At 49.8% G+C, this 553,730-nt stretch overlaps 28 protein-coding genes across 44 annotated transcripts in view; 14 read left to right on the plus strand and 14 right to left on the minus strand.

Moving 5' to 3' along the window:
- Positions 1–5,783: 5,783 nt before the first annotated feature.
- MGRN1 (mahogunin ring finger 1) lies at positions 5,784–54,776 on the plus strand. Of its 3 annotated transcripts, none has more exons than XM_058815799.1 (17): positions 5,784–5,962; positions 14,151–14,269; positions 16,475–16,563; positions 23,359–23,505; positions 32,886–33,003; positions 36,405–36,471; positions 39,278–39,330; positions 41,505–41,552; positions 44,493–44,561; positions 46,417–46,576; positions 47,360–47,469; positions 48,298–48,369; positions 50,606–50,829; positions 51,827–51,950; positions 52,414–52,459; positions 53,045–53,149; positions 54,149–54,776. In XM_058815799.1, the coding sequence occupies exons 1-17, from the start codon at positions 5,875–5,877 to the stop codon at positions 54,259–54,261; spliced, it is 1,752 nt and encodes a 583-aa protein (XP_058671782.1). In that variant the 5' UTR covers positions 5,784–5,874; the 3' UTR covers positions 54,262–54,776. The 3 variants fall into 3 exon arrangements, with proteins under 3 accessions (XP_058671782.1, XP_058671784.1, XP_058671783.1); XM_058815801.1 differs by lacking the exon at positions 48,298–48,369 and adding an exon at positions 53,636–53,680; XM_058815800.1 differs by lacking the exon at positions 48,298–48,369.
- A 467-nt stretch (positions 54,777–55,243) lies between these two features.
- Positions 55,244–58,036, plus strand: NUDT16L1 (nudix hydrolase 16 like 1). The gene is made up of 3 exons (XM_058815742.1): positions 55,244–55,476; positions 55,890–56,150; positions 57,078–58,036. The coding sequence occupies exons 1-3, from the start codon at positions 55,252–55,254 to the stop codon at positions 57,477–57,479; spliced, it is 888 nt and encodes a 295-aa protein (XP_058671725.1). The 5' UTR covers positions 55,244–55,251; the 3' UTR covers positions 57,480–58,036.
- A 584-nt stretch (positions 58,037–58,620) lies between these two features.
- On the minus strand, positions 58,621–78,511 carry NAA60 (N-alpha-acetyltransferase 60, NatF catalytic subunit). Of its 2 annotated transcripts, XM_058815743.1 has the most exons (7): positions 78,415–78,511; positions 67,114–67,229; positions 65,356–65,485; positions 64,143–64,239; positions 61,796–62,030; positions 60,902–61,084; positions 58,621–60,543 (listed from the first exon to the last, which is right to left on the minus strand). In XM_058815743.1, the coding sequence occupies exons 2-6, from the start codon at positions 67,221–67,223 to the stop codon at positions 60,928–60,930; spliced, it is 729 nt and encodes a 242-aa protein (XP_058671726.1). In that variant the 5' UTR covers positions 67,224–67,229; positions 78,415–78,511; the 3' UTR covers positions 58,621–60,543; positions 60,902–60,927. The 2 variants fall into 2 exon arrangements, with proteins under 2 accessions (XP_058671726.1, XP_058671727.1); XM_058815744.1 differs by lacking the exon at positions 78,415–78,511 and having other exon boundaries at positions 65,356–65,426; positions 67,114–67,120.
- A 1,925-nt stretch (positions 78,512–80,436) lies between these two features.
- On the minus strand, positions 80,437–89,261 carry INTS15 (integrator complex subunit 15). The gene is made up of 6 exons (XM_058816233.1): positions 89,064–89,261; positions 87,791–88,012; positions 85,949–86,114; positions 83,800–84,327; positions 82,149–82,188; positions 80,437–81,047 (listed from the first exon to the last, which is right to left on the minus strand). Exons 1-6 carry the CDS (start codon positions 89,253–89,255, stop codon positions 80,876–80,878), a joined length of 1,320 nt encoding a protein of 439 aa, XP_058672216.1. The 5' UTR covers positions 89,256–89,261; the 3' UTR covers positions 80,437–80,875.
- A 2,699-nt stretch (positions 89,262–91,960) lies between these two features.
- LOC131565324 (deoxyribonuclease-1-like) lies at positions 91,961–95,731 on the plus strand. The gene is made up of 8 exons (XM_058816153.1): positions 91,961–92,107; positions 92,800–92,888; positions 93,043–93,126; positions 93,249–93,364; positions 94,122–94,234; positions 94,882–95,036; positions 95,116–95,212; positions 95,505–95,731. Exons 1-8 carry the CDS (start codon positions 91,961–91,963, stop codon positions 95,556–95,558), a joined length of 855 nt encoding a protein of 284 aa, XP_058672136.1. The 3' UTR covers positions 95,559–95,731.
- Positions 95,732–97,202: 1,471 nt separating this feature from the next.
- Positions 97,203–100,663, plus strand: LOC131565212 (deoxyribonuclease-1-like 2). The gene is made up of 8 exons (XM_058815979.1): positions 97,203–97,352; positions 97,638–97,726; positions 98,716–98,799; positions 98,913–99,013; positions 99,088–99,200; positions 99,513–99,667; positions 99,781–99,877; positions 100,353–100,663. Exons 1-8 carry the CDS (start codon positions 97,203–97,205, stop codon positions 100,401–100,403), a joined length of 840 nt encoding a protein of 279 aa, XP_058671962.1. The 3' UTR covers positions 100,404–100,663.
- On the minus strand, positions 100,346–106,568 carry ECI1 (enoyl-CoA delta isomerase 1). Its single transcript, XM_058815978.1, has 7 exons — positions 106,514–106,568; positions 106,126–106,272; positions 105,053–105,180; positions 104,353–104,499; positions 103,384–103,505; positions 102,366–102,544; positions 100,346–101,104 (listed from the first exon to the last, which is right to left on the minus strand). Exons 1-7 carry the CDS (start codon positions 106,551–106,553, stop codon positions 100,938–100,940), a joined length of 930 nt encoding a protein of 309 aa, XP_058671961.1. The 5' UTR covers positions 106,554–106,568; the 3' UTR covers positions 100,346–100,937.
- A 782-nt stretch (positions 106,569–107,350) lies between these two features.
- Positions 107,351–108,849, plus strand: PTX4 (pentraxin 4). Its single transcript, XM_058816354.1, has 2 exons — positions 107,351–107,479; positions 107,602–108,849. Exons 1-2 carry the CDS (start codon positions 107,351–107,353, stop codon positions 108,847–108,849), a joined length of 1,377 nt encoding a protein of 458 aa, XP_058672337.1.
- Positions 108,850–109,621: 772 nt separating this feature from the next.
- On the plus strand, positions 109,622–130,024 carry CLCN7 (chloride voltage-gated channel 7). Its single transcript, XM_058815900.1, has 25 exons — positions 109,622–109,788; positions 116,767–116,838; positions 117,350–117,421; positions 117,654–117,719; positions 118,326–118,458; positions 118,810–118,919; positions 119,595–119,675; positions 120,270–120,332; positions 120,971–121,054; positions 121,202–121,295; positions 122,194–122,258; positions 122,614–122,730; positions 123,030–123,084; positions 123,577–123,637; positions 124,116–124,254; positions 124,486–124,579; positions 125,774–125,943; positions 126,244–126,295; positions 126,985–127,112; positions 127,258–127,343; positions 127,827–127,959; positions 128,044–128,103; positions 128,422–128,598; positions 128,698–128,778; positions 128,892–130,024. The coding sequence occupies exons 1-25, from the start codon at positions 109,660–109,662 to the stop codon at positions 128,976–128,978; spliced, it is 2,409 nt and encodes an 802-aa protein (XP_058671883.1). The 5' UTR covers positions 109,622–109,659; the 3' UTR covers positions 128,979–130,024.
- A 684-nt stretch (positions 130,025–130,708) lies between these two features.
- Positions 130,709–131,416, minus strand: PERCC1 (proline and glutamate rich with coiled coil 1). The gene has a single exon (XM_058816340.1). It carries the CDS (start codon positions 131,399–131,401, stop codon positions 130,709–130,711), a length of 693 nt encoding a protein of 230 aa, XP_058672323.1. The 5' UTR covers positions 131,402–131,416.
- Positions 131,417–136,519: 5,103 nt separating this feature from the next.
- LUC7L (LUC7 like) lies at positions 136,520–155,956 on the plus strand. 3 transcript variants are annotated; one of them, XM_058815692.1, is made up of 11 exons: positions 136,520–136,732; positions 138,479–138,573; positions 143,361–143,459; positions 144,145–144,255; positions 144,891–145,034; positions 145,387–145,563; positions 146,259–146,347; positions 150,775–150,804; positions 152,073–152,237; positions 153,250–153,311; positions 154,502–155,956. In XM_058815692.1, the coding sequence occupies exons 1-10, from the start codon at positions 136,672–136,674 to the stop codon at positions 153,275–153,277; spliced, it is 999 nt and encodes a 332-aa protein (XP_058671675.1). In that variant the 5' UTR covers positions 136,520–136,671; the 3' UTR covers positions 153,278–153,311; positions 154,502–155,956. The 3 variants fall into 3 exon arrangements, with proteins under 3 accessions (XP_058671675.1, XP_058671674.1, XP_058671676.1); XM_058815691.1 differs by lacking the exon at positions 153,250–153,311 and having other exon boundaries at positions 154,502–155,953; XM_058815693.1 differs by lacking the exons at positions 136,520–136,732; positions 153,250–153,311 and adding an exon at positions 137,363–137,381 and having other exon boundaries at positions 154,502–155,952.
- Positions 154,499–176,489, plus strand: FAM234A (family with sequence similarity 234 member A). 2 transcript variants are annotated; one of them, XM_058815689.1, is made up of 12 exons: positions 154,499–154,612; positions 162,522–162,824; positions 163,910–164,023; positions 164,150–164,338; positions 167,847–167,977; positions 170,803–170,935; positions 171,386–171,524; positions 171,813–171,953; positions 172,310–172,388; positions 172,815–172,967; positions 173,669–173,771; positions 173,917–176,489. In XM_058815689.1, exons 2-12 carry the CDS (start codon positions 162,566–162,568, stop codon positions 174,126–174,128), a joined length of 1,653 nt encoding a protein of 550 aa, XP_058671672.1. In that variant the 5' UTR covers positions 154,499–154,612; positions 162,522–162,565; the 3' UTR covers positions 174,129–176,489. The 2 variants fall into 2 exon arrangements, with proteins under 2 accessions (XP_058671672.1, XP_058671673.1); XM_058815690.1 differs by lacking the exon at positions 154,499–154,612 and adding an exon at positions 156,112–156,136.
- A 1,312-nt stretch (positions 176,490–177,801) lies between these two features.
- RGS11 (regulator of G protein signaling 11) lies at positions 177,802–181,736 on the minus strand. Of its 2 annotated transcripts, XM_058816155.1 has the most exons (16): positions 181,640–181,736; positions 181,280–181,330; positions 181,090–181,196; positions 180,968–181,019; positions 180,804–180,862; positions 180,590–180,666; positions 180,395–180,476; positions 180,204–180,272; positions 179,577–179,606; positions 179,433–179,494; positions 179,097–179,210; positions 178,876–178,991; positions 178,421–178,508; positions 178,181–178,319; positions 178,030–178,112; positions 177,802–177,957 (listed from the first exon to the last, which is right to left on the minus strand). In XM_058816155.1, exons 1-16 carry the CDS (start codon positions 181,734–181,736, stop codon positions 177,831–177,833), a joined length of 1,353 nt encoding a protein of 450 aa, XP_058672138.1. In that variant the 3' UTR covers positions 177,802–177,830. The 2 variants fall into 2 exon arrangements, with proteins under 2 accessions (XP_058672138.1, XP_058672139.1); XM_058816156.1 differs by lacking the exon at positions 180,968–181,019 and having other exon boundaries at positions 180,804–180,881.
- Positions 181,737–183,493: 1,757 nt separating this feature from the next.
- On the plus strand, positions 183,494–187,319 carry ARHGDIG (Rho GDP dissociation inhibitor gamma). The gene is made up of 6 exons (XM_058816081.1): positions 183,494–183,649; positions 184,787–184,972; positions 185,894–185,977; positions 186,067–186,143; positions 186,665–186,728; positions 186,819–187,319. The coding sequence occupies exons 1-6, from the start codon at positions 183,577–183,579 to the stop codon at positions 187,016–187,018; spliced, it is 684 nt and encodes a 227-aa protein (XP_058672064.1). The 5' UTR covers positions 183,494–183,576; the 3' UTR covers positions 187,019–187,319.
- A 264-nt stretch (positions 187,320–187,583) lies between these two features.
- PDIA2 (protein disulfide isomerase family A member 2) lies at positions 187,584–190,803 on the plus strand. The gene is made up of 11 exons (XM_058816181.1): positions 187,584–187,818; positions 188,207–188,413; positions 188,710–188,843; positions 188,920–189,057; positions 189,131–189,247; positions 189,326–189,451; positions 189,530–189,724; positions 190,048–190,168; positions 190,274–190,455; positions 190,535–190,618; positions 190,723–190,803. Exons 1-11 carry the CDS (start codon positions 187,584–187,586, stop codon positions 190,801–190,803), a joined length of 1,620 nt encoding a protein of 539 aa, XP_058672164.1.
- A 647-nt stretch (positions 190,804–191,450) lies between these two features.
- On the minus strand, positions 191,451–261,710 carry AXIN1 (axin 1). Of its 2 annotated transcripts, none has more exons than XM_058815915.1 (9): positions 260,758–261,710; positions 223,412–223,552; positions 215,994–216,090; positions 207,988–208,125; positions 202,183–202,736; positions 199,839–200,015; positions 199,020–199,265; positions 193,814–193,981; positions 191,451–193,077 (listed from the first exon to the last, which is right to left on the minus strand). In XM_058815915.1, exons 1-9 carry the CDS (start codon positions 261,633–261,635, stop codon positions 192,951–192,953), a joined length of 2,526 nt encoding a protein of 841 aa, XP_058671898.1. In that variant the 5' UTR covers positions 261,636–261,710; the 3' UTR covers positions 191,451–192,950. The 2 variants fall into 2 exon arrangements, with proteins under 2 accessions (XP_058671898.1, XP_058671897.1); XM_058815914.1 differs by having other exon boundaries at positions 193,814–193,984.
- Positions 261,711–288,614: 26,904 nt separating this feature from the next.
- On the minus strand, positions 288,615–294,296 carry MRPL28 (mitochondrial ribosomal protein L28). Its single transcript, XM_058816175.1, has 5 exons — positions 293,953–294,296; positions 293,718–293,870; positions 290,770–290,904; positions 289,489–289,575; positions 288,615–288,976 (listed from the first exon to the last, which is right to left on the minus strand). Exons 1-5 carry the CDS (start codon positions 294,238–294,240, stop codon positions 288,893–288,895), a joined length of 747 nt encoding a protein of 248 aa, XP_058672158.1. The 5' UTR covers positions 294,241–294,296; the 3' UTR covers positions 288,615–288,892.
- A 689-nt stretch (positions 294,297–294,985) lies between these two features.
- PGAP6 (post-GPI attachment to proteins 6) lies at positions 294,986–312,704 on the minus strand. Its single transcript, XM_058816292.1, has 15 exons — positions 312,547–312,704; positions 312,176–312,314; positions 311,954–312,113; positions 308,485–308,662; positions 306,824–307,031; positions 306,612–306,745; positions 305,988–306,253; positions 304,311–304,633; positions 303,533–303,626; positions 302,829–302,952; positions 302,065–302,201; positions 300,093–300,271; positions 298,739–298,885; positions 298,239–298,355; positions 294,986–297,447 (listed from the first exon to the last, which is right to left on the minus strand). Exons 1-15 carry the CDS (start codon positions 312,702–312,704, stop codon positions 297,151–297,153), a joined length of 2,661 nt encoding a protein of 886 aa, XP_058672275.1. The 3' UTR covers positions 294,986–297,150.
- Positions 312,705–320,679: 7,975 nt separating this feature from the next.
- Positions 320,680–321,608, minus strand: LOC131565395 (hemoglobin subunit alpha-A). Its single transcript, XM_058816265.1, has 3 exons — positions 321,349–321,608; positions 321,009–321,213; positions 320,680–320,907 (listed from the first exon to the last, which is right to left on the minus strand). The coding sequence occupies exons 1-3, from the start codon at positions 321,441–321,443 to the stop codon at positions 320,779–320,781; spliced, it is 429 nt and encodes a 142-aa protein (XP_058672248.1). The 5' UTR covers positions 321,444–321,608; the 3' UTR covers positions 320,680–320,778.
- Positions 321,609–323,727: 2,119 nt separating this feature from the next.
- LOC131565397 (hemoglobin subunit alpha-D) lies at positions 323,728–324,698 on the minus strand. The gene is made up of 3 exons (XM_058816267.1): positions 324,464–324,698; positions 324,146–324,350; positions 323,728–323,911 (listed from the first exon to the last, which is right to left on the minus strand). The coding sequence occupies exons 1-3, from the start codon at positions 324,553–324,555 to the stop codon at positions 323,783–323,785; spliced, it is 426 nt and encodes a 141-aa protein (XP_058672250.1). The 5' UTR covers positions 324,556–324,698; the 3' UTR covers positions 323,728–323,782.
- Positions 324,699–327,201: 2,503 nt separating this feature from the next.
- On the minus strand, positions 327,202–329,358 carry LOC131565396 (hemoglobin subunit pi). The gene is made up of 3 exons (XM_058816266.1): positions 329,127–329,358; positions 327,993–328,197; positions 327,202–327,423 (listed from the first exon to the last, which is right to left on the minus strand). The coding sequence occupies exons 1-3, from the start codon at positions 329,219–329,221 to the stop codon at positions 327,295–327,297; spliced, it is 429 nt and encodes a 142-aa protein (XP_058672249.1). The 5' UTR covers positions 329,222–329,358; the 3' UTR covers positions 327,202–327,294.
- Positions 329,359–335,483: 6,125 nt separating this feature from the next.
- Positions 335,484–377,850, plus strand: NPRL3 (NPR3 like, GATOR1 complex subunit). Of its 9 annotated transcripts, none has more exons than XM_058816255.1 (14): positions 335,488–335,649; positions 337,057–337,126; positions 341,940–341,978; positions 345,337–345,466; positions 348,604–348,678; positions 350,726–350,930; positions 352,117–352,198; positions 358,317–358,454; positions 359,881–360,037; positions 361,952–362,058; positions 363,226–363,355; positions 370,839–371,028; positions 372,233–372,425; positions 377,184–377,850. In XM_058816255.1, exons 1-14 carry the CDS (start codon positions 335,532–335,534, stop codon positions 377,347–377,349), a joined length of 1,800 nt encoding a protein of 599 aa, XP_058672238.1. In that variant the 5' UTR covers positions 335,488–335,531; the 3' UTR covers positions 377,350–377,850. The 9 variants fall into 9 exon arrangements, with proteins under 9 accessions (XP_058672239.1, XP_058672242.1, XP_058672238.1 ...); XM_058816257.1 differs by having other exon boundaries at positions 335,493–335,649; positions 350,726–350,879; XM_058816261.1 differs by lacking the exon at positions 341,940–341,978 and adding an exon at positions 342,191–342,349 and having other exon boundaries at positions 335,521–335,649.
- A 1,840-nt stretch (positions 377,851–379,690) lies between these two features.
- MPG (N-methylpurine DNA glycosylase) lies at positions 379,691–393,082 on the minus strand. Its single transcript, XM_058815957.1, has 5 exons — positions 393,038–393,082; positions 389,064–389,210; positions 388,250–388,475; positions 385,007–385,211; positions 379,691–380,197 (listed from the first exon to the last, which is right to left on the minus strand). The coding sequence occupies exons 3-5, from the start codon at positions 388,469–388,471 to the stop codon at positions 379,803–379,805; spliced, it is 822 nt and encodes a 273-aa protein (XP_058671940.1). The 5' UTR covers positions 388,472–388,475; positions 389,064–389,210; positions 393,038–393,082; the 3' UTR covers positions 379,691–379,802.
- A 24,096-nt stretch (positions 393,083–417,178) lies between these two features.
- RHBDF1 (rhomboid 5 homolog 1) lies at positions 417,179–454,239 on the plus strand. The gene is made up of 19 exons (XM_058815827.1): positions 417,179–417,392; positions 432,178–432,322; positions 434,125–434,258; positions 436,322–436,423; positions 439,034–439,247; positions 441,281–441,487; positions 442,264–442,386; positions 442,528–442,688; positions 445,525–445,776; positions 447,624–447,735; positions 448,520–448,594; positions 449,140–449,301; positions 449,406–449,506; positions 450,236–450,299; positions 450,722–450,816; positions 451,753–451,828; positions 452,299–452,399; positions 452,664–452,817; positions 453,517–454,239. Exons 2-19 carry the CDS (start codon positions 432,200–432,202, stop codon positions 453,934–453,936), a joined length of 2,676 nt encoding a protein of 891 aa, XP_058671810.1. The 5' UTR covers positions 417,179–417,392; positions 432,178–432,199; the 3' UTR covers positions 453,937–454,239.
- SNRNP25 (small nuclear ribonucleoprotein U11/U12 subunit 25) lies at positions 454,163–457,294 on the minus strand. Its single transcript, XM_058815828.1, has 6 exons — positions 457,049–457,294; positions 456,819–456,909; positions 456,636–456,741; positions 456,461–456,535; positions 455,403–455,465; positions 454,163–454,581 (listed from the first exon to the last, which is right to left on the minus strand). Exons 1-5 carry the CDS (start codon positions 457,172–457,174, stop codon positions 455,411–455,413), a joined length of 453 nt encoding a protein of 150 aa, XP_058671811.1. The 5' UTR covers positions 457,175–457,294; the 3' UTR covers positions 454,163–454,581; positions 455,403–455,410.
- POLR3K (RNA polymerase III subunit K) lies at positions 457,203–457,760 on the plus strand. Its single transcript, XM_058815829.1, has 3 exons — positions 457,203–457,320; positions 457,418–457,505; positions 457,576–457,760. The coding sequence occupies exons 1-3, from the start codon at positions 457,210–457,212 to the stop codon at positions 457,701–457,703; spliced, it is 327 nt and encodes a 108-aa protein (XP_058671812.1). The 5' UTR covers positions 457,203–457,209; the 3' UTR covers positions 457,704–457,760.
- A 455-nt stretch (positions 457,761–458,215) lies between these two features.
- On the minus strand, positions 458,216–498,452 carry GTF3C1 (general transcription factor IIIC subunit 1). Its single transcript, XM_058815814.1, has 37 exons — positions 498,223–498,452; positions 496,978–497,187; positions 496,597–496,773; positions 495,413–495,556; positions 494,761–494,857; positions 494,180–494,303; positions 491,184–491,339; positions 490,464–490,579; positions 489,132–489,456; positions 487,944–488,158; positions 486,675–486,814; positions 484,913–485,066; positions 483,917–484,020; positions 483,495–483,676; positions 482,887–483,153; positions 482,509–482,654; positions 482,003–482,100; positions 480,415–480,511; positions 479,532–479,709; positions 478,588–478,723; positions 477,503–477,638; positions 475,726–475,807; positions 474,898–475,083; positions 474,258–474,415; positions 472,889–473,031; positions 472,622–472,703; positions 471,393–471,505; positions 470,397–470,459; positions 469,784–469,877; positions 468,728–468,900; positions 467,512–467,796; positions 465,316–465,569; positions 463,688–463,974; positions 462,533–463,172; positions 460,986–461,025; positions 460,126–460,318; positions 458,216–458,541 (listed from the first exon to the last, which is right to left on the minus strand). The coding sequence occupies exons 1-37, from the start codon at positions 498,450–498,452 to the stop codon at positions 458,320–458,322; spliced, it is 6,447 nt and encodes a 2,148-aa protein (XP_058671797.1). The 3' UTR covers positions 458,216–458,319.
- Positions 498,453–499,576: 1,124 nt separating this feature from the next.
- KATNIP (katanin interacting protein) overlaps positions 499,577–553,730 on the plus strand; it is a 55,640-nt gene continuing 1,486 nt past the window's right edge. Inside the window, exons 1-25 of the mRNA XM_058816041.1 lie at positions 499,577–499,664; positions 500,090–500,165; positions 501,547–501,716; positions 506,328–506,413; positions 507,934–508,074; positions 510,069–510,333; positions 511,634–511,783; positions 513,826–513,989; positions 515,035–515,147; positions 515,554–515,674; positions 516,063–516,269; positions 520,212–520,352; positions 525,209–526,097; positions 530,318–531,046; positions 531,791–531,999; positions 535,598–535,661; positions 537,496–537,673; positions 539,969–540,134; positions 543,550–543,707; positions 544,029–544,093; positions 544,431–544,541; positions 546,307–546,446; positions 549,152–549,253; positions 549,895–550,055; positions 552,411–552,499. Coding sequence (XP_058672024.1) covers positions 500,104–500,165; positions 501,547–501,716; positions 506,328–506,413; positions 507,934–508,074; positions 510,069–510,333; positions 511,634–511,783; positions 513,826–513,989; positions 515,035–515,147; positions 515,554–515,674; positions 516,063–516,269; positions 520,212–520,352; positions 525,209–526,097; positions 530,318–531,046; positions 531,791–531,999; positions 535,598–535,661; positions 537,496–537,673; positions 539,969–540,134; positions 543,550–543,707; positions 544,029–544,093; positions 544,431–544,541; positions 546,307–546,446; positions 549,152–549,253; positions 549,895–550,055; positions 552,411–552,499 — 4,681 coding nt within the window. The 5' untranslated portion in view covers positions 499,577–499,664; positions 500,090–500,103. The remainder of the gene's footprint in view (positions 499,665–500,089; positions 500,166–501,546; positions 501,717–506,327; positions 506,414–507,933; positions 508,075–510,068; positions 510,334–511,633; positions 511,784–513,825; positions 513,990–515,034; positions 515,148–515,553; positions 515,675–516,062; positions 516,270–520,211; positions 520,353–525,208; positions 526,098–530,317; positions 531,047–531,790; positions 532,000–535,597; positions 535,662–537,495; positions 537,674–539,968; positions 540,135–543,549; positions 543,708–544,028; positions 544,094–544,430; positions 544,542–546,306; positions 546,447–549,151; positions 549,254–549,894; positions 550,056–552,410; positions 552,500–553,730) is intronic.

A 553,730-nucleotide genomic window follows, 5' to 3' on the forward strand; every position in this document is an offset into this window, starting at 1 on the left:
GAAGGTTCTGGAAGGTGCCGGGGGCTCCCGGCGCTGTGAAAGGCTCCTTTGAGAGCCGCAGCCGGTGGAAGCCCGCGGGCAGGCCGGGCGGACAATGGTCTTGCTCAGGATAAGCAGGGACAGCCGCGGTTCAGTGGCCGGGGCTAAGAACACCAGGGAAGAGATGAAGGGAACTGCCGGCTCCACCTTTCCTGAGCGGAGGCTCTGGGCTGTTTCCTGCAGTTTGGAGAGGTTTGCCTGGCCGTGAGTGGATTGTTCACTAACGCCTCTGACCCTGGCTGGCATTTTGCTGGTGTTTCTGAGCCTTGAGGATTCAATGGCTGAAGCGCAGGCAGGTAATGCACTTGATCAGCGGGGTTTGCAGCCTCCACTATGTGGACAGGAATTGTTCTGGTATTGTCCAAAGCTAATCACCATTGTCCACATGTTCTTTAGTAACCATTCTGGAGTTACACAACCAAGCCTTGGAGAGTTTCAAGGCCAAGGGGTTTCCCTTTTCATTCTATAAATCTCACTGCCCAAATCCAAGTGAGAGCACAGCTGTACATGGCAGTGGGACATAGCAAGAGCTGACTGCTCATTTCTTAAAAGGTCAAGACAACCCCCAGAGAGAGGTGACACAGGGAGATTTGTAGCCACCAAGGTGTAAATACAGCAGGAAAAACTAATCTCCTGAATGATTACTTTAATCAGAAAGAGCCAGGCATGTTTAGAAACCTTGCAGTTTGGTGTTTGGAGGGAGAAGGGTTGGGCCTGGCCTGGCAGGGCTTTCGGGAAGGGTTGTAAGCCCTCAGAGCAGGGCAGTGTTTAGGGAGGCAAAGTTCGTGGGCTCACCGCTCCTTCTGCTGAGCTGTAACTCTGTGTGTGTAGAACAGCCTTGTTGTTTACACGTACCTGACAAACACAGCGAGTGGCAGTGGGAACAACACAGACAAAGCACTGGGTAATAAACCCCAAGCAGCTGGACTTTGGATGAGCTGCTCTGGTGACCGGGAGCTTTCCAGGGAAACAGATTTCCTTGTTTACACGGGTGTGCTCGTAGCTGCCTTCCCAGCAGACATGTCCAAGGAGGCTCCTGAAAGGCAGCTGGAGAAATGTGGCAGTGGGAGGGTGGGTGTCCCTTGGGTCCATCTGCCTTCTCCAGGCTGTAGCTCTATGGATTATTCTTCTTCCTGGGGTTCAAAGGATCCCTCATCTTTTCCTGGGTGGGTTTTGCTGGAAGGCAGTGCAGGAGCTGAGGTCTCCTCAGCACCCCTGGGGCTCTGCAGGCTCCTGGTGGCAGGAGCCCTGGCCCAGTTTCACCCTGTTTAACCATCATGATGGCACTCACGGTCTCAGGTCCCTTGAACCTTGTGAAGATGTTTTCATCTCTTTCTCACAGATCTCCCGTCTTTGTGGCTTTCCTCTCTCATGGTGCAAGCAGCCCCTGGGCTGGCAGCAGCAAAATGGGGACAAGCACATCTCAGGGAACCCAGAGGTGAAGGTGCAAAACCCACTGGGGTGACACCACCAGCATTTGTGAGACTATTGCTGCTTCTTGCAGCTGCCACAGTGCCCTGGGCTGGGGGAGTGCTGCTACCTGAGGAGCTGTGGGACCCTGGTGTGAAAAATGCATATTTTATGATTGGCTTTTTGCAAATATTAAAATGAATATTATATGTGTTGTGTTAGAAAGTAATGCTGTATTAATTCTCTTAAGAAGTGTGTTAAATATAGTTCTGGGTTCTAAAAAAATGTTAAAATAGAAACTGTGCTATGTAGGGTACTTTTTTTAAAGAAAGGACTCGCACTGAGATAGCAGCCACAGGACACCTGAATCTTTCAGAGAAAGAGAATTTATTGCTCCATTATCAGGAGAAATGAACTTCTTCCCACCTCGAAGGTGCTGTTAGTATTCAGAGGAAGAAGTTGACGAGGACCAGACAGAATCCTGTGTTTGAATGGAATTTATGCATCATGTATGAGGTGTATGAATATGCAACAGGCTGTTGTTTTTAAGGGTTAATCCTCTGTTAACGTGGGTCCTGTTTTGGGCTTGTGCTGCCCAGAAAAAGGTACCCAGAAGTTCGTAACTCTTTGTCTCTATTGTCTCATATTGTCCTAATTCAAATTGTCCACATTATTATTACTCTAATTATATTACTATTTTTATAACCATTTTATTACCGTTAAACTTTTAAAACTTTAAAAACAAGTGATTGGCAACAAGTTTTTCACCCTGCTGAGGGCTGGCAGGGCAGCCCTGCATCCCCTCTCCTTCCCGTGCTGCTGGCAGGGATGGGATGGAGGAGGCCGTGGTGCAATATCCTGCCTTTGTGTGTACCAGCACAGCTTCCCACGGGCCAGGCAGGAGCAAAGGAGCTGCTGCCCTCCAGCCCTGGGGTTTGGGCAGGAAGGGCTGAGCCCCGCCCGGGCACACCGCTGCTATTGTCGCTGTGTGTCACACACGGGCTCTCCGGGACACATTCCCCAGCAAAGCCCCTGCCCTCCTCTCGGGAGTGTGCAGTTTATTGCAGCCCTGAGATACGTGAAAAGTTTCTGTTTTGGCCCACACGTTTGAAGAATGAGTCTGAGTTCTTCAGTTCTCAGTCTCAGAGTTGTTTATTGGATCTTATCTATAAAAATTTTTCTCCTGTCAGGTCGAGGTCTGCTCAGCACGACAGACAGAGGCACTCTTCCCCCAGGGTGGTGTTATCTCTTTATACTACAAACTGTGTATAACATGTTAACAATTACTTTCCAATACCTATCACCTGTGTTAGACAGTGAACTTCTACTCTAAACCAATCCCAAAGTGCCAACATCACAGCAGAAGATGGAGGTAGAGAAGAAGAAGAAAGGCTGGGCATGCCCAAGTGCCTCCATCTTGTCCACAAAACCCCTATTCTAAAAACCCCAAAATCTACTTTTTCACCTAGTGATAATTTTATTATTACACTACTTAAACTTCTGTGGCTTTCAGGTCCTCATACAAAGCTGGTAATTTGCTCCATGGGTCATAATCAAACCCCCAGGTGTTCTGGGCTGTGTGCCAGGGTCTCTGAGCCCTCTGGCAGGGGTTTTGGCAACTCTGGACACCCAGAGGGATGCACTGAGTTCTGACACCCTCCCAGATGGCAACAACCCCCACAGGGCCCGATGGCTTCCTCCAGGTGCCTCGAAGAGCCTGGTGGCTCAGGAGGGACCTTCCCCCTGCTGGAGGAACAAAACCCCTCCTGCCCTCCTGCTGCAGCTCCCCGGGCAGAGCCAACACCCCTGGCTGTGGGACCGGGCTCTCCCTGCTTAACCCCCCTGGCACCGAGCTCGTAGCTGCCCAGGGAGTGTGGGTTTGCAGTGAGATCATCTTTAAGGTCCCTTCCACCCAAACCATTCTAGGATTCCACTATTCTGTCCCAAAAAAAGCTCTGGGGCAGCTGCCTCTGGATGCCTCTTTGAGCTGGAGAAGGCAGGATGCTCTCGGTGCTCAGGTTGTGGGAGGAAAGGGAGAGGGACTCTCATCTTCAAATTCCCCTCCTCACCTGTTTCATGGTGTAAACACTACTGTGCTTTGCCACCAGTTCTCAGGACAGCACAGGGAGATGGACCCACTGATCCTTGCTGTGCCCAGGCTGCTCCAGCTCAGCCCCAATCAGCTGCTGCCCTGCAGAGTGAGGCCTTGGGGGTTGTGGATTCACCCTGCTCAGTTTGAGGCTGCTGGTGGCTGTTCACATCACCCCACTGCTGCCAGGGCACTGCCCACAGCTTGTTCCTGTGGCTGTGCAGGCAGGGAGCCCTGGACACACTCTGGGCCAGCACACATGGATGGTCACTGTGATGGTCAGTAAACTCCATCCCTGTCCCTGTGATGGTCATCAAACTCCATCCTGTGTCTGTGAGGGTCCTGGGGAACACAGCAGAGAGGTGCCAGGCACAGTTACTGCCAAGGCACTGCCAGAGACTGGGGCTCCCCTGTGCCAGGTGCAGGGTATTCATCTCTTGTGGTTGGCCAGCAGGACTTGTTGCTCATTCCAGGTTTTTTCCCTGTCCTCCTTCCCAGCCCTGCTGCACAAAGGGATGCAGAAGAGCAGGGTCTGTTCCTGTCCTCACCCCCAGCATGTGTTGCCCTGCATCCCGTGCCTCTCCCAGCCCCTCTGGCTGTGTTTGTGTGGCCACGGCAGCTGCAGGGATAACAACTGTCCGGAAGCACGTTTGGCCTGGGGATTGTTTGCTTATTCCTGCTGGGCGTGTTTTAGTTTGTGTTTACAGCCAGCAAATTCCACCCACTGCCTGCTCACTGCTGTCACAGAATCCTCCCGTGCTGGCAGGCTCTGCTCCCTCCCTGCTCCATCCCATTTCCCTAAATCCCAGCCCTCTTCTCTGCTCCCAAGGCCAATTTAAGGGATTTCACATTTGCCACCTCAGCTCCTTTGTCTCTCAGTGATTCCCAGCTCCACTGCCGGGAATTTGGGTCCCCAGTTCCTTTGCAGTGTGTGTGCAGGGAGGCACTTCCCATCACAGGGAGTGGCTTTTCTCTGTTCTCTGTGCCAGACGGGACATTGGGACTCAGTCCTGGGACATTGGTGGCTTTTTTGTGCCTCTTCCTCCACGCGATCCTCCTGACTGTTGTGTCCCACATGTGAGGCAGCCCGTGGCCATTCCCTGTCCTCACATCCAAACCTCAGGCATCTCCATTTGCTTTCATGTGTGGATTACCTGTGAGGGGAGGAACCCAGAAAGGAGAGGCTTCCCCATGGGAGACTGATCACCTCCTTTCCTGCTGGCTTTGAGCCCCAGCCAGTAGCAGGTCCCACCTCTGGGAAGTGCCCTGGATAATTCTCCCTGGGCATCCCTGTGCAGGCTGTGTCCCTCTGGGCATCTCCCTTGTGCCAGATGTGTCCCTGGGAATTCCCCCTGTGTGCATCCCTGTGCCAGATGTGTCTCTGGGAATCCTCTCTGTGCATCCCTGTGCAGAGCATGGCCTTGGGCATCCTCCCTCTGCATCCCTGTGCAAGGTGTGTCCCTGGGCATCCATCCTCCCCATGCTTTCCTGTACGGGACGTGTCCTCAAGCATCCCTGTGTGAGCTCTCAAGGGCTTCTCCATCTAAGGTGTCCCCCCCATGATCTCCATGTGCATGCCTGGGTCCCTCCCATGCAGAGTGCCCCATGCACATCCCTGTCCCCATTCCCATTCCCATCCCTATTCCCATTCTCCCATCTCTATCCTCACCCTATTCCCATTCTCCCATTCTCATTCCCATTCCCCATTCTCCATCCTCATTCCCATTCTCATTCTCATTCCCCTTCCCATTCCCCATTCTCTCATTCCCATTCCCCATTTTCTCATTCCCATTCCCCATTCTCCACTCCCCATTCCCATTTTCCCATTCCCATTCCCATCCCTATTCACATTCTCCCATCTCTATTCTCACCCCTTTTCCCATTCTCCCATTCTTATTCCTATTCCTTTTCCCATTCCCCATCCCCATTCCCGTTCTCATTCCCATTCCCCATTCCCATTCTCATTCCCCTTCCCATTCCCCATTCTCTCATTCCCATTATCCCATTTTCCCATTCCCGTTCCCATTCCCATCCCCATTATCCCATCCCCATCCTCCATTCTCCCATTCTCCCATTCCCATCCCCGTTCCCGCCGCAGCGCCTTCTGCCGGCAGAGCTCACGCCACCTCCCCCGCCGCCCCGCTATTGGTAGATGCCGCCCCCCCGCCCCACCGTTGGTAGGCGCCGCCGCGGTGGCTGCCGGGAGCTGTAGTCCCGGGCCGTGAGGACTCGCTGTCCCGGCGTGCCCCGCGCCGCCGCCGTGGGTGCGGGTCCCGGTGCCGGTGCCGCCGCCGCCGCTCTGCGCCCCCGGGCCGCCCGCCCTGTCCGCGGCCGCCATGGGCTCCCTGCTCAGCCGGCGCATCGCGGGCGTGGAGGACATCGACATCCAGGCCAACTCGGCCTACCGCTACCCGCCCAAGTCCGGTGAGGGCCGCGGGGACCGGGGAGGGGGACAGGCCGTGGCGGGCCCGGTGCCCCCCGAGCCGGGCGGGGAGGCCGGGGAAAGGGCTGCCTGTCACCGGCCTGGGCTGTCACCGACCCTGGCTCTGCCCGCGGCCCTGCCCGGCCGCGCTGGCGGACAGACCGTGGGTGGATGGATGGGTGTCCGTGGGCACAGCGGTGGCACCGGGCCGGCTCTGCCCGGGGCTCGGTGCCCGGCTCTGACCGTGTCCCCGTGCCCAGGCCTCATCCAGGCCTCATCCAGCTGTCCGCGCCGCCTGGCACCGTCACCGCCCGTGATCCCGGGGTCCTGGGGTGCTCGGGGACCGCTCCGCACCGTGCAAGTGCGGCCTCAGCGAGCTGCGGGTCCCGGGCGGCTCTGGCGGTAAAGGGGTTCGCTGGGACAGGGAGCAGAATCGGGGCTGGTTGGATACACGATGGCCAAATTCCCCTTTAACTCCTTAAAATGGCAGTGGCTGTCACCTCGGAGCTGTTGGGCTGGCACGGCCTGCTGGGTGTTTGTTTTCCAGGGAATTGTTCTGAGGGCTTGGAGAGCTGGGTGCCGCTTGTGTGCAGGTGGGATGAGCCCGTGACTCACCTTGTCTTGGGCTGGCTTTTGAGATTGACCAGCTTTAACTTTAAAGAGTTTTACTTATTCTTCCTAGAAAACAAGTGGTCAGGGAAATTCAGGTAATCTTTCCCCCTGCAATATCCATTTGCTTACAATTTTTTGTAGGTTTTGGTTCTGTCAGGGCTTTTCCAGGCAGGCTGAAGAATTTGCAGAGCGGCAGTTTGGGTCCCCTCACTCTCAGATACAAAGACTTTTCATGCAGAGATTCAAGTCCTGTGTGTGTCCATGACTTGCTGGCTGTGACATCCTCAGAGGGGGCCAGAACCCCTGCTTAGTTTGGAGGGGGTGCAGGATCACCTCAAATAAAGTCCTGTCATCTCAAATAAAGTCCTGTTACACCTTGTCTTGTTGCAGGTTGGCCCTCAGCAGGAATGGTGGCATGGAGGAAGTGGAAGGGGGAAACCTGCCTAGAAAATTCCAACAGCTGTGTTGGCTCTCTTAGAAAATATAATTGCTTTTTCAGGGGTTTGGGAGCTGGGTTTTTGGGCAGCTGGGAAGGGCAAGTGTCACAGCTTGGCTGCAGCTGGGTCTGTGTGTGTCAGCATTTTAGATAAAGAGAGGATTAATTATAACCACCATATGCAATGGACATGAAACTTCTTTCTGTTGTTCCTGTGCTGCTGAACTGGAAGTTAATGGTGTGCTGGGTTTGGGGCTTGTCAAGGTAACCCCATCCCACTCTGAGGTTGGGTTTGTGTGTTCCCTGGAAGGGGATCTGGGGGCCATAATGCTCCCAAGGACTGTTCCTCATGTTTTACCTCCCTTGTAGAGCTGAGCAGCCAATGCTTTCAAGCAGCTGGTTAAATAAAAATATTTGTATTTCCTACAAAGGCTCTGGATGCAATTAGAGGCTTGTTAATTAATTCTCTGTGGCATTTTCTTGTGCTCTTTCTGAAAGCTGGTGTTAAGCCAAGGCTTTCTCTTCACATTCTTTGGGTTTATCTAACAAGGATCCTCTTGACTTTGGGAGGGAGAAGAGCTGTTCAAACTCTAGGCAGGAGGTGGTGAACACCTCTGGGGTGGAGCTTCAAAGCCCAGAGCAGTGAGGACTGTTAAGATGGCAGCTCCCCTCCCTCCTTCAGTGTGTCAGAGGGACAGTGTCCTTTGAGGTCCTGCCACCTCCAGAGTGAGTGTCCTGGAGATGGGAAGGTTGGGACCAAACCTGGCAGTGGGGATGACTGAGGTTTTGATTTCAGGAAGCAAGCTGGAAGTAGTGCAAAATGTTCTTGGGCTGTCTCCTTGGTTTTTTAAGATTTTCTAAGCCTTCTGATGTTGACATTCTTGTAGCAAACTTTCTCACACACTTTCTGTAAGTAACTGATTGTTTTGCATTCTTTTATAGCAGAAGAGAAAGTTGATAGACTGTTAGTCTGTCCAGTGTCATTGGAGAGGTGGCACTGTCACCCTCCAATCCACTGGCACTCTTAGAAAACTATAAATGTTAAAGTCAGAAAATAAACTCCCCTTTTTTCTTCACCTTGAGAACAGCAGTGTGAGCTTGTGTTCTTTCGTGTCCTACAGTGGCATTGGGCTAAATGTTTGCTAATTATTTCTAACTGGACCCTGCTGCTGTGAGCCCTGTGTGGGAGAAGCTGGTTCTCCATGGGGTGTGTGTGCTGGAGAGTGAGCCTGACTGGCACTCCTGGCTCTGAGATTACCCCAGACAGGCTGAAACAAGTGGAGATGGAGCATTTCCTGAGGTCACCCATCCTGTGTGCAGCCCTGTCCTTCTCCTTTCCATCCCATCCCTCCTTGTCTCTGGTCTCAGCAGATCTTCACTTACTACAAATGTCTGCTCAGCTGGGTTTGATCAAGGAGCAAATCCCCCCTCTCAAGGACACACTGTGCCAGGAAACAAACCCTAAATCCAGGTAAAAACCTAAATCCAGGTGTTGTGGCTGTGGTTTCAGCCTGCCTGTGCAGAGGGACACGGTGGCTGAGCTTGGTGAGGCACAGCTGGTTGCAAAGGAAGAGGTGAATATTCACTTCTCCTTTCTTGCCTTTTGATGTGGGTGCTGCTGGGTCAGTCACATGCCCTGGAGAGGATAGAGCAGCTTGCTGAGGAATCCACCTTGGTGTGCATGAACCAGTCCTCGGTGAAGCAGGGTGTTTAACAGCTTTGCTGGAAATTGTGTGCAGTTTTGTAGTCAAAAATCCTCAGAAAATGCCCTGCTTCTTCCTCCAATGCTCTGGGTGGGCATCATCTACATTTTTCCTCCTGTATCTGGATGTCTGAGGCTGCTGTAAGGTGATACCAAATTTCCTTCTCTGACCCCTGTTTGGTGGTACCTTTTAACCAAAATTTCTTGCTTTGTGGAGCCTGTACTGGCATTGTGTCTGCCTGAAGGGCTGGCAGGAAGGCCTGGTTTATACAGAAAAGTGAGTGCCTCTGTGAAACAGGCTAAAAATGGTTATTCTTTCCCCTGTTTAGAGTTGTGATCTCTGTGGTGTTTCGGTGCTTGGAGCAGTGAAGGATGTGCCATGTCCCTGTTGCTGTGGAGCAGTGAGCAGTGCCCCAGTGTCAAGTTTTCATGCTTTTCTCTTTTCTGATTTATGACCGGAGATAGCTCAGGGATGCCACTTGCTCGGTTTCTCGGCTGTTTAGGCTTGTAAGTTTTCTGTGCTGTTTAGGTGGCCTGGAAAGGCCCAGGGATGGCCTTGGAGAGCCGACGCTTCAAAGGACGAGGAGAGACTTCTGATCTTGTCTCGGTCTCGGTGTTTATTAATTGTTTATCTAAAAGATTTTCTTTCAGTCCGACAGAGGTCTGCACAGCAAGTCAGCCATGGGCACACTGCGAGCCCCCAGGCGGTCACTTATCTTTATACCCGAAGTTACGTGTACAATATTTATCATTTTTCCCCAATACTTTCTACCCTTATTAACTGGTGCACTTCTAGTAATAACCAATCTCAAAGTGCCACCATCACCACAGAAGATGGAGGCCAAGAAGAAGAAGAAGAACAGGACACGCCCCAATTCCTCCATCTTACTTCTTTAGACCCCCCTGTACCAAAATACCAAACCCTGTGTTTTACACTCTAATTAACTTATCCCTTCACCATTCACCCAGTGAATTCCTCCCATCCTCATACAGGTCTCATCTCCTGTGTAGGATCAAAGCCCTGCCACCAGACACTTCTGGCAACATTCCAGGACCTCCGAGCCCCCCAAGGGTGGTCTCGGCCACTCTGCACCTCCATCCTGAGGTGCTGAGATCCCACACCCCAGTGCTCCCCACAGCTCTCTCCTGTTCCATGAGCTCCTCTGCAGCACAGAGCACGTGCCCCTGGCATGGCTCTTGAAGAGGATTCCCTGGAGATTCCTGGGAGGGAAAAAAGGAAGTGGATTGCTCCTCTCTGAGGATGAACCGCTTTGTTGTTTGGGAATGAAGCTTTAATCAAAGAAAGAGCAATTTTAAATAGGAGAAGAGTACCAGAGTCACAGCCAGTCCATCTCTGTGCTGCTGGGTGCCATGACAGTGGCACTGTCCTGTGTGCTGGTCCAGGCTGTGCCTGGGACTGTGCTGTCAGTCTGCCTGAGGAATTAAACAGAACCCAATTTCTATCACTTCACTGTTAATTGCATTAATGGTGAGAAGCCTGAATGGGCACCTAAATGCTTCTGTTAATGAGCATTGTGGCACAGCCGTGCTGTGATGGGATCACAGCTGTGCTCAGCCTCCTGCAGGTTGTGTCCCTTCCCAGCTTGTTTCTTGTGCATCCCAGCCATGTGTTGCATGGATATGGGATTAGGGAGAGGTAACTATGACTGGACAATCTGGTGCTTAATGCTGGTGCAATTATGCTAATAAACCCCAGCACTCTGTTGTACTAAATATAAAGTGTTTTGGTGTCATTTGATGCCTTGGAGGAGCCTTGGGTTCCAGTTTGGTTTTGCATGGGACAAATGAATGAGTCAGATGTGGCTGTCCTGTCCCAGTGGTCCCAGTTTTTCCAGCCATTGTAAAGTTTTCCACCACAACAATTCCTCTTACAGCCACTGCTTGGGCTTCATCTGCCTCACTTGGTCATGTTCTCTTTTATCTCATGCTGCTCTGTGCTTTGTGCTGATTTACTCTGGGGAAATGAAGCCACAGTTTTGCTTTGCTCTGGCATTTTTATCCTTTTCCACCCTTTTTTATTTATGTGTGATTCTTTCCTGGTCAGCATGTCACTGCATTTTCCTGGAGGGTTTCTGTTTGTAGCAGTTCTGTGCTTGGAGGATCCATCCAAGGATTTCTTGCTTTTTCTTTTTCCTGCCAAAGAGAATGACACTTGTCCTCCTTGTGCCCATAGCCACAGAGCTGTGTGTAAAGCTGGCACACCTGCTTAAGGTGGTTTTATAGCCTGGGGGAACAATAGCAACAAGGTTCCAGAGGCATGATAGCCTGGCTAAAGCTCTAAAGCTATCTTTGTGCTGGACTTGGAAATGGAACCTGGGATTCCAATGCACAGAATATGTGAGCACTCCTGCTAGAGCCACTAAAAATCCTAAATGTCACAGTGACTGCTAAAGAGGATGCCTCATATTTTCCATCTGGAAGTTTCCTTTTAGTTTTAATCCCTGGTGTGATATTTAAGAAATGCTTTCTTAAAATGTTCTGCCTCCAGCTTGGGCAAACTCTGAGGTGGTTGTGATAATGGTTGAGAGGATTAATGCATAACTTTGGTTTTACCTTGAGAGCTCTGAACTTGGGTGTCATTGTAGCAAGAGCTTTCTGAAAGCTTGCAACAAAATATCTTTTTTTAGCTGCTGAAAACTGTGTTATAAATGTGTGGAGACAGTTTGCTGCCATTCTAGTTTGTTTGTCTGTTGAGACCTCGTGTGTGTGGCAGCTTTTGTGTGTGCAGCAGCAGTGGCAGAGCCTCGGGGTTGTTCTGTGTGTTCCCTCTGAGCACCTCAGAGTGGTTTTCCCTGTGCTCCTCGTGCCTGGCACTGTTTCTTGTTTGCTTATAAAGGAAGTGCCTCAGGGGAAAAAACCTCTCCTTCACATTGCAGTAGGTGACTTAGCAGGGAGATAAAGAGAGTTCAGTCTGAATGTGGAACTGGAGCTGTGATTCCAGCTGCTGTATTTGTGAGAAATCCCAACAATTTGATAGAGATGTCAGAAGTTGTTCTTGGTGGAGCAGTGACAGTGGCAGGTGCCTTGAATGTGCTGGTTTTGTGTCTGGGTGTTGTTCCAGTTGAACAAGAGGGACCTTTTCATCTCTGGAGATACCCTCAAGCCATGTCCTGGGCTGGTCCCACACTGGGGGGATTCTGTCCCTCTGCCCACCTGAGACCCCCACCTGCAGAGCTGCCTCCAGCACAGGAAGGAGCTGGAGCTGCTGGAGAGAGCCCAGAGGAGGCACCAGGATGAGCCCAGGGATGGAGCAGCTCTGCTGGGAGAGTTGGGATTGTTCAGCCTGGAAAAGAGAAACTTTGGGGTGACCTCAGTGTGGCCTTGCAGTATCTGGAGGGAGCTCAGAGAAAAGATGGGGCAAGGTTATCTACAATGGCCTGGAGTGACAGGGCAAGGGGAAATGGCTTCAAACTGGCAGAGAGCAGGGTTAGATTGGATATTAGGAAGAAATCCTTCCCTGCAAGGGTGAAGAGGCCCTGGCAGAGGTTTTCCCAGAGAAGCTGTGGCTTTGTCATCCCTGGCAGTGTCCAAGGCCAGGCTGGACAGAGCTTGGAGCAGCCTGGTGTCATGGAAGGTGTCCATGGCAGGGGGTTGGAGCTGTGTGATCTTTAAGGTCTTTTCCAGCCCAGGCAATTCTATGATTCTGTAATTCTGACCCATCACTGGATAAGAGGGAGTTCTCTGACTCTGATCCCAGATAACCAGCTGCTGTGCTACTGAGACATCCTGCACAAGCATTGTCTTCTCAGCTGATCAAATAAAATGCTCCAAAACATAATCCTGCCTGACCCACATAAAATGTGAAATCTATTCCAGCCTTCAGTGTGGTTTTCTGAACCTCAGTGCATACACAAATCTCCATGGTATGTATCTCTGATGGAGAGGCAGTGTCAGGCTGGCTGTGCTTGGAGATTATACACAGATTAATTTTTTAATTTGTTGCTTCTGGGATGAGTGGGAAAAGATTCCCTGTCACTTGGGGCACCTACATTTGTATCCAGGAAATGGATGTGGCACTCAGTGCTCTGGTCTGGTTGACAAGGTGGTGATGCGTCAGAGGTTGGGCTTGATGATCTTGGAGGGCTTTTCCAACCCAAATGATTCTGTGATTTTGTTATTGTGATTCTGTAGGACAGATTCTGAGTAGCTGCTGGACCTGTGCTGAAGGTGATTGCTGTATCTGGAAAGAAGGATGTGTTTCAGTGCTACAAACATCTGGGTGCTCGTGAGCTGAGCTCAGCAGTAGCTGAGCCATCCCACCATCATTAAGGCACTGCCATCGGTGCAGAGTGAAAAGAGCCTTTCTTGGAGCATAAAGGGAGAAAGCCTTAATGGAAAAAACAGGGCCTTTCATGAAACCCCTTCCATTTCAGAGTAAATCCTGCTTGCTCCTAGCTAGAGGGACTGCACATCCCTCCAGAATGCCTCCCCAGCCATTCAGAGGATTAGTGACTGCTTCTGGAATGACTCATTTTAACACAAATTTATGCTGTCTATGCATTGCACCCAGGGAAGCAAATGTACATTTGGCTCAGTCCTCTCATCCCCCACTCTGAAACTTGAAGAGAAGTGGCTTGGATGGAGCCTTTTATTTCGGTTCTCTCCTGACACTTATTTCTCTGAAACTTTACCTCTGTGAAGTTCACTTTTGAGTGTTTTCCTGAAGTCTTTCTAGGAGGGAGCTACTCTGTGATGCTTTCACACACCTGAATTAATTCTGTTCATTTTCCAGTCAATTCCAAGCTCCAGAATCCCACACATGCACATGCTTTGTGTCCTGAAATTTTCACTGTAGTGCATCACCTTAAAGATGAATGAAACAAATTCCTGGTGAAACTTTCAGAGCTGACTTTCACTTTAGTCACTCTCTGACATCCATGTTTCTGCATTTGGAACTGTCAGCATTATTCATTAAATCAGCAGCAGGGTGTACAGTGTCCAGCACCCCCAGTAAAGGTTTGGAGTGGTTCTTTTGTGGGATATGGGAGTCAAAGAGGGGATGAAAGGTGACAGGAGACCTCTGGCTGGTCTGAACTTTGCAGTGGGAGAAGCCTCATTCCTCTCTGAGGTGTTTGTGGGACTGGGCTTCACACTGGGAACTGGACAAAACAGGAAGAATTGACCAGAATGGAGCAATATTGGAAACAGCTGACTTTTCCTGCTTCCTCTGCAAAACAAGTTGAAATGGAATTATCTCCACTGTAATATTTATTCCAGGTTTTTGTTTGGTTTGTTTGTTTGTTTCCTTTCTCCTACTGTTGGCACTGGTCCTGAATTCTACAGGGAAGGGGTGAATGAGCAAGTATTTTCTGTGTCATGTGGCTCTTATGCTTGTGAATTTAAAACTGCACAGGCTTTTCCAGGAAGCACTCATTTAAAGGGATTTTTTTTTCCATTCTCTTGTGTTTTTTGTTTCTAGGAAACTACTTTGCAAGTCACTTCTTTATGGGAGGTGAGAAGTTTGACACCCCTCACCCTGAGGGTTACCTTTTTGGTGAGAACATGGACTTAAACTTCCTTGGAAATAGACCAGTTCAGGCAAGTTCTGTCTGTTTTACTCTTTTTTATTTCCTGCCTATTTTGGAAAATCTTGTGTAGGGTTTGTAGAGGAGAGTGGCACAAACATTGAGGAATGTCATTCCAGTCTGTTCAGATGCAAGCTGAGTTTTCCTGAGAGGCTGAATTCACCTTGGAGGCTTATTTTCACTCAGGACAGAAGGAATTGGTGGTGGGGGAGGAAGAACAGGGGCTGAGGAGCACAGAATTTGGGACTAATTCTGCCTGCCTGCCTGAACAAGTGTAAAACCTGCTGCAGAGAGGGCTGGGAAGCAGAGCCTGAACTTCCCAAGGCTCCTGGGCAGGTTTTGTGTTCAACATTTGCTGTTTGCTGTGTCTGAGTGGCCTCACTTTGATGTTAATGTTAATACAGACCTTGACATTATGTGGGTTTTATACCCAGGTGGGCTGCTCAGAAAGTCCCTCCTTCTCTTTTCCTAGCTAAAATATAATGTAATTTTGGGCCCATAGATGTCTGTGAGACTGTGAAAAGCTGCTTGCTCAAGTGCTTGCCTTGTTCTTAAAAAGAGAATAATGTTGTTGTGAGGGAAAGACAGGAATTTTATGCAAAATGTTATGTTTTGGATTTCTCTTGCATCTCAGAACTGCTTAAAAAGAACCAAAAGGTGACAGAGTAGGAGCCATTTGGAGATGTTTTCTGAGTGCTGGAGAGGAAAGGGAAGAGCTGCTTGCTTTGCTCACTTTTTTCCTAGTTATTTCTGCAGCTTCCAAACATCAAAATGAGAACTAGAAGTCACAGTTCTAGTTTAATTGATTATTTAATTTAATTACCTGCATGTCTCATCAGAAAAGCTGTGACCATTAATTAATTCAAGTTTCTAATGCTTGGTGGCAGTTTGGGATCACCCTGCTTTTACAGATGAGGGAAACTGAGGCAAGTTGGAATTGCAGCAGTTACAAGCACATTCTGCTTTCTGAGTTTCTCCTGAGCCTGTGCCATTGATCATTTTAGAACCACACTCAAGTCACAGGATGGACAAGGAGGAATCTGGGAAGTCTTTGTTTAAGCAGGAAGTGCAGTTGGGCAACAGAATTAGGCAGGAGAGACCTGAGCTGGAGCTCTGAGGTTGTGTCAGAGCTGGGCAGGCCTGGGGTGCTCACCACATCCCCTGTGCCCTCCCTGCAGGGCTGAGCTGGCACAGTGCAATACCTGCATGGCTCAGCCTGCTTTCCTTGCTGCCATCCCAGCTCTGGGTTTCATCATTTCTCCAGAGGGGAGTGGGGGAGAGCCCAGTAACACCCTGGGACATTTGCCAAGTGGGTTCAAGAGAAGGAGGCTGTTGTGGAATATAGTTTGCCTATGTAAAGTTAAAGCCCTTTGGCAGCTCTGATTAATCTTCAAGGAAAAAGAGAAAAAAAAAAACAAACCACTCAAGCACTGAGCAGCAGCACTGTTTTCTGGACATGGGCCCAGTTCTTGCTTTGGAGTGAGGGAGGCTTTGCCTCATTTCTAAGGAAATGTGTTGGTGGTCCCTGGTGCCCAGCAGGCAGCTCTGCAGCTGCACAGGTTGTGATCACCACAGTAAGCAGTTCCCTTTGCATTTCTCACTGGAGATCCTGTGCCCACTATGGAGAATTACAGTCTGAAGCATTATTGTCCCTATTTAAAGGACAATCTGTGAGGGAAGATTTCTTGACTGTAGAATAGAATGAGGCCCCCTAGCCCTGTCTCTTTTCTTTTCCAGAACATTTGCCCCATTGTTTCAGAATAAAAAGAGTTTCCCCCAGTAATCCAGGGCTTCAGCATGCTGATTAGCAGTCAGATCACTGCTTCCATGCTGCAGTACACATGAAAGAGCTGCATTTCTTCTGCTCAAGCTGGAGGTGGATTCTTTAGTGGAAATAAAAGCTTGGGAGAGCAAGGCTTTCCTGACTGAGAATTCAGGGTTGAGAAAAAGGGCATTTTCATGAGGTCTTTCTTAAAGTGTGCATTTCCAGTATGAGCTATTGCTGGGCCAGGGCAGGATTTTCACCCTGAAACACATTTGATTTATCAGTAAATAAAATTTGCTATTTAGCAGTAAATAAAATTTGGTGTTCCTTGTGGCTGCTGTAGTGAACACCCTGAAAGCTACGTGCTTCTTGATTTGGGTAAATTGCATGCTAGGTAACATGCTGCTACCCTTTGTAGTGTAATAACAAGAATGATTTGCCTCTTTGTTGCAGTTTCCCTACATAACTCCAGCTCCACACGAGCCAGTGAAGACACTGAGGAGTTTGGTGAACATCCGCAAGGATTCTCTCCGACTTGTCAGGTACTGCCATCACCTGAACCTTTCATTTTACTCACCCCAGGGACCTCTCAGCCACAGCCAAACTGTACTGTGAGCTTTTGGAGAATGGCTGACATCCAGATCCTTGTTGCTAGATATGTTTCTGTGTTCCTTTTTGAGCTTTCAAGTGGTTTATGTGCTCCTTATCCAAACAATCTGTGTTTCCTAGCAGGACCAGTGATGTGTCTGTTTCTGCAGGACAGACTGGAGGGGTAAACAAAGCCATGAAATCATTAGCACGAGCGGAAGGTATTAGTCAGGTCAATAAACTTTACAGACAGATTCCTTCCTGCATTCCTGTGCAAGGAGAAGCCAGAAGGGAGCTGATTCTGGTGCGAGTCACGGGCCTGGAAGGCTGATGGGTCTTGAGTGAAACTTCCTCAGTTTCTCTTGCTGCCAGGATGAAGTTTGGTCCCAGTGTTATGCATTTGTTTAGGTGGCTTGTGTCCCATGCACGAGGGAAGGACAGTCATGGGGATGGTAGCTCTCACTGCTCCATGCTGAGATCTGAACCAGCAGAGCTGGATTAAAGCACTGGCTCACACTCAGACCTGCAGCTGTCCCCTTTCCAACAGATGGCTGAGGTACAGGGCCCAGCATTCAGTGCTTTGTTTGGGTCTGAGCTCTGGGCAGATGTCCAGGCAGAGCCTTCCCCAACCATCCTGGCTGGAGTCACTCTGGATTCTGTGTCTGGGGCTGGAGCTCTGGCAGGGCTCCAGCTGCAGCTCCCAGCCAAGGTGGCTCTGAGAGCCTGGTGTAACATGAGCACTTGGAGTCATAACCAAAACCCCTCAGTTTGTTTTTATGTGAAAACAGATGTGGGGTTTTTTGTTTGTTTTGTTTTGTTTTAAATGAGCAAAACCTGTGGTTTCAAAGCTGATGGAGCTTCCAAATAAGTGACCATTGGTAAACTGCTCTGAAAGCTCTTTGGTGTTTCAGCACAAGGGTGAAGTACTTCTCTAGGAAAAAAGAGAAGGAACATAAGCCAAATGGGAAGTGGCTTTTTCCCTGAGAGGGGCCTGGCTGTGAATAGAGCAGTTGGTGTGGTTTGTACATATAGTTCTGTCATTCTGCTCTCTGTGCTCACGTCCCATCTCCCAGAGCTGCAGCTCTGGACTATTTGGAATGCTATTTGGAATGTAGTGTCCATGTTGACAGTATCTAGGTTTTCATCCCTCCAATTCCTGGTACTTGCAGTTCTTTTTGTGCCTCATGAGCTCTCACAGGCTCCTGTGCTGCTGCTGCTGTGTCAGTGCTGACGACAACACTGCCAACATGACTCTATTGAATTTTGCACTGATGTAGACCCAAAATGAGGGTTTATTGACAGTCCCCAAGGGTACATTCTGTCTTGTGCTCTTCTGCTCTTCTGGCCCAGAGGCTTTGTCTTCCTCCCTCTGTGCCCGTGAAGGACACTCTGTGCCTCTCCAGCCTGGCTTATTCACAGCCAGTGGTTGAGATTTGCACGTTCTTTCCAGAGCTGGTCAATTTACCACATCCTCCACCAAATACAGTGGTACTGAGCCAAGTGTCCAGGTGTAAAGTTCTAAGTGTATGTTCTGATGGTAACATCCCCCATAAGCTTTTTCATAGAATCCCAGACTGGTTTGGGTTGGAAAGGACCTCAAAGACCATCTTGTTCCACCTGCTGTCCCATGGGCAGGGACACCTTCCACTGTCCCAGGCTGCTCCATGCCCTGTCCATCCTGGCCTTGGACATTTCAGGGATTCAGGAGCAGCCACAGCTTCTCTGAGCATCCTGTGCCTCACCACCCTCACAGGGAAGAATTTCTTCCCAATATCCCATCCAATCCTGCCCTCTGGCAGTGAGAAGCCATTGCCCCTTGTCCTGTCACTCCAGGCCCCTGTTGAAAGTCCCTCTGCAGCTCTCCTGGAGCCCCTTTAGGCACTGCAAGGGCTCTGAGTTCTCTCTGGAACCTTCTCCTCTCCAGGCTGGACAATACAAACTCTCTCAGCTTCTCCTCACAGGAGAGGTGCCATGGAGGAATATAGGGAAGTGTCCACTCTGGCCTTCTTGCCCAGCTCTGACCAGACAAAATTCTGAGCTTTGCCAGATCCTGAATTTTGACAGGATAAACAATAAATCTGTGTATATTGGTGTTGAAGTTCTGAGTCTTCAATGTCACGTGTGATTTTTTGATCTCTGGCAGGAAGAGACTGTGAGCCTCAGAGCAGGGTAGCAGGAATTTTGCTGTTAACCACTCACTGAGAAAGGCTTCCTTCTATTTTTCTTGTGTCCCACGTTTAGCCTTGGATTGGAAGCTTTGTTTTGGAGCTCCAGTACCTGTTGTGCTGGCACTGGCTGTTCCTTCTCCTGAAAGCACTTCCAGCTGCAGGAGGAAGACCAGCTCAGGACACAATATTTGTTCTTGCACCCTGGGGCAGCTTCTCTGCTTCAGCTTCTGGGCTTTGGACAGCAACAAAAGCATTGAAGGAATCAGCAGCTGTAGTGGTTTGGGAGTGTGTCTGAAGCATCAGGAGTGTCATGGAGAATAATCATGGGGTGTTTTGGATGAGGGCCTGAGAGGGGTGGATGATGGGGGCTGAGGGGAGATAGGTGAGTTGCAGGGAGTGAGAGAAAGGAAATCCCTTCCCTCTGCAGCACAGGGGGCTGATCTTGGTCCTTGGATCTGTTCATCCTGTGCTGCAGGTGGTGAGGGGCTGGGACTGCCTGCTCTGCAGCCTGGATGGTGTTAAACTGGACAGATCTTTGCAGAATCCCTGTGTTTGGTGATGCTCTCCCCTGTGGAAGGCAGTGCTGACAGAGATGTTACTAATTCTGCTCTCATTTATTGCCTGCTCAAGCACTGGGTAAATGCAGATCTCAGTCAAGGGATATTTAACATTTATCCTGCATGTCTGCTGGGTTGGTCAGACTTTTGAATCTCCTCAAAGGATGAAATTTGGTTTAGCTCAACCTAGTTCTATAAAACTGTCATGGCTGCTGTTAATTATATTTTTATCTTTTAATTCTTTAACAGACAATTAAAAGCTCCAACCTTTCCATTGTTTTATCCAGGAGTGATGTCAGACCAGGTGGCCTCAGCTCCCTTGGTCATCCTGCTTTGCCTTTTGCATCAAAACGTTGGATCAGCTGTTTGTTCTCAAAGGTGGTCAGTCTCTTTCCTCTGTACCTGTGATTGTGAAGGCTCTGATGCACCTCTGTGCATGACCCAAAGGCACATCCAGCAAAGCCACTGGTTCCCAAATCTGTGCATGCATCTGTGACCACCCCACATGGACACTGTCTGTAGGGCTTGGCTAAATGGGCACTGCAAAATTCAAGTGCAGGTGGAGACGGACGAGCTCTTGAAGCACCTGAACCACCTCCTTGTCTGCCACATCTCCTTCAATGAAAGAGGGATGCAAAATGTGTGATTTTTGTCCTGTTACTTCCCTGATGTTACATCCCACCATTCCTGCACCTTAAGGTGGCACATGAGATGTCTCTGCCTCTCAAAGTATGCACCACAGTAGGCTTTGCCTGTTCCTCAGGCCAGTTACCATCTGTGCAGGTGTTTCTCACCTGAACTCTTTGCTATGTGGCAGTTCGTAGAATCCCAGACTGGTTTGGGTTGGAAGGGACCTCAAAGTTCATCTCCTTCCACCCCTACCATGGCAGGGACACCTCCCACTGTCCCAGGCTGCTCCCAGCCCTGCCCAGCCTGGCCTTGGGCACTGCCAGGGATCCAGGGGCAGCCACAGCTGCTCTGGGCACCCTGTGCCAGGGACTCAGCCCCCTCACTGGGAAGAATTTCCTCCTCATGTCTAATCTAACCCTGCCTCTGTCAGTGTGAAGCCATTCCCCCTTGCCTTATCAATCTCCAGTCTCTCTGCATCTTTCTGTACTGTTCAGGTACTGAAAGTTGTGAATGATTTTCTGTCCCTCCAGCAGCAGCAGGAGGGCACAGCCTTGCTGTGACTGTCACCTTTTAGGCACTTGTACCCTGCCCTCTGCTCAGTGGTGCTGTTCAGGCAGGCAAGGCTCAGCCTCTCCTCCCTGCATCCTTCACAAACCTTCCCTCCAGGCACTGCAGTGGCCCCTCAGTGGTTTCCCAGGGCAACAGATCTAGTCTGACTTTAACCCCTTATCTCCTTGGAAGGATGGAAGCACATTCTGAGTGCTGACAGAGAGCTGCAGGGTGAGGCTGGGAGCAGGAGGGTGATCTGGGTGCTTTTTGACTTCCCTGAGAAGACAAATCAGGCAGTGATTGTGCCAGGGATGTGTTTGTGTGAGAGCTGCCCCATGCCCAGGTGTCCCCATTGTTACTTGGTGCTGTCTCAGGTATCCCAGTCTGTGCTGGAGCTGTCACATGTGCTGTGCTCTATTTAATACCTACCTGTGCATGAGGTGAGGCTGAAGGAGCCTCTGCCTGCAAGAGGTGCTGGTTCTCCCACCCTGCTGCTTCTGGAAGAGGTACCAAGTCTGTCCTAGCCTGGATCCTTCACTGAACCTCAGATCCACAGAGTGCAGCCCAGCAAGAGATGACTTGTGGTGCTGCTCTCTTGGGCACACACAACATTGTGAGTGGATTGTTGCCATCTGTGTTCTTGGGTCAGTCCAGCACAAAATGCTGATAGTTCCTGTGTTCTTTTGGTAAATCTGCCCTTCTGGCCAGTGTTTCTTCTTTACAGCCTCCAATGCCATGATTTTCACTTTGTGTGCAAAATCCCATCTTGCTCTGTACTGTGTATTGTGTCCAGGTTTCTGCAGATGTTAACACTCCAATCCTTGGGATTTATTTTTTTTTATACTGGCATCTTGGGTGTTTTTAGCTTGATTTGCTGCCCTGACCTAGGTGAACCTCTGGCCAAAGCCTCTCCAAGCCCTTCAGACAGGAATGTGGGAGTGTGCCATTAGTTAGGGGTTACATTAGTACAAGTACATGTGTTGGGTATTTGATTCTACTGCTCTTAAATTTTATTTTGCACCTTCTGTATTAAATTACTGAAACTGAATATTTCATTCTTGTTCAGTGTGGTGTTAAAAAAAATTCAACCTGGAACCCTCTTAATTAGGCAGCAGCTGTTGTATGTCAGTGAACTTGATAAACAAGGATTCCCTTGACAATTTTAGATTGAATTATAGAGGTATGTCTGACCCATTTCTGGGTATTTTTGACAGTACAGTGTATTCATCAGGGCTGTTTAGTGAGGGGAGAGGCTGATACTGTGAAGACAGAGAGGGTGCCTGGCTTTTCCTGAATAGTTCAGCTGCTTGGCTGTGACCCAGCCATCACAGCAATTAAGGTATTACTGATGAACAAGTGGGGCTGGAGCTGGGTGACAGGTCAGTGCTGTTACACCTCTCACAGGCAGCCTTGCTGCCCTCACCATTCCCACACAGAGCCTGAGCTCACACTGGTACCTGTGGTCATGGGATTTGAATTTATGGAGAATCTGCTGCTGCCCTGCCAGTGAATCACATCCATTGTCTGTCACTTTGCTCTTTGAGGCAGGGAGACCTTGGACAGCTCAGGAGAGGAGGAGACTGAGGGCAGAGCTCAGGGGGGGCTGCAGCTCCTCCCCAGGGGCAGCTCTGATCTCTGGGACAGGGACAGGGAATGGCTGGAGCTGGGCAGGGCAAGGTCAGGCTGGATTTTGGGAAAGGTTCTTCCCCCAGAGGGTGCTGGCACTGCCCAGGCTCCCCAGGGAATGGGCACAGCCCCAGGGCTGCCACAGCTCCAGGAGAGCTTGGACAGTGCTCAGGCACAGGGTGGGAGTGTTGGGGGGTCTGTGCAGGGCCAGGGGTGGGACTGGGTGATGATCCCTGGGGGTCCCTTCCCACTCAGGATATCCCATCATTCTGTAATTTTCTTGTGATGTGGTGTGTTGGCTACTTGCTCCAAGATCTGGTTTCTCTGGCTACTTCTGGCACTCTGTAGGTGCCCATGGCCACAGCTCACTGCCCCTGAGATGCCTCAGACCTCTTCTTCAATGGATTTCTGCCTTTTCCTGCAGTAGGGCAAAGGAGTGACCCTGCCAGTGGTGATCACACAGTGGGATCCAGCTGTGCAGGAGCTTGTAGCCAAATTAGGCTTTTACATTAATTGAAATAACTTCTCATTCTATTGGTTATCATGTGTCTGTTTGCAGTTGGATGTGTTAATTTGCGTTCATACCATAAATGCATGTGAACTCCCTCACAGCACCAGTGGTTTAGTTGATCATTTGTACATTTAAAGGTGTTTGAAGTTCTTATATCTGGATGTTTTCTGAGCTAAATGTCATCTTCTGTGTGATACTGGAGGTACCTTTTGCTGAGCTTCAGGAGTTCTTTGTGTTACAGAGACCTTGGGTTTTTTTGTCTCTCACCATTTCATTGCAGAGTTAAAAGAATTACACTTCAGATTTCTCAAGTCCATGCAGGATTTCTTTAGCCCAAATACTGAGCCTAATGTGAAGATGTAAAAGGAAGGAGGATGTTTCTTCTCCTCAGCATTTGAGAGAAGAAAGGGAGATCCTGAATGTCATTCTGTGTCCTGGCACAGATCCTGAATATCATTCTGTGTCCAGGCCCTGTAGGGCTGGGTGAGACCCCTTAACACCATAATTAATTCACTTCACTAACTTCAGTCTCATCTTGGAAGAACCTTCCTCAGGGGAAAGAATGGAAATCTGGGAAGCCCAAGGTGGAAGCCCAGGCTGCTTTGACTGCCTGGAACACCAAGGCTGGAGTACTCTTGTCTCTATTTCCAGAGTGATGCTGTTGATATCTCATAAGATGTGTTCTAATCCTGTGGCATTGCCTTTCAGGTACAAAGATGATGTTGACAGCCCCACTGAGGAGAATGGGAAGCAGAAGGTGCTGTACAGCCTGGAGTTCACCTTTGATGCAGATGCCCGTGTTGCCATCACAATCTACTGCCAGGCCACAGAGGAGTTTGTTGGTGGCATGGCCGTGTAAGTCCTGGGCTGGTGGGCACAGGAGGGGCACAGCAGCTGGGATGATGAGCTCTCAAACACCTCTCATTTATCACCCCTGAGGCAGGGCTGCCACATGTGGTAGAGTGGGAAATTTCTCGTTTTTCCTGATGATTTTGAATATTACTTTCAATTCCCTCACACAGCCAATATCTTCTCTTGTTCCCTTTTTAGTTTAGGTATAGGGAAACCATTCTGTGTGCAGCAAAGGAGAAGAACTCACAGCTGTATGTTTTGTCAGGGAAGTGTTGTGTGAAATTAAAAACCCAACCACCCTTCCCTTCAAATGCTGCCTATTTTTTCCCTCTAGATCACCCAGTTCACTGCCTTTCTGTGTTCCTGTGACAGGAGCATCTGGGCCACCAAAGTAAAGTTCAGTCTGACATTACCAGAGTGAGTCTGTGGCATTGAGGCCCACCCAAATCCCATTTTGGGATAAATGCCCAGCTCAGCACTGGCTGTTGGGAGAGGGGAGAGGATTTTCTTCCTGCAGCCCTGTCTGTGTGTGTTTCCTGCCATGTACACATTAATCTGTGGTTAGCTGTGGAAAGAATGACCAAAATGTCATCTGTGGGAACCTTCTCATATCCTGATAGTACATCCCTCCAGAATTGAAAACCTTTTTATCTAAATCAGCACCTTTAAACCATTCCAGTCAACACTGTATCCCACAAGTGTTGTATGAAAAAATTCCTCTCTATGTTCAGACAAAGGTGGCTGGAATGTGCTCTGCTGATGTGAGCTGGGTACATGTGAGCTGCTGCTATGGTATGGTGCACTTCAATGGCCATGGGACAAAGAATTCCTTTGGCTCCAGGGGTAAAGGAAGATTCAGGCTGCAGAAGCTCTTGGCTTCCTCTAACAGAGGTTTTTGGCTGACCAGAGGCTCCTGGACATAGTGCTGATGGCTTCTGCAGTGATGCTCTGGAGCTGGGGCTAAACTTTGCCTTGGTTGAAGGGACCTGCAGAGGCTTCAGCAGGGAGAAATATCTATGGCAAACCATAACAGGGCTTATTTGTTTATGCAAAGTACAAACATCCCACTAATGATCAATGAATAGTGTATTTTTAGGAATGAGAGTGGCTCAGTTCTCCAATCCAGATATGCATTCCTTCAAACTGGAGAATACCCTGATCCAGAATTTTTGTTTAGACCCCTTTCCCTTCTTCTACTGATGCTTATGGCTGCCTTTATTTTGGGGAGGTAATAAAGGAGCTCCTTTTTAAAGTGCTTGAAAATTCTCTCTCAACAAACTGAATACACTTTGTGTTTAGATCCAGCATTTCCAGAGCAGAGCTGAATGCAGCTTTAGAAATCCTGATGAAGTTTCCATGTTCTGTCTCTTAGGTCCTTAGGTTTCCTGTGAATTTAGTGCTAGTGAAGGTGTTGGAATGGCAGCCTTGGAGATTGAAGTCCTCTTTCCCTACCAGGTACAACGTGGAGAGGTGCCCAGTGTCCCTGGTGCTGCCCTGCAGTGTTCCCTGGGTTGTGACCTCAGAAGGAAACCATCCATGGGCTGATGGGGAGAGCTGAGGGCCTCTATGGCCAGGGTGGATGTATTTACATTGCTAGACTCAAGCTATGGCTTAACTCAGTAAGGCTTGGTTTAAATCATTGATTTTAATCTTTTTTTCCCCTGTTGGTTTACCCTGAAGGAGAATTTCATTGTCTCTGGTCAGTAGCAATGAAACATCTGCATCTGTAGCACAGTGAGCTTCATATTAAACCTTGTGTTGCATTTTTTATGCCACAGTCTGTAAAGAATATCCATATAGTTTAAAATCTCTTTTTCAGACTCCCACTTTTTCATTTTATGCCAAAATGGCAATAACCCAAAGTTATTCTAAAAAGAAACATTTTAATTTTTTTTTTTTAGCCCATGTCTTGAACCAGGCTGTGTTGGGCTGGAATTGTACCTGAGTGACCCAAGAGCAGCAGTGTTTGTTCTTGTTGCTTAAACTGCTCGTGTTGGACTCTTAAGAGACTCTCTTGTCAAGTTGTGCCTTGAAGAATAATTGCTTAATAGAATTGTTTTAGTTACCAAATATAACCACACAGAGAGTGTTTTCAGTCCTCTGTAACTTACAGTAGCTCTGCTCTTGGCTGGTTGGTTGGAGGAAGAAAACACAGGTTTTGGTTCACTTAAGAACACTTTTTTCTGAAATTTAGTGCCATTCACTGAGCCACTGACTGTCACCAGTGCTGTTATCTGTCCTTTAAAACTTGTGCAGCAAACATGATCTACCCAATGGTCTTTACATTAATTTTGAACAATTCCTAGATAGAATTTCTGAACATGATCAGAGCTGTTGATTTCCAAGAATTTTTTTAATGTGAATTATTTTAATCCACCCTGTCCATGGTTCAGTGAGAGAGGGATCTCTGTTAGATGGCAGAGCTGAAGCCTGTGTTCCTGAGCCCTCTGCATGAAACCAGGATCAGCAGTGATTTCCCCACTAATGAAAAATTAGCCAATGGTTCTGTGCTGTCCTACTGGGGTGGCAGCAGTCCCTGGTGCACTGAACCTTCTAAAAGGTCAAAGTACCCACATTCAGCTCTTTCTTCCACTTGTGGCCTTTCATTTAATAAATCACACTTTATTCTCCAAAATACAGAAATGATGAACTGCCTGTGCCTGCTCTGGGCTGCTTGAACAATAAATGTTATGTAAATGTGGGTGCAGGGGCTGCACCAGGAGCCAGGGAACTTTTTGGAAGGCATGATCCTGATTTCGTGCAGATGTGTAGGGGGAAGTCAGATACAAATATAGACTTTATAAGCTGCTTTAATTCAACCCAGGCTATTTTTCCATGTGGAAGTGGCTCCTGAAGCACGTCTTGGGGCCAGTGCAGCTGCCCAAGTAGGCATCTCTGCTTCTCTGGATTTGCTGGCTGCTAGTAAAAACCTTTTGAAGCTCTGATTTCAGCTTTGCAAAGCAATTCTGTAAGGGCAATGCTGTAATTACTTTGATTTATTCTTTTCAAATTCTAGTGGAAAAAAAAAATCTGGGCTGCATTCTTAGAGCTCTGAGTGGAGCAGTGCATTTCGGTGCACTAACAGGAATGCAGCTTTCCCTGCCTGGGCTGGTGGATTTTCCTTTTCCTCAATCTCTTTTGGTGCTAACAGCTGCATTCATGGAACAAGCATGTGCAAAAGCTGTCCTGTGTATCAATTCAACACTTCTTCTATTGCACGTGATTGGGATGAAGATGCTCTTTTAAATCTTTAAAATAAAACACCTTTTTTTTTTTCCACTCTCCTAAATCAATGCTGAGTCATAAAATGGGAGAAACTTTCTGTCTCCCTGTGAAAAGCAGGAATTTTCTCCCAGCTCTCAGCCTGCAGCATGGCTCCTTAGAAGTGCTAAACAAGTTATTCCTGCTTCCCTGCTGGAACAGCCTCTGATCCTGATAGTATCAGCACTCCTGCAAAACTCCTGCCAGCAATGTGGTTGTGGTCATGGTCATGCACTTTGGGGTGAGAGCAGGGAGGGGAGGGAAGGGAAGGGAGGGTGGCTCTCCCTGAGCAGTGCCTCTGCTTGTTGTGGAGCCTCTGCTCACCTGAAAGCCACAGCACTGTGTGTTGGGCCTGGCTTTGGGATTAGCTGGTTTCCATGACCAAGGGGAAGCCTTTCTGCAAGCCAAGGAGCTTCCTCCTGCAGTTGTTTGGGCTCCATTTAAAAGCTGGTGGCTTTGTCAGTCCTGTCCTGACCTGTCTCAAAGTAAGTTCAGCAGACTTTCCCAGGTAATTGTGCTGGGAGATACACTCAGCTGCAGTATTTCCTAGCCAAGATCCTGGGAACACAGAGCTGCCAACAGCCGCCTGCCTCTTGTCCTGAACTGCTGAACTCACAGCTCAGGGAGCTGTGTCATCACTTTTGTGGGAGCACAGATGACCAGCAAGGTCTGGGGAAGGTGATTGTGTAGGTGATTGTAAAGGTGTGCTCACCTCTGCAGCCCCATGCCCAGGGGAAGTACCTTGCACTTTCTGGTGCTAGTGCAGATATGTGTAGAAGCCTTTTGGATGAAACAGAAATTAGTTTAAATCTGGAGAGGACTGCTCCTCTCACCTTTGAAGTGCCTTTTGCTTGGTTACTTGTGGTGAGATCAGTTCTCAGAGGATGAGCTCGTGCATCGCCCCAAGGGTAAAAGATCTACCAATGTCCAAATCTCTTTAGTGGCAAGGAATTAGCACTGACCTGCCTCTGAACAGCTCAAGACCCCCCCCTCAGTGTCTTCAATTTTATTTCTTTTTCTGGCTGTGTTCATTTTCTCTAGTTTTAGAAATCAGGAGAAACATGGAGGTGTGTGAGCTGTGCCTCAACTGCTTACTAATAATAATGTAATTTCCCTCCAGATAAAGGAGAGGGTACTCTGCATTGCATTTCCATTGTGGGGCTGGCAGCAGCTCACAGAGAATAGTTCAAAGACTCCCAGTTGTAGCCTGCCTCCTCCTGCAGTAACTGGTTCATGTGTTTGTACCTTAGATCCCCTGGTTTGGGAGACAAGTGTGTTTTTGGAGCAGGCTGCAGGGATATTTGTATTCTCTTTTTATGAGTGCATCCCTGCCTTGTGTGGCAGAATCCTGGATGTGCACACCATTAGCCTGCTCCTGGCAGGGCCCCTGGGACTGTTGCAGCTGTAGGTGTCCTGCTGACTAGCAGGAAGGATTGTGCAGTTCAAACATGACAGCAGCAGTTCTTTCCTCAGGGGAAGAAGTCAAACCAAGCCTGGAGCTGGAAGCACTTAAAAGAGCCAGTTCTGAAGGCATGAGCAATCCAGGCAGATGAGGAGCTCATGATAAATATGACGTGAGAGCTTGGAGCCTTGCAGCCCATTCTTATGAAAAGCATCTTCCTTTTTGGACACAAAAGATTCTCTCCCATATCCCAGTGCTGTTGCCAAGTTCTATTTTCTCACTATAAAGAGAAAACAGAATGAAAATAGGTCAGTCTAGCTCTGCAATCCTTGCCCTTTCCGGGGCTGTGCTGTTTGTGTTGCTGATGTGCAAATGGATTTATTAAAAAAATAAACCCCATTTCCTTGTTTGTTTTGCAATGCCCACTACACTCATCCCAAACCTCCTCCCACAGTTTCCTGAGCTGATGGGGGACATGACCCTGCAATGATTCCCTGCTCTGCCTGGTGTGGAAGTTGGAGGAGTTGGGTCTCAAAATGAAATCCAAATCAGCACACGGCTGTTTTCATTCAAGCCTGCGTAGGAGACTGAGGCACTCAGCTATCCCTTTGGTTATTTAATAGCCTCTGTCTGCTCAGGGCCTTTGAAAGGTGCTCTTGCTGCTTTTGGCTGTGGTGATTAATATGAATTCTTTGTGCAGAGGTTTCTTCTGTGTGAAGAAATCAGAGGCGAGTGCTGGGTTTTGCTATAGGAACAGCCTTTGTGGCTTTGATCCAGGCACACACCAGTCCCCAAGGGAACACTGGAGTGTGCAGAGTTCACAGGATGGAGAGCCAAATTCTATAGATTGCAGCAAGCACACAAACCCTCTGTCTGTCTTAAGAGCTGTGGCCTTTGTGCCTCTGTGTGTAGCTGTTGTGTGAGCTCTGAAGCCTGGCTGGAGCTGGAAGGGTGGTTTATAAGAGAGCTCTGCAGGGGCTGGGGGGGAATCTGGGCACTGGGGTTTCAGCTGTGTGGGGAGGGGGTTGTCTTTGCCTTGCTTGGAGTGGAGACTCAGTCCTGAAGGAAGCAGGAGGGGAAGAGAAGACTCTCAGAGATTGCAGTGCCTTAGCACCTGGGTAACCTCCAAGCTCCTTGTGGGAGCCTCTGTGGGGTGGATCTTGTCTAATTCTCTAGTTTGGTAGTGTTTCTATTATCAGTAAAAATCACTTAGAGTTGAAACATTTGCTCAGCTTCCCTCTTCCCCAAAAGCTGACCTGTGAGATCCTCCTCAGATGAAAGGGGAATGAGCAGGTGGGAGAGAGGAGCAGAGGATGCTTGTTCCACATCACCTCCTGTCCCTTTGAACACCAGCAGAGCTTGACTAACTCCTTCCTCATCACCTGTAAGAGGACATGGAGCTGCCAGGCAGTCACAGACTGTGGCAGTGACAGAATTGTTTCCTGAGTAGCCTCTGGATCTCTCCTGGTCCTTAGTTCACTACAGATTGCCACGAAACACGTTTAGCTGCTGCTAAAGAGAGAGAACTCTTGTTTTGGCTACAGGATCTTCAAAGCACAGATTCTCTCAGCCATTTCTAGTTGCAACATTGCTCCTTACATCCTGCTTTTCCTGAGGAATGGGGTCTGCACAGTGCTCTGTGTAAGTCAGGCAGCCTGGCAAGGATCCCTGTGTGGCACTTCTCAGTCAGGGGTCCCAGTGGGAGCAGGAGCTGCCCTTAGACTGCCCAGCACAGCCCCAGTGCCAGGCACAGCTGAGAAGGGAGCACAGCAGTGGGGAAATCTGCAGGAGCTGGCACTGGTGCCCTGCTGAGAACTTCCCCAGGCACACACCAGGGATGAGGAAGGGGAAAACACCCCAGTGAATATGTAGCAACAGAAGTTTAGTTCTGCTTAGCCAAACTCTGCATGGCACTTCTGACTAGGGAGCTGCTTAGGGTCTGCAGGTGCCACAGACTGAGTTCTCCATGCAGGCAGTGAGTGCTTCTCAGCTGACAGAGGAAAAGTGAGACTGGGGAATAATTTTAGTTTGTTCCAGTTCTCTCAGGAATCACTGGGATATAGTCACAGGCCTCTTATCTATCTGCTGGTTCTGTGATACACAGCTGGCTTTAGAGGGTCTGACATGTGGGAAGAAGGAGTCAGTGCAGAGTGAAGTTTGCTCTTTGTGAGTAAAGATGTGTCACAGAGCTCACAGGAGATGGGCTGCATGAACCCTGAGGACAGAGCTGAGGGCTGCTGCTGCCACCAGCAGTGGGGTACCTCAGGCTGCTTGTGATTCTCATGCTGTCAGGGGTACCTGAGCAAACAAACAGGTTTAAAATAATGTGACAGAAGATTTCTGTGTGCTCCTGACCTTATAGGACAGACCCCCCTCACTTCTCCACTGTCGTCAGCTCCCAGTGCTCACAAGGTGGTTTTGTCCTCCTCTGGATGGAGGCCTGGCCTGAGCAATCCAGTCTGAACAACAGCAGCCCAAACATTCAGCTTTCACACTTCCTGCAGAGAGAGGCAGCATGTTGCTTCTCTGCTGTCCTTTATTCTTTGATACATGTTCTCTTTTTCTGTGACACATCTGCACAGCTTACAGAGCTTCCCTGCTGTTGTTTGCTGTGAGCCCCCAGCAGCATAGGCAGGGAATAGATAGCTGTGAATAGAGCAGATGCCAACCAGAGGGGCAGGGGATGGGTAGAGGCCCCTTAGACCCTGATATGCAGGATACCTGCTTTGAAACAGCTTATCAAGTTTCCCTCCTGTGTAGCACAGGGAGTGTTGTCTTGTGCAGAGAGCCTTTGCATCCCATTGGAACCTTTGCATCCCAAAGGAGGATCCATTTCTGTGAGGCAGTCAGGGGCCATCAGACTGGCAGGGAATTCAGCAGCCCACTGGCTGGAGGTGCTCAGAGTTATCTGGCTGTTCAGATCCCAGTCTGATGTGTTTTGGCAATGGGGGCCAGGCAGTCACACAGTCTGAGGCATAAAGCTCACTTGGGGAAGCCTCCTTAATAATTTTGTCCTGCTCTTCAGCTCAGAAAATCTCTGTGCCTGGTTTATTTCTTTTCCCAGGGATGGTGAGAGCAGCAAGTCAATGTGAGTATCATTCTGCCCTGTCCTCCTTGGAAGAGTGTTATTTGTTTTTCTGTTGCAGCCTAGTTTGGGTTTCTGATGCTGTAAATGCAGGTCCTCCAGCATTCCTGACACTCAGCAGCATCATGTTTACACCCCTTTCCCACCTCCACTCTCTCCCCTGCACTTTATTTCCAGTAAGTTCCTGACTTGCTGTCACCTTAGATAAGTCACTCTTCCATCTCCTGCTTTCCCAGCTGTGGAGGGAGAATTGTGCCTCTCTGCAGAGCTGGGAAGCTTTGAGAGCACCACAAAAGGAGCTAGATACAGGCTTGCTCTATTCATTGTGCTTGACAACTCAGTAAATAAAACTTCACTCAATTGCTCGCTCTGTAATTCACATCTAAAAGACCTGTCACTCTGATCTCCCCCACACCATGCTTGAAATGCAAAGGATGGAGTGAGACCTTCTAGTAAAGCAGCACAATTTCAGCTCAGTGCAGGATGGGCTCTGAGGGTACTGTCATAAATAACTTAATGCAGAGAGCAGAGTGCACATGGTGAACCTGCCCTTTGTCACGACCTCCCAGCATTTAACATGGATCTTGTGACACTTGACCTTCTGGATCCTCAGAGGGTGCAGGAGCTGTTGGAGTTTTCCAGAGAAAGGCAGAGGATTTTTTTGTGGAGCCTGTCTTGTCACATTGCTGAGGGAGGATGTTGCTGCAGTGTCTCTTGGGCAGGGGATCTCTCACCTTCTCTCCAGTTTGTCAGTGTGCTCTGAGCACACAGTTGGTCATTTGACAAGAAAGGCTTTGGTGGTAAAGGCAGCTTCAGCTGTTCCCACCCTGCTTTGGGGTTCACTGCCTCCTCTCCTGTGCCAGAACGGGGAGAGGCTGTGCACATCCAGCTCAAGACATCACCCTTCAGAAAGGGGGAATGGGCAAGGAAATGCCTCCTGGGGAGGACAGCACCAGGTGGGCTCAGGGTGCAGAAGATGGTGGATGGCAGCTGTGGTCCCATTCCAGCCTGGCAGTGCTGGTGTTTCAGTGACGAGCTTTGAGACAGTGGAAGAATTGTGATGGTTGGGGTGGAGGATGGCTGGTGTCTCTCAGGTGCTGTTGGTAGCCTTGCATCACCCCTGGGGAAGCACAGGAGGGATTGAGGGGTGGATTGAAGGCTCAGCAGGATGGTGGAAGCCAAGCAGCATTTCCCCCTGTGGAGCTGTCCCATGGAGGCACAGGAGAGCTTTCAGCACCACGCTGGGTTGTCTATTCCCTGTGTTAGGTCATAGCTCGTTCTTCCTGGGATTCCTGCAGAAATCAGGACTGTGCTGGGCTCAAAGCCAGCCTAAAGCTAGGCCATGGATTTAGGGAGCAGGCCTTTGCCAAGCTGCTGCACCCCCTGTATCAGCACCCAGGCAGGTCAGTATGGACACGATCAGACCTTGCCTGTCTGCGCTGCTTTCTCTTTCCTGTGCTCACCTTCTTGCTTTGACCTTTCCCTCCCCTCTTTGTGTCCCCACTGAATGGCTGCCAGCCCCTGCCAGCTCTGCCCTTAGAGCTGCCACTTGTGATTCCTGAGAGGCCGAGTGAGCAAGAGCAGGGCAGGGAGCAGTCCTTGGTCACACTGAGTTTTCCTTTCCCCTTCCCTCAGATACAGCACAAAGAATCCCTCTCTGCAGTCTGAGACAGTTCACTACAAGAGAGGGGTAAGCCAGCAATTCTCCCTGCCTTCCTTCAAGATTGATTTCTCACAGTGGAAGGATGATGAGGTAAGTGTGTTCTCAGTGTCCCCTTCTTTCCACACCCTGTTGTCCCCAAAGCACTGAGCTCTGTTTAGTGCTGTCCCCCACTATGGCTGGGGGACACTTTCTCCCAGCTCCTCCAGTGTGTTTTGTGGGTACTGCCCTGGGAGGAGCAGTATGGGAACTTGGCAGGCAGATCAGGCCAGGAAAGGAGGAAAGGAAATCTGGGGAAGTGACTTTTGATATCAGTGAACAGCTGATTTAGGAAGGAGGCTGCAGAGATTGCCACTGGAGCTTTTCCTGGAAAGCCTGCTTTCCTTGGCCTTCCCCTCCCTGCCAGCCAAAGAGCTTGTGGGAACAAATGCCTGTCAGGATCTCTGTTTTTGTGGGTTTTAGTTGGAAGATTTTGGGTTTTTTTTGGGTGGTCCTCTAGAACAGTGGTCTCTAAAATTCATTGGGGTGTGGCAAGGACTTCAGAACTACATGTATATAACCCACAGATGATAAACACACATATCTTGGGAGTATGTGCTCAAAACATGTTACTGATGGGATGAATAGTCAGAATAGTGTGGAGAGCACTGCTCTGGAAGAGTCCTGTTCAGTTAAAGGCCCACATCCTGGACTATCCTGTAGCAGTACAGTGTTGTGAAGGGATATCCTCCTTCTGGGGCAGATTTACACTGGTGCATCAATGCTGAATGAGGGAATGTTTTCCTCTTCTTAATTTAACCCATAACTGCAAACAGACCAGGGCTTGGTTTTAATTCAGGTTTGTGGCTTTTCTGCATAGCAAGATTTGTGAAGTGCTGTTAATTTTGGTATCTTTGGTATCTGCAAAATTCGAACATGGGCAGTAAGCATCTATTTCTGAGCTTTAAAACTTTCACCCAAAGGCTTCCCCTGCACATGGCATAGGGAAGGAAAGCCTTGGTCTTTCCCCTGCTCTGTGCAGAATTGTGGTAAGATGTTTCAAAGGCAGAGTAATTGTTCTGTGGCTGTTGCTAATATATTGGTTCCTCTCCCAGGAAGTGCACACTGATAATGGTGCTCATTTCCTGACCCAAACATGTGCAAGTGTATTTTGTATGTGAACCTTGGTAGATAACTCTACCTATTAAAAAAAAAATAAATAAAGGGGTAAAAAGGAAAAAAAAAGTAATCTTTCATGTATTTGAAAGATTGAATAGCTATTGTCCTGAAGTTACAGTTACAGCTATAATCAGTCCCGTGCCTTAACAAATGCCATGGTGGTTACCAAGAGCCTGCAGAGTCTGGTCTCCTGATTTCTTGGCTTCTCTGCCAATAGATGATTTCACAAGTTCAGCCTACAAAAGCCTGGAAGAGCTGCTTTTCAATCCCTTCTGTTGTCTGAGAGAGCTCAGTTCCCTTTCTTCTTAAATAATTGAGAAGCTTAATTTTTACTTTTGTTCCTGTCAGCAAGGTTTTAACTCAAGTACTAAAGTCATATCCCTTTGACAGCTTAAAAGAAAACTGAGTTTCCAGCTCTCTTTACTTGTTCTGCTGCATCCTCTGTTTCTTTTTTTTTCATTGGTGTTACTGGGAGCTGGAAAAAATGTGGAACAAGCACTGTGATTCCAAAGAGTTTCCCCTCCCATGTCAGCTCTGTGTTACATATTGGTCTTTGTCCTAAATCTTCCCAACTGGCCACAAAAATGCAGCACTTTTATCTGAGACAGCCGGCACTGTCTTAGCTGTGCAATTGACATTTCAGATTTCTTTCCAGCTTTGTTATTGGTGTTGTTCAAAACTCCCAGATTTATTTCATGTTTTTGTTTAGTGTAATACTCGGATATGACGTAGATCTTGGCTGGGGAAGAAGGGAGACTGATGTTATGTTGGGTTGTTCTGTGAAAAGCTTTATAAAAGTTTATTTTATCTTCTCATTTACTGATTTGCTTAGAAATTATAGAGTATGGCTTGTGTTGAGTGAGTTGTGTTCAGGGCCCTAAAAGTGAATGTGAAATGGTGCCTTAAAGAGGCCTTTTGTTCAAGAACACTGGAATTTATATGGTAAAGCAACCTCAGTTCTGTGATGTGACTTTCCCTTCAAATGGTTTCTCTTTTGAGGAACTGGAGCAAATCAGGCTGCAGATGATGTTGGGGCTGTGACAAAGTGATGGAAACCCCAAAGCACTGTCTGAACTGGTGCAGCACCTGGAACTGGGTCTCAGTTTTCATGGAGAAACTGAAAACAGATTACCTGGAGCATCAGGGTGAAATGACATCTTTTTTTCAGTCTTGGCAAGAGATGAGACAAAACCATCCAAGTTGGTAATTAACAAAAGCAACAGAAATCCAGTCCCTGAGCCACTTCCTTTCCTGGCTTAGGACAGTGTTTGTAAGGTTGCCTTTTCCTTGTATTTCTAAGATGACACAGAGCTTTTGATGTGCTTTAATGAAGTGTAGGGCAAAGGGAAAAACTGAGACTGTTTCCCTTGCACTCAAATTTTCACTCTCACCAATTAGAAACTCAAGGACCTGCATTTCATGATATGCCAAGAGATGAAAATCAGTCCTGTGTTTCCTTAAAGTGTTGTGTGAGCTTGAAGTTTTGCAGATTTTGCTCTTATGTCTTCAGGAGCTGCATAGCAGAGCCAGGGTCTCTTTGTGGTGTTGGGAGCACAATGTGCTGCTGTGCTGAGGCCAATGTATCCTGTTGTGTGGAGGCAAAATTGTGGCACTGGATATATTTTGAGAAACTTGTCCTACTACAAATCACTCAGAAGTCTTTTAGGATCCATGAATTAATGAGAATTAAATACCATTTGGAATTCCAGCTGACATCCTTTGCCTTGCTTTGCTGGTGCTCAGTGCCACGTCAGTGTGTGTATGTTGGAGTTGACTCCTTTTTAAAGTTGGTGCCTGGAATTTTAAATCTCCTGTATTGATGTAGGATGATCCCCATCTGGGGAATAATGTGCTCTGACTCCATGATTTCAGAAGGCTGAAGAAAAGCTTTATTAAGCTCTACTATACTATATTACACTATATACTATACTATATCAAATTATGCTGAAGAAAAACCTGTGACCCTTACAGACAGTCACAATACAGCTTTGACCTAATTGGTCACTCAATGTAAACAACCATCACCAGTGTCCAATTAAGAAATCTTTCTTTGGTAAACAATCTTCATAACACATTCTACATGTGCTGAACAACAGAAGCAGCAAGTGGAGATAAGAATTATTTTTATTCTCTGAGTTTTCTCACTTCCTGGGGAAGTTGTGCTTGCTGCTCTCTGTGAAGGGAGCTGTGGCCACACTTCTGCTCTGTGTGTCCTTTTGAGACCAGGAGCTGGGGGTGTGTCAGAAGGGCCCCTCACTGAGCTGACATGATCTCAGTGTGGTCTTCAGGCAGGTTTGCTGTGAATTGTGTAACCTCAGCTCATTTCTTTCCCTCAGCTGAACTTTGACTTGGACCGTGGCGTATTCCCTGTGGTCATCAGAGCAGTGGTGGATGAAGGGGATGGTAAGAGTTGATTTTCTGTTCCCATGGTCTTCTCCTGGCTCTCTCTGAGTTTATGTGACCCCTTTCAGGACTGGCCTCCTTGGGGAGCCTTTCCAGAATAAAAATACTTCAAGAGATCACCATAACTTCCCTTTATTAAAAGGGCCAAGCTAACCACATAAAAACCATACTTTTAAAAATAGCCTTCATTGTTTTACAGGGAAAATGGCCAGGTATTTAGTGTTGGAATAGTGTTTAGGAGAGCTCCTGCTCTGCCACCAGTGCCAGGCACACAAATTAGACCAAATAACATCCTTGCTTGTTGGGTTGTGCTTTTGCAGTTTATAGGTCAAGAAGGGTGGAGCTGCTCTTTTCTCCCTCTTGAAGCGGTCAGTTGTCATCCTCAAAACCTGGAAATGGGCAGAGAAAAGGAAATGGCTTTAAAGTACTCAGGTCACTCTTCAGCCAAATGCAGCTTCATTCAGCAGTTTGAAATTATGCTTTTTCTGAGGATGTTGAATGGTTATAAGAAAAGAGCATAACCTTTCGGGAGAAATAATTGTTGATTAAATTTTAAAAATAATTAAAAACTAATCATAATTTGTAATTATGAATAATTGATGATTATTTTTTAAAGCACACTGCTCTTTTGGAGAGGGTAGTCCAGTGAATATTTAGAGTGTTATTTTTAGATTATTATTCACCATAGATGGTATTTCCCTTATGGGAATTGTGCTTTTGGGCTCATCTGGAGTGTTAGCAATGAACAGGGCACAAGGAACTCACATTTTCTTTGAAACTGGGAGTTTTTATGGTCAGGAGGACCAGCATTTCACTTCTGTAACATTTTGTACAACATTTAAGATAATTAGAAAAGAAAAAAAATCCATTGTTGATCATATTGTTTGGGTCAGTCACTTGCTCAGTTTCTTATGTTGTAAATGTGAAAAAGCTCAAAAACTCATTACATTGTTTTACAGTCTTCCAAGCAGACAGAAATAGAACTGAATAAGCCAATTTAAAGTGTGACTAACAAAGCACAGTGCAACATAAAGGAAATTACTTCCAAAGTGCATCTATTTTTAGTGATTTCAGGCACCCTTAGTAAAATCGACATATATGTGTAGTTCTTGACCAGAAATATAAAACAGCTTCCTCTGTTTATGGAACTTCTGGCAAGGTGTTTATACTCTATTATGTTGGGCTTGTCTAGAAGGATCAAAAATAGAACAGGAGGCAGTATGGGAAGCATACATTTATGCACATACCATGCCCAGCCTTAGCCAATAATCTACTCCCATCTATTTTAATAACCTAGAAAACCAACTGCTTTTAAATCCCCTTTCTGGAAAGAATATCAGCACAAAAATGTGTGACATTTGGGCAAGATTTGAGGAAATTGTGCATTTTTGTTCTTTTTTTCACTGATGGCACTGGAAGGAGCTGGTGTGGTGTGTTTGGAGCACCTGGAAAATGACAGCTGTTAAATAAGGTTGAATGGTAAATTAAAATAGCAGTGAGGGAGGTGCTGGTTTGGACTGAACTCTGCCATGGCCTGCAGTGAGAGCCCTGCCAGTGGGATTGTTCCCAGGGAGAGGCACAGAACAGGAGGGAAAGGTGCTGCACAGAGCAGCTCTCACCACTCTGAGCTGTTACCCCTTCCTTGGCCATTCACACTGAGGGAAGGGACCTGAATTTTGTTTACTCTGAGACATAGAGCAGCCTTTCTCTTGGCTGGCAGTGAGAGAAGCAAGCAGATGAATTCCCAGTTTTAACCCCCTTCTCTGCATTGTGTTGTGTCCCTGATTCCACCCCAATTACCATGACCAACCTCAGTTACCCAGCACATCTGCAGGCAAATCTCCCCTGTCTCATACAGCTGTTCCCAAACATGGTCTGAGTTCCATAGTCTCTGTTGTCTCTGCTGTTCTGGAGCTCAAAGGAAGCTGTGGAGCTCCTTTCCCTTTTAGACAGAGCAGGAGTTGCTTCCTTGAGCTGCACCTTCCAGGCAGAGCTCTCCTCCCTGTGCTGAGCACAGCCCTCTTCACTCCAAGCAGCCTGAGAGCTTCCATGCCTTCCTTCCCTCTGTGACTCCTTCACAAACTCTGTCTCCCACTTCCATATGAGGAGTCTGAACAGGATTCAGGAAAAGGATCCAACCAGCTGGAGCTGAACAGAACCTCAGAGTCAGAGTGAGAGAGGCTGGGATTGTACCTCACCTCCACTTCTCTCTATTTGCTGAAGCAGCCAGGAATGCAGTACTGAAACCTCTGACAGCCCCTTCCCATTGCTGTGGGATTAAAAAGGAACCCTCAAGTTTGGAAGAGGGAAAATGTTTGTCTTTGTGGAAAGCTGGACAGAGATGTTGCAGTGTCTGAAGTCAGTATGAGAAATAAATGTTTTATAAGCATGTCTGACCAGACTGAAATAAAATGATAAGTAACAGGACTGGAAGTGCTGCCAATTGCTGTTAAACCAGATAGCTCTGTGATAAATTCAGGTAATAAAACCCAGGAATTTCGGGGGACAGGAGAATCCCACTGAGTGCTTTGTTTTACTGTCCCTTTCCTACCTCTGCTAACAAGGTGGGATAGTTTGGAGCACCCAGGACAATGAAGGAATGGTTGTGTAGGGCTCAGCAGGGTTTTGTTCTTGCTCTGTTCTGAACCCACCTGATGACAAGATAAGAGAAGTTTTAAATGCAGAAGGTGAAAATAGAACAAATGGCAGCTCAGACATTGTAAGTGGACTAAAATTCAGCTCAGGATACTTTTATGCTGGTGCTGCTTGAGAGGTTTAACCAGTTTTGCCCTTTCTCTTTTTGCAGTGGTGGTTGAGGTCACTGGTCATGCCCATGTTCTTCTGGCTGCATTTGAAAAGGTAAATGAGGGTTTTTTCATCCCTCTGTCCCTGTTCTTGTGTATGTAAACATTTCCACGGGTCATTAGTTTGTATTTATATAACACTTGGCACAGCAGAGTCCTGGCCTGTGCCTGGGGTTCCTGGCTGCTGCTGTAGTACAAGGAATCATTTGCAGCAGCTCTGAGCAGCCTGTAATGATCATTTGTACCTGAGCTGGTCACTCAGGCAATGGCAGGGGTGTTTCCTGTGCTCCCATGCAGGGGGGAAGGTGTTGGCCATGGCTGCTGCCATGCAGTTTTCCAGGGCTCCATGATTTTTGCAGAACTGGATCTGCTGTGTCCAGACCCTGTTGCACTATTGTCAGGCCTGAGTTTACACCCAGGAGCAAGGATTGGGATGCACCCTGTGTAAAGGCTGAGTTCCACTGCTTGTGAGTGGGTGTTTGATGTAACTGAGCCCTGCCTACATGGTAAGGCCAAGCTGTGTGCACAAGCCTTGATGACAAACTCTCTTCCCTTGGTAACTGGACCCTGAAAACAGTTGCAATATCCATAACTGGACCTAACCCTGTTGTGTCTGGTTGTGGTAACACTGCAGACACATTTTCTGGGCAGGGGATACTTGCAGTGACATGCTGAGGTGAGGCAAGAGCTGCTGGAGCAGAGCTGGGAATGTAGAGGGGAGCAGCATCAGTGCTGTGCTGTTGGAAATTCCCCATTTCCCAGCTGGCAGGTGGCTGACTTGTGTATCTCAGTGTGCCTGGTGCCTGCCAGGTCCTAATTCTGTTCCTCTGAGGTGGATAATGGGGATGGTGACAAGCTGAGTCAGAGGGCATGGCAAGCACAGTCAGTCCTAAGGAAGCATATGGCTGGGAGATTCTCTAGGTTGCTTTTTTAATTGGACTTGATCTGTGAAGTGAGTTTTCCCTGTTAGAAAGGCTGCTCTGAGCACTGGCTTTGTAGGTAGCTTTACTCCTGGCAATTGGACATGTGTCAGAAATGAGAGGAGTCAGCTGCAGCACCCCTAGGAGCAGGGCAGGGATGTTATTGTAATTTCCTCTGGCTGATGTGAAAAACCTGGAATCCTTCAGTCATACTCCAGCCACTTCTTATCTCTCATCTTCCACTGAATGCTTAAAACAAGATTAAAATCTCCCTTTTAATAAAAAGTCACAAGGCAAAGTACATGTTGAGTTCTTCATCCTCCCTGTTTGGTTAAAATATATTCCCCATCCTTAAAGTAATTGCAGCTTTTGAAGTGTAGGTCCATAAATCTGGGGGAGGTCCTTGATAAATGAGCACTGCTGATCCCCAGAGCTTGTTCAGAGGAAAAACAGAGCAGCAGGACTTGGTAACTTGCTATTTGTATGTATCTTTAAGATCAGAGGAATAACCTTGATTCTGTGTGTAGTCTGACCTTGCAGCTCCTCCAAAGGCAGAAACTTGTTTGCCTGAAAACAGGACTGTTTTGTCTGGGGTGTGATGTTGTTGTCCCTTCCTCCTGAGACTCCTGCAGACTTGCAGTGTTCCCAGGACCTGCTGAGCATCCCCTGAGTCTCCTTTGCTGCTCTCTAGGCTGTGCCAGGGGAGTTGGTTTCTTTAGTGGCCCTTGTGGGTGACGGGGAAAGTAGAACTGGCACACATCTCCCATCACTAATTGTGGCACCAGGCACACACAGAATTGTTCCAGCTGTTCCTGCTGCCACTGAGCAAAGGAAAGGCTCCCACCTCTGAGGATGTGGAGCACATGGGACTTGTTTCTGACTCCATCCAGTGGACAAACCTGGTTCTCAGCCTCATGGCAGCCCCTTGCTCTGTCAGGGCTCTGCCCTCGAGTGACTCTGTCATTTGGTGTTAGGGTACAAACAAATATCCCCCACCAAGTCTTGCTGGACTGGCTGCAAGTGTCTGCACCCAGCTGGACTGCTTGCAGTCTGAAAGCATCCAGTGTGCCAGGGGAGTTTTGTGTGGGCTCTGAGCCACTTCAGCCAGGTTTAACTTCAGCCAAGCCAACCTGGCTCTGCTCCCCAGTACCCTGTTCCAGTAACTCTGCTGGGAGGGATGCTGCCATCCAGGCTGATACAAACCCCACTGTCCCCTTAGCTTGCAGACACCAGCTCTGAAATGAGCCCATTCTGATTTGTGCACTGCAGCTATTTCATGTTTTAATGTCTTTTTTTTTTTTCCTGCTAGCATGTTGATGGCAGTTATTCAGTGAAACCACTAAAACAGAAGCAGATTGTAAGTACCTGTTTCCTTTCTACTCTTAAAGAATTCCTGGTGTCCCTCAGGTGCCTGGCTCTGCCCAGAGGGAGGGTTTGGTGTTCACTGAGAGCCTGAGGTCTCACCTCCTTAGCTCTGATTTTGTAAATAAAGGCAGTAAGGTGCTGGCAACTCTTTATTTTGCCATTTTGTCCCCCATGCTGGTGTGGTGTGATGTGCAGAAGCTGGGTAGTGTCTTATCAAGATTGAGGTTGCATCCAGTCCTGCATAGCCAGAAATACATAAGCAACTGCTAAGATTGCCAAGAATTTCAGCTTCTGCAAAGAAATCTGGTAGTGATTCTGCTGCAAGGATCAGCTTGAAATGTCTTCAAGAAAGAGATGAAATTTTGGTGGTTGATCCTTTCAGCTTTAGCTATGTGCTGTGTTTTAGCTTTTAATGAGTTTCACTTCATCTGCTTACTTGATAGCTAGGGGTTTCTGATTTAAGTTCCTTTTGCTACCTTTAAGTGCCTTAATAAGACACTGTTTACTCTAAGATGTTCATTCCAGTCCCTGGGTCAGAAAAGAGCTACAAGCAGTGTCAGTAATCATAGCTCAAGATGGCATTTGGGAAAACACACAGCACCACTGAAACTGAGATAGCATCTGCACCCTTAGGAGACAGAGCAGAGGTGTAGAGTCTGTGTCTAGAATAAACCATCTGTATAACATTGTCCATCCTTTGCCATCTCTGCTTTTCTTTTGCCTTCCCCTCCCTGCCACTGCCAGGGCTGTGGGTACCTTTTGTGGGCATTGATCAGGAGGCAGCAGTGCATGAGCTGATCAGCTGGAGTGTAAGCACCAACCTGCCTGAAGAAAGTCAGCATGGATGAATACAAACAGTTGGGTCAGCAGAAAACCATGACCTGGACTTGGCCAGTGGCTTTGTGTGCATCTGCTGAGGCTGTAAATGGCAGCAGAAGCCTGTGGAAGGATGATGTGGTGTGGGATGGGTTGGAGAAGCATGGAGGTGAAGAATTGTGTACAACCACCTGCTCCTTCTGAATTACTCCCACTCAGGAAACCTAGAATTCTTCCCAGGAAGAACTTCGTTGCACTGCTCACCCTTTCCCTACTGGGACAGAAGCTTCTCAGGATTTTTAGAGGGAAGAAGTCAAAAGGAACACAGACTCCTGCAAGGACTGGGCCTCTTTCTTCCTGACCTCTTCTGTGCTTTGAGCTGACAACTTCTGCACTTACAGTTGCTCCTCATGATCCTCTGAGGAGTCAGGATGCTGGAACAAGGCTCTCTTTGAAATGCCAAGTTACAAAAGAACATCTCCCACATAATTGTTCCCAAACTTCCTGGGTGAGTTGTGAGCTGCTGCAGAGGGTTTTGCTCAGCAGTCCAACAGCTGATCTCATTGCCATGAAATGCAGGCCTAGAACAGATTGTCTGTGAGCTGCACACTGAGTTACACAGGGACACTCTGCAGTTAGTTTGTTATCACTGCTGTGTCCCAGCTCAGAGCATTTCTGAATTTCTGGGTACAGCCAGCTCCTGCCCCCACCTTGCCATGTGTCACCTTCTGCAGCACTGGGGTGCCATGGCAAAGCCACTCCTCTGCTGAGTGGTGACAAGAGAGAGGAGAGAGGCCACTTGGACATGGAAATTACAGAAGCCAAGGGATTGGTGAGCTCTTTTAGCATGGAGTGCTGGTGGCTTGGCTTCACTGCATGTGGAGATGGCAGGAAAGTGTTTCCTCCCACTTTTTGGGACATGTGCCTGCTTGGTACCTTGCAACCCCCTCACCCTTTTACCTGCTGTGAGGGTTTCTGTGGAGGAACACATCCTGCTCTGGGGAAGCTGCTGTGCAGCACCAGATCACAGACACACAGAATCATTTAGGTTGGGAAAGAGCTGCAAGATCATCGAGTCCAACCTGTGAGTGGTCACCACCATGGCACCCAGCCCAGTCATTCCTTGAACACCTCCAGGGATGGTGACTCCATCACCTCCTGGGCCCTTCCAATGTTTGACAACCCCTTCTGTGAAGAAATTCCTCCTGGTGTCCAAGCTGAGCCTCCCCTGGTGTTACAGATCCTTCTGCAGAGCCTTCCTACCATCCAGCAGATGAACACTCCCACCAAACTTTGTGTTGTGTGTGACCTTACTGAGGGTACATCTGATCCCCTCATCCAGATCATCAATGAAGATGTTTAACAGGACTCAATCAGTGCTGAAATTCAGCTGCTCAGTGGGGTTTGCAGGCAGCTGCCAGTTTGCAGATCATGCCTTGGAGTTGTCCCAGGCTGGGGCTCTGACCAACTTCCAGCTGTGCCTCAAGCACCTTCTGCCACTACACCCTCAATTTAGAGATGCCACCAAGGGCCTGGGGATGGCAGTAAATGACATTGCACTAACACAGAGTTATTCCTTGAGTGCTCTTCATGCTAAGGGACACAGTTTGTCTGTCCTCAATAGCTCAACCTTATGCTCCCAGGGATGGGCAGGGAGGTGATGTGCTGCCACTGGTGTGCCAGGAAGGAGCTGTTGGCACAGCCCATCCTCTGAGGTTGCAAAAATGGGTGCAAGTTCATCTTGGTTAAAGTTAAGCAGGACCTCAGAGAGGAGAGGAGTGTAGAAGGCTGATTGCCTCTGGATTATTTGAGCTGTGGGTGTGTATTCCCAATGTCTGGGCCAAGCAGAATACTTGGTTTTAGATTATCTTGATAGCCCAGCTAGCCATTTCTGTTACTCTCTGCTCACACCAGGCAGGATGGGCTCTACTTTCTGAGCAAGGAGAGGCTCATTCTCCCAGCTGTCCTTTGCAATATTTATTTGTTACCTTTTTCATGTCACTATAGGGGAGTTCTAGATGTGACATTTGACACAGGGAAAGAGGGAGGGAAGGTGGTCACAAACCAGTAATGCCAGAGCAGCTGTCACTCACTGCAGTGTGGTGTTCTCCCCCAGGTTGACCGGGTGAGCTACCTGCTGCAGGAGATCTACGGCATCGAGAACAAGAACAACCAGGAGACCAAGGTAAAGGTGCCCAGGAGCTCCCTTAGCTGGAGTTCCCAGCCTGCACCTTCTGCTTTTGAGCCTAACAATGGGGATTTGTCAGGGCAGGGTGGAGGTGCTTTCCACAGTCCAGGCTCTGTCCATTCCTGCAGGCACCCAAGAAGCCCAGGGATGACAGCTCATCCCTGGTGTCAGCCCAAACAGTCAGTGGAGTTGTGCTGAAGTAATTTTAGGCAGCATGAGGCTCTTGAGGATGTTCCCTGTGGCTGGGATTGCAGGAAAGAAGGGCATCAATGCCCCAGGGGTGTGTCAGAGCATTGATTTTTGGGGCTTGTAGAGAGCCAGTGTTGCTGTGTCACTGCAGTCAAGGCAGTCATGCCTGGTGTCTGTGCTTTGCTCTTGTGTCTCCTTTGTGTTCTGGTTGGGTGTTCTGCATGTTCCTGTAGTGTCCAGAGACATTCCTCTTGCATTCCTCTTGCATTCCCCAGCAGGAGAAAGCACAGCACCCCTAAGGGATGTACATGCAAATGCCATAACCAGAAACTTGAGGCAGGAGCTGCTGCTGGATCCCAGCCTGCTGCACAGCCCTGCTCAGGTTGTGTGACTGATTTATTCTTGTAGCCTTTGTAGAGCTGCCCTTTGCTGCCACCTGGGCTATACCTGGTGTGTGTACCCAGTGCTGGCCTTGGGATCACACAGCTCTGGGGTGTGGAGTGCAGTATTTGCACACAGTGGAGCAAGACAAGCAGGATCCTGTGGTCCCTGTCTGCCAACAGCACCTGAAGAGGCAGGAGGGAAAAGTCTTTTGTTCCAAGATTTTTCTTGCACAGGATTGAGGGAGGGAATGAACAGGATTGAGGGCTTCTTTTTGGGTCTTGTGATGATTCTCATGATCCAGCAATCCTGGCCCATCAGACAAGTGGCCTGGGGCCATTTTTGTTCTTCCTTATTCAGCAAACCATGTGAGTGGGACAGCAAAGAGCCTGCTCTCCCTCCAATAAAAGGCAGAGTGAGGATGTGGCAGCAGCACAAATGCTGTTTACACTGAGGTTGCCCCTGGTCTGGCACGTGTTAGCCCTGGTGACCAAAGGGGCCCCAGGTGAAGGTGGAGGGTACCCCCCATCCTGGGTCATTGTGGTGGGCTCTGGCACAACTTCTGTGACATCAGTGGGGAGACTGTGGAGTTTTCTGGTGACAGTCTTGTGGTTGGAGAGGGAATTTCTCTCCTTGATCAGTGGCTGTGATCCAGTTTGTGGGGCTCTGAGAGAGATGGGTGTGAAGCACATTCATGTCAAATGGGTGCACACTGAGCCTTTTAGCAGGGTGGCTGTGGGCAGGTGAGCACCCTGGGCTGATTCTCCTGCAGCTGCATCAGAGCTTGTGCCAGCACAGGGGATGCAGGAGAATCACTCACCTGCACAGGGGATGCAGGAGAATCACTCACCTGCTCAGGGGACTTGTGGAAGCTGGGCTAGACATGGCTGGAATGACAGGCAGCACACAGCTCCTTTTGGGGCTGCTCTGTGTGTGGGGGAGAAAGGCCAGAGTACCAGAGAGTTCACTTCTCTATTGACCCTGGAGCCACCAGGATGGGAGGCAGGAGCTTGTTCCTGGTCAGCCTCAGTCAAGGGGATCTCTGCCCCATAATGTGTCCCCTCTGAACAGAACATGGCTGTGGGGAAGGACAGCTCTGCCATGAATTCCCAGTGCCCTGAGAGGAAGGAGTGTGAGCAGGGCTGTGTGGGCTACAGCTTGCTCTCCTTGAGGAGCCCCTGCTGAGAGCTGCAAAAAAGAAATTCTAGACTTTTGGGTGGGAAATTCCCCCAGGCTCCTGTTCCTTGGCAGCTTGGCACAGCCCCTTTGCCTCTCCTTGCAGCCCTCAGACGACGAGAACAGCGACAACAGCAACGAGTGCGTGGTGTGCCTGTCGGACCTGCGGGACACCCTGATCCTGCCCTGCCGCCACCTCTGCCTCTGCAACTCCTGCGCCGACACGCTGCGCTACCAGGCCAACAACTGCCCCATCTGCAGGCTGCGTGAGTGCCCCAAAACCAGCCCAACAACTGCCCCATCTGCAGGCTGCGTGAGTGCCCCAAAACCAGCCCAACAACTGCCCCATCTGCAGGGTCCCTGAGTGCCCCAAAACCAGCCCAACAACTGCCCCATCTGCAGGCTGCGTGAGTGCCCCAAAACCAGCCCAACAACTGCCCCATCTGCAGGGTCTGTGAGTGCCCCAAAACCAGCCCAACAACTGCCCCATCTGCAGGGTCCCTGAGTGCCCCAAAACCAGCCCAACAACTGCCCCATCTGCAGGGTCTGTGAGTGCCCCAAAACCAGCCCAACAACTGCCCCATCTGCAGGGTCCCTGAGTGCCCCAAAACCAGCCCAACAACTGCCCCATCTGCAGGGTCCCTGAGTGCCCCAAAACCAGCCCAACAACTGCCCCATCTGCAGGGTCCCTGAGTGCCCCAAAACCAGCCCAACAACTGCCCCATCTGCAGGGTCTGTGAGTGCCCCAAAACCAGCCCAACAACTGCCCCATCTGCAGGGTCCCTGAGTGCCCCAAAACCAGCCCAACAACTGCCCCATCTGCAGGCTGTGTGAGTGCCGAGCCTCAGGCCGCCACCACTGCCCTGGCCACTAGGCAAGCCACTGCCCTATCTGCAGGGTCCCTGAGAGCTCTGGCCACCAGGCCAACAACTGCCCCATCTGCAGGGTCCCTGAGTGCCCCTGCCACAGGCCAGCCTCTGCCTGGGCAGGAGCCCTGGCTGTCCTGGCCCTGCTGGGCAGTGCAGTCACCACCTCCTGTTCTCTTGTAGCTTTCCGTGCCCTGCTGCAGATCCGGGCGGTGAGGAAGAAGCCGGGGGCTTTGTCACCAGTGTCCTTCAGCCCTGTCCTGGCACAGAGTGTGGACCATGATGAGCACTCTGTAAGTACCTGCTGAGCCCTGTGCAAAGCCTGGCTGCTGCTCTCAGCCTCAGCAAGCAGCTGCTGGGTGCTTGAGTTGCTTGGACTGATGGCTGGGACCTCAGGAGGTTTGGTCACACCCTCCACTGAGGGCTTCCCAAGCAGTGCTGCCTTTTCTTATCAACCTGCTGGATTAAAGGAAACAAACCCACAGAAATCTCAGGATGAGAAGGTTTCTTGTTGCCTGGCCCAACAGAAAAGTGACAGACTCTGGGCATGACAGGGTGGGAGCTGTGAAAACAGGGCAGAGGGGTTCCAGTTTGCCTTGCATACACATCTCTGTGGTAGCACACAGATAAAATACCCTTGGCACTGGGGTTCCAGCATGGGAGTAGAAAAGCCTCCTTATGGGAGCTTCCCTGGTGTCTTGGCATGCATGTGAGGGAGTGTGGGATGGGAAGTATCATGCTGGTGGCATCAGGGCCCAGTTGCATGTCCCAGTGTGGGAAGGGCAGCAGCTCTCTGCCTGAGCAGCACTGTTTATCTTCAAAGCTGGCTCTGGTGAGACACCAGGATTAGAATGAGGAGAAGGACAAGTCTAGGTCATCCTACAGGCTTTCATGGGAACAGATACTGTCACAGGAAAAGGTTGGGTTTGTCCATCTGCCCTCTGCTGCCTCCAGCTGGGGCTGAGGAATAGGGGGCTGAAGGCCTGAGGGTTGTGAAGCAGAGTGTGGTGTGTGGAGGACACAGGTGCTGTCACCTGCAGCAAGGTGAGGAGATGCTGTGTCTCTTCCTGTCACTTAACCTCAAGAAACAACTCCTTTAAAACATGGTTTTCTCTTGACAGCACCCCTTTAAACCCCTTAAGGTGAGCTCTGTCTCCCTGCCCAGCAGGAAGCCTAGGAGGGAAGTGAGAACAGTAAGTGGACTCTGCTGGTTGCACTTGGCAGCTCTCTGCCAGCAGTGTCACCTGCACGTGGCAGTGTCACCACGAGGGCTTGCTGACATGCTGGGTTTGGCCTGTGCCCTGCCAGGCTGTGACACTCCACGTCCCTCACATTGCAGTGAGATGCTCACACCCTGCACAGATGATCACTGACATCCCTGGTTTGCCTGTGGAGGAACGAGCCAGAAGGAACAGCTTGGCACAGGGCTCTGGTGCTGCCTCTCAGGGACTGTCCCTGGCTGATTTATGGTTCCTGGCCAAGATGTTTTCACAGCTTCATAGGACTGTGGGCAAGCTGCAGTGCCCACAGCTCACCCAAAAGCTTCCTTGCACTTACCTCATCCCCTTGGCAGTTTGGTGTGGGCACATCTTGGTGTGGTTTGTGGTGCTGGCATGTAGAGGTGCAGCTGGAGCTGGTCTTGCACTCAGGCTGGTTTGCTTTTACAGGAACAGGAAGGATGGAGCTTGTCTTGGCTGGGGAGCCTCTGAGTGGGTTTGGCAGTGTGTGACTGGAGTGCTGTGCTGGGGACAGCATGGATGGCAATTGTGGGGCTCCAGGAGCTGGGAAGGGGAAACCTGAGGGAGCCCCCAGGTCAGGCAGGCTGTTTGTGCCCTCTTTGTGTACTCCCATCAAATGCAGCCATGGCTGCCATCTCTGTCAAGGACATTGCAGTTTTCTGTTGCTCAGGCCAGCTCAGATGCTCGGCCTTGTAGGGACACAACTTGCTGGGCTTGAAGGTCTGGAGAAAACCCAGTGCTGGTTCAGGTTTGAACCATTCTGGCTTGACCTGGCTCTCTGCAAGGCTCCCACAGGCACTGGCAGTGTTCCTGGGGGCTGGTGTGAGTGTCCCACAAGGGAGTGGTATCCCAGTGAGGGTGTCCTAGCCATTGGTGGGAAATCCTCCTACAGGCTCTGAGCTCTGCTGTGCAACCTGAGCTTTCCCCACAGCAACAGGCAGCCAGGAGAAAAAGCCCCAAACAGGAATCCAGGGGGATTTGTCTCCCTGACTTTTCTGTACACAGAATAGCACAGCTGGGCTGCTGTCTGCAGATGAAATTTTTTGGAGATGGCTTTTGGCCCCACCACCTACAGGTGGCAGCAGCTGGGAGCCCATTCCTTCTTCAGCTGAGCTGTTTATCTTCAAAGCTCCTAACCCTCACAGGACCAGTCCTGGGATGTGGGCTGGTGATTGACCACACTCATCCTTCCCTCTCCTCCTGTGACCACAGGTGAGTCAGTTCAGCACTCAGCTCTCACCAATCAGGGGCTGTGTTGGACCAGGCTGCTGGGCAGGTTCATCTGCAGGTGTGACTGGGACATGGGGCACACAGAAGCTGTGGAGGTTCATGGCCAGGCTTAGCAGCATGGTGCCATCCTCTGTACAACTTAGAAACACCTTCTGGAGGACACAGGGCTGAAACAGCTCAATTTAATGTAGCCTGAGCTGTGGGAGTGTCACCTCTTGATTTGTATCAGACTGGGCTGAGCTGCCTGTGGCCTCCTGAGCTGCAGCATAAACCCCATTTTTCTCTGGGTCCACAGGGTCTTTATGATCAGGAGGATTTTTGGAGTTAAACCTGTGTTGATTTAATGGCTTTGCAAGGGTCTCTTTGAGTGGCAGCTTTGTGATTTACAGAGGGAATGGGAATTGGTGTGGTTTTCCTTCCTCCCCATGAGGTCAGTGGTTCTGTGATCCCTTTCCTGCCTTTTACCAGAGGTGACTGTGCATGGAACCAGTGTTAGCAGTGAGAGCACATGGGAGAAGTGGGGTAGGTTCAAGAACCATCTCTCAGCTGCGGCATACAAGCTCCCCTCCTTCAGCTCTGCCTTGGTGCACTGGTGGTGCTGTGAAACAGCTGCATGTTCCATGCCTGGGAGCACAAGTGGGATGCTCACTGAGCTGGAAGGGTCTCTGAACCACTGGAGGAACTTTCAGGGGAGAAAAAAAATCCAAACATATTTTATAGCAGCTTTTTAGGAGCCTGCTGCCTCGCCCTCCTTGCCCAGCTCTTGAAAGCACATCAGGGGGATGCCCAATCTCTCAAGCACTGCTCTGGGAACTTGCCTGGAGCATCACCAGCATTCCCTGAGGGGATTTTGTGGCTGTGCAGGCAAGGAGCCGAGGTGGCTGTATGGATGGGCTGCCTGGGGAGCAGGGGGCTTCCATCCTGTGATATTTCCCTAACATCCCCCTGTTTCTCACTGCAGAGCTCTGACAACATCCCCGCAGGCTACGAGCCCATCTCGCTGCTGGAGGCGCTCAACGGGCTGCGCTCAGTGTCGCCCTCGCTGCCCTCGGCGCCGCTCTACGACGAGATCTCCTACTCGGGGGTGGTGGATGGCGTGGCCCCGGCCAGCCGCCCCCTCGCGGCCATGGACAGAGCCCTGGAGGCTGCCCACCAAAAGGGCAAGCGCAGCAAGTCCCCAGACAGGTCAGCAGGGCATGGGGCCACTCCTCCTGCAGGCCCTGAGGCTTGGTGGCCACAGAACTGAGAGCCAGGAGAGGGCTCTGGCTGGTCACTGCTAGCACAGCTAACCCAGAGTTTAGGAGGACAGCAGGTACTTGTGCCAGGGAGGGAACTGGGATATTGTCCCTGTGTTCAACCTGAGGTTACAGCTTGTATCTCCTAAGAGTCTCCCTCTGTCACCAAAAGAAAGAGGATTTTTAACGAGGAGAATTTAATCATAGAATCACAAAATGGTTTGCATTGGGAAGGGCCATAAACCTCATCTCATTACAACTCCCCTCTGTGGACAGACAACTTCCACTATCCCAGGTGGCTCCAAGCTGTCTCTGGCCTGGCCTTGGACACTTGCAGGGATGGAGCAGCCACAGCTGCTCTGGGCAACCTGTGCCAGGGCCTCACCACCCCCACAGCAAAGACTTCAGATGGAAATGTCTCCTTCCCAATGCACTTAGTCCTAGAATTTACATTTGATGTCCAAACCTTAGTGGATTTCAGCTTTCCATGGAGCTCCTCAGGAGCAAAGGAATGGGGAGAGGAGTGACCTGGATTTCAGAGCACAAAGTGCTGAATGGAGATCCTGTAGTTCTTGTCTGAAGGCTCTTCTCTTGGCCCTGTGATGGAGGGGTTGGGTGAGGATATGGGGCTGTTCACATCAGATCAGACTGGGTTTGTTCCTGGCACTCCTCACTGTGCTCCAGCCCAGATTTTCACCTGGGAAGGGAGCCCTGAAAGTGTGAGGAGCAGCGTGGGACCTGGGCTCTTGTTGCTGTGCTGGAGTTTGGCACCTCTTGGCTCTGTTCCACCCTGCTGCTGTTCTCCATGTGGCCAGCACTGGAGGCCCTGGTGAATCCAGCTCCCCAGTCTGAGCTGCTGCTCATGAGAGTTGGCTTGTGCTGCCCCCAAATCCTCCAGGCCCCAGGGTGCTGGGAACTCCCTGCAAATGGAGTTTCTCTTGCTGCAGCACACTACGGTCTCCCTCATCCCCGATCCACGAGGAGGATGAGGAGAAGCTCTCCGAGGACTCTGACTCGCAGGCGGTGCTGAGCGGGGGCGAGCTGGTCCTGAGGGAAACCAGCTCTCCAGAGGTGAGTGTGTGCTCTGCTGGGGGGGCTTCTGAGACACAGCTCTGCTGGGGGGCTGCTGGGACATGGAAGTGCCTCCTGAAGGACCATTGCCCTGAGCCAAGAGTCTTGGCTGCCTTGTTTACCCCTAAGGCTCCATGGGGAAGGATGTAGCCACTCCCTGTGCTCCTGGCACCTCTTTGGGAGTGGAAAACCACTCAGCTGGAGCCATGGCAGAGCTGACCTTCCCCAGCATCCTGGGCAAGCCCTGCAGTGTTTGGGGCAGGGGTGGGAGCTGGGCATTAGGAGCTTGCAGTGCCCAGCCCTCCATCCCAGCCTGTGGTGCTGCAGCACTGGGGCAGCCCCCTGCTCCTGCTCTGGAACAAGCCCTGGCCCCAAGCACAGCTCCCTGGAGGAAGCCAGAGCAGGAGAATGGCACAGCAAAGGCTCCAGCTGCAGAAATAACCTGTGCTGTCCCTCCTTACAGAGCGTGGCAGGGGAGGAGATGGAGGAGGCCTCATCGGTGCAGCAGGGTAGGTGTGGCTGCAGCCAGACCTTGGCTCGGTGTTCAGGGCTGTTGTGGTGGGACAGAGACAACTGGGGAATGAACAAATGAGCTCAGAACCATCCAGCCCCCTAAGTCCATCTCTGGGGCTCTGTTCTTCACCAGGGAAGGGTGCAGGGTCTTTTCTTGGAGGTGAGGGAGCAAAATCTACAGGTCTCCCTGGTTTATTTGCCAAGCATCCCACCTTACTCTGAGCTTTACTCGAGCAGAGCTTTCCATGCCATGAGCTTTCTTTGCACTACTGGGGACACCACTGGGGTCCTGACGAGAGCACATCCACTGTACTGGGCACACCGGATGGGTCTCTGGTCCTTGGGGTGGGTCTGTGGTGCTCAGTCAGCACCCAGAGGGGACAAGGATGGGGTGGCAGAGGAGTGATGGGCAGCTTTGTGGCACTGTGACCCGGGCCAGTGTCACCAGCACTCCTGGCACATCAGTGGGGCTGGGGGGGGGGCCTGGGGAGCTTCCTCACATCAAGACCTCGACGCCCCCTGGCCATAAGCACCCTGGTCCGTACTGGGGGCTGAGGGGCCGCGCTCTGGGCTGGTTCCAGGGAGCCGCCCGCCCTCGGTGGAGGACGTGCTGCAGGACGGCGGCTGCGAGAGCCGGAGCCTGACGCGCTCCGAGAGCGACGCCCCGGTCGATGTGTTCCTGCCAGGTAACGGCCGCGCCGTTGGGGCCGGGGCTGCCCCGGGGCCGGGCTCTGTGCAGCCGTGCCCCACAGCCCTGGCATGGGATGGAACGGGTCTGGAACGCTCCTGCACCAACAGGGGGCAGGGTGGGCGGTGGGCAAGGGGGGCTTACACAGAGGTGACTTGGCCCCTTTCTCTCTCCTCCTCCCTCACCCTCGTGTCTCTGTCCTTCCCCTCCTTTCTCCTCTTTGGGCCACAGCTGCTCCCAAGCACAGCTCTGTGTGACAAAGGCCCCCTGTGTGCTTTGGGGTGAGGGAGGGGAGCGCTCTGGGCCAGCAGCTGGGGGCTGGGGCAGTGTTGTCAGGCAGGGAGGGTCCCAGGGTGCCGTGGCCTCACCTCTGACTGTTGTCGTTGCAGCCTGTTTTCTTCCGTAGAGTCGCAGTCTGTTCTGAGTTACCTCTCTAATGTCTCCTTCCCTCTCTGTCTGCCTTCCTCCCTCCTGTCTTGGGCAGCACTTGGTCCTGATTCCTGCTCTGTTGGTATAGAGGAGTAAGCTGGTACGTTTCTCATTCTTCTTATGCATCCCTGTAGTGTGGGGCAGCAGGGCCCTGCTGGGAGTGCTGGCAGAGAGCAGGGACAGGGCTGGCCCTGGCCCTGGCAACAGGGAAGGAGGGGCAGCAAACCAGCCAGGCTGCACCGCTGCCTCTGTCCTCGCTGCCTTCCCATTCCTGGCACAGCATTCCTGCTGCCCCTGAGTGCCAGGACACCAGACCGGGCAGCAGAAACCCCTCTCTGCTGGTTTGTGCTGAGTGAGGGCTCTGCTGCCTCCTGGGCACCACCAACATCCAGGCCCTGCTGGCATCTCCCAGGCCGTGGCAGTGTCCCCCCTCAGTGTCCTGTGTCACTCAGCCTGCAGCTGAGGGGACGAGCGGCTGGCTCCAGCCCCATCTCCCGTGCCCAGTGCAGGGAGGGAGGGATGGCAGAGCCCTCCCATTGCCGGCCCTGAACTCCCTGTCCTCACCCAGGCTCGTCCGACTTCACCAAGACGCTCCCCGTCCGCGGCACCGGCAGCCCCACGCAGCCCCTTCTCTTCGAGCAGACCCGTCTGCACCTGGAGGACGAGCAGAGCCTTTCGTGAGCGGGCCGGGCCCTGCCCCGGGTGCCGCCGGGCCCGCCGGGCGCTCCGCGACCAGCGCGGGGTGTCCGTGGCACGGACGCGCGTTCGGCACAGCCTGTGCATGTTTGCTGGCGGTGGGTAGGGGCTGCTGTCGTGTTTGTCCGTGGGAGGTGTCCGTGGAGCCGGGGCGGGGATTGGGGTCCGAGTCGCGGATGAAGGACACTACGATGTATATTTTGTACTTACCGAGCACAGCCCTTTGCTGTCACTGCCCTGTACATAGCTGTGGCCCTCCCCGCCTTGCCGGGCCGCAGGGCTCCGCGGCACCGGGGGAGTGCGGGGTCAGCCCCGGCCCGGCCCGAGGCAGTCGCGGGGGGACGGGGGGGTCAGTCCCGTCCCGGCCCGTTCGGGGTGACCCCCGCGCCCCCCGTTCCCGCAGAGCCCGGCGCTGCCCACGCCGTGTGCCTTGTTCTGCTTCTGCGGGGGGTCCCGGGGCGCGTCCCACCCCCCTCCCCGTCTATGTTTGTAGTAATAAACCCGTGGAGCAGCCACGCGAGTCCGTGTGCACCGGGGGGAGCGGGGGGCTCGGGCCGGGGGCGGGGGGAGCGGCTGGGGCGGGGCCAAAGGACGGGGGCGGGGCTTGGCGCGGAGGGGCGTGGCCAAGGCATCGCAGGAGTGCTCGTTCGTTCCCGCCCCCGCCTCCTTCCCGGCATGCCCTTCGGCGCCCCGCCTTCCCTCTGCGCTTCGCTGCGATTGGCTGCGCGCGCCGCCGGCCCCCGCGCGCGGCGCTGCCCTAATGAGGCGAGCGGCGCGCGCAGCCTGCCCGCCCCTAATTGACCGCCCGCCGCCTGCCCCGCCTCTGGCGCGCGCGGCGATTGGCGGACGCCCCCGAGAGCCCATTGGCTCTGCGGCGCGCGGCGCGCTCCCATTGGCCGAGGCGGGCGGCGGTCCCGCCCCCGCGGCGTCGTGGGCGCGGCGCGTGCGCGGAGCGGGCGGCGGTGGCGCGAGGCGATGGCGGCCGTGGGGACGATGGCGGCCATGGGCCCGCTGCCCACCATGGGCGCGCTGCCGCCCCTGCCCACTCTCGGCGTACCCGGCGTGCCCGAGCTCAAACCGCTGACGCGCTACGACGCGATGCGGCTCGGCCCGGGCTGGAGCCACTCGTGCCACGCCATGCTATACGCGCCCAACCCGGGCATGCTGTTCGGCCGCATCCCGCTGCGCTACGCCGTGCTGGTGAGGGGGGGCGAGGCCGCGCCAGGCCGGGGCCGGGAGCAGGGCGGCGGCGGGCGGGCCCTCGGGATGGGTCGGGGCCCACGGGGCTGGGTCGGGCCGCGGGCTCCGGGGGCGGCGGGCTGAGGGGCGGTGGCTCCGCGGTAGTTCCCGTTCAGGGCGGTAGAATCAGGCTGGGCCCGAGCCCGGGGGGGAGCCCCCGGGCCCGCGGCCTTGTGCGGCCGGGGCGCGGAGCCCCGACTGCCGGGCCGCTGTCGGTGAATGGTCCTGGATGCGCCGGAGCCGGCAGTGCCGCGACGGAGCGGCCGCGACGCCTCCCGCGCTCCTCCGGCTCCTCCGGAGGCCCCCGTGACGCCCCCTCGCCCCCCGCCGGGGGCCGCGCCGTGCCCCATTAACACCCTGCGCCTCTATTGCAGATGCAGATGCGATTTGACGGACTGCTGGGCTTTCCCGGGGGGTTCGTGGATCGCCGTTACTGGTCCCTGGAGGACGGTCTGAATCGGGTGCTGGGCTTGGGTTTAGGCTGTGTGCGCCTGACGGAAGCTGACTATCTGTGCTCGCACCTGACAGAGGGGCCACATCGCGTGGTGGCACACTTCTACGCCAGGCAGCTCACCCTGGAGGAGCTGCACACCATCGAGATCAGCGCGGTGCATTCCCGAGACCACGGGATGGAGGTGGGACACCCGGGAGGGGTGTGCGAGCTCTCACTTAGCCCAGGGAAGGCGCCGCTTCCCTCCTGGGTCTGCCGGGCTGCCCTGGCCAGCCCGGCCGGGGAATGCACCGCAGGTAGAGCTGCCGACGGCAGGTGCCCGCACCGCCCGTGGCATCGGCGTTAGGGACCGTGGCCGGGGTCTGCCGCAGGCTCCAGAGCGTAGTGAGCTTGAGCTCCAGCTTTTCCCGGTGTCCACCCACGCAGGGATGAGCCCCGTGTTACCGCTCGGCCTCAGGATGTGGGCGAGGGCCGTTTGCAGCCGGGGGGATCTGCCCCTGCCCCGGGCCGAGTGCCCCGGACTGGACCGTGACCTCGGTTGGTGATGTCGCTGTGACCCGAGTTCCTCCCCTGCGGGGGCGCCTTCCTGCTCGCGGGCAGCCAGGTCCGGCTGGTGGCCGGGGCAGAGCGGGAGAGCCAGGGCCTCCCCCCGCGCCCCCGCGGCGCTCGGTGGGTGTCGGCAGCCGGGCGAGCCACAGAGGCGGCGGGCTCTGGGTTGTGGCCTGGTAGAGGGGCACTCGTGGGTCGGCCGTGGTGTCCCCACCACGCAGGGCACGGCTGGAGGGGCAAACGGGACTCCCCATAGTGGCATGGGGCAGCGGGATCCCTCCAAAGGGGCAGCAGGGGGAGCAGAGCCAGGGCTGGGCTGAGGGGCTGGGCAGGGAGAGCAGGGCCCAGGGGGTTTGGGAAAAGGCAATGAAGGAACTCAGGGGGCTGAGGGCAGCAAGGGCAGGGCTGGTGTGGGAGGGAGAGCAGGACCTGGCACAGGGGCAGGGCGAGCCTGGGCCGAGGGCTGGCGGGCACTGGGTGCGGGTGTGGGGCAGAGGGGATGTGGGGCAGGGGGGGCTGGTGCTGCTGTGGCCCCTGCTGAGCTGTGCCCGTGCTGTTGCAGGTGATGGGCATGGTCCGTGTGCCCCTCTACACCCAGAAGGATCGCATGGGCGGGCTGCCCAACTTCCTGGCCAACTCCTTCGTAGGAACGGCCAAGTTCCAGCTCCTCTTTGCCCTGAAGATCCTGAACATGGTGCCGGAGGAGAAGCTGGCCGAGGCCGTGGCTGCCACGCAGAGGCCGAAGAAGGGGGCCATCGACCACGGCGGAGGGGCAGCGGGACACCACCACCACAAGGCGGGCAACGAGCTGGCTAGAGCGGGCAATGAGCTGGGAGAGAGGGCAGAGCACCCGGGCATGCTGCACGGGGGGGCTGAGCAGCACCTGGTGGGGCTGGAGGGCGATGCCGAGGCGCTGGAGCAGGTGGGGCTGGGCGCTGACGAGCAGGGCGAGGGCATGGAGTGACGGCGCCGCCTTGGCGCTCCATTAGAAGGGGGTGAGCTGAGAGACTTCTAACTTTGCGACCCGTGGCTGGCTGCAGTGCTGCCCACGAGATCCCACTGCCCAGCCGGGAGGGGTTGGGTTTGTCTAAAGCAGGGAAAAGCGATTTTATTTTTATGGCCATTAAACTCTTAGCGAGCTTCCCAGATCAACCTGCACAGCCCCTGCAGAGAGAGTTCATGTGCTTATGTGAGGGCGCCAGAGCCTTAGAATAACGCTTTGATTTCAGGGACACACTGCTGCTGTCAGGTCCCCCTTTCATTTGTAAGGAACAAAACATCCAATTTTTTAAATGCCCCGTCTCGACTTGGACGTGGCTGTGTTGGCACCGGGCACAGCTGAGGCCTGGGGCTTCTGGTCAAGCACCTCTGCCCATGTCAGTGGCCAGGCTCCCGCTTGGGGTGCTGGCACAGTGGGGCAGCCGTGCCATGAATTCCCTCTGGGGCGTTGGGGATGTGGGTCCCTACCTGGAGATCTGTGGGAGCAGGAAAGTGGAATAAATGGCTTTGCTGAAAGTTTAACACTCGGGATCATTCTTGGGGGCTGGAGCAGAGCCCGTGGTGACCCAGAGCTGGGGAGGTGCAGGGTGGGGAGCACAGAGGGCAGAGGTGAGGGGCTGCAGCTGGGGCTAGCTCAGGGGCTGCACTACTACAGCCCTTCGGGGTTTGGGTTGCTCTAGAAGGGTTTGTGCTCCCCAGGGCTCCAGGCAGGGCTGGGAGCAGTTCTGTCCCAGGTGCAGGAGCACCTCCCCAGCACGGGCTGTGCCTGGGGGGGCTCAGTCCTGGCTGGAGTGGGCACAGCCAGCGAGGGGCCCAGTGCTGCAGCTGCACAGGGCTACAAGGCAAACCCAGCCATGCTGCAGGCTCAGCCCTGCTGGAGCTGCTGCCCTTTCCCTGTCCCCCCTCCTCTCCCTGCAGCTCCCCCAGGATCCCCCAGCCCCACAGCAAAGGGTCTGTGCTCACCCTGCCCTGGGGCAGAGCACAGGCAGCTGGCCAGAGACAGAGGCTCTGCAGGGACAGACAACTCAAAAAAGAGGTTTGGTTTAATTGAAGATATTTAGAGAGAGGTTCTTCAATAAATAATGGGCTAAGGGGGGGGACAGGGCTGACACCTCAGGACAGGGTGGTAGGAGGACACACAGACCAGTCACAGCTCCCTTGGGACGTGCTTGAGTAGCGGAGTTGGGTTGTGTGAGGGGCAGGGGAGGAACTGGGGACACAGACACACATCAGCCTCAGGCAGTCAGGAAAGAACAGCTTCATTCTGGTCCAGAGAAAGCAAGTGCTGAGAAAAAACAGGCTTGGGCTGCTAAAGAGACTCTAAACCAACAGATGTGATAAGGAAAAGTGGATAAGCAAAAATACCCCAGACTGGTAACAAGTGAGGCTGGAAGGGTGTCAGGGGCCCTGAGGAGGCACTGGGGCTGGGAGGAGCTGCCTGCCCAGTGCCACTGGCACTGCTGAACTAGAGGGGAGCCAGGGATGACATGGGATGGAAGAGGCCTGCCAAGAGGGCAGCCCTGGCACCTTGGGGCTTGAGGCTCTCACAGGCTGGGCTTTCTATCACCGCCCTGTCTGACTCCTCATGAACACCCCTTTACCTTGTCTTTGAGCCCAGGAGGACCAGCCCCTCCCAGAAGAGCCTGGTGCTGCTCCCAGACACTAAATGTGCCAGCTGCTCTCCAGCCTGGCACCACTCACAGCTGCTCACCTCCTGCATCCTTTTATTAGTGAGACAGTGAGCTCCCACCCCGGGGCTGGGCACTGACAGGGCTTCCTGTGCCCACCCAGGCTGCAAGGTGCTTGTTGGCTCCTCTAAGGCCCAGCCTGAGCCATGTGTCACCCCCAGGGCTGCCCAGCCCCTGGCACAGCTGGCAGTGCCAGCCCATCCAAGCCCTGCTCTGGCACAGATCCCTCTGCTCCAGTCCCAGTTAAAAATGAGGTTGGAATCAGGAACATGGTGCTGAGCAGGGGAAGAGCCTTGGCCAGGGAAGGGGGATTTGCCATGGGGATAGAGCAGGGCCCTGCACATGAGCCACTCAGTGCAGCCAGAGGCTCCTGGAAAGGACAGGGTCACTGAGAGCCTGCCCAGCACTGCCCAAGGCAGGACACTGAGCAGCTGGGGCACCTTCTTCAGCAAGGGAAAGCTGCTGGGAGCTGTGCACACATCCCATCCCATCCCATCCCTCCAGATCCTGCAAAGTCCAGCCTGGTGCCAAGGAAGGGAGAAGGGCTCTGGACCAGACTCTACACTCCCAGCTCCCCTCCCCTGCTACATTCCATCTTGGACAAAGGCAGAAAGATCTATACAGTATAATACATATATATTTCACTATGAAATAGCAATTTCATTCCCTGCCTTCTACTTTATGCATCCTGAATTATATGCTTCTTTTTACATCACTCCAGAGGGCTGGTGGGGCTGGGTGGGTTCTCATGCGAGGCAGTTGCTCTCCCTGGAAGCTCCCACAGGATGCACCAGCAGCTGATGTGGCAGGACCTAAACATGATTCCCATCCCTCCCTTGCCCTGCCCCAGCTGCAAGGGCAGCCTCTGGGCAGCTGGGCTCTCCCAGTCCATTTCAGTGGTTCCTCAGTGCAGACCCATGAACCCCCTGCAGCTGCTCTCAGCAGCTGTGGATGGAGCGGGAGCAGCAGCTGAACCCCCGACATCGATCGTGGGTATGGGAGGAGCAGACCGAGGGGAGAGGCGGGGACAGTGCAGCATGCACACCCAGTGGTGACAGCCGGGGCACACCGAGTGTGACAGCCAGGGCACACCCAGTGGTGACAGCCGGGGCACACCGAGTGTGACACCCAGGGCACACCCAGTGGTGACACCCGAGGCCCGCCCGGCCCGGCCTGCCCCGCCCACGTTGGGAGCCGGGGCTGCAGCCCCAAGGGTGAAGTTCTACCAAAGGTCAGGCCCTGAGGAACAGGGAGTCCCGTCCGGGGGCTGGGTCACCGGCCAAGAGCTGTCATCACTGGAACCAGTGCAGAGCCGGGTGTCAGGTGGAAGGAGAAACAATCCTGTGGAAAGAAAAGAGGGCACATGTTTTAGGGAAACAGGGAAGGTGTGCTGGGGAGCCACTGTCCTGGAAATGCCAGACACTGGCAGCACTGGGGCTTCCACTCACTGTGCTGGGACTCTGGGTCCCGCACGCTGGGAAAGGGAAAGGGACAGCAGGTTCCAGCTGCTGCTGGGTTTGGGCTCCACTAAACAAGGTCAGAAATTTATATCCCTTTAAATGAAACCTGCAGCAGTTCAGCTGCTGGCTGAGCTGGAGCACAGCCATGCCCAGACCCCTTCCACAGCAGCAATGAGCTCACCCCAGGACCTGTCCCAGCAGGGACAGTGGCAGGGACAGGAGCTGTCCCCAGCACCCACCTGTGCTCCCCGTGCGCCCCTGTCCGTCACATTGTCCGGCTGTACTCGATGCTGCTCTTGGCAGAAATGCCAGACCAGGGCAGGAGGCTGCACAGGAGGCTCTGGGCCTGTCTGTAGATCCTCTGGGGGATGGAGCACGGGCTCAGGCTGGCCAGTGTGGAGCCAATGTGCTGCAGGTAGTCAGTGGGCACCAGTTAAGGACAGCAACACTTACACTGTAACTCAGCAAAGATCAATCTCTCCTGGAGCTGCCCTGCCTGCAGGGACCCCACACAGTGGAAGCTGCTCAGCTCAGTCAGGTCTGCTCCTTGCAATCACTGCCTCCACCTTTCTGTCAAAAGCAGCTCTGCCCTGTAAAGGATGGCAGTTTGGGAATGGCAGCTCCAGCTTGTGGGAAACACCTCCTCTGAGCAGTTCCCTTTGCACTCCACAGAAGATCCTGTGAGGAGAGCAATCCATCCCCCTGCCCAGCAAGGTTGGAACTGACCAGCTACACCCAGGAAGGATCAAGTTTCTTCTCCACGATCCGTTGACCTGAAACAAATCCCCTAAGTCAGTGTGGGAGCAGCCTGCTGAGATCCAGGCCAGCCCAGGCCCACAGGGGATCCCAGGCCACAGGAAACAGGACCAAGGGTTCCTCTGCCCTGTTCATGGCTAAATCCTCCACCCTACAAGCCAAAGCACACCCAGAACTTTGGCCTAACACCAGCACTCGCTCTCACTGGCATCCAGCCTGCTCCAACCATCCTACATCAAATAACTCTAACATCTCCTTCCTTCCAGCTTCAGATTAAACCCACACCTGAGCAGGTTTCAGTTCCCACATCTACCCACACTCTGCTGTTAACCCAAAGCAGGTTTGGCCTCTCTCAGCAGCCTGCAGGGAAAGGATATAAGATTGTCCAGGGTGGGTGCCCACCGTTGATGTACAGGACGTAGGTGAAGCCATCTTTGAGGACCCCTCGGATGGAGTAGTAATAGGGCAGGTAGTGGTGCTGCTTAAAGTCTCTGTTCTCATAGAAGTTTATTGCTGTGTTGTTGGTGGTGAGCACGTGCAGGTAGATGGCTTTGCAGTGGTCCTGGGCAGTGGTGGAGATGTGATCCTTCAGGCTCTCAAGCAAGAGGGAACCTGTTGAAGGGAAGGCAGCAGGATCACAGTGTGTGTGCAGCCCCAGGGGCCCTCAGCTGAGCCCTGCTGCACCAGGGATTGCTGATCAGGGATAGCTCCAACACCTGGAGACCCCAAACCCCACCCAGTTCTCACAGGACCCTCCACATGGTTTTCATACATGGTCTCACCTATGAGCATGGCTTCAAAACCCAGAGATTTTAAAGACACAAAACTCTGACTCAATAACCACAAGGATGAGGCAGAATTTTGTCAATGCTGCTCATCCCCAGCAGAGAACTGGCTTTGGGGAAGGTCAATGACTCATTTTCAATGGTATCAGTTCCACCCCATACATGTATTTATTTTAAAGCCATTTGATACAGCAGAGTCAAAACAGGACTTCACAAGCAGGTTATTGTATTGTGTCTGCTGAGCTTGAACCAAAATCTAAGAACTGCTGGGGTTTTAAGATACCTTCTAAGGGGGAGTGGAGACAGCCTCATCCAGCCTGGATTTGCTGCAGCCAGCAGGAAAAACCAGAGGAGGTACAGAGGATAATCCAGCCCCAAGAGACACAACCTGGGGTTCACCCACACCACCTCAACATGAAGGACCCAGCAGAACCTGCATGGGAGCTTCTTCCAGCAGGAGTGGTAACACCAGGCTGAAGAATCAGCCTGACTAACACACAGGGGAGATGGCTGCTGCTGTTTCACAATCCCCAGGGCCTGCAGGACTCCCTGGAGCACCCACAGGATTTCAGAACAGCACTGACTTCACATTTTCTTGATACTTAGTGAGACTCAGCCAAGACCAAAAAAACCACTGAGACATCAACAACAGAGCAGTTCAATTTTGTTATGAGCTATTCCAATCTTCTACCTCACAGAAATCCAACTGTCCTGTGGTTTAAGAACAGCAGAGAACTAAAAACCAAACTTTTTTACAAAAATCAGAGCAAATCTGAGCTTTAGTGCTCAGAAGCATGGCTGGAGTGAAAAGCCTCCTGCATGAAAGGCTACAGCTTCAAACACCACTAGGAAAAGTCAAGAGAAAGGTCTCAGAAAAAGCAGCAGCAGCAGCTTTTTATAGGTTGTGTTGCTACAGCTCAAAGTTTTTCAGAGAGCACAGCAACATGCTGTGTAGATGGAATGGATACAGGAAATACTGACTCTGAAAGGAGAAAATTCCAGCAAGATAGAACTGGGGATAAAAAATAGGATTTGGATATTAGGAGGAGACTGAAACCACCATAGTTTTACAGAAAGACCTCTTTACCAGCTTCTGTGATCATTCTGTGCTACCACTTTCTTCTTCGTACTGGAAAATTGTCTCCAGAGGCATTTTAATGGAAGGTTTAAACACTGCTCTCACCAAGGACTCTGTGGTAATGTTTTTATGTATCCTCTAAGTTTATCCCTCTCCAAACATGCCTGGGGGAGAAGGGAGGATTTGGAAGTGCTGAGTTATACCCATGTGCACTGCCAAACCTGGCCCATTCCCTTCTGCAGATCAGAGATGCACATCCTGCCTGAAATGGCACCACAGGGGCAGCACTTGGTGACAGAACTCAACTGATCTAAACAGAGGAAAACCTTTCAGACTCCAGGATTTCAAATGGCTGCAGGAAAGTTGCATGTGGTAGCAGACATTCAGAGCTGACTTGTACATTTGAGATCTAATCAGGCACAAGTTACACTATTTTCCAGTTCCCTTTGTGGTTTTCTCACAGTTTGTTATATCTGTTGAAGATGAAAGATTAAAAGCAGCTCTTTTCTGCCTCAGGGATCAGACTGCTGAGACCCAGAATGAAAATAATTTCAAACCCTGCTTCTGGGTGAAGTTCTGCCACTTTCAGACACTCTCAGCAGCACCAGTGTGAGTTTTTGGTGTGCTCAGCTGGCCCCTGGGAACAGGACTGACAAAGGCCTGTGCTCTGTGGAAATATTTGCACATTGTGTTGTGTCCACACCAGTAAAAAGCTCCCAGTGCACCTGCACTGCCCCACCTGGTGGTACCAGTCACAGGTAACCCTTTCCCATTCCCTCAGGGACACTGCAGGGAGGTACTGGAGCTCCTTCAGCCACCCCTGGCAAATGCACCAAGAGCTGGCACTGAGCAGCATCTTACCTATTCCATGTTTTCTGAACTCCTTCACCACTCCAAGGCTTAGGATGTAAGCAACTTGAGTGTCCACAGGAAAATTGGAAGCTAGGATATCTCCATCCTGCATAGAGATAGGACAGGTTTTTTTAATAGGGTACCTGGGGAGGCACAGGAGAAAGCAACAACCCTGCACTGGAACACCTGAAAACAAGGCTGAAGCAGGAAACTTCTCTTAACTGAACAGTGTTAGCTGGAGCTTTTGGGATGGAAGTTAAAATATCCAATCATGGAGCTATTCCTATGTTCACATCATCCTCCCAGAGGCAGAACACAAACCATGCTTGGGTTTAGGGACAGAACATGTTTGCTTTCTTTACCAGAAGGACTCAAAGTGCCAGTTCTGGAGCCACCCAGCAGGGTTTAGATCAACCCAGCAAGTCCTTGTGGCTGCAAGCTGCACCTGAGCTGTGTCAGCTGGGGAGGACAAGGAGCACATTCCACAGCCCCAGTTGCCCAGAGCAGTGCCTGAATAAGCCCTTGGCTTTCAGCTGGGCTGGAACAAGAGCCTTTTGCAGAAGTTGCTGAAGATGCAGCTTCTGACTGTGATGAGCTTTGAGATGAAGCCAGCCAACTGAGGTGAAGAGACCCATGTGCTGCTCTGTGCATGTTGGGTTATTGTTTAACCACATCACTGAGTTACATCCAGGAGGAGTTAGGCACTCCCTGCACTGCCCCTGCCTTTTTTTAGTGCTCTTCTCCCATGCTGTCTTCACTGACCATCTCTTCTTTCCCTCTCTCCTGCCCTCCCAGCCCTGCTATCTCTGAAGCCCAAGCTCTCTGCAGACAGGTTAGCTCCCCTCAGGGCTAGGGACAGGGACTGTGCAAAGGGAGGAGTTTCTGCAGGAAGTCACCAGGGTGACTCACCCACTACAGCTAGGGAAGCTCTTATGAAAAAAAGAGTTTTGTGCTCCCCCAGCTACAGCAGCCATGGCCAGGGATTATCCTGCAGGATCTGATCCCTCAGCTCTCCAGAGGCCCCAGCAGAAGGAGCCTCTGTGGTACCACACAGCCCCTCAGCCCTGCTCCATTAGCTGGAAACCAGCGTGCGCCTCACTGCTGACATGAACTCAGACCAGGTGTCTGAACAGGGCAGGAAAACCCCACCCCAAACAGATCCATCCCCTTTCCCCAGGGCAGGGGTGGGTTCTGTGCTGCTGGAGCCCAGGGTGTCACACACCTCTTTGTGCACCTTGGTCCTGCTCTTGATCTCTGCCACGATCATCCCCACGATGGAGCCTCTGTAGGTGGCTGCGAGGGAAAAGAACTTCTTGTTGGAAGTGATGTCTCGGTACCATGAGTCAGGGTACCTGGAAGGAACCACAGACACCAAAGTCTGGGCATGCAAAGCCCATGGGAACAGGCACTGCAACCCCTTTAGGAGGTTCTTTCATGTAATGGCCTCCTGCCTTGATAAGAAAATCACATTTTCATCTTACAGCCTTTGCCCAGAGCTTTCACATCCATCTTTAGCAAGTTATTTTTAAATGCAAGATCCATCTGCCCTCATCTAAGGGTGTAAGGATCTCATTAATTTGATACACAAGTAAAAAAAATGCTGCATATTGATAGGAAAAAAAAAATCATCACACCACCAGCCTCCAGTTCTCCTCCTCCTTCTGCAGCTACTAAAGGAAACTACTGTATGTTCATTTATTTCCAAATGAGAGTTCAGCATGTCTTGCCTTTAAAAGAAATCTACAAACTCAAAACATTATAAATGTTTTTGCTGATTTGTTACATTTTATTCAATCTTAATTATAATCTGCTAGAATTCTCTATGAAGCTAAAGTTAAAAATCCATCAAGTCTAGAGCTGTGCTTTCCCTGGATGCTTTAGGCCAGAAACGTGTCAGTGTCCCCCCAAAAAGCTCCTGTGCTTGTGCAGCCATGGGCATTGACCAAATGTGGGTGTGGGGAGCTCCCTGGGGCAGGCTGGGATCAGCAGCATGGGAGGAGCAGGGCTCAGCTCCCCGGGGACTCAGAGCAGCCCTCAGGACCAGCTCTGTGCCAGCCCAGCTCAGCTCTGAGGGTGCTGCCCCAGCCCCAGGACCCAGGACACAAATTCCTTCCACAAGCACAGGGATCCTTTTTCCTGCAGGTGTTGCCCTTCCCCTCCTCACTCAGCCTTTCTCAAGAAGCTGATCCATCCCTTTAATGACAGAGCCCATTCTCCTGCCCAAATGTGCACACTGGAAGATTCTGATTGCTCCAGTACAGGCAGCAAAGGACTTTGGACTAAAGGACCCATGTTGGGCACCAATACATGTATTTGTTTTGGTTTAGGGTAAATTTTGGAGAGAATTTGTAAAGGGTTTTTTTTTAGGAAAGTAGATTTGTTTGGTTTTTGTAATTGGTTTGGGAGAAAATATTTTTTTGGAGAAAAGTGGAAAAATAATTTTATTGATTAGAAATTTAATGTAATATTTAATATTTAAATTAAATATCAGTATTTAACTTTAAATATTACTTGAATATTACTATTTAAGCTATTACATTAAATTTAATGTAAATTTAATATAATATTTAATAGTTAAATAAATTTATTAAACAATGAGATTTAAATAATATTAAATAATATAATTTTTGTTGTTTTAAAAGAGATTATAAATTTAGAAAGGTTTTTTTTTTTGTTGTAGTTTGGTTTCTTTAGGTTTTTTTTTTTTTTGGTGTTGAAAATGTTGTGGTTTAGGTTTGGTTTGGTGGGTTACAGGTGTGAGTTGCTGGTGGTTTTTTGGGTGTTTAGTTTAGAGTAGGTATAAAAAGGTTTAAAGAAGAGAAAAAAGATAAAAATATAGTTTAGGGATTTTTTTTTTTGTTTTAGTTATTTAACCACAGTGCACAGAAGATTCCCACCCTGCTGCTGCCCCGAGGCTGCACAGAGCTGGAGCAGTGCAGGTTCAGCCCTTTGTCCCCTTTGTCCCCAGAGCAGCACGTACTCGATTGGGAACCAGTCTCCACAGAGCTGCTTCACCGTGTCTATGTCATCGTGGCACAGCAGGCGCAGGGTCACATCCGTCAGGGCGCTCGGCGGCACCTCCTCTGTCATTCACGCCTGCGGGGAGGAAACGGGGACAGCTGGGACACGGGGACGGCTGGGACACGGGAGAGCCGGGACACGGGAGAGCCGGGACACGGGAGAGCCGGGACACGGGAGAGCCGGGACATAGCACCTCCAGGGCTGATCCACAGCACCACCAGGGATTGATCCCACAGCACCTCCAGGGATTGATCCCACAGCACCTCCAGGGATTGATCCCACAGCACCTCCAGGGATTGATCCCACAGCACCTCCAGGGCTGATCCACAGCACCACCAGGGATTGATCCCACAGCACCTCCAGGGATTGATCCCACAGCACCTCCAGGGCTGATCCACAGCACCTCCAGGGATTGATCCCACAGCACCTCCAGGGATTGATCCCACAGCACCTCCAGGGATTGATCCCACAGCACCTCCAGGGATTGATCCCACAGCACCTCCAGGGATTGATCCCACAGCACCTCCAGGGATTGATCCCACAGCACCTCCAGGGATTGATCCCACAGCACCTCCAGGGATTGATCCCACAGCACCTCCAGGGATTGATCCCACAGCACCTCCAGGGATTGATCCCACAGCACCTCCAGGGATTGATCCCACAGCACCTCCAGGGATTGATCCCACAGCACCTCCAGGGATTGATCCCACAGCACCTCCAGGGACTGATCCCACAGCACCTCCAGGGATCAGCGTCACCTCAGGGCCTGATCCACAGCACCACCTGCAGCTCTCCGGGAGAAATGGATTTCCCAGGAAACTGAGTTTTCAGGGGAGATGAAAACACAGAAATATTGACCTCAAAGCTGTGTAAAAATGGCAAGCCCAGCTCCCAGCTGAGCCTGAGCATCCCTTCAGCCCCAGATCCAGGCACATCCTGACCCCGGGAGCACAGGCTGGTGGCTCTGTGTGTGAGGAGCACGTGGCCACAGCCCTTCCAAAAAGAGCATTAAATGAGCCAACAGCCTGCCAAGTGTACCTTATGTTGCATGGAGCTCTTCAAATGTCCGTGCAGCACCAACATTTTGTTAAAACAAACCTGAACAAACAGCTTAAAAAGGAAGCACTGCTAGGGGAACGTTTAGAAAGTCCTCTTGCACAACCCTGCCATCTCCAGTGAGCACATATACAGAGGATTCCATCTCTTTAAAATGTTCATTTCGTTTAACCTATGCTGGTGAAATGAGATCTAGTTTCACTTCCCCTCATTCTGAGCGCCCAACTCCTCCCAGCCCAGCACAGAGCACTCACACACAGAAATCCCAGGACACCTTTTCTCCACAGCCCTGCCACGATGTGCTGAGCACAAACACAACACTTGCTGCAATGTCTTCAGCCTTTTTTAACAAGCACCAGAGGGAAAGAAGCAAGTGATAGCTAAAGTGGTTGTAAAAGCATTTGCAGCACTGAGGGATGACTGGAGAACACATTTTAGGCATGGCAAAGCCCCACATGAGACAGACAAGGTTGAGTGGAGACAGGAGGAGTCGTTTCCTTCATCTCTCTCACCCCGACCCTCCCTGGTAAAAGAACCAGACCAGGATGCAAATTAAAAAACCCAAAGCCACCGCCCTTAACAAAAATAAATCACTTAAAATTTTTACTTTCTTTTCCCAGTTTTAAGGCTCTCAAGTCTTGGTTTCAAAGTGCCAAGTTATAAGGGAAAAGCTGCACAGAGCAGTGTCTGTCTATGCCCTCCCGTGAAAAGGGATGCTCAGCTCTCCAGTGCTCTCTGTTTACAGCTCAGAGCTCAAGGGGGAACAGATTTAAACACATTCCCCTTTGGACTGCATGTGCCATTTGAGCAGCTTCCACACAAATATTGTAACTGGCAAAGTTACAACTGCCACTTTGGGCAATTTTAGGTTGCCAAACTTACAATTTAGCAATTAATTATAAATTATAAAGTTACTAAACTCACTTGGACAAGCTCTCAAGCACACGGTGAGATTCCCTGGGTGTCCTGTGCAGGGCCAGGAGTTGGACTCAGTGATCCTGATGGGTCCCTTCCCCTCAGCATATTCTGTGATTCTACTCTGGCAGTCACAGTCACTCTGTACAGAAATGGATCCCTTGTTCCTCTCCAAAGAATTCCTTAAAAAGCATCACAGCTATTTCCCAGCCTGTTTACTGAGCAGCCCACAGCATTCACAGTCAGCCCAGGTGCCAGTTTCAGAAAAACTTCAGCCCCTTCACAACCTGCACTCCCTTCCTTGCTGCCTTCAAATCTTCTTTCACACTCCCAGAACTGGCCCAAGCCCTCAGAGGCCAGACTTGGAATCTGTATCCTGTCCCAGGGGTGCACACTCCCCATCCCCAGCCTCTGGTGACCTTTTAAAAGCCTCAGCTTCACTCCATGGGACCCTGAAGGAAGAAGGACAAACATTTGCTGGCTGAGGCTCATCTGACCCCCACCACTGGTTCTGGATGCTGCGGACCCCAGTCTCAGCCCTGCTGAGCCATTTCAGAGCTGTGACACCACAGGAGCGTTTTCCTTGCAAAGTTTCAGTGCTCCTATAAGGGAACTCCCCTTTTCAGCATTAATAAATCAGAGAGAAATGAAACCACCATGCCAGAGCCATGGTTTTGCTAATGAGTAGAAAAGGCAGAGCAGCACAGGACACATTCCTGTGAGGATTAGTCCATGTGTATTTAACACCATGTTCTCAAAGAGCTGGGCAAGCATTACACATTATCCTGGAGCTGAAGCCAGCCTCCATCAAATAATCCATGGCTGTTTTGTTGAACAGGATAATCCCCCTCCCCTCAAATTCACACTCCCACGGCTGGTTGTGTTTGCAGGGACTCATCCAGATGCTCCAGCACATTTAAAGGACATTTGGGACACCCATCTGGCACTGTGTCCTGCCCTGGGGGTCAGGAGAGCAGAGCTGTGTCCCTTCCTCCTGGCCAGGTGTCGCTGCTGCTGGAGGAGCTGTGGCAAGTGGCTGCTGTGATCAAGAGAGAAGAAATTCCAGACAAATAAACTCCCTTCATGCCCAGGTGACAGCCTCTGGCTCTGCTGGATACCTGGAAAAAGCCCCAAGAGCAGACCTGGCCCTGGGCACAGCCTGTGGCAACGCTGCCCTCAGCACAAACTCCTGAACTCAAGGCTCAGCCAACACAGTGACCCAATGAGCACCTTCAGAGTCAGCTTAAGAGGACAAAATACATGTTTGAAAGCACAAAATAAACCAAAACCCAGTATCAGTGTAAAACAAATCCCTGGAAGTGAAAAGGGCCTTTAGGGGTTTAGAGGCAGCAACAGCGACAACACAAGTTCTGACCTTGAGACAAAGGGTGGCTCCTGTGCAGCCAAATGCAGGCTCCAGGGGCATGGGGTTAATTCAAGGTGTCCATGGCCACTTGGGAAAGCCAAAGTGAAGTTATCTCATTTCTTTTAATATCTTTTAATATCTTTTTCTCAGGTATCAGCCTTTGGTTCACATGCTGGCCCCGGTCTGGGAGGACGTGGCCAATGTCACCCACTGTCCCCTCCTGGGGGCACAGTGACCTCACCTTCTGTCCAAGCAGGAAGCACTTGTTCAGGAGGATTAGAAAATGAGCCAGCATTTCATATTTTATTGAACATTTCATGGTTACAAAGGGATAGTGCAGATAAACATTTGGGAAAGCTCTGAGGACAGCCTCACAAAATACTGCAGTCAGGAGCAAGCAGAACAGAAACTGAGCATTAATTCCCTTTCTTACCTAAAACCTGCAGACATTAATGCATAACAAATTCATTTCAAAAATACAGGAAAGCATAAAAGTTGTAAGCATTTTGACTAGTTTGTTGCCTTACTCTATTGAAACAAATCCAGCAAAATGTTTTGGCCTCAAATGTATTGGGTAGCTCAGAGGAACCTGGGAAATTCTTATGACAAATATTAGGCAGTAATGGAAGCTGGATGAAAAGAAATAGTAAATGCATCACTAAATAAGCCAAGTTGACACATAATTTTAAATTAAAGTACTTTGTGAGGCCTGAACTTGCTATTTGAAAATGATGTCATGAATCTTTGGCATCCACAAGCTGTAATGAGCTAAAGAACAGCATTTCACAGTCACCCCCACCACCAGCACCTCCTGAGCCCATGGACAGGGAGCAGCTCTTGTTTAGAGCCAGCTGCAGGAACAGGTCATTTACATGGAGCAGATGCTTCACAGCTGAGACACCTCAGCTCGAGCTTTTCTCGAGAGCAGGAGGATTTCACTCCCTCTTAGAGCTCCTCTATTAAAAAAAAATCATAATAAAATGTACATAAGATCACACTTCTAGAGAGACAGGCAGCCATACAGAACCAGCACAGTGTTCAATGAGGGATAAAGCCTGATGCTTTGGCAGACAGCTGCTTAAATGTGTTTGAAAATCCCTTCAGCACTTCCAAACCTACAAAAACCTGGCCAAGTGGTTCTACAAATTGAGATTTCCATTGTTTAGCACTGTTAGACATGCTTTAACAATGTTTCTGCCTTGTGTATCCTGCAAAAATGATATGGATTTCACCAGTGAACAAGATGTTGGTTTCATTAACTTTTATTTTGACTTCAGCTTCCAAGCAGATAAACTCATGAAATTCCCACATAAAAATTTTATCATCTAGCAACAAATATCACTGAATTTCCTAGCAGAATAAAAGCCAGGTAATCTTGGTTTGACTAAAGTCAAACAAATAATAACTAGGATTGTTTACAACTCTAATTCCCAGTTAGGGATGTATTGACTTTAAATTTAGTGTTCACACAAAAACCAAAGTGAAGGAATCTTCTTCACTTGCAGAAACAAAGCTGGATCGAAGTCCATCAATAGCTTTTACTTTATTTAAAAGCTAATTGAGATCAATTCATCCTACAGGAAGCAGCAGAGCTGCAGGGAAGAATAAAGAGGAGGCCTGGCAGGCTGTGGGTGTTTACAAACGGGTGCCATAATTCAGGGTGCCAATAATTGTCCCCAAGGCACCCCCAGCCAGCACCCCCAACATTAAACAGTGCAGATCCTCAGGATGAAGATTTTCACCCTCAGGAATTCAAAGCATTCACTTTGCTGGATTATTAAGGATTATCTGCTATCCTTGCACAGAAGCAACAGATTAAGTTTCTGCAGTGGCTCCCAAGGACACCCCACGAAGGGGCTGTGACACCAAACAACCCAGGGGGCACAGGGAGGGCTGCCTGTCCTGGCAGTCCTGTAGGGCATGTCACAGGGCCTCTGTTTCACTTTACAGACATTCCCTGCACACAGGGACAGAGGTGGATTCCCTGTGCCCTCACAGCAGAGGTGCTGCTGCAGTGTCACCACCAACTCCTTGTTTGCAGCTCCAGTCACCATCTGGACAGGCCTCACATCCCAGTAACACAACATTGCCAGGAAAGGAAAATTAATATCATTTGACATCCTCAGTCACTTGTAAGTAAATAGGATCAAACAAAGCCCAGAGAGAATCTAAAAGCTACCAAAATGCAGGATTGTAGCTGTGACTGAGCACCACAGCACCCAAACTAGGCACAACCTGCTGTTACCTCCCAGAACACGAGCAGGAATTTTCACAGCTCTAAGTCTCTCTACCTTGTGCTGTCTGGCACTGGGGATTTGATTTACATGAAACCATTCAGTGTGAAGCAGCCTAATTCCACAAAGCAGTAGAGATTTCCCTGCTGCATTTCATTTTCAGCTTACTGTGGTTTTAGGTTATTGGTCTCACAGGGAATGTTCCACACAGACAGCTCTGTCACCAAGCTCCTTTCATTTAATACAATGAAAGTGCAACTGCATTTCAAAACATCTTGGATTCATCACCAAGAATCTCAAAGAGGCACTTCAGGACTTAGGACAATGTTATCCAAGCAACAGGAGCCAAATTTTTAAAGATATTTAAATACTTGGCTTGACAGTTTCTCAGTACTACTTCAAGTACAGTCATGGAATAAAGAAATGTAGGTTGGAAAGACCCTTTGGGGTTAACCCAACTTAGATCAGGTTGCTCAGACCCACATAATGTCAGTGAGGAGCAAATCTCTTCACCCTGCCTGCAATCAGAGCAGTCCCTTTGGATCTAAAGGCACAGCTGGAAGCTGGGGTATCAAATGTGCTGCCTGCACCAACACCCCCAGCTCTGCAGTGCAAGGACACGTGCCAGGGCATTTGTGACACTCTGCTAACCCATGGAATGCTCCTGCTCCTTCTAGGAGTGCCCATGGGTTCATGTGGGACAGGCAGCACACAAACCCCACAGGGCAGAGCTGCCCTCATCCCCACTTTGTTAACAAAACCCACGGAGCCTGGAGCCCATGGTCACACACTGAGCACTGATTGTTTCACCTCCATCCCACAGGAGAGCTGCCCTGCACTGCCAGCACTTCATTCCCTGCTCTGGAGTGAGTGAAATTCTTAATGAGAAATCTGGGACAAAATTCTGCGCCTTGGTCTGACAAACACACACACGGCACTGTGGGGGAAGCAGGCTCTGATTATGGGACCTAACAACAGCCAGAACACCTTTTGATCCCTGTTTCTCTGCCTTTTCCAGCAGAATCAAAAGCACTGAGCCTCAAAGCCCCTCATGAACCCCAGGTCACTCAGGGGTGTGCACCAGCTCAATATTGGAGCTCCTCAATATTTAAATTCCTTCCACAGCAGCTTCTTCCTGTGCAGAAAACTGCCCTGGCACATGAGGAACACAGCAGGTTAATCCAGCCCTGCCATGGGGATCCCATCTGCCCCAAAGCACATCCCAAACACCCACGGGATTCTCCTGGGGACATCACTCTGGAGAAAGGAGTTTGCCAGTGCCTGGACTTTCTTGTCCAGTAAATCCACCCAGGGCAGTGTGCTTGAACAGCACCCCACAGTGGAGGCTGGAAACACCCAGTGAGCTCAGGGTGTTGTGAGGAAAGCTGAACTCTCCTCAGCCCCAGGGAGGCTGCAGGGTAACCCTGGGCTGAGATGAGACATCTGCACCAGTCAACTGTCAGGTGTCCTGAGCCAATTAATAAAGAATAAAATCTCCGGAGAGAGCCAGACCAGCATGGCAGGAGCATACACAGAACTGAGCCCAAAGTGTAACAATTGGACAGATAAAAAAGTCAATTTTGAAGAAAGCAGGCTTCAACCTGTGCACACAGAGACCAGGAACAGGCACCTGGATTTGGATCCATCACTGTGCTCAGTTCTGCTGTGATTTCAGACTCCCGCCTAACACCAAACACAGTTGGATTTTACACCCTCCTCGTGTGGAGCAGCTACAAGAGCTTGGCCAGAGCACCTTGAACTGACAGGCAGCAAGGCAGCACTGTCACACAGGCTGGGAAAACCCTCCTGGCAATCAGCCCTCCTCCAAAAGATTCACCCCAGACAGCTCAGAGTATTTTTCCTCAGCTCTGAAATGCTGGAAACACCATTCTAAAACCATATTTGTGCCTTGTTTAGAGCTCCACACAATTTTCCACTCTGCCCTCAGCGAGGTGTGCACAGCACAGCACTGAAAGCCTCCAAGCCAAGCACCCAGAATCACTGCCATTAACACTCTGGCCTCCTGCCATGAAGGATCAGGATTTGAAACAGTCCCCAAAAGGAAATTAAAAGGTGAGAAGGCAAAATGTACTCCTACCTGTGTAGCAAGCAGTGGTCATTTATTAGAAATAAAGAACACTTACTGTTAGTGAAAATCCTGTTATACCCCTGATCTTCTGCACACTCAGAGCTGGAATTGTCAGACTTCCAGAAATCATGAATGTTTTGTATGTGGGTCACTTTCTGGGCTGTTCTTTCACCTCACAGCTCTGGAAACATGACTGGAGCTGTGGATTTCACAGGAGCCAGTCCCCAAAGGAAGTGTCTTTAAAGCAAACTCTGCACAGGGCCTGCCTTCCTGCTGCCCCAGATCCAGCAATTCCTCTGGGCAATGGCAAACAAGAATCTCTAAGAGGGTTTTGCTGTTAAATCTTTTCTTGTTAAGAAGAGGAAGAGAAAATCTGCTTTGAGACAGTGGGGAGTTGAAACCCAGGGGTCACAAAAGAGGCACAGTGGAAACAAGCTTGGCTGGAGGGGAGATTTAATACACAGCAAGTTTCCTTTTCCTCCAAAAAAACAAACAAAAAATCCCCAAACAATCCATCACACCTGCAGGCCCACTGCCCTTTCTGAGTTAGAATAAAAACCACACAGAAAATGTGTGCAGTGACTGAGAAACAGCCAGAAATGCAAAGCCCTGGGGGTTTTGTGAGGCTGCCTCCATTTCCTGCACTGTCCTCAATATGGAGCAGCTCTGACAGAACCCAAACCCTCCACCCTCACAGGGGACACCAGCACAGCTGCCCAGAGCTTACTGCAAACAAGGGCTTTCAGATAAAACACATTTGAAAAAGCTTGAAAAGAACATTCCTTCCTCAGCTGTCACACAAGTGCCCCAAAGTTAACAGATCTCCAGGATTCTGACTTTAAAATTTGAGCTCAAATGGCTTCCTTTCCTTTTTCCCCTTTCCTTTCCTTTTCTTTTTCCTCTCTCCTTTCCTTTCCTTTTTCCTCTCTCCTTTCCTTTCCTTTTTCCTCTCTCCTTTCCTTTCCTTTTTCCTCTCTCCTTTCCTTTCCTTTTTCCTCTCTCCTTTCCTTTCCTTTTTCCTCTCTCCTTTCCTTTCCTTTTTCCTCTTTCCCTTTTCTCCTTTGCTTTTTCCAAGCATGGCACTCTCAGGTTCAACTCAACAACTCCACTGCTGCTGTTTTAACCTCATAACATTTAAAATGGATTCTGGCACAGCTGCCTGCCCTGACAGCCACAGCAATAAGCTGAGAAACCGAAATTAAAAACTTTGTCAAAAGCTGATGTTGGAAAACTGAGCAGCTCCTGTTCCTACCTGTCTGCAGGGAGGGAAGTGTGTGGGGGGACAGAGTGAAACTTGAAGCTCAGAAAGATTTTTTGCAACACTTTTTGAGGTGGTTTTTTTTGCAAAGTCTTTTTGAAGCCCCCAGACAGGTCAGACCCAGGGAGGGAGGAGTGATCCCACTCTGAGTTTGGGGTTTGAACAGCACTTGGTTCCCCAGATTGTAGCCAAGGTGCAGATCTGAGGCAGATTTTTCTGCTGTCACCCTGAGCAGGAGTTGGTTCTGAGCAGGCCAGAGAAGGGAATCCCTGCCCTGGGAGCAGCAGCAGGGCAGAGCTGCAGCATTTCTGACTCAGCCCTGCCAGGCAGTGCCTGAGTTTGCAGCAGGAACTCCTCAGGCATTCCCAGCAGTGCTGGCACCTGAGTCAGGCTCAGCCTCCCCATGGATCACCTGGGAGTGCCTGGGCTGGGGCAGAGAGGGGGCACAGGGGCAGGAAATGACAGAATGGCCTTGGGTGGCAGCACCAGCTCCCATCAGCTGCAGGCTGAGCCCAGACTGACTCACAGAGCACACTGCCCAACGCCTGCACTCAGAACAGCCCCCAAAATCCCCCCACCAGGAGGAAAACCCATCCCCAAACAAAGATCGTCCTTGCTGGGAAATAAATAACACCAGAAAATACAGAAGCAGCAGACTTTGTCATTAAAAATAAATGTAGATGCTCTGTTAAAAGCTAAAGAGCATTTTGTGAATTCCACTGGCAGCTCCCACAAAGTTTCATCACACCCAGCCCCAGTGTGGACAGCAGGAGCCAGGATGGGTGACACTGCTTTGGGAAAAGAAATGAAAATTAAAAATGCCACAGGTTTCAGAGGCATTCCCAGCACAGCCACTTCCCAACGAGTCAGACACAAGATTTGTTTTATCAAACAATCTGCTGAGAGAACAGCAGCAGCTTCAAAGAGCAAAACAAAATTGTCTCAGCAGCACTAAAATGGTTCTTCCTTTGTCACAGGTGTGGAAACACCAATTAGAGCAGTTCATATCACGTAAAATAATTACTTTGTAGTAATTTTTTAGCAACAGAAAACTTTCTGCTTTAAAAGCCTGGTCCCTGTCAGGGCTGCTGAGGGGGTGAGGCTGCTCAGCTTTATCAGATTTATCTTATAAATGCTCAGCTTTATCTGGTAAATGAGCTCACATGTTAATTATTACACACTGGGACACACCCAGCAGTGGGTTTGGGGTTTTCTTTTGGTTTGTTTTCTTTTTCACCTCACTTGGATAATCTGGAAGCACACCAAGCTCTAGTGCTCCCAAAATGCTCCCAAAATGACTTCTGAGGATCCTAACCTGGACTAAGAGGAGTTTGTGGCAGATTAAAATAAATTAATTACAAGAATTAATTAGATTAAAATAATTTAGGATGAATCCATAGTGAACAGAGAGTCATTCAGCAGGTTCAGAAATGCAAAAGTGGCTGAGGATCCTTTGGGACAGGGCACAGACTTCCAGGATGGTAAAATCTAAAATACTGACAGCTGCAGAAAGCTCCCACAATGCCAAAAGCCAAGTGAAACTGTAGGCTGGTAGGTAAGAAAAGGAATGGAGCTTGAAGGGATGAAAAATTTGTGTTGAGCACTGCAAGGGGGCAAAGCATCCACGCTCACAGTGAGAACATCAGCAAAGGAGGACGCTGGGAATTGTCAGAACAAACAGAGAGGGGAACAGGATCCATCCCAGAGTGTGGTCTGAGGCAGGTGCAGGTATTTATTGTCTCTGTGGCTGTGAGTCAAACACCAGAGGGGAAGGAAGCGTGGCCAAGGGTCGGGAGCTCAGCACGATCGCCCAGAACGGGCGGGAGCTGCTGCAGCACCACAGAATGGGGATAAAGGAACGGGCACGGGGCAGCCGAGCTCAGACTCGGTTACACCGGTACCACAATTAAACACTCACACAGCGGGACACAGAAATAAACATTCACACAGCGGGACACAGAAACAATCTGACGCCACAAGAGCGGATTGTCCATGGCTCCTTTCAGCTCCTGCCTGGACACAGCAGTGCCGGTGGGCTCCACACACCCAACAAACCAACCGGAGCAAGGCCGGCAGCTCCGTTCCGCCGCGGGGAGCACCGGGCCCGGCCCTCCCCGGACGGGAGGACACGGACACGGACACGGACGGGCGGCAGCAATGGCACCAACTCTCCGCTACCGGCACGGACGGCAGCGCATCCCCAGCGCCCCGCACCCGACGGGCGGGGGGGCGGGTTGCCATGGCGACTGCGCCGTGCCCGGCCCGTGCGGGGAGAAATGGCCACGACAACGCCAGCCCCCTTCCCCAGCACAGAGACGCCCCCCAGACCGTTCCCCGCTGACCTGGGAGGGGCGGCGGACGCGCCCTCAGCACATCCCGGGCGGCGGAACCGGACGGAGAGCGGCGGGCACGGACACCGGCGGCACTTCCTCAACCGGGCACCGCGCAGTAACGCGCCTCCCCATTGGCTGGCTGCGGGACGCGTGACCGCGGGCACCGCGCATGCGCACAGAGGCGCGCAGGTCTCCTGAGGCCACGTGGGCGGCGCCGAGCGGGGAACGGGGTCGGGAATAAAGGGAGGGTGATTAAAGGAGCGTCCTCAAAATCCCCTCAAGGACTCCTAAAATCCCCCTCGGAACCCACAAAATCGAGCCCGGGATCCCCAAAATCCCCTCAGGGGCACCAAAAATTCACTCAGAATCCCGAAAGTCAACCCCGTGACCCCCGAAATCCCCCTCGGGACTCCCAGAATCTCCTCAGGGACGCTCAAATTCCAACGCGACACCCCTAAAAATCCCACACGGGACTCCCAAATCCCCCCGGGACGCTCAAAAATCCCCTCAGGGACCCCCAAAATCAACCCCGGGACCCCCAAAATCGACCCCAAGGCCCTCAAAAATCCCCTCAGGGACCCCAAAAACCAACCCCAGGATCCCCAAAATCCCCTCAGGGACACCCAAAATTCCACCCGGCACCCACAAAATCTACCCTGGGATCCTCAAAATCCCCTCAGGGGCACCAAAAATTGGCTCAGAATCCCGAAAATCAACCCCGGGACCCCCAAATTCCAACGGGAGACCCCCAAAATCCCCTCAAAATCCCCCCTGGGACCCCAAAAACTCCACTCAGGACCCCCAAAATCCCCTCAGGGACACCCAAAATTCGCTCAGAACTCCAAAAATCAACCCTGGGATCCTCAATATCCCCCTCAGGGACCCCCAAAATCGACCCAGAGACCCCCAAAATCCCCTCAAAACCCCAAAAATCCAACCTGGCACCCCCAAATTCCCCCGTGACCCTCAAAATCCCCCCAGGACCCCCAAAATCAACTGTGGGACCCCAAAAACTCCACTTGGGACCCCCAAAACCCCTAAGGGACCCCCCCGATCTCCTCACAGACCTTACAGGAGGACCTGAGACCCCCAAATCCCCCCATGGGACCCAAAAATCCACTCGGGATCCCCAAAATCCCCCCTGGGACCCCCAAAACTACACTCAGGACCCCCAGAATCCCCCTCGGGAGCCCCAAAAATCTCCATGAGACCCCTAAAATCCCACCCGAGACCCCCAAAACCCCTCAGGGACGCCCCCCTGATCTCCTCACAGACCCTTCAGGAGGATTCAAGACCCCCAAAATCCCCTCAGGACCCCCAAATCCTCCCTGGAACCCCAAAACTCCACTCGGGACCCCCAAAATCCACCTGGGACCCCCAAAATCCACCTGGGACCCCTGCGATCTCCTCACAGACCCTTCAGGAGGATCTGAGACCCCCAAAAATCCCCCTCAGGAGCCCCAAAAATCTGCCTGAGACCCCTAAAACCCCACCTGAGACCCCCAAAACCCATCAGGGACCCCCCATATCTCTTCACAGACCCTTCAGGAGGATTCAAGACCTCCAAAATCCCCTCAGGACCCCTGAAATCAACGCCAGAACCCCCAAAATCCCCACTGGGACCCCAAAAACTCCACTCAGAACCCCTGTAATCCCCTCAGGGACCCCCAAAATCCACCTGAGACCCCCAAAATCCTGCCCAAACCCCCCAAAATCCCCTCAGGTGCTTGGGAAACAGGAGGTGGCCCCTGGGTCACCTGGCCCAAAGTTTCCCTCAGCCCTTCAAAGGAATAGGAGGCAGAACTTTCACAGTGTAAGGACTTGGTGCCATTCATGGTTCTAATCCTGAAATCAGAAGTTCTGAAGGGTTTTTCCTTGTTGTTGAATCCAATTTTAAACAATTCTAATTCTTAAAAAAAAAGAAAGCAGCAGATTTTTTTTGATGCTTCTTAAATTGTTTCCTTTAATAGGAAGTGCTGCTTTACTCTACCTTGTGCTTCGGAAACAAACGTTTACCTTCCAAAAATATACAGTGTACACATCCTCTGTAGCTATAGATACAAACATTTACAAAGAAACAAGCAGGCTGGAGTGGAGGAAAAAAAAAAAAAAATCACAGAAGGCCTTCCCAGAGCCAGAGCAGCCGGGCTCACCCTGATGTAAACAGCACCGGGCTGCTGCAAAAACATCAGAAAAAGTTCCATACCCCGCAGAGGTTTGGGAACATCACAAAAAGTTCCATACCCCGCAGAGGTTTGGGAACATCAGAAAAGCTTCCCCAGCCCGCAGAGGTTTGGATGGAGGAATTGCAGAGGAATTGATGTTGTCCATGCCTTCCTTTCGTCCCGGGATGCGCACCCGCCCCAGCGCTGCCCGGGGCCGCGGGCGGAGCTCGGCTCTGCTGCTCCCCAGGGGAAAAGGCGCTTCCCCGGCGCTTGGGTTTTGTCTCCGGGGCTTGCCGGGCCCAGGGCTAGCGGATGGGCCGGTAGGGGAAGGCGACGCCCGGGATGAAGGTCTGCACGGGGTGCGCGGGCAGCGCGGGGTAGCCCAGGGGAGGGGTGTGGATGTGCGGGTAGAAGCCGGGGGGCAGAGCCCCGTGTGTCGGCTGCTGCACCGGGCCCGAAATCACCAGCTGGAGAAGGCTGTGGGGAGAAATTCACACAGGAGAGACGTGATTAGAGCAGCTTTTGGTGTGGTTCTAAGGATAATTCGCATCCAACTCAGTGCTGCTGTGAAAACTGCATATTATATGGCTCCATGCAGATATTTACCATGTGTATTTTAATGTATTGATTAGTGGTGCTGTATTGACATTTTAATAATAAATGTAGTCTTGTAATTAATAAGAACTATGTTAGTGGGGTTTTTTTTAAATAGGAATGAGGCACTCGCACCAGATAGCAGCCCCAGGACATCTGAGTCTTTCAGAGAAAAGGAATTTATTGCCCCATTCTCAGAAATAACGAACTTCTTCCTGCCTCGAAGGTGCTGTTAGGATTCAGAGGAAGAAGTTGACACAGAACATAATCCTGTGTTTGAATGGAATTTATGCATCATGTATGAAGTGTATGAATATGCAACAGGCTAACAGGTGTTGCTTTTAAGGGTTAATCCTTTGTTAATGTGTGTCCTTTTCGGGCTCGTGCTGCCCTGGATGTCCATAACTCTTTGTCTTTATTATCTCATATTGTCCTAATTCAAATTGTCCAAATTATTATTACTCTAAATGCATTACTATTTTTATAATCATTTTATTACTATTAAACTTTTAAAATTTTAAAAACAAGTGATTGCTGTTTTTCACAGCTGCTGAGCACCAGGAGAACAGTGACACAATTCTGATCTTTACAGCTGCCAGGAGACTTTTTCTCCCTTTCCCCACCCTTTTTTTTAAGCCCTACTCTTTTAGCAAAAAGGCAAGGTGCAACTGCAAAGCTAGAAGCAGTTGCAAGAGCTCAGAGTCAGGTGGGGAATTAGAGATGGGACAATTAGGGGCAGGTTCCTTGCTGGAATTTCATTTCCCTTTCCTGTGCCTTTGTTCTAACACACACTGAAGCCCCTTTCTGTCAGGAATCCAGGGAGGAAGCAACCAGCACTGTGTCATCTTTATCCCTGTGCTAAAGTGCACATGAATAAAGGCCAAATTCCACAGGGACAAATTTTTAGAGGAGATTTTGTCTCAGCAGCCTTTGAGTGTCTTGGAACATGCATCAAAGCCAACAGAGCTGTAAAAAGTCTCTTACTTGTTATGTGGTAGCCTGGAGCACACAGTCCTCAAGTCATCTGAAAGAGGACACAAGATTGACAATAAGGATAAAGGAGAAATTAGAGTGGTTTTCCTCTCTGCTGTCCTTTCTAGGAAGGTCAGATAACTGAATAATCATTAATTTTACTGATTAATTACTGATTACTGAATCTGTCAGTAACCTATCATCATCAGTCAGCAAGAAATCCAGAATCCCTCTCTCAGGCCCAAAACCTTCATAGGAGAGAAAATATTTCTCCATTTCACCAACTCTCCCCACCAGCCCCTTCACAGTTATAATGTTTGATATTTAAGAGAGATAAGCCTTGGGATGGATTTTGCAATACCAATACATCAACAAGAAGTAACTGAGACATAGGAAGCACAAGGTGTGACTCTGCCCAGTACCTGTTTTGTACTGGTTTTGGGTTTTTTAACCACTGTTACCTTAAAGAATGGGTTGGGGTTTTCTTGCTGGGATCTATCAACTAGAAATTGCACTTTTATCACCTCCAAACTTCTGCTAAAGCAGAATAGCTAGAACTAAGGAATTTAACAACATATCCCATTGATAAAGTGTTTTCAGGAATAGCTTAAGAACAAAATCCTGCCTTTGTAGACACACACAGCCCCAAAAAATTGAAATATCTGAACCCCAAACACTGAAATACCTGATATTTCAGCAGCCCCTTACACTGAATTACCTTCCACAGAAAGAGCAAGTGCTCAGAATGTTCCAGCTAAGAACAAACAGCTGAAATCAGCCCTCAGATCAAAACCCTTTGATTGCTGTTTGTTCTTATAACACTCAGAGTTACTTTCTAAAAGATGAGGAGGAAGAACAGTGAAATTGGACCAGCAGCACTGGTTCAGTCAGGACAAAAGCATCAGATCCCTGTTTGGCAGAGGCAGTTGTGGTCTGCACTTAATGTCCCAGCTGTTAGAGAGCTTCAAGCCCTCTGGTATAACCTAAAATTGTCTGGTTTTAAAGAGAATATCACAAGAGAAGAGTCTGTGTGGCTGACCCTGCCCTGTGTTGAGCCACTTCCTTTTTATCTCTCTGCATGTCTTTTGGAAAGAAGTGGCTTTGGAGACAGGAAAGCCAGACAAAAGCCAGGCTAGCAGCCCTTTTTTACTGAGTTTAGCTGAATTTGGACACCCTGTAATGGGGTCTCATTATAGGTGAGCTGAAGTCACAAAAGTTTCAGCTGAAGATAAATTATTTGCTTTTCACATTCTTTGTCTAGCACACCCACCCAGGGGTTTATGTGCTCATGGCCTCTCCTCCAGCTGGCAGACCCAGAGAACTTATACTGAAGAAAATCAAACAGTGCTTTTTAAATGGCTACAGGCAATTCTGAGGGGGACAAAGTGTCAGACACCCAGATACAGTGTCTGACACTGCACAGTGCAGGGCTGTGGATCAGTCCCCACTCTGACCCACCCAAAGCAGTGAACTCCCCTTTCTTACTCTCCCTCCAGCTATTTTTCCTGAACTATTTTGTGCACTATCACTTTCTAACAGGGCAAACTACTGATTATACTGTGAACACCTTGATCTTTATTCCCTCACCCCAAAACTGCCTCTTACAACTTATGGAGGAGAAGAATCCCTTACCAGGTCTCTGCCAGCCCCACAGGCAACTCACCTCTGGTGCACAGGAGAGCTCCTGATGCCATGGCCACTTGCAAAGCCTGAGCCAGCCTGTCCAGAGCAAGTTCAATCTCTTTGGATGCATTGAGAGGATTGAGTTCATCAGACAGTCTGTTAATGTCCTCCACCAGAGGAACCACGTGGTCAAAAGGCACCAGCCCCAGGCGCCCATAAAGGTTTTTCTCCGTTAAATGCCCCTGGAGCATCATAAGGACCTGCAGGACACACAGATGCAGCTTGGAATAGAGCTGGTGGCAATCCCTGTCTTCTCCTGAAGCTGAGTCCTTGGCAATTTTGCTGGGAGGGTGTCCATTGGAGAGAGAGGCTTTTTTCTTCCTGGTGTAGGCCAGGGGGGCCTTGACGCACCAGCGGATGAGGCCGGTGAGCGGGGTGAGCTCCAGGAAGCCCATGGGCAGGTTGGCTGCGATGGGAGTGTTCAGGAAGGTGATCAGGATCAAACGAGGGTCCTCAAAGATCCAGGAGACAATCAGCTCCAGCAGGTCTGAGGGAGGGATCAGCTCATCTGCAGATAGGAGGGTTAGCGGTGGGTAAGCTGAGCCTTTGTTATTTTATTTATTAATTCAGGTTCTAATTAGTCTCTCACATACACTCATCCTACACTGTCCCAGTTACAATTTCTGAACCTCCCCAGCTCTACTGTTTATCCCAAGAGACAACTATGTTCCTGTCACCTTCATCTTCCCCACCTATTCCAAAGATACCACCAAACACTGATATTTATCCCCTTTCCCAGCCAAGATTCTCTTGTCATTTTCTTCTCTGCCACCCATCACCTGCTCATTTTTTCCCTAATTTAATTCTCCATTTATCCCTGGCCACAGGAAGCACAATGGGCAAGGGAAATAGGAAAAGCTTGTTGGGTGAAGAGAAGGAAGTGCCAATAACTTAACTCATTTATTTTAATCCTTACATACCTAAACAAATGTGTCTTGTGGAAAAACACAAAGCAACAACACAATTACATGACATAGAAAGGATTATAGGATTATGTAAAGCTTCAGGTGAGAAGATGGTCATGAACTTGACTACAGACAAGAGAAACCCTCACACATCATCCTGTCACAGGGGGAATACTGCATTGGAAGAGCAAGCTCCCTTTTTCTGTGTCACCAAAAAACAACTCAAATAAAATAAGGAATTTAAAAATTACTTCCTATGACTCAAGCTATTTCCTTTCTGACATGATGATGGGATATAAAATCTGAGCTCTGAGCTCTACCAAATACTTTATAAAAACAACATAAAGGCTAAGCCTGAACCTCTCTTTCACCCTCAGTAATGCCAAGCTGTTTATTTGGAGAGGAGTGTGCAAAGCATTTCCTTTATCAATAACAGCATTTGCTTTTCTGGAGTGTAGGTGGTGTTGGTACTCAGTGTATGGCTGTTCTCTGATCTACCATGAGCCTTCTGTGGCTGAGTAGAGCTAAATTAATCTCATTTTAGACACCTACAAGTGTCTGAGCAAGAAGCTGAGGCAGGCTGTGCCACTGGCAGGTCACACACACAGTTAAAGAGTGCACTGGAGTTATGTTGATTGTGTTTCTCACCACTGCTCCACAGAAATCCTGCTCCAGCCTGCCATCATTCAGAACTTGTTTAACCCCGTTTTGGAAGGGATCAGACTGACAGGCAACTGACTGAGCCCAGACAGATCAACTTTCACTCCCAGAGCTGCTCAGTCAGCAAGGCCCCATGTCCTTTGCCCTCTGTGGGGGACAACGCCCTTTGTGTCAGGTGTTCCCGGCTGCTTCTCCAACACAGACTCTCCCTGGTTTCCCAGAGAAGCTGTGGAATCCAAATCCCTGGCAGTGCCCAAGGCCAGGCTGGACAGGGCTTGGAGCAACCTGGGACAGTGGAAGGTGTCCCTGCCATGGCAGGGGTGGAACAAGCTGAGCTTTAATGTCCATTCCAACCCAAACAGGGCTGGAATTCTAAGTCAGCCACAGAGGGGTTATTTTTATTCCCATCCCAGTGCCAGATGAGGCAACAGCCACACCTCTGAGCTTCCTCTGGCAATAATTACATGGTAACACCTCTTTAGAATTCCAGGAGTTACATCTCTTGCAACAGTTCACTCATGGTGCATGACACTGCAGTTCTCACTTGGAAAGAGGCACTTTTACCTGAGGAGAGGTCGTAGAGAGCTGTGACTGAGGTGATGAACTGGCAGCAGAAGCGAGGGCTGGCAGTGAAGATCTGCTTCAGGGTCTGGATGGAGCCTGGCACCAGGTTGCAATAATCATCCACCAGAGCTCGGGCCAGCCTCACACAGAACACAGCTGGGGTCCTCTGCAGGGACAGCACACAGGGGACACACATCACACCTGTCACTGGGTCCCCACCTGCCCCATTGGCACTGCCTTGCTGTGCGTGCTCTCTCTCAGCTCATCAAACACCCACTCTCACAGCAATAAAATCACTGTACTGCAGTATCAAAATAGATTGTGATAGCTTGAGTTTATGTCACAGACATCTTTTATGAAAAATCCTTTCCTTAGGATTTTTCCTCCTGAGAAGCTGGGAGGCCTCAGGAACAAAATGTAAACAATGGTTATCTGCTGCAGTGGAATGCAACAGGTGCATCTGGGATTGGTCTCATGTGGTTGTTTCTAATTAACACCAATCACAGTCAGCTGGCTTGGACTCTCTATCCAAGACAGAGCCTTTGTTATCATTTCTATTCTATTCTATTCTATTCTATTCTATTCTATTCTATTCTATTCTATTCTATTCTATGCCAGCCTTCTGATGAAATCCTTTCTTCTATTCTTTTAGTATAGTTTTAATGTAATATATATCATAAAATAATAAATCAGCCTTCTGAAACATGGAGTCAGATCCTCACCTCTTCCCTCATCCTAAGACACCTGTGAACACTGTCACAAGTTTACAGCAGCTGTGGCTTAAAACTGAAACCTTTTAGATCAATATTTTGACTTAGAGAGCTTTTTTTTAATACTTCAGCAACATTTTTTTCCTGTGAGGGCACTGAGGCCCTAGCACAAGTTGCCCAGAGAAGCTGTGGCCTCTCCAACCTGGTCTAGAAGTGTTCAAGGCCACACTGGACAGGGCTTGGAGCAACCTGGGACAGTGGAAGGTTTTTCTTCAATTTGGGATGAGCTTGAAGGTCCTTTCCATCACAAACCATTCTGTAGTTCAACTGGTTCAGTCCCAGAGCAACTGGTTCAGCTGCCATGCCTGATATTTTTAATGTGGAAAATATTCTGTGTGTGAAATCCTCACGTCACTTAACAGCTGCCATCTGAAATAAAAATGCACCTTGTCCTGCTACGTCCCATCCTGCCCTCCCAAAAACTCACCATGTGGGAGAAAAGGGACCCCAGCAAACAGGAGATCTGCCTCCTCCCCCCTTCCCTCCCAGCACAACCTTCCTGCTCCTGCCCCTGTGTCAGCTGTGAGCTCTGCACATCCCACAGGGGCAGCAGGAACACAGGTGCACTTCCCAAAGCCCTCAGTGGGGAATCTCAGTGGGAAAGGAAAAGACAGAGGAGATCTCCAACCTACTGCATTCACAGAAGACAGACACAGGTATTTTGTGCCCAAATTTCAACGGGTTTGTCTCTTCCACACCCAAACCTGCACATCAGGAAGGGTTTATTTCCCAAGCTCCAGAGTCAGCTTCTTCAGGCAATGTGACCAAGGTTTGCTCCCTGCTTTGGTCAAAACCTCCACTGAGCCCTTTCAATATGCAGGGTTTGGAGGGTTTACTGACAGTAAAAAAACACCCAAACAATTTCTTTCTTCCATTGCAGCACATTAATGGATTAGCAAAGCTCTCCCTGATGGCAGAGCACAGGAATGGGCACAAGCACAGACATGGGACAGCTGAAACTGCCAGGGAGGAGGAGCTGACTGTGACCAGCTGTGCCCCAGCTCACTGTGCCCACCCTGGAGCACACCCTGAGCCCTTCCCCCAGGCACCCCTGCCTGCACAGGAGCTGTACCTGCAGCCAGAAGGCAGCACACTCCAGCACAGGCACCCTGCAGACAGCCACTGCCATGGAGACCAGCTTCCCCAGCAGGGCCATCCTGCTGTCATCTGCTTTGTTCCCCTGGGGGCTGAAGAGAGATGAGAAGATGACCTGCCGGACTGAATCCTTGGTCTGCTCCTGGAAATAATTGCACATGATCTCAAGGAGCTGAAGTTCCTGAAGTGGGGTCAGTCTCTGAAAGAAAACAAAAGCAAAGCTGTAAAATACACTGAGCCTCTTGAAGGACCATAAAACAAGTGAAAAGACAGGAACAGCAAAGCCTGAGAGCATCCCTTTGGGCTAAGGGACTCAATATTTATGCACAGCACACACATTCAAGCTTTCTGAACCACCAGTGCATTTATGTGGTGACACTGAAGAGCTCCAGGTTTCATTTGAACACCAAAGCTGGTGCTTGCTGCACCTGCAAGTGCTGCCCACCAAGTGAGAGATGAGACTGACATTGCTGGGGGAGGAAACATTTCCTCCCTGAGAGCACTGAGAGCTGCAGGGCCACATACTCCAACAGCCACCAGCACCTGTGACTTCTCAGTGCTCATCTCTGAGCTCCAGCTCCATCCCAAACCCCCCAAACACCCTGGCAGGGCCCAGCTGCAGCACTCGGGGATGTGGGCAAGGTCCCCACCACACCTGGAATCCTGGGCACCCATCAGGGACTGGCCAGCAGCCCCCTTCCTGCCAAAATCCTCAGTCACCAGCACCCCAGGGACCCTGAGCTGTCATTTTGGGGCTTTAGCTTCCAGCAGGAGAGAGCCAGAGACCCAGTGCTGCCCATCTGAACCCTCAGCAGCAGAGCCTCGGGGACCCATTGCTGTCCATCTCAGCCCTCAATCTACAGTAACAGAGCCCCATAGACCCAGTCCTGTCCATCCCAGCTCTCAATATCCAGTAACAGAGCCTCAGGGACCCAGTCCTGCCCATCTCAGCCCTCAATCTCCAGCAGCAGAGCCTCAGGGACCCGTTGCTGTCCATCTGAGCCCTCAGTCTCCAGCAGCAGAGCCTCAGGGACCCGTTGCTGTCCATCTGAGCCCTCAGTCTCCAGCAGCAGAGCCTCATAGACCCAGTTCTGCCCATCTCAGCCCCCAGCCCGCGCCGGAGGGATCCTGTCCCGTCCTGAGGCCTCAGGCTCCAGCAGGGATCCTGTCCTGAGCTCCTGGGCCTGCCCTCGTGTGTCCCCCGCGCCCCCCGGGCCGGTCCCGCTCCGCCCGGGGTGTCGGTGCCGCACCTTGGGCGGCGCTCCGCGCTCCTTGGGGACCTGGAAGAGGAACTCCTCGAGCAGATCCGTGGGGCCCTTGTCCACCAGCGGCAGCGGCGAGTTCTGCAGCTGGCTGCTGAAGTAGATGTCCAGGTGGTAGAGCACCTCCTTGGCGGCGCTCAGCGCGTCCCGCCGCAGCAGCGAGTGCCGGATGTCGCTCATGGCCCCGGTCCCGGTCCCGCTCCGCTCCCGGCCCCGCTCGGCGCGGCCTCCCCTCGGCGGCGCGGACGGGCGGGCGCTACGGCGGCCCGGCCAGGACAAAAACGGTCACGCGCTGTCGCCGCCTCCGCCGGCAGCGCCGCCTGGCGGGCCCGCCCGCGGGGGTAACGGGGGCTCGGCCGTGAGGGAGCCGGGCTCGGGATGGGCGGGGAGCACCTGGGCATGGGGGAAGCTTGTCCTGGGGGACTCAGACAGGCGGTGCCAACCCTGGGAGGAGCCTGGCCCTGAAGGGGGTATTGCCCCTGGAGGGACACTCTCTTGGCCCTCTGGTGCTGGGGTTGAGCCAAGGGGTCTCAGCATGGAGGGCTGGAGCTCTGGGCGTGAGGGGATATGGGCCCTGGGGGCTGCTGCTTGGGCTGGCTCAGGGGCCCCTGCCTTGGGAGAAACTTGGCTCTTGGCTGTGGGCTTTGGGAAGTGCCCTTTAGTTCCTGCTGCCCTTGGGGGATGTGCAGGAGTGGGGTTTAGCCCCGGGGGGAGGATTGGCCCTGAGGGTGGTCCAGCCCTGGGGGTGTTGGCATGAAAGGGGTCTGATCTTTGTGGGGTCTGGGCCCAGAAGTGGTGTTAAACCCTGGGACTCTGCTTTGAGGGGGTCTTAGCCTGGGTGGGACAGGACCTGGAGGGACCTTGTCTCAGGAGGGTCTTGCTCCTGGGTCTGGCCCCTGGGGGGTTCCTGACCTGAAGAGGGATTGACCATGGAGGGTTTGCCTGGGGAAACCTGGGGAGCCTGCTGGGGGTTCTAGGTCCAGCCCTGATCCCATGGTGGGGAGCAGCCCTTCTCTGGAGGGTGCCTGGCTCCAGGGGAGAGGCTGGCAGGGCCCCCAGCCCTCTGAGGATCAGTGCACACCTTCTGGGAACCACAGCAGCTGCCTTCGGAGGCAGGGACATCAGCCAAGGCCACTGGGACAGCGCTGTGTGAGTGGCTGGGGTGGAGAGCGCTGCCACCCCCCAGCACCACCTGGTCACCTGCAGGTGACCACCTGGGGAGGGTCTGGGGATGGGCACCATGGCAGGGATTTGTTATTCTTTTGGGAATTTTGGCTTCACACCCAAATACCACGCTGAGATGGCTCCTGCTGGCCCCAGCACACTCACAGCCTGTTGGAAATGTGGGGTGCCTTGTGGGAATGATTTGTGTTGGTGAAATAAACACTTTTTAAGAGAATTTGTATCTGGTGATGACTGAGAGTTGCCCATGACATGCGTTGGGAAGCTGCTGATCCCCACAAGAGATCTCTGACATTCATTCCACCTTGCAGAGCTCTTGTTGTCATTTTAATCCCTCTTGGCCTTACCTGTGGTGGGAGGCATTGGCAGAGGTTGAAAGAGCTCTTTTTTCACTGAGCAGCCCTTTGCTTCCGTGAAAAATGCCATATGGAGCCTGCGGCCTCACATGATCCTTGGCTGGGCACCCACCTGGCAAGGAGAGAGTGTCCCTCTCCATAAATGCAGGTGCAGATCCTCCCCCCTCCAGAGTCCCTGGACGACATCAAAGGTAGGTCCTGCTCTCCTCTCTTCCCACACCCCCAGGGGCTTCCCTTGACAGTGTCACCTCCTCCAGCTCAATTCTACCACAAAGCTCTGCTGGGTGCAACTCGGGGGTGAATATGCCTCTTGTAGGTGCCTCTGCCTGGGAGGTTCAAAGGCTGCTGTGCTCTCCAGAAATGGGGAGGATTTATGGGGCTTTGGGCAATTTTGGCATGACCAAATCATGGCATTGCCCAGTGGCTGCGTTATCAACTGAAGGGACTGTAGTGTTAGAGGGAAGAGTTTGGAGCAGGAGTGCAAGTGGGAACAGTGAGGATTTAACTAGAGCAGCTGCCCCAGAAGGAAAAGTGAGCCTGAGGCCAGCAGATCCTTCCTCAGGCTGAGATCTGATGTGCCAAAAGCTGGAGCATTTGCCCATCCTCTCAGGCTGTTTGTCAGGCTCTGGGCGAGTTCAGGCACTCAGGAGCCCAGCCTTGGGCAGGGCTCAGGGCTCAGATCTGGTGAAACATTAGCCCAAGGCAGTCGAGTGCCAGGGGAAATCCTTCCCAAATGCCTTCCCCGTGGGTTGGAGCTGCAGCACTGCCTTTGCAGAGGGTCCTGAGGGAGCCAGCTGGGTGAGGATGGGGCAGGGGCACTGCTGGGTGAGGATGGGGCAGGGGAGGGGGAGGTTACCCAGGTGAGGATGCTCCAGGCAGTGAGGAAGGTGGGGAGGGTGCCAGGGAGGATCTGTGCCTTGCCCTGTCCCAGCACAGCTGCTGTAGGGTCTTTGGGGTCACTGCCACTGATCCAGGGAAAGGTGGGAGAGGCACAAGCCAAGGGATTTTGGGCTCCCTGGCCACTGCTACCAATCCCAGGCCAGAAGAGGCTGAGCTCTTCCTCATGGGGAATGAGGAAGTCACTGTTCTGTGTCACCATTAAAGGGCACTTGCTCACTGGCCAGGGAATTTTCCACTCCAGCCTTGTGAGTGACCTGGCCTCCTTCCAGGAGGGACAAGTAGGATGAGGCCCCATGCAACAGAGGTACAATCCCTACATCCTGGTGGTTCCCCAGAAAACACCTCCCAGTGGAACCACTACGGCCAGTGGGAATACCCTGGTTATCCCTATTGTCCCAAATCCCCGTCTCACCAGGAGGGCTGAGCCCCTCTGCTCCTCTGCACAGGATGGCAGCCTCGAGGCCGGTGCTGTCGATACTGGTCGCAGCTCTCCTGCTGCACGTGGCCACCTCGCTGAAGATTGGTGCCTTCAACATCAGAACCTTTGGGGACGCCAAGATGGCCAACCAGACCATCGCAAACATCATTGTCTCTGTGAGTGCAGGGAGCAGCAGGCCTGGACATGCTCTGCTCTCTGGGGTGCAGCCAGCTTGGGCAGTGGGTCACCTGCTTCATCCATCCATCCATCCATCCATCCATCCATCCATCCATCCATCCATCCATCATCCATCCATCCATCCACCCACCCCACCCATCCATCCATCCATCCATCCATCCATCCATCCATCCATCCATCCATCCATCCATCCACCCACCCACCCACCCCACCCATCCATCCACACAACCATTCATCCATCCATCCATCCATCCATCCATCCATCCATCCATCCATCCATCCATCCATCCATCCACCCACCCACCCACCCCATCCATCCATCCCTCCATCCATCCATCCATCCATCCATCCATCCATCCATCCATCCATCCATCCATCCATCCACACATCTGCTCTTCCCCCATCACCATCTCCCACCTCAGGCCATCTCCACCCTTGCAGGTTCCCAGTCAAGGCTGGGTGAATTTGCTGCTGCCCAGGTTCCTCCCCTGGAGCAGCTGCTGGGTAGGTGGTGGTGGACACACAGGGCACACCAGCACCGGAGTCCCCTCCCTGGCCCTGAGGTCCCTGCTGCCCTCCCACTGCCAGCCGGGGAGCCTCTGCAGCCCAGAGAGGCAACCCCAGAGCAGCTCCTGGCCAGGGGAGAGCAGCTCTGAGCATTTTCCCCCAGATCCTGTCGGAGTACGACGTCGTGCTGGTGCAGGAGGTGCGGGATGCCGACCTGAGCGCTGTCAATGACCTCATGGAGCAGCTCAACAGGTGAGCCAATGGCTTGGTATGGGAGTGACTGCAGAGGGGACTCTGGGGTGGATTCCAGCCCTGCCAGGGCACCTCTGGCTCCGCTGGAGAGAGCCTGGTGGATGCTGGGGAGCACCAGGAGCCTCCTCTCACCCTCTCCATAACTTGCTCCCAGTGCTGGGAAACACCCCTACGACTTTTTGATCAGCGTGCCCCTGGGTCGGAGCACCTACAAGGAGCAGTACCTCTTCATCTACAGGTAAGGGATGCTGCCAGGTGTCACCTGCTGCCCTCCCCAGCAGCCCCCAAAGGGGATGGGTACTTTGGGGACCCGGGCTGTGCAGGAGCAGTGCTGAGGGCTGCCCTGCTCTCCTCCCTCAGGTCAGACATGGTCTCCGTGCTGGGAAGCTACTACTACGATGATGGCTGTGAATCCTGTGGGACTGACACCTTCAGCAGGGAGCCCTTCATTGTGAAGTTCTCCTCACCAACCACACGTGAGCAGAGCCCACCTTGGGGATGCCCAGACCTGGCACAGGGTGCCCTCCATGCAGGGCTGAGCCCAGAGCTGTGCCTCCCAAGCACAGGGGGGTTGCAATCCTCCACCAGGGTCCCACCCATGGATGCCCAGGGGTCCTATCTCCCTGCCCAGCGTGGCCAGCAACCTCTGCTGTTTCCCACCATGTGCCATCTACCAATCACCTGTCATCTCCCACCATGAACTCTCTCCAGCTGTGTGCCATCTCATATTTCTAGCTGCTTCCCACCATGTCCTATATCCCATTATGTGCTACCTCCCATCTTGTGCCATATCCCATCATCTGCTTCCTCTGGCTGAGTGCCATCTCCCATCATGAACCATCTCCTATCACCTGTCATCCCCTATCCCTTATATCTCCCATCATGTCCCATTTCCCACTTTGTTCCACTGCCTGCCTCATGTGCCATCACCTCCACCTCCTGAGAACCTCCTCAGGGCACACACACTATCCCATCTCCTGCCCAAAACCATTTTGGCTTGCAAATGCTAATGGGAAACAAGCAGCAAACCCCAAACAATGCACCAAGGCATGCAGCTCCCCACTGGAATTTCCAGTCTTAGGGACAGGCAGAGCACCAAACTCATCACACCCTTTCCCTTCAGCTGCTTTTCCTGGCCATTAGCTGGGGCTTGGCCTGGGGTAGTTTCCTGGGGTTCCCATTCCCTGCTCAGGACTGCACCAAGCCAGGGGCTGATGGCCAGCTGTCCTGCAGGGGTGCAGGAGTTCGTGTTGGTACCTCTGCATTCGGAGCCCAGCCACGCAACACAGGAGATCGACGCACTCTACGATGTCTACACCGATGTCATCAACAAGTGGGGGACAAATGTAAGCTTGGGGAGCTTGGGGAGCCTCCCCGGGGCAGCCAGGTGGGCAGGTGGGGTGAACATGTCCCACAGTGTGACCATGTTCACAGGGGTTCTTGGATGAGGGAAGAGACGAGGATCTGACTCCATGTTTCAGAGGCTTTGATTTATGATATTATGATATCAAAACTATACTAAAAGAATAGAAGAAAGGATTTTATCAGAAGGCTAGCTAAGAACAGAAAGAATGATAACAAAGACTTGTGGCTTGGACTCTCTGCCCAAGCCAGCTGACTGTGATTGGCTATTAATTAGAAACAACCAATATGAGCTAATCACTGATCCACCTGTTGCATTCCACAGCAGCAGATAACCATTGTTTACATTTTGCTCTTGAGGCCCAGCTTCTTAGGAGAAAAAGTCCTAAGGAAAGGGTTTTTCCTAAAAGATATCTGTGACACCACAGGAGGCCTCTTGTACCATCAGAGCAGGTGCCATCCCAGTTGTCTCCAAGCAGGGAGCTGCTGGATGGCCCTCCTGCCATTCCTGGGGGCTTCTCCATGCACACTGGGTCACCTCAGGGCGGTTTTTAGATTAAGAAATCTCCCTCAAGATTTTAGGGAGCCCTTGCTCCCTAAAGGGACAGGGACTCAGTGCTGTGCCCTGCAGGACATGATCTTCCTGGGTGATTTCAACGCTGACTGCTCCTATGTGACGAGCTCCCAGTGGCCGTCCATCCGCCTGCGCTCCCTGAGCGCCTGCGAGTGGCTGATCTCCGACAGCGCCGACACCACCGTGGCCGACACCGACTGCGCCTACGACCGGTGGGTGCCGGGGCAGGGGGCACGGGGGGCTGGCACAGGGAGCACTGAGGGGCACTGACACCCCCTGATGCCTTGGCAGCATCGTGGCCTGCGGCACCGCCCTGCGCCAAGACATTGAACCTGGCTCTGCCACCGTCAACAACTTCCAGAGGAAATTCCAGCTCCAGCTCGAGGATGTGAGTGAGGGGTGGGTGAGGCGTGAGCCCACCAGCATTGGGATGTGCCCCACCATAGGTCCTGGGAGTGTGGGAGGGCTCCCTGTTCCCAAAGGTGCCCCTAAGGGTGGTCTGACCCCAGCTGTTGTACTGAATCAACCCTCCAGATCATTTTGGGGTACAGTCTAAATTTTGGGGGTTGGAGTGGAGCATTGGGGTCCCAGCCAGCCATGAAAGTGGCAGTGGGTCCACATGAGCTCAGAGTTTATGAGTTGACTGTTGTCAGGGTGACTCTGCTCTCCCTCACATGCAGGCTTTGGCTGTCAGCGACCATTTCCCAGTGGAGGTGACCCTGAAAGCACTCTGAGCCTGACACCACACCAGTGGCTACCAGGACACCTCAGCACACACCTGCATCCCTCGTGGGAGCCCATGCACCACTGGTGCCAGCCAAGCTGCTCACTGTCCCTGCAAGGAGTCCTTGAGCTCCTGTGGAAGATTTTTGCTTTTTGCTTCCATTAAAAATGAGCCTTTCCTGCATCTGCAGCTCTGGAAGGGAGGTTCCTTCAGTATCCCCAGCAGCCCCTCAGCCCCCTGCCAGAGGGCCAGGGAGGTTCCCAGGGCTCCTGCCATCAAGAGACCTGCTCCCATGGGGTGGTGAGCTCTGCTTCCCTCTCAGCTGATGGTGGCAAAGCCAGGACTCTGGGAAGGGGCTGGGGGCTCCAGGATTTCCAGGGTGCAGGATGCTCTGCTGCCAGCTCACAGGGCCACATCCTGGCAGAGCCTGCCTGGCTGTGGGGCTCTCCCTCACACACACGCTGACAGGGCGCTGACAGGGTGCAGGGAGGATGTGAATCAGCTCCCAGGGGGCTTCCCAAGGGGTTTCGGTGCCGACACAGCACCGAGGGACAGGGGATTCATCCCGAGACTGGGTGTGAGGACACAAAACCTGGAGCTGCACGTGAGAGCCTGGCAAGTCCTGGCATGAGCAGCCACCAGAGTCAGCTCTGTTGTCATCCTGGGGTGATACCATGGGCCATGGCAGCCCTCCTGGGGCTACTTTGGGTCACATTGCAGCTCTTCTGGGTAACACTGGGGCTGCTGCCGGGGTTTACAGCCATCCCCTCCTGCCGTGGCTGGTGGTGCTCACCTGCCTGACCCACACACTGGCCATTTCCTTCTCTTCCCTCTAATTACACTGTCTGAATCACCCAATTAAGGCCAGCGCCCTTCACCTCCTGCCTGGCCACCGTGCCCACTCTGTCATCCAGATGCCCCCCCAGATGGCAGCCCCCGAGTCCCACACACCCACCCAGTCCCACAGGGATGCCCCAGCATTTCCAAGTCTCCCTGTCTGTCCTTTGCTGTGTCAGCACAGGCATGGCTGGCCTGGCCCCACCCCGTCGCCCTGTGGGATTTTTGGTTTCCCAATGTGGGAAGGAGCCCAAAGTTATGTCAGAACCCCCAGGGGGTGTCAGACTCATCCTGCTTTGCTGGGAATAAAGCTGCCCGTCCTGCTGCCGGCAGGGCAGAGGTGCTGCACCTTCAGCCAGGTGAGGACAGCTCTGGGATCAGCGCCTTCAACTGCAGCCAGGTGGGACTGGGATCAACTGGGACGAGTGGGGATGAGGCTCCTTACCCCAGCAGTGGGGGTTGTGGTGAAGTTTAATGATGTGGAACAGCCTGGGGTGCCTGGAATGCTGGCAATGGTGGATGGGGCTGGTGGGCAGCAAAGACACTCTGGTGGGGGAGTGGAGCTGGGTGATCACTGGAGCTGAAGAGGCAGGCTCACAGTGGTGAGACAGGATTTATCTTCATCTGGGAGTGGTGAGCTGGCAGACTGCCCACACCAGCTCTGCAACATGCTCTGGGCAATGCCCACCATGACACACTGTCACACACCAGGACTTTGGAAGGACTTTGTTTTTTTCCTCTACCCCAAACTCAAAATAGTGTTCCGAGTTCATCTCCCATCCCTGCACCCCTGTGACCCAGCATCAATCCTGCAAGAATGGGGACTGTGACACTGGAATTGTCCCTGCTGACTGTGGCTCTCCTCCTGTGCCCAGCCACTGCCATGCTGCGTATCAGTGCCTTCAACATCCAATCCTTTGGTGACACCAAGATGTCCAACAAGGAAGTGGCAGAGATCATCATCAATGTGAGTGCAGCCAGTGCATGGGGGTGGGCTGTGTGCTGGGACAGACCCCAACAAGGCTCCTGTGTCAGAGACATGGGGATGTGGCTGAGCATGGGATGGCACTGCAGTGCTGGGGATGGCCTGGGTGGATGGAGGCTTGCTGGGGTGTCAGGTACAACCTACAGTCCCTCTGAGCCCTCCCTGGGGACACCTGCCCTACCCCAAGGGACATGCAAGTCCCCATGGTGCTGAAGCTGGAGCTCCTGGCTGGGAGGGTGGCCCTGAGCTGTCCCCCTCGGCCCGCAGGTGCTGCGCCGCTACGACGTGGTGCTGGTGCAGGAGGTGCGCGACTCCGACCTCAGCGCCGTCACCCAGCTCATGGAGCAGCTCAACAGGTACAGCGGGGCTGGGACTGGCACAGCAGCACCAGCAGGGAAAGCCAGGCTGCCTGAGCACTAAGAGGAAAAAAGTTATCCATCAACAGAGAGTTTATTTTGGGGGAAAAAAGAATAGGGCATTAGGAGAAATGTGCTGGGGTTAGGAGGAGGCACTGAAAACAGCGCTGAGAATAACCCAGTGAAGGGAATGGGGATGCAAGTGAAACAAATCCCTTCTGAAAGCTGTAAGCTCACCAGAGCATGCAGGAGGAAAAGGAACTACAGCTCTGGCAAGCTCTGTCTCCAAAATCCAACAGGACAGGGCAGAAGGAAGAGAGGGAGGAAGGGACAGGCAGATCTTGAACCCCAAGACCCGGTGAGTGGCAGGGGGACCCCAGGATGGGCCCAGCAGTGGATGGTGCTTTGAGGGGGTGGTTCTGGCATCCTAGGAAGAAAAGGGGCTGCTGAGGTGGGCTAAAACTGGCCACAGCAGGGTGGCAGCCCCTCCACCAGCTGGGTGCTGACCCAGTTTTGGAGAGGGCACGGCTCGGGACCATGCGGAAGCTGCTGCTGCCGTGTCGAAAGGCAGCTAATGCTCCTGAGCAGGTGTGCCCAGCCCATGTCCTCACCCCTTCCGTGTCCCCTCCAGCATGGTCACAAAGCAGCCAGGGCAGGGAGGGTGACGCTGGGTGCTGCAGAGCCCCAGGCTGCTCATTGACCTAATTTAGCTCTGCTGCAAATGAAGGGGAGGAATGTCCCTGCAGAGAAAGGGTGACAGGAGCCGCCCCACGTCATGCTGTGCCCACAGAGCCACCTGGGGAAGAGGCTTTGGGCGCTTCAGAGGTGCTGTATCTCATGTCACCCCACAACCAGGGCACTGTGAACCATGGGCACTCTAGAGCAGGACCAGCTGGTGCAATCCCTCAGGCCACCCAGCTCCTGGACATAACAAAGCCAATCCAGGATGGTCCCAGCCATGTCACTGTCCTCCCTTTGTGTCTCTGCAGTGCATCCACATCCCAATATGACTACGAGATCAGTGGCCCCCTGGGACGGGAGAACTACAAGGAGATGTACCTGTTTATCTACAGGTAATGGGGCTGGAAGTGCTGGCAGTGACATGGCACTGCAGGGCCACCAGTACCACAGAGGGGACACAGGGGCTGTGCCAAGTCACAGAGTCACCATCCTTGTGTTGCCACAGGACAGATGTTGTGTCTGTGGTGGACACCTACCAATATGAGGACCCCCAGGATGTCTTCAGCAGGGAGCCATTCATCCTGAGGGTGTCAGCACCCAGCACCAGTAAGTGGGGGAACAAATGGCCATGGGTTGTGGCATGGGGTGGCCATGGGGCTGACATCCCTCTCCCTTGGCAGAGGTGAAGGAGTTTGTGCTGGTGCCCCTGCACTCGGCCCCACACGATGCTGTCACTGAGATTGATGCGCTCTACGACGTCTACCTGGCCATCATCAACAAGTGGGGGACTGATGTGAGTGTCACCAGCACTGGGGGGACACAGAGGTTGGGGGACGATGTGAGTGTCACCAGCACTGGGGGCACACAGAGGTTAGGGAAATGATGTGAGTGTCACCAGTAGTGGGAGGGGACACAGAGGTTAGGCACTGAGCCCCAGGGACTGTCTGACCCACACTGGGGCCCTGATTTGAGGTGAGCACAGCCAGTGCAGGAGTGCTGGGGTCAGAACCCTGTTCCTGCCCTGTGACAGGGTGGTCCCGGCCACCCCCAGGGGAGGGCTGGTGGCAGGAACAGCCCACCACTCAATCTCCCATGTCCCCTGCAGAACATGATGTTCCTGGGGGACTTCAATGCCGACTGCTCCTACGTGCAGCCCGGTGACTGGCCGTCCATCCGCCTGCGCACCAGCGACATCTTCAAATGGCTGATCCCCGACAGCGCCGACACCACCGTGGGCAAGTCAGACTGTGCCTATGACAGGTCAGTGCTGCCACCACAGCACCACTGTCCCCTTCCCTGGCACCCCAGGGACCCCCTGCACTGCCAGCAGGGGCAGCAGTGGCACCCACCATCCACCCCCATCTCCCCTGCAGGATCGTGGTGTGTGGCAGCAAGCTGAAGAGAAGCGTCCTGTCCAACTCAGCTGGTATCTACAACTTCCAGCGTGCTTTCCAGCTGGACCAGGAGCAGGTGAGCCAGGATCACACATCTGGGGCTCTAGCAGGCACCAAAGCTGAGCTGGCCCAGGCTGCAGGGCTGTCCTTGTCTCTTTGAGGGGCTCAAGGTGACAAAGGACCCAAAGGTAGAAACAGGACAAGGGATTTGGGGTCACTGCCTGTCCCCATTGGGAAGAAAGGCACAGGGCTTTTTATTGTCTTCCATGAGCAGGACTCAAGCTCAAGCCAACCTTCAACAACCCATTGCTGGCACAGAGCCCCCAGATGAGACATGGGAGCTTGGAGGGCAGGGGGCACCCTGCCAGTGCCCACCCCAAGCCACACCTGGCCACCTCTCCGTGAGAGCCTTGTGTGTTGAGTCTCTCGGGGCTGGGCACAGTGTGCCCCCTCCAGGAGGCAGAAGGTTCTGGCAGGGCAACTGACTGCCCAGCAGCAGAGTGAGGGGTGAGTGACTCACTGAACATCTCCCACCTTTTGCTCTCCCCCAGGCCCTGGCAGTCAGTGACCACTACCCAGTCGAGGTGAAGCTGGCAGCCTGAGCTCCTCCTGCAGCCACAGACCAGGATCCAGCTCCCACCAGCAATCCCCATGAAGGTGTTCCACTCAGCTCCACCCACAAGTCCTGTGCATGGGCTGCCCCAGATCCCAGTCTGGAGAAGACTGCCATGAACCAGAGCCTGGGACAGGCCACCAGCCAGCACACTGTGACCACAGACAAGTCATGGAACAAAGCATCCATCTCCTACCTCACTGAAGATTTATTGACAAACCTCATTTCACGATTAACTGTTGGACAGGAGGGAGGACATCCAAGGACCATCAGGCTCGGGCCGTGGCGTGTTGAGACCCTGTCCCAGTCCATTCCTTGGGGGCTGGGTGGGCTCTCCCTGCCCTTGGGGAAGGCAGCAGTGGTGTCAGGCACTCTACAGGCACAAAGGGAAGGGGCAGCTGGGTGGCTGTGGGACAGGTGGCACGTCACCGACTGCTGGCACTGCGGGTGGCTTCACTGTGAGACCAACAGCTACTGCAGCGTTTCAGAGGGTGACTCAACCTCCTAGGGACCAGCTGGAGCCTCAGCTCTTCCTCTTCTTCAGCATCTCCATGTACATGCGGAGGGACTTCTGGATGGACTCTTTTGAGACGAAGGTGACGAAGTTTTTGATGTCTTCCTCCCGGTGAGCTACCAGCCGGTCCAACACCGCCTTCCTCATCATGGTCTTGGTGAGCTGGCGGGCATGGTCTGCAGAGAGGACAGCAAGGATGAGCAACACATCCTGGTCTCACCCCTGACCAGCTCTCAATGCCACCAAATGCAGCTCTAATGGGACAGTTCACACAGCAAAATACTCTTGAAAGCAGCAGGGAAAGGGGAAAGAAAAACCCATCAGCTGGGAGCTGAACTGGTTAAACTCTCATACAATAAATTATGGTTGTACTGCTCAGTGGAGTAATGACTGATCTACTGACAAAGATGACAAAAAGTTGTGTACCTCCTTCTCTCTGTGCCCTCCAGAACCCAATATCCACCTTCAATACATACCAGCAATCAAACAACATTCCTTATTTGAAACTGCTGTGGCTCCAAGCTCCCCTGAACCACCCCCTTCAATCCCTGCAGGACAATCTGCTCCTGCCAACCCTGCTGTACAAAAGCCAGCAACACCTCCCTCAAGCTCATTCCTGGGCCTGTGCCACTCCACATGGACATGTGGTTGCTGCTGGAGCAGCAGGGGCTGATGGAGCTGACTGAGGCCTCGAGCACACACCCTCACAGAGCCAGGTGCAGTGATGTGCAGCACATCTGCTGCACAGATGTTTTATTCATGCACTTTGTGACAATGAAATGAGGACTGACTCCCTCCAGCCACACACTGGGAACCCTGAATTGCTCCAGCACCTGGGTGCTGAAGCCACCTCCACCCAGACACAGTTCTGATTTAGGGGAAGGATCTCACAGGACCTCCTGGAAGTCAGGAGAGGGCACAGCTGAGATTTGCTCTGGGGGGTGAGGTGTCACTCTAACATCAGGACAGCAGGGAGGAAAGGTGACATGGGCAGATCTGTGGAGAGCCCTCTCCCAGCCCAGGAGCCTTGTGCTGCAGTCACAGAGCAGCCCAAACACACTATGCCTGTGCTGTCTGCCTGTCCTCATGCACAGCCCCATCAGTGCCATCCAGAGTGCCAAGAGTTGATTCACACCATGAAAGCAGCCTGGCAGCCACCCAGGAGCTCTCACCCAGCCTGTTCACTCAGCTCCATGGCAGCTTTCCTGGGCTAACACCTCCACTGACAGACAGAGATTTGGTTTGTCTGTGGAGCTCAGACACCTCCAGACTGACTCAGCAGGGCTGGCAGGATGAGCTGAGCTGGAACCACGTGCCCTGAACATTAGCACAGTGTCCCTCTCCTTTAGCCCAAGGCTGCTGGCACTGCTGGGCTGCTCCCAGGCACCAGCACTTCCCACTCGGACCAGGTCCCCTCCTGCTCTGGCAGAGCTTTACCAGGAAGGGCCAGCCACTGTGCCATGACAGCTGCAGCCTTCTCCATGAGCTTCTCCTCTGGCACCAGCTCATCCACGAGGCCCAGCTTGTGGGCCTCAGGTGCAGGGTGGAGGGAGCCCAGCTGGAGGGAGCGCTCAGCAATTCGGTGTCCCACAACATTCACAAACGTGTCCTTAAACCTGCAAGAGATGGGAGGGAAAGCCACAATCAGGGGCAGCTCACCCACACACCAAGAGCTGACAGCACCTGGTCCCACTCGCCAGGCTCTGAGAGCATCCTGGCCCCACTCCCCAGGCTCTGAGAGCACCCTGGTCCCACTCCCCAGGCTCTGAGAGCATCCTGGCCCCACTCCCCAGGCTCTGAGAGCATCCTGGTCCCAGTCCTCAGGCTCTGAGAGCACCCTGGTCCCACTCCCCAGGCTCAAGGCTCTGAAGAGCAGCTGGTGGGCTCAGTCACAATGTGAAAATGGTGTGAGTAGAGCCATTTTTGGGGGTACCCCAAGAGAGCTCCCTCTCCTCTGTAAGAAAGCTGCCCTTTTTACTCTCAGTGCCTGTGGGTAGCCACTTGCTGGGACTGAAAGCTCCTTCCCAAGAGTACATTTACACATTCCTAGGGCAAACAAGGGCCTGGGTGTCAGTGTCTTAGTGCCCCTGTACTTTCAGAGATCTCCAGATCTCCACACCATGGGATTTTGCAGGAACACAGTGTGTACCCAGAGAAAAGCCCATTACCAGATGAGCCTGACCCATGAGATCTCCCAGCACAAGTTCTAGAGTTAATTGCAAGGCCACAACTGAGGTGCTTGGTGCAGGATGTGAGGACACTCTGCAGCCTGAAATCTTTTCAGATACCTGCAGGACAGGACAGAAATGAGGTGTCATCTCCTGCAGCTGCAAATACCTGACCCCTGACACACAAACCACACCACCATGACCAACTGAACTGACTAATTAACTCCTTGAAGATGAATTTTCTAGAGATCTACACATGATATTACAAGTGGGAGGCAGTGTCCTACCAGAAGGGAGCCACAATGCCCAGCTGGGCCTCGTTCAGGCCGATGCTGAACTTGGGGTTCTCTGCCATGATCCTGTAGTCACACGACATGGCAACAAGGCAGCCCCCAGCTGGGCTGGACCCCTGGCAGAGAGAAGGACACAGTGAGACCAGGACATAGCTACAAACACCCCCAGCCTTGCTGATCACTCCAGAGCACAGAAGACACCAGGAAGACAGAGCAGATGTCCCCCAAATTTCTGATCACCTGATTCAAAACAGTTCTAAAGAACATTTCTGATGTTTATCAGGGTTTCACAGAGCCACAGGAGGGTTTGGGTTAGGAGGCACCTCAAAGCCCATTTCATTCCCAGCCCCTGCTACAGGCAGGCCACCTTCCACTAGATCAGGTTGCTCAGAACTCCATCCAGCCTGGCCTTGGACACTTCCAGGGATGGAGCAGCCACAGCTTCTCTGGGCAACATGTTCTAGGGCCTCACCCCCCTCACAGGGAAGATTTCCCTTCCATTTGTGACCATCTTTTCCACGGCTCAGTGCTGCTCAGCCCTGCACAGGATGCCTGAGAGAAAACCCAAGTGCCTTCAGGGGGGGCTGTGGACAGACACCACCGTGAGCTGCCAGGGCAGCACCGCCCTGGAAAACGAAAACAAAAATATAATGACCCATCCATGGAGACTCCAGCAGCACTTCCCTGCTGGCCAAGAACCCCAGCTGGAGGAGCAAAACCTGCTGGAAGTGCTGAAATGTAACCCAGCAGTCCTGCAGCTCAGACAGAGCCTGCACATCCCACGCTGCCATACCTTCCCACACCCCACAGAACTGACAGACACGAGTTTTGCCAGAACACCCCAACAGACACATCCCTGGATGAATTCCAGCCTGGTTTTTCAGCTGTCCCTGCCCACACAGCCCAGAGCAGCTGCAGCAGGTGACAATGGCACCCTGAGGAAGGTGGGCCCAAGGGACCTACGTTGACTGCAGCCACTGTGACCATGTTGGAGCCGTAGAGCCGCAGCCACATCTCCTGCACTGCTCTCCAGAACTCAGTGTAGTGCTCCACGCTCTTCCCACACATCTCAGTGATGTCCAGGCCAGAGGAGAATATTTTGGGAAGAGTCTGGAATTGGGAAAAGACAGAGGTCACCGAGAGTCACAGGGAAGGAGGGACCCTTTAGCTCTCAGCCTGGCAGATGGAGGAAGGGAAAGTGATGAATATGGGCTATAAATCAGGGTCTTATGGGGTTCTGAAAATACCTCCCCAGTGCTCCCACTGCCTGGATTATCCCATTACCATGGCATGCAGTGCTGGCCTCTGCTTGCAACACAATTTCTCATTGTCAGGGTGCCTGTGTGACTACATCACCCACACAGCACAAAACCTGTCCTGTCCCACTGCCAGGCACCACCTTGTCCCCACACCACATCTGAAAATAAGCACTGGCATCTCCCAGCAGCTCAGGAGATGTCACAGGATGTGTCAGGTTGGTAGATGAGCAGATTTGATTTTCATGACAAAGCACAACACTTGGTTGTCACGGCTCTGCTAGAAAAGGGCACAGAAGATCATGGTCCTTCCAAGAGCCCCCTCCCCTCCTCCCTGAGCCATTCCAAGGTGCCTGGGGGCCCTCCCTTGCCAGTGAGCAGTGACCCCAACAGGAGCAAGCCCTTACAGAGGTGATGATCACACCCCGGCAGGCCCGGTTGTTCTCCAGCTTCTCCAGGCTTATGGAAAACTCTGTGAGGAACTCCAGGCTGAGGCTGTTCACTGGGGGACTCTTGAACTTCATCATGGCAACACCTGTGCAGGGCAAGCACAGGGACATCAGACTCCTCCCCACAGCAGCCCACACTGCCCTGCCCAGGGGAGCTTCACCCACCTCCCTGTTTCCCTCACCAAACTGTGGCTTCCCACTCCCACTCAACAACATTCCTGGCTGTTTAAAAGTTTCCAGAGCAGCAGAGCCAAGGGCAAGGTCCTGTCTTTGCCCACATCCACCACAAGCCAGGGTCACTCAGGGGGTGGTGCACAGGAGCACAGAGCAGGCCATGCATGGTGGCACCCCACGTGTCCCAAAGTCCAGCCACCTTCCAGGTCATAGTGCCCAGCAGTTCCCTTCTCTCTGGGCTCAGTGGGGAAGGTCAAACCTGCAGCTCCTGTCACAGCAAACAGCCATTTGTGTGTCCAGGGGTCACACACCTGCTGTGAGCCTGTCAGCACCAGGGAAGGGCTCTGAGCCCTTGTCCTTGCCCACACTGCACTACCCTACCCAAAAGGTTCTTCCTGAGTGCTGCAGCCATGACCAGCTGGGAACAGCACAAGGACACAGCCAGACACCTGAAAGCAGGAGCTGGGAAGCCACAGAAGAGGCCTGGGCACCTTTGTACAGAGCAGGGACATGGGAACGTGACAGCTATTCCTGGCAGCTGGGTCACAGGAATTCCCCACAGCTCTTCCCTGATGGAGCACTGCCACTCTGCCAGGTGCCCAAAACAGGGACCCCAGAGAGGGGACAATGCACAGGCAGGGAACAATGCCAGTCAGGATTTGTTTGTACCACCTGAAGTGCCCACAACTGATGAGATTCCCAACCCCAAACGCTTCTCCCTGAGCCCCCAAAGCAGCTGCAGCAGCAACACCTGGGGGACTTTGGTGACTTTCCAAGCCCAGAGCCACACATGCCACGGGACAGGGGTGGAAGGGATGTCCCCACACGCCCGTGGGTTGAGGGTGACCCCGCCGTACCTGAGCTCTCGTCCAGCTCCACCTGGATCTTGTTGTTGCTGAAGGAGCGGCACGGGGCGAGCGGGAGGCCCGGGGGCTGCGGGGGACTGGGGGGCGGCCGGGGGGCCCTGTCCCACGCTGGGGGGCGGCAGCACAGGGGCAGCACACCTGGGGACACAGACAGGTAAGGACGGGAAGGGCACAGCCCTCACAGGCGTGAGGGGCGCTCCCCAAAACCATCTGCGGGGACACGGCGGGACACGGGGACACCCCGACCCGCTCAGGGAGGATACAGGACAGGGGGACAAGTGGAACACCCTGACGGTAAGGGAGGGGCACAGAGAGGAGCAGGGGCTCGGGGACAGCCGAGCTCGCTGCAGGGAGCGGTCGGGGCAGGGTCCGGGCGCACCTGAGCGGCCGATCCGGCGGGCGAGGGCCGCAGCCGCCATCTTCTGCGGGCTCAAGGGTACGGGGCGGGGCCAAGGAGAGGGCGGGGGCGCCGGCAGTGTATTGAAGCCACGCCCATTGCTCTAAAGCCCCGCCCACCTGGTGCGCCGCTGCGCGCTCGTGCTGCCCTCTCGTGGTGGCCCTGCGGCAGCGCAGCGTCCTGAGGGCACGGACCGCTCCGTGCTACCGGTCCTGTCCTGTCCTGCTGGCACTGACCGCTCCGTCTGACCTGTCCTGTCCTGTCCTGTCCTGCTGGCACTGACCGCTCCGACTGCCCTGCCCTGTCCTGCCAGCACTGACCGCTCCGTCCGACCTGCCCTGTCAGCACTGACCAATCCGTCCGACCGGTCCTGAGCTGCCCTGTCCTGTCCTGCCCTGCCAGCACTGACCGCTATGTCCGACCTGTCCTGCCTTGTCCAGTCCAGTCCTGCTGGCCCTGACCACTCCATCCCCCCTGTCCTGCCCTATCCTGCCCTGTCCTGCCAGCACTGACCACTCTGTCCCACCTGCCTTGCCTTGCTGGCACTGACCAGCCTGTCCCCCCTGTCCCACATCCAGCCCCGTGCCCAGTATCCCCCACACCTTTCCCCACTCACAGCCGAGCCCCCCGGCCCGGCCCCAGCCGCGGAGCCCCGGGAGCTCAGGGCCGGGCCCAGCCGCCCCCGCGGAGCCGGGAGCCCCGGTGCGGGGCCGTGCCAGCGGTGCCTGCGGATCTCATCAGCGGCGGAGGCTGCCCGGGGGGACACTGCGGGGGCCGGGGCCGGCCTTGCCGTGCAGGCAGAACGCGCCCGGCGGCGGGATGGCGGGGATGGCACTGCCCCTGTGCCTGGTCCTCGCTGCTGCCCTGCAGGGCGGCCTGACCCGCGCCCCGGCGCCCCTGGCCCGGCCCGGCCCCCTGCTCCTGCGGCTGCGGCGCCTGGAGGAGCAGGTGGGTGCCCGGGCGGGGACGGGGCGCTGCCAGCCTGTGCCAGGGGGCACCCAGCATTTCGGGTTGGGCAGGGACCGGCATGGGGCCGTGGGTTCGCCCCACATCATCCCACTCCCTTGCAGTTTCTCCGGCTCCAGGAGGTGACACTGAACCATCTCCAGAGCATCGCCAGCAACTACAACATCTCCTACAACATCGATGGACGCTTCCAGGCACTGGCCGAGCAGGCGGAGGCGGCCGACGCTGCCCGGGCCGCCCTGGGTGCGGAGCTGGCCCGCCTGGCCGCTGCTGGCCGGCGGCTACGGCGCAGGCTGAGGAGGCTGGAGGGGACAGTGGGTGCCCTGAGCCCCCCGCAGCCCCTGCTCACCCACCCCCCGGCCGCGCTGGTGGAGGCTGGCACCGACCCGCACGGTGTGCCAGGCACCGCCCGGAGCCGGGACAGGCAGCCGGAGCAGCAGCAGCCCCCGGGACAGCCTGCCCGCAGCACCCCCAGCCCTCGCCCCCCGAAGACACGGCGGGGGCAGCAGCACCGGCAGGACGAAGGGCACCGGCTGCCCGCTGATGCCGGGCCCGGGGCAGCGCCCGGGGAGGATGAGGAGAGCCCTGAGGATGCAGCAGCAGCACCCCCGACCGTGGCAGCGATGCTCCCCACGGTCAGCACGGCTCCCCAGGAGCAGCCCCCAGCCCCCCGGCAGCCGGGACAGGGCAGGCACGGCCCCGCCGCCCCGGTGCCCGCCTCCCCCGCCTGTCGCACCGGGGCCGTCCTGCTCTTCCCCGAGCCCTCCGCTGGGCACGGGGCCGTCCTGGCGCTGGGCCCGCACCGGGGGCTCAGGGCGGTGTCGCTCTGCGCCTGGCTGGCCACGGCAGCCCCTCGCCTCGGGGCTCTCCTCTCGTACGGCACCGGGGACGGGCACAGCGAGCTGGCCGTGCTTGGCCGCGGTGCGGATCGCCCCGGCTCCGCGCGGTTCATCCTGGGGCACGGGCAGTTCCGGGAGCTGCCGGTGGCGCCGCTCCTGGATGGCAGATGGCACCACCTGTGCCTCACCTGGTCCTCGGGCCAGGGCCGGTACCGATTCTACGCGGACAGGAGGTTGCTGGCTGCCGGCTCCGGCTTCCAGCAGGGCTACGGAATTCCCGCTGGCGGCTCGGTGGCGCTGGGCTGGGGGCAGCACGGCCCCAGTACGGCCCTGGGCACTGCAGAAGCTTTTGTGGGTCACCTGGCTGGGTTCGCTCTCTGGAGAAGGGCTCTCCTGCCCGGGGAGGTGGCCAGGATGGCGACAGGCCGGGGGCTGCCCCGCGGGCCCCTGCTCACGCTGGCCGATGCCTCCTTGCGGGGCGGGGTGCGGAGGGTGGCGTGCCCGTGCCTCTGACGAGGCTGGCAGCGGGAATTGTCACGGCGGGGTCACGGTGCCGCTCCCGACACAGCTGAACCCTCCCGGGGCGATGGGACACCCAAGCAGGGAGCGCGTATCAGAACCGCCACCACCGAGGAGAAAAGGGTCTCGGCAGCCAGAGGTGGGACCGAAGGCAGAGGTCGCCTGCTCCCAGAGGATGTACAGCTCATGGTTCCTATTAAAACGCTCCTAACGTTAGAGAAACCCAATTTATCGCTGTGCTGCTCATTCACCGCCGCGCTCGGTGCCGCTCACAGCCGGGCAGAAGCTGCTCGGCACGGACAGCCCGAGCGGGTGGCGCTGCTCGTTCCGTGCCGCTGATCGGAGCAGGGGAAGCGGAGCAGGGACAGCCGTGACCGGGTGAGCCTGCGCCGCCGCCGGTGCCGTGGGCTGCCCGTGCCCCCGGGGCTCCTGGCGGGGCAGGGCTTTGGGCAGAGCTGGGATGCTCCATAAGGCCAAGCACACTCTGGGGAATTCTGTGCCTGGAGACCTGGAGCAGCGTCGGCTCTGGCCGTTCCCGGGGGGCCGGGTATGTGTATGGGGCAAAGCCTCGCAAGCTCTCAGGCCGCCGCCACCGGGGTCCCGCTCAGCCCATCCCACCCCATCCCATCCGTTCCGATCCCATCCCATCCATTCCGGGAGCGGCCCCCCGCCGGAACTACAACTCCCATGGTGCCTCGGGGCGCCACCGGCCGTCCTGCCGGGCACGTGATGGCGGCGGCGGCGGTCACATGACCGCGCGGCGGGGCAGGCCCGGCGGAGTAGCCGCCGCCGCCGCCGCCCCGCATGGCCAACGTCGCCAAGAAGGTGTCCTGGTCCGGCCGCGATCGCGACGACGACGAGGACGGGCGTGCGGGCGAAACCACCCCGCTGCTCAACGGTTCCGGCCCGGGTGCGGCGGGCAGCGGCCGGCAGGTGGGTCCCGCCCCCGGGAGCGGGGGCTGCGCGCCGGAGGGAGCACGGAGCGGGCCGGGGCCGTGGGCTGGGGCCGTGTGTGCGCCCCCTCCTCCTTCCCCTGTTGTGTTTAACGCGCTCGTTGCCCCGGGGCTGGGCGGGGGCGGTCGGGGTCGCTCCGGGCTGGGAAAGCAGAACCGGGGGAGCATGGCCGGGGCACGGGGCACTCACGGGGGAAAAGCTGAGCTGGGGCTGAGTCAGTGCCCGGCGGCTCCATCCCTGCCGTTCCCCCGCCCTGGGACGGTCCCTGACAGCAGCACCGTGCACTGAGCCGGGCCCGGCTCCTGCCCGCCGGGGCTGCTCCTCATTCCGGGAATCTCGGCGTGGATTGGGTTGGAAGAGATCTAAATCCCATTCTGTCCTACCCCTCCGTGGGCAGGAACACCTTCCACTAGGCCAGGCTGCTCCAAGCCCTGCCCAACCTGGCTTTGGGCACTGCCAGGGATGCAGGGGCAGCCCCAGCTGCTGTGGGCACTCTGTGCCAGGGCCTCAACACCCTCATTTCCTACTGATATCTAATCTAGTCTCCTTTTGTTTCGTTTGAAGCCATTCCCCTTTGTTCTGTCTGTATCTGTCCATGTAAAATTACCTTGTGCTAGATGAATTTCTGCTAAAAATGCCTTTCTGTGAGAGCCTGATGCCTGCCATGCTGCTGATCACCAGGCAGGGCTCAGACACGAGAGCCTCCAACACTGCAGTGGTGCAGGGTGTCCTGTGGGATGGATGGAGCTACAATGGCAAAAAGCAGGTCCAAGGTGGGCCATGTCACAGTGGGAGGCCAGTTCTTCAAAGTTCTTCTGGCAAGTTAATTTGGGGTGATTAAGTGAGCAGAACTTTTCTCCAGTGTGCCCTCAGGCTGCCTGCTTGGTGTTCTCTCCCCCTCCTGCAGCTCAGTGAAGAAAACTGAGGCACCCAGCACCTGCTCTGGAGGGAAGCTGAGGGTGGAAGGGCTGGGCTGTAGATGGGAGGGCAGGGTGGGACCATGGAGCACTTTTGTGCCAGCACCAGGTGGGACAGGCATTGCTTCCACGTGGAATTTCCTGTGGAGAGTTTTCTGGGAGGCCTGAGCTTGGCTAGGGAGGAGCAGTGCCAGATTGTGGCAGCTGTGAGCAGGGATGTCTGGCCCAGCACGATTCTGTGCTGCCCTGCTCCTGGGCAAGTCAGAACAGCAGCTAATTAGAGGGAAATGCAGGGCTTGTTAGGCTGGGAGAGCCTTGTGAGTGCTCTGGGAGCAGGGAATGGCAGCTGTGCCATGGCAGCTGCTCTGGGGTGAAAATAAAAGTTATCCTGCTGGGCAGTGCAGCAGAACCTCGTATATTTACAGCACACAGGGAGTTCTGGGGGTTTGAAGGGTGTTAGAGCAGGGATTAAGCAGATCTCATGGCTGAGGGTCATTGGGAAAGGCTTTTCCTGGTGGTTTGGAAGAAGTGCCTGAGGCCTGCACAGAAGGGGCAGCTGGAGTGGACACCCAGCCCTGCCAATGTGATTTATTGGCACAGTGCAGGCAGGGTCCCAGCTGTGACATGGCACCGGTGGCATTTTCCTTGGCCAGGAGCAGAGGGAGCGCCTTGCTGCCCCTGGCAGTGACAGCTGGGGTGTCCCTGTACGGCTGGGGCTGTGTTTTGGTGTTGGGCAGTGCCTCTCCCTGTGCCCCAGATGATTTTCAGTCGTGTGGATTGAAGCAGGAACGCAGGACAGCTCTGGGGGAGAGATAAGGAGAGGCTGGAGCTGCTTGGGGAGATTTAAACCTGGGTTGTGTAATACAGTAAAAATGTCCCCTAGCATCACTTGTTCCCTTTGTCACGTGCATGTGAAATGGAAATGAAAGTGATCTTTAGGTGCCCAGAGGAAACACGGGGCTGCAGCTGCCAGCTGAGAGGGACTGAGATGAGTTCTGCTGGGTGGGAGGTGAGGAGAGGCTGGATGAACACCCCTGGGGATGTGAGGGCTGTGAGGGGCCTGTCCTGAGGTCTGCTCTGCTTTGGGGCCAGCTGGGCTGGCCAAGCCTTGATCCTCTCACAGGGTTTTCTGGTGCCTGGAGCACCTTTTAGCACCAAAGAATGAGTTTTCCTACCCAGAGCCTTGCCTGAAAAGTGCCTGATGTGAATCTGATAGAACAGGGTCCCAGCAGAGCAGCAATCCTGTCCCTGTCCCCTGCCTTGTCCTGGGATCTTGTGTTCTTCCAACATTCCATCTCATTCCCACTCTCATCCTCCTCCTCCAGGCCATTTCCAGGATGGTGGGGACTGTGATCAGGATGAGCAAGGGCTGAGAGGCAGTTGTGTCTCTGAGCACTGTGCCTGCTGGGGGCTGTCCTTCTCCTCAGCCACGTGTGTTGGTTCTCAGGCTGGGAAGTGGGTGGAAAATGTTGGTAAGAGCAGCCAATTTCCATCATGAGGTATTTTTTGTGGAAGAACATTTCTCCTTTGCTACCATCAAAGATATTTGTGCTGAAGTGCCTTGACTTTGGGGTTGGTTTGAAGCTCCTGCTTCAAAGAGTGCCTGCATGAAAACCAGGCTGCTGCTGGGCAGGGTGTCCTTCTTTGCCCCTGTGTGTTTATTCTGCATCTCTAGATGTTGCTGGTCTCATTTTCTTTGCTCTCAAGTTAGTGGCCAGGCTGCAATCAAGAAATCTTGGTGGGAGGAGGCAGAAAAAGGGAAGTGTGAGTGCTGGGAGAGCCCTGATTCCTGGCAGATGGGCTGCAGATTGCACAGCCCAGGTTACTGGCACAGAGGCTGCCCTTGTGAGCCTGGGGGTGACTGCCCTGGGGTGGTGGCAGGAGCCTCCCCCAGAACGGGAACTTCAGGAGTTTTCTGCAGGTTGCTCAGGCCATTGGGGACTGTGGCAGTGCCTCATCCTTGTGCTGCTCCTGTGCCAAGGGAAAGGCCAGGGCAATGTCTTCCCATCCTCATGGATGTGAGGGTCAAGCAGGAGCTGTGCCCTGGCAGTGGCAGCCCTGGAAGCAAAACCCAGGTGGTGACACCTTGGGGAGAGTCCTGGTGGTTTCTCCCCTGTTATGAGCCTGGGGGTGAGGAGCCCTGTTCTGTCCTGCTGTGAGGCATTTTGGGGATGATGCTGGGTGGGTTTGAAGCCTGTCCCAGCTGTTGCTGTGTGTTAGAGGAGGGTCAAAAAGGTGAAAAGCCCTGCAGCTCATCTCCCCTGTTCACTGCCAGAGCCAGTGACAGGGTCCTCGTGCTGGTGACACACCAGTGACACAGCCTGGAGTCTTCCATCCAGGCTGGTACGAGGGGCAGAGTGTTCTGTGCCCAAGAGGGGCCCTGAGGGCTGGAGATCCTCCTCCTTCCCTCCCACAGCTTCTGTGGTCTGTGCTGGGCTTTATCTCATCAATAACGGAGAGTCACGTGCTGCCAGTTCCTTACTGTGCACAGGATGGTGACAAGGGACAGTGTCCTGGGGCCTCTCCTCATGCTGGGTCCTGTCCTGCAGGGAGGAGGCTGGCTCATCCCTGTGGAGCCCATTTGACCCTACTGATGGTTCTCCAGAGCAATGTTTGGGGGGCATGGCTTGGTTGCCTGGCCTAGATCCTGGAGATCCCCCAGCCTGGCCTGGACCATGGAGATCCCCCAGTTTGGACCATGGGGATCCCACAGCCAGGGTTGGATCATGGAGGTCATGCACCCAGGGCATGGTTGGAAGGTGGTGGTTGAGATCTTCTGCTAGATTTTTTGCATGTTGAGGTTGATCCTCAGTTTGCTCTTGCTGGTCTCAGAGTGGGTGCCAGCCTGACAAAGGGGAAAGGGAGCTCAGGAGTCCCTGAGGGGGCTCCAGTCCAGCCCCTGCTCAGAGCAGATCCCTGAGGGACACACCCAGAGGAGCTTTGGGAACTGCTCTGCCCCCTGTTTGCTCCCAGGTTCAGTTGTCACCAGCCACAGGGTGAAACTTTGGCTCTGATATCTGAGCAGAAGTTCCCTTGCTGCAGTTTGTCCGCTGCTCCTTGTCCCGTCAGTGCAAAGCTTCAGGGAATTCTGGCTCTGTCCTGTCTGTAACCTCTTGTTGGATGTCTGGAGATGGCATGAAGAGCTCCTTGAGAAGCACCAGCTTCTCCTTGTGTATCTTGCTGTGTGCTCCAGCCCCTCTTGCTGAGCTCACTTTCTGTGCCTTTTCTCTCCCAGGCAGCCCAAACTGGGTGCCAGGTCCCAGGTGTGCTATTGCAGGTGCCAGGTGGAGGTGTGGGATCCCTTCCCAGACCTGGCAGGGGTCTGGCACCCCCCAGGAGGGGGTTGGCCACCTCCCTTGCAGGTCTGTGCCACTGACAGCTCTTCCCTCACCCACCAGGTCTCTGCAAGGCTTTTTCAACTGAGCTGCTTCCTCACCACTGGGACTCCTCCATCCCAGGCTTTGTAGTTGCCTCTGTTGCATTTGGGGGCTTCACTGCAGCCTGGTGAGGTCCCTTGGAGGAGCAGCCCTGCCTGCCAAGATTCCTGCCCACCAACACTGATGATAATTTATTTTAATTCAGACCAAGGCTCCAGACATCTCTTTGCAGAGCTCAGGATGAAATTACCTTTACCACCCAAAGGAGCTGAGGGCTGGCTTCTCCTGCCACTGGCAGAGTGAGGCTCAGAGTGTCCCAGAGCCTCTCCTGGGGCAGCAGAGCTGTTAACCCCTCTGTGCCCTCTGGCTTTTGGCAGCAGAGCAATGTTTTTATGTGGAGATGATCACAGCCCAGTCACACCAACATCACACATCCCCAGGATCAGCAGCTGCCTTGGCTGAGTTTGAAAACATCCCAAGGAGGGCATTGCTCAGGGAGCCTTTGAGCTGTGCACAAATAACCTTTTCTCTTGGCTCCAGGCTGCCTGAATCTCTCCTTTTATCATTCCTGGGTGCTGCTGAAGTGGCTCTTTCCTGCCCTCCTGGCATGTGATCCTGTGGTGGTGAGACAGGAGCCAGGCCTCTGCTTGCAGATGCCACAGGGGTGCCAGGACTCAGGGGGAGGATATTAAAAATGTGCTGCTTGTCTGAGTTCAGCTTCAGGTTCCACTGTTCCTCCTTTCCCTCCATCTGTGCTTGTGTCCTGCTCAGTCAATGGGGAGTTGATCTGCTGTGCCCTGGCTGCTCTCTGCACAGGGAAGGAGGGAACAGGGTGGGATGTCACTGGTTCAGCCACATTTGGTGTGTCTGCAGACCCCCTTGCTAACAGAAGGAGAATTTTCCCTGGAGGGCCGGTCCTGCCTGAGGCCTTACACAAGGGACATGGCATGAGTGACATTTTCCATCCCCTTGCCTTGATCTTGCCCTGGATGTGTGGCACCTACAGGAGCCTTAAATCCTTGTGCTTCCTCAGTCCTGGTGGAGGTGTGTTCCTTTGCAAGGTGTCAGCTTTGTCCCTTGTGACCTTCCCTCTCCCTGAGATGGTGGGGGCCTGGCTGGGATCTCAGAGCAGCTGGGCACCGGCAAGCACTGGAACAGGCAGTTCCTGTATCCAGCTCATGGCCCTAAATTCAGGGAGGTGACAGCTTTGTGTGTACCCAGCTCTTAGAAATCCACTGTGGTCTGCTCTGACTGCTGGGAAAAAGCTCCACCTGGATCCTTTCCACTGGGAATGTGGAGCTATCAGGGACTAGAAGCAAAGCCCAGGCTGGTTTTGCCAAAGCAGCGTGTGGCCATGGCAGCATGGAGCACTGTGGGGTTAAGGGCACCAGAGGGGGTTTGAGAAGCTGGGGGCAGAACCCATCTGCAGGTCAGGGAGTGAAGGGGAATGTGGAGCAGAGGGAAAAATGGGAAAATAGGTCAGGCTGCAAACACAAAGGGATATTCTTGCTCTGCAGTGAGTGCAGGGCTCCCAGCAGCAGCTCTGGCCTCACGTTCCAGACAGGATTGGGGGGATTAAAGCAGCGAGGGGCTGGGTCTGGGACCTGCCAGCAGAGACACCAACAGGCCAGAGCCCTGCTATTGTCCTTACCCATCCCTCTTTTATCCTCCAGTTCTTTAACCTGGCAGCTGGGGAGGGGTGAGGCTCTGGAGGGGAAGATCTTGATGCTGAGGAATGGTGTTTGGGCTGTTCTTGGGGATCAGATCCTTGTGCATCCCTGTGGGGCTGGAGGGGTGACAGCAGCCTGCCTGCTCCAGCTGGGTTGCCCTGTGGCACTGCTCAACTGCAGCCCGAGCCCCTGCTTGCCTCATCCAGGAGACAGAGGTGCCCAAAAAGTCAAAAAACTCCCCTCCTATGCAACTGCACAGTAAAAACCCTGAGTGATCACCAGTGAAAGGAGAAGCTGCTGCCCAGAGGGAGATGCAAATGCTGCTCCCCAGCATCGCACCAGGGCTGGCTCAGAGAGACACCAGAGTCCCCAGGGCTGTGCAGGAGCAGTGTGCCCACTTCCTGCTGTGTCTCCTGGCTGGCAGCCAGCCTGGCTGTCACTCTGGTCCCAGCTGCTCAGGGGGTGACAAACACTGACGTGATGTGCTGCTCTCCTGGCTGGTGGTGGCTCCATGGAGCAGATGGCAGAGCCAGACGTGTCCTCAGCTGTCCCCTTGCTGCTGGCTGGACCTGGCAGCTGAGGGCACGTAGTGGTGATCTTGTGGCTGTGCAGGTGGCACGTTGTGCAGGGGCCCTGTCCCTCCCCAGCCCCAGGGCAGTGTGGAACGTGCTGCTCAGCACAGGATTGTTAGTGCCAGGGGCTGGTGGTGGCCCAGTCCCCAGTGAGCCACTGCTGCTGGCACTCCCCAGGTGAGCTGGCTCTGCCTCCTGACAGGTTGGAGCAGCTCACCCAAACCCTGGCAGGCTGCTGCTGCCTCAGGTTCCCTCCAGGGTGTTGGGTGCTACCTCCTCTGTGAGCAGGGTGCTGCTTTTTGGGGGGCAGGCAGAGCTCAGTGAGAGAGGCAGAGCATGAGCATCTTGCAGCCCTGCTCCATCCTCCTGAGAGATCTGAAGTGTTTTCAGGAGTTGACCTCATTTCCCCTTCTCTCCTCAGCTCACTCCTTCCTCCTTCCTGCGCATTGGGCAGCTGAGCAATGTGGACCTCAACGAGGACATCCATGAGCTGGTGAGTGGCACAGAGAGGGGCCCCCTGTTACTGGGACCCCTTAACAGCTCTTCTTCCTGGGCTGGGTGACCTCAGCTGCTGCTGGCCCAGGGGCCCCTCTGGGATCCTCAGGAAGTGCCCTAATTCGGAGCTGGGAACGGTCAAAGGCGTTTGGGAAACAGAATTTGGGTTCTGCCCAAAAACATGTGTTTGCTTGAAATAGCTCCTTGCTTTTGGCCTAAGGAATTTCCTGCTGAGATGAAAGGTTGCCCTCCACCAGGGCATGGAGTTGCTTGTGTTCAGTGCCAGGTTAATGTGGTGAGGGTGCACCCCTTGGTCCAGCTGCCTTAAATCCCACACATCCACCAAAAGTGGTGGAAAATCATCCCAGATCCCTGCCTGCCAGGCAGCTTGCACCTGCAGTCCTCTGTGCATCTCCTGAGCATCAGAAGGAGTTAAACCAACAGTTGCATGTGGATGGGAGGGCTGGACTCTCACCTGACCATCCTGAGCTGTGCATCCCATCCCACAGGAGACAGAGGTCCCTCGGCAGCGCCCCAATGAGATCCCCCACAATGAGAAGCTGCTGTCACTCAAGTACGAGGTAGGTGCCCACCTGTCCCATCTTGTGTCTGCCCTCTGGGGTGCAGCAGGTGAGATGTGAGGGGCCAGGGCTCACAGCTGCCCCATGAGGGTGGTTTCAGTGCAGAAGGGGTGGAATGGAGGAAAGAAAATTATAACAGGAGCAGGGTGAGGGGCTGAGGGCAGCACTCCCCAGCATGGGGGTCTCTTCACCTGATCATAGACAATAAAAGCATCTCCCTTCCCCAAACTAGAGCTTGGACTATGACAACAGTGAAAACCAGCTGTTCCTGGAGGAGGAGAGGAGGATAAACCATGCGGTGAGTCTTGCTTGGCTGCCCACAGATCATCTCAGCTGGACTGGACAAGGGAAGTTGTTCCCCCTGCTTGGCTGCTGGGGGCTTCTCTGGGCAGAGGAGGTTGTGCTTAAAGCCTAGGTGGAGCTGGAGTGGGTTTATGGGCACTGACCAGCTGGTGGCAAGCTGTGAAACTCCAGAATCAAGGACCCAGCATGAGGTGGTTGGAGTGGGAGCTAATCTGGGTGCACGTGGTGGCATTACCTGGTGGCATGGGACAGGTCCCTGAACAGAGGGACTTCTGGAATCATGTGAAACATGTGCCCTGGGGAATTTGGGAATCAGTGCCACAGCAAGAACCCCAAGAAGATGAGCCTAATGGAGGCAGGCAAGCTGGAAAAGCACCTCAGAGATCCCACAGAGGAACAAGAGAGCACTGCTGAAAATCAGAAAATTGTGTTCAGGCTTTGCTGGGTCAGCCAGCATTGGTGCTCCCTGGCTCTCCTCAGAGCTTCCCAGGCTTGGGAGCGTGCTGGGGATGGTGGCAGGTGTCCTAGGGTGCCCTGGATGGCAGGGTGCCCTGGGTGCCAGGCTGGCTGGCAGCAGGCTGTGAGGGCTCCTGCCCCCCAGGCTTTCCGCACGGTGGAGATCAAGCGCTGGGTGATCTGCGCCATGATCGGCATCCTCACCGGCCTCGTCGCCTGCTTCATCGACATCGTGGTGGAGAACCTGGCTGGCCTCAAGTACCGCGTGGTGAAGGACAGTATCCTCACACAGCACTGCCTGCTGGCACCTCTGGCATCTCTGGGAGCTGTGAGAGAGGGGTCCTGGGGGAACAGGGCAGCGCTCCCTCGCTCCAGTTTGGTGGCACAGACTCTGCTGCCCTGCAGGGCTGAGCTGTGCCTGGGCACTGCTGTGACAGAGGAGGCTCATTTCAACTGCCCTGGGTGCTCCAAGTGACAGGGGGCTTGTGAATGGCATCCCTGCCCATGGTGGGAGCTAGATGGTTTTTAAGGTGGCATCCAGCCCATGTCACCCTGTGATTCTGTGAGGTGCTGTGGTGGGAGGGATGGTACCCAAGCAATGCTGGCTTTTCCTTGAGCTGCTGCCCCAGACATTGACAAGTTCACAGCCAAAGGAGGCCTCTCTTTCTCCCTGTTACTCTGGGCCACCCTGAATGCCAGCGTGGTGATGGTGGGCTCTCTGATCGTTGCCTTCATAGAGGTAAGAGTCTGGAACTGCTCTGGCTTCTTTACATGGGCAAAGCAGGGTCATGTTTCCACAAAACATGCAAAATTTTGTGCCCAGTGAATGTGTTTCTGCCAGTTTGGCTCCTGCTAGCCCCAGCTCCTCAGTGCTGGCTCCAGCTGTGCTGTGGGGTTTCTGTGGGGCTGGCAGGCTGCTGGGGTGTGCTGGCAGCCTGGGGCAGAGGCTGTGCTCCAGCCTTGGGCAGGGGTGCAGCTCTCCCAAGCCTTGGCTCTATCTCAGCCTCTCTGTGTTGGGCGTACCTGAGTACCAGCACTGACCAGTCTGGCTGGGTGCTCTGGAGGACAAGCCAGAGTCTGGGACTCCCTATGGATCACTCTAATCCACAGTGCCTTCCTTGTGGCTTTGCCTTTGTTCTCTCTGGCCACCAAGTGTGACCTTTCTGTAACTGTGACAGGGTGGGGGAACACCTCAGTGTCCTCAAGAACCCATCCAGCTCCTTTTCCTTGCCAGCTCCTTTTCCCTGGCACATTTGCCCTTAGGAAGTGGGTATCTCCCTCATGCCCATCTCCAGAGCCTGTTGATTAACTTTGGCCTTGTCGCAGAGCCACCCTGAGGGTGTGCTGTGTGACAGGGGTAAGGTGGCTGCTGTGTCCCCACCCTGTGTGTGACAGCTCTCCCTGCTCCCTGCAGCCCGTGGCAGCTGGCAGTGGCATTCCCCAGATCAAATGTTACCTCAATGGTGTGAAGATTCCTCATGTTGTCCGGCTCAAGGTAGGAAGCAGGAGGTGGTGGGATGGCCTGGGGACATTGTGTGGTCCTGGAGTGGTCCCTGCCCACCCTGTGGCACAGCAGGAGCTCCCAGCTCCATAGCTGTTCCCCCCAGTGCCCAGAGGTTAAATCTCCTGCCCTGGTACTGGGAGGAGCAGCTTTGGGTAGACTTTTGCTCTGGCCAAGAAGAAAATTGACCAACTCTGTTTGCCACAGTGGTGGGGATGAGAATCACGAGTTCCCTGAGTTCCCTGGGGTCATTGGCTCCTGCCATGCCTGGGGCCCACTGGGTCTGTGTCCCCTGTGGCTGCCATGGCCCCGGTCCTTGTGCCACCCCTGTGACATGCCATGTCCTTGTCTCTTGTGTGGCACCCCTGTGACGTGCTGTGTCCTTCTGTGTTGTGTGGCACCCCTGTGACGTGCTGTGTCCTTCTGTGTCGTGTGGCACCCCTGTGACATGCTGTGTCCTTCTGTGTCGTGTGGCACCCCTGTGACATGCTGTGTCCTTCTGTGTCGTGTGGCACCCCTGTGACATGCTGTGTCCTTCTGTGTCGTGTGGCACCCCTGTGACATGCTGTGTCCTTCTCTCCTGTGCAGACCCTGGTGATCAAAGTCTGCGGGGTGATCCTCTCGGTGGTCGGCGGCCTGGCTGTTGGGAAGGTGATGTGCACAAAGTGCTGCTGATGTGTTGGTCCCTGCTGCTGGCACTTGTGTCACAGCCTGTCACCGGTCCTGTGCTGGGGGCCCTGTGGTGACTTCCCAGTGTTATTCCCTGGTGTCTGCTGGCCAAGGAGCCCCTGGGGCACGTGGTGCCACCGTGCCAGCCTGTGTGTGGCTTGGCTGAGGGCAGAGAGCAGCAGCCCCTGTCCATCAGTGGCTGTCCCTGCAAACAGTAGGTGGGGGGGAGTTGGGTGCCCCATTGGGACCTTTCTGGCCTGCTGGGATTGAGGGCAGGTAAGGGAAACACTTGTTTCCTCAGGAGGTGGGCAAAGGAGGCGCATGCCAGGATAAGGATTTCATAAAACCATGGGATGGTTTGGGTTGGGGGAGATCCTAAAGATCATCTCATTCCAAACCCCTGCCATGAGCAGAAACACCTTTCACCAGACCAGGTTGCTCAGAGTTCTGTCCAACCTGGTCTTGAACACCTCCAGGATGAGAAGGGGAAAAACATCAGGGTCTGTATTTCCCTGAGGGAAATGCTCCCAATCCAGCTTCAGGACTGCAAGCTGGTGAGCAGCATCCAGCCATGCTGTTCTTCTTCCTTCCCCACTCTGACTGTGCTCTCTGGCCCCTAGGAAGGACCCATGATTCACTCTGGATCCGTGATTGCTGCTGGCATCTCCCAGGGAAGATCCACGTCCTTAAAGCGAGACTTCAAGGTTGGTGTGGAGCTCCCAGGGGTTGTGCTGCTGGTGCCCCTCTGTGCTGCTCCCACTGGTGGCTTGGCATCATCCCTGTCATCCCCTGGGTCTTGCCTAAGCTCAAGGCCATGGCCAGCCCTAAAAATGTCCTCTCTCCTGTTTCAGATCTTCGAGTATTTCCGCAGGGACACAGAGAAGAGGGATTTTGTGTCAGCCGGAGCTGCCGCCGGCGTCTCGGCCGCCTTCGGTGCCCCCGTGGGTCTGTGTCTTATTTTATTATTAATAAAGGATTCTTTAGTATTTTTTAAATTTTTATATTATTTTTATTGTATATTAACAAAGGATTTTTTTACAGAAGAGTCTCACTGAAATATGAGATTATAAAGTTTTTTTTTTTTAACACTGTGAGGAAAAAGGGTTTTTTTGGAGTACAACAATGTGTTTGGTTTTTTATTTTAAGAGTTTCAGTGATTTTTTCAAGGGTTTTCTGAGTTTAAAATGTTAAAGTTCTTGGAGATTTGATATTATGGTCTTCTCTTAGGTATGTTCAAAAGTAGAGTAAGTTTATAATTTGTAATTCTTAAAACAGATTGAACTTAATTGATATCTTTTAAAAGCTGCTGTAATTTTGTAAGGTGTTGACTTTTCTTTGAAGCTGTATTTTTTGTGGTTTGATTTTTTTGTTCTGGTATCTTCTATTTTAGATATTTCTAGGGTGAGATTGCTTGTGTTTTTGATGTTGAAATTTCTAGTCTAGTATTTTGAACTTCACATTGTCTTGAGTCTGGTTTATTTCATTTCGAGTTGGTGCTCGCTGGCACTGAGCAGTGCCTGGACATGGAATTCCTCAGGAGGTTGCTCCCACCTGCTTGGAGGCAGCTGTTGGGATCTGCACAGGGCACTGCAGGGGCCTTCCAAGTTTTCCTGCCAGGCCATGCAGGTGTTGGCCCTGCCCAAGGGGCTCATCTCTCTCAGATCCCAAATGTTGCCTCCCTGGGGTGGAGAATGGCAGTGGGATTTACTGTGATCAGTGCATCACTGATGGCTTGGTGAGCCTGCCTGTGACAGGGTCTGGGCAGTGTGGGGCACATGGCCTGGCTGCTTGACTGGGGCTGTGGCACATTTCCTTGTGTAGATGTTGTATCTGGTGTTTGCAGGGGGTGTCCTGTTCAGCTTGGAGGAAGGAGCTTCCTTCTGGAACCAGTTCCTGACGTGGAGAATTGTAAGTGCTGGAAAGCAGTGGGGAGCTGCTGGTTCTGGTGTGAGGCATTGCCTGTTCTGGGTGCCCTGATACCCCTGCTGCAGGGAACACCTCCCCTCCTGTGCCCTGCTCCTCAGGGGCTGAATTTGGACCTGGCTGAGCTCCTTTCCCCAGGGCAACAGAGAGGCAAAAGGAGAAGCCAGACCCTGGTCAGCCTAAGCTGCCCAGAGTGCCACCACTGGGAATGTGACCTCCTGTCCCCAGCACACCATGGGCACCCAGCCCTGCCCAAGGGCCTTGGGGGTGGTTTGGGCCATGTGGTGAGGAAATGGGGCTGGGGGCACTGGCAGTGACTCTGGGCTGCATCTCCTTGCAGTTCTTTGCCTCCATGATCTCCACCTTCACTCTGAACTCTGTCCTGAGTGTTTACCACGGCAATGCCTGGGATCTCTCCAGCCCTGGGCTCATCAACTTTGGCAGATTTGACAGCGAGGTAGGCACAGGCATTCCCCATGGGGAGGGGTTGGACACAGCCCTTGGCAGCTTTGGGGACATCAATTTGTCTGTAACCTCACCCAGGGGCTGAGGCAGGCTCTGCCTGAGCAGGCTGTGGGGTCTGGACACATCTCAGCTTCACCAGCCCCAGCAGAAGGAATTTTTGTTCAGCTCTGGGCTGTTCAGGAATTTCTGTTCAGCTCTGGGGCAGAGTTGTGCTGTCCCAGCAGTCAGTGACTGACTGTGGGACTGCAGATGGGCCAGGAGATGTGAAACCCACTTCTTTCTTGCTTGCAGAAAATGGGATACACAATCCAGGAAATTCCTATCTTCATCTTTATGGGAGTGGTTGGTAAGAGAATGCTGCTCTTTCCATTTGATTAGTCTGAATAATTTCCTCTGTTCTCTGTCTGGGTCTAAAAGGCTTTGGTGTCCAGTTTCCTGGGGAAAATGGGGAATCCATTTAATTCTGGAGCAGAGGCTGCTTGTGGGGCTTATGCAGGAATGATAGCTGGATCCTGGCCCAGCCCCAGGAGCAAAGTCAAGCCCCTTTAACCCATGTTGAGCAGGATGAGTGCATTGCAGGCCTGGGCAGCCCCTTGCTGCCATGTGAGCTGCCCTTATCCCCATGGATTTGGCCTGTTCTTTGCCTGCCTGGTGCCAGCACTGTGACATTGGCACCTGCTGCTGGTGCCAGGCTCTTCTTGGTGCCAGGTCCTGCAGGGACAGCACTCACATGTGCTGCTGGTCACTCTGGATGGGTTGTGGGTGATCTTCAGAGGTTCCCTGTGTGGTGGGCAGCCTGGGCCCTGTGTGCTGAGCTTTTCCTCTCTCCCATTTGCAGGTGGGATCCTTGGGGCCCTGTTCAATGCCCTCAATTACTGGCTGACAATGTTCCGGATCAGGTAAGAGCCCACAGGTCATGAAGGGGATTGATGTGGGTTCTGCAGTCCCTCAGAGTGGCATTCCCACATGCAGCAAGGCTGGAATCTCTCATTTAATGTGAGCAGCAGCAGTTCCTGAAAGGTGCCACATGCCTCTCACTGCCTGTGGCTGTGACCCCCAGCATCCCAGCACTGCTCTGACCCTGCCAAATATTTCCCTCCAGTGACTGGAGGGCCCAGAGAGGTGCAGGCATTGCAGACCTGACTGTCATGTGCTCTGAGAGGACTAAGAGAAGAGAGAGAGCTGCTAAAGCCAGCTGAGACCAGTGTCACCCAGCCATTACCTGTCAGCAGCTTTTCAAGCAGCAGCACAGCCTGGCAGGGTCTGGGCAGGGAGCAGAGGCAGCCACACTGTCATGTGCCTGATGTGACATGGCCAGCCAGGCTGTGCTGGTGCTGCCCACAGCCCTGGGTGCCACTGTCACTCCTCTGTCCACAGGTACATCCACAGGCCCTGCCTGCAGGTGGTTGAGGCCATGCTGGTGGCAGCAGTGACAGCGACTGTGGGCTTTGTCATGATTTACTGCTCCAGAGATTGCCAGCCCATCCAGGGGAGCTCTGTGGCATATCCCCTGCAGGTAGGACCTGCTGCAGAATGCATCCAGGGTGGGGGGCACCCTGAGCTTGGGGGGCTCAGCAGGGAGACAAGACCCTGCTGGGTTTGGGGCACTGCACCTCACAGTTGATGCCCTCCAAGACAGGCAGAGCTGGAGACACAAGGATGCTGTGGGTGTCCTCCCTGCCCTCACTGGAACACATCCCCCAGCCTTCCCTGCCACTTCCAACCCTTTCTTATCTTGCCTTTTCAGCTTTTTTGTGCTGATGGAGAGTACAACTCCATGGCCACTGCCTTCTTCAACACACCTGAGAAGAGTGTGGTCAACCTGTTCCATGACCCTCCAGGTCAGTGCACCCAGCAGGGAGGCCTTGAACATCAGCAGAGAGGGTCCATGTGTGCCTTGGCCCCTGCTGGGACAAGGCAGAGCATGATCAGGCCCTGAGGGCTTCACAGAACACTGTGCTGCAGTGGTGCAAGGAGGAGGGATGGGTGCTGTGCCTGCTGGCACCTCTGAGCTCGGCCAAAGGGCTGTGGGGCCAAGGACCTGGTTTTGGTCGTGCACATTTGCAGGCTGTGCTGCTTCTGAGTTGTGTGGGAGTGTGTCTGACCCTTGCTGTCTGTCTGAGGTGTGTCCTGGAAATGTTGCTGGGATGTTTTCTTAATCAGCAGGGCCACTTGCCCCATAATGACTTTACCTTCTGGGCAGGTTGTGGAGGTGGATCTTGGGCTTTGGATTTGCTTGGGAAATGCAGTTTGGTTCCCAGGTTCTAGCTCCACTTTCCCTGGACCTGGTGTAACCCCAGCATCTCCTCTGCCTGCTGTGGAGTCTGAGTTATGTGCCCAGCAGAGAGATGCTCAGCCCAGGGGGTGCAGCTTGGCCCCCTGCAGCCAGGAGATGACCAAGATGTCCATCCTGTGGCTTGGGGCTGCTCCTGCAGTGCTGGCTCCTCCCTGGCTCAAGGCTGCTGTCTGAAGGAGGGGTTGCAAAGTACTTGTTTAAACCAGATTGAGCTGCTCAGCAATCCCAAAATAGCACTTAGCTGGGTTGTGGGGTCAGCAGGGTCTCACTGGGGTGGCACGGCCTGTGCTGTGGGACAGTCTGGCACTGGCTGGAGCAGCTGTGGAAGCTGCAGGATGGGAGGGACTTTGCAGGACATGCCCTGCTCAGTTGATCCCAAAGCTGGCGGTGGGATTCTGTCCTCCCAACCTTGTCCTTCAGCCCTGGCAGTCCCTCCCTTGGGGCTTTGAAGTTCACCATCGGAGTCTGGGAACCACAGGGCTGGGAGGGGACGACTCATGAGATGGAGGAATGGGATGTGAGGGCTTGGGATGGCCCTGGCTGGGTGGGGGGTGCTGGAGGGGGTAGAAATAACCTGGAGAGCCAGTTTGAAGGGCTGTGCCTGTGCTGCCAGGGCAGGAGGTGCAGCCCAAGAAGAGAGGCTCTCTCTGCTGGGAGTGAATTGTGGGGCTGCTGCTGCCTGTCACAGAGTCCCCTAGGCTGTGGGACCAGCACTGACTCTGTTCTGTCCCCTCCCCAGGTTCCTACAACCCCATGACACTGGGCATGTTCACTCTGATGTATTTCTTCCTGGCCTGCTGGACCTATGGCCTGACAGTGTCTGCAGGGGTCTTCATCCCCTCGCTGCTGATCGGGGCAGCCTGGGGGAGGCTCTTTGGCATCTCCCTGTCCTACCTGACCAAGGGCTCGGTGAGTGCTGCCTGGGCAGCCCTGGCACCCTGCCCTCCTCCCTCGCTGCTGGGCTGGGGGCAGGCTCAGGCAGTGTGCCTGGAGCTGGCTGACAGCTCTGAACTGGCCTGGCTCCTTGCTTGGTGTCTTCATGAGCTGGGTCTGGCCCTCCCCATATCCCAGTGGAGCCCTGCCAGCAGCTGGGTTGTTCAGGCAGCTCTCCCCACTTTGGACGGGGTTTGGGGGCCAGGACTCTGCTGACTGTCTCTGAATGCCCTGGAGCCAGCAGGTGACCTGGCTCCTTTTCTCTCCTGTGCTCAGATCTGGGCTGATCCTGGGAAGTACGCCCTGATGGGAGCTGCTGCACAGCTGGGTGAGTTCCCATGGCACAGGGGTAAAGATGTCATGGGAAAAAGCACTCCCTGCTTCCCTGATAGCTCCTTCCCAGCTGGAGCCTGGCTGTCAGCTTCCTCATCACCCTGCCCAGCACAGGAAGGGCTGGGCTCACCCCTGGGTGGGCCAGTCCTGGATCACTGAGAGATTCAGGGCCCTCAGGTGCTCTGTGATGCCCTCTGTGACCATGTTCACAAGGGTCTTTGGATGAGGGAAGAGATGAGGATTTGACTCCATGTTTCAGAAGGCTTGTTTTATTATTTTATGATATATATTATATTAAAACTATACTAAAAAAATAAAAGATTTCATCAGAAAGCTAGCTAAGAATAGAAAACGAAAGAATAATAACAAAAGTTTGTGTCTCAGACAAAGAATCCAAGCTAGCTGACTGTGATTGGCCATTAATTAGAAACAACCACATGAGACTAATCACAAATCCAACTTGTTGCATTCCACAGCAGCAGATAATCATTGTTTGCATTTTGTTCCTGAAGCCTCTCAGCTTCTCAGGAGAAAAAATCCTAAAGAAAGGATTTTTCAGAAAATATCATAGCTACAGCCCTCACTCTGTGTGGGTCACTGAGGGCTTCAGGGCCCTCAGGTGCTCTGTGGTGCCCTCACTCTGTGTTTCCCTGCCCCTCTAAACCCCCTGGGTGCCCCTGGCAGGTGGGATCGTGCGGATGACCCTGAGTCTCACTGTCATCATGATGGAGGCAACAGGCAACGTCACCTATGGCTTCCCCATCATGCTGGTGCTGATGACAGCAAAGATTGTGGGAGATTACTTTGTGGAGGTGAGGGCTGCTGTGCTCCCCAGGGCTGGGGGGGCCATAGGGGGACCAGGACAGGCACATACTCGCTCTGAGGGATGAGCTGCTGCCTGGCTGTGGCCTTTGCCACCTCACCAGGCCTCTCCTGATGGCTTGGCTCTTGTTGCAGGGACTGTATGACATGCACATCCAGCTGCAGAGTGTCCCCTTCTTGCACTGGGAGGCCCCAGTGACATCCCACTCCCTCACAGCCAGGTAGGTGGGCTGAGCATAGCTGTGGCAGCAGCCTTCGCACCCCAACCTTGGCCTGAGCTGGGAGTGGAGGTGGTGACCTTCTGGTTGCAGGAACCTGCTGTCCCCTGGTAGCACAGCCCAGCTTCTTCCCCAGCAGGGATGTGATCTGCAGTGTGTTCCTTCCTCTCTCCCTGGCAGCTTTTGGGGACTGAGGAGGCACAGCACTGAGGAGTCGTGTGTTGGGGGGGATATTTAGGGTGTGAGGGTGCTGAGGCCCTGGCACACGTTACCCAGAGAAGCTGTGGCTGCCCCATCCCTGGAATTGTCCAAGGCCAGGCTGGACAGTGCTTGGAGCCACCTGGGACAGTAGAAGGTGTCCCTGCCCATGGAAAGGGTTTGGAATGAAATGAGCTTGTAGGTCCCTTGCCAGCAAACCAGTGTGTGATTGCAGGATTCAGTGTGTGCTGCCTTGGGGCTGTGTTTCACCCAGAGCTTTCCCTGCAGGGAGGTGATGAGCACTCCTGTCACCTGCCTGCGGAGGATCGAGCGCGTGGGCACGGTCGTGGACATCCTCAGTGACACCTCCTCCAACCACAACGGCTTCCCCGTGGTGGAGAGCAACCCCGACACCACACAGGCAGGCTGGGTGTCCCTGGGGAGGGGATGGAGCTGGGGGCTGGCTGCAATGAGATCCTCACCTCACACACGGTGCCTGTTGCAGGTTGCGGGGCTGCGGGGGCTGATCCTGCGTTCTCAGCTCATCGTCCTGCTGAAGCACAAGGTGGGTGATGCTGCCTGGAGACTCTGGGTTGTGTCTGCTGTCCCAGTCCTGTCTCAGGCCCATTGCTGCCTGCCCTGCTCAGCTGGCAGAGGGTCCCTGTCATCTCCCTCAGCTCACTCAGGGGGGTGATGGGGTTACCCCAGCACCATCCCTCACCCCTCTGTGCTCACAAACCCTGAGTGAGTGGCAAACAGGCCGTGCTTCTGCACATGGTCCATCTGTCCCACCCTTCTGCCCTTTTCCCTCCCTGGCCCTGGGCATTGTCTTGGTGCCTGTGAGCTCTGTGGGACAGTGCCCAGCCCTCTCTTTCCTGCCCAGGTTTTTGTGGAAAGAGCCAACCTGAGCCTGGTGCAGCGGCGGCTGAAGCTGAAGGATTTCCGGGACGCCTACCCCCGCTTCCCCCCCATCCAGTCCATCCACGTGTCCCAGGACGAGCGCGAGTGCATGATTGACCTCAGCGAGTTCATGAACCCCTCGCCCTACACCGTGCCCCAGGTAACGCCCAGGGGCCCCTGACAGCCCCCCAGGGCTCAGGGTGGGCAGTGGGGGCTGCCTGGGGGTGCTGCAGCCCCCCCAGCCCGTTGTGCCTTGCAGGAGGCGTCCCTGCCCCGCGTGTTCAAGCTCTTCCGAGCGCTGGGCCTGCGGCACTTGGTGGTTGTGGACAATCGCAACGAGGTGAGTCCCTGCTCGCTGTGTGCCGGCAGCCTGGGCTCCTCCAGGGGACAGGGACACGCTGTCCCCAGGCTCTGTGTGTCCAAATCAGGCTGACCCTGTCCCTGTTGTGGCAGGTGGTGGGAATGGTGACCCGCAAGGACCTCGCCAGGTACCGGCTGGGGAAGGAAGGCCTGGAGGAGCTCTCTCTGGCACAGACGTGAGGCAGTATGGCCCAGCAGAGATGTGCCCTGGCCCCTGGGAGCTGGGGACCCCCTTTTGCAGGAGGTGGGGAGAGGACTGGGCCAGTCCCTGCAGGTGTCACAGTGCCTGGAGCACTGCCATGGCCGTGCTGCCCCGGCCCTCCTGCCTGCTGCTGCCTTCCCATGTCTACTGCCTCCTCTTGTCACCCCTTCCTCTGCTTCCCTGAGGGATCAAAATTCACCCTTGGCTCTGTTAGCTCCTGGAATAGGCTCTCCTTGATGGTTGGGTGAAGGCTGGAGTGTTCCATGGGGAGCAGGGCTGCCCTACTGAGCTGGGCACGGTTCTCTGACACCACACGTGGTCTCTGTTGCCTCATCCACCCAGTGTGGGCTGTCTGGGACTTAGCCCTGCCCTAGCTTTGGCTGCAGGGCCTGTGAGAGGAGCAGAGTGGACACCATGGGGCTCTTTCCTGCCCCCAGGTCCCATTCCCTGCTGTCCTGCAGTCCTGCTTGCTGGGTTGGGCTGAGCTCTGGGGTTGCCTCCCTGCTCCTTGGTACTGAGGAGGGGGGCATGCCCTGCTTGGCTGTGCAATAAAAGGGCTCCCCTGGTTCTGCAGCTGCTGCCTCTGGCTCTTTCTTGGCTCCCTCAGCCACTCTGACCCCAACCCATGTGTGGGGAGACACCCCTGGGATTTGGGGCAGGGATCAGGAGGGGAGAGCTGCCTGCACTGGGGAGATGTTGGTCCTGCGGCCTGTGCCCCTCTGCCACTCCTGCAGTCCTCCCACCACTGATGCTCCCACACCGGGATCCAGAGTCACTCCTGTGGCCCCTTCCAGCCCCCTGGGCCCTTCCAGGCACCCCAAACCCCACCACCAGTCCTGGATTTGGCTGGGGATGGGAGCAAAGCCAGCCCTGGCACCTCACTTTTCCTATCTTCCCCCATCCTTTCTCCTCTCCTTAGCATTGCCCTGCCCCTCTGCCCTGGGACTGCCCCTTCCTCACCTGGTGCCTGGAGAGGCTTTTGACTGCAGGACCTGTGCTGAAATAAAGTCTGTTTGTACTTTTATTGTGCTGCTGCCTGTCTCTTGCTTCCCTTCTTCCCTTGGGGCTGAACGGAGCTCTGTCCCCACTCCTGCTGCTGGGAGGGCACAGCCTGGGGGATGGAGGGTGGCTCCATCCTGGGCTCAAGGCAGGGGCTGGCTGCCCCTTCCCGGCTTCTTTTCCCTTTCAACACCAACACAATGCACAGGATGCCTCAGCTGGGCCCTGGTAACAACCAGGCTGTGGGGAAGAAGAGCCAGCCCTGCTCTGGGGCAGGGGTGCTGTAGGGCACAGTGGGTCCCCCAGGGCAGTGCTGGGTCCCCCTGTGTGCTGACAGCCGGGTGCTTTATGAGGCCCCGCTCGCCCTTTGCCCCGGCGCGGCCGAGATAAGGGCTGGGATCCACCGCCTTGGGCCCAGAGTAAACACGGGCTGCTGGCTCCTGCCGGCACCGCTGCCCTGCTCCTCCCTGCCCTGCTCCTCCCGCTGCTGCCAGCAGCCCCCAGGCCATGCCAAGCCGTGGTGGCCCTTTGTCCTGGCAGCAGGGTGGCAAAGGACGCCGCACACGCTGCTGCCTGGCGGGAGTCATTTATTCACTCGTCCCATCACCGGCTCCGGCCCGGCCGCTCCGAGCGCCCCGGTGCTGGCACTGGGGCCACCGGGTTTATCATTAACCGGGTGGCACGTGGCGGCACCGGGGCCACGCTGGGGTCACAGCCCCGCGAAGGGCTCTGCCTCCAGCCCCGGGCGGCCCAGCAGCTCCCGCCCCGCGCTCGCCGGCTCCGGCCCCGGCTCCACGGTCCAGGTGGCCAGCAGGTCGCTGAAGTCGGGGGTGCCGCTGTGGAGCAGGCCGGCGGGGCCCGGCTCTTTCCAGAAGGAGGGCGGCAGCTTCCTGCGGTGCATGGGGGTGATGTGGCCGTACTTCCTCTCCAGGCGCTGGCTCCGGCCGCCGGGCAGGCAGCGGTGCACGCCGTACTCGAAGAGCTCGGCCAGCGGGCCCAGCCTGTGCGCGGCGCCCGGGCCGCCCCGCGGGGCCTCGGGCACGGCCGGAGCGCTCGGGGCCGAGCCGCAGTCCGCGGGCACCGGGTGGCTCCCGGCCGCCTCCTCCCGGCCCCGCCGCCCGAAATAGCGCTGGATGTCGCAGCTGATGAGCTCCGAGAACTTGAGGAGACGCAGCGTGGTCTCGGCAGTGCTGGAGACTCCGGCCAGCTCCGGCCGCACGCTCTCCTCCACTGCTTCCACGTCCTCCTCCTCTTCCTCCTCTTCTTCTTCCTCCTCTTCCTCCTCCTCCTCCTCGGAGAGGTCGGGGAAGTCGGGCTCAGGGTGCGTGGGCAGCAGGAGGCCGTGCGGGAAGGGCGAGGGCAGCCGCAGCTCGGCCAGGGGCTGGATGACACCCGCGGCCATGGCAGCGCTCAGAGGCACCCCTGGGAGTCACCCTGTGACGGGGACAGCGGGGTCAGGGTGACACAGCCTGCCACCAGCCCTGAGAGCCCAGGGAACCGTGCTGTGCCACCCATGGCCAAGGTGAAGCCATAGGGACAGCGGGGTCAGGGTGACACAGCCTGCCACCAGCCCTGACACACCACCCAGGGGACCCTGCTGTGCCACCCATGGCTAAGGTGAGGCCACAGGGACAGCAGGGTCAGGGTGACACAGCCTGCCACCAGCCCTGACACACCGCCCAGGGGACTGTTCTGTGCCACCCATGGCCAAGGTGGAGCCACAGGGCAGCAGGGATGTAGGATCCCTGCACAAATAATGGGGTGTGGGATGTACATACCAAGCTGGGGAAAAGGGGGCAATGGAGGTATTCCCCCTGAGGCAGCCCCACTCAGCCCAGGGACAGCAGGCAGCAGGGGTGTCCCCACCAAAACATGGGATATGAGGCAATGGAAGCATAACCCTGAGTGGTGGGACATGGAGGAGCAGAGATGGCATTCGCCTAAAAGGGGACATGGGACAGTGGGGATATTTTAGCTGAACCCTGGGACATCAAGCAACAGGGATGTCCCCACCAAACCATGGGGTGTGGGACAATGGGAATGTCCCTAAGTCATGGGACGTGGGGCAGCAGGGATGTTTGCCCTGACCTGTGGGACATGGATGTCCACACCAGGTCATGGGATGCAGGGCAGTGGGGATGTGGGGCAGAGGGATGTTCCCCTTCACCCCAGGGCTGTGCATGGAGGTGAATGGGAGCTCAGCACCCACCCCACAGCTCAGGGCCCCCGAGCCCCATGCCCTGCCCACACAATGGCCCCTTGGCTTTCCTGGTGACAGTCCTGTCTCAGGCCCCTTGCTGCCCGCCCTGCTCAGCTGGCAGAGGGTCCCTGTCATCTCCCTCAGCTCACCCAGGGGGATGGTGGCTGCTGCCATTCGTGGTGGGGTTACCCCAGCACCATCCCTCACCCCTCTGTGCTCACAAGCCCTGAGTGAGTGGCAAACAGGCCATGCTTCTGCACATGGTCCATCTGTCCCACCCTTCTGCCCTTTTCCCTCCCTGGCCCTGTGCACTGTCGTGGTGCCTGTGAGCTCTGTGGCACAGTGCCCTGCCCTCTCTTTCCTGCCCAGGGTTTTGTGGAAAGGGCCAACCTGAGCCTGGTGCAGCGTGCCTCCCTGCCCTGCCCTGCTGGGCTCTGACCACAGCTGCATTTCCCTGAGCTGGATGTGGCCCCTTTGCAGCTTGTGCTACCTGTACTGAAGGGTCCCCAGCCCTGCCTCGCTGCAGGACACCCCAGGCCACGCTGAGAGAGTATCAGAGCAGCACCAAATCCTGGGGAACCAAGCACGGTGCCAGGACCTGCAGCCAGCCTAAGGTCACCCTTGCCATCTCTGCGTGTCCCTCTTTGTGCTGCCCTACCCCGGTACCCCCGGTGCTGCCCCGGGCTGGGCTGTGGGAGGCTGTGGGGGCTCAGCCTCACCTCCGGGCTGCGGGGAGGGGGCAGCGGGGCCACCCCAGCCCGCCCTGCCGCCCCCCTCGGCCGGAGGAGCCCCGGGACGGGAGGGCATCCCCGGAGCGGCTCCGCACTCACCTTGGCGCTGCCGCCCGGCCATGCATAGGCTCCCGCGCCGCTCCCCCTGCCCGGCCCTCCACCTGGGCCTGAAGTATTTATAGCGGAGCAGCGAGCTGACGGCTGGCAAATATTTGGTAGCCGTATTGTAATAGTAGACTCGGTAAACAGAGCTGGGGTTTGCTTTAGCACCCAGCAACGGGAGAGCGGCGCGGGGAGGGACGCGGGGACGGAAGGCAGGGCTCACCTTAATGGTTCACTCGCCAGGGGATTTTCAAGTGTTGTCCCTGTAAATTCACCTATTAAATCGGCAGCCCCAGCTGCCAAACTGCCCGCACACTTGTGCCGAGGGCTCTTATCTCCCTGCTGATTGGAGGTGAAATCAAGCTTTGTCAAATAGGCGTAAAATTAAATTTCATGCTATTTTGACTCCTGGAGTAGGGATCTTCTGAAGAACACACTGCGTATCGAGCCATGCCTCTGCAAACAGGGGCTGCCTCTGCAGTGGGCAAAGCCTTTCCTGGGGTACCCCAGGTGCTGCAGCACCCCCGTGCAGGTTCAGAGCACTCATCTCCAGCCTTGTGCCTCTTTGAGATGGATGTTGGGCTCCCTGACCAGCCCTGAGAGGGGTTTTGGAACCTGTGGGTGCAAAGGTGGACATGTGGAGAGTGTCTGGGCCAGCCCCATGGCAGGGACAGAGCTGGGTGACAGCGTTTTCACCCTGTGCTGTGGCCCATGGCTCCCCTGTGGGGACAGGGACAATGGCACTCAGCTCAGGTCACAGACAGGCTGTGCCCAGGGGTGCCATTTCTGCCCTGGCAGCAGGACGTGCCAGCAGGGACATCTGGGGCAGCACAGAACAGGGCCAGAGGGCACAGATGGCTGGGGATGCACGGTGACCAGGACACAGGATGGCCAGAGGACACAGGACAGCCTGCCCCTGACTGCTGAAGGGATGGCAGGGGTCTGACACAGCACCTGACCCTGTCACAGGTGTTGGGGACACTCAGGGAGTGGGACACCGGCCACTGGGCTTGGGGACAGCCACAGCCCTGCCCCAGAGCTGCCCTGCTCTCCTGTTTTTGGGGTGACCGCAGCTCCTGGTCTCTCCCTCGGAGCCCTCCCTGCTCTGAGCACCGTGTTCTGAGGTGCCTGCAGGGCTGACAGCGGTCCCCAGCTCCTGGCAGGGTGCAGCCCCGGCGAGGGGACTGTCCCGGCCTGGGCAGGGCTGTCACCCACCCGCTCCCCGGGGCTCCCAGCGGGGGCAGGGCTGGCACCGGCTCCGCTGAGCTCCCCAAACGCTCCCAGCGGCGGAGCGGGGCGGGAGCAGCGGCCACCCGGGCCCTGCTGGGCAAACACGGCGGGTGGGAGCTGATCAACCACGGGCACCCTTCGGGCTGCTCCTGACATCAGCCATTGTCACCCGCCCGCCCGGCATGGCTCGGGCCTGGCACGGCTTGGCATGGCTACCGGATAGACACCAGATCCCCGGGGAGAGGCGGCTCCCTCTGCTGCCCCAGGCAGGGCAGGAGATGGGGAGAGCTCCTCTCGGAGCTTGGTTGTTAATTGTGTTAATTGCTGCCCCGAGATGTGCGAAGGTCTCTGTTTCAGCCCGCGCGTCTGAAGAACGAGTCAGAGCTTTTCAGTTTTCGGTCTTGAAGTTGTTTATTAATTCTTATCTATAAAATTTTTTGTCTGCCCAGCCGAGGTCTGCTCAGCAGGGCAGCCACAGGCACTCTGACCACCCTCGAGGCGGTGTTGTCTTTTTTACTACAAACTACATATAACATATTTACAATTACTTTCCAATACCTATCACCTATGTTAGACAGTGCACTTCTACTCTAAACCAATCCCAAAGTGTCAACATCACAGCAGAAGATGGAGGCCAAGAAAAAGGAGAAGAAAGATTAGACCTGCCCACGTTCCTCCATCTTGTCCCCAAAATCCCCATTCCAAAAATCCTAAAATCTACATTTTCACCCTGTGATAATTTTATTATTACACTATTTAAACTTCTGTGACTTTCAGGTCCTCATACAAAGCTGGTAATTTGCTCCATGGGTCATAATCAAACCCCCAGGTGGTCTGGGCTGTGTGCCAGGGTCTCTGAGCCCCCTGGCAGGGGTTTTGGCAACCCGGGACACCCAGAGGGATGTACTGAGTTCCGACAAGCTCCCACAGCCTCGGGTCAGTCTGGCTGGAGGAAAGGGCTGCTCTGACCCTTTGGGCAGCTGGGGAGGGTCTGGCCATGCTGGCGAGCAGGTCCAGGTGTGGGACAAGCTGTGGGGAGTGCATGACTTGGCTGCTGGCTCACAGAGCTGGGAGTGATGAGGTGTCCCCCTCTGTGGGAAGGAATCGCGCACTTGGGGAACGCTCGGGGCTCAGCAGGACGGCTCCAAGGGCGAGCAGCAGGGAGAGGCAACGCCACTGGGCATGTGGCTTGGCACCCATTGGAGTGCCCAGGGTGGCCATCCCTGCTCCAAACTTTGCCCGGGCCGGGCATGAGGAGCTCCTGTCCCCCAGGGCAGGGGTTTTCTGCCTGCAGAGCCCCCTGCTCTGATCCTGCTCAGCCGGGATGCCGCACCGGGGCGGCGGCACAGCCCTGCCCGGGACTGGCTCACGCTGCCGTTCCCCGAAAGCCAACGGAGCTTCAAAGCTTGGGAAAAGCAGGCATGGCTGGGGCAAATCCTGCACCGGGGCTCCGGCTCTAACCCTCGCTGCCTGTGGAGCTTTGTGCCGGTAGAGATGGGTGGGATTTCTCCGGCACGGGGAACATCCAGAGAGCAGCCGGGAGCTCAGGGTGGAGAGACAAGAGGTAAAACTCATGGGAGTGAGGCGAGCTGGAGCTCACAAAGCCGGGCCGGGAACGCAGCACACGCAACAGCCCGAGCTCCTGCAAAACCACGGCCTCATCCTCCCCTCAGCAGCTGGGGGAGCAGCCACGGACCGCGCAGGGCTGTCCTGCCGTGTCCCCGCTCCTCTCCGGGCTGTGCCCGTGGCCAGGGGCGTTCGTCCCCGTGTCCGTGCGCCCACCGTGCCTCGTAGTGCTACCGCCCGCCCCGGCCACGTGTCCTGTCACCCCCAGCCCGGCAGGGGCTCTCCTTGCCCCGCATTCCCCACGGTGGCCCCGAGCCGCCGCAGCGCGCTGGGGACGGCAGCCAGCGCAGCCCGGGCCTGCTCCGGACGGGCACCAGCCTGTCCTGGGGCGCCGCTGCGGCCTGGCTACCGTGCCCACGGCCGGCCAGCCCCGGGGCCGCTGCCACGGCGGTGTCGGTGTCCGGTCCCACCGCGGCGGGGCCAGGACCGGGACCGGGACCGTACTGCGGCTGCCCGGCCCGACCACGCCCCTCGGCCCGACCACGCCCCTGTGACATCACCGCCGCTTCGTCTGACCGCGCCCCTCTGACATCACTGCCACTTCTGCCCGACCACGCCCATCTGACGTCACCGCTGCCGTGCTCGGGCCACACCCATCAGACCCGCCCCTCGGACCCCGCCCCCTGGCGGACTACCCTTCCCGTCATGCAGCGCGGCGCAGGGCGGGGCCGCTTCCGCTCAGCGCTCGCCGCGCGTCGCCGCTGCTGAGGCCGCTGAGCTGCCGCCGCCCCAGGCCCCTGTCCCGGTCTCGGTCGGAGCCGCCGCCTCCGGACCGGCCCCGCCATGTCGGCCCAGGCACAGATGCGGGCCCTGCTGGACCAGCTCATGGGCACGGCCCGGGACGGTGAGTAGGGGCGGGCGGGGCCTGCAGGAAACGCCGCGGCCTGGCGGCCGCCTCACCGCGCGAGGCCCGGCCCGGCCCGGCCCGGCCCGGCTGCTGCCGCCGCTCCGGACCTGCGGCGCGATCCGCCCCCGCCCTCCCGGCTGCGGCCTCGGGGCGGCGGGGCGGGCCGGGCCTGTCCGCGCCCGGCCGGCGGAGCTCCCGCCGCGCCCCCGGCCCCGCAGAGCGGCCGGCGCCGCCCCGGGCCCCGCTGCCGCGGACAGGCGCGGGCCGGCTCCGTGCCCCACGTCCGCAGGCGCGTAGGTAGGTGTGCCCGCAGCGCCCGGTGCTGTCCGGGACGAGAAATGTGACAGCCCGTGCAAAATACGGTCCCGCTGCGGTTTGTGTCTCCCTTCTGCGACTCGCTGGGTACTTAAATTCCCTTTGGCACGTTAACAGGGCTGTCCAGGCACTTTGCACTTTGTTTCGTAAGTGAATAAGTGCTTTTCTTTCTCTGTGTATTGAGTTGCTATTGAATTGCTTCCCATATTTTTATTTCATACAAACTGAACAATTGTGGCCCCTCTATTTTATTTATAAAGGTTCAGTGTATCTTTGCCTGCCTACATCAATCTGCAAGGGAGTTGCAGAAAAGCCTCATGTTCATCGAGCCGTGAGTCACAACCAATTTTTAAAGCTGTTATAACAAAAAAAAAAAGTGTTTGCTTTTTTTCACAAGTAACTTTAAAAGTGTAGCTTAGAAAGAAAAAAAAAAAATTAAAAAAATTTCAGTAGACACGACATTATTCCTGGATGCTTGTGAATCCTAAACTATATTCATACTTTAGTATTACACATACCTGTGTCATATGCACAGATGAGCTTTAAAATTGTCACATACCATTACCACTTTGCCTTTACTTTTATGTATCATTCCCCTGACTTCCTTACTGCAGGTGTGGGCAAGAAAGCTTTTCCTTTAAAACTTTTCAACAGTGGGCATAAAATTCTGCAGCTGAGGTCTTGAAGAATGCAGATGGGTATAGTATGTGTTGGAGCTCGCAGTGTGTATTGACTAACTTTGTTCCTTTTTTTTATTATTTATTTTTTTGCTTTTCTGATATTGTCTCGTTTAAGTGGCTCCTGAGTGTAAAATGTCCTCTGAGGGTGGGCTGGGGGTGGGCAGCACGTGGTGTGTTCCAGGCCAGGACCTGCCAGCTCCTTCCTCGCAGGGCCTGGGAGAGCACACCCTGCATAGCTGGGTTCCAAACAAACGGACTGATGATGGCTCAATTATCACCTGAGCAAAGAGCAGTTGCCTGTCAGTTTTGCCCAGCACAGCCCTGTTTTGTGATCTGCTAGCGTGGGGTTTGGTATCTCCTGCCCCTTTTTCACTGTAAGAAAAAGAAAGGGTGGAGAAAATAACCAGGTTTTGGCTGGGAGCCAGCCTGTCTGTCTCCTTTTCTCCTCTGGCTGTGCTGCTGCTTTATGTGGATGACAGGCCTTGGACATTGCTTGGCTCGCCAGCACTGTGTTTAACATGGTGTCCTGGATGAATAAATGCTAAAGTAGTGTTTGTTGCCAATTATAAGTGTTCCAGAATATCCTGTTACCCTCTAAGCTTTTTTTTTTATTATTTTTTTTGAGTAATTTTGGGGAGCAGGAGCACCAAATATTTTAATCTGCATATAGAGGTGAAATGTTCATGCTGATGCCTGTGTTGTCCTGGTGTTCTAATGTCTCCTTATTTAAACCACACATGAATTGCAGGGGATGAAACCAGACAAAGGGTGAAGTTTACAGACGACCGTGTGTGCAAGAGCCACCTGCTGGATTGCTGTCCCCACGATATCCTGGCTGGAACAGTAAGTGTGTCCTCTGAGATGGGGGGTTCTGCTGAGGAGGGTGTTGGTACAGCTCTTGTCTGTGCAGGGTGGGTGACTTCTAGGAGAGATCAGGTTTCTGTGCCCAGAGAGCAGGCACAATCCTAGTTCCACTTCCTGTGATCTTGTATGGAACTGCTCTCACTTCTCAAAAAAAAAAAAAACCAAACAGACAAAAAACCAAACCAGGAGCTCTCAGAATTCACCTGAAAAGCTTTTTCTTTTACAATCCTGTGAGAAGTTGCAAAATTATTTCTGTTTTAGCAGTTTGAGGTAGTCAGAGCTTGCACCTTGTCCTGTGGTGGTCCCAAGGCTGTAGCTGGGTGCTGCCCTGGTTCACTGCTGCATCTTCAGGTTAGCAAGCGTTTCCTGCACAAATCCTTGGAGATTTTCAGTCTCCTCTCCCCAGCCTTGATGGAAGAGCAGCTTTTCTATTGTTACTGTGGTGGTGGTGGCAGGTCACATGTCAGGCTGAGTGTTTGTGTCACTCTGCCCCACTGGTTTCAAACAGTTCCCTCTGTGGGAACAGGGCTGGCCAGTGTTCAGAGGTTTGGCTCACGTGCTGCCTCTGAGAGCAGAAGGTGATGTGGGCTTTTAGCAGTGAGCTCTGGTGAAGGAAGTGTTCATTTGAGGCTCCCAGATGAAAGCTGCAGCCTGACTTTGGAAAGAAAACTGTGTCTTTGTCACCATCACTGTGCAGCAGTCAGAGGATGGAGGTGAATATGGTTGTTTGAAATCCATCTTTGCCCTTGCTGTTTGCATGAAAAACTGTGGCAATTCAGTGTCTGTCCACTTAAACCAGATTGTTGGAAGATGCTGTGGTTGTTTGCAGCCCTTCCTGCTGCTCCCTGGGGAGCTGGCTGGACTCGGTCCCCAGCAAAGGGAGGGCTGGTGCTGCTGTCCCTTTTGTGTCACCACCATAGCAGCAGTGTGGCAGCACTGCAAGAAGGAGCTGTTGCAAAAGCTGCCTCTGCTCTGAGCACTCAGGCTTTAGCTTCTCAGTAGCTGCCTTTGCAGAATAAGATTGGAAAAGCTGAATACCAATCTCTGTACCTCTGCTTTTTAGAATTCATTTGAAGCTCAAATGTGTTTTGCAGTGATTGTTCCATCAGCCTCTGTGTTACTTCACCTCCATTTGAGAATTTTAAACTTCCATCCTTTGTAGAGGTAACTGTGGTCAGAGTGTGTTTTTTGACACAGTTTTTTGGGCCCAAAGGATGTTTTGAAGATGAAGGCTGCCTTCTACCTCTTCAGGCAGGTTTTCAGCAAGGGGGTAGATGGTGAGTTGAAGGGTTAGTTCAGCATAAGTGTTGTGTGTGAGCTGGTGCCAAAGCATGCAGGAAGTCTGAAGTGTTTCAGGTGGGCTCTGAGTCTCCTGGGACAGAGAAGCACCTTGAGGAATTGGTTTCTTCTGTTTCTGTTGTTACTTGTCCTGATTGAGTTGTCCTTTCCCTCTCACTGTGGGGTTTGTGCTCAGAAGCTGCAGGAGCATGAAGAAAGGCTGCTCTGCCCAAGGGATTTTGTGGCTCACTCATGGTGGTGTGGTGGCCCTGAGGTGGGTGTGGAGCTCTGCCCCTCTCCCAGCAGGTTCCTGGGGGCCAGAGCAGGTGTTGGTGCTGCAGATCCGTGTTGAGAGAACATGTGATGTCCAGAACAGGAAGAGCTTTTCAGCTGTCCCTGCTGCCAGTACAGAGTGAAACTGAGCTGGAATGTGCAGCTCCCTCATGATCTCAGGCAGCTTCACTGGCACTTCCCAGTGCTCTGCTAGGGAAGAGCTGTATGGGTGAATCTGTCTCAGCTGGGTGGGGTACAATCCATCTCTGGGTGTGTTACTGCAGAAACCAGGACCTTTTGGAAACTTCCAACAGATGCTCTTGGCCTTCTGGTGCTTGCTGTGTTGTGCCCTCCCCTAAGGCATTGTTGCTGCTGCATCCTTGATGTGTGCAGATATTCCTTAGTGGGAACTGATTGAAGGCAGCAGGAAGCTGATCCCTTGGGGAGCTGTGCTCAGTGAAATGTGATGGACTCCCACTCACTGACCTTCAGGTGCAGAGTAAGAAAAGGAGCCCAGACTGTTAACAAAGCTCTGGAATATTCCTGAGAGCTGCAGGAGGCCTGTTCTTGTTTGCTTTGTTCAGGTGCACGAGTGTCACTGATTGTAAGAGTTGTTATTTTAACTTGGTTTGTTCCTGTGATTATTCTCTTTTTGGCCTCAGAAATTTGTCTAAACTTGCCACTAAATAACCTACAGTGGTTCTCTTTGGTCTCTGTGGGTAAGGAGGAACATTCTGGGAGAGCAGAAGTTGGTTTAGTGAGCCCATGGGCTGTTACCTTTGCATCCACATCCTTTGTGGTGAGTGCTGAGTTCTCTCTGCAGCTCACGGTGATTGTATTTCTGTCAGTGAAAGTGTTGTAGCACATTGAGAGATGGCATCAGCTGGCAATTCTCCTGAATTTCAGCTCCACTAAGAGGTGGACAGATGAGCTCAAAGCTGCCCAGACTGAACATACCCTGGAAATGACATCCAGGGAATTAATTGTGTACCCTGCTGGGGAATATGAGTTGAAATCTGTAGGTTCTAGAAATGTTTTTGTGGGTTGAGAGAGGGGTCTGTGCTTTCCTTTTTCACTTGGATGAAACTCTGCATCTCTGATCACTGTTAAAGCATCTTTGTGGAAATTTCATTTTGTGGTGAGTTGCCAGTTCAGTGGAGATCATCAGAGATCCCCCAGAATCTGGATTTCTCAGCAAACGTGAGCAGGACTAATTATCAGTGACATCTAAATGTCTTCAGTCTTTGTGTGTATGTGGAGTTCAATCTTTGCTCAGGCTCTGTCTGTCTCACATAGCTGTGTTTTAAACCAGCCAGTGTTGAGTGGAGCAGGTTGTGGGCTCTGTGGAAGGGGTGAGTGTTCTCTGAGCCCTCCTTGGCATGAGGGGAGGCTTTGAGGCAGAAGGGCTGGTGGTCTTACCCTGAGTGAGCAACACCTGTGGAAGTCTCCTTGCACTTGAACACCTCAAAGGATGTGGAGGAAGATTTGAGGTTTATATCCAGTGAGAACTGAATGTTCTTCCCTGAGGAAGGTTTAGGGATGTATTAACAAGCAGGGAGAGGAATTGGGAGCTTCAGAACAAGCATTGTTGGCTGTTCTAAAGTGCTGAGAGCCCCTTCTCTGAAGTGGGGTTATTGGCTCAGATAAGAATATTTATAATGTGTGACAATCACATCCAATACCATTATTTTCTCCCTGTCTTGGAAAGTGATCTCAGTAGCATGACCAGAAGAATGAAAGATGTGTCACATCATAGAAAGTTATTTTTGTGGTAAAATAACAGGAACTCTCTAGCATTCTTTGAAGTGGCTTGCCTGAAGTTGAGAATGATCAAGCTCCAAAAGTACCAAAGTGCTTTTTTTGTAGGCATTACATTTCTATCATTAGAGAGCTCAGCAGGAGTATTCTGGATGCAGTGTCTGTTTCTGTGGCCTGCTGCCTCTGGTAGCCTCTGTGGCCTCCTGGTTCTGGTAAATCTGAGCAAAATGAGGAAGGCTAAATAGCAGCAAGTCATCTGGATTTTTTTTTCTTTTTTTTTTTTAGAAGAATACAGTAATAGGCACCTGCTGAAAACCTGAGCATAAACTGGTAGAGTTTGCTTTAGCTGCTTTGCTTCATTCTAAACACTGCTCTCTGAGTGTATTGTTTCATGTGAGCATCCCCAGCTTTAGTTTGTGATATTCCACAGGGATTCAGAGTTATCCCAGTTCAGCTTTCTCTGCAGTTCACTGGGTTGGCACCTGTAGTGCATGTTGAGGTTTGGGCTCCTGGGGACTGGTGGTGACAGTGAGAGAAGAGGGTGGTGATTTGGGATGTTCCTTCATGCAATGACATGTACCTGCCATTCCTACAGTGGCTCACAATTAGGGCTTTTATTATTTTGGCTTTCAAAATGTCATTTTCTTTTTCTACTCTAAGAGTAAGAGGAAGGTTCTTTGTTACAACTTGATAATGTTGAAATGCAGCTTCCATGTCTTGAGAGCATAATTGATTTGGGTTCACGTGGCTGTTAACTGTTAGGTGGGAGAAAAAGTAACAAATTCAAATAGTGGAGTACAGTGGGAGGGAAGGGAGATGCTCTTAAGTCTCTCATTAAATGGACTTATGTGTTGGACTTTGCTTTGCTGGGCAGGTTTTCAAATTCCAGGCTGCAGCTGGATGTGGGAAGGGTCTGGCTGTGGAATTAGCACTGTCTGTTGTTGCTGAGCGTGGGGTTGTGCATTGCTGCTGGCTGTAGCCCTTAATCCTTTTAAGTCCTTTTGTTGTTGATAGGGAGCATTCTCTGTGTGTCCTATAATTTGTTGTGCCATATGTTACTGGGGCTCATCCTGACACAGATGTGCATTTCCAGAGGAGCTTTAAACAGGCTGCAGGTGTGTTTTCCTGGGCTGTGGCTCCAGGATAGAAGACATTTGCAGTTGGTTCCTGTTGAAGTGGACCCATCTCCCTCCCAGCCATTTCTGAGGCTGTCCTGGCACTTAGCGCAGGAGTAGGACTGGACTTAAAGCATTTGGGCTGTTTGAATGTTCCCAGAACATCTACAAAACTAGTTCTGGCAAGCATGTGGTTCTTCTGGCTGGTTCTGGTGCTGAGAGGTTAAGAGAAAGCTTTTCTGAAAATACTTTATTTTGATATGATGCACTTGGCAAGAGACATCTGCTGCTTGTTGCTATAATGGAGGGTTCTTATGTGGGTTCTCCTTTTTCTTCTAACAGAGAATGGACCTGGGAGAATGTACAAAGATCCATGACTTGGCTCTGAGAGCAGATTATGAGATTGCAAGTAAAGAGAGAGACCTGTTTTTTGAGCTGGATGTAAGTATGGAGAAATTTTAGTTCCTTTTGGGGAAACTGCTTCTTGAAGTTACTGGGCTGAAAAGTAGAACTCAGTGGCCATTTCAGCTCATCATGCTGCTTGATGTGTTACCTGTCCAGAATGTGCAGCCCCTTCCTGAATGTCAACCTGGCTGCTGATTTGAGAATGCAGAATTAATGATGGCCTTTGCCACCCCATTAGCCCAGCGAGCTGGAGGCTCCTGGCATTCCTTGGATCCCACAGCTGCTGCTCTGTACCAGGTTCCTGTAACCTGCCCTGTCCCAGAAAGAGATTTAACATTAAAAACCTTCTGCTCAGTAGTTTAACTTTTGTCAGGGTTAGCTTTCATTTCACCTTTCTGTGATGGAACAGATCAAAGGGAAGCACAATCCTGTCTTTCCCTTTCATGTTATTCCAGTGCTTTTGTCTTTGTGCCTGTTGCTCTTGCATAGGAAGGAAGTTCCAGTGCAAAGCAATGTTGATGTGTCAGAATAAAGGAACTGGGTCAGGTTTACAGGGCAGGGGTCAAATGTAACTTGTTCTGCAAAATGTCATTTGGTTTTTTCTCAAAGCATCAGTTCTTGAGGTTGTTTGTGCATTATACAGGATTGCAGCTGTTGGCTGTCAAAGCTACACCAGGCACAGAGAGCAGCTTCATTCATAATTCTTTGTCTGATCATGCAGGCCATGGATCACCTGGAATCCTTCATTGCAGAGTGTGACAGGAGAACAGAACTGGCCAAGAAACGCCTGGCTGAGACACAGGAGGAGATCAGTGCTGAAGTGTCTGCAAAGGTATTGGCCTCTCACTGAGCAATGCTTCTGAAAGTCTCACTGGGAGCACTGGGGCTCTGTTTCTCTGACACCAGTGATACTGGGGAGTAAGGCTCCACAGAGGATTTGGGGATTCCAGTCATCCTCCCCAAAGGGCTGCTCTGGCCATTCTGGAGACAAAGAGCGCCATGGACTCTTTTTAAAAGAGGTTGCTTTAGCATGGAAATAAAGCATATTGATTTCTTCCCCATGCTGTGAAATGTTACCATAATAATTTAGAATAGTAAGTCCATCCTCCCCTGATTTTTGTTTCATTTAACAAATGCTCATGTAGTTTCCTTTTTGGAAACTCACCTAACTGGGCCAATACAAGACATTTCTGAAGCTGATTTTGTGGTCTATATGCTGACCTGTAAGCCAGAAATGACAGGCAGATCATGATCTCTCCACATCCAGTTTCTCTCTTTGCCACATATCTGTGACTCTGTTGACATTGGTCCACCAGTCCCTTTTGTTGAAAACTTTTGGAGATTCATGGTCATCTTCCAACAACAGATTTCTTTTCCTCAACACAGTATTTCTTTTAAAAAAATGAAAAGTTGTCCTGCGAGCTTTATCACATTTTTATCTTACTAAAAACTAACTATTTTCTTCAGGCAGAGAAAGTCCATGAGCTGAATGAAGATATTGGAAAACTCCTAGCTAAAGCAGAGCAGCTGGGAGCTGAAGGAAATGTTGATGAGTCTCAGAAGATCCTGATGGAAGTGGAGAAAGTCCGGGCGAAAAAGAAAGAGGCAGAGGTACAGTCTTGGCTCCTGTGGGTTGGCTGGGTGGTGGTTTCTGCCTCACACCTCCTTTTAGTTCCAGCCATGTGCCAGCAAACAGGTGGCAGTGTGGTGTGGTGGATGAAATGATTTTTAGAAACTTTTATCTAGTGCAGGGAGGGCTTCATCCTCTGAAATATTTGGTCACCACTCCCTTGCAGGAATAGATTTGGGGTTAGCTGTGCCCACAAAGCGTTTGTGTGGCACCTCCTTTGTGTGAGGGTGGGTTTTGATTCTTCAAAGCAATTCTTTGCAGGGGTTTCCCTGGAGGGTTGTGTCTGTGTAAGGCTTCCCTGACATTTGTGTGGGTTTTCTTGCCTCCCTGTAGGAAGAATACCGAAATTCAATGCCTGCATCCAGTTTCCAGCAGCAGAAGCTGCGTGTGTGTGAAGTCTGTTCAGCATATCTGGGTCTCCATGACAACGACCGGCGTCTTGCTGACCACTTTGGAGGCAAATTACACTTGGGTTTCATTCAGATTCGTGAGAAACTGGATCAGCTGAGGGTAATCCTCTCTGTTTTAAACCACCTCTTTGTAGTTCTGAAGACCTTGAACACTTCTATTAAATTAATGCAGAATTCTTTGCAGAGGGCTTGTAAAAGCTCAGAAATTCCGACTGCAGAATTCCTAAAGCATCAAACAGAGCTTTGTTTAGCCTTGTCTTGGGTTCTCTTCTGTCTTTTCTGGGTAACTAAATATGTACCCTCAGAATCAGTCAAACCACAGCACTGCTATGATTTATTCCTTTGAGTTTTGATACAGTAATTCTTATTAACATGACAGAAATTTGTTACTCTGGGTATTTTTTTGACTTTTAAACTTCTTAATGACATGTTTGAACTGAAGTTTCACATGGTTCTGTCAGTGAAAAGATCTTGACTAGCTGAAGCCATTAGGAGTTTGCTGAAATTATTTATAATGGGTTGTGGTACTGGCCTTGCTTGCAAAGAGAGACCTTTAGCTGAGTCAGAGTTGTGATTCCTGTGCCTTACTCACAGTCCATTGAGGTCAGTGCCTCAACTGAGAAAAATGAGAACCTTTACAGAGGTCTTAACTCAGCACATAAAATGCAGTGCAATGGTTCTTTGTCTTGCTATTGGAATGGTCTTCCTGCACATCTGACCTGTTACTGTGTGGCTGTAAATAATGGCTGTTACTGTATGGCTGAAATATGATGTGGGTTTATTTTTTCCCCCTAGAAAACAGTGGCAGAAAAGCAAGAGAAGAGAAACCAGGATCGTTTGAGACGGAGAGAGGAGAGAGAACGAGAGGAGAGGATGGGCAGACGGTGAGTGGGACCTGGGAACTGGCCTGTGAAGTTTAGAAATGTCTGATTCCTTGTACATGAGCACTGCAGGAGTTCAGCATCTGCTTCTGGAGTGGCTGTTGGATGTGCTCCAGATGCTGTGTGAGCATCTTGGGATTCGGTTAAAGATTAAAACAATGCACAAATCCTCCAGTCCTCCATCTTAGAGTGATTGTACATGTGTTTTGACCTCTGCTGTGTGTCTGAAAGGTGGGAGTTCCCTGTAGTCCTGAGGCTTATATTGGCCTAATCCCCGTCTTAGGCAATCTGAATCTGGATAAAATACCCTCATCCAGAGCACCTGAGTGTGAAAGTTTAAGATGAGCGAGGACTAGGCTTGCTCAAAAGGCAGAAATTCCCTGGACAGCCCTCCTCACTGCTTGGAGACTTTGAGGTGACAACAGGCTGGTGTCCATGTGCCAATAATGGACTGCATGTAACTTTCCTACAATCAGTGAGATGTTCTGGCAAGCATTTCCTGAGGAAGCTGAGGGATCCCAAGGAGTGGCTGCTTCTGGTGCTTGTAGCTATGTGTGTCACCTTCTGCTCAGATGTCTGTAATTCCTGAGCAGTGGGAGGGGCTGGTTTTCTAATTGGTTTTCTCAGGACAAGCTCTTCTGCATCTTGCCAACTGAACTGGACAAACAATTTCTTCTGTACTTAAACTGAAGAGGCAACTTGTGTGTAAACAGCTCAGTTAGGAGCCTGGTGTGGGGAGGGTGGTTATTTGCAGGGCTCAGGCAGAGGAGGTGGCTGGGTAGGAATGCTGTTCTGATTGTCACAGCATCTCCCTGCTTGTTTACCTTGTGTGTTTCTCCTCGTGTACTTGCATTAAAAAGACCCCAACCTTGCTGCCTGTGCAGAGCTATTTTTGAAACCCAGAGTCAGCTGAAGAGTGACTTTGTCTGAGGAATATGAGATTTATAACTGCAGTGTACTCTAAGATGGTGCTGGCTCTGGCTATACACTGCTGGAATTGCTGACAAATACCAGCATGGTCATTTTTGTGTGTTATGAAGATGGGAGCCCCAAACTGTTACTCATTATCCACATAATTTTATACATGTTATGCATAACTCCAGTTAGGGTGTTAATGTGGATTTTCCCTGGGGATTTCCTGGTGTGTTTTGGAGGAGCAGTTCATGCTGCAGCTTTCTGTGGAACTGCAGCACTTCATGGACAGCCTCACAACTTTCTGTTCCCCATGCAACTGTAATGCAGTTGGGTTTGGGAGCTGCAGGATCTGGCAGTAGCTTTTCAGTGCAGGAGTTAATCAGAAGGGATTGCTGTTGCTGCTGCTGTGGTCAGAGATGAGGAAGTGAAATGGGAAGTGTCTTCTCATGCAGCTGCTTCATGGCAGACCCACAGCAGGACCCTGCCTAACATGGGCTCAGTTTGTCTCCATGGTGCTTCTTCTTCCTGGAGGTCATTTCTCTGTAAAAATTGCTCAACAGAGTTGTTAAGGAAGAGCCCTCTGGATCTCTTTGTTGATCCACATCTTCTCAAAATGCTGGTTTTCTTCCTCCTGTGGTGTGGCTGTGGTTTTGTTTTAGTGGTTTTTAAAACAAAAAACCTCAAGCCCTCAGTTCTTGAGAGCTAAAGAGCCTCTAGTGTTCACAGGTAGTGCATATGTGGATGCATCTGATGAGGGGGTTTGGAAGCTGCTTTTGAATGTTTATTTAAGGATTAAAATAGGAAAGCTTTAAGAACTGCATGGAGCTGGCCTAAAGTCTGAGTTCTTGCTGTTTCCATATGTGACAGTACTCAGAGACTGTGGCCTTTGCTCTGGCTCTGTGCAGAGGCACCTGTGTGCTCCACAGGAAAACTTGTTTAAGGAGTCGGGAGTGCCATAAGGAAGAGGTCAAATCAATTGCCTCTCCACAATGAGAACTTGACCTGAGGGAGGACAGTGGCTCTCCCAGTGGACACTGAGTGGAGTTGTTGTTGTCCATATCCAACATCCCATTCCCTGTGGGGATGCTGTAGAGTAGGCTCAGCCTGGTGTGTAAGGCTTCTCCAGTTCTGCTCAGCCTGGTGTGTAAGGCTTCTCAGTTCAGAGCTGAGGTTAGAGTCCAGATTTCTTGGTCACTTACCTGCTGGGAGCTGTGCACACCAGGCTCACAGAGGCATTTTTCCATCAAAAACTAATTGGTGATGTCTACCACCTTCCAGCCAGCCTCTCTTATCCAGAGCTTGGTACTTTAAGGAGCCACAGGAAACATGTTTCCTTCAGAACTCTTCTTGTCAGCTCCTATACAGCACCTTCATGGTGTTACTTCAGTGAGAGGAAGAGTATGGCTTGACTTTGGGAGCCTTTGGTGACTGACAGGCACCGTGGCATCCCTGCAAACCTGTGCATTCCCTTGTCAAACTCTGCCTCTCAATTGATTAATTAATTAGTCAATAAGCTGTGATTGCACATAGGAATGAGTGAACTGGATTCTACCCTAGTGGTAATAAACACAAGTCCTGTGTGATATTCCTGGTGGCTCTTGGGTACCCAGTAATCTCTTGAGGCTGGAATTCTGTGGAGGAGTGGCATGCTGGGAGTGCAGACCTCAGTGCTTGCTCCCACACTACACCAGCAAACAAGTCTGGTGGAGGTGCCACATGGATTTCCTTTGTGTTAAGCTGGACAAAAGACAGGTTATGAAACTCAGCAGAAAGTTTCTGTGATACAGGGACAAAAAGAGAGGAAAAAATAAATAAAATAGACTTGCTCAGTCCTCTTGCTGTTATAGAGACCAATCTTTTTTGTCTCCTGCTGTACAATGATTCAGGCTAGTAAGGACAATGCTTTTTCTCTTGGATACTTCCTGAATTCTGAAGTTTGGTTCTAGGGAGTGATTATCAGATGTTTTTTGTGCCTACCCCTGCTTGGATGATAGGCATGAAGGGCAGCCAGGCTTTTCAGGGGATATGGAAGGGCTTTTGTGGATGTGTGCACTGGTGGTTCACAATAAAGTGATCAGGAGGGAAAAGAACAGTAAGAACTTGGAGTAATTACAACCACCAGAAAAATCCAGCTGCCTGCCAGGTACCTCCAGGAGGTCCTGCTGCTGTGTCAGGTTCTGTTACTGGGAATGGAGGTGTGTGGTTACTGCCTTGCTCTCCAGCTTTATCAGCTTCTCCTTCAGCTGGCCATGTGTGTAGACTCCAAGTTCAGCTCCACTTTGTTTACAGTCCTTACCTGAATTCCCTTCTAAATTAGGGGGCTTTTTTAGCTTTCTACCATGACTGAACAATCCCATTTCACTGAAGAAATGTCAGTGCACATAGATTTTCTTAATCTTGTCTTATTCAGGCATGGTTTTAAATTATGTTATTAAAACAGATGCTTCTCTGTTGCTTCTTAAATTCTTGTCTGTGTGTAGCTTTCATGTCAGGGTGCCAGAACAGCTCTGTGGGGTGTAAATTGAACCTGTGTGTGAGTCTGTGTGCAGTGGGGAGCAGTTACAGGAGTGAGACTCTGAGTCACTAAACAGGGAGAGGAGCCACTTCTTAATTAAAGCAAAACAAGACTGTTCAGACAGCGTGTGATGTTCATCTGGCTCTGAAATGTGGCCATAGAGGAAGAGGGAAGGTGGAGCCTCCATGTGCAGAGGTATTTTAAGTGGTGCTGAGTAATGGTGCTGCTGAAGTTGAAAGAATTCTGCCGTTGTTATTTACAAACTGTCAGGAGCTAATGCTGACAGCAGTAAGCTCAGAGTGCCACACATGAGCTCTGAAGCTCGTGGAATGTGAGAAAGGAGAGCAAGGCCTGGATTATTCTTCTCAAGTGCTTTCTAAGGATTTTCAGTTTATCTCTGTCACTTGTCAGTAATAGCTCTTCCCTTGTGGCTGTGTCTCCTCTTTTTTCCTAGTTATCTTTCCCAAAAAGGAAAAAAATATTGATGCAAATTTCCTTCTGATGTTTGGTAAACAAATACAAGGAGCGAGAAAAGGCTGGTTTTTTATTAAAACCCAGTTAGCATGCAACTTCCTCAAAGGAATCAAAATCAGAAAACTGGCAGATGTCTTTCTGATTGAGAGTGGCACTTCTTGAAAATGTCAGAGTTGATCCAGCTGGTGTTAGACTGCAGGGAGTAAAGAGTATGTAACAAATATGCACAGAAAATTAGTTGGAAAAGTTCATTGGGGTGCTTTATTAATAGTATATGATTTCTAGACTTTTCTGTAGTGACAGGAAGCTCAGTGTGCAGAAATTCATGTTTTCCTGTTTTTGACAAATTCTTGATCCTAAAATTGAAGCTAACTAAATGTTTTATTTGCAAGCTTTTTTTGTAATAATATATCACTTGAGGTATTGATTATTCCTGTGAAGAGCTGCCAGGGTGGATGAATTTTCCTCCTGAAAACCCACTGGCTCTATCATAATTTTTCTCACTTAACTCTCTTCTCCTTTCTAGGTCTGGATCAAGAAACAGAGATCGTCGAAGGTGAGTGCCCAGTTCTGCACTTCTCCCAAATGCCTGGTTGTGTTTGTCTCTAGCTGCTGAGGCTTTTCCTGGGTCTCACCAGTAGAGTTCACTCAGTGCCTCAGTGTCAGGTTTGTTCCCTGGAAGAGATGGGAAGTGCAGTTTGGGCAGCTCCCTGGTGCTGCTCAGCTTGGGGTGACTCCTGGGGCTGTAGAGCAGGGGCTGAGTAGCCCGGCCAGGGTGGGCTCTGTGTGCTCCAGTGTGAGCCCATGGATGTCCCTGAGGCCTCTTTCCATAAATACCTCATATACTTCTGTGATTGTAATATCTGAAGTATCTGTTATATATATGATACCTCAGATGTGAAAATACAGAGATTTGAGATTAAAACCCCCACATCTCTGGGAAGAGCTTGCCTTAATGCTATGACAACATTCTCTGTGATAATGGACCTGGATTTCCCTGCCTACTGCTTTGGCATCTTTCTTATTTTTAAAGCAGGGTTAAATAAATCTGCTTCTAAAGTGCAGGACATTCACAAGGAAGATTCTCTTAGGGTTATGGTAATATCACAGGCCATTTCCCTTGGCCTCTCTTCTCCTTACGTGGGCCTCACTTGCGAGCATCGCGGGGTTGTAAGCTCTGCTCTTGCCCTTTCCACATGCTTACAATATTGGTGGGAGCTTTCTCTATAAGCTTTCCAGCAAACTGAATAACCCACTGGCATTCTGTTGGTAGCACAAGGCCCAGGAGGAGGCAGCTGCCCACTGTGTGGGTGTGGGCAGGGGCTGGACTGAGTCGATGCTCTGGGTATTTGTTACTCAGGAGAGGCTGTGAGGCGCTGAGGGCACAGGTCTGAGGGGGCAGAGGTGAGGAGCTGAGGGGGCAGGCGCTGAGGGTGCAGGTGTGAGGCGCTGAGGGTGCAGGTGTGAGGCGCTGAGGGGGCAGAGGTGAGGAGCTGAGGGGGCAGGCGCTGAGGGTGCAGGTGTGAGGCAGCTGAGGGTGCAGGTGTGAGGCAGCTGAGGGTGCAGGTGTGAGGCAGCTGAGGGTGCAGGTGTGAGGCAGCTGAGGGTGCAGGTGTGAGGTGCTGAGGGTGCAGGTGTGAGGCAGCTGAGGGTGCAGGTGTGAGGTGCTGAGGGTGCAGGTGTGAGGTGCTGAGGGTGCAGGTGTGAGGCGCTGAGGGTGCAGGTGTGAGGCGCTGAGGGTGCAGGTGTGAGGCGCTGAGGGTGCAGGTGTGAGGCGCTGAGGGTGCAGGTGTGAGGCGCTGAGCCCATGTGTGTTCCCTGCAGATCCCGGTCCCGCGAGCGGAGGCGGAGACGCTCCAGATCAGCCTCCCGGGAGCGGCGGAAGTCGCGCTCGCGCTCCCGGGACCGACACCGGCGCCACCGGAGCCGCTCCCGCAGCCACAGCAGAGGGCACCGCCGGGGCTCCAGAGACAGGAGCTCAAAACACAAGTAGGTATTCCACACTGTGTGCCTCTGCACGGGGAGTCCTTGGCTCACAGTGACCTCCCTGGCCCGTAGAGCGAGCAGGGTTCTCCAGAGCAGCTGTGCTGGCCTGTGCCAGCTCCTGGGCCAAAGCAGGATTCCCCAGGGGTCTCAGCTGTACAGCAAGATCCCAGCTGAGAGGAGAGTCTAGGAGATGAAACAGGTTCCCTGGTTTGCAGTGCTGAGCCTCGAGATGCTCCTTGGATGGGAAACAGCACGAAGCCTCCCTCAGCTAGCTGAGCTTCCCTGGGTCTGTAGAAGCCAAGTGCCTGAGAGGCAGTTTGGATATTACACTTCTGTAGTTATTTTCTGCCTCCCAGATTCCTTCTCTCAGTGCTGGCATTGGGAAGGAATATATGATTTGAGAACTGGGGGCAGTCTTCTGTTAGAAGGCTGCTTGAGAGAGACAGAATTCTTTAGGAATCAGCACTTTTTCCTCCTGAAAAAGAAATACAGGAGGAGTATGCCATTCTTCTGTCTCTGAGGAGAAGCACCATAGTCCAAAGAGGGGCTTAAAGTCTTTCTGAAATTCAGCAAAACAGCCTCTGTGTTGGAGGAAGGATGAGGCAAGTGTGTGAAGGGTATTAGAAAAATTGACTGGAATCACTGTGTTCCCTTACAACCCTTCTAAGCCCAGGAGCAGGTCTGCCTCCAGGTGCTTGCTGAGGTTACATCTGGATTTTTTTAAAGCCTCCTGCTTAATAGGGGAGTGCTTGAGCACTGTCACCTGATTAGGCACCAGCAAGTACAATTCTAGAAGTATAATTCTAGAAACAAACCTACTGTTGTGTGTCTTGTGTCAGTTTAGCTAAGGGGTGAGAACAGTTTTTCTTTTAAAGACACCTGGTGAAGGGGAGGGAATAATGGTCTGAAAAATAAGTCTGTTAATAATTGAGGGGGGGTGTAAATACTGTTGATTCTCCAATGGCTGAGATACTAAAGTGCTTTTTTAAATCTGTCTTGAACATGAAAAATAAAGAAAAGAAGTTTGGACAATTAGGAAGTGAGGAAGATCCTGTAATAACTATTACTAAAGAGCAGGTAAGGGATTACTTCGGAACCCCTGAACACATCCAAACCAGCCCATGAGACTGCAGGGGGATTGGCCAGCTCACACACCTGCACAAAACTGCTCAGAGCTGGGGACAGGCCAGGATCAGTCCAAGAAAATATAAAACCAAGAGAACAAGCAGCAAAACCCTGTTTCCTGAAAGAGGGTTAATGAACTCTGCCCTCAGGTTCTGCTGGGCTGAGGTCTCACTTGCTGAAGGAAATGGAGAGTGTCACAGGATGTGGAGAGCCAGGGTAGGAGGTCTGCAGGCAGCAGGCATTGTTGTGGAAAAGGTAGAGAGGCAATGTCATCAGACAGACTGATGTTAAATGACACAGTTTAATGAAAATGAAATGGCTGTTGGGTTCTGATGTATCAATTTTGCAGTATTTTCAAGCCTTAAAATCAACAAGAATGAAAGTGGAACCTCTAAGGTACCTTCTGTTGTGACTGTAAAAAACCCTGTGTACTGAGCCTTGAAGTAAAATGTAGGAGCCTCTGCTGAGCTCCCTCAGGGTCAGCTCCTTTCGAATCCTGCTATTCCCAAAGCTGGCAGGAATCTCACAAGAAACAGCCTTTCAGATTAGACCTAATGTGAAGCCTCCTGTTTAATTCTGCGTGGGCTGGCACAGGGAAGCGCTGCTGAAAATCTGTGGCTGTGAAAAGCTGTGCTGTGGGCTGGGAATATAAATCTGTACCTTCCTGACTTTGAACCCAGGATGCTGCCAGAGCCAGCAAAGTGATAAGCCCAGGGCTGAGCCAGCAAAGAATCCAGTTGGTATTTAAAGCACTTGAGCAGAAAGCAGAGCTTAGGGCATAATGAAAAACTGCTCTGGTAGCCATGAAATGAGCTGAGTCAGAGATGAGGAAAAAATTGTAGGCACTTCAGGATGGCCCAGAAAAATAATAAGGGACACAGGGAAGACCTGAGAGAGCTCCTGTGGCAACAGCTTGAAAGGATCACTCAGAGGAAGGAGGAACAAAGGCTGTGCTGTGCATGGAAACCTCACAGAGGGCCCAAAGCTGCTCTCATGGGGGACCCACTCCCCGTGGCACAGCAGCCAGGCATGTTCCTGTAGGGAACCTGCATCCCACAGCCCTGCCAGGGAAAGTTCTGCTCGGTGGGGAGTTGACAATGTTTATTGTGAAGCTGATAGCGATGGTTTGCTTTGTACTGCAGATCTTCTAGAGATCGATCTTCAAGAGAAAAGTCCCGAGACAGAGAGAGGAAAGAGAAGAGCTCTTCTGAGAGGAGGCACGAGAGCACAAATGGCAAATCTCGTTCCAAGAGGTCAGAAGAGAGAGAAGCTGGCGAGATCTGAACTCAAACGATCTGTGTTGCACTGTAAATAGTCTGATAAACATTCTACACAAAGCCTAAATTTCCCATTTATATTTACTGAATACAACTCATCTTTTGTAGTTTGGGATTTTTATTGTTTGGCAGATAGCTGTGAGTTTGTAGAGACACAAGAGTTACGTACTGTTTAACAGGATTTTGTTTTAGTAGGAATAAATAAATCTGGATGGATGGTTTTCAGTCCAGGCCAGTGTGGACACCCCGTGTTTGTCCTGACTCAGCGGTCAGGGCCACGCTGTGCCTGGAGCCCTGAGCTGCCCTGACCTTTGTAACGCTTCAGCCCTTTCCAAAATTCCCTCCTGATCCTCTGTGAGCACACCAGTAGCACTGGTTCTCAATTATATTTTTTCCTTCTGTTTATATATGTTAAAAAAAAATCAGATTTCTTTTTTTTTTTTTTCTTCCTTTTAGTACTTAGCCATCTCATTTTTGTCTCCAGCACTTGAGAGTTGCCTCACTTGCCCAGCTAAGGGCAAAAAAGATAAAATTTGGCCCTGATCTATTCTGAAAGCTGTTTGTCATTGAGGATGACCAGATGAGCTGAACCATGTTTCTAAGCTGGGCTCAACTCTGGTTTTGGTACCTTTACAGTTCAGACAGCTGAGCTGGTGTGAGCAGAGCAGTGGGAACCTGGCTGCTTCTTCTCTAGAGAGGCACAGCCACAGCTCCTCTGCCTCTGTACTGTGCTCTGCAGCCAGAGCTGTCCGCGGGGCTTTCTGCCCTGCAGCCCAGAGCGTTGCTGTGTTCCAGGCCAGTCAGGCAGAATGTGCCGAGGTGACCGGGGCTGCAGCCCGCGTCCCTCCCGGGAGAGCGGCACCGGCCGTGTCCCCACGCCCTGGGAGCCGCTGCCGTTGTCACTCACTGATTGTACCTCGGCTTGTTCCCCACGAGGGCAGTGCCAGCCCCAGCCGCGACCCCGGGCCCGGCATTTTGTGGGATCGGTGCGAGCGCCGCCGCTGTCACCCGGCGGCGCTCGTTAGCGCGGTTAATTACCGCCGCTAATTGCCGTTCCCGGGGCCGGGCTCCGGCCGGCGCTCCCCTCCCTCCATTCTCTGTCTCCCCCCGAACGCGGCTCCGGTTCCGCCGCGGTGCTGCCCCGGTGTCGGTCCCTAGTGCATGCCCCCCTTCCCTGTCCGTTTTTACGATGAATTCCGCGGTTTCACGTGTTGTTTTTGTAACCTCCGTGTGGGGCGCGGGGGGCGGCGGGCGCGCGCTCGGGGTGCCTGTACGTGCCCGTGCTGTTCTCCCGCGGTCTGAGCGCATTAAAGATCTGTGTTTGTGGCTCCCGCTGCTGCCCGGACTCGTTCTTGCGGGCTCTCCGCCCGCGCCGCCGCCCGAACCGAACCGGGCCGGGCCCCGCCGCACCGAGCGGAAGCGCGCCCTGCCCGGTGGCGTCACTTCCGCCGGGCGGGGCGGGGATGGAGGCGGAAGTGACGGCGGCGGCGGCGGCGCGGGGTGAGTGCGGAGCGGGGCGGGCGGGGGCCGGGGGGGAGCCGGGGCTGCCCCGGGCCGCTCCCGCCGCACCGTGGGCTCCCGGCGCCTCCGTGGGGGCGCACTGAGAGCACGGCAATGTCCCCGGGCAATGTCCCTGGGCCGCGTCCCGCGCTAGCACCGCGCGTTCGGCAACGGAGCCGGCTCCCGAAGCGTCCGCGCTGCCCGTGCGCTGCCGCCGGCTCCGAGAGCGTGGGACCGGCAGCGCTGGGCTCGGTGCTGGTGCCGGGGCCGGGCGGTGAGAACCCGCGGCTGGCAGCGCTTGCAGCTCGGCCCTGGGCCTGCCCTGCCGGCTCAGCGGGGTTCGCTGTCCCCACAAGGGCCCTCACACCACAGCGAGAAGCCTGGGAAAGAATTCAATCCTTTCTTCCAAAGCCCACGGTGCTCCCTGTGGTCCGAGCTCCTTTATCCCGGGGCTGGCGGCTCTGAGGGCTCCTGGGGAGCTGCTGACGCAGCCGCTGGGACTGCGGGGCTGGGCTTCAGTCAGAGCAAGAGCGAGCCCCTCACCTCTGCAGGGCCCAGCACAGCCACACTCTCCTCCAGAACAGGGTTCAGAGCAAACCCTTACCCTGCAGAGCCCAGCACAGCCAAAATCTCCTCCAGGACAGGGTTCAGAGCAAGCCCTCACCCTGCAGAGCCCAGCACAGCCACACTCCCCTCCAGGACAGGGTTCAGAGTGAGCCCCTCACCTCTGCAGGGCCCAGCACAGCCACACTCCCCTCCAGGACAGGGTTAAAGCCCTGTTCCTCTTTCCCTCAGGAACCCACAAGCCTGGTTTGCAGGTGTGAATTACAGGGCTTCTTGCTGAAAGAAAACCACTGCAATGTGTTCAACCTCATTTCCAGCCTTTTCTCCTTATTCTGTAAAGCAGAAACATCTTGTGTAACAGCTGGGAGAGAGAGAGACAGCCTGTCCAGCAGGGAGGGACTGGAGCCAGCCCTTCCCTGTACCAGGGCAGGATTGGGCTGCCTGTGCAGCTCAGGGGCTCCCCAGGGATGGATGTGTGATGAGGCAGCTCTGTTCTGTGTGTGTGTAAGTGACAGAAAGAAAAATTCCATTTCTGGGGGAAGAAAAGTGGTTTCTCTTGAACGTGGCTGTGAAGGACAGCAGCATGTGGAGGAAGGCTGTTGTTTCATGGAATCATGGAATGGTTTTGGTTAGAAGGGACCATAAAGATTATCTTGCCCCATAGACCAGGTTGCTCCAAGCCCCATCCAACCTGGCCTTTGAACACTCCTTTCAGCCTGCCATAAATCTCTCCAGGCTGTGCAGGAGGCAGCATGGAATTCTGACCTGTGCAGTGAGTGCCCCACCTAAAAAAAGGTACTTTTTTTGTCTTTTGAATAAATCCACGTGAAATGACCACAACCCTTTCCAGGGGGTTTTAATGCACAGAGATCTCTCCAGAGTCCCTTGTGCGCTCAGTCTCTGGCAGTGAGGGGTGTCACTGTGCTTCTGAGCAAGAGGGGAGCCCTGGGGGTGATGTGGGGGTGTATCAGTGAGAGCTGGGGGTGTCTCAGTGAGAATTGGGGATATCTGGGGTTTGGGAGGTTCAAGCACCTCGCTGACAGCTGCCCTTGGAGTTGACACAAGGGATTTGCAACACTTTGTGAGAGGAGAGGAGAGGAGTGGCTTGGGTGCAGTGGAGCTTGCAAGCCCAGGGATGATAAATGGCTGCTGTTTCTTCAGCACAGTTGTTATTACTGGCCTGACCTGTAATCAGTCCCATGCAGCTTCAATACTGTTCTTCATCTGAGAATTTTGATCTTCCCATTGCTCTCATGGAAATAATACTGGGTTTTGTTTTGCTCTTCCCTAAACAGTTTGAGTTTCTGTATGTGAGCTCCTGTCTGTAGTGAAAACTGCCCTGGATAAGAGTTTTCTCCCACAAATGACAGATGTCAGGGTGGTTGTGCTCTGGAGGAGTGCCTGATTCCCCTGTGAGTGCTCTGTGGTGTGTGCTGTGTCTGCACTGGAGTGTTAAATGGCATTTCAGAAGAGCCTGAGGACAGCTCCAGCAGGAGAATCCCAGAATGGTTTGATTTGAAAGGTTCATCTCATCCCACCCCTGCCATGGGCAGGGACACCTTCCACTATCCCAGGCTGCTCCAAGCCCTGTCCAGCCCAGCCTTGGACACTTCCAGGGATGGGGCAGCCACAGATTCTCTGGGAAACCTGTGCCAGGGCCTCACCAGTCTCGTTGGTGGGGTTTGGATTACAAGCTGTGTCCTTAGAAAGGCCTTATGGCCATGCCAGGAGCAGAGGTGCCCTGTCACACAGGTCAGTGTCCCCAGCCAGCCCTGGCTGTGACCTGGTGTCAGGAGGGAGCTGTGAGCTGCAGATGACCCAGCAAAATAACAAGCTCGAGTGCAGCATGCAGCCTGAGTGTCTCTGGGAGAGCAAAGCTGGTTTTGGGAACTCTTGCATGTTATTTCTTCTTGTCCTGATGTAAGTGGGACTGCAGGAAAAGGAACAAATGACCCGAGGCTGAATGTCACAGCAGGTGAGTGTGACTGAATGTCACAGCCCAGTGAGTTTGCTGCAGTGTCACAGTGTGCATGGGATCAAACCCCCACAGCCTGCTCATGGAAAATAGCTGTGATGGGAATGTTGCATCTTATTCAGAGCAAAGCCTGGCTGGTTTGTCTTTATTGATTGCAGCTTGGGGCTTCAACAATTTCTGGTTGACAGGAAGGAAACCTCTGAGGTACTTGAACTAACCAACCAGACAGAACCAAATCAGCCAAATGCTGTGTTTGTGTTCCTAAAATGTCCAGTCAGAACCTGATTTCATCATTCTGTGGAAGACAAAAATGTGTTGAACATCAAATCTAAGTTACAGTGTATTGCTAGAAATTTTCTGGGAAGAGCTGGTGCCTGGTGACATTCCAGATGCTGTGGTTTGGTGTTTTATGAGTGGAAAATGAGTTAAACCTTTCCAATGCACAGATCCTTAAATGATTTCTGTCACCAGTCTCCATCCACCTGACTGTCTGTGGTTCTCTGTGCTTGTCAGGCAGTTCTGTCTCACTGCTGCTGATGGTTGTCCCTTGGGTTTAGCTGTGCAAAAGTCTCTGATTTGAGGCAGATCAGATCTGTAAATCTGCACCGTGGCTGCAGGAAACAGGGCAGTGGAGGTGAGTACAGCTGTGTTTGTCCTGTCCCTGTTGTTTCTGTGGTTCAGGAAGGAGTGATTGTTCCTCCTCAGCTTGGGCTGGGGGAAGCAACATTTAAAGCTGAGTCTGAGATGCAGATCCTGGCTGTGTGGGTTCAGTTTGGGTTTGTCACATGTGTTTTCTAATTATTTATCATTCTACAAGGTCTTTCTCCCATGTTTTCTCCTGTCCCCAGATCTGCTGCAGGTGGTCTGTGTCACGCTGCAGCAACACAGAATCCTGTCCCTTTCTGCTCCCCTGAATGTGTTGAACTTCCCAGCTGAGTTATTTTGTGTCCTCTTCCAGCCGGAGACAGACAAGATGTCAGCTGCTAGAGGACAGTAAAACCATCTCAGATGCACACTATCATTTTCTGCTTGTCTTCAATTAAACTGATTAGCAGCCCCCTTTGTTGTGGAGCTCAGGCCATTCCCCATGCTGCCAGCATGTACTTTGGCAGCACAGGCACTGGGATTTCCTGCATTGTTTGAGTCTTGGCCATTGACCTTTGTGGTCCTCGTTCTGGCACTGCCTCTGCTCTGGCAGGGGTACAGAGGGCATTATTCAAACCCTGCAAGAAAAGAGAGAGAATTGCTTTAAAGGCATTGAGGGCTCTTTGTGCTCAGTGGCTCCGTGGGGTCATCACTGCAGAAAAGAGGGGAATTACTGGGGTTGTCAAGAAAATTGCTGCTTTTTTAGTGTTCTCATCCCAGGCTAGATGACAGTGCTGAGATTTATAGTGAGTCATAAAAAGATGCCATCAGTGCTGTGTTAGGTGGTGTTCCGTTTGGACAGAGAGGGGAGAAAACTGGGTTTGGTTCCTTTTGGGAAGTCTCGTGGGTGCTGATATGCCCTGGATTGTGACCGTGGTCACAAGGGTTTGCAGGATGAGAGGCGAGAATGTTGATTCCATGATCAGAAGGCTTGATTTATTATTTTATTATATATATGCTATATTATGACTATACTAAAAAGAAAAGAAAGAAAAATTCTCAGAAGGCTAGCTAAGCTAAGAATAGAATAGAAAAGAATGAAAACAAAGGAGCTTTCTCTGACTCTGTCCGAGAGAGCACAGTCCTTGATTGGCCATTAATTGTAAATATCCAAGATGGGCCAATCACAGGTGTACCTGTTGCATTCCACAGCAGCAGATAACCATTGATTATATTCTTTTTCTGGGGCCTCAGCTTCCCAGAAGGGAAAATCCTAAAGAAAGGATTTTTAGTGAAAAGGATGTCTGCGACACTGGATCTTTCCCAGCTCTGTACTGGGAGGCTGTGGAGGTTCTGCTGGAGAGGCTGGTGGGATTGTGCTGGAGCCCTGTTGCAGCCCATGCTGTGGGTGCTGGCTGTGAGAAGTTTCCCCTCTCCATCTGCTGGAGATGCAGGGACACACGAGCCAGCTACCCCAGCACAGGTCACAGAACTCACCCCTGCCACTGTCCCCATCTCTGTGGCCGTGGCTGCTCCTTGCCAGTAAATAATTTGCTCACCTGAGCCTGGAGTCTTGTACCTTGAACCTGCTCAAGGCCTGGTGCACTAAAGGAACAATGCTCAGCTCAGGGCAGAGGCTGAAAGCACCTCTTGATCTGCTGTTCCCCTTTCCATCTGGAGCCTTCCCACCCATCAGGTGCCTGCTGTTGGTCTGGGAACAGCCAGGCTCCTGTAGCTGTGGCTGGTGGGATGATGAGAAGGGCAGATGAAGTCCTTGGAGTAAGATCTTTGATATAAGATGCAACTTCTGCATTATTGATTTGTTTGCATGGTATTGTGCAGGTTGAATTAAATTATCTGGAGTGAGATCCTGTATTTGATGTAGAGCAAATGCCCGAGTGCTCAGGTGGGAGTAAGAGCTTTTAAGTCCAGCAGGCTCTGAGGTTAAAGGGTTGACAGTGCCAGGCTAATCTGCTGATTCTGTGCCTCAGGGTTGCCTTGCCATGGATCTGTCCCCCTGTGATTTGTCCCCAGAAGAGAAGAAGCCTCTGCAGTGGGACAGGGACAGCCTGGGGAGCCACACAGAGCCTCCCCAGGGTGACTCATCTTGTGTTTCACAGAACCTGTAAATGAGCTTGGGTAGAAACGTGAGACACATGAGCCCTGTTGCTGTTGTGCTCTGCCCTGTGTTGGTGCTGACCTTAAGCTCTTTTCTGCTGGGGAAGTAAATGGCTGCAGTGGACAACCCAGACATGTGACTGCTGGGGCACAGTCATGGAAAATTGGCTTGGTTGTCGTGGTTATTTGCTCTGATATAACTTTTCATAACACTGTCAAGCAGCTTTTTCCAAGCCTGCTGGAATGTGTTATTCTTTATTTCTTCCCTTGTGGTATTTTTTTAAAGAAGCACTATCAGAGAATCTGTATAAAACATGGATTTTTACTGTTGTTGTGGGTAATGACTTACAGGCTCCTCTAACTCACTAGGGCTCTTTCCCTCACTTTTTATAGCAAATTAGCACAGAACCCCTCTGTTTATTTTAGTTGTAGCCCAAGCTTATGATTTATAGCAGGAGAAGCTAAAATAGCAGTTAACTCTTCCAGTGTGATGAAATCAGATTTGCCTGATTTTAGTCTCAGCTCCTGCCTTGTTTTTCCTCTGGGGAGGGAAATCATCACTTTTGCCTTCTGCAGGGCTGGGTTGCTGAACTTACCCAGTGGTTTCTCATGTAAGCAGGTGTTGAAGAGCTTTGCTTTGCTCCTACACAGAAAACTCTGGTGTTTGTTTCTCTCTCTGGGGAAGCTCAAGTGCACATTACAGTGGAGAGCAGCCTTATGTTGGGATATAAAGGTCACAAGTGTTTCCTTTCACCTCTCCAGCTGGGAGCCAGGCTGACATGCACCGGAGGTGGCAAAAAGTCTTTGCAACAAAAGGAGCTTTTGGGGTGTTTCTCTTAGGGAGACCTGCAGACCAGTCAGTCCTTTCTGTGTGGGCTCTGTAGCCTTCTTTGTCCAGCTCCAGCAGAGCTGATTTCCTCCTCTGGGGAAGAATTGATGCTGTTCCTGCATTCCATGAGCTCGCTGTGTGGGAGACCTCCAGCACCAGCAGTGTGTTGTATCCAGCTCTGTGACAGTACACTGCTGTGCTCACCTCCCATGAAATGTTTCCAGTGTGAATATCAGGTAGTAACAGAATATTTTAATTGATGTTTTTAAAATATATCTCAAAACGTGTTTTAACTTCTTTTTCCATTGTTGCAGGTGAAGGGGGAGAAGGGTGTGTGAACACCCATGAGTGAGCTGTGATGGATAACAAGGACTCAGAAGCTGAGATCCACCCTCTGAAGACAGAGGATGTGAAAGCTCAGGAGAACCATGAGCACTACGTGGAGAGGAGGATTGTCAAGTCCTCGGGGCTGTCCCGGCTGTCGCGCTGGCGCACTGCTGCCTTCTTCATCTCCCTCTTCCTCTGCCTCATCATTGTGTTTGCTTTCTCCTTCATCATTCCCTGCCCAGAGAGGCCAGTTTCAGAAAGAACGTGGTTCCAATACTACAACAAAACAGGTGAGCTTGCTGCAGCAGGATAAATACTTACCAAGAGTCCTTTTCCTTTCTGTGCCATGGATTTGGGTTGTGGGCCTCTGCCTAAGCACAGACCTGCAGGGATGCAGCCCTTGGGAGCCACAGCTGTGAATACCTGACCTGGATAAGCAATGGCCCATCATAATTGGAGTGACCTTCCAGGAGGTGTTTACAGGACCTAGTGGAGAAATTAAATTCTGCTCTGAAGTGGTAACAAGGCAGCAGGCTGGCCTCAATCACAGAAAAAAAAAAAAAAAAAAAAAAAAAAAAAAAAAAAAAAAGAGCGTATCTGGGAAAAGACCTCTGTTGAAGCTTGCTCTTTAAAATGTTCCTTTGGAGTTCAAGCTGAGGTTGGAGGCAATTAGACATTTTTCCTCTGTCACTTTGACTTTCTCCCTTTTCCCCATAGCCAACATGAAGGGAAGAGGAATAATTCCATCTTGTTTTTTTAATAAATTGCTCTGTAGTTATTACAGCTATTTTTATTCTGGTTGCTTTACTTGGCTCTTCAGCCTGGGTCCTGCTCCCCAGTGGCTCTGCAGTCGTTTCTGGGAGAGCTTTTCTTTAATCTTGTGTGCAGTAGGTTGTTCGGGATGTGCTGTAAATGCAGAGATAGTGCTCACAGCAGGGACTGAGCTGTGTGTGGTGCTGCAGACACCCCAGGTGCTGCTACTCTGAGCTCAGGAAAGCTGCTTTTAGCTGCTAAAAATATGGAGTATCTGGGTTTTGTGGGGCTTGGGTGGGGCTTCTTTATGCTTTGAGAATACCAGCCCCACTCCAAGATCACAGTTGTTCTTTGTTCAGCATAGTTCAAATTCTGGCTGCTTGCCTCTTAAAAAAGACATCCTCTGGGGAACAGCAAATTGAAAAAATTGTTTGGCACTAACTTCTTGTCCTTGGTACTTGTGTACGTGATTTTTTTTCATATAAAAGCCAATTTGTCCTGATGTTACACTGTCCAGGATGGAGGCAGTGAGTAGGTCTCTAGGAATTTGTGTTTTGCTCCAACTTTCTCTGCTGTGGGCTTAGGAAATCCTCACCAGAGCCTGGCTTGTGTTCTCTTGCAGTGCCCTACCCGTTCCTTGCTATAGCAGATGTGAGTGAAGACAAAGTACAAGATGTGGTCTTTGCATTCAAATCTGGCAACAGCAGCAGATTCAACATGTCCTGTCTGGATGAAGGTACCTGATCCACAAAGGGCTCTCCTTTCTCTTCCAGTTCCAGTTAGGGGCTGGGGAGAGGAGCTGGCTGAGTCCCAGCTCCTGGGTGGTGCAGGGGCAGCTCCCTCTGACCCCTCTTGTCCCCAGGGCTGCCATCTCCCTGTGCCTTCATCGCTGCAGTGTCTGGCAGGAATGGCAGCGTGCTCTGGGAGAGCCCAGCTGCAGAGGAGGTGCAGTGGCTGCAGTGTGACATCCAGCAGCTGGGCACAGCAGCAACCCCAGGCTGCATCGTGGTGGAGAGGCCACTGTCCCTTACAGCAGTCAACCTGAACACAGGTGAGTGCCAGCAGAGCTCTGCTGCCACACAGGGCATGGGCCACTTGCTTTCCTCACCTGGTGGCCTCCAGGGAGGATGTCAGTGTGACATGAACATGAAGAACATGGCACTGGGTATTTATTTGTTGTTTGGAAGCCTTGCCAGAGCTGCTTGCTGGGCGTTGAGGAGCGCGTGCCCTCAGCCTCGCTGTTCCAAAGGTTTGCTGGGGGTTTGTGCCAGCCACTGTTTCATAAGAGCAGTGTTCCAAGAGCTTTTGAAGCAGGAGGAGCAGTCACTAGCTGTGTTACTTTGTGCTCCCCAGGGTTAGACACAAACCTGCACCTGCAACATTTCCCAGTTATTTGTGTGTATGTGCCAGGAGTGCCTGCTGTGGCAGGAGGAGTGGGAGTTCCAGGCATTTATGATTTTAAAGTTGTCAAGGAGAGCACTTAGGATAAGTGTTTGCCAGTCTGTTTCAGTAGTCTACAATTCTGCCTAGTTCCTCTGGAAAGGTTTCTTCCTTTCTAAACTTAGAGGTGGAGAAATTCATCATCATCATCTTGCCTAACGTGGGTGGGGGTAAGGAGTGCCTGTACTACTTTAGGAACACTGATCATCTGCTGCACCTTGAACCCTCCTTGCTGGTGAAGCCTAAAATACATTTCCATCTTGGAGGTCACTCTTTCAAAGGTCTAAACAATATATATTCTCCCTAGGATCCCATTCTTTGTATCTGGTATTAAACCCCTCACACCCTGTTTTCCAAAAATTGGAAAAAAGAAATAGCAAGAGGTACAGCTCTAAGGAATCTGAGGAAAATCAGGTGTAGCTTTTAATTTCTAGTGTATAGATGGAAGTGCAGATACACACAGAGCTAGAAAGTTTCTGTACCGGCAGAGGCCTCTTATCACCATTTCCCTCATGTGTAGGCTTTAGCACAGGTTATTTTTAGATTATTAATGAAGTAGGTACATTCAGGTCAAAGTGTAGAAAGTTGGCTGTGGAGCCAAAGGCTTGTAACTAATGACAGCCATAAAGGCAAGTGTGGAGAGGAGCCAGGCTAAGCTACAGGTCACAGCAATACAGGGAAGAAAACATTCCATAGATAACTTCAAAGCAAGAGAGGAAAAAAATGCATCAGAAAAGTGAGTAACCCAGGAGTTTATGTATTTAATGCCTTTTTGCTATTAAGTAGGTTAAAAATGGTTTCTGAGCTTAGCTGACTGGGGGTTAGGAGGGCAGAGCAGAATAAAATGTATTTAAATAGGCTAAATGTATTCAAAGAGGCAAAGTCTAACTTACATCACAGTGTGCTAAAAACAGTAGCCAGCACAATCTTTAGCTGTTAATGATTCATCATCGTGGAGGATTTGGTGAGATTCCAGGGCTCTCAGGCTGTCTAGCCCCTGCCTGTAGGAAGATTGAAGGAGAGATAGGCAGATTATCATCTGAATGTGTCTGATGTGGTTTTGATCTTTAAATGCTGATAAAGTTAGTGGTTTTTTTATCAGTTGAAGTTGTTCTAAGTCCTGCTTTCTTCATTGCCACAAGGAGTGACCAGAGTGGGCAGGAAGGGAAGTGTAGGAGGGCATGCTCCTGTTTGTGTGGGACATCTAACATTCCTGCATGTTTATCTTCCCAGCAAACTGGGACACATAGGAGTTTAAGATTAACTGTTCCAGGTCAGAGCAAAAGTCTTTGTAGCTGTTCATTATTCCATCTCTGCCATAGCCTGAGGCAGAGTCTCAGGAAAGAGGACAGCAGTAAGAGTTTTGTTACATCTTCTCTCTTCATCTGATCCTCCAGCAGCCTGAACAGTGAGCCCTGTGGGTGGTTCTGGTCTCCTGAGGGATTGGGCAGAAAGGGCACCATGATGATTAGATGATGGAACTGCTTCTGTGGGAGAAATCACTAAATAAACAAACCAGAACTCCAACCTGGAGAAATCTGACAGGGAGAAAAGTCTCTGCATCTGATTGAAGTGAGAACTGAGCTCAGTCTTCTGAGTTCTGATTTTATTATTCCTTCCAGACCAAAAAAAACCCAGCCCTTTCACCCAGGTTAGATTTGCAGTCTGGGCACTTGCCTGATTGCCATCTTGGCTCCTCTAGCAGTGACCCTGGGCTCTGAGGAAGCACTGCAGATGTCAGGGATGACAGTCCCATCTCCTGCTTCCTGTGCTCCCTCTGGGCTCGCTTACAGCATGGAAAACCTCTTAAATGCTGGTGTTGAATCCAGCTCACTGTCACCTGTTTCTCCTGACTCAGACTGTTCTTTTAAGAGAATAAGATATTTTCTCCCAAACTCTGTCAGCTGTCTAACCACCAAAGATTAGATCCTGGAAAATTAGAGCCTAGAAATTCACTGACAAGTGAATTTCATTAGCATGGTCTTACTCTTGTACCTTTGGACAGTCCTGGAGCTAGAATGTGGTAATTTAAAACTTCAATTCTTTCTTTTTCCTGCTTATTTTCTTTGAGGGCAAAATTCTTTGCCTTGCCATGATTTCCTAAGGAAACCAGGAAATCTGCTCTCTTCACTTCACATCTGTTGTCATAGTAACAAATCCAAGTGGTTTTTTTCAGCTTTGCAGTAAAAGCTTTGGAGCAATTCTACTAGAAATACAGCCTGCCTTAAATTATTGCAGACAGCATCAAGTAGTAATTCTTTGGCTTTCAGTCCAGCTGCCTTCCTGACAAAGAGCAGATGATTACTTTGCATTCCTGAAATGATAATTGCTGTGTGTGATGCTGGGTAAAGGGGAGGGTAAACATTTGCCCTGGGAGCACCTAATCAGACACTGAAATGTTCATTAGAAAGAAAAACCCCCAGCAGTGTCCTCCCTGCCAGATTCCACTGCAAATTCCACTGGGCAGTGACTGGAAAGTGGCCCACAGCTGTGGACAGTGGATGGATAGAGCCACTCAAGTGGTCTAGAGCTGTTGAAGAGAAACCCACACCAGCCACTCCCCTGTTTGTTAAAAAGCAAATCTTTTGTTATCTCAGTGTACAAATAAGTTTGTGGGGTGTGTGTTCTTCAAACAAGGGAGAGGTGGGATGTGGCCTGAGCTGTCAGGGGGGAAACATCTGCAGGAACATCTGCAGGAGGCAAGTTGCAGCAAAGAAGGTTCTGCCAGGAGTTGCAGCAGCTCTGGTCAGAATTCAGCTGCTTTATGGTCTCAAAATGTCTGTGCAGATTTAAGTGCACAGCAGCAGGGATTTAGATCACAGCAAAGGCTTTTCCCTGCCATGAACATGCTGGGAAGCTTATTAACCAAAGGCACAAGGGAGGCAAGCTGTTCTTTGTGCCAGGGTGTTTGGGTGCATTCCTGCTGGCAGCTGGGATTGCTTTCCAGTGTAAGAGGAAACTATGGATACTGGGCTTCATTGGGAATGCAGAAAAGCAAGGAAGTACCCCATGATCAGCATAAATGTGGCAGGTTTGTGGTGCTGATGGGCTGGGACAGGAGCATTAATAACCTTTCAACCTAAGATGCCTTTTAATGACTGATTCCCACTGTGTTCCAGGGGAAGTTCTGTGGAGGCAATCCCGTGACTTTGGAGCTAATTACACTGTGCTGACTCCTTTATCAGCGATTCCAGATGTGGATAATGATAAAGTTCAGGACCTGATGATCTTTATTACTAAAGAAGGCCAGGTATGTCATCCTGATGCTCTGATAAGCCTGGTGGCTGCCACGGAGGATGGCAGGAATGCTGTTTATTTGCACCTTGTAGTCTCAGAGGAAGTGTCCAGAGGCCTCTGGTTTCTGTGGGTTTGGGGTGGGTTCTTTCCCACCCTCCAGAGATGTACTCCCAAATCAGCACAAGTGTTTTATGGTTTAAAAAAAATGAAATAAATCAAAGAGCTGGGCAGTAATCCCTCCCCGTTTTCAGTGTGCTCTCCTCACTGCATGTTCCTATGCTGTCTGGGGAGTGAGCTGGGGCAAGATGAGCTTGCATTTTTCTGCTTCTCTGCTTAGAGAAGTGGAAGTGAACAAACCCTGACAGCTTTGGTTCTTAGATCAAAGCACAGCTGACAGTCAGTGCTTTTGTACCAGCACTGCCCTTTTCTGATCCCTTCCCTCTCTCTGCCTGTGGTCTGCTTTGCACTGTTCTTCCCATTGTCACTGTGCTGGTTCATTCTGATCTGAGTTCATTAGTGGAACAGCTGCTGGTGGTGTTATCTCCCTCCAAATGTTGCTTCTCCCATTTCTGAGAGGGGGAATGTCATGTACCCAGAGCAGTTTTTCTGCTAAAACATCTCCATCCATGATGGAGTGGCACAGCATTGTCTGCATGCCCAGTGTGTCCTGTTCAAAGCACACAAGTTCCAGCTCCCTCTGGGTCTGATGGGAGCAGTGGGAGCCCCATGTCCTCATAGCAGAGTCATTAAGGTTGGAAAAGACCTCAGAGATCATCGAGTCCAACCTGTGACCAATCCCTGCCTTGTTACCACCCCAGAGCACTGAGTGCCACCTCCAGGCTTTCCTGGGACACCTCCCACAGTGGTGACTCCACCACCTCACTGGGCTGCCTCTTCCAATGTTTAACAACCCTTTCCGGGAAGAAATTGCTCCTGGTGTCCAACCTGAACCTCCCCTGGCACAGCTTGAGGCCATTTCACCTTGTCCTGTCCCTTTTTCCCTGTGAGCAAAGCCTGACTCCCACCTGGCTGCCCCCTCCTGTCAGGGAGTTGCGAGAGAGAAGGTCCCCACTGGATCTCCTTTTCTCCAGGCTGCGTCCCCACAGCTCCCTCAGTTCCATCTCAGACCCTTCCCCAGCTCTATTCCCTTCCCAGGACCTGCTCCAGCACCTCAGTGTCCTTTGGAATTGAGGGGCCCAGAACTGGGCACAGCAGTCAGGTGTGGCCTCACCAATGCCCAGTACCAGGGCAGAAGCATTTCCTTGGCCCTGCTGGCCACCCTGTGGCTGATACAAGCTAGGTGCCATTGGCCTTCTTGGCCAATGTCCTCCATAAGAAAATAGGGTTTTGCTGTCCAGGGCATTGTTGTTGCCAGAGTCATCAGAAATTCCATCTTCTCCACCTCCTACAGTTCTCTCTGTTTTCTTTCCTCCTTGCTTTTGCTATCCCAGTTGTCTCAAGACTTTTGTTTTTTTAATCTTAGGCAGCCAAGAAAAGTTTGAATGTAGCCTCTGTTCTGCAAGACTGCCTTTTGATCTGTTTTCCATTTTAGCTCTCTTGCTATCTTGGTATGAAATCCCTTCCTCCCTCTGGATTTGGCAAGCACTTTCCCAACTTAAGGAAAAGTATGTTCTCTTTTGAGAATCATGCAAATGCAGGAGCTGGAGTGGAGATCTGCAGCTTGGAAAGGGCTGGTCAGGAGGGAGATTCAGCACTCAAGTGGAGGAGCTTTGCTGCTATCCAGGGCTGCAGCTGAAAGGAGAAGCTGTGAGCAGTCTGTGGAAGGGTCTGTGTGCAGGGGGTGAGAGGGCAGCATTTCCAGAGAATCCCATTGACCCCTCCCTGCTGCAAGTTTCAGCACAAATACATTCCAGAAAATGTGATGGTTTTCGGGATCCATCTCCTGTGGCAACACAGAGGGCTTGGCAGTGCAGCAAGGAAAATGTTGTGTTTCTCACTCCCTGTGTAAATAAATACCCCTGGCTGTCACTGTCCCAGGGCAGCCCCTGGAGCAGTAAAGGTGCAGCTGACCTGCCAGAGCTGGTGTGTGTCTCCTCCCAGTGCAGGAGGCTGGGAATAGCTGCTGGATGTGTGGTTTTCCCTCTCCAGCCATGTTCTCGTTCTCCCTTTTTCACCTGCCTGACTCTCCAGATTTGGTTTGGATTTCCTTTGCTTTCCAGTCCCTCCCTCTCAAGGTAGAGGGAAGGGTTCCTGCCTGACTCAGCATCTCTGATGGATGGTATTTCTCCTGGTCAGGTGTTTCATTTGTCCCTAAAGTCCATTGCACTCCCTAGACTCTGGCTGTTGCTCAGATATTTAAATCTGATCCTGACTTTAACCTTTATTCTCCTGAGTGAAATATTTTTAGTGGATTTTGTTACCCTGCACAAAGAATAGAAAGAAACCTTTCAGCTCTTTTATCTTCTTGGACTCACATGAGCCTAAGGAGGAGTAGATTAGGGCACTTATAACATTTAGCAGAGCTGCCATGTGAAGCCAAGTTTCCCATGTCCATGTGCTGCATTGTTGCTGACATAGGTCATCTCCATCTGAGACTTGCATGGATCTTTGCTGTCCTTACAGAGCTGGGGCTGCTGTTCCACAGTCTGTAAGGAGGGTGGGTGGCAGGGGTAGCAAATTCTCAGAGCAGCTGGCTGTGCTGGAAGTGGTTTTCAAACTTCCAGAAGAATTCAGAGCAGAGGTGTCACCAAACTCATGCCCACTCCTCCAGAACCAGAGAGAGACTTCCCATCCAAGCCTGTGCTGCTCCCATTCAGTTGCTGTTTGGTACCAGCTTTAACCTTGTTGCTTGTTGTCTGTAATCCCTTCCCTGAGCAGGTGAAGGTCTCCATCTATTCAGGAAAAACTGGCCAGCAGCTTGGCTCCACGGGCAGCCTGAGGGTGGATGGCACCGCTCGCCACGTCCGGCTGCAGCTGCACTCCTCCTCCTCCTACTTCCTTTTCTACACAGGTACAGCTCTGCTGGGGAATTCAGTCTGCAAGAGTGATTGTAGCTGAGATCAGGGCTAGTAAACATCATCTGACAGTGTGGTTTGCATTCTTACAAGCTGTGTGGAGCTTTCACCTAGTCAGAGCGCTGTTTGGGGGGGGCTTCTGCTTAAACTGCAGTTTGTTATGTACTGTAGTGATTTTATTTAACAAATGTCAAGCATGAAAGGATTAGGCAGTCATTTATAGCAAATGATTACTGTGGAACACTTGGATTATGAACAGATAAAATGTTAAAAGCATTCAATAGCAGGCTTGAGTCTCAAAATACCACTACAACTCTATGATGCAAGCCCTAAAAATATAGTTGATCTGACAGATCTGGAAAATCATAGAGTTCAGAGCAAGGGCAGGATAACTTATCTCTCTCATCTCTCTCATTCTTGTCTTTTTTTTTTTTTTTTTTCCACAGAGAAGTCTATCTATGCATATTCCCTGAAAGATCTGTGCAGTACAGTAGTTGGGGTGGAAGCTAAGCTTCCCAGCTTCCAGCTGGATTCTCATTTGGAGAAGAACATTGACCATGCCACGCACCTCTTATCCCCTCTCAGGTGTGAGGTTATGTCTTGGAGGCTGGTGGAGTGGAGGGGGGTGGTGTTCCTGACAGGATGGCCTGGTGGGACTTTGTTCTCTCCTGGCTATGTGGTTTTTGGACTAGGAGCACATCCAGAGTTCAGGACAAGGGTTGGTGTCAATGGCTTCATCAGGGATTCACAGAAAAGCAGAGAAAGCACATTGGGGTTTCCTATTTGGATTTACTGTGCAGGGAAAAATCTCCAAACCTCACAGTGAAACCATCCATGGCCTAAAAGCTTAATCCTTTCTCTGTCCTTGTTCAGCTTTGAAGACATTCGCTACCTGACAAAAGTTCCTGGGCACTCACGGGACAACATCTTGGTTGTGGACTCAGAGATGGCCAAACTGATCAGCACAAAGGATCTCCACACTGTGTGGACCCTCAATGTGTCCCGTGTTTTGAGGTAGTGTTCTCACTGTGGGCCAGATGTGGCATTTCCAGGGTCCCAGCAGCAGCAATGTCCTGGCAGATGCAATTCTTTTTTTGCCTGGGTCATATCTTGATCTTGCTTATTGTGTTGTGTTCCCTCAAATGCTGGGAGCTGCTTCAGGATGGGGGAGCTCAGAGCTTGGCTTGCTCATTTTGTGCCTGCTGTGATGTGGCTGGGCTCAGAGCTGGGGTGGTACCAGGCCAACCCCATGTTATGCAGTCAGGTCTCTTACCAGGGCAGGTGTGGGAGGATGGAGGCAGCTGGGAAAGCAAAGTGTGCCCAACCATGAGGGTGGGTTCAGGTCTGTCCCTGCTCTTTCTCTCCCTCAGTGAGCCCCTGCTCGGTTCCTACAAACCTGATGCCCATGGCGTTGTCCTGGAGAGTGAAATTGGACCCAACAGGAAGAAGGTTTGAAATTCCTTCCTTTTAACTTCCCATTTCTCTGTATGTCACAGCTCAAGCAGGAATTGAGCCAAGGACAGTTGGTGGGATGTGTTCCCTCTGGCTGATTTTAGGAAGCTTTAAGCTGTGAAATGATCTCTTTCAACAGGTTATTGAAGCCAGCTCAGGCACTTTAATTCTCTTCTCAGCAAGAGGCTTCAATGACAGAACTTTGAATCCCTTGAAGTAGCTGCAGAACTTGTGATTTTTCTCTAACATGGCCAACCCCAGTCTCACATCTCTGTGATGCTCTGCTTCAGATATTTCCCCATCTTCCCATGTGTCACATACTCATTCCCATAGACAGTGTGAGGAGAGACAGCTGACCCGACTTCTCTCTCATGGCTTGTGAGCTGCCTTTGTCATGAGTTCCTTTTCTTTCTTCCCTGCTAGGTTATGATTGTTGAGAGTGAGTCTGGAGCAGTCCAGTGGGAGCTGAAGCTGAACTCAGGCCCAGGGAGCCCTGGCCCAGCCACCCTTCCCACTGCGGATCACCGCTCTGCCTTCCTCATGTGGGGAGACTTCCAGGAGCCAGGCAATGACACAGTGAGTGCTGCTGGGGGCTGCTCTTCTCCAGGCTCTGGGCCAGAATTGGGTGCAGTTACCCCTTTCTCAGTGCTGATATTCCCACTGACCCTGCAGCCTCATGCACTGGGTGTGGGGGCCATGTCCCTGCAGGTGGTGGTGGCACTGGCAGCTTTTGTCATCCTTAGCGTGGTTATGTAGAGAAAATGAAATTGGTGACTCTGTGAGCAAAGTCACTGCCCTGCCTTAGTGTGGCACTGTCTGTGAGGTGGGAGGCTTCTGGCCTTGTACCTCTGGAGTTGCTGCTGTTTCCCTGGGAGCCACATGAATATCCTCTCTGTGCCCCAGGCAGCCTCAGGCAGCCTCAGCGCACAGCTCAGCTGCTTGCAGAGCGCTCGGGGCAGTGACAGGCAGCACTGGTGACAGTTTGTGTCTCAGAGGCTGCTGAAGCACCAGCTGAACTTCCTCTGCTTTCCTTGCTTGCTCTGCCAGCCCTGAGGCAGAAATCTGTGTGCTCCCTGCAGGAGACAGGCCAGCTATTTGCAGGAAGCTCGGGGTGGGAAGGAGAGCAATGAGCAAAATCCCAGCTCTTGTCCTGATGGCATCGGTCAGGCTGAGCTGGGCTGACACGGACAAGTGTCTGGCTGGGTGTGAGTAATGCTGAGCCTGGTGCTGCTGCTGTGTCTGGGATAAGGTGTGAGTGTGTGTCCTGTTGGTTGCAGAGACCCAGAGCTCCTCTCCAGAAGCTCTACCTTTTCCACCCTTCCTACACTAACGTCGTGTTGGAGCTCCGCAACAGCACCGACCAAATCATCGCGTTCACTGGTGAGTCCTCTCCTTGCAGCCCTCCAGAAGGAGCTGCAGGAGGACCCTGGTCCCTCCTGGTCCCTCCATGTCCCTGTGGGGAGGTGGGTGTGGTGGCCAGCCCAGCACAGGAGGCTCAGGCTGTTTCTGTGTGCTCCTGTTGCAGCGGCGCTGTTTGAGCGCAGCCGTCACGCCTGCTACGTGCTGCTGCGGGGTCCCCAGCCCAGTGAGGGGCCAGGCCCCGTGTCCCTGATGAAGAGGAAACTGAAGGAGGATGTGGCAGTGAGCAGGGTGCTCTGGCTGCGCCGCACGCCCGGGGATGAGGAGCAGCACATCCGGGACCGCCTGTACAGGATGCGATTCCAGAGCCGAGATTGAGCGGAACGGGAACGGGAGAGGCTGCCCTGCTCTGCAGCCCCGCTCTCAACAAGCCCAGAGCCTGCAGTCCCATGGCAAGCTGCCTTTCTTGATCCACAAACCAAAGTGGGGCTGGCAGGGAAGCACCCCCAGTGTCCAGGGACGCCCAGGCTGTGTCCGTCCTCAGAGCTGATGGGACTTCAGTGCTTGGCCACCACTGAAGTGTCACCAGCTCGGGGAGGAGGGCTTTCCCCTCCGTCCCTCTGTGCCCACAGAACTCTGCTGACTCAGGAGTGTGTCTGGAGGAAAACATGTGCTTGCTGAGGTGCCAGAATTGATGATTTCTGGGATGCCTGAGAAGTGGAGTTGGATGTCTGGGAAGTGGAGTTTGCTGTGTGGTGTTAGATTTCCTTTCTGAGTCAGCTCTCCTGGCTGGGGAGAGGTGCTTGGCTGTAAGTTGATTTGCAATTACCCTCTCCTGGATTTGCTTCTGTAGTTTGGGGGAATTGTGGTGACCCCAGCCATGGCTGTGGTGTGTCTGGTGTCACTTGGGCCAGCAAAGCACAGGTTAAAGTGTCATTCTACTTAGCAAATGGCCTTTTTACCAAGAACAGCCCCATGTGTCCTACTCTGCAGTCACCAGCCTGCCTGTGTCTGTGTCCTCTGCTGCTTCCTTCCCAGCCAGGCTGTGCAGTGTTGGTGGCACCAGGAGGGAGCTGGTCTCCCACCTGATGGATGCATCAATGTTCCTCCCTTCCCTCTGCCTGCTTATAGGTGGTGAGAGATCCACCCTGAGCCCAGGCTGGCTGTCCCTGGAGGTGCCATCACCACCTCTCCAGCTTTAAGGAACCAGAGGATCTGGCTTGAGTAGAATTGCACTTTAACCTTTTCTGGGAGCTGGGATTGCTGCTGTGGGAAGCCCTGGCAGTGCCAGCACCCTGCTCATTCAGCCTTGCAGCTGCTGAGGAGCCTTCTCCCAGCACTGTTCCTGCTGCCAGGAGGAGGGCAGGAGCTCTGTGCTGCCTCCCTGCCCATGCAATTGGAGTGATGCTGGGTGAGGATCCTCAAGCACTCTCCTCCCTGCCCAGCCTGCTGTCCTGAGGGGATGGGACAGGTTTCTGTGTGAAGATGCCATGTTTCTCCATGCAGCACCATGAGGTGTTTGCTCTGCCCTGTCCTCATGGGTGCCAGTGCAGGCTGTAGAAACAGAGCCTTGAAAACATTTTGAACCAGCTTCTCAGTCCTGAAAATAAAAAATAGACCTAAAAATAACCTCTCTCAGGCTCTGCAGTGCTGGAGGGGGTTTGGCCAGTGCCTCCCTCCCTTGCTGAGTCTGACCCTGGGGGATGTGTAGAAACACTGTAGGATGGGAATGTGCAGCATCAGGCATCAGCTCCTCCCTTCAGCCACTGCTGGGCTGAGTGTGCCCCTGGGCAGCTGCTATCCCCAGCTCAGAGCACAGCCCCAGCCCTCCCAGGCTGCCTGGGCACCTCCTCTTCCAGCCCTGTCTGCCCCATACCCTGGGCAGTGCAGGGAGCAGCCCTGGGGTGTGTGGCTGTGCAGGAAGCCAGGGGTGCTCTCTGCAGATGCTCCACAACCTTCAGAGCACCCTGGGCTCAAAATGTTGGGGTTGCCCCTCTGCCTTTCTTCCCAGCTGTTTTCTGAGGAGTGCAGGGAGGTTTCCCAGCTGTGTCCCCCAGCTTGGGTTTGCTCTTTAGGCCTGACAGCCCCCCTGTCTCTGTGCCAGTGTTGCAGCCATGAGAGGGCTGCACTGAGGCTGCCCTCGGCCAGCTGGGGCAGGGCACAGGGCTGGGCACCGGGCTGGGCACCCCAGGCTGGCACTGCAGCCCAGCCTGAGTGCTGGGTCTGGGTTGTTTCCTGCTGAGATTCCCCTGGCCAGGAGCAAGGGGAATGCCTGGGCTGTGTTCTCATCACACTCTCCCTCCTCAGATCCCTACCCAGACCTGACCTTCCCATAGGCACACTGAATGTTCCTTGAGGGGAGCTGGATTTTCAGCTTGGAGGAGCTTTCCTGGCTTTAAGTTGTCCAGAAGTGTTTCTGGACAGTTTGGAAACGCAGATTTCGCTGTGGCAGCTCAATTAAACGCATCAGTGCCAAACCAGCACCTTCTTAACAAAACCAGTCTGTTTCCAGCTTGTTTCCTGTGTAATTTTTTTTTTCTTTTTGCAGTATTTGATGAATGACTTTGTGCCTTGATTCAATAACTCAGCTGGGTGGCAATGGCTATATCACTGTGTTATGTGTTAGTGTGGTTTTTAACTCTGAGACTGTTTGGTTTGCTTCTTTAACTTATTGCAAATTGTGCCCTACAGGACTCGCTCTAACCAGAATGGTTTCAATAAATCCTCTTTTGCATTGTTTGTAAATGGTGCCCTGCTTTGATGTTGGAGGTTATACAAGATTTGGGATTTTTTGTCAGCCCTTTGAGTGACCTCCTCAAGGCAGAACCCCCTTCCTTGGGAGGGATCCAGGAGTCCTGGTGATGCTTTGATGGCTGAGCTGCTGCCCTGTCCTGCTGTGGGCAGGTGATGGAGCAGGAAAAGGGAGAAGGCAGCGTGTGGAGAGAGGCTGCAGTTAGATAACGAGGCCGGGCCAGCCCGTCCCTGCCCCCCCGGGGCTCTGTGACCTGGTTTTACACCCCAGATTCCCTCTGCAGTCCATCAGCACGAAAATCTCATGCCGGGGTTTGGATCTGGATCAAGCCGGAGGGAGACGCGTGGCGGGCGCTGTCTCCTGGAGCTGGGGCCATCTGTCACTGCACCCAGGGCCCCGCTCCACCCTGGCACCGGGGCTCCAGCAGCTTCCCCCGCCCCAGCAGGGAGCTGAGAATGCCCCTCGCTCTGTGCCAGGCTCTGTGGCAGGGCAGGATCACCCCCAGCATGCCAACCTCCCGTGCGTGCTAGCCAGGATCCAGGATGGCACCTCCTTGTCCCTTTGGGGCTGGAGCTGTGCCCAGCTCTGCCCTGTGGGTACGTGTGGAGCAGGCTGGGCTCCGGGGCTGAGCACTGCTGGCCATCACCCCCCTCTCCTTTATGTAACCACCAGCGATAATCCTGTGCAGCTGGGGCTGTGCTCCCGGCAGGGGAATAATCCTGCCCGGCGATCCCCAGCCTTGCTCAGATTAACAGCACTGCACAGCAGAGTGGCTCAGCTGCCAGCCCTGCTCCTGGTGCCCCTGCCAGCCCACAGGGCCACTCCAGAGGCCTTTTGTCCCCGCCAGGGTGTGGGTGGCGCACCCTGAGTGCCAACTGGGCCGTGCCAGGCTGGTGCTGCCCCTGGGAGCCTCAGGTCGGTGGGTGCTGGCTGTGCCATGGCAGATCTGGTCCCCTCCCGGCCCTGCACCCTGGCTGGCTGCTGCAGGCATGGCAGGACATCGCCTCCAGCCCAGAGAACGGCTCTCAATCCAGAAATGGGCAGCACTTTGTGCCTCTCCCACCCTGCCGACACCTCCCTGGCCCCTCTCCCCAAGAACCACGGCAGCCTGCGGTGTTTCCCGTGCGGTTTTACTGTGCCCGGGCTGGGGAGCAGGGGTGACCCCGCACCAGGCCGGCTGGGTGCGGCTCCCCGAGGGGGGACAGGGGCTGCGGGGATGTGAGCGGGGTCAGCCTGGCTCCGGGGGGGTTATGGCTTCTCTCCTTCAGTGCTACTGCCGGCAGGGGCTGGCTGTGCTGGGTCGGGGCGCTCCGGGGCTCTCAGCTCTCTCAGCTCTCCTCCTCGGGGACCGGGGCCGTGGAAGGGCTCCTGCTCCTCTCCTCGGCATCGCCCGCGGGCAGCAGCAGCGCCGGGCTGGGGCTGGAGTGCCGCTGTTTGCGCATGAAGGGGAAAACCCTGCGGGCAGAACCGGGTCAGAACCGGCGGGGACCACCCCTGGTGGCCCCAGGGGACAGTCCCTGCCCTCACCGCTTCTTGGTCTCCGGGGGAATGACGGCCTCGGCCAGGAGGTTCTTGTAGAGGTCCGACTTGAGGAAGCGTGGGTAGGAGTCCTGGGCGAGCAGAGAGGTCAGGATCGATCCTGCCCAGCCCTGCTCTGCCCAGCCCTGCCCTCACCCACCTTCTTCATCAGCATGTAGATGTGCATCTGCGCATCGTCCATCACGTAGCGATGGGGCGTCTTGATGCCCTCCAGGGTTCTCTCCATCGTCTTGCTGTCGATGTTCACCCAGCGCGTGGCCCCGGGCGCCAGGAACTGCCTGGGGAGCCACAAACGTGCTGAACCCGGCCCTGCCCTGGGCAGAGCACCGGGATGGCCTCACCAGCCCCAGCCCTTCCTCCTGAAGCCACTGGCACTCACTGGTAGATGGAGTCCACGATCTCGGCGATGCGGGACTGCTCCCCGTAGCGCAGCTCCTCACACGCCTCCCAGAAACTCAGGTTCTCAGCTGGGGAGGGGACACGGTGCTGGGAATGGGGACACTGGGCACCCCTCATGGGCAACCCCCAAAGGCCACCATGGCTGGGTATGTGTCCCCTGGGACAGGGAGAGCCAGCTGGGGCAGGGAAACTGGGGCAGATAACTGGGAGTACTGGGATGTGGTAGGGCTGAGGAATGGCAGGACACAGCAATGGGTTGGTTTGGTGGTGTTGGGATGGGGCAGCGGATTAGGCACTAAATGGGTTTGTGGTGTTGGGATGGGGCAGCGGATTAGGCACCAGTGGGACATGGTGGGTTTGGCAGTGCTGGGTCAGAGTGGTGGGTCTGGGGTGCCAAGACAGAGGTGTTTCAGGGCTGGGGCTGGCCCCCCTCACCACTGAACTCCTTCTTGAGGAACTCCAGGAGCTGTGTCCGGCCCAGGGGGTCGTTGATGAGCTCACTGAAGTTGAAGCCCCAGCGCTCCACGCGCAGCTTTGTAGGGGTTGTCACTCTGTGGGTGACAGTGGCATTGGGGCTGGCAGCCCATGGCAGCCTGCATGACCCCACAGACCCCACAATCCTGCAGACTGGGGCTCTGGGGGGCTGGGGCACTTACGTGGGGGCATTCATGGCCCAGTACGTGGTGTCATCCGTGATCCAGGGGTTGCTGGGCAGGCAGCCGGACATGATGGGGTCGTGGGGCACATACTGCTCGTTGAACTTGATGTACCTGCCAGGAGTGGTGGCTGGAGGAGACCAGGGCCACCAACCCCAGCCACCACGGGGACATGAATGGGACGTGGTGGGGATGTGCCCGAGCTGTGCAGAGCCTCAGCCCCACTCCCTGCTCAGGGCTGGGGTGCAGAGGTGCCAGCACCAGCTGCTGGGGTGTGGGTACACCTGTCACCCTGGCAGGGACCCAGCCGTGGCTGGGGCAGCTGCTGCCACTCACCCCTCAAGGCAGATGGAGGATTTCACCCTGGTCCTGGCCATGGCCTTCCTGCAGTACTCGATCTGGGGCCAGGCGCAGGGCAGATGTTGGGGTGCCTGGCAGCTCGTGCCCCCCAGAGCTGCCCCCACCCCTGGCCCCACTCACCTCTCGCTTGTAGTAATCCATGTTCTTGGTCTGCAAGAGACGCACGGGGCTGGGTGAGGGCACGGTGGGGCTGGGACATTGTCCTGCCCCACCACCCTGGACAATCCAGGCACCCAGTCCCCCACCCCGGGACTCTGTGTCCCATCCCCGTGGCCTCCAGCCTCATTCCCCAGCACAGCCCATGGAATAAACCCTGCCTTCCCCCCTCCACACCCCAGTGTGACACCAGCCCCGGGTTAGTGACACTTACGTGGGCACAGGACACGGCACACGGCGCAGAGAAGAGAAAGTGGGTGGTTAGTGAGGGCAGCCTGGGGGTGCTAGGGCAGCATTAGTGGGGTCACAACACTGGGAAGGGATTGGTGGCTGCTGCTGGCACCCCAGGGCTCCCTGCAGGGACCAGAGGTGCTGGCACAGAGGGATGCTGGTGCAAGGACAGACACACGGACCCTCCATGCTCAGGGTGAGGGGCACACGGATGTTAGCAGAGCTGGGCTCACCCCTCACCCCAAAATGTGGGCACAGCCTGGGGTGAACTGGATGGGCACCCACCGGGGCAGCTCTTCACCCCGGCACAGGCACTGGGTGTGCCCTGTGCCCGCTGGGGTGCCCGGACACCCCACTCACCAGCTGCACACGGGTGGTATGGCAGTTCCTGCGCTCGGGACCCTGCTCCAGCACGTTGGGGGCTCCTGGCTGCAAGGACAGCACCATGCTGGGGGCTGGGGCACCCCCTGAGCCCCTCAGCCCCGCTGTTCGGGCCGGGGCCTGCGTGGTGCCAGGGCTGCACCCCCAGCCCGCCCCCGCCCCGCGCTCACCGGGGGCCGGTTGACGAGCCAGTACGCCTGTTCCTGGCAGTCGATGACGATGCGGTCGCCCTTGCGCCGCTGCTTGGCTGCCCTGGCCGTGCAGAGGCAGCGGGGAGGTGCTGCTGGCACCCCGCCTGCCGGCACCCGGGTGCTCCATCCCGGCCGCTCCCCGGGCGCGGCGGGGCCGGCCGTGCCCGCACTCACCGGAGCTGCTCCCGCGCCTGCATCACCACGAAGTCCCACGTGTGGTTGATCCGCTTGTGCAGGAGGTTGTAGTTGTCCTGGGGAGCCACATAGGCACGGTGTGGCCCTGTCCCCTGGCCTGGCTCCAGCACAGGCACAGCCGCGTCCCCCGCCCGCTCCGGGGTGAGCAGGGACTGCCCCAGCCCATGGCAGGAGTGGGGAGGGCCCCGCTCACCTTCTCGTGCTCGATCAGGTCACCCTGCTTGCGGATGTTCTTCTTGGCCAGGTAAATGGCTGCAGGAAAGCGGCGGCGCTCAGGGGGCTGGAAGGGCTGGAAGGGCTGGAAGGGCTGGAAGGGGTCTCAGCCCACGCTGATGCCAGAGGCACGGTGGCACCTACCGTAGTCCAGCTCCGTGGCCGGCCACTTGGTGCTGGTCCAGAAGTAGGGGGTCTGCGGGGAGGAAGAGGCTGAGGAGCTGCCCTGGGGTGCCCGGGGGGCAGCCCCGGCGTTCGGGCCCTACCTGGAAGCGGTAAGGGGACTCGTCCGCCCGCAGCACCAGCGAGCGCGGGTCCTTGAGCGGGTAGATGTAGCCGTGCTTCACGATCAGGTTGCCGAGGTGCAGCGACTCTGTGCAAAGGGATTGCGGGCTGCGTGCAGGCTCGGCAGCCCAGTTGTCCCCCCGGTGCCACTGCCTGTGCCAGGGCACTCACCCTCCTCCGTGATGCCGTACTTCTGGATGAGCCACTCCACGATGTCGTTCCCTAGGGATGGAGGCCGCGTTAGTGGGGTGCAGGGGGGATCCCCACACTGATATGGGGGTGTTCTCGGCCGGGGCACCTGGCACAGCATGGCAGTGCCAGGGGTCACACGGGGTGACGGGGGCCCTGCCAAGGACGAGCGAGCGCCCGCCCCGCGCAGCCGATGCATAATTGATCCCAGCTGCAGCGCCGAGCAAGGGGCGCGGGAGGGGAGCGGCGGGGAGCGGCGGTGCTGCGGGGCTGGGGACACCCGGGGAGCTCCCGCACGCCTTCCCCACGCACCTCGAGGGGCACCCCATCGAGGGGACCCACCTGTCATGGCGTGGGGGATGACGGTGATGAGCAAGCGCTGGTTCCTCATCTTGATGCCCATGTCGGGGTCCTGCATGCTGACGATCATCCGCTCCATCTGCCGGGCAAAGAACCGCCGTTCTCAGCCCCGCCACGGCGGCTCCGGGCCTGGGCACAGCCTGGCTCCCCTCGCTGTGACCCGGGCACGCTGTGACCTGGGCACAACCCGGGTCCCCGCAACCCGACAGGGGCACCCAGTGCTCAACCTGGGGACAGCCTGGAACTCCGCAGTGCCCCAGGGCACCTTGTGCCCAGCCTGGGGACAGCCTGGCATGCCACAGCCTGACCGAGGCACCCGGCAGCCGATGCTGGAGCTGCAGACACTCATCCTCCCGGCATCCCCGGCCCGGGGAACCCCGGTTTTGGGGAGTGAGCTCTGCCGAGGCTCTGGCAGCAGCCCAGCCCGGCGTGGGGAGCAGGGCACTCAGCTCCGGGCGCTGCCCGCGGGTATTCCCTCGCGGGGCGGTTCCCGGTGCCCGTGGCGGCGCCGGGCGGGCTGTGCCCGCTGTCCCGGGCTCGCTGCGCGGTGCTGCTCCCCTGCTCCCGCCGATCCCACACCCGCTCCGCCGGCGGCCCCCGGTGCCCGCGTAACCCAGCGCAGTGTCAGCGTCCGGTCCCCACGGTCCCCGCGCCCCGTCCCCGCTACGCACGGTGCCGGTGCCCCAGTCTGCACAGTCCCAGCGCCCGGTACCCGATCCACACCGTGCCGGTGTCCTCGGCACCCCCGCCCCGCGATGCCGGTGCCCGATCCCCACAGTCCCAGCACCGGGTGCTCGCCGTGCCCGCTCCCCACGTTGGCGGTGCCCGTTTCCGCCGTGCCCCGGAGCGGCGCCCGCTCCCCGCGGGGCGGCTGCCGGTGCCGGTGCCGGTGTAGCTCACCTTGCGCAGACAGGGCATCTGGAGGCGGAGGTGCCGGCCGCGGGGGCCGCCGATGGTCATCGCGGGTGCGCGCCCCGCGCCGCGCCTCCGGCCCGGACCCGCCCCGGCCCCGCCCGGTCCCGCCCGGTCCCGCCCCGCTGCCCCCCCGCGCCTGCCGCCGCCTCCACCGGGAGCCCCAAACCCCGGCCCCGACCCCCGGGGCCGATCTGACCCTGCCCGTGGCATCCCCGGCACACCCGGCCCCCGCTGCCCCCGCAGCCTCCCGGTGCCCCGGAGGGGAACGCGCACCGCTGTGGCTGCGGGGTGGCGGCGCGGGCAGGGGGCGGGCGGAGCGCTGAGGGGACAGGAGGGATGCTCGAGGGGTGCGGGCAGCGTGCGGGGCTGCGGACAGCGCGGGCATGGTGCGGGAACTGCGAGCGAGGTGCTGGGCAGAGTGCGGGCATGGCATGGGCAGTGCCCTGAGGGTACCCAGAGGATGCTCTGGGATGCAGGCAGTGCCCTGAGATAACAGGCAGGAGGCTCCTTGGATGCAGGCAGTGCACCGAGGGTACAGAGAGGATGCTCGAGAGATGCAGGCAGTGCTCTGAGGGTACAGAGAGGATGCTCTGGGAGGCACGCAGTGCACTGAGGGTACCCAGAGGATGCTCTGGGAGGCACGCAGTGCACTGAGGGTACACCAGGAGGCTCGCGGGGTGCGGGCAGCGCGGGGCGGGCGCGCCCGGCGATGAGCTCACTGCAGTCTCGCCGCCCACGAGCGGCGGGGCTGGAGCCGCCGAGGGGCGGGGGCGGGCGGGGGCGGGCAGCGGAGCCGCCGCGTCTGCGGGAGCCGCCGCCGCCCCGCCGGGCCGCGCCGGGCAGCGCCGGGAAGCGCAGCGGGGAGCGCTCGGGAGCAGCCGGCACCGCCGAGCGCGGCGGCAGCGGGCGGGAGGAGCCGCCGGCACCGGCAGAGCCGCGCCCCGGGCCCCGCCAGCGGCCGCCCCGCCCGGCCCCGGGGGCGGCGGGCCCGGCACGGCCCGGCCATGCTCGGCCTGGACGTGTGCGAGGCCGGCGGGCAGCTGCTGGAGCTGCTCTGGCTGGCGCTGTGCTACCGAGGTGAGCGGCGGCGGCCGGGGGGCAGCGCCGGGGGGCACTGCCCGGGAGGGAGGGAGGGCGGGCGTCGCTCCGAGTGCCAGTCGGTTAGCATCCCCCGGGTGCCCGGTGCATCCATGAGAGAGCAGCACCCCGGGCCCGGGGGAACCGGAGCGTCCCACGGGGGACATCCCCGCTGTCCCCCTCGCTGCCTGTGGCACCTGGCCCAGGCCACCCTGCCCTGCCACCCGCGGGCAGCCCCGAGTCCCGGGGTGGGCGCATCCCTGGGCTGGGAGTGCCCCCATGCTGCCGTGACAGCCGAGGGGCAGGGCCGCGGGGGGGCCAGAGGGGCAGCAGGGCCACTGCTGTGTCCCCATCCCTGCCACTGCTGTGTCCCCATCCCTGCCACTGCTGTGTCCCCATCGCTGCCACTGCTCTGTCCCCATGGCTGCCACTGCCCTGGGACCCACAGCTTGGCCAGACCGACCCCGAGTTTTGGCCCTGCGGCCGCGGGGCTGAGCAGGCAGTGTTCTCTGCCCCGTGCTGTATTCCCAGCGTGTCCCCCGGGACGGAGTTCCAGGGGTTTTGGGGAGCTCAGTGCTCGCAGTCACAGGAGTGGGGTGGTGATGCAGTGGGCAGGGAGAGTCAGGGACTGTGGGGACATCAGCCATGCTTGTGCCCCCCGAGCAGTCTGGCAGCACCAGAGCCACCGGAGCCACCATCCCAGCGATGCCTCTTTGCCCTGCAGCGCTGCTGGTTTGGGTTTGGGGTGGGAGATGGGGCAGGAGGGTACCCAGTGGGGCTGGAGGGACTGTGGGGCGGTGACAAGGATTTCTCCGGGTGACACCAAGGGGCCCTGGGGGCTGGAGGGGTCTCCAAGCGCCCCCCAGAGCGAGCCCGCGGCGCAGGCACCAGCTCGCCCTGCTCCATGACCGTGCGGAATTCAGCCGGCGGCGACACCGCGGGTCTCAGCTGTGCCACCAGGCCTTGGGGACACCGAGCCCGGCAGCCTGGCCTCGGCTCCGGCAGGGCACCGGCCTGGCCTCCCCGCGGGATTCCCCTGTCACAGCCCAGCCACCCCCTGCCCAGCGGAGCCTCCGTGTCGGGGGCAGGGGGTGTCCCCGGGGTGTCCCCGGAGCTGCCACCGCCTGTCCCCCGCAGACATCATGGCTGACAAGGAGGGGGTGACGCTATCGCTGGAGGAGGAGGAGGAGGATGCCGACGCGGCCCTGGCGTACAAGACGCCGGAGAAGAAGAGCCTGCGGGAGATCCAGGAGCTGGACCCGGGGGATGAGAGCCTGCGGAAGTACAAGCAGGCGCTGCTGGGTGCCATCCCCGCTGCCGTGGGTAAGGCTGGGGCTGCGGGCGGCTTTGGGCACCCCGGCGGCCCCAGCGGGCTCGGGGAGCTCGGGCAGGGAGCGCCCCGCGGGGCATCCCCGGCGGGGAGGGCGCATCCCGGCTGGAATCGCCCGTGGGCGCCGCCCGTGCCCCCCACCCGCGCACAGAGCCCGGCATTCCCCGCCGACAGCGCCGGGGCCCGGGGACCCCGCAGTTGCCGTGGTTACGGGATCACCGCCGCAGTTTCCATAGGAACGGCTACAGGGAACCGGGAAATTCATGGGGATGACAGAGAGGAGCGAGCGGCGGGGGCGGGGGTGGAGCACCGGGGTAGCACCGCTGCCCGGGGGACCAGACCGTGCCCCCATGGCCCCCACGGGCTCCCCACCCCGGGCCGGTGCTGCTCTGCGCTGGGGGTGACCGGGGAGCTCCACGGGCCCGGCACCGTTCATGTCCATCCAGGAATTCATCCAGGAGGGTGCAAACTGGGGGGGGGGGGGGAGAGCCGGCACAGCAGCGGGGGCATGGGGGGGCACCGTGGTGTGTGTGAAAGCTGGGGCAGGGCAGGGTGGGCTGAGGGGTGAATGAGACCAGTGCCCACCTCAAGGGGTGCATTCATTGACTGCACGCGCTGCTTCCTCATCCTCTGCTCCCCCTTGTTCTGCTCCTGAGCCAGGGAATGGTATCCCCTGGGAAATACTCATGTCAGGGTCCTTTAAACGTGATCTTACCCCAAAGGGCAGTGGTGGGGTGACCTGAGGGGCACCTGCTCTCCTGTGCCCTGCCTGGCACTCACTCACTTTAACACCCCACCACGGACATTGTGGCCCTTCCCACACAGCCATGAGCAGCCCCTTGGCTCTCTGGGATGGAGGTGATGGTGGGGCTGGCCATGGTGGGTAAGGGCTGGGCCCTGCTGCTTGTCCCCAGATGCCAGCGTGCCCAACGTGCAGGTGACGAAGCTGACACTGATGTGCGAGCAGGCGCCAGGGCCCATCACCATGGACCTGACAGGTGAGCCTGGGGACACCTGGCGGGGAGGAGGAGGAGAAGGGGGAGGAGGAAGAAGGGGTACTGGGCTGATGGTCCATCTGCCTGTGCAGGAGACCTGGAGGAGCTGAGAGGCCGGGCCTTTGTGCTGAAGGAAGGGGTGGACTACAGAGTGAAGGTGTCCTTCAAGGTGAGGGGAGTGCGTGGTGCTCTGCTGCCCCCACACCAGGGGTTCCCCACCCTGAGGGGTCCTTGTTACGCTGGGACCCTGCCCCACAGTGTCCCTCCTGCCACCCATGGGTCCCTGCTTGTCCCAGGGTCTCTGCCTTGGCATATCCTCTTCCACCCTTTACCCTTGGGGTCCGTGCCCCTCTGGGGGTCTCTGCCCACCCTGAGTTCCCTCCTGGGTCACTGCCACCCTGGGGATCCTTGTTGTCCCCACGGTTCCTGCCACCCCATGGTTCCTGCCACCCCAGAATCCTCGCTTCTCCCAGAGATCCCAGCAGTGCTGCCTATCCAAGGGTTTCCTAGAGGTCCCTGCCCCTCCTGGGGGGGATCCCTGCCATCTCTGAGTCCCTGCCCCTCCTGGAGTTACCCGCCAGCCTTTGATGCTGCTGAATCCTGACATCCTGGAAACCGTGGATGTCAGGATTCCAGGGGTCCCTATGCCGTGGGCACAGTCCCCCAGTCCCCGCTGCCTTGTGCCCGCAGGTGAACAGGGAGATCGTCTGCGGGCTGCGCTGCCTGCACCTCACCTACCGCCGGGGCCGGCCCGGTGAGTGGGGCTGGGGGCTGGGGCGGGGGCTGGGGACCCCCACGGCACCCCGGCCCCGCTCACCCGTCCCTCTGTCCCCTCCCGGCCCAGTGGACCGCGACGTGTTCATGGTGGGCAGCTACGCGCCGCGGGCCGAGGAGTACGAGGTGGTGACGCCGGCGGAGGAGGCGCCGCGGGGGTGGCTGGCGCGGGGCTCCTACCGCGTCCGCTCGCTCGTCACCGACGACGACAAGGCCGAGCACCTGAGCTGGGAGTGGGGCCTGTGCATAAAGAAGGCTTGGGAGGACTGAGCCCGCCCCGCAGCCGCTCCCCCCGCGCTCGGGGCCCAGGGGCCGCCGTCCCGGCACCGCCGCGCTTGCCCCGGTCGCGTCAGGGGTTCGGGGGGGGTCCCTTAGCGAGTGAGAGCCCGTGGTCGTGGTCTTCGCAACCAAAGTTATTTTTAATTGCTCTTTTTTTTTAAACCTCGACGCCCGCCTGGTCCTCACGGCGTGCCCATCGCTGGGGCCGGGGCTGTGACCGTGCCGTGGCGGTGCCGTGCCCGGTACCCGCCCGCTCGCAGGCTGTGCTCTTCCATCGCCATTAAACCCTACAGACTGGTCTCTTACTGGTGTCTCTGTGTCCCCACCGCCTATGCCTGTCCCCTGCTCCCTGTCCCCTGCTCCCTGTCCCCATCCCGCTGGCCGGGTCTCCCTGGCGGGGACGAGCTCTGGAAAACGCCACCTGGTCCCGCTGCCTTATCGGCCGGGCCGGGCAGCCAGTAGCGGAGGGCCACGAGCCCCAGGGGACAGGCACAACCCGCCCCCAGGTCCCTTATCTGCGTCCTCCTCCCTGGACAACATCTCCAGCGCCGGCACCATGCGCGGCTGCGGGTCCCGGCTGGTTTGGCTGCTGGTGCTGTCGCTGGCCTGGCTGGGCCCGGCTTTGGGGGGTGAGGATGAGGATGAAGAGGTGATAGAAGAGGAGGAAAAGGAGAAGAAAGAGGATGAAGTGCTCTCAGATGAGATCAAGGAGGAGGACAATGTCCTGGTGCTCCATGAGCACAACTTTGCCCGTGCCCTGAGTGAGCACCAGCTGCTGCTGGTGGAGTTCTGTGAGTGCCCCAGGGCGGGCAGGGCTGTGGGCAGGGCAGGAGTGGGGCAGGGAATGTGGGCAGGGGGATCGGCCTGGCTGAGTGTGGGCAGAACATGGACATGGACACATGTACAGCAGGGTACAGACACAGGAGGTGGGGTGGGCAGGGGCAAGGCTATGGGACAGAGGGACAAGGGCACAGGCCATGTGACAGGGCATGGGATGGGGACAGACACACGGAGCAGGGACACAGGCAGAGCATGGGTGAGGGTGCTTAGCATGGGCATGGGGCACAAAACATGGTGTGGGTGTGGGACAGCGGCACAGGCTGGGGCCCAGTGGGCTCACACAGCCATTGGGCTGTCCCCACACCTGTCCCCGTTATCAATGCTGTCCCCTGCCCACAGACGCGCCGTGGTGTGGGCACTGCCAGCAGCTGGCTCCTGCCTTTGCCCAGGCAGCCACTGAGCTGAAGAACGAGTCCAGCCCAGCCCGGCTGGGCAAGGTGGATGCCACGGCACAGACAGACCTGGCCACTGAGTTTGGCATCACCTCCTACCCCACGCTCAAGCTCTTCCGTGATGGCAACCGCACCCACCCCCTGGAATACACCGGTAGGGCTGAGGCTCCACACAGTGTCCCTGGCAGCCATCGAGGGGGACACTGCCATGGGACTGGGGTGGGTGGCAGAGGCTGATGGTCGATGGTGGCACTGTCCTTGTGGGTGTCATAGGGTGGTGATGGGGAGAGGGGTGGCCATGTCCTGGTGGTGATAATGGACAGGTGACAGCGTGATGTCTGAGGTGGTGATGGTGGGCAGTGCCACGGTGCTGTGGCGGGTGGCTGAGGCTGGTGGCACAGGGAGGGGTGGCAGCCTGGAGAGGGGTGTCAGGTGACATCTGTGTGCCAGGCCGCATGGACAGCCGGGGCATCGTGCTCTGGATGCAGCGCCGGGCGGGCCCCAGCGCCACGCTGCTGCAGGACACCGACACCACCGCAGCCTTCATCGACTCCCGGGACCTGGTGGCCATCGGCTTCTTCAAGGTGGGCTGGGGTTGGCTGGGGCTGGATCATGGCCATGGCCTGGCTGTGGCTGTGGCACTCACGGGTGGCTGTGCAGGACCTGGAGGGTGAGGCAGCCCAGGCGTTCTTTGAGGTGGCTGCAGAGATGGTGGACCTGACGTTCGGCGTGGCAGAGGCAGCGGAGCTCTTCCAGGCCTACGGGCTGTCAGCTGACACCGTCTGCCTGTTCAAGAAGGTGAGGGAGTGGCAGGGGAGTGGTGGGACCATCCTGCCCTCCCCTCAGCCCTCACAGGCCCCTGCCCTGGCAGTTTGATGAGAGACAGACAAACTTCCCTGTGGACCCGGCACGGGGGCTGGACACGGCCGAGCTCACGCGGCTGCTCCGCGTCCACAGCCTGCAGCTGGTGATGGAGTTCACCAACGAGGTACAGCCCGTCCCCAGCCCTGCCACTGTCCCCTGACAGACACGGCTGCCCTGCCCTCATTGTCCTCCTCCTCCCCAGACCTCCAACCAGATCTTCAGTGCCAAGATCCCCCATCACATGCTGCTCTTCCTCAACAAGTCCTCACCGGAGCAGCTGTCGCTGCAGGACGGCTTCAGGGCAGCTGCCGGTGGCTTCAGGGGTGAGGTGAGGTGGCCCCATGGAAGGGACACGGAGGGTGGCTCTGGGACTCCCCAGGCTCAGTGTCCCCCATTCCCTGCCCAGGTGCTCTTTGTGGTGGTGGATGTAACCGGGCACGGCGCCAATGTCCTGTCCTTCTTTGGCATGACCGCTGCTGACGCCCCCACCCTGCGCCTGGTGAGGATGAAGAACAACCGCAAGTACCAGATGGAGCAGGACAACTTCTCGGAGTCGGCCATCCGCGCCTTCATCCAGGGCGTGCTGGATGGCAAGATCAAGGTGAGCCCTGCAGTACGATGGGCTCTGCCCTGTGGGGAGAGATGGGCTGTTGGCTTAGGAGCCCAAGGATGATGGATGGTTGTGTGGTGAACAGCAGGGACCTGTTTGCTGATGCTCCAGCTGCCAGGCTTGAGGATTTGGGGGTTTGTTATGGGCAAGGAGGCAGGATACTGCTGCCATGGAGACACACAGAGCTGGGATGGCAGCAGAGGGGAAGATGTGGTCCAAAAGGCAGCACAGGAACACACTCCAGCCTGCACTGTGCCTCAGAGGCCTCTGGCACTGCTCAGCCCAGACTGTGGCTGTCCTGACTGTCCCCACAGCCTCGCCTGCTGAGTGCAGAGCCCCCTGAGGACTGGGACACACAGCCTGTTAAAGTCCTGGTGGGGAAGACCTTCGAGCAGGTGGCTTTCGATGAGACCAAGAACGTCTTTGTCAAGTTCTGTAAGTGCCACCCACGTCCCTCCCTGTGCTCTGCCATGGGGCTCAGCCCCTCCAGGACAGCCCCAGCCCTGTCCCAGCCCCCTGCTCAGTGTCCCCACCCCACAGATGCACCGTGGTGCCCCCACTGCCAGGCCATGGAGGCCGCCTGGGAGGAGCTGGCCGAGCGCTACAAGGACCGCGAGGACATCGTCATCGCCAAGATGGACTCCACGGCCAACGAGCTGGAGAACATCACCATCCACGGCTACCCCACCCTGCACTACTTCCCTGCAGGGCCGGGCAGGAAGGTATGTGTGGGCACCGGTGGGGCCACCAGCACCTGGGGGACGGTGGCACCCTGAGCGCCCTCTGCTCCCATGGCTCCAGATGATTGAGTATAAGAGCAGCCGAGATGTGGAGACCTTCTCCAAGTTCCTGGAAAACGGGGGGACACTGCCTGAGGAGCCTCCGGTGAGTGAGGTCAGGGGCTGGGGGATGGATCCTGCAGGATGGGACAGGGACAGGGTCAGGCAGGGGGTGTGTGTCCCTCCATGCCTCACTGCCGCCTTCTCCAGGTGACCAAGGCCCCTGGGAACGGCACGGGCAAGGAGGACCCGAGTGCGCCACGGACGGACGAATCCCGGGATGAGCTGTGAGCCCTGTCCTACTCAGGCATGTGCTATAAACCACCTGGAAACAATGTGGGCTCTGCTCTGTGTCTGTGTCTATGTGCTGGGAGCAGCCACCTGTCCTGGGCACACAGCAGGGCCTGTGTCCTCCTGGGGCAGCTGTGCCATTGCATTGATCCTGGCAACCCTGCAATGGCACCAGGTGGCCAAGGAGCTCTCCGTGCTGCAATGGTGGGGTTCAGGTGATGGGGGACCAGCTGGGGTCTCTCCTTCATGACACACCAGACCCAGGCAATCCCCAGGAGCTGCTGTCACAGCCAAGGCAGGCAACATGGGGTTCTACGGGCATGTAAGCCTGGCCTGTAGCCTCTGGCAACTCCAGCACTGTCCCCTCTCTGCTGAGCCATTCCTTCAGGGGCAACATGCTGGTCCTGTTGGGCCAGGATGTGCTCAGCCGCCCCTCCAGGGAGCTCAGAGCAGCCCCAGTCCCACCCTGTGCCCTTCACCAATCCTGCCCCATCCTCTGTCTATCCCAGAGGCTGCTGAGGGCCTGGGCCTGCTCCACAGGGAAGGAAAAAAAGCAGCAGGCAGTGGGATGTGGGGTTTTATTTCATTTTATCCAAGTACCTTTGAAAAGATCATTGTACAAGTCAGCACATGAGAATGCAGAGGAAATGCTGGGGCTGCACGGCCACTGTACATATTTACAGGGACCCCCCAAAAAAAAGGGGGGGACGGAAATCCCGGGCACGCCAACACCCTCACCAGACACACCACCATCAGAACCTCAAAAAACGGAGCCAAACCCCTCGTGACAGTTCCCGGGCTGAAAACATTTGCAGATTTTGCTGGACTTCACCCAGTGCTTTAGGCAAGTCCAGCCCGTGTTTAAAGGCACTCGGTGAGGTGTACAACAGGCACAGCCCATCCTGGCACGGTGCCCTGGGCTCCTGGCAGTGCCACACTGCTGGGGCTGGGCTCTGAGCAGGGCAGTGCCACCCTGGGCCCCCGGGCTTTGGGGCAACCCCTCGGTGGGCGGGCAAGGGCTCCCTAAAGGAGCTGGCACAGAGCAGGGCTTGGGCTGGGCGAGGACAGGATGGGGGAGCACCAGCACAGCCCCAGCTTCCTTGCAGCTGAGTAACCCCAGGAGGCTTCCCAGGGCTGGAAACTGGCATCAACCACCCCCCTGGTGCAGTGCCCTCCTGCTGCCTCCCCTGGGACACACAAGCTGACAAAAGATGCAGGCTCATAAAGAGATGTATTTTGTCTTCCCCATTATGGCTCTCCTAAAGAGAGCGCTGCCTAAAGCCAGAGCTTGGACCCAGGGGTCTGGGCATGTCTGCACCAGGCACAGAGGAGTCAGAACTGCAGCACCCTCCTGGGAAGCAATCCCTTCTCCATGGGGACACAGGGGACGCACAGGAGTGTGCAAGCTGTGGGATGCCAGCACCCAGCCTGCCACCCTGGCTCTGAGCTGCTCCTTGCTCTGTGGAAGCCCCCAACAGGCACTGACCCTTCTATCCCCTGGGGATTTACTCGGCTGCAAGGAAGCTCAGGAGGAGAAAACAAGACCCATCCTACCACGTCCAGCAGCTGAGCCTGCAGAGGGGGCCACAGGTGACTCCTTCCAAATGGCTCAATGATCTTCACAGCCCCTTTGGAGTGGGGTCACCCCTTCCAAGCCGGTGGGGTGAGGGCAGCTCTACCCCGTGGTGCTCCAGAGCCATCCATGCTGGGAGAGCAGGGCAGGGTGCCAGGAAAGCATGGAGCAGCCGAGTCTGATGGGTGGCTGTACACTTTGGGTGAGTTCTGCAGTACCTGTATGTTTTACATTTACATAAGAGCACTGTGACATTGGAAATATTTTCCTTTTATTACAATATATCAAAAATATGCAGCTTTAGTAAACAAGGTCATATTACACTTTCTAATGCACTGTACAATGCTACATTACACTTATATTCGGTATGGAGAGGGAGCCCAGGCTCCCACTGGCAGGTTTGTGGGGTGGAAGGGCATCCACTGCCATCCTGGAGCTTGCCCAGATCCGTGCTGAAGGCAGAGCTGCCGCCCTCTGCCCTGGGCTCGCCTGGTGCCCGTGGTGGCAGCTCTGCCCCAGGCCTTCTCCTCCGGTCCCAGAGTCCTTCACAGTCCTGTCCTCACCGCCCTGGAGCCTAATCAATCTTCTCCACCTTCCCAATGATCTTCTCTTCAAAGATGGGCAGGATGGTGTCATCCTCCCGCACCTCCTCGAAGACCACACCACAGTCGAACTCGTCGCTCACTTTCTTAAAGTAATACCTGAAAAAAACAGAAATGGGGAAGGGGGAGAGGGAAAAAAATGCAGATGAATGGTCATAGGGCACCATGATCCCCAAACCTGGGTGCAGCCCTTCCATGGCTCTGAGCTCGTGGAGCACAGGAAGATACTGCCCCAGACATGGAGGGCACTGAGGCCACACTCCTGCCCTGCCCTCAACAGTGACCACAGAAAGTGGTCAGGATCCATGTTAGCATGGTCAGGAGCTCCAGCCCTGAATCCAAGTCCATTCACAGCTCTCCCAAAAGCAGTGGACGAGGCATCTGTGTTGGTGGAGCATTTCTAGGCAGGCTTTCCCATGGCAGCTTCTATTGGAAGCAGGAACTTGGAGAGCTCCACACCCCACATCTGATGGCTTTAGGACCCTGGCAGGACCCAACCTCCCTGTCCTCACCAAAGGGAACTTTGAGAGGAGCAAAACCAACTCTGAATTTAGAGGGTCCCCAGAGCATCACTGAGCATTGACTGCACCTGCCCAGGAACCCGCAGGGCAGTTCAGCAGCTCCTGCTGTAGGTGCAAACCATGATGCGGGACATTTCTGCTACAAAACCCAACCTCCCTCTCTCCTGCTCACCAGCCACATCCTCAGCACAGCATGCCCTGAGGAAGCCCTCCTGATCCACCCTCCCCTTTGTGGGGACAACTCCGCTGTGTCCTGGCAGTGGCATCTGCCAGGGGTCACCAACAGCTGCTGGCAGGCTGGGAGCAGCCCTTACCTGTAGTTCCCTTTCTTGGTCAGCAGCTCCTTGAACTGTCCCAGGGTGACCACGCGGCCCTTGACCAGCGTGCGGTAGGGGATGGGCTCCCCACAGAAGTAATAGGCCACCACGATGTTCTCGCAGGGCTGCGCCGCGCCGCTGCCCGGCCTCTTCTGGGGCTTCAACCTGCTGGGAACACACACAGGGACCTGCTCAGGGCCAGCCAGGGGCTCACAGCCATCCTGCTGGGCACCTGGCAGGGCTCGGGGCTGCTGGGTGAAGGAGCAGGTCAGGAATGCAGGGCAGTCCCTGAGCATCGCCTGCAGCTCTCCAGGCACACAGACACACACCAAGCTTGGTCAAGGAGCACTTGGAAAGGCTGAACGAGGCCAGGACACAGCTACAAGGAGGGTGCAGGCTCTAACTCAGCCCCCTTGTGCTGTCTCCAGGCTTTGGGAGGGTACAGCCCTCCTCACAGCATGGTTTGGGGAGTCACTGGCAGAGCAGCCCAGGCCAAGGCAGCAGAGCCAGGTGACCATCATCTCCATCACCATCTCACCATGCTCCTGGTGCCCACCAGCACACAGGGCATGAGCATGCAGACAGTGCCCAGACTGCTTGGGATTATTGTCACCATGACCACAACAGCCCAGCAGGGCTTTCCAGTGGCCCACATCTGCAGGCAGGATGTTCCTGCACCCCACAGCTGCCCATGGCACCTCTCCCAGAGTACCTGGAGGTCGGAGGGGATGGAGCTCCCAGCATGGCATGTCCTGGAGACTCTGCTGCCTGCCCTGTCCATGCAGGGTGCCAAGGCAGCTGCCATCCCCAAAACCTCAGTGACTTTGCACCTCCTTTGTTTTCCCAGCTCTCAAAATGCTGGTCTGGTCTTTGCTTCCAGCCCACACACCAGGTTCAGCTTTGTGGTGCCATCACTAGACTGAAACTGTCAGCCCAGCCCTCACCCCATTTTCAGAGACAGACAAAAGCAACAATAATTCAGCTCAGGGTACTTTGCCCTTCTCAGAGCCTTTCATCTGGGGTGCTGAAAACGCTGCACAAACATTGGAGCAGCCTACACAAATTGGTACCTTGGCATGCGTGGTCTGAGCCAGAGGCAGCCTTCCCTTTCAAAGTCACATAAAACACATTTGGCAGCTTTAAAAAAAATATTTTAAAAGCACACTGGATAAAAAAAGATGATTTTGTATATACATGACTGGAAAGTTGCTGTAAAAACCATAGGATCTGCCAAGCACATGAGGTAATCGCAGTTTTGGAAATGACTCTGACCTTAACCTTTAAACAGTGGCTGGCGGGCAGAGCACCTTTTCATGGTGTGCCCACATAAACACTGGCACTGCAAACCAGCACCAGACACAGCCTTTCCTCCTCTTCCTACAGGCATGAGAGGTCTAAAGTTCAGCTGAACAATCTTCCGGGTGCCTGCTCTGCCTGGGAGAGCTTTGGGGAAGATGCAGCACCCTGAGAGGGAAGGGTCTGCTCCTGGTGCCAGCAGAGCTCCCCGAGCCTCTCCCATCTCTGTATCAAAATACAGGATGCCCTTTAGCTAGAAAAACATTAAGGAATTGAGTCATCCTTGGAAAAAAAAATATAAGCCATTTAAAGGGAAAATGGGTCATAAATTCAGGCAAATTCAGTGAATCCTGTGAGCCAGAAGTTAATTGAAGGGGTTTGGAAAACCTCAAAGTCTGTAAGTTTCTCTTAATCCTGGTAGAGACAAGCCATGACTAAGAGAGGGCTGCTGTGTGCCTGGGGACATGGGGACAAGGTGATGAGCCTGGAGCAGGAGCAGAGCTGCTTCCTCAGGGCTGCTGCTCTCCTTTGCCTGGGGAGATGGAGAGGACAGAACATCCCTGAGCTCTCCCAGAAGCAAGAGGGGACTGTGCCAGTGGCTGGAATTGTCCTTCCTCCTGCTGGGCACTTCACACCTGGGAGGCCATTCCTGAACGTACTCAGCCTGACTCCAGTGAGATGTGCCCTGAAAATGACGCCTGAAGCAATGCCCAAACATGATCTTGGCAGACAAAGAAGGGACACTGACCAGCCGTCCTTTTTCCCCTTTTTGAAAATGGGGACTATGCTTTCCCTTTTCCACTCAGTGGAAACTTGTCCAGACTCCCATGACTTCTCAAATATGATGGACAGTGGCTCAGACACTTCATCCACCAGTGCCCTCAGGTCCTGTGGGTGGATTTCATCAGGTCCCACGGACTTGTGCACCTTCAAGTTCTTTAGATGGTCTCAAACCTCATCCTCTCCTACTGTGGGTGGCACTTTTCTCTCCCAGTCCCTGCCTTTGTCTGTGCCTCAGGTGCTGTGGTTGGAGCACTCAAAGCCATTGAGTAGCTCAGCCTTTTGCAGGCCCCAGGTAAGCAGCTCTCCCATTTCCTCCCAGACAGGGCCCACATTTCCCCAGTGTTCCTTTTATCACCGATGTACCAAAAGATGATTTTCCTGTTGCTTTAATTCCATCAGCAGAACTCACACACACCCCAAACTGCAGCCATGGAGCTGTGGCAGGCTGAAGCAGAGCTGATGAATACGGAATCACTGACACAGTGATTACATTGTACATCCACTGACAATGTAATTTTCCAAGAGCTCCCCTAAGGAGAATGAAACAACACAACTGTCTCCACTTTCGTCATTGCCAAGAGATCTCCTGAGACTTTGGCTTGCACATAAAGGCCATCAGAGCGACTCCGAGCCCTGCCTCATTAAATCTGCCACCTGCACCCATCTCCTGGGTGTCAGTGTGACCCAGAAACACTGCCAGGTACCACACCCTGCCCCTTCTGAGATCACCTCCCACTGCTGTGTTTGTCACAAGCACAAAATACCATCCAGCAGGGAAACAGCAGCACTCATCCCCCTCACTGCATCTGCATCTCAGTCCTGACCCAAGCTGTGCATCCCACCAGGGCTGGGACAGGGAACCCTGTCTGGTCTGGTTTGCAGCACCAATCCAAGCTTGCTGTGATGCAAAGGTGTTCAGCTGGCTCCAAGTCAACCCTGGGGCTGGAGAGCTCTGGAAAGCCCAAAATGCACCCAGCAGATGTTACCAACCACCAGTTCTGCTCCTCTTCCAATCCTGAGCCAACAGAATTAGTTCCAATTCATGCTAAATGTTCTCCCTGCTTGCAAAAAATCCTTTCTGTGAGGAGCTGGTATTAATTACTACAATCCAGCTGTGAAATGAGAGACTGAGCTACAGGAAATGGCTCAAAACCTGTCTGCCCATGGAAAGGAACAACCTGCTGGTCGCTGGGACACCAATGCTGGGCCCTGGTGTGCTGCTGGATCTGCAGGTCATTAGCACTGGATGGTCAATCCTGAATGGCTTGCCAGCAGCAGCCAGGTTCCTGTCTCAGAGATCAGGGTGAAATAGGGAGAGAAATGCTTTTTCTGGAAGGATATTTCAAATCCCAGCACAGTCACTGCAGGTGCCTCAGTGATTTTCAGTGCGGCAGTGCTGGGTGAGAGCAGGGCTGCTGGCAGGGGCAGTTTGGGGGGCAAGGCCACTGCTGGGAGGGCTGTGCCACAGGGGAGTGGCTGCAGAGCTGGAGAACCGTGCTGGCAAGGCCAGTCTGGCACAGCGTGCTCTCCACCCACAGCCAGCTCAGCTGGAGCCTCAAGGACACCTCTGGGCTCACCTCCACCTCTCTGTGCTTCCCCAAGGCTATTGACAAACCTGGGACACTGGCTCCAATTTCCCAGAGCTCTCCAAAGCTCCTGACTGGAATAAATGGTGTTTTCATGGGAGTTTCAACTTTGTTCTCACTGAGCTGTGGGATCTATTTCAAGGTGGGCTCCTGGGCTAACCAGAGCAGGAGCTTTCTAAAAAGCTCAGGTGTGCTGCAGCTGTAGCAGCCAATCCTACCAAAATCCAACTCAGAGATTTCAACATCCAGAAATCTTTGGCTCCCTGGGGACCACTGTATCCATTTTTGCCTGCTACTGGACACTGACACATTTACTTTTCATAAACAGCTTCCCACTGGTGAATGTCACTCTGGTTTTCCAGGCCTGGGGCAGGGCTGGGGGATCAGTGCATCACTGGCAGAAGAGCCAGACCTCATGGAGAGGCAGTGGAAGTAGAGCAGCCCAGCACTGGGACTGCTCAGCCCATCCTGCTGCTGGCATGCCTGGCATTTACCACACACCATGGGCTCCCTCTGTAAGCCACTCCTATAACACAGGCCAAATTAGTGTCAAAATATTAATTGCATAGCCCAGGCTGCTCTTTTCAAAGTGTGGACAGGCATTTCTGGGGAAGGTGCATGAATTTAGTACAACTATAAATGACTCTACTAATAAACCCCATCCAATTACACACGCCAAAGGTAGATCACATAAACTTGGCTTAACCTGGCTTGGGAAAGCCCTCTAATTACCTGGCCTTCAATCAATGCTCTGACATGAATACACAGAAATCTGCTACGTGGTCACTGCAAGCAAAAATAACTGCAGCCTGTCAATTAAGAGCTTCTTTTTAAAATTACATTTGTGTTTCTACCGGTCAGACCACAAAGTGTCAAGTTTTCAGAGGACAGCTGGAGAGCTGTGAAAGGTTTTTAATGGACAAAGTGCTTTTAGCTGTTAACAGTAATTATCTAGCACTTCCAAAACGCTTTTCACCAGAGAGCTCCATGTGCCTTGCAAATGATGTCTCCTGAAAGATAACACAGAGCAGGGAAATGAGCTCTGCAATAGCCATTAAGCTGAGTCACAGGAAGATGCAGTGACTTGGATATGGTCATGCAGAGTCAGAGCACAGAGCTCTCATCCAGAGGCCCCCAGTAGCCTTTGCTGGAAGCTTGTGTGAGGTGGAGATAAAGAGCACAGACAGATTTGTCTTCTGCACTTAATTCTGCTGCATCCTGATGAATTCTGCTCCTGCAGCAAGCTCTGAAGTCATTGTGTGACTGTGAATGAGTGGAGAGCCAGCGAGCACCAGGGCAGAGAGCTGTCCCAGCCATGCCCCTTCTAGATGTGCTCCCCCTGCCAGCCCCTTCCCATCCAGCCACAGATCACAAGCCCATGGCCTCAAGGTGGGCTTTCCCATTGGCACCATGTCAGAAGGACAGAAGAAGGCTTCTCTGACCTCTCTGCATGCTGGAGACCAGAGCAGAGGCCATGGCCATCCCTCAGAGCAGTCTCTCCCAGCCCTCCCACCCAGAATCACACTGTATCACCCTACCTTTGCTTAAGGGGGAGCTTTCCAGCCCTTTTCTCCTCCTCTTCCAACCTCCTGCGAGCTTCCTCCAGCTGGGTGAGAGGGTTGGGGGCCGGGTTGGGTGGCATGGTGGGGTCCTGGATGAAGGGGTGGGAGGGCTGGACGACGTTGCGGAGCTGGGCGCTGACCCAGGGGTGCACGGTCACCGGCCGCTCGATGGACAGGGGCCGCACCAGCTCGTGGGCCAGCTGCTTCTTAGCACCTGAAGAGCTGCACACAAACACCAAGGGTTCACATGGAGCACTCACATGCTCTGCACAGACACACAGACACTCCCAGATGGATCTGCTGCTGGATACAGGCACCACTGGGAAGCTCTCCACAGCACTGCGTTCAAGGGTGCGACACCAAAAATCTAAAGGAGATTTTGAGCAAGTCCTGAGACCAACCCTGAAACAAACCCCACAGATAAATGTGAGGGCTCCCATCAATCCCATACATTAAATGAACTCAGGAAAAGGCAGCTCCATCTTTTGTGGCATTCTCCCACAGGATGCCCTCCCCTGCCTACCATGTGCCATGTTATCCACCTTGGAACCACAGCAGCAATTTCCAAGATTCCCCTTGGGTTGCAACCTCCTGCCTTGGCCATGAGTTACCCTTCAGAAACAACAGCCCTCAAAGCCCCCAAGTAATCCTCAGTCTCCCAAGGGTCTAAACCCTTGTGTGGTGGATTCTTGCCTTCCCAAGATGTCTGGGAGGAAGGCAGCCTGCTGACACATCTCCCTTGTGCAGGGGGTGCAATGCAAGAGTGTTGTTATCTCTTATTCTGCCAGCCCTTACCCATGGTTTGTTTTCTTATGCCTGCTGATCTCCTTCTCTCCTTCTATGATCCACTGAAGGATCTTCTGGTTTTTCTCCACGTCTTCAGGAGATCCTGGCATCTCATAGTTGGCACCATCACTTTTCCCTGAATCGGTCTTCTTAACATTCCTTTTTGAGAGCAGACTTGCTTTCCCACTGCAAGAACAAAGCTTGGGACATTAGTGCTTTGCTTATGCCAACCACCAGAGGGGCAGAGGATGGACACACCTATCTCCAGACATGGACACATCTATCTCCAGACATGTTCCACAGCTCTACCAAAGCTCAAACCACCCATACCACAGTTCAGGCTAAGAGTAAGACTGCCTGGACCTGGGTACAGCAACTTCTCTGCCCAACAACCTGTGGGGAGAGGAAAGCTCTCCTTTGGTCTCCTGCCATGAGAAGGGCTGTGTTAAATCCCCAGCTCTTCGCTCAGAGCAGAGGTTATCCATTGTCTGTCTCTCTATGCCTGACCACTGCTTGAAACCTAGGTCCTTCCTATCACTCCCAGGTTCACTGGTACCCCAAAACTTGACTTGCCATGCCCAGAGTTTGCTTCTCACCCTCAGCTGAACGAGGCTTCACGTCATGGTGGAAGATCACAAGCCCAGCCACCTCAACCACCACAGGCAGAGGGAAGCCAGGAAAGCCAACACTCTGGCTACCCCTGTGGCTGCAGCAAAGGCTCCTGCAGGAACACCATGGCACACAGCCACGTGCCCATGCTCAGGAGGCCATGCAGGATTCCTCTGTGCTGTCATTCCATGAGATTCCCACTGTCCTAATCATCCTCTCGCTTTACTGCACAGGACCTCACTCCTGCATGGTCACTAAAAACACAGGAAAAACAACCTGAGCACCACAGAGGAGCAGCAGTCCCCCGGATAACTTTGTTGATTTTTTTTGGAAAAGCCTGGGGAGGAATTACAGATCTACAAAGGCAGGGCAAGCTGACAATGTCTCTGCTTCTCCCAACATGAGGACTACTGGGTATCAAACGCAACTCCACAGCATCAGGTTCAGTGCAAATAAAATAATGCTGTTTTCTGCAGGTTGTCATTGACCCACAGACACAGTCATGGGGGGCTGGGGGAACAGAACACCAGCTGGGTTCAACAAAGAGCGAGAGAAGCCACCACAAGAGACTGCTGGCTGCCAAACAAGACCATTTGGATGCAAATCCTTGTCTTGTGAAGCTTCTAATTCAGGGACTGCCAGGAACTGGGAGTTTGTGCCAGAGGAAGGACAGCTCTGAGTGTGTCCTTTAAAAATCTCATTAAATATATGCAGTAGCTGCTGCTAGAAGGAAATCTTGTGTCTAGATGGGGCTTTGGGTTGCCCAGCATGGCCATGCTCATCTCTGGTGAAGCAACAACCCTTTCCCCATACAGACATGGTGGATTTAAGTGCCTCTCCCTCCTGAAGAGCAGTTTGCTTTGGCTGCTCTGCACTCTGCCTCCCTCCTGCCACCCCAGAAAGCTGATCCTGGCTGCTGCAGACCCAGAAAATCTGCTTCACTAACTGTCCCACCCCTGGTACACTGCAAAGAAACATCCCAAAGCCTCAGCCCTGCAGAGCCAGACACCCTCAGGGTGAGCACAGCTTTCCCTGTGGCTGCTCCATCCCCATCCCTCACCGTGGGCAGCCCTGAGCTGCACTCCCACCTTTGCAGTCACCCTGCAAAACCTGCCAGAGAAAAGGAGCTTCCCCCTCTGCCTGCAGCATGGAAGGGATGGAGGAATTCAAATGGCCAAGGCAATGCAGCCAAATGGCTTTTCTGGGCAGAGGGTGCCCTACCCTGGAGAACATCCCCTTGGGACTGGCTGCAAGGGCAGCACTGCAGTGCCCACTGCTTTGTCAGGAAGAGAAAGGAGCCCTTCTGAATGGGTTCAGCCTTGCAACAAATAAGGTAGGGATTTTTGTCCTCTCATAAACACCTTAAGAGAGCTGTTTCTATTACCCAGACCTCAAGGCACAGCCCCAACACCCAACTCCTGGTGCATGGAAAAGCAGACCAGCACCTGCAATTTCTAAGCATCTCCACTGCTTTAAGGAGCAGAAAATCTATTTTAGAACCAAGGCCAATAAAAATCCTGGTTAGAGAGTGTCTTTCAGTACCAGATCAGAGATAAAAAGGACTCTATAAAGGTTATCAGGGCATATCCATTTCTGAAGGGGAAGAGCCCTCAAACATCCCAGCATAAGCTCCCACAGGAAGAGGCTGAGCTGCTGTTTCCCTGCCATGCTACAGCCTGTTCATGGAAGAGCTTCCTACAGAAGTCATGGCTTTGGGAATCCCACTGGGTGTTTCTTGACTCACCTGTAGCCTAAAGAGTCCATGGGGACAGGGGCCATGCCCAAGTTTTCACTGTAGTTTCGTGACTTTGTTGCATAGTTATGAGAATCTACATTCCAAGCAAAGCTGTTCTGCACTCGCTGCGTGGCCTCAGCCTCGATCTGCTCTTTTGGTTTCATCATGCTGTGGTGGTGGATGTGGTGGTAGACATGTTTATGGTGGTATAAGTTAGCTGCATCCAGTTTCATTCCTGATTTTGTAGCGTGCTTGCCATGCCCTGGAGGAATTGTTCCCAGTGTCCCTGGCAGCTTTCCTAAGTGGCCACTTTCTGGGGACCGTGGCTTAGGAGAGTGACGGCCAGGTCCTGGAGATTGGCAGCCTGGGGTTTTCATCACACGCTGCACGTGCTCATCCAGGATGCTCTCGGGGTTCTCCTCATGGGCATCTCTCATCTGCATCCCAGCACAGCCCATCTCAGCATAACGAGGAGCAAAGTGATGGAAGGCTTGGGCAGAAGGCATCTTGTGGCTCATGACTGAGGGACCAGAAGAGATATCTGCATCCTCACCCTCTTCTTCCTGCAAGAAACACAGGGACACTCAGAGAATGACAGCGGAGTGGTGGAAGGGGTCCCTAGTCCCACCTTTTCTTCCCACTGCTGCTAACCTTAGGTCAGGCCTACTTTAGTCCAGTCAGATCTAGAAAACCTTTAAGATGATGGAGATCCACCATCCCTCTGGATGTCCCAGACTGACAGGATGCTCAAGCCAAGCCTGTGCAGTCTGGGTGCCACTGAGCAGAGCAGCTCAGGTCTCTGTATCTGCTGCTGGAGCCCCCATTAGCAATGTTCTCCACACATCACCCAAGGAGCTGTGCCAGGCAGCCCACACATCACAACCATCCTTACAAACACAGCTGACAAAGATAACAACTCAACTGGAGCAGGCACAGCCTTACTCCAAGTCCCCTGAAGGTGGTTCTGCAACCACCAGCAGCAGAAACAAAACTTACCACAGAGTACCTTCAGCTTCCTACGTGCCTTTGGCGAGGCACTGCTTTAAAGCCCATCAGATAAAGGCCACAGCTACAGGATATGCAGCAAATCAGTTCTGAGTCAGGTGAGACCAGGGGGGTTTTCTCATCCAAATGACTGTTTCACAAGGCAAAGCCAAGACAAGGCTTGTAACAGGAGGGAGCAAGTGAAGGTCGACAGCTGCATGAATGGTTTTGGAAATCAAACATTGATTTCTCCCGGGCATGCTAAGGCTGGAGTGAAACACTTGGTGCAGATAAAGAAATAGGCTGGAACTAACTGCTTGCTCCTGCAGCTCACACTGGTCTGGGACATGCTGCTAGTGACTCTTAAGTCCTTGCCAGGAAGAATTAAACTCTTCCATGCTGACAGCCACAGTTTTGATGCTGACGGACTACTTTACGCTCCAACACAAACTCAGGTATTTATGAAGTTTCTCTATTGGAAGTCAGGATTCCTATTTGTTTTAATTACATAAGCAGGATTCCAGTGAGTCCTTTAATCCTGCTCTTTTCCTCCTTTGGCCCAGTAAAGAAATCAGTTGCAGCCCAGGGTATCTCTGCCCTGCCAGATAAATGCATCTACAGCAAAACACTGACTCCCATCAGCTCTGCCTGTCAGATGCCATCACCCAGCACTTGCTAACCAGCTTCAAAGTCTCAGCTGCCAACCACACAGCAAGAAAGCAAATAACAGGCTTCCTCCCAGTGTCACACCTGGGGGCTCAGGCCTGAAGCAGGGACAATGCCAGGCTTTGTAAGCCTGGGGATGTGACACGATGCTGGTGTCTGGAGGGGACACAGCACTTACAGATCACTCTGAGGAGCTTCAGAGGCACCTTTCATCTACAGCCACAGGCCACAGCTCGCCAGCCACCAGCCCTGGGCACTGAGCTCAGGGACAAGGCATGGTGAGGGATGTGCTGATTACATCCCTGCCACCTAGGAGAGCATTTATCGGCAGTTTGTGGTACCCAGTGACACCCTCTGCACTTGGGAGGCTTTAGGAGCTGATACCTCCCAGGTTGAAACACCAACTGATGTGCAGGGCAGGAGCTGACCCTGGCACAGATCCCTGAGGAATGGCAGCATGTCCTTTCAGCTCAGCCCAGAGCTCTGGCAGTGCTGTCACACCTGAGCAGGGTGGCATGAGAGTGAGAACCTAGGCTGGTGCACCCAAATGGGTGCCTGGGATTTGGGAAATCCTCTGGCTGCCCACAACTCCATTTTGCAGGTAATGTGGACTTTTGCTTCAAGACTGAAATCAGGGTGAGCTAAAGGGAGAAAAGGCTCTCTCAGTTCATGTTAGCTCAGCTCATCTGTGTCACTGAGCAGATCTGGAACCCAAGCAGGACCATAAGCAGGAGCAGTTGCTCTTGGGGTGGATCTGTGGGGACCTGCCTTACCACCCCCACCCCAGCACTGGCTTCAACCTTCCATGAAGCAGGAGCACCCCAACAGTGACACAACAGCACTGAATGAAGGAATTGGGGTCCTTATCCCAACCTGCTGTCTTTCCTTGAGCAGGACAACAGTTTGAGTCAAGGTTGTAGGAATCAATCCTGCTGAATCTTTTCACTGTGCTCAGACTGCAGTGAAAAAAACAACACACATGGTGTGGGCTCTGGAGCTGTGCTTTGGGACCTTGCTGAGGTGAGCTGGGCATGGCCTGGCAATGAGCTGGGCAAAGCTTGGTGGGGATCTGGGCAAGGCCTGGAAATGAGCCTGGTGGAGATTTGGGCAAAGCTTGACAGCAAGCTGGGCAAGACCTGGCAATGAACTGGGCAAGGCCTGGAAATGAGTCTGATGGAGATCTGGGTACAGCTTGACATTGAGCTGGGCAAGGCCTGGCAAGAAGCTCGGAAGAGCTTGGCAGGGAGTTTGGCACAGCTTGGCAGTGGAGTTGGCACAGCCGGGCAGTGACCCTGGCACAGCCTGGCAGTGATGCTGGCACAGCTGGGCAGTGACCCTGGCATAGCTGGGCAGTGACCCTGGCACAGCCAAGGAGTGATGTTGGCACAGCTGGGCAGTGGCTCTGGCACAGCTGGGTAGTAGTGCGGGTTGGCACGGCCTGGCAGTGGTGTTGGCACAGCTGGACAGTGACCCTGGCACAGCCCTGGCAGTGATGCTGGCTCAGCTGGGCAGTGACACTGGCTGGCACAGACTGGCAGTGATGCTGGCTGGCACAGGCTGGCAGTGACCCTGGCAGAACTGGGCAGTGATATTGGCACAGGCTGGCAGTGACCCGGGCGGGCAGGCGGCTCTCGGGGCGGGCACGGAGCCCCGCTGCCATCGCCACTAGATGGTGCTTTGTTGACACGCTATTGTCACTGAGCTGTTCCAGCAGCTCCCACGGGCAGAGCTGCAGCTCCAACTCCGCTGAGTGCTGAGCTATTTTTACTCCCAGCAGGGCTGGGGGTGCCCTTCCCTCTGAACCAGGAGCCGAGAGCTGCACGGATGAGCCACAGGCAGCGATTCCTCGCTGGAATCCTCCTCCTCTGCCTCCCCCCGGTCCCACCCATCAGGCTGCTGCTGCTGGGAAGGGAAAACAGCTCTGCTGAGCACCAGAGCCTCTTCCATCATCATGCAAATGATCTCTAGTCAGGCAATGTTTCATGTTCAAATACTGAGAATCTCACTGGGGGCTTTGCTTCCCCCCTGGCTTATTTTCCATTTGTTCATTTCAGAGTGATCTGTACGATTCAATACTGATCTCTGTGACAGCAGATTCCATTCATGGACACGAGGCTGAAGAGTCTCAAAAACTAATATGGGAACATGCACATCCTCTAATCTTCTCCCACGTTTCTCAGAATAATTAGTGAATTCAGCATTTGCTTTTTTGTAAAGCAAAAACCTGACAGTCTTTTCAGTAAAAGGCATTTGGCTTCCAATCAGATGCCTCCTCTCAATGTTACTGCATGATGAGGCTTTGAAAGGGAACCTGCAGGCTGCTTGTTAGAGGGGAGAAAAATTCCTTTCCCCTGGCTTTTGCAAAATATTTCCAGCTTCTCTGTTAGGCTGGTAACTGCCCAGTGTGACTAATGCTCCTGGTTTTCTCTGTGCTGCTGTGCAGTGAGCAGACCTGGGAAGAGGTTACCCTGCAGCCCTGGTGTTCAGGTCACAGAAAAAAGCCCTGTGATCTATCAGGATTCCAGTTCTCCCTCTTGCTGATACCAGCAGCTCCTGCACCTTGAGTGCTGACCTAAAAAAGCTACAATTGCTTACTCTGAGTTTTTCCTGAATGGCTAATGCCAGATGCCAGCCAGTCAATGAAATACATTCTGGAGACAGCAAAGAGGTTTAATATATAGCATTAGTGGGAGTCCTGGGTTTAAAAATAGATTAAGTCACACAAAAATGTGTTTAAACAGACTTAAATATATTCTCTGGCACATAGGTATTTGCTGATTTTATGGTATTGCTACTGGCAGCTTCTTCAATGAGGCAGAGGGCTGGGATAATGTAATTTAGTGCAGGTGGGGGCTGCAACAGAGCCATGGGAGGAGGAGGAGGAGGAGGAAGTGAGTTCTAGGACTGTGTTAGCAGAAAATGCTGCTGATTACACTGCCTTTGTCTAGAAAGCAATAACCAGACAGGAGAACAGTGCAATTCCAGAAGAACAGGAATCTAATCCCAAAATAGCACCTGGCTGGCCTTTTCTGGCGGGATGCGGAGGTGGAGGGAGTTTGCTGGAAAACACCTGCAGAGGGATGGGACCTTACAGATCCTTCTGCCTTCCTCTGTTCTCTGCATTTGAAATGCAGATGCAGTTTAAAGCAAACATTACAACCTACAGCTTTTTCCTGTTCAAAGAGCTACCAGATGAGCATTTTAAAACACTCCAACGGGGCTGAAGGTTCTTTCCTGGAGGCCCAGAAGCTGAACCTCCCTGAAAGCACAGAGCCAGCTGAGGCAGGCAGCAACACCTCTGCTTTAAGGGAGGGCTGCAGGTTACAGAGCAGGCTACACTGAGCTAGTGATGCTCAGTAACACCATGGTGTCCTCTGGGATCTCTCCTCTGTCCCCACCACAAGATGTGCAGGTACCCATGAGATGCAGTGCCTCAGAAGAAAAGCTATGGTGTGTGAACTGCTCAACAAGGGTCTCACACAGGGAATTCCAGATAACCAGGACCTCACTCTCTCCCTCCTCAAACAAATCCTCAGGCTCTGGGGCCCCAGCAGCAGCAGGGCTTAGCACTCAGTGCCACTGGTCAGGCATCCCAGTGGAGTCAGTGCGTTAATTCTGCCCAGGAGAGTTGTTCAATGCCACACCTGACCACTTCCAAAATTTCTAGGGTGTGCCAGGCAGTGATGGGCAGAACCCTTTTGGCTGTGGTAGAAATGGCTTGATAGCAGACACAAACACCTCCAAGCATAACATCATCTGTCATCTGGTTACTGTTTGTGGGGGAAACAGAGATCACACAAGGTGAACCCCTCTACACAGTCCCCAGGGATTGCTCACAAACTCAGGAGAGCCAGGGTACCAAAGAAAGTGATAGAGAGCATCCCCAGCCCCCGAGTGATGGCAGAAATGGGCACTGCTGTGCCATGGCTGGGATTTTACACAGGGAGGGAGCACTGGAGCTCACAGAGCCCTGCATGGATGGGGGAACAGCACTGTGGAAGCTGCAGGAGCTACAGGAGCCTCCAGGAGCCCTGTGCCACCAATGCCCACAGCAGTGGAGCAGGGAATTGGCCACCCCAGCTGCTTGCCCAGCAGCTGAAAGCTCCCAGTGGCACAGGATAAGCAGAGTGCCAGGCTGGCAGGGGAGATGAGGAGATCACTGACCGCTCGGACGCGTTTCAGGCGCTCCTCTAACTTCTCCTCTGCTTCACGTTCCTTCTGCACCTCCTCCAAACGGTTGATCAGCTCTGCAGCAAACTTCTCTGGCTCCACGTGGATATCCTTTGGCATTCGGTAGGTTCGCTGCAGGGAGAGCACAGCACAGGATCAGGGAGGAATCCCAGGTTTCTGGGGAGCCTCTGAGAACTGGAAATGCTGGTTGCTCTGCTGGGAGCTGGGGGAGGACAGGCTGGCAGGCACTCAGCTGCAGCTCAGCACCTGGGGGCTTGGAAGCTGGGCCACCACCTCCACCAGTTCCTCAGCTGGCACCACACACCACCCTGTCACAGACATGTTTTAGGAAAAATCCTTTCTTTAGGATTTTTTTCTCTTGAGAAGCTGAGAAGCTTCAAGGACAAAATGCAAACAATGATAATCTGCTGCTGTGGAATGCAACAGGTGCATCTTTGATTAGAACATGTTACTTGTTTCTAATTAATGGCCAATCACAGTCAGCTGGTTCAGACTTTCTGAGAGTCAGGAGCTTTTGTTATCATTCCATTCTTTCTCCTTTGCTTTCTAGCCTTTTGATGAAATCCTTTCTTCTACTCTTTTAGTATAGTTTTAATATAAAATAATAAATCAAGCCTTCTGAAATAAGAGTCCTGGGTTTAAAAATAGATTAAGTCACACAAAAATGTGTTTAAACAGACTTAAATATATTCTCTGGCACACAGATATTTGCTGATTTTATGGTATAGTCAGATCCTCGTCTCTTCCCTAGTCCTGAGACCCCTTTGAACACCACCACACCACCCCATCTAAGGGAAAGCTTTTCTGGAGCTGCAATTCAAAAAGCTCTTTTTGGCACCAAATTCCACTCAGGGATAGAAGTGCTTGCTTTTCTCCCAGTGGACACATGGTCAACAGGAATATCCTGGTCTCAAAGGGCTGTAAAAGGATGTACAGACCTTTCAACCTCTCAAACCTCCTGTTTATAGCAGCTATGCTTTCAATTTGGTAGAAGGGAGGACTCTGGTCCTCCTCTGGTCTGGTGCACACTTACTCACTCAGCTTATTGCAGGAGAATCAGTGTGTGCCAGCCAATCTCTGCAAATCCAGCCCACAGCCCAAGGTCCCAATTCCCACAAAGCATCCTCTCCTGCTGGAGGATACTACAGGATTGCATCTCAGCTTTCCAGAGCTGTGCAATGATTCCGTGCTTGCTTTATCAATACAGCACCTTACAAGCACTGAGGTGCCATTTTTTTGCCTGCTCTGGGTGAATAAATGAATATTTATGGTAGTTCAAGGACATTCTTGATTCATTATGATGAGTTACTTTGTCCCTAAATTCCTGGGTTCTGGGATAAGAAGTTTGTGTAGTGAAGTATGAAGCTATCAGCTGCTGCATTCTCCCCCTCATTTTTATCCTTTCTGTATTATTTTTTTTAAGAGTAGAAAAAGTTAAATGACACAGCAGAGATAAAAATTTAATTTGTAGGAAAAATAGTTGGAAATTCAACAGCATAAAACTCTGCATTCAAATACTTCAATACTAACATGGGAGAAATATACACTCCATAAGACCAGAGACAAAATTAAATGTGAAGATGTGAGATAATTCATAGCAAAAGAACAAATGCAGCATCAGAAGCAGACACTGAGCTTGAAAACTTTAAAGGAGGATGAGAGACCACCCGAATTTATCCCAGGCCAGCCAGAAGATCAAAGCAGAACACTAAAATGCTGCTTTGCCTCAAAACCTGACAAAAGTATGCAAATCACATTGGCTTTTCTGTCTCTGCCAGCTGGAAGGCAGGGATGAAAACCAGAGGCAGCAAGAACCCACTGATGGCACTGAGGAGCTGAAGACTTTTTCATGACACCCCAGTTGGGTTACAGAGGCCCCAGTTAAAGCACTGCTTGTTCTGTTTGCCAACAGGGATGGGTCTTCCTGAGCCTGCCAGCAAATCTCAATCCCACTGACCCATGTGAGCTGGGAACAGCCCCAGGCAACCATTCCCTTCATCCTTGCAGCCACTGGAGAGGGCACAACATGAGGGAGGAGATGTCACCACTCTGATGGCATCTTTAGTGCCATCGGGACCTCCAGCCCTGCAAACCAAAGGCCTGTATCAAAAAAAAAATCAACAAAAACAATGTTCAGTCTGGAAATACTGGCAGAGGAGCCAAAGCAGCATGTTTCACCTCTGTGTAGTGCAGAAACAGGCTCCAGATGTGCTCCAGCATGGGGGAAGATGTGGCAGAGCTGGTTCCTGCTCTGTTACTGCCTGAGGAGCTTCTCAGGATGGCTCCCTGCCCCTGCATAGCCCTGGGAAGCACTTCTGGCTAAGGGATCCTGTTTCCTGCACAAACCCCAATCCCATGACCACCACCACCACCCTTCCTCGTGAGGCCACAGCAGCAATTCCCCAGGAGGGAATTCTCTCCCTTGCCTGACAAGTCCCAGCCTGCTGGGTGATGTGTTCCCTCCCTCCTGCCACCTCAGATGCCAGCTCTGCACCCTGTGGTTGTTTATGGGTGGCACCACCAAGCCCTGCTCCGTTAGACATTAATGAGCCTCATAAGAGGCAGCTCAGGGCTCAGCACTCACAGTCCTGGCTCTCCCTGGTGCAGCCACCACACACAAGCACAACTGGGAAAGAATTACCCTTTGTCTCCCCAGCCTTTGAGGCAGGGCAGCACCCCAAACCAAAGCCTCTCCCGAACCTGTGGTAGCAGTGGGTGCAAGGGCTGAAGTTTGCTAACCTGAGTGTCTGAGTCCTGTCACCACAAGGTGGTTCCCTGCAGGCCCAACAATGCTGTATCCAGGGAACTCAAAATAAGGTGATTCTGAGTCTTTTACAACTAATACCTCAGCATGTTTATCCACAGTGTCTCCAAGTCTGGAGGTGACTGAAGCTCAACCACAGAAATTACAATAACTGAACCCAAGAATCTTTAGGATGAACTTGTTTTCTTCTCTCTGTTGCAGCTGCAAAACACACTGCCCTGTCATTGGAGCTTCCCACTCAGCACAAGAGCTCACAGAGGGCCTCAGCAGCCTGTTTGAGGGTGCAAGATGCAGCCCCCTCTGCAAGGGTCTCCCTGAGCATTCCAGATCAGTGCAACTGAAATAAACCTCACTTCACCCCATGGACACCAGCTGCACACACCCTGTGCTGCCCTGGTGGGTACCTGTGAGGGTGACTCAGAGAGCTGGTGAGCAGGATGATGCTCTGAACATCATCATGGGTCTCACTTTATTCCTAGCTCAAAGGATGAGCTACACAGGCTTCCCCAAAACTAACAGTATAGCAGAATAATGAATGCAAATTCCTTGTGCTGAAACAATACAGATAACTGCTGCGGGCTCTCTCTGTGCCTCCCTAGACAGCAAACATGGATTGCACTGACCTGGTTCAAAAGAATTAAGACAACAAAGTGTTTGAAGCCTTTATCAAATGATGGGCCTGACTTCAGAAGGGAGACAGGGGAAATATGCTCCATCAAAGACCAGCCAGGCTGAGCCTGTACCCAGAGCAGGATCCTTCAGGGCTTCAGGATTTTGAACCTGCCCCCAGCTTCCCATGGGCATACTGAGTCCTGCCAAGGGCCTTGTAAATAAGCTGCTTATTGTTCTGAAATCAGAAGGGCTCCAAATGCCTTTGTTCCAAGTAAAGGGTGCAGCTCTGTCCAAGAGCTGGCTGGTTTTGAGGATCCAGCCCTTCAGTCTGGACCAGAATGAGGTCTCTGGACATTCTACATCAACAACTCAGAAAGGAAGTGCTTCATTTCAAAGTACTGTTTAGTGTAATGTTTTATTTAATTACCTATCTACTTTTATTCAGTGGCACTAGTCAGAAAGGTCTGTCCAGAATCAGGTGGAGTTGGGGAGGCTACGGAGGACAACAGACAGGAGGCTGAATGCCAGGTGGATTGGCAAAAATAGAAATTGCTTGACCTGGTTTAGATGGAGCAATCTTTCCTTGTGACAGCTCTGAAGAAGGATTTCTTGGGGTACTTATCATTAGAACATTGTCCTTGACACATGAAGTGTCTGAAGCTCTGGTACCTTTGTGAAAAAGCAGCCTGCTAAGAACATGTGAGACACACAAGCTCTCCAGCAGCTCCACTAGGCAGCTGCCCTCAAGTTTCCCCTTTTTTTCTTGGAGCTGATGGAGTGGGAATTCCATGGATTTTGCTTCCTGAGGCAGATGCAGCCCTTGGGTTTTGATGGATTTCACCTTCCTTGAGAAACACAGGTTTAAGGACCAAGCTGCACATCAGAACACACTGGCATCTGAAATATGAAAAGGCTGAAAGGGAAGAATCTCACTGCAGTTTGCAGGTTCCCCATGGGAAGCATCAGCCTCAACTGCTCTGAGATGAAACAGGAAGCTTTTCTACATTGCACTGGGTAGAGGTTCCTTAAGCAGCTCCAGGGATCTGTGGTTTGGGCTGAACTGTTTCTGACAGATGTGACTGGGCCAAAGAATTCTGTGCTGGTAAATTTCCCTCTTCTACAAGAGGTTTGATGCCTCCATGATGCCTGAGGGGCTGTTGTTAGATCACAAGTCAGTCTTGGAAATGAAAGGAAGATGACAGGCTAGAGAAGCCAAGAGAAAAGAACTTCTGAACCTCCATGTTTCTTAGATTAATGCATTCCTCTGTGACATAAATTTTTAACGGATAAATGGTGTTTCCATACCAGAAACACTAGTGGCAGAGCTCACAGATAGCTGGATTTCAGCATCCAGTCTAGCAGCATTCAGGGATTAGCAAGGAGTCCTGCTGGGGGAAGGCATTTGAGGAAAATGGCATAAAACAGCCGATGGGAATTCCGAGCAGGTTCCCAACTCACAGGAGCAGAAAGCTCATTGAGCTGCAGTTACCCAGGCAGCACGACACAAGGCTCCTCCTGTGCACTCCTCACTTGTACAGCACAGCACAGCGGTCACTCACAAACTTCTGCTCCACTCAGGAACGTTGCAGAAGCCACCCTGCAGCACCCTTGATTGTGCGGCAGGACAGGAGAGCTCCCACCCCATGACCAAGCTACAGCACAACATCACAAAATGGAATCTTTATGCAGTTAATAAACCACCAAACACCAGCTCTTAATGCTTGAGGTTGGATTTTTCTGAATTTGCAGTGGAAAAGGAGAATCTCCCATCCTCTCCTGGGAATGGTGAATGCCAGAGCCAGGTACAGCTCTGCCTGCTCTGGGCTTTCTCCCTTTCTTTGGGAACTTGCTTGCTCTTTCCTTCCTTGGTGCTCCATGTCTCTGCTCAAATCCAAGAGAGAGATGGAAAACCACATGAAAGCAACACTCACTCTCTGTGTAATGTGTTCCTGCCAGAGTCACAAACCAGAGGTCTCCCTGCTTGCTGGAGAGCCTCCCCCACTGCATTCCTGGGCAGAGCGCCACTTCACAGAACACAACTTTTCCAAACTTAGAGCACTGGTGACTGGCTAAGTGTGGAAGATGTGAGCTGCTAAGTGTGGAAGATGCAGATCAGGGCCATCCACACACATCCTGCTGCTGAAGAGGGTGTTCCACATAGCTAACACACGCTGTCACTACTTGGATGCAGCAGAGGTGCTGGGACCAGCGGGCAGCCTCCTCTGAACATATAATCACTGCAGTTTATAGCTTCTGGACTTAACTACAAGTGCTGCTATTAAAAGCAATGTAAGTCCTTTCAGAATTTTGCATAATAGCCCCATAACTCATTTGTCAGGGAACGGGAAGGTCTGTAAAGGACTTCTGCAATGACTTTCGGAAGTAGGAGGTTCCCTGTTATCAGTAGGAAAACATGCTGTGCATTCTGCAGGCACTATCAGCATGGACTCTGGCTATGCTGCAGATAGGAGTCCATAAAGACCTTCACTCAAAGGTTGTGATTTCATCACTGCCACACGTTTGGAAGCAGCTAACCTCAGGTCCAGCCTGATTCAGCCACGGGCTGTGGGATAGCCCAACCACTGGCTTCAGAAAGCAACACTTGAAGAAACATTTGCATGGCTCCTTGCTAATTTGTGCTGTTTAATTCAAAGAGTGTGCAGTTAGAGCTGAATTTTAAAGAGTAACTTTATAACATTTCACACTGGTGTTGTCAAAACACATTGTCTAATTACCTTCTCCTTTCTTGGCTGATTGATAAGAGAGGGCAGAACAGTGCCTCTCTGAAGTCCATGCCAATTCTGTGTCAGTAATTGGCTGGCAGGAGGTGCCAGAGTGTCTGAACTAAACTTTTATTCCCTGGAGAAAGACTAGAACTAACCCAACTTCTCAGTCCTCAGCTCCCATATAAATATGTGTCAAGATATTTTTTCCCTGAAACTTAAAATTACAGTGCAGAACCTAATGGCAGCAGTGGATGTTTCACAAAAAAATCCCTGTGAAGAGTCTGTGTGTAGTTTAGGAGGAATATGTAGTTCTAAAAGACTGTGTAGGTAAGGAGGATAATATAAAAATTTATAAGCAGCAGGTGGGCAATTGAAACCTTATTTTTTACCCCGTTTTTAAAGCTGGTTTTCAAAAGGGTCGATAAAATTTAATGCTAAGTAAAACTAATTAGCCTGCAAGGAACTGCTGCTGGAATGACACTTATTCAGTTCAACAAAAGAAATGTTTGGCAGATGGAAGTTCGTTAAAGTAGAGCTCACTATACATATTTAATGCTCCATACTCTGAGTTTATAACCTGCAGTTCATGGAGGCATTGCCAGTGCACACCATCAACAGAAAGCCACTATTATTTTTATCCAAAAGGTAAAGCCACTGACAAGCTTTGAAGTCAGAGAATATTCAGTCAGTAGTTCCCACTGTTGGGGAACAGCAACAACAATAACAACAAAAAATAAAGGCCAAGCTTTCAAACTTCAACTCTAACAAAGCCATGCTTACAGTAAAAACGGCATCAAGTGAAATAAAAAGGCACCCAGCCAGCCTTTTCAACAGCAACCACACTGTGAAAGCAACTGTGTGAAAAGAGAGGTGACTGAGCTAGGATGGCTATGAGCGTCTGCAGCCAGGGCTTTTATTGTCAACCCAGTGATCAAAGCACAGGAGACCCTCTTAAATCTAAGGAAAATAATCTAATTTAAAAGGCAAAACAAAGAGTGGTGGTTTTGGTGTGGATTTTTTTTCTTTTAAATCAGATTAAAACAAGGGTGTATTTCTGCTGGTATTGTGCTGCTTTGAGCAGGCAGGATGGGAACAGCTGCATCAAGTTAGAAGACACTTCTGGAAAAAACAGACGGAGGCTTTTTCTCTCCCTATTTGATTTGTGCTGGAGTCCAGCTGTCCAAAGGGGAAAGAAGCACCTTTATTCCCTACTAGATATTAAATGTCACCTGTAACTTCTCAGAAAAAGAAAACAATAACAAGCAGAGCTGCAGATGGTGATGTAGAGCCCTAGCAGTTGTGCCCATCTTCCAAAGGCTGTTTGTTTACCTGGAGCAACCAAAGAGACAGTGTCAGAGAAATGAAATATTTAATCCTGCACTTTTTTTTTTCCTCCTGCCTTGTGTCCCCAGGTAAGCTTAGCTGAGTCCTTGGGAACAGGTTACAGCTCCTTTGGCTGCTCAGTGCAGACATACTGCTGGGACCATTGCACTTCTCCCCAACTGACCTTGTCCGAGAGCTGTATCAGCCTCCATGTCCAACAGCCTCCTACACCTTCCACAAACACCTCCAGCTCACCTGAGGGCATGGAACTGCTTGCAGATAAATGCCAGCCAGTGCTTCCACTCTCACCCAGGAGAAACAATCAGCTACTGACTGAATGGTTAAGAAAAATTCTGTGTTTTGGCCAGCCTGGAATGGTGAGTTTGGCAGAAGGCTCCAAACCTTTTCTTAGCACAATGTATGTCATCTTGAAGCACCCCCAAGCGAATACAGCATTAAGGGGGATTAAACTCAAGCACAAGCAGAGCAACTGTCTGCTAGAGATCTCACATATTTTGCATATTTACCCCTGGGAAGGAGATAGTGCTACTTACAGGAATGTGAGGTAGTGGCACGCGTCCATTTGCTTTGGCACTTTCTTGCATCTCTCTGCGATGCTGCTTTCGGAGTCTGTACGGTGGGATCCCATCTCTGCAGGAATAAAGCAACAACACATCCTGCTTTAGTGCCTTTCTCTGCCATGTTATGTTCATTCACGCCTTGCTGACACAGAGTGGCCCCTAGGAAACCCAAACCCCTTCATGTTTGCATGCCCAGAGTATGAGGGACCCATGCAGGGAAGGATGGTCACACAGGTCCCCGAACCAAAAAAGCTCTGGCATGGGGGGCCAGGAGCACTTACACAGCATCCCCCAAGAGCAGAGTGAGGCAGGGCTCCTGCCACTGCTGCTCAAGGCAGAGGGCAGGGAGAAGGACTTGGACTGCATCCTGGTACCTTTTATAGTTGGTTGCTTTCTATAAAGAGCCTGTAATGTACACATTAAACCACAGGGCAGGCTAAGAGAGGGGGGAGAAGGAGAAGTGGGAGCTCAGTGAGCATCTACTCCAAGGGGAGCTCAAGCAAGGAACAAGGTATATATTTTTAAGAGAGCGTGACAGCTGCTCAAATGGCTTATCAAAGGAGGTATAGGCTCCACTGCTCCCAAGGCAATCTCTAGCTCAGTCTGAAATTATGGGCTTGATACTGGAGTTGCTGGAGGGAAGAATCAGCCCCCTCCCCAGAGGAGGCTGGATGAGGGTAGGAAGGGATGTCATGGGCAGTCACATCCAAGTGAACCAGCTCTGCTTGGCCTGGTGCCTGTGCTGAAAGAGGTGGTGACAGAGGTCTCTGCAGGGGAAGGAGACAGTGGCGGCCACAGTCCTTGGTACACAGGGGTCAGTGGGTCAGAGGCACCAGGCTTTGCTAACCACCCCAAATGGCAAAGCACCACTGCCTAAGTGTGACTTCAGGCAAAGAAAGGAAATGCATTTTCTTTCTCACCACTGCCACCATCCTGTTCACACCCAGGGCCCAGGAGAAGAGGAGTGAGTGGAGCCCAGTTATGAAAGGACACAGACCCACCTTGTGTTATTTGGGGAAAATCAACTAATTCAAGAACAAATGCCAGCCTGGAGCTTGGCAATGTTGAGCTTTTTCATTTTACACATTTCCCTGACTCAGCAGAGGTAACTGCCTGGGAGAGCCATGCAATGCCACAGAGGTGGGGTAGAAATGAGTGGAGGGATTTGGTTTGTCACAGCTACCACATAATTCCCAGGCACATCTTCTACCACCCTGCACCCCTCTGAGCTGTGAAAACGAGCCAGTCCTGACACATCTCACAACACAAGATGTTTGCACAGACCAAATGTCCTTAACACCTATTGCCCACCCCAGCTGCTTCCCCAGAACATAAACCAGTTTCACCCACAGATTTTTGAAGTCAAGGTGCCATTTGGCAAGACAAACACAATTTACTGTGGTGTTTTGCCTGCAAACCCCCTGAGTTTCAAGCACCAGCCTGTGTGAGGATGGCCACCACCAGCTTTCATTCCCATTCCCATCATGCTGGCTGCCCTGCTGGCTCCCTGGAAATGCAGGTGCAGGCAGAACTGCCACCAACCTACATCAGAAGAACCTAATTTCATGCAATAACCCAGGCATTCAAAATGAAACACCATTAAAATAAAATAAAACAAACCCCATGATTAATGACAAGTGCTTTTTAGCAGGAAGACAAACGAGGGAACAGAAAATGAGCCAGGCTAATTACAGCTCTGGTGAGTGGCTGCAGGTAATGCAGGAGGAGGAGGAAGAGTGTGTTGGGAGCACCATCTCTGCTGTGCCTGCAATGACACCACCTGGGAACGGGACAACTTCCCCACGTTGCTGTGCCGGCATCATGACAGTGCTCATTAGGTGGCTTAATTTTCTTTAATGATGAGAATCACAACGGTTAAAGCGTTTCACCGCATTGTGACGCGGCCTTTTCTAGACTGGATGGTAACAAAACAACTGCAAGTTTTCAGAGGGAAAAATAAAAAACCTGGGGGATTATTTTAGCCATTGCTTGTTGGCATCAATAGTCAACATTTCAGCTTAACCAGTGCACAAAACCCGGGTGCCAGAACACAACTCGCACACTAAAGCCACACGGCCATTCGCAGGGAACGCGGCATTATGTTAGAAAGTGCAATTTTTCTTTCTTTCTCTCTCTCTCTCTTTTTTTTTTAATTCTCCCCAGCAGCAGTCCCAGCGGAAAGAGCGACTTTTGTTCCCAGCACAGTAGCGAAAGGCTGATAATGGCCTCTAATCTATCCGGCTTCAAACACATGTTCAGCCCCGCTGTGCTGCCTTTGATGTCATTTTAACTAGATTCCCCAATGCCACCTCTGAACTTGGAACATTCCTTCGTTCAATGTACTGTGCCAACTCAACCAGAGGAAGCAAATTCAAAGATAAGCACTTTAATTTTATCCCAACAAAACCTTATTCAATAGATGGGGGGAAAGCAAGGAAAACCAATACCATACTTTTGTTTTCCTTTTGTCAGGTAGCTTGCTTTGAGATATTTTCAATAGATAGAGAAATAATATATATATATATATGAAAAAAATTAAACTTTTTTTTACAGCACATCTACTTTTAAAATAAAACTTTCCCAAACTGTTTTTCCTTGTTTCATCACGTGATTTTCTTTAGCACCAGAAGGCTCAGTGCTAAAAGGCAACGAGGGAAGAAGAGTATTTCTGTTGCTTATTTAATGATAATGCAATGAATTCACTGTTGGGGAAATATGGAGGCTTCCTCCCCTCTCCAATCTGACCTGCAAGAGCCTCTGGTGAGCAGTGGTTTGGCTGTGGCTCTGCACATTGGACTCTTCTGGCAAGAGGTGTCTTTGCTCCTCTAGACAGGCTTCAAACCCACTCATTATGCCTAACACATTGGAAATCATCATTTGGGACCTTTTAAATTAAAAAGCTGCTAAACTTGTTTAAATATAGGAAAACTTGGGGTAATTATGGATCACTAGCCTTAGGAAAGACAGGAAACAAATACAAAGCCAAACTGGTATTTTCTATCAATTACTCTTATCAAAGCACCTCTGTCACAAGAGACTTTTCTCACATAAAGAAGCATCATAGGAAAATCACCAGGCATTGTGATTAAAGGCCAGCCACCCAAGGAATAGCATTTAATCTGCAAGACTTTTTGAAGGAATAACCACTGTCCTAAACCCCTTTGTTCGGGGGATTGGCCATCCCTACTCTGGAGCAGGTTTGACAGGAATTGGGGAAGAAGGAGCATCCCTCTGGCCAAGCCCACAGGCACCAAGGGCTTCCCAAGTGCCTGGGGGAAGGCAAGGCTGTCTCCCAACTAAGATAAGCCAGGACACCTGATAAGACCAAGAGGAAGGAGTATTGTTCAGCTAGAGCACAACACTGAAGAGGAGACATTATCTCCTGTTTGCCATGTAAGCTCTTGAAGAAATCAAGATAGATATGGACCTAAAGTGTTTCTGCATCTGAATTGGAACATCACATGGAGATTTAATGGTTTCAGCTGCTGCCTTCCTACCTACAGTTGCCTTAACTTGCCTCAAGCATCTCTGTTGTGACAACCCCTCCCACCCACAGACTCACCTCCTCCACTTGGGAAGATGCTATCCTCAAGAAGGGTTATCTGAGACAGCAAGAGCAGTTTAGGACTGTGCTGGAAATGCTGCTGCAAGTCTGGGGCAGGCTCTGAGCAGCCCACGGGGCAGGCAGAGCCCCAAATCCCTGACTTACCACTGACCCTGCAGGGAACATGAGTGGTGAGTGACTCGACCCCACCTGTGGCCGGGCCAGCGCTCACCAGAGCCTCTCACCGTGTCCTCCCCAGACCTTGCCTCACACAAACCAGCTAAAACAACACAGCTGCCCTGCTGATTATAAAAACAGGTTTCAGCAGAGAGGACCAGAGCTGTTTTGCCTACAAAGGCAGAGGAATTCCTATGACACAGGAAGACTGAAAAATAATCAGCGGAGCGCAGGCATTTAAGAGCAATGTTTTTTAAGCCACTCAAAAAGCAAATTACTCAAACAACAGGGACTGATAATATACTCGTTATATAAATTCAACCCATTACAATAATATTTAACAGTGCTTGGAAAGACATCCTGTTGAAAGCTGGCCTTTTAGGTAAGTGTGCTTGTAACATCACAGTTTTACAATCTGTTTGCTGAGCTGGCTGCTCCCAAAAAATTGCCCCAGCTCAGGAGCTGGGACAGGCAGAGCATCACTCAGGTCTTTGCTAGAGGCTTTGCATGCAGCCACTTCCAAACCCCATATTGCTGGGATCAATTCAACATCAAAGCTTGGAAGGGAACTGGCACAGCAAATGCTCTGTGCCTGCTTTCTCCACTGGCCTGAGCTGGCCAGCACTGAAGATCTCCTGGTTTATTAGCATTCCTCAGCTAGACAGTGTTTGCATCCCAATTGTCCAGACAGATTTTCCTCTGATGGAGGGTCTGAGCCTTGGATCACACCTCATTCGTGTGCTGCCTCGGAGCAGAAGCCAGATTTCTTCATTATTGAGCCTGACTGCTGTGTGTAAACAGCACACAGAGGGAAGAACCTCGCTCATCAGCAAACGAGGCTTTTATTGCCATTTTCCTCAGAGAAGGCCTAAATTCAAAGCACTGAGACATGTAAGTCTTGTCAAGCAGCAGGAGTCCCTTCTTTAACTTCATCTGGTTGTTCTTCATTTTTGCTGCCTTGAGCAATTCTGCAAAAATTCCTTTGAAACTCAGGAGGAAGATAGGTTCAGCAGTGCCATGTAAAATCTGAGTAAAATCTGGTGCTGGAGTTTTAAATCATGTAATGAAGAGCAAGTGCTGAAAACAGCCAGAATCTGTGTAAGCCAAAGGTCAAGGCTGTACATCCAGAATCCTAATTCTGGATTCTGCATGGATCCAGTTTGAGAGGCATAGAAAGAATGGATCACTTTAACTTAGTTAAAATAAACCACTAGGATTGGGTTAGTTATTAGCAGAAGGCAGTGCACATATTGGTGGTAATAAAGTCCTAAAGGCAGCCCATGGTGAGCATAGGAGGGATAAAATGCCTAAAGGAAAAAGAAGCATAGGATGGCCAGTAAGAAATTATTCTGCCTGTGAAAAAAACAAACTGTGGCTAGTGAAATAAAAATTAGGAGGGTGAAGAACTCTGGCATAAATGATCAACTTATCACAGGTATAACCATCAGTGCAGCCCCATGAGCCTGCTGGACCAGTGGGAGAGGAAGTGCTAAAAGCTAATTAATTTTGAAGAGTTCTTACATCTGTCTCTCCTGATAACAAGAAGTTACACGACTCCTGCTAGCTTCAGAGCACTCCTCCATATAAATTGATGCATATGAAGAATTGCAGAAGGATGTGGCAGAGCAGCTGGATCTGTATCAAATGGAGCCTTTAATTAGTGGTCGTCTATAGGGTTCTGTCCTGGGGGCATCCTCCACCTCCCAGGCCCCTTTGGCCAAGGTCTGCCTCATGCATAATGTTTGAGGAGCTGGTGTCAGGGTGCAGAATGAACTCACAGCTGCTCCTACATGGCCCTGAGACTCTGTGGAGCCAGAGAAGAGCAAGCTATAGGCTCAGGCAGGGCGACCACCACAGACACAGAGACCCCCTGGCCACACTGCACACTCCCTGTGTCACTGTATGAACTCTGGGCAGGTGGGGAACTGTGGCAGCACCCATTAACAGCATCCATGGCACAGGCTGGAAAGCTTCTCCAACAAGGTCTGACAGCTGCTGACGTTCACAGTGACACTAAACGAGCCTCTTGGAGGACTCTGTGTTTACAGCACTGCCATTAATAAAATCTTCTCCTAATTCTGTAAACCTGTCATCTCTCGCCTGAAGAATCAAAGGGTTTCTACTCTACAGAAAGACACTTTGCATTTGCACTACTAAAAACCAGACCAAACAGTGAATATTTTTCCCCAAATCCTTTTTTTTTGTATCACAGAGATGCAGTCACAACAAAATCTCACAGCCCCTTTTTTCTTTCTTTGCAGACCATCTTTAAGGAAGGCATCTCCAGGGTGAGATACAGGGTGTTGTCATGAGAGACAGAAAGGGAAAACATTTGGCTGGAGCTTATCAGCACAAGTTGTGTTAAAGTGCAGTGGTGACCAGCCAAACTAGAACTGGTCAGTCACCAATCCTACTGCAGAGCAATCACAGACTGAGCTGTTACTCCACCTGCTGTGCTGTGCCCAGTTCTGAGCTCCTCAGGACAAGAGAGACACAGAGCTCCTGGAGTGAGTCCAGAGGAGGGCAATGAAGGGACTGGAGCATCTCTTATGAGGACAGGCTGAGGGAACTGGGCCTGTTTAACCTCAAGAAGAGATGGCTGAGAAGGGAGCTCATCAATGGCCATCATCTGCAGGGAGGTTTCAGAGAATGGACCAGGCTCTGCGTTGTGGTACCCAGCAACATGACAAGAGGCAATGGACAGAAACTGAACATGAGGAAGAACTTCTTCACTCTGCAGTGACTGAGCACTGGAACAGATTGTCTAGACAGGCTGTGGAGACTCCCTCACTGGAGGTATTTCAAACCATCTGGACACAATTCTGTGAAATCTGCTCTAGGATGACCCTGCTTGAGCAGGGAGGTTGGACCAGATAACCCACTGTGGTCTCTTCCAACCTGACCCATTCTGTGATTCTGAGAATTTGGCAGCATAAAATCTCAAGAAAAATACCCAGGTAAGTAGAAGGCTCTGTCTAACATTCAGAACTTAATCTATCTCAAATCAGTTACTACAAAGTCATCCAATATTACTAGTTCTTGCACCTGGCTTAAGAAACATCCCAGAACCTCTGACAGAACACCATTTAGATTGCTCAAAAATATTTTATGTTGCAAACACTCACAAGACTGGCAAGGCTGAGTATCCTGCACAAAGTTGTCACAGACATGTTTTAAGAAAAATCCTTTCCTTAGGATTTTTTCTCCTGAGAATCTGAGAGGCCTCAGGAACAAAATGTAAACAATGATTATCTGCTGCTGTGGAATGCAACAGGTGCATCTGTGATTGGTCTGATGTGGTTGTTTCTAATTAATGGCCAATCACAGTCAGCTGGCTCAGACTCAAGCCTTCGTTATTCATTCTTTCTTTTTCTATTCTTAGCCAGCCTTCTGATGAAATCCTTCCTTCTATTCTTTTAGTATAGTTTTAATGTAATATATATCATAAAATAATAAATCAAGCCTTCTGAAACATGGAGTCAGATCCTCATCTCTTCTTCCCTCATCCTCAGACCCCTGTGAACACTGTCACACAAAGTAACTGAAAAGAGTGAGAATGACCTTGTCATGGTCGATTCTGACATTCCCCCCCATCCCAAGCCTCTCTCCCAGCAGAGCCCAAGAGCAGCAGTGCTGAAGGCACATGTGGCTGTCCCCAGGTGTCACTTACACGCTGCTGTCGGTCAGGGACATGGTGTCGGCGTCGCTGGACATGCTCTGCTGCTCGCTGTCGTTGGCACTGGTGGCTGGTGCCAAAGCATAGCCCGTGTTGACATAGTAGGGGTTAACAGGCTCCCTCCACGAGCCATGCCTGTGAGAGAAAAATGAGTCAGGTTAGAAGGGCACAGCCTTGACCATGCTCTGCATCACCAGGCAGAAGGACTCTGCCTGGAGCCCCAGCCTCAGTGATGGGCTACAGAATAAGCTGTGTTCACACTAAGTTGCACTGACAGAACCATGAACAATTTGACTCATAACTGGAAAAAAAGGGAATTCATGGAGTAATGAAGATGACACTGTTAGAGATAAGGGAGGGAATGAGACTATATGCAAGAAGTCCTGTTTCCATCAGGGTTTAGGGAGTCCATGGGCTAGCTGCTTAGCATTGTCACTCGATGAGAATCTAAAAGCAATCCTTAGACAGTAAAACAGCATTTTTCTTAGTCAAAATAGGATTCTGCTCTTCCAACAGGGAGGGATGTGTAGCAGAGCTCACCCATTCTATGCTTACTTTAACATCCCTCCCACGTTTGCAGAGGGAAGGAGGTGAAGCAAGAAACAGCTGTTGCACAGTACCTAAAACTGACCTCCAGTGTTGCACTGAAGTACATTGGACACTTGCAAATTCCACCAGGAAGGACTACCTAATCACACCAGCTGTTCCAGTGGACAGTCTGCTCGGGGATCTATGAAAGCTTTGTAAACAACCCATGCCTTGTTATTCAAGTACACAGGCAGGTCAACCTCCTTCTCTTCAGCAAAGGTCAGGAAGGGAGGCTGCCTGCAGGAGCTAACCTGGGAAATGAGTTCTTGCTCAGGAAGATGATGGTGAAGCAGCCTGGGAACCAAGCAGGCACAAATTCCTTCATGCTCACTCTGCCACCATCACAGAAAAGCCAGTGCTGCAGCACCTCCAGCTCTGCCACCCTGCAGGACACACAGGCCATGCAGGCATCTTGTTCTCCTGCTAGTTATTTTGCAATGTGCCAGAAGAAGGAACAAGCTGAAATGTTCACATAAACCAAAGAGCACTTAATCCCCTGCTTTCCCTGCCTGCCCCTCTGCATGAAGAGCAGTATTTTTAAGATATCCTGAAGCTGATGAATTCCTGAGTTTTCCAAGCTCTGAAACTCAGAGTCCTGCTTCAGTTCAGATCACAAAATTCATCAGCATTATCCTTTATTTAGTAACTCAGTAATCAGCACCTGGTGGAGGTGATTTGCAATGGGCCCTGTGCAAACATCTCAGTGGAGGGCACATCATGCAATGTGTGCTTCCCTGTTCTGCCAAGAAAAGTGATTCTGGTTCTACTGTAGTGGTTAAATTCCTACAGCAATGAGTTTACATTTAGACAAGACAAGGAAACCCATGAGAAACACACAGATGGAGGGACCAGAGGGGAGGAAGACACCAGCAAAGGGTAAAGCTGGCAGTTTGTGTATATCTGTAAGGAGTGTAAATGCAGGACAGGCACTGCAGGAACTGAGACTGGCAGAGAGCTCATTTAAGGCAGAGGTTGGTGGATGCTGTTATGTAAAATATGGCACATGGTGTACCACGATGGAAGCATTACCAAAGTATTTTAAATCCTGAACTGGACATTGCTCAGCCAGCTCCTATTCACCTGCTCTTTGGGTGCTCAGCATACAACCTGTTTTCCTTGTAATCCAAGGGGTCATGGATATTCCCTGCTCACTAGGAAAAATCATATTGTTTCAGGTCCATTATGGGGTCAATTAGAAACAAATTACTCCCCTACTCTCAGAAAGAGAAAACTATTCTGTGCGCCACAAACCAGCCAAAACTCCAAACTCTTTCTCCTTGGATGATGAAGCTTAGCATAGTTGAAGAATGGTACAAAGAGCATTCAAAACTGAGCCAGCTGAGACTTTTCATGGCTGTTTGACAGAAGGGAGCCTTGTGAGGTTTCTCCATGCTCAGGTACAATACAAAGTCAGTTGGGGATGAGCACAGGGATGCCTTGGGATGGTGAATCACCACAGACATCTTCTAGCATGCAAACTTTCTGTCAGTCACTGCAGATGTGCACTGGAGCAAACTCATTTCTATATTCCATCAGATTTCTGAACAGCTTTCTAGGGCAAGTACTGGAAATAATTGGAACAAGTTCACCCTAAAAAGCAAGGGATAATAAGTGAAAACCTTCCCAGCCCCCTTCAGCCGTTCTCCCTGTGCAGAACGGTCAGTTCTGAACATTAAAGGAGAGCTGTGCAGTGCAACCCTCCTGTCAAATCCAACATGACAGCAGTGTGATGGAGGCTGAGACAACCTCTTAAATTGAGGCAGGAACGATGGATGGCTCAGGCCTTCCCTGAGGGCAAAGACAAGGATGATTTTTGGACAATCCAATTAAAATATAGCACCAACTTCTAGTGGACCTTTTGCCAGGACTCTCTGCAAGAGGCATGGATTATTCTAGCAGTATACTAAGAAAGCACTCAGATACACAGAATAAAATGCAGAGCAATCAATTTCCCCTTTGTATCTGTTGATACAAAGACAGAGCAGCAGAGAGCACCTGAAGAGGTTGCCGGGTGAGTAATTGTGATGGCTGAAGGAACCAAGAGTGAGCAGATGGGCCCTGGGAGGTCCCTGACACCTCTGGAGGAGCTGGAATTGCTGGGCTGTCCCACAACACTCCCCAGCTGTGGTCTCCTCACTGAGGATGCAGGTTTGGTCACAACTGTTGTATTTAGCTAAAATTAGACACTTAAGCATGTATACAACAGGGATTACTTCCATTTTAGCTCTGCCTCTAATACATCAATGCAAATGTAAACTTTTGGTAAGCATAAGGAGATGGAAAGGGTATAGGATTTCAAAGCAATCATAACAGGTTACATTACTTTTGAGGAATCCATCTGTATTCAATCCTTCTCCTAATGCTCTCTCTCCCTGACAACTCTCTTCAGCTGGCTCGTATCACTATTTGAATGTTTTGTGCCGTGCCTCTGAAGAACGCTTTCAACATCTATTAGGAGGAAAACATTAAAGGAACATGGAGTCTAACAAAAAAACCTGGTCACTTCTGATCTGGGAGGGGAGGCTGCTTTAAAAGGGATTCAGGCACCCTCAGAGCGATTTGAAATGTCAGCTAAAAACCTCACATAGTGAGCTCTATGCACTGATAAGGGCGATAAAAGGAAAGGTGAGCATTTAAAGTTAGACTTCACAAAAATTCCTGCAGCCTTCCAGAATTTTATTTCATTTTTAAGACAGAAAGAGCAATGAGCATTTTTGAAATGAACACAGAACATTTCATACATTGCAGAAATAAAGCTGCATGTCTCTTCTGCAGCTCTCAGTTGCTCAACCCTCAAAATAATCACATAGGGAACAATTATAACAGAGATCACAGCGACCCGAGTAAGTCAGCCTGACCAGCTACCTTTTCTTTGCATAAAGCCCTCTGCTGATCACTGCACATTCTGGTAATGCTGACAAGGGCCTAAACTGCTGTAAAAAACCAGCAGGAATTTCCTTAAGGCTTCCTTTCACCTGTTCTGGGTTTATTTTGCATATTGCCTTGGCTGCATCCTGTCCATCCTCAGATTTCTCACTTCTGTGACCAAGCACCCAGCACTTGGGACCTCAGCACCACCAGATCTTGGAGTATCAATGCAAGCAAGCAGACAGGTGAGGTCCTCTTCAGTACTCTTGCTCTATGTGGAGCTCCCAGTGCATCCTGAGTCCCTAAGGGCATCCTTTTCCTTCCAGCCTAGGAACCCCAGTCTCTCTCAAACAACTTCCCCCAATGGTTATTTCAATTTTAAATCAAAGATGCAAAGTCCCCAACCTTTGCCAAATATGCTACTCTGCTCTATGCAAAAACCCCAGGGCTGGTGTGCTCTGGGGAAGAATTGCATCACCTTCAGCACCCACAGTGGGAGGAAGAGCTCACTGATCCTGCCTCCAAAGCCAAATCTGAGTGGCACTCCCTCTGGTTCTCACCAGTTATGTATCTCCTTCACTGCTGTTCTTCATCAAGCATGGGAAAAAACCACTAAGGCAAGAAGAAAACTTCCTTGAAGATGAAAAGCCTCTAGGCAACTAATTTCTGTAGAATTTAAATTTCCACTGGAGGGAATAAGTTGCACAACACTCTACTGGCAGGTCTGAGAGCCATGGTCTTCCCAAGTCTGCTAGCAGTTCCAGCATGGCTGGAACAGCTCCCAGTTTAACAGGGAAGATGATCAATCCAAAGTTTTCATTGCTACCACCTTCTCCAGCTCCAGCACTAAATGTTTATGGCACTGACATTTTCTGGAAGACAATTTTTCCTCAAAAGAATTGAGGCTGTGATAGAATCCAGGCAGGCCTTGTTTTGCAAGGGTGCCCCACCTCCCTGATCCAGAAACTCCAAAATCCCTGGTGGCACGGGAAGCTCCTCCAAACCCCTGCACTACCAAGGAAGCAGCTGTTTGAGACACAGTATTAGCAAATCAAAGAGATAAGAACTCATAAAGCTGACCATAAAACTCCAAAGCACTCTTCCTAAACAGCTCTTGCAGAAGTTTTCCTCCCATGCCATAGTCTGAAGCTTTGGTCACCACAGCATAGGTGAGCAGCTCATTTTCAACATGGGAGAAATCCCATCTTCCAGATGCCATAACCAGCCAAACTTCAGGAGTCACTGTGGAAAGTTCTGAGCTGCAGGAGTTCTGGAGATGTTGGCAAGTCCCACAGAAGGACACCCCAAAATGGGCTCTGGAGAAACTCCAGATGTCTCACCACAGCTGATAGCAGGTGGAGGAGCTGAGATGCCCTCCCTCCTGCACTGTGGTGAACAACCTCACAGCAGGAGACAATTCCTCCTTTCCTCTTCTGGTGGGTGGTGTTTGAAATGGTGCCCTGAGACCACAGATCAGGATGCAACTCAATGGGACCCAACTACTCATTCTGTGCTCCCATCCTGCTTTTTCACACCAACTTCTGAAAAATTAGCTCAAGCTTTTGCAGTCCTGTGTTTCTGAAGATGACTATTTCTAGGAAACCAGCACTAAGCATTACTCTTATTTGGTGTCCCTGGTCATTTTGCATTTTTGATTGGGAGGATGCAGTCCAGCTCGTTATTTTGACATGTTCCATTTATTCAGTGTGTGAAAAAAATAATTTAAAAAGTTATTAACTTCCATGCAAGAAACAAAAAGTCCTTCTAGAATCACAGGTTGCTGACTCTCCAGCTGGCCACTTACTTCCCAAACTTACATCTACCAACAAGCAGGTGACTGTCATATCCTTCATGCAGTTCCACATTTCAATATCACAACCAATCAATCAAGTGAAAAGCTGCACATCTTGGTTTATGATGCACAAACTAAAGCAAATCCCTTCAGCATGTCTAAACAGCATGTGCTGACAGGGGTGTCCCAGCAGCAGGGTCCCCTTTAAACAAGGGATTACAGCAGCATCCACCACAGAGTCCGGCTTACAAGATTACATTAATCCACCACTGAACAGAAAAGTCTGTTTCCAATCCATGGTACCAACAACTATCACAGAAGTTGCACCATACAGCTTCTCCCAAACCATTACCATGGGAATGTTTTGGAGCTAAGAACAAAAAGTCTATGAAGATGCAAAACTGAAAACCTTCACTCCTCACTGGATTTGATCTATGCTAAAGATGCAAAGCTGGCTCAAGAGGTTAAAACTGGGGATTTACTTGACAATCTGATTGCAGATTGTTGGGGTTGCTCCACTTAACACTCTTCCCAATTACTCTGGGTACTCAGACAGCGCTGTGCATCTCAACTTTATCACTGCCAATGTCAGGCTAATCACATGTGTTCCAGGCAAGGGCAGCTTCTTCAAAGATCACATCAATTCTGGACAAGTTAATCTGTTCTTTGAGGTCTCCAGATGGCTCTTGCCAAGAAAGTTCACTTCCAGCTCTGCAGCCGGCGAGCGCAGCGGCCCCAGCGCTCTGCAGAGCATTACAAAGGAACCAGATCAAAGTTGTGCCTTACAAAAAAATGAAATCTGAAGTTTGAAAAGCAACAGCAGCCTGTCACTTGTAGGCTTAAAGACGACTTCTGCATGCTCCAGCTATCATGGAATTTATGATTACAGTCTGGCTTTTAAAAGCTGATGAAAAAAACGACGCTCTTTAGCACTCCTTGCCTTTGCAAATCTGTATCTTCTTCCCTACCTATTCATCCTCCCACACCAGAGGAAGAAGGGAAATAAATAAAAATGTAACTAAAAGTACAGATAAGGGCTCTTCTTTTTTCTTCTAAGGCACTCAACTCCATTTTAGGACTACATGGAGATTATTTTATGGGGAGCTTCAGCAATTATTGTGAAGTATTAAAGTACAGTTACAAAAGCTAAATCCAAGATTTACCAGACTGAGTTTCCAGTTTCAAACTCCTTTGCATTTACCAAGGACATGCTACTTCTCAGGCAGGACTAATTTACAGAGGATGCATTAATTGCAACCAGTAATTAAGATCATAGGATACAGCAAGGTGGGGGAGAGGATCTAGGAAGGAAGTTGAAATACAGGAAATAAAATGTTTGCCTTAGGAGGCAAATAAGGACTAGATAGGCTAAATATTGTGGCTGTACTGCCCTATCGCCACCCTAACCTTCTTAGGAAAGGCTTTCAGACAACAGGATGAAACCACTGTGTTCCAAGGAAACTGCAGAACGAGTCCCTCAAGATTTCATCTGACTGTGCATCTCCAAACCAGCCCTCCCAGCTCCTCCTTCCCATTGGAGGGTGAGGCTGTGCTCACTCATCACCCCAATGTAATAAAGGATTTTGTCCTCTAGTTACAGATTTAAAATCAAAACTGCAAAAATCTGAGTCTGACAAACAATAAAAGCAAGTCCTTCCTGAAAACAATGCATGTCTTCCCTAGAGTAAGACCACAAACCTCATTTATTTAATAGCTCAAAGCACAAGATATTCATTAAAATGAAAAAGAAAAAAAAATGGGCAACACAATGTCTGCACAACAATTAACAGGACAATTGGATCATCTTCCTGAAATAAAGCAAATGTTGCAGAACATTCTGTTCCATATCTAGCAATAACAGGTATCTGCCTAGATTAATTTCAATATATCAGCCTGAGCTTATACCATAACATAGTAGTTTTGTTTGGTTTTTAAAATGATGACATGATTCATATGAATCCTTATCCATCATGAAATGCTGACAATATTAGGGAAATTTTCTATAAAATATACAGGATATTTGGCTGCATTAACTGCAACTGAACAAGAGCCTCACTGCTTTAGAGCAGCCAGGCTGCATCAGCCATCCAAAAGCTGCTGTAGTGACTTCAGAAGCTACAAAAGAAGGGCAAACCCAGCAGTGTGTGTGCATTTTGGATATCCAGGGTACACAGCTGTCACCCATGAGCCACACTCACCTCCATGTCTTGGCCTCTGCCAGACAACACATCACAGGAGAACTGTTTAAAGTATTTTATTGGAAGGGACAGAATCAAGCTTGTGCAGGGATGTGCTGAACATCCAAACATGTTAACCCCTGAAATGAGTGGGACCTGAGTCCTCATCCCTGATTTTTTGACCCTCCAAACGTGCTGTCCCTGGGGCACCAGGATCACTAGCATGGAGACAGGTAGAGAGGGCTGATAATGCAGTCTCCTTTCCCGTGCTCAAACTGAGAGCTGGGGAAAATTCAGCAAGAGGCTGATTGGCAAGAGCTCTCCACTCTGCTAAATTAGGCTTCTCAGACTGAAATGACATCTATATTTAATACAAGTGATTTCATATATATACATATATATGTGTGGTTAAGTGGATGAACACACAGAGCAGGCATTTCAGACAGCATTTCAGTGCCAGCTCCCTGCTCTCTGCTTTCCTTGGTGACTGTCCCAGGTAAATTGGGGCTGGTGGAGAGGGGGAACACTTTGCTAAGTGCTGTGGGGATCTCAGCTTTTAGCCCCATGGTTTCCCTTCCCTGGGAAGGCAAATGGGAGACATAAAGGAGCTCCAGAGGAAACAATCCTTCCCGGAAGGGGCCACCATGCCACAGATGGAGTAACAGCAGTGACCCTCCTGATGTTCAGAGCCCTCCATGCCATGCCATGCCATGCCATGCCATGCCATGCCATGCCATGCCATGCCATGCCATGGCAGCTCTGTCCCTGCCTGCAGCCCGGGCTGTGCTCCCTGAGAGGATGGAATGGGCAGCCCGAAGCTCTCCCGCATTCCAGCCCGGTTGTGCTGACACCCACGCAGGCACAGCAGCTCCCAGAGCCCCCAGCCCGCACCGACAGGGCCTTCGTGGAACAAATTACTTCCAAATGCCTGGCTGTGAGGCACAGGGAAAGAGGGAAGCCCAGGTTTGTACCTGGGTCTGCTCACAACACAAAGAAGGCAGCAGCTCCACTTAAAAACACAACTGCCTGCAAACTATCAAATTAATCCCAGGATTTCAACAGCTTTTCTTCATTATTTTTTGTCTCAACCAAACCACAAATTTACTTAATGACTAAACCAGGCGAGCGAGCACTTTGTTTTCCAGACAGAAGGAACGTTTCTAACGGGATCCAGGTTTTCAGAACACACGCTTGCCCGACGTCAGGCAAGGAGGGAGAGGTTCCATTGCTCAGATGTGTTTGATGCTTTTTTTAACTCCCCCAAACCTGCCAGCACTGGGGCTGGGGCATCTCCGAGCCCTGAGCCCGAGGAGAGGCACTGAGCGGGGTGAGGAGGAATACAATAAGAACACTGTGTTCCAGGAATGACTGAATAAAGGCAAGAGCATGCTTTTGGCCAGCAGGATTCAGCACTGTAACTCCGTCTGCCACTTTTCTTCTCTGTCTGAAGCAATGTTGTTTGTCCACGCTTCTCTGAAATGGAAAGTATTTCCTCTTGCCTGCTTGTTCCAAGGAAAGATCTGAGGAGGCCTGGTATAACCAGGCAGAACTGGGGATTCTCCAGTAACTTGATTCTTCTTTGCCAAAATTTCTGCTCAACAAGAAAAGGCTTACAAGAAAGAAATTACAAGCAGATTTCTCTGCAAGTTCAGTAACTTAAGACCAAGGTCTATAGAATGAGTAAGTTTTTGGATGGAAACAAAGCATCCAGCTTTGGCCAATGACTCCAGATCATTCCCTGCCTTCCTACATAGCTGTAGAGCTTCTGAAGTGTTCAAAAAGGTACAACAGGGCAGGGACATCCACAGGTACATGGAGCACACTGGGGAATGGGAGTCACTGGAATCCAAGGGCTAAAAAAGACCATGGGTGCTTAATCCTTCCTTGGACCACCAAAGTTTTTCAGGAGGGCATCAATCCCAGCACTGCAATTGTTGTATTGCTTTCAGGGATAAATTTCCCAATACTTTAATCACAACAGTGGTATTGCAGATGGCTGAAATGAAAGGGGAAGATACGCAGCTCAGGGGGGCTCTGTTTTACAAGGACTACTCACAGCTTTGACATTAAACTGCCTGCCTGTACCACTGGGCCGTGTAACATAAGCTGAGCTGCACAACCACAGACTTGCTAGCCTCACTTGAATTCCCCTCAAAACAATGGCATGAAACTCAATACTCATTACCAATTCATTGCCAACAAACTTGGAATTTTAATGAAATTACAAATTTGGATGGCAGAGGAAACCAGCTGAGGTAGTATTTTGAATGCCTATGAGGCACCTAACTCAGCACCTCAAAACCACTCAGCTTTGCTCGTGAAGACCTTTGACAAAGCCCTGCTAATGATGAGGTGGGCAGAATTAGCAGTAATCCTGCACTAAATAAAAGACTTTATTTCACTGATTAAGGTCTGGCTCACAGGCACATGAAGAGAAGGGGTCTGCCTCCAAGCAGAGCTGCTCGCTGGTGTCTTAACTCCTACAGAAATGATCCAAGAAACTTCCCCCATTGAACAAGAACCTTTGAGGTGAGTGAACTCTGACCTCAGCTGTTAACAAAACCAAAACCATGGAGGGCTGGCAAGACCTGGCAGAGATAAAGCTGAGAGTCAAGATTTAATAGTGCTCCCAGAGGGGAGATTCAGCTGATTAGAAGCATCCTAATCTTCTCTCTCAGTGTATATTAAAGGTCAAGAAGTGGGATCAGATATTGGCAGCACATGAAAAAACAACTCAGTCGAGCAAAAGACCTTCACAAAGACGTTTCATACCTTCACATTAAAAATTCCTGCAAAGTCTTATTTAACTTTACTTCCCTCTAGGGAACATATTCAAGTTTAAAGTCAAGAGACCATTAGATTGGGACAGAAAAGAAGTACCCCTGCAGAAGACTTCTGCCTCCAATCAGTACTTTATAATGAGCAAGAGTTCATAAGCATCAGCTGATTGCAACCATGACACATAAGTAGGTCTCAGAAGCACAACACCACAAAACAGAGCTTCTCTAGCAGTGCTCTGGAGTCTCACGGGCTCCCCAAATGGGGTCATTAAAGGATACTTGTTAGATGTTAACAAACGGCAGGCTGTATCAACAACAACATACTGGCAAGCTGCAAAAAGCTTTTAAACTTGCTCTATGATTTATTGCTCAGCTCCAAAGAGATGTCAGCATCACAACAAAAGTATAAATCCTAACTCAGTCTCCTGGTCACTACTGGGAGCTCGTAATCTGACTTTCCCTTCACAGCTCAAGCCGACCTGGCTAATATAATGCAGGGGCTGGGGCAAGAGGAGGGTGGGCTAAGTCACGGTGTCCTTCTGACAAGGTCTATTAGAGGCTGACAGCAATGACAAATCCTCAGAAGAACTGTAATAACAACCACCAGAAGGAATGTAAAACACAGAAACTGTGTTTAAGGGAGACAGATGCTGTTAAAAAGCGTATTTCCTTTTCTAGAGATACTTATTTTATTTCTTTTTTAAGAGTTTAGCAGACTAGCAGGAAACAACTTGCTGTTGTCCCTGGAAAACAGGCATATAGAGGGAAGACAGTCTTGTGAAGCTGCTACAAACAGTCCTCCTTTTAAACAAAGATTAAAGTAACTTTTCCTTAGATGGTGAGCATGAAGTATTCTTTCACAGTCCTAGTTTTGGGACAGTCACCAAACCTTGCATCTCCAGCCAGACCTGGAAGCCAAACCATCAATCGCTGCACCGAGGTCACACAAAGTCATATTTAAAAAGGAAGAATGAAGTCAGTGGACTCAGTTTCCCACTTCTCATGGCTGTTCTTTTACAAATGGATCTAAATTTGGTGTTTGACTGGCAATCCAAGAGCAAAGAATTTCAGAGCAGTGAGAAAGATGGAGGAGATCAGCATCCAAAGGGAGCCAGGGCAGGTGGCTCAGTGATCCCTTGACTGTGACTCCAAGGTTGTGTGCTTGACATGCTCTGCTGCTGAGGGTGACACATCTCCAGAGACATTCTAAATAATCCAAGCTGCAAGAACCAGCTCACCTCATTGAAACATGTATTAAAATGTTGAGAAAATCAGCTGAAGGAGCAAGAGAGGGAAGAAAAATTAAAAATAAAAGAGTTGCTCACAGGCAAATTGCACAGGAGCCACGGGGCATTCCTGGGACACAGCAATACCAAAGGTCCAGCTAAACTCCAGACCTGGGGGGAGGTGAAACACCTGTAACTGTTTGGGAGGTTGATACCTGTGGTCCATCCCCTTATGAGGTTTGGCCACTGCTGGGGCAGATCCTGTGCTTGTTTTTCCTGGGGGCACTTCACAGCAAGTGAAACTTGACTTCAAGAATTGTGCTGGGGTTTGTTGTTATTTTTGCCTTCCAGATTTTTTCTGTTTTGGTTCTCATCCATTGGAACAGGCAGATATATGGGCTTTTACCTTTATTGCACAAATTCCACAGTATCTTTTCATCTGGTATGCATTATTGTGGTATATAGATGAAGTACCATGTCCACTCCAAATGCTATAAAAGAACTGTTTGAAGCCTTGTTCCATTCCTGTTTATCTTTATACAATTAAAACCAGTTGATAGCTCCACATAGGAAGAATAAGTGACAATGCAAGCAATGTGCTTTTTGTTCTAAACAAATTAACCACTGTTCAGATAAAAGATCACTATATTTGGTTTTTACCTCAGCTTTTTAAAGACACAAGGCTAGATGAGCAAACTCTGTGTGTTCCATTCATGCCTTTTTAATCCCTCCAGAAATTCTGAGTACAAGGTGCTTGCTGACACCCAACCAAATTCAATATGGGAGGGAGGCCCCAGAGACACTGAGATAATTAGTGAAAATGGGGAAGTGTGGAGAGACTCTTAAGTGCTCTGAATAACTGATCTCAGCAGAAAACCTGCTTGGAAAGAAGACCTTACAATCACTTCAAATGCTCCAGCTCCAGCTGACAACTCTCCAGACACTGAATACAGCACAGGACCATTGCAAAAAGCGCATTTTTGTAGCCCCAGATGTGAGACCTGGTTTAGTTCTGCATTTTGGATGGCAGTGTGTGGGCCTACAATCACTCTCAGTTGACACGACGTGCTGCTGACACCATTTTTTTCTTCTACAGCAGGAGCAGAGCACTGGAGCATGTCTGACCCAGTGCCACATTGCAATGATGCCACGTGCCATAACCAGAAATGAAATTCCACAGATGAAGGGAAAGGCTGTTTTCTGTGTATGGCCTGGAGCACAAGAGCTGTGAGACACTGGAGCCCATCTGTGTGACACAAACCCACCATCTGTTCCTGAGTGCACATGGGCCACACCATACAGACAGAATTCCACTGACCAGGCAGGTACTACAGGAATGCATCATTGCTGTAGATGCTTTCTCCTTAAGACAGCAGGGAAAAAGCAATCTATAAGTAGGAAAAAAATTATCTTCTGCTCAAAACATATCTCTTCTGCTCACGTATCTCATCTCCTCTCTGTAGAACTTCATCTGCTCAGGGCATAGGATAAATGGATTCATATCCTTATTTTTCCCCCTCTTTGTACTTTAACATCACCCAAATCTTATGTTGAGTGCAGCATTACTCACTTTGCTGGAGATTCCTCTTGGCAATTTCCACCAGTGTATCTTGTATTTATTTGTGCTGCTGCTCTGGAGGGAGGAAAAGCCATTATTCTCTAATGCACAAAAACCCAATTGCAAGGCTGAAACTGTCACAACTTTCTCAAGACGTGGGTGCTCAATTTGAAATGCTCTGGGCCTAATACTCAGTGTTTTTAAAGAGTTCTGCCTTGATGCATGCTCAGCACATCAGCAAGTCTGATCTGGGTCTCAGGTAGCAGACAGAAAGCTGAGGCACACACAGTGACTCTCTCCCAGGGAGAAGAGCTGTTTTCCAGCATTGCTCTGGCAAAAGCCAGCACAGAAGTACCTCTGTTTTCCTGCTTGCATCTTCTGTCTCTGCTACTACAGGGTTTTTCAATGACACAAAAAGCAATGCAGATGTCCTGTGCACTTTCCTTCCTACTTGCTCTGCTGTCCCCTCTGGCTCAAGCATGGAAAAAGCAAGAAGGCTGAAGTACAGGCAGTTTTGGCTACAGCACCCAAAAGCTCTGGGAGGGATTGGAAAACCCCTTCCCAATTCCAACGCCCTGTACAGTTTGTCTCTTGCTAGCTCCCAACACCACCTGCTCACTGCTGGAAGAACTCCCCCTCTTCACCTCCTCCCCATCACTGCACAAAAAGCCTTTTTTTTTTTTTTTTTGTGTGTGAGTTCCTTTTCTGGAGGCTGTGAGGAGAGAGCTGGCTCACCTAACAATGAGTGCTGAAGGCTCCATGATCAGCAGCAGCAGGAATTGCAGTTTACTGTGTCTGAAGTCTTAGCCATGAGCACCATCACAGTAAATACACTTTTTGGATACTCTAACTGCCAAAATTTTAAACCATCTTCTATAGAGCTTGTGCCATTTCACAAGCTTATAATTCAGTCATATTGAATAAATTCTCACATGGATGGCAAAATACATGTTCAAGCTGCCAGCATCCCTCCCACCTCCAGCAACCCACTTGCCAAACCCCTGCTTCAAAGTGGGAAAACTGGAAGGTTATCAATGTAAAATAAACGGTAAGACTCTGACATGAACAAAACAACGTAATTTCCTCCCCCTCTGTTTTTACTAAAATTTGCCAAAATAATTCAGCCTGAGGCAGAATCTCAGCATGGAAGAACACCAAACAACACAGTCTGATAAAGATATGAACAACTACAACAAAGTTCTATATAATGGGGAATGTTGGGCAACCATGACTACAGCCACTGCTGCCAGCTCTGCCTATAGCATAAATGAGCAGTATTATAACATCCCCACTAATCCCCTCTCCAAAACTACGAGTGAGTCTGGAATATGACTCATAATATCCTTGGCACACATTCTGATCACAAAGTTGATGAAAGCACCCATCCCTGAACCCATGTATGAAAACTGCAGATGAATTAATCACAACATGCAGGAGCTTGTGACACCAATGTCTGTCTGAGCCTGCACATCTGCAGCGGTGGGACACGATGTGACAGCAAAGTGACACTGCTGCCAACCTTTGCTGCTGGTACTTTGTCACATCCAGGGAAGAGAGGACAGTGTTTGCCAGTGGTTTTAATTCTAGTGGTGACCTTGCTGGGCTCTGTGTACATTCAAGGGTGATGTAAAACTCACACTGTAAGGCAGTGGAGAGGCTGCCCTGTTGTGTGTGTGTGTTAACATTCAATGGCATCATCTCCTTGCTCAAGATGATAACAGATATCTGTGTATTCTGCAGATGCATTTGCAGCTTGTAGCAAATAATAAAGGAATTTATGAATTCCACTGTTGGAGACTTGGTGCCATGGATTCTCCATGTGCAGGATCACTTTGTTCCTTTCTTGTGAGCAGGAGGGTGACTGCCTGGTGAGATTGCCTACCTCAGTCCAGGAGAGCAGTCAGAGTAATTTATCACACTGCTTTATCCAAAGTAAGGAAGAGAACTTCCCCAAGCAGCTATTTCCTGACACTAACGTTGCAAACCCTCCTCCCTGCAGGCTGTATTATCTGGGAAAAGTTAGGGAGCTTTGGAGCAAAGAAATATCTGCACAATTCCTTGACTGGGGCCAACCCCAGGAGATGAAAGGCCATGCATGTCTGCAAGAAGCTGACCCTGGAACGAGCAAGAATAATCCTCTTCTACTGTTGGAAATGCAGTTGCACTCAAAAATGTTTTGGGGATTTTGTTTTCTGCTGCAAACAGAGAAGAAACAGGGCCACAACAGCTCTGAACGACTTGGGCTTCATTTTTGGGGAGAATGCCATTGCAGAGGAAGACTTGTGTCCTGCTGGTGGGTTAGGGCAAGTTCACAAAGTGACAAAACTCTGACTTTCAGTGCAAACATGGTAAGAATCCAGGAGACTGAATATACCCCCAGAACTGTGCCTGCTCAGCTCTACACCTCAGAGAGAAGACATTTCTATCAGTCCTAAAGAGGAACCAAGGGCCATGATTCCCTGAGCAGGAGAGGATGTGCTGGAGATCATCAGACCCTAGAAAATCTGATCCTGATCAACAACACTTTCCCAAGTGACAAGAGCTAGCAGGGCAAGGTCACCTGTCTGGCTGAAATTCAGCCCAGGAGGGCTGGCTGAACAGCAGGAAGAGAGAGGGCTCTTCAAACTTAAGTCTAAAATGTGTGGAACTTTTAGTTCTAGAGCGAGAAAAGATTTTGACCCAGTTTCAGATTTTAAGTCCATCTCTTAAACAAAAGCAGCTGAAGTTTAAATGAGCCAATTCTGCAGATCATTATGTTGCTATTACACAATTCCTTCTAATCCCTGAAGTGTGGAAGATGTGCCAACGCCAGCCCAGGCACATCTTTGTCATTTCAGCTGGACTTCCATCCTTTCCACTAAAGATTTTGTTCTGCTAAACCATTCTTGATGAATGCCAACACTAAAATCTCCCAAATATTTATTGCAATTTCTTTGGCCACACTATCACAAGTGCCTAAATTTCCCTTCTCAGTTGGAGAGCTATCTAGACCAGAGGTCTCCAAATCTTTCAGCCAAATAAATATCACAAAGGCTCACGAGCCCTATGAGTAGTAAAGCAGAGATTGTTTGTGCTACAAAAGGAACAAAAATGACCAGCCATCCCCTGCTGGCTATTCTCCTCCCCCAAGAACTTGGTCTAATCCCCTCTACCCTAGAGTCCTTAAAAAACAATGTGCCAAGGAGAGGGAGCAACTGCTCTGCATACTGATTCCCTGCAGCTTGGACATGGCTTGTGGAGGACCACTGCCAGCCAACTGCTGAGAGCAGCCCTCTCCGAGATTGCTGTGCTAAGGAAGAGTTGCTTTTCATCCCTCTGTCTTAGGGACTGCCCAAAGAAACTGTCAGGACAGCTTGCAGCTCTCCTGGGATCACAAAACAGCAGAGCACTTCCCACATTATCTGTGTGTCTCCTAAGCCCAGCAGGTGAAAGGGCTGTGGAGCCCACAGCCACTCTTTGTGACAGGCCAAGCAACAACCTGGCCTCATCCAGACACTCTGGGGAGAGGAGGATGCAGCCCAAGGAGAACACTCCTATTTCTCATCCAGGGGCTGCTGACACAGCGCTCTTTAGTGAGGAGATGCACACACTCACTGATGAACCATGCAGGGAGCAAGAGCCTGAGCTGCCAGGGGGGAAAGGGGGCAGATGAGCCAGAAACATGGGCTTGTGGCCACCCCTGTGTGCCCCAGTGTGCCAGGGCCAAACCTGGAAGCACTGCTGTATCTAAAAGAAGCCACAGTTGAGAAGGTAACATTATAAACCTATAAAAATAAGGTTTTACTGCTGCTGACTAGCTGGGACATGCAGAACATATGTTGCAGGGCACATAGCACGATTTTATTAGCAAACACAAAGCCATTCATGCTGAGTGGCCCAAATGGGGTGGGTTGAATTAAGAGAACAATAGCAGTTCATCAGATGGCCCTTTCTTTCACATATGTGTTCAACTTACTGTGCTAGCAAATACTTAAAGCGACTTGGAAATACATTTTCATCCAAAGAGACGTTATTAACACTGAAATCTGATGTTATTAGACTGAAATCAAAATAATTCAGAATGTAAACTATTCCTGATGCATTAAATGACTAAATGTAAACCATTAGCACTCAGGGAACCTCCTCATTGTGGAACCTCACTTTGTGACCAAGGGACTGTTTGCCTGATTTAGCCCAAGCCAGCACTTTGCAGCTCTTCTGAGACTGAATGGGATGGTCTTTCAGCAGTGAAGCCAGTGAGTGCTGCACCACTACCCAAGTGTGCGGGTCACAGGAGAGCTGTGCAGCCCTCGAGTTGTCCAGGGGATGTGCCCAGGCTCAGACCAATCTGAAAGGTAAAAACCCATCCTGCTGCGTCAGAGGCTGATGCTAACCACATTTCAATTCAGTCATGGATTCCAGTTCCCCAAATAAGAAAACAATAGGCACCAAGAGGAAAAGTGGAAACTGCTGCTTGGGGAAGCTTGCCATGACATGCTGGCTGGAAGTGAGCTGGGATCAGATCCTGCTGCAGCTGGGCTGGGGCTGAGCACACCAAGGCAGCCTGCAGGGAGGGCAGGGCTGCCTGCTGGAACTGCCTGCTGGCCCATCTGCCCCCTCCCTGCCTCCTCTCCAGCTCCCCTCCAATGCACAGTATCTGTGCTGCTCACTCACCCCAGGGTGGGAGGCATGCGAAGGGCTGGGACAAGCCTGGAGAAGGACAGACTTCAGAAGTGACAGTGGGCTCTGGCTCTGACTGTCCTGTGATGGGCACTCCTGCAGTGACAAGCATCTAGAGTTGCCTCAGTCTTGTTTTACGCCCATTTTTAAGACTTTTTGTAAAAAAAAACAGCTAGGTGACTAGAGATACTGCTGGTTTAAGAACAACCTGCCTGCTTAAATTACAGATTTGCTACAGGACACCATACAAATGATAAGACAATATGCCCTGGCTCAACCTTTGTCAAAGAATTCCTAATCTTCTCCAAGATTAGATTTTTGTTCTTCTTAACTGCAAGCTAGACTGCAGGGGGCCAGGCCCACAAACACAAATTAATTACATCAGCTGTAATTCCCACCTCTGGATGTGTTTGTTAAGTGCTTTTCATAAGGCAGTTGGGGGAAAAAATCTAATAGTGTATCACACTGAACTATAGATTTCTGCTGTGGAAGGAGCACAAGATGGGTTAGGGTTTGTACCCCAACAGGTGAATCCAAGCAGACACCGTTTATTTCAGTGCAGGACTGTGTCCATCAGCTTGCAGAGTTCAACCAGACACCTCTAAGATCTGCAACAACAGGAACAAAACAGCCATAAAGAGAGCTCAGCTCATCATTATCAGCCCAGAATTCAGTCCATGTCACACACAAGGGCTCAGAGCACAGGACATTCCCAGCCACTGCTGAGGGATGTCCCTGCCCATCCAACCACCAAGGTGATGGATGTGAAGGACCATATCCTATTAATGTCCAGGTCTTCATGCTTGCAGTGCTGTCCCATGCCATTCCTTGAGCTGGTACTGTCCCCTGAGCAAGAGAGGCTTACAACAGGCACCAAGAGCCTCAAACTTCACTTTGGGCTATTTAATGCAAGTGCCACACACTTCAGTACCTCAGGCCATCCTGCCCCTATAATTCACCAGAAAGAAACTGCAGAGTGGCTTGGTTTGCTCAGAGAAGAATTCCCCAGTGCACAAGGTGATGGCTGAGCAAGGAGGAGTCCAGGTTAGTCCTGCCTAACCCACACTATGGCAACACCCAAAGGGAAAACTCCATACTTCTGTCCTTTCCCCAGTTCCTTCCTGCTCCTCCATCCTGGGACTACAGACAGAGAAAACCACGAGCAGCCCAGCGATGGATGAGCAGAACTTTGATGAGTATCAGATGATCAGCACCCGGAGGCTGATGGGGAGATAGTGGCTCCAAGCTCATCCTGCTGGAATGGCACGTCAGAAATGCCCTGGCTTTCTGCTTCCCAGCAAACAGGGTGGCAGGAGCAGGATGGGGTAGGGGAGTACAGGTTTTAGGCGTTTTTTAGTTCAGTATTCCTACAGCAAACACATGCTGCACAAGAACAGCTTCCAATCCAATTAGAAAATGAAAAAAACCAACCAAACACTAAGGACTAATTGCTTAAGATAAAAACACCTTATCTTCCAAATTATTTCCCTGACCTTCTGATGCATGGCAGTTCTCCTCTGAATAAAAAGGTGAACTATTTACTCAGGGTGGGATTTTCATGAGGGCTTGTAGGTGTGTCAAGGCAAGGTCAGTAAGGAGAGAGGATTTTTTTTTTGATTTTTTTTTTTTAAGGCCAATAGCTACTGCTTGGAAAAGCTAGCAAGGAAATGTCCAGGCCCTCAGATTACCCTCCTGGTCTACAAGAGAAGTCAGAAACTGAAAGTCAAACACAGGCTGAGAGCAAATGTTCCAAGTTAAATACGTTAATCAATTAGATAATTGGAATGAAAATCCTGCTCAGTGCCCCTGAAAAGGCCAGGAGACATTAGTGAGGGGAGACATGGCAAAGCTGCAGAGAGGACAACTGTCCTCCAGGGACATAACTGAGGTTATGTGGTGGTGAAGCACTAAGACATGTCAGAAAAGAAATATTCTTTCTTTGATTTGGCATTTTTACAATCAAGCAGAGAAATGCAGCTTCCAGGCTTAACATCAGAGGCATCTTCTGGACCTCCATGAGAATCAGAGCTGCTCCTTCCTGCTTATCCCCCAGAAATAAACAGTTTGCAACAGCCAGGTGGGTCCCCATGCTCTGCATCCTTCAGACCTCCCAAAAGCAAGCTGCTTTTGACAGAGGGGCTTCTTTGGGATGGCAAAGCCCTGCAGGTGTGCAGGGATCCTGCAGCACTAAGCCTGAGCAAGGATGGTGCCCACCTCTGCCTACAGACCTGCCTGTGGACCATGGCAGCTACTACAACACCACGGGGCTGATGCAAACCCAAACTTCCTTTGCATAGCCTGGAAAGAATCCCAGCAATTCCAATGACAGGGCAGACTCCCTGCCTGCCATCTCCCCTGGATTTTCAGCACAGCTCCTTGAGGCTGCCAAATGTCAGCTCCATACACGAGTGAGTTATTCCAAACATTTTCAGCCCTGTGTTGTTGTGTGCTGAGGTAGAGCTGGGCGTGAAGAAAGCATTCATTGAGTTAACTCTGTTTTACTCGGCAAGTGGAACAAATTTCATCACCCCCTACAAGTCCATTCTGTTTTCTATTTATACTGCAGCCATTTGGTGCAGGACTCAGGAGCAGCAGGAACAGGTGATGTAATGCACTGTACAAACAGCATTCTGTTCATACAGTGGGAAAATAAAGTGCATTCTCTTGGTTTCTTTGATCACACTTAAAACAATCAGATTAGAAGGCACAGATAACCCAATACATGCTGGAGATGAAAGGACTCTGGAGAAATAAATCACCCAAAGTTAGATATTAAGCAAGATTTCTCTCTCAACAATCAACTTATCTGCAGAGAGAGGAGGAATGACCATGTGGTTTCAAAATCCTGCCAGGCATTTTATTTATTTTTATAATACCATAAAGCTACTCCACCCACTTTTTCAGAATGAACGTTGCATTACACAACACATCAAAGGGACTTTATGGCCTAAATTAAGCAATAAAATAGTTGAGATTGTGCGTTATGCTGAAAATTGGCCTGCTCCTGGTGCCTGGGAGATGGGAGGTGAACACCACATGTTCAGAGCACCTGAAGAAAGCTTGGGGCAGGATGGCCTGAGGTACTGAAGTGTGTGGCACTTGCATTAAATAGCCCAAAGTGAAGTTTGAGGCTCTTGGTGCCTGTTGTAAGCCTCTCTTGCTCAGGGGACAGTACCAGCTCAAGGAATGGCATGGGACAGCACTGCAAGCATGAAGACCTGGACATTAATAGGATATGGTCCTTCACATCCATCACCTTTAAGGTTTGGTTTATAGCCAGAGTTCTCTTGGAAGCTTTGGGCTTCATGAATGTGGTTCCTCACGTTTAACAGCCAGCCATGCCTTTGGAAAGGAGATGGGAAAACCCAAAGGAAAGGTGCTGGTGTAGCTGAAGCACAGTTGCACTTCTCACCATCTGGCTACCTCCTGCCTCTCCCACCTTGATCAAAATGACAAAAAATATTGAAATAATTAAAGCCTCTCTTAGAGCATTTTCTGGGTCATGTGCATTTTGAATTAAAAAAATAACCAGAAGCTGGGATACGTAAGAGTGGTGTGTTAGTGCTAAGGGTTTATTTTCCAGATCTGCTTCAATGCCCTTACAAAAGAGAGGTGAGAAATGAGAGGATATCAAGAGAGGAGAAAGTTGGCAGATCCCATCACTCCAGACCAGAGAAGGGATTAGGCACAGTTTCCATTAGAACAGCTTGGAAGGCACAAGAAAAGTCAACTTGCAAGGACACATGAGCTGGCAGGTCCCACACACCCCAGTGCATGTGTGTCCTTTCCTTCCCATTCCCAAAACAGGGTTTGGAAAAAAAAAAAAAAAAAGGAAAAGAAAAAAAAAGAGAGTTTAATTAGTTTGGGCCCTATCATGATTTTCTGTGGCCTGACTCAGAGCGTTTGATCTCCCAAGGCTGGCGAGAGGTGTTTGAGCCTGCCCTCAGAGCCCCTGGCGCTCCAGCCAAGCACCAACAATGACTAGACAGACTTGAGGGCCACTCCTTCCATCTATCAATAGAGTCACTGTTGGGCAAGCTGACTCACTGCTTTCCCTGAGAACTGTTCGGCACCGGATCACCATCAAAAGAGCAAAACTAAAATTAAATAATTTTGTGTTTGCAGACAGCTAATTTAGCAGGAAGATGGACTTTATTTAAGGTTTTGCTTTCAGGAGGTTCCTCCAAAGAAAGCTTGTGCTGCTGCTTTTGTGTGGCAGAATTGGCCAGGAGCTCTTGGAGGGCACACTCAAGTGGCTTTCACTTTTCAGTCATGCTCTGAAGACACAGTGAGGAGGATACTGAAACCCACAGACTGCACATAAGGAAAACACACATACAAAAAAGCTCTGGGAACCCCAGGTAGAGAAGCTGTTCATAAACCAGCCTGCCTTAGCACAGCACCTCCCAGGCCTGCAGTGGGCAATGAGAGGGCTTCTAATTTCCCTTTGTGTCTCTGCAATCCCTCACACAGAACGCAGAGCCCCAGTCTGGATGTGTCAGTCTATGTTACGTCTCCCTGTGCCGCTCCCCAGCGCTGCACTGGGTCAACACAGCCAAGCCCAGGTGGAGATAAAGGAGAGGTGAACATACCTGGTTCTATTCCTGCTGTAAAACACAAAACCCACCCAGAACTTCAAAGAATTTCCCAGTAAGTTCCCAGACTCATTTAAGTTCAATTAAGTAATAACGTTTAATGTCCCCGCCAGGACAGATGCAGCTTGGGAAGATGACGACAACAAAAGCCTGAGCATGACTGTGCATGGCACAGAGCCAGGGAGACAAGAGTTTAGACCTTGGTCGTGTGACATATCCCCCAAGCCCAGGTCACCCCAGGATCCAAGGCGTTCCCACACATGCCCTCATCCTAGAGGAATGTTGCCACAGTTGGGTCAAGGGCAGCCAAGCAGCAATGGGACACGAGGACCAACTGCCCGAGCAGAGATGTCCAACTGGGGTCAGACATGCCTTCAGTCTGCAGCAAACCAAGGCTCAGTACAACCCTACTCTCTACATCCAGGTACCATCACATACCAACAAGGATTGATTGGGATTCTCTGTCTCTATCAGCTTCCTTCAGGCTGCTACGCTTTAATTAACTGACTTCTCTAAGGTATTCATGAACATCAGCAAGCTCTGCAATTTCTTCTAATTAACTACATTTAAGAAATTAATTCTAAATCAGTCTATTCCTCCTGAAACTTCATGCAATATGACTGAATAAAGTGATGCCACTACCGTGCTAAGAAGACAGCAGCTCTCTGAAGACAGTTTTAGCAAAGTACAAGCCAGACTTCTGCACAACAATATATAAAGATGGTATTTAAGGTTTCCAGATTCTTTGAAGAACTCCAGGACTTTACAGGAGAGACCAGTCCCATAGCAAACAGGTCATCTGATGCAATTACAAGTTGTGGTGGAGTCCCCAAACTTATCTCAATCAGACACTCTTGATTTCCTGTTTGCGGCATTGACAAATAAAAAGCTCTACATTACAGGTAATTACACTTCACAGAGAACAACAATTAAGAAATAGCCAATTACATTTTACAAGCGCAGGATAATCAAAAGCTTCCTCAAATATCTAGAGTTGCAAGAAGTACTTAGAAATGGCAACTCCCAACAAATTGCAGGTAATTTAGAGCAATTTACACAGATGACATATTTCCCTATCTGTGCTCAAAACCTGCAAACTTGGTTCTGAAAAATACTGCAGGAATTCTCGGAATGCAGCACTGCTGATTTCTAAAAATAGTTCATTACCTATTTCTACCTTCATTGGCCTCGAAGGTGAGATGTAGGACTCTGGTCACCACAGTGTAAAGATAAACTAACTACCAGAACACATTTCAGCTCATTCAAAGAATGGGAGGATCATAACATGCATACCAAATCTAAACAACAATTATTTTAAATCTATCTATCTATTCCTTTTATTTATGTTATTTGAAAAATATGCTTGATTTAATAGTGCATAACTTGATTTAAGCGTTATAGTTTTTAAAGGAACTGTCATGTCCTTTATTTGCAACCCAGTACTGTGGCTTGCACACAGTCAAGGCAGGAGAATCAGGATCAAACAGCAAATTAAAAACCATTAAATGATAGAGAGGAAAGGAAACATGCCTTTTTAATTTACAGCTTTTAGACAGGAGATCTAAAAGCATTCCAAGAGGAGCTGAGGAGGAGAGACAGATAAAGATGCAACCTAATGTAGATAGGTTGATATAGTACAGCAATTTCATCCCTCACTTTCAATGCATTTTTTGGGGAGGGGGGATTTTTTTCCTTGCTCATATGGGTTGTTGGAGCTGGAGTTTTACCTCAGAGCAAGGATCTCGCATTGTATTTCAAGATTCTCTGCAGTGATGGCTCCCTGTCTCCTGGCCACCAATTCAGCCACTACGGCCATTACTTAACCACAGGAGCATATGAATTTCTGCAGGGCTCGCTGCTGCATAAAAACTGTTGGAAGTCTCTCACAATTTTCTTGGCAGTCAATTAAGGACTAAACTGACAGAGGTATTCGTTGGAAAGGAGCTTTGGAGGAGCAGAGCAGTCTAACCTCCAGTCTGAAGTGGGACTACTGTCTATACCAGGTAAGGTGACACTGCTGATGTTCTTACTGAGAACTTGAATATTTTGAGAAATCTGATGAGAGAGGTAAAACCCTGATTAGCTATGGCCAGATACTGAAACAGCCTTTTGGGATCTTGCATCACAGACACCATGGGAAGAACAAGGAGGAAAGATTAACTCAAGGGAAGCCATCAATTTGTTTGAAAGAGCCTGGGACAGGCAGCAGCCTGACAGGAATATAAACCATGGCTGCAGTGTCAGCTGGAGAAAGGGCTTGGTGCACAAGGGTTCCCGGTATCAAAGGGAGACCTCATGAACTCCTTGGGAAGGCATGAAGGGGTGGACAGCTTAATACAAAGTTTAGATCTGCAACACTAACAGGAGATCCTAAAAGAAGGAAAAAGTAATTCTCAAACTCTACCATAACTGAGTGGTAACAATGTGGTTAGAAAGAGATCCCTCAGCCATTCTGCTGAACTGTTTTCCTTGTCCTCTGCACCAAAGGCAGAGCAGCTCCATGTTCTACACCCTGTTCACACTCAGCTATTACTCAGGACTGAATATACCCCTGTTTGACAAACCTGCCTGTTTTATTTAGTCACGTACTACACTGGTTAGATGATTTCAGACGCTTACTCTTGCAACCCCAATTTTGTCTACTTGGTATATCAATGTGCGTTCATTAAATTAAAAAAGAATAACTATTTTTAAAATTCAAATTTTAAAGGAACCACATTTTTCTTCCCTGCTAATTGCCTTCTGTGGCTTGGAACATCTTTGTGGACAATAGGTGTTCCTGCCACTACTGTCCCACCTGGAAGGAGGTTTGGCTCCAGTCCCACCCTCTTTCTTCAGCTCAAGCTTCTCGGATGATTTCAAAAGCTGGGAAGTGAGAGGATGATGCCACTCTGTACCACCCGAGGCAACACACTACACCCGAGCCCACAGCCCAAGATGGGCTACTGGGAGGGTTTCTGACACTGCTGGTGCCAAGCCACAGCCAGCAATTAACAAAGAAAAGAGTTGCTCCTAGCTTGACTGCTGGCAGTGTGGTTGATGGCTCTGGACAGAAGAACCTCCACGAGGTGAGAAACACAGCAATTCATGTGGAGCTGACTCAGGGCGTCACCAGCAGCGACCAAAACCCAGGTGACCTTGCTGAGGCCAAGCAACTGCTGCCTCTCAAGCGTATCCTATTGCTGGGAAGGCAAATCCAGTGAGCTGCAGGATGCACCTACCCCTCTTAGCACGTGGAATAGCTGTGGGCAGGCCCTGGAGAACTGCAGGGCCAGCATCCTCACTATAAAACCAGTGGGATATCAGCACCTTCTCCAGGAGCTCCAACAAGCACTGGAGCAGTCAGGTGGGGAGCGCCCAAGTCAGTGATATTTGGAGAGAATAGTCAGGTCTTGAGGAAAGGGGCTCCAGCACTGCATTTAGAAATGAAAACAGACCAAGGTAGGGCCAGCTGATCTTTCTGCTGAGGCTGCTGCAGGAGACTAAAAGCATCCTTGAGCTCTTGACTAAAGCTGGAGCTGCTGGCAGCAGGCTTTGGCAGGAGAGAGGCTAGAACAAGCCCTGGAGTCTCTGCCTTCCTCAGCCTTGCTCATCTATTCCAGCCACGCAGCACGATGGAGCAGTGAGCTTGACTGGTGAAGTGTCCCAGGGACCAGGGGTGCCCTGCTGATGTCTGAAGCAGAGACACAACTCGAGATGCCCATCATGAGACCCTTCCCCTCCTCTGCCAGCTGCGCTGGGTGCAGCAGCGCCCGTGCCGCGCCTCTGGCTGCAGGAAAGCACACCCTGAACCTGATGAAACTGCAAGGCGTTGGTTGCTCACAGTGCCACCCACTGCGGTGCCAGCTGCCCTCCCGGCCACGCGGACACGGGCCCTGCCCTGCTGGATGTTATCTGGGCCGGCGAGCTGGGCACAGTGCTGGCTTAGCACAAAAACAACAACAACAACAACCCCCAGCTGCTGTCAGGTCAGTGCAGCACTTCCGACTTCTTGGCAATCACCGAGAAGCATGTGACAAATACCCCTCTACTCAATAGCATGGGGCTGAATAAAGTAATACTGAAAATAAAAATACTCAGTTTTGCCCAGTTGGGCAGAAAACACCAGCACTTTGCAATAATACACTATCAGAGGAAAAGCACCATGACTTCCAGCACCTCTAAAACGAGACTGCTGCTGCTGAGAGGGATCATCCAAAGGAACTCCCTCCCTTCTCCCCCAGGCCCCTACAATTCCCACAACACATACTGCTGGAAGAATGCAGAAAAAGGAAAGCAGATGCAGCCTGGCTGTTGTGGCTGTGGGCACACAAAGCTGCTCCCCCACCACCTCTCCACCAGTCCATCAGTTTGTTTGTGCCATCCAGCCTTTGCCATCGCCTGAACCTACAGACAACAAATCTACAACAAATATTAGAATGGTGTGAGCCTTGTCTCTCTGCCCATCCTGGTGCCAGCCACTGCTACAACAGATTGCACCTCGCCAGTGAAAAGCCTGGAGACAGTAAAGCCAGCAGAGACAAAGGTGTGCTGAGTTCACCTCTGAAGGGATTTAGATCTGGAGCACTCAACATGGACAAACTGCTGAGACAGGCATTTCCTCAGGTGTATAAACATCACGGGCAGCAAACGCCAGCCTTGCAAGCATTCTCCTCCAAAGCTTAAGAATAAATTCAACATGTTTTTAAATAATTATGGATGAATCACTTGAAAAAACTTCCTACATTTTATCTTCAGTTGCTGACACTGATCGTGCAGCTATTTTGTTTATAATGTAATTACACATTCCCACCTACTTGCACTCTCAGTGTGCAGCAGAGTACCTCAGGTAGCAGAAAACCTCAAGGCTGACGTTTCTTCCTGGCCTTTGGAAGTGACAGAACAGTTAGCACAAAACTTAATTTATTTGAGGTGGAGGGTGGGGGGTAGGGGGGGGTAAAGAGAGGCAAGTTAATTTCCCTTAGAAGCCCGATGGTCCCCACCCAGAAACCTGCGCACAAAAGAATACTGCCTTTAAACTGGTAGGTTAGGTCTGAGACCAGAGCGAAGGTTTGTCAACCATGACATGCTCCAGCTTGTTTAACAGTCGACCGGAGGGTTGAAAAGTCTAATAAAACCAAAAGGCCTTCCATAACAAAGCTGCTGCCACTTAAGGAGAACATTCACACCCATTCAGCAGGGCTTTTTTCAAACATGCAGAGGTTTTTGGAGCCTCCAGAGCCAGTAAAGAACACCAAAACAGAGCAGCTAGAAACTGAAGCTGGGAAAAAAAAAAAAAGTGAGCAATAAGGAACACAACTGGGAACACTGAGTAACTAACCACGGGAAGAGATAACAAAAATGCAGCATGACCTCCCTCCCATCACTTGGATGCCTTTCTAAAATAGACACTTCAGCCTGACCACAAGTTATTGTGCAAGGATCACTGGGTGAAGCTGCATGACCTGTTATCTCCAGGATTACCAAAGGAAAGTTTTCCCCCATGCCCATTTGGAAAGCTTCCCCTCTTCAGAAAGAGGAAGGTTTAATTTATATGGATCAGTTTTGCCAGGCTGTGCCAGCCCTGGCTGGGGAAGGCCCGAAGCCAATGCCTGGGGGCAGTGGGATGCTCTTCCTTCCTAAATTCTCCACTTGGGCTGATTTCCCCAGCACTCAAACCCCCCGGGTCACAAACTTCACTGCATGTATCCAGAGGGGAAAATCAGCCCGGCAGTTTTACAACGTGACAAACCCTTTGCTGTAGTGACACATCCACACATCCTTTGCTGCCCATTTCCATCTCGTTTTGCCAGCATTGGTCTGTCTTGAAAGTTCAAGGTGCCTTTTCAAAGTAGCTTTTCCCAAGAGAAGAAAGCCAAGTTCCACTGAATGTGCAGATGTTCAGAGACACACGAAATCTCAGTATTTCCACAACAAAGAAGGCAGCTTTTCTGTCACTGCTTTTCCTGGTAGAGTCATGGACCAAGCAACAAAGGACTTGTGGTGATGGTCTTGGTTCAGCACTAGATGAGCAGGAGACACATGCTGCACACCTGAGGCTGCCAGCCTACCCAACAGCTTCTGTCTGTGGCTTTGCTCAAGAAGGAACAATTTTCATTTCCTAAGAATGAAATGTTACGACAGTCACATGGACTGAATTAAAAGTACAAAGACCAGACCTCTTAGCCAGAGACCCCAAATTTTATGAAAAAAATTAAAAAGTACATGCCCCTTGGAAATCCAATCTGAGCAGGGCCATAAGGAGAGTAAGAAGGTTCCAAGGTCATGTTTTACAATCTTTTGAAGCAGGAATGAAGCCGATGTCCAACGGAGACATTTCGTGCTGCCATCTGTACAGAGCTTCCCTTTCTCCAACACACTGCAAATGTTACAGTGCAAGAACTTGCTGTCTTTGCTCAGGCAGTCTTTATTTGTACACAATAAAGGCCTTGTGCAGGAGATTAAGGCTGTATTTCATCGATTTGACATGATGGTTAACCTGTGAACTTTGCCCCTGCTAATAGAATAATTTCTATTTGTTGATTCCTCTTTTGGGATCCTCGAGGGTAACAGCAGCTTCATCCCAGCTCTCATTGGCATGTCTAGTGCCAAATGGTTTTACAGCTCTTACTACTGTGGAGCAGAGCCAGGACAAAATTGATAAAATGCAGTAACTACAGCTGGATCCTGAGTCCCCACACCTCCCTCCACGGATCCTACCTGTATTTCCTAGGAGCTCTCCGGTGACTTGGCTCTGATTCACACTTTGCTTGTGAAACCTTGGAGAGGTTGATAGAATCATGGAAAGATCCTTAAAGCTCATTTTGTTCCACCCCCTGCCATGGGCAGGGACACCTTCCACTATCCCAGGTCGCTCCAAGCCCTTTCCAACTTGGCCTCGGACATTTCCAGGGATCCAGGGGCAGCCACAGCTTGTCTGGTCCTTGGCTATCCAAGCAATCAATCCCACAGTGGCCCCAAAGCAACAGCCTGGACCAGGCTGGCAGCAGTGGCAGAACAAGGAAGCTCCTCTTCCAGATAAACCTCTCCCAGTCCAAGAGGCTGACTGCCAGACAGGAAAACAACTAAAATTTGTGACCCAAAAGGGCAAATCTGTTAAACACTAAAGACATGGTTTTCCAGCAGACCTAACTCAATCTAAACACGGAGTGCTGGAAAAAAGGCAATCCCACCTGCCCAGTTGTACTGCTCTTCTCATTCCAGCACCAGCATTCCTCTAAACACATGCTGGAGATAAAGGACAGAAAACTGAACCTTCAGAAAAGAAGGAAAATGAAGATGGAGAGAAGGAGAGGACTGACTCTCTGGTCTACAACAGGACAGGAAATATCTGGGGGTCAGAGGGATGACAGATAAAACCCAGCAGTTTCTGGTCATTAGTTCTGCAGGTAGATGCAGGGACTAACACAAGGCTGTGCTGCTAACCAGTAGGACTCACTCAGGTATTTCAAAGAAGTTTTTTCCTCTAGCTATAGTTTTGCCTCCCTCCACTGCTTATCATCAGGATAGATGAAAGCTCTTCATCTATTAGTGATTTAGATCAGATGAAGACCTTCAAAAAACTGCTACTTTGAGGACAGGTTGTATCTTGGGAGCCAGGGGACCAAGAAATTCCAGGTCTTACCACAAAAGTGTACTCTGGAGTCTTCAAAGGTAAAATCCAATTTCCGTATGGGTTTTATAGAATTCAGATTATCTGACTTAAAACTGCAACGGTTCTACTTAAATTCATTACTGGCTTACAACAGTGAGGGATCCACACCAGGGCTGTGAGGAATGATGGTTTTGCTCTGACACACAAGTGTGACCTGCAACAATTTAATTTCTGAGTGTGACTTCAGACAAAGCAGCTCACTCTAGTAGACAGGAGAGGAACAAGATGTGTGTCTCCCAAAGTCAGACCTTTCCTGAAGTTCCCTGAGCTGGGCATTCAGGGCTGCACCAGTGAAGGAAGGGGCAGCTTTGCACCTGATGAGTGATGGATACTGCAGTCTCCCAGAGGAACTCAAACCTGAGCCATGTGTGTACTGCAAACAAGGAATAAAATGAGCCTTTTCACAAACCAATCACCTCAAAGCCAGCTGACTGCTGTGGGAATGTGTATTTCCAGGAGCATGACCTTTGTAGAGTCCAAGGCTGCACTTCCAAGTGAAGCAGGCATTAATTAACTAATTTATAGCATTAGGATAGATGGTGTTAGACATACTTTGTATTTGATAAGTTCAAAAGTGTAGCTTTCATCTGGCATTGTTCCACTTCCAGATCATCTCTACTAACCCTGCAGCAGAGCTCCAACATCCCACTGCCATGGAAGAGGTGGATGATAAAGTGGCACCAAGGACAATCAGCCTCACCCATGCTGGGGTGGCACAATAGAGGCTGCTCCACGCTGCCAGGCCAGGCTGAGCAAACCCCTGCTCTCAACCAAGTGTCACATCTTTTCAGAGAGATGCTCAGAATTATATTCACCAGCAATTTGACTTTTTAATCATTTCAATTACTGTGACTAAAACCCTTCAATCGGAACAAAACCAGGGAAAAATAACCCCTCTCCTTCTGAAGCAGCCTGCCTAGCTTAACAGACCATACCAAATTGTGAAGGTTTTTGCTTTTGTGGTCTTCACATATTTCATTTAATGCAGATAATTAACCTCAGTTTCTAATTTCAAATCCTCCACATAAGGAAGCAAAGTGACTGAATACATTCACTGACAGATGGAAAATTAAAATATTACTACAGCTTCTGCATGGCTCAAAAGACAGGGCCTTGCAAAAGATCTTTCTTCTTTTATTTGACTGATTAACTATAATTTGCTTAATGGATTTAAGGATGAGCCTAATAATCCAATGATATATCCAGGAACCGATTTAGGATATCAGCACCTCTGTTCTGATTTTTTTTTTTAAACATAGCAATTTTCTGCATTACACAGTCACTTCTGAAACCAGATTTTTCCACCAATTGTAATAAAACCAGGTCCATGATTTATTTTAAATGGGTGGTGACTGCATGACTGGCCTTGCACCAGGCAGCCACAATACTATAAATTCTTGGAGCACCTTCTGAAGCCCCAAATCTAGAGATGACCCAAAACCATAACATATTCCAGCAGCCACTGGACCCAGTTCAGGACACAGCCAGGACTTCTTGGGAAGGTGGGAAGTCAACAGCTCAAACCTAAGATGGGGCCAGCATGTGCTCCCCCAGCACCCCCACACCACTCTCAGTCCCTTTTCCACCAAGAAAGTCTGCCCTAACAGGATTTCACAGTCTGTCTCAATAGTTAATAAATCCAGAATCTAACAGACTGTTAAAGGAAAACATCCAAGGGGCAGTCATTTTTAAAACATCCAATGGCAACTAATTATTCAAGGGATTAGTCCATTATAGTAACAACAAAGAAACTCTTAAAACATAAAGCCAAGTTGAACGGCAGATCAAAACCAAGGTGTTCCCACCCCGTAGCCACCTCCTGGGTGCACTTCTCAGCATCCTGGCATTGGTTCAGCTCCCACTCAACCTTTTAACATCCCATTCTTTCTGAAAGCAGGCAGAACTCACACCAGTCTTCTCAAAATATAGAATTTCATGCTCTGTGCCATCATTGTAAGCACACAACAAAACAGGGCATCCCCAGGACTGGACCAGGCAGGCCACAGCTCTAACCCAGCTATGAGGCTCTCCAAGGACACAGATTCCCTCCCCTCATGCTCCCAAGATTTTTTTCAACATGTCCAACCTGAATCTCTCCAGGACCAAAAAGGAGAACATAACTTCCCTCTTGGGCTTTTAAGAGAAAATATTCTGTAACCCAAATAAAGCTCAATCACAATAAAACAAGGCTTTGTTTGCTGGAGGAGGGAAGAAAACACTACTCATTTATCAAATTAGAGTGCTAAAAGCTTAACTACCTGCCTTTAAAAAGAAGCCAAAGCACTGATCTATAACCAAACACAAACACACCACTTCTTCATCTTGATTTGTGTGGAGGCAAAGCTACGGGCACAAAAGGTATTCTTCAAATAAAATCTATTTTAAAACTTGGCAACCACTAGCATAAATACTTTACACTGCTAATGTAATGTAAGCATTTCCATGCAGAAGTTTCATCAGCTTAACAATATATTTTAAAAAGCTGGCATTAACTTCTGTGCAAAAACACCATCAGTCTCTGTCCTGTATATCTTAGAGTGCTTCAGCCACTAAATTAACACTTAGAGCTCTTAGCACCAGACCCCCTCCCTGCTGGATTCACTGATTTCTCTCAAGAACAATGAAGAACCCAAACTACTCTTCTGCAACTTATTTTCTTTAAGTGGAAATAGCCACTGCTCTACAAGGATTCCAAACAGGCTTGTACTGATTACAAATTATACTGTGGGCCCAGTAATTTTAATTCAAGACAAGCATTCCCAACTTTACATATGGATCTAACATTCAGCAGCTGATTTCTTCCTGCAAACAAGCTCCCATGAAGCTCCAACAGCCTAAGTCCAAGATGCATGTGCTGCCTCTCCAGGTAAAAGAAGCATCAGTAAGAGGGTAACAAACCTTTGAATATTCGAAATATGACTCCTCCTGCACCACTGTTTGATTTTGCATCCTCAGTTTTCCAACCGGTCAGTACAATTAACACCAATTCCTTCAACACCACACAGTCTTGAGTCAGAGGTGTGCAATTTAATATTTAATTATGAACGATGATGCCAACCTCAAAATTAGGGCTGCCAGCTAAACTTCAGCCAGCTCCTTCCTGCTGCAGCCCCAGCTCCTGACCGCTGGACCGTTTATGCTCCCTAACCCACAGAGATCCTTGCTTTCCCTGAACCAGCCTCTACACTTTAGTTTGTCATTGCATTGTCCCACACTAGAGGTTGTCACATCCCTCTAAAGCTTCTTCAGCTTTTCTCCTCTTGCCTCCTCTGCACATCCCATGGTGAAGCGCTGGCTGTGTATTTTGGGGAGAGCTGCTCTTCCACGTGTCCAGAGAGGCTGCCAGTGCGTGGGCACAGGCACAAGGACTCTCCTGGTGATTCCTACCAGCCTGGAGAACCACATCACCCACCCTTTTCATCTGAACCACCAACACTTGTGAAACGCAGTGAGCTTAGTCAGCTCAGCACTGTGGAAATTAAAGCTGGGAGCCAACTTCTTTAAAAAAACAAACAACCCCCTGTGTATATCAAATCCCAGGCTGAGAAATTTCTCCATCCGTGTCCAGCAGCTCCACCACCAACACTCCTCAAAATCCAGCAACTGAAGACTTCACCCACCACCACGTGTCCTCTAATCACCATCATCTGGGCTTCTTCTTCAATACTATACACACCATGAAATAGGTCAACACCTCAAAATCCAGCAACTGAAGACTTCACCCACCACCATGTCTCTGTCCTCTAATCACCATCATCTGGGCTTCTTCTTCAATACTATACACATCATGGAATGGGTCAAAACCTGAAACAATTGGCAGAAGTAATGTAATTTTCTCAGTGTGCCTGGCTGAGAGATTTCCCAGGCTGAGAAATTTCTCCATCCATGTCCAGCAGCTCCACCACCAACACTCCTCAAAATCCAGCAACTGAAGACTTTACCTACCACCATGTGTTTTCTAATCACCGTCATCCAGGCTTCTTCTTCAATACTATACACATCATGGCATGGGTCAACACCTCAAAATCCAACAACTGAAGACTTCCCCCACCACCACGTGTCCTCTAATCAGCATCACCTGGGCTTCTTCTTCAATACTATACACACTATGGAACGGGTCAACACCTCAAAATCCAGCAACTGAAGACTTCACCCACCACCATGTGTTCTCTAATCACCATCATCCAGGCTTCCTCTTCAATACTATAGACATCATGGAATGGGTCAACACCTCAAAATCCTACAACTGGAGACTTCACCCACCACCATGTCTCTGTCCTCTAATCACCATCATCTGGGCTTCTTCTTCAATACTATACACATAATGGAATGGGTCAAAACCCAAAACAATTGTCAGAATTAATGTAAATCTCTCAGTTTGCCTGGTTTTCAGGAGAGATGACAACTGTTGGAAGGTAACACCATATGCTGTTCCCACCACAGAGGACAGCAAAGGCAAGGCCTGTAAGAGTGCTGCTCTCCAACGCTTTGAGAATGGGATGGGAGCCCCTTCCCACACAGAGCTAAACAGAGAGCACAAGAAACCCACTCCAGCAAAACACAGGAGCAAACCACCACGCACCACGTTTCCAGCTGTTTCAGGGGCTGTGTGTTTTCCTGGAGCGCTCCAAGAGCAGGCTGCAGGCGGTTCTCAGGCACAGGTTTAATTTCTGCTCCCCAGCTCCGAGGAACGCTGTCCCGGCGTGTCGGAAGAAGGTTAATGAACGATTTAGCCGCCCTCACAACCACGTTAGTGTCACTTTCGGAAGCTGCGAGTTAATGCCCGAGATCTTCGGGGGTTGCCCTCTTTGAAGTTCACTGATCCATAACCAATGTCCAATTAATTTGCAGGAGCCTAACGATAATGACTATTGGCCTTTTCCGACGCATACAAAAACACAGTGGGTAACAGCGATGCTTTTGGCTTCAGGGTATTCTCAAATCTGCCTGCACATTTGCACACCTTCAAAAATATCCAGCGCTAATAACGGGTTGTCTTCTGCCATTTGAGGAATTTTTTACATTTGTTCTCCTGAGAGCAGAGCTACTGCATCAAGATTTATGAAGTTTCTGCTGAAAAAAAACCTGGAGCTGATTCAAGATGCTCATTTGCTAACAGAGAAATACTTCTGCTGCATTTGCTTAGATTCCTCTTTATTTAGGGTTTCCATGGAAGCCAAGGAATAGAAGTTAAATCTTGGGAAGATTAAACAGGCCCTGAGATATAATGCAAAACAGCTTATTTCAACATTCCCCAAAGAAGAGAAATGAGAAATTCTTCCACACATACGCCAAAAAAAGAGGTTTGTGGAAATTTTCAAAATAAATTGGGACCCAGTTTTTCGAATGCTGCACACAGCCATTGCTTCCTGCTGCAAGCAGCTTCCACAGCTTCCAAAACACTTCCTCAGGTGAGAAAGTAAATGAACAACTCCCTAAAAACCAGCTTGTTCAAGAGAGTTATTGCTATACAACATCCAGGAAGAAGGTTAATTCAACCACAAGGTCTTGCTCAAAGAGGAACAATCACCTCATAAATTAGTATCTGAGCAGTCTTTAGAATTAAAAAATGCAGAACTTATGCAGTTCAGCAGCATCTTCCATGGCAATGCTCTGGACACCACACAAGCTGACAGACCAGCATTTAAAAAATAAAATAAATCCCTTATCTTCAGCTTCTCCAGGCTGAGAAGTGATTCCTGCTCTGGTGAGAAGGGCAAACATTTCCTTGCCTCCCCACCCCACAGGTCAGCAGAGTGTCAGTAGCCACAATGACAGGCTGTTGGACACTACAAATTAATAGCCACACATTTTCTCTGATCTCCATCCTCCAGGTAAAGATTTATTTCACATTGTTCCAATCTCATATGAAAATGCCCAGGACTGATGAACTCTACTTCAAAACACTTCTATTTCACAGCACATTTCTTACACCATTTTACAACCTGGCACAGATATATTCAGATAATGGGTGAAGTGCACCTTTTTCTTGAAGCTGGAGCTAAACAGTGTCACACACACAGGATTTACTTACTACCTGGTCTGGTAAGGAAACTAAACACAGCTGACCCTCAAGCAAGTTATTTTCAATTTTAACACCATTATTGCTTAAATAAAAAGATACTTAAATCAGAGACTTTTCTAATCCTTCATTTATGGTGAGCACCCAACTGCTCAGTGGAATGCACTTCAAGGTTTTTATTAATTCCATGGGAAAGTCCCAAGACACTGGGATATTTTTTTTCTGATTCTTGATTAAAGCAGCGGGAGCCCACATGAATTCCCTTTCTTCCCCCCTCCCCAAGAGTTTCACATGCAACATCCCCTCCTCAAAATCTGTAAGAAAACAAGAATCAAACCAAGAACATTTTGCCATCTGAAAGGCGCCGAGACCTTGCATGGGGCGGGATGCGCTTCCAGCTGCCAGCCTAAAGGGACGGCTGAGGGAGATTAAACACAGAAATGCTTTTCATAAGGCAGGAGCCTTTGAAGAGGACAGTTCAGCTACTTCATTTCGTAATCTTCACAAAGCGTCAGATTTTAGCCTAAGCAGGTCTTAAAACAAGGAGATTTTATTTTAAAAAGGGGGTAAAAAAAAAAGTAGGAATGTGTTCTGGCTGGGTTCTGTTGATTCAGCAAGGGTTAGACACACACATGCTTATTGATCGCAGAGAGCTCCCTGCTAAGTTAATTGTCTGGAATTTTAACTGAGCTCTCAGCAAGTTTCAAAATCCATGTTGGCTGGAAGTGGGTGGGGGACCCAGAAAAAAACAGGCTGCAGAACTGTGCCAGTCCTACAGTTAAAAAAACCCAGCAATTACTTTCATGAAGAGAAGAGCTTCAGCAGGGCATGGCTTTAACTGGATTTGGGGATTCTGACTCTGACACCGTTAGAATTCAGTGGAAATGGCATATGCAAAGCAGTACCATTATCAGGGAGCACCATCAATGCTGCTTCACTCCTACCCACATCACCAAGTGAGGGTATCTCTCTCCTGTGAGCTCCCAGTTGTGGCTCATGACAATTTCTACACAGAAGTGTCACCACCAGCTTACCTGCCCATCTTGCAGTACCTGAACACTGACCTTCTGCTGGTGCAGGCTACAGCAAACTTGGCACTGCAGCTTGCCCAGCCACCTGCACATGCATGAGGGCTACCCCTGGCTTTGCACTGCCCACCAAGCCCTACGTGCCTCCTGAACACCTCCAGCAGCAGTTTCTCCAGGTGAAGAACATGCTGCAGGGATGATTTGGCATTATCAGACAGGAACAGCCAAAGACACCTTTAAAACAACCTGTGATTAGTTTCAAACAAAGCTTTGCACTCCATCGACCCAACTGGCAACACCATCCTGTACCAATGTGGATGCTCCCCAGCACTCATGTTTTTTCCAAGGTTTCCCACATCCCCCTGGCAGCTCCCTGGCCCACTCCCCACCTACCTGAACTCCCTGCCCTCGCTGTAGCGCCGGGCTGAGGCCGCACGCTGCGTGGCCGTCTCCAGAAGCAGCTTCTGTGTCAGCCTGCTGGAAGGAGCCGAGTCCCTGCTGGCCTCGGGCTCGGCCTCTTGGTCACACTTCCACTCCTCATCCTCGTTCAGAGTTGGCAGATAACCAGGTAGCCCTTTACCTGTCCCAGATCCCGAGCTCGGATCGCTATAAATTTTTGGACTTTCCCCACCTGTCCTTGTGTATTCCAAATAAATATCCGACTTAAGGAACAAAGGGTAGGTATTGTCTTCTATCATGCACTGAATCTCCGTTTGGGCCTGGTCAAACATGTCAGGGTCAATCTGCAGTTTCATGACACAGTCTTTGATGAAGCTTTTTGTGGCCGGTTTGATCTGCCGGGACACAATGCCATTGTTGTCGAGGATGTATTTTTTGTAAATGGCTTTTGCCAGCTTGAGTCTTTTTTCCTCATTAGACACGCACGGCTCCAGCTTCCTGAAGCCACTGCAGGCAAACCAAAAGTCCAGCAGATCTGCACAGTCCTCCTGTTTCAGGAAAGTCCTGAAGAGGTTGATGCCATCTTGATCATCCAGCAAGGAGTGCAGTGACTCGGCCCACTTCAGGTAGGGTGGAGTTGGCGAAGCACTCCCCTCGGGCTCGTACCCCAAATCCAAATCGGAGCGCCTCGGTGTTGCCGTGGACATCTCGTTTCTGACCACATCACTTTTACCAGAGTAGAAGCCATGGCTAACAGGCCTTGGGTCTGTGGACACGAGCTCCCCCTCCTCACCAGGAACTGGTGGCCTTGGAGCATCTTCAGTGAAGCTTCCTCCCAGGTCCAAGGGGAAGCCCTTCCCCTGGATATTCATTTTTCTGGTCCTCGCTTGCGTGGGAGCAGTGGGGGATGAGCGCCAATCTCAAATCACCAATATTTGTAGCTCCAAGATGAACAAGTTTGTTTGGCTGAAACAGACGAGGAAAAAGTAAGCTTGTATCACTTGAAACAAACACTCTAAGACAACAAACTAGTGGTTATGCTCTGCACCTTTACTATACTAACACCTCTTTTTCAGCAAATCAATGTCTTGGTAACTTCTGAGAACACAGGATTGAGCTCAAACCAGGCAGAGGCTAAAAATGACAGTTACAGAATATCACAAAACTTTACATCCAGAATTTGGCATCATTGATACAGCTGACACTATGCTAAAACACCAGCCAATTTCCCAACAGCAGTGGTTTATACATGACCCTGGCATGTGGCAGCCCACATCCAAGAGATCCATACCCAGGTAGCACAGGGCACATGCCATCTTCTGCACTGCCACCAGTTCCTCTGCTCTGCCTACCTGCACAGGACACATACCAGATCATACTAAGGCAACACATTTTTATCTGGCTGTGGATCTAGGAAATTCTTATCCTTAAACAAGAATTTAAGGCTTGTGAATATGATTATTAAAGAACATCCAGTTAGTCCTGAAAGCAGGGCTGCACCTTAATCAAACACAGGTGGCTTTCGTATGCTCAAGTGACATACCAGCGCCACATTCCTCACAAATCTCTGCGTTTCAGAAATACGCCGCGTCGCCTCGTCTAGCTCTAGGGAAATCCAGATGCATCGTTGACCCTAATATTTTGGGCATCTGGACTGCATTCTTGCTTCAGATGGGCATGTTAGTACAGGAGCTCAGTTCTAGCACTACTTTTTGTAGGCAAGCCGTTGAGAAAAGGTTCATTTACGCTAACAAAATTGCATGCTACGAGCCTGGGAAAATTTCAGGTCATCAAAGGAAGATGAGAAAACCACCTTGACAAGGAAACCTGATCAAGTAAGATGTTTTTAAAGCAGAGCAACGAGTCAATATGGAGGATGGAAGGTATGGGGAAGGCTGGGAAGGAAGAAAAGGGCAATCCCTGGGTTGCTACTTCTGCTGCTCAACAAATTAACCTCATCATTTAAAGCGAGTAGCAAAAGCCTTGTGTTACAGAACAGCCTCAGCCTCTAAGCCCCAAGTACTGCAGAGCACCAGCAGCCTCACAAATTACTCCTTGCACTGGATTAACTCAATTGCATGTAAAAACACAGGAGGAAAGACACATTTTAGCTTGCCCTCCCTCTCAAAGCAAACCCTACACCAACGAACATCTTTGGGATGCTTTGCCATTTTCCCCCCATTTCCTGATCCTGGCTAAACCAAGAACCGCCGATGCTGTACCTTACAGCCCACCTGTCCATCGTGAAACAACCCAGCGAGCCCACGAGCGGCCAGCGAGGATGGCTGGGCCCCGCCAGTAGCCAGCGCCGCGCTCACACCCGGCCCGAGCCCCCGGCACGCAGCCCCTGCCCTGGCACCGCGGGACGGGGCCGGGCTTTGGCACCACGGGGCGGCTCTGGGTGGTTTTCACCCCGCGTCTGGAAGCGAGCGCAGGACTGGCCCCCCGTTTGCGGTGCCGGTCCCCGGTAACCCCCGGGCGGGTGCAGGGGACCCCTGGGGCAGCGGCACCGCAGCCCCACAGCCACGCCGGGCATTGTTGCGGCGGCGCGGCGCTGGCTCCTCGCCCCGGCCGGGGCAGCCCCGGGGAGCCTCCCGGAGGACACGCGAGGCGCCCGGCCGAGCCGCCCGCCCGGCTCCGGAGGGTACCCCCGGCCGGCCCGCGGGAGGCGCGGGGCCGGGTGGGCTCCGGGGCGGCCCCGCCGCTGACAGGGCGCCGCGCGGGGCCCCCGCCGCCCCCCGGGCAACTTCGCGGGACCCGGCCCGCGCCGCCCCCCCGCCGCCGCCCCCGGCCCCGCTCACCCTCCCGGCCCGCCCGGCCTCCCCCCCGCGCCCGGGGCGGCCTAGCCCGGCTCGGCGGCCCCGGCGCGGCCCCGCGCTCCCGCCCGCGGCGGCCTCGGCGCGGCCTCGGCGCAGGGCCTGGGCCGGGGCCGCCACACTCACCCGCGCGGAGCAGCGGCGGCGGCCCGGGGCGGCGCGGGGCCCGGCCCATGCGACTCAGCGGCGGCGGCGGCCCGGAGGGGCGGCGGCGGCACAAAGCGGGCGGCCCGGGACGCCCATGGCCGCGGCCGCAGGCGGGTGGCGGCGGCGGGGAGCGAGTGCAGCAGCAGCAGCAGCGAGCCGAGCCCCGCTCCGCTCCGCTCCGCCTGCGCCGCTGCCTCCCAGCCCGGCACGGCGGCTCAGCCGCGCCCCCCGCGCCCCCGCCCGGTACTGCGGGACCGGCGGCCGGAGCGGGGCGGAGCGGGCCCGGCACGGCCCGGCCCGGGGAGGCGGCGCGGCGGCACGCGGGACCCGGGGCGGCTGCAGGAAACAGCCCGGGGAAACGCGGAGCTCCCGGCTCGGGGAGGCCTCGATTGCTGGGAGCCGTAGCACAATGTGACGTGCACGGGCTGAGCTCCCCGGACAGCTCTGGCACATGCCGAGGCTTCGAGTTCGGCTTCCCGCAGAGCCCCGGCACCTTAGGGGCTGAATGGCTCCGGGGCTTCGTCCGGCCCTGGATGAGGGGAGCCCGTGAGCATCCCGGGCAGAGACGGCCGCAGAGAACCCTCGGAGACCTCCAGGGTCTCGTCGAAGGGCTCTGCCCAGAAAGGGCATCAACCCTCAAACACCGCCAGCCTCCACGGCTCTGTCCGTGTCGAACACCGTGACATTTCTGAGCTTTGTCCAGTTTGGACCACGCACCAGGGGCCTGGGGATGCAGGGGCACGGGTCCCTCAGCCGCTCTTGCCTCCAACAACAACTAGAGCTGGTTTGGAACCTGCAATGTGCGTCCTGCCGTGTGTGTCCTGCCGTGTGCATCCTGCAGTGTGTGTCCTGCCATGTGTGTCCTGCAATATGTGTCCTGCTTCTCTGAGCCGGGCAACTGCCGCGGGGAGAAATCAGGGGCTGGCCAAGAGGTGGCACTGCATGGACTGGAAAGGGTCACAACACGTGGAGACTCCCCAAATCAGGCGTGTTTTGTTGTGTGCAGCAGGGTGCACCAGCTCTGAGGCTGCAGTACTGGGGACACTGAAGGGAGAAGAAGTGAATTGCCAGATGCAGAGATCAAATGAGAGTAGCGTGACAGGGAAGTGCAAAAGCGAGTGTCTTCCCTGGAAAGCAGTGATAGACTCTGAGCCAGGCAGACCCTAGATACCATCCTAAAAGCTGAACATGCAAACAAGCCAATAGACAATCCTCTGAAAATTAGAAATAACTTAGAATAGTTTCCAACAGGGACTGTTTCTGCTTTCTTATGTGATCACGCTGCCACAGCTGCATGCCTCAGTGCATTTAGGGAACACTTTTGGAAATGTAACATTTTTTCCAGCTCTGTGAAGCTCCCAAATATTCAGTCTGAGCAGTGACACTCCCCATCCCACCCCAGCACACAGCCTGGCAGGATGATGTGGCTCCTTGCTCTCTCTCATGTGAACGATGCTCGGAGCTGATTTACATGTAGCAGTGCAATGCTGATCTCAGGCATAATAATAGAAAAGCTGATGTGGGATTCAGCTGGTAAAGAATTAAAGGATGGGAATATAATTAATGCAATCAGCCTAGTTTCCAGAAAATAGCTCTTGTCAAACTGTGATGTCATCCTTTGAAGAGATTACAAGTTTGGCTGATAAAGGTTATGGCACAGAAATAATAGACCTGGGCTCTGTTCAGGCATGTGACTTAATCCATATAGTATTCTGATTAAAAATTAGCACAATACAACATCAAGAGGGACACCTTAAAGGGGCTGGGAGCTGGCAAACCGACAGCCATCAATGGGGAATCCCTGCAGAATGGGAGCGCGCTCAGTGGGTGTCCGGGCTTGGATGGGAAGCCCAGTGCTATTCAGTATTTCCATCAATGGTCTAGAAATAGATTAAAAAGCCCTGCTGAGAAAAATGCCGGGGCGAGGGAAATGAGAGGGGCAGGAGACATGGACGAGGTCAAGACAGCTGTAGAAAACTTCACAAGCCGAGTCCCTGGCAAATAAAACGTGCTTGAATGCGAGCAGCTGTGAAAGGGTCTGTCCACTGAACACAGGGCCCTTCTGCTGGAAAGCCGGGATCTGGCAGGGATGGGGGGAGTTTAGGAGGCAGGAGGGACAATGTGGGAGCAGCAGGGGGGATGTCCAGCTGGGACAGGACTGGGTGCCACAGCAGGAGGGTTCCAGCATCTGTGTTATGGAAAGGATGCTGAGGAATTGAGAGAAGGTGGAGGAGAGTTAAAACTGCTTTGCAGGGGAGTAGCTGAGGCCCGCAGCCTCCCCAGCAAGTTTAAAGGAGCCCCGGAGGTGCCTCCAGTACAGCACTTCAGCCACTTCATGAGTGAGAAACTATCAGGTGTAGAGAGCTTTTCATCTCCCAGAGGAAGGCCCAGCAAGATTCATGGCTTGAACTGAGTTCATTTGAGAAACCAGAGCAAGATTTCTCCGGGGCAAGGGAGAGCCTGAGGTGGTGGGCAATGAGTTTGGGTGCAGCAGGATGCAGCTGGTTGAAGTGCTGGGGCTTGACATGCCCTCCCTCATGATGCCATCCTTCCCTGACCTTCCTTACTGCTCCTCGGGTTGGGCTGGACCTGGGGAGGTGGGAGAGGTGCTGGAGGCTCATCTTGCTCCCACCAGCTCCTGGCACATTCCCCCAGCTCAGGGGACACAGGCTGGAGTGAGGATCAGCCCCCATCCCACCCCCCAGGGACACAGAGAGGCGAGGGACCTCCAGAGCAGCTGGATGTCCCTTCCAGCAGTGCAGGATCACTCTGTGCATGCTCCCAGGGAAGGCAGAGCCAGCCCTGCCCTGCTCCAGCAAAGGCAGCCAGGCAGCTGCCCCTTCCTAGGCCACAGGAAGCAAATTCCACAGATGGATGCCAAGCCCTCATGGTGCCTCTATTTTCTGGTCCTCTAGCAGGGATGCTTGGGGCTGAGAGAGCCATGGGCTCCCTCTGGAGCCCCTTCCCTGCCTTTTACCCCTCAGGTGGCTCATGACAAGGAGGCTTATCCCTGCACTCTAGCAGGGGCCAAAATCACTTCCACATTTATCTGAGGGCATCAAACAAGTGATAAACCACACTGAGCATTCCTGGCTGTGTGCTGGAGGAATAAGACTGCAAGGTCTTTGAGGCCAGTGAACCAAACCTGCTTATTTTTCCTTTTTTCATCAGCTGGCCATGAAGCTCTGCCTTTTACCCAGATACCATCCTTACACCAAAACCGCCACCACTGAGATGGCAGTGGTGTTTTGTGCACTGAGGCCCCTGTGGCCACTGCCGCTGAGGCTGGCCCCATGTGAGCCTGGAGTTAGGGACACTTCCCATCTCCCAATGCACACATTCCTTTCTGCCTGGGAGAAGCAAACACTGGAGAAAAGGAACTGCTCTGAGCCTTTGGTCTGAGGAGTCTGAGCTGCATGCAGGCAGCGCTGGTGCAATTCCAGAGCCTCTTTGCACAGGGATGTGCTCTGTAGCAGCCTCCCCTCCTGCCAAGGTAGCTTGGGACCCGCCAGCTCTCCAACACCCCATCTGCAGAGCCTGAAACCGCTTGGATCAGCTTCAGCACTGACTAGAGCCCTCCCAAACGAATTCCCCTCTTTGTAGCGGCTCGCTGGCTCCTGCAGGGCGAGGTGGGTCTGAGCGGAGCCGGGTGATGCCTGGTGGGCTGCCAGGCTGCAGCGCTCCCTTCCAGCGCAGGGATGGATGTGCGTGGGTGTAGCCGGCGTCCCTGTGGCGCTGGCGGATTCGGGAGGGAGCGCACTAGATGGTGCTGTTCAACCTTTGGCTGCCATTTAAAAGGCTCCTGCAAGGTCATCAGCCGTGCCGAAATTCGGTGGTTTTATTCAAAAAGCTTTTTGGAACTAGGGGATAAATAGAAATATTCTGAAATATGAGGTTTTACGCTGATCACTGACAGAGGCAAAGGGATGTGCTGCCTCCCACCTCGGGCCTGCAGCACCCTCAGTGCTGAGGCAGGACCCGGGGTTTGACTACATGACCAGTAATGAAAATAATAATTTAAAAAATTAACGATTTAAAGAAAAAAATGATGCCAAGAAAATAATGTTGTGGTGTGCAAGAGGCGGCTGACAGCTCTCTCTGGGACCGCTGGCAAGATGATGCTTACAGAATAGGAGGAGGAAAATGTATTAGCATTCTAGATAAAAGTATTGGAACCCAGAGCATCCCAAAGAGCCTGACTGGGATGAGGCACCAACAGCCCAGTAGCACTGCCACTGAAGGGACGAGCAAACAGAGCCACAGGATAGGCTGGGAGGAGAACAGAGCAGAGAAGTGGCCATGGATGGGGCTGGGGGCTGGATGAGAGTGCCTGCCTCGCTGGGAGGGATGGATGGAGCAGATCTCATTGTGAGCTGTGAGGATGCCCACAAACAGCTGTGCCAGGGCTGGGGGCAAGAGTGGAAGTGAGTTGTGCTGATTTCAACCACCACAGCATCCCTTCTTGCAGGGCATAAAGATATCTGCCCACCCTGGCTGTGCCAGCTTGCCAAAGCATCCATGGAGCTGTGGGTGCAGGTCCCACAGTGCCTCCTTCTTTGGATTCCCCAGCTCAAGGATTTGCTTCTAATGCTGAGTAAAAAGGATGAAGTTTATGCCTTTTCACTCAGATCCTGCTCTTTCATAAAGCCCATGGTGGAGCCTGTTCCAGGCAGTGGGAAAGTTGCAGGGCTTGGCTGCTCTGGGCATTCAGATCCTTCCCCTCCAGAAACATCATCCCAGTTTCCCTGTTCACTCCTGTTCCCACATGGGTGCTTGCTTGCAAATCCCCTGTTTATGCTGGGGTACATGCCTGGAGTGGGTGGATGGGGCAAAACCTTTACTGCTCACATCAAAAATAACAAAAACTGTAGCCAGATTGTGGCCAGATCTGTAGCCAGAGTGACCTTCTTTCAGGAATGTAGGGGGAGAAGGGCCTGGAGCAGCTAAGGCAGCTGTCTGAACTGGGTTTTGCAGCTGCCAGTGTTTGCCCATGGTGGTGTAGATGCCCAAATGGCAAAGGGAAGCTCCAGTACATAACCCTGAGCCCCTGCAGTGTCCCAGCACCCTGGCCTGTTCTCCCTGGGGTTTGCTCTGCCTTCATCTCCAGGTGTTCCTCTTTGTGCCTGCCCTGGCATCAGCTTCTTTCCCTCAGCTTTGCTTTGCGCTTCCTGCTGGGTTACAGAGCAAACCTAATGTTTCCCCAAAAAAGGATTATCGACAAGCTCATGCTGTGCCTTGGGAGGCTGCTCTGATGCTCTGCTCACCCAGCACCCTCCTCACAGAGGAGCTTGACATGGACTTTTCTTATCTCCCCACACTTCTGTGACCCTCCTGCCACCAGCCCTCAGCCCACCCCAGCTCCTTTCTGACTGTCAGCCCCTTCTAGCCTCATGTTTGGGCTCAGGACTGGAGTTTTGGTCAAAGCTTTCCCCATACTCCTTCTCCTCCATTCCAACCAGCCCAAGGAGAGCCACAGCAGGTCATGGCCACTCTCCTCTGCTTGGTTTGCACCACTCACAACCCCAGGAACAGCCAGTGACCATATCAGCTCATGTTCCTCTGCCCTGGCTGGGCAAAGCCCAGTTTGTTCACGTGGGCTTCTCTTCTCACTCCTGTCCCACCCCAGATAAGCCCTGGGCTCCCATCCCAGCTCAGGGCTGTGGCACAGAACTGATAAGGTTGCCAGTCCCTTGGTGTGTCCCCCAGCCCTCCCCTCCCTTCTTGCTGCTTTTGGGGAAAGGTTCCCATATGTGGCAGAGCACAGAGACCCTCACAGACCCCTGCTGTGTCTGAGACCCTGCCACATCCACGACCCTGACAGATCCCTGCCACATCTCAAACCCTGCAGCTCCCCTGGTTTTGGTCAGCCTTCCCTGCCCAAAGCATGGCACAGGAGCTCAGCCAGCACCACCGGTGCCCAGCGCTCCTCATCCCCAGGCAGTGAGGGTGAGCACCCCAGGGACACCCCACACACCTTCCTGCACCCACCTTTGGGATCCAGCCCGGGCCTGTGCCCTGCACTGCTGCCTCTCCATGCTGCAGACCACCAGTCTCGCTGCTCCTCTCGGGGTGCCAGGGCTGGGGTGCCATCCACACACATCCCAGAAATGCCGCTCTGCAGAAAGAAGAGATGTCAGCTCGTCCCTGCTGGGAGCACCCTGCCTAGGAGATGTTCCCAGGGGAGCTGGGCCAGGCAGGGACACCTTGTGCTCCCCACTCACAGGAGTGGAACCTGTTCCTATGGTCCTGAGGGACACACTTCTCATCTTGCCTCTCTGTCAGAGGGAGATGTCTGGGCAGGCTGTGCTCTGTCTGGAGCAACATAGGGGCCTCTGGAGGGGTTATCCCTGCTGGAATGGTCCCAGCTCCTCCTAGAGCTGAGGCAGGAGGGAGCAGCAGTGGCAGGGAACAACCCTGTCCCTGTTCCCAAGCCCCACTGCAGAGCCAGGGCCCCCCACCTGCCCAGGCCATTGCTTGCCCTCTGCTCCAGTGTCCCCGTGGTGGGATGGAATAGCATGAGAAGAACACAAGGAGCAGCTCCATGGAAACACCTGGTTCCTGCAGCAGGGTTATCCCAGAGCAGCCTGTGATAATTCAACCTGCTTAATTCTGTTGGGAAAGATGGATTTCCTTTACTCAGCCATCAGTGACTGTGACCTGGCCTGCTGGAAGGTGAGGGAAGGATGGTCAGTGCAGAAATATTGGCTGCTCTGCTCTCACAGACCTGATTTGTAATGCTGGGCAAGATCTTCTGGCTTGACTGTGGTTACCAGCTCGGCTGGCAAGAGCCCCCTCAGTGCTTGGTGGTGCCTTGATGTGTGTCCAGGATTTCCAGTGTGATCCTTTGGACACGATCACCAGAGCAGCTTGGAGAGATGGTCCCCACGTTCCTGGCTGACTGCTGGAGGGTCACCTCTCCCAGGGAGATGACAATTTTTGTGACAAGCAAGGCCTGTGACTATATTTTGGCTAATTTTCCACCTCTGGCGGCCAGGCAGTGGCCAGTTGGACACACGCTGGTCTCTGTGCTCTCTCCTGGGATGACTGTCGCTGACGAGGCTTTCCCTGGACATGAGGCAGACGGTCAGGGAATTGCTCCGTCCCGCAGTTCTGGTTTGCTGTGAGTCCACCTAGTGGCCCACGGCTTTATGGTCGGCTTTGCTGGGCGCAGGGACGCTTTCGAGGACATATCAGAAATGCTCGTGCATCCAGGGCAAGCTCTGGAAAGAATTTTACCTCTGCACTGTTCCTGAGGTCCCCGTTGTTATGGTTTAGGTCCCAGATCACCGTTGTCCTTCACCAGGAGAGCTCTGAGCCCATGAAGTGACAGCAGCAGCTGAGGCTGTGGCTGCTTTGCTGAGGTCCAAACCCAGCCAGCCCTGGGCAGAAGGTCCCTGTGATCACAGTGGGCACTGCTGAGGGAAGCCCCACGGCATTTCCGCATTTCCACCCCTTAATTCTCCTGCAGAATGATTTTCTCAACCTCGAGCTCCTCAGACAGGTCAGTAGGTGCCCCAAATGCTCCTCTGAGTGATCCCATACCCTGGGGAGGTGCTGGCTCTGCGTGTCCACGCAGCCCAGCAGCCAGAATCTAATTGCCACTGGCAGCTGATTGCCAGGAGCAGGCTCCTGATGGCTGTTTGTGCCAGGCAGGGCAGCCGTGCTGGCAGGAGGTCACAGCCTGCCAGCCTGAGCCCTCACTGGGCCCTTCTGGGGCACAACACGCTGTGTGTGCTGCAGGACCCCATGTGTTCCAGGCCAGGGGGACTGGCCAGCCCCAGCTGGGGGAGCCCCAGTCCTGGCAGGAACTTCTGGGAGCCTCTGCTCCTTCAGCTCGCTGGTAGGAGAGCCACAGACCCTCTGGGATCTCCCTCTACCCACACAGAGACTCCAGCCTCCATCACCCTTCCCCAAGCCCCTGCTTCCCAGCAGCACCTTGGAAATCCCCAGCTGCTCTCCTTGGCTGTCTTCCCTCTGAGGTGGCCTTTCCTTGGAGCAACCATCCTGTGCCACCTCCCCAGCAAGGGCCACCCCTCATGGTGAACTGGGACCCCTGGTGTGTCACCAGCACCCCATGAGGTGGCCAGGGCTCAGCACCAGCCCCTCCACCCCCAGTGCCCTGCCCAAGGGTCAGTGGAGGTTTCCCTGGAGGGTTCCTCCTCCATGGTGGGAGTGGGTGGGACAGGAAGGGCTCAGCACTGATGGACACCAGCTGAGGTCCTGGCCAGCCAAAATGCTGGACACAGCCCGGCAGTGCCCGGGGCTGACCTGCTTCTTCCTGCAGGGAACAGCCCTGCCTGATGAGCTGGGGGTGCCATTTATCCACACACTCAGGGGAGTCTCCAAAGTCTTCTGCTGCTTTAACTGCCCTAACACAAGCCCAGCCCAGGGCTTGGCATTGACTCATCTCAAGGCTTGGCATTGACTCATCTCAAGGCTTTCCAGCATGAGGTGAACAGATATGGAAAGTGTTGGTCTTATCCTGACAGAAAACTGGAGAAATTGCTCACAAAATCATTTACTGTGGGAGGAAGCTCAGAGAATTGGCGTGTCTCTGTATTTGGAGGGATCCAAGACTTGCTCCACAGCCAAGGCAAACAGGCACTGGATGTCAGCCATGGGGTTCCCTGTCCCCTTCTGCCAGCACTTCTGGCCTGTCACCCATGCTCACCACTTGGCAACTCTGCCTGGCTGCCTCTCTCCTAAAATCTCCCCTTCCTGTGCCAGGCAGGTGAACCCAGCAGAGCCAAGTCCTCTCCAGGACAGAATGCCTGGGAACTGGGGGAGTCGTGGAACTGTGATCATGAGCATCCCATGGCATCCTGCTTCCCTGGGGAAGAGATTACCAGAACTGATCCTTGGAGATGTGAGCATCTCCAGGCAGCTCTGAGTGCCCCATCTCCTCCAGAAGCTAAGCTTGGGCTGTGTTCCACAGAAGCTGCTTCCCAGCCCTTTGTCCCCTGTCCCCATCAGGACATGGAGGCTCCTGCCCCTCCCTTGCTCTGCAGGGCTTGAGACACCACCTGGTGTCCAACCAGGTCATGTCCAAGCACCTCATGTCCACCCGTGTCACACCCCTCGTGCTCCTGCTGTGTCCCTCAGCCTGGGCAGCTCAGTGGGAGCTGACAGCAGCCAGACCCCTGCAGCCTTGGCCATCTCACCTCAGGGCTCTCCTGGTGCCCTCCCAGAGAACAGATTCCCACTTTGATTGTCCTGCTGGGCATTGTCCTACCAGTGCACCTCCTGTCAGAAGTCCTTCCACGGACACGTGCTGGCTGGCACAGTGACCAGCCTCCAGACAACCCATGGCTGGCAAATGTGAGCAAATCCAACCTTGTATTGTATTTCATCCTGATTCTTTATAGTTACAGAGGCTCAAAACAGGAGAAAACACATCTGGAAGCAGATGTACAACTCCAAATCTTGGACTTGTAGACATTGTAGACCTTGCAAAATCTCCAGAGCTTGGACTTGGACTCTTCCTATTGGCAGCATCTTCCCTGGTGTGCCAAGGCCATGTCATGGAGAAGATGTGTCACAGAGGACTTTGGTTCCTCTTCCCACTTCTGTGACTCTCCAGGGCTGTAAGGTGAGTGCCCATGGTCTTGGGTGACCACCTTGTGGGCAATGTCCCACGAGACACCAGAAATGTGAGAAGTTATCCCAGCCCACCTGAGCTTTGGCCTGCAGGGGGACAGGGAGCAGAGGTGTCTGCCCAGGAGGTCCATGTCTCTCTCTTCCCCACAGAAGGGTATTTTCTGGTCTCCAGAGCTGAGTATCTTCAGCTCAGCCTATTTATCTTAGTCTTGCACTCAGCAGCTGCCCAGAGACTCCTGCCATTAAATTCTGCCTGATGGAAATTAATGATTCAGCCTGAGTTCTTGTCCCCTGCTTCCCAGGTGGTTTGTGCTCCTCACGTGTCAATGTGGGACTGGGCAGACCCCTGGATGGACCATGTGGAGCAGTTGGGAGTTTTGGGAATGCCTGGTGATGATCAGAGCAGCTGTCTGGGTTGGGCAGCGAGGCTCAGTGAGCCCCCACTGCACTTCAGCCTTCTAAAGAGCCTCTGCTTCAGGATGGACCCACATCCCTGACTCCTGTCCCTTGGATCCCTTGGTGGATCTCAGGATGGGCTGTCCAGGGCTGGTGACTCACAGCTTTCTCAGCTTAATCACTGCTTGTGCATCCATTCCCTGCAGAAGCTTCTGGCACTGGCCATTTTAACCCTGCTGGAGGAGATCTGGAGGATTCCCAGTGTCTGTGAGTGCAGCAAGAGCAGAGCAGTTTGACCTGGAGCTTGCAGTAACAACCAAATCCCTGTGAGGCTGTTTCCTCCCTGGGTCACTTGTGTCAGTGCCTTGTAAGCACTGTCCCAGTGGATGAATGCCTGTGCCCACCTCAGAGAGCATCTGGGGGTGCAGGGAGCCCCCCACCCTCTGGAGAGGGACTGCTGTCCCTTGTCATGAGCACAAAACCCTGGGCAAGGGTTTTGAAATGAGTCCTTTTGGTTTCTGAATTGCTGTTTCCTTTCCATGTTCTTACTGAAGATCCTCGTGGCTACACCTGAGCCACAGGCCTTGGGTGGCACTGAGCTGCCCACAGCAGCAATAAGGACATTTTGGACTCAATGGCACCCTGGGAGGGCCATGGGCTCCTGAGTGAGGTCACACCCACCTGGGACCCCAGTTCCTTGCTGTGCAGAGTTCCCTGCTGGCTCAGCCCCATCCCATGGCCACCAGTGCCTGTCCAGCCAGGCAGCTCAGAGCTGTTTTCAACCACTGTGGACCAGGAGTGGACCCTCACCCAGAGCTGCCCCAGGGGATTCCATTGCTCAGCACAGGCTATGCCCAGTGCCTGGAGGGGTGGGTGGCCGGGGTGCCCTGCTCACCTCCAGCACCCACAGCTGCCACCTCAGCCCCTCTCAGCTCATTCCCACCAGCTCCCACCTCCTCCTGCCCCAACACCCCCATCAGCCGGGCTGTGGTCCCCACTCATGTCCCACCTGCCCTTTGTGGCTGGTTTTGTTTCCTTTCCAGGTTCCTCGGCTCTGGTCTCTGCTGTGCCGTGTTGGGAAGTCAAGGTGAGTCTAGGTGTGATCTCCACTTCTTCACGCTGGCTCTTCACGGCATGGACACTCCTATTCCCACATCAGTTGTATCCCATGTCCTTAGAGGAAGGTGATTCCCCCATCCCAGGGCAACAGCACCATCCCAGGGTAAATCCCAGGCCATGGCTAATTTAAGGGGAGCCACCCCAGCTGCCAGCTCCCCATGGGAACCACCACCCCAAAACCAGGCCCGGAACCAACCTGGCCTTGCAGCCCTCTGTGCCACCGCTGCCTGGGGAAGGCACTGAGGGGCGAGGGTCCCGCTGAGGTCCTGGCAGGATCCCGGTGAGGTTTCAGGGCTGGCCGGAGCTGGGAACATCCCTGCCCTCTTTGTGCTCCCCTGGTAAGCAGCGCAGTGCAAATATCAGCCGCCTTCTTTGAAATGAAAATAAAACTGATGAAAGTCGGGCAAATCCTCCTGCTGGCCCCTGCTGCTGGCCCGAGCAGTGGCTCTTTCTGCCGCCGAGCCGGCTCCCGCAGTTATCAATACATTATGTATGCCGGTGTCCGTCGGCCAGAGCCTTTTGTTGATGCTGAATATGTCCTGGCCAACAAAAGTGGACTGGATTAGCCACAGTGGATTAAAAGATTTTCTTCTTGGAGTTTACCTAATAATATAACAATTGACATTGAAGGTCTCTTTGAACCCTACACGACTCTCTTATTTTACCATCTGTGAGTTTGCTCTCGGTGCTGCTGATGGGGCTGCCGGTGGTGCCGGTGGTGGGAACGCCGCCCGCAGCCAAATTTATCACTGAGCAGAAGAAAGCAGCCCGTGTTTGAAGGGAAGCAGCGGGAAGGGAAAGTGGCACAACTTCTGTCCTCCTGCCTTTGTCCTCGGCCCTTCTGCTGGTGGCTCACCAGGCTGGCGATGCTGCGGTGTGAGGAGAGACGAGAGCCAAGAAGTGGGCTCCAGCGGTGGGGAAGCCACCCGCTCATCTGCAATTCGAGGTGTCTGGAGAGGTCCCGGACAGAATAAGCTCCTTTATTAACCATGAATTTTGGGAGAGTTGTCGAACTGTGAGCCAATGGAGTTCGCTCGTCTCGGTTCCAGCTGTTGGGATCTGGCCACTGTCCCTGGTCTCCATTGCAAGATGGGTCAGGCAGCAGCGGCAGCGACACCGGGAAACATGGAGGGCAGTGGCAGCAGGGGAGGAAGGCTCCCCCCAGCATCCTGCAGCGCCGCTGGCCCTCGCCCCCTCCTCCGGCACACCCTGGCGTCCCAGCCTCGGGCTTTGATCTCATCCGGGGGGGCTCCATTCACAAGTCTTTCATTGCAGCCTTTGGAAATATCCGTCCTCAGAAGTCGCCAGTAATGAGATGGGGAGACGATGAGCAATTTAGGCACCGTTCTTTCTCGCTTGCGTTTTTTTCTCCATATCCCCCCCCTTTTTTTTTCCCTCCTTTTTTCTTTTTTTTTTTTTTTTGCAAAGACACTTCTGGAGCCGTGCCGACTTTGTATGGGATCACCGCACCACCCCAGACCTGCCGGGGGGGCAGGAATATGGGGGCTCGTGCCTCTCAGCCGGGGGCCTTTGATGAAGCTGCTTTGCGAAATTTGATTTGAAAGGCCTACGATGGCAATTTGGGGAGAATGGTGGAGCCTTTCTCCACCCGCCTCTCTTTGTCTCCCACCCTAAGGGGGGTTCCATTGTGGGTGCCGGGGCGAGGGGGTCGGGGCGGCGGCGTGGGTGGGGTGGGGCGGCGCGGGGAGCGCGGCGCGGGAGAACAATGAGCGGGAGATGGGGAGAGTTGGATTCTCACCTGCCCGGGCGTTCGCAGTCCGCCATGACGGGAGCAGCCGCCCTGCCTGCCTCGCGCCGGCCGCAGCACTTTTTTTCCCCAGACTCTTGAACCTATTTCCCTTTCTTGGCAAGTGCGTGGCTGGAAGATGGGAATCTTTACTTTATATTGCAGCTTGGGCTTCCCAGCCTGATTGGCTGCAGCCAGGACCAAATGCTGGTCCTTCCATCCCATCGTCACTATGGCAACCGGCCCCGTTAGGCACCACCGATTTACTTATAATTGCTGGGTAAATAGTCAAGACAGGCCGCTTTCATCCCGCACCCAGAGATTGCTCTTCCTCATCTCCTTTTTTCCCTACTTTTTTTTTTCCCCTTGGAGGAGGAAGCCCTGAAGAGCAGCAACACTTAAGGAAACTCTTTGAAGGCTGTTGCAGGAAGCGGTGCCTCCCTTGGCCAGCCTTTCCCATCGCTCCTGCTGCACAATGCCTCGGTGCCAAGGCTTTCCTGAACCTTCATGGCTCATCACCGTCAACCCTCATCATCCTCCTCCTCAAGGAGCTCGCTGGCTGCAGACACACAACACCCTACCAGCCATTTCTTCTGTTTACCATGTGGATTCCACATTGGTTCATCCCAAGAGTGAGGATGGGGCCAAACCATCCTCCATGACCTCTTCCCCCTTCCCCACTGCTGCCATTGTGATTCCTGCTCACAGCAGGGGTGTTTCCTGACAGGGAACTGGCACTGCCTGCATCAGCCATCCCTTTTCCTGGCCTCATGGCGCTGGCTGGAATGAGGAAGTGCTGCCTTTGGCCATGCTCATCCCTGGATGCTTCCTGCCTTCCTGCTGAGCTGCTCTGAGCCATGTGAGGCCCAGAGCCTCCCGCTCCTCTGGAAGGTGTTAACCATGATGGACAGAGCACAGGGCTGGACACCAGTCCTGTGATGTGGGCATGGGCTCATGCTCATGGCTGAGTGGGTCCTGCAGGCAGGAATGGGCTCCTGGCTCCACCCTCATGGTCCAGGGAGGGATGTGGCAGCCAGAGAACAGCAAACAGCCCAGCCCAGCCCTGCTGGCTGGAACACCAGCGTGGGACGTGCAATGTGCTTCTGTTCCCATGGTCATTTCTGGCACCAAACAGCAGTTCCAGGAAAGTGGGGGGAAAAGGGGTCTTAGGGAGAATCTAAAGGCTGAATAGATCTGGAGAAAATGGACAGTAAGGCAAGAGATGAAAACGTGGGCTTGAGGGAAAGGAAGCTGAGGTCATCTTCTCTTTTCCTCTTCAAATCAATCCAGAGAGTGGAATCCTTCAGGGCAGCTGCAGGAGGAGAACTGGGAGACTCTGCCCAAGCTCATTATTTTGTTGGGAGAACTGGGGGATTCCCACCCTGGGGAGCAGAGAGGAGACAAACGTGACCACAGATGTCAACACAAACCCAGCTGAGAAGAGAGCAGAAAGGAGCTATGGAGAAGCACATGTGTCAGGGCTTCTGAAGGAACTGGGAGAGAACAGCTGATCCTCAGCCAGATCCTACCTACCCGCTGCCAGAAAGGGTTGTCTGGAGCCTGGCAGATGTGATAATAAATTTATTTTTCCCACATCACAGGGAAAGCCTGGAAAGGGCAGGTCACTGACCCCCACAGCAGTACCAGTGAGTTGGCAGAGACTCTCCTGGAAATGGGGTTTGTGGGCACCAGGATAAACACCCTCCATCTGGGAAACTGGGGGGATTGTAAAGGGAAGCCTGTCTCCTGGAGCAGCAGCAGTGAATGATGGCCACAGTAAAGCTCCCATGCAAAGGGCTGGTGACAATGTGGTCACCAAAGGCTTCCAGAGAACTGGAGAAGGGGCTGCCTGGTGCCTGGAGCAGCTGCTGCTGACAGTGCTGGTCCCAGTGCTGGGCAAAGAGCCCACCTGGGGCCAGGGCAAGCAAAGGGTGGGCTCTCCCTGCCCACACTCATCAGCAGCCGGCTCAGGGTGGCCGGGAAGGCTCAGCTCAAACATTCCAGCCGAGCGCTGCATGCCCGAGCACTGCGTTGTTGCTGCACTCCATCCACACTGTGTGTGGCCCCAGGGCAGCGAGTGGGGCCACACCAAGGACGGTGTCACAGCCCCAGCCGTGCTCTGGGCCAGGGATGGCTGCTCCGGGCCCTGCTGGCCACGGGGGGCAGGTTTGGGGCTCGGGGATGGGACTCGACACAGCTCGGGGGCTGTTCCCGGTCCTGCCTGGGGCTGCTCTCCGGCTTGTGCTTTCGCTGTCTGCTAGGGGCAGCGTCTCTCTGAAGTGCTCCGGGTTTATCTGGGCGGAGATCGCTCCCTGCGCCCTGAGCACGAGTTGGGACTCCCGGGTAGCTGCAGGTGCCCAGCGGGGGCAGCTCCCAGCGGCGCTCGGGCCGTGGCGCAGAGCCCGCGCTGCCCTCCGAGCATCCTCCGAGCATCCTCCGAGCATCCTCCGAGCATCCTCCGGCCGCTCCCGTTCCCATGGCAACTCCCGGCTCGCACTCCGAGCCGCGGCTTTGGCCACGGCCATCACGGCTGCAGCCACTGCCGGCTCCCTTTACCAGGGTCCTCTCACCCTCCAGCCTCTCCCGCCCCGGGACCTGCTGCTGCCCCTGCAGAGGAGCCACTGCCTTGCTCCCCACTGCACAGGGGCTCCACAAGCCCCTCCTGTTGGGGAAGCTGGAACAGGAAAGCCTAATAAATATGATTGCTTGGCAAAAGATTTTGAGAATATGGAAGCTATAAGTGAGATTGAAATGAAAGCAAGCTTTGAGATACCTCAGTTACTGAACAACTGGAAAACAATGGCATGGCCAGCTGAAGGTAATCCCTTTTTGATGGAACAACACCCTCTGCCTGGAGGCAGGCCCAAGGGTCAGAGCAGACCCTACAGCTTGGCAGAAGGGGCCCAAAGAGGATTTTATAGGGTTTAAAATGTAACACAGTATGGTAATGTAGTGATTCTTATAGGCTGTATCTAAATGCTGTAGGATTTGTATATTGTACTAGATTGGCTAGTGAGAAATAGAATATTCAGCACAGAAGAAGATTTATTGTATTGGAACAGGAACCTTGCTCTCTTATCCTTTTACTCTCTCACCCTCTCATCCTCTCTCCCCCTCTCTTCTCTCAGCCTGCTCTGAGCTGTGTTTAGCAGCTCCCAGCAGGGCCCTGCACCCAGGCCCTTTGCAATAAACCACAAGTTCCTGACCTGGCTGCAGAGATCTCTTGTCTGTGTCCATCCCCACCGTGTAACCCCCCATGCTCCTACACCGTCAACTAAGTATCTTTCCCAGAGCCCTAGAAAGACCTTAATTCACCTTGTTCTTCAGCATATCATGCAGAAAACAGGGGAAAAAAACCCAATAAAAGGTGACACAGCATTCAAAGTAGAGAAGGGAGCTCAGCAGGACAAGTGGGTCTGGGTATGAGTGATTTTCACAGTACTTTCAACTCTGCACATCCCAGGACTGAGGAGATTTCAACTCTGCACATTCCCTGCATCCAAGATTTCCCTCCATTTTTGGTGCTGGCACACAGGTTCCACACTTTAAAACACTGGTAGAGAACTGCTGTGAAAAGAAAGAATCGCAGCTAATGACTTCTGGAGGAAAAGCCTTGCAGCAAGACTTAAAGCTCAATAGAATGAGAGGATAAAGTGTGAGAAAGAGGAGAAAATCCCATGGATGGCAAAGTCCTGCATTGGGAGCAAAGCATGACAAGGCTCCATTCCTAGAGCTGCAGCAAGGCAGCTTAAAGTTAGGAGTAAAGACTTTCCATCCCTTGAAACCTTCCAAATCCATACATGACTTTTAGGGGGAAGGATTTAACAAGCTCAGGTCCTCCAGGAGCCTCAAAAGTCAAGGGACAGAATTGTAAGGAATAAAATGAGCAGCCATAGACAGTTATGGGGGCAGAGTCACCTCACATCCAGCTGGGCAGGTGAGACTCACCTGGGGAAGTCCACCAAAGACATGCAGGAGGGGGCTGACAAGGAATTTAAAGGGCTGTCAAGGAAATTAAAACACCTTGGAATGTTTGAGCAATCTCCATGGGAATAAATACCTGGCTGAAGCACAAAAATCCCAGCCCCATCCATGCCTGGAGCACTGGCAGAGAAATCCCCTTCCCACTGCTCCCTTTTCCCTATCATGTCCCATCCTGTTTGCTCCCTCCCCCTCGTTCCACCTCTGCCTGGGGGACACATCCCTGGGGCCACCAGGGCACAAGGACCTGCTCAGGGCACCCCATCCCTGGGTTCCCAGAGGCCCTGTGAGCAGAGCCCACCTCAGAAATGCCATTTTCTGTGTCTGAGTGCTCTGGCTGGCCTGAGCCAGCACCATTTCCATGTTACCATGGCAATGGCTGCCTGCAAATGTGTGCAAGGGATGCTCAGAGCAGCAGAGTCCAGCCAGGGAAAGGCCTCTGTGGCCAGCCTGGAGCTGCCAAGGCCACCCCCCTCAGCTCCTCCTCCTGCAGCCAAGGAGCCCAAACTGAGCCCATGGGGTGAGGCAGGGGATGGGAATGGAGGGAACTGCCCCTGTTCTGTGTGCCCAGTGTGCCCACTCCAGCTCAGCCCACAGTTGCAGGAGAGATGGTGGCAGGAACATGGCAGGGAGCTTTTGGCAATTCATTTGCATATGGAGATTTTATTAGCTTTTTGTTTCCTTGTTTGTTTTTTGATTTTTTTTTTTTCTTTCTTATGACTCCTTACTGTAACAACTGAGCCCCCATGCCCCTGTCCCCCTCTCTGCTCAGGCTCAATCAGACCCTGCCTGGCTGCAGGCTGGTGTCAGCCCAGGGAGAGTCCTCCCACCACCAGGCCACCGCCCTGCCCTGACACACTGGCCATGCCTTGTCCCCTGGCCAGGACAAACAGTGTGTCAGGAGCCAGCAGGGCTGGAAAAGGCAGTGGTCACTCCTGGAGAGCCACCAGGACCTTGTGCTGGCCACAGGCAGCAGCAGCCGAGGCTGGCAGCCCCAGGGATGCTCACACTGAGCCAGGCTGGTTCTGCTCCACTTCCCTGGGCTCCAGGTGATCCAGCACGTGGCCAGTGACTCCATGCTGCCATCCCTGGCTCCTGGAGGGGATGGTTTGGCACTCCAGGCAGTTCCTTGGGAGGTTGGGAGAAGACAGAGCACAGCACGTGGCAGCAGGAGGAGCTCAGGCAGGAGGGTGGCTGTCCATAGCCCAGAGGAGGGAGGAGAGCTACTGGATTGCCTCCCCTCCAGCCAGCACCTGGAGCTGCTCTTCCTCACACTCATCCTCTCCTCTCGGGCTGCTTTGCAGGGAGGAGCTGCAGCACAGAACAGTGAGCTTGGGAGGACCTCTGGAGGTCTCAGCCCAGGCTCCTGCTCTGAGCAGGGCTCCAGGGCCTCACCCTGTCCTGAAAACCTCCACCTCTCCAGAGCCTGTCCCAGGACTGCACCACCCTCCTGTGGAAGATTTTTCTCAAGTCCAGCCAGTGTGTCTCACTACCCATGGGCTCCTGTTCTTCCCCCTGCAACGAGAGCCAGGTTGGTTCATCAAGATGGAGCCAAGTCCAGCTCCATCTTGATGCCCAAAATCCAGAATGGTTTGTCACTCACGTGGTAAAAATCCACCAGGATATTTGCTGCCATTTCCTGATCCCCAGAGCAAATTCCAGGGAGAGAGCAAAGCTGTGGGGGGTAAGCACAGCCCATACTTCCACCTCCAACAGCCTGAGCATCCCAGACCAGCTGTCTGGAAGGAATTGAGTCCTGTGGATCTGAAAACAAACACTGTAGTGATACTTGAAAGGGTTTGCTGGAATTGTCCAAGCCAGTTTCTAAATCTCATGTCTCCTTGGTTAATGCCATAGGATGGGGGATGATTTCAGGCTACATTTTGACCTCTGCTGACACCAAGTTTGGGCTGATTCACACCCCTTTGCAACAGTGATTCCAAACCAAGAGCCTCCAAGCCAGGAGGGAAAGGCAGGCTCAGCTCTGAGACCAGCAGAAAAGGACATGCTGCTTGTGCTGTTGCTCCCAAATATCCCTTTTGTCTGAATACAAAGGGCTTTGTTGGGAATTTACAAGGAAAATCTGTTGAATTCATGAAGGTAAACAGGTAAGAAAATGTTTGTTGAGAAGCAGAGCCTTAATCTCAAGCTGGTTTTTGGATCAGTGACTGCGACTTGCTGGGAATAACAAGTGAGACAGGAAAAATCCAAACATTGCTTCAAGATACCAGCAAACACCAGAATTCAGAACCACAAAGTCCCAAAGAACAGGATTAGTCCAGCCATCCCACCCAAGGCCTTTCCTGCTTGGATGCTTTTTCCCAATTAACCTTTTTCTCTGCTTTATTTCTTTGCAGTGTTGGGTTTGGGGGTGATTGTTCCTTCACAACTGGAACATGGTGGGCCCAAATTTCATATTTCAAGGAGCAGTTTCATATTTGTGGCTTGCTGGGACTATTAAAGAGAGTGGCGTGTTATTACCGCGACCTGTGTGGGTTGCAGTTGGTGAGAGAGAGACGGTGAATCTTGTTTCTTGATCAGAAGGCTGAATTTATTAAGATATGATATAATACATTATAGTTATACTAAATAGAATATAGAGAGAGGTTTGCAGAGCAGCTAGCTAAGCTGAGAAGAGATAGAAAAGAATCCACAACAAAGTTGTGTCCAGGGACTCAGTCCCCCGGCTTGCACTGATGATTGGCCCTTAATTATAAACATAGAAAATGAGCCAATCAAGGTGAATCCTATTGCATTCCACAGCAGCTGATAATAATTGTTTACCTTCTCTTCGGGGGCCTCTGGCTCCCGAAGACACAGAAATATGAAAGGAAGGATTTCTGTGGAGAAATGTCTGCGACATCTCACCTTTCTAAATTGTATAAAAATAAAAGAAAAATGCTGATGTGGAATGAACAGGAAATTCCTTCACCTATAAAATATAGAATACTAATAATTCACTAAAACAATCCTACAGTATAAGAAAATTGCAAGAAACAATGCAAAGAGAATTCAAGTCCATGCAGCTGAGTTTCAGGAACAGTCCATCAGCTGAAGTTGTTTCTTTTGGACATCTGAGAGTCCTTTTTGGTCCTGAAACAGCATAACACAATTTTAAATAATTTGAAACAATTTGAACAATTTTTAGAATGTCCTTTTCTGGCCCTTCAGTGCTTCAGCACTTCAGAGCTGCTGCCCGCCTATTTTCAATCTTTTTTATTTAATTTTTAAATTTTTTTTTTTTTTTTTTTTTTTTTTTTTTTTTTTTAATCGAAAAGCAAAAGAGCAGCAACCGAGCAGAGCAGTGCCAGAGAAGGAAAGGCCCTGGGGGCCCTGGCCCATACTGGACCAGGAACCCCAAAACTGGCTCACACAGGGGGACCCGGACCGGTAGGACAAACCAGAATCCCCAAAAACATCAAGAGGCCTCGCAGTGGGCCCGGCCCAGGAATTTCCTGAGCCCAGCATCCCAGGCCAAACCCATGAGGAAGGCTCTGCATTCCTACGGGCCTGAGCCTTGCTGCCAGCACAATGGCAGCACGGGTAGTGAGACGCTTCCTTTCCCCTAAACCACTGAGGCATGCCAGCAGCAGGGAAATAGAAGCTGCCCCGAGAATCTTCATCTCGGGTCTGGGAATGTTTGTTTCCCACAGCATCACGGCACCACCCCCACTGGGCTGGGGACCAAAGGCAAAACTTTCGGGAGCCCCCTCCCCCTCGCCGCTAGGGCACAAGAGAGGCGGCGGCCTCCATGGGACAATCCCCGAAAAACCACCCCCCAAACCGCCGAGCTTGAAAGCCGGCAGCCGGACTGCCACAACAGTGAGCTGGCGGGCAGCCCCTGCTCCACTGAAGGAGAGACCAGCCTCCAGGGCGGCTGCTGGGACGTCCGGTGGAAGCAGCGGGGACGGAGCCGGAACCGGGGAGGGAGCCGGAACCGGGGGGGGAACCGCGCTGAGCGTGGGATCAGCCGCGGGCTGCTTCGAGGGTCCCGCGGGCTCAACTCCGTTTTCTGCTGCTGACTCTGGGGTCCTCTGCGGAGGCGCAGTCGCAGTCGCCGTCGCAGTGCAAACCGGCAGCAGCGGAGCTGGGAGTGACAGCGGAGCGTCGCCGTTGCTTAGCAACAGGTCAATCGACGGAAGTGCTGTCTCTTCGGCCTTCTCCGACACAGGCTCTGGCGGGGGCAGGGAGGCCGGTGAAACCGCGGGCGGGACCTCCTGGAGAGGCGGAGACGGGATCTCCTGGAGTGACGGCTCTAGCAGGGCCGTGGAGGAAACCTCGGAGACCGGTGCCGCCCCCGTTTCTGAAGGCGGAGTCTGAGAGGCCGGCGCTGGCTTGAGCGGCCGCTCCCATCCCCCCGGAGAGAGAGAAGGGGGGGGAGGAGAACACTCCATCTGAGCATGCTCCAGAGCAAGAGTAAAAAAAACTTCTTCGTGCCGCGAAGTTTCGCCCCCCCCCCACCGTGAAGCAGGGGGGGCTGGGAAGAAAAATGTCCTCCCCCACCGCGTCTTCTGCCAAAGGTGGTGGGAACGGAGCCTGGCCATAACAGTTAGAAATCCATTGAAAACAAGCTGCTCTGCGTTTCAGGACAGGGAAAAGCTTTATAAATGCTGGGTAGATAGAAGGCAACACGCGTCCCTTACTGAAGACGCGCTGGATAATGGAGTCCATGCACTCCCAGACAAAAGCATCTAAAGCATATAAGACATCAGCAAAGAACCCAAAAAGCTTTGCCCATCGAAAGAATTCATAGATATCTGTTTTTGACAAAAAGAAACCGTCTTCCCTGCACCAATGTTTCCAGAGGGCTATTATTTTCTCCTCTGAAGGGGAGAATTGAATCTCTTCTGGCAAGGCATGGGTCTGCCATACAAACAGCCACAAGCTACGAAGGGCTGGTTCATCAGGGATAGAAAAGTGAACAGTACCTTTTGAAAGAGTCCAGCTTGCTCTGGCCAGCTCCACAGGTCTGCTGCTCTTTTCCATCATCTTTCCTGATGGTTTTCCAGAAGAAAGATTCTCTTTGTGGTCAGCCTTGGCTGTGAACTCTGTCCAAATCAGGATCTTCGGTTCTTTAGCTCCTGGCTTGAATCCACTTTCTGAGGTCACTTCAAAGCAACCCTCAAATGCTACACATACAGGATTTTTACCCAGTGCAGCAATTTTGCTCCTCTGGTCTTATCAGATTAATTTTTGCTCTTACACGAGGGGTCACCAGATATTACCGCGACCTGTGTGGGTCGCAGTTGGTGAGAGAGAGACGGTGAATCTTGTTTCTTGATCAGAAGGCTGAATTTATTAAGATATGATATAATACATTATAGTTATACTAAATAGAATATAGAGAGAGGTTTGCAGAGCAGCTAGCTAAGCTGAGAAGAGATAGAAAAGAATCCACAACAAAGTTGTGTCCAGGGACTCAGTCCCCCGGCTTGCACTGATGATTGGCCCTTAATTATAAACATAGAAAATGAGCCAATCAAGGTGAATCCTATTGCATTCCACAGCAGCTGATAATAATTGTTTACCTTCTCTTCGGGGGCCTCTGGCTCCCGAAGACACAGAAATATGAAAGGAAGGATTTCTGTGGAGAAATGTCTGCGACAGCGTGTTTTTGATACCTGAGGAGTGAATTAAACAGATGGATTGATGTCCCACTTCCCAGTGCTGGTGGCTGACACAGCACACGTGCCTCTCCCAGCCGCTCATCCATCATCCTTTCCCTGCTGTCTAGATGAGATCATTTTTCACTGTTCCCCTTTCCAAGCACTGCCATTCCAGCCTGATCCAAGGTGACCCTGGCAGGGCTCTCAGGCAGTGTGCTGGGGCTGTCACATCCTTGCCAGCCTGGTGTTGGATCCTCCCCATGCTCCACGTGCCTGTGCCTGGCTCTGGGCCAGCAGCAGAGCCTGGTGACCTTTGCAGAAGGCTGAGACAGTGCTGGGCTCTGAGCAGGGCTGGGCAGCCAGGCCCTTTTCCTGTCCAGGGGTGGATTTTGAATTTCAAGCTGACAGCACCCTATTGCACCCTGGGTTTGTGGCATCTGTGGCTTCCTGGGAACTGGAAAACTACCAGCTCCTCTAATCCCCCTGTCAGGGCAGCAAAGGAACCATTATCTGCCAGACCGAGCCCACCCAAACAGGGAAAACCATCCCTCAAGCAGCACCCAACTCTCCAGCTGCAAAATCAGGACAGGACTAACACTGAGCCCTGAGCTGTTCCTCCACCTCCTCAAGGCCACCTGGCTGGGGGGTTTGTAGCCCAAACTGCCCCAAATGCTGCACAGGGGACATGCCCCACCTTGAGACATCTGCTGCTGTGCCCAGCAGCCCTGTGTGCTCCAACTCTGCTTCCCCTGAGGCTGCAGCTTCCCTCAAGGCAGCAGAGTAATCCACGAGTACATCTCTGGGCCTCATCCAACATGGGTGCAAGGAAAGGAGCAAGGGGAAGGTTTCTTCACAAAGGCAGAATGACAGAAAATCAGAATTCACCACATTCCAAATAGACTCCCCCAGAGAACCTCCTGCAGCTCCAGCTGTGCTCATCAGTGCCCCCCTTGAACCTCACCCCCAGCAGGACAGGAGCTCTCCCCAAAAGCTCTTGCTGCCCCTGGTCACCCACCCAGCTCTCCTGAGGCAGCAGATCCTGCAGGTGCCCAGTGAGAGCTCTGCAGCTCAGTCAGGGTCCACCCCTGGGAGGACACACAAGCTCCACAGAGCCAGAACCTGCCACCCCTGGGACAGAGCAGCAGCTCCTCAGTGCCCAGGAGCTCTGGGGCACCCGGGCACGTTCCAGAGCAGGGCCAGGACAGAGCCATGGGCTGGAGTTTTGCTGGGAGCTGCATTAAAATGCATGAGCTGAGCTGGCCCTAATGATGAGCAGAGCTGTCAAACAAGGAGCTTGTCCCAGCTAATTATCTCTAACGAGGGCAGAGTGTCAGGGTCCCCAAGGAGCTGGGCAGCAGCTTCCCACTCAGCTCAGTTGCAGCAGAGAGAGAAGATAACCAAATGTCATTGTGCTGGCCTAGCTGCACTGTCATTAATTAGGCAAATAAGACCTTCTGTGCCAGTTTGCTCTTGAGAACCTGGACTTGCTGGGGATGGAACACACAGGCAGGCTGGAGACATCCCAGCTCCTGCTACCCAGCCTGTTCCCCCTGTGCCCCTGCAAAAACAGCACAGCCCTGCCTGGCAGCCCCAGCCAGCCCTGCCAGCCTGTGCCAGGCTCCTCTGCAGGCTCAAATACCCCTTATGGGGACTCCAGCCCCTTCTCTGTCCTGGTTTTCATGAAATGTTGTTGTTCAGATCCCATTCAAGTCCAGCACCTCCCTCACCCAAGCCCCAGCACGGCCCTGTGAGGCTCTGTGCTCACCCAGTGGCTGCTTCTGCACCACCCCCAAACCTTGCAGGCACTGCCAATCCCCACTGCCCTGGGGTCCTGCTCCATTCCAGCACAGAGGGCCGAGCCACACTCTGCTCTACAAGCCCAGTTTCTCTCTTATCAGTCCTTATCACAAACCAAGGCAGTGCACTTGCACTGATGTGCCAGACAGGGGGAAGGCAAAGTCTCTTCCACAGAAATGAGCCACACAAGGTTCAGCCTGCAGGCTCTGTGCTTGCCCCTCACCTCAGAGCTGAGGGGAAAAGGGCAGAGGCTGATTTTAATCCACCCAGAAACTCACTGCACCACCACAAAGCTTCCAGACAGCACCAGGGACTCCCAGTGCTGCTCATCAGTCTGTCATTATGGCAAGTGCTTTGCAGTGCCTTGTTGCCAGACAGCAGCAAAGACTTCAACACCCACTTCAGCTACATCTTTACAAAATAAGATTTAAAAGTCACCAACTTGCAACAGAAACAGGGCTGTAACCCAGGGGTTAGTGAGCTGTGCTGGGGAGCTCAGCCCAGCGGTTTGGGGTCACACTTTGGGGCACAACCACCTCAGGAGGATGAAGCTGGGGATTGATCTAAGTTACATTGTGTCTCATGGCCCCCGCTACAACACACAAATAAAACAAGTATCAGAGAGAAGTTTACTGATACCAAAATTTGTATTTTGTATCACAGGTGGGCTCTCAACAGCAGCCAACTGCTTGTACAGGCACAAGATTCACACTGAGTCAGTCTGACAAGAACTCTCAGAGCCATAGCACAGAAACTCTTTCCTCAGCCCAGAGGAGCAGGTCCTCACTGAATTTAGGCTCTCACGGCACTTCAGCAACGTGGTTTTCATGTGGCCCCTTCCCCAGCAGCCTGGTTGAGGCAGCAGAGCCCCTGAACCCACTGCTTTCTCTGCAGCAGAGTTTTGCTGCCAAGGTTTCTTCCTTCTACTGCTTCTGCACTGCCTGCTGCTGCTCCCTCAGCTGGCTGACGAGCTCCTCAGCATACACCTTGAAGAGGGGAACAGGGTCCTGCAACAAAGCAGAGAATAAATCATGTGAAAGGAGTGAACCTGAGCAGCAGCAGGGGGAAGTGCAACAGGGAGCCCAGGGAGTGCTGGCAGCTAAAACCAGAGGAAGATGTGACTGGGCTTTATTCAGGGGCTGCACAAGGCAATCTGCTGTGCCACAGCATCAGCTCAGCTCTGTAGCCCTCCCTCAGAGAGGGCAGGCACTGTGTGGGGCACTCAGGAGCTTCCCCAGTTCTGAGAGCACATGAGGAGCATCACTAGCTCCCAAGGATATCTTTCCCTTCCCTTCCCTTCCCTTCCCTTCCCTTCCCTTCCCTTCCCTTCCCTTCCCTTCCCTTCCCTTCCCTTCCCTTCCCTTCCCTTCCCTTCCCTTCCCTTCCCTTCCCTTCCCTTCCCTTCCCTTCCCTTCCCTTCCCTTCCCTCTCACACTGCCATCAGTGTCTCCTGGAGCCCATGGAGAAGCTGCACTGCAGCCACAACACCTCAGTGCTGAGCACTGCCTCAGGAAATCACCTTTTTTTCCAGGAGCCTCTGTTTTTCTATGGCTTCTTCCAAACTCAAGCCAACCCATTCAGCTTCTTCCTCTGGGATCACAAATTCCTGTGATAAAAGGAGAAAGTAGCACAGTCTTTAGAGGTGAGCAATATACAAATCCTCTCTCTGCCCACTGTTGGAACCCTGGCTGCTGAGAATTTCAGACTTTCTGTGCTCACAGGCACTGAGCCCCAAGAGAACACTGCATTTGACCTGAGGCCGTGGAGAAAACTTCCAAAATTTAATGACAGAACCAAAATTATAAGTGTGTAGTTTAAATAGAAGTGTATAATATCACATAGTACAAAACTTAGAGTTTAAAGTTTTAGATTATAGTAATATACATAAAACAAGATAGAAGTTTTAGAACATAAGTTAGTCCTTCTCCTTCATAGGTTTAGGTGGTATTGTATAATATATATATTATATTTTATAAACAATGTTATTATAAATACTATTATAATTATTATATTATAATTATTTATAATAATATAAATAAAAAAAGGTGGTTTTTTGTTTATCAGTTTTTGTTACATTATATTGTAAATGCTTTAAAGTAAATTATTTAAAATTACTCTTTGTGGGTATTATAATGTATTTTTCATAGTTTGATTTTGCTAAAGAATTTAGAAATTTACTATATTTTTATTTGTAAGGCTATCTTTTGAAATTTGTTTTTAGTTCTATTTCTCTTAACAATGTTTCTTATTCTATGGTATTTTTAAGCTCATGTCTCTTATCTTGTCACCATGATATTTTCTGAAAAATCCCTTCACCAGGATTTCTTCTCCTGGGAAGACGAGAAGCCTCAGCCTCTCCATGTTTTGCTCCTCTGGAATGTGGTCTGGAGATTGTTTATCCAAACATGTGAATTGTTTTTAATTAATGACCAATCACAGCCAGCTGTGTCGGACTCTGAGGAGTCTGTCACGAGCTTTCATTATCATTCTTTTCAAGCCTTCTGATGGATCCTTTTTCTTTAGTATAGTTCTAGTATAGCATTTATTTTAATATAATATCATAAAATAATAAATCAGCCTTCTGAGAACATGGAGTCAAATTCTCATCTCTCACCTCATCCTGGGGACCTCACACCACCACACTTACCTTAAGGTCTGTATATAGATATATATTATGTGAGCTTTGTGTTAGGCCTTGAGAATTTTTAAAAATTTAGTATTTACAGATTTATTTTTGGCATTTGCCCCTGTCTCTTGAGCAGAAGCACATGAGGAATGGCTGGCCAGGAGCTGAGCCCACCTTGTACTTGTCATAGATGGCCTCTCTGCGGGCTGGGTCGTCGGGGTGCAGCGCGGGGTCGCGCCGGGCCAGGCGCAGCAGCATCGTCCTCTTCAGGTCCATGCCCAGCTTGGAGCACATGTCAGCCCTGGGGGTCTGCAAAGGTGTTACACAGGTGTCTGACCCTCTGCCTGGGGGGAAACCCTCTTGTAACAGTTTGGTGTGAGGAAAGAGAGACCCACAGGACTTCTTTGGTCTTCGGCTTGTTGTTTATTGTTATCTCATCTAAAGCTTTGGCACACTGTCTGTACCAGACTCAGCACACAGGGAAAGCACTGCAAAGTGGTTGTAAGATGTACAGCTTCAAGGTCTTTTAAAGCTGTTTCATCTAATTAACTCTTAAAACATACGTTATTTTTGCTTTTCTACTAATAACTCATCTCTCGTCTCGTTGCACTGTGGTTTTCCTCACTGTGAAAAATGTGGATTTTATGATCGGCTTTTTGCAAATATTAAAATTAATATTATATGTGTTGTGTTAGAAAGTAATACTGTATTAATTTTCTTAAGTAGTGTGTTAAATCTAGTTTTAGGTTATAACAATGTTAAAATAGAAACTATGCTATGTAAGATACTTTTTTTAAAGAAAGGACTCGCAGTGAGAGAGCAGCCACAGGACACCTGAATCTTTCAGAGAAAGAGAATTTATTGCTCTCTTATCAGAAGAAATGAACTTCTTCCTGCCTTGCTCAGCCCTGAAGACACTGTCAGGATTCAGAGGAAGAAGCTGACACTGACCAGACAGAATCCTGTGTTTGAATGGAATTTATGCATCATGTATGAGGTGTATGAATATGCAACAGGCTGTTGTTTTTAAGAGTTAATCCTCTGTTAACGTGTGTCCTTTTTCAGGCTTCTTTTGCTTCTTTTCTGCCCAGAAAAAGGTACCTAGCCTGTCTATAACTCTAGCCTGCCTGTAACTGTTTTTATTGTCTCATATTGTCCTAATCCAAATTGTCCAAATTTTTATTACTTTAATTATATTATTATTTTTACAACCATTTTATTACTATTAATATTTTAAAATTTTAAAAACAAGTGATTGGCGTTTTTCACACTCACATAATTATTTTTGTGCTACTAACACTGTGGAACATGGAGTAGATGAAGAAGAAGAAGACAGAGACAATGCCCAAGATCTTCCATTTTGCTTTGGTCTACATCTATACTAAAAATGTCAAAACCTAAATTTCTCACTCAGTGGCAAACCACACTACTCTCTATTGTTTATTTCACACTTTGGCAGACTCCACTCTATCTCAAAGCCTTGCAAGCCCTCTCTCTCCATGGACAAAGGTTAAAGGCAGTGTTTCTCTGGGGGTCAGAACCCCTCAGAGCAGACAGAGAAATATTCCCTGTTGTGGAAACCCAGGGCACTGAGAATATTTCCCTGTCTGCTCTGGGGTGCCCTGACCCCCAGGGGAGCACTGACTTTGAGCCTCATTCATGGAGAAAGTTTCCTAAACTCTAGAACAGAACAGAATCCACTAAGGTGTGAAGTAGATTATAGAGAGTAGTGTAGGTGTATTATTTAAGTGGGAAATTGAGGTTTTGGGATTTTTAGTATGTTGTGGATGGAAGCAAGATGGAGGGCACAGGGTGTCATTCTGGGTTTCTTCTTCATGCTTCTTCTTCCTTCTTCTTCATGGGTTTGGGTGGCATTTTGTAATTGGGTGGAAAAGTCCTCATTGTGGGCTTTCGGGAATCAGTTATTGGGTTAAAAGGGAAATAATCTAGGTGTCAGCTCTTAATTTGATAATTTAGCTTGAAAAGACCTTGTCACAAGAGATTGTTGGCCATTTTTGTGGCGCTTTTCCAGTGCACTGAGCCTGGTGTGGACAGTGTGCAAAACTCTAGGTAAGATAGATAAAATAACTCTAGATAAGATAATAATAAACAAGAACCTGAAGACCGAAAAAATCCAGTGTGTTTCTTTTCTGACACAACACTGCTCCAAGAGGGTCTCCCAAAACAGGGGAGCCCCCAGCCAGAGTCCCAGAAGTTGGGAAATAGGCAACAAGAACCCCAACACGCTGTGCCCTGAGCTCCCACAGGGTTAGGGAGCAGCCAGGGGGCACAGCCGTGCCCAGCACAGGCTCTCAGGGTCAGGGAGCAGCTGCCAGGGGGCACAGCAGTGCCCAGCACACTGCCAGCACTGCCAGCTCACCCACAGCCAGCACAGGCTCTCAGGACACACGTGGGGAAAGATCTGTTGGATTTGTTCTGACAATCTGATCACAGCTCTGAGTTTCTGTATCAAGGGCTGCAGTCAAGAGGGAATTAAAGGCTGGGAGCATTAGAGCTGTGCTAAAGCATTGACAGCAGCAGTTGTTCAGCCTGGAAGAGAGAACACTGAGGGCAGAGCTCAGGGGGGGCTGCAGCTCCTCCTGAGGGGCAGCTCTGGGACAGGGAATGGCTGGAGCTGGGCAGGGCAAGGTCAGGCTGGATTTTGGGAAAGGTTCTTCCCTCAGAGGTGCTGGCACTGCCCAGGCTCCCCAGGGAATGGGCACAGCCCCGAGGCTGCCAGAGCTCCAGGAGAGCTTGGACAGTGCTCAGGCACAGGGTGGGAGTGCTGGGGGGTCTGTGCAGGGCCAGGGGTGGGACTGGGTGATCCCTGGGGGTCTATTCCAAGCTGGGATTGTCTGTGCCCGATTCCAGGACTTGGTGCCTGCCAGCTGAGGCTGAGGGCACTGCGGGCACAGCCCGGGAGGATGCAGAAATCGGTACCTTGAGGATGTACAAGTCGGTACCTTGAGGATATAGAAATCGGTACCTTGAAGATGTACAGTCGGTACCCTGAGGATATAGAAATCGGTACCTTGAGGATGTACAAGTCGGTACCTTGAGGATATAGAAATCGGTACCTTGAAGATGTACAGTCGGTACCCTGAGGATATAGAAATCGGTACCTTGAGGATGTAGAAGTCGAACCCGAAGGCGGCGTCGATGAGGTCGAGCGTGCGCATGGTGACGGTGATGGTCAGCGTGGCGTCCAGGATCTCGCTGTAGAACTGCCGCTTGAACAGCTGCGGCTTCCACGTCTTGGGCAGCCTGGTGGAGAGCTGGGCACGGCGCGGCCGTCAGGGGCTGTCCCGGGGGAGCCCCGGTGGCACCGGCCCGGCCCGGGAAGGGCGCAGCGCTCACCTTGTCGTTGCGCGCGTAGCGGAAGCCGCGCACCCATCCCTCGCCGCCCCAGAGCCCCTCGTTGGCGGCGGGCGGGAAGTACACGGGCACCGGCACGTCCTGCACGCGCTCGCGCTGCCCGGTGCGCGGGTTCCGCCGGTAGCGCAGCCCGTGCGGCTCCCAGTGCACCGGCGTGGGCGGCGTGTCGTCCTGCAGCGAGGCCAGGTAGTGCTGCGGCAGGCGGGCGCAGATGCCCTCCCGCATCCGCATGGCGGCCCAGAGCCGCGGCGGGAAGCGGTGCAGCGGCATCGCCCCGGCCCCGCAACCCTGGGCCCGCGCGCCCGGCCGCGCCGCCAATTCCGCTTCCGCCGCTCCTTGGCTGGGGCCGACGGAGCGCGACGGCGGCCGGGAGGGGCCGCGCCGCGCCTGCGTTTCGCCCCGGCCAGCGCTGAGGGCCGTCCCGGCTCCTCCCGGCGGGGCCCGAACAGGGACGGAAGCGCTGGAATTCCATCCCAATGGAGTCGGGGGCACGGCTGGAGCCGCGCCAGGGCAGGGTTAGGTTGGATATCAGGGAAAGGTTCTTCCCCCAGAGGTGCTGGCACTGCCCAGGTCCCCAGGGAATGGGCACAGCCCCGAGGCTGCCACAGCTCCAGGAGAGCTTGGGCAATGCTCAGGCACAGGGTGGGGGTGTTGGGGGGGGGTCTGTGCAGGGCTGGGGGCTGCCCTGGGTGATCCTTTAGGGTTCCTTCCCACTCAGGATATCCCGCTATCCCGTGAGGAAGAACCCACGGAGGGAGCAGAGCCCTGGAGCAGCCGAGCAGGGCAGCCCTGGGCCAGCCCACAGCCCTCCTGGACACGGCCTTGGGGCTCCAGGTGACCCTGCCTGGGCAAGGGGTTGCAGGAGATGCACCCCTTCTTCTTCTTCTTCCACCCCTTCTTCTTTTTCCACCCCTTCTTCTTCCACCCCTTCTTCTTCTTCTTCCACCCCTTCTTCTTTTTCCACCCCTTCTTCTTCTTCCAGCCCTGTGGTTGTGTGATTGCAGCCACCACCATCTGCCCGCAAATACCGTCACCTTTATTAAATTATAAAACTGTAAGCTTTAAAATTTACTGTATAAAATAATCACAGGTATTAACAGCAAAGGAAAAAAAAAATTTTTTTTCTTTTTTTTTTTTCCCCAGATGCAGGAATTTGCTCAGATTTTACCCAAAATAATTAACCCTCCCTCCTGCAGGCACCAAGGCCAGGTCAGCAGGGAGGGGGCAAAGCAAAAATGGATGATACATAAAATAAAAATAAAATAAACAATCATGTCAGCGAGATTTCTTGCCTCAAAGCTTCTCCTGCTTCCAGCACAGAAATCCCTGAAGGGAAAGGCCCGATGAGGAATTATTGCTTTCTATGATAACCGGCAATACCCGGCCATGTCAGTGGCATCAGGTCACACTGGTGGCACCTGGGCAGCACCTGAGTCACACCAACAGCACCTGGGTCACACTGGAAGCACTCAGGTCACCTTGGCAGTACGCAGGTGACACCAGTGGCACCCAAGTCACACTGGCAGCAGTCAGGTCACCCTGGTGGCCCCCAGGTCCCACTGGCAGCACCTGGGTCATGCTGGCAGTACCCAGACCAGTCTGGTGGCCCCCAGGTCCCACTGGTGGCCTGGCATGGACGGCATGGCTGTGAGGGAGCAGTGATCCCCTGCCACAGTGCTGGGGCCTCAGCACCGCTGTGCAAACAGAGACAGGGGACAAAAAAAGTGCCTAAAAGTGGTAAAAGTTGGAGGAAGCCCTGAGGGCCCTGTGTCCCCCTTCCCAGCGTGCTGCCCTGGATGGCAGCAGCACAAGGACAGGCAGGGGACATGGGTGGCGGGGGAATGACACTGCTGGGTGTGGACAAGTGTCCCTCACTTGTCCTGAGCCTGCTTAAAAAGGGGGACTTAGCAGAGGAAGGGGAGGCAGAGGGATAAAGTGCACAGCTGAGCTGGGTGCTCTTCAAAGCAGAGAAAGAACCCCGAGGAGGCAAATCCTTCATTAACAGCTCTCTCCTCCCCAAAGCCACCTGAGGAGGGGCTCCAGCAGCACACACCAGGCTGACACAGCTGCAAGGATGGAGTTGAGCCCTTATCTGTAGAAGAAGGATGGGCAAAGACAGCTTCCCTGGTTGCCAAGTTCTGCCCTTGCTTTCTGCATGCCCTGGAGTAAGGCTAAGGTGAGACACGCTGCAAAGGAGACCATGGCCACCCAGGGAGCCCCTGGTGATGCTCCTGGCTGGGCTGGGGCTGCTGAGGCCTCAGAGCCTGCAGCACACCCAGGCTCTGGGGCTCAGCAGGCTGGAGGAGCAGCTCAGGCACCACCCCAAACCACCTGTGCTGCCCCAGAGAGGCCCTGCCCACGCCAAACCTCCCAAAAAAGTAACACAGTGAATCCCTGAACACCATCAGCCTGGCTCCTTCCAGAGCTGAAGTTAAACTCAGACTAAACCCTGCACTGCTGTGGGTGTCACATGCTGCTGCCGCTGTCTCCTGCATGTCCCCACGTGGGGTTTTTCACATTCCTGACAGGTCTGATCCTGAATCCAGGGCCCAAATCCCAGCCTCATCCTTCCCCCACAGAATCAGGGCCAGGTAAGAGCAGCAGCACCTGTTTGAGAGGGAGAGAGGCCCCAGACCCCCAGGGAGATGACAGCCAAGGGCCCAGCACGTGCTGGGATCAGCTCCCTCTCTCCTCCCCATCAGCACCAAGGGCACTCGGCAGCATTTGCTCCCCAGAGCAGAAGAAACTTCTGTTCTTCTCTTGGGTTCAAGTGCTGGCTGCAGGATGGCAGGGGTGTCCCCCATCCTCTGCCAGGACGGGGTGCAGAGAAGAGCCCAGCAGCCAAAGCCTTGGCTCCAGCTCAGTGTGGGCTAAGCCCAAGCCTCGTGGATGCAGCAGCAGGGGAAGAAGGGTTGGCCATCTCCCCCAGGGCTATGGGGAGGTGGGGGACAAGCTATTCCTTGATCTGGAACGACAAAGAGCCTGCCCCTCCCCAGCAGAAAAGCAGAGGTGGCCTCAAACTTGCCTCCACAAGACCAGCCCAGACCATCTTCACCTTTAACCCCAGTCCACGCTGTGCCCTCCTGCCCAGGGGACGAGCCCATGAGAGGAGTGACAACGTGCCAGGGGCAGGAGCAGCCTCCCCATCCCTGCAGCCAGGCCAGGCCAGGCCAGGCCAGGTCAGGTCACAGCATAGAGCTCCTCACGGTCGTTCTGGCAGATCTGATAGCGACACGTGAGCTTCTGGGGCCAGGCCCAGGGCTTCTTATGCTTGTCCCGAGGAGGGAGCAGGAAAGCCACGCTGCAGGCCACCAGCACGTGCCAGATGCTGTGGGTGTAGTAGTAGTTCTCATTGGTTTCCATGAAGGCGTACACGGAGATGGCAATGAAAGCCAAGGTGATCCCTGGGAGGAGGTAGAAAACCCAGCGCTTCCACGACGAGGGGTAGCAGTGCCTGCGCTTTGCTCCGTGGTGAACCTGGGGGGTCAGAATACAATCTGGGGGTTCAGCAGCCCAGCAGAGGTGGGGAAGGGGGGGAAACAGACCCCAGAGCATCTGCCAGCCTCCCAGGGTGTGGTGTTATATTTTATTTTTATGATATGCTCTCTCTCACCCCTGGAAAATGTAGGGTTTATTCCAAGCCTTGAAATACCATATATCTGCAATCCCATTGGCCCAAATCTTATTCTGCACCTGCTTTGAATCTCCCTGTTAGGCTGTGGGGGCCCTTTTCTCCCTAGGCTCTTCCTCTCTCCCCTTCTCCCTCAGGAACCATGCTGCTCCTGGGGGTGGGACCCCAATAAACCCTCACCTAATCAGCACCCTCAGAAGCTGTGCGGAGTCTCCTTGCCTGCCTGCTGCTACCAGTGAACACACAGCTTGGGGGCCCCCAGGGACCCCCCCTAAATGAACTGCTACACCAGGGTGCTTGTTATCCCTGAGGAATTTGCCCCCCCCGCTGCCTGGGCCCATCTCTCTCTGCAAAAGCCCCCCAAGAACCCACCAGAGCCCAGCACAGCTCCTGCCCAGGGCCAAGCCACAGCCAGTGTTTTGGGACAGCACTGCAGCTCCAGGTGTGAGACCCAGAACCAGGGGTTTCTCAGCTACTGCAGGGCTGGAGGGTAAATCCCTTGCCCTGCTCCCTCCACCTGGATGTTTCAGGGTTCCAAGCCATGCCTGGATGGGCTGGAGCCTTGGGTCTGCTCCACCACCACCATTCCCCACGGGGAGCAAAGGGCAGCAGGTCCTGCCTGGCTGCCCTCACTTACCCAGGCTGTAACCATGATGAGGAGGGCGAAGAGGCAGGGACCCATCATGTTCCACACCCCTCTGCGGTCCAGCTGCAGGGACATGGCAATTAACAGGGTCCCCAGGACGAAAAGGACCTGGAAAAGAGACACCACCACTACTGGCAAGAACTCTGTTGAGAGAGCACAGCCAGATGTGCCAGAGGCAAGGAGAACCTCTTCTTCTGGCTTCCAAGCTCTGCATCCACACAAGAGTCAGGAAAAACACTTCAAGAAGGAGAAACCACAGAAGCCACAAACCTTTACCCCAAATCTCAGGGGAAACTTTCAGGCCCAGCCCCTGCAAGCACGCAGGCTCACAAGCCAAAGTGCTGGGACAAAACAAGCCAGGGTGGCAGTGGGTGACAAACAGGCTTTGTCACCCAGCTGTGTCATTAAAAACAGAGGTGAGAGGGCTCAGTGTGGTCACTTGTGGCTTGGCTGGGGTCTGGCAGGGCCGTGTGGGGACACCTGGCACTCACGTATTTCAGGATCTTCTTGAGGCGGGCCATGCAGAGGATGGTGACCCAGATGGACACCACGGAGCCCAGGAAGTCGCAGTACTGCAGGGTGTCATAGTCCATGATGCACAGCACGGCCACGCCCGGCTGGTCGCACGCGTGGTAGAACTGCGCCCAAAGGGGACAAAAGCAAAGGTGAGCACAGAGCCAACAGCACCACAGGGCTCTCTGGGAAGGGGAGGCAGGAGAGGGCTCAGCCCACAGGCAGGATCCCTCCTGCAGTGGCTCCTGGAAGCTCCACCAAACCACTGTGGCATTGGGGAAAGAGGGTGAGAGCAGGCACCCTGCAGCTCTGACAGGCAGCACACAGAGCTGGGGCAGGGCCAGAGGGGGAATGTCACACACATCTTTTATGAAAAATCCTTTCCTTAGGATTTTTTCTCCTGAGAAGCTGAGAGGCCTCAGGAACAAAATGTAAACAATGATTATCTGCCGCTGTGGGATGCAACAGGTGCATCTGTGATTGGTCTCATGTGGTTGTTTCTAATTAACACCAATCACAGTCAGCTGGCTTGGACTCTGTCCGAGACACAAGCCTTTGTTATCATTCTTTTTCTATTCTTAGCTAGCCTTCTGATTAAATCCTTTCTTCTATTCTTTTAGTATAGTTTTAATGTAATATATATCATAAAATAATAAATCAAGCCTTCTGAAACATGGAGTCAGATCCTCATCTCTCCCCTCATCCTCAGATCCCTGTGAACACTGTCACAGAGGGACAGCTGACAAGGGGACTGAAGCACCTCCTCTGAGAAGACAGGCTGAGAGAACTGGGGCTGTTCAGCCTGGAGAGGAGAAGGTTGCATGGAGAACTCACAGCATCTGAAGGGGGCTACAGGGAAGCTGGAGAGGGATCCTTCTCAGGAACTGGAGTGATGGGACAAGGACTAAAAAAATTGAAAGAGGGGAAATTTAGGTTGGATTTAGGGAGAAATTTTTTATTGTGAGCATGGTGAGACACTGAAAAAGGTTTCCCATGGAGGTTTTTGATGCTCCTGGAAGTATTCAAAGCCAGGTTGGACAAGGCCATGGATAACCAAGTCTAGTGGGAGTGTCCCTGTCCATGGAACCAGGTGATTTTTAAGGTCCATTCCAACCCCTTAATATTCTTGGATACTACAAGAATATTAAGGGTTGGAATGGACATTAACATTTAACATTCTTAGATACTACAATGTGCCCACGGAGGTGCTTGTCCAATGATCCCAGGACCTCTCCGTGGAGCTCAGGGATGGGCTGCTCCACCAAGGACTCCATTCTGGCACAGCATTCCCAGAGCTCAGGGGGAGGTGAGGGGACTCAGGGCAGTCCCTACCGTGGAGAAGAACATGGTGTAGGTGTAGACAGAGGCCTCCACCAGGTAGAAGCGATAGACAGCGACCACAATGGCGGGCAGGAACATGAGGTTGCTCAGGGTGAGCAGCAGCGTGGCCAGGTTCTGTGTGCCCACGGTCTGGGCCTTGCTGTCATCTGTGCAGCTCCAGCCGCCCCAGCCTGCGGACAGAGAGGCTGCTGTGGATCTCCAAGGCCCTGCCTTGTCCTCCCACAGCAACCAGCACGAGCTGGGGTGCCTGAGAAAGAGCAATCCCACACCCAGACATCCGTGAGCCACTTCTGCATCAGCCTCTCGTGCTCCTGCTCTCAGGGTGTCTCATTACTCTGCTGTGGGGAGCTGGGGAAGCCCAGCAGAGCCCTGTGGCCGCCCTGAGGACATTCCCCAGGTGGTCCCCATGTAGCAGAGGCCATCCTACATCCACACTGGTGCTTTCCATCCCTGCAGTAACTCAACACATGTGCTGCTTGCTGGTGGAGCATCAAGCACTCAAGGTTCAGATGCTTCATGTGATGGTATAAGTTGGGTGCAAGATCCCTGAGGAAGCCACTGGGCTCCTCTCCTACCAGCTGTCATAGCAGGGCAGACCCAAAGCCAGGTCAAGGTGCTCTGGACCTTCCCCAGCTGATTTTTGAAGATCTCCAAGGATGGAGACCTGGAACCTGTGCAAAAACAAACAGCTCTGAAGGGGAGAAAAATGTGTCTTCTTCAATTTAAGTGACAATTTCCTGCTGCAGCCAATGTCTGTGGCCTCTTGCCCTTTCCCTGTGCTCACCCTGCTGGCTCCAGGGTCCCTGTAACCTCTGGGCAGCACAAAGTGTGACTGGTCCCACTGCAGCTCCTCTTCCACTGGCTAAACAAACTCACTGCCTCAGCCCATGGTGACATCCAGGGCTGCACAGGAGTGAAAATTTCCTAAAGGACAGTGCCTGACACAACACAAAATTCTCACCCCTGACTGGATATCAAGGACTGAACTGAGGCAATCTCTAAGAACACAAATCTGCCTCTTCTTTTTTAAAATTATTTAAATTATTTTAATTAAATATTGGATGTCCATGCTCTCCTTTTGAAGAAAGGAGGTCAGCCACAGGGCAGCTGGGGTATGTGCAGGCACTCCATGGTCAAGAAGCAGAGTTAACAGTGGCATCCATCCCATTCCAGAGTGATTGGAAGCCACAGCAGCAGCTCTGCCCCGAGTGCTGGCTCTGGGCCGGGCAGAGCCCAGGGAACCTACTCTCTCTGCTTTATTTCTGGGTCATCAGTGTGCAGATGGGGCACTTTGCTCGGGGTGATTCAGCAGAAAGCTGTCCTCAGCCTGATCCTCCAGTTCCCTTAGGGTGCTCTGTGCTTCCCAGAACCTGGCAGCCCTCAGGGAAATCGGGATGCTGCCCTCCATCTCCCTGCTCACCCATCAGCAGCACTGCAGCAGGGAGGTCCTGGCTCAGGCCCAGAGCAGCAGGGAACCACATTCTGCCTTGTCCTTCTGCTGAGAACAGGTGCACAGACCCACCCAAGCACAGCAGAGCTCTCCTTCCCTCCACCACAGACTTCCCAGGCCATTAAGATAATGAGGAGCTGCCACAGATATTCCTCCTCCAGGGGCACCTCTGAGTCTCAGGCTCTTGGCAGGAGACACAGGGACTGCATCTCATCACATCCCGTACCAGGAGCCCACACAGCAAACCCTGACGGGCACAGGCACTGGCACAGGCATTTCAGGCATCCTGATCTCTCTGGAGATGCTCACCAGCACTGCTCCAAGCCCTGGGGGGCTCCAAGCTGTCCTCATCCCATTCCCCATCACCCCTGGGCGCTTCCCAGACCCTTCCTTCCCCGGGCACCGTGACACTGCCACCCAGAGCAGACCCCAGGCTCCCCCCCCCAGCCCCACGCCCTGACCTGTGCTGTGCCCGCGGGGAGGGTGGCAGAGCTTCCCAGGGGGGGCACTCACCGGCCTTGCAGCTGCAGCCGGCGTAGAGGAAGCCGTGCCTGCGCAGGAGGCTGCACTGCCCGTAGGGGCCGCAGTCGTTGAAGCAGGGGGTGAGGTAGGCGAACACCGACACTCTGCCTTCAGCACCGGCACAGCCCCTGCAAGGACAGCATGTCCCCTTGCTGCCACAGCCCTGGGGACAGTCCCCTCCCTGCTCCCCATGGCCAGGCCGTGCTCCTGCCTGGTATTCAGGGATCTGCTCCATTCCTGAGAGAGCCAGGAGCAGAGCCTGCCCCTCGCCCCCTGGGCTGCCAAACTGATGTGCAGGGGGGTGGCAGCTGTCCCCAGACCCCATGGCAGTGCCCATGACTGTCCTCAGGACCAGTGTCACCAGTGCTGTTTTGCATCATGCACTTGGCATGGTTTCCTGTGTAAGGAAACCTTACACAGGAGACCAGCAGGAAGGTAAACTGCAGGAATTCTGCACCTTAGGGACCTCCCAGGAGGGCAACAGCAGCGATTATTTCCCAATTTATCACCTCTGAATGCACCTGGGGAAGGAGAAGCTCCCCTAGGAGGCTCTGCCATCTGCAGTCTGTGTGAGCTGTGCCAGCTCAGCATCAAATGAGCTGCAGGGTGCTCACAAGGATGCAGGGCCACCAACTCCCTGCCCTCTGCAGCCAGAGGGCAATGCCAGCAGCTGAGAGGAGCCCACAGACCGGTCAGGGGGTCAGGTTTGCTCACACAAGGGCAGTGGGAGGTAGTGAGGTGACATCCAGACTCACCCCTGTGCCCTGGGGCAGAGGAGCTGCAGGGACAGGAACCAGTCATCGGTCTGTGGGTACAGGACAATCAGCGTGGCTTCTGCAGAGGACGTGCTCACACTCAGAGGGTAGCCCTGGGAGAAAGCTGAGAAAAGGAGGGTGCTGTGATGTGCCAGGGCCTGGGGAGAAGGGCCCACAGCAATCCCAGGCTGACTGACCACACAGGAATCAGCTGCCTCCTGTGGCTCTTTGCTCCCATGCTCAGGAGGCACCAGGGGCATGGAGAGCACTCCGGCTCTCAAGACTCTTTTTCTTGAGATCTCAGTTTTTTATCTCATCTCATCCCAGTTCCTGGAACATATCTGGGCAGCACAGGGCACCTGGAACAGCCTGTTGTCTTGGCTGGTCCTCCATGCACAGCTTAGCTTCTTTGCACACCAGCAATACCTTCACCATCCCCAAACCTCCTGCCAACAAGGCTGGAAGAGCCCCAGCTGGTAACCAGACCCTCTTTTGGTGGAGGCTATCTCATGGTGCCAATTCTACCACCTGCACCCCAGCACCCTGGGAATGTGCCAGCACAAAGACCCCATGAGGGTTTGTGCAAAAATTGGATTCTTTGGGACACACCATGAAGTCCTGAGTCAGTTAACAGCCTGCCAGGTCGAAAAGCAGAGCCTGGGATGACACAGCTGAGCTGGTGGCAGTGCCAGCATGTCTCCTACCTGTGCTGCAGTTCTGTGTGGCGTTGAGGGACAGCACTGGAGAAGCAGCACTCACACAGGCTGCCACGGTGGCATTGGCCAGGCTCACAGATGTCTGCAAACAGAGCAGTGCCCACGTTAGCGTGCCCCAGTGCCATCCCCCTGCAGCATCCCTTTCCCACAGTGCCCAGGGACAATAAATCCTTCAGGCCAAGTCACCCATCAATCCAGAAGGTTTCTGTTTCACTGGACCTTGTGCTGCCATTGTGTTGTGTGATGGCTGAGAGGCAAGAGACCCTCGTGGGGACCCTGCCCCAAAGCTGGGACACCCACTCATCATTTCAGCACCAGCACAGGGGAGACACAAGTCAGAGTCTGCAGAACACCAGGGCTGAGCCCTGGGCCAGCCCTCAAGAAATTTAATGGAATTTCAGAGGCCTGATTTTGGTGGTGGTGGTGGTGGTGTGGTGTGGTGTCACTGAAGGAGCCTGGGGATCAGTGACTTGGACAGGAACATGCCTGGGTTCCCCTGCCCAGCCTCCTCTCCTGGTGGCAAGGTGCCAGGCTCCCATGGAGAGGATGGCACTGCAGCTGCTTTCCATTTTGTCTCCTCTGCGTCACTGCCACCACACACCACAGGCTGTGCCATTGGAATCGGAGCTGGCAGGTGGGACATGCTGCCAGCAGCTAAAAAAGGCTGGGAGTACTTTGTAACAACAACAAGAGAAACAGTCCCACCTTGCCTACAAGCCCTGGAGCCCTGCCAAGGGGACACAATGCCCTTTGTCCCCCTGCTCACCTTGTTGAGCAGCAGACTGACCACGAGGGATCCCCCGCTGTCCATGCCTGTGTTGAGGTTGAGCAGGAGCAGGGTGGGGGCCAGGGAGCTCACGGGCACGCTGGGGCCGTTCAGCAGCCGGTAGCGCACGGACACCACGTCCAGGTCCTCCCTGACCACGGGCTGGCTCTGCAGGCACGAGCTGCTGCGCTGCCCCGACGTGTTCTGGGGAGCCCCTGCTGCAGCCCCAGCAGAGCTGCCTGCTGCTCCCGGCCTGGCACCAGCCTGGCTCTGGTTCAGGCTGATGAAGTTAAGGAAGGAGCTGCTGCTTCCTGGTCTGCAAACTAGAGAGAAAAAGGAGGGGAATCAGCACAGCCAGGTCTAGCACCTCACCCAGCAGATCCAGTGCTCCAAGGGGCAGCACAAACCACGGGTTTTCAGGTGGCTCATGCCCTGCACAAACTGCAGGTTTCAGTTGATTCATGCCCTACACAAGCTGCAGATTTCAGGTGATTCATGCCCTGCACAAACTGTGGATTTCAGGTGATTCATGCCCTACACAAGCTGCAGATTTCAGGTGATTCATGCCCTGCACAAACCAGGCGGTTTCAGGAGGTTCATGCCCTGCACAAACTGGGGGGTTTCAGGTGGCTGATGCCCTGCATGAACTGTCCCTGAGGTGCCTGAACCTGTCCCTGAGGTGCCATCTTTGCAGGAGGAGCCCCCACAAGCTGGGACACTGCAGTGGTACAGTGGGTGGAAGCACTCTGGAGCTGCAGGGAAAGGGGAACAGAAGAAGGGATAACAGAGCACCATGAAGGCGCCCAGGGAGTGCTCACTCACCACAGCAGAGCTCAGCACTCAGCTGTCCCACAGGCTGCACAAAACTCTCTCCCATCTCCCCATTTGTGAGCAAACAAAGCTGAGCAGGAGGGAGAAGCCGGCCCAGTGGAGCTCTGGGCACACTGTGGCAGATGGAGCTGCATGGGACACTTGGAGTTCCACTGCTGGAGACTGTCCATTGCTCCCACAGACTCCAGTGCTACCTTCTAATAACTCCTCTGCTGCCAGTGCCAGGTCTTCCAGCACACAGGATGAGGCTCTGCTTTGAAGAGGAGGTGGCAGAAGCCCCAGCAGAAGAAAACTTCAAAAATGTACCTAATTGGTGAGCTTCCAGCAGTCAAACAGGGATTATGGTCATGTAATAGCTGCAAACGTGCCTATGACAGCCACAAGGACCTTGTGACCACCTGAGCCACATGGTGTCACTGGAAATGGTGACACCCCCTTACAACAGCTCCAGACACTTCCCCAAGTCAACCCCAAGGTGGTTTCCTGCCCGTAGCCTGCTCTTGGCCAATTCGCAGTCAATACAGCCTTAGTCTGGTGTACCACAGAAAAATATTTTCCCCACCAAATTTTAAGCCAGCCACTGCTTTCCAAACAACCTTTAGGACAATAATACTGAACTTTTCAGGTGTTTCCAAACAGGCACCTCTAGCAAATGCCTCTCTGGGGTGAACACCAGAGTTTTCAATTTTATCCCCAAAGCAAAAACTATGCTGTCCAAGAGGAGGCAACGAGCATGATGGGGAGCATAGGCCACCACAGCCAGGCACCCAAACACCCAAGGGGGACACAGCACACACAGAGCTCCCTCTGGTCCTTCTCGTATGGCTAAAGAACATGGAATCCCACCTGTGAAAGTAGTCAGCATCTCCACCGACACGCTGGCGTTGGCAGTGCCCAGACTCTCCACCATGATCTGCAGCCACTTCTCCCAGGGGGGCGACTCCAGGGCCAGGCTGCAGTTGGTGCTCCCCGTGCAGGTGAGGCTCCTCTGGAAGGACTGGGGCAGGGTGATGGAGCCCAGCAGCACCCTCACAGTGCAGGCTCTCTGCTCGCTGGTGACGCAGCTGCTCAGCTGGAACCGCATCGCCGCCGCGTGCTTGGGAACGAAGACCCTGCAGGGGAGGGAGCAGCAGTTTGCAGGGCTTGTACTCAACACAAGCCAGGTCCCCAGGGCTTTGTGACAACAGCTAGACTGCCCTGCTTGGTGCTGTGAAAATCCTTCCCAAGGCAAACATCTGGAAGAACTAAAACTCCTGCAGTAGAATCTGTGACCACCTGGGAGGAGCTGGAGAAAGGTGCTCGTGTGCTCCCCGTGCAGACCCTAGCACTGCTGCAGGGAGCTCAGCAACAGGCTCACAGACCCCCCAGCTCCAGCCCCACGTGGGAACAACTCTGCCTTCCCCTCAGCAGCTCGTGTGGGGAATCCCACCCTGCCATGCCCTCAGTTGCCCACCCGCTGCTCCCACTCACTTGACATGCAGTGGCTTAGCAGGCGAGACAACGGTGTGAGGCATGGGCACACCAGGCTCCAGGACAGGCATATCAGTGAGTCTGAGCACAAACATATCTGCCTGGAACATATAGGGGCATGGAGTGGAGAAGCCCTGCAGGAGGGGAGAGCACAGGGGTCAGCTGTGGTTGTGATGAGACACGAGGGGCAGGGCACTGGGCAGGAGCCCCACCTTGACCTCGATCCTGCCCGCGGCCTGGGGCAGGTGGGCGGCGATGAACCAGTCCCCAGCAGCAGGGGTGGTGACGTTGACAAAGGTGGTGTTCTGCACAGCACTGCTCAGGGTGATGCTGATGTTGTAGGAGGGACGGACGGTGGCGTTGGCAGGGAAGCGGGTGCCCAAAGGGTTAATGACGGGAGGGGCTCCGTGCCGAAAGTGCCTGAGAGACAAACAGGGCAAGATCAACTGGGACACAAACTGGCCTGGGACTGGAAAGGGTGCAGGCTGGAAAACCCCACATTTTCAAGTGGAGTCATCATTTTCATCTGGGGAGGATTGGCTTCTATTAGCTTATCTGGGATTTATTTAGAGATTGGTTTAACTTGGCAGCTTATTAAGATTTACACGGTTCCGTCAAGCCTGGGAGCAAATTTCCAACACTTGCTAAGGCTAAGCCCCACCTACAGAATTCTGCTTTAAAACCATCAGCAAATTCCCCATATAGGGAAAATCATCTACAAAGAACTTTAATTTTCTAGCTAAGATCTGCATCTTGCCATTTCCTCTTTTAAGGAAGGCAAACACAGACTAAAAACACACTTTCCAAGGAAGGCCCCTATTACAGACTTCAGTACAGCAGCACTTCTGCTTTCTAGATAAGCCCAGCATTTGAAGTAGCAGGAACACACACAGCTGAGGAACGTGGGAGATATTTACCCAGTCAATTTGGCATTTAATTTGATTGCTTTTGGACTGCACTGCAACAGGTCCAGCAAGCAGACATGACAGGTGATATGTTATTACTCCTTGGAGCTTATCTGGGTTAGCCATCGTTTCTTGGATTATTGTTTAGCTGCTGCCTTGTCCCTCACGTCCCCAGGCTGCTGGAAATCTTTCTGGGCAGCAGAAAGCAGGCAGATCATCTGTGCCAGGCTGCTCAGGAGCAACTAAGAGTGCCAGTCTCCCCAGGACAGACCAGGGAGGCACAAGCCAAGCAGCTTCAGTCACTCCCAGATCTCTGTGCAATGGGTGCCACAGACCCGTGTGACTCAATGGGCACAGCTTGCTGAGGAAGCTCGGTGTCCTCCAAAGATAAAGCTCAAAATCTGCCAAGTTTTGGACTTCAAATCTTTCAACAAGTCAAGCACTGTTTTAAAAGCAGCATTTCTCTCACTGACATTAAGTTTGCAATCTCCTCATGCTCCTGTATCACACGACACCACATTCCTCTCCTATCTCTGCTCCATGCTCGGCCGCGCCCCTCACAAAGGGCTCCCAAATCTCCTCAGTGTTTCTGCACTGGGCAGTTTGCCCATCTCCAGCCACTCTGGGTCTGCTCAAGTCCCTTGTAGCCCTGCCACATTGTTTGGCACCATGTGCAGGGTCTGCCAGGCCAGGAACAGCTCTGAGCAGCACACCTGCCTCATTGTGCAGCTCTCTAATGTCCTAAGGGCTCTCTTGGGCAGCACAGCTGACAGGCAGCCCCAGAGCCGCTGGTAACATGAACACCACACACTCCTACAGGTTTAAACACAGACTCACTGCTGCTGCATGAAGAAACCACATGAGGAACTGCCCAGCCTCCACAACCAGCCCCACCATGAGTGACCAGGACGAAGGGACAAAGAAGCCCACAGGACAAGCCCTGGCACAGGGACGCAGGACATACATACACAGTGATCTCCATGCTGGTGCACTCAGGGCCCTTTCCCCGGGATGCCTGCAGGAGCCAGCGCAGCAGCACGGTGTCCTCGGGCACGTGGAAGTGGAAGAGCTTGGCGTTGCCATACCAGCTGTAGAAGGAGAGCTTCTGTGCACTCTGAGAGAAGTACTCGGACACATACAGGGAGTCTGCGAGGGAGAGAGCGCAGCAGTTGGTGGGGGAGCTGCTGGGGGCAGCCTGCAGGGCTTTACCCACCCACAGAAGCTCACAGGAGGTTTAATGTTTCTTGGAACAGTGCACTCTGTGTCCCTGATTTCTCATTCCGGTCCCATTAGATACGTGGTGATCCGTGCACCTCCAGCCAGAACCACCCACGTGCCTACTATGAAACCATCACCCTGAACCAGAGAGCACTAACAGATGCCTAAACCTCTGAGAAACGTGCCCTGAAGATAAGAGATCACCAGAGACACCAAGGGGGAGGAATAGGTCAGGAGGAAAGGCTGATGGCAGGAGGAAAGGTGATGGAACAGGCAGCAGGAGCCCTGGGCACAGCACAGAGCAGATGGGTGCAGGCAGCACGAGGTGCCCTCTGCCCCTGCAGCAGCTCATGGTGCCAAGAGCTGTGCCCTTGTCTCCTGCTAACACATGGGCTGATGTTTTACATGGGCAGAGAGTGAAAGGATGGGGGATGATTTTAAACTAAAGGAGGGGAGATTGAGATTGGATGATAGGAGGGAATTCTTCCCTGTGAGGGTGAGTAGGCACAGGTTGCCCAGAAAAGCTGTGGCTGCCCCATCCATGGAAGTGTCCAAGGCCAGGCTGGATGGAGCTCAGAGCAGCCTGGTCTGGTGGAAGGTGTGTCCCTGCCCATGTAAATGTCCCTTCCACCCCAAAGGATTCTGTGGTTATCCATTAACCCAGCTCAGGACACAAGGTGTTGCCTTCCTGTGACACACAACACAATGCAAATTCATGTGCTGCAAGTGTAACTCTTTCAGACATACCTTCTAAAGCCTGGTGATTTTCCTAGCTAGAGGAAAGGCTGCTGGGACAGTGAGAGCAGCCCCAGGGCAGGATGAAAGGGGACAACAAGAGGACAACAGCTACTCAGCCCAAGTGCCATCAGGATGAACCAGATCGTCCATCCCTCTGCCCAGCCACACACCTACAGATCACCCCCAGAGAAATCCACATTACCAAACCAGCCAGACTGCAGCTCAGGGCTGGGAAAGAAGCATCACACCAGCTGAGAAAGGGTAAACTGCACAGAGACAGCGGGACCAAGGCCATCCAAAACCAAGGTTTGTAACACTCAGCAAGAGGGCAGAAGGTTATGTCTTCATGTGTCTGTGGAGATGATGGAGCATCTTCTTGATGCTTCTTTCCTACTTTGGAATCCCCAGAGTGGGGAGAAGCTGTGGCACCTTTCAGAGGCAGATTCCACATTTATATCATAGAATAGCAGTGAGGGTGAGTTAACTTGGCCTTCCCTCAAAGCTGCACAGGGTCGTGCTACAAACACAGAGCTGTGTTATACACAACTGTAGAAGAAAGACAGCAAAGAAAGAGGAAAACAATCCTTGGGCAGGAGCAGATCCTTGGGACACAGTTCCTGCCGGGAGGAATCTAATCCCAGCAGGAATTACAATTCATTCATGCCCCAAAGGAGGACGCTGCACCCACGGCGGGGCCGGGAGACAGGAACGGTAATCATGGCTTAAACTCCTTGGCAATTTCCCAAGGCAGAGCCTGCGGGCATCCTGCGAGCCCAGGGAAAGGAGGAGACAGGAAAGCCAGAAATTCCAGCCACACGAGGCAGCTGGAGGATCTGCTCCGGGAGGAAGAGCGTGGCTCTGACCTTGCCGCAGGGGCTGCCCCGGGGGACAGAGCTGGCAGCACCTCCATGCACAGAGCCAGGAAAGGCCACAGGGAAAAGTGAGCCTTGAGCAGGGCAGCCAAGAGAGCACAGCCCCTGGGCAGAGCTGGGGTCACACTGCTCTCCAGCCAGCAAGGAGCAGACACCACAAAAGGGGCTTTTCAAACCAAATCTGCCTGGCTGAAACGCCAGCACAGTGCGTGGGTACTGCGGACAAGAGCTGGCTGTGATCCCTGTGAGCCCAGGGACATTTCCCTCACTGGGGCTATGGAAAGGAGCAGGCTTTCATCAGTGTGTCTGTACCCTCAGCACACTCCACACACTCTTGGCACACTTGTTTCTGGCAGCCCATGGGGACATTTGGGCACAAGAGGAGGGCAGGCAGGGACACAAAGTGTGATTAGAGCTGGGAGAGCCTCAATCCTTCTCCACACAAAAGGTTGTCCCATCAGACAACCTCCTACCTGCCCCAAGCCCACCAGCTGTCAGCCACGGCCACCACCCATCCTGCACATCCTCACCAAGCCAAAGCTGCCTTTGTGTGGGTTTGGGGGAGGACAGGGCAGGCCAACTGCAAAATTAAAACCTCCAGCAATCAGCATGCTCTTTATTAAGGACTGGTCGATTACGTGGAGCGAGCTCAGGAGCATTACCAGGTCAGAGCAGGCAGCCCTGCCCTGCCCATGTACTGCCTGTCACCAGGTGAGCACCAGCTGGGGCTGTGGGCAAAGTCCACTGACAAACAGCTGCTTGTGGTGACAAGGGCTGAGCCCCTGCTCACAGCCTGTGCTGGGCACCCGGAGCCTGGTATGTGCCTTCCTCCACCCAGGGTGACAAGGAAATACCACAGATAAGCGGGACATCAGCACAGGAAAGCCTGAAAGACAGGTCTCTGCAGCCCAGTGTGTGCTCTGGCAGCCCAGTGTGTGCTCTGGCAGCCCATTTGCATCAAGAGAGAGCTCTCTGGCATGTGCTGTGCTCTCTTTGTGTCCATCCCCGTCTATTCAGTCTGCTGGATGCCAGCGTGGCAACACCTGGAAAGTCCCACTTGACAGTTCCATGATGTGAAACAAGCTTTAAACTGAGCAAGAGACCCTTCCAGTGGATGCTGTTTCCCATCCTCTTCCATACAGATCTCCCATAAGCAGATTTCAAAGGTACTGTGCAAAAACCAGAGGTGTTTTAAGACAAGGAACAGAACGTGGTAGAATCCCCAATGCACAGAGGAGACACATTATTTCAATTTCAGAGTAAAGAGTCACCTGCCACAGCTTGGGTTTGTTTGTCTAAAGATGATCTCATGGTAGTTTTAGGACATAATGCCTTGACTGTGGGTTTCACAGGCGTCCCATCAAAGGGATGGAGCCCTAATTTCAAAGCAGACACCGTCTAGAGCTACAGAGTTGATGAGCCTGACTCCAGAAAGACTGGGCTACGTTGCAGGATGTTTTCCCATTTACAATGTAACAGCAATCCCGTTCCTTTATCCCGGCTCTAAAATCCACCTGCAAATGTTGCAGAGCAAGAGCCCCCTCGCTCCCCGGGGAAGCAGATGATCTCGGCCAGCTCCCAGCCGAATCCCCACGGAGCTTTTCCCTACAGAGCCATTCCCACAGGCGGCGGGACGGCGCCGGGACAGAGCCGGCCCCACACCTGAGGCGCAGGGAGCTCTCCAGGCTGGAACCCAGCGAGCAGGATGCCAGAGCAGGGTGGGCCTGGGGCACGGGGCCACGTCCCCGCGGCTGCCGGAGCCTCACGCTCTGCGGACCGTGAGAAAGCGATAAGCACCATCACAGGACAGCCACGGGCACAGCGAGCCCACCTCCGAGCAGGTGAACAACCTCAGCTCCCCGAACATCTCCACCCCACAGCAGCTCAATCCCCGCGTACCCCCAGACCCACCGCTGTCCCAAAAGCCCCGCTCCCATCCATCCGTCCGCATGCACTGGAAGTAAAGTAACCTGAAAACAAGGCAAACCCAAGGAGAACAAGCGCTGCGAACACAGCAGAGCCCTCTGCGAGTGGCCTGACCTGCCGCTGCTCCGCAGGGCCGGCACAGGCGCTGCTCCCCGGGGATGCTCCGGAGCCCCCGGCTCCCTCGGGAGAGCACGAACCGCCCCAAAGCCACCGCACATCCCCCCCGGCAGCAGCTGCGACACCCGGGGCAGCTCCCGGGGCTCCCCTCGACATCACCCTCCGCTGTCCCAGCGCCGCTCTGCCCCCCGAGACCCCGCGGATCGCCGCTCTCCGCCCCGCCGGGACTCACCGGGGCCGGCGCGGCCGGCGGGCAGCGCCAGGAGCTGCAGCAGCAGCAGCAGCGGCGGCAGGGGCGGCCCGGCTGCCCCGGCCATGGCCGCCCGCCCGCCCGCCGCTGCCCCGGCCCCGCCGCCCGCCCGCCCCCCCGCAGCGCCGCCGCCGCCGCCGCCGCCGCTTCCGCCGCCCGCCCCGGCCCGCCCCGGGCCCGCCCCCCGCCGCACCGGAGCGACGGAGCGGGGCTGGGCTGGGCTGAGCTGGGCTGGGCTGCCCGCGGGGCCGCCGCTGCTGCCGGGGCCGCCCGCACCGCCCCGTTCCGCCCCGCTCCGCCCCGCTCCGCTCCGTTCCATCCTGCGAGCCCCGGGATGCGCCCGGCCGGTCGCAGCATCCCGGGCACGGCGCCGGTGCCGCTCCCGGCTGTGCTGCTCAGCGCCGGGGAGGCCGGGGAAGGCGGTAGTTGGGCACTTGGAGATCAGTTGGAGCTGGAATCACAAACATGCACATGGCTCGGTGATAACCGGACAGCCCCCACCGTGCCCCCGCTCAGACGGGAATCACGGAGGAGGCTCAGCCCTGCAGCTGATGGGTGATTTAATGTTCGTTCCGGAAAAGTCCATTGCCTTCTCTGCTCTCACGGATCTGCCATGCTCACAGCACTCACGGGAGATGTGGCTTTCATAGGCACGGTCAAGTCATTCTCTGATTTTCCAGCTGATTTCAGAAGAGACAAGGATTTTCCTTTACCTGTATTTTCCTTGGGATACCTCTGATGTATTCCCAGCAGAAATAATGCAGCCTGGGACAGTCTCTGAGTCCTTGCTCAGGCAAAAATCCCACCGCTCCCTTATGAGTCAAGTCCTCCTTAGCTGAGGACTTCAGACCTGTTTCCAGTCAACCACAAGCTCCCTGGAGGTAGAGTTTCTACTTCTGGAGCTCAAAGTCTTTGCTGCTTGCTATCACAAGACTTTACTCTTTGTAATAAATTCTTGGGATGTGGGAAGGAAGTCCCCTGGGGAAGTGCCTGTCATTTTCCAGGAGCTCTGACATCACCAAAATCCCAGTCAGAGCAGGCTGTGTGCTCAAAGCTGGCAATGTCCTCACCTGATTTAGGAGAAGACTTCCCTGAAGTCAGCCCACAAGCTGAGCACATACAGCTCAAGGGATGGGAAAAGACAATTCTGCTAATTTCCAGCTTCAATTTGCTCACTGCTTGTTCATTTCCCCTTGCCCCTGTGTGATACTATCCTTGAATTTTCAGAGCTCTCCTTCTAACTGGAAAACAAATAAACCCTTCTGTCCCCATTCTACATTAATTTAGCCTTCAACTCCACTTTTAAAGATATCAGCTCATCTCCAATCAGTCCTTATGAATTACTTTCTTGAAATGCCATTTCTAGTTATTTTCCTCTTAAAAGAGAGAAAAAAAAAGTCAAAGACCTGAGCATAAATTAAGCTTATCTAACACAATGCAGAGCCAGATCCAGAATGTGCTACAATATCCATTTTTTTTCACAGCTTGGGTCCCTTGGAGTTGCTTGTTCCCAAGAGAAGCATTCCAGTGTTCCCTGTAACTGTGTGGATGGATGCTGGGATGGATGCCACCTCCGGAGTGACAGCTGCTCCAAACACATGGAGACATGCAAATGTTGTCATTGGCTCAGGGACTGTCTGGGCTGCTCCTTTTCCCTTTGCAGCCTTGCAGCCTCAAAGGGGTGAGTTTGGGCCAGGGAGGGTCTCCTTTGGCTGCAGGGCTGGAGCTGAAGCTGGAGAAGCTGAAGCTTCCTCCACCTGCCCACTCAGTGCATCACAAAGACCTGCAGCCAGGCAGGAGGAACAGCTGCAGTGGCATCTGCCCCATCCTGTGTGGCACCAGGATTCAGAAAATCACTCAGGGAGTTCTGTCAGTGCTGCAGCCTCAGGGACCGTGGCTGTGCTGGGGCCAGGGCTTCTGTCTGAGTCAGTGACACTCTGGAAGTGGTGTCGGTGTCCCTGTGATGGTCAGGGCTCACCACTTCTGCTTCCTGCTCTGTGCTCCATGAGTCCTGAACACAGAGCCCTTCACATCAGGAACTCAGACAAAAGAGGAAGACTCTGTTCTGGAGAGTGTGTTTCCTACAGTGTTTCAAACAGGCCTGTGGAGAAGTCTGGATTAGATACTGGAAGTATCCCTCTTTGAGGCAACAACCTGGGAAAATAAATAATGGTGGCCTGTGCAAATTGGATTTATGGAGCTTTAACAGTGCTGACCCATGAATTTTGATAAATACATTTCTACTATTAATAAAGGCACTGAGCTGCTCAGCTATTGAGGGATGTCTAAAAGCTTTCTGGATGAGCAGCTGCAATGCACATTTTGCTGTATTGCTTTCCATAAATCCATAGCTGGGATCCTCCTGGCCATGTGCAAAGGTCTCTGGAGAGCACAGAGCTGGCACAGTCTGCTCCCCTCTCTCTGTTTGATCCTAGTGCAAGGAATAAAAAAAGTGTCACTGACTGGAAAACTCTGTTTTAAGTATTTTCAGCTAGATCTTCATTGAATTGTGTCCACCCAACAGCTTGACTTGAAGTCACTGTGACAGGGGAAGGAAGAGAATAATGAGTAATGTACTCCAGGATTAGGGACCAAAACTCTGCTGTTGGAGTTGCAGAGTTTCAGCTTTAGACAGAAAAGTCAAATGATGCTCCATCACTGCAGGAGGCTGCTGAAAGGATATTTGATGTACTCTGTGGAACTTTGCTATGTGCAGCTCTCAGTGTTACTCACAAAAGGAAAAACAGAAGGTCAATCCTTTCAGTGCAGATAAAGAGGGTGACCTGGATAGGGAAATGTGATCTAAAACAGGGGAGGCTGAACTTAAACTGGCAATTACAGCTCAGGAAAAAGATGCTGGAGTCCTCACTGATGGTTTGCCAAAATTGTAGCCTTGATGTGCAGATTAAAAGAAAAATACAGTGGTGTCATCAGGAAGGGTTTGGGCTTGCAAAATAACAAAGAGAACATCTCCTGCCTGTTGTGTAACAGCTTGGTGCACCCACATCTGTGCAGGTCTGGCCTCTGCTCATGGAATCCTATAATCATGGCATAATTTGGGTTGGAATGGACTTTTAAAGGTTGCCTAGTTCATCCCCTCTGCCATGGACAGGGATGGCTTGCACTAGGTCAGGTTGCTCAGAGCCCCATCCAACCCTGGTATTGAAAGTTTCCAGGGATGGGGCATCCCAACATCTCTGAGTAACCTCTGCCAATGTATTACCACCTCCACTGTGAAAACTTCTTCTTTACATCTAATCTAAATCAAACCTCTTTGTTTGAAACCATCACCTCTTGTGCTATGGCAACAGGACAACTTAGGATGTGAGAACATTGTGGATTTACAGCCCTAAGCAGGACAACTGAGATCAAGGGGATGGGGTAGCTGCAATACAAAGGGTTCTTTTTCTCTGGAGAGCAAAACATGCCAGCCCTACAAAATCATAAAGAGAATGTGGACCTGGTGCTTGATGAGAGTTAGAGGCCATTGATCAGTCTGGTGGATTGATTTAAAATGGATAAAAAGGACTTTATTTGGAGCAGGTGGGAGAATGAATTTCTGGAACTCACTGCCACAGGAGGCTGTGGAAACAAATAGGATCAGCAGGTTTATAAAAGGTAGAGCAGATTCATGAGCAGCAGCAGGCCAACAGGCAGATGCTGAAGGTAAGAGGCAGGAATGTAGCCTCTGGAATTGCTATTACTGCTTGTGTGGGAGCTGGAGGAACACAACCAAAGCTGGGCCCTCCCCAGATGGCATCTCCTGCTGCTGAAAAATGCAGAAAAACAACACAAGGAGAGAGGAAGCACTGATGTCACCAGCAGAGCACTGCCTGCATCTCAGCTCCAAGCAAAATCAGATCTCCCAGGTGGTTGCTGTGTGGTAGGAAGACAGAGCAACCAGCAGGAAGAAAGATTTTGCATTTCTATTCAATTTCCATCTCTGTAGTGAAAATCTAATCAATGCTTATTTTCTGTCTTCCACCACTTTTCCTTTTACCACTGGCAAAACAGCCAGTGGAGGAGGTGGGAGGATTCCAGAAAGTTTGAATTAAAGTATATTTCAATCATTCCTTATTTTCAGACTGCTTGCCTGAGGAAAAAAAATCCCCTCTACCTCAAAAACTGATGGAAGCCACCTCCAAACATTCAATATCTCTGGGAAAAGACGGAGGGGGTAATGGGGTCACAGGGACAAGACCTTAGTGTCTCTTATTGTTAGCAGAGTAAATAAAAGGAGGAAACCTAGGAACTACAAACCAGTTGGGTTCAAGTAAAAAAAAAACAACAACAAAACAAACAGTGGGACTTTTAATCAAAGAAAGAGATGAGTAATAGTCATGGCCTTTGCCAAGAATGAATCCTTTCAGATGAGTCTGTTTTCCTTCCGTGACAGATTCCAGTTCTTTGTTTACCATTATTATTTACTGTTCTGTCATCAATAACTTGTTTTGTAGTGGAGAACATCCTTATTAAGTTCTCAGATGTTCCTGAGCTGGAGAGGCTGCCAGCACTGGCATAAAATTCAAAAGGATTCAGACAAATCAGGGAAGAAAAATCTTTTTTCAGCAGGAAAAATCTGACATTTAGGAAAGACTGGCTGTCCAAACACACAGCAAAGAAGCAGAAGACCTATTGGCTGCACCACTCATAGGTTACACTATTGCCATATTGAATTCCAATATGGGATGCATAAAGAACAGTCTGTAAAACACAGTCTGTAAATAATAAGAACAGTCTGTAAAACACATGATGTTTTCCCTCCTCATTCCAGCAAGAGGATCTCTCAACTGGTCTCCTAAGATCAGCTTCCAGCGAGGAATTAATTCTCTATCTTCCCACTGCTTGTTTTCTAGATTCCCCTTGCCACTGGGAAGATAGAAAATCCATGGGAAATTCCCGTTAAACTCCCCATGGATGCTTGGCCTCCTCCAGGAGTGTGTGTTTCTGTGTCCTCTCCAGGACACACTCCTTAGGGACACGACTATAGCCAACATAATAAGGTTAGAATCCAACTATCTGGACAACGCTGTTTGCAGCCCCACAAGAGCCTGGTGGAAGTCCTGTGGTGGGGTAAGTCATTATCATCAAGCTCATTTCCTGATGTTGTTGACTCCTCTTTCAATAAAAATGAGCTCTGAGATGCCACTTGCCTTGGTGTCACCGCAGAACAGAACACTGGGGGTGTCTTTGAACCCTGGGTGCTTTGTCCATCAAGAATAAATGAGAGCTGAGGAAGGCCTGCAGAGAGTGGAGACATCAAACCAGACATGACCTGGAGATACTTATTCTCTTTCTTCTGCTGAAGCTGCCTGGTGTGATTCAGCTTCCTGAGCGCTGCCATGCCTGGATCTGAGGGCTTTGTGCCCAAATCCTCCTCCTCAGCATCACCTGGGGCTGTTTCTGTGGCCATGCAGGAGTTGCCTCCAGCTCTCTCCTCAGCCCTGGAGCTGCAGCAATGCCAGCTGCAAAACCAGCCTGGGCCAGCACCAGGTAAATATTTGACCTGCTGTGCTCCACAGCTTGGCTGCTGTGTGGCTGATGGGTCCTGAGGCAGCTGGGCAGGGATGCAGCTCAGGGAGTGTCAGGACCCAGGACATCCCTCTGGCTGTCCTGAGCAGCCCAGACCCCTGCCAGGGGGCTCAGAGACCCTGGCACAGAGCCCAAAGTGCCCCTGTGGGTTTGATTATGACCCATGGAGCAAGTTACCAACCTTGTGTGAAGGTCTGCAGGCCACAACAGTTCAAGTAGAACATTAGTGAAGTTATCATGGGGTGGAAAAGTAGATTTTAGGGTTTTTGGTGTGGAGATTCAGGAGGCAAGATGGAGGGATTGTGGCATGTCCAGCCTTTCTCCTTCTTCTTCTTGGCCTCCATCTTCTGCTGTGATGTTGGCACAGGTTGGTTTAGAGTAGAAGCTCACTGTCTAACATAGGTGACAGGTATTGGAAAGTAATTGTAAACATTGTATATGTAGTTTTTAGTATAAACACATAATACCGCCCCGGGGCAGGCAGAGTGCCTCTGGCTGTTGTGCTGAGTGGACCTCGGCTGGACAGGAGAAAATTTTTTATAGGTAAGATACAACAAACAACTCTGAGACTGAGAAATGAAGAGCTCTGACTCCTTCTTCAAGCGCCAGGCTGGGAAAAGAGACTTTGGAACTTTTCTCGGGGTCACTCTGAGCAGCTAGAGACCCCGACAAGGGAGTGCCAAGCTGTGGTCAGCGTGTCTGTCCCACGGGGCTGGCTGTGTCACACAGCCACGGCCACCAAGGGATGCCCAGTGAGGGGACCCCAGTGCTCTGAGCCAGAGCAGGGGGCTCGGGGCTGGAACTCTCAGCAGGGCTGATGGGGAGGGGTCCTGCGCCCACCCCCGAGCTGGCACCAGTGTCCCCAAAGCCCTGGGGCTGGCTGGAAGCCCTGCTGCTCCCAGCCCTGCTGCTCCCAGCCCTCTGCCTGGCCCCGATAAAGCACCACGGCTGGAGGTCCCCATCTTGTGGCAGCAGGGACAAACGGCTGGGACAACACGAGCCCGGCGGTTCTCTGGCCAGGCAGAGCCCTGGCAAAGTGCTGCAGAGGCAGGACACTGCCAGTGCCACTCAACGTGTCCTGCTTGAGGGCACAGCACGGCTCGGGAGCAGTCAGAAGCTGAAGCAAGCTGGGAACAGCTCTCACCCCTCACATACACATTGTCCCCACACTGCTCTTACACCTTCTCTCCTGTACCCACCATGCTGGGGACCGTGAGGACCCTCAGTGGCTGGGTTTGGAGGAGTCCAAGTCCGTGCTGGATTTGATGCTGGCCCTTCCCAATGCTTTCCACAGCAGTTCACACCTCCTTGCACACCTGCGTGCCCTGAGTTCCCACCATATCCTGGTTCTCCATGAGATCCCCAGGACGTTGTGCCTACAGCTCTGCCTGGGCGATGTTCCTGGCTGGAAGGGTGGAACCTGCTCCAACACCTGCTCCATAAAGGTGGATCAGATTGGCCAGTGATGCCCTGACTGGCTTTCTCCTCCGTTCCTCACTGTGCCCAGGAACAGAGGGTGTGTGGGCTCATGACATCTGTGGTGCTTTGCAGAAGAGACTCTGAAGGGCCTCCTCCTCTCTTTGGAGTTTCTCCTGTCTCTGTGCATTCACTGACAGCGTCTGGAGGCCATGGGATTATGGAAGAGGCCATCCTTGCCAGTGCCAAGATCAGAGGAGCCTGTGGCAACCTGTCCTGGCTTTGTGAGCCACCCTGGGGCTTCCTTGATCCTTCCCCTCCTCACTGAGGACCTCCCAGCCCTTACCCAGCACCTGGCAGCTTGTAGCCTCCTGGGACTATCTGCTTTCCAGTCTCCCACCACACCCACAGCTGGAGGAGAGCCCACACGTTCCTTTATCAGCCCCCACCACGGCCACCCTGCTGTGGGGTGTGATAAGGGCTGGGGGGTGCAGACAGCAGCACAACCCCTGGGCTCCTTTTTGTGGAGCCCTTACACTGCCTCACACTGCTGGATCTGGACTGAGCCCCATCTGCTCCCCTTGCAGCTCCCCAGGGCCCCTCCACAGTGACACCCAGCAATGGGCCATTTGGAGGAGGCAGAAGAAGACCCAGTGTGCTGGGTGTGCAAGGAAAGATGTCCTGGCACAGGGAGCTCCTCAGGCTATTCGCACTCTGCTACCAGGCAGAGGGTCACTGGTGCCAGGAGCCCCTGTACTCCTGCGTAGATCTTCAGGAGGAGATGTCCTCTAGCTCTGTCCTGAACAAGGGTGCACGGGGCTGGTGGTGCAAGAGGGGATCCCAGTGTGGAATTCTGGGGGGACCCCCAGATCCATGAGTCTCTCCTCTGCACTGGTGCCCAGAAATGCTCTGTTTCCTACCATGGCAGCAAGGCAGAGTCTTGCCCAAATTCTTCCTCCTCTCAGGGACAGCAAAACCAGAGCCCTTTTCCTCCATGCACCCACCTGATGGGGAGACCTCCAGTCCAGACCCCCAGAGCACATCCCTCCCGCTCCCTTCCCGCGGGCAGAGCGCACAGAGCAGGACACCGGGGCTGCAGCACAAATGCAAGAGATTTTATTTCAGAACATTTGGCTGCTGGCTGTCGGAGGGCTGGTGGGGTGTTGGCTCCAGCTCTGGCCACAGCACACGCCTTAACGGTACTTGGCAGTCAGCACGGTGCCCACGGCACACAGGAACTTGTCCAGGGAAGCGTGCACCTCTGGGGTCAGCAGACCGGGGTTGCGGGTGGCCACTGTCACCAGGAAGCACTGGCCCAGCAGCTGGAAGGGAAAACGATGTGGTGAGCAAGGGAAGGAGGGAAGGGAGTAGCCAGGGGGTGCGGGAGGGAAGCTGGGCTGGTCACCCCTCCCCAGAGACTCACTTTGAAGTTGACAGGGTCCACACGGAGTTTTTGGGCGTGGAGGTCGCTGAGCTTGGAGAGGGCACCAGCGAGGTCATCGATGTGGTTGACAGCTTCCACCAGGGCGCCCGCCACCTTCTTGCCGTGCCCCTTGACCTGGGCAGAGCCCTTTCCTAGGTCGAAGTGGGGGAAGTAGGTCTTGGTGGCGGGGTAGGTGGCGAACATCCTGCAGAACAGAGGGGTTCAGAGACAGCTGAGACAGGGACAGGGTGGCAAAGGATGGGGACAAGAGGGGGCAGATGCGAGGGAGTCGGGGCTGGAGACGAGAGACAGAGGGTCACACAGGGGACACCCACGATACCTCTCCAGGGCATCGGCGCCATATTCGTCGGCCTGGCCGCCGATTTTGGCGAAAACGCCCTTGACGTTGGTCTTGTCTGCGGCGGACAGCACCATGGTGTCACCTCCGAGTCGGCAGCGCCAGCACGGGTGTCCCCGCTGCCCGCCGCCGCCCTTATATGCGGTGCTGGGGCTCCGCCCGGCCCGGGGCTGCTGGAGCCCGGCCAGGAGGGGCCGCCCTGCCCTGCCCTGCCCCGCCCCGCTCCGCTCCGCTCTGCCGGGCACCGGCACCGGCACCGGCACCAGCCCCGACTGGCATCGGCACCGGCACCGGCACCGGCACCGGCACCGGCACCGGCGGGCGGCTCTGCCTCGGGGTGCCGGCTCGGGGTTAAGGTCAGGGCTTGTCCCAGAGCGGGTGGGTGGTCTCTGCCCCGCGGACACATTTAGAGTTAGGCTTGGAGTTAGGATGCGGTTGTAGTGCCCAGGCTGCCATGGGTTGTGGTTAGGGTCTGCACTGGCACCAGCGAAGGAGCCCGTGTGTGTCCCTTGGTATGGGACTGGCACAGCCTGGATGTGTTCTGGCCAGGTGTTGGCACAGCAGCGTGGGGGAGTCTGTGCCCCACACCCCCACACAGCCCCGTGTGCACCTGCATGCACAGCCTGACCATCCACCAGCCTGAACACACCCCCCGAGCTGCCCCAGGACACACAGAGCACCATGTGCACCTGCATGCACAGCCTGACCATCCACCAGCCTGCACACACGCCCCGAGCTGCCCCAGGACACACACTGCCCCTCCACGCACTGCCAGCTGCCACCTGCACGTCCTTGTGCTGTCCCTGCTCAGCCCTCTGCCATCCAACACACCCAACACAACCAGCACGGCTGCCCCACTGCACTCCCTGCTCTGGTTCCTCAGCACACCCCACACCCGTGTACCCCACACCACCCCACAGTGTGTGTCCTCTGCAGCCCCTGCTCCCTGAGCCACTGTCAGGCCAGCAGAGCCCGGAGCTGCCCTGCCCCAGCCCCCTGTCATGCACTGTGAGTGCTGGCCCTGCTGCTCTGGAGCCATGGGATCAGCACTGGGCACTGCTGCAAGAGCTTTGGGAAGATACCAGGGATCACTGATGTCTGTGGTGAGCCCTGAGTGCTCCACATGATGAGGAGTGTAACAAGGGCAAGGAAGATGAGGGTGGTGAGGAAGGCAGGGAGGGTGAGGGGGTTCGCAGAGCTCGCAGTGGGTTCGGCAGGTGGCGCAGACCAGCAGTGACAGCTCACACCCGTGTTTCCTCCGCGGCTGAGGTTCTTATCATTTGTGTTTGGGGCAGATTAGCTCGGTCTGGCACTGCTTCAGAGTGGGGAGGGAGGGCAGGGGGGGCTGATTTTCTGGGAAACAGCAGCAGCAGCAGCAGGGCACTGTCTGCTGCATGTGTGTGCATGGGGAGAGCTGCCAAGGCAGCAGAGCCCTTCAGACCGGTGGCACAAAAACAAACGTGTGCAAATGCACATGAGCCCACTGGGATGTGGACTGGGATGTGTTTGGAGTGCTGCGGGTTCACCTGCAGGTGCTGCTGTGTTCAGAGACTGCCTGTTTGTGAGCAGGCAGGGTCCCTGCATGCCCCCACCTGCCTCCTGCCCACACCTGGATGCTCAGGCACCTCTCTCCTGCAGGATCTTATCTCTTCCTTCTGGTGTCACAGCACAGAGCAAACCCAGGGCTAATTTAGTATCTCGTAGCCCTTCACCAGTGATCACTGATTCTTTTAAAATTCAGGCTCCAAAATCCTGAAACCAGTGTTCCTATACTGGACTGCAGCTTTGCCCATCCCACTCCTACCCCGCCCAGGTCCCAGGGGACGAGCAGACACCTGAGGCAGGTGTGGAGGTTCTTCCCTGGCACTTGACTGGGATTTGTGGTTCAGGAGCTTGAGTCCCAGAACACTCTTTGTGCTTAATGGTCTGCGGTGGACTTTTTTCACTCCATGAATTCTCAGATTGCTTCTGGAGCTCATGCAAGCACTTAGCTCCTGTAGCACTCCTAATAAAGCCTTAAAAAGCCATCTTGATAGATAGAGACAGGCAGGATTTATCCTACACCCCCCAGCAATCCTTCAGGGGAATGCAAGGATCACATTTGTCTCGGTGCAGGCTTTGCCCTGCTCCCTGGAGAATTGCAGGCAAAGCTTCACTCCCTGGGTGCTGCCATCAGCTGCATCCCGTGCTGGGGAGGGCTGGAAGCCAGTAGGGCCCTGGGGACACCCAGGGAGCCCAGGGCTGGTGCTGCCCTTCCCGTACCTCATCCATCACACCTGCAGCCCCCTCCCTCCAGCAAGAACACTCCAGCCCAACCCAGCCCAGCCCAGCCCCCGGCCCCGGCACAAACGGAGGCGTTGCTGCAGCAAAAGAATATTTTTTTTTTTATTGATGGTACACAGGCACGGCTGACAGCTTATCTGTACTTCTCAGCCAGCACGCTGGCCACGGCCGACATGAACTTGTCGACGGCAGAGTGCACCTCGGGGCTGTAGTCCTTACCCAGGCGGGTAGCCAGCGCCACCTGCAAGCACTGCGACAGGAACTGCAAGGAAAAACGGGGCTTAGCACCAATGTCCCCATCCCTGTCCCACACCCGTGTCCACCCTCCCGCATCCCCTGCCCTCCCTCCCCTGTCTTTCATCCGCCAGCTCCCATCCCGATCCCTGTGCCCCATTCCCTGTCCCTCAGTCCCCATTCCGCATCCCCTGCTTCCTGTCCCCCCATTCTGATCCCTGTCCCCATTCCCCATTCCCCATCTCCCATTCCCCCTGCCTGCCTTGAAGTTGACGGGGTCCACACGCAGGTTGTAGGCGTGCAGGTTGCTGAGCTCAGACAGAGCCTGGCTGAGGTTGTCTATGTTCTTGATGGCAGTGCTCAGGGCAGCCACCACCTTCTTGCCATGGCCACGGACCTGGTCAGAGCCCGGGGACAGGTCGAAGTGGGGGAAGTAGGTCTTGGTCGGGGGGTAGGAGCAGAACATCCTGGCAGAGTGGGACAGTCAGTGGTGCTGATCCCAGCTGGCCCCACCACTCCGGCCCCTCTGTGGGGCTCCCACCCTCTTGTCCCCTGTCCCATGGGGTCCCCAGGTCTGTACCTCGTCAGGGCCTCGGCTCCGATTTCCTCCTCGGCGCCGCCCAGCTTGCCCCACATCTGCTGGATCAGCTTCTTGTCCTCGGCGGTCAGCATGGTGGCGGCTGCAGGAGTGGCCAGGGATTGGTGGCAGCAGCACTGCAGGGACGCCTTTTATAGCTGCTGGCACCTCCACCCAGCCTTATCTTATCACACTGAGGGGCGGGGGGATGGCCAGGCCCTGGGAGCGGCTGCAGCACTGCCTGGGGGGCCCCAGATGCCTCAGGGGGGCCCGACCCTAAGGAGGCCCCTGGGGGCCCCAGTGGCCTGTCCTGCCCCACTGCACCAGCCCAACACCACAATGGGGCAGGGGGCAGCACCTTACCAGGCTGCCTTGTGGACAGCAGCAGCCCCAGGCGTGTCCCAGGGGTGCCACAGCCTTGTCCACCCTGGCTGGCATGTCCTCAATGTTGTTAGTGTGATCCATTATTCTCCATGGATGGGCCGGGGTCCTCCTTGGCTCTGTGGGTGTTGGGGTAGGTCCCACAAGTGTCCCATGTCCCCTCCAGACTTTGGCACATCCAGCCCCTCTCTGCCCCAAGAGCCCCATGGTCTCTGAGTAGGGGCCATGGACAGGCCTTCCCAGAGAATCCAGGTAGGGAACAGCCTTCTCTTTGGGTTCACAGTCTTCCCAAAGTCCATCCTGTGATGCTTGTCATTCTTGGACTCCTTCCCACCCCAATGTGTGCTCCTGACTCTCCCCATAAATGCTGGGAAATTCCTCAGACCCCATGGTGTCTGGTCATACAATAACAGAATGTTAGAATAATCAAATTATTCATGTTGGAAAAGGTGTCTAGGATCCTTGAGCCCAACCATTCCCCAAGGCCAGCCCTAAACCAGGTCCCCAGGAGCCACATCTACACATCTGCTAAATCCCTCCAGGGACAGGGACTCCACCACTGCCCTGGACAGCCTGTGCCAGTGCCTGAAAAGGCTTCCAGTGGAGAAATTTTTCCTAATATCCAACCTAAGCCTCTCCTGGCACAACCTGAGGCCATTTCCTCTGACTCTCACACCCTTCTGTCAGCCTCTGCAGGAAGGAGTTGGTGCAAACACAGGGTAAGGGACACACCAGATGCTGACCTAGCACATAAGTCATGGATTTAAACCTCCAGGTTACCTGACACCAGTGGATACAGAATGCTTTAAAAGCTGCTGTGGTGACATTTAGATGTTTGGAGCCATTTGATGGCCTGAGAGCTTCCACATCATGTCACCCTGGTTTTTTCTAAGCCTTCTGATGTTGACATTCTTGTAGTGAACTTTCTCACACACTTTCTGTAAATAACTCATTGTTTTGCATTTCTTTATGCAAGAGGAGAGAGTTGATGGACTGTTGGTTCGTCCAGTGTCATTGGAGAGGTGGCACTGTCACCCTCCAATCCGCTGTCACTTTTGTAGAACTATAAATATTGGAGTCAGAAAATAAACTTCCCTTTTTTCCTTCACCTTGAGAACGGTGGTGAGCTTGTGTTCTTTCATGTCCTATAGTGACAACATCACATTTCTCCCCCATGCACAAACACAGTCCCTAAATCCCAGGGATGAGATGAGGATGGCCACGTGCAGTGCTGGCTCAGGGTGGCCATCAGAGCAGGCTGAAGGCTTTGCCCCCACTGTTTCATGCCACAAGTCTCTGAGGCAGGAGCTGACATGGTCCTGTGCTTCAGGTTTTTGGCCAGACTGCCCCAGTAAAAGGCTGATGTTCCAGATTTTGTGTGAGCAGCATTTGCACAGCATCAAGCCTGTCCCTGCTTCTCACTCTGCCTCCACCCAGGGAATAGATTTTGAGGTGCTGGGAGAGGACACAGCCAGGCAGATAGGCCCAACTAATCAAAGAGTTATTTCATACCATATAACACCCTGCTCAGCAATCAAAGGGAAAAGAAGGGGTCTGAGGGAGTTTTAGGGGGGTTATTTATGGTTTTTGCTCATGAACTGGCTGAACAACAGCCTACCTGTGGGATGTGGTGAGTGCCTTTGCATCCCCTGTTTTGTTTTATTCCCTGTGCTTCCACTTAGTCTTCACTTACTAAACAATTATTTCTGTGTGTTTATTTGATCTTGACCCCCAATTTTTATTGCTTTTATCTTCCTTTGCCCTTCACCTCCTCCCACTGAGGTGAGTGGGCAGCTGGGGTGCAGTGGCTGCACAGTGGGGTTATCCCACAGAAGAAACACATCAGATACCACACCCCTACTCCACGGAGAGAGGCACAAGGAGAGGACAATGCCCTGCATTGCAATGCAGGTTTGTTCCAACAGGCTGGGATGGGTTTTGGATGGGTCCTAGCAGGGTAAAGACTTTGCTGGTCAGTCTGGAGACAGACTGTGATGGATATACCTTGGTGAGCAGCTGCAGTCACAGGGCTTCAGCCCATTCTGGGCTTCTGCTCAATGTTATGTTGCTCCCACTGAATGTTTATGTTATGTTATGTTATGTTATGTTATGTTATGTTATGTTTGTTATATGTTATGTTATCCCCACTGAATTGGCACATGAATGTTCATTAGTATATGAATTAGTACATGAGTTTATAAAGTTTAATATTCCCCCTCTATATTTTGTATACATTTCAGAACACCCCTGCCTGAACAGTCAGGTGTGGGCACAACATACTGAGAAGAAAGCACAGAGACCATAGCTCACATTTGAATTATTTATTGGGTTTTGCAGATGACTGAGCCCCTGCAGCAGGGATTTAAAGAGCTGCTGAGGAAGGGGTGATATCCCAGAGCCTGGCAGCAGGGCTGGGCTGTGGATGGGCCTCCCTCACCCTCTGTTGAGGTGATTTATCTGTACTTTTCTGTCAGAACAGAGGAAATATTGGACAGGAACTTGTCCCACGCAGCATGAACTTCTGGGGTGAAGTCACTGGGGTAGTGGGCAGCCACGGAGCACAGGATACAGTGGGAAAGCAGCTGTAAGGGAAAGCAGCATGAAATCCATCACAGTGAGTGCCAGGTATCAGTGTAGGGGTCTGCAATGGACCTTGGGCCCAGTGTGCCTGGGGATGACAGCTACATGTCCCAACCAGGCAGTGCTGCTGCCTGAGATGGGAGTGAAGAAGCACAGTTGTCTTTTTTATAGGGCAAAAGGCACTGCTTGATCCCCCTCCCTCTCCCATGTGTCCTTTCCTTCCTCAAGTGCAACAAAGTGGGACTGCTTATAATTTATCAAAACTTTGTTCAAGACAGGTGATGTAGCTTGATGTGTGAAGCAGATTCATGAATTACAGCAAAACCAGCAAATTTGAGTCTGCCTAACACAAACCACAGGAGCTCCCTCAGGAGTTCTTTCCCTGCACTGGGCCAGAACTTCTATTAAAAGACTCAATCTCAGGTTAAAAATCATATGAGAAACCAGCGCAGTCAGGGATCAAGCTGCCCTTAGCCCACATGACCTGTGGTCTGTAATTTTGTGATGGCAGGACCACCTTTGTGATGGCAGGGCCACCTTTCCACCCCTGAAAGCCTCTGTGCTCACTCACCTTGAAGTTCACGGGGTCCACCCTGAGGATGTAAGCGTGCAGCTCGCTGAGCTTGGCCAAAGCCTTGCGGATGTCATCGATGTTCTTCACGGCCTCTCCGATGGCACTCATCACCTTGGAGCCATGGCCACGGAGCTGAGCTGAGCCCTGGCTCAGATCAAAGTGAGGGAAGTAGGTTTTTGTCGGGGGGTAGCTGAAGAAAAGCCTGGAGGAGAACATGAGGAACAGGGTCAGCAGAAAAATGGTAAGAGGTGGTAAAACCTCAGAACAAGTGCAGTGTGAACCTTCTGCAGCACATGCAGATGAGACAGCAGGTTTATCTGTATGTACTAGAGAAGAATTAAGTGTTAAAGCTTGTTAAAAACTTAATGTAGTTATATGTTTGGTTTTGTTTGGTTTTGTTTTAATAAATAAAAGTCGCAGCTTGTCACCAAATTTCCTGTATTATATTATAACGAAGTTTCCAGGACCTTCAAACAAAAATGACAAAACAAGAATTTATATGAATGGTACTCAGAATCCTGAAAGGAGGATCACAGTACTTTATACTGAGCTGTAAAGAGCATTTCAATCACTTTCAATAACATAAAAATGTCTGATAATTTCCAGACCCTTTTATGCCATCCTGTTTAATTGGTATGGACTTTGAATTACTGTGCCATGCTTCATGCAGGGGGTCCAGCTGTCTTGTTTCCTAACAGTTTGTTACCTAACAACTGGAACAATGAAAACTGAGTGAATTTAGTGGACAGCTATTCTCTTAATGCATAAAAACTGTAAGAGAAAGTGCATCACTTGTACAATAAACCACTTCAAGTTTATCCCCTAACAGGGATAATGGTGTTTAGGACACCGAGTATGAATGGCTTTGAATTCCTCACCAGTGCTTCTGGCTATGAATTCTTCTGTATGGCTATAAAGAAAAAATAAACCTATTAAATTGTTAAAAAATAATGGTTTACTGCCAGATTGTGAAGCATTTAATAGCACAGATATAACTCCTGAAGATTACACATCAAACAGCACAACTCTTCATCAAGTCTCCCTGGTCCCAGCGTGCTCTCACTCTCCCAGGTTCTACATGAGATGCATCCCAACAGCAAAGCCCTCCTTGGGGGCCTGCTGGGGCCTTACCTCTCCAGTGATTCTGCCCCAATGGCATCAGCCTGGGTGGCCACCTTGGCCCAGATGGTGACCACGGCGGCTTTCTCGGCTTGGGTCAGTGTCATTGTGCAGGAGCTGCTGGCTCTGTCCCCTTGCAGTGACCGCTCAGAGCAGGTTTGGAGTCACCCCCTGGCAGCCCTGGTTATAAAGGGGAAGGGGGAGAGGGCCTTGGTGCCTGTCCACACTCATTGGTCACTCCAGAGGCCCACTGTGGACTGGGGGACACTTATCTCCCGAGAAGGAATGGCTACCCTGGCAAGGGTCAGCACGCTGTCCTCCTTGCCTGCTGGCCTTATCAGCTTCTTGCTTCTTAACTTAGAGGCTGTGTGGTCCAAAGAAATTGTCTGGACACGTATTGATACATGAGCAGAGAGATAATGCTGCAAAATTCCATTGATGAAGCTTTAGGAGACATGTCTAAGCTGAGGAGCGTGTGGGCTCCAGCACACTGAGGAGCCTGGAGAGAAATCTGCATTTCCCCCCTTGGGTCACAGATGTGAACACAAGACTCTGGGCCTTGCTGACCCAGCCACTTCCAGCATATGCGCAATATTTCACATAAAATGCTTTGTAGGTAGTGGTAGGGACAGGCTAGGAGATCTGTAGTGCAGCTCAGAGGAGAAATGAAATCCTGAATTTTAAGAGTAAGTGCAGATTTTGCCATTTGCTTCAGGACTTTGCCAGTCTCTGGCCAAGAATTAGGGATCACTTTACAATTGCTGCCTGTGGTAATACTGGTAGTAAGGACTTTGGGTACAGGAATAGAGAGTTTGTGAAATTGAGTATCGTGCTGGGAAAAAGTGTGTGTGTGAGAAAGCTCAATCAGATTTCTTTCTTTTTTTTATAATCCTCAAACTGCACATCTTTGATTTCTAATGGTGCGATCTTACTGTTAGTTGTTCCCTCACTATAGGACATGGAATACTATGACATGGACATGCTGCTCTTTTCAAGGTAAAAGAGAGTTTTTAAATTTTAACTCTAATATTTATAGATTTCTAAAAGTGACAGTGGATTGGAGGGTGGCAGTGCCACCTCTCCAATGACACTGGATATACAGTTTATCAAATTTCTTCTTTTCTATAAAAGAATGTAAAACAATAAGTTATTTACATAAAGTGTGTGAGAAAGTTTGTTACATACAAGAATGTAAACATCAGAAAGCTTAGAAAAATCTTAAAAAATCAGGGTGATAGTGCCATGCACTGTAGAATAGTCCTCAGCACTCCAGTCAGTGCTGGCTGTGTTGTGCTGTGTGCTGGACATGCACAAGAGCTGCTGGTCCCACAGCAGATGGCTGGTACCATCAGGGCACAGGTCCTGGCTGGGTGAAGGACCAAACAAGCAAAACAAAGACCAGCACAGGTCTGTAATCACAGATAAGTGGGCAAAGTGTCAAAGAAATACCCTACTGGACATGGTTGCTGCAGAACCTCTGGGAGTAAATATCCTGCCAGCACATAAAGCAGAGGTAAATCTCTTCGCCACGCTGATAAACGACAGCAGCCTCAGACATCAGACAGCACTGAGAGCTGGCAGCTGTGCAAAGAGCACTGCCTGGTGCAGAGGAGTCAGATAATGCTCTCTGCCCAAGCAGCCCTGCAGCCTTGTGTGGAGAAGGTTGGTGTGTCTCAGGCAGAGATGTGTCTGCATTTCACAGCAGCACTACCCCCTGCCACAGAGGGTGTTCCCAGCCATGCCAAAGGGAAAGCCCTTCCAGGGAATAATGATCTCTGGGTGGTGCATGGACTGGGGCATGCCCAGCCTATGGTTACCTGTACCAGAGCACAGGTGTCACACAGGAGCGTGCCCTGGAGCCCCTCAGGAGCCACAGGGAGCTGTGCTGTGCTGCTGGAAAGGTGCTGGGTTTGAGGTGGCACCCCTGTGTGTGTGCGTATGGCAGGGATCTCTTCTGTGCTGTCACATAGGCAGAGGTCTCTCCTCTCTGGGTAGACTCCATAGCCTGGAGGAGTTGATCCATACTCTACAGACACCACTTTCCTGGGCTGTGCCTCTGCCACTGCATCCTGGGCTCAGGTGGGAATGAACCAGTGCTAGGGTCAGAACCAGGGATGGGGTCAGACAGCAACTTCTGTATCCTCTGGTGTCCCCACTTTGCTGGGGAAGTGGCACTTGCAGAAGGACTCTGACCTGCTTCTCTGCATGCCATCTGTCACACAAATTAGAATAAACCTTGGGCTTTCCCAAAAGGCAGGCACAAAGCACTTGGGGCCTCTGAGCCTGCAAGCCTGGCTGGGTTTGGGAATCTTGAATTATCATCCTCTCCATGGAGGCCAACAATTCCTCTGGGATTTAATTTCAGATTGTGTTCAGTGCCACAGCTCCTCCTCAGTCCTGACCACGGGCTGGGTAATTCACTCACTTTAAGAGGGGATATGAAAGCAGACTCATCTGAGACACAAGGAAGACAATTGTTTTACCACAGAGAATATAATCAGAGGGCTCTTTGTATACCTTCCCTTTGACAGTGCCATACACATCCCCTGAAAACCCAGAGCTCACTCTGGCTACAGAGGTGCAGAGCAGTGCAATCTCCAGTTCAAAGTGCCACTGGCAGAGCCAAAGCAAGGAAAACATGGCATTTAAGTTTATACAACTTAAATGGATGGCAGTACCAAGAGAGGCTGTATTCATCATCCCTTGCTACACACATTTCCAAACCCTGCAGTTTTCCCATAGAAAATTTACTTTGAAAATATAGATGCTGTTGTGAAATATCAATTTGCATAATGTTTTTGTCTCCTCCCCAAAGTGCTGCCTCTTATGTGTCGTGTTCATGGCAGTGCTCCAAGCTCTCCTCAGTGAGAGTGCTTTTAATCAGGGTTTACTCAACCAAGCTGTGACCCAGATAAACACAGGGATAAGGCACAGACCATGAGGATTCCTTCCTATTCTGTGTAACCTGGGCATTGCTTCTCTGTGACTGCAGGATTAAGGTTTGTGTGCACACAGAGTGATGTCTGCACAGGAGGATTCATCATCACTGAAATCATTATGGAGTTTCAATTATTTTTCTGAGAGTTACTCCTGCACTATCTCAAATGCCAGAGCAGCCAAAATGTGACAGTGGTTTGCTAGAAGGAGCTCATTGCTCACTCAGGATCAGGACTGTGCTGGGGATTGTTGTGGGAACAAGCCTGGTGGGAGAAGTCTACTCCTCAACACAACGTGACATGGAAAATGACCTGGCTTTGCATGGACCTCTCAGCCAAATTCCTCATTCCAGTGCTCCAGCTACCCATGAGGTAGAGGGACAAGAGAGTCCTGGCCTCAGGAATACAAAGAGCTGGACACGATGATTGCTGCTGTTCCTCTGCCACAGGGCCAGTAGAAAAGACATTTCTTCTGGGAACATGGGGAAAGCTCATGGGATTCCCTCATGGAGAAACCCCACCAAACCTGCCTTCCTCTCTTGCTGCTGCTTCTCATGATGATCCACAGCTCCACTGCAGAATGTCAACCTTTGGGCTGGTCATGAATCTTTGTCAGAAAATCACCAAAGGGGATTTTTAAAAAAAAAAATTATTGTAGGTCCTTTTTAATCCAAAATCTGTTCCAAAAGCCGGCTACCAGAATTTCTCATTTTAAACAGCAGAAGCAAGAAACAGACCTGTTAGCTAATTGTAAAAGTGGGATTCTAATTTCCAACAGCCCTGATTGTAAATCCAGTTGAGTGGCACCATTGTGAGATCAGGGATAACTTTCCCCATGGGCCTGTATTATCCACAGGAATTGCCTTCCCCTCAAGGAGAATGCTGTGGATAAGGGGGGGACATATAACTGCTCTAACTCTGGAATATTTGAGGCATATATATTTTGAAAGTCTGGAAAGTGGAGTCTAAATCCTGGCTTTACTCTTTAATTTCCTACCACGGCTTGAAGAACTTGCAATCATTGCTTTAAACGACAAGGCTAACTACAATTAAATGTCCAAGAGCTGGGAATGACAGATAGGCCTATAATTTATTATTTGAGAAAGTGAAATTATATTTTGAAGGAGGCACAGTGAAATTTTAAGATGACAGCCCAGTGCTGGTGTACAAGGAGTGCTCTGCTGTGATAACACGACTGGTCTTTAATCACCCCAGGACAACTCTCTCCCCTCAGCATTGCCTTCTCTTGCTCAATTGTTATCACTGGCCTTGTGCAGAATGGCCCTGCAGATTATACCCTGCTGGGGCTGCTCATCTTCAGCCACCCACCTCTGTTCTGTGTCCCTGGGGGGACTGCAGAGCAAAACCCAGAGTGGGGATAGCTCAGAGTGTCCAAGCATCTAAGTAATGCAATGAAATACAGAAGAATTTGCATAAAACCCCAGGGCATCCTCAAATATAATTGCTGATAACTTCTGATCTTGCTTAAACACACAAAAAAAAAATGAAGGCACCAAGACTGCTGCCAGGGGAGTAATGTCACCCTTCCTAATGCAGAGGCAGGATGAAAGCACAGGAACCATGAGGCAGGGTGTGTCAGAGCTGTGAACATGAGCAACAAGCCCAAGGCAGCCTTTCCATGAGCATGGGGAGCCCACAGGTCTCACTTCCACAGCTGCCCCCCTGCAGGCACCCTGGTGTCACAGAATCATTAGGGCTGGAAAAGCCCTCTGCAATCATTCATCTGCAATATTGGCATGCTGGATTTGGCAGCTCTGATGGAAGGAATCTACTGCCAGATGGTGGAAGAATGGAGAGGGACTGGAAGGGAAGACAGAGGGATTCTCCACCTGCAAATCCACCCTCAGTGGCACCCAGGCCACATTCAGCTCTTGCATCCCATCTTTTGTCCATGGCAAACCCAGGAGAGGTCATCAGTTCCTCTCCCATTAGGGGACAAAGCATCCATGGCCTCATTCCAACCCACAAAAAATTCACTCTGTTCTCACAATTAATTTACCCTTCTGCTCAATGTGCAGCACATGTGTAATTAGCTTCAGAAAGGCAGAAATGTTATTTCAAAAAACTGTTTGAAATGTCCCAAAGAGGCATTGCAGCAGGTTTTACCCAGTGTTCCTTTATTTCCATTCGCACTCTAATTACCCATGAGCGTCCTTATTTAATACTGTTTTATAGAGCTCTTCTTTTCTTCCCTGTTGCTACTAGAAAATTGCTGATGTAGAAAAAAAAAAGAGGGAAAGAGTCATGAGAAGAGTCATGGCAGACTGAGTGCACTTTGAGAAATCCCTATTCACACACACACTACAAGGTGTTAGGTTAAACTAGCACTGTCAAGCCCACCACTAAACCATGTCCCAAAGTGTCACATCCACACGTTTTTTGAAGACTTCCAGGGGTTGTGATTCCACCACTGCCCTGGGCAGTTCCACTCTTCCATGAGGATGATAACCTGGGTGGGTGTGCATGTAGGGGAGATGATGAGCCCTCAGTGCTCTTTGTTACCAGCTCTCAGGAAAGTTCTGGAGTTCACTGAACTGTCTGAAAGCCCACAAATGACCCAAAGTGGCCAAGTAACAGCATTGGGTGCTCCAGGATCCAGTGGGCCCTGTGGAGGGATCCAGGGCTGGGGCCACCATGCGCTGTTTGGGTACAGGGCTGAACTGGGGGTGCTGGGCCATGTTGGGGCCTCTGGGCCATTCTGGGGGTGCTGGGCCATGTTGGGGCCACTGGGCTGAGCTGGGAGGTGCTGGCTGCAGGCGTGTGAAGCACTGGAATGAACTGGGAGTGCGTGGAACAGGGAGTGGTGTCCATGGGACACTGGGGTGATTGAGAGAAAGTAAGCATCAGGTGATGGTCAGAACTGGGGGGACTGGGCTGTACTGGGAACAGGAACAGGGCTGTGTGTGAGGTGCTGGTCTGAAATGGGAGCACTGGGCTGTACTGGGAACAAGCTGTGGGGCCGTGAGATGCTGGACAGAACTGGGGCAACTTGCGTATATTGGTGATGGGGTTGTGTGTGAGATGCTGGTCTGAACTGGAGGCACTGGGCTGTACTGGGGATGAGGCTGTAGTGAAGTGCTGGCCTGAACTGGGAGCACTGGGCTGTACTGGGGATGGGGCTGTGTGTGAGGTGCTGGTCTGAACTGGGGGCACTGGGCTGTACTGGGAATGAGCCGTTGGGCCATGAAATGCTGGTCAGAATTGGGGGCACTGGGCTGCACTGGACACAGGCCGTGGGGCGCAGGACCCGAGCAGAGGCGGCCCCGGTACAGCTGCCCCCGAACAGAGCCCCTCCGGGCAGAGCCAGCCCCGGGCACAGCCGCCCCCGGGCAGAGCCACCCCCGGCAGAGCCGTCCCGGCCGCACCGTCCCGCCGGTGCCCGTAGCGGCGGCCGCACCGTGTGCCGGCGGAAGCGGAAGGCGCCGCGGCCGGGCCCTTCCTGCGGGAAGGCCGAGCCGGCATGGGCGAGAGCACCAGCCCCATCAGCGTGATCCTGGTGAGCTCGGGCAGCCGCGGCAACAAGCTGCTGTTCCGCTTCCCGTTCCAGCGCGGCGCCGAGCACCCCGCCGCGCAGGACAGTAAGTGCCGCCGCCGGGAGCTGCGGCTGCCCCCGCCCGCAGCAGCCTCTGCCGGGGCCTCGCATCCTCCCCTGGGGGGCCGGTACCCCACACGGACCCCTCACACCGCCCGTGGGGGCCCCTCACATCCTTCACATTGTCCATGGGGGCCTGGCACCCCTCACCTGGCACTCCGCACCACTCACACTGTCTGTATGTATCTGTCATCCCACCCAGACACCCCTCACACTGTCTGTGTGCACCTGTCATCCCCCCTTACACTCTGTGGGTACCTGCCATCCCCCCCAGATACCCCTCACACTGCCTGTGTTTCTGTCATCCCCTACACACCCCTCACACTGTCTGTGGGTACCTGTCATCCCCCCCTCACACTCTCTGGGTACCTGTCATCCCCCCCACAGCCCTCACACTCTCTGTGGGTACCTGGCTCCCCTCACTCCCCCTCTCCATGAGGACCTGCCACCCCTCACAGCTCCCCATGGGACTCTGCATCTCTCAGCCCTTGCCCTGCAGTGCCCTCACTCCCACCAGGTGCCCTGGGACCCTCTCATCCATCAACTGAACCACATTAGTGCCAGGTGTCACTGTCTGCCTGGTACTTTACCTTCTGCCCCTGGGCCAGGTGAATCCTGTGGGGTTTGGGAGCTGCAGGGGAAGGAGGAGGCAGGATGAAAAGGAAGGCACTGATTTAGAAGAAATGATTCAGTAAACACTACAAGCTTTAATCAGTAATGGGTAGGAATTAAAAAATTTTACTCTGTAGTCTTGTGCTGGAGGAGGTTTAATTTCTCCTGGAAAAGAGGAGCATGGAATTATTCAGGTGCCAGCACTGCTTGCACCTCTTACTTTGAGGCACGTGATTTGGGACAGTGCCTGTGTCTGGACTGGGACCAGTATCAGAGCAGGGCCTAAAGGTGCTGTGGGGTGATGGAGCTGTGTGATTTGGGTGGTGTGCTGGTGGCTGGGTGTCAGGAGAAGTTTAACTCCTCTGCTTAGGTTGTGAGTCAGTTTATGAAGAGAGATTCATCTCTAATTCCCTTTCCACTTTTATAGGTGAAATATGAAAAGTTGTTTATTTTGCTGATTGTTTCCCTGCCACCCCTCCTCCTGCTTTTTGTTGATAAAGGATTTCCCTTCCTATGACTTTGGGAGCATTGTAATTGTCCCAAAACCTGAGCAATAAGGAGGGAAATGGCATTGGTCAGACTTTTACTTTTCACTCTTGCACTACAAGCTGTTACCTGCGTCAGTTTCTGTGTATGTTTCACTTTCTCCTCTTCATCCCCTGAATGATAAAAATTTTCCATTTTTTTTAATGTTCTTTTGAGTGAGAATAGAAAGACATACATACACACACACATTAAGCAGATTTTTCCTGGGTAAATTTATCTTTATTCTTTGCTTCAGACAAACCAAGGAGTCGATATGCTGTGAATAGCTCTGGTGACACCACAGAAGATCAAGATGGGGACTCCAGGTAGGAGGGAAAACATTTCTTCTGCCTAAGAGGTTGAAATGGAGGAGAGACAGCCTCCTGCTCTCTTGCCTCCTAGTTCCTAGGCACATTCTCTTGGACTCTGTAGAAGACAACCTGGCAAAAAATGCTTTAATATCAAGTTATGAGCATCTTAGTGCTTAGTAAAGAGGATTGTCTCAGCAGGGAATGCTGCTGAATCTCTTGTTTCCTGGGCAAGATCAGCTATTCTTGCTTGTTAGAAGGGCAATATTGCCCTTTCAAAACTAGGAGTATTAATCCTCTGGCAAAATCCCACTTTCCTTTACCTGCCTACTCCTAACTGGATATATTTTTGAGTTGCCTCAACTTCTTCCCTAGCTCATGTAATGTTCTATTGGAATTGCTGTGCACTAATGAATAACTAATTTTGTTTCTCCAGACAGAGCTGCTGTTGTGTCAGTGGAATGACACAGTGGCTCAAAAGGAAACTGACACTTGAAAAGAGTTTTTTAAGTACAGGAAATCAGAGGGTAACAAATGCACTGAAAATAGGCAGTGTGGTGCTCAGCGTGTGTGTATTTATGGATGGACCCTCTAATTAGTTTTGCTGAACATTTGAAATCTGCTGCATAGTTCTAAATTTATCACTACTAGATAGGAGAGAAATCTGGGAGAGAAAAAGTCTTTTTGTCTGTTGGCCCATAGTTCACTTGCAGATCTTTTTTCTGATATGTATTTTAATTTCCAGTATTAATAAAAAAGAGGTATTTGCTGCTCTTCTCTTTTATAAGGGTACTAAAGAAGTAATCATCACTTTGTAACTGTAAGATTGTTGTTAACTTTATGGCAGAGAATGGTTTAGCTGAAATTAAAGTCACCCACATGACTGTAAACATCCATCAGTTAATTTCATTTTCCAGGACTGGGATCTTATGAAAACACATTTTGCTTGAGATAATTTGTATCTCTTGCCATTCTGATGCCTTTGAAACCTTCAAACACAACCTTTGGCCGTGTGTCCAGTGAGTGCAGCATGGACAGGGCACAGCTGCAGAGGGAGCAAACCATATGTATGTTGGGGAACTGGTGACTGGCCTTTCAGGCTGGGCTGTGGGCAGCAGGAGAGCTCAGTGTTCAAACCCCTGGCTCTAGAGGTTCCCTAGGCAGATTAAGAAGGTGTTGGAATGATACCAACTTCTGTCTGACACTGATTCTTGTTGCCTCTGCTGTTTTGGCAGGTTGGACAAAGCCCTTAATGTGTGGCTGTGTTTATTGTATGTTGCCTGTGTTGCTGAGTTGGTGTGAGACAATGTGTGGTTACTGCAGTGATGTAGGAAAAGCTTTTATCATTTCAAATTATGGTCAGGTGAGAAAACTGCTGGTGTTTCCTGAAACAAATTTTTAAATTGAATGTGCTGGCATGTAACCTACACTAAACAAATATTTAGATTGTTTCATTGTAGTGATGTCCAGAACACTGGGCATGAAAGTTCATGCTTAATCTCCTGGTCAGGTACTTGTTACTAGTAAAAGATTTTTTTTCAGATCTGTCTGTATCTCCCATGCATATGAAAAGGGAAATAGAAGAGCAGCAGCATTTCTGTCGCTCTGAAAGTTTATTTCCACACTGCTAGTTCTGCTTATATGGCTGGGCATCTGCTTTCTGAAATTCAAAATCCCTTTCAAAATTGTGTTTGTTTCCAGTTTGATTACTGAAAGCTTTTTCCCAGCAGCAGTGCAATCATCACTCTTAAGTCCCCTGCATCCCAACAGCTGATGTAGCAGTTAAATATGTCCTCTTCAGTGGTCCCTGATAGCAGAACATGCTCATGCTCTTTATATACTGAGTGCTGGTAATTTAAATTAGACAAGAGGAGCTTTGTTGGCAAAGTTTGTATTTCGCTGACTGATGAGGTGGGAAAAATATGCAAGTTTTAAGTACGCAGATGCTTCTTCCAGCAGAAGACAAAAAGGCATCTTCAAAACTGTGCAATGGATTGCTCCAACTTTGATTTGTATCAGGCAGTTTTAGGAGTAACAGAGGTTGGTGCCTTGGGACAGAAGAGATTCCAAGGGGAGAGTGAAGGCAGAAAAGTGCAGATCCCCTGGAGGGAGGGAGATGCACCTGCTTTGTAAGCTGGGAAAGGAAAGGAGTTTAACCTTCCTATGCCACAGAACCAATATCATAATTGATTTTTTTCCTCACCAACATTATGAATTTTTGCTTCAGTTTGTGTGTTTCCATTGAAGATCAGGTTGTGGGGACCAGGAATGGAGCAACTGGTTTTGTGAGAGCCATTCCTTCAGTGGCAGCTCCATCCCTGTAAGATCCTTCTGCAGTGCAGAGTTCCCTTCCTGGACACTCAGTGCACATGGAGAGAGTTCATCATCATGAAGTCCAGTCTGTTTTCTGATGATTTTCTGTCTGAAATTGTCCACAATAAAAGTAATTTGTGAAGTGTTTTTGTATTATTTTTGGAAGACTTCATTGAGTTAGAGTTGGAAGAAGGTTGTTTTCAATCCCTGCATGACAGGAGCTCCCATGGGTGGTTTTGGTGGCACACAGTGAGGCTGTGGAATGGGCAGACTGCTAGGTTGAGTTGGTGGTGTATGGCAAGTTTGATAATGTTGTAGGGTTGGGCTTTTCCCACTGCATGCTCAGTACAAAGGTTATTTCAGATTTATCTTGTAGCTGCAATAGTTCCTAAGAGGCTCGGAGTCATCCTTTTTTATATTGGATGCCTGTCTTTAATTTATTAGTAATCTAGTACCAATTGTGTCCTAGGGAAGATTTACTGTTGCCTTTTCCCCATAGCTATTGGAACCCAGATCAATTACTTTGGAACTGACCTTTCTTAATGCTCTCAGGAGGGACAAAATCAGATCAGTTTAGGTGCCTTAACTCCATTTCCATGTAGCATATTTGTACAGATAATTGGATTTCTTTTAGCCTCCAGGCACAATTTCCTGGTCATTGTTATGCTTTTTGGTTTTTTTTATAGACAATGGCAGCTTATTCCTGATAATCCTTCCCCAGGTTCCTGGGGTGTGTTTGCTTGTATTCATTTCTGCTCAATGGGGCTGTGTTTGGGTCTTCAGAGTACATATTTTATTTCCTGCTGAAAGCAAGTTGAGCAGCAAAAGTGTTTGAGGTGTGTTGATGGTGGCCACGCAACAAAAAGGTATTCAGAAGGCTGTCACTGTCAAAACAAATTGCTTGTCAAGTGTCTCTCTTTGTTGGCTTCTTCTCAGCCTTTCATCATTTGCACTTTTCAAAAACATCCTTCAGTTTCTGAGTGTTTTACCAGGAATACACCCCCTCCCAATGTTTATGGAGATGCCTGCCAGTCTTCTTTCTTTCCCCTGAAAAAAGATGAGGCAATTACTCCTTTAAAGCCATAACATAATGCTATGTTAAATTGGTTTGAAATAGTTTTTTTGGTAGTTTTTCTGAAGGTGGTATAGCCAGCAGGCAAATATTCTAATGAGGAGGCACATATAGTAACATATGTTACAGCAGACTTTGCATTTTTAGTAGCAGAACTCACTAACTGAAGGACTTTTAGCAAATTTAGCAAATGCTTCTGTTATAAAAACCCCTAAGTTCCTGACAAACAAGGGTTTGAATGTCCCTTTCTAACAAACAGTAGTTCTCCTGTGATAACATTTGTTTCCTCTGTCCCTCTTTCACTGGACTCCAGTGTTGTTCCTTGTATTTGTTCTGAAAGGCTTCCTTTCTGTAAGCCTGTGCTTTTCCATTCATGCACCCATTCCTTGAGACACCCTTCCTGTAATGTCACCCCATTGTGTAGTTTGTCACTTGGGCTCTCCAGGTTCTCTTTTCATCATCACTGGCAGAAATCTGTGTTTTGTATTAAGTAATTGTTGGAGGTTTTCAGTTTGCCTCCCTTTTCTCCTGTGGGTTAGTAGAAAGCTTTTATCAGATTAATTTTTCAGTACATTTATGAAGTTGTTTTATGAAACAAGTCCTTTTTAATCTTAATTGGGGGGAAAAGTGGCAGTTGGATGTTAAAATGGAAACAGGTGTTTCTGATGTAAAAGTGAGTACAGGTGCTAACTCAGTCCTGCTCTGTACACCTGTTGTAAAGAAGGGTTTAGGATTCTTTGCCTTGAAAGCTTTTTCAATCTCCTTTTCCTAAGCTGTGCTTATTGCCTGGGGCACAGAGAGGGGCAGGGAAGGATTTTTCAGTGTGCTGTGAGTCTGGCCAGCCTTGTGCCTGCTGTGTGCATCCCTGCAGGAGCAGTGGTGCCTGTGTGTGCCCTTCACAGAATCCTGCAATAACAAACACTTGGCATCCTCTTTTCCTAAGTCTTGTGGGTATGGAAGCTCCAGAATCAACTGGGAAGAGCTGGGGGTTGTTTGGGGCTGCATGGGAGCTTCTTTGCTGGAAATGATAGCAATAGTCTAGCAAAGAAACTGAGGTTTAGAGTCTGCTCTAAATCAGGCTGCAACCTCTGCTGTTTCTCTTAAGGTAAGCATGAATTAAAAAGTGTCCTGGAAATCAGCTCCATAAATGCTGTGTACTGCAGGAAAACACATGGCAGCAGCCACTGCTAGTGCAAGGACTAAATTACCTCAGCCTGTTTTCTCCATGTCGTCAAACAGCCTGCAATGTATCCCTGGAATTCACCTTCCATTAACTTCAGACTCTGCTCAACAGTTACATTTCCTTTACAGGAGTTTAACCCTTAATAGTTCATCCTTGTTTTTAATATGATCTCTTTTTTTTCTCTTTTGTATTTTGTGTACTTGCCTCGTTTATTTTCTTTTGTTATGTTTTGTTTTGTGTTTATGGCCATGTTCCCATTTCAGAGACCAATGTCCTCTAACTGATGAGCAATTGGTTTCAGGGTAAGACCAAACATTCTAAACAATCACCTTTGTCTAGAATGGCTTTCTTTTCTCACCATCCTTTTAATTGTGCTTTTGTTTCTGGTTTCTGTTTTACACTGAATGATGAGAAAATAATATGCTAAATCACAGTGTCTGTAGGAAATGTATTGCTAAAGGTTTGTGCCAGGATAATTACCAAGGTCCTACTAACATTTCTGTGCTTCCTGTAGGGAATCCAGAATGGGTGTGGCACTGTCCCCTCTGTGAATTGGGAAAAGCTGGGAGGCTCTGGGAGTGCACCAAGTATAACCTTGGCATTGTAGTTATTCCAGCAAGGAGCCCTGAATCAAATTGTTTTCTGAGGAGAAGTGGCTTGAAAGTGCAGCTCAGTGAGTAATCTGTTTAATCCCAGGGTAATGATGGAGAGCTCTTTAGGGGATCCAGGTTTGAGCAGCTGTGCTGGTTGCTTGCTCTTGGTGCCCCACTCAATGGGATGGTTACACACAGAGAGGGAAAAGTGCTTAACTCAGGGCCCCAGAAGGGAAAAAAAAAGCATCTCTAGTCCCTGCTTAACATAAACCTCACCTATATACTCAGATCCTGTTCTGAACTAATTCAAAGAAAAATTCTTAATAAAAGCCTTGCTTTGAAATCCTGTGGCGTATAAAAAGTTATGATCCATTCTTGGGGGACAAAAATGAATTCATGTTTGAATCTCCCCCCCTTCTTTTCAATGTGCTGTTGCTATGTTGTGCTCTGGAGAGGAGTGGTAGAATATTTTGGAGAAATCAAAGCTTTTGTTTATTGTATATTCTTTCTGCCTGCTGAATTCCTTAGTACAGAAGAGGTTTGCTTCCCCCTGGAATTCACAATGCTCAGACTAATCTCTTAAAAGGAGAAGGGTTACTGCCCTACTGCAAAACCTGATCTGCTTCTAACAAACTCTTGGGCTCTAAGAAGTCAGTGTTTTTAGGTCATCTTAACATACCCCAAAGATGGGAAAATGTGTGTTGAAATATTTAAAGTGTCATTTTCTAAGATGAGGTGACTAATTGAAGTAATGGGAATAACACATCTGCTGTTCCTCGATTTCCCTATTGTCCCGAGGCCTAAGAAATGTCAAAATTATGTAGAGCACTGGGGGTTAAAAAAGCCCAGACAGCAAAACTATAAATCCAGGCTGTCAGAGGAGGAGAGTGGGGCTGGAGTGCAGGTGACTCTTGGGAGAGCCTGTGGTGATAGGAGGTGCACCTGTGTCAGGATTCTGTCCCTGAGCATCTCCTCTGGCTGCAATTCAGTACTCTCCCAGACACAGAAGACCTGCTAGTAAAAAGATCCTGAGGACTTTCCAAAATCAGCCTTTTAATCTCTTCCTCCCCAAAGAGCCACATACAAGGCAGGGCAGACAGGGCTGTTGGTGTCAAGAGCTCCCCTGGGAAACTGCTGAATTCCCACCTTTAGCACCACGTTTTTCTGTTAAAGGATCTGTAATTCCTTGTGGAAGTTCCCAGAATGATCAGTTTATCAGCTCCCAGGTATCCTTTGCCAAGGCTGGGGGAGGGAAGGGTAACTCATTTCTTAGCAGGAAGCCGACATTTTCCAGTTTGCCCTCCTTCTCCCTTCACCCCCCAAAACATATGCTCCTTTTGGATCCACTGCTGTTCCCATCTTCCTGGCTCCATGATGAGCCTCTTAACGAGCTGCTGAGCAGGGCAGAAAGAGGAGGAGAAGCAGCTCACTGCTGTCATGGTGACTTTTTTCCTATTTTGAATGTGATCTCCAGGGACTGTCAGTCCAGGTCCTGTTCCAGCACTTTGCCCTTTGCTCCCAGCCTTCCCAAGCTGTGCAGCCCCGTGGCTGAGGAGCATGGGCTCAGTAGCCCCAGGGGTCTCTGTCTAGTCTGTGCTTGCCCTTAGCTTGGAGCTGGGAGCAGAGCAGCCAGGGATTTGGAAGTTTGTACACAGCTGCTCCTTCCATAAACCAAACATAAGCAGAGTGCTGTGGTCAGAGTGACCTGTTTGTACAAGCACCAGGGGCTTTTCCAGTTTGGGCCTGTGTAGTCCTTCATCTCCAGTATTTGTAAATAAAAGGAATTCCCCCTGTGTCCTTGAGTGCATTTGTCTTAATTTCTGTAGTGCACCATGACTCAGAGGGAAGCAGGACTAAGCTACATCAATTGCTTCTCTGGGCATGGAGGGCTCACTTGTGGCCAAGAGATAAGGTGAGCACAGCACACACCCATGCCTGCCCTCCTCTCTGAGTGATACTGGGTTATCTGGGCTACCTGCCTGCTCTAGGGGGATGGTCTGGCAGGGGCACACATCCCTGGGTGTAAATACACTAAATGCAATAAACATTTTCATTCTTAAAAACCAGCTCTCGTCAGAAAGTGGTTTGAAATTCATTTGGTCAAGTAGGAGCTTCTATAAAACAGATGAGGAGAGAACTTGTCAGTAACAAGGCTTACACTGCTCCTGTTTTAGAGCAACAAGTTTACTCTAGCAGCTGAGTTCTCTTCCCTGTGGGTTTGGGCTTCACTGTCCCAGGGGACACCTTGAGGAAAACAAGTGTTGGTAGAGACCACACCAGTGCTGTGAGGCCATCAGAGAGAGCAGTTGTGGAATTCCTCCCTTGTCACACAGGATTTTAGCTGGTTTTGACCCCTGGTGGGTTCTTGCCCTCCTGTCTCAGAGCTGCTGCCTTGCCCTCACCAGTCCAGAGCAATTCAGTGTAACCCCATGGCTGGGCATTGGGAAGGGCCTGGCCTGTCATGAGTGTGATTTATCAAACGAGAAAGCCCAGGTGAGGCCAGGCAGCTCTTGGAAGGTGCCAGTGGTCTGCTGAGCACAGGTTGAGATCTGTTACATGAGGAGCTTGGAATGATGAACTTTGGGAAAGGAAGGACAAGCGTTGGCTGTGTTTCTTTTAATTGAATCAGCTTTCTTGCCATCCCCTCTGCCATACTGGGTGGCTTAAAGATCTCTGTTGTGCTTGAGTGACAGGCTGTGTCAACATGTAATTGCTTAGTAAGTTCATTAACCTGCAGCTAAATCCAGGCAATGGCTAACTCCAGCTCTTTTTATATTTAAGCAAGCTGCATCTAATCTTTTCAATGTATTTTGCTGAGCATGTAATTAAATGAGCATGACCCTGCAGTCTTTGTTGTGAACGCTTCCTGTTTTATAATTGTGATGATCTGAGGGATGTAATTTAGGGGTCCTTAATTTTACATAATTGGTCGTACTCCGGGTACAGCAATCTATTCACAATTTACAACGCCTTAAAAACTTTGGAGTTAAATATATCTGTACTTGGAGGAATATTTTGGGGGTGTGCTCTTTGAAAACTGTAATAACTTCTGTTTCTGCTCTTCAAGGTTTTCAGATGTCATCCTGGCAACAATTCTGGCTACCAAGTCAGATATGTGTGGCAAAAAGTTTGAATTGAAGATTGATAATGTTCGCTTTGTTGGCCATCCCACCTTGCTCCAGCATGCCCTTGGGCAGGTAGGTATGAGATCCCCTCTGGGGACCTGCCTTCCTCACAAACTGCCTGGCTTTAGTGAGGAAACCTGCAATTCAGGATGCCCATGTTGGCTTTTGATCCTGGTTTTACTCCCTGATGCTCCAAGCTGTCTTTTACTTATTCTGGGTCAGTGGAGTGAGTGGCAAACTGAGGGAGCTGTCAGCGATCACAGAAACTCTTTTGGTTACTGTAGGGAAGCAGTGTGAGTAAAGAGAAGTAAAACTGGGCACTCCAACTCCAAAAGCTGTTTCCCACTATTTTAGTTACTGCAAGTTAGCTTTTAGCACCTCTAATTAGTGTGGCAGTTAAAAAAACACCACCAAAACCCTTCACAAATGCTAAAAGCTGCGTCAGCCTTGTTTGGCTTTTAACTTTTCCTGAGGCTGAAGATGATCCACAAGACTTAGATGGAATATGTAGGATGTTGAAAGAGATCTAGAATTTTCTTGTGGACCAAGTCAGGCTGCTGTTTGCATGGAGACCTTCCTCCATGGCCTGTTTTAGGTCCTTAGCATGAGAGCAGTTTGCTATCTGGACTGTAAAAGGCCCTGCTTAAATCCAGGAAAGAATTCACCTGCTTCTGTGTTCCTGATATTCCCTGTCCTGTTCCTTCTTCCTGCTCAACTGTAGGAATGAACTAGGTTTTGGTAATTTCTGAATCCAGTGCTGATCCCTGTCACTGAACTTCTTTGGTCTCATTTTTTATCAAATTTGCTAAGTCATTCCTTTTTTTTTAGGGGAAAAAGTCTGCTTGCCAATTCTGTCCTGCTTTCTAGCTATAATTAGAGGTGGAAACTGCTTGTTGGTAACTGCTGCATGATATTTAGAGGACCAGACTGCTTTAATCCCAGTGAGGAGCTGCCCTAAAGCATCAAAAGATGCTACTTTGGGAACTGAGTTGTGAGTCTGCAGGAAATGTCATGGAGAAGCACCAAGACTCAGTCCTGAAAAGTTAAACTGTCTTGGAAGACAGGATTCAAGCGTGCCCAAGCTGTGCAAATCCATCAGCAGCCCCAGACAAGGCAAAGTGGGGAACCAGGCCCAGGGTCTTTATTGGAACCCCAGCCAGGAGCAGAAGGGGACAGGACAGGGGTGGGATGTACTAAACCAGGAGACAGGCACAGATCCAAGGTCCATCCTGGACACAGGCACAGCTCCAGGCCCTGGACTGAGCTTAAATGGGGCTCCCAGTTATGGATTCTTGGGAGATATTGTGTGGGAACAGGTCCTGGCCTGGGCCATTTTGGTGCCCTCAAGGCTCTGACAGCAGTGGCCTGTTCTCCCTCAGATCATTTTTCTTTCTTTTTTTAATCTCATCTGAAAGGTTCAGCCTCCTAAATGTGCTCTAAACAGGGTTAAAAATTTGTATTTGCATTTTTTCACCACTTACTATTGTGCATTCTTTCCAATCAGTTTAATTCTAATTGCATGAAATGTCACTTCATTTCAGTTTGTCTAAATAAAATTGCATCTGGGCAAGTAAATAAAGTTAAAAGGAGCTGTAAGCACTTTTTTGTTACTTCTGAAGGAACTTTTTGGGTGTGTCTTATCACCCTGGGAGGCGCCCCAGAACTTTCTAGAGTCCAGAATCTTCTCGATGTGGCAGCCATCTCTGCTGGTTTGTGTCAGTGTAAATCTGGGACCCTCCTGCAGTTAGGAGGAAGCCAGATGGAGCTGCTTTTCCATGGAGCTCAGGCAGTGTCTGGAGTAACCCAGCAGCCTCTGCTTTGAGTTTCCTCAGAGTCCATACTGCAGTAAATTAATCCACAGGACAGCTCAGCAAATTTTTACTCCAATGAGATTCAGGAGTTACAAGAGCACAGGCATTTAATCCTGTGTGCCAGATTGCTTTTTATGTAGCAATGTTCTGAATTCTTCAAATTCCTTCAGCATTTTCTTTCCCAGCTCAGTCTTCTTTTTTTCTGGACATGAGTTGATATAAAATCTAGCCTGCATCCAACTGATGTTAGTGGTGGTACTTTCTCTGATTTTAAGGAAGGAGCAGGATCAGTCCTTACACTTGGAAATTCACAGGATGTCCTGGAACCTGTAACTCCAGAACAGATAAACTGCCTTTACCACTCTCCCATGACTCCTTTCTGACAGAATGTAATTTTCACTTTAGGACAAAAAAAAAACCCCAAAATATGTATCGCCTCTTAGTTTTCTAAATGTAGAGACTCCTGAGTGAAAGACAGATTTTGGAGTTCAGTCCTGAGCAGTTCACTGTGGGTGCTTGGAACCTGTGGGGAAGGGCAGATGCTGCTGTGCTTGCCCTGGCTCAGGTGCTGCACTTGCTTTGGGTAGACACCAACTTTTGTTTGGCCTGGCAGGTTCCAGCTGTTTGCTCTGGGATGGGGTGGCTCTTGAGCCGGGAGCTGCAGGGGAGGTGCCAATGTCCCCTGCATTTTGTGCTCCATCTTGTGGTGACACGTGCTCCCTTTGGAGCTGGTCTGGCTGTGCAAATTCCACTTGCTTGTCTCAGCTCCAGCTGTTTCTTCTCACTGGAAAGTTTGAATCTGCCTTAGGAATGGAGCTCTCTGCTACACAGAGAATAGAGGGGCTGAAAAATGTGTTTGAAATCCTGCAGGAAGGGAAAAATCAAACCTTTTATTTTAGTACTGCTGTTCTAGAGCATATTTTGTGTGATAAAAGCAGCAGCTTGTAACAGGATGAAATTTGAATGGGGATTTTAGGAAAGGAAGGAATAGGTGTGGCCTGAGATCTGTGGAATTCTGTTGACAGTACATCTGACAGTTGTGCTAAAGCATTTAAACCTAAGGTCTCTAATGATGCTAAATGTAACAACAGAGACACTAAGCAAGAGTGCTGCCTTAACTGACACTCATTGCCATGCTTGTGACTAAAAGGCTTTGGTTTGAGTCTTCACAGCTGCTCATCAAAGGCAGTGTTGTAGAGTAACTGTGTGACCCTCCAATTAAAAACAAAAGCATAGTTCTATATTTTGCCAGTCATATTTCATGTTATATATTGATTTGCCTCTCTTTTCTGAGCTTGTTATTTAACTATGTTTTTAAATTTTTTTAAAATTACTTTCCCTTTGTTACTCTCTCCAGCTGACACTAGCCAATGGGATTTTCTAAAAAATATTTTTCAGGTATCCAAAACTGACCCCTCACCAAAGAGAGAGATGCCCACCATGATTCTGTTCAACGTGGTGTTTGCACTAAGGGTAAGGACTGTCTCCATTCCATCTGACAGTGGGATGTACTTTCATGCATGAGACAATGCAGTAGGCTCACACTCCAGGTTTGTTTTGTGATTAATGGCCAGTGTTTGAAAGCTGCCTCCTCTCAGCAGTGAGGTCACTGTAAAGGGAGAGTGCCAGGGAGCAGCAGCTGAGCAGCTAAATGAGAAGAAGGTACAAGTGAAGAATAATGAGGTTTCAATGCTCAGCAAAAACCTAGAACAAATACATAGTTTCTGCCTGGAATTTTTTTTCAGGCATCCTCTGTTAACTAGGTGCTGTTGTTAAGGGATCCTGGCTTGGCTAATTAGGTGTATAAAGCCCTAGAAATTTCATTATGTTCAAGCATGACTTGATTTCTGAGCTCTGGCTTTCTTTTCCCAGTCCACAGGTTGTTTAAAAATAAATAGTCATCTTTGTGGAAATGGTTGATTTGTGCTCAACTGGATGTAATGTCATAATTTTTAAACCTCCAGCTCCCTGCTTGTGAAAGGAATTTTTTTTTTTCTTTTAGCACTAGTACTTTTCTTACTACTGGCTTTGCAGTGGTGACATAGACCTGGCCCCAGCCTGCATGGCTTGTCATTGGATGAGGAGCAAGGTTTCACACAGGACAAGTGCCTGAATCAAGCCAGAAATTGTTTACAGAGCTCTGCTGGGAATCCAATGTTCCTCTGCTTTAGGACACTGCTGGGTCAGGGAGTGCTGAATTTGCAATGGAGGAGTTGATTTTAGATTTCCCATGTTAAGAGATCTTGTTTTGGTGATTTGTTAAAGCCCTGTGCTTTGCTTGCAGGGAAGTGTGTGTAGATGCACCTGCAAAAACACACATTGATGATGCACCCTGAGCCATGTGGCAGCAGAAGCATTGAAACCAATGCTCCTTCATTCACTTCATTCACACTGAAGACTAGCCCACATTTTTCTGGAATCTAATTTCTAGTGCTTCTAGGAAAACTTGCTTTCTTTGCCCTTCAGCCATGAGATGATACTGATGTAATTGTGTGTGTGATGCAGCACAAAATCCATTTGCCAAATGAGGCACTCTTAGTTCACAGGGGCAGTCAGGTTTCTGGAAATTGTTGGGCAAGAAGCAAGTGGAAATTTTTTCCTGGGATGGAGCAGTGCAGTGCAGGAGCTGGGTGGAGGCCCTCAGAGATAAAGATGAGTGTCCATCTGCAGTGGGCAGACAGAGCAGGCAAAGGCCCAAGTGTGATAATCAGCACTGATCCTGCTGTGTTTGAGCTTCAGGGCTACCAGCGTGGCGTGACTCAGCAAGAACAGCAGAGTCAAAAAACTGATGAGTCACAGTTTGCTGCTTTCTGTGCCAAGTGGTCACTTGCCAGAACTTTAAATTCCTTTAAATGTCTTAACAAACATGAAGCAGCTGCTGACTCATGCTGGAGCTAGTGAATTCCCCCTCACCCCCCTTGGCAGCTGTACTGATGTGATAGATTTTTCCAGCACTTTCTTTCTGGGACTTTCATAAATGCAGTGTTAGCAATAAGCTATATTTGTGAATTTTTTGGGAGCACAGATCCAAATTAATACAGATTTGGGATGAAAATATTGGTCATGAGCTGGTAATTGTTACCTGGTTAGTTCCTTGTCAGTATAGAGGACAAACACCAGTGTGGCAACATGAAGTTAGTGGGACATGTTAAAGGTGCTGTGCTGCCAGTGAGTTTCACCTGAACATTGGGATATTCTGCCTTTTCAAAAAGCTTGACACTGTCTTGTCTCACTGGGTGAAGTTGAGATCTTTGCTCTCTGCTGGTAGAAGGTTAACAACTGGAAAAGCAACCCAGACAGAGCTATCCCTGTCCATGTGCGGTGTTCCTTTCACGCACTTAACGAGCTTAAAAATCCAATTTACTTTTGGACCCCTCCGAGCTTCTGCTTGGTCGCAGGTAGAGAAAATTCTGTTCATTTCCAGTTGAGAGGCTGATTTTTGGTGTCAGTGGGAACCATTTGCCTGTTCCCCATGATGGCTGTGGTTGCCTGGCTCAGAGGCTGCTGGTGCTCCCCTCAGGCCAACGCGGACCCGTCGGTGATCAGCTGCCTGCACAACCTGTCGCGCAGGATCGCCATCGTCCTGCAGCACGAGGAGCGCCGCTGCCAGTACCTGACCCGCGAGGCCAAGCTCATCCTGGCCATCCAGGACGAGGTGTCTGCCATGGCAGAGAGTGAGTGCCTTCAGCAGCTGGGGCTCTCAACTGGGACACTCTTCCAGAGAGGTGCTGGTTGTGCCTTCTTGCTTCTCTCGTGCCTGGGATTGCTGTGAACAAGTTTTGGTGCTCTGTAGCATTCTGACAGCTTTTCCCTTCATTTTGCCTCAGCCAAGTTCACTATCCCTATGCAGAGATAGTGAACTTGGCTGAGGCTGATTTTTAGAGGTTTGTGGTGGTGTTCACAGGGGTCCCAGGATGAGGGAAGAGACAAGAATGACTCTGTGTTTTGACTCTATGTTTCAGAAGGCTTGAATTATTATTTTATGTTATATATTATATTAAAACTATACTAAAAGAATAGAAGAAAGGATTTCATCAGAAGGCTAGCTAAGAATACAAAAAGAAGGAATGATAACAAAGGCTTGTGACTGACCAAGACAGTCTGAACAGCTGGACTGTGATTGGCCATTAATTGGAAACAACCACATGAGACCAATCACAGATGCACCTGTTGCATTCCACAGCAGCAGATAATCATTGTTTACATTTTGTTCCTGAGGCCTCTCAGCTTCTCAGGAGAAAAAATCCTAAGGAAAGGATTTTTCAGAAAACATGTCTGTGACAGAGGTGAAGTAGTTTCTTTGCTTTCTTTGCTAATTAAGTTCAGCACAATCCCTGGAGACTGCACTGAGCCATCATGTTTGTCTCTCCCTGTCAGGCTGACATGAAAGAGCTCCTGTGTGGCCTCCTTCACCCAACCTAGAGCAAGTTTTGCATGCTTTTTTGCTGTCTGCTGAGTCACCAGACTGGTTATGTGGAAGCTTCACTCTTATGTGCTGTTACCTGGCTAGCAAACAGTTACAAAGCATTTTTATAAACTGTACTTGGAAAATGCTCTGTAACTGTAATGCTCATAACAGTGTGGACTATTTAAGGTGAACTCTGACAGTGATGCATTATCTTGCTGCAAGCATTAAAAATTAAAGCTAACATTTAGAAAAACAAAGCATTTAAAGTCATCATTTGTCCAATTTGGTTACATGTGCTTAACTGAGTTGAGGTTTAGCAAAAGTTGGCATTAATTCACTATTATCATCTTAATGTGTAACTTGAGTTATTGTAAAAGATTTGAAAGGTAATTGTAGATAAAATGATAAAAATTCTGTCACTAATGTTGATACCCAGTGGGGGAAGAGGAAACTCTTTGGTTTGAAGTCAGTTATTTACTTTCTTGTTTTGAATCTTTCCATAGCCACAGAAGGGCCCCAGTCACCTTTTCATCACATCTTACCCAAGTGCAAACTGGCCAGAGATCTCAAAGAGACATATGACAGGTAAGTTGGATTTTAGCCCTTCACTCTTGGCTCATGGTATGCTGTTTCTCATTGAAATCTCCTGGCTTTGTTCCTAAGGATATTGTCTACTTCCTTATGCTGTTAATCATTGGGATTTGGGTTTTAAACCAGGCAGAGCGATGTGAAGCCTGGAAGTCAGGAGAAATGTTTGCAGAACTGCTATCCTAATCATTACCTTGGTCTGTCTTTGTTGTCTTGTTCTTAAAAGCTGATGATGCCTGTCACAGCTTTAAGAATTATCATTTTCTTCCTTAGCACAGGGCCACCTATTGACAAGTGAAGTGTAGAACTGCCAAGTGCCATAACAGGGGTGTCACAGCACTGGGGAAATGCTCTAAACCTGCAGCTAAGGGGAAAGTGCTGCAGGAGCACTGATGGCAAGTCAGGTACTGCCCTGGCCCCATTTGTGCATGTCTGGACAGTGAATTTGGATGAGATGCTGAGGCTTCCAGCAGAATGGAAAGTGTAACATGCTGTTTCTTGACTGGGTTAGAAGTTCTGGCAGAGGTTTCAAAGCAGTGTGGGGCTGTTGTTGAACTTCAGCAGGAGCCTGTGCTGTCAGTGCTGCCTTCTAGGGCCCAGAGGCTCCTGCAGCCAGGATTGTGCCTGGGGAGGGGCCTGGACACAGGGACACAGAACCTCTGTGTGTGCGGGGAGATGCTGTGCCCCTTGCTTGGGGTGTTTGTCAGGGATTCAGGGATTCAGGCTGGAGTTCCTCAGGGAACCCTTTGTCCTCCCTGGGTTGTGGCTTCTCATGTACAGAGGGGATCAGAGCCCTGTAGGGTAAAGCACTGGGAGCCTAAATAATATAATAGAGCATCAGAAAACTTCTGCTAAGCTGCTCTTTGTGTTCCAGAGCTGTGAATTTCATCTTGCTTGAAGAAATGTTGTATGTGGTTCCATACACCTTGCACAAAACCTAAGTACTAAAGTTTGAGTACTAAACTTTTAAGGAAGGCAGTTTTTATGCAGCCTGTAATTCTAATATTCCAATTATATTTTTCTGTTCCTCTAGGGCTATGTATTTATGACTGGGCAAAACCCTAATCACGTTTCCAAATATTTTAGGGACACAGTGACATCTTGTGGCATTTAGCTGTGACTGTAGGAACACAGAGCTCATGTGAGCCTTCCCAGAGATAAGGAGGAATAGACAGACCATGGAGAAATGCACTTTGGTGCTGCCCCCAGCTGTAAAACAAGGCAGTTTCTCCCTCATTTTGGCACTGTGAGTGGGGAAGAAGTGGTGCAAGTTGGATTTTGACACTTTTGTATGGCACTGTCAAAAGCAAATGTGAGACCTTATTGGTGTTGGTAAAAACCTGAAGTGCCTGTGTGCTTGATTGGAAAGCTGTACTTGAAAAGGAGCTGACAGTGTTGTTGGGTGATAAGGAAATGTTCTGCAGGGCTTTTCTATTAATACTTCATATGAGAGCATAGGAAATATGCTTGCTATACCTGCAGTCAGATCAGCTAGAGGAGCTGCAGCACCTTACCAGGCAGGCATAGATTTAAAATTACTTTTTAGTAAGGTAGAAAAAGGGTTCTAGAAATACAGTTTTCTTCAGGATGAATTAATTATTCCTGTGTGGCAGCAGCTCTGGAGTGAAGTCTGTGTGGTCTTCTGTGAAGTGAGGGTTAGTCATAAGTGACATGGGGTTACAAAAAAACCCAGATAGACAAGAATGCATAAAATAAATCTTGTCTGTAAGATAGGCACCAATCCTGCTCACAGTTGTAAAACTCCTGCTGTAATGAATATTTTATCCAGTTTGGACACCACATTTCAAGAGGGATTTAGGCCACCTACAGAGTGTGGAGGAGTGTGAATGACCTCAGAGGGAAGATGGAAAGATGGCTCTGTTGCTTTTAAAGGAGAAGGGAGTGCTGGGAAGGGTGAACCTTGGGATGCATGCAGTAACAAAGTGCTGTTCTAAATTTACAGAGGCTTCTGGCGTAGCCTTTGGCTGTGGGAGAGCAGCCAGTGGAGTGGAGAGAGCACTTTGAATTGCAGATGGAGCCCAGCTCTCTGTTTGAGGTTTGCTCCAGCCAGCATTCCCAAGTGCCTGCTGATTTCTGCAATTCCAGCCCAATTTCCAGGGTTGTTCCAGAGGTGCTGTCGAGCCCTTGGCTTCCTGTAGATGGTGCTGAGGTATTTCAGGCAAGACCCAGCATGTTCCCTGGGCAAGCTGGTTTGTGCAAAACCACAGGTAGAGGAACATTGCTGTTGTTCAGAGTGATCCTTGGTTTTGAATGAGATGCCTGTGTTCCATAAGGCAGGATCAGTACCCAGGACATCTTGACAAGCAATGGAGTGGTGTTACACTGACAGCTCAGAGCCTTTCAGCTTCTACTTCCTGGGACATTTTGTCTCTAATGGAGAGAACTAGAATGTTTCTTTTTGATGAATTCAGAAAATTGAGAGTCTTCATTCATTTTGTCCTCAAACTGAAGCATTGTGTGGAACAGAAAGCAATGGTTTTTAGGCTCAAGAAAGTTTTCAGGACTTCAGTCCTGCTGAAAAACTTACTGGTGTTACAATATGTGTCTCTTTTGAGGAGCTTTCACAAAGTTTTATCTGCAACTGTAGATAATATGTGAGCTTGATAGTTACTAACTGCCTGTCTGGTTCTAGCAAATTTCTCTTAGCTTTGTGTTGGAATAAGTATGGAGAGGTTTTTGGGGAGGTTTGGATTGTCTGTATTTTCTTTTTAGTACAGAAAGAGCCTTTTTAAAATTTTAGAGGTTTTTGGGGAGGTTTGGATTGTTTGTTTCTTCTTTTTAGTACAGAAAGAGCCTTTATAAATTTTTAGCCTGATGGGACTCAACTGTGTGGTAGATCTTGCCCATCTCAGCTCAGGGAATGTTTCTATGAGACTTAATGTTATTTCTGTGGTTGTGCTGTAAAATAGAATCCAACTACAGTTATTTATCAAAGGACAGCCCTTTGTCCTTTATAAGGAAATGTGAAATCATTTCAAAGCTCTGAGTAGTCTCAACCTCTAGGAAAAACAAACTCCAAAGCTACAACCTCACCTCCACCACACTCAAAAACATGGGGCTAATTCCTGATATAAACAGGATAGATGTGATATGAGGTGTGTGTATGTAAAAATTCATAACTCTTTATAAATGTGAAGTGGGATTTCTTTGTTTTGTGAATAGTTATGGAAAAAGCTGCAGTTCTGGGAGATGCTGACAAACTTTCGTGTTCTCATTTTGGGGAGTAGCTCATGGCTCAGGACACAGCAGAATAGAGCAAAAGAGAGTGATAGTCCCTAAAATATTCCCCAGCTTCCTGCAGCTCTGGGGGGGTTTCTGTACATTCAGCAGCTTCCAGCTGATCTCACTTCCCAGAATTAACCCACAGTCCTGTGAGCCAGAGTAAATACTGAACAGCCACAGCATCCTCTGATAAGGAGCTCCATATTTTAACTACTTTTTGTATTTCTTTCTATTTCTTCTGAACTTTGCTCCTTCTTGTAGCATGAGATGTCTCATGGGCCTTATGATGGAGAGACATTAAACAGCTTTTTCCTGTTTGCCTCTCCCTGTCTCAGTTTTAAACTCTGTTATCTGATCATCCTGATCCTTGGCCCTGTATCCCTCAGATCATTCATCAGGTATTACCAACCAGAGATTAAAAAAAAAAGTGTTGAAACAAAGTTTTTGTGGAATAAAATATCTTGGAGGGTTTAATATCCTATTGCCTCAATATTTGTGTCCATACTGGGAACATTATTTAACTCTGCTTCTGGCCAAGGGCAGTTGCAAGTGTTGCTGCTGGAGGGTGCAGCTTGTTTCTTTTCCATCTACAATTATTTTCCATCTAAGGAGGGGCAGGTGAAGGAGAAATTGTGTTCATAAAGCTTATAATGAAGGATGGAAATTGTACAGCTGAATGCAAATGCAGAAGAATAAAATTAAGATCCAGATCAGAACTGAAAATCTATTTTTCTTGTTGTCTTTAATTCTAGGCTCTTGTTGTGTAGTGCACTGCAGACAAAATTATGCTGTGGAGAGTGTAATTATGTAATTAAACCTTTTGCCTTAGTGCACTTGGACCAAACAATAAAAGGAACCAACTGGATCTTTGTCTGAATGTTAAACTCTGCAGGGGAAATGTCCCTGCAAGTGTTGCATGCTTTCATGTATCTCTGCTGTTTTTACAACCCCAGGAGCTTTCAGGTGGTCTCTGAACTCGCTGGTCCCATTCCTTTTTGCCATGATTCCCCTGGTGAGGATTTGGCCTGGGAGCTGGTGTGGGTAACCACAGCTTCAGCCCTTTTCCCTGATGGATTTTGAGGGAATCCAGCTTTACCTGCCCGTTGTTTGTGGTGGGATAAGCAGTGTTACTGGAGCTGCAGCATTTAATGAACATAACCAGAGGTGTTTGTGCTTTGGATGTTCCTTCAGGGTTGGGAGCCCCTGAGCAGATCAGAGCTGCTGGGGCCAGAGAGACACTGGATTCACCCTCTCAGTGCCTTTTAAAAAGAGGAAAACACACAGTGTCTGCTCCATTTGCAGCTTGAAAAATCAGCATTTTCCAGAGTTCCATGCAAGATTTGAGAACAAAACCTTTTGAGAAGTGTTGTCTGAAGGAGATGCTCCCCATGAGCCTGATCCTATGTGAGGAGGGAGGGGATGCTGTTTGCTCCCTCACCACTCTGTTGTGGTTTGCTGAGTAGTTACACCAGCAGCCAAAGCTACGCAGTGTTTTTGTTTAAAGCTGAAATGTCTCCTCTCTCCAAACCCTCTACACAGCCAGATGAGTTTGAAAAAGAGCATGTTAGTTTGTGACCTGCAGTTGAATGCTGGTTATAAATGGTTAAGTCACCACATAAAGACTTCTCCAGAAGTGTATTTGCTCCTGGCCTGTTCCTGACATGTTTTTTAATCTGTTTTGTGTAGAGGGAGAAATTCATGGCAGTTATTGACACAAAAGTCAAATTGCAAGTCTCAACACACTTTGAATTTAAAATTCAGGCTGGAGTTTTCAGAGTGCAAACTTTGAAATTTGATTTTAAGCCAAAAAGCTTTCTTTGGGAAGAAAGTTTAAAATTGAAGGGCATTGACAAATGCAGTTTTCAGATTGATAAGTTTATGTGTTCCTAACTCATGGAAAGGTGGGGTGGGCCTTGCTGCTTCCTCCCAGCACAGCTGTTCCAGGCCAGCATCCCCTGCCTGTGGAATGGGAATATTGGGAGGGTTTGCAGGGTTGGTGCTGCCTTAGCTCCTTATGGTACATTCCCCATTTGAAGTAAATACAGTTCCCTCCTGAGGTGGATTCCACCTCTTGTCTAGATTTGCAGACTTGTGTAAAAGCACCTGAGTGTTGATCCTGGCTCTAATCTCCAGCTTTTCTGGTTTTTTTTTTTTTTTTTTTTTTTTTTTTTTTTTTTTTTTTTTTTTCCAGTCAGAGAGGCTTACTGTTGCTTTCAGGCTGATCACCAGGGTCTGACTTTACTTGTCTTTATTATTCCTGGGATATCCATTGCTTCTACTCCAGTCCTGTTGTCTGGAGTCTGCTGAAGGGCTTAGCTCAGTCCCTGTGGTTTCCTAGAGTGAAGAAACCACATAACAGGCACATTTGTGATTTCATGTCACAAGCAGGAACAGGTTAGTAAGGAAACAGACAACCTAAGCAGAGCACAAGGAGGCTGTTATTGTGGAAATGTGCTGCTTGGAACAGCCCTTACCAGTACAGACATCCTCTTTGCTTGGAGGGAAGATGGAAATTGGAGGTGAAAACCGTGCCCAGTTCATCTTTGGCCTAGAGAATTTTCCTTTGCCCTGCAGTAGATCTTGAATAAACTACTTTAACTTGAGACACTGCTGCAATGTTAAGGGCAGAGGGAGCAGAAGGTCAGTGGTGAAGTCTTTCAAATCTCCCTAAAATGCTGTAGGGGATGGTGCTCTGTATGTCCAGCTGTGGGGTTCTTTGCAGGAGTCAGCTGGTCCTCAGCCAGCCTGGGGACAGACAGGGTGCATTCAGTCTTTTCCTGATCTGATTTCTGTGCAGGGGTGACCCTGGAGCACAGTTTTCATTTGTGACTGAGGGTAAATGCTGTATGGATTGATTGCCTTCCTGTTTTAGTCTCTGCACCACAGGGGTGGTTCGTTTGCACATCAACAACTGGTTGGAAGTGAGTTTCTGCCTTCCTCACAAAATCCACTATGTTGCCACCAACTTCATACCCCCAGAAGCAATCGAGAGAAGTCTGAAATCCATCAGGTAAGAGCAAGCTCTGCCCCTCAGAGGGTGGCCAGTCCTTGCTCCTGTTCCAAGGGTGGTGCTGCAGATGTCTGAGGTGGCTCAGGCAGGGGCATGGTGTGACTGGGCTGTGGAGGAGGGGGGCCCTGGGCTCAGACAGGACTCCCAGAATCTCACAGAATCACAGAATGATGAGGTTGGAAGAGACCTCTAAGATCATCGAGTCCAACCTATGCCCCAACACCTCACCTAGACTAGAGCACCAAGTGCCATGTCCAGGCTTTTATTAAACACATCCAGAGATGGTGATTCTACCACCTCCCTGGGAAGGGCATTCCAGTACTTTATTATTCTTTTGGTGAAAAATTTCTTCCTAAAATCCAACCTGTACCTTCTCTGCCATAACTTGAGACTGTGTCCTCGGGTTCTGTCAGAGACCAACCCCACCTGTGTGCAGCCTCCCTCCAGGAAGGTGCAGAGAGCAATGAGGTCACCCTGAGCCTCCTCTTCTCCAGGCTGAACAACCCCAGCTCCTTCAAACATTCCTCACAGGGTTTGTGTTCCCAGCCCCTCACCAGCCTTGTTGCCTCCTCTGGATGTGCTCAAGCATCTCAATGTCCTTCCCAAACTGAGGGGCCAGAACTGGACACAGCACTCAAGGTGTGCCCTCACCAGTGCTGAGTACAGGGGCAGAATGACCTCCCTGCTCCTGCTGGCCACACCATTCCTGATCCAGGCCAGGAGCCATTGGCCTTCTTGGCCACCAGGGCCCATTGCTGGCTCATATTCAACCAGCTGTCAACCAGCATCCACAGGTCCCTTTCTGCCTGAGCACTGTCCAGCCACACTGTCCCCAGCTTGTCCCTGGAGCTGCTGCTGTGGCTCTGTGCTGCTGCTGGATTCATGGTGGTTGGGAGCTGCAGCCTTGGTGCTCTCCCTAGGTGGTTGTACTGAGGGGATGCTGCAAGAGTGGCCTGCACTGTTTGCAGCCAGGAATTGTGTGTTCATTTTAATCTGTTGGCCCTGAAGTAATTCTGCTTTTGGAAAAAGAGAGCCCAGGTCCTGTGATACCTTATTTCCTGTGTTTGTTTACCTGCAAAAGTAATTAACTTCTGCTTTCTTCCTTCCTTCTGCTCCACTCTGTATTTCAGTATTGCAGATGAGCAGTTTTCAGACTTGTTCTCAATTGTGTGCCAATACAGTGCAGTCTTTTTTCCTTTGTCACTGGGGTATCCAGTTACCATATAACCTCTGTCTCCTTTTCACAGGGAGCCTCTTATGCTGTAACATAAAAATAAGCTGATTTTGAACTCAGTTAGAGCAAAAGGATGATATTAGAAATTCTTTTTTTACCATTACATTGACCCCAGGTATCATGGTGTAGAAATAACAAAGCTTTCAGGAAAAGCTGCAGTTTACTGTGCAAATGTATTCTATTTTTCTGCAGGCCTTACCATGCCTTATTACTTTTAAATGATGAGAAGTCATTGCTTAATGAGCTCCCATTGGACTGCTCTCCTGCCCTGGTGAGAGTAATTAAAACTACCTCTGCTGTGAAGAATTTGCAGCAACTGGCTCAGGATGCTGACTTGGCATTGCTGCAGGTATGGGGAGCTGTCAGCAGCTGCTGAGAGCTTTTTAAATCACAAGGCGTTTTCTCCTGGGTGCCCCTGGGCTTGTGTGGGGCTGGAGCGTGGCAGCTCCTGGTGTGAGCAGAGAGCAGGGAGGAAGTACCAGCCCTGGAGCCTGGGGAGAGGCTGGGGAAACAGAGGGCAGGGGTGCAGGGACAGTGCTGGGCAGCCCTGTAGCCCTGCAGCCACAGCCTTGGATGAGAGTCCCCATCCCAGAGGTCTTTAGTGCCCATCCTGGGGGCTTCTGGTCCCCATCCCAGGGCTCTCTTGTCTCCATCCCAGGTGTCTCTGGTCCCCATCCTGGGGGTTTCTGGTCCCCATCCCAGGTGTACTCTGGTCCTCACCACTGCCCAGGACAAGTCCATTAAATCAGGCTGATGAAAAACTTCTCTTCAAATTGTGAGCACCTCATTGTGAGGGCAGCCTCCCACCACCTCTCTGGTCCAGCACCTGACCAGCATCAGAGTGAAACCTTTCCCCTTATGTAGAAGGAATTTCCCATTTTTCTCCTTGTGGATGTTGCCTCAGGAGCTGTCTCTGTGTCCCTCTGAGGAGAGTGGCTCTGTCTGCTCTGTGTCTGCTGTTTGGTAGTTAAACCAGAGCAGGTTGTACTCCTGGCTGACACCACAGGGGCCTGCTTGGTCCTGTCACAGTGATGTCTACATGCAAACGAAGCACCCAAAATGCAGGTGCAGGTTTACAGCTGCCATGGCCAAATACCCCTGGAGCTGCCAAGATCTTTTCTACCAAAGCTTGTGAATGCCTGTACAAACCTTCCCATCCATTTCCCTTAGTCCATTAGTGCACAGACTTGGCAGTCATGGGAAGAAGATTTAGTTTAGGCTTGGGCAAAGATCTTGAGCCATTCTCCCCAAGCCAGCAGCTCTTTCCAAATGCCCTTCCAGTAGTGAGAACCAGCTCTCAAATCTGAATTGCTGGAGGTGATGCGATGAGCCCTTGGAAAGGGAAGTGGAGGGGTGAGACTCTGGCTCTCACGTGAGTTGTGAGGCCACTGAGAGACCCCTGTGGATGACTGGGATGATCTGGGATGATCCCAGAGAGGGAAGGGCTGCTCCATGCTCCTGAGGATCAATCCAGACCCAGGGGCACAGCCTGTGCTCTGTGTGACAGGGGAAGCACAGCTCATCATCACATGTTCTCCTGCTCATAGGGCAGTGCCTCCTCCTGTTCCAAGGGAAAGGTCCTGCTTTGTAATAAACCTCCAGGGCTGCCTGCAGTGGTCTGTGGTGTTATTTGGCTATGGGATGAACTCTGGAAATTCCCTACTGCTTCTGTAGTTTTGTTCTCCACAAAAAAGCACAGTTAAATGCATCTAATGATACAGGCTGGATTTTATGTCTTGTAGACACTATTTATGTGGCTTTTCCAGAGCCATTAGCAACCACTGACTTGTTTAACACATTAAAATACTTTATGTAGCTCATTACTGAAATACCTCTGTGCAGTAAAAAGGCAGTGTTGGTTTCCTTTATGTTTCTATCATAGTAGAAGCTGATTCTTTTGTTTCATTTTTCATGTATAACACAATGCATTTTGTGCATAAAAAAAAATAGTTTTTGGGGGCATGAAAAGAAACTTAACTTGTATTGATACAGTTTGGAGGAATTCCTTTGAGGCAGGAAATACTAAGTTGCTTAGAAATGTGAAGCGAATCTCTGGAAATTCATAACCTTGTCAAATGCTTTTTGATCTGCCACATGTTATATTAAACCATGAATTTATTCTGAAGGCAGGGTGAAAGGGTGGAACATTTTTCTTTCATTTCAACTCAAATGAGATGTTTTTTGTTGTTGTTGTATGCAACACTTGCTGAGAGTTTGTGTATTGATTTTGCTTCTCTAATTTTTCCCTGTTTTCTCAATACAGGTTTTCCAGCTTGCAGCACATCTTGTTTACTGGGGCAAAGCAATTATTATTTATCCTCTTTGTGAAAACAATGTCTACATGCTTTCTCCAAATGCCAGTGTCTGCCTGTAAGTAGAAGGAAAATGTGTTGGTGGCAGCACAGGGCTGAGGAGTGCAGATGCACTTTCCTTCCCTGGCTGGATACAGAGTGGGATCTTTCTTCATGGATTTGTTGAGACTGTGCAGAACACAAACCATTACATGAGCCTGGACTTGCACAGCCAGTGTGGGCAGGGAGGAGCAGCAGAGCAGATCAATATTCCTCTGTGGTGCTGAGGGCCCTGGAAGCAATATTTACCCTGTGGAGTGCTGTCAGTATTTTTAGTAGTCCTGCTCACTGAATGTCCAATATGGGAACATTTACAAACCAAAATACTTTATGATTAAATTAAAGGAATGGTTTATAGAGCTCTCTGACATGAATCAAAAGTAGCAGAAGTTGCCATTGTGTTGTTTCACGTGCTGCCATTCCATGCTGTGTGCCTTGTCACAGACACAAGGCACCTGGCCATTGGGAGAGAGGCAGAGCCACTGCAAGGAAGATGTGGAGGCAGGGGAGGGTATTTTTGCTCTGCTGAAGATTGGCAGCCCTTCCTCTGTTGGATTTTGAGATGCTTTTAGACTCTGTGTTGGAACTCAGTAATAGGAAAATAGTTTTAAATCAAAACTTTGGTGATGGAAGTATAAAAATAGGGCTGGAAGGGACCTTGAGGTCATTCAGCAACAACTGTGCCTGTGTCAAATATGACAGTGCTGTTCCTGAAGACTTTGGAGATGGAAATGCTAAGACAGACAGATTTCCTGATATTTAACTTGTCTGTCCTTCACTTCAGTCGTATTTCTTAACCTGTCAGCATGGGGAGGGGGCACAGCCACATCTGTACTGCAGCTGGCACATTCAGAGGTTGTGTGTGTATCCCTCCCACCCTGCCCAAGCTCTGTCCCTTTCACCAGAGGCTGCACAGGTCTGGAATTTTATCCCTTTCATTTTTCTCCTCTGGATTCCCTCCACACCTTGAATGAAAGGCTGGAGCTGGATGTAAGGCTGAGGTGAGAGTGCACGAGCTCCTGGCTGCCTTCTGCAGGACACAACATGCCATCAGCTGTGCTTGGGGTTTTCTAGATCACAGGGAATGTTACACTGGGGAATTGGCACTTCTGCAATGTTTAATGGGATCCCAGCTACCCTGAGCAGCACTGCAGAGCTGATCTGTGCCTTTGCCTCTCTGCTGCAGGTACTCTCCCCTGGCAGATGCCTTCTCCTGTCAGTTCCGGGGTCACAACCTGCCCTCCATGCTGGCCAAGTTCTCCCTGCCCGTGTCCCTGGCTGAGTTCAAGAACCCACTGGCACCACCCGTGCAGGAGGTGAGCTGGGCACTGCCCTGGGCTCCTTGGGCACTGCTGGGCACTGCCCTGGGCTCCTTGTTCTGCTGTTCATAGGGATGGTGCTGCTCCTGGAGCACTGCCCAGGGCTCCTTGTTCTGCCCACAGGGATGCTGCTGCTCCTGGAGCACTGGCTCAGGAACCTGCTGTTGCACATTTACAAGTTCCCAGTTACTCTATTTCCAGCCTTGTGATTTATTGTTTCATGTCCTCGTGCCAAAAAGCTGTGGGGATGTTCAAGGTGACAGGATTCTGGAAAAGCACACTCCTAAAAGAAGTATTAGAATGTTTCTTTTCATGGTGTGATGTAGTAGGGAAAACTGAAACTCCATTTGGTCTGTCCCAAGCTGTTACCAATTGGTGGGGCTGAATCAAGTTTGTGGATTCCTCACAATCACATTTGATTTTATTCTGTTCCATCTGCTCCAAGCTCACAATCTGTTTTTAAAAGCAATCTGTCTTGGTTTTGCTGTAAAAGTGGAATTGTTAAAAGGCTTTTGGAGGAAGTAGGCTCAGCATGGGGTCAGCAGAAGTCCATGTGTCACTGCATTAGCTCCTGAGAGTAAAGAACTGTGTTAATAAAATATGGATTTGGGATTTGTGAGCTGTTTTGCTTGTGCATCGATCATGGCTTGTGGCATTTCTGGGAACTGGTGGAACACAGGAAGGAGCTCAATAAAGTCAGGTCTCCTGGCTGACTGTGCTGTGTTCCCAGATGGAGGAGCCTGGACTGAGGCTGTGGCAAAGGAAGCACAGGCAGAGTTCTTTGGCTGCCTTCTCCTGGTGTTTGTTTCTGGCTTTCAGACCTGGGTGCCTTGGTGGCTCCATGGCTTTAGCCCCTGCTCACATTTAGAGATTACCATCACCTGTGCACTCCAGCACAGCTGGGAGGGAAGAATTGGCTGTAATTGCAGGTTCACAGAGATGATGATCTGAGATAAAAATAAGTAATGATGTAGGTCTAATTCCAGTAGCATTTACTGGTCAGCTGCAACCTTGGGAGGCAGGGGAAGAGCAGGACTCCACTCTAGTTACAGACAAATAAGTATCCTGAAAATTGAAGCTGAAGTCATAGCATTAATTTTATTATAGCTGCAGTAGCTTCAGGAGACATTTTCAGTAATCCTTTTAAAATTAATTACTTGCCTTAATACTTCTCCTTCAATAGTTCTGGTTGTTCTCAGACGTCCTACTTTTGTTTAAAATACATAAATAAGTGTCTGTCACTTACTGCTGCAGTTATGCCTTGAAACAAGGGTGCAATAAATGCTCACCAGAGCTGATGGAGTGCTCAAGTGTTTTTTAGAGTCTGTTCCTTCCCCCTGCTGCTCACCTGTCTGTGGTGGGGTCCTAAGAATCACCAGCACAGCTTGCTTTCATCCTCCTTTCAGCCTTATTGGAAGGATGGAGGGTGATGCTGTGAAAAGTTTTGGCTTTTTGATAAAGCAAAGTGTGACAGTTCTTAGGGGAGTTTAGATTAGAGTGAGCTTTTATGTATTTTTGTATCAGTACATTTTCTTCTACTCTGATTTACCTTTGTAGGACTTCTTGTGTTATTTTTTAATTTTTCAGTCTTTAAGAGACATGACTCCAATCCCTGCCCTGAAGTGGTCAGGCTCCAGTTGTAATTACAAAATATCTAATCAATACAGCAATTTATCTAATGAAATGTGGGTGGGTTTTTGTTCCACTGTGCTGTGATAAAAGATGTTGTACTCTGAACTGTAAATATTGTCATAATGTATTCACTTTGCCTTTGAAAAAAATAGCAAAGGTGGGACTTCTCTCTGTACTTTTGTTCTTTGTGTGCACAGGAGGGGATGTGAGGGTTTTTAGCTTTAAAGATTTCCAGTGGTTTTCTGTTATCTGGTGCTTTTCATCAGGCTGAGAGCAGTGTTTGTGCCCCTGAGGGTCACTGTGCTGAGGGGCAGTGCTGTGGCAGGGCTGAATCTTCTGCAGAAACTGCTGTGGCCTCGTGGCATCCATGGCATCCATCCCATTTCATTCTTCTCTCAAGCATGGGATTGGCTCCCTGCTTTTGCCATGTGCTTCTGGATGGGTAAAGAATACAGGAGGCATTAATAAAGCCCTCCATAGGAAACAGGGGAGCTCTCAGAGCCCTTCCTGTTTTTATACAAAAATCTTGCTTGATTTGGAAGGGGACAAAGTTATTTTTGTTCAATGACCATTACATGAGTGGAATTCCTCACGCCCTTTGGGTAGATGAAAAAAAGTGACACTCATTTTTCTACTTGGTGTGCTGTGATAATTTTTGGCTGGTAGGAGATGGGAACAACCTGAGCAAGGACAGGGCTGCCCTAGGAGTGCATGGCTGTGTGCTGCTGCTGCTGTCTGCCTGTCAGGTAGGTGGGAGGTGCCAGGTGAGAGGTGAGTGCCAGGCCTCCCAGTGCTCTCAGTGTGCCCTGTGCCACAGACTGAAAGTCTAGATTGTGTCATCTTGATCTCTATTCTTGCCTGAGGTGAGGAGCAGTGTGTTGCAGTGGAACCCTGGTCAGTGTGTATCTGTTAGATGAGATTTTGGTATCTTTTTGGCTCCCTGCTGCTTCGCTTTCTCTGTGTTTCCCTGTGCCAGCAGCAGGGTGAGGATGAGCCCCTGCCCCCAGCTCAGCTGACCTCAAGACATCTCAGTGCTGTTGAGCTGAGACCCTGCTTTTCTTCCCCCTCCCAGGTGTGTGCACATGTGAGCCTTCCTCCCTTCCCTCTTACCTTTCCTAGAGCTCTAGCCTCTGTTCATTTAACCTGTTCCAGCTGCAGAAGGGTTCTGCCAGGTGAGCAGGTGGAATTCACTTGGGGAGGTGCAGTGAGCACAGAGTGAGGGAGGAGATTTCTGCAGAGCTTGTGCAGCTGTGGGTGGTGAGGGAAGCAGAAGCTGTTCTCCCCATTTCACAGGGAGTTGTCCCCATTGTGACTTGTCATGTCACCAGGACTTGCTGCAGTGCCTGGTTTGTCCTGGATGTCACCAGGGTGCAGCCACAGGGTGGGGAGATCTGTGAGCTCACACCAGAGGGAACTCACCTTCACTTTTGGTGTTTTTGCTGGAAGAGGAGCAGTTTGCATCTCCCCTACCCCGAGCCCAAAGAATCTGTCCTTGTTCTGCTGCCTCTGGCTGTTGCCTCATGTCCCTGTGCTCTCTTCCTGTGAGTGGCACAGCCGTGCTGTGAGTGCAGGGCACACTGGGCTGCAGCTCTGGGGCTGCTTACTGGGGTCTGCACCCCTTCCAAACCTCCTGGGAGAGCACAGGAGCACCTGGTGACCCAAAGCCTTCAGGTCAGCACTGTTCCCTGGCAGGATCTGTCCCAGGCAGGGGGAGGCTTTACCTGCTGTTCAGGATAAGGATTTCTTTGTCCAGCATCAAATTTCTTTACCCAGCTACTGTGCATGAAGGTGCTTTGCAAACCAAGAGTTAGGGATGATGATTGTGGCTTCCCCTTCTCTGCACTGTAACCTCAGCCAATTTATCTGCCTCAGAAGCTGCAACACCTCTGTGCCCTGCCTTGAAGAAACAGGGACTAGCAGGAGGGATCTTCTCACCTGTAAGCAGTGTTCCCAGGTGAATTAGGCATCCCATTTCCTTCCTGCACCTCCTTTATCATCATGCACATTGTCATTATTGTTGTGGTTCTTTAATTCTCCCTTGAGGGGATGTGGATAACTGCAGAAAAGAAACCCCAACAGATGGGAAAGCAAAGACAGCTGCTGCTGAACAAAATCTCTTTAACTTTTCACTTTTGTTTCAGTCTGGGAGTCAGGCACAGGGAGATGAGGCCTCTGCCTTGTGCTTGCTGAAAACATGTCAAGCTTTGTGCAGGGCTGATGGAAAATGAGGCAGGGAAATGTGTCAGGGGATGGAGTGGGAGGGGAGCAGAGCTGCCTGCAGACCCTGAATGGGCAGCTGTGTCTTCAGGGAGCCATGCTGCACATGGGGCTGCTCTGCTGCAAGACATCAGGGAGCTTTTGTTGGCAGAAGTAGGGAAATGGGATTAAGATGCATTTATATTCAGTTGGACTGGGTATAAAGTCAGGGGTTTAGCACAGTAAGTTAAAAGAAAATGTCATGCTAGGCCTGAATGGAGGGAATGGTTAAGCTGAGAATTCACAGCTATTAACTAATGATTAAAATGGCAATATTAGACAGTAAATGTTTCATCCTACATCAGGAGGAGTTTGCAGAGTCTGTTTCCTGTAAATGAGGGAGAAGTTTTCATAGCTTATGTGTTTTCCATGAAGCAGCATGGTTTGAATGCTAAAGGAAAGTAATACATTTCGGCAAACATCCCTGCACCCCAGTGGCTTTGAAGGTGTCATCATGCTGAGCCAAGGCAGCCCTCAGCTCTCCAGTCAGACCTTGAAGAGGATTTGTATCAAATAACTGGATAATCCAGGCTGGAGAAAAGGGGCTTGTGTGCTTCAGTAGGCAAAGCAAGCTGTATTTGCACTGTCTCCTCACATGGTGAGAAACAAACTGGGATTGAGTTCTTCTAGGCTGCTGTTCTCCCTTCCCTTTCCTGAACCTGGTGCTGCTCCCAGTTATCCTTAACTTTTTAGGCCTGGGAAAGAAAACAGCCTTAAAAAAATCCTTGCAGGAAATGTAACACATTTCTCAAGAGTTTTACAAATGGTCCCAGAGAATAAGGAATGCTGGATCTTGGGACTGAGCTTTCCTCTGGCCATCCTGAAGTGCCCAGCTGGGCTGATGTGCAGTGCTGTGTTTTTGGAAGCCAGTGCAGCCTCTCTGCTTGTGCCAGTGGGCACAGAGCAGGGCATTGTACCAGTGCCTTGCATGACAACAGCCTGGCACTGCTCTGGGAATGGCCCTGGGCTGCTCTGTGCCAGCAGGAACAAGCCAGATGTGGCTGCTGCAGACAGGACCCCCTCTGAGCAGGCTGGAAAGAGGCAGCACGGGCAGACAGGAAGCATGAAAGGAACACGGATAAAATTTAGATTGAATTGGTAGTTAAATTAAGCAACAGAAAATGTTTCACTTTATATTTCCATCACAGTCCTGGTGTTTCAGCCAAAAAAGGCTGGCTCTGGATTCCAGAGCACGACTGGGATGAAGTACAGCCCTGCCTGGAAAGCTGCTCCCAGCCCCTGTGGCTTCAGCAAGGAGCCCAGCTCTAAGCAAGTGCCCTGAGAGCAGGCACAGGGAGAACCCTGCCCCTCTGGGAAGAGCAGCATTTCAGCCAGCACAGCACAGGGAAACCTCTGCTCCTGCAGCCCTGGGTGAGCTCCATGGCAGCTTGGGAGCAGGAGAATGGAGGGAAATGCAGGGCTGGTGTCCAGAAGCACGGGCAGCAGAATGTGTTAGCAAAGCCTCTGCTAGAGCTGATCTGGGAAACACTTCTGCCTTTGGTAAGAAATGGGTCTGACCCTGGAGGAAGTGGGAATGGTGTGAGGCACTTGCAGTGGTGGCACAGAGCTCATCACACGGGCAGGGGCCAGTGCAGGATGCTGCAGCACTTGGGCTTTTTCTAGGACTGGGTTTTCAGAGGTACCAAATTCCTGCTGAAGTTTGGCTTGTACAGAAAAATGTCAGGGATCATCAGTCTCTGGTCTAGGGATGATCAAGTTTACTTCAGGATGGAAGAAGAGTTTCCTCTGGTTCTCAGGGTGGCCCCAGATCTCCAGCTCTCCCAGCCAGAGATGCACAAAGGTGTTTGCAGGGGCTGTTTGTGGCTGTAAAGCTGTAACACCTCTGCTGCCTGGTTCTGGTTCCACTGGGCCATAGCTGCTGGCTCAGGGTGGCTTTCTAGGTATTTCCATGAGGGTGTGGAGGTGATGGTGCATGTGCAGGATTAGACTCTCCATGCACATGGAGCTGCAACAAAAGCAATTAGCTATTTTTGTGATTCATGGAACCACCAGAGTGCCCAGGGGAGGCTGGTCTGGGTCAGGCCCTACCCACTGCTCTGTAGGTCTGGTAGAGCCTGTCTTCCTGTCTCCTTGGATTTTTCCAGGCTTGTTTTGTGCTCTGAAACGTGCAGACCTCTTTCATTTGCTAATCAGACGTGCCAACAGGTTGGAAATTTAAGTAAAATAAATGAGCCATCTTTCCATCCAGACCTGCATCTGGAAGGAAGGATTTCAGCAACATAATTGCTGGAGTAGACCTCACTCTTCCAGGCTGGCTTCAGATGTTAGCAAAACATGATGTCTTTGGTGTCTTTTGCCAACCTTCCTCTTCTGTAGATTTTCTGTTAAACATGTAAAATGAATTATGTCTTTTCCAAAAAATACATGTTTGAAGGTGATTCCAGAGAAAAAGTTTTGAGATTAAAATCCACTGAGCCCCCAGAAGTGGTAATCTCTGAAAAGACAGGGTGTGGGTCTGTCTGCAAACAGAGAGGTTTCTTTTGTGATTTGATAGCAGAGGAGGAACTGAGAATTACCAGATTTATGGAGAAAGGAAAATTATGTGGGCTGATGAACTTGGGTTTGGGGCTTTTATTGGGATTTGGCGAGTTACCCTGATGATTAATGCAGCAGGGGGAGCTTCCTTCTGAGCCTGAGCTCGTGCTGCCTGTGTTTGTCTCACCAAAACAGTGCTGGTTGCTATGAAATCCCCAAGCAGCCTTGTCAGTGCTTATGTTCTGAGCCCTTTGCTATGAGAACTGCCTGCAGTGATATGAAAAGGCTTTTCATGCAGAAATCAAGACACAATGATGCATTTTGAAGGCTCCTCCCAGATTTCTGAAAGCAGACCCTACAAACCCTTGTCCCTTGCTCTGCCCATGGTGCAGATCTCCAGCAGGTGTTGGGCAATGTTTAATGCATCTCATTGCTTTGGAGTCTCTGCCTGCCTGGAAACCCAGGTGCCTTTCTTAGCTTGGCCCTACATAGCAGAGGATGGTGACTGCATGGAGAGGGGACTCCTGGCAGCTCAGGCTGCTGTCCCCTGCCAGGGCTTGTGCTGCTGCTGCTGTTTCTGTATTGCCCAGCCCTGTCAGGCTCTGATCTCCAGGGCTCTCCCATGGCTGATCAGCAGTTTCCCACTTGACAGCAAAGGGCTCCTGGCCACATCCCCTGGTTGCTTCAGCTCTGCCCATCACCCTGCCCTCTCTCTGGCTCTCTAGAGGAGCCTGCACTTCAATCTGACCGTGTGGGATTAACCCTTTGGTGATTTATTTTAGTGGCCCTTGTGTAGAACCAGATCTGGAGCTGAGGCAGGGGCAGGGCAGGTTCCTTCAGGCTGTGCTGGTCAGTGCTGCATAAAGTGGATCATGAAAGGCTCCACTGCAGCCTCAGCACTCACAGAGGCTCTGGGTGTGAAGAAGTTTTGTGTCTGGTCACCTTTTTGTGACTGGAAAAGAGATAAAATAAACTCAGTGTGGGGCTAGCAGCATTTTCCACGTGCCTCCTTACTCACCAAGTGCACCCTCTGTGTGTTGTTTTCCTCCTGTATCTCATTTCCCAGGTGTTTAACCCCTCGTTTGTCCCCCTGCAGACCCAGCTGATCCAGATGGTGATCTGGATGCTGCAGCACCGGCTGCTGATCCAGCTGCACACCTACGTGTGCCTGATGGTGCCCCCGCAGGAGGAGGAGCTCCGAGCCCAGGACGAGGACATGCCCTTCACTGCCAGGGTGGGGGGACGGAGTCTGAGCACCCCCAACGCTCTCAGCTTTGGCTCCCCAAGTATGGGCACACTTTTCTTTGCTTTTCAGACTCCATCTCACTTCTACAGCTTCCCTTAGTGCTGCTGAGGGCCATCAAGCCTTGGTAGTGAGAATCTCCACTTCCTAATTAGGTCCAGCCTTTCCTAAATTTAGAGCTGGGCACTGGTGAAAGTCCTAGGGGCTGTTGGGCTTCTTTTGAGAAAGAAGTAATGTGGATGCCATGAGACAGAGAAACAGCAAGCGTTTCTCACGGCGGCTTGTGAGAAACGCCATTTCTCTCTCTCTGTCTCATGGCATCCACAAAGCAATGCTTTGTAATTTGCCAAATTCTCATCTGGTCCTGTAAAATATTTTTATGAGAGGTACTTCTCTGTTTTTAAAAGTAGCTTTGTCCTCTCTTGCTGCACTCAGAATTACCCCTGGTGTTCCTCTGGCAGATTTGGATTTTCAGGACAGAGAATTTGTTCAAGCAGCATTGGTTTCTGTGGGCTGTAGAGCCATCAGAGCCACCTGAAGAGACACAGAGCTGGCTTTGTTCTCACACATGATTGATTTCTGTTTGTGTCCCCTGATTTCTTTAATCTCCCCAGTGCCATTCTTCAGGGTGATTCCAGGAAAGCATTCTTTCAAGAGGATGAGTCAGATATAATGCTGAAATCACCAAACTTTCCTGCTTGGGCTGTTCTGAGCAGCCTTCTCAGAACACCACTGGGCTTGGATATGGTGAGAGATGCTCTGTACAACTTTGAGCTTTACAGGAGTCATGAATTAGGGCAGAAATCTTGGAAAGTGAGTCAGATGAGTCTGTGATCTGCTTTTTCTGGCTCCCTCACAAGAGGATATTGCTTCTTGGCCTCTCTGCCTGCTCCCACCTTCTGTGCTGTTAGGCTTTTCATGTTACCACTTCATGGTATTCCAGCACAGCTGTCTGGGAATTCTCTTTTCAAATGTTTTTTTATGGACTGTTTATGGTCTCCAGAAATACAGTTTTCCACACAAATTGATGACTCTGTTGAAACATTTGAATTTCCCATTGAGAAAATCGCTGTGTTGTCATATGACTAATTGCAGATTCATGGAGCACTTGGGAGAGCCACTTTCTCTGCTCTCCAGAGAAGAGGGATTAGTTGGAAAGGCTGCACAAAACAGCCTGAATTGATAAACTTTGCATCCTTATGCTGAGGAATACAAAAATTTCATGTGTATGTGTGTCTCTCTGATAGCCAGCAGTGATGACATGACTCTGACAAGCCCTAGCATGGATAACTCCAGTGCTGAGCTGATCCCTGGTGGGGACTCACCCCTCAATAAGAGGATGACAGAGAATCTCCTGGCAAGCCTGTTGGAGCACGAGAGGGAAGCCATCCTGAACGTCCCAGCTGCCCAGAATCCAGAGGATCTCCGCATGTTTGCAAGGTGAGCAGGCCAGGATGCAACCATTGCTGCTTATCCTCCTGCTTTATGGAAGGATTGGTGTGGAGTCTGAGCAAATCCTGTTAGCCTGTTAGGGCATTTGGAGGAGAAATTCTTTTGGGTTTGCTCCTGTATTTCATCTGTAATACAAAGTAATATTGGTGGCACAAGAACACTTGGTAACAGAGAGTCCTGGGTGTGTGAGGGAGCATCAGAGAGTAGGGGTGGATTTCACTATCCTGCCAGTTTTCCTTGTCCACACATGGCAGGCACAAAACTGCACAGCCTAAAAACCCATCTCAGCAGGCAAGGCAGAGACCCAGGGATATGATGCTGCCATTTTGTGTCCATTGGTATTTCCAAGCCAGCTCTCCTTAATTTTATGGTTTGTAAACTCCATGGAAACATGAGACACAGAGCCAGCCTGAATACTTTTACAGAGTGTCCCAAGGTGTGTTTAGCAGTGATGAGAGCTCACTGCTTAGCTTAGCTAAGCTGAAGGCATTAGGATGTGTCATCAGTAGCACACATTTTGTTGTTAGACATTTGCACTCAACAGAACCAGGCACTGTGTGGTTCTGCATGTGGTAAAAGCAGAATGACTTCCTAAGCAGCCATCTGGGAAGCAGGGATGGGGGGAAATACTTTTTCTTCCAAAGGATTTCAAAACTCAGTGGCATCACTGGAATGCAACTTCCATTGATTTTCATACTTGTGGAGCAGAAAGCCACCTGAGGCAAGGACTGCAGCTGTCTTCCATATTTTGGATTCAGTTGGTGATACCCTGAAAACCTGGTTCTTGCCCTAGGATGGATACAGGGAGGTAGCCCAGGGAAACTGTAATAGCAGGAAGATGTTTTCCTTGTCTGTGGCAGAGTACAGCTGAGGGACTTTGACAGAGCTCTCAAAACTTGTGGGTAGTTACTGCTCTCTGAATTATTCCTCTCCATCTTCTGCAACTCTTAAGAGAATATGCTCTGACTGGGAGGCAACATTGGCCTCTTGAGAACTCTGAAGTGATTTTCTCTTTATTACCAGCTAAGTCATTACAAAACTGAGGAAGGAAAGTAACAACAAAATCATATTTAATATCTTAAGACAGAATTTGTGAGGGACTCCTTGGACCAGTTCAGTGGTGATGCAGATTCTTAAGTTATCCTAGTGAGAGGAAAGGATGTGGTGATTGCTCCCCTCTGATACCCTCAGCTGGGTAAAAGAGCCATTTGGAAGCTTGGGAATTGCAGATGCAATTTTGCATGTGCATTTTCTTTGTGAAACCAGCTGAGTGATGTTTGTTGTGCTTTTACTCCTGCCCCAGGTTCTGCAGATCCCCAGGCCTTACTAGGTCAGAATTTCCAGTCTACTACAGATTGAATTGACAAGTGCAGAGTGCTCTGAGGCAACAGTGAGGGACAAACAGATTAACCAATAAATAAACAATAAACAGATGGGTCCTGTGGGCAGATGCTGCAGTGCACATGTAGGGATGTTCATGCCAGAGCCCCTTGGTTACTGCTGGTTTTATACACCACAACTTGTAGGTGTATTTTCTCTGGTTTTGTGTCATAACCATCAGAGATGAGTGAGTAAATCTGTTGCTCTCAATGAAAGAGAAAAAGCCATGGTGAAGCTGCCTGAAGGAGGTGATCTCCCTCATTACCCTCATGCAGGTACTGCTCCAGCCCTGCCAGCAGCTCTGCTCTCACAGCTGCCTCCAGAGCAAAGTGCTGGAAATGCACAACTGGTGCCCCAAATATCCTGTGGGATTTGCCCTTCCCAGGGTGCTGTGTGTGCACACACAGGGATGGGCCATTTCCAGCACAGCAGTAAAGCTCAGCCTGGCACATTCTCCTGTGCTGGTGCCTCTGAGTGCCTGTCCCTTGTCACACAGACAGCCCAGAGTGCTGGTGCTCGGCCAGGGCTGTGCACAGCCTGTGTTTGAAAACAGAAACCTTAAGGGGAAGTAAGGAATTACTAAAGCTTGGCTCCAGCATTGGCTGTATTAACCCTCCTGACATCGAATGGGAATTTAAATCCAAGTTCTTTTTGAGCTAGATCCCCAGTAATGTACACCAAGCCTTCCTCACTGCACATTAAGCAGTGCTTTTGAAGGCTGAGGGAGCTGGAGGCTTCACTCATGGCTTCTCTCCCAAGCCATGGGTGTGGAGCTGCTTTTAGGGTTTATTTGTCTTGCTCTGAGACTGGGAGGTGAGATCCTTCCCTCCCCTGACGAATGCTCATGGGCAGCACTGAGCTCTGGACACTTCTGCTCTGGTTTCAAGCAGTGCTGTGGCAGGGACATCTCCTTGGCCAAAAATAAGCTAATTCTATTTGAATTGCTAGTCTGAGAGAATTCTTTTAGTGTGTAGGAACACTCCAGTGCTGTTGGAGGGGCAGCTCTTGCAACTTGAGGAGGGGAAAACAGTGATGAGCAGTGGAAAGCAATAATCTTCCATCACTGCATCTGGATGTGCACATCTGTCACAGACACAGCTGTGCAGCTTCAGAGGGACTCAAACACAATGCCAGTGCCCCAAGAAGTGCCATCTCATGCTGATTGTGTCCCATAAATGTTCCTTGCCCCAAAAGGTGAGGGCAGTGCCCACCATCTCTGGAGCTGTGAGCCCCAAGGACAGTCTTGTAGATTCTAGTTGGACTTTTGGTAAAACCTCCTCCCTAGGAGTGTGGTGCAGCCCAGGACAGATTGCCCAGGCATCTGGAGGGATCTCCATCTTGGAAGGGTTTGAAAAAGCTCCACAGCATTAGCAATCCTGGCGCAGGATGTTGGGCTAGACTTTGGGGGTGTTTTCCAGCTGGCATTTTTGTGATATTCTTTAATATCCTCTCTAGCTTTTATTGGAGTGGAAAGTATTTAGTCTTGACCAGTTACAAATCCAGACTCTTTCTGAATATAAGATGGATTTATTTATTGGCAAACTGCTCAGTCTGTGCTGCTGTGGAAAGCCAGGTCCTACCATTTGCATGGGAGAGAGCTGAGCCAGGGTGTGAGCACATGGGCACAGGAGCCTGGCATAGGGGATCCCCAAAATCACTGTGAACTGTGAGGTGAGCTGTGAAATACAAATGTTTCTGTTCACACCAGTTCTGGCTTTGACACACCCAGCACTGACACTGTCCCTGTGAGTGAGCATTTCTCAGTGCACACAGTTGCCACTGGCCCAGGGGGATGGCCAGTGAGCCTCGTGTCAGCACCCAGTGGGAGACAGTGCAAAAGGCAGAGGCACAGCCCAGACACAGCAAAGACTGGAGCTTGTCTCTGCTGCTGCTGCAGGTACAGAGAGACAGCAGTGACCTTCTCCACACTGGTGCCAGCTTGAGAGCTGGCAGAGGAACAGCAGGAGGAGCTGGCAGGGAGCTGGGGCTGCCCAGCCTCAAGGATGTCAGTGAGGATCCTGCTCTGAGCTCACAGACAGCTCGTGGGGAGAGCAGGGATGTGGCAAGCTGGGAAGCAGAGAAACACCAGTAGCACTGGGCTAGAGGTGAAAGCTCTGCAGTGGGACATGTGATGGAGGGACACTTGTTGCACAGTGCCTCCTTTGCAGCCACCTGTGAGGGTGGTGGGTGACAGGAGTGCCCAGCCTGAGCAGCAGGAGGAGCCAGGCAGGTGTTGGTCCTGCAGGGAAAGCAGGAGCTTTTCTCCATCCTCCAAAACAGGCCAGAGTGCTCCAGTGGATATTGGGAATATTTTGAGAGGTGTTCTTGCATGGGGGCTGTATGAATGGATTGGAAAACAGATCATGTCATCTCCACTCATTTTATAGTCAGTTGGCATGAAGCTGCAGCTGGGTAATGGAACATGAGCAGAGGCTGCTGGAGCACAGAGTGATGTGGAACACTTGTGCAGGCACAGCTGGCTGTGGAGCTGGGAAGGGACTCTGGGCCCTCCCAGAGTGGGGAGTATTTGAGTCACAGCACGGCCGTGACACTTGGGAGGGTGTTGAGACAAGAGGCTGAGCAGCAAACTCAGGCTTCATGTGGGGCTGCCTTGGTGTTATGGCTCAGAGGGAAGGAACTCTGGGGAGGGGTCCTCAGCCACTGGGGAGTTCTGCTGTTTGTCATGGACCTGCTGTGACTGACTGTGCAGGGCCATGGTTTTCTGATGGCTGTAGCAAAGGGGTATCTCTGCTTTGTTTAACAAAGAGAATAGGGAATTTAATATTTTGAGCTAGGGCTTCAGGGGATTTGTAACTCCCACAGCTTCTCTGCGCTGCCTAGCACCAAAATTTCCATCTCCCTGTTGTGACTGCTCCACCCAACCCAAGCTGCCCAAACCCTGAGTGCAGGACCTGTAGTTACAAAGCCCCTTGGGCTGCTGTGAGAGAAAACAGCTCTTAAATCTAAAAGGCAGTACAGGTACCCAGGCCCCTGATGCTGTGACAAAGGGCAGTTGTAGGCTTAGCCAAGAGAGCACAGAATAAATCTGCCGTGTCCTGACTTCTCAAGGCTCATTGGCACTTGTGTTTGTTCACTTTCTGGAATTATAACTAAGTTGAAAATTGACAGTCTTGGGAAATGCCCCAGACTGGGAAAGCTCTTGATCCAAGGAGAACCTTGGCAAAGCCCCACAGTGGGCAAGTCCCATCCTTTTCCAGGGGATTTCTGTGCTAGGCATGATTTAATTCCCTTTTCATGCAGATGAGGGACATAACCCAAACAACCTTGTGATTTGCATGCTATGGGGGAGGAGACCTTGGGGGTGCGGTATGAGTTTGAGCTGCTCCCTTGCTCTGCCCCCTGCAGGCTGCTGCACTACTTCCGCGGGCGGCACCACTTGGAGGAGATCATGTACAACGAGAACATGCGGCGCTCGCAGCTGCTGATGCTGTTCGACAAGTTCCGCAGCGTGCTGGTGGTCACCAGCCACGAGGACCCCGTCATCTCCGTCTTCCAGTCGCTCCTCAAGTGACTCTGCTGGCACAGAGGGAGGAGCCTGCCATGCTCTCCATGCTGAGAGCTTAAAGGATGCCTGAAATCTGCAGGAGGTGGTTTCAGTTCTGTCTAGCCATGTGACACACAGCAGGTTTGTCCCTGTCTGTGCCTCGATGTCCCAGCTGCTCCCCCGGGGCTGCTGCAGGACAGCACATGCTTGCTCAGCCTGGATCCCTGCCCTGCCACACCCACAGCCCTTCCCAGGCATCCTCAGACTGGGACAGGAGGGTTCTGCTGCTGGCAGAACTTTGGGGGGACACTGGGAGTGCTTCCTGTGCCCTCCAGCATGGGACACTTGGCCATGAGAGCCTGTCCCCATGGCACAGCATGCATGGCCTTGCTCCAGGGCACAGGGCAGCTGGCCTGGCTCCTAAGGAATGACCCTGGGCACACAGGAGTTGTTTGATCTCACAGCAGCAAGGACAGGTGGGAAGGCAAAGTATCACAAGTAAACATGAAATCATGAATGAATGACTCAGTCACTGTGTCACAGCTCATTCTTTCCTCACCCCAATGTCCTTATTCCCAAGTGTCTGTTGGAGCAGGGCTGTCACCAATGTCCTTATTTCCAAGTGTCTGCTGGAGCAGGGCTGTCACCAATGTCCTTATTCCCAAGTATCTCTTGGAGGAGGGCTGTCACCAAGCAGCCTCAGTGTTCCTGGGTTTCCATGTTTCCCAGTTTGTGCCTGGGGCTGGGAGCTTGCTTGTTGAGCAGGACTGAAAGGTGCTGGCCAAGCTGACAGTTCAGGGACGTGTTCCACCCAGAGGCTGCTGCTGAGGGCACTCAGGCTTGTCCCCCAGGGCTTGTTTTGCCCCTCCAGTCCCTGTCCCACAAGGATGGCTGTGGCTGCAGACAGGGATCCTGGCCTGGGTTAAAGCTACCCAGCAGGACAGTGAGATACAGAGCTGTGTTTCCTGCTCTGCTTTGGGACTGCTCCTCCAGCCATGCCAGGGCCAGAACAAGAGGCAAGAGCCCTGGGACATGCCAGGGCCTGGGGACAGCAGGAGCTTGTGCCAGCTCACCCCTGCCTGTGTGAGGCTGGAGCTTTGCCCAGAGCTGCAGGATCTCAGGAGCAGCTTCACCTGCCCACACCAACTGGGTGAAACTGGGAGCTTTAGCTGACTTACCTTCCAACAAAACTGGGAGCTTCAGCTGACTTACCTTCCAACAAAACTGGGAGCTTCAGCTGACTTACCTTCCAACAAAACTGGGAGCTTCAGCTGACTTACCTTCCAGCAGCCACTGGGGGAGCTTCTTTAGGGTCCCTTCAGTGAGTCTGGCCCTGCAGCTGCAACAGGGATGGTAGGGAAGAGCAAAAAACCCAATCTGATTTAAAAATCAGGTCAACACCACTGTCGGCCCTGTCTAAACCAGCCCCAGCACCTGAGCATCAAGGTGAGCTACTGCAGGCAGAAAAAAGGCTGCCCAGAAGGGGCTGAACCCAATTCTTTCATGGGATGGGGACAAGAGTATTTAAAAATAAACTTGAACTTTTTTTATTGTATGTGAACCTTAAGGTGCGGGTGGAGGTGGGGGGTGTGTCCCTGTCATTCACCCAGTGTGGCTGCAGTGCTGTGGGTCCTGCCCTGAGTCCTGGAGGTTTTTCCTCTCTGTACCTCAAGCCAGGCTGCTGCACCAGTGCTTCCTCTGTGTGGGGGTTCACACAGTGATAGGTTCTGAACTGGTTTCAAAAGCAGCTGGAAAATGAACAAAAACCCATTCTTGTTCTCCAAGCTGGACATTAGAGAGAGGTAGAGGCTGGAAGGGGTCTCTGCTCAGAGGAAAGGTGTTAGCTCAGGGCACTCAGGAGCCTGTTTGTGGAGGTGTGAATGGCCCACAGCTTCTCTGGGCCCCTGTTCCAGTGTCTGACCACCCTCATGGGGAACATTTTTTCCACAGAGCTAATGAGAACTTCCTGTTTTCCAGCTGGTGGCCTGTTGCCTCTCATCCTGTCTGAGAGCAGCCTGGCTGTCTTCTCCATCCCCTCCCCTGGGGTAGCTGCAGACAGCAGTAAGTTCCTCCTTTACATCCTTCTCTCCCAGCTCCCATCCTTTCAGTCTGCTCTGCTGCCACCCAATTTTTAAACTATTTCCCTGCAGCAGCCAAGCCCTGGCCTCTGCTGGGGGCTGAAGTGATGGGAGCAGCCCAGAGCTGTGACCCTTCTCCTCTCACCAACCCAAATTAAGCCTGGGTCTGTTGACAAGGGAGAAAGTGGCCTTCAGTGTCCAAAGTGTCCAAAACCAGCCTCATTTTGGCTGGGAGGCCCATGCCAGTCTCCTACAAATAAAGCTCCACCATGCCCCATTCATTGTGACAAAATACATTTATTGTTAAAAAGCCCCCAAGCCCCTCTATGTGCCATGATGCAGCTTGAGGCCATTGTACAGAGCACAGCTCAAGTCCTGGTCCCTGGTCACTTGCAAGACTCGTCAGCTGTCAGGGGAATGTCCCCTTGCTGCCATCTCTCTCTCTACTTTCTTGTCTACAACACTCACAAATCTGTTTCCCCGTAAATAAAACCTGAGTGGTTTCTGTGCCCACTCTCCCCTGTTGCCAATGCCAATCCTGGTGGTGGCCACCACGTCCTGCTCCCCCGGCGGGTCCTGTCCTGGCACCATCCAGATGGCATCATCCTGAGTCAGGTCCCTTTGGTCAAAGGCCTTGTCGATGCCAAAGGCCTGGCAGAGCTTGGAGGGCCCATTGCAGAGCTGCCAGTCCTTGAGCAGCCTGCTGGGGGCTTTCCTGGAGGCCGAGCGCAGCTCCCTCATGGCCTCCAGGCCCTGCAGGGGCTCCAGGGAACGCAGCAGCACCGCAGCTCCTTCTCCTGTGCACAACAAGAGCTGGGGTTAGTATGGAATGGTTTTTGGGAAGGTCACCTTTCAGCCCACTGCCAGCAGCACTTCAGCTCTCAGCCTGATGGAAGAGGGAATGGCCTGGTGCTCCCAGCCACGGGCCTGTCCTTTGCTCCAAGGGCACTCCCTTCCTCCTCCAAGTGTCCTGTACTCTGTGCCCTTCACTCTGCAGTGCCGACTTGCTCTTCCCAGCTCCACCTGATGTTGCTAAGTCTGGCTGCTGCTCCAAGGCTTGCCAGAGGGCAAGAACTTTTTCTTATGTCAGCACAATGTTCAGGAATAAATATACATCTGGTTCAGTTTTGGCAGAGGTATCCAAAGCTCTGCTCCCAAACCCAGTGGATTTCTAATAAACTCTGATTACAAGAACTCCAGCTAACAAAGGGAAGGAGGAATGAGTGTGGATGCTGCCAGAGAAAGAGGCAGCACAAACAGAAACCTGGGAAGGAGCTGCAGGCACTGGGAGCAGTCACTGCTGAGGGAGCCAGGGCTGGTACCAATCCAAATCCCTCTGGAGATGTAAGAGCTGGGATGAGCACGGCCTTGGGTCACTGCACAGCTCCAGCAGTGTGATCTGAACACTGAACACTCTGACACAGAAGCTCTCACAGGGCAGGGACCTGGGGCAGGATAGGGCTGTGGGATGCACAGCCCTGGGAGCAGCCCTTAGCAGAGGAGACCTTTCTATGACAAAAACTGAACAAAACTGAGAAGTTCTTTTCTCAAATGTGATTTGCCACCCTGTCAGAAGCCTTGGGTCCCCTGCCCTCCCAGCTGTTGCAGCCAGGTGACAGCAAAGCAAAGATGCAGCTCTGATAAGACATTCCCTGTCAGACAAGGATCTCCAGCCTAAGTGTGACAGAAACGTTTCCCTGGTGGCCTGTGCAGGGCCCAGGTCTCCTCCTGCCCCTGAGTGGGTGAGGAGAGCACTGGCACAGGGCCTGGTGCAGCCCCACACAGCTCCCTCTGTGCTGGCCACCCACAGCTTTCCTCCCACCAGCATCTGCACAGTGCTGCTCCCCAGAGTCCCCTCTCCCCCTCCAGCCTCAAACATCTGGAGCCATGCTCATGCCTGGCAAAGGCTTTTTGTGTAGGCACTGGCACATCCCCAAGGACCTGTGATTTCCCAAAATAGAATCTCTCTCATTTTTTGTACAAATCCCACACTACATTACCCCTCTGGGCCCCCAGTGAGGTCCTGGTTCCTGGCTCTCTGAGGTGTGCCTGCTGCCCTGAACCATCTCAGAACCCCTGCTGCCCTGACTACAGCTTGGTGAAGTCAGCAGCCTGGATTCCAACAGCTGTCAGCAATCTGTTCCCAGGCACTCCCTTCTCCAAGGAGGGGGTTTGATGCTAATCTGGCAGCCAAAAGCTGCTTCCCTGGCCTAACAGTGATTTAGAGCTCAAAGGTCATTTCAGATTTTTAAGAACATGTTCCATGTCCTAATTCTGCTTTTTATCAATGCACAAAGAAACATCCTTCCCATCATGTTGCTGCCTCCCTTGCCAGGAACAACTTGCAGGATTCTGAGCAATCTCTCATTACACTGCTTGCTTTCACCCATCTCAACTGCAACTGGAAACTGTGGTCACACTTGAATTGAACCGAGTCCTTGGGAGTTCACATGAAGAGAGATGAGCACGTGGAAATCTGCAGGTGCTCCCAGAGCAGCACAGCCCACCCAGGGGGTACTGGCAACTTCTGTCTCTGGCTGCTCTTTCTGCATTTCCAGCTGGAAGTTTCCAGGTTCTTTCTAGCTGTGTGCAACACACACCCCACTCTGCCCAGAGAACAGCCTTGGGAAGAGGTGGAGACAGCAGGCAGGACATGAGTGCAGGGTTACCATGATGAGCCTTCTTCCCCTCATGCCTCTGGTTCCTCCTGAGCAAACCTCCACATTAGAAATTTAATTTCAATTCCCAAAAAGTGGCTGAGTCAACTCCAGAGTGCTTCAGCCTGGCTTCTTCCCCCTCCCAGCCTGCAGCAGTTCACTCTCAAGGGTCACCTGAGTTCAGCATCTGCCCAATGTGCACACAGCAGCAGCAGCAGGGCCAGCTGGGGATGCTGAGTATTCATCTCTCTCGTTAAGAGTCACTCCATACAATGAGCAGCATTCAGGGCTAAAAGCTGGGATCTAACAACACTGCAGAGGCCAATTCTCTGCCTGAGCAGCAGAATTCATAACATGACAGTGGAGTCCCACACCCCCACAGCTCCAGCTCCCAGGCTTGGAAACAGCTCTTGGCCACTGGAGAGAAGAGAATTTTCTCCTCCATTCACCCACCCACCTCAGTGCTCCCCGATACTTCCTCCAAAATCCTAGTCTAGGAGCTGAAAGTCAGGGAGAAGTCCCTGCAGTGTGACCCTGGGCTGAGCATCTCCAGGCTCTTGATTTTACAAGCTGTTCTTTCAGATCTGGCAGCAAAATACAGAGCTTGGCAAATTCCAGAGAAACAGCTCACAGCTAACTCAAAGAGAGGCATGACTGGCATTTATCCTCTTCCTGAGGCAAGGGAAGCCCCACATCTCTTGACTCTGGGGAAAGCTCCTAGCACTGAGATTATTGTGCAGCTCAGGATATACTGCAGAGTTCCTGCACAGTAGAAGATTCTGGCTATATGTTTTCTATAAGCTCTTCTCCTCTACCACCCATGATTTCCCCAAATGTAGTGATGCCTGCTGTGGCTTCAGGCAGTTGTAGTATTTCACTAAGTGATGGGAGGATCTCTCACAGTAAAATTCCCCATGATGAAGCTTTATCTCAGTGTTGTGCATGAAGATTTCCCCTTCCTCACTGACAAAGAATACAGGATTCCCCCCCTTCATCTCATTATGGTTTTATGACCACAGGGCTGTGGGTGACACAATCTTCCCATCCCTGAATGATACTGGAGCCTGAACCTCAGCAGAAACCAATAAACAGGGAAGGTTTATTCCACCTGGAGTCAGAGGCTGTGAGGTTGTGTATCAAAACAAGTGATCCCTAAAGAGTCAGAGCTCCACTGCTTCAGAGGATATACTTGTCTCTTGGAGCTCTTTGCCTACAGAGTGTGCTATGAAGAAGGACCAAGCTATGCCACAAAAGATGTTTCTGGGTTTTTTTGCCAGGGTTTCTTTGTGTGTTTTCACAGCCACAGTCAAACCAAAGTTTTGAAAACCCCATATCCAGAGAATGAAATGCTTTTGCTCTCTACCCAGGCGGCACCATGAAGATGACTCCCTCAATCCTTCCCTCAGACTAAACCACAGCACAATAAACAACTGGAGAAAAACATCTTGGGTGTGATTCCTCCCCAGATTCTCTCTTTCAACACTTCTGCACGTGGGCAAATGCACAGAAGGGGCAGCTCCAGTTTGTGTAGCTGCATCAGTGGTGCACAGCCATGGCACTGACTGCAGGGCTCTGACAGAGCTGGCAGTGACAGCTCTGCCTGGTGTCACTGCTGTGGGACAGGATGGGGAGGGAGTTTGTAACAAAAAATGCAATGAATTTGTAGGGAGTTTGTAACAAAAAGTGCAAATCACCACAGGGAACCCTTTAACTGCTCTGCTACAAATCTAAAAACAGGTATATAAGGAAAAATTTCCCCAAGTGTGTAAGATTTCAAAGAAATCTTTATAGAATTCAAAGGCGAAACATATATTGTTTTAAAAAGTATGACTCTTAATATTTTGATCACCAAGAATCCCGTCCTGACAAATGAACCATGTGCTTTCATAATCTGAACAGATGTGGCAGAGCCACTGTAATGAAGTTCACATGTGTTCATCCAGCAGCCTCAGACCCTCAGTTGCACACTCAGGCTCTTCCCCCACACTTTAACTTGGCACTGTTTTTCTGCTTGGCTTGTGTCCAAAGGGCACAACCTGAGCATTCATGGTCACACTTACATTTGCTCTCCACTTAGGAATACACAAGCTTTTTGACCTTTTTCACTATTTTAATGATAAAGAAGTAAATTGGGCTTGAGATTTTTCCTAACAGAGTGAGTAGTTACCTAGGAAATGCTGCCATTTAAAGGTGTCTAATTAAACAAGAGATTATTGCAAGGCAAAACTGTCATTCTTACAGGACAGGAAAAAAAAGAAAGTTTTCAGTAATGCTTCTTAAGAGTCTTGAAATGTGAAGGACAGTTTCAGTAAATTACAGAATAATTTAATTAGAGCTTGATTATTTTTTCTTGAGAATAATAAAAGAAGATTGAAGATTCTGTAACAGTCTGGGTATTTCGATTTGAGTGGGTTTTTTTGGCTTTTAGATACAGCTGGACAGCTAAAATGCTTCTACTGACTCCTTGCTTAAGCTTAGGACATCTCAGACTTTTTGTTTTCCCCAACACTTCATTCAGCCTCTGAAGATAAAGGCAGGAGACAGAGGAGCTTCCTGCCATGGCAACAGACACCAAGATTAAGACTGTCATAAATGACTGAATTTTTCTCTACATCACCACTTTTGAGGAACAAGGTTCACTGAATCATATGACTGAGGCAGCAGTCATTGAAACTGAAAGCTCCACCCTATCCAGATTCTCCCTCATTTCTCAATCTTGGTGTGCCTGAACAGCTCCCACAGCTCCCAGCTGGGACAAATGGGGCAGCTGGAGATGGGCCCTGCCTGCTGTGCTGCCTGTCCCCAGTGGCAAAGCCCAGGTCCCAAGGGAGGATGGTGACAGCAAATCAGAGAGCCCACAGAGAGCTCACAAGTGACTTGCAGCACAACTGTAGCTTAAAATGTCAGCCCCGTGCTGCTGGCATTCCATCTCTTTCAGCCTCAGCTTACCTTGGCTGGAAACATTGATGCAGAAATAAATCCCATAGATCTGGTACACGTACAGAGTTCCTGGTTTCATGAACATTGCCGCGTTCCGTTGTGTTTGCTTCCCGCCTTTGGAGTGGGAAGCTTCATCTTCCCCACCCAGATAAGCTTCTGTTTCAACAATCCTGCCCCAGAGCTCTCTGCCATCAGGAAGTTTGCGAACTAAAATCTGCAAGAGAGGTCAGAGTGCATCAGTTACCAGCCCTCAGTACAAAATAACCACAGCAAGAGCTGTGGAAACAGAGAAGTTGGAAAGAAAGGACCTGATGGAACTAAACCCTCTCCAGTGAGCAGTCTATAAGCTACCACCAACTTTTTCAGCTTCTCCCAGTACAAGGAGTTCCCACCTGTCCCTCACCCCACAAAAGCCTGGAGTGTCTAGATGAGGCAATATGAAACAGAACCAATTTATGACCCTACATATACTAAAGCCCGTGGAGGTGCTTTTGTGGTTATTTTCTGTAACTCCAATCCATCAGATTTAAGGCAAAAATCACTGCTGATATCAACCTTGAAGCATCATGACTGTATAATCCTTAGCTCAGAAGAAATATGACAGTGGCACAATTAAACAACTGCTATGATTAGACAGTTTCCCTCCCTAGAGATGGTTCAAACAAGTCCCAGTCCCAAATCACAGAGATAATCAGCTCTAGAGAGGGCATCAATGCTACTTCAGTATTTTGTGCACCACAGAGAAGGGCAGTGCAGGAGAGATGGGAATTGGCTTCAGGCAGACAACAACAGATCTTTGTTATTACAGTGTGTTCTTGCTGCTGGTACCTCCTTAAATAAAACAAAGCAGATGCAGGGGAAACAAAACATGACAGTCAAAAGATTCTCTTTAAAAATAAAACAACCACTAAACTTTGTACAAAGGAATTTGTGGTTTGACCTGATTTCTAAACTTTGTGCTTTACTTAACATGTATGAAATGCTGCAGCTCAGTCTTGTTTGGGCACCCTATCAGTTTAATTATAATACTTTAATTATGCAGCTGTTCAAAAGTGACCTTCACAAAACAAAGCTTAATTCCTAACAGATGTTTGTGCTGGGTTGTTAATGCAGATATTGATCTGATCCATAATGGATGCTCCAGGAGTTGGTTTCCAAAGCTGCAGCTCCAGTATACCACAGTTTCCCTACAGCACTTGTCAAATTGTTGAAAATAGTATGTTTATTATTTTTTATGAAAAAAAAAAAAAACCACTGGTGTTCAGCAAGAGCCTGGCAACACCCCAAAACCAGACCAATGTGGCCACATTTCTCCCTCAGTAGTGTTCCATGAGGAACACTATGGTTAGATTATGGGTTTAAAAGCATCCAGGCATTTCCCTGTCTTCAGACACACCAAGTATTCTGTTGAATAAAAAAGTTTAAAAATGGTGGTAATTCCCAACACCTCACAGTAATCCATTTCATAAAGGTTATTTTTTTTCATTGAGGATGTATCTTGATGTTATGGCAGTTCCCTCTGAAAGGCCATTCACTGCATGTACCTATTTTGTTTCCAAGAACTCAGGCATCATGAAGATAAGCAAGATTAATACACCAGGTGCCTCCAAAATTTGGTAGAATGAAAGTAATGAAGAAAACACTAAATTATCTTTATAAGAGAATAGGCTGGGTCATGGGAAACTGGGGGTTATACTTTAATGAAAATGTAAACTTAAGATAGAAATCACGTGGTTTGGAATACTAGGCCTAAATAGGAAAAATACAGAATTAGGACTCAAAAATCATCTGCCCAAAGAAAGTGAATGCAGGAGGGTGATGGAGTCAATAAGACAACAAAAATGTATCAGTAATGGGGGATTTCAGGCATCCTCAGATAGAGCAGGACATGTGCAATGTCTCCTTAGACACCATCAAATGTTGTGCAGAGTGAGGAATCAGGAACCTCATGAGAAGACTCAGTTCTCAGATCTGGAGCAAAACACAAAGCCTTTTCCAAAGACTTATTCCTGAAAAACAACTCAGTATCATGACCATGAAGGATAAAGTTCAATGTCTTTTCACAAGCATTTAAGTCCAAAAATAATCCAGCAGAGTCCTGCCCAGCAGCACAAAGAGGAAACTATGTAAAGTGAGGGAGCTTGTTGGGAAGGACTTTAGAGGCAGCCAAAGGTTAAGGCCTGAAAGGCAAGCCTCTAGCAGGATGTCTGCAAAGATAGCAACACATGTGGAGTATCACAAAGAGGTGAAGGCAGGCCAGAAAGAAACCCAGCAGGGCTAAAAGGCAGAGCAAAGGCGTCACTCACAAGCAAGATATCCTTAGAAAATAAAAAAAAGGCTGGATGCAGCAAAACAGGCCAAAACCAACAGTTTGTGGAACAAATTCCTGGAGTTATCTACAGCCATGAGAACCCAGAGAGTCTGCTCACCCTGCAGACAATAAAGGTATAAAAAAGACTCAGAGAAGATAAGAGCATAGCAGTGAAAATGAACACACATTTTGCAGTTGAGTTTAGCAGCTCCAGGACTGGAACTTTTTATAGGGAAAACACTGAGGGAACTCCCTCCTCTGGAAACAGCCAGAGAGTTTTCTGAAGGACTCACAAAGCAGAAGAGTCAATCTCCACCACTCTGATTTCCAAAGGCTTTCAGCAAGGTCCAAAGACTCCTCAAAGTTTATGCAATGGGCTAAGGGAAAAGTCCTTGCATGGTAATGACCTGGAAACAGGTAATGACCTGGAAACTCAGAAACAAAAGATAGGAATAGAAATATTTGGAGTGAAAAGAGCTGAACTGTGGGGCTGTGCAATCCTTAGCATAACAAGACAGTAAAATGGAGGCAAAGAAGATGTTGCTGACTGCAGAGCATTGCTTTCCACTGGGCTAAGCAAGAAACAAAAACAAGTAAAGCAATTGCTGAAATGAAGATAATGGGCCTGAAACAGCCTTCAAGCCACAAGCAGCTAAGCACATTTTAGTGAACAGAAAAAAGGAAGGAAAACTCCACCAAAAAAACCTCAATTAAAAATGTGACAGACTAAATCTGAAAAATTACTCCTCTGACTTCATCTAGAATAGATTCAGCTACTGGTCTTTAAATTCCACTGCACTTAGCAAGAGAAGGAATGAGAGCTGTATTCCTAAAATAGCCAAGCCTGGGAGTCAAATGGCAAAAAAAGAATTTCATCCTTTCACGCTAAGTTATCAGCTAGCACATAATCCAGTGCAAGAATCTCAGTGCTCGTGCCTTACCTGTCCCAGAAAGGACTTGGCCAGACTAACACAGGGCTGGTTGAAAAAATCTTCTTGCAGCTGAGGAGAATTTCTTTTCTCTATCACAAAATATTTGCTGCTTTTTGGAGAAGGATCTGCTCCAGGTGTAGTGTTCAGCTGCTCCACAGCATTGACCTGAGGGAAGCTGCTGGTGTTCTGAAGAGCACTTAACTGAGCCAACAGCTTTCTTTTTCTTGGCATAGTTCTAGAAAATGGATAAAAGTATCATTAGGATTATAAAGCTTATTTAAAAGCAACTAATTTCCACAAACTTCTGTTTTTACACATCTCTGCACAACAATGAACCTGAAAGCTATGACTACATGGACAACCTATGCAAACTGCAGCAGCAGGTGACAGATTTAGCTGTGTTTGCACCAGGCTGGGCAAATATTGGGCTCCACTGATGAGCAAACAGAAACCAGCAGTTTGAGTATTCATCTTTAAGGACTGCAGATAAAAGCAACTCTGCTCCACTAAGCACTGGAAATAAGTTTGCTGTTAGGTTAGAAAATTCAGAAAGCAACAGCAAAGATGAACCATTACTTTGTACTTTTTACTTAAAGCTAAAAAAAATCTTTTAAGCAGACAGAAAAACCAGAAAAAAAGCACTTCAAAAACTGTGCTGCCTCAGAAAGCCCACAGAAGCTGTGTATCAATCATTTTCAAAGGTAATGTAACTGGATCAGAATCTAAACCTCCACAGGAAATTCAGAGATGCCCTATTCAGTCACAAACTTGACTATTGTGCTGTAGAAGTGTGTTAGAATCTCCCCAAAATGATTCAACTTACCAGAAAGATTCAACCTACTGCTCCAGCCAACAGCATGGACCTGGGGCAGCTACATCACAACTGTGCAATTGTTCTGCTGGTCTGTCACCACTTCCATGTGAGCTCCACAGAGCTGGTGTTCCCTTTCCAGTGCTGCAGTCCTCACACCTGCTGAACAGGTACAAACATTTATTCACTGGATAAAGTGCTTTGAAACAGGCCAAGAGATTCTGGAGATCTGATACTAAGAGTTCACCATTAGATCAACTCCAGAATAATTTGCAGTTTTCTGTTGGGCCAGTAAAATCCCATCTCCCAGGTGGGCAGGGCTGGACATGCTCTCAAGCCTTTGTTATTCAGTGGGGAATACTCTTTTCCTACACTGAATACACAGAAAGCTGGAACCAAACTTTTAAAATGCCCCATTGGCACTAAATTTGGGAAGTGTCAGCTTCAAAAAAAGGACTTTTACAAGAGAATGCAAAGACACCAATTCTAAACTGGACTCCATGTAGATGTAAGGATCCAACATCAGAGAGATTTAGAAATGGAAATAGAATCCTATAGCTGAACCTGCAAACAAGTACACCCATAACTGTTGCCACTCATTTTTCACCAGATCATCAGCATTTAAAAATATTACTACAAAAACTTTCAACATCAAAAGGAATCTTTATCTTGATGTGATGAAGATGATTCTCACAATGAAGTTCCACCAGCAACAGTTTATTTTCACTACAGTGAAATTCAGCATTGCTACAATCTGAATCACCAGTGCCAATTCCCCAGCAGTGTTATGTTTCACTTCAGAAGAATCCAGACACAAACATATAAAAATAGGTAGGAAAAAAAATCAAATCACATTGGCATGACTGGCAGAGAGGGAGGATGGTTTCATTTTTTTTCTGAACATCTAATTCTTTATTGCAATAATTCAGTGGTGTCAGAGACTTGCCACAGCTGCATGCCAGGTACTCTGCTCTGAACTGTGGCTTTTAGCTGGCAAGAATTCTTAAAAACTTTGTCAGAACTCAGCAGCCTGCCTCAGACAGAACTGCCTGGTGGCCTGGGCAAGTGAGTCCTGGCCAGGAGAAAGAGCTGCAGGAAGAAGGGGCAGAGGAGAACACTTCAGCATTTCAGACTGACCCTCTGAAACACTCAAGGCAGTACTTCCCACTGAAGACAATACCTCCAGACTTCTCTGACAGTATTAACTGGAGCTTCCAGCTCATCAGCCACACATAAAGACATGCTGCAAACATGGCTGACTCGAGTGGAGCATTAACTCGTTTGGTTATTTGTGCTCTCATGGAATGTGACATCAGAAACAGGATCTGAGCTGCCTGGCACCTACTGCACTTCCAATTAAATCATTCCCAAAGCTGCAAGTGCTCTCACTGACATTCACAGCAGCAGCCTCAGGGCACTGTAACTTCACTGCTGGGGGCTGGTCCTTGACACATCCCAGCACCTTCAATAGAAACAGCAGCAGGAAATTGCAGCCAGGAGAAATGGGTCAGCACAGAAACAGGAGTGCAGAGTGAGGGGCTGCAACACCAGCTGAGAAACCCAGAAAAAAACCCACATTCCTAATGCTCTGTGCTGCTGCTTGCTCATAGCAAGATCTGAAACACAAAGCTCTGTCTCTCAAAGCCTATCTACACTGTCTGGAAAGGATGTTGCTTGTAAATACAAATCACAAGAAAAATCCCACTGTAAAAGGCAACACATACCCTGTGCATTTGGGAAGCAAGAGGCTCAACCTCTTCTGCAAATCCACACACAAATTCTGCAGCTCTTCATTTCTGTCTACATTTTCCTGCTTGTACAATAAACAAATCCTACTCCTGGGCCTCAAATAATGAGCCATGGGTTTAATCACTTTTTACTAATCCTGTTGTAACCAAATGAACTACAAGTTGTTATACACATCTGGTAAAAAACATACAAAAAAAAAAAGTGTATGGAAGTCAGAAAAAGATGATCAAGAGCAGAATCAGCACAAGTGCTGCTGGGCTAATCTCAGGCAAGTGGTTCAGAAGCCTGCAAGCCAGAGTTGGAGACACACTGCAAATCTGTGCAAAACCCAGCTGAGCAGCAGATACACCCTGTACTCAAGGCACAACAAAGTCTACAGAGGATTCTTTAATCCTTCTAACAAGACTGCATTTGCAGGCATTTCCTTAGGTATTTAATGAGTTTTCATGAAAAGAAAAAAAAATATCCCATTTGCATTTGTACTTTTGGCTCTCAGGTTCAGGTACCTGCACAACCTTCCTCAGGTACATCAATTTTTTCTGACAGAATAATGAAGAGTACATAAACCACTGCCAGTTCTGGAGAGACAATTCCTCACAGCAATTCCCAGTTGTACAGATTTGATGTGGGAACAGATGCAAGGATACCCCGCCCTGGATCCTGCTCTCCAGCCCAGGTCAAGTGCAGGAGCCTGGGGAAGAACAGAATAAACATCCAGGGTTCCTCCCCACATCCTCCATGTCTCTGGACTGGAACCTTCTGATCCAGGCACAATCTTCCCTGAACCTCTGTAGCAACAGCCAAAGGGAGACTTGACCAAGAAAGAAAACTTCACAGAATCAGTCATTACTGCTCCAAAAACTGCCTCATTTTGTGTGGGGAATTTGCACTGCTCCCCACCCATACGAATCATTTTACACCTGCACTTCACCACCCTCAGCCCTCTTTGCCACCTTCAACAAGGCAAAGCCAGCTGGAAACACTGATTTTCCATGTCATCCACAAACCATCCCTGCAGCACCCCAACGGTGACCTCCAGGCACCAGGAGAGCTGCCCATTTACTCACATCCTCTTTGCTATCTCTGCAACAACTGTGTGTTTATGACAGGGGAACTCCCTTATTATGTCCAGGTAAAGGGCTCCTGTTAAAAACCTTCCTGAAATCTGAGTACAGACTGTGAGCCAGACCTCAACATGCTTATTTAGACCTGCAGAAAATCCCAGCATTTTTTAAGGCATGACTTATAAGCCACATTGATTTTCTCCTCTAGATACTTATGCAGCTCTCCAATAATCCTACTTTGCTACATTTGCTATTAATTCACTTGGTGGTGGTCAAACTTCCAGGACTGCAGTCCTCGGATTTCCCCTTTAAAAATTAGTGACATGTTTGCTGCTGAAACCATCACTAGCAACACTGTCCTTGGGGGCTGCATCTGGTTTGGTAGTTTATTCCTGCCTGTTTCTGCCAGTTTAGCAACTTATTCCTGCCAGTTATTCCTGTCTTTTTTGTTCCATAACCTCTTAAACAGACATTTTAAGGCAGATCCTTCAGTGACTTCTCAGCATGAATGATGTCTCCCTGCCTTTCCTGTCTAGTCTACCCTATTAGTAACCAGAAATAAGATAATAATGTATAGTTTTCTGGAAAACAGTGTGAGAAGCAGGAAAAAAAAAAAAAGAAAACCACACGGAAAAATGAGTGCAGGCATGAGCTAGTATAACCATAAATATAGTCAATGTCTCCACAGACAGATTCCGACAGCACGTGCAATCCTAATACTGCAAAAATAAGCCGAAAGGGATGCTTTTATTCACCTTACTAAGTGGTAGGGATCTTATTGCCTTTATCTCCTGGCAATTCAATTCCTCGCTCCTACTCCCTACCGGGCATCTTCAGCTTTTTTAGGATGAAACCTAACTCATCCTTTTGCAAAGAAAAAACAAGGCAACATCAACCAATGACGAAAAACAAAAATAACAACAAAACAAAGCCTTCTCAGCAGAATTACATTTTGGTCGAGGACATTCGTGATTTGGAGCGGAACCTGGGGCTGCAGCGGGGGGCGCGCCCGGCAGTGCTGGGCAAGGCCGCCCGGGCCCGTTCGGGCGCTGCCGTGGCCGCGGCCGAGCCCCGGGAACCCGAGCTCCCTCCTCCGCCCGCCCCGGCCATTCCCGGCGAGTCGTGGCCATTCCCCGGCCATTCCCGGCCGTTCCCGGGCTCCCCCTCACGCACCTGCCGGGCCCGTTCCCGCCGCGGGCGGGGCGCGCGCAGCCCTTGCGGCGGCCCCACGGAAGCCCCGCAGCTGCCGTGAGGGGCGGGCCGGGGCGGGGCAGAGGCGCGGCCGTGAGGGGGAAGAGCCCAGTCCGGTTTATGGGTTCTTCTTCCTCAGGGATGTCTCCTCGTGGGTGTTGCGTTCTGGAGCACAGACCCTCTGTAAAACTTTCGCTGGTTTCAGCATCCACTCCTCGATTTTTCATGTTAATCGTTAATTCATCAATACAAAGGCTGAGAGAGTTGGGGGTGTTCGGCCTGGATTAGAGAAGGCGTGTGGAGACCTCAGAGTTCTTCCAGTGGCTAAAGGGCTTTCAAGAGAGCTGCAGAGAGACTGGATAAGGGCCTGGAGTGACAGGAAAAGGGAGAATGGCTTCAATCTGACTGAGGGGATATTAGGAAGAAATCCTTTCCTTATGAGGGTGAAGAGGCCCTGTCAGGGTGCCCAGAAAAGCTGTGGCTGCCCCATCCCTGGAAGTGATCCAAGGCCCGGTTAGACAGGACCTGGAATAAAGAAGAGTGTCCCTGCCCATTTTAGGAGGTGGAACTGAGTGCTCTTTAAGGTTTCTTCCAACCCAAATTATTTAGTGGTTCTACTCCAAAAAGGCATGAGCGTGCATTCCAATGAACATGCATGGTCACAAGCTGGCTTTACAGAGAGCTACATTAATTACTCCCTCAGTTCCCCAAATAACAAGTATCTGGCCTGCAGAAGAAATTCTTGGCTTCAGCTTTTATCCAGATGGAGCATATGGTAAAAATGGGGGCAAAATACAATTTTTCCTCACAACATTCTGGGGACATGAAGCTGGGGCCATTGACTCATAAACAAGTGTTTGCAGGAAGGGTATGAGAAAAAGTCTGATGAATCCAAGTGGATTTATTCCCATTTTTGTAATAAAATATTTATACCAGGATAGCACCAGCTAGGATCCAGTGATGCAGAGAATAGGCATTCACTGTCTACCCCTTTTGTGAATTTGAAAGTGAGCAGGATAAATTACTGACTATAATTTTAGGGGACATTGACAGTTTTGGAGGTGCAGCCAGGAGTATGAGTAGCTAAAGGTTCTTATGAAGGCAGAAATAGGCACCAGAATAGCATGGAGTCATGTTCAAATGTGAGCAGGCCAGAGGAAGAACTCTGACATTCCTGTAAACCATGAACAGAGCCCAGAATTTCCAAATGTTACTATTCCAGTTTAATAAGAAGGTGTAAAAAAATACCCAAACAAACCATGAGTGGAGCAAACACAGAATGTGTTACACAATATTAATTCTTTTTGACCATGAAAAAGCAGCTGATACACTTTGGAACCCAAAGCAACTTCAAGAATGCACTGAAAAGCCCTTAAATCATTGTAAAGCATGATAGCACTGCTACTGTAATGGTGTAAAAAAAAAGGGGGGGAAGGAAACATGAATAAATCTTAAAGGTATTGATACTAGAGATCTCTGTGTGATGCTTTAGTTAAAATAGATAAAAATAATCTCACAAGAGTGAGGAATCCCTGGAGGGAGGTTACCTGCTGGCTGCACAGATGTGTTTAGCTCCAGTCTGAAACGAGCTGTTTGTGTATTAGCAAAGAAAACAATCATTTAAAAATGATTAACAATGTTGACTGAGTGTCTTTGAAAGAGCATCTCGGACTTCCTGACTTGCATGGTTCACATCCCAGCTTTAATGTGGTAATAATATAAAAGAGGAAGACCAGGAAAGTGCGTGAAAAGGAAGATAACCAAACATCAGACTGATCTTTCAGCAAATTACGAAACTTAAAGGAGAAACTGAGCAATAAGCAGAGCTGTGGGGAGGATTTCCTGGGGTCAGACTAGTTCAGCTCTGCAGACATTTCCCCTGTGGGAGGCTGTGGGACAGGCACTCTCAGGATGCTGGCTTCTTTGGCAGCAGGTCTATTTCATGCCCAAAGGAAGTATTTAAAGCTTTTAGCACCTGAGGAATGCAAATTGCTCCAAGCGACAGCATATGCCATGTTCTTCATTTGTCCAATAACTTCACTGTTACAGAATCAATGCCTAAAATAGCCTCCTGTAAAAGCAGATCTGTTTGAGAAGATTAAAGTTCCCCTCCCTGTGGGGCAAAAACTTTTTAATGTGAGAGGAATGACTTGGAATCTGCAGTTAGAAAATCTGGCTGGTGGAGACCCCGGGGTCTGTGGCACAATGGCTGCATACAGCACGCCAGGCTTTTCTTGGAGCAAAAACTGTTTGCAGAGTGGTTCCCTACAGCTCCCAGGCTGTGCAGAGCCCTGACTTATCATCCTTTTCCAGCCAGCACAGCAGAGCAGCGTGGAAGCAGGACAGAGCAGTAGGGGCAGATTTTCAAGTTTTCTCTTTGTAAGGTGCCAAATGAAGCTCAGCAGTGTCTGCTGAAAGCCTCCTCTGTCCCGTTAGGAAGAGCCACGGAATTCCCCACCGGCCATCGCCTGGACACTTCACGTGGCCACGCTGCTCTTGCCAGCAGCACGGGACAGCTGCAGCTCTTCATGAGCCAACTCCTGAAGAATTCCCGTGGATGAAAGCACTCCAAGCAGCACAGGGTTTTTATGACATCCCCTCCTGGCCTCTCCTGACATCCAGTCTTGGCTGCCGCTTCCTGCTTATCCGTAACTGCCAGTGTGTCTTATCCAGATCTATTTCCAACCAGCGTCTGAGGTACATGCAGCACTCCAAAGCCTGGTGCTAGGAGGGAGAGGTGCTTGTAGCTACTTTGGTATCTCCCACACCCAAGCTGAGCCACAGATCAAATGTTCAGGTCTGTAAAGCAAGTCCATTCAATTCGTTATGTGAGCAGATGTGAGTGTATTATCCTAAATTTGGGGGATCCATGGTACCTGCTCTGCACTCAGGATGCAGGGAATTCTTCCAAGTGCACTGCAAGCAATGGGAAAACCCAGTAAAGCAACACAGCTTCTGGGAGCCTCAGCTTTGGACCAGACAGGGCAACCAAGTCGTATTCAGTAACCTATTAATGGATTCTACTCAGTCTTATTTGTTTGTTTGCTTTGTGTGAAAGACATTTTTGTCCTCTGACAAGAAGAAATGGTTGACTTCACAGGATTGCTCAATGCAGAGAAACAAATAGGTTAGATATTAGGAAGAAATTCTTTCCTGTGAGGGTGGGCAGGCCCTGGCACAGGTTGCCCAGAGAAGCTGTGGCTGCCCTGTCCCTGGAAATGTCCAAGGCCAGGTTGGATGGGGCTTGGAGCAGCCTGGGATAGTGGAAGTTGTTCCTGCCCATGGCAGGGGGAAGAACTGGATGGGCTGTAAGGTTCCTTCCAACCCAAACCATTAAAAAAGAACAAAAGCTAAAAGCCCAAGTGAGCAGAGCAAACTGCTGGGCTCTGCTCCCTACATCTGTAGGACTGACAGCTTACATGGTATCCCTGGTAAAACTGGTTTTGGTGGTACCATAGGATATCTGTGCCTGGGAGCCTCTCCCAGCTGCACAGGAGCAATGGGAAGCCAGAGAGTGTGACCAAAGGCTCAGCTAAACTACCAGGAAGTGAGGAAGGATGACATGGAGCTGTACCAACAAGCCAAGCTTTTTGAAATACAGTAGTTTCCTGTTCTGAAGGGGTTAAAGACAATTCATTCAGTATTTTCTAGATCAAGATGCAATCATGCTTATAAATCAGTCAGAACAGAGAGAGGGTATTCATGAGAGTGTTGGGGGGATTTGTGGAGAAATCTGTAAATGTCTGTCCAGTCAGAGCATTGCAGGCCTGAGAGCTGCTAACCATCTCCAGCTCTGCCCCTCTGCTGACAGTGCTCAGAATGTGCTGGATGCAGGGAAAAAGCCAATTAAAGAAATTCCTCTGGCTCCTTGCCCCTAACCACTTATTCTTGCCTCTCCTTCAGGAGAGTTCCCTCTCCACTGTACCAGTGCAGTGACGTGCAGAGCTGTGCTTAAACCAGGTCCCTGAGCTGGAGGAGGGTCACGTCCCTTCTCTGTGTCTGTGCCCTCTGGACTGAGCCACACCTCACCTTTGACATGAGTGGCCTGGAGCAGTAAGAGCACAAACAGGCATAAATGGGGTGCAAAGCTGAGGTCAGGGTAATACACTGAGGAATCACCATTTTCCTGCATCCTGTGCAATGTCACCAGACAGCAGCAGTGCAGATAAGCTCCTCCAGTGACTCATAACAGATCAAAAATTGTGCAGATTAGGATGCAGTTGAGCTGATGATGATCATTTGTTTTTACAGGAGTAATCCTGTACCTTTTGCAATACAGAAATGCTGCTGGGAGGGAACTTTCAAAGATGATGCTTATGTGTATGAGTGTACTGGGATAAAAATTGGTCACATACTTACTGGCTCCCCTGGGATAAAACATCAGAGCATTTTCCAAAGGAGACCAGAAGTTAAGTAGTGAGTGGGGCTTGCTCACTCTCTGTCTCAGAGGTTCATTACAAACTTGGCATGGAGAGTGGGCAAAGACTGAAAAGGAAAGAAAGTGGCCTAGAAAGTGCCAGGATCAGAAAGACAGGGACAATTTACACATAGACCGAGGAGCTGATTTCCACAGGACACTGAGTACTAAAATGTTTGGGTTCAAGAACCTATTGAAGAAATACCAGGAAGAAAAGTCTGTCTAGGCTGTTACAGACAGACAGCATCTCTGCTTCAGGAAGTCCCTGAGCCGCAAACCACTGGGTCTGGTGGAGTATTTAGGAGAAATATTACTCCATACATGATCTGTTTTCATACTGTCTGTAAGCTTTGACAGTTGGCTGCTGTAGGGGGTGGATATCTTCTGCTCTGTGGATCTGTTATCTGACTCATCCACCTCTTAGAAACATTTTGCAGGAGTCACAATTGGTTTGCTCATCTGCTTAGCTGATATCTTCTAGTAAATCTGAATTCATCCAGGAAATGCTCAAAGAGCAAAAATACCCCAAATTCTTCTTTGGTGAAACAGGAGTGCCCACCCAGCCCCTGGTGTTTGCTATCACAGACATCCAAATTTAGGAAACATATGGGCGTGGGCATACTTAGAGTCATTGAACACAGGCATGACATAGCACTGGTTACTAAAACTGACCTGAAGCTGTTTGCCTTGCAGGATATGGTAAAGAGACTTGGATTGAATATCATTGAGTAGGGTCACAAGAGTTAAGCTTGAAATAGCAGAACTTGAGAACATTTGGGATGTAAACAGGTGACTGGGGGGAGTATGTCACAGGCTTTTTGCAAGGGATAATCATTGACCAGAACTGTTGGCACACAGGACCTGGTCTGAGAAAGGCTTTCCTGCCTGAATCCGTGCTGCCAACGCAAAGATTAGCTCTGCATACACTGCAAGTTAATTATAGTTGGAGTAATTTGTAACTCCATCCTGCTTGTCCTCTTAGGTTAAAAGAAAAATTAAAATGCTGCAAGAGACAAGCTCATCTAAACTCACAAGGCAGAGCAAAAGACAGAGAGCCCTTCTCTTGGGGTCTGCTTTTCAAGTTTAGTTGTTGTAACTTAAATTGCTGCTACATTTCCCTGTTAACCTTATTTCTCAGGGTAAGAAAATTTACACACTCACCTTGCCTATCTCCTTCTCTTTTAAATCTGCAGGTTGAGTTCCTGTAGTTTCTGTAATAAAACCTGGTTTCTGGATAGAGGGAAAAGATCTGGAATCACACCCTCCTTCCAAAAAGAAACAAGAATGTGCTCAGCAGTTCCCTGCACTGTTTGAAGTGTTCTGGGTGATCAGAACTGGCCAGCCAGTGCATGCATTGGCATGCAGCCTGTGGGACACAGGAGGTGGATGGTGTGGGAGGGCTGGGGACAGGGCAGCTGTCAGCATCACCAGGTCCTCAGGAAAGCAAGAGGAGACAGAGGTTATTGTGGGAAGGAAGGGAAAGGAAATGGGACAGAGGAGCCTAGGAAACTGTACTTTGTTCCATTGCTCAAAGAGCAACTTAAACATGAAGGATCTCCAGTTTCTGTCTGAGGCCTCATTTAAACAAAAGGGTTCTTGAATCCTCAAATCTGTCTTCAAACAAATCCCTTAGGTTTGATGTGATTATTTGTTTCCCAGAAAAGCACAGGCAGCCAGAGCTCCAGGGTAAGAATTCAAGTAACTGGAAAGCAGCAGGGTGCACCCTCTGCATATCAATTTTTCAGTTGGCATCAGACTTAATGTTCCAGTTCCAAGAGCTGCCACAGAAAACAAACTCCTCCTTTTGAAGAGATGGGAACTCACATATTCCCAGGGAAAAAAAAAAAACGGTCTAGGGACATAAATACAATATAGGTAAAGTTTGCTTTTGCATGTAAATCACTAATGCTTTTTGCAGTGCTCACTCATTTTTAACATCTCCATCCTCACCCGCTGCTTCAGTCAGGATGGGTCTGTGTTGTGGCTCTGCAAGATAGCAAAGCTGTCTTTTACTTTAGAAATGTAAAAAATAAATTAAAAAAAGAAGAAAGAAAATATCATATTCTCACCAAAAACCCCCTATGTTGGTAAAGCCCCAGCGTAAATGTAATTGATAGTGAAAAATGAGTCCCTTTGCTAAGGGATCTTGCTCTCTTTGAGGTACTAATTCCTCCTAAGTAACCAGGAATGCTTCTTGGCAGTGTAAGCCTGATCTCTGTGTAATTGGATTTTATCCAGGTTCAGGGGTAAATCAAGTGCCTAAGGAATCACCTCTGCTGAGATTTCTCCTGAAACTGGGCAAAGATGGTGGCTGAGCTCCAGCTCTTTTGGGCCATCCAAGCCTCTCTGCAACCAACTTTCAGGTGACCTTGTCTGGGTTACCAAGATTAAACCCAAGACACCTTCTCTGCCAAGCAAAGCTAAGGCAGCCTCTCGTGGCATTACTGTGCAGTTTTGGGTGATTATACTGAAATCAGCAATTCCCTGGGGCATATCTACCCTAACCAAAGGTCTAGATGCACCTGAAGCAGCCAATTTAACCAGAGCTGCTGAATCTGCTGCTTCCCCATCTGCTCCAGTGTCATGGGTGGCCAAAGAGGACAGGTAAGAACTGCATCAGAAGCAGCTTTTATTCCCATAGCAGAATATGTGAATTTCCATAAGGAATGTAAACTGTGCTCCCTTTCCAAACAGGAATCCCTTTCCCCTACTGCAGATTGCTGCCCATCAGAGCTTGGTTTCTCTTTTTGGTCTAGGAGCTGATTGAGATCAACACCACATCTGCTTGCAATGATCTGAAATTTTCTTGCCTTTCTCTGGGCACCCTCTCTGAAGGCAAATCATGTGTGTACAACGTGCACATCCATGTTGCTTTAGTTGGAATATGAATCCCTTTTGGCCTCATGTTAAAATACATCATCACGTGGTGAGAAACAGAGTTTTGACTGGAAAGATAGGAACACAGAGCCAATATAAATATTCACTGAAAAAATAGGAATTACTTTCAAAAGAGCTAAACTCCCAATTTATTTCTTCCTGCTTCCTGAAAATTTATCACACTTGCCTAGCTGATGGCTTTTTCCTACTTACCTGTTTTCTCTCTGCTGATGTGTTTCAGAAAGTGCAGCAGGAGCTGTCACTTGCTACTTTTGTGGGCTGCAGTAGCTATTTAAATCAAAATTTGAAGTTGTGTCTTTAGTGGGATTGTGGGTTAGTTCTACTCTTAACAAATTTGTAGTGACACACAGTAACCAAAAATACTTTGGAGTAAGTCAGAATTCCTGCATTCCTCTTTGTGTATATAAAATGACCAGAGTTGGGGTTTGGGGTTTTCTTTTTTGGTCTGAGCTGCTGGAGAATTCTTCAGCATATCTACAGAGAAAAAGAAAATAAAACTGCCTTGGTGCAGTCAACACATTTGTTTCACTTTTCTCTCCACCTTACTGAAGAGTAAAACAACCAGTACTGGAGAGAGAAGGACAAAATGAGGAGTTCAGTGGCCATGGGAGAGTGGTTTTTGTCACAATGGAGGAGGTGAGGGAGGGGGATCAAATCCTTGAGCTTACAAGGACCTCATAAATGCAGGCAGCCACTAGTAGTAACAAGGAAATTCTGCTTGCCATGCACCAGACAGGCCTGGAATGGTGGTGGGACCTCCATCCCTGGAGATTTTTAACTCAACTGGGCAAGGCACTGACCAACTTGCTCTGGCTTTGCAGCCAGACCTGCTTGGAGCAGGAGACCTCCAGAGCTCCTGTGCCACCAAAATCCTTCAGTAAATTTTTTGTATGACTTAAGAATCAAGCAGTCCATTGCTGCTGTCAACCACAATCACCACTTTACCCAACTCAAAGCACACAGATTTGCAGTTTGCAGGCCCTTTGCTGCAAGAATCCCACCAGCAATGGTTTCCTTGATTTCACCAAAAAGGCAACTGCTGCTCCAGCAGAAATGGTGATCTTTCACAAGCCTGATGAGTGCAGGTTTCTTACAAAGAGTGCACAGAAATCTGCTCTTTCTGCCCATAGTGGAACTCAAAGAGCAGTTGCCTGTTGCCTGAGGGACTGTTCTAAGCCCTTCTTTGTGAAACTCTTCCTTAAAGGGGGTCTTCCTACCTCCATGCCCCATGTCCCCTGCCTGCAGTCTCATCTCCTGAGATGCTAAGGCCCCAAAGCACCATGGAGGAGCTATTTCAGAGGTTCTTTTGCCTTGAGAGAAATGGCTGCAGAGGCTGAAAGGATGGGAGAGGGCCAGGGTGGCTTAACAAGCCTGTGGGAGTGAGGAGCAGAGAGGGGCACTGGAAATGTTGAATGACTTGGGGGACTCAGATTGCAGAGTGTGCCTTTTTTCCAGAAACTGGGACTGGCCAGACTGGCAGGGCTTGCAGTACAACAAGGTTGTATTTTCATGCCTGTTTTTGCATTAGGAGCCTCCTGACAGGCACTTTATCACTTACTGCCTTGCATCTGGATGCCCATTAATTTTGTTCTGTCACTTCTGTCATTTTCATTTCCATAGCATATCCCATATTTGGCCTGCTGATGTGTAGCATTTCTACAACATCCCTTCTCCAGATGTCAGCTTCAAACTGGAGATTGAAACATCTGGGGGGGGGACAAAAAAAGGCAGAAGCTTTGGCAGCAGCTGGGGTTGGGCATGTTATGACAGGTTTGGAAGGGAAGCACAATAGCCTGATGTATTTGCTGCAGTGACTACAGCCAAATAGCTGAGGTGTTATTTACACATGCTATTTACACACCTCACACTGGCATCCACACCAAATTCATTACAACCCAGCTCCTATTGGAATTGAGCTTAAGCTTTTTGACTAAGAGGTTTAGAAGTTAAATGTTGTATAACCAATTTTTGGAGTTGGTGCTGCCTGTCTGGAGCAATTTCTCTGGATTACTTGAGCTCTCACAAATGCTTTCCACAAGCAATTTGCTGGACAGTTAGAAGAACTGCCATCCTATTTTCCTAGGCTGACTGATTGAAGTTTAAAAAAACCCTGCTCTAATCAGAGATAAACGGAGTGATCATGAGAAAGGAAATGCTTCAGTGAGTAACTCCTCTGTCCTGCCCTGCCACCCCACAGCGTGCTGTTTGTCTGCCCTTTCCCAGGAGAAGGACATCCTTGTGGCTGATCCCACTATTTTGGGATAATGTGTATTCTGGAGATTTGCTGTGGGTGGGAACAAGAGAAGCTGAGCTTCCATGCCAGCCCTCTCCTGTGCTCTCCTGGCCATGGCACAGTGAGGTGCTCCCAGTGAGGCTACTTTGGAACCTGGGTCTCTGCTGCTGGAATCCACAACAGATTTTGAGCCTGACCTCTAAAAATGGAAAGGAGTTAAACTATTTTAGGGACTGCAGGGAGGAAGGTCAAGGGAGTTTCAGGGCTATGGGGAAAGAGCAGGATGCCAGCAGAGAGGGGTGGGAGCAGTGATGTGGACTGCAGCCACAAGCCTGGGATATGGAAATATTCCACAGTGAGAAACAAATGAGCCACTGGTATGGTGGGCTAGGGTAACCAAAAACCTGAGGCATTAAAGAAACTGCTGAGCAACATTTTACCCAGTTGGTGTCTATGGGACGGGTCTTCCCACAGCTAAAGGCAGGTGCTAAAGTGGCATTGCAGACCACAGGAATCTGAGCAAAACAAAAAAAACCCTCCAAAGCTCCAAGGTTTGTCTTTAGCCATCCCAGTGCTGTCAGAATTCTTGGTCCATGCACTCTGAGATATGTTCAGGAAAATCCCTTATGTTTGAGACCCCCCTGGAGCTTTCCAGGGCTGCTCTTGCATTAGCCAGCAGCTATTTTCTAAGAGGTTTTGAAAATGGGCAGCACAGGAAGATGTTACCTTGCACAGGTGAGGGTCACTTGTCTGGACAATATATTTTTTCAATTCCCAGTTTTCTGCATAGAGCTGTGCTGAAGGTGGCACAAGTTTAACACTGGTGAAATGCATCCTCTGGAAGCTGTCTGCTGTGGGCTTTTGCAGCTGAGCATCCCAGGGGCTTTCTCAAGGAGCCTCTCTGCCCAATTGCACACAGGTTTCCAGAGCTGCCCTGTGCTCCCAGCAGCTCTGGAAACCTGTGTGCAATTGATCCCCAGTGCCAGGGAGCTGCCCTGGGTGTCCCTGGGGAAGCAGAATGGGCACATACCCAATGATCTGTCCAAAAAATTCATCCAGCATCCCAAACTGGACTCCACTTCAGCTGGTGTGGTGCCATCACTCAGCTGGCTGCAGAGACATCTCTGTGCCCCCTGGGGACCACCAGACCCCCGCCTGAAAAGGGACAGGGTGTGGGGCAGTGAAAGGACTTTGAGACTTAAACTGAGCTGGCATCCTGCAGCTGTAAAATAAGATGTAAACTCTGTGTATATTTGGAGCTAAGTTTAACCCCAGTCCTTCCAAACCTGTGCCCACATAATTGGAGATTTGCCAGCCTAGCCCACTGTAGACCATGTGTGATATTTTGGGAAGAAGAAGGGATTTTTTTTTATCCCCAGAGCTTTTGCCAAACCTCAGTTTCTGAGCATGAGGATGTAGCTTAGGCAGCAGGGTCCTGTGCAGGAGCTCTCTGCGTGGCCTAGGAAAAGCAAAGCAGGATGAAGCCCAGTGGTGGTGGGTGGCTGCAGGCCCATGGCTTTGCCAGGCTGCCGGAGCTGCCCAGCACCACGGCACTGAGGGATTGAGGTCAGGCAGGACTCACTGCTGCTCCCTCCTGCTCTGGTCCCAGCCTGAGCTCTGAGGGAGCCCAGCATTCCCAAGCTGCTCTGGGCACTAAGCCACTGGCCTCCTTCCCGTTAGCCATAATCACTGGTTTGCTGGAAAATTTATGAGACCTGCTCTAGTGATATTCACGAATACAGAAGCTGTTGTAAATGTAATTTGTTTCTAGCATTTGACACTCTTTATCTGAGGCACTCCAGGCACCCATCATTTGCAGTGGTTATGACAGAGCTTCTGCTGATGGACTTAGATAGCCCTGAGCTCCTGTCAAGGGTTGCAGGTTGATCCCTGACTCTTCCAGAGTCCAGCTTGTGCCAAGAAGCATGGCAGTTATTCCCTCTGCTTTGGAGCTATTGCTGGAAATGTTGTTGTTAGCCATTAAAGTCACTAACCCTATTTTCAGGGTTATTACAGTATTTAACTTGGCTGCTCCAGTGTGGTTTTAAAGTTGTATTTCCAACATATGATATGGGATAAAAATAGTTGGTGTCTAATTAGAATAATCCCTGGAGAAACTCAGATTCTTCAATTGCACAGTGAGTTGTTCTCCTCACAACATGGCAGGCACATTTCAGTCAGTGACAGGATGTCAGCCTGGACAAGGAGAGGCTGCAGGAGAAAATTCCTGAGAAAGCCACGGGAGCATTTCATATCTCAGGAGACAGCAGCTTTTCCAGGCTGGATGCTTAGGTAGGACTTAGGTGACCATCATCAACAGCTTCTGCATATACATTTAGCTTTTCCTTCTCTAAGTTCCTGTGTGGGTGTGTGAGAAAAATCCCCTGCCTCATCCATTGCTGGAATTTCTGGGAATCAGGCAGACTGTGGCTGCAGCATTGCAGTTTGGGCTTTGGGATGCTGCTGGTGCCACAAATAGTATTTTGCAAGCAGCAGCACGCAGCGCTCCGGCGGGCAGTCACATTCCACTGGGCTATCATTGTCCCGTGGAACATTCCTGTGTCTGCAGTGGGGCACGGGGGCTGAGGGCCAGTGGTGGCCTTGGGGCTGGCCATCATCCCGGCTCCATCCCAGCTCCATCCCAGCTCCAACCCAGCTCCACCCCAGCTCCATCCCGGCTCCACCCCAACTCCATCCTGGCTCCACCCCAGCTCCATCCCGGCTCCACCCCAGCTCCACCCCAGCTCCATCCTGGCTCCACCCCAGCTCCAACCCAGCTCCACCCCAGCTCCACCCCAGCTCCACCCCAGCTCTACACCAGCTCCATCCCAGCTCCATCCCAGCTCCATCCCAGCTCCACCCCAGCTCCATCCTGGCTCCATCCCAGCTCCACCCCAGCTCCATCCCAGCTCCATCCCAGCTCCACCACAGCTCCATCCCAGCTCCATCCCAGCTCCATCCCAGCTCCACCACAGCTCCATCCCGGCTCCATCCTGGCTCCATTCCATCTCCACCTCAGCTCCATCCGAGGTCTACCCCAGCTCCATCCCACAGAGGGAGATGAGTCAGGGCCTCTGCTCTGCTGCTCTGGTAGCTGGAGAATGGTCCAGATCTATGATTCCCAAAGAGCAATCAGGGACTGTGCTCTGGGGAGCTCTGGTGTAGGTGATGAAGTCTAAGAGATCTGGATGAGCTGCTGGCTGTGCTGGGCAGCCCCCAGTCCACAGGTGGCTCCTGAAGTCCTGCTCAATCCCACATACTGAGGGATCATGGGGAACATTCTGTTGGAGAAGATGAGAAGGGCTGGAGGGTTGCTTAGCTTTCCCTCTCAAAGCCTGCCGGCTTGGGCTTACTGTGGCTTTGCCCAGACACCCTCAGCAAGTGCTCTCCAGGGCTGAGTCTTGTTTCATTTTTTTGTTCAAGACTGAAACCAGATACACAAACAAAAATGCGAGGCAGATGCTATCAAGTTAGCAAGAAGTTGTTTGGACATCTCCTCCCTGTGCTTCCCAGGGCACTGGGAAGTGTCCTCAGCTGGCCAGGACCCCCTGTCCTCCAGAATGAGAGCCCAGGGCTCAGAGCTGTGCTGGGATTGTGCTCTGTGGGGGACATGTCTTGACTCCCTCCCCCAGATGGATGGAAATACTTCTGTTGTCCAAAATTAGTTTCCAAATGTGGTGGAATTTTCTTTCAGTAGGAATTCTTGAAAATCTGGTCCTCATTGTGAAGTGGAATGGCAACTTTTTCCAAACCCCCTTCCTTGGAATGTCTCACCCAAAGAGAAGAGCAGATTTCAAGCATTTTGTCCCAGGGCAGCTCTCAGGATATCCCAGAGAGGCTGAGGCAGGGGTGCTCTGAGGCTGATTGGATTTTCACTCTAGGAGTGTTTTGAGTGTTACAGTTACAAAAAAATATTACTGTGCTGGTGTGAAAGATGCCTCTCATATCCCCCAGTGATATTGGGCTGCTTGGAACCCCACACAAATCCCTCAAGACACCCCCTCTTTGCAAAGGGCTGCAGAGCTTTGGGTCATGCACCCCAAACCCACGCCGACACAATGAGAGCACAGCAAGGCAGAGTGTCACTAATCTTATTTAAGAATGACATCTCTTATTTTCCATGTCTTTTTGTACCATCTGGACCTCTGGGGAAATATCTGGAGCGGCCTGGCAAATCCCCAATTGCACATCTGAAAAGAGTTATTTTCAAAAGGCCACAAAACCAACTGTTTGTGAGGGCTGATTTCAGAGTCTGACCTCACTTTGAGCAGTGGCTCCTCAACAGTTTGGTTACCAGGGTCAGGCTTTTTTTTTAAATTTATGACAAAACTCAAGCTCAAGACAGAAAACACAACTGCCTTTCAATATTAAGATGGACTCTTTGGCCCTGAACAACAAGGCAGATAATTTTATTTGAAGCCTTGATTACAGAATCTCTTTGTGTGAAATCCTTCCAGAGAAGCATTATCTCATTGCACTGAACAACCAGCCTCAGTGGGCTCCAAGGGAGCATCCATGACCAGGCCTATTTTGGGACTCTGATCCCAATGGCTCTCTTGCTCAAAAGTAGGTCAGATTTTAGTCCTTTTCCAGAAGGAAAATTTAAGAGCAAGTTCAGATGCAAGATTTCCAGGAAACCAGAAGAAATTGCTGCTTCTATTTCTAGAAGCCCTGCCAGGGAGAAGCTCCTTTGTACTCAGGCTAACTCTTCTCCTAACTTTACCTAACTGTATGATTGATGACTCAAATTATGAGGTTTCATTTCCCATTTCTACCTGAAATTTCCTGTTTGGGCCCTTCCCAGATGCAATGAGAAAGGTTACCACAAAGATATTTATGGACCTAGAACTAGAGCCGCTAAATTTGTAATTGGCCAGCCCCAGGGCGGAACATGCTTTTAGCTGAATCAGTAGCTGCAAGAATACAGCACATACCATGAAAAACTGGCCTCACTTGCACCACCACTCACCTACCAAGGCTCCTTGGGGGTGATGATGTGCAACAAAATTAAATTATACTTAGTGAGGGCTGACTCTGAGTCAGCAGCACTGGATGCTGTGGTCTCTCCGTCTTCCCTGGTCCCTGACATGTCCACAGTGCTGTGCTGGCACTCTCCTGCCTTTCAAATGCTTCTCCTGGAGGAGTTTCTGAAGTGTTTGGTTTTGATGTTTCTGGGGATTGCTGATTTTTCCTTGGAAATGTCCATTTGGAATCAGAAGCACAGCTGCTGTGCACAGCACAGTGTGTGTATCAGCCAGTGGTTTATACAAGACCAGTGCTTAAGATGCTGCAGGTCAATCTCAGCTCAGCACCAAGGCTGAAGAGCTAATGCTGGAGATGTGTCCCATGCAGGAGCTCTGTCCCAGCAGCCTGGGATCCCTCCCACGTGTCCCAGCCATGCTCCTGTTGGAATGCCAATGGGGCTGATGCCACGAGCCCAAAGGATGTGTGCACACCTGGGACCTGGAGCATTACCCTTGGATCCACCAAGCAACATATCAAGTCACCTTTGCTAATCAATTCCACTTGCAGCTAGATCCAAACTTACCTCAGGAAAGGTACAAAAACATTTGTTCTCTCCATGGCAACACATGGAAAGGATGATGGTGGGAATAGGCCCATTTCCAGAAAGGAGGGATGCACACTTTCCAAACAAACAGGGCAGGAGTGGCTCCTCTCTGCCAGGGCAGGAGGCCTGATCCAGGAGGTGTGAGTACCAACATGCCTTGGCTGTCTGCCTGCAGCACCCCTGTCCTCATCTCTGGTGTCTGAGCTGTCAAATCCTTCCACATTCCTCACCTAATCCACCCTCAGCAGTACTTGCTGCTCCTGCCAGGGCCATGTCTGCCCCTTGTCTCAGGAGCTCCCCGTGGCAGAGTGGGATGCAGTGGTGTGCCTGGGTGCCTGTCCCATGACTGAGGGGCCCCAGGCTCCTCTGGCCCTGTCACTGCTGCAGCAGGGCAGTGTTTATGGTCTGCAGCCAGGCTCAGGTGTGAGCACTGCTGGCATGTACAAATAGCCTCTGCTGAAAGAACTCAGTGAGCAGAAAGGGTCCCTTGCTGCCAGGAAAGCACATCTGAGCTCATTTACCACTGCCCTGCCACTAATGATCATCAGTGAGCAGCTTTGGTGGTCAGCTTATCAGCACAATGCTGATTAAATAGCTCCAGCTGAGACAGCCTGAGCCTACCACAGAATGAGTTGGGTTGGAAAAGACCTCTGAGATTGAGTCCACCCAGCCCTGAACACCGAGTGCCACATCCAGTCTTTGCTTAAACACCTCCAGGGATGGTGACTCCACCACCCACCTGAGCAATCCATTGCAATCTAATCATATTTTGTGTGAAAAATTCCTTCTAATTGTCCAACCTAAACTTACCATGGTGCTACTTCACACTGTGTCCTCTTGTCCTGTCACTGGTTGTCTGGGAGCAGATCCCAACCCTTACCTGGCTGCCAGTGTGGTGTGTGCTCCTGTGAAAGAGCATGGAGCCACTGGAGTGAAATCTGAAATCCTGCTGGGAAAGGGCACGAGGTCCCAGCTTGCTCAGTTACAGCACGTGAGTTGGAGAGATGGTGGCACTGTGGAAGAAATGCACCTTTATCCACCAGCACAGCAATCCTTCCCATGGGCTGTGGCCTGCTCTTGGGAAGGCTGTCCCTTGCCTGAGGCAAGTTGTGTTCCTGGAGATGTCACGGGCATGAAGAAGTTTGTGGTTCCTCCCTGGGAGCTGAGCAGTGAGCGTGGCTGCAGGGGTTGCAGACACTACAGGGGTGTTTTCCAGCAAAAGGCCATGTAGGAGGCTGAGGAGGGAAACCATACTGCTGGCAGTCACAGATGGTGAAAAAACCACAGAACCAAAAGCCATCCCTGAGAAAACATCCTGATCACCTCCCGCTGCAACCAGGAGTCACTACTGAGCCATTCACAGCAGACATTCTTTTTTCTGTGAGCTTGCACAGACCCAGGGGTTCCTTCTCCTCAGCAAACCCATGGTGTGCCCAGCAGGGACACCCTGCCACCCCACACCACTCCTGAGAGCTCAGCTCCCACATAAAAAGCATCTGGAAAATCTTTATCCTGGTCTTTCCTACACTTCTCCAAACCATGATGGAGCTGAGAGCTACGAGGAAGGATCTGAGGCTGCCAGTATGAAGGTGGCATTGCAGTGAGCAAGGTTTGTCCATTTTTCCTGATTTCCCTGCTATAAATGAACCTATGAGCTGAAGGACAGCTTTGTCCCTGTTCCCTCAGTGTCTTCCTGTAGGTTTTTAGACAAGACATTGAGTCTCTTGATCCCAGGGAGGATAATCACTTCCATGGCTGTTGGCAAGGGTAGGAGCTGGCTGCCCTCCGTGCTCAGTAGCTTGAGGCTGAGCATTTGCTCCATTCCCTTGGTGAGAGGAGGAATTATTTACTAGGGAAAAGATCCTCATTAGAGCTGGAACATATCCCAGGGACCAGTGACCTCAAGAAAAAGCAAATTTGCTGGTGAAACCAAGAGCAGAGGTGAAAAGGCCAGTCTGGTGCTGGGGTCTCTGCCCAAGCCAAGCCTGGTCAGCAGTGGCTGATGCTCTGCCAGGCTCAGGGAGCACCAGGGGCACAGGGTGCCCACAGCAGCGTGCCTGGTGGTGGGGTTTGTGCCCCTGCTCCATCCCCCCCTGCTCTGCAAACAGGAAGCTGGCAAGCAGCTGCTGAATAAGTCATTTTGGGGAGTTTGTACCAAACTGGCTTTCAACTCCTGAAAGTGTAGGAAGGAAAAAGCCGTGAATACGCCTTTGTGACCATGTCTGGCACCAGTCACGCTCTGCAAAAGGGACAAGAATGTGGCCATTTAGAGGGGATTCAGCTGCCCTTTAAGAAATGAAATGATCCCTTCCCTTTCCTGCAAGGCTTTATTTGGGGGAGAATAGGACTGAGACACTGAGCAGCTTCTTTCTCTTTCTGGCACTGAGGGCTGTGATCCAAACTGTCAATATTGGAGCACAGGAGAGACCCCACTCCAGGGAACTGCAGACCCCAGGGATGTCCCTCCTGCTGCAGCCTGGCTGGGAAGAAATTGCACTGGGGCAGCAAAACTCCAGATCTGCCCTTTTCTGACCTATCACATGCACACTGAGGTGATTCCAGTCAGATTTCAGCAAAATATCTGTCTGCCTCCTCCACAGGGCTCAGAGGGCTTTTGGAAGCAAGCAGTTTGGAAGGTTTTGCCCTTTTCTGAAACAATTCCCCACCCAGTTTTTGAGAAGTTTCTGTATATTACATGAAAAAATGGACCGTGTCCAAGCATTTGCGGGATTTGGTTTGTTTTTATTTTTGGAAAGGCTTAGATATTTCATACAGATCTTTGCTTTGTGAACAACTTGAAATCCAGGGGCTCTGTCGTAATTTGGAATGAAGACACACTCTGTTTTATCAAACCCTTCAGGATGCTGGCTGCCTGCCTTCTGCCTAGCTGAAGCTTTGACCACATTCACTGGTGCAATTGTCACATCCAGTGACAGAGGGAGTGGGTCTCTGGGACAGCCAGTCTGCTTTAGCCGAGGCTCCAAGGGAAAAGCTTGGTCACACATACACCCAAAAGTTTTCCAAAGGGTGACTTAGGAGTCTTCTGAATCATGGGCTTTGGGACCTAGTAAGTCCTGAAGCAGTAGGAAGTTCCAGATGATTTCAAAATGCTTCATGTGCCAGGAAAAAGGAAAATCAAGCAAGACAGATATTAGTAGGTTGGCTAGTGCTGAACCATGTCACTCCACTGGGATCATTTGATCCATGTGTGGACTTTTTGTAAGAAATGTTTCTAATAAAATGTAATACATGCAGTAGGCTTGGGTAGGAGTCAAGATTAACAGTTGCTTTCTTCTGGGCTTTCATTCCTTTCTTGCCTTCCCTTGTTCGGCATCTTATGACAATCATCAACAGAGTATTTGTTAAAAACTTTGCTGGCAGCTTCCTCTCTCTGCCATGTCCTGCAGAAGGTCTGGAAAGGCAAAGACAGCTCCACCAGCACTTCCTCAGCTAAGGTCAGCTACAGCTTCCTCAGTTCCTGCTCTGAAAGTTCTGCTGGAAAGCAGGGAGCCTTTACAGCTCAGCGTGTGTGCCAGATGTTTGTAGGCTCACTGCTGATGGGGTTAAAGTACAAATAATCTTTCTGTTCCTGTTTGCATAGCACCAGCGTTTCAGTGCACATCACAGCATCCCACCTCGGATCTCTGTACAGGGGAGAGGCACTGGAGAGCCCAGGAGGGGCCACTGGGAGCTCTGGGGAGAAGAGCTGAGGGGTGGCTTTGCTGTCCTGCAGCATGAGGTGGAGAGGATGAAACCCAGGGGCGCTGGAAGGGCAGGAGGCACAGGAGTGACAGGGAATGTTGGGATGGGACCTGTCCCTGTGAGAGTGGCCCAGCTCTGGGACAGCACCCAGGACCCAGACCCAGGTGGGAACTCTGTCCTTGGAGGCCTTCAAAATCCAACAGCAAGGCCACACTCCAGACATGCCAGAGACAGAGCTCAAACACCTTTGGAAGCTGGGAACCCCCTCCTCTTCCATGGCTCCTGTTTCAACCTGAAAAATCAGGAGTAGTGCAGAAGGGACCAAGCAGCAAAGCAGTGACAGACTGGGAAAGAGGAGCCATTTCCTGGCAGCACAGGGGGATTGGCAAAGTCTAGATCAGAACCCATAAAATTTGATTGTTTGGAATTGTTTTTACACTAAATATTATTGTTCCTTAAGTCTAACTAACTGCAGGGTGACATGATTAAATTAATTTTTGCTGGAGATAGGATCTCTGTTACTGACTCTGAGAGAGAGTTGATTTTACTTTGAAATTTCAGCTTCTTACTTTGTTACTTGCCTATGCCAAAACTATTCTTACAGATTTGTGTAAAGATTTGCTGGATTTACACAAAGCCCTGTTATTTTAGCTGAGCAAGTTCTTTACAAGCTTGTTGTCAGTAACTGAATTATTTTTTCTCCAATTACTGAGTTCATATTTTTACATCAAGATAGCATAACTCTCCAATTTCTTCAAAAAGTAGCTTACTGCTGACAGATAAACCAAAATTCCTCAGTTCCTTTATGAACTCTTTCAGTTCATTTTTGAATAACTGAACTGGATTTTTTTTTTTGTTAGTTTCAATTAAATCCCTTGTAATTAATACAGGAATTTAGGAGATGGTGAGCTTCACTGTGCCTGATTCAAAGTCTGGGTCCTTTCTGCAGTGTTCTGTCTGAACTGGATCACTCTTATTGCCAGTTTTGAATGTTCTCCTTCAAGGCTTGTCCACTGCAGCAGGTTAGAAGCCAGGTTAGTAGAACCTGGACATTTAAATGAAAGTGTCTGCTCAAAACCCAGGAGGCCCAGGATTACAGATCAACAACTAAAAGGTAATTTGTGCAATTTGGATTCAGGCTCTCCCAGGCCTGCATTCCAACAGTGAAGGTTTGATCACACCCTTGGCCACTGCTCTCTGTATTTGACTGCTTTATAAGAGTCCTTGTGTGCCTCTTGGAAATAAATCTGCTCAGTTTTGAAATTCTGAAGCAATATTATTTCATCTCTTGCCAAGAATGGATTGGAAAATGATAAGAGTCTTTCAGGCTACATAAGAGATATTTTGGGAGTTTTATCTTACTTCTTCCATGACATTTTTATTCCTTCCATATGAGACACACACATATATGTATGTTAAAAGCACCTTTTTGTGTTGAAGTAAACTGGGGAGAAAGAAGCTATTTTGCTAAGTGACATTTCCTAAATATTTTGGAAATCACAGTTTGCTTACACATGCTCTTTTTTTATTTTTCTTTTCCCTTTTTTTTGGCCAATTCCCTCAATGAGTTCACCAAAATGAAAATTGCCATTTTGATCTGAGTGGATTTTCTGGGTAAAATACAATTGAAAATAAATATTTCTTTATGGGCTAGCCATGAAATCCTAGTTGTATCTCATTTCCACTCCTCCACCTCCTCCTGGCACTGCAAGCACACACATTCCCTGTGGCTAGAGCCAGGAATGATTAATTGCAATTAATCTGGGCAGAAAATGAAGGGCCTGAGTTTTGATGCGATTTCCTTGTGCTCTGCTGGGCAGCAGCTCCTGTGGCTGTGAGTGGTCTGGGGCACCACCATCTTCCCAGATCAGCATTTTGGCTCCTCTCCCTGCTTGTCTCCTGCTCCCCAGCCCCAGGTGGACTCATTGATGATGTCTGTGAAGGGAATTATCTGTGCTGATTTGGGCTGAATAACCTACAGGCAAGGATGGTGGGGCTTGGCTTTATTTTTGAACCTCTTCCATGGGCTTAAACCCCCAATCCCTGCAGGCCTGCTGCCAGCTCAGCCCCTGGCACATCCTGAGCAGGTGCATGGAACTGCCAGGCCAAAGTCATCTCTGTGTCCCTCTTGCCACAGGTGTGATCCCACACAATAATGTCTGCACTGTCTGCTGCTGCCTGAGGGTGCCTGAGGCTTCAAAAGACCTTCCACCCAGTTTGAGGTTTCTGAACTTCATGTAAATTGAGTGGGTTATAGGAAATGGAAGTTGCGACATAGCTGCTTGTTAATAGAAGTTGTTTGGTTCTTTGGGTTTTTTTTTTTTTTTTTGGGAAGTGAAAGGTTTGCGCTCCAAAAAATGTCAATATTTTTTTTTGCAGGTCAGCAGCACCATTCCCAGTTTGACATCCACTCTGGGGGACTCCAAGCATGTTGCACCAACACTCCCATGGTGTGTGAGGAAGGGCACTGCTGAGGCTGGGTGCTCAGAGCACCCTCACTGCCCTCCCTGGGGCAGAAAGCTGGGCCAGCTGCTCACCAGGAGCTGCAGGTTAGTGAGGAACAGGGGCAGATATGGAGATATTTCTGTAACAGCTCTGGTGAACAGATCCTGCTGTGCCATCCCCACTTTTCCTGTCCACAGGGTCCCACACACCCATGTGCAGCTGGGGGTGAAAAGCTGATTTGCTGTTGGTACCAGGAGCCTGGTTTGCTCCCCAGCAAGGGGCTGCAGGTCAGCCATCCACCCTGGGAAGGCATTTCCCAAAGGGAATCCCCGTCCTTTCCCTCCTGGCAGTTCCCTCTCTGGCTCCCAGCCAGGCCACCTGCTTTTGAAACTCCGTGGGACTTTGCCTGGGTTTCTGTGTTATTAATCCTCCCTAGAAGAAATCCCAGGCCTTTCTGGACCTCTTCCCTGTTTGCTAGGACAGCTGCCAGGGCTGTGCTGCTGCTTCATGTCAGCACAGGAGGCACTGCAAAGCCCATGTATTTCCAGAGGGCAAGGGGAACTCTGTTTTTACTGGTCAAGGCTGCAATCTGACGCTCTCTGCTGTGCTTGCCAGGTACTGGGATGCCTTCTTGGCCCAAACACTGAACAAAGCAGGTTGGAATAGAATCATCTGTCCAGGGAACTGGTGATCCTGATAAAAACAGACCTCTGTGCTCCTATCTGTCCTCACAGAACTGTCAGGCAAGGCACACAGGCTGTAACACCACCAGTTCTCTGCTTGGATTATAATCCACATTCAGTGGAGCCACAATTTAACACTTGATGACACAGAATCAATGCTCCAAGGAGTGTTGCATAGAAATGTGCATGCAGGAGGGGATTCAGCAGGAGTTGAGGTGTTGAACAATTCTGTCCAGCACCTGAGGGCCATTGTGCAGCACTCCTGGCTGGTGCAGACCCAGCAGAGCCTGGCTGGAAGCAGGCAGGTGTGTGGCTCATCAGGCCTTGAAGCAGTTTTAGCAAGCTGCAGCAGTGAAAGTGCTGCATTCACATGCTGATGGATATCTATTTCATTGGGTCTTTAACCACGTCTTGTGGCAAGATCACAGTTTCTCATGGGTTTCAAGTAGGGAGGAAATTCCAGTTTCCAGCAGAGAAGAATGAAACAAATTCATGTAATCACATGTTCACCTTAAACATAACAAGCAGCAGGAAAGAGCCCTCCTTCAGCTGGTCCACATTTCAAATAGAAGTATTCCCTGAAGAGAGAGAAAACAAACAAGGTTTTTGGGCTAGATGAGCTGCTCCAGGCCAGGAATGGTGGGTGCTCAACACTGAACTGCTGCCATTCAGCATCTGGTGCTTGAGCAGTCAGAACCTGGCCTGAAATCACCTTATTCTATCTATTTTAGGCTAGGACCACTCAGTGCACTGAAGGAGAAACACTCTGGCTGGGGATGGCAGCAATGTAGGTGTATGCTTTACCAACAAGGTAGATTTTATCCAGCTCTGCAGATTCCTCCAGCTTGGGTAAAAAAGTTTGGGAGCTGGGTAGGGAAGCACTGGGGAACAGGAATTTGTGGGATGGGGTTAGCAGCACTGTCTGCAAGAGTTTTCTACAGGAGCAAGAAGTCACGTTTCAGTGACAGAGCTTTGCTTTTCTTGCAAAACGCACATACTATTGGCAGGAGGCAAAGAACGAGCAGGGGTGGGTCAGATTCCTACTCCAGCTCCAGAGTGTTCCTCCTGGGAGATGCTGAAGGGCCCTATGAGTGCATTACTGGATGCTTCTTTTCCTTGTTTATGTGGTAGAAACATCTGAAAATAATTTGTGCCTGTTAAGCTTTGCGGACAGTCAGGGTTCTGCGTGCTATTTGCTCTCCACCTCAGCCAGGACTAGCTGGGGCTGCTCTGGGTTTGCTCATTAGCTAATGAGACATGATATGGTTAGCAGGGCTCTCTGGGGGCTGCCTTCGACGTGTGGCTGCCGTGGGCACGCGCAGGGCTGGGTGCGGTACCAATGAGCTCAGCTCGGCTGGAGCGCGCAGGTCGTGGGGAAGATGCAATGAGATGGGAAAGGAACATCATCCCCCCCAGTTATTACTAACATTGAAAGCATCTGGAGCTGTGGGTTGGGGACCTGCTCAAGAGGGATGTGCACCCTGCAGGCCTCGCTGGAGCTCCAGCAAAGCTCTGCATGAGCAATTCATGCTGACTGATGCTCCTTGGAGGATGGATGGAGAAATCTTCTGCAGCAGTCCCAGGACAAGGGAGAGGATGGCTGAGCAATCGAGGTGGGAGGATGGCCTCCAGAAGGGAAAAATGTTTAAACTGGGAGGAAAGAAACAGCTTAGAGGAGGGATGACACGCTAACCACATGGCTGGAAGAGGAGGTGTGAAGACTCGGTAGGAAACACGGCACTAAGCGTAGGAGAATGGGCGAGAAGAAGGTAAAGTACAGTGAAACCGCCAGAAAGAGTGAGGGACCGGGAGCATCACAGCCCAGTGGACGGGAGGCTTAGCGGGGAAGGCTCCCGTGTGGGGCAGCGGAGCCAGGGCTTGGCAGCTCAGCGGTGCCCAGCCAAGGGGACTCCGGGAATCCCCGCAGCTCCCGCGGGCACGGCAGCGATGCCAGCACCCGCAGGGCCGATGCTAACGGGAGCCGGCGCTCAGCCCCGGCACCCCAGCGCAGCGGCGGGGCTAAAGGGCGCTGCCCACCGCCGCGGCAGCGGGGAAGGCGGGGGCTGCGGGGGCCGCGGGCGGGCCGGTGGCTTCCGCCCGGCGCGGCGCATTCCTACCCCGTGAGTCAGGGCGGCGCGGCGGGATGCGGCGTCCCGCGGCCCCGGGCGCTGGCAGCTCCCCGCCGGGACTCTCAGCGCCCAGCGCCGCTCGGCTCCCGGCTCGCATTTGCATGCCGAGCCTGTGAATGGCGTGCCCGCCCGGCCGGCCCCTGGCACGGGGGAGGAGTCTCCGCGCCCTCCGCGGGCCGAGCTCGGCGGCGCCGGTCCCTTAAGCCGCACCGGGGGGCGGCTCGAGCCGAGCGGCCGCTGCGCTTCGCCCTCGCCTGCACGGTGAGTGCGGGGCCGGGGGGCCGGGGGGGGCTGGCCGGGAGGGGCATCCCGGGAGGGGCATCCCGCGGGGGCCGCTCCTGCCCCGCCGAGGTACCGGGACCGCCGCGCGGGGAGCGGCCCGCGGGGTGAGAGCGGGGCCGGGGCAGGTGCTGCCCCGTGTGTGGGTGTCGGAGCTTGGCGATCGCAGTGCTTTCGGCTGTAGGTGGAGGTGCGCCTTCGCGGCTTGTTTCGGCTGATCCGAGTCCACCCCATCCCCACGCTTTCCCAGCCGTCCCTCCCCTGATGCTGGCACCCAGTCGCGCTTTGGCAGCGACTTTGGGAGATGATCTGGTGGAAAATATACGGCTTTTTACATGTTAAGGTTAGTTTTCCTGCCGGATCGAGTCTCTGAACTGAGTTCTCACACTGTGCGCTGCTGGCACGAAGCAAGGGGATCACGGCAGCCTGACGCGAGCACGACCAAAGCTTTTGCAGGGTGCAGCTCAGTGCCAAGTCCTTTTGTAGCAGCCCCATCCTGCCACACGTATCCCTGCAGTGCAAAGTGCCCCATGTGTACATTTTGCCCCGTGTTTTTCTCCAGTGTAACTCAGGAGAGGTGAGTGGCAGCACAGATGAGTTTTGTCTGCTGCTCGTCCTGGTGCCCCGCTCGGTTCTGTGGCTGCTGCTTCTCTTGCAGGTTGGCTTCGTGGCGGGGTGCACGGTGCCGGTCAGAGATGTCTCCAAGCCGGGTCTTGGAGCAAGCAGGAAGTTGTTTCCTTTCTTCCTGTTTTTGTCCCCATGCCTGCTAATTTCCTCTGGGAAGAAAAGTGCATTCTGCAGTAAAGGGAAAAAATAGTCACACGTAACGGGAAAGGACAAAGCAGCAAAGCTTCTGAATGAAGCATGGGACAAGGAAGGAGCACAGGGTGTTAACTGCAGTAACGCTGATAGGGCAGCAAGGACAAATAGCTGCCTATGAACTGTGACCACGGGGATAAAAATGGCCCAGTTGGGACAAGCTGGGGAGCAGACCCTTGGAAGAATTGCATTTCCACTCCAGTGTATGAAGGATGTGGCTCTCCAGCTGTTCTGTCTCAGTGATGCAGGTTTGCAGGAGGAGGTGATGACTCGTGTTAGATTGGTTGATATAGTTGGAAGAAAGAGGTGAACTTTAGATACTTCCTTTAAGCTTTGATTGTTAAATGGACTTTATGAAAGGGCTTGTCTGCCTTTTTATTAACCCTCAGTTGCTCTAATAACAGCTATCATCTCTCCTTCCTACTGCATCCCTCATGTCCTTAAATCCTCATGGTTGCTGCTGCTTAGCCCAGGTCTGCCCTGTGTGTGCTTGGGAGCCTGTGCCATTTCTGAGCTGGGATACTGCCAGCTTTCCAGGAGGTGCTGTGCATTTGGAATAGGTCCCCAGCTTTTTTCCTGGCCCCTGTGCTCATTTGTCCTGAGCCCCCAGGAAGGCAGCAGCTCTGGCATGTGGACGTGTGTCCGTGCTTTTCCTGCTTCTGTGTGTTCCCATGAAAGGAGGTTGATGCTGTGCAGCGTAAAAGCAACTCCCACAAAACTAGTTCTCTGGGACTTCCCATGACAGGCTTTTTTTTTTTTTTTTTTTTTTTTTAAGCAATCCACTTGCAAGAGATCTGCCTACAAACTGGCTTTTCAGGTTCTGGGGAAAGCCATGGGTTGGCCCTGCTCTCGGGAATGTCTTGCTGTGTGCTGGGTAGGCTTCAGCCAGGGGGATGAGCTTTGAATGTGCAGAGTGCTGCTGGCCTGCAAGCACAGCAGAAACCTCTTCTCCAACGAGCTTGTCCTCTCTGTGTCTTGGTACTGAGACCGTGTGGCCCCGATGTGTCACCTCAGGCAGGAATTATGTCCCTCAGAGAGGGCCAGCACCTCGTCACTGGCCTTGGCAGACAGCTCGTTTCGCTTTCGTGGCAGGGACTGTGACGGGGCTGCAGCCTCGAGAGGTCGCCGGGCAGGAATAGGAATTCCTTTTGGGGTCATCAGTCCTGTTCCTCTGGAATCCAGCCCCGGAAAGCAGCCAGCAAGTCCCAACATGTTCTCTTGAGAGAGGCAGGGTCTGCCTAGTGTGGCATGATAGGGCAGTTTATTCTGGGCACAGAGCCCTCATGCTCGGATATAATTAGTAAAAGTTTGATTCTCTTCAGTGTGTTGGATCTGTCTTCAGTGCAAACACAGCCTGGTTAGTGCTGAAGGCCTGAGATGGGAAACATGGCCAGGATTACCAGCTTGTTCTCCTCTTCCATTCAGTGTGTCCAGCAAGGAGTTGAGCAGAGCCTGTGTTGTGTGAGCCCTGTGTTGCTGGGGATGTGCCTGCCAAGCAGGACTGGCTGTGAGCTGAAGATCCTGACATTTCTTTATCTGTCACTCTACAGCTTTTATCCAGCAGACTGGTCTTTTGATAAGATTCTTTCTTTGTGGTTGCTGCCTTTCTTCCATAGCTATCTCTGGAGGCCTTGGCATCCCATGGAGACCATGCATCTTTCTCAGTTTCCAGCATTAATTGTGGCCTGACATGACACCTCTGTTAATTGCTGTTCCTGCAGCCACCAGCCTGTCTCCTGTATGTGACACATTTCAGTAGAAATACTTAAAACTCAAGGATGGATTCCTTCCTTAACATTTTCCCTGAGCTCAGAAGTGGATTAGTTTCCTTTCTTTTCAGTTGAAGAGGTGCTGGACTCCAAGTCTAATATTTATCATCATCTAGTTGGAAGGAAAGGAAACATGAACTGTGCAGATCTCACACAGTTGCTGTGAGGTTGACTCCCAGCTGCTGGGTATGTACATGTTGGAGTTTTAAGGAACCCATGGAATGCATGTGTTGCCTGCCTGCTCAGGGAGCTGTGTGAAAACATCTCAGTGTGTGCTGTGGGTGCTGCAGCCTGAATTTAATGGGGTTTGTGTCTGGGTTGTGGGTAAAACATCCCAGTGCTGCTGGAAGGTAGGATGGAGATGGTTTCTTTCTACAGAGCAGGGGAAGCTCTGGTGTCCAGGGTTGTGCAGGTAGTTCTCTCCCTGGTGGTAGGCTTTATTTTTAGCCTTGTGGTTGGTTCTTTTGTTTTGTTTTCTTTTTGTTTGTTTATTTTTTGCCTCATTCAGAACTAGCAGACCTGAATGGGCACCAGGTTGCTTACTCTGCTAGTGCTCAGTAACTCCCCTCTAAGAGAATCACATTTAAAAGGGACAGGATTAACTCTGCAGCTCTTAGTCCCAAGAGATTAGGCTGGCAAGAGGAAGATTTAACCTTGGAAGGAAATGGATCTGTTTGGCAGCATTTCCCATGGTCATGCTGGCAGCTCTGTTTCCATGTCCTCGAAGAACCCCAGGCTAATTTGGTGTGTGGTGTGTGCTCAGACCATGCAGGCCTGCTTGCATGGAGTGTGGAGAGCCTCCCTCAGTGCAGCCTGAGCTGGGCAGGGCTTGCCTGCCAGCCTCTCTGTTTTCCCAGGCAGAATGTCTGTGCCCCTGGGGGTGAGGTTTCCACAGGGAGAAGTGGAAATGCGTCTGTGCTGATTGCCCATTGTCATTTCCTTGGTAGTCGAACTTCTGACTGCTCCTTTTTTTGGTCCTACCCACCTTGTTGCTGTCCAGGAGCAGTTGAAGCTTCAGCTCACACCTCTCATCTTTGTTTCAGTTCATGCTGCTGTAGGAATGAGGAGGTGGTTTTGGTTTTTTTTTAATGTGTGTTGGGATGATGCAACAAAGAGCAAATCAGCAGCTGAGTTTTTGACCAAATCATCCAAACTATGGTCAAATCCTTCTGAGTAACAGTGTCTGTTTCCCACTGGGTGAAGACAGAGAGCTTATTCTTCACATTTATCTTAGTGGTCCAATCTCCTAAAGCTGTAAGAGTGCACGTTTCATTGCTTGTGTGCTCTACTTGCTGCACAGACAGCAAATGTCACATTGACATAGGGCTTGTTTTTGCTGTAATTTCCTTTGGATGCACTCTTCAACTATCTAGGTAAACAATTTATTTCAAATATAATTACAGCTCCTTTTTGCCTACCAGAGAAATGTTGGAAGTGCGGTGATGCAGACCTAGCAGCGGATATGTTCCTGAATTCTGGGGCCTTCAGCAACAAACAGACCTTGCTTTAGTAATCAGAGCATCTCCAAAGCACAGTGTTTATTAAAGGAAATGTAATTTCTTCTCAGTGAAGTCTGAGGTATCATTGCACAATACTTCCCTGGCACAGCAGAGCCTTCCCAGGGGGAGAAGAGATAGCAAGCCATGCCTGATCTTGCCTTTTCTGGAAAGCTTACCTTTGCCACCTCCTCCCCTTCCTGTTTCCACTGTGCTCAGAGCCAGCCCCTTGCTCTGCTGGTCAGCAGCAATCCCTGCTTTGAAGGTTTGCTTTCCTTTAAAAAGGAACAATCCCTATGAGGTCATCCTGAAACTGCACAGGACGCTGCACTTACAGTCCTCCAGGTCTGGCACTTCCTTGGCTTTGGCTCAGTGGAAGTTAGAGCTGCTTGGATTTTAAAATCTGGAGGGCTCAGACAAATGCAGCTTCTGTATTTCAGGAGTCACTGCCCTGTAGCAGTCAGCACATGGGAGATTTGTTACTCTGTTGCTTAAATTCAGAGCCCTAAAGTGAACTGTAGAACTGGGAGTTGTTTTGCCAAAAAATGTGAGTGTACCTTCCTTTTCCCTGGCTGTTCTGAGACTATAATTTCAGGGAGTACAGTGAGTAAGGATGTGCCATTCACTCAGCCTGAAGAAGTGTGGTTCGCTTAGAATTTTAATTTTTTTTTTTTTTTTTTGCTAAACCAAGCTAGAATTCTGATTACTTCTATTTGCATTATGAATGAGTTGTTGCACTGGGCACATGATGAACGTGCAGAGGTGTGCACACACCTGCAGAGCAAGACAAGCTCTTCCTGCAGCTATTTCCAGTTGGACACAGCAGGAGATGGTGTGTGCCTGGCCATCAAGCAGAGCCAGAGGGGAATTCAGAGCACCACAGTGGCTCTCCTGTCCTTGGCTGCATCCCCTAATGGTGAGGGACAGCAGCCAAACCAGCTCTGCTCTAAATTCTTGGCTGTTTAGTTGGTCCTTTGAAGGATCTCCCCCAGGCCTTGGCTGCTGTGGGCATTTTTTATTCTCTCACTTGTGCCCAGGTGTGCAGAACTGTGGTGGTGCTGGAGAAAGCCAGGTGCGTGATGGGGAGTGAGGATGCTCTGAGTTTCAAAGGAACGCTCCAAGAAAGTTGTTCTGAGTGGCTCTGTGGCTTCCATCCTTCCTGAATATAAAGTCTGTCTTCTGGTGGCTCCAGCATTTGTTATTGTTATTTCCTCTAAGATTTTTTTTAGGTTGCTATTCAGAGTGGTTTTATGTAACTTTCCATAGGAAATGTTGTCATTTGTGGCAGTTTTGATCTCTTTTGCCATTGAAACATTTTTATTTAGCACAACAAACAGTGATTCTTAGCTGCTTTTAGTATCCAGAGTCTTTGCTGTAGAGGATGAGTGGCTTTTGCTCTAACATAATTGTTGGTTTGGCTTATTGTCATCTTTTTAGGGGAGTTGCTTTTCCATCAATTGTTTATTGATATTGTATTTCTAAATGAACAATGTTGTAATCACTAAGACACATTACCAAGAAAATGGCTCTTGAGCTGGGTGCACAGACAGCTGTTCCAAAATCAGCCAGAGCCAGTGTTTACTTCTGTCCTGAGTGTCATCCCAGCTTGCCTTGTGTCCTGAACCCTTACAGTACTTGTGATGAGTATGAGAGCTGGTAGGAAAAAAAACTTCAAAATGCAAAATTTCAATGAAAATAAAACCTTTGTTGGGTTTGTCTTTTGTTTCCTAGTGTGGGGTCATGGCTGCACTGACAAAAGCCTTTTTGTGACTCTCACCTTGCTGTATAATTGAGGCAGTGACTGTGCCCATGGTACTTAACCAGGCATCTGCTTCACTAGTAATGGGAATAAATCTGGAACAGAGTCCTCTGAAGTCCCATGGAATCGTTTAAATGAGTTAAATGTGCACTGCAATAGTGTCTGTGATCACTCTTTCCTGAAGAAGGTGCAGAGCATTGTGACAACTGTGCTTAGAGGCTGCTGGGGACCCAAAGGGCTCTGCTGGCTCAGCCCAGGCAGCACTGAACCATCAGGCAGCTGTGGTTATCTTCAGCCAGGGTGCAGGAACAAGGCTGGCACAGATGATCCTTCCCCTGGTAGCTGGTAATGGATCTCTTGGTGGAAACAGCTGCTGTGGAGGACCAGGCAGAGCTCTGCTGGCTTCCCTGAGGAATGGGAACGCTGCTCAGAGCTTGGTGTGCCATCACTGCAGCTGTTGGCAGGTATCTCATCATGCTGTGCCCTGATGGAGCTTGTAAGTGCCAGGCTGTGACCAGATTTTTAGGATGTGGCTGCTGGAAATATGGCTGTTGGATGTGGTGGCAAAGCCACAGGGTGTGTCACAGAGAAACATAAACAGGGTGAAGAGCCAAAGTGCTCCAGAAGGTTTTCCACTGCTCCCCCCTTGTTGTGTGTTGGTTTGTGTGCAGGCTGTTGCCCTTGCTGGTATCTCAGTAGGTTGTGGATGGCTCTGGGCTGGATTTGCTCTGGAAGGTGGAGTTGGAGATCCCTCATTGCCCGTGCCCTGTGTGGGCCCTGGGTGTGCTTGGCTGGTGCTGCAGACCTGCCCCTGTCATCTGGGCCACACGTGGTGAGGACATGGAGAAGGCTCCTCTGCCATCCTGCTCTGCTTGGCTCCCCTCACCTCCTTCCTTGTGGGTGCTGCAGGCCAGAGGTCAGCAACGGAACTCCTCATGGAGAAGGCTCCTCTGCCATCCTGCTCTGCTTTGCTCCCTTCACCTCCTTCCTTGTGGGTGCTGCAGGCCATGGGTGAGCAGGGGAACTCATGGAAAATGACCCCTCTGCTCAGCCTGCTCTGCTTGGCTCCCCTCACCTGCTTCCTTGTGGGTGCTGCAGGCCAGGGGTGAGCAGGTGAAGCTCCTCCCTCTGTGGAAGCTGCCCTGGTGTGAGGCTGGGCTGTCAGCACTGGAGCAATCTGTGGATGGTTTGGGTGTTTTCCCATCTAATGACCCCACCAAAAAATTCCCTCTGCCTCTGGTGGTACAGCAGTGTTTTATTGCTGTTGCACTCAACACCTGCACTGAGGGTGCTTCTCAGAAGATTAGAGATGCTGAACCCACCACCTCCCTGGGATAATTGTTGGCTTCCCACAGTGCTACAAATCTGAGTTTTGGCCATGTTTTCAACAATCACTTCAAACTATTCTGCCTTGAGAAGCAGTCCAATCATCTGGCTCCAGCTGCTCTGTTTGTTCCTGTGCTTTCTCCTTTCCTTCTGCTGGCACCAGTGTTTGTGGAGCCATGTGGGAAGGAGCTGGGGCTGGAAGGAGCCATTTTCTCTGCTGAGCTCATGTGGGTCAGTTCCCAGTGTGGATCACCCAACAGCTGTGGGGATGCTGGTGCCAGCAGCAGGAGGAGGGCAGCACACAGGGCTGGGTCACTGCTCCTTCTGTTGGCTTGCATCTCTTTCAAGTGTTTAAGACATCTTTTTAGCTTGAATTTTGAGCATTGGTTTCCAAATTCTTGTTACTATTTTGCACTTTGTCTGCTGCAACAAAAGGACTTTGAAGATCAGCCTGTTGCTTGTGAGTGTTTGCATGTTGCAGTTGGGGGTCATCTTTTAACCTGTGTTTGAAGGAGCTCAACTACAGATCTGGGGACTATCAGAAATCAGAAGAGGTTTTTGAGCTTCCTGTTTTTCCTCTCTCTGCTATATGAGGGCAACACATCTTCAGGTCCCAGGTGAATCTGCTTTGAAAGCTTTTAATGCTGGTGTTCAAGTAGGAACTAAATTTTGTTTGATTTCCATCATAACCTTCATGTTTTTCTGAAAATCAAGAAATTCAGTTGCTCAAAGGGATATCAGATCTCCTTTCTTGATCGTGGGATTGGCTCACGTACATTCAGTCTTCACTGGTGGATATTTTCATTACCTGTGCTTAAAGCCCTCTGTCTCTGTATGCAGCTGAACCTTTTCCAAGTTCAGTGAGTCCCAGCTGAAGCTTCTGAAGCTTTGCACTCCTGCTGTGCCTCTTTGAACACCATCCCTCTACAAGGCTTTGCCTGAAATACCAACCCAGTGTAGCTTCCCATTTCCTGTCTAGGGCTCTGCCTGGCCTCTTCCAAACCAGGCAGTGTCAGCTGGTATTTCTCAGCTCATTCAATTCAGTGGCTCATGGTGAGATCCCCAGTGGGGATGGAGCAGGACAGTTTCACACAGGCAGGGGATGACAGCTCAGGACTCTATTTGATGTCTCACCTGAGCTGTTGTCATGCTGAGCCATCGCTGAAGAGGTTGGTCCTACCCTTCCTCTCTGGGTTGCACAGGGCTTATCTGAAATTATCTAACACTCTTCAGGCTGCCAGATCAACAGGAAATAATTTACTAGGGTTAATTTGTGCTGGTAAAACACCTTGTGGAGCAAGGCAAGCCTGCTCCCTGGGCAGCAGCTAGCTGGCAGATGGGTTTGCTCACGAGCAGAGCCCTGAGGAATTGCTGCCTGTGTGATTTGGTGCAGGCTCTTGGAAGTGGCATCAGCCTCCAGCAGAGCTCGTGCATGGCAGGGAGCAGTGAGAGGGACAGTGGGGTGTGTGTGGGCATGGCAGTGCTGCCAGCTCCCTGCAGGGCAGGGCTCACAGGGCACTGTGTCTGCACAGCTCTCAGAGCTGCTTGGACTGCTCAGACCCAGCTCGTGCAGAGCCTCACAGCATTGCCCAGCTCCCCAGCCAACCTTGGGAAAGCAGGAGAGGGCCCTGGGCAGTGCTGATGGCTTTGTTGAATTTTTCAGGTATTTTCTTAGGGTGGGCAGTGGTGGTGGGCTCAGCCAAAGCCTGAGTGTTGCTGAGCCCTTAGCAGCTTTCCCCAGGAGTGGCCTGTCCCACCTTCCCTGTCCCTGCCTGCCCTCAGCCCCTCCATCTGGCCCGTTTCAAAGGGCTGGCTCATGCCTGGTGTTTGGGATATTGTTTGGAGCTCCTTGGGTCTGATCCATGCTAGATGGTTTTATTGGCAGCCTAAAAACCCATTGCTCCTCTTCTCCTTGGACTTCCTGCCTTTTCCCTGCTGTGCCAGCAGCAATCCTCCTGGAGAGAGGCACAGCCAGGAGCTGTCTCCTCCTGTCTGGAGGGCACTGTGAGGATCCTGCTTTCTTTGCTGGATTCCTGTGCCTCAGCCAGACCCCTTCAGGTACATGGAGCTTGCCTGGGACTTTGTGTAGCAGGCACTGTAAATAAGATTGTTGCAGTGATGGGGTTTGAAAAATGGAGAAAAACAGCTGGAGTGTGAGCATGGTGCTCAGATTGCAGTGGAATAACCCCTGTGTGTGTTACTCCTGGGGGTGTCTGGAGGAACATGCACACACTGTGCTGGAGAGGAGCAGTGCTGTTGGAAAAAACAGATGCTGTTTGTTTGTGTCGTGTTGAATTAAGTTGGGGTTTTGTTTTGGTTTGGTTTTTCTTTGGAATGTTTCTTGGGGGGGAAAAAGCCAGCATTATTTTAAATGGGAATGCTGGTGAAATGGAGATTTTGGAAGTAAAGAAATCAACATGGGAATAGCTTCAGTTGTCTCTTTAAATGGAAGGATGGTCTTTCTTTGAAATGACTGTGCAAGCTTCTAAATGTGTTTAGGATGCCTGTCAGTTTTAGGAACATGCTCAGGCTTCTGGGCAAAGCTTTTCTTTTGCTCTTTGGGTCAGTAGATTTCACTAAGCAGCTTTCCTTGATCATGTGCCAACTTTGGTATTTAATGTGCTCTCCCCTTTCTTAGCCTGACCCACAGCACAGTGGATTTGCCTTTCATTCTGCTTCTGTGACCTTGCTTTGGCACAGACCTTTTGAAGATGAATTTCCCAGACTATCTGCCATTGATATGTTTTCTCTTTTGTTTGTTTATTTTAATTGAAATGGACATTATTAGTAATTTTTATGTTGCTACCAGCTGATCAGCTAGAAGAAGCTGGATTTGCAAATACCTCATTCAGCCTTATATTTGCATATTCCTGAGTTTTGTGATGCTGGTGGAACAAAGTCCAAACTAAGCAAGTGCAAGAGGTCTGAAACAGCCCCTGTATGAGGACTGAGCTTCCGGATGTGCATGTGGGAAGAGGGAATGGTAGGAAGACATGGAAAAGATCTGTAGGGTCAGGACTTGCATGGAGAAAGAGGATAGGGAGAAGCTGATCATTCTCCTAGTCCAAGAACTAGAGCAGCAAGTGGACCTAGGAATGGCAGGTTTGCAGATGAGCTGGAGTCACACAGCATGTGTTTCAGCTCTGGAGCTTTGTCATGTGCAGTTATGAACACTAGAAGTTTGCTTGGATTAAAAAATGATCTGGATAAATTCTGGAATAATAACCACTGGATGGATGTAGAGATGGATACAGAACTGTTACATGCAAAGATTTCTGGCACAAGAAGCCTGTGAGTTATTCACAGCATGTGCCATGGGAGAAAGGACTGTTGAGTGATCCTGTACTCCTACCCTGTGCCAGGCATGCTCAGCTGGAAATGAGACACTGGCTTTAGAGGGACCCTGAGCTGACCCTGCATGGGTCTGTGTGTTCCCTGTGCTCTGTGTGTTCCCATCCTGCTGCTCTTGGTGGCCTCTTGACAGTACTGAGAAATTGAGATTGATGGTATGGGACCATTCAAACAAAATATGCATCGATGCAGTCAGCTTTGAAACAAAGCCCACTGGCCTGATGAAATACATGGACACTGGACCCTGAAACACTGACCCCTAAAATAACCAAGGGGTCAGTGTGAAACTCAGCAAGTGCTTTCACTGCAGTGCTGAGGCACAAATTAGCAGCACTTAGAGTGAGGGCCAGGTGTGGTAATGGTTGCTACCTGCCATGCAAGGGCTGTTGGACCATGGTGCTGTACATCTGTGCACACAGCTATGCACTGATGCTCCTCTGGTCTGTATATCCATTTATTCAGCTGGTCCACATCAGGCTCCCTGTTAACCCCTGGAGACCTGTCTCCCATGACCATACCCCAGGCCTTTTTGTGCCTGGGGCAGAGGCAGCTGCCTGACCTGTGCTGTGGCTGATTATTCACACAGAATTCACAGTGCTTGCCCTGGCAGGGCCTGATGCAGTCTTGGGTGTTTGTAGGGTTTATTTTTGGCCACTCCAAATGCATGCGGGGAGTTGGGAATGCTGAACAGCTCTGCCTTCACTGCACTCTTTTAATGGGAAATGAACCTGATAGTGAGTAAAGAAGGTTGAACTGGTAGAGGGATTTGCTCCTACATACTCTGGTTTGCAGCCACCCTGGAAATTTATCTGAGGTTTAAATACTGAATGCATTTAGAGAGTTATTATATATGCATTTTAATGCTTTGCTACTTAAAGAACTCTTTAACTGCTGAAGCGAGGAGAAAGCAGAGCAATCCATTGCTCTGTCAGAATGTGAATTTCATATTGACATCTTCACCTTGCCTAAAATACAAAGTTAAGTCAACTTTGGGGGTAATTACAAGGCCACAGGCTTTACCCTTGTGTGTGTTTGTCCTCGTTGGCAGGTGTGTACACCCACGTGCAAGTCTGCAAGGATGGCAGGGAAGCCAGTGAAGATACGTGGACATCACTGTCTGTGGTCTGTGGCAATTTAGGAGGGGAAACTCAAACCAGATTTAATCAGAAGTCTTTCACAGGGTTTCATGTTATTGCAGCAACTTTCGGGCAATACGGGCGTGATTCATCCTCTGCCTTCCTGGCCTGGCCTCACTGATTGATAGAGCTGCAAATCCTACACATTTGTATTCTTTACACCCAGAGCTCCTGTTCACAAAGGCTGCTCTGTAGGTAGACAGGAAGGATGTTGAGTGATGTTGGCTCAGTGGTGAGATGCTGGAAAAAGCAGAGTTGCTACTTTGGAGGCTCTGAGTTTGCCCTTGAAGGCACAGGAAGGAGGCTCTTGAGTTGTGTGAAATAGATTGTGTTTGGTCATGCCAGTGTGGCTCTGTCTCTCTTGGCTGGTCTCTGATTAGGACACCTTGAGGACATGTGGTGTTTGTGATCCTCAGAGGTAAATGCTGAGGCTCTTTGCTGGAGTATTTCAGGTATGAGAAATCTGCTTTGCTTTCTGACTTCACTATGAAGACAAATTTGCAAGACCTTTCAGTAAATTGTGTCTCATGGCAGATTTACTCATACCAAGCACAGGCAGGAGTTCCCCTAATACTCTCACTGTCCTTATCTTGCAGGAAGTTGAACAGTTGTATTTAGCCACCCCTGCAGCTCGGCAGGGAGGGAAGGAAGGATTTGTGTCCCTCTCATGCACAGCGCTGCATCTGTGCAACAGGACTGTGGTGCATGTATGAAGGGCATGTCTGTACAGACTAGATCATGAATTCCCAGACTTTTGGGGGCCTGTGGTATTTGCTGAAACCCAACCTTCACCCACCTACAGCTGAGTCCTCCCTTTCTGTCGTTCTGGCTCAGCTGAGCACAGCGCTCCTGGCAGCCGGCCCAGCCCCGCGACTGAACCAGCAGCTGGCCTTCAGCTCCTTTTAGATGAGATTCTCTCCTAACCCAATCCAGATCATCCCCCACTCCCATTTGTTGACCTATTTCCCCCCTGCCTGCCCCCCTGCCCCGTACCTTTTGCAGTGGTGTGTGCAGTTCCCTTTGCAGAGCTGCGGGAAGATGGTGGCAATGCCCTGCAAGGCAGTGCACGTTTCACAGAACCGGTGCCTAATTTAGGTTGGGAGGGACCCGTGCAGGTTGACTGGCTCAGCCACTGCAAGGCTGGGATAATTCAGGCAGCTCAGGGCCTTGTTTTGTTGCATGCCAAATGTCTCAGAGGGTGGAGATCCCTCTGGTCCTGGCCTAGGACTTGGCCTCTCTCAAGGAAGAATCCTTACGTGTTAAACTCACTCTGCATTTAAAATAAATGGGCTGTGTTAGCAATGTAAGAGCGCTAAGTTTTAATTCCAACAGAGTTTTTCTCCTACTCCCTGTCAAAGCATGTGTGCCTGCAGATTTAACTGGTTGCTTATTCCATCTGTCCACTGTGGTGAAGAGGCTGGGGCACTTGATTATTTTTGTCCCCTGTGGCTAAGGGCTGCAGGCCAGGCTAGGGCCATGCAAGGAGAGAGCCCGCAGGGAATGGAATCTCTTGTCCCATTCAGCACACATGCTTCCCACTGTTCACTTGAAGCTGTGTGTGTGATAGGAGAGGAAGAAATACAAACTTGTAGCACAATTTAGGCTGGAAAGTACCCGTGGAGGCATCTGAGCTGATCTGCCTCCAGTGAAACCTGTTTTCTCTGAGCATGCACAGTGAAGTGGGTGCTCTGCCAGCCTGAAGGACTCCTGTGGTCCCAAACAGGAGGGCAAAACTGCAGCAGAGTGGGCAAGATGACAGCGAGTCACTCTGCTCTCTGCGGCGTTTGGATTACACAGCGGTTTTTATTTAAATACCATATCATTATTATTTATGTATGAAAACCACTCTTAGTTCAGGATTAGTGCCAGTTCTCTAATGTTCATGCTATACTGGTATTGCTCTGTGCACTGTATTATGTTTCTAGAAAATCACTACATTTAAAAGAGATTAGAAACAGCGATGAGAAATGGCCACTTGTTAATTGCTAAGTGGTGGGTGGGTTGGAAAGTGTGGTGCTTGGCTTTGGGTGGGCAGAAAAGGGTGTTGGTGAGTCACAAGCTGGTTTTAGAGGGAGGTCAGTGGCTTTTGATACTGCAGTTACTTAGCTGGTTGGTCTGGATCCAGATCTCATTAAGATTTAATTCACGGCTTGTTCTTAAGGAATCTGGATCTCACAGTAGTCTCAGCAAAAATCATAATGGGAGGCATCTCAAACTTGTGACTGCAGTGCCTGTATCTGGCTCGAGGTTCTGTGTCCTTTAGTGTCAGGTGCTGAATGAGCAGTGTGGGCACAAGCTGTGAGCCCTGAGCCCTCATGAGGCACTTGGGGAATTCATCCCCCATAATAAGGGGAGGGGTTAGATGCAACTGCCAACCTCCCCTAAAACAAAGCACAACCCTAAATATAAAACAAATTCTATCATAAATTCCTACTCGGCCTCTCTCCAAGATCTATGGCCTGAAAAACCATTGTTACAAAATTTAACTACAGGAACACCTAACTCTACCCTTTCTCCTTCCCTTCCCCATTCCCCCCCCAGCATATTTTCTTCATGCTTCACACTCTCTGCCCCATCAGACAGTCCATGAAATGTGGGATGGTCCACATCATATGCTATGCCTGTCCATCAAAAACCCAGACATTATCTCCCAAGTGGATGATATTTGGTTGGTACACCCACCAGATACATTCTTGTTTCAGGTACCATATAGCCCAAGTGTACCTTCCTACAGCCAAGCTGCAAGCGTTACCCACAGACCCAGAAACTTATCTACTGTGCACAACACAGATTTAATTCATGGCTTGTTCTTAAGGAATCTGGATCTCAGTAGTCTCAGCAAAAATCTTAATGGGAGGCAGCTCAAACCTGTGACTGCAGTGCCTGTATCTGGCTCGAGGTTCTGTGTCCTTTAGTGTCAGGTGCTGAATGAGCAGTGTGGGCACAAGCTGTGACCCCCGAGCCCTCACGAGGCACTTGGGGAATTCATCCCAGGTGGGGCTGGGGGCCCATCAGTCACAGCTGGGAGGAGAACCCTCTGCTCACCCTGCCAGCATGGGCTGTGAGGGGTGAGCCAGATTCCCTCCTGACTCTGGTGTCTCTCCTCTCTAGGCCTGAGGACAAGCGTGGGACGATGTCGGAGGCGCGGCACGACAGCACGAGCAGTTTACAGCGCAAGAAGCCACCATGGCTGAAGCTGGACATCCCGGTGCCAGTGCCCCTGCCCGTGCCAGAGGAGCCCCTCCAGCCCGTGCAGGTACAGAGGGAAGGGTTTGTGGAGCTGGGGAGGGATGTGCTGGGAGCATCCCTGTGCCTGGGATCCCCATCAGGGAAAGGCAGCGTGTGATGGCAGGTCGTGAGGCCACATGAGAAGGGGCAGAGCCTTTGAGTAAATTTATGAGCAGTAATTAACTCCACCTGAAGGGGATGTGGGAGGGATGAGGGTGGGTGGCTGATGTGCTCACATCAGTGGATGTGAGTGTTTGGATGTGGGATATGAGAGTGAGGTATTCAAACAAGCATTTCTTAAGGGAACTGGAGGATTGAAGGTCTCCCAGACAAGCATGAGGGCCTGGAAGTGCTGGAGCTTGTGCTGAAATGAGCAGGGTATGAATCTGACTTATGAATAGCCAAGATAATGACAGACTTTCATCAGCAACAGCAAAGAACAGTTACTGGCAACACAAAGCTGTTAGCAGCAGGAGGAACATAAGAGGACCATGTGGGATGTGAAATACATAACATTTAGGAGTGCTGAAGTGGAGATGAGGTGATAGGTTAATAGGAGCAGTGCAAAGCACGAGGGTCAAACACCCTCATTTGTGCTGGGGATAGGGAGAATATCAGGAATAGCTGCTACAAGGTATTAAAAACTGCTGTTGGGATGAGACCTGGGTATGAATGCTGGCTGCTTGTGTGGCCTTGCTGCAGGAGCAGAGGCTTTGGGCACCGAAGGCAGAGCCAGAGGGTTCTTGCTGCCCAGCACCATTGACCTGGTTTCAGTCACTTACGTGAAAAAAGTTTAGAGAAATGGAGGGTTATACAGCTTCCCTGGAGGGGGCTGAGGACAAGCTTCAGAGGGAGCTTTTATTGGAACATCAAGGTCTGTCCTCTTCATCATTCTGTGATCCAGGGACTCAAATGCACTTCACTCACATGACAGCTCCTGGCAGCTAAATCTTGGTTCTGGCCTTCCCTTGGAAGGAAAGAGTTTGGAGGTCAGTCTGTAGGGATTAGAAGTGGAGTTCAGGGTTTTACCAGTGCAAGTTGAAACTTTCTGAATCAATTATTTAAGGCTGTGATGGATCTTGCCTTGTCTGGAATCTCTAAATCCAGCTGGGCACCTGGAGGGACATTCCGTGCTTATGATGGAAACTGGTGGAAATGATGTTCTCTGCATAGCCCAGCTGTCAGGATAAGAGTGCATTGTGTGCACTTCTGACTTACAACCTGAGTATCTGTGTGCTGCTTTTACATAAAAGATATCAAAACTGTTGATGTAAATAGAAATCATTATCTTTCTGGGCTACAGAGGCTGAAGTAGTCTTGAGGCAGAGACAGTGTCTGACCAGAGGATCAATCAGAGCTTCCCTTGCCAGAGGGGCAGTCTGCTCAGCCTGCCCTGTACAAATGGGACATGGTTTCTCTGCTGAGCTGATAAAAATGAAATCCAGAGCAGCCCTGGAGAGGTAGTTGTGTGAGCTGAGAACAGCATGGTGAGTTGTGTCACATTTGGTAGATGACATTTAGCCATGACATGTGAGTGTGCCCAGGCTGTTAGGCTATGAACAAAGCCTTTCCCAGCTTGCTTAGGCTGCACCAGGCAGCAACTGCAGACCCACCCACAGCTCTCACAGGCTTTTAGTGCAGCTCCAGAGCCACTTAAGAAGCAAATCCCACTGACTGCGTTTCTCTTGACCTTGTGGAGCCGCCTAGGAGAGTGTGGTTTGGGCAGCCAGCAGCCAGGAGGATGTGCTGCAGGAGCTCAGGCAGTCCATGTTGAATTTTTGACCTGCTCACGCCAGAAGTCTGACTCTGGCTGCCTCCCTTCCCTCGCAGCCGACGCGGCGCCAGGCGTTCCTGCGGAGCGTGAGCATGCCGGCCGACAACAGCCGCGCGCCGTCCCTGCCGCACGACCCCGCCAGGAGAGCGGGGCTGCAGCGCCAGACCTCCATCACCCAGACCATCAAGAGGTGAGGCACGGAGCTCCTGGGGCCTGCTGCACTGTGTCCTGCCATCCTGCAGTCCCTCATTGCCTTGGGAGGTGGTGGGAGGGTGGGTGCAGGTTGGTCCCCAGTGTAGAAGCCCAGTGGTGCTGTACAGCCTGTCTGCAGTGCATGAGGAGGAAAGTCCTGGGAGGAAGATGCTGGTGACCAGGACAATGAATGGTGTTTGCCACTTACAGACAGGTTTTGGCTGCCCCCATGCCCTGTGGGGGCTGTTTCCCAGTAACAGGATGTGTCAGGCCCTGATGTTTAGCTGTGAATGTAGGTGGGCTGTACTGGGCGTGCTTTGGTGCAGTGTCTGAGAGCACATGGTTGCTGGGGGAGGCAGAACCCATTGGAGCTGTGCAGGGCTCTCAGCAGCTTGGCTCCTAGCACTGGCAGGTCCTTGAGATGGCTCTGAGGAGTGGTGGAGAGCAGGGAGAGGCTGCTGTGGTCCTGTGTCCCACTCCTACAAAGTGTTGTCATTACGAGACTCTTGACACATGGCCACACAGAGCAGGATGCTGTTTCCCTCACCATGGCAAAGGCTTATCCCAGTTTGCCCAGAGGGAGTGGCTCTCCCAGCTTTTCTGCTGAGATGGCTCATTTCTGTCTCTGGCAGTGTGTCAGGCCTGCCTGGATCCCAGGAGCATCCCTGGAGCTCCAGGGGTCAGGGGTACTTTCAGCCAGCCAGGCTTCACCCCCTCACAAAGGAGCAGCTTTCCAGCTCTGGGACATCTCCCACACACTGTTTTCCTTTGCCTCAGACCTTCCCCAGCTGCCTTGGTGCTGAAACTCTCCTGCATCAGCCCACTCTGATCCTGCTTCTTGTGAGGTTGAGAGGGCTGAGCCTGTGAAATGGTGTCTGCTCTTTTCAGGGCTGTGGGCAGCCTCTGGGGCTGCTGAGGCTGTCCTTGCACACCTACTCTGCCTCCTCCCTTGCCTCCCTGCTCCTGACGTGTTCCTTGCCAGGACAGCTAGGCAAGAGCACGTCAAGGATGAGGGGATATCCTGGGAGGGTGCTGTGGAGGCCCTGACAAGAAGCATTGGGTAGAAGAGCCTGGCTAACCTGTCCCAGAAGTCCTCACAACATGCAGTTTGTATGTAGAAGAGTGAGGAAATGTGAACTGCTTTGGTGCTACTGTGACAGATTTACTTTGGGAAGGACTTAACAAGGAGCAGAACTGCAGGAGATGCACACATTACACAACACTGGCAATAAAAGCATGAAATGAGTGGATCATAAACAAGGCCAGGGAAATGGAAAGTATCAAGGCCTAAATCCCTGTTTTCCATTTAGCAGAGCTAGGAATACAGTGGAGAATGCAGACCATACATCCCTAAATTGTGTTTTGGGATTTGTTTTGCGAGTCCAGGAAGGCTGACTGCCAAGTTTTCTGTTTAACACAACCCTCAGAATACACAGAATGTGAAACTGCAGCAGGACTCCATATCATCTTCCCTGGAGGACACAGATCAACTATGAACATAATGTCAAGCCTGTGTAGTCCAGAACAAGGCATGGGAGTGATTCATATGAAAGCATCTAACACCATTTCCAGTCTTCCAGGGTGTCTGAGATGTCCATGCAAAGCAGCAGATGTGCCACAGATAGACTTGTTCACCAGGCAAGATCCTGTCAGGGCACCAGTCACTGTCTCTAAGCAGATCATATCTCAGCCTGCTGACACCTCCATGGATTCACACTGGTGTGCAAAGCCAGCTGTGGAATCTGTAGCTGTGTCTGGGCTGAAGAAGGCAGTTCTTACAGGGGAGCTGAGGGGGTTGGCAGTACCCCTGGTACCTTCCAGAGCAATGTGAGACATGTCACAGGTGCACCAAGAGGATTCAGCAGCCTCCTGGGCTCAAAGATGCTGTTTCTGTGTGGCTTGAGCTTGGTTGTTTCTCTTAGGTCGTGCTCTCAGCTCAGGCCACTGTCACATGCAGTGGGGCACCGCTGCTGCCCATGGGCTATGGAAGGAGATGCAGTGGCTGCTCCTCCCCAGAGCCCTGGAGGTTCCTTGCCCTCAGCTCTCTTTTCTTTGCAGCAGGCAGGTTCGGTTTCAGAGGAGTCAGACCCTGCCCGCGGGTGGGCACCGGGGGGGCAGGAGCTCCCTGCGAAAGCGCCAGTCCCTGCCCCGATCGTTCTTCAGGTACTGGTAGCACTGAGTGTGACACCCACCCTGCATGTGTGTGCCAGGGCTGTTGTGAACTGCACAGAGGCTGCCTGCTGCTGAGAGCACATTGCCTTCCCAGGGTTGCCCAAGAGGCCTACAGACAGGCAGAGTGAGAAAGTTCATGTGTGCCTCTAACAGAAAACAATTGTCACTCCTACTAAATGTGTAGGCAGCTGTCAATAAGTAGCATGGACTAACAAGCTGTCCACCCGCCAGCCTCACTCCCTCCTGCCTTTCCTAACAAGCTGTCAACCTCCTGGTGTTCACCATAGCTGGAATATCTCCCCAGGGCAGTCTCAGCCCAGCCTGCCTTTGCTGGCAGCAGTGCAGCATATGTTGGCCCCAAAGCCTTCTTGGGGCAGGAGGGGAAGGAGAGGAAGCAGCACCAAACAGATGCTGTTGTGTTGGTGCAGAGGAGCTCAGAGCTGATGAATGGAATACAGCATCCACTCTTTCCCTGTTGACATCATGGCTTTTTCTAATGCAAATGTGATTGTCTTCTTTTTGAGGTGGAGGTCTTTGTTTACTTAACACCAAGGAGATGAGCCACTGCAGGAGGCCAGGGCACAACGGGCCCATTGACCATCACCCCAAATCTGGAGCTTAGGAAACTTTTAAACCAGACAGACAGTGTGACTTGGACCTACTGCCCTGTATTCCTGTCTTACCATGCTGCCCTTGGCCAGCTGCCACTCTGGCACTGTCACCACCTTTGGGGCTGCTTGTGTTTGGCCTTGGGCTTTCAGGGCTGCTTGGCTCATCGTGACAGAAGAGTGACAGCTGACTCTGATGTTGGTTGTTACAGTGCCCTGGGGACTCCACAGGATGTGAATGAATGCCAACTGAACAGAGGCATTCAGCATCTTCCCAGGGTGCCCTAAACTCTTTAGTGGATTATTTTGGCTATGATCAGGGAGGGGTGGGACAGCTCTTCACCCTGGCCCTGGCCCAGCAGTTGTCTCTGGCTGTTCTGGAGTGTTCCTCACAGTCCCAACACCTGTGATGGTGTTTGTACTTCCAGACCAGTGGGAGCACAGCTTTGGAGATCTCTGAGGCTCATATGGGCCCAAATCACCCTCAGCCCCTCTCCCTTTGAGGCCCTGTGTACAGACTTGTCACCCAGGGTCACCTTGCTGTTGAAATCCTGGTTACAGCAGTCTGTGGGGAGCCCTCTGAGTGCTCAGGCTGTTCTGTGAGGTTTGTGTTGTGCCAGAGCAACTTGACCTCTGTGCTATGGGCTTGGTGGGTCTGTTAGGGCAGGGGCTGGCCCTGGGCCTTTGCTCTGGATGGAGAGGAAGATTGCTCCAAGGAGATGTGGGTCTGTGGGAGCACAGAGGTGCCCCAAGATTTTCACATAGCCCCCATCTCCAAAGGCTGGCACGTTGACTTGCTGGTGGCATTTGGGTTTTAGCCAGCAAGGCTGTGGATTTCAAACACACCTTTTGACATGGTGGCAGAGCACCTTCACCTGTTGGTTGGTGGGGTTTTTGCTTGGAAGTGTTCAAAACCACAGGATTAATTTCCTGTCTCTTTTGCACTATCTCAGTTCCCCTGTGTGGCCTAATTCTAGATTTATCCCAGCCTTTACTCCAGTGTGTATTTTAACGCTCACTTTGTGATCTGTGAGGTCTTGCTTCTCAGCAGCTGGAGATCCTGCCCCTGAGCAGGGGGCTGAGGCCAAGGGTTTGGATTTGGCTTGGACTTTCAGGTTTCAACACCTGGGCCAGTCTGTAGGCTGGGACAGCTTGTCATCTCCTGAGGATGGGTCAGCCATGGTGGGAACTGCTTGGCAGGGCTGCCATGACCCCTGCGAGTTTAGGGTACCAGCTGTCCTGCAGGATTTGAAATAGGCTTTTAGTCTGACTTATCCTGATCCCTCCCTGCCTTCCTGGGATTTTGCTTCTGATCCACTGCTCTTCTGTGGCAGCAGGCACTTGGCAGCAAACCTGCCTCGTGGCTGCAGCCTTGTGCTCCTGCTTCTGCAACCAGCAGCTTAGAAGTGTGTGTGTCTGCCTTTGCAGAGACCAGAACTGCAGCAAGTTTGCTCTTTATGCTACCCTTGAGGAGGTTAGAAACCCTGCAGCATGAGATGGAAGTTAGGGAGGTTCTGGGAGTGTGGAGGGGAGGCTGGGAGAGAAAAGAGATTTCTGGTGGCTTTTGGGACAAGTCACAGAGCTGTGAAACAGTACAGTCTCACAATGGGGACCTAGAGCTGGCCTGAAGATGGTAAGTGTTTGCAATAGATGGTTTTTAAAGTAAAGAAACACCTTTCACCAAGTTACTTTCTGAATTTCTGTACCATTTCTTTTCCTTTATTTTTAGAAAAACTCGGAACAAACTGTCCTTTGCCCACAGTGAATATCTCCTGTCATTTTTCTTCTGTCCTAAGAGACAGAACGCTGTTGATGGTCAAGCATTTCTGGCCAGCATCTGTCAGGTTGAGGACAAGCTGCGAGATGCTCCTGGGCAAGAGTTCTGTCTCTGAATTGGGGTGGGCTGGAAGTGACCACCAGGGCTTTGTCTTTTCACCTGCACAGTCCAAGCAAACATCCTTCTCCTTAGCACTTGTCTGCTGGCATCTTTCAGAGGCACAGCAGACTGGTTTGGGGTGAGCAAAGACAGCGATGCAACTCAGAAATGGCAGAGGAAGAGCCTCCGGCACTGCAGCCTGCGCTACGGGAAGCTCAAGCCTCAGGTCATCCGGGAGATGGACCTGCCCAGCCAGGACAACATTTCCCTGACAAGCACAGAGACCCCTCCTCCTCTCTACGTGGGACCCTGTCAGCTGGGCATGCAGAAGGTGAGTGACCTGGGACAGAGGGACAGAAGGACAGGGGCAGGGCCATGGCTGAGCTCCCTGCTCGGTGTGTTCAGCGCCTTGGCAGCCGTGACCTGTCTGCGGGCTGAGCTCTGCCTCGACACGTCTGGGCTCTGTGCTCAGACACTTCTCACGGCCCAGGTACAGTTTGGCAGCTCTCTCTCCCCCAGTCTCGTTGGCTGAGATCCCTCAGCTGTTGTGGTGGCTCAGAGCTGTGTTTGTCATGCTGTGACTGTGGTGATCAGGGCTGTGCAGCATGAGCAGCAGCTCTCAGGTTTCCTGCTGCCATTTTGAAGGACAGAATTGTGTTCTGCTATGTTGGACCCAAATGTGCAGTAGCAGGGCTGGAATCACTGGGGACATTTGCCTTGCCCTAAGCAGAATGCAGGCTGTAGCAGAGCTACTGTCCCCATAGAAACCTGGTTATATTTTAGGACTTTGAAAAGTGTTGCATCAGTGGTGCTATAGCCCTGCTTATGGGTCCTCAGAAGTGGTTGTGAGTGTCTGCAAAGGGCACCTGGGTTTGGTGCTGCCTCCTGCTTATTACCTTTAAGTGTGACCCAAGGGGGCAGGGCCCAGCTGGGCACATCCATTGACCAGAACTAACCACAATATCCAGCTCTTCCCACTACTCCTCTCAGTGACACTAATTAGTGTGGTTGATGGCTGTGCTTTACTGAGTGAGTGAGTGAGTGAGTGGGAAAACAATTCCTTCCAAAGCAGATCAGTCTGTGACCTGCAGCCTGGTGGCAGCACTAAAGCAGAGGAGAGTGTAGGTGAATTTTTCCATCACATTTTGCCTTGTTGTCTTCTTTTCTGTTAAATGTCTTGCACCTAATCTTTGCTCACAGGAGACTTAGAAATACTGTTGAGCTGTATCTGGGCTAACATTAAATCAGAACGTGGTGTCAGTAGGTGTGAGCCAATCATTAAGCTTCCTGTTGAGTGTGCAACTGTGGATTAAAAAAGCTCGTAAAACCTTGGGATAAAGCACAGAGGTCTTATGGAAACCACAGCTGTGATGATGTAAGGACAGAGGCAAGGTTTGTAGCTGAAGGCAATATTTTCATTACGTTGATTCGTATGTTTGGAATAAGTGAGAGCACTGGCCTGAGGAGTCCCAAAGAAGGGCTTGCAGCTCCTGGAAGCTTGCCTGCTTTATCCAGCTGTTAAATTTAATTAATGGAAGCAGATGTAAATATACAGTATAGTTTCAACAGGATAACAGGAAACTGCTTAAGTCCTGGGTTGCCCAGTATCAGGAAGGAAACTAACTAAAGAAAGAACATTTCTGTTTTTAGGGATTTCTCAGACTCCTATTTAGGCAGCACATTCTCTGACTGTTGAGCTCATTGGCATGGGAGACAACGAAACCAAGAGCTTAGTGTGACAGTGTTCACAGGGTTCTGAGGATAAGGGAAGAGACGAGGATCTGACTCCATGTTTCAGAAGGCTGATTTATTATTTTATGATATATATTACATTAAAACTATACTAAAAGAATATAAGAAAGGATTTCATCAGAAGGCTAGCTAAGAATAGAAAAAGAAAGAATAAACAACAAAGGCTTGTGGCTCGGACAGAGAGTCTGAGCCAGCTGTTTGTGATTGGCCATTAATTAGAAACAACCAACATGGGCCAATCACAGATCCACCTATTGCATTTCACAGCAGCAGATAATCAATGTTTACATTTTGTTCCTGAGGCCTCTCAGCTTCTCAGGAGGAAAAACCCTAAGGAGAGGATTTTTCATAAAAGATGTCTGTGACAGCTTAGGAAGGGCTGGAGGAGGTTCGGAGTCTTATGTGAGGTACTGGAACAGACTGGTTGACAATAGTCAATACTAGCAAAAGAAAAAAAAAACAGCAGTAGGTTATTCCTATTGTAGAATTGCTTGTTGGTTCCTCCAGGCTGGTTCTTGGTCAATCCCTGGGCCGTGGTCTCAGGAGGAGAGAGGAGGTTTGGCAGGACAGGCTTTGGGGGTGGCTGGGCTGACGGGCTGCTCCTCTCGGCAGATCATCGACCCCCTGGCGCGGGGCCGGGCGTTCCGGATGGCCGAGGACACGGACGGCTGCAGCATCCCCCACACGCCCATCACCCCCGGGGCCACCTCGCTGTGCTCCTTCACCAGCTCCCGCTCCGGCTTCAACCGCCTCCCGCGGCGCCGCAAGCGCGAGTCCGTGGCCAAAATGAGCTTCCGGGCGGCCGCCGCGCTGGTCAAGGTACTGCCTGCCACAGGGGTCCCTGCCCTGGCTGTGGGCAAGGAGCTGCTCAGCAGAAGGGTGGGGAGAGCTGTGATGGAGGGAGGAAATGGAGTCACCTCCTGGTGGGTTTCGGCCATGTGTACAGGAGGCAGGATTGGGAAGAAAGTGGGAGTGGTGGTTTGGTTTTGGTACGGGGCTTGGCATTCTAGCAGGTCCAGTTCAGCCTGTCTGGGCTTTTGGGTGGTCCATGTGCACCTGGTAAGCAGCCAGCAAGAGCAGAAATACCTGAGGCTCTTGCTGTACAAGTGTCCTGGTTTGAAAGGAGGTGAGTTTTTTGGGATGCTGCGGTCAAACCAGTAGGTGCTCAGATTTGAATATTGGCACCTGGTGTGGCCACTGAGGACATGGATACGCCTCTGAGAACACAGGGGGCTAAAAGCAGAGAACTCTCAGGGGGAAGCTCTCTTGGTTCCAGTGGGTGAAAGAGGTCTCTCCATCCTGCCCTGTGCCTGCTGTCCTGGGCTCAGTGATGCTTTTTGCTGTGTCCAGTAGCAGCCATCACTGTGGTTTGGCCAGACACATTGTACTGTATGTGCTAGAGGAGCACATGGCAAGCCTGGAGGTGGGTGCTGTGGGTTGAGAAATGGGGTGACAGCTGTGTGTGTCACCAGAAAGGTGTCACACATCACATCTGCTGTGCTCCAACCAAGCTCAGCACGTGGGCTGCCCGTGCACTGGCTGGGGTGGGTTTGTGAGGTTCTGGCAGTGCCCCATGTCGCTGTCCCTGGCTGCAGGGCCGCTCTGTGAAGGACAGCACCCTGAGGAGGGCCCAGCGGCGCAGCTTCACCCCCGCCAGCTTCCTGGAGGAGGACACGGTGGATTTCCCAGATGAGCTCGACACGTCCTTCTTCGCTCGGGTGAGGGGCAGGTCTGGCGTGGTGCTGCCAAAGGCAGAGCAGGACTCTGGTTCTGGCAGGACTGTGTGTTGCAGAGAGCAGCACTGCTGTCCCAAGAGGGATGTTGGCTTCTTCTGATGGGGCTGCTGTCTCTCTGCCCAGGAAGGAGTCCTTCATGAGGAGCTCTCCACTTACCCGGATGAAGTGTTCGAGTCGCCGTCAGAAGCTGCGATCAAAGATGCAGAGGTGAAACCTCCAGATCAGACAGATCTCACAGGAGGTGCTTTGGACAAAAATGAGCTTGAGAGAAGCCACTTACTACTGTGAGTATCTTCATGGTAGCTGCAAAAGCTTAGCATGGGGTAGCCAACCCATTTGGAGTGGGGAAGCCAAGATGTGAGTGCTGTGGGTGCTTGGTGCAGAGCTCAGAGCAGTGCAGGGATGGGTTTTCTTTAAATCCAGCTGAAGACCTCCTGCCCCAGCTACCCATGATGTGAAAGGTGACTCTGAGGCCACTTCTGCAGTCACTCCAGCAACTTCCAGCTTCATACTAATGTGTTTCAGAGATTGTATCATGCCTTGAGGAAGCAAAAGACACTTAAATCAACTGTGAGGATGCTGAGGGCCCAGCCTTTGGCTATGGAGAGCAAAAGTGAGAAAGCTGTTGCCATTGCCACAGTCACCAGTAACTGTTCTCATGCTCCAAGGAGCGGTGAAGCATTGCAGAGTGTCAAGCTGGGCTGCATTCTTCACTTGAAATGAGAGAAAGGTGTGGCACTGGTGCTGAGAGCCCTACAAATATGTGGGTGGTGCTGTACTGTGTGCCTGGATTTTTTCCACCTGAGTAACTGGTACTGAGTAATTGCTCTGTGCTGCTTCCGAGTCAGCTCACCCCAGCACAGGGCTCTGCTGGGTGTGAACATGGAGCAGACAGGGAGGTCCTTGTTGTGGTTCTGCTGCTCTCAGCCTGTCTTGCTGTGCTGGCACTTTCCCTTCAAGTGTTTCCAAGAACTTCACTGTGTTTAACATAAGGGGAAGCACAAATGGTGGGAGTTTGTTGTCACTCCTCTGAGATGGTTTCAGTCTTCTTGGTTCCCTTTCAATATCCTTAAATAGTTTTATTTCTTGAGGAAAATACATTTTTTTCACGTTTCAGAGAGCTGTTATCAGAGTCACAGTTGGGTGTCCTTTCATGTGGTGAGGCGTTTGTTTGGGCATGGGGAGATTTCCAGCACTGCAAACACTGGGAAGCACCATGTCCACCCCACAGAAACCACTTGACCTCTTGGGCAAGAGCAGGCTGCAGTGGAACCTGCACCTTCTGCTGCAGAAGAACTTCCCAAGGGCAGGTTGGGATATTCAAATGCATCTTCTGCAAGGTGCAATATGACAAGAGCTGAAGTTTCCAGCAGTATTTTGGCTCCAGATGTTCAGATTCTCCCTTATGCTGCTGCTTGCCTGTACTTCAGAGCTGTCATGATCTCTGCAGATACTCCAGTCGTGTTTCAGAAGAAGGGTTGTTGGCTGTTTTCTCTCAGCACTTCTGACAGGCACTGTCTTTGTGCAGAGTGGGACATTTGGGGAGCCAGAGGGGGTACACTGGACTAGAGCAGGTGTCAGGAGCATGCCTCCTGCAGGGCCAGGCAGTGAGGAGGGGGAAATGGGAGGGAGTTGGGTTTTTTTGGTCAGATCTGACTGCTGCAGATGTGACCTTCACTCTGCTGTCTAAGAGCAAGGAAATACAAATTGATCTGGATGTGATAGAGTCTTAAAAAGTAGGTGTCATTCACTAGTAACCTGTGCAATGTTAATCAGATTTATTTTGACAAAAAAGCCTTGTTTTAGCTCGGGATGCTCAGGATTTTTATTGTGTTGATGAGGCCTGCTTTGCTTTATTCTGAAAAATGCACACATTGGTACAAATAAGGGAGGAATGGAAGAAATATTGGGAGAGGTAGCTGGTACAGCTTGCAGCCTGTGACAGTGCTGCTTTCTTGGTCTGGGAAGCTGCTTGGATTCACTTTTGTCCAATTTGCCAGTCCAGTGACATTGAAGTGAGACATTGAAGTGACATTTAAAGGTATTTCCACTGCTGAGCTAAACTCCACTTGCATTTCATATCAGAGGGCAGAGTAAGAGGATTGGAGTAGGGGAGGAAGCAGACACACCTGAGGCTGCAGAGGTGCCTGTTGCACCCCAACAGGCTGCAACTTTAAAGCCTCGAGAGCTCCTCAGTGATGGGGCTTAGTTTGGCACAGCAGCCTTGTGCCACTCTGTGTGTTTGCTGTGCTTTCTGCCACTTCTGTGCTTTCCTGTCCTGACTCTGTGTTACCCTTTGAAGTACAGCTCCCACTTCAGGGCTGCTGGAGTGGGTGGGACAGACAGAAGCTCTGCTACCACCAAAGGCCACGCAAAGGCCGCTCCCTACTGCTGTGCTTTTTGCCATTTCTGTGCTTTCCTTTCTTGCTCTGTGTAACCCTTTGAAACACAACTTCAGGGCACCTTGTCTGCCATCAGCAGGTGGCACAGACAGAGGCTCTGCTGCCACCAGAGGCCACAGAAAGGCTGGTCCCTACTGCTGTGCTTTCTGCCACTCCTGTGCTTTCCTTTCCTTGCTCTGTGTGTAAGATTTTCGAACACAGCTTCAGGACACCTTGTCTGCCATCAGTGGGTGGTACAGACAGAGGCTCTGCTGCCACCAAATACCATGCAAAGGCTGGTCCCTACATCTGTGCTTTCTGTCATTTCTGTGCTTTTCTTTCCTGGCTCTGTACAACCCCTTGAAATACAGCTCCCACTTCAGGGCACCTTGTCTGCCATCAGCTGCTGCCCAGCCTGGAGGGGGTGGCACAGACAGAAGCTCTGCTGCCACCAAAGGCCACGCAAAGGCTGGTTCCTACTGCTGTGCTTTCTGCCATCAGCTGCTGCCCAGCCTGGAGGGGATGGGACCCTGCTGCCACCAAATGCCATGCAAAGGCTGGTCCCTACTGCTGTGCTTTCTGCCATTTCTGTGCTTTCCTTTCTTGGCTCTGTGCAACCCTTGGAAACACAACTTCAGGGCACCTTGTCTGCCATCAGCAGGTGGCACAGACAGAGGCTCTGCTGCCACCAGAGGCCACGCAAAGGCTGGTCCCCACTTGTGTCCTGCTTTTGTTTCAGCCCCCTGGAGCGCGGCTGGAGGAAGCAGAAGGACGGGGCCCTGGCGCAGCCCAAGGTGCGCCTGCGGCAGGAGGTGGTGAGCGTGAGCCCGCAGCGGCGCGGGCAGCGCATCGCCGTGCCCGTCAGGAAGCTCTTTGCCAAGGAGAAGAGGCCCTACGGGCTGGGCATGGTGGGCAAGCTGACCAACAGGACCTACCGCAAGCGCATCGACAGCTACGTTAAACGGCAGATCGAGGACATGGATGACCACAGGTGGGAGCTGCGCTCACGGGGGTTCCACGTTTTGGGGGAACCTGTGGGAGTGTTCCTCACTCAGGGTCACCAAATGTGGTGGTGTTGGCAGGGAGGAGATGAGAATCTTGACTCCATGTTTCAGAAGGCTGATTTATTATTTTATTATATATATTATTTTAAAAGAAAATATAATTCGTACTCCTACGGAGCCTCTACCGACAAGAAAATATCTAACTCTCAATGGCACACCAAGCACATTCTTATCACATAGTAGACCCTAGCCCCTGACCACCTCAGGACTAACAATATGATTCCACTACAACTCCCCACGACTCCTTATTCTAGGCCTACTCTCCACTATTCTTGTCATGTTCCATGATGACGTGACATTGTACAAGAAAGCACATTCCAAGGCCACCATACTCCCACTGTACAGAAAGGACTACAAAAGAAAATGATATATTAAAACTGTGCTAAAGGAATAGAAGAAAGGATTTAATCAGAAAACTAGCAAGGAAAAGAATGGAATGATAAAATCTTGTTTACTGACCAGAGAGTCCAAGACAGCTGGACGTGATTGGCCATTAATTAAAAACAACCACATGAGACCAATCAAAGATGCACCTGTTGCATTCCACAGCATCAGATAATTATTGTTTATGTTTCGTTTCTGAGGCCATTCAGCTTCTCAGGAGAAAAGATCCTAGCAAAAGGATTTTTCATAAAATGTGTCTGTGACAGGTACCAGTCGTGGGTTTTTCTAGGTCTGGATTGAAGGCACTTGGGACATTAATTCATGTTCAGACTCGTGTGTTTATTATTTATTATCAGTAAAACAGTCTCACTACTGTGAGTTTGGCAGCTTTTCATTAGAAGGTACAAAATGGCCAACGATCTCTTTTTACAAGGTCTTTTAATACTGAACTATTCAATTAAGAGCTGACACCTAGATTATTTCCCTTTCAAACCAATAACTGATCCCACAGAGCCTGCAATGTGGACTTTTCTGTCCAATTACAAAATGCTACCCAAACCCATAAAGAAGAAGGAAGAAAAAGCATGAAAAAAACCCCAGGATGACATCCTGTGCCCTCTATCTTGCTTCCATCCATAACATACTAAAAATCCCAAAAGCTAAATTTCTCACCAAGCGATACACATACACTACTCTCTATAATCTGTTTCACACTTTTGTGGATTCCAGTCTATCTTGAAGTCTAGGAAACTTTCTCCATGAATGAGGGTCAAAGTCAGTGCTGCCCTGGGGGTCAGGACACCCCAGAGCAGAGAGAGAAATGTTGGAGTGCCCTGGATTTCCACACCCATGAGCTGCTGAGTGAGGGATTGCTGCTGGCCCTGGGGAACTCGGGGTGCTGCTGTGCCCCCCATCTTTGTCCCTGGGAGAGCAGAGCCAGCTGCAGCTGACAGCAGTGTGTTTGTGTCCTCAGCCAGCATTTTGGGACCTCACCCAGCTCCCCACGGTGTGCCTGTGTCTCTGCTGCCTGGAGGGACTGAGGTCTCTGTGCCACCAGCACTGTCCTGTGGTGAACAGCAGGGCTCAGCTGTCCCTGCCTCTGGGCATTCCCCTAGAGTGATTATTTCAGAAACACAGCACAGTTCAGCATTGGGCTTTGATGTTCCCATGGATATTTTGTTGGGAAAGGGTGCTAGTCCAGGGTAATGGGGGGAGTCAGAGTAAACAGGTTATTGCCTCCTGTCCTGAGCACTCCTCGGTGATCCTGGCTGTGTACCCCAGATTTTGGCAAGGTTTCTGGGGGAAAACAGCAGCTGTTCCCCTCTATTCTGTTAGCAGATGTAATAGCCTGTGTTTCTGCCTCTGATCTTTTCCCCTTCCCTCCTTGCAGGCCTTTCTTCACTTACTGGGTCACCTTTGTGCACTCCCTCATCACCATCCTCGCTGTGTGCATCTACGGCATCGCCCCTGTGGGGTTCTCACAACACGAAACTGTTGATTCAGTAAGTGATGCCCCTGACATGCCTGGAGTGTGAGTTTAGCCCTCAGCTGTTGTGTCACAGCTTGTGGCTCCTTGCCTGCCTGGCTGGGTGCCTGCTGTCCAGCCTGGGGGGCTCCCTGCAGGGTCCCTGGGAGCCCCACACCCCCTTCTGTCCCTCCTGCAGCTCCCTGATGTCAGATTTTATCTGGCACAAAGCTTCCAAACAGCTTGTTCCCCTCCTGGTGGAGACCAGAAGGATGATCAAGGCAGGGAAATACTTCAAACCAAAGCTAAGTTTTTGCTACAGTTGCAAGATTTTGCTTCTGCCAGGGGCAAAACTGACTTGTCTGTCTGACTTTGGGAGCTGATTTGAAGCTGTTTTTAGCCTTCCCACACGTTGTTAAAGGTTTCTGGGGTACAGATATCTCTACAGCCATGTCCTTGCTCCATGCAGGAGATGCCTGGGGAGCTTCTCAGTTGTACATCTGACAGCTTTCAGAACACCTGGGCCTGCACTGACTCTGGGTGCTGTCTGTGCTGCTCAGCTCTGTGGAGCTTTGTGCAGGCTCAGGCCACTCCAAGGGCTCCAGGCCCTGGGATTTCTTGAAAGTTGAAGCAGACAAAGACAGACATTTTGAATAAAACCTTAACTTGAAGGTGCCCACACCTTGATGGCTGCAGAAAAACAGATGGAGGGAGTTGTGGGTCCTGTCTTTGGCTGTGGGGATTCCTGTTCATCCTGGGGCCTGTTTTCACCAGTCCCTGGGGGCTGGAGCTCACAGGGCTCTTGCTTCCTCCCCTTGTAGGTCTTGAGAAACAGAGGAGTTTATGAAAATGTCAAATATGTTCAGCAGGAAAACTTCTGGATCGGCCCCAGCTCAGTGAGTGCTGTTGGTGGGACTGTTGGTGGGTGGGGGATTGTTCTGCAGCTGGGCCACCCCATGGACCAGAGCCCTGCTGGGTGGAGTTCAGGGATCTGCTGTCACTGTCAGGGAGCAGCAGTGCTCCCAGCCCACAACTACCCTGTAGAGTGGGGTGCCTGGAGGTTGGGATGAACCTTGGACCCTGTTCTTACAAAGACAAGCATGAAGTTAGAAAAAATGCAGGAGTTGTATGGTGTGGGACAGCTTTCCTGATGCCATTCCCCTGGGAAACACAAAAATGAAGAGAAAACCTCTCAAAGTTTTCTTTCCCAGCCATTTTGCTGGCCTTTTCTGGGGCTATGGGCAAAGAAATCCCTGAGCTTTTGTTCTGGACCTGTCTCCAAAGCAAATATGGAGAATGTGCATGGTGTGTGTTGGGCCTCATCATGCAGGACTTGTCCCTGGCCCTTGAGTCTGGATAGGGCTACCCCAGCAGCTCCCCCAGCCTGCTCTGCCCAGGCAGTGATTGCCTTGGCTGAGCTGAGTGTTTCCATGTCTGGCAGGAGGCCCTGATCCACCTGGGGGCCAAGTTCTCCCCGTGCATGAGGCAGGACCAGCAGGTGCACAGCTTCATCAGCGCCAAGCGCGAGAAGGAGAAGCACTCGGCGTGCTGCGTGCGCAACGACAAGTCCGGCTGCGTGCAGACCTCGGAGGAGGAGTGCTCAGTGAGTGCATGGCCCTGCTCCTGCCAGCCCTGCAGCCTCAGGGCCACTTCTGCTCATGCTTCTTCCCCTGGCCTTCCTGGTGACACCTCTCCTCTCTCCTGCAGTCCACGCTGGCCGTGTGGGTGAAGTGGCCCCATCACCCCAGCACGCCGATGCTGGCAGGGAACAAGAGGCAGTTTGGTTCTGTCTGTCATCAGGACCCCAGGTAGGTCCTGCTGGCCCTGCTGCCATCCTCGGGGGGACAGGGCTGCTGTGCAGTCAGTCCCAGGCCAGTGGATTGCTGGATGAGGCAGCAGCAGCTCTGGAGGGGTGTGGGGCAGTGATGTCCTACACTGCAGGGGAGGCTGATGCAGGATGTGACCATATTTCTGTTAACCTCTGGTCTCTGTTGTGGGCTGCTCACTTGAACAGAAGCCTGTTGTGAGCTGCTCTTAACCCTGTTCTTCAGCCACTGTGACTGTTTGTAAAAGCATAATTTAAAACTTACTAAGCCTGAGAGTCTTGAGTGCCTTCCTCAACCCTCTCCCTGTCCTCACCTGCTCCCTGCACAATCCCCTGCTTGGGGAGCAGCAGTCCTGAGCCTAGCACCCCTCTGTCCAGGAGCCCAGCCAGCTGCTGGCTGCCCTGGCACAGTCACTGTGGGCTGATGTAGAGCTGAAACCAGCTCAGTTCCTGCCCTTGGGGTGTGTCCATCTGGAAGGGATCCAGTTTGTTGCTGGGCAGCTGTGTGCTCTCTGCCTTTGTGATCTCTGCTGGAAGGAGGCTGAGGCTGTGACCAGCACGGCCTTGGCTGATCTGGTCTGGTGTGGCAGTGTCACCACCCAGGGACACAAGGAGCTGTGGAATGGGCACAGGCAGAGTGTGGAAATCTACCTGGTGCTGGGGAAGGGTATTTCTCAGGCTGATGTGTGCTTTGTGTGCTTTGTTGCTGCAGGGTGTGTGAGCAGCCAGCCTCGATGGAGCCCCACGAGTGGCCAGATGACATCACCAAGTGGCCGGTGAGCATGGCCAGGGGGACAGTGTGCCATGGGCAGCTGCCATGTGGCATTTGCATCCCACTGTGCAGAGCTCAGCTGTGCTGCTGGGAGGGCTGGCCCTCTGGTGCAGCTTCTGCTGCTTGTCACAAACACCAGCTCAGGGCAGCTGTGCTCTGCCCAGCCAAGACAGAACAGCAGAAGCTGTCCTGTGCCAGCTAAAGCCCTGGATCCTGTCAGGGTAACGGGGAGATGGAAACCAGCTCAGCCTCGGGCTGGAGAGGAGGTGTCAACTGATGTTCAGGCAGATGGAGTATCAGGCACCATCCTGCTGTCACAGGGAGCTGTGTCTGGGATCTGGCTTCTCCCCAAGGGGCTGGTTTGATTTTACCCAGCCAGCAAGCAAAGCTGTGGCTGTCTGACTGCAGCCTGTTATTGTTTTCCAGATCTGCACAAAAAACAGTGCTGGGAATTACACCAACCACCTCCACATGGACTGTGTGATTACAGGCCGGCCCTGCTGCATTGGGACCAAGGGAAGGTAGTGAGCTTTCCTCTATGGAGGGGCTGGGTGTTGGGGTGAGACATGGGGCCCTTTCAGGTTTTAGACACAGCCATTGCCCTCCTTGTCCTTTCCACCCACAGCCCAGAGCCCTGCTGGGAAGGGGAGTTGGACAGAGCCATGACAGGACTCCCAGGTGGAGCAGGAGTCTGGGATGAGCAGGAGTTAACAGCCAGCCTGAGGCTGGCACAGCAGGGTATCTCACTCAGCTGCTCCTGCAGTATGGAGGGATTTGGATACCAGTTTGGAGGGATTTGGGTACCAGTTTGGAGGGATTGAACCATTCTGCTGGGGAGTCCTGCACTTTTCCTTAGGAATGGCCAGCTTGTTCCTGACAGGCTCCATTGTCCCCAGCCTGCAGTCCCTAGGCACTCAGAGGAGATGCCAGGAAATGGTCCACTCTGGGTTTGCAAAAGAGGAAGATTCTGTTTTTCTCATGTTATCCCTGAGCTTGATTACTAACCCAGTGCTTGGGCTTGGCTTTCCCTGCTAGGGAGAAAAATGTGTGTTGCCCCAAGGAGTTTCTCTGTCCCTGAGGGTCATGACCAGGACACTCTTGACATAGCCCCCCTTCCCCTCTGCCAGCTGCAGAGGCACAAGACTCCCCCAATCTGAGACACAGCTTCCCCAGGCTCTGGTGGTTATTCCCAGCTCCAAACAGCAGCTTTAGGATCTGTCTTGGAGCCATGGCAGGTCTGTGGAGCTTTCCTGGAGGAGAGAAGCAGCAGGAGTGTGTGAAGAGGCACTGGGCTCAAATGGGAATGTGTTTGTGCCTTTTCTGTGACACTGCACCATGTCAGGGGCAGCTGAAGGCATCAGTTCTCATGGATGGGATGGGAAAAGGAGAGAGGATGGCCTGGGAGGGCACAGGAATGATGTATTGTGCTTTCCCTGTGTGACTTGTGCCTCCTGCAGGTGTGAAATTACCTCCAGGGAGTATTGTGAATTCATGCGGGGCTATTTCCACGAGGAGGCGACGCTCTGCTCTCAGGTGAGGCTGCACATGAGGGGTTCCGTGGCTGCCCTCCTCCCTCCAGGGCCCTCAGCAGCTTGGCAGATCTGGGGTGGCAGTGCTGCAGATCAGGTGGGAGTCCTGTGCCCTGTCCCACCCTGCTGCTCCTGGCTGGAGTGGCAGAGTGGCTGCATCTGTCCCCATTTGGGGCCAGTTTGGGACTTGGGCTGGCAGCTGTGACAGCCAGCATGGGGCCACTGTGACAGCAGTGGGAGAAGGATCCACAGTCTGCTCTGTAGACAAGCAGATACCTCAGCTCTGGGTGCTGGGGTAAAAATGAGGGCTTAAAGCTGCCACAGAGAAGGGATGGGGTTGTGTAAATTTGTTTTGGAGGCAAGGCCTGGTACTTGGTTCAAACACAAGTGGGAGGGGAGCCCCTCTTCCAGAGCTATGTGCAGTGTGCCCTGGGCTTGGAGAAGGACCCCTCTCCACACCCACTTCTGCCATAGGTGCACTGCATGGATGATGTCTGTGGGCTCCTTCCTTTCCTCAATCCAGAAGTCCCTGACCAGTTCTATCGCCTCTGGCTCTCCCTTTTCCTCCACGCTGGGTAAGCAGAGGTGTAAAACTTCCACTGTTGGGGTGGGGGCACCCTCAGCCTGGGGATTGCTGTGAGGGTTGTGGCTGTCCCTCGTGGGGACACAGGGATCTGAGCTGTGCTCTCTGCCAAGGTTTGCCATGCTGTGTTTGTTGGGAGGGATTAGCAGCATGGCTAAGGCCAGAGCAGGGACTCTGAGCGAGGCTGGGGACAGAACATGAGCACAGGGGTGACTTCAGTGGCTGCTGCTTCAGCTCCTGTATCTGCACTTGGCAGGATCCTGCACTGTCTGGTTTCAGTGTGTTTCCAAATGACGATCCTGCGGGACCTGGAGAAGCTGGCAGGATGGCACCGCATCTCCATCATCTACCTGCTCAGTGGCATCACTGGCAACCTTGCCAGTGCAATATTCCTACCCTACAGAGCAGAGGTGGGTCTCCTGCAGCCCAGGCTCCTGGTAACTTGTCCTGAGCACAGCCCATCTCTACATGCCTGTGCCTCTGTGGCTGAGGCAGAGCCACCAGAGCTGGGCTCAGCACTGCAGCCTTGGCACTCAAAGATGGCACCACACCAGCATTTAACTGCTGAGCAGCACCATCCCCCAGGCACCATGGGCTGTCCAAGTGACTGGCCTGGGCTGGCTGCAGGAAAAAGGCTGCCTCTCCTAACAGATGGGGGATTGTCCAGCCATGGGGTCAGAGATGACCCAGGCAGGCTCAGAATCAAGTGTGGTGTTACACACCCTCCACCCGAGAGTGGCAAAGAGCAGAGCTCACCATGCCCACAGGACACTGCAGGGCTGGAGCTGCAGGAGCCTTCCAGCTCCTTTCATAAGGAAAACTACATGGTGGGTGGGGGGAACTAGGACACTGCCTTCAAGGGCTTCTCCCCAATGGAAACTTGAACCAGATCTGCCCTCCTTAGTCTGTTCTGGCCTCACACCTTGATCCTAAATCCAACCAGGCCCCTTTGCTCCTGGCACCCCATTACATGGATGAAGTTGCAGAGTCTCTTTGCCAAGAACCACTGAACAGGAGTTGAGTAAGAAGTAACTAACTCCTGGAGCTGGCTGCAGAGGCCAGGCAGGTGGCATGAGCCTGACATTATCTGTAATGCTCTTCTTCTGCAGGTTGGCCCTGCAGGATCCCAGTTTGGAATTCTGGCCTGTCTCTTTGTGGAGCTCTTCCAGAGTTGGCAAATCCTGGCACGCCCATGGAGGGCTTTCTTCAAGCTGCTGGCTGTGGTGCTCTTTCTTTTTGCCTTTGGCCTCCTGCCTTGGATCGATAATTTCGCTCACATTTCAGGATTTATCAGTGGTTTCTTCCTCTCCTTTGCCTTCCTGCCCTACATTAGCTTTGGGAAGTTTGATTTATATAGGAAACGGTGCCAAATTATAGTTTTCCAGCTCATCTTCATTGCACTCTTCTCAGGACTGGTGATTCTGTTCTATTTCTACCCCATCAAGTGCGAGTGGTGCGAGTTCCTCACTTGTATACCCTTCACAGACAAATTCTGCGAGAAATACGACCTGGATGCACAGCTCCACTGACAGCAAAGACTGCCTTCTCGAGCAGGCCCTGGAGATGGACTGTCTTTGCATTTGCTGTGCCATGGGGACAAAGCCTCTAATCCAATGACACTTCTAACCCTGCCCGTGGTTAATTTAAACTGTCTCCTTAGCACTTGGCAGGCATGGTTTGCCTTATCTCAGAAGACTCTGAAAAACAGAACGTTTGTGCCTTGTTCAATTGTATTGAACCTTTTCTGCTGCCATTATTTTTATTACACTAGTTTCAATACTACATTTTTAACCAGAGTTGTTTACTACCGCTAAGGTGGTGATTAAACGGTGAGTAGCGTTTTAGCTACTGTGAATTGTTCTGAGTAGTCTGTGCCTACCTTTGTTATTTAATCTCACTCCTGCTGTTTCATGTACCCTGTGGAGCACCCAAACCAGCCAGATACACATCTGCAGCTGGAAATAAGGGCCTGAAAAGCTTTAGAAAACTAGAGGGTCTCTTTAATCCCTGGAATCCACATACAGCTCAGAGGCAAACACCACAAACAGCAACTGTAAAAAATGTGAGAATGTCCAGGCAATGGAGTTTGTTCCTCTTTGAAGTGTGACAGCCTTTTCCTCCAGGAAGATGCTGAATCCAGTCTGGTCTTGGTAGGGCTGGATTCTCTGCTCTCTCTGTTTAAGAAAGAAAATATTTGTCAGTGACAACAATTACTGCATGCTGGGCTTTTCTCACCATGCTGCCATGAGGGTCCAGGAGGGACCAGCCAGTGCCAGAGGTGACTGCTGGTCACAGGCACCCTGGAGCAGGTGGCTGTTGTTAGGGCACACATGTTATTACATTGGATCTTGAAAATATGGCAGTGTTGAAAGAAGAATTAAAGGTAACTGTGGTCCAAAAGGAGCAGTTTTTAACCCAGCTACCCAAAGCAGCAAAACAACACAAGGCTGTGGACAAGCTGCTCTTACCCCTGTTCTTCAGCCACTGTGGCTATTTCTAAAAGCACAATTTAAAACTTACTAAGCCTTAGAATCTTGGCCACATCTTGTGTTTGTGTGCACACCTTCTCAAAATAGCAATGTTAATACAGGAATTATGTCTGCATGAGTTAGAAACCCAGCCATGCTCCTGAAAATGATTTCCAGACATTTAAAAAGCCTAAAAGAAAGCAAGGTCCTGGAAGCAATCACAGCAGCCAAGGAACACTGTGCTTAATGAGTCTCAAGACAATGTAGAAGCAGATTGAGAGTCTAAACAGAGTCAGCTATTCCTGCTGCTGCTCCCAGTGTGTGTTACCTGAAGTAGCTGAATTATCATTCCCTGCCCAGAGGAGCACAAACAACACTACCAGGATCTGGAAACAGGCACCAGCCTCCTGCAGACATTGAGAAATACTCTGCCAGCCAGCAGGGAGCAGCAGCATCAGCTCAGAGCCTCAGCACCACGGCCTGGGGGAGATGAGGATGGGAGCTCTCAGGGGACATTCAGCACTTACCCCACAGGTCACTTGCGGAGCTTCTTTATGAAGCTGACCTCGTCCCGGTTCCTGATGCCGTACCTGCACACAGAGTGGGGCTGTTACATGCCAGCTTCCCAGGGAAAACAGCTGTGAAACCCCATAGCTTCATCTTTCCCAGGGACAGAGGGACTCCTACCGTCCCATGCTGTGCTCTACTCGAGGACACATTAAAATTCTCACTTGTGTATCTGGGATGTGCTGCCAGCACTGAAGGAGCCGCTGATCTGCCTTTAACTGTAACAACCCTTCAAATGCAACATCTGTGCCCTAGGCTCACTCTTCCAAGGACAGCTTTGATTTGGGCTGTCTTGCTGAATTTTTAGTACTTCAGACCAACTTTTCTTGCTGGTTTGCAAGAGGCTGGCAGACCCAGCACTGCAAGGAAGTGCTTCATCCCACCTCACCTCAAGAATGGGTAGGGAAACATGGGAGTCACCTGGCAGTGTTGTTACCAGACTGTCTGAGCAGCTCCAAAGATCAACACCAATCCCTGGGTTTCCTCTTTGCTTGGTGTTCTTCATAGAATTACAGAATGTTATGGGGTTGGAATGGACCTTACAGAGCATCCAGTCCCAACACCCTGCCATGGACAGGACACCCCTCACTAGGCCAGGTTCCTCAAAGCCTTATCTAACCTGGCTTTGGCCACTGCCAGGGCTATGGCATCCACAACCTCCCTGGGCAACCTGTTCAGTTCCTGTTTGCTGCTCTTTCCTATCCTATCCTGTGAGCTGAGTAACTGTAGCCGTGTGCAGGAGTTCGGGAGGGATGGCCAAGGGTTCTGTGGGGTGCTCTGAACTGGCTGAACCCAGCACAGGATGGTGCTGGCTGAGGATGAGGAACCCCCATAGGCCAGCCCGTCCTGCAGAGAGCCTCTGGGTCTGTCTGTCCCACTTCTGTGGGCAGTGGTGTCCCACCTCCCAGCCAATGTCCAGCACAGGACCCCCGATCCAGGGCACAACCTCCCAGCTCAGCCCTGCCCCGGGGATGCTGCGTGGGCTCCTCTCAGCCCCCCAGCGCTGAGAGTTACTCACTCTCTCAGCTTCTTCCTGTCATCTGCCAGCTTCTCTCCATTGAAGGTGAGGTGGTACGTCCTCCATATGTACTTCCTGCGGGAAAAACCCTCAGGGGCAGCCGCGGAGCGGGGCCAGGCTGGGATGCGCTCCCGGGCTGGGATGCCTTCCCTTGCCGTCCCCCGGCCCCGCTCACCAGCTGAGGTGCTGGACACCGCCCTGCCGGGCCTGCCTCAGCTGGATGTGCCGCCGCAGCGCCTTCTTCAGCTCCAGCACCGAGGCGTTCTGCACCACCACCACGGCTGCGGGCGGAGAGAGCCGGGTCAGGCCCGCCGCCCCCGGCCCCTGCCCGGCCCGCCCCGCCCGCCCCCTCACGTACGCACGGTCTCGCCGTCCGCCTTGCACACCCGCACCGTCATGGCCTGCCCGTACTCCAGGGCCACCTGCGAGCCGATCTCCTCCGCCGTCACCTGCGGGCGAGCGGCACGGCCGTGAGGGCAGCCCATCCCATCCCATCCCATCCCATCCCATCCCATCCCATCCCATCCCATCCCATCCCATCCCAGCCCAGCCCCATCGGCCCGGCCCGGCCCCGCGCCCCGGGCGCACCTGCGGGGGGAGGTCGCAGAGCAGCGGGTCCTGCACCAGCCGCGCCAGCGCCGCCTGGAACAGCTCCAGCACCTCGGCGTGCGCCAGCTCCTCCGCCGGCTCCTCGGCCGGCTCCTCGGCCGCCATCGCCGGAAGGGGCGGGCGGCGCGGCGGAACAGGCGATGCTGCTCTTTTGCCCGGCCTGCGGGAACGTGCTGGTGGCCGAGGAGGGGCCGCGCTGCCACCGCTTCGCCTGCACCACCTGTCCCTACGTGCGCAATGTCACGCGGAAGGTACCGGGGCGCGGGGGAAGCGGGGGCGGCCCGGGGCGGGGGGCCCGGTGCCGTGTGCCCGGGGCCCGCTGAGCCGCTCCCGGTGCCGGTTCCGCAGGTGACGAGCAGGAAGTACCCGCGGCTGAAGGAGGTGGACGATGTGCTGGGCGGCGCCGCGGCCTGGGAGAACGTGGACTCCACGGCAGGTAGGGCCGGGCCGCGGGGCTGCGCGGGGCTCGCCGGGCCCTGCCGGCCCCTCACGGCGCTTTCCCGCAGAGCCGTGCCCCAAGTGCGAGCACCCCCGCGCCTACTTCATGCAGATCCAGACGCGCTCGGCCGACGAGCCCATGACCACCTTCTACAAGTGCTGCAACCCGCAGTGCGGGCACCGCTGGCGGGACTGAGGGGAGCGGGGATCGCAATTATTGCTGCTCCTGCAATAAACGCGGCACTGCGGGCAAGCTGCGGCTCTGCGTGGTTGTTTGGGCCGGGCAGGGAGGGGAAGCGGGCTCAGGCTCCAGCAGGGCTCTGTGCCCGTGCTGCAGCCCCGGGGGCCCGTCATGCACACGGGGTAGGGGTGATAAAGTCGTTCCCTGCGCACTGAAACACCCGTGCTGAAAACACAGACAGGCCTGAAGGTAACAGAGCTGAAGCACGGCGAGGAAACCCTAGCCCTGAACACAGCACAGAAGGCAAAGCAGAGGTGAAGTGTTACCACTGTGGCCTTATGCAGAACCAAAAATGAAAAAAGGGGCTTTGCTGTGACCTGTGAAAACCCCATCAGTTAAAGCAGGAACTACAAACTACACACTGCAGCCAGTTACTGATAAAAGGAGAATGTGCTTCAGGTAGGATCATGTATCACTTGTGTTTTCACATCAAGCTTTATTCTCAGTTTAAATACATTCAGAAGTAAAAACGATAAATAACTTAATAAAAACATGATGGAGCACAAATTGTAACATTTAATCTCCATGAACACTCCCTCCCACAGGCTAAGCCAATTTCCTATGACCCCTTCTATCCAGGGATAATCTGCACCCATTTATTCCAATTCATGTCGCAGGGGAACACTCTCCCCAGCCTGAGAGTACAGTCTATTGTAGGCTCATAGTAGATGGTCGGGCTTTCACTCAGTTTGGGATTCTGCAGTTGTTCTTCCACAGCTGGCTGAGAAAAGAGTGACACTGGGGATGGCTTTTTCATGTAGAATCGTCTGATGCAACCAAGAGTTTCCAGACCCTGCAAAAAAATTCACAATTTTAATATGCTGTGAATGCTGCTCTAGCTACAATGTTCTCAGAAACACTGGACAATTTATACCAAAAGTGGCTTCACTTGAGCCCCTGAAGAGCCCATGGTTACAACACAAAGGTAAAAAGGATAAACAGCTTAATAAAACCATGCAAGTTCTGACTATAACTGGATAGATCTAGTTACTTTCAAGCACAGTGATTGATACATGGTTACTGACACAGAAGTTGCTCAGCAACAGATGTTGACATTTAGGACCAGTTACAAAAAATCTTAAGGCTGCTCTAGATGTCAGTTCCAGATTTCTGTGCCAGTCCTTGTTAATGGTTAATAGGTGTATGACAAGCTCTGTCTGTGGTTTCCAAATTCTTAGTGAATTTATTGGTGCAGAAGTTACACTGAAGTTCCCCACTCTGTAAAATGTAGAGGTAATTAATTGTTTGATTTTGTGGGTTTGAATTCACATTGCCCAGGAATCCATTCTGGAACAGCCAGAACAGGGCTGGCAGCACTCCCAGCTGCCACTGTCACCTCAGGGTACAAACCCTGGGGGAAAAGTGGCACATGGAAAATGGATTTCCAATTAGCAGGGAAGTCATGCTTTTGGGAAGGCCTGCAGGATTACTGCTCTGCTTCAGATTCTGAATATTTATAGGAAAAAAATATAAATCAAAGTTCCATTTTCAAAGTAGTGGCAACTGAACATCAAGATGTGGGAATAAAATTACAAGAAACTCAAAATTTTCTTGCCATCCTTTGTTTGACAATTAAGGACCTACAGGCAGGTCAGAAGGTCTGATTTACACATTGTCTAGCACAGACACATGGCAGTTTGATTCTCATGGCAGATTACCCATCTAGAAGGCATATAAGAAAAAAAAAATTTAAGAAGAATTAGATAATCTGTGGTATATGTATTATCTGTATCCCCCAGAGTGGGGACTGGAACCAGAGGATGTTTAGGGGGCTGAGCAGGTCCAAAGATCAACACCTGTCCTTGGGTTTCCTCTTTGCTGGGCATTCTTCATAGATCACAGAATATTATGGGGTTGGAATGGACCTTATAGACCTTGGGTTTCCTCTTGGGATTCTTCATAGGATCATAGAATGTTATGGGGTTGGAATGGATCTTACAGACCTTGGGTTTCCTCTTTGCTGGGCATTCTTCACAAGATCATAGAATCCTGTGGGTTGGAATGGACCTTAGAGACCTTGGGTTTCCTCTTAGCATTTTTCATAGGGTCATAGAATGTTACAGGGTTGGAATGGATCTTATAGACATTCCAGTCCCAACATCCCTTCCAACCCAAACTATTCCATGATCCTGTGATTACCACGGCATCAAACAGTCAATTTCATGGTGAAAGCCCCACTCTTCAGCAACTACTTGGACTCCACCTCCCTGCAGATCCGTTTCAGAAGCAGGTTCAGAGTGTGGAATCACGGGTACCCCAGGCTTCCCTCCTGCCTCCCTGTGAGCACTGGCTCGCTCTGGCTGTGGCTCCCTGGCCCCAGAGGGAGCACTGGGGTGTTCTCCCCGTGCCCTGGGCTGGCATGCTGTGCTGGCTGTACCTGCAGGATCTCCAGCACGGCCACAGGCTGCAGGACTCCGCTGTAGTGCTGCAGCAGCCGTGCCTGCGGCACGCCCGGCTTGCTCATCACGTGGTAGAGCACGGCCTCCATCATGCCCTTGCACACCGGCTGGTTCAGCTTCCCATCCACGATCCTCCACGGCCTCCCGATGAAGGAAATGCTCTCACAGGCCCTGCCAGACACAGGGAAAGCTCAGCTCTCAGGAATTCTTTGGGATGGGTTTCTCATCGTTGTAATTTCTGCCCAACAGAGATCACTGCATCCCTTTAAACACAAGTGTAAATCCTGCGGCTGCTCTGAGCAAGAGCTGGTGCTGCTCTACCAAATTTGCATTTTTCACCCATTTCAGCACCATTATAAACCCAGCAGCTGCCCTAGGTCTTAATGAGCAGGAAAGCTTCGTTTGGTATAAGCTCCAATATCCTCCAAAGGTTATCCAAGACCTGCACCATGCAGCAACAGTGCTCTGATGGGAAGCAAATCCCTCATTTTTAGCATTGTGGTGTCCAAAAGACAGTCCCTGCATGGAAATTCACATTCACAATTTCTAATACTGCAGGTTCCTAGGCACCTTGAAGCTGGCATTGGGCTTATTTGTGCTGTAAAATCAGTTTTGGTCCTCTAATATTTGGAACTTGTTGGTTTTTGGGTAAAAATATCTCTCAGAGACATTTTTTCAGCATGCACAGGAGCACAAGGAACATTAACAGGAACAATGGAGTAGGGTTTCTCCATCACTGCTCATCAGAGCATAAAAGTGAGGTTTCCAAACCACTGCTCCCAGTACTCTTTTGGCAGAGCCAAGTGTTTGGTATTCTGCAGACATCTCTGTTACTCACCGGTCCCTGGCTGCCTGGGAGACATCTGTCATGGAGCTTCCTGGAAAGAAAAGCACACATATTTTCTAATTAACTCAAATTCCTTATCTAATGGAAGGAGAGTTAAAGGTGGCTAAGCTGGGAAGTGCAAGAGCTTGCTAGAAAACCACAGCAGCAAACTACTCCACGTGCTGCTCTCAGTTTTGGGGAGCTCTGAGCTGCCCCTCTGCCCTGCCCGCAGCACACTCTCCCCACACCTCCTCCCACAGCCACATCTCTTTACTCAACCCCACTTGCTCTGGATCCTTTCCCCACTTCCAGCAGGTTTTATTCCTGGAAGTCTGATGCTGTGGCTGAACCATGGTGACTGTATGGGCTGAAGGAGCTGAGGTGCACAGAGAGCTGTGCAGGGTCTCAGCCTGGAGCTCTCCAGGGGTCTGGGTAACCTAAAGCTCCTAAATCAGCTAAAATCAGCTCCTAAAGCTAACCTAAATCAGAGGGATGTAGGGCAGAGCTCCCAGGAGCTGGAGATGTGAATGCAAACTCAGGATTCCAGCAGGGCTCACTTTCAAAGCAAAGGCTGTCTCTGCAACTCCCATTACATTATGTCATGGGTTTTAATTAGACAATTACTTAATGAGGTATTCTTACCACACCCAGAGGGTAACAGCTTTGGCTTAAGCACATGTAAACATTCACTGGCCAGTGAGGACTCTGTGTTTGATAACAGAACTCCTGTTTTTTCCCTCCTATGCTTCAAACAAGTCAAGGATGTTAAATCCAGGGAATATTTCAGTAGTTTAATTTAAGAACTGCTGAGGTCTCTGCTGTTTAGACAGCCCTGAGTGCATTTCCTGCAGGAAGGCTCCAGTTAAACAATCCCAAGCTGTGGGATGTTAGGGATCACCCTCTGGACCTGGGTTCTGGCAGGGCTTGGCAAGGTACCACAGGAGCAGTGAGCTTGTGGTTCAGTCTGAGATTAGAGCTCATAAAATCCAAACCAAAATGAAATCCCTCACAAAATACTAAATGTAAAGCTTGGCAAGAACTACCAGCTATTAGAAAACTGGCAGTAAAAAGGAAAAGAAAATGAAGTCCAATTGGGTTACAAATGAGGCTGTTAAATCTCACTGGCATGTGCTGCTTCCTGGTGAATGCTTTAATGAGTTTAGGATTTTCAGCCATGAACATTCCAGCTAAATGCACACCAGCAGGGCTGTGTTTTCTAGGCTTAGAGAGGCCTGACCTTTGAACTGAAGCCAGAGATGAGAAACTTTGGATCCAAATTATTCTGGAAAAATTTAAGACATGGAAACAAGTTTCTAAGGAAAACATACTTCTGCACTAGTCATTCCAGCAAAAGGCATAGGAAGGATTATGGGATGTATTTGAAAACTCAGAGACTTTCCAGATAAACTAGTGTTATGCCAATTTATCTGTGAGAGAAGACAACCTCTCTGGTACAGCTGCATAAAGAATAGGATTTGCTTATAAAGTGGAGCTACTGGTTTGATATCACCTGCTGATGAGCTGGTTTGTATTTCAGGGATGCAGAGGGCTCTCCATACCTTTAGAGACTCCTGGGTTCTGCTGGAAGCAGCAAAGATCATCATCCTGCTCACTGGCTGATTGTTCAGGGAGAGGGATCTGCTTGCTGTGCTCAGCGCTGAGCTCATCGTTCTCTGCTTCAGGTTCTTTGTCCTCAGAATGAGATTTGGCTTGTTCCTTGTAAGTGTCCACATCCCCAGCCTCTGGGGGTTCAGCTGGGGGCTCCAGGGAGCCTCCTCCTGCAGCTTCTTCACCCCCAGTAACAGCTTCCTTCCTTGGGGCAGGCTCAGAACCAGCTGCATCCAGGTTCCTGCCATCTGCAGGTGCCAGAGCAGGCAGTGCACCCTGGCAGAGGTGACTGTCACCCTGCAGGACATCAGTCCTACATCTCTTCCTCGGGGGCTCATCATCACTGGCATACTGTGTGTCTTTCCCCAGCTGCTGCTCCTCTCCCAGGCACTCCTGTCCCTTCTCTGGCTCTGAGGGCAGATGTTCCTGTGGCACATCTGGGGGAGCAGGCTCTGCCCCTGGCTGCTCAGCCTCCTCTGCTTTGCTCTTCAGGCACACCGAGCGCAGCAGCCAGGGCTTGGCAAACACCACTGCCACCAGCCTGACACTGTGGCCTCCTACTTCTAAAACCTGCTGCATGTCAATGAGGTCCTGTAAAAAACAAACAAAAAACCACACAACAAATTAGCTCAGGAGCTTTCACTGAAAAATGTCACTTTAACCCAGTGTCATGCAATTGCCGTGATTTAACAGGCAGCAAGGGAGAGCAAAGTTTAGTAGAATATTCAATTTTGCCTCCAGCTGCACTGAAGTTGAGAAGATGCTTTACCCCTAGAGCTTCTTGAAATTACAGCATGAGATGTTTTTCTTCAGCTTAAAGTTAAAAATATAACTGGGAACAAGTACTTTGCTTCCAAAGGTTGATGTTAGCACCTCTAGGTTTCTGAAACAGTTCATTCCTATCTTTGATTAAGAGCTGCTTGAATTTTTTGCCTTCCTAACTTTGAGACAAGATTGCTCTCAGGTGTGGTGTGTTTCTCCTGCCTAACATAAATAACTTTGTTCAATTTATAGCTGCTTCCAACAGCCTGGAAGCTCATCCCGTTCAAGGGGAATACTAAGCATGCAAACATTAATGTATGGAAAGCAGCTGGCTGTAAACCCACCTGGATGTACTGCTCCAAGCTCCTGCTGCGTTCAGCTCCCACCTGCTCATAGCTGCAGAAATGTTTGCTCAGCTCAGCTTTGCAAATCCCAAAGTGGGAAGTAGCCTCTATGGCCTTCCTGATCTCCAGAGCAGCCTCCACATCCCCAGGGCTGTACCCATAACGCTCCGTACACTCGTGGAGAAACTTATCCACATCATAGTTCTCTTCCTGGATTTTTATCAGCCTGGTGAAAGTTTCAGGGAGGCAGGAGATGCCCACAGCCATGTGATCCAGCAGGGAAGGAACTGCAAAGCAAATAAACCATGGGAGTTTAAGCTGTGAAGCAGCAGTTACTGTGCAACACATTGCAGGAAGACAAACAGATTAGAGGCGCTCTAAACCAATTAAAAACAGAGCTCAGCTTTCCCTCTTCATTACTGCAGTTCCCTTTTTTTCCTTCTGCCTTGCATATCTGACTGAAAAGACCTGCAAAGAGGAGCAAACTGGTTCACAAGGGCTCACCCTCCCAGCAAAATGAATCATGTCTGGAAGGCAGTGAGCACCTGGGGGTGTTCTCTCTAACACTGGGTAAGCTCAGCTCTGAGCTAATGAGGGAATTCTCTCCTTTTTTCTTGAAGGTGAAAATTCTAGGGCAAGGAGATGCTGTGGAGGACACTTTTAATCAAGAATCCACAGCAGAAAGCTGTTGGCTAGATCTGGTTTGAACTACCACCTGACAATGCTTCAGACAGTTAGTTCAACAAAACATCTCTGTGTTCAGTGACAGGTCCAGCACTGCCCCAAAGTGACCCTGTACAGAATATCCACAGCTGGAGCCATGGAACCCCTATCCCAGTCCTGGCTGATGAGGGGACAGCTCTGGCACTGCTCCCTTCCCTTTTACCTGCAGGCTGCTCCACATTTGCCTCTGGAACTTTTGGAGCCAGGAAAAATGGGCTCAGCTGTAATGAGCAGTCAGCTCAGCACAGCTGGAGGGCATGAGAGGCAGCACAGACAGGAGAAAGAATTTCTGTTGTACCTGTCACAACAGCCATGGAAATGGGCAGGGGCAGCACCAGATGATTTCAGCTGCAGAGCTCAAGGCTCTGGATACATTTGCATTACAGCTGAAAACAAGATGCTCTTCCAGAAGGGGAAGTGATGATGAACTGCAGACAGTCAAGCTCTAAATATTATAAAAATGTTTAAATTACTGACCTAAGAGGCCAGACATTAGACACCACTACTTCAGGCTCTTGCATGAGACAAGTTAAATGAGAATTTCCATTCAAGGAACTCTGAAAGATTTTCTTTTTACAGAAGAGAAAGCCTGGCTGTTACATCATATGCTATTTTAAGCTGCTGTAGGGACTGAAAAACCTCCTGGAGAGGGTTAACAGAGCAGAGGAAAGATTGCACTAACAGTTTAACACAACATCAAATAGAGGCAAGGCCTTGTAACCAACAAAAAGCCTAAGTCAGCCATCTGTTTTAAGTCAGGAGAGAAAGCCTCACAGACTTGATGTGTAATGCAAACAGAATGTTCCTGTCGGGAGGCTTTGTTTAAATCAATTCCTCATCAGGTGAGCTCACCATCCCTCCTGCTCCAAGCCACTTCTGTGCACTTTAGACCAAGCAGAACTAACCTGGAGAGCTGAGCCTTCCTGGGATGGGGGTGCACCTGAGCCTGACCTTCACCTGGCAGGAGTTGACCACGATGTTGTCACTGGGGCTCAGGTTGCGCGTGCTGACGATGCCAGGGCAGTAGTAGCCTCTCATCAGTAAATAATTGGTGTGGGAGGCCTGGCGGGGCTTCACCTCAATCCTGCGTTTGCCTCCAGAGCTCTCTTCCAAGTCATCATCCTCGTCATCCTCGTCCTCCAGGCCTTCTTTTCCCAAGCTGCAGCAAACACACAGGTTGGATTTGTTTGTGGGGTTTTCCCCAAAGAAGGAAGTGATTGATGACACTGAGGACGCTCCTGCGCTCTGGGCAGTGGGGCAGCGTCCACACCAGGCTGATGCAGAGCACTGAGAACAACAACTACACAAAGGGAAATACACTAAAGGTCCCTGGGAAAGGAAACTCTCTATTTCTTTTGCAAAATGTGTAGAAATGAACCCAAAATATCTCAGCTTCCACTGCTGAAGCTCTTTGGTTCAGCAGATGCTTCATCTTGAGGGAACATCTGTTAGACACTGAGAGCACAAAGGATGCTGCAGGATAGGGCAGACTGTTTATTTTTCAGCATGAAAAGGAGGAGAGAGAGTTACAGATTTCAGCTACTTTAAAAAATAATAATTAAAAAACCACCAAAAACCAAACTGCAGACATCCTCCAAGTAAAGAGAAGAATAGCAGTAGCAGCCAGGGTGGATTTCCCAGAATCAAACTTAGTCAAACCAACATTTTTTATACTAGGACATGACAAGAGCCACTATGGATAAAAGTGAAGGCTCTGAACAACTTGATCTAACTCTGAAGTGGCCTCTGTTTCAAGCAGATTATGCCAGGGACTATGAAAGGTTCCTTCAACCTTTTCTAACATGAATTAGACTTTAAGTACTTCCTTTTAAAATAAAAAAAAAAGGGAACACATCACTTAGATAATAAAAAAGGGAACATATCACTTAGAAAAAACAATGAGTGCACTACTCAAGATGCCCCTAACTCAGCAATGGGACCAGGCCAGGGCTCAGTGTATTTTGTTAATGACCTGGCTGATAAAACAGCTCATTCAGCTTGCACAGGATCACCCAGCTGAGGACACTGCAAGTATATGAGAAGCTGGGATTTGCATTCAGAACATCTCCAGCACCCTGGAGAGCCAGCCTGGAAAAGAGCAGGGAGCAATTCCCTATGACAAATCCATGTTATTTGTATTATAGTACTCTGCATCTGTCCCTCCACTGAGAGGGAACAATTCAGCAGATAAAGGAAAAGAAGCTTGGGAGGTGAGTCACAGTGCATGGATCACTGCACTGGGGGGCTTGGCTGTTTTTTTTTGGCAAGGCCATGGCCCTTCAGAATCTTGGGATGCATTAGCAACTATTTCACCTGTATGACAGGAGGGAATTGGCACAGAGCTGCCAGCAGGAGCATGGCTTTTGTTTCTTGACATCATAATTCAGTGCAGAAGAAAATAATGAGAAAGACAGAGAACTGGTTAACATGAATGAAGTGAAGGAACTGAAGCTGCTCATTTTAAAGAACAGCATGTTATGGGAGAGGGACCACAAGAACAATCCTCAAGTTGGAATTAAGCTGCTCTAGAGAGAAAGAGAATAAAGTATTTTCCATGTGTACTCACACTAGGAAGCAGCAGGTCAGCTGAGATTTTAGTTGCACTTTTAAGAAAGCACATAATGGCTGTAAGGAAAAGGGCTCACGGGCTCCCACTGCCTAGGGACAGTTTCAGTTCATGCCATTACTGCAGGCTTGCAGGAAAATGAAATCCAAGAGGAGACAGAAGCACTGCTGTGGTGAGAGGTTCCACTGATAAAGCTGAAGCCTTGTTACCAACCCTCTCATCTGTCACATGCCATGGCACAGTGCTGATGAAACGCTCCTGTAGCACCCAGTGCTCTCCTTTCCATGCCAGCTCTGATGGCACTGAAGTGTCAAGCCATTGAAATGTCACATGAGAAGGGAAATGCAGCCCAGGGCTATAATGACAGACACTGACTTAGGTGCCATTAAGTCTTCAGAGCACCCCCTCAGAAATAAAAATCAAAACAATAGCACAGTAAAAATGCCACAGTGCAGTGCAGGAAATCCCAATTCCTGTCCAATTTCATCCAAGTTATCCCCAAACTGAATTATCTAATAGAAATAACAGCATTTACCTTTTTATCACTTCATTTTCCACCATGGAGCTGTCCACCACAATGATCTGCTCTGGGATTCTCACATGCACAGCTAGCAGTCCCAGGGAGAACAGGGAGAGCATGGCCACACACTGGCCACCAGGGCCATCCATGGGAAATGCCACCATGCCTTCTGATGATGCATTTTCTTCATCTTTAAATGAGAAACTGTGTGGCTGGTCTGATTTTTCAGCATCCTTGAGCTTCTCCAGGAACTGGAAGGACTCTGTACAAATGGTACTGGGGAAGCGCCACGTGAAAACTCTGCACAAAACCACAAAGAAGCACAAATGCTTCAAAATCTGCTCTGACTTTTACAATTATGCTGGCACAAAGGAGCCAGACAGTTGAAGTTTCATTCTAGAACTGGTGACCAAGCACACTCCACACCTGCTTTCACAGTTCTTTTACTATTTCCAGCACATTAGGTGTTTATGCACTGTGTAAAGGTCAGGTGGCATACAGCAAATAAAAAGCAAAGCTATCATCTTCTGCTTCACAGGAGTGCTAAAGAAATCTTCCCATCACATCTACAACTGTGCTGCTGCATCTCCTCCCCTCTCCATGTGTCTCTGAGCTCCTGCCCAGCACTCTTGGCTCCATTCCCTCACCGCCCTCCCCATGTAAGGACTGCCTGATGTGATGTCAGCTTCATCTTCACCTTCCTCTGCACCCTTAGCTGAAGGTTCCTTGCTCTGGACACTTCTCCTGTGTTATCACCAGTAAGAGCTTAAATGAGGGATGTGGGACTCCAGGCAGCTCTTCAAAATGCAGTTTATTGTATCCAAGACATTACAGGAGTCCAGGGTCATGGGCAACAGAGCCTGTGCCTACAGCTGTCAGCTCCAGCTGCAGGCAGGCCTGGAGACCTTTAAGTTAGGTTACATTGCATTATTTACTTTTCTTTTGGTTACACTGCATTATATACTTTTCTTTGCTGAGCATCTTAATACAGTAGAACCAATCTATACCTTAACTTTTACCTATAGCCTATCATAACTACTATAATTACCATATTCATATTACTGTTCTCCAATCACTAAAAGTCAGTACATTACAGTTTAGGCTAGAAGTTGTTTTTCAGTTTTCTTGCAGTGGAAAATTCTGAGACCTTTTTTCTGCCACGAAGGTATGAATGAAACCTTTGTGCTAAGGAGACAACAGCATGGAGCCCCTGCAATAGGCTGGCACCCACCTGTAGTAGCTCTGGGACAGCTGGTAGGACATGGGCACGAAGGGCAGCGCGCGGCTCTTCTTGGGCCCCAGCGTGTGGTTGACCCTGCGGCGGTTCACCAGGCTCCTCCTCTGGCACTCCAGGAAAGCCTTCACCAGGATGTCATCCAGGTACTCCTGGTACAGCCTGAACGTCTGCAACACACCAGGGACAGCCCTGCACCCCCTGCTCCAGCCACATGCACCCAGGGGTGGGAGGACACAAGCCAGGATGAAAAGCATCCATCAAAATTCACTTTACTGCTCTGCTCCTTCTATGGCCTTCCAGGCATGTTACATGTCAATTAAATTAACTAAATACAGAACACTTGATATTCAACATGGGATTGGGCTCCCACTGCAATTATAGATGTGAGAAATGCTCCTCTGCCACACATTTTAGTAAATTCTTCCCCTCATTTCAGCAAGAACACTTGGTTCTGAGAGCTTGGCTATCTAGGTTCCACTCTTGCTTAGGAGCTGTTAAACTCCCTTTGAACCTTGACCTTACTTAAGCACTTGACTGATTGATAATCTCTTTTTGTAGTCCCCAACACTGAAGGAGAGACCTCCAACACCAGTGCTAGCTGGGTATTAGGATTGTTTTTGTGATATTTCCTCCAAAACATTCCAGATGCTCTCATAGGCACTAAAGCATGGTACAGACTGACCCACTGGAAGTGATGTGGAGTTATTTCATGTGGTTTTAAGTGACTGAATCAACATCACATCTTGCAATTTCATACTCAGAGAGAAAACAACAAACTGAAAATCTTCCCACAATATTTAATTTCCTAAAAGCAGAATACTCCCCACAGAATGGATACAAATCCAAGCTTCCAAGTTTCTTTTCTCCCATTTGAAAGAGAAATGTGCAAAGGGAGGGAGGAGAAACTTTAGGGCTGTATGACCTGACATGGATGTGGCACTTGGAAACATGGTTTAGTGATGGCCTGGCAGTTCTGGACTTGATGATCTTACAGCTCTTCTCCAACCTAAACAATTCCATGATTCCATGAGCAGTTACTAGACACTGTACCTGAAATGACTGGCAAGATTCCATCTGGTGATCTGAGAGTGCCAGTGTGCTCTGAATCAGATTCTGTAGCACCAAAAAATGAATATCATAAATACTGAAAGAAAAAAAAATAAAAAGAGAAAAATATTTATTCCAGGTGATTTTTGAAGGTGAGGTACCCATTAAACCAGCACAAAAATCTACAAACTCCACCACCTGCTTCTGAAATAAAAGAATAGAGGCACAAGATTTACAGCTGAGGATCACTCATGTAAAGGAATCTGTTACATTTTCCTTCACCTTCCACCCTGAATTTCTGGATTAGTCTAGATAATGTGACACAAAGTTCTCCCTGATAACATCTCCTTCTGTTGAGATACAACACCCACATAGAAAATGTACAGGTGTCCCAGTGATAAAATCATTTTGAGGTCATAGCTGTTATCATTTTATCTGCCAAATCTATGTCAGAGGTCCCTACAGTCTTGTCAAAGTATTTTTCTGTTAATAAATTTATGCACTGCAACAAACAGATGGAAACACTGAATTAGGACACTCTTTATATGACTTCCACAGAAGAGAGGGGCTGATGTGGCCTGATCCTAAAGAGGAAAATGGTGCTACTGCTACTCACCTGCTCAGATTATCCTCTTTTGTGCCTTGATCTGGGTCTTCTCCAATTGCCAGCACTCGAAATCTAGTTAAGGGAAGGGAAAGAGAACACTGGAACCAGATTTTCTATGATTTGCTGTGATTTTGCATCAGCCATGAAGCCCAGAGGCTGATGAGCACAACTGCTAATGAGGCAAGGGCTGGGCCAGCCCAGGGGACTGTGTGCTCCAGCAGCCCTCAGCACCAGGGTCAGACAGGAAAAGAACTGTCCACATCCATCTCCACTCAAATATCTGCTGACAAGGAGATAGAAAAATGGACAGGACACAGTTCTAGCACTGAAAGGATTTGTCATTTTACTGAGGTTTTGGACTTCCAGTTATGGCCAGCAGCACCTTTGCTGTAATACACAGCTCTTCCCAAAATAAGAAAAAATACAAAGGTGCTAAATTTGTTATCATAAAATGGTCTGAGACACAATTTTTCCACACTGCTTTTCAAGTGTTAATCATCATGAAAAAGCTTAATGACTTGGAGCTGGAGAATGCTGCACAAGGCTGAGTGCTCTTCCTTATCAATACTTTTAGCAGCACTGAAATGATTCAGCTGAGCAACCAGCTACAAATTGTGATAGAAAATGGGGCCAGTTAATCTGAAAAATGTTAGATTTCTATTGCAATGGAAGTTACACTTGAGTAGCAACATCTCTAACAGTAAGGTTAAGGACTTGACAATTTAGGAAAATCTGCTGTAGTGAATTTCTGGTTTAAAAGTCTTATTTAGCAATAAGAATGGTTTGAAATCAGTAAAATTGCGCAAATAACTAAAAATCACTTATATGTATTTAGGAAGTGTGGAAATGAAGGAAACACTGCTGGTTGTATTTAGCAAAACTTGTTTTCTTACTAAGGGTACAGGTACAGAGGGTGTAAATCATGCCCAGAGAGGAGACCTGCTCTGAAGTGCTGTCCCCTGCCTCACCCCATGTGCAGAGCCAAAAGCACCAGGATTTAAATACCTGGCAAAAAGTTCCTCCAGAGTGTCAGGAATCTCCAGTTTGGGGTTCCCCAGGGTTGAACTGAATTTTTCTTTCAGTCTCTCCACAAACTCTTTAAACTCATTTGCACAAACCTTCGAAAAGAGGAGACAGAAATGTCATCAACCTCAATTTCTTAGAATGGAAAAATCTCTCTACTTCTAAAGTGTGCATGAAAATTCCTGTAGCAATAGCTGAATTCTGAAGTCAGAAGCAGTCCAACAGGCAAGGCAAAGCAGGGAGAAGCTGGTGCAGTTTGTGTTTGCTGATTCAGTGAACAGTTGCAGGTTCCATCTGTAATCAGCTCACAGCTACAAGCCAAGCACCATGAACATATGTTCTAAGACAATTGCCTGAATTAACAGCAAGATCTCTTGCTAGAGCTATGTTTAAGTTTCTGCTCAAGCCCTGCAGGCTTTTCCATGTTCTCCATGAAGTGTTTGCACAATCATGGCTGGGACAACACCTGTTACATGAGAGGAATCATCTCTGGAAACAAGTTTCTATTTGCTTCCAAGGACAGACTTTGGGGATGGGGACACATATTTATTTTAGTGATGTCTCAATAATGAACAACTGCTCTTCCTTTAAGCAACATGAATCTAACAACAGAACTGATGGGCTTTTCTGACAATGGTATGAATTGTCGTTATTAAATAAAAATGATCTTGTTATGACACTGTCCCAGTTCTGAGAAAATTCTGAAAATCAAAACGGAATTGCTTGCACTGGAAGTGTAAACAACTTTTCAATTTGAAATAATGGTTAATTTAAATGGAAAAAAAAGAAATAAAATCTTTTAGCTGCTCAAATCAAGTCTGATAAAATTTGCTTGTGTTCCTGCATTCATTCACAGAAGCTAAGGTGCCAGTTCAACACACAACCAGAATAAAAATTAGAAATTACAGAACAAAAATGTTTTCTTGCTCAAATAACAATGTGGCTGAAAGGATAAAAAAGGAATCAGCAGATAGAGATGTTTGGTCATGGATGTTCAATGGCTGTTGCACAAGGGGCTGTTTATGTGCCTTTGGAAAGCTGCCCTGTGTCCACTTTACCCCAAACCAGCAATGATGCTGCATTTTTACAGTGATGCTATTTTAAAAATAGCTAAAGGTTCAAGGGAGAGAAAAGACATGAAATCAGTGCAAGTACTCAGTTATCCAAACAGCATAAAGTACTCTATGAACTTTTGGAATACTTCCTCCAACCTGTGGATCTTCATAATTATTTTCTCTATTCATGAAATCATCAATGAGGGCTTTATCTTGGTAAACCTCAGCAAGGCAAACTCTGCAAGAGATAAAATGGAAGGTGTTGCTCAGAGCTGAAATTCTCCCAACTCAAAACAGACCTGACAGAAGCAGGATGCAAACAAGATGCAATTTTAAAGCAACATGAAACAAAAGAAATATGTGGGAGGATCATGTCCCTCCAGGAGAATTTAGCCTGTATCTAGAACACAGAAAACTTCTTACTTGTAATTGAGGTAGGTCTGTGGGTTTCTGACAATGTAGCGGGCTCTGCGTCCCACGGAATGGGAGGTTTTATCCAGGGACTCCTCGAAGCTGGAGTGCATCAGGTCCCTCACCACCTGCCAGGGCACAAAGGGCCCTTTCACCTGCAGGAGGAACAGTGTCTGCAGTTAAACCTTGCTGTGTGTGCACATGGTGAGAGCAGGATGAAGCCCTGGCTGGTGAAATGTGTGTGTAGCACCCAGCAGCTCTGTGCTTGTTGGACAATGCCCTTTTGTGACCCAGAGATGGGGCAACTCAGAGGTGTTTTAAAAACTTTCATTCCATTTTCAGTCTCATGGGAAGGGTGAGATAACACAGATGTTATAATTCATGCCATCACAATCAGAAGCCAACTATTTCCTAATTACAATATATTATAAGTGTTCCTTGGCCTATCAGCTTTAGCCACACCATGCTGTAGATGCCTTAAAGACAATAATCTAAAGCAACTCCTTGTGGGTCCTATTACAATGCATCTTTCACAGTTCTATTTCTCCAAAGTATCCAGTCTTATTTGCAAGGCCATCCTTTGAAATGCTTTTCTAGCTCCATTTTTCTCTCAATAGTATCTGTCCTATCCCATGGCATTTCTAAGTCAGCATTTCTTATCTCAGTTTGCATACAGATGCACACTGTGTGGGCTTCTGTCAGGCCCTGACAACTCTACAAATCCATTTCCCCCTCTCTCTTGGATAGAAAAAACTTCTCTGATGACAGGTACTATCACTAACATTGTGATGATAATAGTCAATGTATATAAACTTATTTTGTAAAACTCTTTTAACTAAGGTGCAAAACTCCATCCTTCAAACAAGTCGCTTAACCATGATCCATCGTTTTTTTAATTTGATTTGTCAAATCTCTCAGTTTTTGAAGCTGTTTGTGGATGGATACTGAATGGTTAGACAAGTTCATAGAACACAGCCTTTCAAATTCAGCAGTGCATCACCTTGGCATTGAGCATGTGGCTGGCAATCCTGCAGAGCATGAGCAGGCTGTCCTCCTGCACCATCCAGGTCACGTGCAGCCATGCCATCCTCTCTACAAATCCATTTCCCACAGTTCCCCCTCTCTCTTGGACAGAAAAAATTTCTTTGATGGCAGATACTAACATTGTGATGATAATAGTCAATGCATATAAACTTATTTTGTAAAACTCTTTTAGCTAAGGTGCAAAACTCCATCCTTCAAACAAGTCGCTTAACCATGATCCATCGTTATTTTAATTTGATTTGTCAAATCTCTCAGTTTTTGAAGCTGTTTGTGGATGGATACTGAATGGTTAGACAAGTTCATAGAACACAGCCTTTCAAATTCAGCAGTGCATCACCTTGGCATTGAGCACGTGGCTGGCAATCCTGCAGAGCATGAGCAGGCTGTCCTCCTGCACCGTCCAGGTCACGCGCAGCCGCGTCATCCTCAGCAGCGCGCTCTGGTCAGCCTTGTCATGGTAGCGCAGCCGTTTGCTTTTGTCTGCAGAATCCTCTTCTGGCAAATCCAGAGAAACAAAACCAGACATTTATCTCAGCACCTTGTATTCTGATTAACTCAAACTTCTAGCTCAGGCTCAGCAGCAGTTCAAGTTTGTAAGAATGAGAAGCAAGCAGGGAAGGAAGTTGCAGTCTAGAAGTGAAATGCAGCAATAGCTCTCCCAGGCATGAGAAAAAGAACACTTTAATTGGCAAACTGACAACCTAGAGCATCATTCCAAGGAGAATCTTTAAGCCAGCTATCAGGAGCTGATAATGGATTGCAGGAGCTGCTCTGGCACAGGCTCCATGAGGATTCCTCCAACCTGTGCAGCCGTGGCTCACACACAGCTCATGGGCACAAGGTGCTGCTGCTCCTCCCCACTGACTGAGGCAGCCCACAGACACAGCCACAAAGCTGCCCTGTCCTGCCCTCTTTGCCAAAGCACCTTCCTGCAGGGCTAGGCATAGTAAAGAATGCTGCTTTTTCATGTTTCTTACCTTTCTTTTTCTTCTTTGGCTTCTTTCCAACATCTTTCCTAAGCCTTTTCCTCTTTTGGCTTTTTCCACCTCTCACTCGTTTCGTTCGATCCTGGGTTGGCTCTTTAGTTATTTCAATGCATTCCTCTTTCTGGAAAAGTGACTCTGCTCCTGCCTTTGCTTCTCCCAAAATATTAATTTTGTTACCTAAAATGACACATATTTACAGCAGTGGAGCTTTATAGCAATGACATTCTACAATGTTAAGGTATAGATACCAAATGACAAATTTCAGTAAATTAAAAGACAGATGTTCTCTCAGAACTGCTCTTTGTTAGTCCTATCATTTCATGCCCCTTCTCAGCAGCTCACAGAATAAATTCCTACATTAATGAGGAATCATCAAGTAATTAAGCCTAGTTTACAGTGCACAAACACAAGGGAACAGAGCTGAGGTTTTACATTCAACCTGAAGCATTTTCTCCTCCTTAGCTCAAACATTAGGCTGGAAAACAGTGCTACAAAACATTGGTCCCTCTGGACTTTCTGCAAACTGCACATCAGAAATGACAAAGGATAGAAATGATTGTTTTATAAAAATTTATTTACACATCTATTTTACAGCCCCAGAAGTACTCTAGATCACTGTAAAGAGACAGGACCAGCCCATGTTATCAATACTAGATAAAAAATTATTGTTCCATATAGTCAGTAATAGGGAATGAGATCATTTATCTGTTTTACTGCCCCAGGAGCATCCCAAATTACTGGAAGGAGACAAGAACAACCCTCACCCTTCATGCTGGGTTTGACAAAGGCAGGGGAAGCTGTGGCAGTCTCAGGCCTTACCTCCAGTACTGAGTGGCAGGGAGTGTTTGGTGAGGAAGGTTGGGAGTCTTGCTGTCAGCCCATTTTCAGGACCTGTATTTTCCTAAGACAATATAACTTTAAAAAAGGTAACATACAACAACAATCTACTTTTATAATCTCAGTAGTGTCAGCAATAAATTTTCAGTTTAAAGGAAAAGATCCTTGGCTATAAGATAGAAGTCATTTGTATTATTACTACCACACATTAAAATGGCTCCAGAGCTTTTCTTAAATCACCCTGGAATGACCACTAGACTGTGAAGGTTAGAAATGTCCTCAGGTTAAAAGCAGTAATTACTGGAAAAGAAATGCTTGATTATTTCATTGCTGCAGAGGCTGAGCAGAGTTTGCTGTAAAACAGTGCTAGCATTTTACATTCCAAAGGAACTTCTGAAAAGCACAAAACCAAAATGCAAACACAAACACTGAGTAAATCCCTCCTATAGCACATTCTGCCCATCCTAAATCTGAGCCTGAACCAACTGCAATGTGTTGGGAGTTTTGCCATTCTCTGCTAAACCCATTTCTCTTGTTGGGGGCAGAAGTTGGTCACAAGATGTGGAGAGGAAAGCAGAGAGAAAAGAGCTGCTGGAGGTTGTGCTACTGCTCAGCAATGAGGTGACTGAACAGCAGACAGAATTAAGAGTGAAATGATCCTGCCTGAGGGAAATAAATTAGCACCTTAATTTTACATCCATTGATAGGCTCTGATTTGTGCACTGCTTAGGGGAGAGTAATTACAGGCAGCTCTGTGAAAGTCCCTGCTCAATGCATGGTAATGGTGAAAAAGCAAAGGAAATGCATGGAATTCTTAGGGAAGTAAAGCAACGCTAAGCAGCTGCAAAAATCTGTGCTTGGCCACAACCTTAAAGCACTCTCAGACTGTATTTCCACCTTAAAAAGGACAGGTGGAACTATCACAGATTAAAATAAAGGCAACAAGAATGATTAAAGACAGGACAGTTCCATGCTGGGAATGGCAGATGTCAGTCTTAAAAAAAGGAGACGAATATGAGAGACATGAGAGCTGTGTACAAAAATCCAGTGAAACAGTGAGATAAATGAAGAATGTATTTTTCACAGCTTCCCTCAGTTCTTCAATTACTGAGGAGCTTAAGGCATCAAAAGGAAGTGGTGGCACATAGCAGGAATTTGAAACACTTTGCCACAGGAGGCTGGGGATAGTGAAGACTTACATATGTTCAAAACCCAGACATATTAATACTGAAAGAAAAAAAGCTATTACTGCTTTGAAACATCAGTCCCAGATTTAGAATGGCCTTGAGCCAAAATTGCAGACAGCTGGGAGAGCATTCTGAGGAAATATCCCTTGCTCTTACAAGCTTCCATCAGAGACAGGACACTAGCCAGAGTCCTGATTTGCATGTGTTGGGCTCCCTATTTTTTAAAAATATTTTTCCTTGTGTATTTCCTTGTTTTGGATGTTTTGCTTTTTGTCTGACAACTTCTACATTCCAGAAAGGAAAGAGGAACCACTGAGTAGTGTGAACTGCTTGCTCATTGAAGTATTTCTCCTTTGGTTGAATGTATTAACAAATTCAAAGTGCAGTTTTCAAATAAAATTTATATCCAATTCTTTCATTCACTTCAGCACCAAGATTTGTGAACATCTGGCACTCATTTTGTTCCAGTGCTGCAAACCCTTACTGAGAGCACACAAATGGAATTTGGTGTCACTACCTCAACCTTAAGAACATTAAAATTTGGAGAAGTGTACAAATTTTAAAATACCCACCTTCCTGGTCTTGTTGATGATGTAGCTTGTCCAGATCCAGTTGCGTTTCAGATGCCCATAAAAGCTGGAATCCAGACCTGCAGCTCCCAGCCCATCTCCAGGGATGGATCCATCATCAACCACCTCCCTGCTGCCTCTGCCAGCAAGAGGAACAAACCCACAGGAATTATTTTGTGCAGATTCCTTCTCAGAGCTCTTACTGGTGTGTGTGCAATGTGCAGAACTCTCACCTTGCCCTCCCAGTTTAGGGGGTAATATTACACCTAATTACACCATTAATTACATCCCTAAACTGTTTCTTTCTTAAAGATGTCACAGTCATCCCCAGCCTAACTGCAAGTAAAGACCAGAAATCCAATTTAAAAGATTTACTGCCACACATATGCAAGTTCAAGCAAGGATCAGTGGAATTGGGTCCCTCAACTCCATTATTTTTTTCAAGGTAACTTGATATATTTACCTGCAACATGGAACTAACTGAAAATACTTTTAAACAGACTGTTTATTGAAACAGAATAGAATATTGACAGAGCTAAACCACAGTGCACAACACAATCAAAAAAATTTAGCTGGTATTCTGCATGGCTGTCAGATGTTGTGAGCATGCAACTCTCACAGGTATTCTGGGTGTGATTAGGCAGAAGATTAAATGCTCCAGAGATCACCTCCAGGTCACAGTGCACATTAGAAATTAATCTGCAACCAATTACAGCCGAGTGCAGCACAAAGGGACGGGATTCAGGCTGTGGCACTGGGGAGCTGCTGAAGCTACTTGAGATACCATGATAAAAAGCACAGGAACAGGGAAGCCTTCCCTCCCTCCCAATTCTGCTCTCCTCAGGACTCTTCCAACACACATTTGTACTGCTCTGGAAAGAAATCTGCTCATCCCATCCCTCCAGCACAACAACCTGGCAGCCAAATTATTGGGAACATGAAACAGAACAACATCTCCTCAGATTCAGTTCAGCTCTGAACTCCACAGAGCACCCAGCTGAGATTCTCCAGTCTCAAGGGCTTTTGCTATTGAGTAATATCCTGAACCCCTGCACAGCTCCTCTGGCCTGCCCTGCTGCAGCACCTACGTGGTGTATTCCAGCATGGCACACTTTCTTTCCAGGTTGTGTTTGTTCACTGCTGACTCCTGCTCCTTCTCCACATCCAGGGTACTCTCCTCCCCTGCAAGGTTGCTCCTCTTTGTCCGAGGACAGCGGACAACTCCTGCACAGACAAAGGGGTTGCACTGTCAGCATGACAGCTCAGAATTCAGCTTATCTCCAATCCACCTTGCTCTGGCAAACTGCTACTCCCACATAGTGCTGCCATTCTTACCCCTTCTCAATACAACATGGCTGCTTCTCACTGAGAAGGGCTACTGTCAACTTTGATACTTCCAAGAGGGCAACAATGCTTTGAACACAAGTGGATCACAACTTTATAGAATTATATGGACACAGCTCCCATTTTTTTTTAATGATGCACAGGACAACATTCCAAAACTGTAGAAGTGGAAAAGTGTGGTATTCACATGCCCTCTGAACAGAGAGAGATTTAGCTTCCTCAGATTTCTCCTGAGAGAAGCTGTGAGAGAAGCAGAGAAAAGAATGATCAAAACAATTCTTATCTCATCTGCTGCTCCTGTGTTTGTGCCCATGTGGAATGTGTTCTGGAGATTGTTTACCCGAGGTGATTGCTTGATTGGATTCTGGTGATGGTGTTTGGATTCAATGACCAACTGGATCCACGTGTGTGTGTCAGGACTCTTGGGGAGAGAGTCACAGGTTTTCTAGTTAGTTAGTGATAGTTATTGTAAAATAACGTAATATAGTTTTAGTATAATATAGTATAATGAAGTAATTAATTAGCCTTCTGATATAATGGAGTTCTGTGCATCATTCTTCCTATCTGTTGGGCATCGTAGCATCCAACAGAAAACCAGAGCCTGGCTCAAGTTTTAGGAAGGGAAGAGGAATTGGGGTGTGCCCAGAAGGGGCAGAGAGGGTGCTCAGGGGGTCCAGGTGTGCCATACCCAGGGGTGTGTTCAGGCAGACACACTGCAGATCAAACCAGAAGTTCTCCACGTCCTGCAGGGTGTTGAGGACGTAGGAGCGGCGCTCGAAGGGGCGGCTGCTCTGGGCCAGGTTGTAGTGCAGGTCACAGATGGTGGTGTCCACAATCACAGCATTTCTCTTCATGTACACAAACACCTGCCACACACAGCACAGCTCAGGCTGTAAACAGCACTGAAATTACCTAATCAGCAGGACACACCAGCTGGGTTAGGACTGGACAGTTTCTGTCTTTGCTGTTTTTAGGTACGGCTCTGACAGAGGCCACACCAATTCCCACACTATTGCTCTGTATTCCCAAATTCCCTTGACAGCAATTCAGAAATTTCCTTTCTAGATTTAGAACAGTTTCTTTTCTCCCTTGTGCACAGGATATGCCAAATTTCCAGAGAGTGGCTATTTCCTGCAAGTCCTCACTTGGGATTTGAGTGGATGTGTTTGGGGCCTCATTACCTTTCTGCTTTCTCCTTTGCAGGTGCTCCCTATCTAAAAATATGCATATGAATCTCATTATTTTACTCTGATCAGTGTCTTTATTCTGTGTCAGACATCCAAGCTTAACAGACTGATGGAAAAGAATCTGTCATACTCATTTTTCATTAAGTCTTGCCAGTCTGGGACCTCCTGGGTCATTATTGTGTGCAGTGTTCAGCATTATACATTTGAGGAGTTCCCTTCCAGAGAAAAGAGGTGAAAATTACCTGCACAACATACAGTATCCCTTGGATCTGGAGGTTTGCACACACCTCTGAAACATCAGTACTTCTTTTAAGGTAATTATGAAGCCCACATCTTGAAAAATTCATGAAGAGTAAACTGCCTTTTAAATTTTTTTTTAATTACCTGGTCTTTGTCTTGAAACTTCTCTGTTGGGCCAAACTGCAGCAGTCCCATATAACATAATCTCTGAAGGTTTTCTACCACTGAGAAGATGTACCTCCTGTAGCAATGGCAGGAGTGTTACAATTAGCACGCATGAAAATAGAGAAGTGATACCAGAAAATTCAACATTTTCATGTAGCAACCTGAGCTTTTAGCAAACCACTGAGTTATAGAATTTCTGAAGTGGTATGGAAAATATGTAATACCCCAAGGGTCCAAACTTCCTCTCCTAAAATCACAAACCCAGTATTTTAGTCAAATACTGAGCAAAATTTTGCTAGCAAGAAAGAAAATAAGCCATAAATAACATACGTAAAAATGAATTCAATATGGCCAACAGCAGATCTGCAGACAATTTCATGTTATGTAAAGAAGACAGGAGTAAGAAACATGACTGCTAAGTACAGGCCTTCATACATGTATGTAAGGAGAACTGGGCAATGATTCTTGGAGTTCAGATTGTTTAAAATTACTGCTCCAAGAAACTGCTTTCAGTTGCTCAAAACTTTGGCGGTGCAAAAAGTGCAGCATTTTCCATCCTGCATACCTACATCTATAGGAAAATTCTGGCAGTTGCAGGAACCTTCTGCAAGATTTAGTTTCTGAAACAGTTTGTAAAAAATTAGCTTTGCCCACATTTACCTTCACTAAGATCTAATTAAATGCAGTTAAATGGGAGTTGGATTTTGGCAGGAGTTTTCTCTGGGGGTCAGAAAGATCAAGCTTAGAAATTTGGCTCAGTTAGAAGTTTTAGTGAAAGGAGGCTGAAGAGACAGCTTGGTTATGTGTCATATTGTTTTGCATCACCCCATCAGATGGAGCCTGCAGATTTCAGAAAATGCCATCAATCCAGTTTCTAATTGCTAAGATTTAACAATAGGTTTGGAATTGCAAACCTGGGGTGCCCATGAGCCTTGGCTGCTGATACTGCCCAGCCCTGTTCCCTCACCAAAGGCACATTTGCAAGTTTGGAAAATGTCATCTAAACCTCCAACCATTCACAAATTGTCAGCAGGGACTTTCTGGGGAAAGCTAACATTGTGCTCTTGATTCCATACATTCACATCACCTTCCTTCCTTCAGTCCAACCTCGTTTTACATCTCCTGGAAGAGAAATGGCAAACCACGGCTGATGTGCCACAGAGAGAATGAGGAAAAACTGAATGTGTGAGAGGCAGGAGCTGGGAAATGTGGCACCTCTGGAAAGATTTATGAAGGACAGCAACACTTAGACCCTATTAAATTCTGAATTTAGCAGCAGTCTGGAGTGTGTTTTATACAGAAACAACATCCTTCTCATGAGTTATGAAGGACAGAACCTCCCAGCTCTCAAGCACTGCCTGACAGCATACATGAATATTGTTTATTAGTTTCTTATTACCTTCTATTTGGGAGAGAAAAATACAGTTTGGCACACTACCCTTGGAGGATTGATGGTCCTTGTCTTAAGTGCCACAGTTCTCTTTGACACAGACAGGAAATAACTGAGAAAACAACCAGCCACTGTTGGTGCTTCTCTAGAGCCTCTTATTTTGACTCAGCTGCTTACCTTTTGTAGAGGAGCTGCTGTCGGACTGGCCTTGGAAGAAATCTGATCAGAGTGTGCTTTTTTAGTGGATCATTTAAAAAATCTTCCAGACCTTCCACCTAGAATTATTTTAGAAGTTAATCAAAATGCAAAATGTAACTATCCCCTCAAGTATAAAGCTTTGCTACCTGAATTGCCTACTAAAATATTTTCTAAGTAAACCTTACTGCTTTTGTAAAATGCTTTAACATTATTCTTGTTAATCAATAAGTCAGAGGACTCAGTGAGATTACAAAAAGCTCTTGGCAAAATAGTAGCTTAAAAATTTGCAGTATTACAGGGCTATACATTTTTTTTTCAGTGAGCCTGTGAAACGCAACTACTTTTTCTGTAAAGCACTGAAGTGTCTCCTCTCCTCTCCTCTCCAGGGTCTAGTTTTGCTAAAACAGATTAAGGGAATATTTGTTCCAGCCTATAGGTACAGCTGCCATCATCAGACTTTGAAGGAAAACAAAAGAGCACCTTACCTTGTAGCTGACTTGTACAATCTGAACAAAGACTGAGAGAGGCAAGCAGAGGAGGATGTCACTGACCAGAGCCCATCCAAAGCCAAACTCCCTGTGCACGGGCAGGGGAGGGATGTAACGCATCCAGGAGGAGTCATCCACGTACACTGCCAACAGGAACACAGCCTCAGACACAGCAAACCCAACACTCACACCTAGAGTCTCTCTGTGACTGCTCAAGCACAACACAACTGGCAGGTCACAGTCTGCAAATCCAAAATGACCTGAAAATTCTCTAAATTCTTGACATTCAAACCTTTCTGAAGCAGATTTTTATCTATTTTGCAGTGTTGAACCATGGTAAGGGCTGTAATTAAGTCAGGATGTGCCACTTCTTACCTGTTTGATTAGACAGATCTACTTCAGTCTCCTGTGCAGAGCTCTCAGGATTCACCGCAGTTGTCACAATTTCTAAGGTCCCATCTGGTTGTGCTTCAATTACAGCTGCATTCTCATCCAGCCCTTTTGTTTTCTCACCATCAGTGCCTCCTTTTTGCCGTGTTTCATTTAAAGGGTGTCCATAAATTAAGTACCAGAGGAACATGTGGACCATTCTTAAACGGGGCATTTTGGGAAGAAAGCCAAGAGAACGTCCAAGTCCTGGAACTGGGAGGGAAGATTAAAGACCAAATAGAAATAAAAAGAGGATTAGAGCAGGAGAAACAGCTCCCTGCACAAAAATAATATGAAGTAAAGTGGAAGGGAAGATGGGCAGTTGAAAGTAAATACAAATAGTAAAGAAGTAGTAGTAAATACAAATGCTTCAGGTCACAATTGTAAAAAACACAAGCAGCTAAGAAAACATAAGTTAGACTGCTTTAATATAAATCCAATTTTATTTTGATAGGAGGAGAAAAAAAAATTTGTATCTTCGGAGACATATGGAAATTATGATAAATAATAAATGGGAAGGTGAAGGATGACAGAAACCCCAAAGTTGGCTGTACCTGTAACAGGATGATAGTTCTTTAGCTGTGCTATACTCATTTTATCATCAGTTTTTCCTGCCCGACTATTATCAGCTTTGCATGAGCTTTCTTGCATATTTCCTGAGTCAGAAACTGCCTCTTGTCCCTGGTTTTCCTCCTCACCATGCTCCTGGGATGTTGGTGTCTGGGGGACTTTAATCCTGCAGTAAAACCACACAGCACTTAGGTAAAAAATAAGCAGAGCTCAACTCCTGTTCTTCCCTGACTTCAGGAGATACCAGCACGTCGCTCAGCTTCGCACTCTCATTTCTCTGTTGCTAAAGAAGAGGTTGTTTGTTTGGTTTTTTTTTTGCTTACCTTGTGTTTATTTCCTCTGCATATTTTTGCATAGCCTAGATAAGCCAAGCTCCCCCAGGCCATGCCAGGCATGCCAGACTTGCCTGTTTGCAGTGCTGGAGTTGGAGATGCGGAACCGCACCTGCTCGATGGCGCTTTTCACCAGGGGATCACTGGGACTCACTGAGGGGTGCACAACAAACTCCACCTGTCCACAGCAGCACAACACAAACAAAAGGTGTCTATGGAGATACTGGCTCTTAATCAGATGCATAATCATGAGATTAACAGTTAATTAATTTTATTTTTGGATGAAAATTCCTGTTGCTACTTTGTATTAAACAAGAGGTCAAAGTACATGGTTTTTGTAGCAATAAACTGCTAATGACATTTCTACAGACCTTGGGGTTTGGGTTTTTAAAAGCTGAAATATCTGAGAAACAAGTACTTTGACTTGTAAATATTAGGCTGAGAAGGAAAAATGAAAAGTCAGAGCTCATTAGGTGAAAGGCCAAGCTAACATGTATTGCTGCTGAAAGCACACAATTCAGATTGGTGAGATTTCATATGTGCTCTACACTAATTAGGCAGCAGGTCATTTTCAGTGCATTCAATTCTCTGCTTATGAGCACTTCACACTAGAGTAAGTGACAAGTCTCAGCTCTACAACCACTGACTTCCATAAACCTCAGTAACAGTAGGTTTTTGTTTTAAAATTAAAAATCACATTCTATAAATTTCAACTCAGAAGCTCACTGAAGATTTTTCACACACTTGGCTTTCAAAAAGGATTAAACAGATTTTTGGTGCAGCCTGGCAGTGCAGAGAAAGAACCATGAATCACAGAAGAGATAAGCAGCAGAACCTCTGGGAAAGGAGATTCAGAGACTTTGATCTCTGGCCTATTCCTTGGTCTCAATTATCTGCAGCCCAATAACAGAAAGCAGAGATCTGGCTCTCACAGTAGCTTAGTTTGACAAGAAGCCTCTGGGAAGCTCCCCTGTGGGCTCTGCTACAAGAAGTGAAGTCAGCCATGCATTCCAGCAGAAGGGCCCAGGGCACAGTGAGAAGTGAGCTGAAGGCTGTGTCTGTGCTGTCACCTTTTTGCTGATGCCATCCTGGATGACCGTGGTACGGTAGAGCCTGAGGAGCCCTTCCCGTGCCAGCCTCTGCACCAGCCGCACGATGGACTTCTTGCAGCACTTGGTGGAGACACCTTCTTGCTTCTCCTGATCCATCACCATCTTCTGAAGTCTGAAAGATGCCAAAGATACCTTGCATTTTAAGGCCAGCAATGCTCCAAACTGCCTGAGTGGTTTGTTAGAGGATGTGGGGTCAATGGCCATTTCTTTCCTTGCTCCCTATTCCCTTTTGCTGGAGACAACTGCAAACTTTGCTTTACATCTCAGCTCTTTTCTTTATACTCAATCTTTCCCTTGTTAGGGGAGAACTGCTGCCCTGATGACAGCAAATTCTCAATGCCTGATAGCCACTGTACATGGCTACAGTGCAATTATGATTGCAGACTCCCTAAGGTCAGGAAAACCTACAGCTTTTTTAGTGGTGATTTAACAAATGCAGTCAGTTCTTGCAGTTGTGAGCTCAGTTCAGCTTGAGGCAGAAAGGGTTTATTCAGTGGTTTCAGAGCACAGAAATGACTCTTGCATTCACAACATGGACACAAACACACATATCCCACCATGTGAAGCCAGCTCCCTTCTCCTTTCTGCCCTTGCCACAGTTGGCAGGGGTGTGCTCACACCTTGCTCTCCCCCTGCCTGTTCCCATGCACTTTCCCACAAATGTCCCAGACCCTAATTCTGGGCTCCTGGGGACTCAATTCTGAGAAAGACCTGGCACATAACAAGGGAATGAAGCAATAACTGAATGTACACACAGACTTCAACTGTCCCAAAAGATTACCACATTCTGGTAATTAACAAATGGAAGGCAAACACCAGTAAATTTCCTTGGCAGAGAACTTCCACTAATTCTGAGGAACCTGTGAGGAACCTGTTGGCAGCACTGAAGGGACAGCAGAGACCTGAAATAGCTTCCAAGCCTGTGCTTGGATGTGACTCAATCAATCACTGCTGAGGCTGGTGCCAGATGAGGCTCTAATTTTGTAACACTCTGCAATTAAACAAAGTGACAGAAGGTTTCAAAATTCTCAGACCAGAGGAGAGTAAGGCCATGATTTCTTACTAAATTCCTACAGCAAGCAGCCCTGGGTCTACTGACATGCCAGGATCTTCTGTGCTGACACAGAAGATGGATGTTGCAATCCTACTTGTGACAACACAGTACTGCCAATCCAGCAGAACACCAAAATTCCCATTTCTTTTTGGAGGTGAAATCTTAAAGGGCTGAAAGACATTATAACATTTAGGGAAGTATCTCCATCTCAGATAAGGTGTTAGGAGAAGAGATATAACACCACATAAAACTGCACTGAAAATCAAACTTTGAGGGCCTTGCTAGGACGCCAGTGAGCAGTGACATGAAAACCTGAGTCTCTCCAGTCTATAAAGAACAACACATGAACAAAGATGAGATAAAACTGATGCAGATGCAAGAATCCTGCAGCAGGGAAGTGCTGTACAATGACTTGGGTCACAGTGATCCCAAGTCTGGCACACTGTGAAGGGATAAATAAGTTCTTTGATCTGTATTTGAGACATAACGAAAGCACTCTTGTGTAATTATCTGCATGGACTATTGCTGCTTCCAAAGAGCTGATAAAGATCCAACCACCCTCCCCCCATCCTTACAGCAATGGTGCCAGCAGGGACAAGCCAAGGCAGAAGGAACAAGCCCCCAGTGCTCCCAGCACCCCAGAGGGGAGGCTCAGCCCTGGCTCACGTGAAGAGGCTCTCGATGAGGCGCAGGTTCCTCACGGCCTCCACGATGAGGTTGCGGCGTTTCAGCAGCCTGTAGGTCTCGTGGGGCCTCTCCAGTGCCGCCGCCTTGCAGCGCTTCTCCTTCCTGGGGCCACAGGGCTTCTGGGGACAGCACAGCACAGCACAAGGGCACATCAGCCAGCCTGTCTGCAGCTGAGCAATTCCCCATTTGTCACCCTGATTTTTGAAGTTTTTCTAAGCTTTCTGATATTTACATTCTTGTAACGAACTTTCTCACACACTTGTTTCACATTCTTTTATGGAGGAGAAGTGTCACAGACATCTTTTATGAAAAATCCTTTCCTTAGGATTTTTCCTCCTGAGAAGCTAGGAGGCCTCAGGAACAAAATGTTAACAATGGTTATCTGCTGCTGTGGAAGGCAACAGGTGGATCTGTGATTGGCCCATGTTGGTTGTTTCTAATTAATGGGCAATCACAGTCAGCTGGCTCAGACTCTCTGTCCGAGCCACAAGCCTTTGTTATCATTCTTTCCTTTTCTATTCTTAGCTAGTCTTCTGATGAAATCCTTTTTTCTATTCTTTTAGTATAGTTTTAATGTAATATAGATCATAAAATAATAAATCAAGCATTCTGAAACATGGAGTCAGATCCTCATCTCTTCCCTCATCCTAAGACCCCCGTGAACATGGTGACAGAGGAGAAATTTGATAGACTGTTAGTTTGTCCAGTGTCATTGGACAGGTGGCACTGTCACCCTCCAATCCACAGTCACTATAAATGTTGGAGTCAGAAATTAAACCTGCTCTTTTTACCTTGGAATAACATGTTGTGTTACTTTGTATCCTATAGCGACACCCGTTTGGATGGATTTATTTATAATAAACTACTCAGATGAAGATTGTCTCTTATCTCCCCTTCCCAGGAAGGCAGACAGAGGATGATAAGCAGCCCTTGTGTGCTACATTAAGCTGTGACATGCATTCAGCCAGCACACAATTTGGAGGGCACCAGGGAACTAACCCAGAACTGTTATTTTGGACATCTACCCTCCTATATATATCCTATATACCCACCTACCCTCCTGGAAAAATTTTCACTTATATCTACAATGCAGTGCAGCCAAAATATGAATGTACTTTGAAATTAATTTTAAAAAACCCCAAAACAATTTGATAAATAAAGACTCTAGTTCAAAGTCTTGCTATAAGAGCACAAAACTTAGCTCAGCCACATGTATCAACAAGAAGATATTAAGACATGTGATCTTACCTTAGGATCTTCAAGTCTGACTTCCTCCACCTCAGCCACATCTCCATCTTCCTCCGTGGGATGAGCACAGGTAGAAACATTGGATTCCTGCTTTAGAGTTCCCAAAGTAGAGCTATCCCCTGAAATGTTGTCTGGGAGCTCCTCAGGATCTTCAAGAATTTGAGGGGAAGGCTGCTGCTTCTTTCCCTGAGACTTCACAGCTGTTGGCTTTGAGCCTGGTTTGAGAACAAAAAGCTTTGTAATTGTTCTGCTCTCCCTGTTCAGCGTTCTCTCCAAGAGGCATTCTCCCATCTACCCAGGAAGCTGCACTTAAAAGCATTCTGCTACACTTTTCATACATTCTGCCCTGCTGGAAGCAGTGGTTTGACCATGAAAGACTGCATTCAGCCTCCAAAAGTTAAGCTAAAAAAAAAGTGAACTCTCTGTCATCAAATAATTCTCTCCACTCAGAAACCTTTTCACAGCTGGGAAAGTCATGAAGAGATTATCCAGAAACTGCTGTCTGAAGAAAGGAGAGTTTCTGTCTGAAAGATTCTCAAGTTCTGTCAGAAACATGACTCTTCTGACTCAAAGCAGAATAAGAATTTAATACAACTCCAAAGATAATCTACATAGAAAAATAGAGATCTCCTCTCTTACATTGGAGTTTATCAGAGAAGTTATAGGAATATATAAATAGGTTTAAAAAATTAAGTAAAAAAACCTCCCACTATATATATTTTTTTAAATATGGCCCCTCAAGGCTGGTAGCCTTCACACTAACATGTTCCAAATAACTAAAGAAGAAGCTGAGGCAACTAACTTCAGGGGACAAGACATTTTTGTTACAAAATACTCAGGTGAGTAAGGCTGTGGGTCAAGTCATCTCAACCTTGAATATCCAAGGAGCACAGTGTGTGAGCTCAGGGAAAAGGGAAGACAGGCATGGGGTCAGGAGAGGCAGCACAAACACTACTGGGACACAGACAGCAGTCACACTTCAGCCCTGAGAATCTCCAGAGGTTCCCACACTTGGTGCTCCAAACCAGAACAATCTGGGGGCAAAGCAGGGAAATAACCAAATAGGCTTAAAAATAAATATATGACCAAAAGTCATAATGGAAGCTAACAACATGTTATTTGTTCTTTAATAAAATGATCCATAAGAAAAATGCAGGCTGTTCTCCAGATTTCCAAATCACAAGTTACCTTTGGCTGGTGGTGTCTGCTGGACATCATCTTGAACACGTGGTTTCACTGGAGAACCAGAGTTGGCTTTTTGACCTTTTCCTCTCTTCTTCCTGTCCTTCCCTTCTTCCTCATTGTCAGACTCTGAGGCCACAGCCTCCTCTTCTCCAGGAGATGCCTCTTCCACAGGTGGGGAATCTTCTGGCACCAGAGCCAAAGTGACTGTAGCCAGCTGCTCACTCCTGGCCTTCTCCCTCTCAAACTGACGGTTCAGATCACTCTCCTCTGCAAAAATGTAGGAAATGTACTTTGTTGTCCTTTGTCGACCTTCATCCTCCATAAAACCCTGAGGAAACAGTTGGAATGTTATTTTATCACCTTGCTTCTCCATTCTATCAGTGTTCTCCAGCATCAACAGAGGGAAAATGTTCTCAGTGTTATTCCCCACCCATCAAAAGATAATATTATATTTTTTTTAAGTAACAAAAATGTCCCTAACCTTCACATAGAGAGATCAAAAAGAATCCTTTGCCTGAAAAATAAACAAATCTGCATTACCAGTGCATTAGAATGAAACTCCTACGGTATGTGGGATGGAGAAAAGTCTGTGGAAGAACAAACTGTGTGTATTCAGAGTGGAAATCAATTTTTTCAGAACAAAAATGTTTGTGAAATAAGGGCACTGCAGCTCCCTGGGTGACTCAGACTCCAGTGGAAGTCTGCCCTGTCTGCTCCAACAGGGATCTACAAACTCACACACTCCACTAATCAATAAGGGAAGATTTCATTTTCACAGCTGACTGGGGGAAAACATGTTAGATATTCCAATGGTTTATACAGCTTGTTTTTAACTCTACAGAACATTCTAGTAAATGACAAGATTTTTCTAAAAAGATTCCCTATTGAGGGAAGATGGCAATTATCCTGCTTTTGTAGAAAGGGACTGCTGGGCATGGAAGACATGATATCTGGATTTGTCTAGTGAAATAAAAACCACTGAAATATCTGGAAATAAGAAGTTTAATCGTAACTTGTAGAGAAGTAACTGTTTTGCTGCAGAATTTCCTGGTATTTTCAAAAGGCAAGCAGATTAATTATCTTAGACAGAGGGTCTTTGAGAAGATTCTTCAGTGCTCTGATTACAGCAGGTTGCAATCCTAATACTGAACCCTTGCCTTACACACCTTTTCCTCAACTGCATTAATTCTCTTTTCAATCTTACCAGGACTCTCCTGCTGTTATTCTCAAATCTCTGCTGTTTCTAATTTTAAGGTTAACAATGTCATTTCCAAAATAACCAAAATTGTACTCTCAGTTGCAAAAAATACCTGAATTATTTGATTTTAGCCTCACCTTGACAACTTTGTACCTCTCCAGAAGCCGACAGAGCATCCTGGCTTCCAGCTTCCCCACATTCATAGCCAGGCGAAGTTCAGCCTGAGAAATACCTTTGGTTCCTCTACTTTCAACTGTTGCAGAAAGGAAAACAAAAGAAATATCTCAGGGAAAGAATCTGACTGAATTTTATATGTATCTATTTCTATGTACATTAATATTTCCCTGAACAACACTATATGCCAGAATATTAAATTTAAGATTCCCCACTAACTAAAGACAGTTTTACAGACACATAAAATATTCAGCTAAATGCTGTCATAAACCACAATTTTACATGAAGCAGTGCCCAGCAGAATGAGGTATGGAGGTGACAGCTTCAAATTAGAAGCACGGATGATTTTTCTTCCCTGGCAGCTTTCCACAGTTAGATATTAATTTCTCCATTTGGAAAGGAAAAGAGATAGGAGAATAATGAACACTGTTTGCTTCATCTTTTCTCATCCCATCAAAACATCCTGTTTCTGCTGGGTAGTTGCTAAGCTTCCAGGAAGGGCTAACAGGTGGCAGCATCTCCAGTCTAATCTGGATTTAAAGCTCATTTTGCTATGAAAAAATGACACTTTCTGATACAAAAGCAACCAGAATGTAGAACCACCTGCAATATACACATTTCTTTTATACTACAAGGAGTAAGGAAGTAATGGGAAAAGTCTTCAGATGTCTTAAATCACCTACTTAACTGATAAGCCTGGGTGAGCATATCCCTTTCACAAACAATATCCACAGGCTGCACAACTTTTGTGATGATCTCTTCATCATCATCATGATAATCTTCCATTTTCTTCCGAAATTCCTTCAGCAGCTTAAGGCAGCGGACCATGACATCAGTCCCTGTGAAAAATGAGTGTGAGTAACAACTCCTAACAAAGTGCAGGGGGTGTGCACTGCTGCAAACCATTTTACTTTTTACTCAACATGTAGAAGTAGCAGTGCAATGGGGAACAAATGACTAAAGAGAGCTGGGTATTTCTAGGAAAGGTTTGCAACAGCTTTTCCCTTTGTATGAATCTGGCAATCAGGTGAACTCTTGAGGTGCTCCAAACCTCCACATCTGTGCCCATGCTAGGACTGTCCAGGGGAAGAAACTTTCACAGCATAAATAAATCAATGGAAGGATTAAGTGTTGATCCCTAGAATTACAGCTGGAGAACACTTATTTGACTGGGAGATCACTCACTCTCTATTAACCCTTTCCTTTCCACAAGGACAGAACATGCTACTGCCATTCCAAGATTCTTGTTGATTTAATTCCACATCTTAGCTTGTTCCTGTCCATCAGCTGTGCTGTGCTAACTCTCCACACACTGGGACCTCCCAGCAAAGGGCAGAGTGAGGACAGAGGCTGCAGGAGAGCTGAGATCCTGCTCTCCTCAGTGTCACTGAGCTCCTGCTGGGCCCTTCACACCAGTGGTAACTCAGACTGGGTTACTGGACACTGCCACCCGGGCAAATTGTAGTGATTCAGGAGCTGCTGCAGCAGTGGGGAGAACATCTCCAGCCATTCCTGCTCCTCTGCTACACACTGCTGTGAAAAGGCCAGGTGAAGGCTTTAGCTGGAATCACTGAGCTGATGAATTTTCTCTTGTGTTTACATATCTGAGCAGTTGCTGCTGCCCAGCTGACACAAAGTTAACCCACAGTCACTTCACCATGTGACTGCGCTCCAGCCCACATGATTCCATTAATTTTACTCAAGCTGAATCCTTTCCCTAGGATGCTGCTTAGGATTTAAGTGCTGACATTTTGGTAGGGTTGCAAGCACTGTTATTACATCCTTTGTATTTATACAGCCCATTAATTTTCACTGGAAGCAGCATTTGAAAAAACAAACAAAAAAAACCTCCCCATAGAAAAGAAATCCCCCAAAACAAACCAATTCCTTTTCCTTTATCTCCTGCCCAATAATGTTCTTCCCATAGCAGATGCTCTGGCTTCATCCTCAGTGTGTCCCACATATTTCTATCTTCTTTCCTGTATAACTCCAGAGATTAAACTATCTTGATCTCTGCTGAAAATCAGCTATTATTATTTCATCCTCCTTTAATACCTAGTGTTTTTAAGGCATTTTTGTGGATTTTCAGCTTTTACATCTGTAAGATGGAATTATCATTCAAGTGAAAGATTCATCAAGTGGCATTTTTCCCAACAAATCTAAGCAGTAAATGCAGCTGCTGTTTTGCCCATCTCTGACAGAGCATAAAACACCAGGTTTGTAAGTGGAGCTGTATTTTCTTGTCTTCTAAGTAAATACCTTAATTGCAAGCTAAATGCTTTTACTACTGCCTATAAACAGTTTTTTAAGAGTGCTGTCTGGTCTTTTGGGTGTTATTTCCAAGTGTTTGCAGCTCATTAGAACATCCCTGAAAGACCTGGGTCATTTCTCTCTCAGCCATGTTTGATGCTGTACCTGCCTTTGGCCTCTGCTTCTCTTTGTTCAGAATATACTTTCCCTACAGAGAATTTCCTTTCTCCAGACTTAAAAGATTTGAAGGAATTTGTCTTATTGACAGCCTTAATCCAACTCTATGTAATCAGCACTCTTTTTTGTCTTCTGGAACTTTTCATGGTTTTATTGGCTCTTTCACTTGCTCCTTTAAGACCACTACTGTTCACACAAAGACTATGTAATTTGCAATGTTTAGTTCATATCAGATTTTTTTCCTCACAAACAGCTCATTATATCTCTAAAACACACACTTCATCTTTCAGAACTATTTTCTTTTAAACCCTGCAAATCTGCCTCTTAGGATTTTCTGTGATTAAGGATTTGGTTTAGATTTCCTTCAGGAATTGTATTAATTCCATTGGAGGTACTATCCCTCCTCATACTGTCCATTATTATTTCCTGTAGTTTTTTCCCCATGCAAGTTTTATCTGTATCTCTTCCTGAGAACAGTTGCTTTGTTTTGTTCCCTTTCCTCATGCAATCCTGCTCTTTGTCTCTCCATTACATGTTTGGAAATTATCAGCAGTTCCTGTGAACCAATTAAACTGACATTCAAAGCTGGTTATGCATTAAACCACCCCTCAGCAGACTGTGGCTTTTTGGGACAGCAATTTTGGGCATCTCACTTTCCTCAACCGTGTTATCAGCTCAGCTGGTGAGATAATAATGCCAAGGGTGTGGGTTTGACCCCTGTATAGGCCATTCATTGGGCTCAATGGTCCTTCAAACTCAGAATATTCTGTGTTCTGTGAATTCCAAGTGCTGTAAGACCTTCCATAATTTGACAGGAAACTTTTCAGAGAAGCTTTGCATTCTCATGACTTTCAGGAAAAGTCATAACCAAGAATGGTTGGGTTTTTAACTTATTTCATAATGAGCGTTCTTTTCAACATTAAGTTTTTGTATTTTTTGGTCAAGTTTATTGACTTGTCATTTAACTTCAACCTGAAAGTTGTTCCTACTCTGTATAGGCTTGAGCAGTCTTATCAGGTCCCAAGACCACAGCTTACATTGATATCCAACCAACTTGATGATATTCACTCCTTAAAAAACTGTAACAAATGCTTAATTCAAGTGGGCTGCAGCATTTTAACTTTGGTAGCACACTTATCTACATAATTGCATGGACAGATTTTTTTACTTACACCTCTTTTAATTTAAGATATGAAGCTCACAGATAGAATGGCATCAATGCAATCACACAAAAAGAGAGCAAAACCAAGACCTTTCTTTGTCTTGCAGGGTCCTCCACTGGGATTTATGTCTTGCAAGGGGACAGACACAACCTTGGCCAGGCCAGCATTCATCATGTACTGATAGAGACGTTTGAAGGTTCTCTCACAAAGGCCCTGATGCAAAGAGAAATGGCAAAAGTCACTGCAGCCCAAAAGCTTCACCTGCTGCTGATTGGTATCAAAGGCATTCACACCACCTGCTCTTACAGCATCATGTTTTGGGGTAGGATATCCATAAGAAACTTAAAAGCCTTTCAGTGCAGAAGAGATGCTCTCCTGAGGGTGTTGTACCCCTCCAGCTCTGCCCCCACACAAACAGCAGCAGTGGAAAAGCAAGAACTGCATGATGACATCCACTGACAAAATGTTTCTGAGGCTGTGCTTGGAACAGAACTGCTTCCTATGACAAACAACACCAGCACCTTGATCTGGTAGGTTTTTAAGATCCTTCTTTTGCTATCCTAGTCCAGAATTTTGTGCAACTTTTGAAGCAGGCAGTATGAATGAGTGCCTTTGATACTCAGCATCTAGATTCTACTGAATGAGAATGTGAAGGAGTAATGAATCTCACCAATTCTTCCCTCAAGTTTCCTAATGTTTCCATCTGGTTTGAACGAGCACTTAGCATACTTGAGAGCTTCTCCATCAGAATATCATATTTGCTCCTCCTAACAAAAAAAGAGAATTATTTTACATGTAAGTATGCATATAACTTCATAAACACGAGTTGTAGCTTTAGAAACTGTCAGTCACTAGAGGAAGTATGCTAAGTGTTCTCAGATTGGTTTAGGAATTCTAGTTTTCCTTCTGTGAATAGCACATGAGAGAATTTGTCTCTAAGAAAAAACCTCAAAGAGGAAACAATGACTAAGCCCAAGCTGTTATTTCACTGGCAACCCACAGAAGCACAAGATCTAATCATAAACAAGATAGGAAAACAAAACAAGAAATCGACTAGAAATGTGTTCAAGTGAAAACAGTCAAAATGAATAGAATGATTAGTGCTACAAAAAGAAGAGTTATGTTTATGCAGGCAGGTGACAGGCACTAGAAGAACCTGCTGTTTACAGCTCCAAGACTAACTTAAGTGTCCGACATTTGGAAGAGGAGTTAATAAACTGGAAAGCATCAATTACAGGAAACTTTGATGGTTCTGTGACAACAGAACAATCCCTCATCACAGTAAAAGGTCAGGGAGTACCCAGGAGACCCTTAAAGCATACCTATCAACATGGAAGCGAGTCAGGAGGAGCAGAATTGAGTACTGCTGTGCTCCGCTCGGCAGCCGGATGACATGGGACTGCATCGTTATCAGACCACTCCTGTCCAACACCCTCCTGTGGTAATGCAGCTTTCCAGCATCCACCCTAAAGAAAAGATGGCAAAATATCTACAGGAATAGGAACTTCTGCAAACAATTCTAATTATCCACTACCCAGAACTCTTTACCTATATTACCTACAGCCTTAGTGACATGTGCTAATTTTCAAAGTGACAGCTCAAAGTTAGGAAGTTCACACTTAAGAAAACCTGTGAAATTTATTTTCATAGTTAATCCAATTAAACAGAGAAATACCTCTGATTTTAACCTACAGCCTTTAGGCACAGAGTGTCATGATATGGTTTGATGAGGGGATTGAATCAGCATTGTATCCCCATGCCCCTTTTCCATCCTCTCTTTCTAACTTGTGGCTATGCTGCAGTCACTGCCCTTCTTGGAACAGCTCTGGGATTCATTTCCCTCCTTGGTGAGCTGGCTTGGGCCACCAAATTGACAGAAAAGCACCCATAAGAGTTTTCCTCGTCATCTTATTTACCTACAAGACCTCCCTAAGTGGCAAAAAACAGCACCAGGTGGTGCGCAAGCTACAACCCACCCACGTCCTAAAAGCAGTGAACCCTTAGAGAAATGCTGATGTTCTCCAGAACTTCAGGACACATCCAGAAGCTCTCTAAGAAGGTGTGTAATGCTCCTCCATCAGTAAAATCATGGCCTAGTTTGGGAGCTGGTAACTCAGGCTCCCTCTCAATGGAGATGTCACACAGGGAGATGCTGTGGACAAAAGGTGGCTGTCCAAGAATTCCTTCAGAACGTGGGTAAGATACTTAGACAGCAATTTAGAAAAGGAAATGAAAATAATTTTTCCATCCCAAATTAGAAGAAAAAGTTATTTAGAAAAAACAAGAACTTTCACAATAGAAACCTATTTGGTGTATTGACCCAACAAATTTTTGGCTCTCTGTGAAAATATCAGGAAGGGCAATGAACTCAAGGATGAGACCAGCACAGTTCTACCAAACCAAGCACTCCTGGTAGTAAGGATGAAGCACTACAAGAGTTCAAATATTCACACAAATATTTAAAAACAACCTTGGATTTAATTCTCAGAGCAAGACACAAGCTTACTTGAAAGCCCCACTGTGCAGATCCCTCTGCAGCTCCCCCTGCCAGCGAGCTCGGCCCAGACGCTCCAGGATGCAGTAGGAAAAGTCAGGGAGTTTCAGGTCAGGGTCCCCCTCCCAGCCTATCAAAGCTCTGTAACGCTGCTCCTGCGAAGCAACAATGACTAATTTCTCTCCCCATCTAAGAAACAGAAGGAAAAGTAATGTCTTGTTATTGGCTCCATAAAAACAGAAAGATCAATCCCTTTCTCTCCACAAACGCCATTCCTGATATAATCTGCACAAACTGAGCAAGGACTAAATTTTACAACTTAGAAGTATTTTAATGCTATATAAAAGGATTATAGATTATAAGATATAAAGATTTCAGATATAAGGATCTCACTTTTCAACAGCTTCTTTGTAAGTATAACAAGGCTGCAAATCCTTCTTCCTTATTTGATCAGTGATGTCTACTCTCTCCTTAAAATACTGGCAGGAACCTTGTATGCCATCTTTGTTATCCAAAATCATGTGGATAGGATAAATATCATCTGAAGAAACAGGATCTCTTTTGGTTTCCAATATTCCTGTCTCAAGGTCTATTTCTTCATATCTGAAATAAAACCAAAGAGCCAATATTTAACCAAGCAAGGAGAAATACAAGATTGTCACAGACAATGCTGATACCTCTAGGAATTATCTTGGAAAAATGAAGCTCTTTTGAAAGCTCCAAACTGGAAAAATATGAAGAGCAGAGCTGTACTCCTCAAGCATGACCAAACCTTTTCAGCATGCAGAATGCAGCAGGAGGGAGATGCATTATTTAATCTTTAAAAAGTCAAAGATGTGGTGGGAATAAGAGAAACATCTAGTTCACAGGTAAGGAAAATGACAGGTACATCCACTCTGCTGACCAGGACACACAAATTCTGCCTGTACCTAGATAGCATGCAGTCATTTGAAGGACTAATATAGTGGTCTCTCACATCATAGAATCATCAAAATTGGAAGAGATCTCTAAGGTTATCACCAGCACTACCACTGTCACCCTAAAACCCATCAGTGAGCACCAAATCTTAAACACCTCCAGCCATGGTGCCTCCACCACCTCCCTGGGCAACCTATTCCACTGTTTGACCCCCGGAAGAGTGAAAATTCTTTGTGTAACACCTAAACAGCGGCTCAGAGCCACCCTCGGCCCTGCCTGCTGTCACCGGCTACCGAAGGGCTGCTGCAGCAAAGCCTGGGCGAGAACGGCAACCGGGCCGGGTTTAGCCGGCAATGAGTCTGGGTTCAGCCCCTCAACCAAGCCGGGTTTAGCCCGGTAATCGGGCCGGGTTTAGCCGGCAATGAGTCTGGGTTCAGCCCCTCAACCAAGCCGGGTTTAGCCCGGTAATCGGGCCGGGTTTAGCCGGCAATGAGTCTGGGTTCAGCCCCTCAACCACGCCGGGCTTAGCCGGGCGACCAGGCCCGGGTTTAGCTCGGTAATCGGGACATGTTTATCCTCTCAATCAAGCCGGGTTTAGCCAAGCGACCAGTCCCGGGTTTCGCCCGGTAATCGGGCCGGGTTTAGCCCATGTTTCGCCCAGCAACCAGTCCCGGGTTCCCTGGCGGGAAGGGGCCGCGGCCGCCCGCTCGGTGCCCTCACCGGTCGTGCAGGCGGAGCGGCGGGCGCGGCCGGGGCAGGAGGTAGAAGCGCACGTCGGGCTGGGCGCTGAGCGCGGCCCAGAGCAGCTGCTGCGTGTCGGGCTCCAGCGGCAGCGGGAAGGGCGGCGAGCGGGCGGCCAGGCGCTGCCAGAGCGCGGCCGCGGTGATGCCGTCCAGCCCCTCCAGGGCCACCTCGTCCAGCAGCGCCCACAGCGGCTCCATGGCCTCCATCCCCGCCGCCGCCGCTTCCGGGCCCGCGGCGCGCAGGAACTGACGGCGGCCAGGCGCGACCGTCGCCAGGGAGACCGAGCAACAGGCCCGGCCCGGCCCGCGCTGCCGGGGGTTGTGTCTGCCCGGGGCCGTGACCGGGGCCAGTGTCTGCCCGGGGGCCGTGACCGGGGTCCGTGTCTAGGGTCAGTGTCTGTCCGGAGTCAGTGTTTGTCCGGGATCAGTGTCCGTGGTCCGTGTCCGGGGACTCTGCCCCGGGATCTGCGTCTGTCCGGGGTCTCTTTCCCGGGTCCGCATCTGTCCGGGAGCTCTGTCCGGGGGTCAGTGTCCGTCCTGGGACCGTGCCCACCTGGGGGCTCTGTCCGGGGTTATTGTCCTCTGGAGGCTCTGTCCGGGGTCTCTCTCCGGTGTCAGTGTCCAGTGTCCCATCTGGGGCCTCTGTCCCGGTCCGTGGCCGTCCTGGGGCTCTGTCCGGGAGTCTGTCCCGGGTCCATCTGGGGCTGTGTCCGGGACTCTGTCCCAGGGCTGTGTCCATCTGGGGCTGTGTCCGGGACTCTGTCCCAGGGCTGTGTCCATCTGGGGCTGTGTCCGGGGCTCTGTCCCGGGTCCGTGTCCGTCTGTCCCGGCTTCGTGTCCATCCGCGGCTGTGTCCGGGATCTATCCCGGGCCCGTGTCCATCTAGCGCTGTGTCCGGGGTCTGTCCCAGCTCCGGGTCCGTCCGGGTCTGTGCCCGGGGCTCTGTCCCGGCTCCGTGTCCATGTGGGGGCTGTGTCCCCGGATCCGTGTCCATCTGTCCCGGGTCCATGTCCATCCGGAGCTGTGCCCGGGGCTCTCTCCCGGCTCCGTGTCCATGTGAGGGCTGTGTCCCGGATCCGTGTCCATCTATCCCGGGTCCATGTCCATCCGGAGCTGTGCCCGGGGCTCTCTCCCGGCTCCGTGTCCATGTGAGGGCTGTGTCCCGGATCCGTGTCCATCTGTCCCGGGTCCGTGTCCGTCCGGGGCTGTTCCCGGGGCTCCCCCGAGGTGGGGCCGGGCTCTGGCAGAGCTGCCCCGCGGTCGGTCCGGGACAAAACAGGCGGTTCTCTCTTTAGTACAGAGCTCACCGCAGCTGCTGCTGGCACATCCAAACTTCGGGCAGTGTAAGAGCACACCCTGGCACAGCTTGCGGCAGCGGTGTGGTGAGAATTGCTGCAGGTTTCCTGAATGGCAAGCCAGGTAAAATCTTTAATTAAACACTTCAAATAGATACAACCTCAGCAGTGAATAAGCTGTAGGATGAACTGACCTAACAAGTAGCAGCTCAAAGAATTCCTTCCACAGCTGGGCTTTGGGCACAGCTCTTCAGCTATGCCCCAGCTTCTCTTGCTTGCCAGATGTGGCATTATAAACTTGTCATGGCATATGCCTTCTGCTTTTAGGATTTTTTGGTTCTTCTGTAGATTGTGAAGGGTTTTGAAAAATAAGTAAAACAGCTACTGTTTCCTCTGTTCTTCAGGAGTTTTATTTACAGCCCTGACAGCTTTATGTGTGGTTGAAGGAAGAATGTTTTTCTGTTTATAGCCTTCTCATCTATTGAGGGTGCAAAACCAGTGGTACTCCATAATAAATCATTCAGTGTGACCATTATATTCTCATTTCAGGTTTATGTTAAGACATGGTGACTGACTTTGATGAAAAACATGACGAATATTTAATATCCCTTCAGCAGAGAAACCGGTAATATTCACATTTGTTTCCACTTGGGGTATGAAATATTTGTTGTATTGTATCAAATACCAGCAGCTGTGATGCTGTGCCTTAAAACATTCAGGTGTTTCTCTCTTCTTCCCTTTGCTTGCTAAAAGTTCTTATTTCTAGGGGAGGATACGATGTTTCTTCAGCATTTAATACAGAAATACATTTATGAATAAAATAGTTACTTTTTCCACAGTGGCAGGGAAGATTTTTGTTTATAGAGCAAGAGGTTGTAGATTCAGAAGTAACTGGCAGCTCACACTGTGTGAGGGTGTAGTTAAGAGGCACAGTTGTTATGTTGTCAGAAAAACAGAAAAGTGGGAAATAAGGACAGCCAGGTTGCCTTTGCAAACTCCAGTGTTTTTCAGACAAGTTTCAAACATTTCTTTTCCTCTTTCTTCATGTGTTTCTGTCACTATAGCCTGGACAGATGAACTTCATAGCTTATTTTAGAGGCATCTACAGAACTTTCATGCTGGATTCCTTCCTTTAACACAAGAGATTTCTAATCAAATTATATTACAAACTGGTTTGGTAAAAAGACCTTAAAGGCCACGATTATGTTAAAAACGCACAGGTTTCTTTCCTATATAGTATCCTAAAGCAGTATTGGAAAAGGATAAAACCAGTTTATTTAGTGGTTAAACCAATGTGCATCCTTGGTATCAGAGCTCTAATGCTGACTGCTGGGGACATGCTCTTGGGAGAAGTCAGAGGGAAACCAGGTGGTCCAGGGGAATTCACAAATTGTGACCTCATGATGCCAAGCTCCTGGCCTGCATGTCACCTCACCAAAGGAATTAGCATGGCCTGGGTATAACCCATGGTGAGAGGAGAGAAAATTAGAGTTGGAAGAGGGAGAGTAGCTGAAACTGAGCCCGTGGAAGGGCATTATTTTGATATTATTTTAACCAGCATTTAATTTTCTGCTATCTCTAATTGCAGTATTGGCTGGGGGCTTTCTACCTCCAGTTTCAAAATACAAATCATCATTTTTATTCTTGAAAAGAGGCCAACAATTTTTAAGCTTTTTGAAATTCTAAGTGAAATTCTTTAAAATTCTTAAGAAGAAAGGTTAAATATGCAAAATACCAAGTGGAAAAGATAATGTAAAATAAGAAATAACATGGGAAAAAACCTCAGAAAGGAAAAGCTTGGTCAAATTTCCTCTGTCACAGTGTGTGGGTGCTCATACACACGTTACAGAACAGGAACAGACCCTGGAAGATGGATTCTGAAAGGGTTCCTTGAACTGGGAACATATTTTTCAGCTTTGTGACATGGTGTGTTGCTGTATTTATTGAAGATCTGACCATCTGTGTATGTACTGTGCAAGGATGAATGATTGGCCTTTCTCCTTCAGGCTGCAGGAGCGCTTAAAAAGAAAAGATCCCGTGCAAATCAGACTGGAGCAGTTGGAAAGAGGATTTTCTCTGTATGTGAATGGAGCTAACTCTGAGCTGAGAAAGTACCCCAGGAAAATCACCCCACACAGCTGCCTGAGAAACAGGCTCAGACCCACCAGGACAAAGGGTGAGTGCCCTGGCAGCCTGGCAGAGCTGCACCAGGGCTGCCACTCACTCAGAGAGGTCACTGGGATCCAGGGACAGCGCCTCTGGAGCCTGGGGGGATGAAATTCCGTGGAAATCAGGGTGGTTAAGCTGCTTGTGTGTCAGGAAGAGTCTCTGCAACACCCTATCCATTTTTCACTTGATCCCTGTTTAATTCCAACATTTAACTTCCCTGCCTCTCCATTTGTTAAACAGCTCTAACTAAAAGTAGAAGATTAGAAATGTATATAAATTGTCAGGGGAAAATAATGGTATACCTTTGACACATAACACCATTTAAGAGGATTTAAGATCTGATGGACTTCAGTGTTATCCAAGCCTGCTGTCCTGAGGACAAATGACATTTGATGACATAGACTGTAATCAAATTATATCCAGTAATAGCTTCATTAAGCTCATAAATTACATTTAAGCTATAATAGTTGTCTTAAAAAGATAGCTAATCTTTATTTAAATATTTGAAGTGAAGAAAATCAACCATTTTTTTCCCAGTGATTAGCTGGCTTTATGGAAAAATGGGTATTTTGTTTCTAATTTAAGTCTGTCTGTCATCGAGAGCAGTGCAGTGACAGGAATAATTTTGCATGCATGAAAGTATAAAGTATGAGCTTACTGGCCTTCTAATCTATTTAGCATAATGAAAAGAAAGTTGATTTCACTAAATCCCTGTGTAAAGCAGTTTACCAGCCTCAGTCAGATATGTTCACACTTGCTACAACCTATCTCAGAATGTATTTTTAATGTGTGATGGCCTGCTTAAGCTTCATTTTCACCTTAAATGAAGACAAAGAGTTAAAAAAGTTACCTACTCTGATAATTTATTGGTTGAAAGTTTATTAATCTCAACAATACCGGAAACAAACTTTTCCTGCAATAAGTGTTCCAACCACGGCTCTAACTTCATCTCCTTAATTTGTTTTCCTGCTACACTGGGCACATACTCCTTGTTTGCAGGCTTAGGTGTGTTCAGCTTGTATAATTTCCTGCAGGCTGTGTGGGATGGTGATGAGGAATCAGCTTGTCACCTGGCTCCACTGCTCTCTGTGAAAGTGAAACTTTGTGTGCAATGATGTAAAAATGGTCATGTTCTGGGAAATTGTGGAAATTGGGTGTTCTGTCACACAGGGTTGATACATCTTCTGGTAGCTAAAGAGGGTTTAAATCAATATCTTGGACTTTTTGCTCCAAAAATTGTCAAGGGATGTTGTGGCAGCAGCTCTAGTGGAACTCCTGTCAAGAGAAATTTCCTCTTTAAGTTCTGCTGTGCAGTTGTTATGTCTCAGCTTAACTAAAATTCTTTATTTCTATGGTCCCTTAAAGCCATTTGCTTCAGTCAAGGTAGAATACATGTCTTAGAGATCTCTGAAGACTCCAGTTGCAGTCTCTGTTCTTTTCCTCAACTCCATCTATCAGAGACTGTAGCACCAGCTCTGCAGAAGATAACTCAGTGTTTTGCTGTTTAACTCTCCAGTGGTGTTGTTTTAAACCCATGAAGCTGCAGTGAAAGGTACCAACTGAACCATTATCCTGTCATTTTTCCTCTTCCATTTGGTTTTGCCACTGGAGTCCAGAATGGGTCACTGCTGGTCTGTATGAGCTTCTTGCCTGGGAGCTCTGCCTTAGCAATTTTGTGGTCTCTTTCCTTTCAAGGTATTTCTTCTCAATGATTGAATATGATTTTACTTACAGGAATGATTCCTAGCTGAGATACAGCACTGAGTTTTCTTCCCTATCCATCTCCCATGAGAGTTATTGCATCATTTATTACTTCTAAAGCATCCATCTATAGGATTAGTCTTCACTGAAAAATTAGGAATGGGTGGTACTTAATAATCCAGAACAGGCATAAATCCCTCTTTCTGGTTCCTGAAAGTGTCATCATAAATCTGTTTGTCAGGACTGTTTTCTTTGTGTTCCCTAGGAGTAATCACTGATAATAGTGATTGATAAAGTTTTCATGCTTAGGATTGGTAATGAGTTAAAGGAAATAATGGGTTGGAGGGTAGTGAAGCTGGGCTCTAGGTGTGCTGGCATTTCTTTGGGTCTATAACCCACACATGGTTTCACAACTCTGTTTGTTATTCCAGTGAGTGTGTGTGGGGTCACAAATATGTGGCTTGAGGGTAGTGTGGGGGTTTCCTTGGGTTAGGACTAATATTTTGAGGATGTACTTCTCAGTCCTTGCCTAGTCAATAGGCACCGACAGTGCAAATCCCTGAGGGAGTGGCACCAGTGGAGCTGTTCTGTGTGCCCAGATAAGAACTGGTTGGTATTCACATCCCATCCATCCCATGGGAAGGATATTTTTGTTCCAAACTAATGTTTGTTGCACAGATGACTTGCTCAGCTGCATCAGCCCCTGCCTGGGATTTCAATGACTGTTCTTCCTTGCTTAGAGAGACCTGGTCAGGTGAATCCATGTCAAACTCTGACCACTAAAAATCCATCACTAATAGAGTTATGGAATCGCAGAACTGGGAGGGACCTTAAAGCTCATCTTGCTCCATCCCTGCCATGGCAGGGACACCTTCCACTCTCCCAGGGTGCTCCAAGCCCTGTCCAGCCTGGCCTTGGGCACTGCCAGGGATCCAGGGGCAGCCACAGCTGCTCTGGGAAACCTGTGCCAGGGCCTCATCACCCTCACAGGGAACCATATTTTCTAGTATCCAATCAAAGCCTGCTCTCTGTCAGTGTAAAGCCATTCCCTCTTGTTCTGTCACTCCATGACTGGTAAAGAGTCTCTTGAACCACTCAGGTTCTGAGGATGAACCTCAGCAGTGGTAGCATGAGTCCTGCCATCTCCCCCTTTCCTACTCACAGCACACTTGAGGGGCTTCTGGGCAGTTGCTTTGAAGAGATGGATTCTCAGAGAGTGTAAGGGAACGGTGCTTCCAGTTCTCTCCCAAAGCAGTGACTGAATCCAGCCACACTTCTCACAGTGTAAACTCAAGGCAGTTCGGTGCCAGCAGAGCCAACATTGCAGAGCAATCAGCACCAATGGTGGCTCAAAGGATTTCTGGTGTTCCTTGGGAATAGCCCATTGGAGCTCTGGTTGGAAGGGCTGGTTCTCTTCCTCAGAACAGTCCATTCCTTTTCCCCTCTGTGTTTAGTGCTGTTTTGGGCTTCTGAGACAGAGAGATACTTTGTGCTGGAGCAATAGAACAACATAACAACATCCTGCAATGCTGTGATCACTCCAAATGGACATAAACAAACACTGTTCCCCCAGGATGGTTTTGCCCTGGGCCTGCTCCCTCCTGTCTGCCTGGACCAGCTTTTGTGCAATCTCCTGGTGAACCAGATTGCCCAAGGGCCTATAACTAAAAGGAATCTTTTATGTTTTCCCACATTTAAAACTTGCCATATCAGTTCTCTGAACAGGTTACTGCACAGGTGCATGTAGGGTTGTCCAACCCCCAGAAAAGAAAATATGGTATTGAGAGCTGTAATGAGCAACCTGATTTAATTCTGAAGTAAGCCCTGCTTTGAGTGGAAAGCTGGACTTGTGAGCCCCAGAGGTTCCTTCCAAATGAAATCTTTCTGTGATTCTCTGACCTTTGTAGGACAATGGCTTCTTTTATTGTCAGTGCCAGTTCCTGCAGCCTTAGGGTGACCATTAAATTATGGCTTAAAGAAAAAAGGTTTTGCATCAGCTGTTTTTCTCCACTGAGAAGAAATGGAAGCTGTAAATCTGTCTTGGCCATAGGAAATGAGATGCCTTTATTTAGGATGCTACTGAGAGTGTTGGTGATGCCTTTGTTCCATTGAGGACGCTGATGTGACCTGCAAGTTGTTTGTCTCTTTCTCTCAATCAAAGCATCTTCTCAAAAATCCATTGTTCCACTCTAAGTTGGGGCCATTTCCACCACAGAGACCCTTCATTCTCCTTGACCATACAGAAATTTTTTGCAGAAGTTCCTGAACCAACTCTTCCTTGCCTTAGAAATGAAGGATAATGGTTGTTTGTCCTTCATTTATGAGTCATACATGAAGAATCCTTCTCTGCACAGTATGTTAAATACCCAGTACATTCTGTTTAATCTGCCAATATTTCATGTTTCCTTAATTTGCAAGTAAATACACACAATTCCTTTGTGAACCCAGCATGTCACCTGTTCACCAGAGCCCTGTCTGCCTTTGGTAGCTGGGTTTTGGGCTCAGTTGGCTTCCTCAGACAGGTTACTTTCTAACCAGCTGGGAGTTGGAATGATGTGTACCCCTGTTCTAGAATGTATTTCTATATTTTCATGTCAAAAAAGGTGGGGCTTCCCTTGCTGTTAAGCTGTTGTATCTTAAAAGAACGTATTCTCTTAAAAACACTTGATGATAACTGTCCCTGAAGAGGTTCAACACTCCTGCTGCTAGAACTGGCCAGGATCTGATGTGGGATCTTTGCAGCTGTTGATTCTATTTATGTGTCAGATTTATTCTTCTATCCTCCTCTTCTATCTTTCCCCTCAGTGGGGAAAACAAAACCACACAAATCCACAAACAGAGGTGTCTGTTTATTGTCTAATATTGGATTTCTGCTTTCTCTCTCCTGTCTCCTAATCCTTGTGTGTCCCTGCTGAAGAAGCAGCCCAGCTAGAAGAGAGTGGGCTGTCAGAGCACAGCCCTCAGCCTGTCCCAGGCAAGATACAACGCAGGAATTGGCTTCAGGTATGGGGCAGGTGGGAGAAATGGGGCTTTGATTCTTAGGTTGCAAATTACTTCAGGGGAAATTGGTTGTATGTGGTACAGAGTGGGCAGCTGGGGCTCTCTGATGGCTTGGGCTGGATGCTGACAACATGAAATATTACCCTGACCACATTTGTGTCTGCTTGGAAGCCTGAAGAGGCAAATCTCATTGAAAGGGTTTGGTTTCAGTGACATTCATCACAGAAAGCCTGTACACGAGTGGCTCAGTGTGTCCTCCAGCAGAGTGGCTGCTGCTGGATAGCTCTGGTGGCACCCTAGGGAATTGATCTAGTGCAAAGGATGGGGAAACTCATTTTGGAGAGACATCACTGCCTGTTACTGCTCTTCTCCATCCTGCAACAAGATTGAGGGATAAAGAAATGTAATTTACATAATTTGAGTTGTAATTTGTGATAAATTCTTGTAGGTCATAGGAGAGGGAAATGCATCTGAATAAAAATACCCTATCTATAAGAAATTTAGAGCCATCAGCTCCACAGTTGTTGGTTCACCAGAGAAGTCTCAGAAGAGAAACCTATTTTCTTTTAGCCTAAAGAAGGATCTGAGTTAACCTGTCAAGGACTTAATTAAAACAATAAATGGGAATTCAGAACAATGGAGGCATGTCACCCAAGTAATTACACTGCTTGATTAGCCATTGGCCTGGCTGGATGTTCAGTCTGTGCTTGAGTGATGGGATCAGAGGTCTTTGGCACTGTGGATAAGTGTTTGTGCTGTGCAGGTTTTCTTTTCTTTCAGAAAATACTTCACATTCAAGCTTGAAGGCTGCATTACTTTGTTTACCACTCTTACTGCTTAGCTGAATTAATTTTCTCAGCTTCCATTATGGCCTGTCAGGACTTCTTTGCTGAATTTGCCAGATGTGTAGCTCTGTACTAAAACCTGGTTTCTACTTGGGACTAGCTTAGGATGATTCCTTAAGTCTTTTATCCAGTTGGATGGCAGGATAGGAGTTATTATATCCTTATAAACAACTGGAATTATTTAGCTGGGGAAAAGTGCAACCACAGACTGAGCAGTTTCCTTTCCCAGTGATTTTCCATGGGGATTTTTTGGATATCTAGAGGACCCAGCAATTCCTGGCCAAACCTGTCAAACTTGGGCTGTGCTAAGGGATGCTGTGAGGGGGAAAGGTGGGCTCACTGAAAGAATTCATCAAGTTATCTGAGGATATTCCCTCTGGGACATCTTTGCCCCTGGCACTAAGAAAATGCTAGAGGGGTGTAGGAACAACAGAGAGCAAGGTTTACTATCCCTGCCCTCTCTGGGCTCAGCAGTAGCAGGTGGGGAGTTTGACCAGGACTGATAAACTGTAATTCAGGGGCCCAAAGATGAGCTCAGGGAGGACAGAAACCTTCTGTGGATCAGAGGAGAAAAGCAGTGCTTGATCATGCTGTTGTTATATAAAGTGTGATGGTTACTCTTCTTGTACTGCTGATACACAGAAGAAATCTGATTTCTTTGAATGCTTCTTCTGACAGAAAACTGTGGCAATTAAAACAGAAGAAGGGGGTAAACTCTACATTAACCCATCTCCAGAGTACTCTGAAGATTTTGAACCTTATGAAAGCTTGAATGTGGAGAGCAGCAGTGATGATGATGATAATGGTCCTCTCTCCCAGGTACAGTTGGCAGCTGTTTTCTGCTGTTTTCTGCAGTGTCATTTGAAATGTGGTCATGCCCAGGGATCAGCCTCAGCACCCAAACCCCTCTATTGTGGTGTCTTCATTAGAGAATTTTGCTTTGATGAGATGTGACAAACAGAAGGGAAAAAAATGAAAAGTAAAGCTGCTTGAGAAATCAAGTCTCAATCAGCAACACTACAAAATGTTAAACCTTATTTTTAGGAGGGGGAATATTGTCTCTGTTGAGTTGAATTGAGATATTTCCTGCAAGGAGCCTCTTTCAGTTCAGTTAATGGTTGTGCAAGTGAACATCACTCCTGGGTATCAGGTTAGAGAAAGCTGAAACAACAGCTTTTGCTGCCTTTAGGGTAGTCTTTAAATAATGATGTGAAAATTGTTGCATGTCGTTATTTTGCCTAACAAAAATCAGACTATTTGAAAATGTTCTAATCAATGCAGTTGCTTTGCATCAAGGATTGTTGTTGTATTGACTGTGCAGCCTTCCATTTGATCACTAATTGCAGTTTGTTCTAGCACACTTCACAAATGTGAAAGAAAACTAATCAATGAACAAAAATTTATGAATGTTTTTCTGCCTAAGCAATTAATGACATAAATAAAGCTTTTCTGCGTAGTGGAGTAGCATCTGTATATGAAACTGTTAACAGATCTTACCACTGACATCAGACAAAATTCCCAAGCATATTTTCCTAGCTTGCATCTTTCTCTCATTTCTATATTTTGCCTTGATGATTATTTTTTGCTCTACAAACTGGTAATTTGTTTACACTGATGAATATTTATATCTTTTATGTGTTTTTAATAGGAAGCTAATAATTTCAAAACAACTCCCCTTTTCTTTTTAGTCAAGATGGAAATAATTTTGGTTTTGTTGGGGCTATAATGTATTTTTTAATGTCTTGTTACAATGCAGATGCAGAGGTTTCAAAGGAAAAGAGACTTGTACAATTTCCTGTCAAAGAGCTGGAAATATTAGTTTTGACTGTCTTAAAGACATGCTCAATATGAAGGCTCAGGTTGCTTATAAACCCTCTTTTGAGGCTGACTTTGTCTGCTCTTTGTAATATATTTCTGTCAACATGGATTTCCTAACAGGTATAATCTGTAGGAGCTTGAAGCTTTCATTGCAAACTGAATATAGACTGTCACAGTTCATTTGTACCTAAGGTACCTTCAGGTTTTCATTTTATACAGTTTGCTTACCTATATTTATCTCAAAACTCTTAATACCAACAAAGCAGGGGGAAATAAAAAAGCATTTAAGAGATGCAAAGTCTTTTCCTTTTGCATTCATGAAAACCCACAGCTGTCCAGCATCATCTGTGCTGTTTGTGGTGTGTGATGGGAGAGGCAGGGCAGTTTTTTCCACAGTAAATTTCAAAATAGGTTATTTTTTGCATAAAATCCTGTTAGAGTGTATCCACTTCAAAAAACTCAGTGCAAGCTGGGAGCTTAGCCCATCAGAGCCCAACTCTTTTTCTGCTGGTTTTTGAAGTACAGATGTGTACCAGGCAGGACTATTATCATCTATCATGTGCTTAAAAAGGAGTTGCTGCTACATGAGCTTGACAGTCTTGTTGAAAGCATTTGGAAATTCTGGTTTGCAGCTACTCCTCAAACAGCAAAGCACAACTGTGAGACTGCACAAATATGTGCCTTTGCTCTCCCCCTTACTTGCTTTTTGTAACTTACTCCTAAAAATTGGTTTTGCACATAAAAGCTCCTTGGCCTAGAGAATGTTCCTGCTGGATACTGATGAGAAGGAGCACAGCAGTTGTAGGATGATTTTTCTTTACAAGCCCTCATCAAATGAGGCAAGACATGACAGAGGAATGGGAATATTTTTAGCTGCATCATGGCTCTGAGTTCCTCAGAAGATTTTTCTTTCTCCTGGAGAGGGACTGGCAGCCACTCTGGTTTATTCTAAAACACAATTTTGAGCTTTTCTGACAGATGTGTTTATATTGTAGCAGAAATTGAGAAGCAGCTTGCAGCACAGTGTGGAAGAGGAGAGGATGGAAGAAGACTCCCTCAGTGATGATTATGACTCTGTTGAAGAGGATGTGTTTTCAGACCCATCTCCCACTGAGGAAGCAATTACAGGCTTTGAAGGCCTTCAGTTGGATAGCAGTGGGGCACTGCAGAAGGAAGGTTCTGAACATCAGGATGCTGGGAGATGCTCTAGCCTTGATTCTGGTGCCACAACTGTGCTGGAGTTCAACCAGGATCAAAGCAGTAAGTCTGTGTCTTGCACAATTCTTCCTTACAGTAATCATTCTTTGAGGGAATTGCTTTTAAGGTTGATCATTAGATGTTACTCCGTACCCTTTCAAGTTCTCATGCCCTGCAGCAAACCTGTTGTTTGATCTCCTGATTTGGGACACTTGCATCCTCTTGTACTTCATTAGGAACTTTTTTGGCAAATCCAAAGATACAGACCTGGTTACTGCACCTGCATCACCACTTCTAGACACCTGAATGGAGCTTGTCTGTGAGATTTCTCAAGGAATTACCATGTTTTTAGATACATTTTTGAACTGTTTTTGCAGTAATTCAGGCAGCCAAACCTTCCTGGTCTCACCTTTATTTCACATACCTGTTCCAGTGTGTGCTGCTCATCCCTGGTGATTGACATGAGCCACTTCTTTTTGTCTCTTTCTGTCTCCTTTGGAGCCTCAGTGTCCAAACCCACAACCAGTCATTAGGTCTCAAAGATGATTTAACAAAGGGTGAAGAGTTCAGGCAGAAACCAGACCTAAGCCTACCTTCAGTATTTCTCAGAATTCCTTCCCTGCTTGTTTCTGGTACAGTAATTGGTTTTGGTTTCTTGGTTTTGTTTATTTCACTGCTTCCTTTTCTTTTTTTTCTTTCCCTAATGTGGAGTTAATTGCATAAATTCAGAGAAACAATCTTGGAATAAATTAAGTAGAAGAGTATTCCTTTCATTATCATGGATGTGAGTGGAGTGTGAATGGGGAGAGGGGCAGAAGAAGAGACAGGAGCAAGGGATGGAAGAGCAGTGAGAACAAAATCTCTGGGAGAGTGCAGGATTTTTTTTCCAGAGAGAAATTTCAGAGCTGTGATGCATTAATAATTCCCAAACCAAACCAAAAAAGTGAAGAATTACTTCTATGAGCTACTCCCTCTCCCCCTCTGAAACTTCTAAACATGATAACATTTGTGTCTGTATTTTAAGAATTTTCTTTGGTATAACTGTGTTAACTAATAACTCAGGACTTCTTTTTTATTTTTGTTTTTCATGACAGTAATGCAGGTAAATATCTGGCAGAGATGAGATGTCTTGGTACATTATAATACTATTTTTATTTTGTTTGAGTTAGTGCCAGCCATCCATATGTGCATCTGCATCAACAGAACAGTGCCAGTGAAAGGGATGGAAATTATCACTTTTAACTATGCCAACATAATTAAAGTGGCAAAACTTTAGCATTAAAAATCCAATAAATTTTCCTGGGCTGGCTGCTTCCACATAACTTTAAAGTTCATTATTTTTTTTTTCCTTTTTATCTTGCAGAAGTGAAGCCAGTGCAAGTTCTCTCAGCCAAAAGAAAGGACAGTGCTGAAGTGTACATTCCTGTCAAACCAGGCATGCTGAAAAATAAAGGCACTCGGCCACTCTCTGCTGTGTTCCTGCACCAGGACAGACACGAAGCAATGTATTCTAGTAAGAAATAAGAATATATGATGTCAATAAGGAGAGTTTTCATGCTTTTTCTCCTTCTGACTCAGATGCAATTTCAGCTCACATCTGTCATTATGTGAATTTTTTAGCTGTTGCTCCCCTGCCTTTTTTTTTTAAAGTGGGATTTTCTGTGGTTCTGTTGTTGTTTTTAACACCTTGAGTGTTCTGACTTCAGTGAAATTGTGATAAAATGTAAAAGCCTGTAAACTTCAATCTTCTGCCATATCTTTACATATCTTCCTTCTCTTTTTGTTTCCACAGCACAAGATTTTCCCTCTCCCTTTCAATCCTTGGTCAGTACTTGCTCTGTGTTTCCCACTTCCCTTGTGGAGGTCTGTTCCCTGTGGTTTTAATGGAAATGTGTGTTCTCCCAGGCAGCAGCTGATGTTTGGTGGAAGAGTTTAACACATTTGTAGCAATACAAAATGCAGAGTCCTCTACCACAATAAAGGCACAGTTTTTCACAGCATGACAAAAGAGACCTGTGGCTGCTTGGGACTGTAGTTGAATTACACCTTGAACACTGACATCAGTCTGCAGTGCTGGGTAGATGTGCCAGTATCTAGGAGCATACTGGAAAATATTTTTCATGGACTGGAGAACATAATTTGAAGCCACTGCTGCTTATTATAAATATCTTCTGCTAAGGTGTGGTCTTTACCTGGGGAAAAACCCCAACAAAACACAGCAGATCCCAAATGTAGGGGCTGAAGTTGTGACTGCAATTGTAGTTCAGTGCAGTCCTTAACTGAACAAGTCTGATCAGCTTGAGTTTTGGAAGGTCTGAGGTGAAGTTTTCAGACCTGCCGTACTCTGTGGCCAAGCTGCTCTTTTCAAAAAAACAGAATCCAGATGTGTCCCAAGAAAGCACTAAGGCCAGTGGTTTTGAAAAGCCAAAATAATTAGTTTCTTAATTAGCAGAAAACCAAATAGAGAAAAAAGAAGTTAATTCTTTTTGGCTCCAGAATAAATCCCCTTTGTAGCTTCTGAGACCCTCACCCACCATCTGTTGAAGCAGATGTTGCTTTGAATTCCCAGAGATGTGTGCTGCATTTTCTCAGGTTATAATAGTGCTGATTGGAGCTGTTTCTGTCCAACTACTGTGATAAATCCTAAATGAATTTCATTTCAGGGGAATGATAGAGTACAGAAGAATAAGCAGGTCTTTATTCCATCCTTGTTTTTGCAGAGATGACTGATGCTTGTTGAAAGTTTTCATGGGTGTATGTGCAAGGAGTGCATGCACACAAATCTCAGCTCAGTCTGAACTTCTTGTCTTTTCAAGGTGGACTTGATGTTACTTGCACTGTGCTCTCTTCCCTGCAGCACTGAGAGCACTCTGGCACTTCAGTTATTTCCCCTCACTCTAAATGTCTGTACAACTTCAGTCTCTTCTCTTCCCTCGACTTTTAAAGCCCTCAGATATAACCACTGTGCTTCTCTTTTATCCAATCTCACATCATCTGTTGTTAAATTTGATTTCCTTTCTTTCAAACCTGTTTCTAGGCTGTGATGTTTCTGTTTTTCCATGAAGTTTGGGAAGATTGGGATTCGTGTGGGCATTGTGATGACTGCTTAAATGACAAGGTCATTTATTTTGCCTTGTAAATAGCAACTCCTGATTCCCCTTGTTTTGCTAGAAGTCTCTGGGGATTCCTACATAATAGCTGAACACCCCAATTACAAATTCCTGCTGTGCTTAAATTATATATACTTCTTTTCAATGGACTATTACAAGGCATTTCCACTAAATACCAGAACAAAGCAATCTAAAAGCATAAAAATTATGGTTCTCATTTGTTGGTTCTCCTCTTCTTATGATGCTGTTTTAACAGTTGCCTAAAGAAGATGTGGCTTGGAATCTTAGCATAAAACCAAATTAGGGGAATTCAGCTTCATTTGGGATGGTTATAGATGCAAAAAAGCCCTTTGTCAGGAACTGAATGGAAAGTTTCAGATGTTGGAATGTTCTGTACATGTATGTCCTGAAAACTGAGTATTTCTTCCCTTTTTTTTGGTCCCAGAGCCCTTAAGTCGACCAGAAACCTCCCTTTCAATAACCAGGAAGAGTGTGTGTGAGAAGGATCCTGAGTTCTCTGTTTCAGCTGTTGTTCAAGCAGTGCAGATTGAGAATGAATTCTTGCAGAGAGATCTGCAAAGGCAAGCAGTTGCCACCAACCCCCAAAAGGTATGGCAATAAAAAAAGAGAGCTGTTTGTTCAACAAGCAAAACCCCCATGAATTACAATCCCTTACACATTAGGATTGTGTATGAATGCATGGTGATGGCCCCTAAGTGTAATTTAATTTGTATTATTCTTCCAAAGCGTTGTTTCCTTTAATCTGCTTCCTCAGGATGGCATCCCACAGCTCCCTCTTGATTACAGGGATCACTGAGCAGCTGATAGAGCAGCCATATGATGTGTCTGTACAATCAGATGCACAGCTGCAGGCCCACTTGAGCCATTTTCATCCTGCAAGCTTCTGAAACAAGGCAAAGTGGGATTTCCATCCCAGTAAATCCTGTCATTCTCCAGGACTCTGTAACATGGACACTGCCCCCTGTTAGTGCATCTCTGCTTTTGGAGCAGAGCTGTCCTGGACACTCCTGGATCTCACTGAGGATGAGCTGGGGAGGGTTTTCTGCCCCAAGGTGTGTTCATGTCTTAGCTCCAGAAACCATGTTTAAAAACAATTAAAAACTTATAAGCAAGGAAGTTGAGAAAAATCAACAAAAAATTCAGTAGAGTAGAGAAAGACCCCATAGCACTGTAAGAATGCAGCACTTCTGTTTTCTCTTGAGTGTCTTACTGATAGGTCTTTATTTAAAAAATAAATCATTATGTTATTCTAATAGAATTGAGAGGTTTGGGGATTTTAAGAGACTTGATGGTTTTGGAGGAGAAAGTCTAGTAGACCTGTGCCAAAGGTTTGGCTAACCCTGAATCCTATCAAATGTATCCAATGAGATTTTATATATATTTATATATATATGTGTGTGTGTGTGTATTTTACAGTCCTCAGAATTTGCTTCTATGTTTTCTTCCACACAGAAGGTCAAGCTCCAAGCTCAGCTCTTTCATTATAAATCAAGACCAATTCCATGAAATGTTCTTTAACTTTATAGAGTTACAGATGAGCTAGGCCCAAACTCATGCTTGTTCCAGAGATGCAGATTGATGCTGTGTGGTGAGAACAATCTGAATGGAACATGTTCATCTTTTTCTTACTTAGGAGACATTTTCTGTTTCATCTGTTCTTTCTGCAAAGGCTGAACCTCCAGAGAAACGCCAGACAAGGACTACAGTGACCAGAGCTGTGGAGAGATTCTGCCCTTTTGGAAGCAGGTATATATTTATATCTATTTGCTTTAGGATAATTTCCTTTTTTAAGAGAGGTTTTTTAGAATGCCACCTGGTAATCTGGTAATCTCCAAATACTTGAGACACCGTGGAAGTAGCAAATCAGGCAGTGCAGCCTTGGGCCAGTTTCTGTGTAGCAGGATCTGCCAACATCTCACTTTATGGTCCTCAGATCACCTCTGCATTCTCTTCTCACACTGCCTCAGAACCAGCTGGAAATGGAGCCCAGATTTTTAACCAAACTCTGTGTATCCAAGGTGGAATGCTGCAAAAGTTGTCATTTGGTGTTGGTTACTTTTTCCTGTGGGGTTCATCCTATCACCTCTTCATCTTTGCACCAACTGTTTCTTAAAAATGCAGGAATTATGAGGAAATAACCCAGAATATGTAGTTTCAGACAAAAGAAGAGACTCCTGAAAGCCTTTGTGGAGCGTGGGGGCCATTCTGCCTGTGACAGTGACAGATCCCTGGCTGTTGGCAAAGCTGGAGTAAATTCCATGTGGAGAGAGAAGGTTTGTGCATATGTGCACCATAATTGGTGCTTCCCAGTGCTACTGAAATAAAAGTACATTGAATGAGCTGTATCCCTCAGTTCTGCCCTACGTCAAGTAATAAACCTATGGCAGGGTGAAAAAAGAGAATTTGTCACTGTTCATCAGAATGACAAAGGAATCAGACAAACAACAGAGAGTTAGTTGCCTTCTCTTCAGGCTTTTTAAGAGTGTTGATGTGTGGCAGAATTGGTGTAACCCAAAATGATTGATTGAATGTCATCCAAATAGCCATGGCTTTGCAATCTTTTTTTCTTCTGACCCATCAGTTTTGCAGTCTGAACAATCTTTCCTTTCACATTTTCTTGGTTGGTCACTGCTGTTTTTACCATATTTCATTTTGTTCTAGATGACAACCAGTATGGATGTACATGATGCCATTTATGTGACCATGGAACTTCTTTCCAACTGGGGGAATCCAGCAAACGTGGGCCTGAGCCAGGTGGAATTCTTTGATTTCCACAACCAGAGGATCTTTGTGTCTCCTCACGACGTGGACATTCGAAATGCTGACAACGCAGGGGATTTGTGCTGCCTGGTCAATAACAACTTAAATGTAAGACAGCTTAGTGCTGGGTGTTCAAATCTCTCAGTATAATATTCCTATAATACTCTATCTCCAGATTTTTTGTTCAGAAACATTTTGAACCTCACTGGATAACAATTTATCTGATAATTTAACAAAAACCTACAAATATTGCTTCTTATTAACAACTCTCCTACTCAAGATGTTGGTATTCAGTTCAAACTTTGTTTTAGAACTGGAGTAATCCTTGTGGTATCAATGTACAGAAGCTTCACTGCTATTTTTTTCAGATGGATAATACAAATTTAAGTAGATTTATAAAGAAAATGTGTCTGTTTTTTCTTGTTCCCTTGTTATCTTTTTGCCTAGGGAAAAATCATGGAAATATAAGACTGTGTAGGTAGTTTTGAACAAGAGATTAAGAAAAATATATGGCAGGTAAGAGTCTTTCATGGCTCTTGTGTGAGATAGTAAGATGAGGAGACATGAGGGGCTCCCACACTAATGACAATGAGCAAAAGACAGTGACTGGTGTGAAAGAATTAGCAAAAGTCCACAGCCCTCCATACAGCCACAGTTTTATTTGTGCTGCACATTCACTCTGTGCCATTTTTCATGGGCCTGTACAGCAAGGATTCTAGTAAAAAAATTAGTATGATTTTAGTGGATGAGGATACTGATGGACTTAGTCCATTAAAAACATAAATTACAGCTCATTTCATGCTAATGGTGCTTTTCTGCTCTCAAGGTAAATGAGATTTGAAAGAGGACAAATATGCAGTATTTTGAAATTTAGTTGAAACTCCTTATAGAATATTATTTCCAAATATTTTCACCTGAAGCATCTTCCTTAATTTCTCCTGAGAATTGTATTTGGGATCTCATAAATACCCATTCTCCTTTTTAGGCTGTGCTGGCTGGCAGGTGACACTCAGTAGTAGTGATGGTAGTAGCAGTTGTAGTAGTGACTCTCAGACTCTCTAGATATTTATAAATTATGTAGTAATACATTCATTAAGCCATTATGAACCTGTTACTCTCAGTATTACTCATACATTTATAAATCTCATTATTCTTAAGAAATGAGCTTTTATATTGCATTGATTAATATATTCCCTTGATTTGTGACTCTGTAATCTCCTCTCTTGAGGCTGCATCCCAGATGCAATCTGGGCAGGGAATTTGCTCTTAGGCTGTGGGTATGGGGTGCCTGAACTGCAGATTCCTTCAGAAGGCAGAGCAGCACTTCCAGTTTGTGCACATTTCAGATCATACAGGAAAGCTTCAGGGTGCATTAAAAACCCAATAAATTAATCAATCTCCAAGCAATGAACATTTTCAACAGAACAAAAACTTGAAATAAAAACTTATTGTGTGGAAAACTCATTTTACCATGCTTAAAACACTTCCATCTTTGATCATTTAGATGTACTTTTGTCTTTGAGAATACTCTCATTGAAGATGAGGGATTTTATTTTATTAGTTTATTTATTACCCTTGCAGACTTTTAAGAAGAGCACTTAAACTGCTTCCTTCCTTGTATTTTGTGATGTACTGTAAAAGAAAAAAATGCCTGGCAGAATATCTGGTGCTCTCAACTTTTTAGATTAAATAAAGGGAAGGAATTTACTGTGAGGATGGTCAGCCCTGGCACAGGGTGCCCAGAGCAGCTGTGGCTGCCCCTGGATCCCTGGCAGTGCCCAAGGCCAGGTCAGACAGGGCATGGAGCAGCCTGGGACAGTGGAAGGTGTCCCTGCCCATGGCAGGGGGTTGGGACTGGATGGTTTTTAAGTTCCCTTCCAATCCAAACCATTCTGGGATTCTCTGAAAATATTTAATAAGTCTTAGATTAGGTATTTATTGAAATTGCTTTCCACAAACCTTTTTGGTTCTTATATGCATATAGAGGTCTTTTAAACCTCAGGATAACAAGGACAGGCAAATACTAACAAAGGTGTTTCTTCCCCCTGGGGAGCCTTAGACCTGTGTCATTCCTCTTCACAGTGCTTGATGCTTCCTTTACTCTCCATCATTTACACCTTCAGTCCCACAAAAAGCAGTGCCAATCTCTCACAAAATCTTAAGATTAAAGGTGTTCACTCTCCCCTTTTACCTTGGTCCAGTGAAAATACAATTTCTTCTTCTTAACATACCAGGTTCACCCTCATGGTTCAAAGAATTTTTGGGTTAGATTTTTCAGCTCCAAGAAAATAACCCCAGGCTCAAGTACCTCTTGTGAAGGCAAAGACATGAGATCACTCTTTGGGATAAAACATGAGAGTCCTCCACAGTCTCTTGAGTTTTGGCATGGATCCTTCAAGGTGACTTGAATTTCTGGTGTCAGATCTTTGGCACCCTCATGGGGACTGTAACACCTGTGAGTTTGTGTAAGCTCACCAATATCAGTTATTTCCACTGATGAGCAAGATGATCTCCATGGCTGCCTCTCACTCAGGACACAACACTAAGCCTGGCTCTGATAAATCTCTGGTTTTGGAACATTGGGTGCAGTTTTACAGAGAAGCCAGTGAGAAGCAGGAGCAGATCATTTTGGTGCTGAATCAGGTACCCTCCTGTGAAGGCACCTCTGGCTCTCAGTACACACCAGAACCTATTGATTTCTGGGGAGTCAGCTCCTGCCTTGAGAGATCTGCAGATGGATTGCTTATCTAATGTTGTCTGCAGTTGGGAAATTGTTTTTTTTAACTGTTCTTATTCAAACTATGGCTTCAAAAACATGATGCAGCTTTGAAGTTGACCCTGGAGTTGGGTTCACGGTGATTTGAGGGCTGTCCTTCATTTCTTTGATGTCAAGAGGCTTCTTTCTTTTTAAGTAATAAAGGACAGAACCTGTCTGGCACTCTTATGGCTGTTGGTGCTCCAAACTGGTGTTAAAGCAGAAACAATCTCCCAAAGCTTTTTAAGAGGCTTGGGGCAGACACCCATCAGAGTCTGGAGCAATGAAGAGAGGACCACGGTGAGGAGTGTATCTGATAGCTATCATATTCATGCTGGCTCTGAGCAGGCTCCAGGGTGCTGTACTTACCATTGTTAGACACACAGATAGAGGACTCTGTGGTTAACACCTTCAGGAAAAACTGAAACACTCACTTCAGAGAGAAAGGTGTGGAAAAAGACTGCCTGTTATCTTGTGTGTGTGTATCTGTGTCCTGTGTGTCCCTGAGAACAGGAGGGGAACTAATTTATCAGCTACTTTCAGATCACTGGTATGTAACCTGCATGTGGGTAACACTGAACATCAAATATATTAATATTGAACATTTTGATTCTGAAACTTCCTTCTGAGCTGCCAGATATCCTTTTCTTACATTCTAAACATGTAAAGATAGCAGTTCTTAGCAATGTCCAGAATTAAGCATTTCTTGGTGGTACTTTAAAATCTCTTGATTGCCAGTTATATGTAAAATTCAAGTTGGGAATTCTGTTATGTCTTAGAAAATTTTCAGAGTAGAGTCCAGTATAACTCTGAGGAGTAGACCTGTAAGTGAAACTGATTATCTGCAAAGCCTGATTAAAATAGAGGCAGACAATAAAGTAAAATTCTCAAAGATTCCCCTCCTTAGAGGACGAACCAGAATCAAAGAAATTGTGAAATGATTGTAGAATGCCCACTGTGCTCACTGATCCCCCCTAGTGCCAGCAAAGCTGATTAATTTGATAAAAATAAACTGGGCTTGCTCTGCCTGTGCTCTGAGCGTGCAGATGTCTCCCTGGGACAGCAGGCAGCTGACCTTTAGCTCATTGCCAGCTTGTTGGGAGCTGTCTGGCAGGCGGGAGAGTGGGATTTACTCTTGGGAAATGAGGTTGAGGTTTTGCTCTTTACGTAGCAGATTTTATGAAACCTTTACTTTCCTAATGGCCTCTTGTGCTGCTGGGGGGGTGGGGAGTTAATTAAAACACCTGCTCCAGGAGAAGGAGAATTAGTGACAGTCTGCTTGTCTGTGTTTTTAGCTCCCCAAGGAAAGCTGCCTTTGGATGTGCCCTTTCCACCCACCCGTCCAACTTTACTTTGTTATCCGCAATCCCACCCGCTCACGTGACTTTGGTATATCCAAGATCAAGATTTGGAATTACAACACAACAACTCCCAGTGTAAGTAGTCTTTTCTCAACTCCTCTTTATATTTGCTCATGCTTTGCCTAGGGAAATTCAGTGTGATCTTCTTTCTAAAAGCACGAAATAAAAGTAGATACAATTTCCTGTAATAAAACAGGAGCTGTGAGGTGTCCCTGTCTGCTGTGAAATTTGCTTTTGTCTTAATTGTAAGTGCTAACAATGTAGTGATAATGTTTTCGTGGGCACAATGAGCATTTGTTTTCAAAGCTATTAAAGATCACTAAAGACCTAATAAAAGGCTTGCACGTCCTGTCATTAATCCTTTACTGTGGTGAGAAATAGAGATACAAAGGTAAGTGCATCTCAGTATTCAGGGCTTTCAGCTGTTTAATCACAATGTAAATAAATACGTGTTTAAATATCTGTTTTTTGGTGTCTATAAATATAAACAGGCTGACTGTCGCTCAGTTTGGTGTTTGTCACTTTAATCATAAAATGGTTTGGGTTGGAAGGACCTTTAAGATCATCCAGTTCCAGCCCCCCTCCCTGGGCAGGGACAATTAAAAAGTCCACTACTGTGTGCTCATAATAAAACCAGTCATCTACTGTTACAAGAGAGACATATCATGGCAGATGGCAGATGGTCTCTTGTCTGTGTGTTTGAATGTCACCATGAATATCATTCTTGTTTGTACACTGCAGTGTTAAGAAAAAAAAATTCTCAGGTACTGGATCAAAGAGGATTTGCTGTCCTGGATTATAAATAAGAAGCTTTATCCCTCTGGTTTTGCTCTCATCCATGTTCTTATATAAGCACATATGGTAATTTATACATACAGAAATGGCCGTGGAAGGGACAGCTTAAAACAAATTTACTACAACATGATTTATATTTCTTTTCCTGGAATTTTAATAGCTTTTCTCACTAAAATGTGGTCTACAGGATGTTCCATCATCATTAGAGTGTGCGAAAGGGCTGCTGTTCTTGGAGGTAATGGTATGATTTGTTACCAAACCTACTGAATAGAATGCAGGACGCACACAGAAATGTTTGTCTGTGTTTCAAGGCTCTGCTTCCTTAATAACCTGATATAAGGCAATGTGTAAAATCCATTGGGAGTATAATCCTATGGATTTTGATGGAAAAATTTCTGTGTGCAGAACATACAGAGAAATGTTTGTCTGGTTTCAAGGTTCTGCTTCTTTAATAACCTAAAATAAGGCAATGTGTAAAATCCATTGGGAATATAATCCTATGGGTTTTGGTGGAAATGCAGCAGTTTATCCTTGCTGAAGAAATGTCTCATTATCCTTAGCATGAAAGAATAATACAAAGCAGTTCTGCCTAAGTCTGTAATTTGTCATGAGGAAGTTTTGTCTAAGAAGTATAAAACCCCAAAAGACAATGAATGAACAATTTTCTTCCTGCTAATGTAAATCCAGAGCCAGATTTCTGTGTAGATTTTGGGAATCATTCTAACTGCCTTCTTTCCCTCAAAAACCACGTAAGTGAGAGATGTCCAAGTACTGCTTCCAAAAATAGGCCAAAAATTAAGTCAGGCTGGTACTTTGGTATATTTGGATTTCAGAACTTGAGACTGGAAGGAGAAAAAAATATGTCTGAAGGAAGCTGTAAAAGTCAGATGACATCATTGTCATAGATTCCTTGATTCATTGAATTACAAGAAAGGTCTCAGAGGATGTTTCATCTTGCCTTTATTTACTTCAGTTGAGACCTCCAAAAAAGGAGGTGAATTTTAGTCTGCAGGAAGGGAACAAGTGTAAGGGCAGCCAGTTTTTTTCAAATTTATCTGCAACAGTCAGACACTTTGTAAGTACTTGATACAGCCTTGAAACTGCATGGTTAATGGTGCTATTAAAACTTTTTTGAAAGATCCAGTCTAAAGTGTGTTGTATGTCTTCACAAAACTGGGAATGGAATCAATACCTAAATGCATTAAGGTCTTAGGTGCTCTCCAGTTGAATAATTCTCTTCTTCAGGTGGTTGCCTGTGTGTTTGTTCCTCCTGTGCCTATGTTCCTGTCCATTCTCTTGGGCCTTTTTTTCAGTGCTGGTGTGCCTGTAAGGATGGAGCAGCTTTCTTCCAGCACAATCAGTTTTGTAGAAGTATTTTCTTTGGTTCTTGGCTTCTTTTCTACTGCTTCTTTTTCACACTTTTCTGAAAAGTCAGAAGCAATTTCAGGTCCTCTGTCCAGGAAGAATTCTCAGAAAAGTGCCTCTGGTTTTAGGCTCTATCCTTTGTGCATGAATATCACAGAAATGGCCAAAAATACCATCCCTATTTTCTCCTTGGGAGGCACTGTCCCTGCAGACACCCTGGGAGGGCTGAGGGTGCAGGCTGGGAAGGAACATCCAAAGGAACCAGAATTATTTTCACAAAATCTTTTTTCTTTCTGACAATGCTCATACCCACTTGTTTGTTCTGAGACACTGTGACCTTTTAATTACTCTTCCAGCAAGGAAAAGCCCTGCCTTGGCTGAAGTATTGAGTGGTTGTTTACAGGGTGGGATTACTCCTGAGGAAGGGATTTTTCCAGCCTCCTCACGCTTGAGGAGAGCTGAGCAGTGGTACTGGGGATGCTAAACTGTCAATCTTTTCCACCAGAACAGATCACTAAGCAACTGGAAACTCAGAAGAGGGGTGGGAGGGAATGAAAAAGAGCAGTTCTTAGTCTTGTGCCTGCATATGTTTGTTCTTGGAGTCTCTTGGGATCTGTTCAGATTTTTCCTCCCTGAGGCTCAGTCTGCTCAGGATTTTGGTGCAGATTTTCATCAGCTCTCCTGAGCTGTCAGCTCTTGGAGTGCCTGCCCCAGTCCAGTCTGTCTCTGTTATCCTAGAAATACCTGGCTGCTTCATCTTGGTACACTTCAGACCTTTTCTGCTTCCTAAAATACCCATCCCAGACATTCCAAAGCATCAGAGAACAGTCTCCCACTGACTGGAAAAGCATTTTTGAAGTGAGTGACCCCTTTTTGGGCTTGACTGTCCCTTTTTCAGGGAGAATGAGCTCCACTATCTCATTTTGTAGAGTTTCTCTGCCTACCTGACCTCCTCTGCTGGTGAGTGCAGTGGGATTAATTTCAAAACATGCTGTTCTTAAGAAGTTGATTTTAATTTAAAAAGATGACATTAACAAATACTTTTCAATGTACATCTGTATTTTTGTGGTCCCCTTCAGTTTACACCTATTTCCAGGTAAAAATGTAGAACTAAGGCCTGGGTATTCCTAACAGCAGTAGGGCTGGAATATTATGGAGAAATGTTCCAGTTATCCTAAATTCAGCTGTGACTGTTCAATATCTCTAGCATTTAAGGAGGACATTGGCAGTTTAGACATATAAAAATTTTAAAAGTAGCATTATTGGGACATCCTGATAGTCTTTCTCTTCCCCATCATAATTCCAGGCAAAGCCATGCAGGTAGTTTTCAACAGATGTAATTACTGAAATGTTCTGATCCCCTGTTAGATCAATCTAGCAGTGTCCTCATTCAAGGGGAAAAAATATCCTGTTTTATGGCTGACTGCATCAGCACAGAAATGCAGCACTTTATGATCCTACAGGAGTTCCACAGGCAGCCAGGCCATAATGGCCAATTAAACTGGTTTTACAGCTGCTCACTGGGAACTCAGGGAAGGTTATCTTTTTCCTTTCAGGAATGTGTCCTGCATTCCTGCACCCACTCCCCTCCCTCACCTGGAGCTTTCTTGTCATGTTTGCATCCCCTGCTTTTCCTCTGGGTACATCTATATTGCATTTTTTTGGCCTCAGAGATGTTATTATTGGGAAGGCAACAGGATGGAAGCTATAAAAACTTGTAAGGCTTAAACAGTGTGTGTTCAGGAGTGAAGAACCAGAAACTTTCATGCTTGGAAGGGAAGGAGTGATTGGTTTAGTCTGGGAGCAGAGGAAAATGAAAATCAGTATTCAAGGAGAACTGACAGGCTGGAAATGAGCAAGAGGGATGAAACTGAAACTTCTTACTTTCACAAAAAGCTTCTTATTTTTCACAAAAAGAAGCAAAGAACAGAGAGTCTCTGAAAGACTCCATGAGATGGACAAGTTAGAGAACAGAATGGAGATGGATTGTGTCTCATCTTCTGTATTTTCTTTGAAGATAATGGTATTTTTGTCAAGAGGGAGAAAAGGTTATATTGAAATGGCGAAGAGAACAGAAAGAACATTAGTTCTAACTTCAATGGAATAAAAAAAACAGGTATTGGTGAGTGCCACAGAGAAGGAGAACATAGAGATAAAGTTGTGAGTGGCAGAATTGTGTCTGAGATGAAGGCCTGTTGTTTAAAAGGCTAGTTAAGTGTTGGAATAGGCTATCAAGGCAGATTAATTGAAAACTGTTAAAACCAGATTTCCTCACAATGGTGTTGGTTATTTTATATTCTTCAGAGAGGGACTGGATGATTTTTTTTTTCTAGCATTTCTGTAACTCTGTAACTCTTTTTAACTCTGGTGGCTTTGATCTGGGTGGTTGTTCACTGTGGAACATGTCCTGAAAGTGCTGAATCTTAGGGATGAAAAGCAAAACGTGCCTCTGGAATTTATATCCTGATCAAATATAATTGTACTTAATCTGGGCTTTTCCCCTCAAGCTTTTCTAAATAATCAAACCTTGTCAGACAAAGTGATAGCAGTGTCTAGCAGGGTTTCCTGTCCTTTAAAAAAATCTTATCTATTACACAGTGCTTCTTAGTCATTTCAGCTTCAGATTAAAAAGCAGTCAAAAGCACATACTGACACAGGGTTTAATTGTTTTCATCTGTCTATTGATTAAGTGTTCAAATGTCAGAGTCCCAGAGCTGTGATATCTAATGCTTAAAAGCTTGACTGAAATCTTCCTACCTTTATTTTTGTAGGACCTTGATGTTGGAGCAAAGAAGGTGAAGTTGTATGTTGATGAGAACCTTGTGTTTGATGGTGAATTAGAGAGAGGCTCTGGAGATCTCCTTGCTGACCAGAGCACCACAATTGACCTCACAGATCACAAGCAAGATAGCTCAGCCTCTCCCTCAGCTGAGAGGAAGGAAGGAAATGCACCTGCAGGTCCAGACAAGAAAACAGACCTACTTTTAAAATGCTCAGAATCAAACAGTGCTTCATTGAACTGGACAGCTCTGCCAGAAGAGAATCTTCTTGAGCCTAAGATGAACTCAATCAGCTTTACAAAGAAAAATTTATCACAGTTAGAGGATGATCTAAAAGAGCCCCCATCTCAGGTTTGTATAAAAGATGCCAAAGAGGAGGAAGCAGCAGTTGCAGAGCACGTTCAGTCTGATGATGAGCTTTGTTTGAGTGAGCAAATGGAAAGGTTAACAGGAAGAAAACTGACTGATTCTGCAGGTGCAATTCCTTCTTGGTTGCAGTCATCTTCCCAGGTGCCACAGAATAATCAAGACACTCCCAGTAGGCAGAAGCCTCCGTGGCTTGCTACAGAACAGAATTTCAACTCAAGATTTCAAACACAGCCAGATGAAATCATGAAAAACTTCTCAGATCTGATAAATGAGGATGTCAAATGTCAGAGGCATGAACTGGGAAGACCCAATAGTAGAAATGCAACTGGAGATGGGAGATCAAAAACGCTGACCAGAAAGGATGCTGATGTGGACTTGGACATTTTTGACTCCCCTTCTAACAAAAACTGCAGTTTGCAGTACCCTGTGAGTGGAAGGAGAAGTGTCATGTGTGGTAAAAAGCTGGGATTAAACACTACAAATCTTGGAGAAGATGATTCTGCTCTCAAAGGTAAGAGGTCACAATAGCAACCTTAGTCCAAGTGCTGATGTGTTCTCCATTTTGCAGAGGCACAAACTCATTTTAGGTGGAAGGGACTTCTTGAGACTCCTGGAAGTTTAGACAGTGGATATTAGTCTGGCTATTTGTGATATTTTCCTCATGAGAATACTCAGTCTGTCTCCTACACCTGATATGAAACACTCTTCAGAAAAATTTGCATTCTGATTTAGGAGCTTTTAATTTATTTGGAGCAGCTGGAAGATGAAATTTCAATAAATTACATTCTAAAAATTGACAGTCCTGTAGACAGCAAATGTTTGCTAATATCAATTAAAATCTGCAGAGAGATAAAGAAGATTACATCCCAAATTTGCAGAGTTTATTTGTGTAGTAGCTTTGTGTCTTTCTTGGTGAGAATAGATGCTCAATATATTTATTCAGAGTGAATGGAAAATTACCCTTATTTTTCTTCTCCACTCATAATTTTATAAACCTCTCCCTCAGACATCTGGCTTATTTATGAAGAGTTTTCTAATAAATTAGCTGTTGTCTGCTCTGTGCTGTTGATTATCCTTGTCCTCCTTCCCCAGACCTCCTGCTGGAGGTGGATCCAGCTTTGTGCAGTTGTGTTCTGCCTCTGGCAGGACCAGCTGTGTGTCCCCAGGGAACAGCAGGAGAACTTCCCAAGCTCCCCTTTATCCCAACATCTGGCAATCCATGGCTAGGAATTTTTCAGGGTATGAGATATTTTTGTCTTTAACAAGTGTAAATAACAGAAAAGTATAATTTCTTACCCACAAGCTCTCCTTTGGCTCTCTTTCACCCAATTTGCCTTTGCTTGGGGTATATGTTTGTCTTCCATTTTCAGTTTCAAGCCATGTCATTCTGACTCCTGGGTTTTGGACCCTTCATGCTCCTTGCTTGGCATTCTGTAATCCTTCAGCATTCAGTATCTTGTCTCAAATGAAGATTTAATACAAGAACAACAAGACTCAGAGAATTGGAATAAGATGTTACAAAGCCACAAATTGAAATTTTGAGAGTGATTGAACATCAGAACAATTTACATGAAAATGTATCTTGCTGTATATTGAATTTGGGTGTTTACATGCAAGTAAGGGTGACAAGGGACAGCAAATTCACCTAAATGAAGGAGTGTCAGTTCAAAATCTACAGCTGGTACTGCAGGGCTTTTTCAGACAAAGGTAAAATGGTTCTTTCTAAACTTAGAATGTCTGAATTTTTCCTTGTCTGACCCTCTGTGGAGAAAACAGCAATTTCATCAGTGTGTCTGAAGTTATGCCTCAAAGAAGAGAAGAACAGAGGAGTTTGGAATAGGTGCCACCTGCCCTTCACCCACTCCACTCCCTGCAGCCCCATTTACTGTTTCACACATTTCACAGTATCTGTTACATGAAAACTTTCATGTTGTGAAAACTGTAAATAAATCCCACCTTGAGAAGTTCTGTTCAGTTGTGAAAATGGAGATAAATTAAGAATTTCAATGCAAACTACAAGATGAGGGTTATAATTTTTCAATGTAAATTTTCTCTGATTTTGCTCAGAGCGGGTTTTCATGTGGTGCTTTAAGCTCCTGATGTGTTTTAGTCCCTGCAGCCACCCAGCAGCTTTTGTTCTCTCTGCTGTGTGTGCAGGGTAAAGCCATCTTCAAATGGAGCTGAGAGAGCTTTAACATCAGGAAAACCTTTAAAATGTTTCCCTGAGAGGGCTGGATTTTAATTGGCCTGGGGCTAAGAGAAGGGCAGTGGAGGGTGGGACAAAGGGAAGGCTCAGAGGCTCCTGTGGATGTCACAGCATGGCTTTGGTCACTAAATGCTTCACAAGAACAACAGGAATTAGTAACAGCACGTACAGGCTTGGCTGGAGTTAATGTTGCTATAAAAACATCAATTTTTCTTTGATAACCAGTTTAATGTGCGAAGGAAATGGTGGGAGTACGCTGATAAAATTTGCAAATAACATATAATTTGGTTTATTATGAGTTAAGAAGATTGAAGAACTGCACAGAACGATGAACTTGAGGACTGGAGCAATGGAATGCAATTCAGTAGAATGGTTGCAGGCTCATCTGGGGACTAATAACCAAAAATTAAGTTGTAAGCTGAGTAATCATCAATTGCAAATGACCGAGGAAGAGAAGACTCATGGTTGAGTAGCTGATGGCAGATTGAGTGAAATGCTGGGGTGAGCAGTGATTGGAGCAGTGCACTCCCAGGATGGATCAGCAGAGGCATTTTGGCTACTTGGGAAACCTCAATATCTCCACACAGGCACTTGTGAGAGACCTCACTTGGAAAACTGCAGCTCAGATCATCCATTTTCAGGAAAGCTGATTACCAAGTGGAACAGATACAGAGGAGAGCTTTTAGAATGATTTGGGAAATGAAGCATGTGATTGCAGCATGGAAATATGATTGCTGTTTATAACAGGGAGTAAAAAAAGAGATTAACACAACAGAGGGAGAAGAAAGGTGGTTTTTTCTGTGTAGTCTTGCCCCAAAATGTAGTTTTCTAAAGTTTTGAGAGGAATTGTGTGTGGGGTGTGTGGCCATCAGAAGCTGAATTGGTGGTTCAAGACACTCCTGAACCCACAGAGGAGCTGGATGTTTGAGGTGTCATTAATCAATAATGCATTTTAGATTCTTGAAAGATAAAAGTCACACACTATAAACCTTCAGCCATTGGTGTCTGCTTTTGGACAACCTCTGCTTTCCTTTGAGAGCTCCACTTCTCCTCTTACCAGTCCTTAAAGTAGGACTCACAAACCTTTTAAATTGCACTGCCCTAGAAGGGGTTCAGGATTGTAACCTCTGGACTGTTGGAAGTATTTCATATTTGTAAAGAAATGGGAAAAACTCTCCCAAACTAGGAAAGTCAGTGGATGGTAAATACTCCTCTGTACTCTGCTCATCCCAAAATTTTCAAGCTTTGACATTTTCAAGGGGTAAATATTTGTACAGTTCCTTGTCCAGGTGAATTGTGAGTATTGCTGGGGATCAACCACCTCTTGGTAGTGGTGTGAGCAAGAAAGTGACTTAAAAATGTCTGATATTCTCTGAAATATGAACCTTTCCTTCATGTCTGCCTTTTCCTTGTGGTGTACAGAGGAGTGCCAGGTTGGTCTCCAGCCTTTCATTCTGGAAGACAACCCTTTTCCAGGTAGTTTCCCATCTGCTCTAAAATTCTTAATTTTATCTCACGTGTCCCCACTGTAAGTGGTTATTTGCCATAGATAGATTAGGAACATTGCCTCTTTCCAGTATTTCCAAAAACACAGTTAAAAGTTAGTCTTGAGCAGTCTTTTGGGAAAATTTTGTTTTGCATTTCACAGCAATTGGCATTTACTCTTGATAACCATTTGTTTTAGTATCCACCCAAGGACACTGTACAGAAGTAAAATCTGGCCCACGGGCCTGTAATTGTTCAGTACTGCACTTCCTTTTCTTCATTTATTTGAAGAAAATACATGAGTGACTGCTTTATTGAAAACCTTGGTTATTATCTGTTCTTAATTGTTTTGAGATTGAAATGAAGCAGTTCCCCAGTGCAGCCACAAGGAGAAGATGCTTTGCTCCCACTGGGTCCGTCTGATTTGTTGCCCTCCCATTGTTGCATTCCCATTGGATATCTTGTAATTATTCTCTTTCTACATCTCACACCTGCTGAAAAATAGGAAAAATATTTGGACATTACCTGCCTAGAATGCAATGCTCACCTCATCCTGCCTGTCTGCTGAACCTACTCCTTTTCCCACCACTTTTCTTTATATACTTGGGGCTCATTTTGAGAGGAAGAACCAGCTTTTCTCTGTAATGCTTTACATTAACCAGTTCAGCCATTTCCAGCTGTATGAAAGACCTGCAGAAATGCAGAGGGATGATTTAAACTCTTGTGACAAGCACACAATAAGTATCACTGAGCAAAAATCCCAATTTCTTTAAGGGCTGAGGCAAGAATTCACAGCCTCTACTTAGTTGCAGTTTGTACCATGGCAGGAGTTCTCCTCCATAGGTAAAAGTGATTTTGTTCATTGTGTTTGAGTGGGGAAGGGGAACTGGGACATGTAGTCTTTGTGACAGAAATGCAAAATAAAAGTGCTGCTGTCAGAGAATTTCCCAGTGAGGTACACAACGTCATTCTGCAAAGTCAGTGTTGGAGTGGTTTGCTCCCTGTTTGTACATTAAATGCCTTTGTAATGTTGTTTTCAGATGAAGACATTCCCATCAAGGACGTAGCAACCTCTAGAATGAAGTGGTGCAGTGAGCAAGAACACACTCTGCAGGAGTCCTGGAACTCCTTGGTGAAATTTAATTATTCCCACCGTGGTCGGATCTCGAACATGGATTTTCAAGGGGATATTTTTGATGAGTTCCTCCATCAGCAGAAAATCAGCCGGCCTGGAGAAAATCAGAGAAAAGAGGGACTACAATCACTACCAAAGAAGCAAGAGGAAGAAAATTCTGTGGAGATCCAGGATGGAAGTGATTTTAAAATCCCAGTTTTACCTTATGGGCAGCACTTGGTGATAGACATCCGAACAACATGGGGAGACAGACATTATGTTGGTCTTAATGGAATTGAAATTTTTAGTTCTAAAGGAGAGCCTGTTCAGATTGCAAAAATAACAGCTGAACCCCCTGACATAAATATTTTACCAGCTTATGGAAATGATCCCAGGGTGGTAACCAACCTGATAGATGGGGTGAATAGGACCCAGGATGATATGCACCTCTGGCTGGCACCATTCACCCCTGGAAAAGCTCACTTTGTCTTCATTGACTTTGTGGATTCCTGTCAGGTAGCCATGATTAGGATCTGGAATTACAATAAATCCCGAATCCACTCCTTCAGAGGTGTGAAAGACATCATCATGGTGCTGGATGAGCAGTGCATCTTCAAAGGAGAGATTGCCAAAGCCTCAGGAACCTTGTCTGGAGGTAGGCTATCATTTCTGATTTTCCTTGTGGAAACAGCAGTACAATACAAACAAAATACATTTAGCTTGTTTGTTATCATTTTCCACTTCAAAGCAAGCTGGCACTTTGTTTGGTGTTTAATTTAAAAACATAATGCAAAGCCCATTAATGCATTCTTCACTGATACTGGGGATTTTAGCAGCATACAGAGCTAATCTCCATTTTTAACTATGTTTTAGCAACCAGTCTGTGTTTCAATCCCATCAGATAAGCACTAGAAATTTCAAAGTTGCAGCTTTTTGCTTGTTTTCACATACATGGTCTTTTGGAAAAGGTGATTGGGAAGCTTTTTTCCCCATTTGCTTTTCTATGTATCTGAAATCTGACTGAATTCTCTAGTGAATTCTCTAATTTTCCATTAGAGAAATGGAATTTCCATTGAAATGAATGACCATTAGAGAAATTGTCCAGAGAGTTTCTGGATAGCCCAAAAGCTTCAGGAGCAGTTCCTGGTCCTTTGACAAGAGTTTCCAGCACAGTGTTAGAGAATCCATTAGAGAATTGAAATTCTCTAATTCTCCCTCTGAATTTTCTAATTTTCTATTATGCAGTATAAGTTTGAGAGTGAAAGCCATAGTCAGTATCAATTTGCCATACATTATCTTTAAACACTGCTGCAAATTAAATGCAAAGAAGGGCCAAAAATAATTTTTCTCATTTTCTTTTTGCATTATTTCTCCATTTAATTCTGTGTGTTGCCTTCAGCTCCAGAGCACTTTGGGGACACCATATTGTTCACTACTGATGATGATATTCTTGAAGCCATTTACTACTATGATGAGACATATGATGGAGAAATGGGAGATTCCAGCTCCCTGAGATATGAGGAAGAGCTGAAGAGGCCAACAACTGCAGACAGGGAGGGAGATGAGAGACCTTTTACACAAGCAGGGTTGAGAACAGAGGAGCAACAGGTGGGGGCCTCTATGTTTAAAACTCTCTATAAATGTCTGTTTGAAATATGGAAGTAATAGCCACATTTCCAGGCTGGAATAAAACTGCAGAAGAACTAACACAATTATTACTATTTTAAAGACATTTTTTCACCAGATCAATAATTTATGTTATTTTTTTAAAGTTCTAAAGGTCCTCCAAATTGTGGTTTCCCTGATTAATTAATAAGCTTATTTCTTTACTTACTTGGAGAGGGACTAGGGGGAGTTCTTTATGATTTAGGTACTCTTGAAGGTTTCTTGTCTGTCAGTGATTTTTCCCATACAGCTACTTCTGTCATGAGTAGCTGTCCTCCCTGGCCCTCCAAACAAAAGATTTTTCCATATTTTCCATATTGTTGGTTTCTTCCTCCACAAATTAAGGATATTAAATAAGAAGGGTCTCTTCCTCTCAACTCTCCCCTTATTTTTCCTCTTTTTTTTGGCTAGCATCATCACAGGTGTGGGTGCATTTCGCATCATAAAAACTCCTCTTTTCTAGTCCATGCAGAAGGCATTTCCCTCCTTGGAGGACGGCTGTATTTCCAAGCACTTGAGCTCTTTCTTGCCTTTTGCCATCCCAGCCCAGCAGTCCAGTGTGTGAGCAAAGATCCCACAGGATTTTCTCAAGATGCTGTGTGGCATCTTTGACCCGTTTTCCTTAAAATTTTCTACTTTCTCAGAATCTTCCTGAGCACCCTCAGTGAGGTTGTCTTTTTCTAGGGTTCACACTCTTGTGTGTCAGGAGATTCAAAGCTGAATCAATCCCAATTCCAGCTGCTCCAGCCAAGATCTCCACAGGGATTTGTGGTTCCTAATGAGCCTCCTGTGGTTCCAAACCTTCCCCTTCTGTCCTGTCCTCTTTTTCTTGTGGCTCACAAGACAAAAGGAGATCCGGTGGTGTTGGAATTTGAATCTCGCTGTTAAAACCACAAGTCAGTGGCTTTAACCCTTGCGCTTCTGCAGGAATTTTGATCCCATCTTTGCATGCAGTAGCTGAAACTGCTCAGAGCCTTGCACAGGGCAGGGTTTCATGAAGACAAACTGCAGCTGACCTTTCTTTTCCTGATCATGTGTTTATTGTGAGCATTCACCAGGTCCTCTCCCATGGCAGAAGCTTGGCCTGGGCTGTCTGATCCTTGCTCTGATCCACAGGCCCTGCCTTCATTTTGCTGCTCAGCTCTGATGCCCTCCACACCCTGCTGTACCTCTGAAACTGCTGTATCAGCAGAGGAATAACACAAGCTGTTGTGACTGAGCCATTGATCTCCCTGTCACTGGGTGTTTGCTGGTACCATCTGGATTTCTGTAGGGGGATGTTTATGCTCCCAGAATGATACATATCCACTGCACAATTTGTCTTCCCCAGCCTAACCTTGTCAGACCATTATTGACCAGTTAGAGCAGCCCTGCTGTTCATTGCCCTTTATTCCCTGTTGCACATTCAGTAGACGAAATGGTGGGTTTTACTAAAAACTTTCCAAAAGCTCTTACAAAAGTGTGTTGCTTTTCTGTCAGTGTGTTATCCTTGGCCATCTTTCTGTCCATGAATTCAGGAATCCTTAACATTGTTGATTTTATAACAGATCAGACCTGTGGCCACTGCACTTGATTCAGCTCTGGGGCCAGCAGTGGCTGCTGAGAGAGAAAGAAAGAACAGCACAAACATAGAGTGCTGTTTCTCTGGAACACTCATTCAGCCCTCAGAAATGTGTCTCACAAGGACTTTTTAACTTAACCTCTGTGTTTAATATCATGCCACCGATTTTTATTGCATTAATTCATCCACCAGCTTTTTGAACCCACGTGCACTTTTAAAATTTACAGTGCTCCGTGGCAAATTTCCCAGCTGAACCTGCATGGCACAAAGAACTTCCTTCTGTTTGTTGCTGGCTTCATTTAATGTTCTCTGGGTTTTCTGTTGGAAGAAACTAAGCAATTATTCCCCACTCCCTTCTTCAAGCCACTCAAGAGATTTATACCCCTGTGTTAGTCTTCTAAATCTTTTCCAGAGTGGTTGCTCCTAGGAAGGTGTTGAACATTTGGTCAAGTGTAAGATCATGGTAATACTTTCTACTTTTTATTGCTTTTCCAATATCTCTTGTATTATGGTGGTGTTTTGTTTTAGCCATAAGAATTTAAGAACACAGGTAGGACAATGCCCACTAGCAGAAGTAGTTAAAATAGTAGAAAATGAGACCATATCTGAAAGAAAGTATATTATTACCAGGAAGGGATCTGAGTAGATAAGAAAGGGAGAAAAGAGGTGATAAGGTGCCTTGGCACAAATGGTTTATGCTCTGCTAGGGAGAGCATTATTTTGCAATCAGTAAACCCACTGTCCATGAGTTTTGATTTTCAGTAAAGATGCAAATTTTAATTCCCAGGCTGGTGTTTGAGAATTGCTGTGAGGAACAGACCTGGCTTGTGAGAGAGGTACCTACCCCAGTGGGAGGGATTTTGCACTATGTAGGTTCTGTGGGTTTATTTCAGAGCCCATTTCTTGTTCAGTCTCAGCTGAATTACTTTGATTCCCCCAGGGACATTTGCTGCCACATGAAGGATATTGCAGTCTGGGAGCCCATGAGATCCTGGGGATCAGTGGTTAAATTGCAGGGATCTAATGGAACAAGGAGACAAGTGTTGACAAGTCTTTATTTATTTTACTTAGGCACTGTGTAGATCCATTGGATGTATTGTGGCTGACTGGAAGTTTATTTCTAATGATGAATTAAAGAGAAAGAGTCTGGACTTCTAATTTCCTGTTTGGCCTTTTGACTACTAATGAGGATTGAGCTGATGTTTATATAGAGCTACTTATAAAAATGCCAAGATTTCATTCTAATCTACTGTTATTTATTTTGGAGCCAATACTGGTATCTGTGAAGTTAAGATTGTTTTCTCTGTTTTACATTTGTCCACAGAGAGCAGAATTTGCCATTTTATCCCACTCACTCAGTGAAGTGAATTCTATCTGCAGTCCTTTGCCATTTTTGTCTTTACTACCCTGATTGCCCCAGTGTGATCAGCAAATTTTGTCATCTGTTTCTTCACTTTTCTGAGCAGCATAGGCAATTTTTAATTAGCATTGCTAGAGCACAAGCACAAGCTTTTGGACAAGTTTGCTTGTTTGTTCTGCCTCTTAATTCCTGAGAAGAAATTGTGGTGGCACTCGCTGGTCTTGACTTCCTTCCAGTCTCCTTGTGTCTGCAACAGATTTGCAACATATTGCAAATACAGCATATTATCACTTGCTGATGGCAGTCAGCAGGGAAATAAGTGTTATTTAAGGATTTCAGCCTCTTTGAGAAGAGGTAGCTCACCCTATGTAGTCTCCCATTTCACATTTCTATATGCACTAAGCTAAAACCCTGCCCTAATAGTCTGGGTTTTCTAAGAACCCACCTGATATTTTACACTTTGGGTCATGTTTTCCATTTTTTGCAGGACAGCCTGGGTGGGGAGGCAGGGGAGAGATTGATATACAAAAAGAAACAGGTACAAATATAACTTTTATACAAATATAGATTTTATAAGCAGCCAGTGTAACACTGAACCTGTTCCTTGACTTTCTTTATAGGTTCAAGAGCCAGACCCTGTCTCTGAATGCACACCAAAGGAAACAGGAATATTTACTGGGAAATGTAAGTTCTTATATTCACTTCTTGCTTTACCGGCCTTCCCCAAAACATGTTATCAAGGATGATCTGATTTGTCAGAGCTGTAGAGCACTTTGTGACAGATGCCAGGTCTAGAATAAAGAAGAGAATTGAATATTTAAGGCAGAAGCTTTGTTTGCCATGGCATTTTCAACATTATATTGCAACAGTTGGCTTTTAATCTCAGAAAAACAACATTAGCCATTTGCCTAGTCCCTGAATGGGAGTTCTAATAGCTGTGTCCCTTACCCAGTAATTCTCTCCCAATCCTTTGTATTTGTGTAGACTGACTGAATTTTTTAGATTGGATTGACAATGGAAACCCTAGAGTAAAGCAAGATCAGAGTGTTATATCCCTGCTTAAGCACCTGATTTATTATCCTGTACCAAACCAGCTCTCTGTGGGCCTTTCAGCTGTTGTCCAGAGAGTTTCTGGATAGCCCAAAAGCTTCAAGAGCTGTTCCTGGTCCTTTGACGAGAGTTTCCAGCACGGTGTTAGGAAATATTTTTACCCTGAGAGAATTGAGAGGGTTTGAGATCTGCCAGCCTTGGGGACAGGAAAACATCCCCTGGATGCTGGACTTGTTCTGAGCTTGGAGCTGGATTAGACCCCTCCAGAGGTTCCTTTTCCCTGTGTCATCCTCAGATTGGAATCCTAAACTCTGGGGAATATTAAATCTGTGTGGATGGCTGCTTTGCACTGGAGAACAGGCTGGTTCTGCTCCTGCCTGCTGTACCCTGAGCACTTTTATTCTCAGTGCTGGCCTGGGGACTGGTACCTGCTGTCAGTGTAGCCAGAGCTCCAGATTTTATTTGAAAGCTGTTTTATTTCTTTGTGTCCCTGCAAATGCTGATGAAATCTCACTCCCAAGTGAATCTCTGTGTGTATCAAGACTTGCTCTGTGTTTTTAGGGGTAACTGGGCTGGAGGGTTTAAGAGGTTTAATGCTTGTTTGTTTTACAAACATAAATTATGACCACTGGTGCTTCTTTAGACATTACATTAGATTATTTGTGGGCTTCTGTAGTATGTGAAATGAAAGGCAGTTCTAATTTACAGGGATGGATTTTTATGGAACCTGATCAAATTGGAATTTTACTTGTTATATCTGTACATGCTATTTCTGTCTTTTCAGTAAGGCATAAAACAGGTGGAACAGGAGATTCACATTCAGTCACTTGTCCACCCAGCTTTTTTCCTGTTTATTTTCTGGAGATACAGCCTAATCAATATTTGTGCTTTTCACTGATGCTGTCCCATGAAAATTCTTCCATATATCCAGTTCTGACGTGAAGAAAATAACTTAAAAACATTAGTAAACCACATTTTTCTTTGCTTTAACTGGGAGTAGGTGTTTTCTAAAAATATATGGATTTCTGAAAGGCTGGATTTAAATGAATCTATACAGTCATTTAGCTGGTGAAAGATGATGGATAGACTTCAGACTAATGGGTCTTCTCTGCATCTGCATAATCACAAAATCTGTCATGTAACTGCTTAAATGTGTCACTGGCTGGCTGGCAGGGTGCAGTCCCACTAATGAGGCACTTGGGAACGTGCTTGATCAGCAGTTGTGGAATTTCAAGTGAACAGGGTGTTGGTGGCACATGAAAGGGCTCTGACACAGATTAAAAGAAGCTGCTGTTGCATGGAGGTGGACAAACAGAGCAGGAAAAATCCAATTCCTGCATATAAAGTGATTTAATCTATACAAAATATCCATGCTGCTAATCACTGGGATTTGCACTCGTGTTTACATTGGTTATCACTACAAACCAGTAAGTTTCCAGAGGCATTAAATCTTTATTCCTTTATGCAGGCCTGCAACTGAACTTCACCATGACCTGGGGAGACTCTCATTACCTGGGGCTGACAGGACTTGAAGTGATAGGAAAGGATGGTCAAGCATTAAAAATCAATGCAGAACAGATTTCTGCTTCACCCCAAGACTTAAATGATCTTCCAGAGTGCACCGGAGATTCCAGAACATTAGAAAAGTAAGTAACCAAGGACTTGGATGCATTTTACATCACATTTTCTGAAGTGACACATTTCTATAAACTTATGTTAACACATGTTAATGTGAACATGATTTTTATCCCATCACTGCTCATTCTTGGAATTCACAGGCTGTCCAGGAACAGCTTGTTGTAGAAACATGAATGAGATGTTTCCAAAAGATGGTGTTTGAGCTGGGAGATGAGAACATGCCTGCTTGGTTTTTCTGCCAAGGACTTTCCAGGAAGGAATGTGGGTGTTCTGTAGCATCTGTCTGTGCATATTGAGTGATATTTATGCAGGATTTCTGGATAATTTCAAGGAAAAATTGCACGTTTGCAAAGAGTGAGGATGTGTTGTGGAATTGCACAAATAGGTGCCAATCTTTTGGCCAATTTGCAGCACTTTTTTATGTGATTTATAGATTTTTTATCTAATGAAGTTTTATTCATTGACAAGTATATTTCCTCAGATTAACTTGTGCATCTAAATGGCAGCAGTATAGAAATGATAGGCTGTAGATCTGGAGAGGACTTTGCATTTTGGATGTTTTTGAAGCTGCATCCTGTTGTTTCTGAGTCATCTCTCCATTTTAAAGGGTATTTTTGGTTGTAATCCTGTCTTGCTGGCATGTTTATGGCCTGTGACCAGGTTTATGAATTAGGACTTGTCTTTTCAAAGGCTCTGGAGTCTTCCTTAGAATGTTGTCTTTATCTCCATGCACACTAACTCCATTTGTAATTTCTGCTAATCTAATGCAGATATCAACCTGACTTGTGTGTGATTCCTTGTTCCTTCTGCCATCTTATATGAAAATCTCCTCTGTAGACAGGTGAAATAAGAAATCTTCCCTGTGATGAGCAGATTCTGCTGGGGGAGTCTCTCCAGACCCCACCCTGATGGACTCAGATGCAAAGGATTCATTTCCCTTTTGTTGGTGCCTTCTCCTCTCTGAATGCTCCTTTTGCAGCCTGGTGATATGTTGATCTTACAGAATTTCTGGCAAGCTTTCTGCCCCTGATGTATTTGAGGGATTTTATTTATTGTATCTTTTGCTTGCTAGCCTTCAGACTCTTTTTTTGGCCTGTGCGTACGCATTTAACCTTGCAGAGTTTATGAGTCTATCAATTTAGAGCTTTTTTCATCATGAATTTTGCTGAAAGATGGCCCATAATAACTTTGTTTATCCTGCTACTGAGCCAGGCTGGCTTTGAGTTTTCAAGTCCTCCTTCTTTCTAACATCTTTCTTAGTAAGTGGGTTATATTTTTAATTTTTATTTTATTTTTTTACATTCTGGATTGTTTTGCTGGAGAACTTTTTTGGGCACAAGAAATAGAGGCTCTTTTGGCTCTTTGGATATTCCTGCAAGCATGTTGAATTTGAGTACATTGCAGTGCTCTCAACTGTGGCATTTGGAATAAGTCCCATGTACTATTCAGGACCAAATCAAGAATTATCTCTTCTCTCATGGACTCCCTAATCAGTTCCTCTGTGAAAGAGTTATTATTCAAATCTTTTTCTTTAAGGAATTGCCAAGTCTGTCACTCATTCTTCCATTAAACTTTTAAATAAATAGTAAGTATAAACTTACTTTTTTGGCAGTGTACCAAAGTAATTACAGTGGAAAATTAATTCATATTCTCCTTTACTCCCATCTTCATATGGCACAGTTTGTGGTAGAAGAATATAATGTCAGAAAAAAGCAGATTTAACTTTATTTAGTCAGCCTGAAGCCTGTGCTGCCATGAAAAGACATTGTCCTGCTGGTTGGAAGCTTTGTAAAATAGCAGGGATGTGGCTAATTGTGTCCACGAGGGATGAGAGCAGTCCCAGGTCCTGCTCAGGGTTATCCAGCTGCCATCCAGCTCCTCCTCGGATGCAGCAGATTGTGTTGGCATAGAAACACCCTGCGGGGTGCCAATCCACTGCTTTGGGTGTGGGAATTCAGGAATTCCATTGTGCCTGCCTCTGGGTTCTGCCTTCAGCCACTCTGCTGCAAAGGCATTTGAGCTTCCCTTTGCCTGTCCTGTTCACACTGGGAAAACCTAAAGGTTTTGTTGTTTTTCCAACTAAAGAAAATACTGGGTTTTTTTCTCCCTCCACTGCCTTTAGTTCAATACTTACATGCTATTTTTGATGCTTTCTGTGCTTTTAATTGCATGCACAAGGGCATGAGGAGCCCTGGAAGCTGGAAGTGGCTTCCAGAATAAAAAGAACCTTAGGAAAGTCCCTGCCTTTGATGAGAGAAGCCAGCTTTTCCCTTTGTGCAGCTAATGGACTTTTCTCTTTGTAGGTTAATAGATGGCACTAATATCACAGTGGAGGATGACCATATGTGGCTCATTCCCTTCTCTTTTGGAGAAGATCATCTGCTCACAATCCATTTTGATAAAACTGAAAGTATTGCAGGGCTTCGCTTTTGGAACTATAATAAATCTCCAGAGGATACCTACAGAGGGGTAAGTAAAAGAAAAGGAGCATTGCCAGCAAAAATATACAGCAGTGCATTGGAAAATTGGTACTGTGATGAATGAATATAGCTGCCTTAATGGAACGCCATAAATCTTTCTAGATTGTCTGAGGCTGAGTTTTGTGGCAGGTATAATGCATTCCTGTCTCCACAAACAGCAGATAGTAAAAAAAAAAGCAAGAAATGCTTTAAAGAACTCTTCACAGCTGATTTTTCTAAGAGACACATACAATAGCACATATTATTTTCAGGATGTATGATTCTGAACTGGTATTCTCTCAATATCTTGTCTTTAGACCTGCTGTATGATTCTGTATTTCCTGAAATGCTGGGAATGATATGAGGGAAACTTTTCCAAAGAAATTCTGTTTAGTTCAGGTTCGGAAGGCCACTCACTCAGTACTGCCTTTTCCAGGAAGAGTCTTTTGAAATATTAACATTTAATAAATGGAAAGTTGCCACCTTCAAGCAGTTTAGCTAAATTAATTTAGCTAAATAATTTTAAATTCTAAAATAATTTTTATAATTAATTTAGCTAAATAAATTTTAATTATTTTAATTATTTTAATTATTTTAATTTTAGCTAATTTAGAATAATAATTTAGCTAAAATTTACATTTAATAAATGGAAAGTTGCCACCTTCAAGCAGTTTAGCTAAATTAATTTAGCTAAATAATTTTTAATTCAAAAATAATTTTTATAATTGATTTAGCTAAATAATTTTAAATTTTTTTATTTTAGCTAATTTAGCTGAATAATAATTTAGCTAAAATTAACATAAATCCTCTCTTATTTGCAAATTGCCTGCTTTATATCTTTTTTTCCATACTAAATTGTTAGGATTTCCAATTGACACTTGATAGAGATAATTTTATACTTTTTCACTCTGAGTTTGGCTCCTTCCCCTGCTGGATTTACACCTGTAATGATAACACTTGTAATGATAATTATAACTAACCAGAGGTTGCTGTTCATCGCACAGAAAGTTTAGGAATCCACCTGTCCCCAGATTTTCCACCCCAAAAAGCAACTGTTGCATTCTCAATGTCCAAATTCAGGCAATAAATAAGAACAAAAATGTTGGCATAAATTAAATTGGAGATAGGACAAAAATGATTTTTAATAAATCCCAGCTGATGCAGAGATTTGAACAGAGGGCCCTGATTTTGTGCTCCATCACATTTGACACATGGGAGGGTTCTGGAGCATTTTGAGCATTACCTAAACATACAAATGAGGGGTTTTAGTGGCATTTATGTCCTGATTTCAGCTGGGATAGAGTTAATTTTCTTCCCAGGAGCTGTGTTTTGGATTTAGGGTGATAATAATGTTGGTAACTTAGTGATATTGTAGTTGTTGCTGAGCAGTGCTTATTAAATCTCTAAAATCTAGCATGGAATTTGGTCTCTGGAGGCCAAACCAAGAAAAAAAAAAAGAAGAAAGGTGTATTTTTAGCAGTTTACTTGGCTAGGTAATAAAAAGAAGTGAGTCTGATACAGGTGATTCTGATACCTGCATGAATACTGAAAGTCCCGTGAGAGTTAGTGGATACCACTTAAAGAAGGAGCCCATACCTGCAGTCTTGGAGAAGGATAAAATAAATTATTTGGAAAACAAAAGATGCAAGGTCCACTGGGCCACAGGAGAGGAGGTTTTAGGCTGTAAACCCAGAGCATCCTGACATCTGTCTCTTGAAGTATTGCTGCTCCTTGTAGGAGCCAGTCCCTGGGTGTGAGATGGGATGATTTGTTAGGCAGCTGCAGGCTGGGGGATTCTATTCACAGCTTTAGTGTGAGAGGGTAATGGCAGTGACTGTCAGAATGAAGGCTTGGGTGCTATTTGCAGCTCTGTGAAAAATCACCTTGTGAGAGCTTTGTTATGCCATTTGTAAAATGCAATATGTGACGGCTGAGTGCCTCCTCAGATGATGAGAATTACTTAGAAATGAGGGCTGTAAAGGGCACATAAATATAAGCAGCTGTGGTGTAATAGGTAAGATTCCATCTCTGACTCTCCACACTTCCCATTCACTGCGTGTTTCCGTTTAGGAAAGTGGATTTCAGTGGATTTCTCACTTCCTCTCCTTAGCCTGGCAGACTTATTCAGCTGGAAAACAGCATGCAGAAGAGTTTCTCATATGAAAAAATATGTTTCCTTTATTTGATCCCAAGTGTATTGAAGATGAAGCCAGAAATAGTTATTTCTCCACACTTGGTAGTCATACAAACATTCCCTCCTAATTAATCTTCATGGAAATTAACTGAGCCCCTCCTCCAGTCTAGCACAAACTGGTACTTGGTGAGAGACCCAGGGCAGTAAATGCTGCTTGTGATGAACATTAAGTTATATTTAACAAATTAGAGAGCAAGGTGCAGTGATTAATTGTTGGAGCCTGGTTGAGTTGTTCTGCACCTGGGATTGTGCATACAGCTCCATATGGTGCTGCTGGGGGAAGGTGAAAGGGCCAGGACTCCTGCACCACCTGAATAAATGTGCCTGAATTATTCACTTTGATCTCCAGAGGTTGGATAAGGTGTGCTCTCTCTCTGAGGTGGCCACAGCTCAATTGTGTCTGTCTGGTACAGGCACCTTTTCTTTATTCATATGCCCTGAGGTTACACACAGCACTGCTTGGCAGAGGAGTTTGTGTGATCCTGGAGAAGTCCAAGTGCCACCTGCCACAAAGATAAATAGAACTGCTGAAACACAGGCTGCTGTGAATGCAACAGAAACACCAACATCTGCTCTGCAGAGAGCAGCAGGCTGTGGGATCTCTGGAAGGGTGCCCCAGCCAGGCTGGGCAGTCCCAGCTGCCTGAGCAGAGCATTCAGGGGCATGATGTCTCCTCAGATCCCCTGACTGAGAGCTTCTCATTCTCCTCATGTGTGTCAATATTGCTGCAGGCTCAGGGATCAGAGGATTGTTTAGGTTGGGAAAGAGCTGTAGGGTCAGCATGTCAAACTGCAAACCTCACAGTGCCAAGGCCAGCACTGAGCCATGTCCCCAGGTGCCACATCTGCACCTCTGAAATCCTCCAGGGATGGGATCTCCACCCCTCCCCTGGGCAGCCTGTGCCAGTGCTTGAGCACTCTGGGAAGAAGGGAGGCTTCAGTTTGCTGAGATCTAGTGCCATGCAGTATTAAAGGATCTGTCAATGCTTTTTTTTTTAGTATTTTTCCCCCCAAATCCTCACCTTTGCCATCCCCATCAATGTCAGTGATGACATGGACACTATGGATTGCAGCTTTCTTTTGCCAAAGGAAGTCATACTGTAGAGGAATGAAATAAATACAGCTAAGTGAAATTATTCCAGTCTCTGAAGTGAATGGAATTATTTGCAATTATTTTAAGAAGTCATGTAATGTAATATCAGATAATCTGATGTTTTGCTCTTTTAAACCAGGCTAAGGTGGTCCATGTGGTGCTGGATGGGCACAGCATCTCCCCCCTGGAGGGCTTCCTCATCCGCAAGGGACCAGGCAACTGCCACTTTGACTTTGCTCAAGAAATTCTCTTTCTTGACTATCTCCAGCCCCAGGCAGCTCCTAAAGCACACAGGAGGTAAACCAGGATGTCTTTGTTGTCTGAACCACAGGATTTCTCTTCACTGTTGCAGTGTAATTTCACATTCCCTGTTGGAACTGCCTGTGTGAGGCTCCTGGATGAAAACATGGAGCACTTGGAGCAGAGCTTCACTCGGTTTTAACCCTGACCAAATTGCTCTGATCTCTAAGTCCGGTCCAGCATCACAGCTGCAGGTGTTGGGGTGGTGTCTGTGGAGATTTAATTCTTTGGGTTTGTTCTCTTCTTTTCTGAATGAGCCAAGGGTACATAAAAACTGTTTTTCCTTGTTTTTTGTTTTTTGTTTTTTTTTTTTTTCAGGAATGCTTCAAGGACACTGGAACAAGCCAGTATGGACTATGAAGCACCATTAATGCCCTGTGGTTGTATCCTTCCCTGTCATCTGGAATGTTTTAGAGTTACATACCATGGTTAGGAGTCCTGAGCCTTATAAATCCAACAATTTTGTGTGCTTTAAGGTATTAACCAGATACCAAGAATATGAGAAAGGCTTCCATAAATATGGCTTAAGAATAAATCAGTGAAATATCATATGAGTATGTGGCCTGTTCTCAGATCCTCTGGTAGCTTTTTCTCCTGAACTGCAAATAAGAGTGTCTGACATCCTGGGCTGCACAACAATTTTTCAAACTGCAGATTAAATTGCCTGTTAAAACAAAGCTTCTGTACTGATATTTTCCTTAACAGCCTTTTGCTTTTTAGTTATTTTCCAGTTCCAGCTGCTGACGAGTTGGGGTGATCCCTATTACATTGGTTTGAATGGGCTGGAGCTCTTCAATGATCACGGAGAGCAAATCTTACTGACTGAAAACAGTATCCTTTGCACACCAAGCACCCCTGGCCCTGCTGGTGCACTTTACTCCCTGGCAAATTGCCACAGGGCTGAACTTGGCTTCTCTTTCTCTGTGTTTTGGTGATGAATCTCTTTTCCATATGTTTTTATGGATTCTGTGTATTTCCAGAATGTTTTTTCTCTCAGTGGGATGCACCAACAAAGCAGGACAAAGTTAGAGAAGGGAAGGCATAAGAAGGGTGTGGTGTTTTCTGCTCTTGATATTTCTTCTGTGGTGGGGAAAGACCAGAAAGTTTGTTGAGCTATGAATTCATAAGAAAAGACTGAGTTCAGTGCTTTTTTTTCTTTTTCTTTTCTTTTTAATGGAATCTTTTATTGTGCCTCAACAAAGAAATTTTTCATAACTCTTGTTCTGGAGATTAGGCTGTTGTAGACACCCAATGCAGTGATGAAGATCAGGGCTGAGAGTTTGAATTTGATTCAGTGTTCCCTGGATATCCAACAGAGGGAATGAGAGGTGTATTGGGAAGATTGATGTTCATTAGGGTTGGACTTTGTGCTCTGTACCAGCTAAAGTCTTCTAAGAGCTTCATACCCAACATACAGCTAACATAGTTCAGGTACATGGAAGGAACATTTATTAGCCTCCTGGAAAGAATAAATAGCACAAATGCTGCAGGATTTGTTTGTCTCTAAGGATCCTCACTGCCTAATAAATAGGGAATTCCATGAAATAAAGGCTTTTCCCCAAGTGCTGTTTTGATTTTTATCTTGTATGAGATGCCCTGACCTTGAAACATTTATAATGGACAAGAAACATTTTGAAATTGAGAAATGGTTACAAATTTTCTTTAGGAACAAGGATCTTTAACTGACCTGGTTCAGCTCTACAGTGCAAAACAGTGTCAGGTAAAGAACCCTCAGCTCCTTTTGAATGATCAGCTCTCCTGCCTGTGCAGCTGTGTAGGGATGTATTAGGATCCCAAAAGAGCATATTTGTCTTAGTGCAATGTTTAATGTGATAATTCACAACTGAATCAAGCTTTTCTTAAACACTTGAGGCATTGCTGTGTCATTCCTTCAATTCTGTATGAATACTTACAGACTTTTACAAAGCAGGACAGAGGGAAATTAATGTCCCTCAAACTGGATTGCTCAGGATTCATAATTCTGAAGCCAGTGCCATCCATCCATATTTTTTCCATGTCTTTAACATTCATATATGTTTTTAATGTAAATGTTCTCTTACAGAGAAAATCTGGTTGCCTGTTCAATGGGGGTTTAATCTTTCTCTCTCAAAGAAATGAAAAATGATTTTATTACAGTTACTGATTTTTACCACAGACCTTGAGAAACTCAAGCAAAACCTAGTCTGACTGATGACTGCCTCCTGCATAGACACTCTTCTTGAGATAGGTTTTATATGAGGAATTTGCACAAGTTTATGATAAAAATATGGGACTTTGTCACCAAAAAGCTGGGAAGTGCCTATTCCTGCTAATGGAAGTTTATTGATGAACTCATAAGTACATATTTGAGAATAAATTAAATGCAGCTAGTTACTTGATTCCTATTTTAAAAGTAAATTGGAATGCCAGAATAACCAGAATAAGGGTTGTCCTGCTTTTAAATATGTGCTCCAAGTTCCTTAGCTCTGCAGTCCTGGGAGTTCTGCTGTAGTGATGGAAACTCATTCAAAGAGTTGGGAACAGCACAGACTTTTAAATCTGGTGTTTCTAAAATATCCATTTTTAGGTTATTTATGCTTAAAAGTTTTTTTTTCAGATATTGCTGCTTTTCCAGATAGTGTCAACATTTTAGATGATGTATCTGGAGACATCCGGACTCCAGACAAGCTGATTGACAGAGTGAATGACACCACTGATGGCAGGCACATGTGGCTGGCACCAGTTCTTCCTGGTTTGGTACATTTTCCATTTCCATTCTGTTCTAGTCATGTGTGGGGATGGAACTGGAAGCATGGAAGAAAAAGGAAGCATATAGAATTCAGAGCTAAATTTGATTTTAGTAACAGATGCTAAATCATGCTTTTTAGAAGTTGTTTTTATTGCAGCCTCTCTGCACAGCACAGGCAGCAGCAATGGAGGTTCCCAGGTTTGTCATTTCCTCTTTCCATGGGACAACAGCAGAAGATTTTCCAGAGATGGTTTTTGGGTCACTGTGACAAAGATACTGATGAAGGAGTTCTGTGCAATAAACACCTTTCTGGTGCTTTTCAGCTCATTTTTACAAAATACAATGAATGTTGTTCAAGCAGTGAGAAGTTCTTTTTTAATCTCATAAGGCCACAGATGATTCAGCCTTTTTAGAAGTCTCATGTTTAATAGCTGGGATATCAAAAATCTAAACAGGAAAAGTAGATAAACTTAGATGATTTCTGACTTTGTTTTGGGAAAGGACATTTTTTGGGGCCTGTAATGGACATAATTAACATGGTTTTATTTCTTATAACAAAATGGATTTAGAAAGAAATGAAAGTAAACATGACATGTGGTAAGTTATCACTTACTGTGTTGGTGAACTCCTCACTCCAGATGTTGCAGTTATTAATTAGAATATTCAAAGTTAGAAATTGTTAATTTATATCATGATGTGTTGTAATGAAGGGCTATAATTAAGGTAAAGCTTTTAAGTATACTTGGGAATAGTGAGTGCTTGCATTTCCTGGGGAAGTGGAAGGTCTGTGTGTGGCTGGAGGCTCCTGCTGTGCACATCCCAGATATTGAATCCTGGCAATTTGATGGGATGCTCAGATGTCTCTTATAACAGGATGACTGATTGATTTGACAACCATCTGAGTGTGCTCATGTCCTTACAAAAGACATGCTTGCAGAGGCTCTTTCACTTGGGAAAAAGGAAAATAACAAGCTCTGGAATTCTCTCTCTTTGTGTTGTTCTGCCTGACACCAAAGTACTGCAGAAGAGCACAAAATACCAGTATTAAAGGGTAAATTGATAATGTGTGAAATGCAGGAGGCAGAAGCCATTTAATGGTGTTTTCTGTCCTTGAACTGTAGCAAATTACACCTCTGTAAGATCCACAGAGTACTTTTCTCTCCTCCCTCTCCCTGGGATGGTTGTTGAGCTGCAAGGTGCTGGATGGAGCAATCAGCTATTGATGCTCAGCCTCTGGAGCTGGGCTGAACCAGAGCTATGATTGCTCCCATCCTCAGTGCAGGCTGCCTGGAAAGCTGCTTTAACTCTTTGATGTGTTAGAAGCTTCAAAAGCTTGAAGGGAATTGGTATTATAGCCTTTCTTTTCCTTCCTAAATGGCTTTTCCTTTTTAATTCTGAAAGTGGTTTCCTGTTTTTCACATTCATTACTTACATAAGCAGAATTTGAATTGTTTGTTCTCCTGGAACTGATTGTCATTTTTATTCCTTTGTTTGAATGGATTTTTAATCAAATATATCATTTGCTGTGGGATTAACAGTTGTTGTTGGAGACAATGCTCCAGTTGTCTCATGGAAAATCACAGATGCAAACATTTCTATTGATCCAATCTACCTTTCTTTCTTCAGTAAAAAAAACCCCAAAAAACCCAGCATAATGATTTAATATAACCTACAGTATCTTCTCTAGTACATCAAAGGATTAAAACTTCAGAGGATGCTAAAGATGAAGCTTAAGATATGTTGATCTGAAATTGATATAGTGGCTCATAAAAGGAAAAGCATGGAATTAACTGTAACAGGCAAGATTGGTTTCCTGCCTGCCTAATCTTTGGTCTTAACATCTTGACATTAACGTCACTGAAAGGCAGATGAATAATACGTCCAGCAGTAATTGTTTAGCAAGCATCTGGAGGATTGTCTCTAAATTCCTGGTAGTATAATTCACACAAAAAAATGCAAAATTTCTGCAATAGCTTGCAGGGCATACAGGGGAGATTTTAGTCTTGCAAATAGAAAAGTGGATTCCATTCATATTTGGTAGAAAGTGATGGAATGGAATGGAATAGAATAATGGATTCATAGAGTGGTTTGGGTTGGAAGGGAAATTAAAAACCATTCAGTTGGCAGGGACACCTTCCACCATCCCAGGCTGCTCCCAGCCCTGCCCAGCCTGGCCTTGGGCACTGCCAGGGATCCAGGGGCAGCCACAGCTGCTCTGGGCACCTGTGCCAGGGCCTGCCCACCCTTCCAGGGAATAATTCCCTCTCAGTGTCCCATCCATCCCTGCCCTCTGGCAGTGGGAAGCCATTCCCCCTTATCCTGGCACTCCATCCCTTGGAAATTGTCTCTCCATGCAGAATAGAACAGAACAGAAGAGGCACCAGCTTGTCTTACCCCTAAGGCCATGTCTGTATTTGGTTTATGAAATACTCATTGAAAGTGTCTCTCTCCCCTTCCTCCAATTTCCAGGCAGTCCTGGATGACAAGAATGCTCCAGATCTCATCTTCTGTGCTTTTGAGAGCAGCTGTGGGGTACAGCCAACATCTGGGAATTATCAGCAGGGATGATAGCTGAACTTCCATCCTCAGCATCAGTTATCTCTCCTCCAGCTATATTTCTTTAAAAATGAACCTCTTTTGATGTAACATGCATGAGAATTCAATTTCTTTGGGGACTTTGTGCTGTTAAATATAAATTAATTCTCTTTTGCAGGTGAATAGGGTATATGTCATTTTTGATGTACCTACCACTGTGTCAATGATCAAGTTATGGAATTATGCCAAGACACCTCAGAGAGGTGTGAAGGAGTTTGGTGTAAGTAATTTTCCTGTGCATTTTGTATGTCCTGGTGAGTCAGCTGCCTCCATTCTGAATGTGTTCTCACAGTTTGTTGAAGTGTGATTCCATGGAATCTCAAAGGATGGGATTCATCTCATTTAACTCTGCATTTAATATTAAAATGACTAATCTATGCCAGTCATCTGTCCTCCCTTTTTTTGTCCAGGGAAGGAAAACTTTATGTGATTTTTCTCTTAGATAATTGTCTTAAGACAGGATAACACTTGCCTTTTTCCACTGACTGTAGAGTAGGCCTGGAAGAGTAGTTTGAACTACAAACCCAAGTTTTAGACAGCTGAAGTGAGGTGAGATTCATTAATTCCCAGATTTAAGAGTGATTCACTCCAATGAATAGAATGGCAATTATGTAAAACACGAAATACATTTTTAATTACCTACTTGAAAGCTGCATTAAAAAACATCAGTGACAAGATAAAAAACTTAGAGAGGAAAAAAAAAAAACCAAACTCCAGCAGCAAATAGAGAGAAATGGGAGTTTTAAGGGACAAAAGCTAAATTAATGAAACAAATAGGGCAAAATGCTTTTTGGAGACAACTGCTGAAAGCAAGGCCTGATTTCTTGATGGATTTTTGGTTTATTTCTTCAATGTTTGTAGCTTCTGGTGGATGATCTGCTGGTGTACAATGGGATTCTGGACATGGTGAGCCATGTGGTGTCTGGCATCCTCCCCACGTGTGACCCTGTGGTGCCCTACCACACCATCCTGTTCACGGATGATGAGAGGATTTGCCACCAGGAGAGGAGAACTGTTATCAGGTATGGGACTGGGTCTGGCTTGGGACAAAGAATTTAGCCTTTAAAAACTGGTTTGGTGTGACTGATGTCAGCAGTGTGTGTATTGCTGAGGAAAATCCCCTCCAGAGCATCCCTGGCCTCACTTATGGAGGGATAACAAGATTTTTAGATATGAGGACCAAATTACCAGCTTTGTTTGCAAGCATCTTTTAGCACTTCCTGGTGTTCATGATTTATATTTACATCTGTTTTCATGAAAGCCTGTAAACACAAAATTAAAAAGTTGGGCTTCCTTAGAGAAGGATTAATAAATCCCAATGTTATTACATTAGAGGGAGAAAAAATAGAAAGTTCATGAAAAAACCAAGCATCAAAATTAAAGAAAATAAACTTCTCTGATTTGACACAAATGCTAATTAAGAAGCCAGAATTCTAGTATTTTATAAACAGTCTAAAATAATGAACTTCTAAAATGAGAAATAAATTGCATTTGGGGGAATGATGATTTAAAACCACTAAGCTGGCAATCTCACGGAGAATGTGATGAAATGCAGTGAAAAATGCACTTACATTTAGAAGGTCAGGATTGGTAGGATCTAAAAAACAGTCCCTGGCAAGGAAAGTAAAGATTTGAAAGAATAATTTATTTTAAATGGGATTGAAAAGTGAAAAAAAAATGAAAGCTTATAGAAATGAACACTTTCTTACATGTTGGACAGCTGACAAATAGAGTGTTTTGCACATGCATCACTTGGAAAAAAAGGCAAGTTTTGCATTGATAAATGGTGTGTGATCCCCTAGAAGGATATTCAAACATTTAGAAATAAGCAGAAGGAACATGAGAAGCTCTGAATAAAGACAGAAGTTCACATTTGCCTGCAGGGTTTGTTTTCTTGTGTTTCCCTGAAGCATTGGCTGTTGGCCACTGCTCCTGCCAGAGGTTAAATAAATGATTATTGTTTGGATGTGTTGTGTTGGACCTGTGTTTTTGTAAGAGTTGCTGTGTTGTCATGGTAAAACTTGGAGGTGAACAATTTCTCAAAGTGAAAAAGTCACTGAAATAAAAATGCCTTGAGGAAATGAAAGTTTTGAGAAAATTTTCAGTGGGATAGAAAAAGCAGGAGGATGGGAAACAGACCTTTACTTTCCTCAGCTTCAGATCCTTCTATGAGTAAAACTTTTTTACTGAAACCAGGGAATCACAGATCTTTTTTACATAACTTCCTTTGCACATATTTATAAGACATATGTCCTTTGATGTACTTTAAAGAGGAGTTTTTGGGGTCACAGACACTGCATGGTCTCTTTTCCAGCCGAGCCTCTTCTCCTCCAGACTCCTGGGCAGGAATTTTCTTGCTCTTTCTTCCAGCCTGGTCTGCAATCATATTTTCTCTTTTTTTCCACCTCCCACCCTGCTAAAATACAGGGTACTCCAGCAGCAATGGAAGACATGCTGGATAATATCCCTTCATTTTCAAAATGCTCTGGAGCTTTTGGATACTGTTTGTGATGTGGGCCTGTTCTCTTTCACATGGCACTGTTCAGGATTTTATGAACCTGAACTTGAGTCTGATATCATCATCAATAGTTTAAGTTTTGGTTTGCTTCAGTATTGGCTCTTCTGCTTCACTCTGACAGTTTGAGGGACATTAGGTTTTTCTTCAGAAATAGAAACCCATTTTGTGCAGTATTTGGAGAGAAAATAAAAAATACACTTCCTTTATTGCAGAGGCACAAATGGTTTTTTTTTGGTCTGCGTGAAAAGGAGATTTTATTAGTGATGTTTTCCTTACCTTTCAATTCAGCTCATGTTTTTTCCTGTAATTTGTTTATTTTAATTTACCTTTGAAATTATTACTTTTTTCCCCAAAAAGAAATGGTTAAAATTTTGCAAGCAAAAAAAGCCTGCAAGCTTTTAAAAAAGCCTGCAAGCAAAACTTGTCACAGTAAATGAATTTTGTTTAGTTCAGAAAAGTTTCAGTGCTCTTTCAGAATTAGAAAGCAGTGTGGAAGCTCCATATGAGGATTTTTATACTCCCTTTGTGCTCTGATTTAAAATCTCACTTTGCTTTGTGGTTCAAGCTGTGTAGGCAGGCTGGAAAATTGTAGAGTGAATATGATATTTATATTTGAATGTGTGCCTGAATGAATGCCACTAATTAAAACTGGCAGGAAATCCTTCAGGTGGATGAGGACAGGATAATTCCTGTGTGGGTAATCCTGTGTGCTGTGGCTGTGCTGTGGAGCTGTTGAGCTTGCAGGACTCCAAACATCCCTTCTTTGGTATCCTTGTCCATAATTTTTATTCATAATAACTCTCATAATTTTCCCCAATGTTGATGATTTTGGCCCTTGTGCTGATTTCAATCTTTTCAGCAATCATGTGGGGGATCAGGATGTACGAATGATGAATGAAAATGAGATTGTCACCAGCAGCAAAAAGAAACAAGTTGTGGCTGATCCGGGTGAGTTCTGCCTTCCACATTTTTCTTCTGCTCAATTCCTGCAGACAGAGTGTGGATAATGAGCATTGTTACAGCCCTAAACTGGGAAAAGTGGGAAGTCTTAATGTATATTTAGCTCTGCTTTTTCTGTCATAAAAAGACAAACTGCAAATCTCATCATCTGGTGGGTTTCTGCTCTGTATCTAAATCTGAAATGGGATGATGTGGTTGTGGCTCACAGCAGCACAACTGCAGAAATCTTCAGCAAAGAAACTGGCTGAAGATAAATTGAAAATGGCTGTTAATTGTGCAGGTTCATTGATAGCTTTTGGAATAAAAAGCTCTTTGCATCCCCACTGGCCTTTTAAGCAGCTTCAGAGATGGTTCAGATGTGTCTGAGAATCTGCTTGTGGCTCTTGAGCAGACCCAGAATCACAGTGAGTGTAACAAGGGGGGAACCCTGTTGACTTTGTTCCTCCCACTGTCTTTCTGGTTGGTCTTTTTGCTTACCAAGTGATAATTAAAAAGACAACCTCTCTTTTTTTCCCAAGGAGAAAGACTAGGTTGTATTTATAGTCTGAAGAGTACCAGTCATTCATTGTAAATTACTCAGAATAGCTCCCTAAATACATCTCAAATTCTCAGCCAAGCTGGTATATTCATGATTGGTTTTCCCTCCTGAGCATGACCCTTTCTCCAATTAGTTCTCTAGAAAGTGTTACAGATATTATTTGATGGCTTTTAATAACAGTTCTGTAGGAGAAGGATTTGAAATGCCATTGCCTGTGAAAAAATGGCTTGAAAGTTATTATATTTAACAATACTTGTCAAAAGTATCCTGGACATCTCTGTCCCCACTGGAGTGGCATCCTGGCTTCCAGAGCAGACCTGTCCAGTGAAGAACAGCTGTCTTTGCCATGGCCATCACAGCTTTGCCAGCTCTGAGGACATAGAACCCCTGAAGTCACCAGCTGAGGGTGCCTGTTTCCCTCTGCCCCATGTCCCCTCTGAGTCCTGGCTGGTATCAGCCACAGAGGGTGTTGATAACACATTTATGGAATGATTTGGGTTGGAGGAGATCTCAGGGGGTTCCCTTCCTGAGGGAGGGTCCAGCCTCCTACTCAGGACAATGCCAACCCTGAATTCAGAGCAGCTTGCACAGGAAAGGAATTCCATGGGGCTGAAAAAGCTGGCAGCAGTCAGTGTCACAAACATCACTGAGAAGGGCGGCTCTGCTTCATTCTGGGGTGGA

Source organism: Ammospiza caudacuta, chromosome 17 (genome assembly GCF_027887145.1).
Source record: "Ammospiza caudacuta isolate bAmmCau1 chromosome 17, bAmmCau1.pri, whole genome shotgun sequence".
In the NCBI taxonomy this organism is placed as follows: Eukaryota; Metazoa; Chordata; class Aves; order Passeriformes; family Passerellidae; genus Ammospiza; species Ammospiza caudacuta.

Excerpts from the sequence above, each read along its gene's own strand:
- NAA60 (XM_058815743.1), bottom strand. The coding sequence starts at position 67,223 with ATGACAGAGGAGGTGCCGCCGAGCGCCCTGACGGATGTGACCCTGCGC. Across the intron at positions 64,240-65,355 it reads GGACCAAGGTGCACAAAGAG|GATGGAGATATCCTAGCTTC; the intron begins GTGTGTGACACC and ends ATCTCTATGCAG. Across the intron at positions 62,031-64,142 it reads GTTCAGAAAACATGGAATAG|GTTCCCTCTTGCTTGAGAGC; the intron begins GTAAGATGCTGC and ends TCCCTTCAACAG.
- RHBDF1 (XM_058815827.1), top strand. The coding sequence starts at position 432,200 with ATGTCGGAGGCGCGGCACGACAGCACGAGCAGTTTACAGCGCAAGAAG. Across the intron at positions 439,248-441,280 it reads GTCAGCTGGGCATGCAGAAG|ATCATCGACCCCCTGGCGCG; the intron begins GTGAGTGACCTG and ends TCCTCTCGGCAG. Across the intron at positions 442,689-445,524 it reads GAGAGAAGCCACTTACTACT|CCCCCTGGAGCGCGGCTGGA; the intron begins GTGAGTATCTTC and ends CTTTTGTTTCAG.
- PERCC1 (XM_058816340.1), bottom strand. The coding sequence starts at position 131,401 with ATGGCCGCGGGTGTCATCCAGCCCCTGGCCGAGCTGCGGCTGCCCTCG.
- RGS11 (XM_058816155.1), bottom strand. The coding sequence starts at position 181,736 with ATGGAGCGGATGATCGTCAGCATGCAGGACCCCGACATGGGCATCAAG. Across the intron at positions 181,331-181,639 it reads CATCCCCCACGCCATGACAG|GGAACGACATCGTGGAGTGG; the intron begins GTGGGTCCCCTC and ends CTCCATCCCTAG. Across the intron at positions 177,958-178,029 it reads CCCCCGGAGACCAAGAAGCG|GGTTTTCCCCTTCATGCGCA; the intron begins GTGAGGGCAGGG and ends TTCTGCCCGCAG.
- SNRNP25 (XM_058815828.1), bottom strand. The coding sequence starts at position 457,174 with ATGGCGGCCGAGGAGCCGGCCGAGGAGCCGGCGGAGGAGCTGGCGCAC. Across the intron at positions 456,742-456,818 it reads GGCGGACGGCGAGACCGTGC|CCGTGGTGGTGGTGCAGAAC; the intron begins GTACGTGAGGGG and ends CTCCGCCCGCAG. Across the intron at positions 455,466-456,460 it reads GACAGGAAGAAGCTGAGAGA|GTACGGCATCAGGAACCGGG; the intron begins GTGAGTAACTCT and ends CTCTGTGTGCAG.
- LOC131565324 (XM_058816153.1), top strand. The coding sequence starts at position 91,961 with ATGGCAGCCTCGAGGCCGGTGCTGTCGATACTGGTCGCAGCTCTCCTG. Across the intron at positions 92,889-93,042 it reads CTCATGGAGCAGCTCAACAG|TGCTGGGAAACACCCCTACG; the intron begins GTGAGCCAATGG and ends ACTTGCTCCCAG. Across the intron at positions 94,235-94,881 it reads TCAACAAGTGGGGGACAAAT|GACATGATCTTCCTGGGTGA; the intron begins GTAAGCTTGGGG and ends TGTGCCCTGCAG.
- INTS15 (XM_058816233.1), bottom strand. The coding sequence starts at position 89,255 with ATGAGCGACATCCGGCACTCGCTGCTGCGGCGGGACGCGCTGAGCGCC. Across the intron at positions 88,013-89,063 it reads AGCGCGGAGCGCCGCCCAAG|AGACTGACCCCACTTCAGGA; the intron begins GTGCGGCACCGA and ends GTTTTCTTTCAG. Across the intron at positions 82,189-83,799 it reads AGCTCTCCTGTGCACCAGAG|ATGACTTGAGGACTGTGTGC; the intron begins GTGAGTTGCCTG and ends GTCCTCTTTCAG.
- FAM234A (XM_058815689.1), top strand. The coding sequence starts at position 162,566 with ATGGATAACAAGGACTCAGAAGCTGAGATCCACCCTCTGAAGACAGAG. Across the intron at positions 172,968-173,668 it reads AGGAGCCAGGCAATGACACA|AGACCCAGAGCTCCTCTCCA; the intron begins GTGAGTGCTGCT and ends TGTTGGTTGCAG. Across the intron at positions 173,772-173,916 it reads CCAAATCATCGCGTTCACTG|CGGCGCTGTTTGAGCGCAGC; the intron begins GTGAGTCCTCTC and ends CTCCTGTTGCAG.
- LUC7L (XM_058815691.1), top strand. The coding sequence starts at position 136,672 with ATGTCGGCCCAGGCACAGATGCGGGCCCTGCTGGACCAGCTCATGGGC. Across the intron at positions 146,348-150,774 it reads GAGGAGAGGATGGGCAGACG|GTCTGGATCAAGAAACAGAG; the intron begins GTGAGTGGGACC and ends TCTCCTTTCTAG. Across the intron at positions 150,805-152,072 it reads AGAAACAGAGATCGTCGAAG|ATCCCGGTCCCGCGAGCGGA; the intron begins GTGAGTGCCCAG and ends TGTTCCCTGCAG.
- CLCN7 (XM_058815900.1), top strand. The coding sequence starts at position 109,660 with ATGGCCAACGTCGCCAAGAAGGTGTCCTGGTCCGGCCGCGATCGCGAC. Across the intron at positions 125,944-126,243 it reads CCTACCTGACCAAGGGCTCG|ATCTGGGCTGATCCTGGGAA; the intron begins GTGAGTGCTGCC and ends TCCTGTGCTCAG. Across the intron at positions 128,104-128,421 it reads TCGTCCTGCTGAAGCACAAG|GTTTTTGTGGAAAGAGCCAA; the intron begins GTGGGTGATGCT and ends TTTCCTGCCCAG.
- GTF3C1 (XM_058815814.1), bottom strand. The coding sequence starts at position 498,452 with ATGGAGGCCATGGAGCCGCTGTGGGCGCTGCTGGACGAGGTGGCCCTG. Across the intron at positions 480,512-482,002 it reads CAGCAGCTCCTCTACAAAAG|GAGGTACATCTTCTCAGTGG; the intron begins GTAAGCAGCTGA and ends CCATTGCTACAG. Across the intron at positions 479,710-480,414 it reads AGTTTCAAGACAAAGACCAG|GTGTTTGTGTACATGAAGAG; the intron begins GTAATTAAAAAA and ends TGTGTGTGGCAG.
- LOC131565397 (XM_058816267.1), bottom strand. The coding sequence starts at position 324,555 with ATGCTGACCGCCGAGGACAAGAAGCTGATCCAGCAGATGTGGGGCAAG. Across the intron at positions 324,351-324,463 it reads GGAGCCGAGGCCCTGACGAG|GATGTTCTGCTCCTACCCCC; the intron begins GTACAGACCTGG and ends CCACTCTGCCAG. Across the intron at positions 323,912-324,145 it reads TGGACCCCGTCAACTTCAAG|TTCCTGTCGCAGTGCTTGCA; the intron begins GCAGGCAGGGGG and ends TTTTCCTTGCAG.
- PDIA2 (XM_058816181.1), top strand. The coding sequence starts at position 187,584 with ATGCGCGGCTGCGGGTCCCGGCTGGTTTGGCTGCTGGTGCTGTCGCTG. Across the intron at positions 188,844-188,919 it reads TGGCCATCGGCTTCTTCAAG|GACCTGGAGGGTGAGGCAGC; the intron begins GTGGGCTGGGGT and ends GTGGCTGTGCAG. Across the intron at positions 189,452-189,529 it reads CCGGTGGCTTCAGGGGTGAG|GTGCTCTTTGTGGTGGTGGA; the intron begins GTGAGGTGGCCC and ends TTCCCTGCCCAG.
- MRPL28 (XM_058816175.1), bottom strand. The coding sequence starts at position 294,240 with ATGCCGCTGCACCGCTTCCCGCCGCGGCTCTGGGCCGCCATGCGGATG. Across the intron at positions 293,871-293,952 it reads GCTACGCGCGCAACGACAAG|CTCTCCACCAGGCTGCCCAA; the intron begins GTGAGCGCTGCG and ends CGCCGTGCCCAG. Across the intron at positions 289,576-290,769 it reads CCATCTATGACAAGTACAAG|GAATTTGTGATCCCAGAGGA; the intron begins GTGGGCTCAGCT and ends CTTTTATCACAG.
- MGRN1 (XM_058815799.1), top strand. The coding sequence starts at position 5,875 with ATGGGCTCCCTGCTCAGCCGGCGCATCGCGGGCGTGGAGGACATCGAC. Across the intron at positions 39,331-41,504 it reads TTCTGGCTGCATTTGAAAAG|CATGTTGATGGCAGTTATTC; the intron begins GTAAATGAGGGT and ends TTTTCCTGCTAG. Across the intron at positions 53,150-54,148 it reads GGTCGATGTGTTCCTGCCAG|GCTCGTCCGACTTCACCAAG; the intron begins GTAACGGCCGCG and ends GTCCTCACCCAG.
- PTX4 (XM_058816354.1), top strand. The coding sequence starts at position 107,351 with ATGGCGGGGATGGCACTGCCCCTGTGCCTGGTCCTCGCTGCTGCCCTG. Across the intron at positions 107,480-107,601 it reads TGCGGCGCCTGGAGGAGCAG|TTTCTCCGGCTCCAGGAGGT; the intron begins GTGGGTGCCCGG and ends ACTCCCTTGCAG.
- LOC131565212 (XM_058815979.1), top strand. The coding sequence starts at position 97,203 with ATGGGGACTGTGACACTGGAATTGTCCCTGCTGACTGTGGCTCTCCTC. Across the intron at positions 97,353-97,637 it reads TGGCAGAGATCATCATCAAT|GTGCTGCGCCGCTACGACGT; the intron begins GTGAGTGCAGCC and ends CTCGGCCCGCAG. Across the intron at positions 99,668-99,780 it reads TCAGACTGTGCCTATGACAG|GATCGTGGTGTGTGGCAGCA; the intron begins GTCAGTGCTGCC and ends TCTCCCCTGCAG.
- LOC131565396 (XM_058816266.1), bottom strand. The coding sequence starts at position 329,221 with ATGACACTGACCCAAGCCGAGAAAGCCGCCGTGGTCACCATCTGGGCC. Across the intron at positions 328,198-329,126 it reads GGGGCAGAATCACTGGAGAG|GCTTTTCTTCAGCTACCCCC; the intron begins GTAAGGCCCCAG and ends GTTCTCCTCCAG. Across the intron at positions 327,424-327,992 it reads TGGACCCCGTGAACTTCAAG|CTGCTTTCCCACTGTATCCT; the intron begins GTGAGTGAGCAC and ends TTTCCCTTACAG.
- PGAP6 (XM_058816292.1), bottom strand. The coding sequence starts at position 312,704 with ATGGCCGGGGCAGCCGGGCCGCCCCTGCCGCCGCTGCTGCTGCTGCTG. Across the intron at positions 307,032-308,484 it reads ACCAGCATGGAGATCACTGT|GCACTTTCGGCACGGAGCCC; the intron begins GTATGTATGTCC and ends TTTGTCTCTCAG. Across the intron at positions 306,254-306,611 it reads GCTAAGCCACTGCATGTCAA|GGTCTTCGTTCCCAAGCACG; the intron begins GTGAGTGGGAGC and ends CCTCCCCTGCAG.
- AXIN1 (XM_058815914.1), bottom strand. The coding sequence starts at position 261,635 with ATGAATATCCAGGGGAAGGGCTTCCCCTTGGACCTGGGAGGAAGCTTC. Across the intron at positions 193,985-199,019 it reads AAGCTCCCCCTTAAGCAAAG|CAGGTTGAAGCCCCAGAAGA; the intron begins GTAGGGTGATAC and ends GTGTGTTCCCAG. Across the intron at positions 193,078-193,813 it reads ACCAAGAAAGGGAACTACAG|GTATTACTTTAAGAAAGTGA; the intron begins GTAAGGGCTGCT and ends TGTTTTTTTCAG.
- NUDT16L1 (XM_058815742.1), top strand. The coding sequence starts at position 55,252 with ATGGCGGCCGTGGGGACGATGGCGGCCATGGGCCCGCTGCCCACCATG. Across the intron at positions 55,477-55,889 it reads CGCTGCGCTACGCCGTGCTG|ATGCAGATGCGATTTGACGG; the intron begins GTGAGGGGGGGC and ends CCTCTATTGCAG. Across the intron at positions 56,151-57,077 it reads CCCGAGACCACGGGATGGAG|GTGATGGGCATGGTCCGTGT; the intron begins GTGGGACACCCG and ends GTGCTGTTGCAG.
- LOC131565395 (XM_058816265.1), bottom strand. The coding sequence starts at position 321,443 with ATGGTGCTGTCCGCCGCAGACAAGACCAACGTCAAGGGCGTTTTCGCC. Across the intron at positions 321,214-321,348 it reads GGCGCCGATGCCCTGGAGAG|GATGTTCGCCACCTACCCCG; the intron begins GTATCGTGGGTG and ends TCTGTTCTGCAG. Across the intron at positions 320,908-321,008 it reads TGGACCCTGTCAACTTCAAA|CTGCTGGGCCAGTGCTTCCT; the intron begins GTGAGTCTCTGG and ends TTTCCCTTCCAG.
- ARHGDIG (XM_058816081.1), top strand. The coding sequence starts at position 183,577 with ATGCTCGGCCTGGACGTGTGCGAGGCCGGCGGGCAGCTGCTGGAGCTG. Across the intron at positions 183,650-184,786 it reads GCTGGCGCTGTGCTACCGAG|ACATCATGGCTGACAAGGAG; the intron begins GTGAGCGGCGGC and ends TGTCCCCCGCAG. Across the intron at positions 185,978-186,066 it reads CATCACCATGGACCTGACAG|GAGACCTGGAGGAGCTGAGA; the intron begins GTGAGCCTGGGG and ends CTGCCTGTGCAG.
- POLR3K (XM_058815829.1), top strand. The coding sequence starts at position 457,210 with ATGCTGCTCTTTTGCCCGGCCTGCGGGAACGTGCTGGTGGCCGAGGAG. Across the intron at positions 457,321-457,417 it reads TGCGCAATGTCACGCGGAAG|GTGACGAGCAGGAAGTACCC; the intron begins GTACCGGGGCGC and ends CCGGTTCCGCAG. Across the intron at positions 457,506-457,575 it reads GAACGTGGACTCCACGGCAG|AGCCGTGCCCCAAGTGCGAG; the intron begins GTAGGGCCGGGC and ends GCTTTCCCGCAG.
- MPG (XM_058815957.1), bottom strand. The coding sequence starts at position 388,471 with ATGCCAAGAAAAAGAAAGCTGTTGGCTCAGTTAAGTGCTCTTCAGAAC. Across the intron at positions 385,212-388,249 it reads CCAAGTCCTTTCTGGGACAG|ATTTTAGTTCGCAAACTTCC; the intron begins GTAAGGCACGAG and ends CCTCTCTTGCAG. Across the intron at positions 380,198-385,006 it reads CATCAATGTTTCCAGCCAAG|GAGAAGGAGCTGCGGTGCTG; the intron begins GTAAGCTGAGGC and ends TGTTGTGCACAG.
- ECI1 (XM_058815978.1), bottom strand. The coding sequence starts at position 106,553 with ATGGCGGCTGCGGCCCTCGCCCGCCGGATCGGCCGCTCAG. Across the intron at positions 103,506-104,352 it reads TCACAGTGGCTGCAGTCAAC|GGGTCCAGCCCAGCTGGGGG; the intron begins GTAGGTCCCTTG and ends TCTCTCTGCCAG. Across the intron at positions 101,105-102,365 it reads ACAGTGGCTGGCCCTTCCTG|ACCATGCCCGCCAGCTCACC; the intron begins GTAAAGCTCTGC and ends TCCTCTCTGCAG.
- NPRL3 (XM_058816255.1), top strand. The coding sequence starts at position 335,532 with ATGGGCGAGAGCACCAGCCCCATCAGCGTGATCCTGGTGAGCTCGGGC. Across the intron at positions 337,127-341,939 it reads GATCAAGATGGGGACTCCAG|AGACCAATGTCCTCTAACTG; the intron begins GTAGGAGGGAAA and ends TTCCCATTTCAG. Across the intron at positions 362,059-363,225 it reads CCAAATGCCAGTGTCTGCCT|GTACTCTCCCCTGGCAGATG; the intron begins GTAAGTAGAAGG and ends TCTCTGCTGCAG.